Here is a 519,719-nt window from a genome sequence, read left to right as displayed (position 1 = left end):
TTACGTCAGAATATTGCGAAAATTTAGTATTAAGTATCCCCGAAGCGTGCTCGAGCCGTCACGAAAGCCAAAGACTTACCAAATATTGAGTCTGAGAGAGCTTAACAGTTTATTAAAAATTGCAGCTTAAAATCGACCACGAAGAAACCACGTGTCAAGCAAAATAACGATGCAATGTTTAGCATTTCTTTACAGCACTCCAAAGTGTAACGTAATTTTTTCGCTTAGTTCAGAATTCCACGTACATACGTGTTTAGATTTGTGCTTACGTTCGGTTATCCCGAAGCTTTTTATCTAATGGAATACTTTCGGGATACCGTAACTTTTTATCCACGTCCGCCATACTGAAACGGTTCAATCTCTCGCGATACTGCAGGTTTCATTCGATTTACTATTAATCGAATAGTCGTTAAGACCGTCTCGACGTTACAGTCGAACGGAACAGCTACTTAGAGCCGCGGCTAGAATTAGCGAGCATGCTAAGGAGCACTCGCAGCGGATTGGCTACGTGACAGGACTTTTCTGCTGGACCGAGGGCGAAAGAACAGGAAGACAGGGATTAACTCCCGTCGATTTCAATCGATACAGAGACACATTATTACCTCCTCCGGGAGCTGCTTTGCAAGAATAATGGAGAATTAGACGGGGTTGACCCAGATTTAATCTCCTGAGAAAGCACCAAGCGGAATTTTACGCGACGGTCGGGATTTAAATCGCAAAAAAGCTCGATTTATCGACACCCTTCGCGTGGTCCGAATTTTTATTTTCGCGAGTCGAGCGACAAACCACTCGCATTCGAAAACGTATGGAAATTCATTGCTGATATTCGCAGATATACAGGGTGTTCGGCCAACCCTGGGAAAAATTTTAATAGAGGGTTCTAGAGGCCAAAATAAGACGAAAATCAAGAATATCAATTTCTTGACTGAGGCTTCGTTAGTAAGTTATTAAAAAATTAAATTGAAAAATTTCAAATCGTCATGGAAAAATTATTTTCGGCTGCGAGGGTCACTTACAATCATTTTTGGTGAATAGACATACCCACGAAATTCTACCCACTTTCGAGAAAAAAATTCAGATAGGTGCCTAAATTTTTCAACGAAAAAAAAAAATTTCAAATCGTTCTGAAAAAATTATTTTTAGTTAGGGGGGTTAATTCCAACCATTTTTTGTCATTACACATATCCTCGAAATCCTACCCACTTTCTAGAAAAAAATTCGAGAAGGTGTGAAATTTTTCGACGAAATTAAAATATTTCAAATCGTTCTGAAAAAAATATTGTTAGCTGTGGGGGTAAATTACAATCATTTTTGGTGAATAGACACACCCCCGAAATCTTGCGCATTTTCGAGAAAAAAATTCAGTACTGTCGGAACTTCAAACGTTAATAACTTTTTAACGAAGCCTCCATCAACAAATTGGTATTCTTGATTTTCGTGTTATTTTGGCCTCTAGAATCCCCTATTAAAATTTTTCCCAGGGGTGGTCGAACACCCTGTATTCATATAGTCGCATAATTGAATTGCACACGAATATTTTGAGCATACCGAGGAAACGTAATTTGCAAGCACATCGCGAAGAATGATCTCCGCCATCTTTGAGTCGATTCGTCGGTCCCTGTGGAAGGGAACGAGATGGAACGGGATTTGAAACGAAAAGTAATTTCGTTCCGAGTGCACGATAATAATGGTGCATTTCCGGGCGCGATAATTAAATTTGAATTGCGTGCGTCGCTATTGGCGGAGAACGATCATCCCGTTAAATAACGCGTCGCGCAACGTTATTATGTATTATGGACGACCGTTATTAATATTTCAATGAACTGATAATTCCAGAGATTGCACGGCGATCGAAAATAAAACGTTTCGCGCGAACGTTTGCGTTCTAATCAGGCCCCGCGATGAATTGCTTAATTTCGTCGAGTATCGATCCGACCGTTATCGCCGTACAGAATTGCAGAATTTCGAACGTCGTCGTCCACGGATCGCTATTATTATTAAGCTACTTAAACCTCATTGTTATCTCGATATGCCCCTTGCAACGGAACGCGGAGCAACGGATGATGCTTGAGCGAATAACGCCAAGGACTTCCGGAATTATTTTTTTATCGTAATTCGGCGATAAAGGAACCGTCGAGTACGCTCCGACAAAACTGTTATCCTTCGATCTTTCGACTCCGTCGGGCCCTAATGGCTCCTCAGTTTCCAACTAGTTCGCGGAATAGACAAATTATCCGCGCTCTTAACGACGACAGACAGAATGATCGATCGATGATCGGTGTCGCTTGACTACGCCTCGTAACGATATCAATTTGCCATCAATTTGCATGCAATCGAAGCAAGGCGTATTGGTTAAGGCGCCGCGGAGACGTGTCGCGCCAGGAAACTTGGAAACTCGTCGAGCCACGCGGAATAACACGCCACGAACGAATCGTCTTTTAACGGAATTTCCTCTGAAAATGGTTATTTATGGATACGGTTTCGAAAAGGCAATCATCTTGCACGGTCGAAGCAAACCGCAACAATGGTTGGACACGGAGGACCGCGACGACTGTCTTCTTCGGACGGGAATCCAACATGGACGCAAGAAGCGAACAGCTACTGCAGTCGTTGCTTAAATTTTCGAGATCCCAAAGAGACTTTGGAGAAGCATCCTTGACACGCAATCATATTGAAACGAGCTGCATATACCTTGAAGGCCGTCTCGATCGTTTAACACCGATTCCGTTTAACCCTCGGGCAGCTTTGGTGCCCCCGATCGATCAATTGGAGTCTTTTGCTGTCTAAAATGGAACGGAATGATCGAACAATTTAACCCAATGAGTGGACGATACCTACCAGCAAACCGCTTCACCTTTTGCGCCGAATCTATCATTCTTCCGCGAGGGTCAGTCAATTACGTCGATTTCGTTTCGACGCGATAGATCGTTCATCTAATCTGCAAGCTGAATAGCATTTAAATCGAGAAAGGTCTAAATTCGAGTCGATTCGGAGTGCTTGGAATCCCATCACTAGGAATGGCGTATTCGATGCAACTATGGAGGCGGGATAGCAGGTGGTTTCACGAGACACGAGGACCGTTCTGTCAACGTTTCTCGAGAACCACCGTCGAAGGTATCTTCGTCCGACTAGAATAAGTCGGATCGAGTCGAGAGGGTTAATCTTCGAAGGGTTGTTCCGATGCTCGAGGTATCGCGCGATCTCGAGACGGCGACCAACGAGATTCCCCCCGCTCGATGGCCTCTCGTTTCGACCAGGAATCCGTCGACGTCGGGAAACGCGTTGCATTTTGACGGTCGCGTGGGACCTGTCAGTGTAATTTTCGTAAAAAAATGCTGACACGGGACACGAGAGATCGGTTGCACGTCGCTCGCGGTGGTTTATCGATTCTTCCGTCATCGTTCGATGGTTAACCGCCGTTCACCGCTCCGAAAATCAGCGCGAAACGGCCGGGCAAACAACGATGTTGATTCCCCGGTTATTTACTTTCGCGGTTCAGCTTGTAACGTACATTTCTGCAGAAAGAATGCTCGTTGAAAAACAGAGGGAATTCGAATGTTTCATGTTTATCCAGAGGATGCAGCTAATATGTTTTATTTCGTTCAGTGTAACTGATAAAGGGGTAGATTTCTGGGTGACCATGGCGACTGTCGTCTCGTCCATCGACGTAGATGGAGCCTGGGACAACCTTTCGCCCTGTAACTCGTTGTTATCAGATAACTCGGTAGATTGGTCGAAGCGGCACGGTGCAAATCGATTTATCTCGCGAACGCGACACTCGCAACACGGTCCACGTTGACGGGTCGATTATAAATGAGCGTACGAGGCAGCCCCCTGGTTTTATTTACTGCTGCCCCAATGAACAGTTTTCCATGGAGCTTCAACTGTCAGGGCCAGACCAGTTTACGAAGACGACGTTTCCCCATTCGATTTATCCTCGTTCTTGATCTTTCGCCCCCGCGCGGAGGCTCGTCGACGAGCAAGGTCAGCTACCAGCAATTAAGACCAATTTTATTTGGATTCAACCCCCGGCAAAGCGATCGTTGGCGGACAGATCCGGAGGAAAATTATGGCGCGCGAGAAACGCTGGTCCGCACGAATAATTCATACGGAACGAAACGAGAATAAACGTGGCGTCTCGTGTTATAGGCGACCGGGGGGGGAGGGCGCAGGGGTAGGCAACGACGCCACCATTACTATCGGAAATTGAAACGGGTCGAATTTATTCGGCCACCCTCGCCTCGCCACTCGTACGTTCTCGTTTAACTTTTCGACCTTCTCTCCGGCGGTATGAAAATATTATCCTCGTTGTCGGAACACGACCTCGCGGCACGGAACATTTCGGGAACGTTCGGTTGAACCCTCGTACGAGACCACGACGGTCGTTTCCGGGTCCCTAATTATCGAGAAACATTTCGGAGATGTTACGTAAAATCGTCAGAGTTATTCAAAGAATATTAGAAGATCTGAATGTTGCAAACGAAGCACAAATTACGAACGATCTTGGATCACCGAGGAAAGGTTAATAATCGTGGATGTTCGTCTGAGATTTCTGAGACACGATGAGTACAGATTGAATGGAGATAATTCCATGTAAACGGCGAGAGATTTGTCGGTTGGCCTATTTTCAATTACCAAAATCTCGGTGCCTTCGCGGCGAAGTGTTCGATCTTTCGCCGCCGCGCGGCTCCGTCCGGGAGGTCCCTAGATCTCGTGGGGATCTTCCCTCCGGCACTTGGGTAATTTGCATACGATTAATCTTGATCAGCGTGCCACCCTCCGAGGCTCGTCTTCGTCGGCGCACCGACGGGAACCAGGTTAAATGGCGAGTACCTACCAGACCCATGATGGATCGTTACGTCTACGTATTCAGGTTACCGCAGGACGAGTTCACCTGCGAGAATCGATCTGATCAGAGATATATCCTACGGTTCCAGGAAGCAAGACGTAGCCGTCGAACGGAGAATGGCTTCCGCCGAAAGACGATCTATTTAAAATTCTCCTCTATTTTAAATCCGTCAAATGTCCTATCCAGACTGTCCTTAACGTTTCACGGTGAGATTTTACGTTGATTTCTAAATGACTGACGTCTTCCGTCGATCAAAGTTCCCCGCAGTGTTTCCCATCGATCGTCGCGAAACGGTTGACGGATCGAGATTTTCGCGCGTTTCTGGCAAAGAACGTCGACCGAAATTAGACGCGGTTGAAAACATGGACGAGCCGAAAGCGGATCGAGCCGGTTCGCGGATATCCCCCGTGGACGTTCGTCGCGCGGAAACCGCGAGATCGGATTTTCGCGAAGGGGAACCGAGTTCTGCCAAGTCACGCCCGTCGAACGATCCGCGATTAAAATTAATCGTTCATTATATCAGGGACGGTCCGTAAACAGTGGCCGAGATTGAATTAGACGCCGGCGATCTATTCCTGAGTGGTGTGATGGATCGTTGTGCCTACGCGTTGAGCTTACCTCGGGACACATTCGGCGGATTGATCTAATTAGACAGTCCTCCCCATCAGTCGGTGCAAGGACGGAGCATGGAAACTGATTGAATTGCTCTCCGCGGCTTTCTGCGGAAACCGACGATGCTGCACAATATTCGATCAGACGTGCTGCTCCGAAGGCGTGTTCTAATCAAGCAAAGCGGTTTACGCAGATACGCTTTGATCGTTAATATCCCGACGTATGTATGCGCGTTGATCAGAGTAACCCGAGTTCTCCAAGTTCATCGCTTACGCGTCGTCTCGTGTGGATTTTGCCAATATGGCGCGTCTGAAAATTCTACGACTCCTCTAATTCGTAACGCTTCCCTGCATTTTGTTCGCGTATCGTTCCAGGCGATAAATAAAATTACGTCGAGCAGACAGCGTCGATATTATTTCTTATCAACGCGACCGTAATCGATCCGTTAATTCGGTAACGGCACTTCGCGGTTTATACGGTGTATGCGTTTTATTTATCACGCGGAACGACCACGGGCACGGCGAACCTAAGCTCATTTAACTTGATTTTCTGTAAATTGGCTCCGGAATGGAATTAAAGTTAGCAAATCACCCGGGGGGTTTCCCCGACGGGAGCGATACGATCGAATCGCGAGATAATCGCGACTATCGATCCCTAGTTCGAGAGTTGACGCTTCGACTGCCTTCGAATCTTAACAAAATTAATTCTCGAACTTGGACGTTGAGTAGTTCCCGCGCTCGCCAGCAGAGGGCTCCAGACGTACCTCTCTCGCAAGTACTCATTTTAACGCAAAGAAAACTTAATTACTTCGAGAAATGACCGTGATTCGCCCAGTGTTCGGTGGGAATCGGCCTTTAGGCGCGCGCGAGTCTTATTTTCATCGTTCAGGCCCGCGATATCGTTATCTGGGAACAACTCTCGCGGAGCGTCCGCGAATTTGTAGTAGGCGTTGGAACAGGGAATCCGCAGATTCTCGATAACGGAATTCTCCGCGAGCCCGAGCAATTATCCGTTCGAGAGCACGTTATCGCGTGGTCCGATAAACTTCAGCGAAATGTGTGTCGCGTAAGTGGGTTAAGTGGGACGGTCGAGAGTCGCTGAACGAAGGGGGGAAGGCAAAAGTGTCCTGGTAACCGTCGTGGACGTGACTTATTCAAAAGGTTACCGCGTCGTTTCCACGATCCTGGACGAGTGAATAACCGTAACAACGGATAAATTACTGGCGCGTTGCAAAATGCACGAAACGCCGCGCGTATTCTCGTCTCGTCGTGCTTCGCGTCTTTCGGCGCCGTTGAATATTTCATCGCGATAACAGCGCGCGGATTAACGATTCTTTCTTTCGGGTTCCACCATTTTTTTTTCTTTTATTTTGTCCGCGTTATCTGAAATCAGCTCGCGGCGGTGAAACAATTTTGCAGCGACGAGCGTCGCGCGCGGACGCGTTCGTAACGCGGGGCATCGAATTTTAAACGACGATTCGACGATCGACGATCGACGATCCCCGGAGGCGCGTCGTTCGAACGAAGGTCGTCGCGCGCCTAATCGAAATTGGACGACGCTGTTCCGCGGAAACGGCACAAAGCCGCAATTTTCGCCAAGTTCCATCGTCGACGATCGGGAAAACAAAGCGTCGTTGCGTAAGCGGCGGACGAAGTTGCAAGGGACTTTTACGTAAGTATCGTTTCCAAGAGTCTGTCGAGGCTACGTAAACGCCATTGCAAAATGCTTGTTGATTCCGTGCCGCGGCGCGGAAGGTTAATAGCGATTTAATCGTAGCGTTTTCTGCAAACTTAACGCGATCTCGGTTTCCGGAAACTTCAAAATGCTCGACTGTTTCGTGTAATTTAACTCCGATGACTTCTTCGTAAATTATACTATTATTAGACCTCAGAGACATTACGCAAACGGAAATAAGGCGAGCAAGATGAAAATCTAAAAGGGAACTGTCGACTAAATTGTAGGCTAATATAATAATCGGTGGCGCGTTTGAAAGTGAAGGAAATCGTGAATTTCGGGGAGAGTGGGGGGAGAGTTGCAACATTGCGGAGAAAAATAGGAAAACGAAACCTGCGATTCGAAAGTGCGAGGTGTCCGGTAACCGGCGAACAGTCCTCGAGGGAATTCATTTTGAAATGTACTGTAGCACGATTTGATCGACGTATCTGGTTATTTCTATTTGTGTTGTTAAACGTCTATTGTGGCACGTTATTATCTGTTTTTTTGTTGATCGTACAGTCTTCTAAACCGGTTAGAGCCAGATGGAACTTCTAACACGAGAGTAAATAACGACTAATGGACAGTCATTACTTGGACAAGTATTTGATCGAACTCGAACGTCAGTGCAAATATTATTTAAAAAATAAGATTTGCACGAAGAAGCTGTATTTAATGTCGATTCGTTACCGGACACCCTGTATGCGATCGTCTTAATCGCGAAACAATTTTTTTTTTCTCTGCCAGCATGCACGCTGATCGCGTAAATAGAATTATCTAATTGAGCGAGAACGAAGATCGTAAACAGCCGAATTGAATTCGTTTACATATCGCGTCGCGCGGGAATTTTCGACAGAATTCCATTTTTTTCCGGGAACGAGGTAATGGCCGTAACACGCCTCCAGGAATCGATTATTTCCGGAATTGCCTGGCAATAAAGCGTGCGCTCCACATTCCCCCGGAATGGATCATTCAATCGACTCCCTCATTCATTAATTTCCCTCGCGAAGATAGTTTTGCTAGCGAGTATGCGTTCGCTCTCCGGTGTTATCGGCGTCCTTTATTGATGTAAAAAACGAAATTACGTAATCGCGTGGAAATTTTATCGTTGCCTCGACCCCGCTTCCCGCTTATCGCCAATCTTAACAGTTTCATAACGAAACGTTCGCTGCGGCAATTCCGTGCGAATATCGCTCCCGATCGAGCCTCCGTTCGTTATTTATTTCCGCGATGATCGATTCGTCATTCGTGCATCCTCTGACTCACAGTGAAATTCTTTCTCGCGACGAGTCCGATTCATCATTATTCATCCTTAACGGGACCAGCCCTTTAAATACATCGAAATTCAAGCACGGTGCACAGATGGACGACAAATAAAGAAACGGCGCGACACGATTGATCGTAGCTTGCGTTATTCCGTGTGTGCTCCAAATTATTAGAACTTGAGACCACTGAACGGATGATAATGCTTGAGAGTTTTTGTCTATGGCTAAGGCTAGCTGCACTGTTTTTGTTTTCTTCGCGGGCAATACCCAGATAAAACGAAAATAACAATAATAACGTCTTTATTACATCAGAAAGAAGAATGTACATAAACACGTACAGTGTGGTGTAAGGGGGAAGTTCAGCTGTGCTGTTATTGAGCCCAACATCAAATAAAAAGAGAAATTTATCGTTCCATTATATAACCAGCGATAAGCGATTTAAGAGTTTTGCTTGTAAAACTTCAAGCAAGTCAAGCGTATAAAAGTCTCGAGTCCCTCGAAGACTCATAGTTTCGAGAAACCTGACAATGAAGCTTCGTGCATCTGAAATGCATTCAATTTCAACGTGACTTTTAAATGTCTCGTCAGAGCGATTTGCAAATGTTATGCAAATGTGGAAAATAAAAGAATATAAAGACACAAACGCAAATTATCGTACGCTTTTCCACGACTACGTTTGACACGTATTGACAATATTCCATGCAGAATATTTAATATACCGTAAGTTACGGATACTCGTTTACAAATGCGAATAAATAAACGAATTATAAAATAAATACATTGTGAAATAAACGGATGAATCGTAATAAACATTAAAATAAACACACTCTTCGTTAAAATACTCGATGGGATTCAATAATTTTCATTAAAACATATTACAATACATAATATCGTTACCTTGCAATTTGAAACAGTTATTTGCGGAGCCGTTTCAACATACAATATTCTTCGGCAAAAGGTTAAACGTAACAGTGCGAAAGCGTACGATAAATTCCATCCGAACTCTGAACGCTCGTGTGGAAGGGCCCTTACATTCCACGATTTTCTACGCGTGCACGACTTTTGCAAATCGCGAACCAGTTTAGAGTCCCAACGACGTTCGAGCCATCGACTGTCTAGCATTTGATCGAAGCTCTCGAGACAAATCGCCGATCTTTTAGCTTGTTTTCAAAGTCCTCGAGCCTCGATGGAAGATAGTCGGTGATCGATCGCGATCGATTCGCGGCGCATGGCGATCCCCGACGATCGATTCGCGAACAACAAAGAGATTTCGAAGGTCTTTGTCGCGTTGTCGAGCGTGTACGCGACAATTCGCCGGGATCGGAAACCGGCGCTTCCGAGGCGAGCACACCGGCGCGCAGACTATAGACACGCGCGTGCACACAATGCACACACACACTTGCACACGCACAGACACACAGACCCGTGTACGAGGCACGCAACATGGCAACCGTGGCAGGACGTAGACGATGGTTATACGTAGAAGTTCCAGTGGCAGGGGGTCAGTGTAAAACGGCCTTCTGTCCGCAACGTGTCGAACCTTGTTGACTACAGTCGAGTCACATTTTCCGCAGTGTCACTCCGGATCGTTTACAATCACGTTTCGCGGCGACCCGAACCGAGGAGAGGATCGTTTCCGTCGTCGATCCGTCTGCGCGACGGTAGATCACCGCTCGCACCGGGTTCATCGCCGATAAACTCGCCGATTCCCCTGGACACAAAGGTAAATCGATCCGTTCTCGATCGCGATTTTCACCGTTTCGATTTCCTTTCTCCCGATCACCGACGACGCTCGTTCCCGGTCCCGTTACGATCGACCCGGGAGCAGAAATTTTTCGAGCAGCTCGATCCTCGAAAACGTCTCATCGACCTCGCGACTCTTTCGCGTGTGTGTTCGAGCGTGTGTGACGGAATTGGGCGATCTGTGGTAGCTTCTAGAAACACGCCGCGTCGAGTCGTTTGCCTCGACGAGTCGGATACGGCCAGCGAAAGTATTTGCACTGTGTGCGATTCGGAACAGCGAATTATACTTTCTACGGTTCCAATACGATATTTCCAACTTCCCCAGATCAGATCTTTCACGTGTCGTTACTCGATGCACGGTGGAAAAATTAATTTCGTATTTAACTGGGTCCGATCGTGTCCTCTGCGAGATGTTATTTATAGGGAAGGCGGAATTTTTCCACAGTCTCGAGTGTTTACTATTGTTAGAGTTACATCGAATCGCGTGTTCCACTATTTTCGTCCGCCACTCTAGTCTGTAAAAGTGTCACGGTGAGCCCCGTGAATGGAATACGTTTAAAGATGCATGAGGATCTCGGAATCGCGAGTAGTATAATTATAGGTGACGAAGTTTCGATAAAATTCTAGGAGCCACCTAAGTGCAGTCCTCTAACGAATTCCTCTCGATCGTGTTCCGAGTGGGATTCAGCGGATTTATACAATCGATTATGCTTATGCATATGTATTACTTGGAAAGCAGAAATATTTTCGCGTAGGTTACCCTTTCAAACACGTTCAAGAAATAATCTTCGATTCTGAATCACTTTTTGTGATTTCTCAATATAAAACATTCATTAATTATAACTAATACATCCTGATTAGATCGAGTAACCTTTAAAGCGGTTGATCGTTCATTTATAGCGAAAGAAACTGGAAAGTTTGCATCGTGTTTTGAATAACAAGTTTCTAAACTTACATCTTAGCCTTCTCCTTGATCTTTTGCATATATCAGGAACGAAATCCTTGCATATAATCGAGCACTACTGCACATACAAAACCCAACGTAAAAATATCTTAATTTCCTCTCATTAAATATCAGAAAACGGTTAGATATCTGTTAGTTTGAGCGAGGAAACGGTTGTTTCCTCGAATTCTTTGACCCTTGCTACGTCACAACTCGTTTAATCCCGTGTTTACGTTTCCATCTGTATTAAATACTTCGAGAGGGTCGACGTTTAGGCATGTACGAAACCAGTCGAACCAGCCACGAGGAAAGCACGAGCAGGTAATTGTCGGCCATTGGCTGTGTGTACGCTACGTTTCGTCGAATCGGGTTTGACCTGTCGGGCCAGGTAACACCAGGTGTCACGAGAGGATTTTCAGTCGTGCTCGAGCCTTCAAGATACTTTCGTGCACGCGATGTTGGTTGCAAGGAATGGTTCGATTTTCGTGCTTCCGGGTGCTTGGAACGAACACGAGAGCTTCCGTTTTGAATCTTGCGCGCCTCGCTTTACCTGGCCTTCGCCATTTGTTTGCAAGACCGTCGATTGTTTAAACGCATCGTTCGAATTGGGACTTCGAAACAGCGTCGAATACGACGAAGTGAATTATATGTGGTAATATTTAATATTTAGATCAAATTTTTCGATTATACGTAGTAATTACGATTGCTATTTGGTGAATGTATTTATGATTGTTGAGAGAGGCTCCCCTTTGTTGGTACGTGGAGCAATAAATTATTTATACATACAAAGCAGGATGTGGAACTGCGAGCACGATAGCGTGTATGAATTATGTAGTGATACAAAGTCATTATAAGCTGGATTTATTATAAGTTTAACGCGTCAGTTTTGAGGTTTAATGCGAGTTCTTTCTGACTTTTAATGTCGACCATTTTAAAACGTTTTGAGTGACTAATGTTTCCCTATCCGAAGTTTCGACATTTTCCTGGTTCATAATAGGGTTGCCACGATAACTTTATCTTCCTTTCGAAATGTTCCTGTCACGAGTGATGTCACCATACCAATTTCCACATACACGATCAATCATGGTTGCAGTTCCGTTTCCTGCACTGTGGAGAACGTATATAGCATGAGTTTTTATCGTTCTTGACGTTCCCATATCTGTATTCTAAGTTTCTAATAATAACTATACGTTTTACTTTGTCATGAACCTATCAACACCACGTTTTTTTGTTCTACGATCAATTTAAAAAATTGTATACTGCATCGTTACAGTCCTCCACCTCTCAACTATTTAATTACAATCTCCAGATGCATACTGTTTAATTTGAATTTGAATATTCGAACCCTCCATATTTTACCATTATCTTTGAAAAGATCTTCACCAGGATGCTCGATTCAGAGGTTTCTCTAGCGAGCGCGCGAAACCTTGTATCCGATACGATAGCTTCAAAGTCCGTGGACCTTGGTCTTTATACATGCATACGTGAAAAGCGAGTTGCCTATTAGTCGCGATTACACTGGGAAATCGCGTGGAAAAAGAATATAGAAAGTCACGTGAGTTTTAGGCCAAACGCTTATTCATTCGACTATCTTCGGTTCGCAAGTATTTTGCTCTATCGTATAGGTCATCTGCAATCAACGAACACGATAGAATATTTATTTTCTTTAAAAAAATATAAGGTCGTTTTCATCGTACAAGTTCGTATTTAGTTCAGAGACATCGTTAGTCCTGTCACGGTAGGAAACAAGTGTCAGTGATTCGCTATAATTCTATTCGTCTCACGGTTTCAGGAGCCACGCGTATATCGTCGAAAGATATTTTTCTTGGCGAGCACTTAATGTATCTTTATCAAAAGGCATTATATCGCGTCCCCACTCCCGGTCGGATCTTTAGCTACACAGTGGTTATTTCAAGGCCTAGGCAGCATGACGTCAGGTCATCTGCTATCGGCCAACTGCCATGTTCTCGGTACACTCTCGTTCCTAAGAGAACGTCTATTTACACGCGTTTGAACTTGCCGTCGATTCGAGATAACTCAAGTCCCAGATCCGATCAGATAAAATACGTCTGCAAGCAGAAGGTTCGCGTGAAAGCGACGAGCACCTTCGCGTGGAATGAAATATTTCGAGATCCAGATTCGATCTGCGATTAAGTTACCCTGACCCAACGTTTTCGGTTACTACCAGTCTTCTTGTTTGGCCAATTCGATTCCTTTGCGTGTTTTGGAGCACTGGTTCCGTGGTAGAACTCCGAACAGAGCATGTTACAGTGGGTCACGGAAGAATTCGATCCAGGGAAGTCTCTGGGCGTTTAGAGGCCCTGGGCGACGATCAAAAGAGATTTACCATATAGTATTATAAAATAATTAAAATTGAAAGAGTCATAGAAGAGTTTTTAAATGATAGTAATATGAAAAAGAGAAAACGTATAGAGAAGCTTTTTAAAAACTTTCCCTCGGACGGTGATGCATGGTGGCGACTCGATAGTGGCGCGGGAGGGCGAATCTCGGGGTTATTAATGGGATTGTGAGTGAATATAAATATTTATATGTTTCGAACGAAAGTTTAGAACAAAATTCGAAAAAATTAACTCGTTCGCTACGGTGGTGCTCGTACATCAACAAACGGCGATCCGCCGACTGGTATACGAGGGCAGAATGTTTTTTGTTTAAGAATTATTTGAAGGTTGTGACGAAAACAGCGTAATTTAAAATCGAACGAATCGACGAGCTCGAAAGTCGTGTTTCTGTATCTCGTTCGGTGTCCGATGACGCATACTCGTCTGTGCAACGTGTTATTAATAATCTGCATTTCCATTAGCAATAGAACGAATTCAATAACTAAACGTGCACGACGAAATTTTCCACGTTTTAAATGATATGCAATCATTATCAGGAGATAATGAAACGAGAGTGAAATAATGCTCAGATTTATAGAGTAAATTATCAGAAAGTATTAAAAAATAATCAGATATTAAAATGGTTCAGACGCGAGCGATAACGTTGACGATATCTCGAGTTTCGTTGTTTTTGACGAGCATTAGAACATATTTTTGAAATAATTTAAATACAATTAACGATCCCAATGACTGGTAGCGTTGGATAAATAATAATTCCGATGAAATAATTTTTAAAATGGCCCCCGTTGGGGAATCACTGTAGCTCTAAGTGGTTGATGGGAGAAATGGCGCGCAAGTTGTCGCGAAATTACCGTCGGTACAGGGGGGCACGTAAACGAATCCGAATTACCTGTTCTCGTCCGGGTCGTAACGCATGGGCGTCATCTATCTGTTCATTGTCATTCCTGGCGGATGAATGGCCGCGATATTTTCCTCGCGAAACCGTTCCCGCGTATCCCGCGAAGCGTCGTTTTACGGGGAAACGTGTACCGCATGGGAACAGGCTTTCTATGTAGTCGCCAGCGGCGTGGATGGGTTTATTCGACGCTCGAGGAGTCCGTTCGACGCGCACCGGGGACCATTTTGATCGATCGAAAAACAAACGTGTCCGTATTCGCGTTCGTGTTCGCGCGACCTGCAAAAACCAGAAGAGAGAGTGTCTCGCAAGCCTATTTAGTTCATCGGAAAGTTCCGCGGAGGCGTGTTGCTCGAATACGAATCGCTTGTAGCATACCTATTATCCCTCGGGGCTAATTCGCCGCTATTATCGTGTTCGTAGGATCGAAAAATCGGATCATACGTGTCCCCAGATCCTCGCTGTGCATCGAAATGCATTACGATCGAACGGAACTCGACAGGCGAGAAAAAAATGCTTCCTGGTACGACCTGTTCACATTCACCATACGTTCAACCGGTTCTATTCAGATCGCTCGAGTATCAGATCAATTGATTAGCAACCGATTGTACGGATAGCAGTCGAGAGCATGGATAATGCGGTTACGGTTAACCGAATCCTCGCGCGTTACCGTTAACTGACAACGAGCAACGCCATGTAATCGATTAGAATGATTTTTCCACGCTGGAACTTGCGATAGAAAAGCAAGTTTCTATGTAAACAAACGGCTTAGTTTCCTGAAGCGTATAATCGCTTTTATCGCCATTTAAGCTTTCGTTCTTACGTTCCTCGAGTTGACCATTATTTATACCGAGAAATGTTTTAATCGATACGTATGTATTTACGAGAATATTGTTCCGCTGAAACAATTATTATCTTCCAGCAAAATAGGATTAAATATCCCGACGCGTTGGTGCCCGATAATTTTCTCGTGCACATTTTAATGGTCCTTTTTATTCGGAGGGTTGGAGAAGGTTTTTGCAAACCGCTGGGTCGATCGTGCGATATTAAAATGTCCGATCTTGGAGGGTTCGAGTTCAGTCGCGTGAAAAATTTGATTAAAAAAGAAAAAAAAAAAAAAAATGCAAGAACGATAACCGTGGAATAGAGTGGTCCGATGGCGTGCGTTGGTTAATAAAATTATAAACGCGCCGATATTCCATCGAGCGTACCATCGACATCGGAATTATGTATATAGAATCGAACGGCCTCCGCCGCAATATTTTGCGCGATAATGAAATTTGTTCCCCGGGCAGCGTGCATTCCGAGCGATTCATTTTACGCGAAATTTATGTATATCCCGTGTTTCGGTGGCGATGCATCATTTCACCCCCCGTGACAACTAATTAAGCAGCCTTTCCCGCTGAAAATACACGACGATCGTCGCGCTTTAGTCTCGCTTTTACCGAACGCGATCGTCCGTTTAATTTGATTTTAAAAACATGCAACGTTTCGAAAGGAATAAATTAACGGTAGCGCCGGTATCGAGATTAGGTACATTCCTCTTCTCCAAAACCTGTAGGAGATGGAAAATACCGACGACTTTGGTCGTCGCGTTATCAAACGGAATTAATTCGGGACAAATAGCTGATAATTCTTTTATTGTTTCCTAAGGCACCTTGGTGTCGGCGAATATACGTTTTCGAAAATCCGGTAACGTGAAACAGCGAGTTATAAATATGCAATTATTTCTAGACCTATTCTTAGCTTGTATAGTGGTTCTTTGCGGAGTTAGGATGTTAGCTACGCTCGTAAACTAGCTTTAGCCATCGGTCTTACTCTAGTTTATAAAACAAAAGTGTACGAATGGCTTTGAAACTCACGGTAACCATCCAAGTTTTTTTAGAGATGTCACGTACAGTCGACAAGTTCAGATTTATCAGTTTGGTGGTCTATTTGAAAGTCAAATGCTGCATCTATCGCGCAGTAGACTCGTCGTGCATCGTTCTATTTGTGTTTGAAATATATCAGCGAACGACTCTTTTAGAAATGCAGTGTTCGCGCGGTTCAAAGAGAACCGTGAAAGAAAAACGCGATTTTAAATGTAACGAAACACCGTGCATAAAACGGCAGGAGAGGAGGAATTTGTTCATAAAAATGCATATGCTTTTAAAGCGCGAGACAAGTGGAGGCAGTCCTTTGTCTGCACTTGGTACCACTCGGTGGCACAATAAGTAAAGTAGATAGCGATGCAAAGCAGCCTATCCCGAAAGATGAGAGGTCGCGAGGGCGTTCAGGACGTTTCGGGAGTATGCTCTTCAATTTTCGATGGCCACCAAGAGCTTTCGACGTCCAGTGGCGAAACCACTTCGCAGGCGTCTCTCCCTTTGTCTATCCCCCTAGACTCCATTTCCAGACAATTCTTGGATCGTTGTTTCCTTGGCTAGATACTCGGTGATACGTAAAACTCGTCCACATTTCGAATCAAACACTGTTCCTCGGAGAATTATCTAATTTTTCGGAATTGATACAGACGAACAGCTTCGATATAATTGTTTTTTTATAACTCGAGCACCCAAGTTAGCGGCGGACTGTAGATGGAACCGGGTCGCAGCGATGATCTCATTTCAACTCATTTCAAGTTACCTCGGTGCAGGTTGGTTATGCAGTCCGGGTTTATAGACTTGTTAATGGCGGAATTTGTGTCCCCTCTGTTTTAATGCCGATAAATATTAATGCCATCGTCTTGCGAAAGCACGTATACAGAAATAAAAATAAAATGAAATAGCAGTATCCATGAAAATGTAGTCTAATGCCCCGTTTCTAATAATAATAAAATTTCGAGGTGAAAGAACGAAAATCCCGTAGCGGTGGGAGCTAATAGGGGCGGTTTATCGCGTAGATAAGAAGCGGAGCAGTATGGTTGATTTTTTGTCGGCGAAACGAGGACATTTTTTCACCTGTTAACGACGCGTTAACCCGGCTCGGGGTCGATAACGATCCTCCTCGATCATACGCACGGGCGGCGTAACGGCGGAGAATTCGGTACGTTCCGGGGTGAAAAATACAAACGGCGGCGAACGCGTGGTATGCATATCGGTACACATTACTTCGCCCAGAGCCGGGTGCGTTGAACAACGTCGGCTGATTTCTGCCCCCCGAGGAGTCGTATCGATTCGATGACGCATCCGTGACTCTCGAGAACCGTATCGATTTTACGGGGCGGTCGCAACCGCGGACATTTCGATAAGCGCCTTTCCCAAAAGGTGGCATCAATTACCGTTGGACTAAACGGGTGTTAAAACGACGAGGCCAAACGACACGTGTCGCTCGTCGCTCGATCTCTCTATTTTCGTCGAATCCGATCTCTACCGATCTCTGGAGACCTTTTCAAAACTTTCATTTTATCACGCTACTAACCCTTTGTAGAATTATTGAATCGAACGGGAGCTCGATGGAATCAAAGTCTACCATTTCAAAACTGTTATCCAGTTTTTTTAATATAATAATATCATGCAACTTTTCTGTAGATCGATCCGATAGTCCTAAAAGCGTCCTGCCACGAAGCCTACTACACGTGGAAGGTCAATCTCTATAATTTGGGCTTCGTGTATACAGGGTGTTCGGCCAATCCTGGGAAAAATTTTAATGGGGGATTCTAGAGACCAAAATAAGACGAAAATCAAGAATACCAATTTGTTGATGGAGGCTTCGTTAAACAGTTATTAACGTTTAAAGTTCCGACCGTATTGAATTTTTTTCTCAAAAATGCGCAAGATTTTGGGGGTATGTATAATGACAAAAAATGGTTGGAATTAACCCCCCTAGCTAGAAATAATTTTTTTAGAACAATTAAAAATTTTTTTTTTCGTCGAAAAATTTAGGCACCTACTACTCCCTGTCGATTTTTCTTAAAAATTCGTTTTTCATTTTTGATAATTTTATTTGACGTCCTACAGAAAAGTTGTCTAATACTTTTTTGTAGGTCCCCCTGAGCTCTACCTCAGAAAAATGTTTCATTGAAATATATTCACTATCGTAGGAGTTATGGCTGTTTGAAAATTGGACCATTTTTATGGGGTTTTTCTTTTTTTGCGGGGTCAAGGATCAACTTTTCGAATATTTTTATATTTGCTACATATTCTACACTAAAATACGCGTCGTTTGGCTTTTTGAACATTAAAATCGTCCAATCCATTCAGAAGTTATGACGTTTTAAAGATTCGCATGAAAATTCGGGCAGACATTTCTGGCCAGAAATTAGATTTTCGGTAAGGAATTTTTTTCTCGAAACTGAGTAGGATTTCGGGGGTATGTCTGTTGACCAAAAATGCTTGTAATTGACCCCCGCAACCGAAAATAATTTTTCCAGAACGATTTGAAATTTTTGAATTTAATTGCTAATAACTTTTTAATGAAGCCTCCATCGACAAATTGGTATTCTTGATTTTCGTCTTATTTTGGCCTCTAGAATCCTCTATTAAAATTTTTCCCAGGGGTGGCCGAACACCCTGTATATGTTCGTGCTGCGACCAGAAAACAAGCGGAGAATATCCTGGCGGTTTAGTCGACTCGGTGCTTTCGAACGATTCGTTTCTTGCCTTGAATTTGCACGGTTTATCGATCCTGTTCGCCATCGTTAAATGCATTGCGTTTCCAGGTGTGCACGCGCGTCGCGCGTATTCGAAGTTCGCGGAACAGTTTGCTTTATTCGCGCGAATAGTTAACAATAATATTCGCCCCGTAATAATACGGTTTCTGTCGCGACGCAGCGCGTTCGTCTTCGCGTTTCATTTCGAGTTTCAGCAACGTCGGTCCTTTTTAACGCAAACTGCAATGTTTGCGAAACGTCGTTCGCGTACAGATCTTAAAATTCCGGTCGTTTGACATCGCGGGAAGTCTGAAGCTTAAACCCACGCATCGGAGTTGGGCAATTTGATTTCCAAAAAACGTACAAAAGCACATCAACGAAGAGTAAAACGTTCCATATCACAGAGATTAATTGAAACGATTAACGTTTGCATTTCTGCAGCATTTAATCGGTGGAAATAAATAGTTTCGATATCATTTCACTCGAATATAATTATTATAATTACGAAATACCAAGATATACCGGTAATCGGATTCCCCAAAATTCGCACTGCAGCAATAATTGGATGCAGGCTGACCTATTTGTCGGGAACAATAAAATCGAATAAAGGCCAAATAATAATGGTTCATTCTTGCGTTTCTAACAAGTGAATAATCATCTCGTTTAACGCATCGATTTCTCAACAATATTTTTCTCAAATTTCCCTCGTTAGCCAACAACTACGCAACCAATTAGATTTGTCGACAATTCGCGATCTTTGCACAGTAGTTCGCTCGAAAATGCAACTTGCATCGTGTCTGTCTTATAAACTGCGCGCTGCGCATTTACGCTAAAGTTCGTTCGAGCATAGTTTCCCGAGCTAGTGTGCCGTTTCATAATTTCGCGGAAGACTCGCAACAAGTTCGCGGAACGCTCATGTTCAGAGGAACGTCGATTAAGGGCCATCGTTTCAAGGAGTATTATCGCGAACGTGGCTGCAACACCTTAGCGATATTGATAGCTGCAATTAGGAGCGAAATTCAAACGCTAACTATGGCTCGTTCGTTCTGATACTCGGAGTCGAGAAGAGACATTTCACACTTTTCTTCCCCTAATTCGAAAAGATGAGAGATCCTTCCTGAAGAAAAACATATTCGTGATCTTTGGATCGAGAGATTGCAGGCCATTCGTTTACGTACTCTTCCTCGTAACAATTTCAATATGTCTTCTCTATCAGTTGGTAGTTTCTTATGTGAAAAATAAATAAACGAAACGGTGAACGCGTCTCTGTTGGGGCTGCAGTGGTCGCGTGTTTGGATCAATCGCGTTGCAACGAAAGCTTCGATTGGTGTGCATGCACCTTTAAGCACACAGCCCGGAGATACACGATCGATCGCAGCCGAGGTCGACGTACTCGCGTTAACTCGAACTTTCATGGAATTTATTGTCCTGTTCTTAGAGGGAACGATCCGCTCGTGTGTTGGATCAGAACCGCGAGTTTCGTCGTGGTAGCCGTTCCGTGGTCGCGCGCTCGGTCGATCGAACGGCAAGGAAGGTCAAGTAGCGGTACAATTTATTATGAAATGATATGATAACGAGCCAGGAAGCCAGTTACAGTTTGTCGTTGCTCGATAATAATTGTCCGCGACCCGAAATTTCGACGACGACTTCACGAAATCGGTGCTGTGGACATTTCGCTTGCCTCCTCGGAGTCTTCGACGTTGCTGTTCTAACCGGAAGTGTGTTGTTGCTTCATCGTTGCACAATCAATTCAGTTTTTTCATTCTAGTAATGCGTGTAAACATTCGGATAAGATTAACGCTGATTGCAACGAGTCTTTTTCTAGATTGTTGATTAGCTTTCATTGTGCACTCGTGAAGGTACTTGGAAATATTGCGTGATAATCGAGTGCTTCGGTTCTTAGTATTTCAATTGGAAAATTATTGGTTCTCCTTCTGTTTTCGATGCAATTTGTGATTCCGCGAAGACGTTATTTTCGAAAGAAAATAATCCAGACTCCCGAGAACTCCAAAATCTCGCGTAACAAAATTAATTCCGGAAGTTTCGGAGCCTCGAAAGACAGAGAGTCGCGTTTCCTCGGAGCAATCTTCTCGATCGCGACGTATTTTCGAAAGATAAGAGTCCCAAATACTCGACGGTGCGATTAAAAGAAGAGGGGCAAAGTTCTGATTAAAAACGGGTGGTTCCGTCTCGTTAGGAGGCTAAATGGTCCCCGATAGAGGCGAGTGTTTGAAAATTCCAGTTCCACGGGCTCCGGTTTCCCCCAAAAAGAAGGTCTTCGCGGAGCTCTTTGAAAGATTCTCGATGTCTAGACGCACCTCCATCGTGTATTTCAGCGGCCCGAGGCACCGTCGGAGTTCCTCCACGCTCGTAGGAAAAACAGAAATTCGCTCGAGCTGGTGCACCAAAACTCCATTTCCTTTTTTCTTCGTTCCTGTCGCCCGTCGCGCTAGGGAAAGTTTCGAACACAGCCTCGAGGTGGCAAGCAACGGGATTTCGCATGATTGATACCGACAATCGCGTCGCGACGCCGCGAATATGACCCACCTCGAATAAAATTTGCGAACAACGCCTTGGGAAGACGTTCAAAATTTTAAATTTATTTCAAATTTTCAAACCTTAAAGAAAACACTTGATTTTCGATCGAGACCTTTAAAATCAGTTTCAATTAATTTATAGCGACTACCAGCACCGTCCAGAAAGGGTCAATTGGGGTTTCGGGTTCTAAACGTTTCGTAATGGATTCGTTTCCAACGAAAAATATGTACATGGGGAAGCGTTAATCAGTCGGTGATCTTTAAATTGAGCAAAGTCACGTTCCTACGTTTGAGAACGCATTCGCGGCACTTAACGCCTCGCGTCCCGAGCGTCAGAACGCGGGTGTCACGTTTTGGAGATTGGAAGTTTACGTTCGCGATGATAAATATTGCGTAAAAGCAATATTTCGCGTATTACGGTTTATTGATACTGGAATTCTTCTGTTTATGTAGGTTTTCGAGCTCGTTAATGGCTACCAGGGTCAGCAGCTAGAGGCCGTTTAGCGAAGTTTCAAGCTGCTAGCGTGATAACACAGCCCGTACCCGATGAGTGTGAGTACGAATCGACCGTTATGCGCCAGTTTTCGCCTCGGAATTTTCTGATGTACCAGTTTCGCGTTGACAGTTCGCTAGGACCTGGCAGCGTTTTTAATCTGAAAGTTTCGGTTGTTCGCGACGTTTATGCACGCTGCGATCGGTTTGTTCCCGTTTGTCGGAAAAACGCGATCGATTCTTGGATCGTAACGCGCCACGTGCGCGCGTCATCTCGCGAGCCGAGTCTCCGGATCGAATTAAAGCGGTTCGTCGAATTAAGTCCAATAAAACGCCCTGCTAGGTTCTGCGTCCGAGGCGCGCTCATTTAGCCTCGGTTAAATGATCGGATTCAGAGACGCCGCGCGGCTCGCATAAACGGCACATAAATTAATTAGAACGACCGTAACGATTCCCGAGCGATTACGTCAGACGACGGCAGCGTCGAACGTTTCGAAATAAAAAAACGGATTAAACCGATGTTTCAAACAGGTTAGATCGACGAGCGGCCACATGGTGAAGCAGAGGAGGTTCATTGGAAACACCAACAACAAGATGATCAATATACGAGAATACTTATAGACGGTTTAGGGAAAAGGAATATTCCGTTGAAGGGAGTTTCGAGAGTCGAGGAATTCTGCGAAGCTTTGTTGCGCGAAGCGTCTTCGTCGCAGCGATCGTTAAACGAACGATTCACGGGGATCGATTACAGAGGACGACTGGCCGAGCTATGGTCAGTTCGCGAACCGATCTCCTCTTTCACGTAGACCACGAGGGATGTTCGATTTCCACGCGCAGGTGAGTCTCACGCTCGACGATGTTCGTACGGTTCGTTTCACGTCGTCGATCTTTCAGATTCGATGTGTCCAGAGTTCGTTCCAGGCCCGATCTTAGAGAGCTTTTGACGGAAGGGTGTTGAGAACAGGGACGTCTGCTCCGCGCGGGAGATGCGTATTCTTTGCAATACGGCCAGAGATTAATCGATGCAGCTTTGAGCTCGCGCGTCGAGAGCCAGCGAGACCGCACTTCGACGGACAGGTACATCCAGCAAGAGACTTTCTAAACTGCACGACGGAGACGTTGAGAAAGAGGGATTGGATTTTTCTCGATTCCTCGCGGCACGTAATCGCTAATCGCGGTGAAAGCAGTCGCTGCCCGACCGATTATGGTTACGACAATCGTCCTCGCGCGATCGCCGCGGCGCCATCGTCAATTTACAAACGCTCGTTTCCGCGTGTACTTTTACGGGGGTGTCGATTATTCGTCTCCGTTGCGGAAGTGACAAGTCTCTGCTTTTTTTCTAACTGTTTTGGTTAATAATACGTAGGGATCTATATAACGGGCACAGAGTTAGTCTTTGAAGAAGATTTGTTGGGTGTTTTCTAGGTAGGTTGAATCTTGTATACATTACTAATAACGAGAAACGTTAGAAAGACTGATAAGTAGAATAATTTATATGATAGGTGGGATTTTCACGAATTTTCATTATTTATCCTCGGTATCTTCGATTTCGGATCGTGGTGGAAATCGTGGCCTCTTGGACCAGTGGAGATTTCAGCTGAAAAATGGATATTCGAAACGGGGAAAATCGCGAGAAGATAGGCTAAGAATATATTCGTTCGTATTTCACGCGCCGTGATGCTATCGCGTTCTGTTGCAATATGTGTTCGGGGCAAATGGCGAGAGACCTTCCTCTAAATGTTGCTTAACGTCGAGCTTAGTTGAGGGCAGTTTGTCATCGTTTAGCGACAACTCTGTTTCAACTTGCAAGCGTCACTGCCATCGTGGCATCGTCTAGATTCCCATCTGATAAATTGCTGGATATTTTTAGCGAGACATCTGTGTTTCAAAATACTTCGCGACTTCTCTATCAATTATCACCAGAATTGGTCAAACTTTTATTTGGATAGACGTGCAGAGTGTTTCAGAGTTTCACTAATAGAGAATTTCTTTTTGCAGGTTTTTTTTTTAGGTTTTCAGCACTTATAGTATTCGCAAAGCGATAGTGGACAAGCCAAAGTAAACCAGTGATATTTTTTACGCAGTATTTCTCTTCCACGAATGAGAAAAAGAGCGAGAGGGACCGCTTGAAAGGGAAAAAGAAAGAGAGAAATTATCGAACGAATCTGTATATCATAAGAGAAATTTTGTATCGTTGCGTTTCCTACTACTCGACAGCCGACATCGGCAGATTTTCTTCAACATGGTAAGTAGGAGACTAGTTTTCGCGTCAGAGACGGGCGAAGATTTAACTCGAACGATCGATAATCGATAAACACCAACGCGAATCCGTAAATTCAAATTTGCATTCTGTCATTTTATTTAACGAGTGTTTATGTTTTATTCGTCGTTCGAAATTTTTATCTGGACAACAGTTTTCTCAATCTCTGTCGCGCGTAAATATCGCTTTGCAAAACGCAGAGAAAACCCGTTCAGTGTTTTTGAAACGCTTGTCAAGAGCGGGGAACGATGCAAAAATGTTGCGAAAAAGAGCATTAATCACCCGAAAAAATGTCACGTGGCTTCCGTTGCAGCACACAATTGATATCAATGCGGACGCAGTTGGCAATTACGCGAACGTTTCGTGACGAATTGAGGCCGACCCATCCCCGAACTATCGCTATTAATTATAATTAACGAACCCGACTCGTGTCGATTCGATTTCAAACGTTCCTCTGTTCACGATACCGTAGTTTAGATATTTTTGCGAGCCTCCCACGTCAACGAGTATTCAAAAATAAAACTGCGACTCTTGCGTAAGTGGAATGGTCGGATCAAGGAGCGATTCCTTGGTTGTAGTTGCAATTCGAATTCAATATGGCGTGAAAGAGAGACGCAGAGAGACGGAGAGGGAGAGTCGAGGGAGTCGAGCAAGTCAGTTGCGGTTTCTAAATGGATCTTCCGGATGACACGAGCCCCGCTCGTGAAACTTATGTACACGTACATAGCGCGTTCACGATCCGCCAGTGCTTCTGGCTGATTCATTGGTTAATTTGAGCGACCACGGAATTCCGGCGTGAATTCCACACGTTCCCGGAGCACAACGTCTTATCTAGCTCGCCATCGAGAAAGTTATAGTTATTAGAATAGCCTGGAGGCGGCGGATAATTGAGTTTCGTTGTTGTTAGCGATCGACCAGGAAGAAGTTTGATACTCTGCGAGCCTCTGGTTCGAGCGGTTTGTTGTTTCGTCGAAGGGAAACCGGTCGTTCGCCGTGATTCCCCTTTGAAGCTGCGTGAAATGATTGATATCGTTATGAATCGAAGGAGAACCACGAACGAGCGGTTCGACGCGCCGCAAGAACGGCGTCCCTATCGATCCCGATGGATCTGTCGCGTCGAAGTCTCGGGACTTCCGTCGTTATTAGTCGACGCTTCCGCTCTCGCAGGCTCCGTCTACGCGACGCGAAGATTCATCGTACCGAAATAACTCCGAGATCCGTCCAAACTTTTCTATTACTCACCGTTCGGGAATAGCAAACGTCAAAATATCGCGTTATTTTTGCCGAAGATCGATATCCCGGCTTCCGCGTAGGCACTGAAAGGATTAAGAGCGTCGAAAACACGCCAGCGATCGTTCCTTTATTAAAACGGCGCAATTAGCAACTGCGGTATTAGCGCGATAGCACTTCCAACCGACGAATGAAAAGTTTGACGGCCAATGAACCGCAACGCGAGCATAACCGCGGAACATCTGCAGGCGCGGGGTTGTTTTGCACGTGGTCGTAACTGGCTCGTTGCAGGAACGTCGAAATGATATTCCAACGTAAACACGGTTTATATTCCACGGCCCCGGGCAACGGATACGTTGCTCGATTCAAGATAAAATATCTAATTAACGTAGTTAACATCACGTCCAGTTTCCCGGAACCATGTTCCACGGACGATGTTGCGCGCGTTCGCTGTTTATTCTTCCACGAAAGAATCGGACGGTGTTTATTTCTTCGCTGTTTAGGGAACGTCGTGGAAAGACCGCGGGGACAATAAACGCGGAGGGAAAACGAGGTCGGGGCCCCGATTCGAAAGGCAAACGAAGCCGAGAGCGGGGGGAGGACCCGACCACGTGGAAAACTGGCGCGCGTCAGCGGTTTTCCATATCTCTCTGCCAGTCGCCCCCGCGTTTTCCGCCCTGCGCGCGCGATTAACCCGCGCCCGACGAAGAATAATTAGCGGCGATGCGGTCCGCGAGACCGGCATTAATCGGTTCGGAAGTAATAGATGTACCCGCGGCGATTCACCCTCCAACCACCCAGCACGGGGGGGGATGGAAAAAAAGGATCGAGCTCGCGGACGCCGCGAATGGCGCCATTTAATTACGCGCGCGTCCGATTTTACGCGAGCGTGTCCGACGAAACAGTTCCACGGGCGCAGTCTGCTTTCGAACACGGGAATATTCCTGCTTGTTTTTATCCCTTTTCGCGCGTATTCTTACGATCGTGCAAAACGCGAACTAGAAACACGACACGTTTTCCGTTTCACGGTTTATCGCGCGCATTTCACTCGATCTCGCGTTTGTTCGAAACGCGGAACCGTTGCCCGTTTGTTTCCACCGGGGTGTCTGAAGTTACGATTGTTCGGGGCGCTTGGTTGAAAGGGGAATAATAGCAGGCGAACGCGTCCCCGAGGAATGTGCGCACACTTTGTGAAGTCTCGATCGAGCGTGTTAGTTTCGCGACGACGACAATAATTTTCGTCGGATGCGGGTTAAACAAGGCGGTAAAATATCGCCGACCATCAATTCGTCCGTTTTCATTGCCGCTATTTTTCACCGTTGTAATCCGTCAATAAATCCCGAAAGAAGATAAACTGCCACCGCGGTACGTTACAAAAGCGCGAGCATCGTTATAGAATCCAAAATGAAAAACTGGACATTTTTATCAACCACTCCAGACCCTTATCGATCGATTTGTCACGTATTCAACCCTTGCTATTTTTAATCCAAGAACTGCGCCGCCAGCAACCGATCGCCGGGCTGCGCGTTCGCTGCCTTGCATTCCCTATCGGCGGCACTAATTATTACTTGTTAATTGCCGCGGCCCCCCAACTAGACGAACAGGGATACTCGCGCGTGTCGTGGGCAGAGTCTAATCGAACTTTCCAAGTAAGATCAGCCGCGGGGTGGCAATAAAACAACTTTGTCGATCGAAGTGCTCACCGATTTTATAATAAAACGACTCTTGGGATCGGAATGCTCGCCGAGGCTCGAGCAGTGAACGAATGTTCATGGAAATTAGGATCGAATACACTCGTTAAAGAAATAAAATTTATCGGGAGTGATTCGAATATTAATTTTGAAAATATCCAAAGAGAAGAGCTCGTACTCTTACGGGGCGATATACAGGGTGTAAATAGGGGTTGTTTGCACTTTGAAACATTAAAATCCTCCTATCTGTTTGGGAGTTACGATGTTTGAAAGATACGCATGAAATTTCGGGGAACCATTTCTGACCTCATATTATGTTTTCGGAAAGGAATTTTTTTCTCGAAAATGCGTAGGATTCCGGGTATATGTCTAATAACCAAAAATGATTATAATTGACCCTTGTAACTATATATAATTTTTTTAGTATGATTTGACATTTTTTAATTTCATCTAAAAATTTCACACCTTCTCGAATTTTTTTCTCGAAAGTGGATAGGATTTTAGGGGTATATGTAATGACCAAAAATGATCGTAATTGATCCCCGCAACCGAAAATAATTTTTCCAGAATGATTTGAAATTTTTTAATTTCACCGAAAAATTGGCGAAATTAAACAATGGTTCTCACTCAGGTTGAGAAACTCTACTTAGTAACAGAATCGACAGAGGGTAAGAAAACACTCGTAAAGGAGTCGCCATTCTTTAAGCAGCGAGTAATATCGTTCGTAGAACTCTCATTGGTGTCTGTTTTCCTTTATCCCGAATAATTTACGTCATCGTTCTATTCGCGATCTATTTATTCGCGCGTGTTTGTGTTTCCACGTTGTTGCTCGGCATCCGGCTGCGTCAAACAGTAACAAAACACGGACCGCGTTGTTTTTGTTTAATTTATTCTATTATCGTATCAGGTATTCGAGCGTCGGTGTGCGTCCGCGCACGTAGAATGGGAAAATTACAGAGCCCGCGATAGTTTGCTCGATAAATTTTTCGGGGTCAACCACGAGACCGGTGGCGATACAGCCGAGCGAATCTCGTTGTTCGGTCTATTTCTGATTTACTCGAGCACGGTTTACGAAATCCTCGCTGAAAACGTACTCGGCCGTATTTTCGGAAGCATCGAGTTTATTTAATGGAGAGGAAACACAGACGTTGCTCCCTCCTCGCCACCCACCGACTATCCTACGTGTACGAGCCTCGACGATGCAATTACCGTGCGTCATGAATGGTTTCCCTATTTCTTTATGCGACACGCAAACTTTCGGAATACTTCACTGTCGATTATAGCCATTTCCAAGGTTCCCAATCGCGGAGCTCTCTCAGGTTTAGCTTTAAGATTCCACTCGTAGGGTCCACGGTAATTAATAAAACGGTGCAACGTTTGCAATAATCCATGGTTGACCGCGAATTGCGCAACGTCGATTTTCCCATCGGAGGATGGCGGATTTTTTCCACGAATCAGCGCGATCCCCGGTCGAACAGTGTCAATGGGAACTCGACCCGAGACGGATCGCCAGCGTTCAATCGATCTGAACTGGACGCGCGCGACGCGTAGTCAAGTGTCATGATTTCATTTCGTCGCGGAATGCGCTCAGGGTTCGATCGCGGCTCGAAGATGTGTCGGATGTCATCGATAGAAGAACCGTCGTCGAGTTCGAGGTCCCGAGGTCGAGTTTCGACGGCTGATCGTTCAAGAATGGCTACGCGACGGACGTCGGGGCCGCCTCGGATTTCTATTTTTGTCTACGTCGACGTCGACGGTGCCGTGCGTTGACTTCGTTTGAATAATTCACGCTGATTACCCCCTCGGAATCGTTTTAAACGCACCGATGTCCTCGCGAGCGATCGATACGACGGCTTCTTCGACGGATCGATCAAAATGGCGCTGACGTTTCACGGTCGATCGTCTCTTACGAGCCACAGAATTTTCTGCAAAAATAAGAATAAAATATTCACAAACCTACCGGTGGCGAAACGAGAAAAATATATTTGAAACCGTATAAAATTTTGTGTACGTATATTTTATTTTATATTCCTGAAGTTGTAAAATTTGACGCAGCGTAAAATATTCTGACAAACCAAACGCCAAAAGTTTCAAATAAACTAGTACGATTGCCATTTTGAAAGGAACTCTCGTCACCTTTGACAGCAAGGGAGCCTCGAGAGCGCATCGTCGCTGTTAGGGGGTTAAAAAAATTCCCCGGCGATTCTCCGTTTTCCCTCGCGAGGAATTAAACGAGCGTGGAACGCGATGCGCGTCTTTGAAACGACGGAGCGTGAAAAATTGTTCGACCCCCGTTCCTCCGCGTCGCGTTTCCGCCCCTGCGCCTTTCCAGTGTTCTCGACCGAGTCCCGAGGGCTGTTTTGTTTCTCGTTTTCGCCTCCTGGCGAACTCTTTTCGAAGACTCCGGCGCGCTGAATCGCGTTAACCCTCGCCTCGCGATTTATGGGCGACCTGTACAGCCCGCGGGTAAAAACCGTAACAAAAACAAGAAAACAGGGAACCCAAACGAGGGACAGGGGTTGTCTCTTGAAAATAAAATCGAATGTAAAACAGCGGACGGGGAGACTCATAATTTCTCTGCGACGATTCCCAATTCACGCTACAAATTAATGGCGGTGCGGGAGAAAATACTATTTTTTTTAAAATTGTACCTCGGAAGCTGTAGTCGATTTTCTTGGAATATCCTTCCTTAAATTCGCGCGACGCGCACGCAATTTGCGGGGACGCTAATTGGAAAGAGTGGTCGGTCCGCGGATGAAAATTTCTGGCCGGGATTTCGATTTCGTTTGCCAGGGGGGGGGGAGGCGCGTTTCGTGACCCGGTTGCTCGCAGGAACTTTTAGCGTTCTGCTCGTACTTACTATTAAGCCGCATAAGTAGAAACTCCCGGCGAGCCTTTTCGAGTCTGAGATTGAAATTCTGAAACATTGAAACCACCGTAACGAGCTGCAGGGGTCGTGAAAAATAATAACCGCCGTGGATGTTTGGCTTTCGCGTTGCGTTTTCGCGGCGGAGAGAGAATGCATTATTTTTCTGCTGAAAAAAAGGAACGACTCTCGAGTTCTCGTAGTCATACAAATCTTGTTATTAAATTCGAATCGAGTATCGTTACGATTCGCGTAGAAACGTTTTATCGACCGAGTAAAAAGGAATGGAAAATGGCAACATTGATTCAGCGTTAATTAATGTGGCCATAAATAACGAGCGTCCCCGCGGTAAATCGCGATTATTAATGGCCGAATCGGCGTTATATAAATTACGAGCGTCAGTCACAGTTTCGAGCAATCTTCCGAAGCGATTACAAATTATCCTATTGTACTGGCAGCACGCGACCATTCGCGGTGGACGGTCGTTTCAATCGGACCGTGAAACTAGTTTTCCGCGATTGAAAGAAAAGGGACGGAGGCGCTCGAGTGCCCGTAAGTCTCCGCGAATCGTCGTGGAGGCGGTATCTTATCGCTCGTTTTTCAACGGGGTACAAACAGGGAGATATTAAAATCGTAATTTCCGCAAGTCCCGCCGTTTCGCCGCGATATTCCGTCGCTTTTATCTTTTTCCAGCGTCGTAGCCTTTCGGTCCGAGAGAATTTCCACCGGGGGGTTTCCGACCGGTTCTCGTTAAATGGACTGCTCAGGGTGTTGTACAGGGTCTCGTCCGCTCTCGCGTGCACGGCCCCAGCCCGGAGAAAATATTCCCCAGGAAATGGAGGGCCAAAGAACGCCGAGGCTGCGGTGCTCGGAAGCAAAACGTAGATTAAGGCGGCGAGGAAAGGGGAAGGGCTTGCTCGGGACGTTGCATCTTGATGTTATTAAGCGATCCTTGCTACAAACACTCGCCCTATCTTCCCAGATAGTCCTCGCCAGCCTTCTTTTATTCGCCATTCGACGTTCTGCCCCTCTTTCCACCCTCGAAATTATCTGTATAATAATCTGTATAATTTTGTTTAGTATTGAATCGGACCCCATCTTCGTGCGTTAATATTTTACGAATCATCTGTTCGTCGTTCGATGCTCTTTCGTTGTTTCTTAATCTACGTCTCGGTTTCTGTTCGTGGAAGCTCCGTCGGAGTTTCTATTCTCGGACTCGCGCAAAGCGTCGGGAGGGTTCGAATCCAGAATCTGGAATAGGAAAATGCTCCGCGCGGAAACGCAGGAACGCCGTATTTTGGTCCCCGCGTGCTCGCCACCAATTTTCGGGTGATTCGAACTCCATTGCGCGGCCACGATCTTCTCGAATGGATTCCAATTAAAATGGCTGTCCGGGGCACATGTACGGCTTGAGCGTCGGAGACGGTTCAAAGGGGGTTCAGAGGTTGTCGGAGTGCTTTCATAACTGTTAATAGGAAACAATTGCCGTCTCGATTAAATTCCACTGAACTATTACGGGCGTCCGGAGAGACGCGAGGGACGGTTCGGGTCTTCTAGTTTCGAGGTGACTGGCCTTTCTCGCATTTGCGTCTCCGGGATTCCCCCCTCCGGTTGCTCCCTAGTTTTCCATTCTGATTCCTGGCACTACCGTGTATTACGGTAACGATCAACTGGCCTTTCGAGACGATTTCGTACCCTGGGCCATGATTTCTGTCCTCCCACGTACGCGAAACACGTGGCCATTTTTATCGAAAGCAATCACGTTCTTTTAATTGGAATATAAGTTCGTATGGTTGCAAATTAGATTTACGAGCTCTGTAACTTTATTAGAATAGAATATTGGTCTCGTTAGCCTCGAAGAAGACGTTGAAAGTGTAGATTGTGTGCGAAGCGTACACTTTCGTCTAAATATGCGAGGCGCGCAAACGTGTCGGGTGTCCTATCGTTTCGTCCAGCGCTACAGCGCTCGATCGTTAGGATCAAGTCTTCCGCTCCTCCACTTCCGGGATCACTGACAGATTGTTCAGTCTACGGTCTCATAAGCGTCGTTTACTCACCGGTGGTTAATTGCCGTTGGTTGGAGGTCTTGTTCGCTAGCCGATTATCCTCGTCGGCTGGTTTACGCAGCTTTATTAGTCGACGGTTATCCGCATTGGTGCAGGAGTATCATAGCGTCAAGGTAGTTGCCATTATCACCGATTCTCGAGTCATCTGGAAATTGATGCAATTTCGTATGGGTTTGATTTATTTAAAAAAATTTCAAATCGTCCTAAAAAAATTATTTTCAGTCGCAGGGGTCCATTACAATCATTTTTGGTGAATAGATATACCCCCGAATTCCTACGCACTTTCGAGAAAAAAATTCAGTAGGCGCCTAAAGTTTTCGGCGAAAATGGAAGGTTTCAAATCGTCCTAAAAAAATTATTGTCAGTTGCAGGGGTCCATTACAATCATTTTTGGTGAATAGATATACCCCCGAAATCCTACGCACTTTCGAGAAAAAAATTCTTTACCGAAAATATGGCGTCTGGGCCAGAAATGTTTCCAAATGTGGCCAAAAATGACGACGTTTCTCGTCGCGAAGGAGCTTTTAATCCGCGGCGTCTTGTTTGGAGCGTCCTTGTAAAATTCCCTGGCATCGAAAATGGGTCAGTGTGCCTACCGCGACGCTGAGGTCGATCTCGTTGCAGCTGATGTATCTGCATTCTGCAGTGGCCGAAATCGCGACGCGTCCACACAGTCGACGAGACGGCGAACAATCAATGGCGGCGTACTCCGTAAAATTTTACTCGCGAAAAACGAACGAAAGACTCTACATTCGTTTCAGATTCGTTCGTAAATCTCGAAAATTGACACTCTGAGTGGTTGTTGTGTGTTTTTGACCGTGGACTTCCTTTGTCAGCAGAACCCATAACCGATACCGCGATTTTTATCGCGAATTCCTCTAATCAAAGGCAAGCTGATCTCCCGGCCGTTTCGTATCGCGTCTACCGTAGATATCGCCGTGGGAGCCTGATCCAAAGGTCATTCTCGACGTAACCAGACCTGCAGTTTTGTTCATCGATATACCAGCCAGTCGTTATCTGCGACATTAGACTTAGCAATCCAAAATCAGCGTGAAATAAATAAGCTTATCTTGATTTCCCGGAAGATCTATCGCTCGGCAAGTTTGGCCAATCTCTGTCCCGAACCTCGACCAATATCCAAGGCACCGCCGTGATCGGTACGAATATTAGGGGAGGAAGTTTTCCCAGGGATTTGGAAGGAGTTAGGTTCGATAAAGGAGCGATTTAATCTGGCCGGAAACCGGTGTCTGATAAATCGGTCGGATTATATCCATTCATCAGAGAGCCAGCGGCAGTCTGTTTGTACGCGATGCGCTCCAGCAACCCACATTTATCTCGTGCCAAGCCTGCGCTTTCGTATTTACGGTTCGCAGGGGCCGTCTATCCGGCCGCGGACGTCAGTCTTCCCTCAGAATGTTTGCTACTTTTGTTTTGTCCGGTGTCGCGATCGATCGCCGGATATCGGGTCCCCGCGTGCAACCGAAACGGATCGACGGCTGAACTCGGCGCGTCTAAAGATAAAAGATTGTTTGGCAACGAGCACCGTTTTGGCGCTCGTCAAGATGGAAAATAACATGGCGACGGACGGTTCCGCGGGACGCGAGCGTCAGAGGGTCTCGAAGTACGTCATCGGGTCACGAAAAAGCCTCCGCGGTCCGCGTACGTCATCGTTCGATCCTCAGGGGCGTCGCGACGCCTCGGCGTGCCAGGCGGCTCGTTCCCAGAATTTCTACGATATCCGGTTAGCACCGGTTCCCGCTGGCTTGCTTCCGATCTCTGCCTATACCGTGGCGCGTCCGCTCGCTCGACGCCGTTAGCCGACGTCGCCGTCCCTTTCAGTCCGAGGGGATGAAAAAGAGGGGACACGGCGTCGTTGCGTAAGCGTCTGGACGCCGAGGCACCGTTGCGTCAGTCGTTCGAAAGCTACTAAGCATCGCGGTCCACGAAAACCCGACGAGAGAAACCGGTGCTCGCAGCAGCCGTGAGTTTGTCGCAAACGCTCTTCCGGGATCACCCCCGAGAAGGTCCTCGAGACGGGCTTCCGGTTCGCGTCTGGGCTTCCTGTTCCGTCCTGGTGTCGCGCGCGTTCGCGAAATTTCGCCCCTCCGTGACCTTGGTACCCCGGAAATTTCAAGGTCAATGCCACCAAACGACACGCACGCGCAGCCGCGCTCTTACATCGAGCTCTTATGGTGGCGCTTCGCGTCGTTACGGGACGGTACGAGGAACGATCGAGTGACGTTTACCCGCGATCGATCGATCCCCGATCGGACCTCGGCCATTACGCAACGATCGACGCGTTTCCGTCCATGTGCAGACTATACGGGATCTTTCGCGATGTGTACTTGGCCAGTGATTGGAACCGGATGTAAAGCACGACGATGGGAGTTCGAGTGAACACGTGGCCCGTTTGACCTTGCCCTCGAGTTATGGCAGCCTCTGTGCTCCGAATTTCTAACCTTCGCTTCGAGGTCTTGGGAGGTTCGGGGTCAGATTTAGAGAGGGTCTGGGTTATTTTTTCTGTTTGCTCTGTGTTTATGAAAACTGGGACGATCAGGGCACGTGTTTTATTTTATATTGTTCGTTCTATTTGTTACTCATTGCGATGTACACGATAACTTTGCAAAGGTTTGCTCCAGGGAACGGAGGAGATCGTATTCAACCGTTATTTCATCCGTTTTTGTCGCAAAATGTCGCGGATCTCGAAGCAACGATGGCAAAACCTTTCCACTTGGATGCGGAGTGTCGTGCGGTACTTAGAAACATGTGCAACCATGAGATAGTTTGCAGTTTTTTGGAAGCAGCTCCGTTGCCGCAGCGGATGCAGTGGTCGGTCTCCTTTAAGGTGGCGCGTCGCTTTTCAACCTCGAATTTTTACGCGACCCGCTATCCCCGTTAAAAGGATCCGCTACTCTAGAACCCGTAAAAAACGTATTTCTTCTTGAATTTTTTACGCGAACGCTACGAACAATAGGCCCTTGAAACTTTCCATAGTTATTTACACACGTTTCGAGGGACCGTGCACTTTTTCTCGTAAAGAAATATCAATCTATTAAATAAACATGTTCCTCGAACCGCATCGTTGCAATAACTACCGTCGTCCTGTGTATTTTTAAACTTATTTTGTAAAATTGATAAACAATACTAGGATTTCTGCACTCAAAGAGAAATCAATTATTTCTGGATTACAGAGTAGAAGATCCCCTTCAATCACAGCTCCTTCGCGATCGCGTCGATCGTCTTTCCTGTAACGAGATACTCTTTGCAGAAGAGGACACGATTGAGAAACGATCAAAGCGTGTCTGTTCATTTATAAGTTTACGTACAATCTCGTTAACGGAAGAATGGTATTCCCTAGTCGTTTCTTCGATTCGCGAATCTTCGTCGAGCTTTTCACGTCGCGATCGTGACTCGCGTTCGAATTACAGATGTCTAACGACGATTGAGGAAAACGATCGCGATTTCAAGGGTGTTTCGAAACGTCCGTCGCGGTTTTCCCATTAATTTCACGTAAATAAGTTTCCTTATTTCTTAAACGAGCACGAATCAGTTTCACTCTGCAACGCATACGATCCAACTGGGTTTTTCAAACCTATTCGAGCCATTATCTCTTGGACGAGACAATCTCGTTCGTTGCATCAACGAAAATAAACGCGACACGGAAAAAGATCAACAGGGCTCTGGTTTAATGGCTCGGTTCGCGGAATCGTTTGCGCGAAGGTGGATACGGATTTCGAGACGGTGTCGATCGTTGCATCGGGTATCGATCCATCGAGGACTCGATCTCGTTTCGTGGAATAGCTTGCAATTATCGAATGTGACGCGGTACGGGTGCTACGACCGAGAACGAGGAAGCCCAGCCGCATGTAAACTTGGGGAGCCGGCCTTATCGCGCCTTGTCACCTCGAGCGTATAAAAGACAAGCTCTTTCGACAGGTAGCTTCAGTAATTCGTACAAGCGCAAAGACGCCGGCTTCTGGAACCGCTCTCCCCCGCCCGTCGTCGCGTGTGAACCCGTCGACGAGCGACGATCTTTTGGTGATTCGCGAGACGATCGTCGTGATCTTTGTCCTCGACCCTGCGGAACATCGGAATCCTCGTCCAACGGTACATCCGGTTCGTCGTCCATAGCAAATCTCGGTTCGTGCACGACCGTCGGGGAAACGCGTGCACTGTCAGCCCGCATAGTGACGCCTAGTGAAGTCGCGAGGGACACTTATGAAGGGGTCCGTCAACGCACCGAGGCCCATCGTTGATCAGAACAGATATATTTGGGATAACGATTGGAAGCAGTAGACGCGGACAAGGTACGTGGACGCCTGGAAAATTTGGTTCTGCCAAATACCCACGGATTCCAGTCTGTCGATCTTGACACACTTTCCAGGGGATCGATTGGTCCCTTCTTTTCGGGGCTGCAAACGCTGGGCTCGAATGGAACGGTGCATATCAACCCTTTCGGGCACCCTAGCAAGAGTCTGTACGAATTTTTAATTGTAATCGATTGGTACATGCTAAAGAATTTAATTACGAGCTTGAATTCTATCGAAAGAATTTTTCTAAACCTCAGCGAGACAGTATTAATTTGTGCTCAGATATTAATGGATCTAATAACGTTCTGACATACTTCTGACTAAAATATGCATTATGCAAACTATACATTTTAAAACCCACCTAATGGCGAAACAAATTTCGATCTAATCCCTTTATAGAAACATTTGCACGAACATTCGCTGTTTAATAATGGGCATGCTTGGTTTAGCTTCGTTTTAAGTCGATTAATAAACAAACAGTGCTATCGAGTCAATGCCATTGTTATAGATGCCATAACCATTTTCATCTGGTGACATTCGTTCATCCTCCCACGTCAAGATTATTAGAAATACAACGTTCGAGGATGCGTTTTTGAGATATATACGCGTTTTGCAACAATGTGTCATCTGTACACGTGTTTGTTTAATATTGATAGTGAAATATCTTCTGGTTAAGACGAGTAAATCAATATTCCTCTATTTTATCTTTCAATTGGACCCATAGTCAAAGTCTACGTTCCTCCTGTACGCGAAAGTTTCAAATAACGAGTAAAAACTAAACTCTCGTGTTCATTGTTTCGTGCAGAAAGGATCACGATCTGGATTATAAAAAATATATTTCACAGGTGGAACGAATTCACTGAAATAAAAATGGAAAATAACCTGTAGAGTGTTTTCGCTCGTCGATTATTATTCGACCGTATAAAACAGAACTTTTTCACCGATGTCGCAAGCAAATTTCGACGTTGAAAAAGTAGAAATACGCGGATGTTTTATTGCCTGAAGCAGTTTTTACATGGAGTATAGGGATCTACCATGAGTTGCCACGACGAGATAAATTTGTGTACATTCGTTGCGTGTGCTGTTTGTGTGGGTGCTAAGATATCGTCGATTCCCGGTCAGCCTGACGTTTGTCAGCGAAGCCGTGGAAACGAGGTTCACCGGGACTCGTGCGATCGGCAGAAAACGTCAAACGCACGCGATACGTCGGATAGGATGCAACAGGGAAGCCGGGTTCGCGCATCAGTTTGACCTATCGTCTCCGAACGATCTAGCCTCCGGGTTAAATCAGTTGCCTTCGATGTTCCGGACGTTGATACGGCCGGATATTAGTTATGCGCGTCTCGTACGCAGGATCGAACACGCGTTAGTCCCCGTTAACGAGCAATAATCCGAGATTCTAATAAAATATTCCGCGATTATCAGATCCAATAACTCCGTCCTGTCCGCTGTGGAATATTCGACTCTGTGATCGAAATTTTTAATCAATTGGATTTGAAATAAACCTCCTCTCCTGGTATGCGATCACTGGAGTTAGTAGTTGCAAATATTCCCGACTCCATCGACTACTTTTCTGGACAAACAGTCTGATAATCGCTGTTTAACTTTGATATAATATCTTTTTCTCTAGCACCTGTTTCTGTTTGCGTTTCGCGTGTGTTTCTCGCGTTATATTACGCGTTTCATGCTGCTCCACTCTTCCGCACGAAATCGGAGTTTAGCTTCTGGGAGCGTGTAATAACATTCGTAAAGGATACGCGTGGAACGAAATCGTTGGAATCTCGCGTCACCGTCTCGGCGCTTAATTCCATTTTCAAATGTAATCGGTTGCAAAATCTTCCCCGGCTCCTCGTTCGCGTTCTCATTGTTTAAGCCTGTCGCTTTGTCGCCGCAACCGATACATTTCGCTTATCTTGATCGACTCTCGAGCCTCGATCGTTCGATTCTTCCGATCCAACGCGCTGTAGACACCATTGCTCTCCGTCATTCGTTGGACATACGTATTCCTGTGTACGTTTCGTTCTCGAAAAAATTGCGCTGTCCATCAACTTGAAGTTTCACGCGTTTCTTGAGAAATCTTGCATAAATATTACCGACGATTGTGTCTCAGAAATCGCAAATCTAAAGCTTCGAAGGACTATACGTTTATACAGAGTGTTTGATAACTGGTGGTACCAGCGAAAGGGGGATGATTCTACATGAAAAAATAAGTCTAAAATATAGAATAAAAATTGACTTTGAATTTTCGCTGGTTACGCGTGTATTTGATCGTGTCTTGTTACAACATATCTCGCTGTAGATTGTCTCGATGGGTATTATTGCAGTTTAAGTTGATAAACAATTCCATGACACTGGAAGTGTTTATCAACATAAACTTAAATAGAGATATGTTATAACAAGACACGATGAAAAAGCCTCGCATGAAAAATTTTCATTCTATATTTTAGACTTATTTTTTTCATGTAGAATCATCCCCCGTATATTTTTGTTCGTTATTTGAATCGATAAAATCCTGTATGGTTGGGATTTGGGGGGGTTGGTAAAAATAGAGGTGACGTCGAAGCCGGTCAGCGGGTCGATTATTTTCCGTGGGACGTAGGTTCGAGAAGCATTCGAGGCATCGGGACGACTCGGACGTCGGCCAGCGTCGCGGTCGAGGAAACGCTCGGAGGCAGCGTCGGCCCCGCGGTCCGAAAATAATCTTCGGTCCGCGTATATAATGTTTATTAAGCGCGGCTGCAAACTGGCACAAGGTTCTGCCAGGATAGCCGTGTTCGTTGACCTACATGAACCGATTTTCCCGCGAATTGCCGCGTGTTCCGCGTCTGGGCCAGCGTTAATCCGCGCATTCCGTTTCTCGTTGCCGTTTAATATCGGTGAAAATGAAGTCTAACGGGCGGAGGGTGGTTCGTACCCCGCGCGCCGTTAATATCGTACCGAAATAAACTCCGTTGATGTCCGTTGGATCCACCGGCGCAAATTGGTACAGCGCCAAAATTCAGCCGTCGCTAACCGGACGGAAACATTCCGCTGGAATACGGTATCCGCGATGGAAGCTCGAAACGGCTAAGGTTCCGGGGGGGGGCCTGTCGACGCACCCACGAATATTTCCAACGCCGGATTTATGGAACACCGGGCCCCTGGTACGCCCTCGCGGAAGAAAATACGTCCGGACGCGGTTTACAGCTTTTTTTCTTCGCCCCCTCCCTGGATTTTATTGAACTTTTTGTCGCGAACGCGAGTTGTCACGGCGACGAACACGCACGCTGGCCCCCCCGACGCAACGTTATCGTCGTTTCTGCGCCAGCGTGCACCGGGCGTTTCCGTTTCCTCCGTTCTTCCTTTTTGAAACGACACCCTGTACGTATTCGTGTGCACTAATTTATCAACCCTTACGGAGAACCGTGTTTGCACGGGGTATTCCAGCGTCGAGGGTGCGACGAGGGTGACGCTGGATTGGGGAGAGTACATCGAAAGTGGAGAGTAACTTCCTTGGAGAAATCGTTTTAGGGTAAATCGAGTTTCAATGAGTGCAGTGACTTTTACTTTGGGGTAAATAGAAACGGTGATTATGACAGTTTGTCATTCTGATAGTTCCTATGGGACTCCGGTTTTATCACTGTGGCGTGATAATTGAGATCAAGAACGATTTAACGATCTATGGTAGTACGAGGACTCTAGAAGCGAGAGTAATGAATTATTTATTATAACAAATAGCTAAAGTGACTCTATTTTATTCTATATATTGTAGGATGCATCGATGACCTTGACCTTGAAAATTTCTTCCCCCAAATATCTCTCTGACACGTTGCCTTGATTCTAACACAAGCGAAACATTTGAGGTGGTCAAACTTAATTGAATTCCAATTTGGAACACTTTCAGAATTGTAAAGGATTTATTATATAAAATAATAAATTTCTATCCGACAAGGGGAGCGTCGCTAATTTATTTTCCAGTTAAATTTTATCGCGCGATCGTAAAAAATTACGCTATTCTGCTCTATTGTTTTTTGTCATCGTTGAAAAGGCAATTGTATTTCCCCACAATACTGGTTGCCTGGATACATAGGCAAAAAAACAATATACATTCGCGTTTAATGTCGTCATAATTGTCGAATCACCGCTCTGAAAAGGCGATCCACTGGCCGGGGCTCATCCACCGGGCGAACTATAATTTTAATTATGGTTTTATAGCTTTGTTTTCAACGATGTCGCGAAAGCACACAAAACTCGTACTAGAAATAAATGAAACGAACAATGAAAACACAAACAAGCGGACCGATATGGTTTCGTTATCAGCAAAAAACGTAGCTTTCCAACCATGTATTAATACATGCACGCTGGTATCGATAGACGATTTAAAAATAACCGGGGAGCCAAAGTGATTGGAATACAGAATATATATTCTCGGACACCCTAACGTTATCGGTCTCGAAGCAATCAGAAATTTCCCAGTATAATCTATCTGTAAGGTGGATTAAAATCCACTCGATGCGTCCGTATTTATTCGATTTACAAGGATGATGTAATTCCTTTTCGAGAAACATCATTTTTACGCGGAATCTACCGCGATCTTGCGACACGACGCGACACAGTGTACGAGAAATTAATACGTAACGTTATATAACGTCACCGTAGAACATTTCATCGGTCCTTATCTTAATTACAATGGCGATACAATTAATTACCAGATCGTAGATTGCAAAGTGGCGCCATATCACGATTCCTACCATTTTTCGTTATCATATTTCGATAAATAGTCGCTTATTCCGCTCGACGGTGTAATTTAATTGGAATATCTATCTTGTCGATCAAAGTGTAAATACTCGGTTCCTAAAAAAACACCCAAGATCCGTAAACAAACTTTGCAACCGTTCTTGTTTGATCTTTCAACTCGAACTTGACATAGAAATTCAAACGTCTCGTTTTACATCGTCGTAAAACCAATCTCTGCCATTAGTTGGCAACTTTTACGAGTCGTTAATTTAGCTGTGCAGTTCCAAACGTAAATACGTAAACTAATAGCAGATTGTCAGCCTTTTGGTGGGGTTTTTTAATATCAAAGTCGTTGGATAATTCTCGTTGCGGGCTGTCGGAGTCAGCAAACACACATTTCGCGGAATACTTATTATAGATCGTGTTCTTCCGCTTATCGGAACGAAACGATTCGGCGGCTGTCGTGTGTGACGCATCGCCATGGACCCCACCTGAACGGTTTTAATCAGACTACCGAGTTTATCTTTTCACAAACGATATCGTTATCACGGTACGATTCGCGTATTTGGGCTCAGTACACGTCTGCGTATTATAAATGCACGAGATCTGCAGTTCAATAATAATTAGCAAGCACTTCTCTGCGAATTACACGCGTGAAAAATTTGCAATAATCGCTTCCTACGGTATTACAGTAATCTCAGTTTCCACTGAGATTTACCGAGCATATATTTCACAAGGGACTGCCTAATGCGTTAATCTCGTATAATAATCTTATATAGTTCCCCAGCGTTATCAGATCTCGTCCGTACTGTCATGTACGAAATGTAACTCGAACAAATTTAGACCAGATTTCGATGACTCGGCTCGATGATTGTTCCCAGATTTCGTAAGCGTAAATATTATCTTCCACTTATTGACTCTGTTCACTTATAGTCTACATAAATCATCGTTACACCGACTATTTGAATCTGCAAATAGAATATTATTATTTTCTGGATGTTTCTAAACAGCCACTAAATTTTATCGAGATTCGAGGATGACCACGACACGCGAAGTATCGCGATCGAGATTCTGCTCGAGTCTCCGCGTTCAATTATCGTTCCCCGTGATCTGAGATTCTCGTTTCTGTTTCGTTTTTATAATTCACCGGGTCGCTCGGGGCGCAAAAATTGGACGGGATCGCAGGCGGGGGGCGGCGGATTTTCGAAAGCCGTAAACCGCGATTGGAAATCGTGCGTGATTGTTCGCCGCGGGCGAGTAAGCGCTCGCTTTCGGATCAACCGGAAAACTTTCGTAGCTTTCGAGCTTTTCCTCCGGTACATTTTTCGCTGCCTCGATCGCTTCGGTGGATTCCGTCGTTTCGTAATAGAAAATTGTTAACCTTCGTTCGAAAGAATCTTCTCTAACACTAGGTACACGGACACTCGTTTTTCTTTTAATTAGAGTACACGTCCATATCGTTACATCAATTCAATTCAACAGAAATTGCTAACAACGTTAAGTTTAGAATCTATACAACAACAGTATTTAAATTTCGAGGTTCCCAACGATGAATACGTTCATGAGAACGCAAGTGTTTCGTAAATTCTGTCAACTATCGCAGATGTTTCTTCTCGCTGTAAAGAAACTCGCAAAGAAGTACGAGCACGCCCATTGGACGCGAATTTTTAGCCGTCTGTAATTTGTTTTCATTGGACGGCATTCAATTTATCGGCGCCAGAGGTTCGACTGCAAGACTCACTCGTCTGCGTGGCAATCATCGAAAATTCCCAGATGTTATCTTTCCGGATTAAATTAATCGCGCTCTTCCACCTATTACGTCGCGCTATCTGCCAGAGAGCGTCGATACGGGCGATCTATGATCGATTGGGTATCACGTATCCTTTTCCTTCGAAAATAACGTCTACGAATTGTGATACAATGTTCCAGGAGCGTGTTTCGAAGAGCAGAAATCGATATTTCAAAGTTGCCGGGGTCCCATAGCTGTCCGTCTAATTTCCGTAAAGGGGATTAAGCCGGCGTTGGGTCAGACATCGCGAGGAACGCTACGCGACGCGATTCTTTCGTTTGTCACGAGTAGGATTACAAGCTCCCCATCCCGGGGACGAAGTTTCCTCGTCGCTTTCTCGCGTTTCATCTTTTGTTTCCACGGAGCTCGCCGCCCCGACGGCGCAAAAATCCAACGGGGGGACTCGTGTTTCCCCACTTAATCGGGAAACTTCGGGGACCCGACATACGCGTCGAGTCGATATGGAATCGCGGATCGATCTACGGGACGGGATATATCGCGGGGATTATCGATCTCGCCGTATCTCCGGCGCACTCGAATATCGCGACGATTTCGCAGGCGGAATTTCCAATCTCGCGAACTCCTTCATGCCTCTTAATACGCTCTATCGGGGTTTATTTTTGGATGGAAGGAACCGTTCTCCCCCTCGAAGCCTATACGTCGCGCGAAACGACGCTCTCCGTCGCCCACACGAAGCGTCGGAATCGCGAAATCAAAACTGTAAATACTATTGCCGGGCTTCTTCGATACTCTGTTACAAACTCCTGCAACAGATGTTTCGCTGACGACTGGATATAAAAAACAACGGTACGAATGACGTGACCACCGCTCGACAAAAATTATTGCAGCCCTGTTGGAGAATTCTCTCGATAGGAAATCGTGTTTTACACGTGTCTGGACTTTTCGAAAAATAAAACGACGCGACGATCGTGGTACAAACTGACAAATTTTTGCCTGTCCATATTTAGTCGTCACAAACAAATCGAACGCCTCGTGGTCGTTTTTTTTATTACCCCCATCGTGAAGATCGACTTTCTGAGATTATCGGAGTACCATAAAATTTGACAAATCATTCCTAGGTTAGGAAAATTTGGTAATCTCAAAATCGAAGCGTTTTCTGGAAAGATAAACCGGATTAGCACTCGATAACGATAGCGTTTGTCCATATCACGATTCATTTCGCTGTCACGCGTGTTTCTAGTTGCCCCCTCGAGATCGAAAGATGATACATTTCCCACAGAGCGTGTAACTTGTTCTCGATCGCGATCCCCGCCTGTTTTTCTTGGCACCGGAAGCTCCTTTATCTCGTCCTCTAAGGAGAATCGCATTCGCGCTCGTGATTGCTGTTCTTGGCACCCGGAGTGACGCGGCTGTTTCTCCTTCGAAAAATCAATTTTTTCCAGCGAACACGCGATACTTTCGTCCACCGATTCTGGTAAAAAACCGACACGGAAATACCTTCGGTAACGAATAACAAATAACGCCACGGCCACGATTCTCGACAGAGTTCTTCGAGATTCGGTCTCCGTGTTCCCGCCATTGACGCAGTATATTTCTGGCGCACGCGTTGGTCCGTGAAAAAAAAAAGAGAAGCAAAGAGAAAGAGGAGGCAGACAGAATTCGAAGCCCACGCTTTCTGCCAACGTCGGAGCAGCTTCCGCGAGATTGACTTGGCAGTAGAAGTGGGCGTCGCTGGCCAGACTCGCCCAAGGTTGCAGACGATCTCGTCTGTCAGGGTCCTGCTTGTATTTAGCCTTTCGGCTGTCGCACTCGTACGAAAACGTACGCCTAGACGAATTTCCCCTACGAACATCGCGATCCCATTCTCTCCGTAGAAAAACCGTCAGGTTCAATGTCTGCTCGATCGTTACGCGCCGCGTTTAAGATCATGAATTACTCCGGTGCGTTTCCTCTAGAGACGGGTCCAGCCTCCTCCCCGCGTGCCTCGACACCCGGTTCACCGATTGCTTGCCAAACGAGAGCGGAAAGATTTATCCGAAATTAGCCATCTTCTTGGTGCCAACGTCGTCGCTCGTAAGCAGTCGCAGTCGTAGACAGCAGACGTTTCGCGGATTAGGAACGCGCTATTTTCGAGCCAGATACCTGGAGGAAATGTTTACGACCGTCTGAGGAAGGGATCGAGGCTCGTTGCTCCATTGTCGCGAAATTATAAGGTTTGTGGAGAAGGTGTAGACCACTTGGGATAGCTTAATCGATCGTCTCGGGGATATAGCTGGGTGTTGCGGATCTTCTTCACGCGCGTGTTCCTCCAAAGCTGCTTTCGATGTTCTACGTCAGTGGTTTCCAAGCATTCGGGGCTCACCCCCATTAAAAAAAGAATCTCTGCACCTCGAGATAAGTGGTAGGTGAAGAGTGGTGCAAGGAAACTATTTTTTTTAGACGGTGGCAAGTTGATGGCGCAAACTGTTTTAGTCCAGACGTGGATACAGCGTTAGGCGTTAGAAAATAATCTTAGCGATTTGTAGAGAATAGTAAACAGTAGATAATGAGACAGTTTTAGTCGTTGAACCTCGAACTTTCACCCTGCTTGATATATTTCCTATACGCAAATAATAATATATCAGAGTAAGCGTGAAAATGAATAATAATATAGATTTTAGTATCTGTAGGTATAGTTATAAACGCTTGAGGTTGCTTGTGCATTAATATGTCCAGATATAATTGAATTCGAATATTTCTGGGGCACGTCTGACCATTGCGTGCTCCTTCTACTTACAGTGTTTATTACCCCATGTTCAAAGCAGATATTCCGGAGAATATTTGGACATTTTTGCCGAATAAGGTGGGCAATTAACGATTCATTCCGCTAAATCGTTGGCGCGATAAATCAGCTCCGCGAACTGTGAATGAAGCGACGCTTACGGTCGATTTTTCTTATCGCGGTCCGTTGCTTGGAAGTTAAATCGTCCAAGGCTCTTCTGGGGCTGCAGAGCGTCGAATCGGCATTCTTGGCCAGAGACTATACACGAACCGTTTAATAATGAGGAAGCTCGTAAACGGCAACGGTCATTAAACAGTCTCGGGCGTCGTAAATCAGGAGGACCGAGACGATCGTATCTATCTCGGTACTCGATTTCTAGAACGTCTAAAATTAGCAGGACGCGCGACCACTGAATCCGTTGATTCGATCTCTAGACACCGGCTGCGAGGAAGAGAAGGTCATCGGATGTGCAATCGGGCTCGTTAATATGCATCCAACGCGGGCACTTTAAATAAAGAACCGTCCCTATCGTGGACCTCCATCACCTCTTGCAAATCTACAATCGCGACGATACAGTCCTTAGTTGGTAGACAGTTTTTTGGGCGATAAATATCACCCTTAAAGAGGGGTTTCTTCCATGAGATAAAATCAGTTCCGTCTCTTTGAGAGTCGAACATTTTTGTTTCCGTCGGAGTTGGTCGAACGCGAAACGCGATTGCGTCGAGTCCGCGCTTCCGTAACGAGGATTTAAAAAGTTGTGGGTCGAATTTGGTCGACCAAGGCGTGGATCGAGAGCTTTCCGCGCGCGAAACTTCCATCGGTTTTCCTGCGCGACGGTAACTTCTAAACTACGTTCGAAATATTCCTCGATTTCCGGGACATCGCGAGAATCGCTGGGAATCCTGGACCGCGAGAATCGTGTCTGCCGGCCATTTGGGAATATAATGGAAATTAATTTGTCGGGCTGAACGAATCTCTGGGGCACAAAGTGACCGCGCGCCGCACTGTGGAATCTCTTTAATTATAACTCGACGCCATTGGATCAGACGTGGCACCATCACTCGCGCTCGTGTCCCCGACAGTCGTGAAAAATTCCACCCCCATTACGTATCGGTCGGGAACGCGCATTATATCCCCACAATATTTGCGTCCCCGATTAATCTACCACAAAGACGACAAAAATGCTTTGTATTTACTATCGTAAAGCTTTGCTGTTTTTAGTATCGTAAACTTCTGAATTTTTTATTCAGAGCACCGGTATCTAAATCATTTTCAGTATATTTTCGTAGACATTGTAAGTAAAATTAAATGGCGTATATTTTCGAGCGATTAAATCGCCCGTCGAGGGGTTGAACGTCTCGGTGACAAATTATTCGCAGACTCGGTGGGAGTTAGGCGCGCTTCTGTTCAACAACCCTAACGTGCATGGAGTTAATGTAGCGAAAAACGAATCGTGGTGTCCTAAGGTTACAGCGTGGAAAACCGTACCATCGTCTGACGTCAAACGCACAAAGGCGCGAGTAGAATTGGTTCGTTTATTGTCAGACGCACGCCGCGCCCAACGTGACAGGAATTACGTCTGCACTTTGTTACACGCGCGTTATTCGAAAAATTATTTCGACGACGCGTTACGTAAATTCAATTACCACGGTGTACAACAGAAACGCGTCTCTCTTATTCAACGCGCGTAAAAATACAAATTAATATTTTACATACAGAGCCAAAATAAGACGAAAATCAAGAATATCAATTAAAAAGTTATTAACGTTTCAAGTTCCGCCCGTACTGAATTTTTTTCTAGAAAGTGGGTAGGATTTCGGGGGTAGGTCTGTTCACCAAAAATGATTGTATTTGACCCCAGAACCTAGAAATAATTTTTTTAGAACGATTTGAAATTTTTTAATTTTGTCGAGAAATTTCACACCTTCTCGAATTTTTTTCTCGAAACTGAGTAGGATTTCGGGGGTATGTCTGTTAACCAAAAATGATTGTAATCGACCCCCGCAATCGAAAATAATTTTTCCAGAACGATTTGAAATTTTTGAATTTAATTGTTACTAACTTTTTAACGAAGCCTCCATCAACGAATTCTTGATTTTCGTCTTATTTTGGCCTCTAGAATCTCCCATTAAAATTTTCCCCAGGAGTGCTCGAACAGCCTGTATATCAAGAGAGATCACTGTTGCACGATTGCATTAAGATCGAATTGGAATAGATCGCGTCCTTCCCTCGCGAGATAGCGGAAGATCGCGCAAAGTTTCTCGTTCGTCGTTGCTTTGTATCTCGCCAGTAGTTGTAATCTGATCGAGTGATAGAATCGCGTACCGCGGTTCTGGTAGTAAACTTGGAACGAAAGGGTTAACGATAATCGCGACTAAAACTCTGAGGGGGGTTGGATTATCCGGCGATACGTTGATCGATATTTTCGCGGATCCCGGTGGATCGTAGCGCAGGGGAGTTTTGCGGGCGCGTCGTCCAGACGGGATCGAAATTTATGCGGGTCGCCGAGGACCGCAAAAGGATTATGCGACGCTCGCGGCCGGGGAACTCCGTTGGAAATTAGTTTCCGAGCTTAATGGAGTTTTGCGATTGCGAAAGGTTTCGCGCCGGACGACGACGAAAGTCGCGCCCCCCCCCCCCCTGAAACTTTCCGTGTAACTTTGGCAATTTTTCCCATTAGACGCGATTTCTCAGCGCGCGGAACGCGCGTACCTGACGAACTTTACGCGCCGCGGAAAAGAAACGAGCGCCAGGCGTATCGGCGAATACATTATCGCGACGAACCGCGGATTGTTTCCGCGCGTTCAGATTTCCTCGCGAACGTTAACTGAATTTCGGAAAAGATTGCTGCCTCCGTTCCCTGTTCTCGTTATCAGGAAGTTGCACGAACGATTACTTAACCCCTCGACGTTCATGCCCGAGTCTGACTGCTTTGAGAAACGATATTTGTTTAATCTAATCGTTTAAGGGATGATAATATTTGTTCTCTTTCAAATTATACGTTGGATACAGCGTTGTAAGTAACAAAATCTGCATTTTTAGGAACAAATCCAATAATGAAAACTGATCATTTTTGGTTAACCTGAAAAATATGAGCGTTAAGGGGTTAACACTGCCACGGAACTAAAACAATTAATTCTCAAATTAAAATGTTAAAGAAAGTAAATTTTAATAAGCTTCAAGAGGTTACAAAGGTAACTACTACGACAACTTTTAAGTTGTGTTGTTTGCAATTGCCTAAAGCCAAAGTTTCGGTTCTAGACTGGCAGTCAACGTGTTAATCGAGTCGTTTCTTTCGCTAGACCGGTTCAACGCGATGTAAAGTCCGTTGGAACGAATTCAGGTGATCCTCAGAGTCTCGAGAGGAGCTTGTATCTCTATTCGAAGAATAAATTTATCGAAAGAAATTTCTCGAAACGATTTGGTAAACGCGCAGCGCGCGGCTGGAGATGACAAAACGCTGGGAACGCGTCTCCGTATCTAGTTGGTAGCTCCTTCCGGGCGACTTCCGGTCTCGCGATCTCATCGATGATTTACGAGCTGCGGAAAAGAGGGGGAAAAGGGCCGACGGTGTGTCCTCGAGAGGCCGAGCGTGCAACTTCGGAGACAATTTATCGTTGCATCGATCGTAACGAACGGGAAATTTTATAAACTACTCGTCCGGGAAGGCAGCGAAGGAAAAATTGGATCGTCGTGCACCGGTTAGATCGAAGCAGGGCGGCGAGTTATTGGAAACGAGACAAATGAAATCGCAGACTCCGCTCAACGGCTAAGATAATGTTAAACTGACTTAGGCTCCTTCTCGATTTCAACCCCCCTCTGGAGTAAGAAACTCCCCTTAATAAAAGACCAGCTTCTGTTTCGATCTACGGTTTATTACAGCACTTGCATTTTTCCAAATTTATCATGCACCGTTAAGGCTCGATCTTCGTGGTCACTCTGTATTTGTAGATTGTACACTTTGCAGCGACGATGAAAATTTCGTCGTCTCTTTTAAACGTAAAAAAAGAACTATTATCGTCGATGAACGCAACGCGAACCAATGGAATTCAAATTATAAGCATTAATGAATGATCGCGGGGGAAGAAAGACGTTTAATTTTCGGGTGCAGCGCCGCAAAATTGTTCTGTCCCGACTCGTTTAGGGAAACAATCGCATCACGGGTACAATGGAAGTCATTAAACCATACAATATTGTCCTCTTTCTACCGGTTTCGCAAAACGGAGCACGGCCGAATTACTAGAATCGCCGTGTACACTTTTCCCCCGTTTTACCGCTTGATTCGACACGAAAGGATTTTCAATCGTTCGAAGAAAGGGAATTGTTCCGGGATTTTTCTCTCGAGGAAGACCAGAGACTCCGTCGACGTAACGAAATTTCGTAGCATATCCTTTTCCACTCGCAAGCGCTTTTGCACGGTCCAAAGGGGGGACTTTTACCGCGTAGACGTTGATTTCGCGAAGGACTCCCGCACGGAGGGACGATCAGGAACGTATCGAAGGGAAAATAAAACGGAAAAGACGCATGGCGTCGTTATTTCTAGTTACTTAAGGCGCGGTAACGTTTCGCCCCCTGGCTCGTCGATGAAAGTCGAGACGCCATAACAAAGGAACGGCTGATCAAAGCGCAAAAGTAATGAAAGATACCGGGGGTCGGGAATAAAAGGGGTGTGGGAGCTCCTTATTGGCTTTCTCTCGTTTACCCGGCGAACTCTCGTTTAGAGTGCTTTCGGTCTTCATTAGGAATTCCCAGTCTTCTATCGCCAATCTAGAAAGACAGGAATAGCTTTCGCTGCTACGTGCAAGGGACTGTGCACGATTCGTGTAATCATGTTATCCGCTATTATGAAAGTACGGCTGGGAAGTAATCAAACTCGAAGCACGAGTAATGAGAAAATTGAGATCCTGCTTTTAACAATTAAAAAGGCTTCTCATTGGAGAAGATAAAGACCCCCGTCGTCCTCGTTGTTCCCTTCGTTGAACAATCAGGCGACTAACTAACTGCAAAGGGACAGACGGAATCGATGAAACATGGAATTTAATAATCGCGCGCGTTTTTGCGCGAGGGCGATCAGAATTCCAAAAATTGCTTCCGCTCGGCGAACGGCGCATATTTTTCATCCCACGCGATCCGTGTCGCGTTTCGAGAACTCGTGATTTCATCAACGGTCCTCTTTTTGTCTCCGCTCTAACTAGAGGAACAATCAACGCGTGTTGCAAATAAAAAAAAAAAAGAATGCGATTCTAGTTCGAATCGATCGTCGCGTATGAAACGAAAGACGCCCGTGTAGGAACTGTTATACAAATTCTCGAAACGCGACGGGGCCTCGCTGACTGGATCCCGTAGATCTCGCGGGTCAATCCATTAATTAACACGGATTAGCGCAGTTTCTAATCATCGCTTAGATTGGATATCGTGCATTGTAAACGTATGATACAGTGCGTAATGACCGAGGCAAATAGAGTTTGTTGTCTCCGGATTATCGTTACTAATTGCAGTTTGCGCGAGCTAGGCTTCCGCGTCCCGTACAAACGAAACAGACGCCCGTAGCGGGTCGAACGTCGACATCGTGGATCGCGCGAGCAAATATTGACCGCAACAAATATAGGCCAGCCGGCAATCAAAACGTCCGACCGACTTAATTTATCGGCGGTCGTGCAAGGGTGGCAGGATCGGTTTTTCCCCATTTGCGCGACGCCCGCTTTCCTCGATGCTTTCGGGTTTATTGAGACCCCAAGGCGCTGGTCGTCGACGTACAGTTCGCTGCCAGTGACGTTTCTCGGATTACGTGTTACGTTCCAAGACCGATCGCTGGCACCGCGATTACTATAACGCCGATCCCATCGACTCGTTTCAAACTTCACCTTTCACGGACTAGTTTCTATATTTCAACAAAGAAACTTGTCAGGTAGAGAATCTTAAATGGTCAAAAACTGAACCACTCGTTTCTGTATTTTTTTGAAGAAATAAAACGCAGTTTCGAAAGCACTGAACCAGAGAATTTGAGATGGAAAATGGAATAATATGGAGGGAAGATGAATATCGTGTAACGTTGCTATAATTCTTCTGTTTATTCTGATTGCAGAGTTGTTAATTAAGAATGCGCAATGACACGGCGAATTTATCAGTGGACAGCAAACCCGCGCGAGAACGCGCAGGGTATGGAAATGGAACCCCGCAAAACAAACTCTCACCGCCAGGAAAAAATATTCTTGAAGTGTAAGTACTCGACCATTACTCTTCTCCTTTTTCTGGATCGAACCGATGACCCTTCCTCCCACGCTTTTCGATTCGATTCTGGCGCGTTAACGCGTTGACTGCCGCAATCTTTCACGTTCATTTTAATTCTGTTCCTTTATCACAGAGTTATTCCTATATCGCGTACCTTTTATCCGGGTAATCGGTTAAATTGTTGTAAAGGAACGTCGACGCGAAATACCGATCACCGGGGAGGGGTGGCAGTCAATCTGTTAATTCACACTCGTAGCTTTATCAACACCGTGGCCGAACTTTTTAACGGAGTTGGCGTGTAACAGGGGAAAGCGCAAACGGTGGCTTATCCATCGCTGATCGATGGTTACAATGCTTCATGATCGATGAGATGAAAAATTGCAACTTTTTTTTTCTCTCCCTCCCCCCCCCCCCACCTTCCATTTTAACCGGGTTTCTCGCGTTTCGCCGTTCGGGTCGCTCGATCACCGGGTGATCGATAGCGAACCAACGATCATCGAGATTTTGCGAATCGACGCGGAAAGCGTCGCTGGCCCGATAACGTCGCCGCTCGCGTCCCGACGCTGTTGCTGGATTATTAAATCGTTGTTAGTTGCTCGATCGGGATAAAATTAAACCGACGAGGATCCGTCGTTCCTCGAGATCCCGTTCGTGAAGTTCCGCGGAACCGTCTAGGTATATTGTGGAAAGAGGATTGATCGATTACAGTGCAACGGGATCGTAGGAATTATACCGGTGCCGCGTTACAAAGGATCCAATTAAGCTAACGCGATTGAACGAACTTCGTTTGAAGTACGACTCGCGGGAGCAGTGCAAAGCCAGAAAAGGGACCGTGTTAAATTTACAACCGTGGCGCGACGTTGGTTAAACGTGTAATTAGTGACGCAGATGAGGACGAGCTGGGAAATTTTGTTCGGGTTCGGTTTCTGTTTACCCAATGATTCAAGGAGACCGGCCGACCGTGGCCATTTTGGTCCACGATTTCGGGACTCGACCACTCGACGATCGTTCCCAATTAAAATACCTTTAGAATTTTAGCGAGATACAATTGCAAATACTTCGTAGGTAACCTCTTTTAATTTCGAAAATTTTAACCTACGATAATTCATCGAGTCGTTCGCTCTTCTAAGATTTCCAACCCCTGTTGGGAGAAAAATGATCGCTGGCTTCCGTCGAGACGGGTGCTCCATCGATTTTCAGGGCGATCTCCCTGGATCGTTTGTCACGATCTAACAGGCTTCATAATTCCGCGAACTTGATTTCGCAAAAGACATCGCTGTTTGTCGAGGAGCGATACATTCGCGTTAAATAAACGATCGCGGGAGTCGTTAATTCCGAGTGGAAAATTTGTGCCATTTCTATTAAAACCAAAAGTTGCAATGAAAAATATATTGCGCGGTAAACGAACATTTTCGATTGCACTTGTCGTCCGGGGCCATTTTTCGATATAATTATTTCGTTCGGCTCTGCCGCTTTATTTTTTTGATCGTTCATTGCAGTCGTTTAGCAATTACGCTCGCGCGGTTCTAATTTTAATTTCCGCGTCGTAAATTTAGACCTTGTCGCGGGCTGAATATGTTTGTAAATTGCATTGTTTACCTCGTGCAACATGGTCGTCAGAGGCTGCAGTGATTTAATGCGACGTACGCAGCATCGATACGCGCGTTGATCTATCGAAAGCGAGCATAAAATATGGAATAATGTTTTCCAAAGTACTCCGAAATTTAGGTAAAAAAATTCATAGTTCGAACAGGTGCTTCGAATCCAAAGAATCGATTTCGCGCGATTTTAATAATCCAGCGGAGCGGGAACGAGGTACGCGCGAACAAACGCGGGTGTAAAGGGGGATGAAACTAATCTTTAAGGCCTATCTTTCCTGACGCGCATGAAAATATTGTTGCACGATGTTCTGTGTACGGTACCATCTATATTTCATTTCAGACACGCTCCAAGACGCGGAGAAGGATAAAGAGGAAACTGAGTATATGCTAGAAGAGAATGGCAAACCAATGTACGAATAAAAGATTCTTACAGATGAAAAATGTTAAAGTATATAGGAGACGAGCGAGCACCGGAATACCGGAATTCAGGATCGTTGCAAAAAAAAATTAAAAAAATTCTGGAAATTCTTAAAAGAATCTCTCTCGTGGTAGAGACCAAGAAAAGTCGTAAAACTTCTTTTTTTTTTTAGTTGTATCGAGTATAGTTTACGCGAGAGTGCTTCCGGACCGGTGATTAAAATTACGTTTCGCGGCGTTTCCAACGTCGTCGAGCTCCGAAGAACGCTGTGGTCGTTAACGATTCTGGTATTCGATGAAAGTTTCTGATACGACGTCGGTCTTTTGCATCCGGAAGTGCTCTTCGACGAGTATAAACCGTTTCTTCGCGATCGAACCGAGCGGAAGTTCGGTAAAGCCGGCGATACATTCACGGGCGGAGGCGGAGGTTAATTAAAAATCAACAATTTTTTGCCCCCAGTGAGTTCGTGCCACCGCAAACGAAGGAGGACGACAAACCCGCGGCACCGGAACCGTCGTTGCCACCAGTGCCTTACTTCAGACTCGTAAGTTTTTAATAAAAATGTACAGGGTGCTCGGCCACCCCTGGGAAAAATTTTAATGGGAAGAATACCAATTTTTCGACAAAATTAAAATATTTCAAATCGTTCTGAAAAAAATATTGTTAGCTGTAGAGGTCAATTACAATCATTTTTTGTGAATAGACATATCCCCGAAATCCTATCCATTTTTTAGAAAAAAATTCCAGAAGGTGTGAAATTTTTCGACGAAATTAAAATATTTCAAATCGTTCTGAAAAAAATATTGTTAGCTGTAGGGGTCAATTACAATCATTTTTGGTGAATAGACATACCCCAGAAATCCTACCCATTTTTTAGAAAAAAATTCGAGAATGTGTGAAATTTTTCGACGAAATTAAAATATTTCAAATCGTTTTGAAAAAATTATTCTCGGTTGTGGGGGTCAATTACAATCATTTTTGGTAATTACACATACCCCCGAAATCCTACCCACTTTTTAGAAAAAAATTCCAGACGGTGTGAAATTTTTCGACGAAATTAAAATATTTCAAATCGTTCTGAAAAAAATATTGTTAGCTGTAGGGGTCAATTACAATCATTTTTGGTGAATAGACATACCCCTGAAATCCTACCCATTTTTTAGAAAAAAATTCGAGAATGTGTGAAATTTTTCGACGAAATTAAAATATTTCAAATCGTTTTGAAAAAATTATTCTCGGTTGTGGGGGTCAATTACAATCATTTTTGGTCATTACACATACCCCCGAAATCCTACCCACTTTTTAGAAAAAAATTCCAGAAGGTGTGAAATTTTTCGACGAAATTAAAATATTTCAAATCGTTCTGAAAAAAATATTGTTAGCTGTGGGGGTCAATTACAATCATTTTTGGTGAATAGACATACCCTCGAAATCCTACCCACTTTCTAGAAAAAAATTCGAGAAGGTGTGAAATTTTTCGACGAAATTAAAATATTTCAAATCGTTCTGAAAAAAATATTGTTAGCTGTGGGGGTCAATTACAATCATTTTTGGTGAATAGACATACCCTCAAAATTTTGCGCATTTTCGAGAAAAAAATTCAGTACGGTCGGAACTTCATCAACAAATTGGTATTCTTGATTTTCGTCTTATTTTGGCCTCTAGAATCCCCCATTAAAATTTTTTCCAGGGGTGGCCGAACACCCTGTATACAAGCTCGTTGTTACGATATATTGACCAGGAATTTATTGCGTATTTTAACGAACAGACTTATATTTGGAACGAACAAAACTATCGATTAACTATCAATCGACGAACGAAACTCACATTGAACCCTCTTGCACATGAGTTAACATCTAATAAAATTAGAGTGCAAATCTGCAATTGTGTTTGTTATATTAGATAACCGTTCGTAGTAAACACGTTCGATTCGCGTCTCGAGCGCACTTGAATTTCAGATCTCGATTAATCGAGTCGAATCGAAACGCTTCCGAGCGCGCCATAATGGATTTTATTTCTTTATTAACCCATTAATCGGTGGAAGTTTATCGGAAGCGGAAATTAACCTGTCGTTGCATTCGGTAAATACAAAATAACGCTTTACACGATTATCGAACAACAGGGGAAGAAAAACGTTCGCGGTTTAAACGAGAATTAATTATATCGCACAATAGGGCACGGATTTGAAGCTCGAAATGCAATCGAAACAATATTAGATGCGGAGGACAAACGATTCATCGTGCGGAGAAGCGTTTCCAATTATGAGCTCGTGGGTTAATGAATGAATAGAGAAATGGATTTGGCTAATAACGAGGATTTAAACTGTATTGGTAGAACGATTGAATATCTGATAAAGTAATACCCCCCAACGTGAAATATGGAATACCTTGGAAAGCATTACGCTTTTAATAGTCTCGTCTTGATACTTTTACGATAATGAGGAGAATCGACTTATCCGTAAAGGATGATCCCATTTAAAAAGCAACTGCATCGTGTTTGTACTATTAAGAATACGATTAACTATAAAATTGGAGCGTCGAAGTTTGTCCCGGTCCATCGTGGACTCCGCACGTCCGTCGATCGATGGGGCCTTGTTTTCATTTAGAACTAGTTTCGGATCTCCGGCCATTAATCACCGGTTAGGCTGGCATTAATTCTCCGGGGTTAAATCTCCCGGAAAAGCGGAAGTTGGCCGCGCTCGGAGCGAATATGTTTCTGAAAATTTTCGATTAGTTCGCGACAAATTGCCGGTGCCGCGGAATCTCGCGAATTCCCAGCGAGAGCTCATCGCTCGGATAATTAACATAACGTCGATGCTCAGGTGCCATTAATTAAACACCCTCCCGCCTTCCACGACCTCCCCTGTGGGCCCGCGAGAGCGCAGGCGGAAAGTTTAAATTTCAGTTTAATCGCGCGAGTCGAAAGTTCGCTAAACCGTGACGAGAACCGCTCGGTTGTTTGCAGTTTCGATTTGCAACATGCGGGGAGCTGATGCTGATCATCGGTGGCCTGATCATGGGAACTCTGACGGGCCTCTGCATCCCCATTTCGACGATACAGTACGGAGAATTCACCACTCTGCTGGTGGACCGCAACATGGAGAACCAGACGAGCACACCGACCCTCATACTGAAGTGGTTCGGAGGGGGGCTGGTCTTGTAAGTCTATCGTTTTTCACCTTCGAGCAACCCTTTTGCTAGCAATAAATTCGAGACGAATACCCTCGATACCCACAGGCCAAAACTGGAAGCAAGATATTATTTATTTCTTTCCGTTTCAATATTATTTAATATGGGTCTCTGTTATTCTCATTGAGATATGGTAACATTTGTGAAAAAATTAACGGATCGCGGAGGCACGAAAATACATACGTAATATAACATCCGACTGTTTGGTAATAATTGTGAAAGTAAGGGTAAATATGAAAATAATACGTGCAGCGTGCATTTCCTGAAGATTATAAATACGTCGCGATCTTCTAAAGAAATAAATCTTTGAAATAGCGGGCGCAATGCAAGTGTAATAATGACACGAATACCAAGTATAGAATTGTCCCCGGAACGAGTACATTAAATTTTCACATTTAATATCATATTCGTTATCGTTATCGATGCAGCATCGTGCACGTTTCCGCGAAATTATTCGTTTCCCTCTAATTATTATTTAATGGCCCGTTGGCATCTTCGGATTCATTTGCACGCGATATTGTATTTTAAAATTCTGGCTCCGTGCTTTTCCATATTGTCCGAAAATAATTTCCCCGGCACTTCCAGGAAATATTTCTCGCGTTCTATAAATAATTCGACAATTTAAAACGGAAATAATCCTCGCTTTCACGGCGGATATAATAAACACGTCTTCACCGCTGTTTTATTACTCGAAACGAGATGTGATCTTTCGGAGTAGGTATACCCGTTACCATATGAAAACTGTAACTGCGAATTATGCAGCTCGTAAATATAATATTTACCTTTCTGCGAGCCATTTCGCAAGTACAGCGATACGAATAACAGTGTCGACGAAATTGAAAAAAATCTTCCAACCCGAGGAATATCTTTTTCGCGCACAGAATTACTGGTAAAAGAGGTCGAAACGCGTGAGAACAACGCACGGGAGGCAAGAAATTCGTCTTGGATTTCATATTTTTAGAACGGGGCTGGGATGTTTCGACTTAGGCGCGTTGCTACGAGAAAATAGATCACTCGGTCGAAATATAGTTTCGCCCAGTTTTCTTCGCGGTTTTGCAATCCGGCAGCCCCGTCGACGATATCGGTTCGATCGGGGCCGAGGTCGTGCGCGATTCCCACCCGATCGAGGAAATAAATATGCGATTCGATCAACAGGGGCGCCAATGCCACGTACAGCGAAAGAATGGACGCCCTGTACGACGACTCCGTGGCCTTCGGCGTGTCCTCGGCGGCGCTCTCCACCTTCCAATTCGTCTTCGCCGTGTTCACGGTTGATTTCCTCAACATCGCGGCCTCCAGACAGATTGTCAGGGTGCGTCAAATGTTTCTGCGCTCCGTCCTCAGGCAGGACATGACGTGGTACGACATCAACACGTCCACCAACTTCGCCAGCAGGATGACCGAGTGAGTACGCTCCGCAAAACCCAAAGGGGAGCCTTAGAAAATTCCTATTATTTACGAGCAGGATCGAGCAGCGTTTCTCAACCTTTTCTGGCCCGTTGCCCACCCTCCGAGTATTATTCATCTCCCTTCGTGGCTCCTGTCATCGCGGTTAGGCAAATTTTATTCGCGATACCCACTCTCTCGGAAACGTCGAACGTTATAAATATCAATTCTCCGCCCTCGGGACGAGCGGTATATTTAAAAACTTGCGAAATACACGAATTAAAATTTAGCCTTGTCGATTGTCGAATCGATGGGTTTCTCCAGCGAGGTATATCCCCCGAATGGTGCTTAGCGGTCGTATTTTCTCACGGTGAATATCCCCTTTCGCGAGGAACGCGTTCGATCTCGAAGTCCGGGGATGCGAACACGACAGCGGCTCAGGGAAGTTCGAGAAACGAGATCCTGGCTCGTCAACAGGTGGCTGCTCGCGAAACTCGAAATCTCTTGCCCGATACACGGTGTCTCTGCTCGCGGTCGACCCGCGTAATTATCGAAAAGTCAAGAGGGTGGGTTCATAACCGGCTAATTAAGATGCGGCAAGTAGACGACGCCGTGCTTGCGCAACGCGTTTATTCGGGGAGGAATCTTTGTTACAACGTGTCTGTTGCACAAGCTCCAACGATTGCGAAACGAAGTTTTTTAACCGTACGTCGAATCGAATATGAAATTCGATATAACTCGAGAGATATTTGGTAGTCGAGACGCGAATCTTTCTTTTGGGGACTCGTGAAAATTGCTCTATTTTCTAAATCGAGGCCATTTTTATAGGGCATCCTAGTAATCGTTCTGAAAGGGGATTGAAATTTGACGTAATATAATTAATTTGTATCGGTCGTCATTCTCTGGTTACGTCTGCGTTTCCGGATCACGGAGACAATACAGCAGCCGAAAATAGCGTCGCGAAATATGTATATCGAGCTGCACGGAGGATCGTCTGGCATTAGAAACACTTTGGCTCGCCTCTAGCTTTTCGCGTTCATTTATAATGACGATTGCGTAAATCTCACCTGCCCTTCTGCAATCTATGGTAACGTTTTATTGAACCTAAACGTCATGTGGTCATTGGGGGATTTTACAGAGCCAAACTGAGTCAAACTTTCAGGCCAATGGGAAAAGAATATTTCCCTGATGCGAGACGGAGATGCGAGACGGTGCATTCGCGAGTCTGTGTTCTCATAAATCACCTAAGTCGTTGTGCACACTCGTTCGTTGGCGATACTCAGGACAATATTAGCATCGGGATTAAGTCGATTATACGAGACAGTGAACCGTGTGTACTGCGGCGCGATGAACGTTATAATTAACCCGGAAGTTTGACGCGAATTTTCGAGTACTGTCAAAATGTCTCTGCGTGGCAGGAGCTATCTGGAATTAGTTGTGCAAAGATTCTGATATCCCGACCTTCTCGATAAGAAGAATAGTTGGAAAATAGAAATTACGCACGGTTCGACGTTACATTCGATAAACGGCCGAGTGTGTCTGGACAGCGGACGTTTTATTCCAAACGTACGTTCGGTTTCTATTTGAGGAACGGGGCTATTTCAAGGTGACCTCAATGCTGCAGGAGATAACGCAAACTTTAATTAATTCGCTGAATGGCTGCCCACGGACCGTGTTATTTTCGTCGGCGACAACTTTCGATAGAACCAGCGGGAAGTTATACGGACGGAGCTAATTGCGTCGATCGACTTACATAAAGTGGCGGAAGGCCTAAAGCGTCACCGTCTCCGACCATGCATGAAACCTTCGTTATTTAACGAATTGCGCATGCTTCTTCAAACGCTGTCGAAAATAAAACAAAATAGACGCCACAGTAGTTTGGACATTTTGATTAAATTTCACAGCCGTTGATTTTCGTTGGGCAGGGATCTGGACAAAATGAAGGACGGAATCGGCGAGAAGCTCGGCGTCTTCACGTACCTGATGGTGTCCTTCATTTCCTCCATCATCATATCGTTCGTTTACGGTTGGAAGTTAACGCTGGTGGTGCTGAGTTGCGCGCCAATCATAGTAATCGCCACCGCGGTGGTGGCGAAGGTGCAAAGCTCCCTGACGGCTCAGGAATTGTCCGCGTACGGACAGGCGGGAAGCGTCGCCGAGGAGGTGTTGGGCGCCATCAGGACCGTGATCGCGTTCAACGGGGAGCAGAAGGAGGTCGACAGATACGCGGAGAAACTCGTGCCCGCGGAAAAGACAGGAATACGACGAGGAATGTGGTCAGGAGTCGGCGGGGGTGTCATGTGGTTCATCATCTACATCAGCTACGCCGTAGCCTTCTGGTACTTTCATATTTTCCTTTAATATCGATTGAAAAATTCCTCTTCAGGGGTAGGTTTCCCCTGATTTACTTTGTGCAATAATTACGAGATTTCAATCGACTACTCTAGTTTCGATACTCGATTTTCTTAAAATCTGATTAACTGGATGGTGTTTTCGGGGGTCAGGTACGGCGTGCAGCTGATCCTGGAGGACAGGCCGAAGGATGTGAAGGAGTACACGCCCGCCGTGTTGGTAATCGTGTTCTTCGGGGTTTTGGCCGGCGCTCAGAACATGGGTCTGACGTCGCCGCATCTCGAGGCGTTCGCGGTCGCGCGTGGCTCGGCCGCCGCCATTTTCCAAGTGCTGGATCGCACCCCGGTGATCGACAGTCTGAGCAGGGAGGGCCAAAGGCTTCCATCCGTCAACGGCGAGATCGAGTTCACGAACGTGCATTTCCAATATCCCGCCAGAAAGGACGTGAAGGTGCTCCAGGGTTTAAATCTCAAGATCAATCACGGCGAGACGGTCGCCCTCGTCGGTGGATCCGGCTGCGGGAAGTCCACTTGTCTGCAGCTCATTCAACGCCTCTACGATCCCCTCAAAGGACACGTGAGTTAAAGCGAGACTCCCCGGGCTCCCGTTGCTCGTTAACAAAAAAGTACCAAGGGAGGGAAAAAACCGTTAACTCGCAACTTTTTCGCGACGTAGCTCGCGCTACGGTCCGGTGTTGAAATTCAAAACGCCCCCGCGTCTCTTGTTAAGCCGCTACGCGTCCTGTTTCCCTTTGTTTAATTAAAATATCGCGCCGCGATAATAGGATTCGAGGCGTTCTCTCTCGATTAAAAATTCGTAGCTTCCTTGCGGAGAAACTGATTAACCCTCAACTTGGGAAGATTCTGAGTACCATTGATTCGATTAGTCGCAAAACCCAAACGTCGCACGGTGCAATTGCACGAATAATAAATCGCGTTATAGCATCGAAAATGGTTTCCCGTTGCGGAGAAGCTAGTTTCGAGTTCCCAGGACCGCGAGACGTTCCAGTGTCGGTGGATTTACCGTCCTGGTGCTCGGTTCGAGTTTCTTGTCGGTTCGTCCAGGCTGGTATAATTTATCGGGACGCAGGAGCGCGCCGCGTCTTTGCACAGACGTTACGCGACGGTCACCGGGTTAATAACCGACGTTTTTGTCCGCGAAAATTGCCCAGTCGTATCCTGGAGAAGCATCGTTCCTTAAACGCTCGGTCCAGTTTTCCGAGACAGTCGCGAAACTCTGTCCCAGCTGCGAAATTTACGGAGCAACGAGGCGCGGAAGTTTGTCGTTCCTTCTTTCCCGCCGATTAAATCGCAACGAAGCACGGCCCCGTGGAACCGTGGAATTATTTATCGCTCGCGGGGTTAACAATATCCCCGGACGCGAACGTTCCCGTTATTACATCTGTACTCGGGGCCCGGTTACGCGAATTTTACGGAACAAGTTTGAAGCGTTTCTCGCGAGAACGCCGCGCCGCCTTCGGAGTTTTCTCGCCAGTAAAAGTTTTACGGTTCTCGCGTTCTGCATCCGTCGCAGTTCCCCCGAAAATATTACGCCATATATTCGGCATACTGATTTCGAAACGCGTTTACGTTTTCCGCGTCGTTGCTGACCCTCGCGAGCAATCTATCGGATATTTTTTCAATAATATTTGGCAAACGACCGGCCACCATTTTTCTATGGTTCTGCAGTAGAGAAAAGACCTTGGAATATTTAAGGAGCCCCCCTCCCCGCGTGAGAGTCGATGACGATTTTCAGGAAATGCTGTTCGCGTTTCGCAGGTGCTGCTGGATGGCGTGGACATATCGAAGCTGAACGTTCAATGGCTGCGTTCGCACATAGGCGTGGTCGGCCAGGAGCCGGTGCTCTTTGACACAACGATACGAGAGAATATCCGGTACGGAAATGACAGCGTTACCGAGGAGGAGATGATCAAAGCAGCGAAGGAGGCGAACGCTCACGACTTCATCAGCAAGCTGCCCGAGGTGAGTGCCCGAACCTTCTCTTTTATTCCGTTCGCGTTTGTCGGTTTGCGAGCGGAATTTTAGTTTCCATCCTTTCCGCCGCGACGGACGCGTCCCCGATTGATTTGGTCACTTTTCACGGGAACAGGCACACCGCTGACGTACGCGTTTAATACGCTTCGAAGGTTTTTCCCGTCCGTGTTTCTTTTTCCGTGTCGTTGGACGCCAGAGTCCTGGCCAGCCGTCGCGAAGGGCCGTCTAATTAAAACCATGGTACCGTGAATTCGCTTTGGATTTTAATCTCGATCGTTTTCGACGTTGAAATTTTCGAATATATTCGCCGTCTCGTAAAGACGCCAGAGCGGAGCTCGAGCTTCTTCGTACCCGGACTGGAATCGGCAATGAACGCGTTAATAAACCCGTCGATCAAGATACAGATCCCCTTCGGTATAATTTACCGAATCCATCTGAAAATCCGGACTCCAATCTCGGTCCAGTCTCGTTAAAAGTTTCTTCGAACCGAGAGGGAGTCGAAACTTTCGAACCGGACGATCTCCGAGTCCGGGGATTCGAATAATGCTGGAAGCGATTCGAATCTTCGCAATCTGTGAAGTTTCGAGTCCCCCCGGAAGACCGGGGATTCGGATTGGCTATAGCGTTTGGCTGCCAGCTCACGGAGAATGTCACGCTTCCGAGTGTTCCCCAGTCAAAGGGTTAATAGCTTCGCCGACGTAACGCGAGTTGTGTATCGTGTACTTAGACCTGGTCGCTGTCTTGTTCAATTTGCTCCGTAATTATTCAATCTTCCCGGACGTACGGCCGGATGAGCGCCGGCCATCGGAGACCGTTCGATGGCAACGTGTTAACAATAGTCTCAGGTGCGACCGCCGATCCGCGATACACGCTCGCAAACAGGCGATAAAACAGCCCGTTAAACCCGCCGCGAGCAAATAACAGTATCCACGATTATGGCTGCGTCAACGATCAGGCGTTTATTACCGAATTATCGGCTAGACGAGTATCGATACTCGGTGTTCGTCCTCTCTGTTCGCGTTTAGGGGAAACAGGCGAACCAGACAGGCCAAAGTTTATGGGGGGAATGGCGGACGGTTCGGTTCACGCAACGTTGGCGATCGCGCGAGCTCGTGAAATTTTATTCGGACGTTTTGGTTATTCGCGCGTCCCTGGCTACGCTGATCGAACGACGACTGGACGAATCTATTAATTATTATTCAAATTAGATGGACGCCAGAACGACTGGCCACGGTGATAAACGGCTTGGAAAATATCGTCGCTCGATCGAGACACGACTGTTAGCTTTCATCGACGTCCGGTTCCAGATGAACCAATTTTCAAACTCCTTGCATTTACAGTCGCTGGAAGCGGAGGCATTAATATTCTACGATCGAGCGTATTACGCAACCGGGGGAATCGGTGCTTCGAACTTCCGAGCTTCTTTTCTTGCGCGAGAAGTCAAAGTTCCCTTAAACGACGTTACCCGGATCTGGGCGAAGCGTCCTCCTGGTGCTAAATTCATTAAATCCGAACTGTCTGGATTAATTGAATAATCGTTATTTGAAACTACAGCGGCCTCGATGGCCTCTTCCGTGCGTGGCAATCGAACGAGCAAATGGAATGGGCTCCGTTCCGATAATTATCAACAAATGCAACCGCGAGCGGGAGAGGAGCCTCTCCGTACGGTCGTTCCCCGTAAATTCAGACTCGATTTCGCCTTTGGTCCATCGTTTCCGCTCCTCGAGCACGATCGCGATATTGTCCATAAATCAAATACAATCGTCTTTGTTCGATACTTAACCGGTTAACTGTGTTTGACGAGTATACTCGTCATGGAGAAGTGCCAGGATTTTCTGTCATGACGAGTTTCATAAAATAAACCTATCTTTTTGATGCAATATTTTAACAGCGACACAGTTAACTGGTTAAATAGTCTTTTTCCTTAATTAGACAGCAATAACCCTACCAACTTTTGCGTTTGTCAAAATCCCCGGAGATCGATCGTTGTCTCCAAGAATCTCAGTTAAATAAAAATTGCTAGAGTAAGGAAAATCTCTGCTTAATTAAACGTCGCAACGGGTGCAAGGAGTCATCGCGAAGAGCTCTTGTTCCAGGGTTACGACAGTCCCGTGGGAGAGAGAGGATCGCAGCTGTCCGGAGGGCAGAAGCAGAGAATCGCCATCGCGCGTGCCTTGGTCAGACGGCCGGCGATACTTCTCCTCGACGAGGCCACTTCCGCGTTGGATCTCCACAGCGAGGCGACCGTGCAAAGGGCCCTGGACGCGGCCTCCAAGGGCAGAACGACCATCGTCGTCACTCACCGACTCTCCACCATCACCAACGCCGACCGGATAGTGTTTATAAAGGAAGGACAGGTGGTCGAGCAGGGAACTCACGAGGAGCTACTCGCTCTCGGGAACCACTATTATGGACTGGTTTCCGCCGACGCAAGTGCCACTGCTAGAGGTAATTGTGGACCATATTCCACTGTCTTTGAGCCAAAAAACATTTCGAGGTTCATTTGTTGAGTATCTCCCACTGCAAATTCCAAGTTTGGAACGGTGGTTATCAAACCATAGTTTAGTACGATTCCTTAGTGGTGAATTAACAAGATTTTCTTCTCATCGAAACAGCGAAAGCGACAGCGTCGGCTGCCAAGACGGTGACGGCGGCTATACCGAAGCAGAAACCGCCGCCATTGAAGCGACAGTTCTCCACGCTGTCGATGCATTCTCATCGGTTATCCCTGGCGGGCGCGTCGGAGAGCTCGATGAATCAACTGGAGGAGCACGAGAAGGCGTACGACGTGCCGATGATGAGGATATTCGGGCTCAACAAGCCGGAATGGCCTTTCAATTTAATCGGTTAGCACGGCGCATAACAGAGCAATTGAATCGTCCGCCCGTACGCCATTACTCGAGCACACTTGTCCCCGTCGTTTCGTCGACGGTCGATAAACAAAAACCAACTGCTCCCCGTAGTTAGAGATCGACCAGCTATTTCCCGACGATCGAACTCTCGAATTCCAAGCACCATCCACTGTTTCAGCGTAAAATTCCGGCGTTTCAGGTTGCCTGGCCGCGGCGATGGTGGGCGCGTCGTTCCCCGCGTTTGCCGTCCTCTTCGGCGAGGTGTACTACGTGCTGGGTCTCCAGGACGAGGACGAGGTTCGCCGCGAGACGGTCAATTTCTCGATCCTGTTCCTGGTGGTGGGCGTGGTGACGGGCGTGGGGACCTTCCTGCAGATGTACATGTTCGGTTTGGCCGGCGTTCGAATGACCACCAGGCTCAGGAGCATGACGTTCTCCGCGATGTTGAGGCAGGAGATGGGCTGGTACGACGAGGACACCAACAGCGTGGGCGCCCTGTGCGCCAGGCTGTCCTCCGACGCAGGTGCTGTCCAGGGCGCGACGGGAACGCGGATCGGGGCGATTCTTCAAGCATTGTCGACGCTGGTCCTCGGCATCGGGTTGTCCATGTACTACACTTGGAAGATGACGCTGGTCTCCGTGGTCTCGATACCTCTGGTGCTCGGCGCGGTGTTCTTCGAAGCGAGGGTGATGAGCGGACAGGGCTTGCAAGAGAAGAAGAAGATGGAGGCGGCGACGAGGATCGCCATCGAGGCGATATCCAACATAAGAACGGTGGCCAGCTTGGGCAAGGAGGAGGCGTTCTTGAAACGTTACTGCGTGGAGTTGGAACACGTGGCCAAGGCGACCAGGATCAGGAACAGACTCAGGGGATTGGTGTTCTCGTGCGGTCAGACCACGCCGTTCTTCGGCTACGCTCTCAGTTTGTATTACGGCGGGGCCCTGGTGGCCACCGAGGGTCTCAGCTACCAGAACGTCATCAAGGTGTCCGAGGCTCTCATCTTCGGGTCCTGGATGTTGGGCCAGGCGTTAGCCTTCGCGCCAAATTTCAACACGGCCAAGATTTCCGCCGGAAGGATATTCCAGCTGCTGGACAGGGTGCCGGAAATCACCTCGCCGCCGGGATCGGAGGACAAAGATCTGGACTGGGTAAGCAAACCTCACCGATCGGAGATTGCAATTTGAACTTGTGCTCCGATAAATTCCAGACATTGTCCGAAAGATTAGTTTCCAATTTTTTGTAATAAGAATTTGAATTTTTTTTTTACACCTAGACGTTGTTAATCGCAGGACTAACGAGAACGTCAGACGTTAATAGCGAGGTTGTTGAACTTGGCAGAAATCGCACGTTCCTCGAGCGTTACATAACGACTATTTAGCAAACTATCGAATTTACGACGTTCTGACAGCAAAGCCTCAGGCAACACGCGTTAATTACGTTCAAAACCGGGAAGCTGTGTTTGATCAGGAGTACACGACCCCTCCAGAATTCCAAAGCGTTTAATGAAGTGATACGAGCGAACGACGTTTCCAATTCGCTGCGCAAACGCTCGAAACGCTACGTGTATCGCGGTTTACGAACCAAATATATGTCGTTCATTCGATTAACGATTTTCCCCGTTACTGTCATCGGAGAGCCGGTCGATAAAATTTCATTTTTAAAAACGACCACTTTGTCCGGGCCAACTTATCGCCGCAATTGTTACGCGCGTGGCGTAACGAAATTTACGAGCCGCGACATCGACTTTGAAATCGGTCCGATTGGACGTTTTTTTGGAATCCGCGGATTCAGTAGGATCGCAGGATAATTAAATGCAAAATTTACTTTATAAATTGGGTACCTTTTCCGTGGATCGTAACATTTTTATAGCTTTACGAAAGATTTGTGTTCGATGCTCGAAAAGAATGGGAGGATTTAGAGCGGCGAACGACGTTGGTTTCAGAAAGCGGACGGTCTGATTCAATTCTCAAAAGTGGAGTTCCACTATCCGACGCGGCAGGAGATGCCGATTCTGCAGGGTCTGAATCTAATAGTAAAGCCCGGACAGATGGTCGCGTTGGTGGGTCAAAGCGGATGCGGTAAGTCCACTTGCATACAGCTGCTTCAACGGCTGTACGATCCGATCTCCGGCACCGTGACGATGGACCGTCGAGACATCTCCTCGGTCTCCTTGCGTAATCTCCGTTGTCAACTCGGCGTGGTCGGCCAGGAGCCTGTCCTGTTCGACAGGACGATCGCGGAGAATATCATGTACGGCGACAACTTCCGGAAAGTGCCGATGGACGAGGTCATAGAAGCCGCCAAGAAGTCGAACATCCACAGTTTCGTCAGCTCTCTACCACTAGTGAGTACCATTCGACAATTATGATACTCCAAAAATTAATATATCTACTGGTCTCGAATTGCCACCAACAAACACTTACAACCCTGAACCCCTCCCCTTACTTTAACGAGTCTCACTCGTGACGAAGATTTTGGCCCAAACGTAAACATCATGAGCTCGCGGACAGCAAATCACGATCGTCGTTGAGTTTTAGTTCCTATCGGTGCGCCACAAGTCGATCGCGATTCTTATAACCTCTGTTACGAAGCAGTTTAGTATCAGTCTGGTCTGTTTACCGCGCGTTGACGCCTATCGTTTGGGCCTGGATTTCGTCCAGCTAAATGGCACGGTAAGGTGTTGAAAGCTCCTTTTTCTTAAAGTCTGTCGAATTAAAAAATGGGAGGGTTCGGTCATTTTTCATTCATTCTCCTCTATTTAAAGAACATGTTGACTTTGGTCATTTCTGACACTGGAGGACTCAAATCTCAAGGGTGTAAAAAGTGTTTCAAGAATTGAATTCCTGAATTAAAGTGGCGGGGATGATTGTTGTTGCAGGGGTACGATACTAGGTTAGGATCTAAGGGTACGCAGCTGTCCGGAGGGCAGAAGCAGAGAATAGCGATAGCGCGAGCTTTGGTCAGGAATCCCCGTATCCTGCTCCTGGACGAAGCCACATCTGCGCTTGACACTCAGAGCGAGAAGGTAAGCCCTAGGATCCTCCAGGATCGCGTTAAGGAAACAACGAAGCACCTGTTACTCTCCGTCGGTTGTTTCATAATTCACGCGATCCCGTCGTTTCGATGGGGAACGACCTCGATCGAGGCTTCCGCGAGGAAGGAAAACGTCGCGAGAAGGGGCGGGGAGGGAGCTTTCTCGGAACGGACGTGCGACATAATGCACGCGGAACGCGGAAACGTTGGCTTTTTTCGCGACAAAGTAAAGGACGGAGAAAAACAAAAATGGTCAGCCTCGCGAGAAGTGGAAGGAATTCGAGACAAAAGCGGCCGCGTTCTAGCTTGGTACGTGCCATTGTTGTGTCGTACCAGCCACGGTTTGTCACCTACTATGTTCGCAAAAAGCCATACGCGGGTCGGGCCAATGGGTGGCGATTTAAACGCGACAGTTTTGCTAATTCTTCAAAAATTATCGTTCGCCGTTCCGATTTTGTTTTAACTCTAGTTCGATTAGACTAAGCTTGAATGCTGTGTTGCAATATTTGTTTACGTCATGTCTCGTGCCTAGCTTGTACGAAACCGGACCATTTGTCCCTGAGGTTGAGAAACATCCCCAGGCTTGAATAGATCTACCTCCTCGATGCTTTCGTAGAACGTAGACTCGATGTTTTGATATTAATAATTCAATCCTGGAGTCGTCAAGTCGAAGTACTTTGTCCTACAGTACCATGTTAACATCCAGTATCGAGTTTCTTAGTTCCCAAATCAATTTTTATTCCAATATATTATTTGCGATAACGCTATTCACGCTTATCTGTTCTCTCAAAATGAAATTTATCTTTCGGTTTCTTTCGTTCGAACCTACGATCTCGAGGCAGTTATTGGAATTCCCATTTTCTATCCTGGTACGGTGAACGATGGACGCGTCGAAATATTTTGTTGACGCCGACCGATGAATATCAGGAACACTGCGTAGCGAATAACAACGGGGCGCAGTGTAAATTGACGGTACTGTTATGAGTGGGTCGGCTTGATGAATATTAATGGGTCCTGATGGATTTTAATGGAAAACAGGGGCAAAAAAACGCGCGGGACCCGAAGCCGACGAAAAAAGATACGCGACATTGGCCCGTAGTGTATTACGCAATGGAACGTACTTTATATGGTAATTTTTTTAAATTAAAATTCATATGTTTGCGCGGTCGAATCAAGATTCTGCGCGGTCCGCGATAATGCATCGCGTTACGCGTAATTATACTCGTTCCTCCTGTTTGTCTAAAATTACGCTTACGATCGAGGGATCGAGTTATATTAAATTTGAACCTGATTCTTAAACGACAGTACACGCTCGTATCCAATAGCATTAATTTTAATTTCCGGTAACGATACGATACGAAAGAAACCCTCGGTGTTGAAATAATAACAGACGAGATAGAATTCCGTTTCGAGACGTGGATGTCATAGTGTCAGCGTCGAAATGTACGTCACAGATTGAAGATTATCCCAGCTGCAGTGGTCCTTTCGAATCGCTGGCAGACAGAGTGCAGTGCAATAGTATTATCTATGGTAGCAATCGGAAATACTCGGCTTTGCTAGTATTCAATCGTTGTTCCCTGGCGGGAAACGGTTCGTCCACTGAGCGAAATTGACGGCAATTATTGCTCCGTAGTTGCTTACGATCCCCCGCGTTGTTGTCCTCTTTGTTGATCCTGGTCCAGCTTTGTTTCCCAATAGAGAAACGCGTTCGGGTCGTTCCACGCAAAATCAATATCAGGTATTTTGTTGAAACTCAAATATGACTACATATAGAATCAGGGGGTGGTTTCAGTCACGATTTTGCTGGTTCGAAACGTTTTCGAAACACACGGAACGCTAAAATCTATTATCAATTCAATTACCTCCGAAACGAGGCTATATTTCTTCGTCTTCGGGGTTGCTTCAACGTCGTAATATTACGAGTCGCGGAACTCGTTCCACCCCCGCAACGCCACGCAATCTAAGACACATGGTATCCGGGGCAACTCGCCTCGCAACTTCATTTTACAAGCAACATCTGCGAATCGCCCTTTCCCTCGATCGTCGCGAAACTTTGCAGGTTTCTAGGGCGAAACGAAATGAGAATCGTTCTTTTCTGCGGCGGTGGTAACTCAGGGTCGACACATTCGTGGCGCGAGCAATATATTCGACGGTTCGTAAATTATTCGTAGCGGCTGATGCATGCCTGGGTGTCGTAACCAAAGCATTGACACTTTGGCCAGTTACGACCTCTTAAGGGATGGGATACTCCAAAGTTTCGGTCGTCTGATCGTATCCTTAACAGGACAGTTGAAAAATTACTGAAATCCCATCGTCTTTGCAACTGAACGAGATACCTTTATTTTTGGCTGCTCTACAAACCCAGATGTTTCTTGTCAGTAATTTTGCAATATTTTCGACAGCAGCGAAAGTATTTAAGATACTCACGATAAACGGGATCCGGTAATCTCCAACGAGACGAAGCCTCTTCGTGGAAGCGTAAAATAATTTTCCAAGCCTTCGTGCTGGGTTTGTAAATGAATTTGATCGGTATCCCTTCTCGTTTGAACGTAGTCGTGTAACTTCTCCATCGTTTTAGCAAGAAACAAGGTATTTAAGTTGATTTTGCACGTTGTTTGTCGCGCAGGTCGTGCAAGCGGCCCTGGACAAGGCCATGGAGGGCAGAACGTGCATCACCATAGCGCATCGTCTGGCCACTATAAGGAACGCGGACGTGATCTGCGTGCTGGAGAAGGGAACCGTCGCGGAGATGGGCACCCACGACGATCTAATAGCCGCTGACGGGCTCTACGCTCATCTGCACGCTCTTCAGGAGGCCGCGATGGAGTAAAATCGAGAACCTCGATGCGCGTACGGGGGTCACGTGAACGGGACTGTACAAGAAACCAGAAATTTCCAGAAACGAATTTCTTCGAGGACTTTATTAACGAGTCACGAAAGAAGTGGACAGGATTCCAATGTAATCAGCCCCTTGGGCACTTCGTAACCCCCCGGTTTCTACTTCCCACGAGGCTGCAAATTCTGTCGTTTCTCCCTTACGTAACAATCCTACCACTGCAAACGACGAAACACGTCGTTTTCTGTAATGTCCATCGCTCCACTCTACTATTTCCCGCAACGATTTCCACTCGAAATTCACCCTTTCGCGGATCGAGCTTCTCTGTAAGCTCTCTCGAGCCATTGCAAATTGCAGAAATTTAACGGTAGCTCGTTAATCACGGAATGAAATTTACTGCTTCGCTTCGAGCCTCACGCGAGCTGAATTTGATTTGCAAATGAACATTTTTTTTGGTGGATCGACGATACGTAAGAGTGCCTAGCACGTGTCGAGGGTTTTGGAATCGTGAAAAATGGAGGGGATCGATCCGGGATAAGACGCGCGAACGGCGACAGGTGTCCCCCATGACGACGTAGCGTCGTCCAACAATGGCCCCATGAATGATGCACGAGTGTTTCTTCCGACGATAGACGCCCTCAACTCGCCTTACGCCGCTTCTCGCGAAGATCGCGGATCCATGTGCCTTAATAATTGCGCGATCAACGGGGGCACGACGAGGCGACGAAATTGTAAAACGGAAGGAGAGTCTTGCACGCTCCGGGGAGAACGGAAGTGTCCCGGTGGACGGATTTCTTTCCCCGAACTTGTGCCTTCGCTTCGAGGTGGGCAGAATTTTGTCCCGGCCAAAGCTTTCGTACGATGATTTATTCTATTCGGTAGTTCGGATCGTTTATTTTTAATCGGTGGTTCTTGTTCGAAATTTCGCAAGCGGACGAGAATTTTGCCCATCTCCGCCTTCACTTCATATATTTAGCGATAAGATTCCGGAAAATTTCGCGAACAATTCGTTTCTCTTGACCTATTCTCCGTTTCGAGTCGACCGTTTCTTCCCCCCCGCGTCCGGGAAAATTTGGAATTGATAATCGTAAATTCCCCGACGCTTGAAATCGTTCTAAGAACACGTTTCCAAAGGTAAATTAATATTAGAGTTGCAGAATAATTCCTAGCGCGAGTACTTAGCGGAATTGGTCATTAAATTTTTAATTGCGCTTCGGGCGACGGATAAATAATGACCCAGTTTCGCCTACCGAGGATTAATCACGGACGGTCGCGAGCGATTAACGAATAATTCAGCTTTAATTTCGGTAATCGACTGACGTTAACGCGTTCGTTCGCGAGGAAGTAATCTTTGCATCGATTTAATCGTTCGCTGTGCGTTCCACGCCGCCCTTTTATTAGCTTCGCGATCTATTTGCTTTGTCGGAAAACATCTCGCGACGAACGCGTCGATCATGATCAAAATCTAAACCCCGTCCCACAGTCGATTAATTGATCGATCGGCGTGCAACCCTGATCCCGTCGATCTTTTCCTACGAACACTATCGATCGCGTGGTTTCAACAGTGTACTTAATCGCCTCGGGACGCGACCGAAAGCAGGCCTCGATTAATTAAGCTTTACCGCGACCGAAGCGTGAAATAGTGCTTTAATATCGCCGACAATACAACGGTAGCCGTAGAACCTTTTATCCAGGAACAAGCGTTCGCGACTGGTAGCGTTTTAACGCTATTATCTCTAGAATTAAGATCCACGGCGTAGTCCGTTCGACGCTGTCTTTTACGCGCTTATCGCGACCCCAGCGAATCAAACGTAGAACGAAACGAGAACAATCCTTCGAGCAATCGTTCGGCGTCGATCGAGCGCGAAACGGAACGATACGAAACGGAAAAGCGCGGAGAAAAACGGAGAGATCCTAGTTGTAAACATTTTGAAATCGTTACTTAAGACTAAAGGCTGCGGCCAGCGTAACTTAAGGGCAGAGAGATCTTAAAATGCGCGGATCGAGCATGGATCGCTCGTTCCGAACTGTGTGACTTAAACAAACAAAACAACAAAAAAAAAAAAACACAAAAAAATAACGTACAGCGTGTTTCATTAATTCTACTTTTTCTTTTTTCATATATCGAAAGCGTGTCGAGTTGTAATTATACAGCGATACTAGGCAGTATAACGACAAAGAGAAAGTATTAATTTTTTTTTTTTTTTCTTGTTACAAGAGAGACGGAGCAGATCGTACTGCTGTCATATACAAAATAAATGGAAACATAGTGGAGAAAAAAACAAAAAAAAAAAAGAGGAGAGTTTTCGATGCGCCACACCCGTTGCCGAAATATTGCGAAACAGAGGCCCCCGCCCCCTCCCGTCGCCGACCTGTTCCCGTTTCATCCATCTGTTCCGTTCTGTCCCCATATTTTCGCGCTGGCGCGAATTTTATTCGCCCCTAGGAAATTTATTTCTATTCGCGCGGTCTTTTAACGTTCGTTACGAGACCCCGCGTCCTCCGAAACCCCGGGGAGGAAATTGAAAGACGCCCCCGATTAATCGTTTTAATACAAATCCGTACGTTTCGTTGGTCGTCGCGTCGAGTTGCAATTTTTTTACTTTGGACGATCCTCTTTTGGAGAAACGATCGTTTCAGCGAAATGTCCTGGCAGTCGAAACGTCGTCGGAGTATTTTATTTGCTCGTCCAGGGGGGTGGAAAGAGTCTGGGGGATGATTGGCACGCGTCAGAGACAAAGCGAGCGCCAAGTTCGACGAACGTAACTGGCGCGAGTTTGCGAAGTTGGGCGCGTCAGTTTTTGAGGGAACCTTCGTCGCGTAGAGTAAATATGGAGAACGGGGGCGGCGTTGAAAGGGGGTTGACAAAGGCCGGTGGATGTTCCCATCGAGGGGGCGAATAAAGAGAACGCGGGATAAAGAAGTTCCCGAGCGCGGAGGAAAGTTGATTTATTACCGTCGTGAGGAAAATCGGGGTTGGACGGGGGTGGGTTTGGCTCACGCGAAATTATTCCGTCGAGTCGCCCCCGCGGGCTGCAACGCGTCGAAGAAGGTCGAAGGATCTTAATTGTTCGGGACACGCAGCCGTTCGACGCTGAAAGGCGATAATTAAGGGGGACGCGGGACGTCATTAGCGCCTTGTAAATCCGATTAGTTCCCGGGGCCGATAAAACGGCGCCGTCGGCCTTTTATCGCTCATCCGCCGCGTGGAATCTACGCGAACTGCCGAGTGGGAATAATTCATGCCCTTTGACGGCGGAAGTGCACGCTCCCCCCGCCCCTGGACTCAATTTAATTCCGCCCCGCTAGATGTAAACAGCCCTCAACACACTCCTGGGCGAATTTCTCGTCCGCGGGACCACGTTGACTTTGCCATTTCTGCCCCTCGTGAGTATTGAAATTCTACGAAGATTTGTAATAAAATTACTAACCTAGTCCTACGCAGTCAGTGGGACCATGATGACAATTTTTACGGGGGTTTAAATTATTTATATTACCTCAAACGCAATTTTAATTTATTTAATCCGTGCCTAGTACGCGTTTACTTCTTCTATCTACATCAATGCAGTCACGTTTCGACTCGTATATGCTAATCGAACTCTGGACATATCTGTCTCAGACGTGCTATTAATCATTCGACGATTCCCCGGTTAACGGACTGTTTATTAATCCATAAATAATTTGAACAGCTCAAGACCCTCCAACGATCAATACCGCCGCATCTGAGTCGAATTTAGGGTTCGATAGATAGTTTTACGCCGCCTAGAGTACTCGAATGTCTCAATTTGACGCGTAAGTTCGAGAGGGAAATTTCTTTTTACGGAACGGATCGTACGTCTCGATGAGTCTCGCGATTCAAGATTCGCGGCTGGTAAGAAAAAGACGGTACCAGTGGACTTGAATATTTAACAGGTTTCGCGGCGTCGACTACCCCGGGCTGAAAGTTGTACCGCAGTCGAGCAGACGGACGAATTGGATTGCTCCCGACGTTTACTATCGTTCCATTCGAGCACACGCTTACGGCTGATTAGAAAACGTATTCCATTTTACGTGGGGCGTAAAAGAGTAAAAGAGCCTGCCTTCCAGCGTCAGCCACGTCTCATCCTCGTAAGAACCGTGGGCGCGTTTAAGCGCGGCAAGAAAAAGACATCGCGAATCCACGGGAGTCACTTTAATCCGGCGTAGTCGGCGACGATTAGCATTCACAGAGGCAAGCTTGCTCTTTGTTGTACCGACTTGCTGGACCCGGGATCGCAGGATCGTGCCAACCGGGTAACTACCGTCGACCAAACTTCCACGGAGCACCAGAAGGCTGGCAGGGCGCGAATTAGGTTATTCCTCGCGTTCGTTGCAATATTTCACCGTCATTTTTCTGAAAATAACACGTAAAAATCCTGACGTTTCCCCACCTAAAGTATTTCCTATTTGCAAACACTGGTATCAAGTTGACTCGCGCGGAGGCGGAGCAAAAGAATCTTCATTAAATTTCTGGGGCACGTAACGCTGATCGATACAAAGGATAAGCTCTTGGCGAATTTTGGGACGCCTAATGAGTCCTTGTTCGACAAACTTCGGGCGAGTATTCGAGACACGCGGTCGCATATCGATTCGGGAACGTGTGGTAGCATGAAAGAAATGGATTACAACGAGAGGAGGTCCTCCCAATGATGGGAAGAGGGTCAGGGACGAGAGCCTCGGATGATATGGAAAATAAAAATGTATGTGTTTCGAGAGTGACATGATAATGGATTCGGGAAAGTTGAGCGTCGCGTGGAGAAGAATCTGGCCTTTGGGATTTCGTTATTCTTAAATCATATACTCGAACTTGTTCTATACAGACTTCAAGATTAGTTTTTAAAATGAAAGATCGGAAATAGTTAAACGCTAGTGCAGCGCAGCGAAAACAATTCGATAGGGGGTCGAATCATCGTGGAAATTCGTTTCGCAAATATTGCCTTTGTCATCGCGTTTGACCTCGCGCGTATAAACGAAAATAATAACGGGTTTGAAAACGATAATGTATTCAACGTATCGTTGTTTTCGAAGCAATCACCGCTTTCGTTAACACGCGAGTTTAAACACGGTGATTACAAAGGCAACATTTACGAAATGGATTTTCACGAGGGGTTGCCAAATATTTAACATTTAAAAATAAATAGGAACAATTGATGTGTCGGGGTTAAAGGGACGAGTGAAAAAATCGCTAGATATTCGTGTTAATTCCTATGATCTTGTCACCGTCTCGTTTTGACCGGTATTAATGCCCGGAAGCATCTCGACACCATTTTCATCTTTTGCAGAGGAATCCGCGGGGAGGAAAAGTCGAAAAGGAGTGGGAAACGAGTCGGGGATAGAGTAATAGCCAGAGACGGAAAGAGAGGAGTTGGTAGCATGTAGCAGGCGCCGAGCGGGTCGTCAGGTGCATATAAATCAGCATAAATTCTAATGCAGAATTCCGTAGTCGGTATGCGTCATAGTACAGGCGAGGTATACAAATAGATACGTCCAATGTATTTTTTTGGCCCATTTCTATGATCCAGTTTTATCGCGTACCAGTCGTACGATCGATAGGAAGTACTGAAACTACTTTGGGTATGTAGCGTCAAAGTAAATGTTAAAATAAACAAAGAAGACAGCATAATTAAAAACAGTTTTTATAGTCATCGGATAGGGGATGAAATGCCCTTTAAAATGAGCGTTTGTACGAGTCGATAGCGTTATTAGTTCCGGAGATATGAGGATTTTAGTCTCAAGTCGATGCGGTGGCTAGTTTCGGAGATACGACGGACCGAAGCGTTTCTTTACGTTTCATTCAGATCAATGTCGCGCGCGCGAAAATAGTAAACAATGCGTAGTAAATTCTTGGAAATACTACGCCCCGAAACTAGGTCACGCACGACAGTCACGCGTCACGTACGAGAAAGAGAGGTCCGGCGCGACGCGTCAGACGGAGACAGCGATAGTCGAATTAAGAAAAATACCCCTTTACATAAATTGCGATATCTCGAAAACGAAAAGTCGGATCGACAAAAACCAAAAGCCATTTTAAAGAGGAAGGTTTACCGCCGCTAACAATACCTCAATAATTAATAAAACACTAGTAGTTTCGGAACTGCACGCCTCCAAAGTTTTAGAATTTTTAATACGTATTAATACACGTTTCTTGGGCGGCGAGAGCGTGGACAGTGGAATTTAAAAATTACCCCTTCACATAAATTACGATATCTCCGAAACGAAAAGTCGGATCGACAAAAACCAAAAGCCATTTTAAAGAGGAAGGTTTACCGCCGCTAACAATGCCTCAATAATTAATGAAACACTAGTAGTTTCGGAACTGCACGCCTCCAAAGTTTTAGAATTTTTAATACGTATTAATATACGTTTCTTGCGTGGATAGTGGAATTTAAAAATTACCCCTTCACATAAATTACGATATCTCGAAAACGAAAAGTCGGATCGACAAAAACCAAAAGCCATTTTAAAGGGGAGGCCTTACCGCCTCTAATGGTGGCTCAATAATTAATAAAACACTAGTAGTTTCGGAACTGCATGCCTCCAAAGTTTTAGAATTTTTAATACGTATTAATACACGTTTCTTAGGCGGCGAGAGCGTGGACAGTGGAATTTAAAAATTACCCCTTCACATAAATTACGATATCTCGAAAACGAAAAGTCGGATCGACAAAAACCAAAAGCCATTTTAAAGGGGAGGCCTTACCGCCTCTAATGGTGGCTCAATAATTAATAAAACACTAGTAGTTTCGGAACTGCATGCCTCCAAAGTTTTAGAATTTTTAATACGTATTAATACACGTTTCTTAGGCGGCGAGAGCGTGGACAGTGGAATTTAAAAATTACCCCTTCACATAAATTACGATATCTCGAAAACGAAAAGTCGGATCGACAAAAACCAAAAGCCATTTTAAAGAGGAAGGTTTACCGCCGCTAACAATGCCTCAATAATTAATAAAACACTAGTAGTTTGGGAACTGCACGCCTCCAAAGTTTTAGAATTTTTAATACGTATTAATATACGTTTCTTGCGTGGATAGTGGAATTTAAAAATTACCCCTTCACATAAATTGCGATATCTCGAAAACGAAAAGTCCTATCGACAAAAACCAAAAGACAGTTTAAAGGGGAAGCCTTACCGCCTCTAATGGTGGCTCAATAATTAATAAAACACTAGTAGTTTCGGAACTGCATGCCTCCAAAGTTTTAGAATTTTTAATACGTATTAATATACGTTTCTTGCGTGGATAGTGGAATTTAAAAATTACCCCTTCACATAAATTACGATATCTCCAAAACGAAAAGTCGGATCGACAAAAACCAAAAGCCATTTTAAAGGGGAGGCCTTACCGCCGCTAACAATACCTCAATAATTAATAAAACACTAGTAGACTCGAAACTGCACGCGTTCAAATTTGTGGTAGGCTTAATGTTAATACGCGATTTTATTAATGTCGCAAAATGTGAATACGCGTTTGTTACATCGCGTGGGAGGGGCAAAGCGTCGCGCGGAATTCACTCTGTCAGGTTCGTGTTTTATTTATTCTTTTTTGTTCCTCCCACCACCGGCACAAAGGCGGGAAAGGGGTTTCGGGACGAAAACGAGGTTGTTGCTTGCGAACGGGCCGGAAGGGTAGCCGCGACGCAGGCGAAATACAATTCCCTCTCGGTGTTTCGTATATAAAGGGACCAGAAACAGGGAAGAATAATTAACTTTAAGCTGCGTTCGCGTTTTACGCCGGTCCACGGTCCAAGCACGGCACACGCGCGACCTGCTCAATTTATTTAAATCCGATGCAGGAAATTTGCGCGTCATCTGAACCCTGATGAAGCCTCGCGACGAAACATCGAGACGTCCGACCACCCTAAGCCTTTACCGAAAGAAAAATCTTATTTCAGCGATTCCATAAATATTCGAGCCAGGAAAGAGGAATTTTCCTTCGAATCGCAAACAGTCCGTAAGGATTTTATTCCAAATCGACGAGATCCCACACACCCCCGCATGGATTTGCTTTAGATTTTGCATATTCGTGGATATCTGTGCGTAGCTTTCAGCGATTCGCGTTGTCAAGTTCCCTCCAAGTTTATTGGGGGATCGAAATAAATTTGTCAAACCATTTATAGCAACCCGGGAAGATTATTGGACGTATTTCCTCGTAGTATTTAAAAATTAAAAAGCACGACGACCGTGGATCGACGAGGATCTAAAATTCGAGGCGAGTCCAGGCACGGACCGGAGATTTCATCGATTTCGAGTAAGGTCCTCTCGGTTCCGTCCTTTTTTAACGCTCGTAGTTGCTCGGTGAATCGATTCCGAACACGTATCGGCGAACTTAAGCCGTTCGACGAGTCGCTAAAAAATGTTTCTTCCGTAGGAAGCTTGCTTCCCTTGTTTCGTTACGAACGAGCCGGCCAACGAAACGTCCGACGATAAATCCGACGGCTGTTTATCACGCTGGGAATAGAAAAATATCTAAATGTCGATTACACGCGCCACGTTCGGGACGCGAAATTCATTGAACCCGCGTCTGGTACACGCGAAGGAGACGAATTTGATGGAAATTGCGCCAGGAGGGAGAGAGAGAAATAGCCTCGCTGGCAGAGCGGCGGAAATTTACGAGTCTGCGCCTCGATCCAGAAGCGGCCTCGTAATTCTTGGGATCTGTTTCGAGGACGCTGGCACGTCCAGGCCCGAACTCTCCACGACGCGATATATAAAAACGGGGTGTTTTATTCCTCGATCCGCGACGCTGGCGAACATTTTCGAATTTTCCATTTTCAATTAGAAACTTAAGCTACGAACTTTTCAATCGGCTGTGATCCGTGCGCCTATTCCATCGGAAATTACGCTCGCTATTCAGTCGCGTAGGTAGTTTCGCTAACGTAATTGCGACCGTGTTGTAAATATTCATATTTGTTTAATATTCATGAAACACAGCTTTGTGCGGTGACCCTCGATTATGAATTTCTTTTCAGGGGTGTGTATTCGAAATTCTGATGGGAACGCGGGTCTCAAAAGCACAGAGTAAGTTCATCGGAAGGGGACAATCGTAAGAAGTGTCGCGTTCGCGGCTCGATGGGCTCAAAGTAACACGCATGGACCATCGAGGTAGCCTCGCGCGAGATGCTAGTTTCCATTAATCTCGCCGAAGACAGGAGGATAATCGATAATATCGGCGGAATATCGACTTCCAATCACAGGGTCGTGGAGCGTGACCGCGTCTACGAACCGTGTCGACAGGAACAAAGGTGTTCATAATTTATGCGAGGGTGGAATCCATCGCTCGATCCAAAATAGCTCGGTAGCGTTTCTGTCCTGGCTGACATAGACGCTCGACGCATTCTAGTATTCATGACGCTCGTCAACGAAATCAAAATCCTAACGCCATTTTGAGAAAGGCCGGATAGCCAACACTCAGACCCAATTTAAAAAATTTACACTCTTAAAATCCATTGAACATTCGTTCAATGTCGTGTGTGAAACTTCATTCTTAAGGGAGCCATTAGGGAGAATGTTTGATCTTTTCGAAATACGTTCAGTGGGCAGAAACAATACCGAAATATACAGGGTGTTCCGCCACCCCTGGGGAAAATTTTAATGGGGGATTCTGGAGGCCAAAGTTAAGGCTTTGTTAAAAAGTTATTAACGTTTAAAGTTCCGATCGTACTGAATTTTTTTCTCGAAAATACGCAGGATTTCGGGGATATGTCTATTCACCAAAAATGATTGTAATTGACTCCCGCAACTGAAAATAATTTTTCCAAAACGATTTGAAATTTTTTTTTTCCGTCGAAAAATTTCACACCTCGAATTTTTTTCTCGAAAACGGTTAGGATTTCGGGGGTATGTCCATCGACCAGAAATGATTGTAATTGAACCCATTAATCGAAAATAATTTTTCGAAAACGATTTGAAATTTTTTTTTTCCGTCGAAAAATTTCACACCTTCTCGAATTTTTTTCTCGAAAACGGTTAGGATTTCGGGGGTATGTCCATCGACCAGAAATGATTGTAATTGACCCCACTAATCGAAAATAATTTTTCGAAAACGATTTGAAATTTTTTTTTTCCGTCGAAAAATTTCACACCTTCTCGAATTTTTTTCTCGAAAACGGTTAGGATTTCGGGGGTATGTCCATCGACCAGAAATGATTGTAATTGACCCCACTAATCGAAAATAATTTTTCGAAAACGATTTGAAATTTTTTTTTTCCGTCGAAAAATTTCACACATTCTCGAATTTTTTTCTCGAAAACGGTTAGGATTTCGGGGGTATGTCCATCGACCAGAAATGATTGTAATTGACCCCACTAATCGAAAATAATTTTTTTAGAATGATTTGACAAATTTTTTTTTCGCCGAAAAATTTCAGTGCTCGAATTTTTTTCTCGAAACTGCGTAGGATTTCGGGGGTGTGTGTATTCACCAAAAATGATTGTAATTGAGCCCTAGAACCGAAAATAATTTTTCCAGAACGATTTGAAATTTTTGAATTTAATTTTTAACTGTTTAACGAAGCCTCCATCAACAAATTGGTCTTGTTTTGGCTTTTAGAATCCCCTATTAAAATTTTGCCCAGGGGTGGCCGAACACCCTGTATTTAGGAGGAAGATGGATCGTCGCTGGAGACGAAAAGATTTCAGCTGTCTGAATAATGCGCGTAACTATGGAAGATGGAGGATTCGAGTGTCGCGTCCATTAAAATTAAAGCATCATTACGCAAACGCATCGGGTAATCCTTTCGAGGTTCGCGTCGATCCAAGCTGTCAGAGAGGAATATAATGGGGAATGGAACTGGCCTAACGGTAGAATGCAGCTGCATTCACGTTTTCGAGTTAAATCCCCGACGAGTCGAATAACTCCTGCCTCCTTTCGAGCTGAGAAAACCTTGAGCCGCCCATTCTTACTTTAAATACCAAATATCCATAGTTAAAATCTCTTTCATATCGAATTTTCATTAGTAAGGACTAATTTCATTTGTTTTATATTTGAAATTTTATCAGGGCACTTTTCAGATAATATACTAGTAATATTACAATTTTAACAAATCTGGTCATCGTGTTGTCGATGCAAGGGGGTGCCCCGAAGTCGCAATTTTTTTATGAAAATTAAAAAGAACTGCGACGGAAGTCGAGGAGACACTGTTAGCGGACGCAGCGAAAAATGCCTGGGAAGCGTTACTCGGATAAATGTCACGGTTTGTTCAAAAGGGATATTTCCGTCGGGCTCGGACGAGATTTTAATGCGAAATGTCGCTGCTGGATGACGCAAGTTCTCAACGTTTCCGCGCCTCGATTTATTCCCGTCCGTTGACCCAACGATTGTTCTCGCGAATCGCTAGCGATCGCGGAAACTATCGCGATCCGGACCTGGCGTTCCCCCGATGGAACATTTGCACGTCGCCGTTGGCGTTTCGAGATATTAAATTTCGCTGAAATTTCAGGCGATCTTCGTTACGAGCGTTTTTTTTCGCGATCGTCAAAACCGGGAACACGGGAGAAAAAAAATATCGCGGGGCCTCGAGGATACATTTTAATTAAAGATACGTTCGATTATATAAATTTCAACTCGGTAGGAAATTGCTGTGAAACGGATTAACAATCGCTGGAAGTGGGAGCTTTTCCCTTGGACTCGTTTTAAACGCGAGTATACCGTGTTTGCTCGAATCGCATTTCCAGGCGTTACGTGATCGCGAATGCAGCATGACTGATCGTTCGACTGGGAAAAATCCCCTGATTTATGTTCTAATCCGAGGGCTCCGCGTTTTATTAATATTGTTTTTCCCTTTCGGGTTAATGTTGATATATGGGGAAATGAGCGCGGGTCTCGCGAAATGTCGCGAATCGATGGCCAGTTCCGGACGTCGAGAGATTGTAATCGGTAAAATGTAAATGTTTTGTGGCAGCAATAAATTAAATTAGTAATCTGGCCCGTGCGAGTACAGTGTACCTCTACGAGCGGGAAAACCGTAGAAGCGAAATTGAATTTCTACGACAAAGTGAAAACGTTAACGCGAAAGAGTAATTTACATCTGCTTGCAGTTAATTACAATCTATTAATAGGGATAATACCGTAGCCAGAAATTTTAAATAACCAATTTCCAAAATTTATTCCATCCAAAATGAAGCTTCCCCTTCAGTCGTATAATCTGATTGGAGTGCAAACAAGATAATAACGCAATATTTTTTAAATACCCTTTGCGGGGATTTTGTTTACGGTCGCATCGTTTAATTACCCCCATGAATTCGCGGTTATGGCTTCGATTAATTCCGAATTCCGTGTTTGCTAGTTTTGTCGTTAGCTTGTTTCCACGCTGCGTAAACATTCGATCGACAGTTTGTATACTTTCGCGCGATCACTCTGTAACAAGTATTGAATAATCATGTACCAGACCGTGGGTAAACACACATAAATTTGAATATCAATTCCGACCGCGAGAAAAACTGCAAGCCAACAATCCCATATTAACACAACGATGAAACCGAGACTGACTCTACATCTAGAACTCCCGAGAATAATTTCAAAATTAAGCTTGATCGCATTTCTAAAATGTAAATAACTTGGCCCAGCCACTTTCTCCGCGGATATTATATTCTACAGTTCCGTTATTTTAGTTCCGGTTCGTCGTCTGTTCCGACGCGCGTTCTCCGTCCCCGTGGATTTAACGAACAACCCTCTCCATTAAACGGACGAATTCCAGTCTCGTTTGCAGCTGCATAAGTTCCTCTGGCGTGTCATTCGCGATAATCGTTGTCTTCGCCATTAAATTTCAGAAAATAGAACGCGTGCCCCGTACTTACGGAAGCTCGTTCCTACGGGTGGAAATCATCGAGCTGGGAAAGGGATTCCGGGAGGGGGGGACGGCCGTGATAATTGTCGCGAACGTGACAAGAGAACCGCGTGGGCGTGCAACCAAGAAACCCATAAACGCGGCCCACGGTGCGCTGTATTAACTGTCCAAGTTGTCAAAGGCAACCGTTAACTTTCACGGCTTCGCCGCCATTGTTTCCGCGGCGCGGTCCGCGCTTCCTCGGTCCTCCAAGTTCCGTCGCGACGCCGGCTTCCGGTTATCGACTCGTCGAGATTGAAATTCTCCGCTGCTGTCCCCCTCCCCCTACCCACCCGTTCCCTTGCTCGACCGCGACTCAGATCGAAATATCTTCTTCCACCGGAGACGTAAACGACGACGATCCCGAGAGAAACTTTCCGATTCGGCCCGGGATCCCCGGGATCCCGCGAAATTACGAAATTGAATTCGTTTTCGAACATTATCGGATCGAGGACATCCGAAACTTTCAAGGAACCGACTCATTTTTCGTGGCCGTTCGTCAAAGTTCAGTCATTCTACCTTACAAGTCTAAATTTGTTCGATCGAGGATCATTGAAAATCTCGGAATTTTAAATATCGGGTCTTCCAGAGTAGACACAGTGAAACCAAAGTTATGGATTGAGTAGACTCCCTTTTCGGAAGTAGTTTTTTAGAAATATCGATAGAATTGTCAGAGAATTTGAATTTAAATTTGCAGAGGACGGTAGCGAAATAATAAGACGTGGGTGGCCCGAGGGGGGCAATCGGTGTTCTTGCGAGTTAATATACTCGACCGTAATTATCCGTGAAACCGCCAAGGGAAGGTTTCAGACGTACCAGAGAGTAAGTTGAAGCTGTCCCCGATGGGGAGGATCCCTAAAAATTCTGGAGATGCGCCAACGAAACGAGCAAAGGGGGTGCAGTTTTGCGGCGTGCCTCTGTCCGACTGCTAATGGAAACGTTCCCCACCTACCCTCGGAAAATCTTGCAGATTATCCGGCGCTTTTTAATATTCCGGGATGTACGCTAATTTTAATAGAAACGCCGCCGGCCGAAGGCGAACCGCAGCCTCGATTAAAGTGCCGCTGGAAATTTCGATTTTCTCCGTTTTGTTTCTTTCTCGGGGCTCGCGTCTTCCGGTGAAAGTCGCGACAACCTTCCCCGGCGGGGATCGAGGAGATCTGGCATTCATAAATTAAGTCAAAGTCCACGTAGCAGGGCGAAAACAATAACCTCGTTGTGGTCGGGAGAGCATCCCTGACAAGATTTATGAACGCTGATATTTTCATGGTACATAGACCCTAAAATACATTTTGCGCGAGTGAAAAATAGTCACGTTTGACGATTAACTTCGTGGAAACGCGTTGGAAATGTAATTCGAGTTGAATACGAACGCTTCTAAACCTGGAGGAACTAATTGACACTTAAAATTGAATAATTGCATCGACAGTACAATAAAAAAAACCACCGTAAGAACGAAAGAAAACATGCGTTTTTTATTTCACGCAGTAATATTAATCAATCGAAATACTCGTGGAAGCATTACAGTGCAAAAACGCGCAAATGGATTTCTGAAAATTTTTATCGACTAGCAACAAAAGGTTCACCGAGTTTCGAGGCGTGGTGAAATAAAATTTTGAACGTTCGAAGCTTTTAATAGAAATGGTGGAATTTTGTAAAATGAGAAAAGTTATCGCAGATGCAGTCGTAGCAATAAAGATACATTTTCTTTATACGTGCGCTAAATTTCGTGAAGATTGGTTCATTAGTGCCCGGGAGTTTTTTGGGTCGCCATCTGGGGAAAAGTAGTTTCGAGGGAAACGGAGTTAAAGTTAGACATCGCGACGCAAAAATGGTTTCGTCCGGAGACTGGAGGAATTCTCGTCTACGCGACAAATTTCGAATAACCGGTGAAATATAAACCGTTGTTTGTTCGACGAATATCGCAATCTGTATTTTACAATCAAGTGTTTCGCGTCGAACGGGTGAAAGCTTATCCGAGTAACCAGTCGTTCGAACGAACTGTTATTTTAATGAAGTTATGCTCAACTTTGCATCAGCGCGATTGCGTTTATTGCAATACAGATCGACAGTGGAATTCAGTCGGTTTAATTACGCAGATCCAAGCCCTCAAAATTTGATGAAAAATTGCTAAATATGCACAAAGAATATCGCGGAACCATTCAAGGAATATGTTTTGACGACATTGAGCGTGTTTATGGGGCTGTAACAATGATATTTTATGGCAGTAGCTGTACATAAACTGGCGCATGGATCTGACGCAATAAAACATGCCATTCGTCCAATTGCACGTTTATGGGAGTGCGTTGGAGTATCGGCACGAAGAAATAAAATGGCTCGGAGAGCGCAACACGAGAAAATATCCTCGAACAAAGCTATAAGCCGGTGTCATATACGTTTTGCAGCATCTGATCCTCCACATTAATAATTACACGGACAGAAAGGTCACGGAGGACTTTACGATAGATCCCATTCTCTGTTTCTCGAATCCTGTCGATTTCACTCCGAGATTATTTTGATTTGCGTTTCGAGCACGACCAGCGACCAAACTTCACCCATAACGTGACTCTACCATCTATATCGTTCACGAATTTAAAATACAATTAATTGCAAATATCGTAACTACTCCTTCCTTTCGGATAACGAAAATTGACCATCGTGGATGGTTCGATAAAATGGCAGAAACGCGTCTTTCCTCGACAGATTCATTAGAGGTAATTGCCGTTAATTGAGATCCTCCTTTTTTCGCCTCCTCGGAGTGGCGTTATCCACTAGACGCGCTCCAAAGACTGATCGACACTGTACCGGAAACTTTACCTGGTCGTTCGTCGTCGTCGGCTCGTTAAACTGTCATCGATTAATCGAATTATCAGCGAACCGTTAAGTGCAGCCCGATACAGACGTTCCTGCTTCTACGAGTGCCAAAGCCCTCTCCATAGATTCTCGGGGGTTCTTTTTCCCCGTTTCGAGTCCCGTTCGATTCTCCACCGCGTACAAGTCAATCCAGTGCCCAGTAAAAGCGCACGTTTAACTCTCGTTCAGCTTTGTTTCTCTTTTTCACGATGCAGGGCTGAGCTTTCGATTACATTAACGTTGCTCCTTTTGTAAACAGTTTTTCAATCGAGTGTCCCGGAGATTACGAGACAGGGACATACAGGGTGTTCGGTCACCCCTGGGAAAAATTATAATGCGGATTCTAGAGGCCAAAATAAGACGAAAATCAAGAATACTAATTTCTTGATGGAGGCTTCGTTAAAAAGTTATTAACGTTTAAAGTTCCGCCCGTACTGAATTTTTTTCTCGAAAGTGGGTAGGATTTCGGAGGTATGTGTATTCACCAAAAATGGTTGTATTTTACCCCAGAACCTAGAAATAATTTTTTTTAGGACGATTCGAAATTTTTTTTTTCCGCCGAGATATTTAGGCACCTACCTGTCGATTTTTCTTAAAAATTCCTTTTTCATTTTTAGTAATTTTCTTTGACGCCCTACAGAACAATTGTCTAATACTGTTTTGTAGGTACCCATGTGCTCTACTTCAGAAGAAAGTTTCATTGAAATATATTCACTATTGTAAGAGTTATGGTTGTTTGAATATTGGACCACTTTTATGGGGTTTTTCTCATTTTACGGTGTCAAGAATCAACTTTTCGAATATTTTTGCAATTTCTACATATTCTCTACTAAAATACGCGTTGATTGCTTTTTTAAACATTAAAATCGTCCAATCCGTTCAGAAGTTATGACGTTTTAAAGATTCGCATGAAATTTCAGTGAAACATATCGGCGCTATGGTCAGACATGAAGTTTTCGGTAATGAATTTTTTTCTCGAAACTGCGTAGGAATTCGAGGGTATGTGTAATGACCAAAAATGATTGCAATTCACCCCTGCAACTAAAAATAATTTTTCCAGAACTCCATCAACAAATTAGTATTCTTGATTTTCGTCTTATTTCGACCTCTAGAATCCCCAATGAAAATTTTTCCCTGGAGTGGCAGAACACCCTGTATAAGACGTAGCCATGTGTTCAGATCATTGTTGCAACAGTTCAGATAATTATTATTCTCAACCTACGTGTGGCTACAGTCACCCACATCACTCGCGTAAATAATAAACAGTTAATAATTGCGGGGTAGCTTGTTGGGTTGTCAGTTTACCCCCCCAGCCCCCTCAACTTTCTTTGCTCCTCCGGATGAGAAAGTCGCGACACCGACGCGCGGAACTTCCGTTGAAAAAAACTCGGCCCCGCGATCCCCTGGAGAAATTTCGGTCGAGTGGTCGACGACCGTAGCTCATCCGCGAAATTTTCTTCGCGAGAACCAGCCCCCGGTAAACAAATAAATCAGAGTGACTCCCCGGCGCCCGGTCGCGGCGCTGATTTTGCACTTTCCGTTTCGCGCCCCTTCCGCGCGTAACGCCCAAAGATCCCTCCGCGGAACATTCTTAATTGCGAGCAATCTTCTTCGAGTCGCTTGAGAAGCGTTCTCTCTGAAAATTACGCGATTCGAACAATCAGTTTACGACAGGGCAAACATTTACAGTGAACCTTCAGGTCCTATGTACCAGCGTACAGTCCTACCATGAGCCTTCCTAACTGCAAATCGAGAGAAAGTTGACCTGTTCGTTGTCCAAAAGTGTCGAGTGACGTTTTCGCTTCGACAGTCAAGTGTGAAACCCATTTCCAACAATCCCTATAGTACTAATTTGTCTTCCCGGGTCGCAGACGTCGAGGCAACGTTCTCGAAATTGTGAGAATCGTGGATTATCGAAGGCGATGGAAGACGAAAGGATGCGCGAAACGCCGAGCGAGAAAAATGTCTGGCGTGCGGGGTTAATCCGCGAAAACAATGAAACGTACGGGGAATGGCTGGCGTTCGAGATAACCGTGTTGGCGAACGTCAAAAAAGGAACTAAACGGGGCGAAACAAAAGAGAGAAACGATGGGGGTCGAGCCTTAACAGGATTTGAAATCATTGCGGTTTCCCAACGACGTTGCCTCGCGCCAGATACTTTTACTACTGTCCGACCGTGCACGGACCTATACCACTGGTCCCTTTAGAGCCAGGGAAAAGAACGGGAAAGAAAACGAAACCGGGACACGCTCGTCCTGGGATAATCCCGCGGATTTATTCGAGCGCTAGTTTTTCGCCTAAGCCATCCCCGCGCTATGGGGTCGAGGAACGCGGAACAGAGAGAGAACGAGGCCTTAAAGGTAAAACGCACAGTGGACTCGTGGGAGCCACATTTTTGCCACTTCACGGCGGATCCTCTGGTTGCAACCTACCCGGTTGGAATTGGTTTCGAGATTCGCGGAGCCCCCGTACGTTATTCCCGGGTAGTTTCGCGACCGCGCGAGGAAATAGGACGTAAAACGGTCGTATAGGAGAACATTAAGGCGGGGGCGGCCGCGTTTCCTTGGAGAGTGTCGACCGTATACCGTGCAACGGTTTCCGTACCGATCGATCAATCACCCCCGGGGAGAACTTTTTGCCTTCCATCCGACGGAAGTTATCTTCGACGAGGAAGGGAAACGTCGATATGGGTCAGTGGAGCGTTCCGATAAAGTTCGGACTGCCGGCGGTTCGACTTGGTATTTTTATAGCGGCCGGTTCCGCGGCTTGTTCGAAATCCTGGCACGTAGCCAGGGGGAATGGAATCGCGGAACCCGGCTAATCGGGGGAAAAATTTCCTTCGAGGAAGGAAAAAACATTTTTCCCGCACCGCGCGCCGGCTGGCCTGATAAATCTTCCAACGCTGGCCCCGCGGTCTCCCAATTAATTACAGCGATCCACGTTTTATCGTGCCGCGCCGGGGGACCGGCGTTCCCGGCAAAACGGCGCGAAATCCTCGTTCGACTAATTAATTGGCCCTATCGCCACTCCGGGATCGCCCGGATCCGATGTTTACGTTTACGTTCACGGCACCTTAATACTTTTGGAAATATCCGTAGGATAGAGAAGCTTTTCGCGGGTGGTGGCGTAAAAAAGATATGAAAGGTAACCCCTTTTTAAGAATAGAATCGCCATCTTTTATAGCAGATTTTGATAGGGTCGTGAATTCTGAATGTAAAAGCAACGGAGTTTATCTATCCTAAAACCACTATTTTCCGCTCGAAGATATTTAGCTGCTCGAGCAGTTTCATCTGGATAAAACACACACGGAATATAGTATCTATTATTTAATCAAAAACAAAGGGCAATTTCTCGTTCGAGTAAAAGTTCGCGCGAACGTTGGTGTTATTTACTCCTAAAGCTGTTCCCATTTTGCTGGGAACAGTGGTTCCACGCAACCCCTATCTCCGGCTCTGCTTAGCTGGGAATTAGAAACGTACGGATGGCTCGGAACTGGTTTTTTAAACGTCGAGCTCCCCCCTCGGGCGATACGTGAAATATTTAATTCTACGCTCGGCAGTCTGATAAAAAAATCTCCCTGCGAGATGAAATGTTCCTCGGTCCGACAAACCGGGCGACTTTAATTCCAGCGAACGCTAACGAAATCATCGCTCAAACGGCCAACGAACTTCAAAAGACACCGAATCTGTTTGCAAAAGTAATTCCCAGTATATTTTAAGTAATTTAATCTCTATAGTCTCTCTGAAGACAAATCTTACGCTTAAATTTCTCACGATATCGCGTTAGTTACCATTTATGGGATTCATGGGTTGCTTTCAGTGATTATCTCGTGTATTTCGGGGGCCGTGTTCAGCAAATGGGGAACACGTGGGTTGGTGATTTACGAGGACGGTTCGCCATATTGTCCCGACAGTTTTCGCGCGCAATTTGACGTACTGCCAACGCGGAAAGGTCGCGCCACGGAGAACTCTCGCGGACTGGCCTCGTAAAAATTCCCCACGACGCGCGTCTCGCAGCTTCCCTTCGGGGACTATGACGTTTTATTCCATCTGTTTATTCCTGGGAAGACGGCGCGTCGTTGCTTCTCCCAGGAACCATTTTTACGATTTTCAACGACCGCTCCTACCCAGGAAGAATTTATTACGATCATCGAGACGCTTTTCCATACATTGTTTACTTTGTCGGATGCTGCAGCTTGTATCTAGATCTGGACTTTCGTTCGTCGACCGTGGTTTCCGTAAGCAATAAATTCCATCGACTCCGGTAAAACGCAAAATCACAAAGTTTGCTGAAAGATAAGGTTCCAGAAACAGTCGACGATCTCCTCGACCCGGAAGCACGATTTTAAATAAAAACGGTACGACCCTTGTTTGTTAACGAGCAATCAGACGTACTATTTCCGTTACGATGGAGGAGCTTTGAGAGTCGCTGGAGAAGAAATCAGCCGTGTTATTAGTTGCGATTGTTGCTGCATGCCGGGGAGGGGAATGGCCTCTGGAAAAATGGAGTTAACGGAGAGCTCGCGGAAGCTCCCGGAGATAAAAAGCTTTGGAAATCTGCGGGGAACCGCGCACACCCCGGATCGAAACTCGACGGAACTGTTCGCAGCGAGCATTGCGAGGCATCGACTAACTCCTTTGGGTTGGTTCACGTACTCGAAGCATAAATACGCCCGTCGTAAACCGTACGAGCGTGTCCAAGTTGTGCACACAGCGGTACGTGCTTGCGCGGGGCCAGAGACGGTCGTTTCGTGGCTAAATTCGAAGACCGCTTGACCCTATGCTCGGTCTTATCTACGTGGCCAAGATCCTACGCCCGATTTACAGAGGTCCGCGGAAGCTACCCTCCCTCCCGCGATATTCCGGCGCGTTGTGCCTCGTAAAACAGTCGAGGAGGATATTAAAAGAATTTACATGTGAACCAGCGGCCATAATCCCCTCCTATCACAGCAGGGGTCCAGGGGATCGCGATTCAATCAGAATTCTACACTTTAAAATATTAATAGAAAGCACCAAAGTATCGTAATATTATTTTTCGACCATTGTAAAGGGGACAGATCCGTACGTATGGTCTCGAATGCTTAATAAGAGAGAAACTCGGACGTTTCCCATAGTTTTCGGTTCCATCCTGATGCGGGAATATTTGGGGAAACAAAACGGGACGATAAACTGGCCGCGCGATTCGACTGCGAATTATTACGAAAGTTTCGACACCTCTGTTTCAACGAAAGTTGCGGCAATTAAATGTCGTCGTCGCGTCTGAAAAGTTGGCGTTAGCCCTGGACGAAGCTGCAACGAGTCCGCGTGTCCTCTATGGTAAACGTCTCGTTGACGGGGGCGTTTTAAAGTTTCATAAATTGCGAGGGTCCGCGGGGACGGAGGAAGAGGATGGGCGAAGGTGCCAGGCGGAATCGTCACGCGCGGCACTTTTGGTTTACCGGAAGCACGTATTCCCTGTGCTCGTGTCGAGAAACATATTTATGCGTTTCCACGCGACTGCATAAACCATGGGAGTGACGGTTTCTGGCGCGCGGGACGCATAAAGTATCCCCGAACCGTCGCGTTTTTGCATCCATCGACGACGGAACTAGGCCCGATTAATTTGAATTTAAGTTAAATTTAGGTGAAATAGAAGGTGGACCAGTTATCGACGCTGTCGGAATGTTCTTAGCGTATCGATAAATTTGAAATTGCGTTTCGTCACGCGATCCCGGCCACGTTCAATTGAAAGTCAATTACCAATTCCGCGCGCGATTTATGGCCAGGACGAAAAACCGCGGGCATTCTCCTATAATCGAGGCAACAGAACGTCTCTGTCGTTCCGCGACATTTTATTTTTTCGCGGCGATTGCAATTCGACTCGCGACCGCCGGGAAATGGATTTATGATACGAGGTCATAACGAATACCAGCGTCGCGGAACGCGATGGAGGAACGCTCGAATAATGCCCGCGTTTCCGGTTTTTCTCATTGTTTCTTGCCTTTGCGAATACTCGCGGCAGAATCGAAAATATATGAAATTTAAATTGTAAACGAGAGATCTCTAAGTAAATCGAAGTCGACCTTAAAATTATTCGATATGGATCTTGTAAAATTTAGCAATGAAAAGAGATGGGAATGGATTGTGTCGGAGGCGCAGATCGAAATTCATGGAGGCTCGAACGGCTGTGTAAAACCGGGAAATAAAATTATCAGTCGGAGATAACGGGCGTTTAATTTCGATGCAAAATATCTGAATCGTTCCCGGTGCTTGATGGAAACGAATCCGGCGGAGGGCGGGAAACGACAGGTTGTTGATTTATACGGTTCATCGCTAATTATATTAACGAGGAGGTTTTTATGATTTATGTTTCATTGCGTATTTTATCATTCGACAGTTGCCAGGGAAATTACGGCCTTTCGGTTACGCGTACCGAGAAATATATAGCTGTTTACGCGGAGATCCTTTCGCAATACCGGGAGAGTTGCCTAATGCATATTGCAGGGAGAAATAAAGAACAGCCTTGGATTAAGGGGAATGCGCTGCTACGAGTAAGTAGAATGTGGACACCGTCGAGCAAATTTACGTTACCGGGGATGACTACTATTATCTGACTTGGTTCTACTTGCCAGCGATTTTCTTCCCCGTAGAATACCTGGTCGTCTCTGTTATTAACCCTAGATTTACGGTCATTGATCGCACGTACATATATTGATACCTTTCATGTTGACGGTTACCTTAAAATACGATTTTTCTTTTAATTAGAATATGTATTCGTGCCATTGAATCGAACAAATTCAACGTAAGTTGTTAAAAAATAATATTTACGCGTTCTGCAATTTTAAATCTAGTCCCCTTTAAAATTCGGTGAACGACCAACTATTATATTTTATTAGCAAAAATGATCCGTGGCGGCCATAGATCCGATCCCCCCTTTCACTCGGTCAAAGAGTTTATAAAAAAATGCCCCATAATACACGTAAAAATAAAGAACAGGCTGGGAACGCTAATGTGACGTTCACACGAATTTAATTAAGAGCATGACGAATGCGTAGCACTTCTATATTAAACGACTCCGCGCACGCGACACTCCCTATAACTGAAATAAAACGCAAGAAACATTTTGGGACAGTAAGAGAATTATTCCATAGTGGAGAATCCCGTCATCCATACAAGTTTGACGCGGCAGTCGGAGTGTCGACGACTCCCTGCCTTGTCGAAGAATGCTCGTTTAAATAAATTACGAGACAGAACAAAGCTCTTTCGGATAACAGCGTAGAGCCGGCGTTTCGTTCTGCGACTGTTTCGCGAGCAAACAAATAACTTTCGGGAGTCTAAAGAGACCGGGACAAAAATGGCTGTGCTTATTGCCTGTATGCGAGTCGTTTTGCAAACATTACGGAATTGCAACCGACGTATGAATACCGTTCGACGTTTCGGTGGCCATTTTCCGCCCCGCGGGGGCGTAATAAGGCAAACGGAATACCGGATAAGGTCCGGTCGGGACTTAATTCCCGTCGTCCCTTTCATTTTTCCATACGACTGCTACCCCGTCCGGAATTCACCATCCATCGCGCCTCGTTATTAAGTAATATCGGGAGATTTTCGTCTGCCGGTCCGACGCGCCGATAAAATTTTCATTTCGCGGTTCGCTGGCGTCGTCGACCGGTCGAAACCTTTCCCTATCTACGGCGTCGCCACCTGGCTCGCCTCTTACCCCCGTAAACGCGACCGACCAACTTTCTGTGTCACTGAACCCTCCCGTCGGCCCCGCCGATCCACAATGTGCCCGCTTTTATCCGTGAATGCGCCAATTAATTGCCAGATCCTTCGAATCCGACGGAATTTTCCCGTGGATCGAGCACCCGCGACGTCGGGACGCTGCCAGAAATCGGCTCTTTCCCAAAGACGGACCGGACGATCCGGAATCTCCATTCACGATTTTGTTCGATTTAAATAAACGATGGTGTCCTGTGTAAGGTTTCGGGAAGCTCCGATCTCGCGTTTAATCAGGTTAATTAACGTGTAAATTAGCAGTCGAATAACGAAGTATGCAAAAAGCTCGTCGGTTGTCCGTCGAATTTGCTCTCGAAGAGGATCGAGGAGTCCTCGAGCGTGACGGGACGACGGCTGCGAGTGGCGTCTCGACGAGTTTTAGCTCCGAATGCTCGTTTTCAGATCACCCAATGTACTCTGTTTCTCGTGGAGACCCTGGCGTTCGAAGGGTCTCGTTTCGGGCAACAATAAGAGCAGAAATCGAACAATCGTAGCCGTGGAAAGAATAGATAAAATCAACCCGTTCGAGTGTAAAATCGTCCAGCGTAAAAACCGTGCGTACGAGGTACAAAAGGGTTCGAAATCAGAGCCAGGAATAAAACACTCCAGCGCGACGGTGGAGGGAACAGGGGGGAAAAAGGAAAATATTTTACAATACTCGCGCAGGCTAGCCAGCGCTTGTATCGCGCGCTTCGTGTCGCGTTACATGCTATAAGTTTCCAATTAATCCGTTCGATCGGGTGAAACGATAGCGAAGGAGAGAAAGAATGGGAGGGAGAGGGTCGGTACAGGGACAGGAAAAAATGGACTGGAAAAAGCGAGCAACCCGATAGGAACAGTATGAGAGGACTTTAATGGATGGCAGTTTCCGTGGCGTAATTAGTCGGCCGTGAACGGCTCGTGGAATGTTTTCGCGTACGACTGCCCAACGCCCACGCCCGCGCGACTATTTCCGTTTTCGAGCGTTTTCAACGAGAAAAGGGACGTCCGGGAACAAAAGGACCAAGAGCCCCCTCCGGCACGCGCGACGCGGTCCACGTGGCCGTTCGTTGATTTTATTTTGATGAAAAGCTATCGCCCGGTAGCCTGGTAGCCAGTATTTGCTTGGCTCGTAATTTAATACACGTCCACGGCGGCCCGATATCGAGGCGGGAATTTTATTTCCGCGCCGTTTTCGTTGCTCCCATTCTCCTATCCTCGCCCAGAGCAAAGAAAACGCACGACAGAGCTCTCGTCTTTCGAGCAATGGAATTATTTCAGAGCCAATGGAACTTTCGAACTCGGGAACATCGGTGTGAAAGTTTAAATTATCTATGTTCCTCGCGACGAAACATCAAACGGCGCCACTGGAATCTTTTTCCGTTTCTCTTTGGCGCGACCTCGCCTTGGAGGATCGAATTCTACGGGGAAAGTAGAGGAGACGGTAAATTGCGGAGCGTAGCGGTAATGGCGACGACGGGAGCACGAGCAGCGATCGACATTACGATGCGTGAGCGATCGCGCGGCCATTTCAACGAAAGCTCGATCGCTGCCATGGTTTTCATCGGATTTCTGCCGGGCTTACGAGCCCGCCAATCCCCTTTTAATTGGGTTATTAGACTCCCATTAAATCGGACACGCGTGGCCAGCGGCGCCAATCGCCTCTGCGTACGAACGTTCGCTTCACAAAACACCGAACCTAACGCAATTAAGTCGACGATCAGGAAATCGCGATCGGGTTGCTCGAGCTCCCGACCTAAATAGTTAATAATTGCTCGGCAGCCTCCCGTTTCGTTCTCGATTCCCCTCGAACGGAAAATTGCACGATCGTTGGGAATTCGTTTCGGTTTTTCGATGGCTGCGATTACCTTCGAACGACCTGTACGATCGCGGGCATTTTTCATTTAATCCTTCGAAATAATTTGACACGATTGTTCCCTGGTTCACTAGAATTCCTACAAGAAATAATTTAAAGGCAAAATTGATGCTCGTGGCTCTCGAGAACGACGCGATTGCTACTTTGCATGCCTCCTGGGTGCATGTCGCGTCGCAGCAGCATTTTCCGCAGGAAAAGACACCGCCGGTGTAAGACTCCGGTCCTCGAGACGTTTCGACGTCAAGAGTCTGTCAACGATCAATTTGCGAAACAGATTTTTCCGCGCAGACAACCAACGGAAACAGGAGGAATATTTTCCCAGAGAGAATAACGCGCCCGGCGAATGTTTTCGAATATTCGATTCGCTGTGGCGGCATCGATTTCCCATGAAATTACCATAAGACTCGTGTCATCGGCGACGTGCTTGTTTGGTCAGCTGTTTGCCGTCGAAATAACCGGGGCACATCGATTAACCTTCAGTCGAGAATCTTCGACTCGCCACGAAAAACAAGGTCTCGATTTCGCGACCGAAAGTGATCGTACTAAATTAGAATGACCAGCCGGAAACTATAGACAGGGATGGTTCTTGCGAATAAAATTCTTTTCTCTGTTTTTATTGGACAAATTTACAAATATCAAGGTTCACTCGTTATAAGAGAGAACGTTTATATTTTCAGTACTCATCTCCATACCCATAAGGGCAGTAATTCGATTAAAATTAACACGTTAACTGTTAGCGTGTAATGATCAAAAATGATTGTAATCGACCCCCGCAACCGAAAATAATTTTTTCAAAACGATTTGAAACATCCCCTGTCGATTTTTCTTAAAACTTCCATTTCCATTTTTAGTAATTTTGTTTGACGCCTTACAGGAAAGTTGTCTAATACTTTTCTGTAGGTACCTATGGCCTCTACTTCAGAAAAAAGTTTCATCGAAATATATTCACAATTGTAGGAGTTATGGCTGTTTGAAAATTGGACCACTTTTATGGGGTTTTTCTCATTTTGCGGGGTCAAGGACCAACTTTTCGAATATTTTTAGAATTTGTACATATTCTCCATCAAAATACGCGTAGTTTGCTTTTTTAAACGTTAAAATCGTCCAATCCGTTCAGAAGTTATGATGTTTTAAAGATTCGCATGAAATTTCAGTGAAACATATCGACGCTATGGTCAGACATGAAATTTTCGGTGATGAATTTTTTTCTCGAAAGTGGATAGGATTTCGGGGGTATGTGTAATGACCAAAAATGATTGTAATTGACCCCCGCATCTGAAAATAATTTTTTTAGAACAATTTGAAACATTTTTTTTTCGTCGAAAAATTTAGGCACATACTCGAATTTTTTTCTCGAAAGTGGCTAGGATTTCGGGGGTATGTGTAATGGCCAAAAATGATTGCAATTGACCCCCGCAACCAAAAATAATTTTTCCAGAACGATTTGAAATATTCGAATTTAATTATTAATAACACTTTAACGAAGCCTCCATCAACGAATTGGTGTTCTTGATTTTCGTTTTATTTTGGTCTCTACAATCCCACATGAAAATTTTTCCCAATGGCCGAACACCCTGTATATGGGTGACGTGGCAGTCGATGTGTTAAATTAAACGAATGGATGTAGGATTCTGCTTTTAAACTCGTAAGTATCACGCGTTTGTTACGAGCGTTTTAGGGATACCTTTGGCTGACAGTGCGTCGAAAGGAATATGAAAGCCACGGAGAATTTCGCGATCGAGGGGAGGCGCGATCCTGCGTTTCGCGCATCGCTTCCGGCGTATCGAGAGCTTATAAAGCTTTCAGGTTCGCGGAAGTTTGCCCGCTAAGCCAGGACCCGTTCCCGACGGAGCAACACGTTTTTCCAGCGAAATCCCACCAGCCTCAGCCCCGACTCCGTCGCCGTTTGCCGAGCAAATTTGATTGATAAGGATTACCGTCCTCGCGTACAGGAACCCGTTTGAAATTCCGAGCAGGTTACCGCGTCGTAACGAATTCGGGAGGGCTTAAGTTGATTACGCGGTCTCGAACAGGGCTCCGGGTCTTACCTTACCCTCGTTCCTCGTTTCTTTTCAACCACGACCGTTTCCTTTCTTCGCCGCGACACGTGTCCTGCCGCGGAGACGAGACGGAAAGCTCGTCCAAATCTCGCGAGAGAGAACCGTCGACTGTACTACGAGCAATTTATTCGCTCTGAGATCCCGAATCCAGCGGTGAAAATACCGAAGAATTTTTTGGCAAAAACACGCAAATACCCACCGTGACGGCCAAGCTCGTTTCAAAGCTCTCGAATTGGATTTTTCAGAGAAAATGAAATTCTTGGACTCGGTTGTAATTAAATGGTCAGGGACCGTAACGCGCACACAGAGAATTTCATTTAAGGGCTCATTATACGCTTCGATCGTAGCAAGAAATTCATTGCCCCCGGGGTTTATAGTGTCCTTATAAAAAGGGCGTAAAGAGAGCGCCGTTTGATCGCCGCGGGGGTGGCTGCAACCCCTTAACGACCGCGTATTAAGAGGCTCGTCTCGCGACGGGAAACCGCCGAATGCGATCCCGTTTCCAATATCGACGATTAATAATCCATCGAAATTAAATTTCGACGTTATTACAACGACGGATGAACGATCTCGTAGGAGCGTCGAAGCGTGGAATTCGAAAGGGAGAAAAATCGGGAAGAGAATCGACGAACGGGTTCATCGAGTCCGCGGGAATTTCGTATTTTATCGACGCGCTCGTTGCGCCGGGTTCGGTCTGTTGTTTTTCTCCGCAATACGCGCGTCACAATTACCGTATTGCAATTTTAATTAATATCGTATCGCGTCGACGACATAAATTTTCCCGAGGCACGAACCTTTTCGGTAAACAGCGGACCAACGCGCGTTCCGAAGGCGGCCGCGGATGTAATTAATAAAAACACCAAGTTCCGAGCGAATTAATGTTTTCCAGAGTCGAATCGTACGCGGGGGATGGCTCTCGGGAACGATGCCGACTGAAACTCGATCGAGGGAGTCGCCATTGCTTCGTTGCGAGTTTAACGCGGTTGTTAATGCTCCTAATTGAACCCGGCACCGCAAATGATCCACGCATAATGCATAACGGGCGCATAATCGTGGGAAACCGATGCAAACTCCGTCATCCGCGGAACGCTGATCCGAACAAAAATTATTAAACGTAAACCGATCATCGTGGGAACGTTACGACTCGTTAGAAATTATCGCTGATGCAAAATGATTCGTAAAACTGGGTATAGAATAATATTGTCCTGCAAATACGCGTTATTCTCTTGTGTTTAATCACTGATCTATAGCGGTAGTTCTCAGGGCAGAATTCCACCATTGATTCTCTAGAAGTAGATTCTTAATAGGGATAAATAGTACTTGGGGGATGTACTAGTAAATCAAATCAATTTTGTTTTGATATCAATCCGAGAGCTGAAGATATAGATGTATTTGTCGGAATCCATTAACCCTTTAGCGCTCATATTTTTGGGGTTAACCAAGAATCATCAGTTTTCTTTATTAGATTTGTTACTTACAATGTTGCATCCAACGTATAATTTGAAAGGAAACAAATATTATCATCCCTTAAACCATTAGATTAAACAAATATCGTTTTTCAAAGCAGTCAGACTCGGGCGTGAACGTTAAGGGGTTGAAAAGTTCTTGTTCTCAAATTGAATGTTACTTCAGGTTGTGTAAATAAAGTTATGTTGGCTGTAATCGATATTTAAATGTGATCGGTGCAAAGAATGCCACGTTGACGTTTGGATGTGGCCCTTAAAAGGGTTTCCAGACTGAAAGGACGTGCGTGAAAAATTAGAAGAATCCCTGGCTTGGTCGCCCTAGAGAAATGGCCAACGAAACTGTTCCTCCGACATATTTAATAACAGTTCTCGGTCGTTTGAATGTATCAGGTTCGACCGAGAGGGTCGCAGGTGTTTCTTGGTATAAATTTCGAGCGAAGGAAAGACTCCCCGGCGAGCATAATTTGCACTAGCAATGGTAGGGTTCCAACGCACACGTGGAGGGTTCGTCTAGAGGAATGAAACTCCGGTGCTTATTTAAGCGGAGTTTAAGTGGCTGGTCGGTCTTGCACGCGGCTGCACCTGCACCGTAATTGTCCTGATATTTGCCCTGGCTCCCAGCACCCGGGGCTCTTCCTGCCTCCATCCGGGCTTATTTATTAATTGACCCTAAATTCTGGCGCTATGGTGCATCCAGACCGGTGGTTTTCGGGCCGGCGCGATGCTCGTCGGCTCGCGAACGCTGGAGGGAGGAAGAAGTTGAATGGGGTGATAATGAGCGTGATAAAAGAGAGTACTTTCGAGGGCAGAGTGGCGGAACGTTCTGATTTCGGGATAGAACAGAAAATGGGATTACCGGACGCGTTTTGGATGCTTATCGCGGGCTCCTCTCCCGCCGCGACCGGTTGAAAGAGTCTGCTCCGCGAATTATGTTCCAAGAACGTTGCGAAAACATTTTCGAAATTTAGGTTTTAATCGGAACCCGGTCTTCCGGTAAACAGACGAATACCCGGGGTCCAGCAACTGGGGCGGATGAAACTCCGGCCTCGTCGAAGATTTAGATCGGTGCAATTTTTCTCGAAAGTGCAGTGGCTGCAACTGCACTCGTTTAGTGGTTTCAGTTTTATAAAATGAAATTAGTTTTCTGTTTGGAACATTACTTTAACAGTAGGTTTACGGTACGCGTCAATTTGACGCATTCGGATTCTAAACTTATTGAATTTTTGTAACGATATGGATGTATACTGTAATTAAAAGAAAACACTGCATTTCAATGCAACTGTCGACGTAGCGAATTGTAATAAAAATATGCGCAACGAGTGTTAAATATCCCTGTCTTGTACGTTTGAACTTCGAAATCGTAAAACACGTGGAGAATGCGATCGAGGGTTTTCAATTTCACGATCACCGGACCGTCGGAGAATTCTTGACGGACAGCGATTTCGGTCTTTCGATAATCGGGGATCGCGTCGATATGCAAATTCCCCAATTTCGTCGAGGCATCAAGATGGAGCGAGATAAATCACGGTCGGTCTCGATCCGACAGATTTATCCCGATAAATTCCACCCGGTCGCGAACTCTGCCGGAACAATCGAGGAAAAGAGGATCCGTGAACTTATATCCGGTGACCCGTCTAGCCTTAACCAAACGAAAACGATCTATTATTTCTGTATTGTTTAATTCCACGTTGTTGCAACAAGCAGCGTTAATTGTGCCCCGTATCCAAGGGAAACAATTTCTCCGGGATAAATCGTAAAAAGAATATTCGCTATGGCAGCAGTTAGCGCGCCTTCTGCGTCGATATTAAATTCATACGTTATATACGTTATGCGGGTGTCTGACGTTCGCATTACCGAACGAATTTAATTAAGAAGTTCAATTAAAATAAACATGTGCTTTGAAATTAAAAATATCGTAGCTTCGCGAGAATTTCGTTCGCGCCGTGCAGCTTCGTCGGTCGATTACGTCGTTTCGAGCTTCGAAACAAAAGTGTCTCTTTTTTTTTGGGGTTGAAATTTTAACGCTGCCTCGGTTCAGGACGAGAGCAAACGAAAGAACCGCCGGGGCACGCGAAATACACGTCAACCGTGTACTGTGGCACGATTATTCAACTGTTGTCCCGCGTGCTTTATCGATGCACCGGTTGCACTTGCATTTTTGGACGATTCGCGTTCGCCAAGTTGAAATTTCGGGCATATTACGCGTCTTGTTTTTCATTTTCGTCGGAAAATTCACCAAATTAAAACGAGCCTCGACTCCGTACTTTATTTATTCGTTAACCTGCCGCGATTAATTATTATTCAGACAGCGACAGTACGAGTAGAGTTCTTAATATTCTTGGACTAATATCGGGGCTCGTAACTATTAACTCTGACACTGCGATATTCCGTAAATCCGATGCCAGGCGATCGACATTTCCCAATAAGAATCCCGGATCGAGCATGCGGCGCATAACGAGACATGCCTCCATGATTAGGATGTCGTCGACTTGGATATCTGTCGCGGTATCGCTTGTCTGGATCGTCCACGACATTCCTCCAGCATCATGTCGACAATTTTACGTGCAATCTGCTATTTTAATCATTCTCGAAATGGACTTTCCAACAAGCTTTCCATACCAAACGATTGATCATTTATAAATGCCTTACGTATCGATATTTTTTTTAAAACATCAGAATAACAGAGAATAAAAATTCATTTGCAAGTAGATGACTAAGAACCAATAAAGCAGGGTCCTCGAAAAAGGTCGGGAAAGTGGATAGTTGAAGTTGGTAGCGACACTCGTTACCCTTTGACCTCTGCATTACGACGCATAAAAGAACGGTACAAACGCTGAGAGAATTACGAAGTACCGAGGAGTCGCGGAGAGATAAAGACGTGAAAATTTGATTAGAATAAAGAGGGACGATTCCAGTTAAAGGCTTTTCGTTTAAAGGAAGCAGTGGGTTGAGAGAAAATTTCATCAAGTCGAAGATTGAAGTGGTTGGGTGTAGTATGTGTGAAAGAATCATAGCGTTTGGCTTGGAATGAAAGATTGGAACGGATAGATAGGATTTGCTTTGCGTCTTATAGAAATCACGAGACATTCAATATTGATACGTATCGTGTAAATTCGAAGGCGTATAGAAGATGTTATTTATTCCACGTGAATAGTTCGAAAATGATTATGATACGTACAAATTCCAACGAGTTTCTCTTGGAATCTTGGATCTTTTGTATAAGTTTCGTGAATTTGAATGATGTGTTTCGAGGGGAGTTTCGGTGGATTGTACTTACGTGGCAAGAAACGAACTAATGGACGTAACAATGAAGGCGGCGGGTCCATTGTGGATACAGTAATTCCACCTTGCTACGGAAGGTCGTTTGTTCTCCTTGAATTTTTAATTTTTCTCCTTACATCGAATTTTACTTGCAGTTCCAGACCCCCAAGAACTCCTTATTTGCTTTCGATTTAACTATTCATAAATGGAAAACTATCGCTCTTCAGAATCTTCTAGATATCCTAACTTTGATTTTGATCCGTTGAAAATATGTTTTTTACGCAACGGACATTTTAGGAATTTAAGGTGGTCGAGTTAGGCGACTATAATTCCCGATTAACTTCGTCGTTCGAGCGATAGTAGTCAGACTATCTAGCAGACCCGGTAATCGAATATCTTTTGGGATTGTGTTCGTCGATCGATAATTCGCTTTCAGCCCCTCTCGTTACCAGTAACTCTTTTTCCTATCGCCCTTTTAATTCTCTTCTCACGTTGGGAAGAACCGCGATCTCCGGCTTATAAATCACCCCCTCCGATAAACCAGTCGCGCGCTATCATTTCTCCCCGTTTCGCGGAACTTATAATTCCCAGCCGCGACCTTATCCTATTATGGCAATGATTCTTCCCTTCGACCACCCAGAAAACGTTCGAACGCGTTGCAAAGGGACTCGACCGATGTCGCAGAAATTTAAAAACCCATGTAACTAAATTGTAAAATTATGAAAGATTTCGAAACGTCTTTATAAACCAATCACTGGGCTATTTAATGGTAAAATTCTGGTCGAATCCGGCGTGAAAACAAAATCTATGTCCACGTTACACGTTACACACCACGCTATCCGGAAAATGAAAACGACCCCTCGACAATAGGGTTGGGGGTAGCTGCTTTCAAGCGAAGACATGTAACTAAATTGAAAAACAAACACGAAGGGATAAAATAGTATTCAGAAAATAACTGATTAAAAACTTTTACACGGGGATCGATGTACCATCTTCGTCTTCGACCACCCAGAAAATGTTCAAACGCTTTGCAAAAGGACTCGACCAATATCGCAAAGATTTAACACCCCATGTAACTAAATTGAGAAACGAACAAACACGAAGGGATAAAATAGTAACCAGAAAATAACTGATTAAAAACCTTTGCACGTGGATCGAAACCGCGCCGCGACCTTATCCTATTATGGCAATGATTCTTCCCTTCGACCACCCAGAAAATGTTCAAACGCGTTGCAAAGGGTCTCGACCAATATCGCAAAGATTTAACACTAGGTTTACGGACACTCGTTGCGCATATTTTTATTATAATTCGCTACGTTGACAGTTGCATTAAAATGCAGTTTTTCTTTTAATTAGAGGATACATCCATATCATTACATCAATTCAATTCAACATAAATTGCTAACAAATAATATTTATGAGTCCTACAACGTTAAGTTTAGAATTTGAATGCGTCAATTGACGCGTACTCTAAACCTAGTGTTAAAAACCCATGTAACTAAATTGAGAAACGAACAAACACGAAGGGATAAAATAGTAACCAGAAAATAACTGATTAAAAACTTTTGCACTCTTCCCTTCGACCACCCAGAAAATGTTCAAACGCGTTGCAAAGGGTCTCGATCAATATCGCAAAGATTTAAGAACCCATGTAACTAAATCGAAAAACAAACACGAAGGGATAAAATAGTATTCAGAAAATAACTGATTAAAAAGTTTTGCACGGGGATCGTGAAAACAAAATTGTTCGAAATCCGAGGGCTTAAAAAAATGAAAGAAATAAAAATCCATCGTATTATAGGGAGGTCGGAGGAAGCCAAAAATTATTTAATCCTATTACGGTTTCGCGAAACGGGGCTCCGTAAGACGATTAAAACGGCCTTCGGGGATCGATAGCCGGGAATGCCTGGTATAGTCGGCGGAATCACGGTTCAATGGATTCCAATCGAGTTCGTCTTGCGTCGAAATCGCGCAATCCGTGATCGCGTTCCGCGTTATCCCGTCCCGCGAAACAACCGCGCCGGAACCGAGGGGCGCGGAACGAGCGATATACGACGATCCCGATTGTAATCGATCCCTCGAAAGGGGGTGCACCGATTCCGTTGGAAACCCGGCCAGCCGAAAGACGATCGGATGATCGCGATGCGACGAGCCAGCAATTTCGGACGCTAGGCGCGTCGACTGTGAAATTTTCGGGTTCCCAGCGTAAGTGGGCTCGAGCCAGTTTCGAGCGAGGACCGTTTCAATCGCGGTCAAACGTATCGTGAAAAGCACGTTTGCAACCGAACACACGCCGGCGCGAAAAAAAGAGGATCCCAACCCTCCTGCTCTGACAGCGGCGCGTACACGTTCGATCGATTAACGAATTTCGGGACGGCGAACGTCGATTGAAAAATTCGATTTCCCCGACCGACGGGGATTGGCTCGCGAGAGGAAGAAAAATAAGCGGCCCGCTGACGTTTTCCAGCGAGGCAAGGTTAATCGCTGGACACCGTACACTATCGTTTCTTTCCCCCCTTTTCCTCCCCCCGACTCCCTATCTGCAGCGGGATAAAAAATTTCCGCCGAATTCGCGCGGAAGTGGAACCCCCCCCCCCGGTGATTCATTCCCCGCATCAATCGCGCCTGCCTGGCCATACAAACACGCGTTCTGTCTCAGACACCCCCTAAGCCTGGGATCGACGAGTCGACGAACCCTGGAACGCCTTCAAACTTGGTCCCACTCTTTATTTATTCAGTTGTTTAGCGGAGAAATCTCAGTGAAAACACAGGGTTTTGGATTATTTATTTGGAGAATTGTATAACTCAGTGCTGGCCACCCTTACCCGAATAAAACATTAACCGTTGCGCTTAATCAAATTGCTGAAGAGGTTAAATGAAATGAGGCAGCATGGACGACTCTACCTTTGCTATTTGCAATAAAAGATTTACGCCCCCTTTCGTCGACGAGAAAGTGAAAACGAAAGGTCCACGATAAACCACGTCGTCGGGAAATTTTCCAGCACGTTTGAACGAAGATCTCCCCCAAAGCCCGGCGGACAGGTGAAAAACATGGTCCTCCGTGGAGCCCTTGGATGGTTTAACGATAGCTCGAAGAACGAGCGGGAAAATATTTACCACGGACACGTTCCGACAACAAAGGTGCACCGGGCAACAATGAATAATGCATATTCGATGGAGCATGGCATCATAACCGTTCCCGGTGATCGTTCTGTCCCTCGTCGGCGCATTATGTCCTGCTAGCAACCCTTTTTATTAGAGTTTCGCGTACAAGTACATCGTGGTACTCATTGGCTGTATACCAAATGTTCAAACCCGACGGATGAATTCGAGATGCAGCGAATTAAACGATGTTTTGTCGGTTCGTGATTTATTCGACGTGCAACGAAGAGACATTTTCCGCGAACAATTCCGAAAGGAAGCGTCGAAATTATTCTCAATTTAAATAGTGTCAAATCAACTCTGTATTAGCCCTTCTTCTTTCGTACCGAAACGCTCTGTGTATTAATAACTGCACATTCTACGTTTCGTAAACTCTAAACAACGGATGCAAAGAGGGTGAGCGCGTTTTACGAGGTTCCAGTGGCGGGATGGCTCGTAAAAACGCGCCCTTAAATACGACGCGATCGTTCCTTGAAAGGAGTCGATCGAGTCCGATGAAATTGGATCGAACGCTGCGTTATTCCTGTTGAGATTTTATTACCACCTCCCCCGCTAGATTTTGTTTCTCTAAACATCGCCAGTTTTACGAAACAGCGTCGTTGCAGCGCGCTCGACGACGATGGCTCGCTTCCTACGTTTTCGGACAGTTTCGATCGCGTCGAGCGGAATCGAAAGGAAATTACGACGAAACGGAACGCGATAACTGCGCTCGTCGATCGTTTTGCATCCCGATCAAGGAAGCTGGGATCAACAGACGGGACGGATCGACGTCGCGGATAAAACGTTGCAATTTGTTTCGCGAACTTTCAATTCAGGTTCGCCTTCGATTCTACGACTCTTTGTTCGTCTGTAATTGAAAATGAGGTTCAATTATTTTCGGTTGCGGGAGACAATTATAATCATTTTTGGTGGGTAGACATACCCTCGAAATCCTACGCATTTTCGAGAAAAAAATTCCAATAGGTACACAAATTTTTCAGCGAAAAAAAAATTTCAAATCGTTTTAAAAAAATTATTTTTAGTTGCAGGGGTGAATTGCAATCATTTTTGGTCATTACACATACCCTCGAAATCCTACGCAGTTTCGAGAAAAAAATTCATTACCGAAAACTTCATGTCTGACCATAGCGTCGATATGTTTCACTGAAATTTCATGCGAATCTTTAAAACGTCATAACTTCTGAACGGATTGGACGATTTTAATGTTTAAAAAAGCAATCAATGCGTATTTTAGTAGAGAATATGTAGAAATTGCAAAAATATTCGAAAAGTTGATCCTTGACCCCATAAAATGAGAAAAACCCCATAAAAGTGGTCCAATATTCAAACAACCATAACTCTTACAATAGTGAATATATTTCAATGAAACTTTCTTCTAAAGTAGAGCTCATGGGTACCTACAAAACAGTATTAGACAATTTTTCTGTAGGGCGTCAAAGAAAATTACTACAAATAAAGGAATTTTTAAGAAAAATCGACAGGTAGGTGCCTAAATATCTCGGCGGAAAAAAAAAATTTCGAATCGTCCTAAAAAAATTATTTCTAGATTCTGGAGTCAAATACAACCATTTTTGGTGAATACACATACCTCCGAAATCCCACCCACTTTCGAGAAAAAAATTCTTTACCGAAAATATAATGTCTGACCATAAATGAAATTTCATGCGTATCTTTAGATAATCATAACTCTTTGCTCGTCTGTAATTGAAACCATGGAAATTATTGCGGCTAAGAATGAATTTAAGGGCCAACAGATGCGAACGAAAGCAGTCGAATGCAGTGTTTGCGTGTCAATAATCTATACCGAGAGAATTTTATTAAAAATATTCGCCAACGTTTCTGAAGGATCCATAAGTATTAGAATGGTTCCCAATATCGTAATTAATTTCCCCGGAAAGAATTCCCGAGTCAGTCTATTTCTCGATCGACAAGACTGGGTTCTTCCGGGCCACGTGGCCGTCTCTAGCGATTTTCTCACGAGCGAGGGCGATCCAACGTGTTATCGAGGCCCGGTAACTCGTCGATCATAAATTCCAGGATACGAAAACACGTCGGGATGAATGGGAACACCTCCAGAGACCACCCACGGCTTTCGCTTTCCCTTTGGCGCCGCTACAAAGAACGGTAGCGGCGGAAAAAATGTGTCCAAAGACACTCGATGGCGGATATGGATGATTCGACCCTCGATAGAACCTAGACGCTGGGGACTCGACACCATTTGACAGGGTTTTTTTTAAGAAAAAATCTAAAGCAACGATCCTCGATCGCGTCGTCGACGTTGGGCCAAGTCCTAGAAAAAGTAGACGCAATCGTGAAACACGGGGATGTATTTATAAGAACGTTTGCAACTCCGTGGACCAGTTCTCGTGTTTACTCTTTCTCTTGGCAGCCTCTTAGCTCCCACATGCTCGAGCAAAGGTTCAGAAAATGGTCAGCCCGTTCTCAGGGATTCAACGACAGGAATTTTTATTAGTTATTGGTAAAATTAAGATTTCTAAACGTCTTTGTAAACCAATCGCTGGGCTGTTTAATGATAAAATTCTGGTCGAACCCGGCGTGAAAACAAAATCTACGTCCACGTTTCTATGAAGATGTTATCGAATACACACCACGCTATCCGGGAAATGAAAACGATCCCTCGACAATAGGGTCGGGGGTAGCTGCTTCCAAGCGAAGACACTCCGGATGAAATATTTTTATACGACGCTTAATATTTCATTTCCCAAGTCTCCGTCAAGGATCGCAAGAAATTGCAGGGTATTAAGGTATTTTTATCTTCCTCCTCGTGTACATTTTGCCGGGAGTCGCAATATCGCCAGGCTCTTGTCCGGTCGCGCTTTGACGACATCGTGTTCTTTTAACAGCCAGTTCGGGCGCATTCTGTCAAAACGGCTGTTGTCGACTTCTCGCGGAAATTTCAACGAACACAGTAAACAATTTCACGTTGCAATTTCGCGTTGCGTTCCGCGGGGAAACCGGGGGTCCAACTTTTCATGATTCTTTTAATTACGTACGAAATGTCACCCATGTTTCGACTCTAAACGATCGTTGGAAAATCCACAATTTCAATTTCGATTTTTCCGTAATACCAGAAGTTTCCAAGCTCGTTGGCCCCGGATTTATTGTTTCATACGGCACGCCAGCGGCAGGATGGACTCGCGTGCAGGCTCGTGGAACGCAGACGGCCGAAACTGCACTTTTCCCTCGTTCGATCGTTCTTAATGCCTCGACGGAGGAAACTTGGGCCGCTCGCCCCTTTTTCTTGCTCGCAACGCCTGTCGCCGAAGGTACCGATGCCTTCAGCTACTTGGAAATAATAAAAGAGACACAGCGGGGGCGAGGTGGACGAAGGGGGAGGGAGGGGGATGTCCTGAAGTTTCCCGATATCGTTGGAGGATAGAATGCTGGTGGGCGTAACCCGGTGCCTGTAACTTCGCCTTGTCTTTATCGGTAAACAATGTTTTCCACCCTCTACTCGGTTTCTTCTGTTTTCTTCCTCCCTCCCCCTACCGTCGTTTCAACGACGCCGCGCTTTAGTCTCGAGGATTCAATTACTCGTCGCGTTACGAGCCACCGAACTTTTAATTAATACCGGTGAAAATTTATACGTCATCGGCCAAGTCCACGGGAGAAGCTTCCGGAAGTAACGACTGGCGCGTCGACAGCTGGAATTCTTCAAGGTTGCCCCCGGCGACATAAATCCTCGTTCGAGGGTCGCGCGAGTCCTCCGCGGACCGAAACTCCGGCCGTATATTCTCATTTATCCGCTTCCGCCACGGCGTTCGTTAGATCCTTAGTTTCTACTTACCGCGAGAGGAGAGATCGGAATCCCCGGGATACCAATTTCTATCCCTTTTCCACGGGTGGTCGTTCGTCCCTAAATCGCAGCTTCCCCGCGATCTTCACCCGCGAAAAATCGAACGGGGGTGAAACATTGCGTTGATCGGGGAAAAAGGTACGGTGATCTATACAGGATGTTCGGCCACCCCTGGGAAAAATTATAATAAGGGATTCTAGAGGCCAAAATAAGACGAAAATCAGGAATACCAATTTGTTGATCGAGGCTTCGTTAAAAAGTTATTAACAATTAAATTCAAAAATTTCAAATCGTTTTGAAAAAATTATTCTCGGTTGTGGGGGTCAATTACAACCATTTTTGGTCATTACACATACCCCCGAAATCCTACCCATTTTGTAGAAAAAAATTCGAGAAGGTGTGAAATTTTTCGACGAAATTAAAATATTTCAAATCGTTCTGAAAAAAATATTGTTAGCTGTAGGGGTCAATTACAATCATTTTTGGTGAATAGACATATCCCCGAAATCGTACCCACTTTCTAGAAAAAAATTCCAGAAGGTGTGAAATTTTTCGACGAAATTAAAATATTTCAAATCGTTCTGAAAAAAATATTGTTAGCTGTAGGGGGCAATTACAATCATTTTTGGTCATTACACATACCCCCGAAATCCGACCCACTTTCTAAAAAAAAATTCGAGAAGGTGTGAAATTTTTCGACGAAATTAAAATATTTCAAATCGTTCTGAAAAAAATATTGTTAGCTGTAGGGGGCAATTACAATCATTTTTGGTGAATAGACATACCCCTGAAATCCTACCCACTTTTTAGAAAAAAATTCGAGACGGTGTGAAATTTTTCGACGAAATTAAAATATTTCAAATCGTTCTGAAAAAATTATTCTCGGTTGTGGGGGTCAATTACAATCATTTTTGGTGAATAGACATACCCCCGAAATCCTAGCCACTTTCTAGAAAAAAATTCGAGAAGGTGTGAAATTTTTCAACGAAATTAAAATATTTCAAATCGTTCTGAAAAAAATATTGCTAGCTGTAGGGGTCAATTACAATCATTTTTGGTGAATAGACATACCCCCGAAATCCTAACCACTTTTTAGAAAAAAATTCGAGAAGGTGTGAAATTTTTCGACGAAATTAAAATATTTCAAATCGTTCTGAAAAAAATATTGTTAGCTGTAGGGGTCAATTACAATCATTTTTGGTGAATAGACATACCCCCGAAATCCTACCCACTTTTTAGAAAAAAATTCCAGAAGGTGTGAAATTTTTCGACGAAATTAAAATATTTCAAATCGTTCTGAAAAAAATATTGTTAGCTGTAGGGGTCAATTACAATCATTTTTGGTGAATAGACATACCCCCGAAATCCTAACCACTTTTTAGAAAAAAATTCCAGAAGGTGTGAAATTTTTCGACGAAATTAAAATATTTCAAATCGTTCTGAAAAAAATATTGTTAGCTGTAGGGGTCAATTATAATCATGTTTGGTCATTACACATACCCCCGAAATCCTACCCACTTTCTAGAAAAAAATTCGAGAAGGTGTGAAATTTTTCGACGAAATTAAAATATTTCAAATCGTTCTGAAAAAAATATTGTTAGCTGTAGGGGTCAATTACAATCATTTTTTGTGAATAGACATACCCCCGAAATCCTACCCACTTTCTAGAAAAAAATTCGAGAAGGTGTGAAATTTTACGACGAAATAAAAATATTTCAAATCGTTATGAAAAAAATATTGTTAGCTGTAGGGGTCAATTACAATCATTTTTGGTGAATAGACATACCCTCGAAATCCTACCCACTTTCTAGAAAAAAATTCGAGAAGGTGTGAAATTTTTCGACGAAATTTAAATATTTCAAATCGTTCTGAAAAAAATATTGTTAGCTGTAGGGGTCAATTACAATCATTTTTGGTGAATAGACATACCCCCGAAATCCTAACCACTTTTTAGAAAAAAATTCGAGAAGGTGTGAAATTTTTCGACGAAATTAAAATATTTCAAATCGTTCTGAAAAAAATATTGTTAGCTGTAGGGGTCAATTACAATCATTTTTGGTGAATAGACATACCCCCGAAATCCTACCCACTTTTTAGAAAAAAATTCCAGAAGGTGTGAAATTTTTCGACGAAATTAAAATATTTCAAATCGTTCTGAAAAAAATATTGTTAGCTGTAGGGGTCAATTACAATCATTTTTGGTGAATAGACATACCCCCGAAATCCTAACCACTTTTTAGAAAAAAATTCCAGAAGGTGTGAAATTTTTCGACGAAATTAAAATATTTCAAATCGTTCTGAAAAAAATATTGTTAGCTGTAGGGGTCAATTATAATCATGTTTGGTCATTACACATACCCCCGAAATCCTACCCACTTTCTAGAAAAAAATTCGAGAAGGTGTGAAATTTTTCGACGAAATTAAAATATTTCAAATCGTTCTGAAAAAAATATTGTTAGCTATAGGGGTCAATTACAATCATTTTTGGTGAATAGACATAGCCCCGAAATCCTACCCACTTTTTAGAAAAAAATTCCAGAAGGTGTGAAATTTTTCGACGAAATTAAAATATTTCAAATCGTTCTGAAAAAAATATTGTTAGCTGTAAGGGTCAATTACAATCATTTTTGGTCATTACACATACCCCTGAAATCCTACCCACTTTCTAAAAAAAAATTCGAGAAGGTGTGAAATTTTTCGACGAAATTAAAATATTTCAAATTGTTCTGAAAAAAATATTGTTAGCTATAGGGGTCAATTACAATCATTTTTGGTGAATAGACATACCCCCGAAATCCTACCCACTTTTTAGAAAAAAATTCCAGAAGGTGTGAAATTTTTCGACGAAATTAAAATATTTCAAATCGTTCTGAAAAAAATATTGTTAGCTGTAGGGGTCAATTGCAATCATTTTTGGTGAATAGACATACCCCCGAAATCCTAACCACTTTTTAGAAAAAAATTCCAGAAGGTGTGAAATTTTTCGACGAAATTAAAATATTTCAAATCGTTCTGAAAAAAATATTGTTAGCTGTAGGGGTCAATTATAATCATTTTTGGTCATTACACATACCCCCGAAATCCTACCCACTTTCGAGAAAAAAATTCAGTACTGTCGGAACTTCAAACGTTAATAACTTTTTAACGAAGCCTCCATCAACAAATTGGTATTCTTGATTTTCGTCTTATTTTGGCCTCTAAAATCCCCCATTAAAATTTTTCCCAGATGTGACCAGAACACTCTGTATAAATAGGCACGCAAATTGCAAGACCACGGGAACCGAGACAATGGCGCGAAACAGAATTCAGAAGGGATCGCGGCCAGGAAAGTTCCAAGGATTTGCGAGATCCTCTTTGTGTCAACAGAAAAAGAAACTCGGGAATCTCTAATTTTGTGCAAGCAAAATTGTATAATCTTTTATAAGCCTCGGTCTCGACGCTCGAGACTTTCTCGGTATTATAAGAGGGAACGTTTTTCAGAGTTAATTTTTTTTAAATTACAGAGGTCGATAGCGTCATGGGAGAAAGGAATACGCGCATAGTCCAAGAAATTATTTATAAAATTCTTATTTATGCCCTTTGACAAGCTGTCTTAATTTCTTCCCTCGTGTAAGCGGACAATTTGTTTCGATTACACGCGAAGACACCGGACGAGGAAGTAATTGGTGAAGTTCGCGCGGGAAAAGTTGGCCTGCCGATACTAATTATCGGGTTAATCGATTTTATTTCCGAGGCGTCCAGTTCACCCGGCACGTCGTTTCCATGCAATCGCGATATCGCGATCGAATTCTGTCGCGGGTCTAAACGAGATTGGCAGTCGCGAATTTTCGCGGTAATTGGCTCCGCCCTCACCCTCTCTTTCTCCCTCTGTTACTATGATCTGTATTATTTAAACGCAATTTATGGGGACACGCCGCTGCAACCGCTTTCGCGGAACGGTCGCTGATTACGGGAGCTTTTGGTCAGTCTTCAATTAGATAGTCAATTTAATTCTTTCCTCCGTTACCGTTTAACACCTTCAACGTTAGCATCCCTTAACGAAACAGTGCTCGAGCACTGTCCACTGGATTATAAAATACCAAAGGTTCTCCATTCCTCGGTCGAAGTATGTTCCCCGCTAATTGATAAACCCGAGCACAGTCTTCTTCGCGGGGGTAGCGAGAAATTAGCTCTCGGGGTGGCAGTAAACCGAGTAGTTTGAATTTTACACTCTGTGCAGCGATTCGAGGGAGGAATCGAACGACTTCTGTCCGCTCGAGGAACTCGATGGGGCGCCATCGTCGCGTCCATTATACGGTAAGTGGAAGGAAAGTGCGCTTTCCACCATCGGCGAAGGAGTTTCCGGTAGGGGGAGGGATGGAAGAACGAACGCGACGACGGCTGCAGACGGTTCCATAGCGACGAGATTCCTCTCGCTAGCTGGAATTCGCATTTTAATCGAGCCCCCGCGCGCCGAAACGCGAAAGACCGATGGTCCTGTCGCTCGGTTAATCGCGAGAGTTTTAAAGTTTTCCGGGACCCGTTCGAAGATTAATCTTCGGCCGGAGGATGAGAACGCGGGAGGCGCGAACGGGCAGCTTAATTAGTCGGGAAGAGAAACGGATCGTGGAGCGAACATTTTTTAACGCTCGTTCCTCCAACGGAGGCATTTTTCCCCGCGAGGGCCCAAGAAAATTGGCCCGTTCGCCGCTCCATCATCCCCCGCGAAAATATATTCGTCCATAAAATATTTGCGGATCGGTGTTTCATCGCCTTTGAGACTAAGTTCGAAAGATATGTTCGGGGGTATGTCTATTCACCAAAAATGATTGTAATCGACCCCCGCAACCGACAATAATTTTTCCAGAACGTTTTGAAATATTTTTTTTTCGCTGAAAAATGTAGGCACCTATCGATTTTTCTTAAAAATTCCTTTCTCATTTTTAGTAATTTTGTTTGACGCCCTACAGAAAAGTTGTCTAATACTTTTTTGTAGGTACCCATGAGCTCTACTTCAGAAAAAAGTTTCATTGAAATATATTCACTATCGTAGGAGTTACGGCTGTTTGAAAATTGGATCATTTTTATGGGGTTTTTCTCATTTTAGGGGGTCAAGGAACAGTTTTTCGAATATTTTTAGAATTTCTACATATTCTCCATCAAAATACGCGTAGTTTGCTTTTTTAAACATTAAAATCGTCCAATCCGTTCAGAAGTTATGACGTTTTAAAGATTCGCATGAAATTTCAGTGAAACATATCGACGCTATGGTCAGACATGAAATTTTCGGTAATGAATTTTTTTCTCGAAACTGAGCAGGATTTCGAGGGGATATGTAATGACCAAAAATGATTGCAATTGACCCCCGCAACTAAAAATAATTTTTTTAAAACGATTTGAAATTTTTGAATTTAATTGTTAATAACTTTTTGACGAAGCCTCCATCAACAAATTGGTATTCTTGATTTTCGTTTTATTTTGGCCTTTAGAATCCCCCCTTAAGATTTTTCGTGTGGCTGCATGTGACCCACACCCGCGTAAGTAATAAACAGTTAATAATCGTGGGGTAGCTTGTTGGGTGGTCATCTTACCCCCTAATCCCCTCAGATACGAACTAACATGGAGCTAATATTATGTTTCTCGTAACCAGTGGGATCTTCGAAACGAAACGAAATAAAAATATAGTATCGATTTCCACGTCCCCAATGGTGGTAACTTTGTGGTTCTTAAGGGTAAACTCTTTTGTTTGGCGGTAGTCTGGACCGTCGGTTATCGCGGATAAAACAACAGCGAGCGTTCCGCCGATGGCCAAACGGCAATTTAAACAACCGATTTAATTGTTAATCGAAACGCGACCGCGCGTTGCGGCGCGGCTCGTGTTTTAGACCGTTTGATAATAAGCGCGAGTTAATTGTTCAATTTAGCGACCGGCTGGCTGCTACAATCGATAGCCCTTCAGGGCTTTGTTTGTTCTGCGTATAATAGCAGCCGCGGCGGAAAATGCAATTTCGATCGACGGCTACCGCGCATTGACTTGCCGTAATTTACTTGACGCGAACGCTGAACTCGCTCGTCGATTTCCATATTCGTTTGCCCCGTTACACTGCGCGTATTTACCCCCTCTCTCTCCCTCTCTCGCTACAATCTCGATCAAGTACAAAAGCAGCCGTTTCGGTTTCGACCTCCGTTTAATATCGCGGGCAGGTGAATTACGGGTCGACCGGGGGTGTTTTATCGGTGCACGCCGCCGGAAAAATCGCCCCGTTTTGTCTCAATTTTCCAGCCCCCCCCCACCCCCCATCCCGATCTGCAAGATTAGACAACTTCGTGGGAAATTAAGCGAGCCTGCGAACCTGTCTGCAACAGATGCGGCACGCGTCCTCGATCAAAGTCCACGTATCTTACGAGAAACGAACTTCAGAGGCTTCGCCGAAAGCTACCCCCTGCGTTCCCCGTCGTCGAAACCGCGGCTAATTAAAACCTCCGGGGACCGTTCGAGGGCCGTGCGTTTCGAACGCGTACGATTTCGAGTGAAAAGTCACTCGAAAAAGGAACACAGCTGGAAACTGGAGCGCAAAGCACTCGACCGCGAGCCGATACGAGAGGTCGTGCTCTCCTCCACGTTCCGTTTCGCGGTTGACTCGATGCAAATGCCGATCGGGGTTTACACACGTGTAAAGCTGTCAGCGACGTGCGTAGATCTCCGGGCGACACAGACCGGCCGGACGGTAATTTTGATTACAAGTTGCAACGCGAACGAGGTCGCGGGAGCGCGCGACGGGAATTTGTAAGGGGCACTGACGTGTAATAGCCACTCGAAATCCGCGCCGGTGTTAACGTTTGCGCCAGAGAGCCGACGTCACCGGGCCCTGGATGAACGCGGGACACCGGAATGGACAATACGCCACTTGATACCGCAATTGCGCTATTCGCGACACGACCTTGCGACAACCTGCACACGTAGAAATCTCGAGCCCCGTCCTAGCATCGAAATCCTTGTATCAGAGAGCCCCGACAATTCCCCGCGAATTACGAATCGTCGCCTCGCTTTGGCTACTTCGTTGACACGTAGACGAGAAGCCCCTGGACCTTCGTTTCACATGCTCCGTGTCTCTCCTACCCCGATTCGCTGTTTACCCTGTACACGGTAGAACTCGACGAGCAGATTTCGCGAAACGCCAATTTCAAGCCCAGAATTAACGGTGTACTTTTACTGGACGAACGTGAAAGGAATATTTTTGAAATTTTCTTCGGATATTTTTCTGCAAAGAGACTACGGAACAGCAGCATCCGCGCTATTAATATTTGCGATGAGAGAGGAATGCGACAAAGGAACCGTATTACGTACGAGCGACGATCGCGAGGCGTGCGAGAACTTGGAGAACGTCGTGTCGAGAATTTGTCTCTCGGTATCGGGTCGCGATATTGCTCTCATAGTATCTCGCGACGCGTAAGGGAATTCCTGAAATATTCGAAACACACTCCGTGGCAAAAATTATGCCCCGGAGGCGTTGAATTTCCAATTATCCGACGAAAGAGAAACGCGTATGGGCGAAGGGTAATTCTTCGCGGCCGGGGTTCGACGCGGGAAATCGTGCATTGGGGATTCTCGGGAGCATTATTTCTCGGCGAGTCGCGATGTTTGGAGAGGATCCCTGCAGCCTCCGGTTCGGCTGCTGAGCACAGGCAGGAACGAGGGCCGATTCCGATCACGTCGAGACGTTTCTTCGCGTTAAAATCACCGCGATTCGTCCTTGTAGCCCGTTCGTCGTCGTGCACGATGCGCGGAGTCGCGTCCCCGGGTTGACTCGAAGAATTCCCGAGGATTTCCTTCCGGGAATTTCCCTTCGTTTCCCTCGACGAGACCGGCGTGCTGCATCAGCGGAACCAGCGACCCCGTTCACCGACCCAAGGAACCGATAATTCGATAACAATATCGCCTGGCGATTCGTGAAATCGACGAATCATTGTTCGACGCGGGCAGTTCCGAGCCCACCTCGGTCCAGAAGCGGCGATCGAGTCCCTTCGAAGAGTCTGCGAATCGCATTAGCGCGGAAAGCACCGCGATTTTGTCTAATAATTAGGACAAGGGACGAGGGTCTGGCACGTGTAATCGATATCTAATTCATCGGCTGATTCGTCGGCATGTTTGCTGCGATCATTGCACGCCTCGGGAAACGCGAGGCTCTCTACTCGCCCGAGAAAACCGCATAAATCCAGGCAAAGGCCAAGAGTGGAGAGGTAAACTGAAGGGTTGCGATCTGAATACTCCGGTCTATCGATCGATCGATCTTAGCTTCCAATATAGTGAACGTTCGAATCATCCACACATTCCTATCCTCGTAATTTACTTTGTTTCCGAGTCGCTCGTACGATAAATTATGGAGAAATTTTTCGGCGAAAAAAAAAATTTCAAATTGTTCTGGAAAAATTATTAACGGTTGCGGGGGTCAATTTCAATCATTTCTGATCATTACACATACACTCGAAATCCTACGCAGTTTCGAGAAAAAAATTCATTACCGAAAATTCCATGTCTGGCCATAGCGTCGATATGTTTCCCTTAAATTTCAAATCGTTTTAAAAAAATTATTTTTAGTTGCAGGGGTGAATTGCAATCATTTTTGGTCATTACACATACACTCGAAATCCTACGCAGTTTCGAGAAAAAAATTCATTACCGAAAATTTCATGTCTGGCCATAGCGTCGATATGTTTCCCTTAAATTTCAAATCGTTTTAAAAAAATTATTTTTAGGTGCAGAGGTGAATTGCAATCATTTTTGGTCATTACACATACACTCGAAATCCTACGCAGTTTCGAGAAAAAAATTCTTTACCGAAAATTTCATGTCTGACCATAGCGTCGATATGTTTCCCTTAAATTTCAAATCGTTTTAAAAAAATTATTTTTAGTTGCAGGGAAGAATTGCAATCATTTTTGGTCAATAGACATCCCCTCGAAATCCTACTCAGTTTCGAGAAAAAAATTCTTTACCGAAAATACGATATCTGACTAGACGTTGATTCATTCCCCTGAAATTTTGTGCATACGTTTAAAAAGTCGTAACTCCTGCACGGATTGGACGATTTTAATGTTTCGAAAGGCAAACCACGCGTATTTTGGTGGAGAATATGTAGAAATTCTAAGAATGTTGGGAAAGTTGTTCCTTAATTCCGTGATGTGAAAAATATATTGGATGTAAGGTCAGCTCGATGGTTTAACCTCGATCGATTCGATACCGAGGGGCACGGCGGAAGCGCAACAGTAACGATGGAAATAATAGATTTGTAAACACGGATCGTCGAAATTACTGGGGGGGATCGATGATTTATTAACAATTTATCGGTCGAAACGTGGCCAAGACCTGGACGGTGTTGCAAAGCGATGCATTTATTAGAAGCAATTTGGGCGTATTACACCGGCGATTAACCAAACTATCGACCAGCGTACCGTCGAAAGCAGCTGTTATAGTGACCGACACCACTCGGGGCTAGATAGAAGATGCAAATTCCTTAATCGTTTCGAGTAAGTTTCCGGGCATCGACGTCGCCTGACGCGCACGTGCGAGCGTGAAATCGCATTCGCGCCGAGCGAAATCAGACTTTTGCAACTCCGTCGTAATTACCTGGCCAGGTGATTTGCAACTGCGTCGAGCCTGTCGCCGGTTAAGCGGTTAATTCTCGCCCAAGTTGCCGGAGTTTGTTCGAGCTTGACGACGCAATTATCGACCCATCGAAAGTTGCCCTTCTTTCCGCGCAAGTACGGTGAAAATTGCTCGATTCAAATTAACAATTACGATATTTTCCCAACGGAGAATATATTTAATCTCTAATTACGTACGGACAATCGAATTCGATTCTTTTCGCGGGTGTTCGCGCTATCTATTTTCTTCTCCGAAAACTCTATCTGAAATCAATCGGAAGCAGACTCGAGGAGTTCCAAGTTCCCGGGCATCAGGGTCTTTAAATTCATTTCCGACGACCGTCCGAGAATCAATTCCGAAAAGAGGACCCGGAACTTCTCGCAATCTCGTGGTTCGATCTTTAATTCAACGTCTCTTCTTCGGCGAGGCAAACAACGCGTAAATAATCGATGTCGTTGCCAGCCAGTCGACGTTCTTCGGGGCCCGTGCACCGAAGTTGCTCGAGACAACGTCAAGGAGGCACGCGCGACATGCGCGCAATCATTAATGCAAATGAGAGGAAGCATCCGGTTACCGGGGAAGACACGATCGAACGACACGTCCTCGGAATCGATAAGGCGACGCATTACCCCACGGGAGTCGTAACCGTCGTACGTTGCTTCATGCCCGGACATACCTCTTCTACAGCCTTCCAGCCAAGTACCCGTTGCCCAAACAACGTTCAAACTTTCGCGATTAGATCGCGTTTAACGCGCCAACTGGCCTCTGGCTTCCCCTCAAAGCTCTCGTCCCACGGAATTCCTAATACAGCTACGCTTTCTTAGCTACACGATACAGAATTAATAAGACCTCGACTGGGAAACAGGTAAATTCCTGGAGGTCGTTTAAAATTAATTTGATAAAGCAAAGATGACTCTACGCGATCTTTCGAAGCAATTTTGCTCAATGTGTCTGACCATACATCTACTTTTCTACTTACACAGATGTACTAGATGAATTTTCTCGAAATCAAGGCCTCGAAAAATGTCACCCCATAAGATCCATTCCCTCTGCAAAGTGTTCTACATTGGAGAACGCATGTTCCACAAGTTTTAAGTTGCTCCCTCGACGCGATCAAATAAAAATTTGACCGTCCAGGCTCGGTGGTTTCGGCGCGATCGCGACGGCCAACGAAACGGTAATTTTCCGTGGTGTTTGATCTCCCTTCGTCGTCTCTCCTCGCGCGTGTTGATTGCGATCGCTTTCCCCCCGCCCACGCCAAACAGCAAACGTTTCCGATTCCGCGCCGGTATCAAAGATCACACGTCGCTCCGACGCGACCCCGTTCTCACCCCTTTTTTCACCCGACTTCAAAGCACGCCGTCCTCGTGTCCCCCCCCCCCCCCGCGTCGTCGTAATTTTATTTCCTTTCACCGAAATTCTCGCCACTCGCGTCCCCCGGCCGAGTGAAATCCGCGCTCCTCTCTGTACGTGCGCCGTTCCGGATGATGTAAAATGTATGTTCGAGCGTGTTCTCCTTTCGCGGTATTGGAATCGATCGGCGGCGTCGCGACGAATCCATCAATGTCGTCGTCGCGCGAGGAAAAAACCAACGCCTCGGGCTCCCTTTCGAGCGGAACCGATGCGTCGAATTCGCCCCGAATACGATGCAAATATAGCCTCCCACGCGAATTAAAATCTCCAAAAGAAGAACGCGCCACGTTAAGAATCAATCGAACGTCCCAATGACCGAACGTTCCGCTTGGAAATTCAATTCCTTACGATTCACATTCGTGCGTGGAATATTTTTTTACGTACCAGTGTAATTCATGGTGGAATAAACGTCCTAACGTAGAATATGAAATACGTCGCAGCGTATCGCGTTTTCGTTGGTAATACCTTAACGCTTTCGTACGCGAAACGAGGAAAATCGATTCGCGCGAGAATAATGCATAGTTTAATTCGAAGAGAGAGTCGCGAGTAATTCAACGACATTATTTACCGTTTCAAAAAGAAAACTTCGCGAAATGAAAAATAGGCGAAGCGTTAATTCGACGTTGAGAGCGGAGCGGTTCGCCTCGTTACGTCCGCGGGAACCGAACTATCGCCGGGGCGCCCTTTTTCCCTTCTGGCCGCGGAATGAAAAATCATGTAACGGTGTCATCGTGCCACGATTCTAATTAAATAATATTTAACGTCTCTCTGGTGCGCGTCGCCGCGATTTCGCTGAAAAGAATTCGCGTGGCGGCCGGAACGAGCTGCTCGTTAAGTGAAAACAGATGCCTGGGGAATAAGTAGTCAGACACCGCTCCGGGAGAAAGGGACGCGCAACAATGGGCGAAAGGAGGGGCGTAGAAAGATAAAAAGTAGAAAAGACGGAGGCAAATGTAACGAGGGAAGATGGCATAAATTCCGTTTAAGGGGGAAAGGACGATTCTTCGCGGCATTCAGACGTCGTACCTTTCCGCGGAATAAAATTCGTAATCATGGCGCGAGAAACAGCGAAATGCGCTGCAACCGAGAGGCAGACTCTTTCATGCTGAATCGCATAGACCTTACACCTTATGGACTTCCGTGGCCCAATCTGGCTGACATAAATCATCCTCTTCTCATGGATGGCGGTTATATCATACTCAGGGTTACCAAGAATTTAGTTACTTAATCAAATATTTTATTAAACTAGTTACGTTATTGTTGGACTCACGGTAGAACCCTTCTCAGGCTGATGACCAAACAACCAAACACCTGTCTGACTATAAATCTAAATTCAGTGTTCGCGCGTACCGAAAAATTAGCAGTCGTGAATTTTGTGGACAAAACAGGGGCGAAATATCCGCCACGGACGTCCGTTTTAAAGCGCTTCCGTCGAATCCGTAATAAGGGAACAAACGCGGCGCCGGAACTTTGGAAACCAAAGGGGTTTGCTTGCACTTAGTTGCTGATTACGAATCTCTGGCTCGCGAGTTTATTCGATGCTTCTGCCGCTGTTGTTCGCAAACAGCACGTACTTTTTTTCTGCCAGCTTCGTTCCCCTTTTTCCAGAAGCACGTTGCATTAATTAATTAACGTAACAAAGCCCGGGCACAGTTTCTTGCTCGCTGTTTGCGTTAAAATATATTTACGCGTCGTAATTAATGCGAACAAGTCTGCAATCCAAAACCTCGACGAGCTTTCAAGATCGCAACATGATTAACGCAATTTGCGGACGCGAGATAACGAATAATTGTTTCGTTAAACGCCGCGAGATCGAGAACTGTTCGATTTTAAAAATAGTTAAATTCGGTGCGCAAATTTTCGACACTCTATCGGAATTCTGTCGTTTTCGATGGCTTACGAATTTGAATTTCCTACCAGCGCGGAACGTCGGATAATTCAGCTGGTAAATACAATAAATAACATCCTCACGGTTAATTGACAGCTCTTAAGTAGCATGCACAACGCACGTCAACTTTCAGCGAAACGGACTCTGATGCTCTTAGTTCTACTTCGGTTACGCCACGCTGCTATCCACTCCCGTCGAAGATTAGGTTTCCCGGTTGGGTTCTGTTTCAGCTGTCTCGTTTCATTAGCCTTCGAGGACTCGCTCCATTCCACTTTTAGACTTCGAGCTGTGTTTTAATACAAGTCAGTTTACACCGGAACGACGTGCAAGCGTGCTCGGGTTCGCTTCGATCTCAAAATTTCAGCCAATCGAACGCTAATGGAAGCACCGCGGCCGGAGACACGCTTTCACGGACGAAATTTATTTAATCGCGCGCAGCTCCTCGCCTGGATATATTTCAATTCCTTCTCGAAGCAGGTTTAACGACCCCAAGTATTTTTATATTTATCCAATCGAGTGGATTTTCTAAGATATTTGTTACGTGATTCTGCGATACTTGTGCCCAACCATTCGGTTTAGCAATAGACGAGCGAGCTCCGCCATCAAGTTTAAGGGAGGAACAATGTTTCTCGGGCACTTCAGCGGCAAACTATCGTCGAGTGGACTTTGAATTCAACAGGGTCGGAACGAAAAGAGGGCACAGAGTGTCTCGTGATTATTTTCAAAGCACGAACCACCTTCTGGGAACAGTTCTGATTTTATCGGCGGGCGGCCCCAACCTCTGGACGGGCGCTGTTTCCTCGAGGATGTCGAAGGTAACGGCAACAGTCGGGGAACAAGTCTCTTGTTTCATCAGGTTCGGCACCGACACAAGTTGCTGGCCATGTTACGGCCCCATATATCTCTCGTCTTGGAGGAACTTGCTGGGCCGAGCGAGCTGGCTGTCCGGGAGAATCGATTTCTCGTTACCTTTGATTTTCCACTTAGCCAACACTGGTTTGCGGCGCGTCGTGGTCGAGACTGCTGTTTCTTCGCGTCGCGATCTCCACTGGGGAATTAAAATCACACCGAATCGACGCCATTTCCTTCCCAAAATGTCGAGCAACGAACATTACCAGAATTGCTTCATCTCGACTTCCTTCGAAACTACTTTGGATAATAGCGAACCGAAGGAATAAATTAATTTTAAGTAGAACAGCTATCGATGGTCTCAGACATCCGACACGCTCCTAGATACTTCATATTTCGATATAAATCCCTGAGATGTTGTAGTCGATGCATGCAGTGGGTTCCTAAACGAAACAGTTTAATTTCTGGCAGAGCATCCCGTTGAAATTTGTAATATTGCCACGGGGGTTGAAATATTGGTCTCGAAACTAGGGGGGTGCAATCGGATTTCAATGGAAGTAGGGTTTCTCGGAGGTACGAAATATCAGAGGAAGAATCGTTTCGATCCCGTGGTCCCGCGAATGAAAGGCTGGCGTTTCACTCGAACGGTTTCATTGATTTCATCCCCCTGCGTTGAAGGAAAGGGTTAGTCTGTATCGACGCGAGAAAATTCGAGGTGCCTGAACTAGCCAGTATACAGAGTGTTCGGCCACCAAAATTTTAATGGGAGATTCTAGAGGCCAAAATAAGACGAAAATCAAGAATACTAATTTGTTGATCGAGGCTTCGTTAAAAAGTTATTAACGTTTAAAGTTCCGCCAGTACTGAATTTTTTTCTCGAAAGTGGGTAGGATTTCGGGGGTATGTCTATTCACCAAAAATGATTGTAATTAACCCCCGCAACCAAAAATAATTTTTTCAGAACGATTTGAAACTTTTCAATATTGCCGAAAAATTTAGGCACTATCCTTGTCGATTTTTCTTAAACATTCGTTTTTCATTTTTAATAATTTTATTTGACGCCTTACAGAAAAGTTGTTTAATACTTTTTTGTAGGTACATATAGGCTGTACTTCAGAAAAAAGTTTCATTGAAATATATTCACTATTGTAGAAGTTATGGTTCTTTGAATATTGGACCACTTTTATGGGGTTTTTCTCATTTTGCGGTGTGAAGGATCAACTTTTCGAATATTTTTGCAATTTCTACATATTCTCTAGTAAAATACGCGTCGTTTGCTTTTTTAAGCATTAAAATCCGTCAATCCGTTCAGAAGTTATGACGTTTTAAAGATTCGCATGAAATTTCAGTGAAACATATCGACGCTATAGTCAGACATGAAGTTTTCGGTAATGAATTTTTTTCTCGAAACTGCGTAGGATTTCGAAGGTATGTTTATCCACCAAAAATGATTGCAATTGGCCCCTGCAACTAAAAATAATTTTTTTAAAACGATTTGAAATTTAAGGGAAACATATCGACGCTATGGCCAGACATGAAATTTTCGGTAATGAATTTTTTTCTCGAAACTGCGTAGGATTTCGAGGGTATGTGTAATGACCAAAAATTATTGCAATTTACCCCTGCAACTAAAAATAATTTTTCCAGAATGATTTGAAATATTTTAATTTCGCTGAAAAATTTGTCTACGTATTGGAATTTTTTTCTCGAAGGAGGGTAGGATTTCGGGGATATGTCTATTCACCAAAAATGATTATAATTGACCCCCGCAAACGAAAATAATTTTTCCAGAACGATTTGAAATTTTTGAATTTAATTGTTAATAACTCTTTCTTGATTTTCGTCTTATTTTGGCCTCTAGAATCCCCTATTAAAATTTTTCCCAAGGGTGGCCGAACCTACCCTGTGTAAAGTCCTGTTGTCCGTTCGTCCTGCTATTCTTTTTGGTTTGTTACCCTATTGGCGCCTGGACGACGCGAGGAAAAACGAGGAAGATCGCGGCGTGGAAAAAATAGACACGCTTTTAGAGAGACCGTCCACGTCCGGCGCTGTCCCAAACGCAATTAACGCCCTCGCGTTAATTCGTCGTCGCACCTCCGACGAATTGTTTTCTCCGTAAAGCTACCGAGAGGCCAAACGTACTCCTACGAACACGACCGTGATATTTCTTATTTCTTATTTGGAAGCATTCAAGACGTTCCTGCGCGTCTGGTATTATCCAAACACTCCGACAACCGAGGTTTTACAAACTATACTTATGTATAAAAATAATGAAAAGGGAACCAACTGCGGAAGGGAGACGTATGCGCCAACCACATTTGTTATTTTCGTTATACGTTCTTCGGTTTGTTGTCATTTCATTAAAGGAACTTTGTCGTGCATAAAATTCAGTGTTTGTTTCGAGACCCGGCGACTAACTTTTCCATACAGTCGCCCGAACAAGGCAAATAACGTGTTTGCTGGCCGCGAGCGGATTTTTGCGTCGCCTAACAAAACTCGATTGTCGCGCAAAATATCGTAGAACGTTCGGGTTAATCCCGGAAAAAAAGAGGCTAGAAAGGCGATCAGGCATTTATTTAGTGGGTCGTCGTTTGCACGGTTTTCACGAGGTTGAAAAACTTCTATACGCGAGCCAGTAGTCCAAGTCCGTTTTCGGTCAGACGAAGTTTAAGTAGTCGAGATCGCGTTTGGTCAGACGCAGAGTTTTCTCAATTGATCGTAGTTTAGAGTACTAAAATATAGTAAGAACTGTGATTATTAATGGGATATGTGTTCGATGTGGCTAGCTAGTGAATACTGTACGTTCGTAATCTGTCGCTCGAGAGCGGGTTAACCACGGCCCACCGATCCCTTCTGTCAATTAGATAACATTCGTTGCGCGAGAAACAGGAGTTTCCAATAACAAAAAAGGCGAGCAGAGGTGGGGGAAAAACGTAAAAAAGTATTCGTTGGAAACGGGGTACGTTTTCGTTTCGCGCCGCGTGTATTCGACCGCCGTAAATCCCTGTGACATCGAACACCGGTTCAAAGAAAGCCTTGGAATCCAATTGGAGAACAGAAACGCCGGCCCATACCCGCGAACGGATTTCCTTTCCAGGCCACTTCGTCCTGGTAACTTTGTTAATTTCGTACCACCGTCCTTTGCCTTTTTCCCTCTCTCTCTCTCCTCTCAGTGGAAAGCGACCAGACTCCGCTCGACCGACTACCGGCTGGATCTCAAAAAAATCTCCCGTTAAAACGCGAGCTTTTTCGTATTGCTCGTTAACCGTTTTGTTCGCGTTCTTTGTGCAAATCGGCCGGCCTGATTCCGCCCCCGGCATCCACTCCTTGACGACCGAGTTTATTTGTTGTTGCACGGTACATTTCAATTTCCCCGCAAGTTTCTTCCAAGTCTTGCAAAGGGGCGGTTCTGAATGCGTTCCCCCCGATTGCTATCGAGGGTCCAGAGAAATCGACTTGCTCGGACAAACCCAACTTTGGTACGGGTAATTCAATTAGGAGCAGAATAATTATTTACGATGTCAGTTGGCTTTACGAGCCTACAGCCTGATTCAACGAGTTTTTAATTAATAGTCGAGTAAGACTCCCGCGCGGTAACATAGTTTCCCCGCTTTCCATCCATATTTCGGGGTATAAATGCGGCAGTCACGATCAGCAGTCGAGTTCATTCCGACTAAAGTTTCCGACAGTCTGGAACGTTGCAAGATCGGATTTCGAGTCCCAGGCGTGCATTCTCATTACCATACAATGCAGTAAGTTACCGTTAGGTCCTCCGCGTGCCTCTGCGCAACCCCCGAATCTCTCGGTGCGTCGAAACCCCAGAAGGATTAGATTCTTACGTGGAGAATCAAACCGAGCGCTGGAAATCCCTGGAAGCGTTATTCCTGAGATCCTAACTAAATAGATTTTAGTATTTCAAGGCTTAACGAGCCGAATCGCGAGAATACAGTCTGCTCGATCTTTCGAAGAGAACAAAAATTGTGCGTTAATCGGTTTGGAGACCCCGCACAATGGGGTCTCCATAAACAAAGATGCATTGTGCGTCGTAAAGATCCCTTTGGCTCTTTTTCCCCGAGGAAATTGCAACGTCACGGAGTTTACCACTTCTCGGGGGCTCGCGAAACGGCCGATTGCTCCGAGTATCGTCCTCCGGAGGGCGGATATGCACGGGAGAAAGGACCCTTGGCAACCGGGAAAATCCGTCCGCTTATTACCCGAACAATGCGTACGTTGTTTACCAGCCGAACGTATCCGACAATGGGACCTTTATCCCGCCGCGGAGGACGCGGGTCGAGTTTTCTTCGAGAGGATCCGCGTGCCTCGGGCTCGCAACCCTCCTGAAACCGCAATGTCTTTGGGGGTTGCGCATCGCGCGGTGCAATTCCATTCGTTGGAGTCCTCTCATATCGTCCCATATTGCCCCATATTACCCCTCGTATTATACTCGAGGCTAAATTGAAGCGTTCCGCAACAACCGTCCATTTCTTCGCCTCCCTTCCGGTTCGTGTGCACCTTATGCGTCCTATAGTCTACTATAGTCGAGAGCAAAATCGATTATCCACGGTGCAGTACGTTTCAGGGACCATGAATCGCGGCAAACGTGACACCTATTTTCACGCCGTACCCAGAGATGCCAGATTGAGCATCGGATGCAACATTCACCCCCGTGGGTGAGAAAAAATATTTTGTGTCGTTTCTTTACGGAAATACACGTTCTAAAACCCCCTGATCATATTTTAATTATTGACAAAACAGAAATTTTCTTTTATTATTCCTATGTATGTACATATGTATATTATTTCAGGAATCACTTCTGATATATCTGGCGACGTATAACCATTACTACTGGCTACTACCAGCCCCTCCCAGCCTCTGCTGACCTCTGCCAGCATGTGCGGATCTCTGCCTGCCTCTACTGGCTTCTGCTGGCTTCTACTGACCACTGCTGACCACACCTGATATTCCTGACAACGTATAACGATTACTACTGACTTCTGCCTGCCTCCTCTGGTCTCTGCTGACCGCTGCTGACCACTCCTGGTACTTTAAACAACGTACAACGATTGTAACTTGCAACTGCTTGCCCCTGCTGGTCTCTGCTCACCACTGCTGGTCTCTGCTGGACTCCCCTAGCCCCTGCCAACCCCTGCTAACCCCTGCTGGCCACTACTGACCTCTCCTGGTACTTCAGACAACGTACAACGATTGTAACTTGCAACTGCTTGCCCCTGCTGGTCTCTGCTCGCCACTGCTGGTCTCTGCTGGACTCCCCTAGCCCCTGCCAACCCCTGCCAATCCCTGCTGGCCACTACTGACCTCTCCCGATACTTCAGACAACGTACAACGATTGTAACTTGCAACTGCTTGCCCCTGCTGGTCTCTGCTCGCCACTGCTGGTCTCTGCTGGACTCCCCTAGCCCCTGCTGACCCCCGCCAACCCCTGCTAACCCCTGCTGGCCACTACTGACCTCTCCTGATACTTCAGACAACGTACAACGATTGTAACTTGCAAGTGCTTGCCCCTGTTGGTCTCTGCTCGCCACAGCTCGCCACTGCTGGTCTCTGCTGGACTCCCCTAGCCCCTGCTGACCCCCGCCAACCCCTGCTAACCCCTGCTGGCCACTACTGACCTCTCCTGATACTTCGGACAACGTACAACGATTGTAACTTGCAACTGCTTGCCCCTGCTGGTCTCTGCTCGCCACTGCTCGCCACTGCTGGACTCCCCTAGCCCCTGCTGACCCCTGCCAACCCCTGCCGACCCTTCCCGACCACTGCTGGCCACTACTGACCAGTACTGAACTTCGTTGTAAACTTCCGACATGTTTTATATGTATTAAAGCTTTGTACAATGTAAATCTATTGCAATAAACTATATAATTTTAAAGAATTCTATTTGTTCTCATCATTTTTTACCTTTCTTTTCCTTTCCAAATAATTCTGTTAGTTATAAGATACATGTCACCTCTTCGCAAGGCCGCCAACACTTTGGAAAAATTCCGGGCGCTTCGAAAATCCGGATGGCCTTGACCCAATTTCGAAAGTAGGTCAAGGCCACTCGAATCTTAGAAAATTTTCGGCCGCTTCGAAAATCCGGATGGCCTTGACCCAATTTCGAAAGTGGGTCAAGGCCATTCGAATCTCAGAAATTTTTCGGTCGCTTCGAAAATCCGGATGGCCTTGACCCAATTTCGAAAGTGGGTCAAGGCCACTCGAATCTCAGAAATTTTTCGGCTGCTTCGAAAATCCGGATGGCCTTGACCCAATTTCGAAAGTAGGTCAAGGCCATTCGAATCTCAGAAAATTTTCGGCCGCTTCGGAAATCTCGATGGCCTTGACCCAATTTCGAAAGTAGGTCAAGGCCATTCGAATTTTAGAAAATTTTCGGCCGCTTCGAAAATCCGGATGGCCTTGACCCAATTTCGAAAGTAGGTCAAGGCCATTCGAATCTCAGAAAATTTTCGGCCGCTTCGGAAATCTCGATGGCCTTGACCCAATTTCGAAAGTAGGTCAAGGCCATTCGAATTTTAGAAAATTTTCGGCCGCTTCGGAAATCTCGATGACCTTCACCCAATTTCGAAAGTAGGTCAAGGCCATTCGAATTTTAGAAAATTTTCGGCCGCTTCGAGAATCCGGATGGCCTTGACCCAATTTCGAAAGTGGGTCAAGGCCATTCGAATTTTAGAAAACGTTCTGGGCACTTGGGGGATCCCGATTTGGCCTTGACCCAGTTTCTAAAGTGGGTCAAGGTCACCGGCATTTCAGAAAACGTTCTGGGCACTGTGGAAATCCAGTTTTAACCGGAAAAACAGTTGCTTATTACTAAAGGAATGATCGGGAGAGGAAAAAAAAGGTAAAAATGATGAGAACACATAGAACTTTTTGATATTATATCATTTATTGCCATAGATTTACATTATACAAGCTTTAATACATATACATCGTGTCAGGAGTTGTCAACGAAGGTCAGCAGTGGTCAGCAGTGGTCAGCAGTGGTCAGCAGTGGTCAGCAGTGGTCAGCAGGCGCCATCGGAGGCCAGCAGAGGCATGCAGAGGCATGCAGAGGCATGCAGAGATCAGCAGGGTCAAGCAGTAGCATGTAGTAATCCTTCTACGTTGTCAGAAGTATCAGGAGTGGTCAGCAGCGGTCAGTGCAGGCCAGTGGAGGATGGCAGAAATCAGTAGTAATCGCTCTACGTTGTCCGAAATATAAGCGCTGGTCAGCAGAGGTTAAGAGAGGCTGACAGGAGCCAGTCGTAGTCGTTATGCGTTGTCAGAAATGTTAGGAGTTGTCAGCAGCAGTCAGCAGAGGCCAGCGGAGACCTGTAAGAAAATTCAAAAGTACATGTAGTCGTACTTTTTACCTTATACTTCAAGTAAAAAGGGGTATAACGAAGGCTACGTATCGTCGGAGAACGTCTGACATATGTCGGGGTAAGGGCACTGCCACAGAGTGGAGGAAGGCTCCTCCGTGGCCTTGATTAGCCAACTAATAACGTCAACACCGCAACTGGACTTAGAACCCTAGCCATTTTATAACAATTCTTTAATTTACAAACAACGGAAACGCTACGAATTTTCTGCGTGGTTCAGAGACAACGAGTCGTCTCTCGTGGATGTTTATCTCATCGAGGAAACTGTAAAGTTTCGCGGGAGGCGTTGAAACAGGCTTTCGTGCCATAGAAAGGGGGACCAAGGGCCTTTATTGTCCGCCATTCGTTACCGAAACATCTGCAACCGATTGTTCGCGGCGGCAGAAGCGCAACGGCAGCTTGAAAAATAGAATGAATTCCCCGCGTCTCGCGAGACGCTTCTTTTCTTCCCAAGCGCATAATAACGAACGAACAATCGCGCGCGGAGAGCGGGACCGGCGAATGGATGCCGCGGCGCGAGGAAATGCAACGCATCCGGTAAAAACGATGGGGAATTGAAAATCTGTGATTTCTACGCGGCGCGTACTTCTCTCGACTCCACCGCTGCGAGAGCTCCAGAATTCTTTTCGCCGAGGAAACGCGTAAATATTACAGCGTCGCTGCATACGGAGCTTGATGGAAATTTAGAGTACACATCGTGGGCTGTCGGGGAGGAAGTCTTGCAACATTTTTAATTTTTCAGCGCGAAATTTTCTTCCCCGAACGCCACGGAATACGTTCTCAGCGCCTCTGAATCGAATAACTTTGAAACGATTCGAAAATCCGACGTACAAGCATCCGACAATTATTTTACACGCGCAGTTATGTTACATCGGGCGTGTTGTTTGCAAAGATTGTCCGAGGGTAGAAAATTCTTGTTTACCGAGGGGAAAAATACACGCATTGTTAGCGCGTACGAGTGTATCTCTATTAAAACCAGAGCTTCCAACCTCCATATTTCGGTTCTCTTTGGCGGAACGAAAATCCTCTTCCAACGAACGTGCCGCGTTTAGTACGCAACGCGACCCCGCAAAGCTCGTTTGGAATGTTCGTACCCTGATTATAAATTAATTATAAGAACGTACGAATTGTTCATAACCAGCTAGCGCGATGTTTTCTCTCGGGTTCATTAAACTTTGCCCGCACTTATTTGCGCTTTCCCGAGCAACGCGGTTTTTAATTATTCCGTATTTATTTTATCTGTCGCTTAACACGCGTTATTGGAGTTTCCAACCAGCGGGAGGCAGGAAAAATGTTTACGGTTTCTCGACCTCCTTTTAAACTGTTATTTTTCTTGTACGAAACCCATATTTTCCTGTGTACTGATATTTACGTAATGGTATTTTTATTTCATCTTATCCGAGATAGTTTGTGGGACTGTAGATCCAAGTTATCGATCGATTGTAGTAAATCGGAGCATCGTGCAATAGTTTCGATGCAAGATCTGTAACGCGCGTACAGTGGAGAGGTCAACGTTCGAAGCATGCTCGAAAGCCAGCGACGGGATCATCGGTCGGCTGGACCTCGATGATGAGGACAGAACGAGGATATTTCCGTCGTTCCGTTGGGACACGAAGCGTCACTCGTCGCCAGATTTCCCGTGGCGGCCGTACTTCATCCAAAATTACCGGTGAAGCACGTCCGGCTGATTCATCGCGAGCTCTGTCCGTCGTTCTGTCGACGAAGCTAACACGGTAACGTTCGAAATTAGATGGGAACAGGGCAAATATCTCGATGAGAATCAGACAACCGAACGAACCGAGGCGTTCGAGCCCTTCGAGACCTGCGACTGGTCAACTGATCGAATTCAATCCTACAATATTTCCACTCGTGCCCTTTCCTTCGTACCTCTACGACTGTGATTAGAAACTAAGCAGTTGGTATCAGAGACTGTGTTTCGTTCGCTGAAATAACTATGGAAGAAATAAAACGAACTCTTCGTAATACAAATTCCATTTGCATCACTTCAGAATTGTCAAATGATGTATGCTCCTGAAAAATCCAATAACTGTACAATCTTCCACTCGTGCCCTTTCCTTCGTACCTCTACGACTGTGATTAGAAACTAAGCAGTTGGTATCAGAGACTGTGTTTCGTTCGCTGAAATAACTATGGAAGAAATAAAACGAACTCTTCGTAATACAAATTCCATTTGCATCACTTCAGAATTGTCAAATGATGTATGCTCCTGAAAAAGCCAATAACTGTACAATCTTCCACTCGTGCCCCTTCCTTCGTACCTCTACGACTGTGATTAGAAACTAAGCAGTTGGTATCAGAGACTGTGTTTCGTTCGCTGAAATAACTATGGAAGAAACGAACTCTTCGTAATACAAATTTCATTTGCATCACTTCAGAATTGTCAAATGATGTATGCTCCTGAAAAATCCAATAACTGTACAATCTTCCACTCGTGCCCTTTCTTTCGTACCTCTACGACTGTGATTAGAAACTAAGCAGTCGGTATCAGAGACTGTGTTTCGTTCGCTGAAATAACTATGGAAGAAACGAACTCTTCGTAATACAAATTTCATTTGCATCACTTCAGAATTGTCAAATGATGTATGCCCCTGGAAAAGCCAATAACTGTACAATCTTCGTACAATTACATTATCAATTCCAGAACGGCGCAAATCGAGTTTCCTTTATCGGTGTTGAATCGTGAATTAAGCAGATTTGGTCGAAGAGTTCCTGTCTTCCATATTCTATTCTCGTCCTCGATCCTTTAACGCTTCGCTCTTTTTTTAATTATTCCAAAAAGATAGGTTTTTTTTGCAGTCTATTACAGACTACGGTCGAATCGATAAACCGCGAAAAATTGTTAAGTTGAGCCAAAAATTGGTTCCAGAGATACGGGGAGGCGAGACCAAAGTTCGTTAACGTGCCGCGGTTTTTATGTCACTCCGATAATTTCGAACTTCGCGCACGGCGATTTTTCCGGTCGTCGACAACGAATTTGACTTTTCAGATTCAATATGACAGACCGTACATTTAAAAAAAGTATTTTAATTTCTCCGGGGAATTATCTGGGGACCTCCGGATCGCTGATTACAAATCCGGACTCAAATTACCAGGAAAAATCGCCGTCCCGGCATGGTAAACGAGTATTCAAAGGTTTTTCCATTTTCCTGAAAATCGATACTCGTGGCGAGGGTGGAAAATATTGAATATACAATCGCCGATTTCTTTAGAAAATATACTAAGCTAAAACGAAGTTCTTAAAAGTCGGAATTTTATAGGATAATTCTGAATTCTCAGTTTGGGGCGCAACAGATTTCGCGGAGACCGCCATCCACGAATTTTCTCTTCCTACGCGTCGTGTAAATTCCTTCCACGACCACCCCCGCGGCTTCCTTTTATTCTGGCCGCTCTGTTTCCTCGCCAAAGTCGCGGAAGATTGTCCCACCGGTGATTTCTTTTCGTTTAAACGGCCCCGCCGGCCGATAGACTTTCGCGGATTACTATTTGCCCCTCGTGATTCCGCCATTTTTCTTCCCCACGCTTTGTTCGACTCCCTAAAAATTCATCCGTTCTTTTTATCGGTCCGATACTCGGTCCCGTAACCCTTTTCACCGTCCAAACTGAACGGACGAAAGTGAAACGAGATCTCCGGAACAAAAATGGAAAAGTTGCGGAGCACAGGAAGTTCTCCGTTATTTCACGCAATGGAGTCCGGGGAACGGTTAACGAGCGCCAAGTTCGAGCACACTCGATGTTAACTCTACAAAGTCAACGTCAGAAACTTTAAAAATAATTCCAAGACGGTCCACTGCCCCTCGAATCGATTACCTTCGTTCGGGGGAAGCTCGAAATTTGCTCTGTCGCGAATCCATACAGGCGTTCCGTAGAACGTGGGGGGAAAAATCGTTCTTCCGAGAGATGGTGTTCGCGGAAATTGTAAAGGATGGAGAAACGCCGGATAGAAGGTGGCGTGATTGTAAAAAACTCGCGGGAACTTCTGCTGGGATGAAAATTAATGCACAACCGGGTCGAGCGCTCTTCGTCTCTATTCGTCGCAGATCCGGGGCCCTTCTTCGTCCTGTCGCGTTTTCTTCACCGTGCGGAAAAGGCCTCCAAATATTAATCTCCGCGCGATCTCGACAGCGTCGATCTGCCACGCTCTCGCCCTCCTCTAACGATCCCACCCCCGCGACACGTCCAACTTTCCCTCGAAAAGCCTCCAGCGAACGAGTCTGTCGAATTGTTCGAGGAGAAACGTTCTGGAAAATTCGCCGCCTGCCACTCCGGATTGTTTCGCGCGCGAGTTAAGCACGCAAGCACCGCCCCGGAGAGTGTTCGTCCTGGAAATCGACGACAACACCGTAAACTGAGAGTTCGAAAGCTGTTGGGGGACCGTATGCGCCGGGATTAGGTGCAGTTGACCCTCGAAGCACCTAAACTCCCGAACGGGAATTGCTCGCCACGTTTATAATTGTCCAGCGATTTGGGAGACGATCTTGGATGCATAGTTTTACGAACAAGGAACGTTTGCGAACGATCCGGCTTCGATTTCGATGAAACTTCGTATACTTATAGAGCAGCCAAAAATAATTGACACGTATTTTTTTTTAGCTCCGGTAACTCGAGTTTAAGGGGTGAGAACACCCATTGAAGTTTTGGCTCGAGACGGCTATCTCGAAAACGGAAAGACATACGAAAAAATTGTTAATGGGAGAGGTTGCCTCCTACCTTGCCTTATTAGACATACCCCCGAAATCCTACGCATTTTCAAGAAAAAAATTGTTTACCGAAAATCCCTGAAATTTCATGCATATATTTAAAACGTCATAACTTCTGAACGGATTGAAGGATTTTAATGTTTAAAAAAGCAATCAACGCGTATTTTAGTAGAGAATATGTAGAAATCGCAAAAATATTAGACAAGTTGATTCTTGACCACGAGAAATGAGAAAAACCCCATAAAAGTGGTCCAATTTTTAAACGGCCATAACACCTACAATAGTATGGATATCTCATTGAAACTTTTTTCGGAAGTAGAGCTCGTGGGTACCTACAAAAAAGTATTAGACAACTTTTCTGTAGAGTGTCAAACAAAATTACTAAAAACGAAAAAGGAACTTTTAAGAAAAATCGACAGGAGATGCCTAAATTTTTCAGCGAAAAAAAAATATTTTAAAACGTTCTGGAAAAATTATTTTCGGTTGCGGGGGTCAATTACAATCATTTTTGGTGAATAGACATACCTCCGAAATCCTACCCACTTTCGAGAAAAAAATTCGAGGTGTGAAATTTTTCGACGAAAAAAAAAAATTTCGAATCGTCTTGGAAAAATTATTTTTAGTTGCAGGGGTCAATTGCAAGCATTTTTGGTCAACAGACATACCCCCGAAATCCTACTCAGTTTCGAGAAAAAAATTCATCACCGAAAATTTCATGTCTGACTATAGCGTCGATATGTTTCACTAAAATTTCATGCGAATCTTTAAAACGTCGTAACTTCTGAACGGATTGGACGATTTTAATGTTTAAAAAAGCAAACTATGCGTATTTTGATGGAGAATATGTACAAATCGCAAAAATATTCGAAAAGTTGGTCCTTGACACCCCAAAATAAGAAAAACCCCATAAAAGTGGTCCAATATTCAAACAACCATAACTTCTACAATAATGAATATATTTCAATGAAACTTTTTTCTGAAGTAGAGCCCATAGGTACCTACAAAGAAGTATTAAACAACTTTTCTATAGGGCTTCGAATAAAATTACTAAAAATGAAAAACTAATTTTTAAGAAAAATTATTAGTTTTATAAAGGTGTAAAGGTTTTTCTCTGAGTTGGAAAAGGGAATATCGAGGGCTCGATCCTTGATAATTCCCCTTTCGCGAAATCAGTCGTAACTGGGCGTAATCGAATCACGACGCAGGGAAAATGGACGCCCTCGCCAAGTGGTTGTTCGTATCGCGTGCGCGGAGGAAAAGGTCGCGCCAGGATTTCTTCCGGGACGCTTTTGTCCCTCTTCTCCTCGGGGAGCAACAAAGAGATCACAGAGGGGGAAAAGTTCGCGGAAGTGACGAAGTAAGAAAGAAGCTTTCCGCGAGGGTGGAAAATCAAGGGGGAGGGAAAGACGTATTCGAGAAAGATCGCATCGATTCCGCCTCCGTTTTCCCCGCGAGGCTTTTGCATTAGGCGGAAAGAGAAGGAGTTCGCAGGATCCTTCGGTCTCTTTGATGGCGGTGTAGGTAGACTGATAGATAGCTGCACCGAACCGATCGATCGGGATAAAGAATCCGCGATCCGTCGATCCTCGGAGGATGCGTTTCGAGACGAAACCATTTTGTCTCGGACAATATTTACTTCGAATATTCCTTCTTATTTACCGGAACGCGTACTATCCTCGGCCACTGGACACTCGGCAAACGTGGAATATGTCCTAGCGATGGACTGTTTCAACAAGTTCGCAAAGTAGTTGTTTCTCTGCCAAAGGAGTTCGTGTATTGCTCGTGTGCTGAACCGACGAGAACTCGAAAGAATTATGAAACTATTTTACAGACGTTTGTTAGCCCAAAAATTAATTTTTGTATCCCTTGTACGAGACACGAATCGATCTTGTCGAACTACGCCGGAAAACAAGGCGCTAAGATCGTGATAATTTGTGTTTACGCAAGCCTGGACAGGCGATAGATGATTTACGAACGGCCAGGGGAGTTTTTCGAGCGTTAGGGTAGCCCCGCGTCGAAGATAAATAGGCGAAACAAAATGAGGGATGCACGGCAGCTGGCGTTGAGGGGAGGATACCGCAGAAGCAGCTTAATCAACAAGAAACGAAAGTATCCGATCCTTTCCTCGCGAGTAAAATAACGGATGGTTCGGGGCGGAAGAAAGAACGGGTTGAAAGCTGCACGGGAGCCGGGGAGGGGCTGTGAATTAATGTAACGAAGATGAACGGTGTTACCGGAAATCCCAACTGTCCGCCGGTCGATCACGTTGCGTCTTCTTTCGACGAACAATTTTTAAAACCGTGCTTCTCCACGCACGACATTCTCTCGTCAATTATCCGCGGTTCGACCGAAAGGCTCCAGTTCCCTTCGAGGATTCGTTTCTTCCCGCGATGAAATATTCGACGATATTTCAATGGCGACGTTCCCGGGCTGCTGGAAGGTATGTGCAAACTCGAGGCAAACCGTAACGACGTACTTTTTACGATTGGTCAAGAAAAAAATCCGCGAAGCGTCGGGGGTATAGTTTTTCCTCCCTCCCTGTGTTGGTCGACGCTGATCGAGACGCAAGACCGTCCCGGAAAAATCTCGACTGCCCTCTTAAAACCGTCGCCTCGCGTCGCCGCAGCTGTCATAAATACGGAAGAACAAGTTTTCGCAACTGCGCGAGCAAGAATTTCTTCCGAAGAAACTTTCCAACTAGCTCGTAATGTCGAACCCGATGAGCTCGATTGAATGGGAAACGTTCAAGCACTCGCCAACCCCTGAAACTTGGCGCGACAGTCAAACGTCCCCGTTCGGATTAGCGCGGAATCGCTAATAAATAATTCCCTTTTCCTAGTGAAGGAAGTCGACGATCACGTCAAAGAGTAAATTGTTGAAATTCCATCTCGATAGCTGACTTTTGATCCACATGTTTGATTTAACGCTAGATTTACGGGCATTGCTCGCACGTGTATTTATTGATACCTTTCATGTTGGCGATTACCTTAAAATACGATTTTTCTTTTAATATGTATTCATGCCATTGCATCGAACAAATTCATCATAAGTTGTTAACAAATTATATTTACACGCTCTGCAATTTTAAATATGGAATGTGACACCAAATTGACTGCTTCCGTAAATCTAGCGTTAAATGGAGAAAGGGGTAAACGTTTTGTGAAATCGGTTTACCAGTTTAATGGTCATCGTGTGGTCGTCGAGCTCGAGTTGGCCGCCGTTGGAAAGACGCTGGTGAACGTTTCTTCGAGAAAAGTCGCGTACCTGCATATCCAGTGTACTCTCGGACTAATGACACGACTACGGGCATTTGTACGCGTCACGTGCAGCTTCCGCGGCCGAACTATCGGGCCCGCGCATTAATAATGCGACCGTGGCTTCCGGTCGACGGACATAAATGGGCCGACGATCGTCCAAGGCACCCAGCAGCCTGCATATTTCATTTTGCCTCGAACTGGAATCGAGAGGTCCATAAGCCGAGCGTCGGTCGATCCGTCAGGCTCGAGGGTGAACCGCCAAGATCGACTGCTTCCCACCCAACGGGGAATTTTTCCACGGAACGGCCTGTACTCTTCTTCCCGGAGGTGCCCTTTGTCGCGCAAATTTATTGCATTCTATGCCTACCTAAATTAAAACGAATTTTCTTCCAAACCGATGTCGTAGTTAGTTCCGGAAAAAAGAATTATTTAACACTAGGTTTACGGTACGTATTGCTGTCTAGACTGTCAATTTCACGGCCCCCTTTGTGATTTTTTTTTTAACGACAGGTAGGCTGTTTTGTACTGAGACTTTGTAGATATATTTACTCATCTTCCAAGCACGTACAGTATTTTTTTCATGGAAAAATATTAAAAGTCGTGGGAATTAGAACTTCTTATTTAATGGCGCTTTTGGAAAAGGTGCTCCAGTGGCTTCCAGGATTCCAGATAATTTGAAACAGAGGGGGTTGAAGTATCTTCATAAGGAAGGTTGTAGTTATAGCAGGAACTAGGGAGAAGTAAAAATCCTGATGAATAAAGAAATGGCGAGGCTTCAAGTTTCGAATTTCTATTTGTTAATCGTTCTTTCGTCTTTATCAAAAAAAATAGTAAAACTCGATATTTTTTTAAATCTCTAGTTCCAGCTATGAAGGAGTGTCTGCTGAATATTCTCTCCGAATTTGAAGTCAATCGGTCTGCTAGACCTTGAAATATCACGTAAGCCAGTTTAAATGCGTTTTTTTAAACGAGAAGCTATAACTCTCGCAATTTTTAATATTTCTTGATGAAAAAAATCCCGTACATACTTATAAGACGAATAAATGTATCTGCAAAATGTCACTGCAAAACAACCTACCTGTCGTTAAAAAAAAAATCACAAAAAAAGAAGAAATGGCAGCCTAGATAGCAATACTCCCTTAACGTTACAGGACTCATAAATATTATTTGTTAGCAAATTATGTCGAATTGAATTGACGTAACGATATGGATGTACACTCTAATTAAAAGAAAAAACAACGTAGCGAATTATAATAAAAATATGCGCAACGAGTGTCCGTAAACCTAGCGTTAAGAAAAAGTACTTTTTAAGAAGAGTAATTTTCAATTGAATAAACAATTTATGGTCCAGTTTTATCGTTTGACCGGTCGCGGTAGGTTCGGTGTTAAATAACAGAGGATCGAGATTAGATCCTTGAGGGACACGGTGAGCTACGGACTCGGTATTCGAAAGAGAGGGCTTAGTAGGAACTTCCGTACCATTAATTAGCTGCACGAACTTCCATACCATTAATTACCTGCTTTCGTAAGAATTACCGCCTTCTTTAACCCGACTCGAACACCTCCGCGGCGAGATAGCAGATTCGAAAATAAAGTTCCTCCAGCCACGAATCGGAGGACTTTGAATCTCTCTGCGCATCGACCACGGTGGACCGCAGATATTCTTATAAATTTTATATAAAATATGAGACTAGAATGAAAAATGTATACTCAATTGGTGACGATTAAGGTGACGATTGAAGACAATTGACTGGGATAACGGGAACGACCATAACCTGGTCGACAGCCATTACGGAAGACGTATCGCCTCGTCCCATTGTCGCACGCGTCGCTCGAGCTTCGATCTCGTGAATAGATCTAGGAACGAGTTATGCCTCGCGAGTCATCGATGCCGTCAAGCCTGGAATCGAGCGAGCTCGTAAATATTTAACGTTCCTGGTAAACAAGGTAGCCATACTGTACGTACGATTGCCTTTCCCTCGGGAGAGCCGGGGAATCGATGGTTTCGGAGACTCGGAGGACCAGCTTGGCGCGATCCGCAGACAATGCGAAGGGCGCGAATAAAGGGATGAATGGCGGGATCCGGCGGTACCCAAACGGGGCGGCAGATACGTCTCAAGGATCCTGCACGACCATAATCGCGCGCTAAGACCGACGCATTGTCCTGGCACGCTGGTGCGATTCAGCGCGCGCGCCAACGGAACGGCTGCACAGTTTCATTCATCTAGGACGATATTGCTTGGCAACGAGCACTAATTTGTTATAACATAATTATCCTGCATCCTCAGTTTCGTAGCCCTAAATCTCGCTACGGTTCTCGTGGGTTTCGTACGCGGTGCAGCGGGCTTTTTGAATTTGTAATTCGCGTGCTTCGAGAGAGAAGATAATGTTAGGTGACTCAACGATCTCTAAACCGGCGTAAAATGTCGGTGAACAGTATTTCAAACGTAAGAGGAAGCTTTCGAATGGATCTGAAATTTCCATCCGTTGTTCGAGAATAAAATGTCTCCTGGCAAAGCTCCCTCGAGGGATGCTTAAGCCGCTCGAGTTCCGGTCTCCGTGGATTCCTAACACGGTCCAAGTTTAATTTCACGTACGAAGTTGTCAAGATTTCCCTCCGAAGCAGCTACAACGCGTAGCCTCGTTATTCCGTAAACGCGTGGAACTGAAGCGGAACGACCGCTGAGGGCGTGTTTCGCGTTAAAATGGCCGAGGAACCGATCGTTTCGTATTAAATGTAAAATACTCGATTGACTGCAACGTCGAAAGGCATTTCTCTCTCGTTCGCCCTTCCCCTTCGTCGCGAACGAGCATAATTTGAGCGATCACCGTCCACCCTCCTCCCCCGCGAAACATGAATTTTTATCGAGTGGGGGGGAAAAAATCCACCCAGCTCGATCGGTGGTATTTTCACGGGCGTTGTCAGCTCGTAAAATCCCGACAGCTGCGAATTTACGAGCAGCGACAATTTCGCCGGTTTAAATGCCGTCCGGCGACCAGCCATCAAACGACTAGCGACCAAGAGGAACTTCCTACGAGATTGCGTTACCCGTTGGTTCGTGGCCTTCGATTTACAGCGAAACGTTTCGTTTTACACCGTCCTCGATGGCGATTAATCCCTGTGGTCGAGCCTAATACGGCTTCGAGAAACGAGAACTAACTATATAAATTTAAAGTCGTTTCGCAAAGTAGGTCAGTGGATAATTGTGAAGTTGAACAACGTGGTGTTCGAAATAGTATCTGAAATAACGCTGATTCGAAAGTATTCAGGGTTGTTGAATACCTTTTGTGGGAGGATCTGCTAGGCTTATCGATGGATCCGCATGAATGGAGTAGAATCAAAGGGCTACTTAAGATCATTCAGCGCTTAGCCTCGCCATTCGTCATCCCTCCTCGAGTAAATCTGTAGGTCGAGACCTTCGATAAATTAAATAGCAAATCAATATCTTCTCTGCTATACTTCGACTGAGGGAAATGTGAACTAAAATAAACGTGGATTCTTTCAGAGCAATCCCCGATAAAAGCTTCGGGTCTCGCGTGTTTACACTATGGATTCGCGTGGAATTGAAATTATAAAACACACCTAGCAAAAGTCGCTCTAACATTAATTGCAATACGCGAGCATTAACGGGCAAGTTCTCCTTTGAGAGCGAAAAAAAAAATGGCGAAACGCTATCAAACGTTGTAGTCTTTCAAGGATGGAGGGGCTGGATTAATCGCGCATATTTACCCCGGCAAACTTTCTGGAATTAATCTCGTAAAGTACACTGCGCGGAGGATACTTTAATTGCACCGAGCGAAAACTAATTAACTATGCCTGTTTAAAAAGTACCGCGAAGATTTACGAGAGTAATCAGAACTAAAGGACGTCGTAAACAAAAGGTGCAGTGATACGAGGTATTAAAGAAAGTTGTAAACGAAGGAGGCCGTAATTTTACGCCGCTGCTACCGGAGATCAGACAACATTAACGGAACCGTTTCTTCGTCGATTTTTCTCCGTTTCAAAAACAATCGATCAATGGAGTTGTAATACTTTTATTACGAAACGATTGGTTCGAGGGATAAAGTGAAAAAGAGGTTCGATAATTTCTGAAAGGAACGTGGATATTTTGTTCGTTTTATCGAACGGAAAATCGAAACATATGTACTTACCGAGCTGAAAGAGGTTGTAGAATCAAAATGGACGTCGAAGGAGAAGCACGGTGAGAGGAGAGACCGTAGGATCCAGCTTAGCTGGTTATTTATCAGCGTAGGATTGTACAGAGGCTTCCTAAGCCCTACTGGACTTGTCCCGTGTCCTTATGAGGTCCTTGAAACCCGGTGGCCCTCCACAGGCTTTCCGGAGCAGTGGTTCTCGTTATAGCGAGTTTTACGTCTTCTTTCGCCAACCGTTCCTGGGACGGTTCGTTACCCCAGTGCGTTTGATCCTCCTCTTCGTGCTTCGAATTTATTCCTCTTGCTTCGACGACGAGACCTCCACGTTGGAATATTCGTTGCGCGGGTCGAGGAAGTCTCGCTGAAACTCGACGATCTACGGACAGAAACGAAAATTATTAGCGGGATTCTCACTCTAAAAATCGCAATTTTTTTTAAATAGTTTCGTTTACGAGTCGCGTATTCCGGAGCATAAATTAACAGGAATCAATTTCGAAACAATCGTTCGAAAGCGTCGAGGTTTGTAAAATAGCGGCGACGAAGCGTCGTGGATGTTCTCGAGGAACGAGTTAACGCGATACTAAATAATAAAGCGGTACTCGGTGGGCCACTTCATAGTCGACTCTCGTTGCGGGCGGCCTTTTCGAGGGTTCTCGTTTCCACCGTGACGTTTCCTCCCCGCGGTATCAGACCGCGATGCTTATAATAAAATCACATTAATTATGGTAATCGTACGGTTCGTGTAGCGAGCCTTCAGCCCACGCGTACCTCTTATCGCGCCACGTGTCCTACGTTTCAGTCCGCGCGATAACGTCGACTCGACATTTATAGTCGCTCTGCACTCGTAGGATATTCGTGACGCTGGAGGAACAAAGAGCAGCCAAGAGGGTGGGGCTTAAAAAGATGAAAAGATACCGTAGCGACGAACGTTTGGAGAGCTAGGAATAAAAATTCGTTTTCGACCACGGAAGATGCGTGGAACTTACTTTCGAAAACTAACTAGGTTGGAGACAGCTAAAAGCGCAAACAGGGGGATGTAGGGGTATCGAAAATAAAAGAGGCGGGCGATAAAAGGTCGCGAAGCGTACCGAAAAAGGAAGAGAAGCGTGCAGCGAAAGGGTAGGAATCGAGGGTCGTTGGAACGCCGAGGGTGAGATTCGAGGGGTGAGTGCGAGTAACGTGCGTTCCAGAGGGAAGCGTGGGAGGAGAAACGAAGATTCAGAAGAGAGAACAGCCCGGAGAGGGAGCAGGGACACGGTTATAATGAAGTCATTTGCGTGTTCTTCGGGGTGAATCGGCAAAGGGTGGAGCAGGGTGCGTGCTCGAAGGCTCGCGGGAGAGTTCGTGGAACGAACGCGAGCGAGACAGAGAGGGGTCGGCGAGGCTGGGGGAAGATCGAAAGGAGAAAGAAAATGATGGCGGAGGGCGGTGGTTGTTGCTGGCGGAACGACGACTAATTTCGCTGGCTGGTTCTCGACAAACAACCGAGGAGGCCGCGTTGCCCTCGCAGCCGAGAGAACACACTCTCGAGAATGAGCTCGAGAAACGACACCGTGGAATCCTGAATGGATCAGGAAGTTTCGAGGATCCTGGTCGAGACACTTGCAAACACCCCCATAACTTGGCTACGTCGCGAGCGACTACCCCACGCTGGATTCGAGTATCACGATTTTCCGGAATTCGAACCCAACCCCACCCACGCGCTTGGATGCCCCTGGAACACCTTCTCTGGGTAATAAACTCCGTTCGCGAGGATCCCTGGAAAACAGAAACTGCTTTTCCACCCCTGGATTCCCCGAAACGCTGCAGTGATTGAGACCGTCGACGCCTGGGAAGATCGATTTTAAAAATCTGTTCCACCGAACAGAGAGTAAATACGAACGTCTCGAGCGCGATAAGTTCATTCGGAAAATGGAATTTGTTTAGCGTTTTTAATGGAACTACTCTTAACAGGTTTTTATTAGTACGTAATTTATACGGCCGTCAGAGTGTATTTTTCTTAAAATTCTTGGAAACCAGTCCACCAGAAATAATTGTCGGAATAACTCAACGTTTGTGCAAAAACACGTTCAAAGTGCGAGTATTCGCGGCCTTTGCCAACCTGTTTTAAGCCGCACGACAACTATTCCGCGACAGAGACGTTTCTCGTTATTTTCTATTTTTGGACACGTCGCCGCACGCAAAACCCGTTGAATTATGCAACGGTGGATTTCAGCCCTCCCCCTTGAAAAATATACCGACCAGGAGTAAACCGTAAATGTTTTACCTCTGTAACTTAGCTTCGACATTGGTGCAAGAGCCGACGAACCACGGGGCTGGGCTCTCGATCATCCGTCATCGGTTTTTCCATGCAATTTTCCTACGTCCACCCTCGCCTACGAACGGTCGCGTCGAATTTGTTGCGGTCTTATCAACGTCGACAGCCAATCGCCATTGCGAGGGCTCTCTTAGAGGCAACCTTTTCGCTAATTTCAATCGATTACCAAAATGGGGGAAGATAATTGATAATTTCCAAGAAAATAATCAGTCAGAATTATCTGAAATCGCATTATCTGAAATTTGACGCATTCAGATTCTAAACTTAACGTTATAGGACTCATAAATATTATTTGTTAGCAATTTATGTTGAATTGAATTGACGTAATGATATGTATACTCTAATTAAAAGAAAAACTGCATTTAAATGCATCTGTCAACGTAGGGAATTATAATAAAAATATGCGCCACGAGTGTCCGTAAACCTAGTGTTAAATTCCCTGTTGATAGTTGCTCCTCTAGATCGGTGGTCCATATAACGGAAAAATGCTTGGTACTGCGTGAGTTAAAACGGTCAGTCGTCAGTTGTCACGGACGATTGACAAATGAATTAGCGGTCAAACGCTCGCGACGATTGTCGATCGAAGTAATCGTTAGTTGTCACATACGGCTGACGATTGACAAACGAATTATCAGTCGTTCACGATCACGAAGATCGACGGCTAAAGTAATCGTATCCTCTATCGAATCAACGATTAAACTACTCGAGCATTTAAGTCGTTCGAATTACAAACTCTATACGGTTGCAATATAATTATGGTACTCCATTCTCAGGAGGTTCTCGAAATCGATGGACGAAAAGAGCGTCCTTTTCGGTCGACGGGAGCTCAGCGTCGGTCTTGACGCTAATTCGACGACGGGGCTCGACCCGGAAAACGTCGTTGACGATCTAAAAAGAGCTACACGGTGACGGGAAAGTTGGTCGACGGACCGGCATTAAGTTGCCGGCGTCTTTCGGAAGATTCTTGGTCGGGGAACTCCTCCAAGCTCCTAAGCGTGGCCTACTGGACGGGAGTAGTCGAGTCGAGTTGTTTAAGACGCTTAAGTCTTTGTGGAATATTTGGTTTGCCTTTTTGCTTCCGTCTTTTTCGACAAAACACGCCCTCGACCGCAGGACACCGACACTGCGGCGGAACATTAAGCGGGACGAAATCATTTGAAAGTCAAACGTGACCCGATCCTCGGCCGCGTAATGCCTTGAAATAAAAGTTCCCGGCGAAACAGTGGCGGGAGCCACTTCGCGAGAACCAGTACTTCTCAAGGACCGTTAAAGGGTCCATCGTACGCGAAAAAAGGTCCGTTATTACGTTGCGTTAACATCCTATAGAAAAAAAGAATTTTTAAAACTTCCCGTACCCGCGAATCCCCGCAACAAAGGAACGTTTTAACGTATTTCAAACATAACCGAACGTTAAAAAAACCTGTGCATTTTATAAATTTTTGTTAAAAATTTTTTCGTGTAGTTTTCCGTGCTATAAAGCGACGGGAATATTTTTTGCTCCAACGATGAACGCGAAACCTCGTGTAATTTATATTACACGCTGGAACCGTCCTCTGGAATAGGCGATTTACCTATTGCGTTTTCCAGCCGAATTTACCGCCCCAATAACGACTGTTACTCAAATAATCGTTCCAACGCAACACTCGTTACAACATTTACGCGCAACGAAGCCATCCTCCGGCGTTTATGCATAAATAAACGCGCAACAAAATAATCGCTTACGGTTTCTGCGCGTTCGCGTTGCTTGTACGATTAACATTAAACGCGAACGTTTGACGTTGAATATTTCAAAGCACCCCCCTCCCATCCCCCCTCCGAAAAGCACCGATTCTCGTAAAATAATTCTTCCCGACCGGGAACGCTTCCAACGGAGAACGTTTCACGGGCTTTCGCAGAATTGTTTCCGTCTCTGTGGAAGTCATCGAGGACTTCCGCCAGATGAATCGATGCTAATCGAATCACCGAGCGAACGAGGTGTCTGGCGGCGCCTCTGAAAAACTTACGAACCATTCTTAACTGCATTTAGAAGGTTCGTCTTGCCCAGGAAATTGTCGGGGTTACTCCAATCTCCGGCGCTTGTTATTTCCGAGGAAAAATCGACTCGGACGATCGTTGTCGTCGCTCGAGACGATACTCCCCCCCCGATCGACGAGGAGTTTCCACGGTCTCCCTCGATCTCGATTGGATTTTCCACGACGCTCGTCGTAAACGAAATTAACGCGACAGCTTGTCCTGTTCATTTGCCCGGCATTTTTGGCCACCGTTCGATTGCCGGCCAATATTCGATTCCGACCGTCCGCCGCCTCCACGAGAATTATATTTTCCCCCCCTAGTACGCGTTTCGAATAACTCAATTAACGTTTGATTCCGTGTAATTTCCACCTGCAAAGGTTTCAAAACCGATACGAAACTTTGGAACGGTCGACTTTTTTATAGAGTACACGAGTCCGGGTAGAAATAGTGAATAATGGTCGGACATGGCCATTTAGAGGTATGAATGATAAAATGATTGCTCGCGATGTATCTGTGAATAGTGTACGTGCAAAAATAAGTCGAAAAGAAAGAACGATGTTTTTCCGTTCGAGTCCCCGTTTTCGAGATAATTAAATTCGCAAAATTTAACAAAATCAAGTGGAACATCTAAACGCTTGGGCCGACGCGTCCGACCAGCGGACTACTTTTCTACTTGCGCTCGAGTACGAATTTTCAACGTCAATTTTCTCGTAAACAAAGCCCACAATCAAAAAATGTTACTCTTCTTTTTCGACTTATTTTTATACGTATAATATCACCCCGTTCTGAATTCTACCGCTCGTGCTATATAATTTTAATTCTACAGATATTGCGATGAAAACGTTGCACGTACCAGCGCATATAAGCAAAATTAAATAATATCCATTTAAAAAGTCCTAACCTCCCTATGGAGAATTGCACTGACTAAAGTGGTCTGCGTTTAAAAGCGAATTCTCGTGGTCGGCTGGAACGGTTTCAAGCTCTGGTAAATAACGAAAGCGACGTTAATTGCGCCGCGAATATTTAATTTCCCCCATCGTTTATTAATTCTAGCGGTATTAACGACGCCGAGCAATCAGAGGAACCAAAAACGAGCGCGTTAATTGACCGGGCAAGTATTTTGTAGCGAATCTCGAGGCGTCAAGGAGGGTGGCAATTTCATCGGAAAGAATTCGAAAACCTTTCGTCGCCTTTTTGTAAACGTTTTCCGTTCCAGAGGTCCTTGGAACGAGATATTAAATTAGCCTCTGCGCGGCCGCGAGACGAGTCGAATGGCCGATTGAAACGTCAAAGACAGCGAGGGATGTTTTCCATGGCCACTTAAGAAAGTGTCTCGCATTATCTTGCGACGCCAAGTTATTCTTAGAGACACTTCCGGTAGTCTTCAACGCAGAGAGGATTTTCTTGCGCGGAGCACCCTTTATCACGGGCGGAACAAAGGCAGGCGGAAAATGATTCCGCTACAAAGACGAGTGATAAATGAGTGGGAGAGTATTTCGAATTTCGCGGCGAGAAAAAACATCGAAGGTCCTTTTGAAACAATGACAACTAATTTATTATACTTCCAGGTTTTTCTGGACCACCTTTTTTTATCATTCTTTAGAATATCCTCGATTCGGTAATAGCAAAAGCAACAGGACGCCTTTGTTCTACCAAATTTATTCACGCGATACAGGTACAAGATAGCTATTGCAGGGTTAATAATTTTCGAACGACTACTGGGCGTAAAAAGTCACCGCTTTCGGACGATATACGGCCCACCATTATTTTACACGATTTATATCCATTTTGTCCATTTACTCGGCCGCAAAAAAAAATATTCGGGCCAATCGTTACAGCAGAAATATGTCCCAAACGATTTTTATGATGGACTGTCTCAATTATACTTTCCTCGATGTTCTTACAGATAACATAACCGGGGTGTTGGGACAATTTATGGTTTACGAGATATAGCGCTTAACTCGTACAGTGTACGTTAAACGAACCTGAAACGAATACATGCCGTGGCGCGAAAATAATGGTATAATTATTCTTAACACGTTTCGTATAATGTTTGGGTGCATTAAGTAGGGAAACGTAAATATGTTCCTCGCGACTTTAAACATCGGGAAACTGTTTGAGAATTATTCGATCTTGATTGAGAACAATTTTCCCGACCAAAATGAACGATAGCTCCTCCAGGGCAAAACGCGTACAGTTTCTCGTTAATTAAAGGGTTTACGGTGGTATTGTTCGCGAGTCAAGCGGTACAGAATGGCAGAAATTGCTATTCGCGTTCGAATTGTGCGACTGCCCGAACTGCAGAACAATACGCGAATTTTTACAAAGTTCCAAAAAAAGTTGGCCCCCCCCCCCCCCCTAGAATGTCCGTCGTTTCGCGAGTCGAAACACGTAAATATTCGTTACGAGTGAACGATGGAACATCGAGCTGACAAAAACGCCACAAAATCCTCCCTGTAAATGCACGCTGACGACCGGGCAGTGTTTCAAAACTATCGAAAGTTTAACAAACGTAAGAGACTGGAAAAAAGATCTCGTATTACCGTCGAATTCGTCGGTAACTCGAATCCAGCACTTTCCAATTCCGGTGGTCGTACGAGTAATAGAACACGCGCGGAATTTTTAAATCCTCGTTTCCTCCGCGCGAGAAAACGAAGATACCCGATAAAAGTAAAAGCTAAACTGCTAGTTAAAGCGAAAACTCGAAGATAATTCTGTTTTTCGGTGCCTTCTAAATACACTATAAATTTATACAATTTCCTGTTTAACGAACCCCGCAAATACCGTGCAAAACGTGTTAAGAATAATTGCGGCATTATTTTTATGCCGTGGCACGTATTCGCGTCGAGTTCGTTACCAGGAGCATAAGACGCGCCGCGAATTAAACGTTGCACCTCGTAAACCATAAACGAAACGCAAGGCGCTTGTTTCGAGCATTTATTAGAAACCAAAACTGAAGGACTCTGTAACGGTAAGGTCTTCCATGGGGAATTGAACGCGTTAAATCTCCTTTAACAGCCAGTTGCGAGCAGCGTCGTAAAAAAAGGGTCTGCGAAACGAACGATTTCGCGTTATGCTATCAGCGAACGGAAGAAACGAGCGGCTAGATTAAATTCCGGATTAATCGGAATAATCGTGGAGGAGAAAAGTTGCGCAACACCTCGACAGCCACGTAACGTTTCCAGGGTGTGTGGGTGTACGCGCTCGGGGAGATTATATTACCGAGCTGCGCCCAGAACCATGATATATTTTCTTCTCGCGTGACGAATACCTTCGTGCGTTTCCCTACCCCTCGCCGCTGCAAACCCTTCCCAGTGTCATTGTTTTTTTTTTCTCTCTCTTTTTGTTTAACGTCTCCGGGCGATTACGGGCCATATGGATCGGCGAATATCGTGCAATTTACGATCGACGACCGGGGGAGGGAGGCCCAGAAGAAAATATCCAAGCAGCATCGAGCCATCAACGATTTCGATGCTTCGGGGATGAGCGTACGGGGACGATCCGTGCCCGTTCGTCGTATCGTTTCCAGTCACGAAACGCGATAAAGCTATTGTTTCCGGTTTTTCGATTCCAGCGAGACCGGCACGGGACAGGGAAACCTAATATTTCATGGGACATCTGTTCCTGGTGGCGCATTAACGTCATCGACGATACTACCGTTCCTCCGTCGGGTTCATCCTTCGCTGTCTCTTTGCTTGTCACGTTTGCAGCGTTATTTGTTTCGCAGGGTGGCCATGCACGAGAGAGAATCGCGTATCCGTCGCCAGGACACTCGTTCCCTCCCCCCCCGATACCTCGACATAAATTTTTCATCGTTCTCGACTCGTGATATGATTCAAGAGGAACTTGAGTCCGGTAAAAATTTTTGGAACGTATCAACGATAATATTTACGCGTTCTGTAATTTTAAATATGGGATCCGACGCTTGAAAACTTTGTTAGAATGGATGTACAGGTACCGTGTTTCGGGCGTTTGCAATTCCCCGCGAGCGTCTTGGATTTATGTGTCGGGGGGGGCAGTATCGGAAGGCGACGCGACGCTCGGGAAACAGTCCTAAGTCAATTAGGCGGGGGCGATAATTATAACCTGACAGTTACAATCATCGTTACCGCGAAATTGCCAGACTAATGCAGTCGGTCAACGCGGGTCCCCGTCGCGTAGCGCCTTCGGTCGTGCCGTCGCTAATTAGCAGCGAGATGGCTGCCTCTAACGAGTGACCCAAGGCGCGGACAGCTAATGCGCCAACCTGCAAACGAAACCGTTCGTTTCCGGCGGTCCTTGGCCCCTTTGTTCGCACTTTGCGGCGAGAATGATGAAATTTCCACGCTCCGTACGCCCGCGACTCGAACCGACTCTTCCAGCCCCCTAATTCACCCCTATAAGTGACAACTCGCTCGAAACGTAACTGGCTTTGTCCAGGAATTAGATACCAGACTAATTGCAGGTGATTTGCATCTACACGAGCCATCGATCGTCCTCAGACGCTCCAAATTACTATCGCGATTCGTCAACGAAAACTAGGAATTACACTCAATTTTTGCTATTTCAAATACTCGAGATTAGGATCTTATTTTAGCTCTACGACAGTCTATGCGAAAAGTAGAAGTTGGAAAATATATTTGCACCACGCGTGTCTAGAAACTTATGATAACCCAGGCGGTGGGATCGGTTTCAGACAACAAATGGAAAGGGAACGACAGCCCTCAAACGGTAAACAATGTTCCCGACGAACATGGAACGTCGATTAAAGCCGGGAGTGTGGTCTCCCCCGAAATACCTGAATTAAAAAGAAAAACAAACAGACTGGAAGATTAAGAATATCGAAGAATAGATTGAGATTACAACAGAGACGCGAAATCGAGTTTTTAATATGCAATGGAGGGGGAAAAAAGAAGCGAGAAAGCAAGTTTTTTAATTTGTACACAATAAGTCTCGCGATACTGCATCGATATCGCTGATCATCCTTTCGAAACGCTGAATGGATTCTATAACCGAATTCACTTTGAACTGCATCCGTGATTTCGAAATTTCATATTTATTGATCAATGGCTCTTAAACGCTGAAGCTCGCATTTCACAGCCTGCTTGATATAATAAATCATTTCTGTACATTTTCCTGTCTCGTTTCTGCATAGCGGGCACAGTCATTTAATAAATCACTGAATGAAATTTCGAGCATTTTTAGTGAAACATTTCGGTAGTAATACAACATGACAAAAGAGACAGCTAAAAGCATTCATTAAATTATTAAAATCAACATATATAGTTTGTACCCCTTTAGAATTTAATTTTTTTAAGCAATTTCGTACATTATTTTCACCGCAGAATTATCAACTTCAAAGTAAACATAGCGGATTGCTCGGAATAATCGAAGCCCAAATACAGTTCGAGGCGCGCAGGAACTATTTTATCACCCTAAAAAAAGAATTGGAGAGATTGAAAAAACGTGTAAAAACACGCGTACTCGGTTTGGTGGGTTGTTCGAGGCAGAAAAGTTACGCGAGAACGGTCCGGGCGTAACTGAAATACACCCGATCGCTCGATGCGAAATCTCGAAAATACCCCCATACGCGGAACGAACGCGGTGGCGAAATAAAACGAGCCCGCAGACAGGGACAGAGATATAGAAGTCCACGAATGAAACACCTCGAGTCGTCCAGAAGCCATTTCAGCGTTAATCTGCAATTGACGACGCAACCGGCGCGTCCCACGAGGAACGATTGGTCGCCGGTGAAACGTCGATGCGTCGAAGCGTCGAACGGAACGGCAAAGCGTTTCATCGGCTCCCGGATACGTCGACGACGCCGATTGAAAGAAACAAAAAACCTGTCCGTCGGTCGCCCCGGGGGCTACAACGAGTCCACAGCCTCCGCGACCGATTCGAACCGTTTCAAAAGAGGGATGAAAAAAAAAGCGCCACCGTACGCCAGAGCTACCAGGGAACGATCCACCGACAAAAGGAACCGGTGACGATTTATCGGCGTACGAGACTCGCGAAAAACAACGCCTCGAGATCCCCTTCTAGTCACATCGTTTTCGAAAGATCTCTCATTTTTCCATGTGTTTACCTAAAAACGATACAACGCTGGCACCCACGATAAGTGTAACGATTAATATAGAAGATCTGATACCTATTCGATCGGTTTTGAATCGCGGGAATAATTCGAAGCATTCCGAGGGATATTTTCGGGGTTTCGAGCGCCTCGGTGACCCGCGAAAGGGGATGTAACAAACACCCCGTCTAATTACCCGTCGCGACGATCCATCTTTGGCGTCCGTGGACAAAAAGACCGGCTTCCCAAGATCGACGACAACGGGACGACGATTCGTTATCGGATGCAGCGAACGCGCCTCGGATGACAGAGCGATCCGGAGTCTTCTTTTTGCCATCAGGAAGGGTCGGGGGTTGGGACGAAGGGAAAGAAGCGTAACGCGATTATGGAGCAGTTTTCCGCGTAGAAGATAGAGGCGACGATCGGTCGGAGGACGCGGGAAATAGGTCGATCTCGAAAGCGTATACTTTCGACGGATAATATCCAGGAGAGACGACGCTGTGTCCGACGACGGAGGCTTTGCTTTCGCGAGGAAACGCGGTGGAAACCGATAGCGGAGTTCTAGAGCGCGGAAAACGGTCCGAGGGAGAGAAATTACGGAGCACATCGACGTAAACAACCATTCAAGACAATTGGCCGCGAGGCATAAATCATACGACGATCGATCTCGCTCGCGTACCCTGTTTTTTCGATTCCTGGGGGACCCTGGTCGTTCGTTTTCTCCTCTCGTTGCGACTCCGGAGTTAGAATCTGTCGTAAACTTAGTCTGAACTTTGTCAAATTAATAAACAGGCTTCCTAGATCGATATTTTAGAGTAACTCAGTCGACAAGTCACAGGTTAGGCTTCTTATAATTATTCATGGCCCAATACGTATTAAATTTTACCAGGACTCGAGCTTAACACGAGAGTTTAGCTAAGGCAGTGACTTTAAAATTATTGACCATCGCTGAAGTGGAACTAGTCGAAAGGAAGATAGGGTTAATTAGATATTTTTGACGTTTGTTGTTCTTGTCATAAACCCTGTCTTCTCAAAGTCTCGGCTTTAAATGCTTTGAGCTACGCGTCACGGAGTCAACCGAATAAGCGTGTTGATCGACGTCGACTAACAGACCCTTAGCTTTTCATCCCATCGTCCCTTTCAGCGTTTACTCTCCAACCTCCAAGCAGCCATTTTACCACTTGGATTAGCATCGAGAGAGCCTTAAACGCTCGACAGGTGTTTGGAACAAGATCGAATCGATCACCTTTTGCGGCCCAAGTCGGGAACTTTGCTGGAAATTTAAATATCCGTGCGAAATTATATTGATCATTTGATAGAATTTATCGTCGCGAAATTCGAAACCTTATTTTACGCGGATTGTATCCTGCTTTGATACCAACAGTGATCGATTTAGCCTGGAATGACCCAACGTCAGTGTTCCCAGGAGAAATCCCCGGTTAGTCTCCCTTCAGATTAGTCGATCAACGAATGAAAGCATCGAAGGAAGTCGTACTACATAAATCGAACGAAAGAAAGGAAGAAGGGTCAGCCTTCGATTCTACAAAAAGGAAATTTGACCTACGTCTAATGAAAGTTCCGGCCCCAGCGTTTCTCGGATTCCAAGGAATACAAAGAAATACAAAGTAACTGTGATTTCAATCGAGAAGAAACGAAACGAAGATGCTCTGTTATACTCGAGGAAATTTCCCAAAATTCTCCGGATACTAGATTCGATCGCTCGCGATTCTCGCGTACGAGTGGATTTCGAGAAACGAAGAGAGGAGACAGCTGGAAAATCGAATCATCGGTAAGGGACGATATCGAACGATATCGAGAAGGAAAAGGGAGGATCGACGAAGGTCGACGGGAAAACTGTCACCGTGAAACTTCACCGTGGACGAGGTGAAAAGTTTCTCGTTTTCCGTCGCGGACGAGAACTCTCGTTTGCTCGAGGCACCGAGTGGATCCGCGGAGGAAACTCGAGATATTCGTAGAAGGAAACATCGTCGTCAACGATCCGCGTCTGCCTGCGTTACGAAAGACGTTTCCTATCGTCCGGCTGGATGAAATCGCGCGGAACCCTGGAGGAAATCGAAGCAGAAACTAACTAGGTTGCCCGGGATCTGTGTAGGGATCGAGAAAAATCGAGGCACAGAATTTGAACCCTACAATCTCGCCATCGCCTCGCCACTATTATTCTAGCGTTAATGATTCCTCTTCTTCCGTGGGAATCTCCGATACCACACGTGTACTTAACCGTCGAGATTAGTTGTAACATTAACGTAACCGCCAACCTCCGTTTACAGGAATAATGTTTCTAATTTCTGCTTGATGACGGTAATTAATAACCCTGGGGGAGCTTTGTTACGCGAACAGAAAAATGAAGGAAGGGAGAATCGTCCGTAAAAGGCAAAAAGAAAGCAAAGATATTACGTTTCCCTCAAGAGCCTCGCTTTTAATATTTTACCTGGTTTTACTTCACTTATTCTGCAACCTTAAATTTGAATAAAATTGTTTCGTAAGACGATTTCTTTGGTCGCTACTTTGATTCAACGTTGAATCCTACTGTGCGTGGATTCAGAGTCCCTTGGGCGAGATTTGACGGTGTTCCTTCGTCTTTTATGAATACTAAAATTCGTTAGTTTCGCGTCTTCCGTGTTGGCTACATTTTAAATTGGCCTTCCCTCCCCTGGACGGGGAACCGTATCGAGCGACTGTTGCTCTGTTTCCGCCGTCGACGATGTTCCGCCTGATCGGTACGGAAGTAATTAAGTCGTCGCTCGGAAGTTGGAAACGTATCGGGAGAACTTTTGTCAATGGGAAGCATCGCTCGTTTGAAATATCGAGCGGCTCCGGGGTTCGTTAATAGCTCGAGACCGAGGTCCGTGGATGGGCCGAGCTCGCGCTTCCGAAGAATTCCCCGTTCCCCGTCCCGATCGACCCAAAGATACCCTCCTTTCGTTCCGTTTCGTTCGATCGAGCGGCAAATTCTTTCCCGAGCGCATTCGAGGCGAAACCGGACGAACGCCAATTAGAATCGCGCTCGACCGATGCTCGATTCCACTCTCGACGCCCAAATCTCGCGCGTCTATGATTTACGCCAATACTCGAACCTTGGATCGAACAAACTCGAAAGCTGAGAATCGTCTTCAAACTTTCCATCTGACAATTTTATTTTATTTTAAACTACGAGTTCACGGTCCACGCGTGAGACCATCTTGATCCAAGATGCCCAGGCAGATCGTCTGGAAGAATTATAATAATTTCCCATCGTCGATACAGCGATCCTTTCTATCCAGTCGCCTGGCAATTTCCACGTTCAACGTACACCGCCGTAATCTACCGAGCTTTATCGCGTAATTAATTAATTACGGTGATTTACAGGGTGATTGTCGTAACGCTTAAAGGCACGAACATTTATTTGCCTCCATTTACTTCCGTTCCATAAACCCCGAACGGAATCCCCGTTTCGTGCAAAAGCTCCAAAACACGCTGCGCCCGATTTCGAAATGCTCGTCGAGCGTTTTCCGCTCGCGAAAATCGATCGTTTTTTTATCCGATCGAATAACAGCGATCCCGTTCACCGATCTACTACCTCCCTTCGAGTACCTTCGAACCAGAGAAGCTTACAAGAAAACACGAAAAGGAATATAATAGAATTCGATATAACGCAAATAGTTTCTGCGGAAATAGATATTTTAATAGAGACTGGAGCCTACTCGATCCTTCACGATCCGTAAGAAGGCGTCGAAGATCATGGAAAGCTCGTGGTAACGAACGCGGTGCTTTCGCGTTGGATTCGACGAATTTAAAACTCGTAAAACTTCATGGCCGAGTCGAACGAGATCGTCTGACCGAAGAAATAAACCAGCTCGAGGGAAACGATCGGAATAAGCGCACCGTCTTCCTCACCCTTAATTCTCTCCGTCGCGGAGCTCTTTTTTATTTCTCGCAGCGCTGCTGGGAAAACGAAAGTGATCTCGATGAAATTCCTCCGCCAAGTCCCGTTGTTCCAAGTGCTTTCCTCTCCTAGCGCGAGCGAACAGAGTCTGAGGATCGTTCGAACCGATCAATCGATCGTCACGAAGGGATGGAAAATCGTCGAGCAGTTCGATCGAAGCTCGTTCTCGAAAAAATCCGTTCTTTCTCAAGCATCACGGTCAACGAAGAGAATTTGAAAATCCTCGCGTAAACGACCGAACGATTTTAATTGAACGTCAACAGCCCCCAGACGAGGATCTGCGATTTTCAGTTCGTACGAGTTTAAAAATTCGATAGATAGAAAAGGAGGATTTTTATGAAACTTTGTAGGATTGTTTATTAGACGTACCTAGAAAAATTGCTGCCCTTGATTGATGCTACTTTTGTACTTTGAGCGAAAAATCACTCGTTTCTCGAATATACACAGATATGGGAACACTTGGAACATTTTCGTTCGAGATCCCTGGCACAGAATGATAATTTTTGCAAATTCCAGAATCTTGGAAAGAACTAAAATACTCGCGTCTACGCTAAACATGCTTGAAAAGTCAAATTAATATCGATAAGAATCGCGAGCTTCAAATTCAAGCAACCTTTAAATGAATTTGAAGAATTCTCCGCTTCGAAGGGTGATTTTACGTACCCTGATTTTTTAATACGATTAAAGAAAATGTGCAATAATGCAGTTACGCGTGGACCTTTTATCTTTTCCCATCATTCTTCTTGCCTTTCTATATGTATTCCCTTTTACTAGGCTGCGTAGCGAGGGTAATAAAGTCGAGTATTATTCAGCGGATCTCCAACACGGAACGCTCCCGAAGTTTCCAACCCTGTCGCGGGGAAACTTCCACGACGCGAAGGGATTATCGGTTCACCGTCTCTGGCGCGCAAATCTTCTTGGCGACGTCCCGCGTAAGTGGCGCCTCGTGTAACTCGCTGGCCCGATTCTGGACGCGTAAACAGTCTTCCATGCCTCCGACCATCGCTGGTAAACTCGTACGAACGACGGCGAGAGTCTCTGGAGACGCAGACCGCTTCGAGCTGCCTCCGAAACGTCCGTCAACGCTCCGAACCAAACCGAGACACGATCGAGCACGCTTCGTTCTAAGCGGAAGTGTCGAAAATCTCGGTTAAACCGAGTCGAGAATTCGAAAGACATCGAGCAACTTGATGGAAACCAAATACAGTAGATTCGAAGATGCTTTCAACTTTACGGGACACGTGTGTTCTAATCTCGAGTTCTCGGTTCGATTCGAACTTTCTGACACTTCTAATTCCGGGGAAGGGTGTCGCGTGTAGGGTTTGAGAAAATGGCGACGACAGGCGCGTTCCTGGCCGTTGGTTCCTCTTCTCTGTCGACGCAGATAGACGCGTTTCTACCTGCACGAGTCGTATAAATTTTTATTCGACGAAACGAAACGTGAATTCGGGAACGGGATATCGAGTTTCCGTAGCGGGTGTTTTTGTCGGCAAGTATAAAACGCGGCTCGAGATCGTGATAAGACTCTTCCCCAAACGACGACGGTAACCGGGGAAATATTCGTAGGAATAAATTTGATCGAATATTTGCGTCACGGTGCAGCAACGAGCACGCCTGACAGCCCTGCGACCGACGCGATGGATCGATATCGGGGATCTACCCCGAACCGGATTGGATATTCTCCGTTCCGTCGATCAGTCGCAGGATAAATTGCCAAAAAGCGGCAAAATGGGTTTCGCGTCAGTTTCGAACGGTTGTCTCCGTTCGATTCTGTCGTACGATGTAACAAAAATCGCCGAGGACAGCGCGAGACGCTCGCTGGTCGGTCTGTTTTGAAATCGTGCCAGCCCGGCTACCAAACGATCAAACTTTTATGCTATAGATTCGATCAAACTTTCCTGCCGCGAAGAAACCGCAGAGAGAATCGAGAAAACAGGGTGATGGTCCCTTTTTCTGACGGAGCTGTCACACCGAGGTCCCCGAAGCGGGATTCTGACAAGAATCTCAACGTTTTCGTAATTCAAAGAGAACAGCAATTTCCACCGAATCCGCTGGGAAATCCTGATCGTGTGATTTCGATTAAAGTGCAGGCATTACGATTCCTTTAGGTTGTCCTCCCACGAATTGAATAGGCTTATGGAGACATATTCGTTCTCTATATTCTTGACAGTTCGATCGATTGGAAGCGTTATCCTTCGCGAAAGTTACGTTACGCTCCAATAAGGACCGACGCGTCGTCGCACCGAGTATCCGAGATGCCTCAAATTTATCAAAAAACTGTGTGACATCTAATAAAATACAGATATCCACTTCTACGCTAATTAAAAAAAAAGTAGTAATTTTATTTAAGAAACTACCTTCATCTTCTTACTGACAAACGTATCCTACTACTTATTTCCCAGTGGAAATTTTCTTTCCAATTTCACTCCACTTTACTTCTAATATAACGAACTACGATGGCGCGAACGAGAAATGGTATTTAAACTATTTTACACTGGAGGAAATTTCATTCGCGGATAACGAATAAAAATTGTAAATTCATTCATATATTCGTTCACGAATTACAATCTATTAACCGATTATTTAAACAGACACCCAGGCGAGGGGAGACCACGGAAGTTAATTTACGAACGAACCTACAATTTTTATTCATTATTCCTGAATAAAATTTCCTTGACTCGAGACGGTAGCTAAGTGCAAATTGGCCCGCGGACAAAAATGAATTTGACATGCCTATTGTAAGATTCTGTCCCCTAACCACTTCGAGATACTTTCGCCATGAACCTTCCATAGCCCGAACCATGCATTTCCGCGAACGTGGAATTTCACGAGCCATTTTCCTCCTCGATTGTTTGCCTTAAAATCGGAAACTCCGCGCGACTTGGCTTCCCCTCCTCCCGACAGTACTTGCTCGTTATGGCTCCTTACGTTTCCCAGCGAAGAAATAAATTACAAGGTACACGCGATTCTCGCGACCTACGTCATCCTTTCTTACTGTCCCTTTTTATAAATTTCAACCCTTAAATCTTCACCATCTCCCCCTCCCCGGAACCACAGTTTCCACGCTGCTGTTTGCATCACGCTGCGGGGGTTGTGGGTTGGCTTGGTATTAACCAGGATGAGCTTGCTTGTTCGTCGTTAGTCGGGGATTCGTAAGTATCGCGTGGATTTTTTAAAGGGAACGCTAGTTAACACTGTGGCGTGTCAAGTTTCATTTATTTAACCTTTCCACCGAGCAAACTTCGTCCAAAAATTTATGGAATATCCCCTACCACTTCTGACACTAATTCATCGTAGGAAATCCAAAGAAAATTGTATTAATAATTTTCCGGGTGAAAAGTCTCTTGAATACAAAGTAAATTGCAAAATAAACACAGAAGACAAAATAAATTGTAAAAGTAGTTACGTTCGTTGGATAGGGGATGAAATGCCCTTTAAAACGAGCGTTCGAACGAGTCGATAGCTTTACTAGTTCCGGAGATATGAGGATTTTAATTTCAAGTCGATCGGATGAGACCGAAGCGCTTGTTTAGGTCGCGTGATCAATGAACTTTCTTACTACGGCCTTGTCAAGGTCGTTGACCGGCACGTGACTCGTAGTAACTAGGTCAGTCGGCCACTCGGTCACGTGTCGCGTACGAGAAAGAGAGGTCCGGCGCGACGCGTCAGACGGAGACAGAGACAGTCGAATTAAAAAAATTACCTTTTACATAAATTACGATATCTCCGAAACGAAAAGTCGGATCGACAAAAACCAAAAACCACTTTATAGGGGAGGCCTTGCCGCCGCTAACAGTGGCTTAATAATGGATAAAACACTAGTAGTTTCGGAACTGTACGCGTCTAAAGTTTTAGTATTTTTAATACGCGTGAATAGGCTATTATACATGCGACGGACAGTGAGATGGTCGGATTAAGAAAAATTACCTTTTACATAAATTACGATATCTCCGAAACGAAAAGTCGGATCGACAAAAACCAAAAACCACTTTAAAGGAGAGGCCTTGCCGCCGCTAACAGTGGCTTAATAATCGATAAAACACTAGTAGTTTCAGAACTGCACACGTCTAAAGTTTTAGTATTTTTAATACGCGTGAATAGGCTATTGTACATGCGACGGACAGTGAGATGGTCGGATTAAGAAAAATTACTTTTTACATAAATTACGATATCTCGAAAACGAAAAGTCGGATCGACAAAAACCAAAAGCCATTTTAAAGGGGAGGCCTTGCCGCCTCTAATGGTGGCTCAATAATTAATAAAACACTAGTAGATTCGGAACTGCACGCGTCTAAATTTTGACTATTTTTAATACGCGTTAATACACGTTTCTTACGTGGCGAGAGCGTGGATAGTGGAATTTAAAAATGACCCCTTCACATAAATTATGATATCTCCAAAATGAAAAGTCCTATCGACAAAAACCAAAAGCCATTTTAAAGGGGAGGCCTTGCCGCCTCTAACGGTGGCTCAATTACGGATAAAACTCTAGTAGTTTCAGAACTGCACGTGCCTAAAATTTAACTATTTTTAATATCCTAGCATAGTGTTAACTTGCTACAACCACCGAAGCGTTCGAATGCGAGACAATCGATCCTCGTGCACCGATAAGAGCTTTCGTCGTCCAAGATGCAGAAACTGCAGTCAAAGTTAAACAGAACTCTCGTTCGATTCGAGGGATTGCGATCGTTCGAGTACTTTGGGATTCTAATTTGTCTGATTTCGCGACAAAGAACCGTCGGACTTTTCATCGCTACGCGAAAGAAAACATCATCGTGGAACAAACGGCGGGCGGAGAAGTTCTTAACGATGCTCGAGCATGCTTCCGCGAGAAGAGTCGGAAAAAAATAGTTCGCGTCCCAAACGAGCCGGCTAGAACCTAGAAGGGAAAAGTACACGATCCCGGGGATCTTAAGGATTCGAAAGCTGGCTCCAATCTGCTGGATGCTGGAACTAAAAGCGTCCCCCGGCGGATTACACGACTTTGTTTACCCCGTACGCGAAATCTTTCCCCGGGAAACGTTCGTTTCACTCACTTTGCAGGAATGATATATATCAAGCTTCCCGGAAATAAGAACTTGCGCCAGATTCTGGAATAATAAACAAAGTGAAAGGATAAAAGATTGCGCGAGAGGGGCGAAAAACGTGTTTTACCGTTCGGAATTATTAGGACCATTCATAACCGTGATACACGGTGGCAGACACAGGGAAAAGATGTAGTATCTACACTTATTACATGGCACATCGATCAACGCTTGCAACCCTTGGAAATCCTCGACCATACGTTCGTTTTAAACGACTCTGGATTGCGTGGAAAATATTTTTCTAAAAAATTAACTGTTAAATACCTTGTACTCTTAGGTACGAAGATCCCTCGAGGGGGTTGTCAGCTAATTTCACCTATATTCGTCTGATCGAAATCTGTGTTAGTCAAGAGTGCTTCGTAGCACGGTCTCGTAGGAATCACGCGTAGTGGGAGTCGGAACGGGCCATCGAGAACAGACGCGACCCAAGTGTCGAGAAGTTCGGGACGGAACTACGTGAAATCCACCGAACGACCCAGGGCGCCGTAATTTAGCTCCGTTTAGCGGCTGAAAGTGGCGCGAAGATAGCGGAGGACCAGTCGGAAAGGGGGACGGGTGAAAAATTGCGCGATGCTTTTAGGTGGGTGGCAGAACGGAATCACAGGCGTCGCGGGGAGGCTGGCTGACAACAGGAAGTGGCCGTGGATGGCTCGAGAGTCCTACACGCCTGACTGACGGCTGTCTGATCGGTTAAAAGCGGGTCGGAAGGCACTGTGGAGATTCTAAAAGCCCGACCAGGCTGTTAAGAGCCGTATTATTAAGTTGCTTCGTGTTATTCGTATCTGAACGCGCGATCGAGACAGCCGTAGATCTGCGCTTCCTTTTCCAGCCCGCCGCGTTTCCGCTCCGACCGGAAGAATCTACCGATAGCGATCTCGACTCGCGACTACGACCCAATTATGTTCTGCTGATGGAAGATTAGGCAGAGAACAAATGACAGCTCGAAACGCGACCACGCGAAGAACGAATTCCAAGGAAATAAAGAAAATGTCAGTGGGGCATTCTAAATCGTCGCGTACGCTTTATTCTGGGACCTTGCGTTCGCACTTTTTTAATATTTTAAAATAATGTGTTGATTTCAGTGCATCAGACTCAAAATTATTCGTCTATTTCGGAGCTGCGGTATTTCCCAACCAGCAGGAAATACGGTGCGCGTATGAAACCGATTTTCTTTGATTCATAATTCCTGCGAATAAATTAACGACCACGATCGAAGCTATTTCTCCAGGGAAGGAAACTAGAGAACAAAATAGAACATCGCCGGTGTTTCGAAGCAGACCGTAATAAAGGCTGCTTCCTCTGTTTGATTATAAAATTATTTTAAGCCATCGGTCGGTTTTATCTTAAATTTAGCGCGGTCGTCTCCTGGTCGCTAGCGGCGATCGGCCATAACCGTGGTCACGAAATAATTAGCGAGCGGTTTCGATGTTGTTTAATAATTCGCGTCTCACCTCCACATATAATTAACACGTTTATCATGCAGATGGATACACACCGCGCGATTCGATTAAAATGTTTTCGACGGCGAATCTATTTAATAGCACGCCGTATAATTAATGTCGAACGCGTTCTATTATATCGTAATTATCATCGTCATTAACGTATCGACTCGTCTGCGGGTTAATTGCTCGTCAGCCGCGAAGAACGCCGCGTGTAATTAATGGCACGCGTGGAATTTTACAGCCTCGACCGCATGATTGATTACGCGAACGCCCCGATCCGTCTTGGCGATTTCTGCGATAATTTCAAGGCTTCGAATGCTGACGAAAATCAACTATCGTAGAAATAAATTCCCAAATTCAGTATTTTTCTCATACATCGATGTTTGTTCGAAAGGCAGCTCGAATGTCGAGTTCGACGGTGGTTTCGGGGCGTTCTTTTCGCCATCGATCAGAATTCCAGACATTAAAAGCACACGTGCGACGCGAACCAACTTCCCTTGTCCAGAGCGTGTTCGCTGCGGGCTAAGTGAAAACGAAATTGTTGTCGTTGTCGCCGCGACGCGAGAATAAATTCTATCAAAGGTTCGAGGGGAGGGTGGACCCTTTCCTCGTCGCACGGACCAGCAAGAAACCAGCGTGTTTATTGTTTGCCAACTCTGGACCACGTTTACCCCGCGCGTCTGCCAAAGGGTTGACCGCTATAAACACTTGTCGCGACAAATTGTCCGTTCGTCGCCTTCCCTTGGCTCGGATCGTTGACAATGGCGGCGAACGAACTGCCCGCCTTATTGTAAACTTCCGTAATTTCGACGTATTCTTTCCTTTCAACTTTTTCTTGGGCGCATAACACGCGCACAAGCGATAACGAGATTGCCAGCTTCGCCAAACGAATTAAATTCAGGCCATTTCATCTCGTTTAGATTTATTCCTTTCAGAAGATCAGAATCCATTTTCTGGTTATTTCAACGAAAAATCTGGCTACTGGGATTACGGAGATGCCCTGCTGTTTTACATCGTGTTGCGTTTCGGAGGAACATTAGCTTCATTTGTTCAATTTTTTACAGAACCCGGTGGGTTGCTTTCGATCATTAATTTCCAGCTTGCTTTCCAGAGACGTCGGCCTGCAGCTTTAACGAGGGACTCTTACCGTATTCCGCGTCCGGGCCGTAAGCCACGAAATCCTGGCTCGAGGTAGGCAATACACGTACACGGTCGATTAAAAATTCATAGAAAATCTTCGGGGTCCGTGCCGATTCTGCTGAGCCATGAATTTCCCCGGGAATGATAGACGGTTCGACGAGATTACATCGATCGTACTGACCGATGGAGACACACCGACTTCGCGTATATCTGTCAATATATTCGTACCTTTGGGACTGTACATGGCCAGGAGAAATGGGAACAAATTTTACAACTGCCTAGTAAAATATTGGAAATAATATTTAAGAAATCACGGAGGAACGTGACGTTTGGGTGAACGCGTAATTGGTATTTGTTCGTCGAGTGGAGAGATGAAGGGGACGCGTGGGATCGCCGGCATGATCAATGAACCAGTTGCGCGCGATGTATTTCATCTGCGCTGAAATATTTGTCGATAATTGGAACCGTCCCGATACTTTCGCGCTCGAAGGGAGTAACACCGCGAACTCGCAGTGTCTTCGAATCGTTACGGTTCTGTTTAAAGTACGAAAGAAAGCGATTTATTAAATATTCCGAATAATATGTCAGACATCGATCGTCAGGGAACGGACGGACGGACGAATGGGAGGAAGATGGTGGGAAAAGGGCGACGATAACGCGCGATTTTGAAAATTCCTCGAGTTTCACGGAACGAGCGAGACCACTTTCGACGAACCACTCGGGGAAAATACCAGAGATGCGCTCGGTAGACGTCCAGCGGAAGCCGCAGGGTGGTTTCGCGGTCGCGCACGGGCTGCATCGCCGAGTATGCAATTGCAGCTGTAAGGGAGCACTTTCGTCGTCGGCATCGTGGAATTTACATCGTTCGCATATTCGTAGGCGAGCGTAAACGTCGCGAGTCGTCGTTGCCGGAACGACGACAGGAACGACGAACTCGACCGACCCCCTTTCGCATCCGCCGTCGCTGGATAAGCAACATCCGGGGACTCGTACGATCGGTTTTACCGTCGAGGATCTAACGAAACCCTCGACCGTACTGTAAACACCGAAATATTCCACCAACGGAAGCGACGTTATATTTTTTCTGACCGGACGATGCGCTTCCGCCGAGAGGATCCTAAACCTTCTGTCGGACACGTCGAAAAAGTTGCTCGGTAGTTTTGACTTTTGGCAGCGCTGTGTCGGGTTGCACAAAATTGCCCGAAACTTGCAACCCTTTCACGAAAAACGGACGACAGGATTCGCGACATTTATTACCCGGTTTCCAAAGAAGGAAACTTCGCCGCTATGAATCGTTACATGATAGCGGTGTGTTGGGTTCCAGGATAGTTGCACCGACAGACGAACCTTGCAGAGAGGCGGAGAAGGGCAGCCTCGATACTTGAAGTATCGACTGCAATTGATTGGGTAGGTTCAGTGTACCGTTCGAGAGCGTCGGGTTTGCTCCTGACACCCTGGCTATTTATGTTCCCCGTTCCTCCACTGTATCTACACCGCTAAAACTCTGGCCTTGCGATCGGTATCCATCGCGTTTGTCCACGACATCGTACCTGGTGGCCCGCAAAGTCCCCGACAGAACTCTTCCAGGTAGAAACGTGCGATTATAAACGGTCGATTCCGTTTCCAGATGTATACGAACCCCTCACCGAATCGAAGTGTATTTATCCTAATACTGCATGTAAAATCTTCGCCCTTAACATTTCGCGAGAAAATAGTCTGCGACGCTTCGGGCCAGTACACCCTGTACACGAGATACATGTAATATGAGTTCTGTTGTACTTGTTACGAGTTCTGAATGAGTCCTATATGTGTTGTGTACGAGTTTTGAATGAGTTCTCTTGTATACGCTGCTACTTCTGCGTGACTTCTGCCTAACGTCGCCTCTTGCATTCGGGGATGCCGGCGGAAGGGCGGCGGAAAAGTGAAAGATTGAGAAAGTTTCTGCCTCTACTTTCCGCGTATATTTTCTTGGGAGTCCACGAAATCAGCTCGCTGCACCGAAACGTTCGACCGGGCCACCGTCTTTCTTTTTATTGCACTCGATGAGAAAATAAATTCTACGTAATTTCATTTACCCGATCGCTTAAAAATTTTTTACGAGTCGTTATACCCGCCGTGTCGCAATTTCGGAGGCTGGACGAAACAACGGAACACGACTTTCCAAGAATTTCAATTTACATCTCAACTTTTGAGAACGCAATTCCCGTTCTCGAGAGTGGAAAGCCGTTGTTCGCGCCATCTTCTTCCGGCGGCGGTCTTTGGCCCGCGCGAGCTCCTAGGCTGTAGGAAACCATTCCCGTGTCGCTGCCGTAATTTACGTAAACGCATAATTCTTCTTCTTTCCACTTATGCAATAGGAACAACCGTGGCGCGCCTGGCTCGTAAAGATAAAAAATTGTCACTAGCCACCCCGAGATTGCCAGTCGACCAAGCCACTATTTTACTTTTACGGAGTCTCGTCGCCCGGGCTAACCGGCACACTTCCGCCACTTTTCTGACTCTTTCCAGCTCGAATTTCACTGCTTCCGGCCGACTACCGATACACGAAATCCCACGATCCCTTCGTTCCGTTCCGAGGATGAATGATTTTACTATATTTGTAATTTTACCTCCCTAAAAGCGACGACAGCCACGAATGGAATACCGTTGTTCGACGATTCGTTGTTCAACTCCTGAGAAGCGCGTTAGAACGCTTAGAATTTCACGATTTTCGTGTTAAATTTATTATAAACTCAGCGGGCGACAAGCTTTCGGCGAAACTCGTTTCTCTCGACGATCTAAACTCTGAGATTGTCGTTGTAAGCTTCGTCGGAGTTTAATTTGCGACCAGTCCCCGGAGAACTAGTCACTACCGTCACGAACAATCTCCGAAGAAATCTCAATAGATTCGCAATTATCTTGTGGACCGAGTTCGGTCCTGGCCGACACCGAGACGAAGGAGCTTGACGTTCGTGGGTGAATGTAATCAGGTTTGCTAATTGCTTCGAAAATCGGTGCAATTCCACTGGCAGAGAGAAACGTTTCACTTTCCGGTGGTGAAAATATTCCAAAGAGAACCTTATCGAGGACAGCTAATTTTTTCATATTTTATTCGCCTCGGGGTTCGAAGGAAATGTTACGCGAACGGAATGAGTATTCTGCCAAGTTCTTCGAACGTAGTCGCTTCCGTAAACTTTTCCCTCGAAAGTTCCCCACGCGTAAAAATCGAGTGTGTTCGTTCCAACTCCGAGACAAAGCGTTTCTCTTTTTAACCTCCAGATTAAGTTCTCTCGATACACGCGATACGTAGACATTTTTCGACGCTGTGATTAGTGGGGGGCCAAAACCAGGAGAGACAAGGAGTGAAATTCGAGCCACGGACTAATTCCGTACCGAGCTACGGGATAGTGGATCTCATTGGCGCGAATAAGAGAGGGCTCGACATTGTTCCGGTTGACTCGAATTGATTGGTTCGAGCGCAGGCGGCAAGTTTGACTGTTCCGACGCAAAGTTCCATCGACACGGAGTTACCCAGTTAACGGGCGAAGCTTGTTTCCTCTGTACGAAAGTTTCGCTCGAGCGGTAAATAACGCCGATTTGATAAAGCCTTGTAAACCGACGTTGATCTCGTCGCTGCAGGTGAACGTTAATTCACGTTTCGGGGGAACGGCGTACGCGTTGACCCTGTTCCGGAACCGTGCACGTTTTCTTTGACGAGATCGGGACCGACGTATCGCACCCGTTGTACCAGGAAACTATCAGAGTTCGAATGGGGGGGGGACAGGTGACGTTGCAATTGCCAGACGCTCGAACTTCGAGTCTCGCCGAGGCCGGAAATACCTCGATCAAGGGGGGAGGAGATTACTTGACGGGAATCGATCGACGTACAGAAACGGGAATATGACGTGTGCCGTGCAAATCTCCCAGGTATTAAATGATTTCCGAAATACGCGATCGTTTCTGTACGAAGGAGGAGCGCGCAACAGCCAGGACGTAAATCGTCGCGATGTGATACGGTGACTTATAGACCATACAGCCTGATTCTATTAAACCCGCAGCCCCTTTCTTTACGAGAAAATACGAGTACGCGGGAAATTGGAAGAGAGTAACATTATTTAGAATTTATCTACGGCCATATTTTCACTTTCCAACCTGTAAGGGAGAAAAGTATCTCGATTCTCGTAAGAACGATACATCGACCGAGTATTTTTGTAATTTCGACGCGATCTCTCGTTGCTTTTCGAGCATCTAAGGGTCTCGAAACACGTGCTCCCCCGTCCTCCGCGACCCGACGACCGATTCCAATCGCGAACCTCATCCACGGCGAAACTGCAACATCAAAAATAGCGGAACTCTTCGGTTATCGTCGTTATCGGATTCCAGTTTACCAGCACGTAAATCGGGTTACTTTATTTCCGGCTTCTTCTCCCCCCCTGACCTCGCGACGAGCCTTCCGGGCGTTCGATGCAATTAAACTTGATACCGGGAAATGGTATTTTCTAGATGCCTCTTTGCAGCCACCTTACTTTCGCGGTAACACAAATGTTGATCGAATCGGGTCTCGGGAGAAGACTGAGATCGAAGATAATTCTTGGGAATTCTAGATGCTAAACTACAGCTTGAAATCGTTACTTATGCACCTTAGAGTCTAACTTATTTTTAATTCCATTTCACTGACGTCTACAGCACTGTAAATAATTTCCTACAAATTAAACAGTTTCTGTGTTGCAATCGAATACTTTCCTCGTCGATCAGCGATGCAGCCCCAGCGTTGCAACCGAATTTCACGCCGACAAGAATGTTTCTATTTGCTAAACAATCGGGGCCGGTAAACTCTGTGGAAGGCAACGATCAAACTGTAAAGTTTGACGGCCAGAAAGCCTGGAGCGTTAACTGCCTGCGCGCACCAGGCTCTTTATCCCGGCGAACTTTCATTAACGATCCCCGTCGATGCGTTCCCCGAACCGACCAAATAGCGGTGCAATGCAGCGGTTGGCCAATAATCCACCGACACCGTGGCATAAAAATTTCTACGACGCCCTAAAGATCTCGCGATCTATCGGAACTCTCGTCTTTATCGTTTCTCCCCGTCTTCCAATCTCCCGTCGAAACGAACCTGCCTTCCCCGGGCTCGCCACGTGTCCCGCGATAAATGCAATTCCGAGAAATAGGAAAAACTGTAATGTTTACAGATCGAGGTCCTTTATGCCGACGATTGTCCTCCTTTCCCTCCGTCGTGGACTCCTGGTTATTGTATGTACCCCGAAAGCACTCCACAGCTGCCGGATCGCGTTTCGTCGTTTTTTTTATTATTTCGCGTACGTGGCGTGCAACGCGATTACAGTATTACAGGATCCTTGGCATTGCCCTCTGCAAACGACGACCAACGTGGCCCAAACGCAACGAAACATCGACGGGAATCGATCATCGTCCTCAAAGATAATCCCACGGATCTCTGTGCACCGGCGAAATTTCCACATTTCTATCATTTTCGCTCCTCGCACATTTCTGGCTAGAAATTATATTCTCGGTAAAGAATTTTTTTCTCGAAAATGTGTAGGATTTCGGGGGTACGTCTATTCACCAAAAATGATTATAATTGACCACCGCAAGTAAAAATAATTTTTTCAGAATGATTTGAAATATTTTAATATCACCGAAAAATTTCAGCATATACTCGAATTTTTTTCTCGAAAGTGTGTAGGAATTTGGAGGTACGTCTATTCACCAAAAATGATTGTAATTAACCCCGGCAACTAAAAATAATTTTTTTAGAACGATTTGAAAATTTTCAATTTTATCGAAAAAGTACACATTCTCGAATTTTTTTCTCGAAAATACGTAGGAATTTGAAGGTATGTCTATTCACCAAAAATGATTGTAATTAACCCCTGCAACTAAAAATAATTTTTTTAGAACGATTTGAAAATTTTCAATTTTATCGAAAAAGTACACATTCTCGAATTTTTTTCTCGAAAATGCGTAGGAATTTGAAGGTATGTCTATTCACCAAAAATGATTGTAATTGACCCCCGCAGCTAAAAATAATTTTTTTAGAACGATTTGAAAATTTTCAATTTTATCGAAAAAGTACACATTCTCGAATTTTTTTTTCGAAAATGCGTAGGATTTCGGGGGTATGTCTATTCACCAAAAATGATTGTAATTAACCCCTGCAACTAAAGATAATTTTTTTAGAATGATTTGAAAATTTTTTTTTTCGTCGAAAAATTTCGGTACCTCCTATTTGGTATTTTTGATTTTCATCTTATTTTGGCCCGTAGAATCTCATAAAAATTTTTCCCAGGGGTGGCCAAACACCCTATATGTTACAGTATTTAAGTGTGAATTCTGTGCCATGAAATTTAATTACTTTCCTTTCCCAAATAATTTGAGGTCCCAATTTAGTTCTTTTGCTCGTGCGTCGAACAGTCGCATCGTCGCGTTTCTTCGACCGAGCTTATCGATCATTGACGTCGCGGTTATGGGACGTTTTCTGTTCGCGCATTGTTCAAAAGTTCCGATAGGTTAGCCGGGCAAAATCGAGCCCGAACTTTGCCAATTATCACACAAATCCGGGACAGGGTGAGTTCGACTTGTTAGCGATCGAGCGGAAAAGAGTGGTTCCAAAGTAGGAAAGCTGCCCGGTGAAGAAAGAATATGCAATGGCGGCTCGTGTCGCGCGATAAGTTCGCACAATGGATGGCTCCGTGGAATCCGGAGGCGAGCTTTGCCCGGAACAATGAACCGTGGCTTGCATTTTTAGCGCGGGACTCGGACCAGCGTTCGGTCGAGCCAAGATTTTCAGTTTTGCAACGCTCCGATCGAAGCGTTATCGATTACAACCCCCAGAAAAGACGTCCAACTAGCAAGTTATTTGACATTCACGCGAGTATTTCAATTTGGGCACGATATTTGATAAAATTCGTAAAATTTTCATTCCGGTAGAGTCAATATTTGGAAATTGTTCTCTCCAGGAACGAAAATGGAAATTCGTAAAAAAATGTGGAACATTTTCACGAGCTATCTGCATTCTACCCAAAATTACGAGACCCATGAACTTTGAACGAAAAGTCTGCTTTGCAATGAAAATATTTCTGCGTACAGAGAATTTTATAGTCAAAATGTAAAACACGAAACTTTCCTTTCTAGATACAATGCGAAAACTTATTAGAAGGATTGAAGATTATTAATGGTTGATTATATTTTAATATTATCGTGTTCGCGTATTAACCGTGAACGTAAGTGGTCTAACAACCACTCAACGACACGACCACCGACTCGCTTCGAGAAAAAGCTTGCCGGCCATTGAATCGGACAATCGCCGGGCGAGATAATCGCATTTCTATCGACAATCGTCCCTCGACCAGAGGTCTTACGGGCAAAAATAGACCCACCGACGCGAGAATTAATCGCTATCAAAGAGGATTTCGACGAGGTCTAGCTATCTCGGCAACGGGACATTAAAGGTCCCTCGGCAACGAAGTTTGCAGCATTCCATTATCCGATCTCCGGGTAACATCATACGCAGAATCGTCCGCCAAAAACCGAGGGAATCAGCATTTCCATCGGGCGAATCGTACTTCTTGCCGGTCGCCGATAATTGAAAACGGGATCAACGAACGAAACCGACTCCTACGACTGTTCTGTTTTCGTTCGAGGGGTCGACGATTCTACGACGGACCCGATATTACTCGATCCCGACGCCGTACTGCTCGATCTAACTTTAGAAATTCCAACGAAACAGAACGAACTTCTCTCGGAACGGAATACAGGACGATTTTAGCCACTGGGTCAAATCATAACTCCGTTCTAAGCGAAGATAATTAAAATTCGATCTAATGATCGAGATCTAACTGCATAGATTCCTGGCACTTGTCAGAGAAGCTTTCGATTATGTACGAATAAAAATATTTTGACAATGATCGACTTCCCTTGAGAGGACGTACGATTTATTCAAAATAACGTAGACCGTTAAAAAACGTGTTTCGGACCAAAAGTGGTGCACCATATGTGTAAATAGAATTTCAGAGACTTGAACGAATCGTGGAGAAATAATAAAACTATGGACCGACCAAGCACGAATCTGTCGTTGGAGACAACTCGTGGTCTGGGATCTGTTCTTCCCGTGGCGTCGATCGGGCGAGCTTCCAACGTATGGTCCATTTGCCCGGAACGATAGTAATTTAGTAACTGGCCCGGGTACTCCGGTGAGCCACCTTAAGCCGTACGATAACCAGCCCCGGGATCAGGGACGGATTTCTCGAGGCGACCCGTTCGTCACCGCCGTTGTATTTTCACGCGACACTGGACCACCCCCGTCGGCGTCGTAAACTCGTCGTTGTTCACGCTGTGTCGGGAAATTTATTTGCCGCGCTAACACCGCGCCAATGGAAAAAGATAGCGACGCGGCACCAACCTGCACCGTCCATCTTGAGAAAATAGTGACGAAAAAGAAGGCTAATTTTCCGGACGATCTACAGATTCGATTAATTAGAAAACCGAGCAGATTTCAAGATTATTATTGAAACTTATTTGCCCGATATAAATGTAACGATGGGAGATAGCTTCAGAAAATCAAACACGACTAGTTTGGCGTATATTGACACAGAAAGCTTACGCGTATGAGCATAGGCTTGCCTCCACGCCTGGTCCTCGCGGGATCTATCGAATCTCCCTAAGCAAACACGAGAGGAGTGAACGCAGAATGAAGAGACAGGGTAGGTTTACCCCTCGAAGTCCTTGACCGGACAGTTGAGTCGACAAGTAGTTTAACGTCGAGTGGTCGCGCGTGGGAAACGTAGCCAGGGAGAAATTTCATCGCCAGCTCATATTTAAACAACCACCAAACAACCCTCCCTTAGAAAATCACACTGACGAACTAAGAAGGAGGAAGTCGAAGATCTCTTCGAACGTTGAACTCGTTGAATTTTCCCTCCATAAAAATTCCTCGGTGTTCTCTTGCAAAGTTGGATATCCGAAATTGAAGCCGAATCAGATCGAGCGGTGCTCCCAGAAATTTGGAGCCAACACCGAACTTTGGAAACTTTCGACGCCCGAGTCGATCCCGAGAAAATTTCCAGAACACGGTGATATAAAACAGACGCATTAGAGCAAATTATCCTCGCGAATCAGGCATATTTAATATCGGTCTCCGCCTCCCGTGGGCGTTCGTACGAAATAATATCTGCACAGAAATTACGGGACGCTCGCCGCCGGAATATTTTATCCCCGGGAAACCGGAAATTGTCTTCGACGGGGATCCCGTAAATCGCAACTTCGCGGCGACTCGAGGGAATAAGAAAAAAAGAAAGAAAAGGGAAGAAAAGGCGCGATTCCTTTTTACGAACGGCGGTCCCGTGCACTTTGCCCCGCGACCAGCGTGAAATCGAGTTAATCCGAGGAAACTCGGATCCAGTTTTCCGTTACGCGTCGCCTCCCCGCGGCCGGGCACGATCGAAAATTGAATAAACATTCGAACTGGCTGCCGCGACGAATTTCAGCCCTGCTCGCTCGAGAATTTCGAGGCTACGTGACCGGGATACGTCCGGCCCTAGCCGATCTCGAAGCGACGATCGCGGCCCGCGCGCCGCGTTTTCTCGCGAGTAACGAACGCGAAATCGGATTCCGCGCAGCGACCGAACGACGTGTGATCATCGTACGGATTCCACGGGAATACAGACCCCGGTCGTCTCCATAACTCTGACAGAAAGAGATATCTCCGCTTTACAAGCCCGTGTTTCGAATTTAGTACGGATCCTTTATTTCTAGACAATTTATAATTTAAATTTTTCGCACTGGGGGGCTTTTATTCGCGAAAAATAATAGAGAAGAAATTTGCGTGATATCCAAGCAGTATCTACGAATAGAAACAGGACACTGACGTTTCCAGATTCGTGATTTTAATTGGGAGTTGTTCGAGTGAAAATCGCGCGCAGAGAGAAATTTGCTAGTTACAAGTCGTTGCAAGGGGTTGAATCGAAATGAAATTTCGCCGTCTGTCTATAGTGGTTCGACGGAGTGCTAGTAAATCGACGCGGAGTTCAGGTTCGAGAAGAAACCGCGCTAACGCGGCCAGGACGCAGCCTCGTGGATTCGCACAGAAGGCGACAACTCCTGAATGCAACGGTATTTACCCCGTGAAAACAAACCCATTCCTGTTTAATCATTCTCGCGCTGACAATCCCCGAGCACAATACATGACAGTCGAATCGTGAGATTCAACGCGAATTTAGGGACGAGCGGCTGAGGTCGCGACGCTCCTTCGGAGCTTCTTCGAGAAAGCAAATCCACCGCTTTGTCGAGAACAGAATTCAACTAAGAGTTTGCACTGTATTAATAGAATACTATGTCTCGAAAACATATTTAATCTTTATCATCGAATAAGTCCTTAACGAAAGACTTAATGTGGACGTAAATTTTGATATTTATACAAGTTTACTACACGTACGCTCGTACGATTATTACAATAGAATTTACCGTAAATTCCAGCGAGCCACATTGTCTCAAGTTTGCAACAGGAGCATGAACTTTAAATAGATTGAGGATACCTGGGTTTGTAATGCAACCGCGCCGCACTCTGCATACAAACAAGATACCGAACATCATTCTCCGTTTCTCCAGTGTCATTAAATTTAAACGAGACAGCATGCATTCGTAATTATGACGTGCTGCTGGAATGGGGCGACCCGCGCGAAAAAGCAACGGGAAGAAATTTCTGTTGCATCCCCTGAATGAGAGGATCGCTACGATGAGACAAGACTAATGAACAATATTCCCAACCAGGATGCACCGGCGCATCCGACGTTTGCTCGAATTTTAAATGGACGTGCACGAAATATTTAATAAAATACACAACCTATCTAAATAACTAAAATTTAGGTGTGTCTGTGGTGCACGCGAAGGCACGAAAGGTTCGAAACAATGAATTCCATTTAGAAGAATCGGGTTTTACTATTTCCTGCAACGTATTCGCGTATTAAAATGTGTTCGTGCTTTTAACAGAGCAGTGTTAACACCTCGAATCGAGTCCTTTGGATTCCGTTAAGCACCTCGAAGCGACCTATATTCCATTTCCCTTTCTACGAAAACTACTTTCTCCCTGGAGCTCATCGCGTTTCAGCTTACCGCGAACGCGGATTTGCATAATCCAGGTTTTCCACCGGCCTACAGAACTCCACCACTTCCTGATCCTCCTCCTCCTTTTTTCTCCCCTCTTGCAATTCCGTCGATCCACCTTCCATCCTACAACCCCTTCCCGCATTTCCCATCCACTTCTCGCGAGTCTTTACCCCGACGCACCCCGTTCTGCTTTTTCGGCTACGACACTCTACCCGAATGGACGAAAATTTTAAAAATTATTACTAGTAGAGTACGTTTGAAAAAGTTTGGAAACGAGGAGTCCTATTAATTTGATTCGTGACTAAATATTGTTCCTGTAAATACTACAGAACAAACGAACAGTCGATCTCTTCGCAAGAGTCAACCAATTAATGAAACAAACAAACCGATCCCAGAAGCTTCAGGTGAATTGCAAAATCGTATGGTATAAAAAGAACGAGACGAAGCTACAAAATAATTTAATCGACGAAAGCCAGATGTTAGGTGAAATCCGGTTCGAGAATATAATTTGTCACTTCTGACTAACGAAATTGTAAATGACCGAGTGTTGGCATAGATCACTCTCGGAGGATGGTTGAACAAGCGCGTCGATGTTCGACGAAGGGATACGGCGGAGGGATCGAAGCAGAGAATCGCGCGAATCGAAGGTCTATGAAGAGGCAAGGATGTCAGGATAGAATACGTAATCGTTTCCTCTTGAACGTCGCTATCTTCCATCGAACGATTTTCTTCCTTCGTAAATCCGTGACCGGCTTCCGAGCGAGATCAACGACGTGAGGAGGATATCAACAACTGCCCGCCGTTTTCTCTTCAACTACTGCGTAAACAACGTCCCAGGAGGGCTGTCAGTCAATAATTTCGGTCTTTTAAGGGAATCATGCGTGCGTTAAAAAATTCAGACACGATTCCAAGATGAGAAACAATTCTTATGGTTCCGTACTTCGAATAACTTAGAATTTACAATCGATATCGTCGAATCTGATATTGGTGATTCCAGGAGTCCGTAAAACCGTAAATTGTCTTTTTCGAAAGATCCAACAAATTCTAAATCGCATTTCCCCGCGTACTCTGGGTCGCGTGCTTTATTTGTCGAGGATGTTTCGCGAATCCTTCGAGATCTACCACGGTTACAGCACGCGAAACGTCTGATTGCGCCCGGCTAAATTTGGTCGAGCCTCGGAACCCGACGAAACGAGTGTCGCTCTCCAAAATTGAATGCCACGAGTCTGCGACCTCGTTTCCGCTTAACTACGATCTTGCATGATATTGCCGGATCCCGGGCGCGGAAAGACAAATAACGCAAAGATGTACCCAGAGAGACGTTATTTCGCGAAACGTCGAGCGGTTCGCGGACGAAGCCTCCAATCCCGCCCGGGAAACGCGAGACGTTATTAACTCGAAGGGAAAGAAAAACGAGAAAGACGGATTACGACGATCGTAGGCGAGACATTATCGACGCGGTGACGGGTATTTTATATAACGATCCCCGTGCATCAAAGTGTCGGATAAAAGCGGAGCAATTTCGACAATTTCCATCGGATCGTCGGGTATCGGGAAATTTTTTTAAATAAAAAATTCGCGACGCGAATAATACGCGTGCCCCGACTGTAAACGAACGAGTGCATTTTCGTTCGGTCCCGTCTGTGCCGCGAAACGCGTAGTTCGACCGATCAAACGATGCAAACGTTTCGAATACCCGATGCCACGCGAAAGACTCGCCCGTAAATTTTGTCGATTCTTTCTGCACTTATTCCGAAAGAACAATGAAATTTAGTCGCGAATGGGAGTGGATATCGAAGGCGGTAATATCTCCATTGTAAAATATTTTCGATAAAATGTTTGGGAAAACGTTAATCCGTTTATTTCATCCGGAGCACGTATTCCTTTTCAATGTTTGGAACGTTGCAATTTCAATAGAAGAGGTATAATAATTTTTCTAAAGCGATTTTTAAGGTTAAAGTCTCTACTTTTGCGCCGAACACGAACGTATATTTTAGCCAAAATGATCGCAGTTTCAATAAACGAAAGATTCGTCTATAATGAACGGTTCGCGTTGCTTAGTTTACAAAGCACTCTCGAGGGTACAGGGCTAAACTAGTTCCGCTTCTAGTTTTACTCGCGCGACTCTCACCTTGGATTAATCTAAATTAATGCTAGCGACGGTTCGATCCACCAATCAGCGCGAAATATCGGGCGAGCCTCGGTCCAATGGGAACGGGAAGCTTGTCACAAGTTTCGTCAATTTTTTAATCGCCGGAATTGCACGTCTACGGTTCAATCTGAATCGTACTAGTAATAAAATGACGCTATACCTTTCCTACCCAGTAGATTTCATTTAATAATAACGATTTTCTCTTAGACAGATACGATCGGAATAACAACGGTCGACTAGCTCATTCGAAGCCTCTGAGATTTCGTTCGGTGGAATCAAAATTGTCCAAATTGCCTCGTACATTGCTGCTTGCATATTTAATGGTGGCTTCGACCATCTAATGCGGATCATGGACGCAGTGGGTATAATCGTCGGTCCCAATGCAGCTAATATTACTCGAGACATCGATACACTACGTATTCCCATCTCGGAGGTCAGAGTGCAAAGTGCAATGGCAGAACCAGGTATAATCCAAAGCCAAAATAATCTGGACAGCATTAAAGTTTCTATGCTAAAGAGGAAGATTACTATCTTGGTTATTATTTTGAATGGAAGCCCTCGATAATCTTGAAAATGAATGTTCTAGGGAAAAATCAAAGTGTAATATTTTTAATTCCCTTCTTGCGAATAAAACATTCTGCCAAAATTGGTTTCAACCCGTTCGGTGCTATTAATCGCCGCGTTGGAATTCACCAAAGGGATCGATCGATTCTCCAGAGGCACGGGATCCAATTAATTGTTAAGAGATATGGAATTGGATCGATCGGAAGGGAAAGTCCAAGTAACGTCGTTCGATTAAGATTGTTACCCAGTATTATCGCGCGGCTAAACTGCTTGTTGGGTCTAGCTTCCTCGACTAATCTATCCCGGATTAAGCAAATTAATCGCTGTCCACGGTCGGCGATTGGTTCAATATCGGACACGTGTAATCTGCTCCCACGCCTCGGTCCTCGATTCTAATTTTAACCGGGCGAATAGCGTAGGTCGCGAGCTCGGTAATTAGAGTCCCGACCCTGCTTTCACCGCAAACGCTTTGATGGGAATCCATATTTGTATTTGACAAATAAATGTTACGATATTCATGACAGTGTCACGTTCCTAAAGCGTGGCTCACGGTACAACCGATTTGTCCATCCGAATAATTATTACTTACTTAACGAGCCGCAATCGAGCCTCGAGAAGAAACGGATCCCAGTCTCGTGGATCTTCCTCGATCCGTCCGCTACGAAGTCGGGCGAATTTTATTATAGACATCAGCGATGTATCTGCGAAAAGATAAACAAGAATTTATTCGTTATTGGCTAAATAGAAATAAAAGTTTCCATCGTAAAATGAAATATTTATATGAATGGAGTGTATGATCGAAAAAAACGTCACGAATAAATTATTACACGTTCGTGACACTGGTTATCTATGGTATTATCATAACCGGAGATGAAAAATGGATTCTTGATGAGTTTTCAATGTCGATTTTCTCGAAAACAAAGACCCCGACGAACAAAATTTATTCTATACTTTTCGACTTATTTTTTTATGCAGTCGCCATCGATACTGGGGCACCCTGTACATGCTCGTCAATCAGGGAAACTACCAAAATCAATAGGTGTAAAACGTCCGGGGATTATTGAATAGAAACGAAGTGATTTTTCATCGCGAAAAATGTTCAAAGAGAATTACGCGAATTTGGTTGCAAATTTTGTAAATATCAACGCGAGGAGTTAAGTTGTAGTTCAACGTTCAAGTCTCATGGAACTTGTGGGACGATTAAACGCAAAATTCGTAAATTTCTCGCGCAAACGTAGATTCTTCCACCTGTTACGCCCGCGCCTCGAGAGGTTTGTGTCTCCGAGAAAATGATACGGTTGGGTTTAATACCAATTACTAATGTTCGATGCCGGATCCCCTCGAGGACTGTTCGTGCCTCGAATAAAAAGCGTTTCGGCTCCTTTTTCGAATTTAACGAGAAAGAACCGAGGGGCGACATTGTCGGACGGACACAATAGACTTATTTCTCCCTCTCCGGTTCATTAGCAGACGCGCGATTCCAGCGAAGAAAAAGCCGAGCTGGTTCATTAATATTCAATGTTATTAACCTTTCAGTCAGACAGTTTTTTTTCGCGTTACCCTCCCCCGGGGTGTTCTTAAACAAAAACAATCCTTTAATGGCAGCCGCGGCGGCGGCGAACGGGACGACGGAAACAAAGGACGGAATAAAACGCATCCTCGAATCGAACCGGCGTACTGCAGACGATACTTGTCGCTCGAGAGAACGTAATTACCGATTTAATTAATTACTTGCCGGAAACGGGTCACGTTTATCCGAAAGAACAATGCTTTTCCGTCTAATATAAAACTTTATTCGACGGTGATCGTTTTGAGAAAAGACTCCATAAATGTCATCCTGGTATCAAGAGGGTTGGAGGAAAAAATGGTTAAGAACCCACCTAACTCACACGCGAGTAGGTACGACAGAGCTTCCCGAGAAGTGAAATATTTCGTAAGGTGGCGAACGGTGGCAGCTGAAACTTATCACGATTTATGGGCAATAAATCACGGGATCCATCGATGGAAAAATGAACACCAATCAAACTTTTACGTACGCGGATAAACGTGAAACGTTTCGTCGCGCGAGTTTACATTATTGAAAAAGCACGATTCGCGATGATACGTTTCTCTATCGTACTTTAAACCAATGGAAACAATATGCGATGTAGAACGGGGAGAAATTTTACGAGCGAAATACAATTTTCTTCGCGGCGCTGAAATGACAGACACGAGGCCGTAAAGCGTATCTGGAGACGAGCACGTTTGCAGCCATACTTCGGTCGTTAGGCTGCGTAAACTCTGTAGTTTGCATTATATTTCTATATTTCGATTTTATCGTTATCCTATCACTGGATCAGGCAGATTCGTAAGCACCGATTCGACGGTATCAATAAACTGTCTGGGCCAGTGGATACCGTGCACCTGATGCAGTTAAACGCGTGACACGAGCTAATTCGTAGCGCAGAAAATATGTAAAGCAGCCAGGATTAGAGTAACTCGATAGTAACGATTACGCAGGATTTGCTGATTAATTATTCAATGTTAATGTGGCGTTGCGTTTCGCATACATTACGGATGTTCTGTGTACACGGCGGCCATTTTCGAACAGTGACCAGAATTTCAAAGCACGACGCAGCTTAGAACCCGGATCCAGGGATCCCATCGATTTTTAACGCTCTGTCATAACTATTGAAACACCGAAAGTATAATAATTCTATCGCAAAAGCTGTACAACAAAGTTTTTTACGTACCTGCACCACCATGAATTCGAAGAGATCGCAATTTTGAAAAAATTCACGCTAGAAAGACAGCTTTCGACGCAACAGGTAAACACGCAGCGTGATCATAAAGTTCCCAGACTGATAGAACAATGCCAATACTGTTAACGACTAAACGGACGAAATGAATAAATATCCGAGTGGTAGATGCAATTTATAAGAGAAAGAGGACCACGGAAGAAGACCACCAACACTGTACAAATCTGTTATCACAATTGTTCCACGTTAATTCTATTTAAAACTAAATTCCACTGTACAAAGATTAATCGATGTCGAGAGTCTCGAACCCTTCGAGCGTCTATAATTTCATCCGTCCGCAAACTTTTAACGAACTCATTAACGAGGAGGGAGATGTCCATTGATTTCTTAAATATTCTTCAGTCTGGGAACTTTCCGTCCAGGCTGTGTAAGAGTTCGTTCCCGGCTGGGCTCGGCCGCGAAACTGCGACAGCCAGCGGCGGTTTTCGCGTAATATTGACACAAGAGCTAAATGGCCGGAGAGGTGATAGCGACAAATACGATTCGCGCGTTTATTTCACACCGGTGTATTTACATCGGGCCCGTCCGCGTCGCCGGCCTGTCAACGATATGAATTAATATTGATGCCGAGGACGGTGAAAGAATTGTCGCCGGTGAAAATAATACCACCGGGGGTTTTGGGGTAAAATTCGGTCGGTCGTGACTACTCTCTACCCCGGCGTACTTCAAAATATAAAACTCGCGACGCATCAATCAAGGAACGTCGTCGATACCGATCAACGAGATTGCAAATACGAATCCTGTAAAACCATCGTCGACGCGATGTAATATTTATACCGAGCGATGAATTTCGTCCCTTTTCGACCGTACAAATCGCTGACAATAATTATTCCCGTTGTTCGGAGTTTTCATTTCATCCACGGACTAATCCAAAGGCGCAATGATCGACACCCGATCCCTATCGATCCCCAAATATCGAAGCAAAACGGCCCACGATAATCTTGGAACGCTTGGAAATTCGTGTATCTTCGAAATTGCAACATTTTCCAAAACCTTTTCATCGAATAATATTATTAGCGGTGCATCTCTAGCTGTAATATGCAACAATCATCAACGCGAGTGAGGAAGGTATACAGGGTGTTCGGCCACCCCAGGGAAAAATTTTAATACAGGATTCGTTAAGAAGTTATTAACAATTAAATTAAAAAATTTCAAATCGTTCTGGAAAAATTATTCTCAGTTGCGGGGGTTAATTACAATTATTTTTGGTGAATACACATACTTCCGAAATCCTATCCACTTTCCAGAAAAAAATTCGAGGTGTGAAATTTTTCGACGGAAAAAAAAAATTTCAAATCGTTTTGGAAAAATTATTTTTAGTTGCGGGGGTCAATTCCAAGCATTTTTGGTCAACAGACATACCCCCGAATTCCTACTCAGTTTCGAGAAAAAAATTCATTACCGAAAACTTCATGTCTGACCATAGCGTCGATATGTTTCACTGAAATTTCATGCGAATCTTTAAAACGTCGTAACTTCTGAACGGATTGGACGATTTTAACGTTTAAAAAAGCAAACTACGCGTATTTTGATGGAGAATATGTACAAATCGCAAAAATATTCAAAAAGTTGGTCCTTGACACCCCAAAATGAGAAAAACCCCATAAGAATGGTCCAATTTTCAAACAGCCATAACTCCTACAATTGTGAATATATTTCAATGAAACTTTTTTCTGAAGTAGAGCTCATGGGTACCTACAAAACAGTATTAGACAACTTTGTGATAAACGTAGACAACGCGTGCTATTATAATAAGGTTTGGGAAGAGTTCAAATATCACTTTATGGCGACAACGAGGAACTTTGAAAACTCGTGAACTGTTATAAAATTTTCGTATTATCGTAGTTTCAAAGACACCATAAAAAGTTGCGCGATTCCTATTCTAAAACGCAGTGAATCGTGCCGCGTCCAATAATAGGAATAAGGGGAACGGTTCGCTAATAAAGTGGTATATCATTCGCGATAATCGGTTCGGACGGTATTATTCCCGCGGCGGCCATGAGATCGACATCAATTTAATCGGCCCGAGAATGACAGCTATTACCTGGAACACAGTCTATCGAGCCTAATGATACGAAGTGGCGGTCGAGGAAACGCGTGCGCAAGAAACGGACCGTAACGGCGAGAATTAAGACCCGGAGTCGCGGGTTCGAAGTTAAACAGTTCCAGTCGGAGCGTTTAAAAGTTTCGCAGTCGGCATAAAGGAGTTAAAGAATTATTGCGTCGGTGAACAAAGGGAGGCAAAGAAGCGCAAATAGGTCGTTAAAAGTCCATTATCTTCACGGTGTTTCCAACTCGAGACGCTCTTCTCGTCCGCCGCGAAATAATTTTCGACGGATAAACCGGGTGTTTCTCGCCGGGTCGACGAGAAACGAAGCTGTCGCGACGGGTCGGGCGAACATTCGAAAATACATTAGGCGAACTTCTTGCGACGCTATTACGGAAGAAGTTAGCCCCGTGGAACGGTCGCTACCGAGGTATCAAGTATTTTTCTTCCCGTAGCCGCGAGCTACGCTCCCGACACAGTTTTAGAACAATATTGACACTGGGCGGAAGGGTTGGCTGAAGAGTGGCAAGCATATAATTCACGAGAGGGGCTGATGTTTACGACGCGCGCCGGTCGTCGACGCTAACGACGTTCACACCAGCTTCAGCGAGTCGACGAATAATTCAGTGCTTTAATTACGACGTGGATCCTCCGGGTTAGCTCAATAATGCACCCAGTGCGGCGTACCTGTCGGTAATGTTTCTTCCCTGTCAGTTAGACGCACCAGTGTATTTGTTATTATCTGCGAATTCGATTGAAACCTAAGAGGGTCTCCTCCAAAAGTCGGGTTCGTGAATGTTTTTTGGGTCTTGGAGAAATGCACAACGAATGAAACGAGCTGGAAACAGAGTTTTCGAACATATTTCACAGAGTATAAATTTATTCTCGAGTCTGGCTATTTAAATCCGAAGCACTGAAGACCCACGGGTGTCGAGAAGGCCCTGTCGACCCTCGAAACCATAAATCCCTGGATTCGTTATGATTTTTAGAGCGGTAACGCGTCTTATTTATGTGTTAAAGTGTAAAGAAACGTCCGGCTGACTCGGCGATGGAGAAGACGCGCGAAACGAGCCGAGCGAAATTAAAAGAACCGGTTCACCGAAGGCCGGAGTCCGTATATATCCTAACGCCCGTCAGCCAAGAAGCTTCCGAACCTTTAAGGAAGACAAACGACGGGGCACGACCGGCTGAAACGAGAACGATAAATAAGACCGAAGGTCGCGTGTGGACCAAAAATGGATTTAAGAGTCACGGAAGATTGTGTGTTCTTATTACGACGTTCGAACGGGGGGGGGGGGGGGGGGGGGTGGATCCGTGCAGTCGTCGGAACGCCAGGACGCCATAATTCCGCAGGCCGATAAAGCAAAATTTCCACGACGCGCCGTAATTCTCCCGGGTTCCACGGAAACCCCTTCTAAATTCGGCGTTTCGCCGACCCGACGTGTAGCCGTTATTTACAAACCGAACCTTAATAAGCACGAGGGGGCTTGCAAACGGTGCAATCACGGGGAATCGTTACTCAAAGTCTACGGCCGCTTCCGGGCCAGATTCGCCCCCGCCGCGGAGCCCATTTTTCCCCGAAAATATCAACTATAAATATTAAATAATCGCGAAAAAGTATGTCGAATAAATCATCGCGAAAATATTGCTTTTCGTTTCGAGGTCTCCAGGTGGCTGGACAAAGGGAAAATGCGTAGGTGGACGGGAACCTCGATCAACGTTATGAGGTGGTCGAATAATATATAAGGAAAGGCTGCGAGGAAGTCTCGATGCGAATCTACACGGCCTGTAAAGTTCATTAGATTTAAATATTTATGAGATCTGGGTAGAGAGGCAGGTCCCAGGTCAATTTGAAGGCAGAGGAAAACGACTTCGGTTCTTTATACCCGCGGGAACGGTGCGCGGGAACGAGAGGACTACGGGACTCCTAAGCATTCGAGCGGGGGCGGTGGAAAAGTTTCCCGACCGCGGATTACCAAAGGAGACGACTACCGAAGACAAATGGTGAATTTAATTGGCCGAACGGTTCCTCGAATTGCTAGTCCCGTCCAGGACGCGCGAGGCATCGCTGTAGGCTGCTACGTACTTCTGTAAATGTTTAAGCTTTCCGCCGTCGCATTGCGCATTGCAGATCATCCGCGAGTCTGCAACCAAACCGAAACCTCGCTCCTTGCACCGTAAAACCAAATCTACGCCGTCCGATGCAACATTCTTGCGTTAGCTCGCTGCGACACGCTTGTAATTCGAACGTAATTTCTAAGAGATTCAATCTATGAAATGAAACTGGTCCTCTTCTTTATCGAATTATCGATAAAATCATTGATTGACCACGATTCTTCGCTCGTTCCAGGTGGGAACATTACGACTTTTGGTATCCAGCTTGGTTCCAGCTTCGAACCAAGCTCTTACGCGTGTAATTACGGACCGATGGTCGGCGCATAATGGCCATTAACGATTAGGATTCGATCTAGAGCGAGCTTTCGGTAAGAACGTTCACAGAGCGTCGTCCACGCGACACGGGCGATTTTCCAGCGGTTCGCGTGACAGGAATTTGAATTTACTCGAACGCCGGGCCAGGTCTAATGACAAACGCGGCTCCACCCGAATATGGGAACGAATTTATGGTCGTCCCTTTGATACCAACCGTAGAGTAAAGCCGGACGCAGAGACCGGGCATGATTTAGACACGATCCGATTTTGGTAGACCGGCTCGCCGTCCGAAAACGTATCAGTTCTAAACAATTTAACCCGCGACCGTTTCGTTTCCAATTTTAGGGGGGGCAAAAGAACGTCCAACGCCGTTGTAAATACCGCGAAATTTATGCGAACCGGCCAAGAAGCACAACGGTTCGCACCCGAACGATTTATGGATCAATTTGAAAATGAAGTCCGGACCAGGAGACCCGCACAAAGGTCGAGGAAAGACGTCCTGGCGTACCGGTGATCGAGTCTTGGATATAAATTTGGACGACGGTATGACTCGGATTTCTTCTTTCTGTGACCCAGCGAAATCGTGGGAAATCGGAGCTGCCCGTTGCTCGGGGGAATCCAACGACTGCTTTGATGGACGGGCCGATAAAACTTTGACAGCCGCGTAAATCAACCGGTCGGCCGGAGAGAGTTCCGCCGCGGAGGATAACGATAGCCTAACACGGACCTGAGTTAAGACTATTGCTATGGAACTCCGAGTGACCCACGGACCAGCTCGCCGCAGAATCAGACCCATACGTCTCTTAGGCTCTCCTCGCCCTTGGGATTTCGTGTTTTACGGGGTCAGCCATCCTATTCCAACGCCGAGAACCACAATTTTTCTTACCCCGGTCCGCACGGAAACGCTATTTAAACTCTTCTGCGTCGATTTCCCCCTGAAGAATCGGCTGTCGCGATATATGAGCGCCACGAAGTTTACGCGGTAGGACTACGCTCGACTTGATACCTTTCTCGGTTAAAATGAAGAAAAATTTCGTTGGTAATACTGTCGTATTATCGATGGGATTTCTCGAGCAAAGAATGGCCAAGTTAACTTGCAACGTATGTAATTGTTAGAGAACGCGAGGATTGTTGAAACGGCTCGTCGGGCGCGGGCTTTACTGCGAGTCGGTTCCGCGAACGCAATTACAGGGCTCGATTTTCAATTTAACCAAACGAACGTAATTACCTTAACGCAGGCCAGCTTCCGTCGCGAGCAAACGGTCTGTGTTTCTTTTAATCGGCCACGACAGACTCGCCAAAAGCACCCGGGGGGTCGGTCCCCGCGGAGGACAAAGAGATCTTAAACGGGGAAAGCAAACGAACAAGCCGGAGGGAACAAAGAATGTGCAGCACCGAGAGGGAAGAGCATCGGCGAAATTACCAGTAATTCCGGGCTGGTGCTCGCCCAGCTTGGTGAGAACGAACACGGACAAGTGGTACCTCGAAGGGAAGAGGACCGGGGATAACGATCACGTGCCTTTGCGGACGTGTACCGACTGTCGCCCCTCGTCAATAAGTCTGCAGGGATTCGAATCCTGAACCGGGGGAGCCTGCATTCCACGGGAAGACGCCTCGTTCCGCCCGCGACAACAGGGGACGAAGATTCCTTTCTTCGCGAGTGGCTAATGGCTTTAGCAGAAGCACGCTTCGTACAATACCACTAAACGTCGGTTACTGCCTCCTCGTGCACCCTACCGACGACAGATCCACTCTGCTCCGTCAACTCCGGGGAATGGAAATATAATATACCGGACAAGGGATCTTGCTAATCGTTTCTCCAATTCTGAACCGATCTTGAACGGCAAACGTGTCCGCTGAAATATTTTTTGGAGCTTTGGATCCCGTGTTTCGGAATACTTGGCAACTCGCTAAGAACTCGGAGCGCGGCGAGTATCGCGGAATTCGAAACGCTACGAACGCATCGCGCAGGGCGAGGCATTCCACGGGCCGGGATAATTCCCGAAACTCCCAACGAATTTCCAACCGGTGCCCGCTTTACATAACTGAGGCTACGACTCTGTTCGAGCACCGACGAATCGCGATACCGAGTCCTTTGACTCCTCTTTAGGGGCGAACGAATTGTTCACGGTTTAGCCGAGAGTTTACCGCTTCGGAATTGCAAATCCCCCTTCGTCTCCAAGTACGAGCGACAAAGGGCCATCGAGATCTTCGGCCCGTTACTTGACTTCCCCAACTTTCAAATCCCCCGAAACGATTCGACGATCGTCGATCCACTCATTTTTTTTTTTAATTTTTTGCAGAATCTTTCTTATACAGGGTGTTCGGCTACCCTTGGGAAAAATTTTAATGGGGGATTCTAAAGGCCAAAATAAGACGAAAATGAAGAATACCAATTTGTTGATGGAGGCTTCGTTAAAAAGTTACTAACAATTAAATTAAAAAATTTCAAATCCTTTTGGAAAAATTATTTTCGGTTGCGGGGGTCAATTACAATCATTTTTGGTGAATACACATACCTCCGAAATCCTACCCAATTTCGAGAAAAAAATTCGAGTAGGTGCTATCATTTTTCGGCGAAATTAAAAAATTTCAAATCGTTCTAAAAAAATTATTTTTGGTTCTAGGGGTCAATTACAATCATTTTTGGTCATTACACATACCCCCGAAATCCTACTCAGTTTCGAGAAAAAAATTCCTTACCGAAAATATAATTTCAGGCCAAAAATGCTTTCCGTAAATTTCATGCGAATCTTTAAATCACCATAACTTCTGGATGGATTGGACGATTTTAATGTTTAAAAAGCCAAACGCCGCGTATTTTAGTGTATAATATGTAGCAATAATAAAAATATTCGAAAAGTTGGTCCTTGACCCCGCAAAATGAGAAAAACCCCAGAAAAATGGTCCAATATTCAAACAACCATAACTCCTACAATTGTGAATATATTTCAATGAAACTTTTTTCTGAAGTAGAGCTCATGGGTACCTACAAAAAAGTATTAGACAACTTTTCTGTAGAGCGTCAAACAAAATTATTAAAAATAAAAAACGAATTTTTAAGAAAAATCGATTTAGGGGGTAATAGCTGCCTAAATTTTTCGGCGAAAAAAAAAAATTTCAAACCGTTCTAAAAAAATTATTTCTAGGTTCTGGGGTCAAATACAACCATTTTTGGTGAATACATATACCCTCGAAATCCTACGCACTTTCGAGAAAAAAATTCGAGAAGGTGTGAAATTTTTCGACGGAAAAAAAAAATTTCAAATTGGTTTGGAAAAATTATTTTCGGTTACGGGAGTCAATTACAATCATTTTTGATGAATAGACATACCCCCGAAATCTTGCGCATTTTTGAGAAAAACGTTAATAACTGTTTAACGAAGCCTTCATCAACAAATTGAAATTCTTGATTTTCATCTTATTTTGGCCTCTAGAATTTCCCATTAAAATTTTTCCCAGGGGTGGCCGAACACCCTGTATGACGGATATTTCTTTATTTACCCAGAGGGGGTTGATCGACTGGCAAACTGTCATTGAGCTTTAAAAATTAACTACGATAACATTTACGTTACAGGTTGTGGGAGTGCAGCGGAACTCGATCGTTCGAAGGAAATAGAATCGAAATTCAATCGCGGGAAACAGAAAGCTCGAGGAAGCTGGTAAAGGCTCGATCGCGTGTCGCTGTAAAGGGGAAGAAAATTAAATAAAAAGGTACCGTTACGCGTCGAGAGAAATCCCCCCACTCGTATTTCATCGTGAGTAATTAGTATTTCCCCGTAGCAAGGTAAAATCGACCGCGGGAAACATAAAAATCCACTAAACGCGCGGACGTCAGCGTTCGCGAACGACCATAATTATCATCACACCTGCAGTTGCATTTATTACGCCCGGTCTGACTAATGAGCCCCTTTTTTCCCTGGCACGATCGTCGAAGGAACTCCATCCACCTCGGTTCGGATAAATCGCTGGCGAGAAGGATGACGAATTATCGAGAATTAATTCTCCGGGGCCAGCGATGCGTCACCAGGCGCCGGGGTCGACCGGGGCTCTGTGGGTTGAGGGACATCGAGGGAGAAAAAATATGGCGAAACCCCGTTTAATGGCTCGCGTTCTACCGGCGCGATCCAGATAGCCCGTGTATACATACAAAACCACGTTGGAAAAAATGGTAATCCATAAAGACGGCCAAGAATTTTTTACGAAATGTCGGACAATGACGCATCGACTACTTCTAAATCGCTAAACAGAAACCACCGGTGCTATCCGTCGCTTCCACCTGGACAATATCAAATGCCAAGATTTATGTAATCAAGTTTTTCTTCAATTTTGCCCTCTCATTATATCTACTACCCCCAACGCATCATTCGAACTACCTTCAATCCCAACTAATGATATCATTAACTTGTGGTGTCTATACCTTGTTAATATTGACGCTCGATCCGTTTCATCCCTTGGGTGTTCGCTTTTGTTTGCCCCCTCATTTCGATGGACAAAATATACAGTCACCCTCGTCGATAAAGTTTTGCCGTTCAGGACATATTATCCTCGTTCAAAAATCAGGTTTGTAATTTCTAATTAAATTACAAGTCTCAGTATCTTTAACTAAGGTTGCCAAACTCAAAGTGTACCGTGAATACAAATTTCCCAAACTTGTGTGTCGGTGATACTTTGTGAAAACCCAGTCCTCCCAACAAAGACCGTTAAAATCGATCGATCGAGATCGACGGGGAGGTTTTAGTCGATGTCTGGGAATCCCAGGAGGCGTCTGGCGTGTATCGTGAAACTTGCGAGAAACTTCGCGAGGCTTTTAGTAGCGAAGTCCCGCGATTAGTGGTCGTAATATTTGTTTAATGCGCAGCCAGATAGCGTGTTGTATGCAGGGGGATGGGAGAAGGATTGGAGAAAGAGGGGGCGTCGCGACGCGGAGGGCTCTCGCAGTTTGCCCACTCTGTCCAACGACGCCTCCGGCTTCGTTTCGTCTTCGAAGCTTTCGCATTAATGGCGACCGTCGTAATTATTTCCGCGCGATTTTCTTGGTGTAATTCCGCACGGACAATAAGAGAAATCTCGAATCGATCGACGACTGAGTTAAACAAACCGACCGACCGCGGATATTACGTAACGTTGTTCGACGGAAGAACTTGAGCCACAAATATATTGCGGTTGAATTAATTTTCCGAAAGTCGTTCTTTACGACGAACGGAAATTTATGCGCGCTTTAAAGGTTTCGACGAAGAAACGGGTGCTCGGTTTTGCTCGCGTAATTAGAAATAATAAAGAGATTCTCGATGACGCGACCGTTAATGCCATCGATTTAACAATTACCGCCCGCGCTACGAGCATCGCCAAACGATTTCCTTGAAAACAGAAGCATTTTATAGTCCCCGTTTTTCGATATTCTTTGCCCGAAAGCTAATGAAATTGATTAATGGGGGAAAATGTTATACCACCGGTCGTGAAAGTATTTCCAATAAACGTGAACCAATTTTACAAGCGAGGTACACGCCCGAAGAATCCATCGGGTAATGGAATATTCGTAAAAGATCCTCGTTCGAAAATAACGACGAGAGGTACGCTCGCGTTCCTTATTTAATTTCGATGCACCCAGTTAATTATAGTAAAATTGCAGGTACGATCAGGGCCAACGAAATTTACTTCGGGATCGCTACTACGATCTGAATATACAGGGTGTTCGGCCACCCCTGGGAAAAATTTTAATGGGGAATTCTAGAGGCCAAAATAAGACGAAAATCAAGAATACCAATTTGTTGATGTTAAACAGTTATTAACGTTTAAAGTTCCGACCGTAGTGAATTTTTTTCTCGAAACTGAGTAGGATTTCGGGGGTATGTCTGTTGACCAAAAATGCTTACAATTGACCCCTGCAACTAAAAATAATTTTTCCAAGACGATTCGAAAGTCTTTTTTTTCACCCAAAACTTTCAGCACTTACTCGAATTTTTTTCTCGAAACTGAGTAGGGTTTCGGGGGTATGTCTGTTGACCAAAAATAATTGTAATTGACCCCCGCAACTGAAAATAATTTTTCCAGAACGATTTGAAATTTTTGAATTTAATTGTTAACAACTTTTAAAGGAAGCCTCCTTCAGTAAATTGGTATTCTTGATTTTCGTCTTATTTTGGCCTCTAGAATCCTCTATTAAAATGTTTCCCAGGAGTGGCCGAACACCCTGTATATGTCGTCGAGAATGGTACCGGCCGGACAGGCGATTTCCATAATTAAAATTTCGATTTAATTTTATTTTAATTCGCAAACCGAACAAATATGGTCGTCGATGATTGATTCGCGCGTTCGTTAAACGGATGTTGCAACGGAAAGTTCGCGTAAATAATAAAACGGCACCTGGGACAGCCTGTACGCAAATACGCGGGGCCCTCGAGAACGCAAACCGTTCCGAGGAGCGATAAAGGACGACAAAGTCTCGATAGAAGCGTGCGTTATCCCTTTAATCATAAGAGAGGCGACGGGAAGAAAGCATTCGACGCTAGGAATACAGAACGGGGTCGACTCTATTTCCTCTATCCGTTGGTCCTCGCGAAAATGAAAAAGTTCCCGGCACCTTCCAATAAAGTCGCTTTCCGAAGGCGTTCCGGAGACTTTACTTTCGAAACGTTAGTCCCTTTGCGCGCTCGAGGCCTTCTGCGAAATTGAATTACCTCGAACGGAAAGATTTTCTTCCCCCCCCACTCCTCGAATATTGACAAAAGCCTACACTTCGACGCCCGGCGAACACGAACAGTTTACAACTACGCGATTATCGTCTGCAGCGACCCAGAGATTTCGTCCTGGACGACGACTCGATCCAAAAATTTTCTATCAAATTTAAAAAGAGTTCAGACTATAGGACAGTTTTAAAAGCTAATATCGAAACGTTAGATTTTCAAGGAAGAAAATGAGGGATAATTGGTCCCACGAAATCTGATCTAAGATCATCGTGCAGTGTTTGAACCGAGAGACGGAGATGCAGACTTAGTAGCTACGGGCTACGCTTTTATCTTCGTCGGTTGGTTCATCGGGTCGAGTCTCTTCCGCCATTGCGAATGACCGCCCTCCAGCGTTTAATTATATTAAAGCGTGCACCTGTAATTTGCATCCTTTATGGATTTACAAATATTTGCGGAAATTTCGTACCCGCAGAATTAATCGCGTAATTTCACCGATCGGCGAACAAACGAAATCGATCGCCGCCTACAATGGACAAAAAGGAATCAACGGAACGAAACGGCTCGCAAATATTCATCTATATTTATGCAATAATTTGTTTTACAAAATAATGAAATACAAATTAAACCCGGTGCACGGGGCGGTTATTTCATTTCTGGTTGAACGCGCAGCTGCGCGCACGCCAGTAGCGTAATCGCGCGACAAACGCGCGCGAAAGCGAAAACTCGAACGTCCATTATTACGAGCCTCGATCGACTTTGAACAGGGGGAAAAAACGCAGCTAGTTTCCGGTGCCATTTTCATGCGCCATAATGCGTCTGCTCTTTGTTAACGAGAACGAACACGTATGTACCAACGTTAGCTTTTTCTAAACTGGTACGATGTTTTAAATATGACAAAATAGCTGCCCATTAATTATCGAAACAAATAAATAGTTACGGTTGTTATCCAACTAGCAGCGCGATTTCGATTGTCCGTGAAAGGTCAACTATCGATCGCTCGTTTCAATCCATTGATTTCGATCGCAATAGTTGCTTCCTCGATTCTTTTACTGCACCGGAAACGGCGTTTGCGGAACACAGAGCAATTATGGACGAAATTCTGACTGGCATCGGTGCAGTGATCGGGTCCGGTCGCGGTCCGGCGCGTATTATGACGGCGATTAAAACATTAGGCCCCGTCGTAAACGACACTGGTGCTTAGCACGGAAGAAAGTACCGACGGCGAACTGCTCTCTATAAAAGTACGTTGTCACAAGGTATCGACATTCAGTTGTTCATGGGCTACACCCGAAATAACGGTAACATGGCGACGATGGTGAGTCCCCTTCTATTATCGTTATTAGTTCACCTCGTAACCAGATTTACGACGCCTCGTATTTACGCCATTTTGCAATTTCATCCTACCGAAGCTTACGTAATAGCTTCGTCTTCGGAGACACTAGAGCGAGGAAATATCTAAATGTAAACTGATTTCTATCCATTCTATCGATGACAATTTGAGCTCGAACCAACCTGATTTACCATCGGCAACCTATCAGTTACTGATAATAGCCTCTATACTACAATATATTGCCATAATTAGCATCCTCTACAGTCGTAATGCGGGTCACTCTCGAGCAACATTCTACTGACCTACCCTTTATGCATAAACTAATCAGCTGATTACCTTAATATTCTGCACGAAATGAATCGTATCTCTGTTTGAAATTTGAGAAACTGGATCGTCGTAACGATTTACGACGGATTTGCGAGGGATGCTAAGTGAATTGCATAAAGGTGGATATATTCCGGACGGTCTGCTACCATATTATTGCATACACGCGAAATTTCATATTTGTCCGTGAGTTGGCTGTACCGATCGCCATTTTCGTAACGTTTCTTCGGTCAACGACGAAACTCGGAGCCATAAGTCGCGCAAACTCCGATCTGCAAGTTTCCGTTTGTCTTCGGGAAAAGTTGCAAATCGTCCGTGGAAATCGCAGTATCGTTGATTAAATTTCGCGTTAATAAGCGGCCCGGGCATTTCGAGAAGAATATACAACCGAGGTCTCGTAAACTCCGGGTTATATTACAGCGTTTGCAAGCACGGTCGCATTCGCGGATAAGAGATTAACGCGTAGAGTACGGAGACGCCGGTGAAACGTTGATACAGCTTCGAACGAAACTTATTGCCGAAGCGATAAACCAAGTTCAGACGGCGAACCGAGCTTACGGGACTTAATTGACCTTATAAGTCGGAGACAGAGCTTGCAGGGCGCGACGAACAAGGGCACGAACAACGAGACTTTCCAAACGACGATACAGACTGCTTCCAGCTACGACTGTATTCTCGAAACGCGAACGACCGAGCGCGCGGACGAAACGCGTCCGTTACTGTTTCGAATTCGTTTCGAACGGAAATAAAATTTCTGATTGCGGTTTCCATTCCCGTCGCGTCATCCTGTACGCGACGAGCTGAACCTACAATGGAAAGCTCATTTAAAATTCTCCGCCGCATAACGGGCCAGCTCCATTTTTTTCCCGCGTCAGACGTAGCCCCGCGTTGATTTATGCTATCAACGCGGGTACTCGTCCCGGGCAACCATTCGTTTCGCGCTAAAAACCTGCTGCCCCCCGCGATCGCCTGGAGCAACCGACCTCGTTCGTTACGAGGGCTAAAACGTGTTTCTCTAAAAAAAATTATGCCCCTTTGGACCGATCGAACAGCCCCGGAGTTTCGAGTCTGGTTCGGTCGTTTCGCATCGACATCTTTGTCTCTCGGTCGACGTCGCTTTGCAAGAAAGGCAAAACGCGGTAAAACGAACCGGCGACGATTTACCGGATATTATCTCCGGTTCTTCCGCTCGGCTGTGCTCGTTTCGCGCGGGAAACGCGAGAATGCCAGCCAAAATGGCTCACGGTCCTCGACGTTGTTTTATTGTTTCGGTTAACCGAGCTAACGTCCGGCGCGAGAGCGGCGTATCATAATAAATACGCTTGCGGCTAAGCGATTTTCGAAAATTAGTATCACCCGCGCCATCGTGCCCGTTGTTTTCGCGAATTATATTAAGCCCGATGGACACGATTCGGGATAATATAGCCTCGTTTCGCTCGAACCGTCGAATAGACGAGACGACTAAGTTTCAATCGAAACTTTCAACTGCTTAAAGAATGGTGCCTTTCGTAATTTTGTTTAATTTGCGGATTCCCGAACTTCTCTTAGACAATTTCCCAGACTCCCCGATCACGACGACTCAACAGGTATTTTTCTTTTACCCCAGGCGTGGCTCCCGTTCGTCGCCCTGCTGCTGACAGAGGCGGTTGGCCAAGATTTGAAACCATCGGATGGAAATCGACCGCAACTGGAGGCGACCAGACCGGTATTGTCCGATTTCATCAAGCTCCCGCGACAATTTCAGCCACCTCGGCCGTCCCCGACGCCGGACACCGCGAACACGCTCCCAAACGTCGCCAGACACCCTCGAAAACGACAATTAGGCGACCTCGGAGCGCATTTCCAACCGCTGACGCTGCCCCTGGCCGCCCCCGCGCTACATCCAACCGTGTTCGACTCGACCATTAAGACGACCATCGTCCCCCGGTTGAACGAGGCAACGAAACATGTGATCGAGCCTCGCGTCGCCTTCGTCGGGCCGCAGCAACGGCGAATCCACGACAGCCAACAGTCGCCATCCTTCTATCACGGCCACAGACATCATCACGGACATCACGCGCATCACGATCATCACGCGAAGCACAAACACGACCATGGTCACAAGCATCATCACGAGCACGACCACAAACACGGACACGAGCATCACGCCGAGCACAAGCATCACGAGGAACACAAGCAGCACCACGACCACCATCATCATCACGGACACGACCATCACCACGGTCACAAGCATCATTCGGACCACAAACATCACCACGGTCACGAGCACAAGCACGAGCATGGCCATAAGCACGAGCACAAGCACGGCCACGACCACAAACATCACGGGGAACATCATCACCATCATGGTCATCAGCATCACTCGAAACACGAGCACCACGAAGAGCACAAACATCACGCCGAGCATCACCACCACCATAAACATCATCATCACAACGAACATCATCACCATCACGAGCATCACCACGTCAACGAACATCATCATCATCATACGCACAAGGAGACCGAGAATCACCATCACCATCACGGCCACGATCACAAGGAGGACCACAAACACGGCCACAAAGAGGAACACAAGCATCACCATGGTCACGAGCACAAGCACGGCCACCACGAGGATCATCATCACGGCCACCACGAGGACCATCATCACAAACACGGCCACGAACACAAGCACGGTCATCACGAGGACCATCACCACAAACACGGACACGAGCACAAGCATGGACACCACGAGGACCACCATCACGGCCATCACGAGGACCACAAACACGAACACCACGAGGACCACCATCACAAACACGGCCACGAGCACAAGCATGGTCACAAAGAGGAACACCATCACGGACACCACGAGGATCATCACCACGCCCACCATCAGGACCACAAGCATCACCATCATCAGGACCACAAGCACGACCACGAGCACAAGGAGGAACACAAACACGGCCACGAGCACAAGCATCATCACGATCATCACGAGGACCACAAACATCACGAGCATCACAAGCATCACGAAGGCCACGAGCACAAACACGGCCACTCCCACGAGGAGGAACACAAGCATTTCGACGACCATCACCATAAGCATCACCACGAGGGACATCACAAGCATCACGAGAGCCATCATCACGCTGCTTACGAACAACACGGCCACGAACATTTCAAAGGACTGGGACACTACTTCGACGCTTCTCAGCACCACGAGGAGTACGTATTTCCCGAAGAAACGGTGACCGTAGTGGCAACCCCACAGGTAGACGATATTCTTAAGATTAAAAAGGAACCGGAAGTCCAGGTAACCGTCGAACCGACGGCCACTGGCCAAGCTTAATACCTCGAAGTGGTAACGTGAATTTTGATTCTAACGACGAATGGAAATTTCGGGAAAATAGTCTAATATTTTTGTTCGTTGATCGAGAATAAGATACGGTACGCTGTTAAAGAAAGATACAGTGTAATTTTCTGGAGCTTCCTCGAAGCTTAACAATTGTTCGATAGACATAGTTTGTAGGTTTATATTTGTTCCCTTGCTGCGTACATTGACTGATAAGTTCACTGTAAATTGTTTCTCGTTAGTCTTGGTTGTATCTTTGTTGACACCTTTAAAATGTAAAGTTTTCACAAGTTTACGATTGGTTGTTCCTTCTATCAAACCCTCCCCCGCTCGAAGGCCGAACTCCAACAGAAGGTTCGCTTCCCGTTTCGAACTGCGATAGCGTTTAAACTTTGGTCTCAAGATGTTCGAATCCTGGCGCAAAGCAGATATCTTTCGTCCGTCGAGAAATCGCGGGGGAAATAAACCTGGGGATCGACGCAGCAAATATGTATACCCCGTTTAATGAAACGTCCAAACTATCTCTTGCTGGACAATTCGTTCGAGTAATTGTAAGAAAAGGGATTACGTCGAAGGGATGAAGAGGAAGCGAGCGAAGATCTTAAATTCGACTGGGAAAAGTTTCAAATATATTCATCTACCGGGCGTAATCCCATAATACAGTGAAACTCTCCTTGTTCGCTTCGATAAGTCGTCGATCCGAAGAACTCGCGGAGAGTGTTGTAATCCCGGCTTTCGGTTCATAATATCGATTTAAACTCTGCTCTCCGAGCAGCAGACGAACACTGTCGAGAATGAAACAAGATTAACGGGATCGTCCCCAACAGGGATCGCGTCAAAAAGGAGGAAAAATACGACGAAGATCGTCGGGTACAACCTCCGGGCGAATTATCCCCCCGTTCGAGCAGTAGACTCGTGAATTAATGGCGGGAAAGAAGATCCTATAAAGAAACGAGGACGCTTCTCGAAAAACTTTGTCGTTTCGATCGTCTCGAGGTAAAGCCAGTTATTTTTAGGACGAAACGGTAAATAATATTATGCTCTGGTTAATTTCCAGAAAGATTTCCGACGATTTAATTTGCTTGGTTATCCGACAGCCCACGGAAGCAGGTTATTATTTAATATTTGAACAAAGTCAACTCTGGGGATAATTGGATGGACATTCTACGAATACTTTCGCTTTTCGATTCGACGTCGAGAATTATGCTGAAAGCACGGCGTAACAGAGATCGCGTATTAAAATTTAATTTAAAATTTAATAAGTAAGAGAAATCTGATAGAAATTTTACGGGACAATATTTGTGCAGAATAACTTCAAATTATCACGAACGATATTATTATTCGAAATAAACGGTTATCAGGGGCGTGGAGCGGAGGGTTGGCGCGAGGACAAGCGAGAAAATGCGGTAAAGTTTGGCGGAACGAGTCGCCTATCGGGAACGCCGGTTATACGAAACATTAATATTTCCACGGAGTTTGATCTCGTTCCGTGGCCTACGTCGGAACAAAGGAAACTTTCGGAATGGAATCGAAAAGCGCTGGAACTAATTTCGGGCGCGCAGATTATTTTCCCGCGCAGTTCGTCGCAGAATCAGACACGTAAGTGTCCGTGGATGTTCTTTGCGGACCAGAGAAAAAAAAATGGGTGAATTTAATTACGGCTCCGTGGCTCGAGAACGCTCGATAATTCATCGCGAAATTTCCCCGATTCAGCGACTGTTCGATCGTATCGGAGATTCGATTAGAAATTCAAATGTTTGCCCCGGCAGCACGAGCCGATCGAAAAATCTCGCGAATAAGAGGCTTACGTCCCTTGTCGAGAGCTTCCGCGGAAATGATAAGAGTATCGACGCGACGGTCCCTACCGTGGAAAAGAAACGGAGCGAAATCGGCGAATCGATTTTCCAAGTAAATTCGCAAAACTGGAAGACGTCTGCCGGGCGAAATGGGTTAATAAATCATTCGTACCGATAGATTCCGTGAAACGAACCGTGGGAGAAAAGGGGAGAAAAGTAGGAAGGAGGCCGCAAACTTCGCCATCTTGGGATTTAAATTGGTCCGGCAGGTTTATCAGCATGCATTGGCCGGCGCCCGGAAAGCACTCCGAAAGCAACGCTCCTTTTCCAGTTTTAGCTTTCCCTCGAAGCCGCGGGAGATAAGCTGGGAGGAAGGTGGGGGGGTTGAAACCACCACGATGGAAGAAATTCCGTGTCGCGGGAGTCGAGTAAATCGAGAGCAGAATGAAAAGTCGGGGGAGGATCTGCTCGAGTGTCGCGTTACGCTCGACCAATTTACCGCGCCGAATTCTTTCCGGTTCTTCCGCTCGACGGTCCTCGTCGTTTCGATCGTCTCTCTGTCCCGCGAACCGTTTCCGGGACGGCGAACCGCGCGCAGCCCTCGCCGCTCATCAGCGTCGCAATTTCTGTCCCCGCGGGGCGCCTCGTTAAAATCTGATCGACGATTTGCGCGCGATGCGATCTCCATTACGCCTCCGCTGCCGCGCTCGGAACGTTTAATAGCCCGTGTCGACGTAAAACGGCCCGAAAGTATGCCCGTTTCCCGCGCACGATACTGTTTCCACCGTTAAACCCGCGGGAACGTTCGTCGCCAAGTTGTCGACCGAAAACTGCACTTTTTTATTCATTAAGCGTTCGAAATCACAGACGCAATGGCGAGAAAAATGTACAATTAAAGCTGCACTTTAATTCCGTCGGTGTCGTTCAAAGTTATCGCGACTTGAAACGAACCCTGGTTTTTCCACGGAATTTACTTGGCGAAAGTGGCCGGAAAATCGCGGACTGAGAAATGAAAACGAGATCGACGCAAATCACGGATACAAAGTACTCTCGCGCGGAGGCTAACGGTACAAGTATTCGTCAACGGGGAGAGCATCGCATCCATAATTCAGCCCGGCGTCGACAGTCGGGGTCAAAGGAAAAAGACTTTTTCCACGGGAATCGTGTTCCACGGCAGCTCGAGGAGAGACAAGGCGAACGGGCCGTGTTCGTGGACGAAGAAAACAGGAAATAGAACGTCGACGGCGAAGAGGAATGGAAGCTCGAAACGAACGGAACGAAAGGGTTCCGCCCGTCGCATGCAAATGTTCGACAATCGTTAATCGCGAGAAGGTTACTTAATCGTTCTGGAACGGCCCCTTTTGCGAAACAGTTAACATCCTCGGGCGCGTTTCGGACTCTCCCGGAGTCCATTCGGAACAAACGCGACGGAACAAAAACCAGAGAGACTCTTGTTCCGGATGTAATTAACGCTTCTTGCGAAAGATGTACGAATAAAAAGCGAAATTACTACGCGCGTTTCCGTCGCTTCTGGCGCGCGCGGAAAACCATTTTTAGGGATCCAGGGTGTCTCCACCGCTTCCTTAATATCGTCGAGAAGCATATTTTTCATCGCACGGTGTTTTGAGGCTCGAAACTCGGCATAAATAATTGCTCCACAGAACGAAGGTAAGAAAAAGCGTGGAAAGCCGGAGATAGCCGTTGATATCATCGAATGTAATTTCGACGCGGTTACCAGCGAGCAAGAAAAGACACGCGGGTGTTGGAGGAAGAAGGACAGTCAGGAAATCGGACTATGCCGCGAAAAGGAACTTACCGGAAGTTCCTCGCGCAGACTCTTTGTCCCTCTTCTCCTGGTTGCTGTCGGTCCAGGGACCGTTTCCGTGGGAGTGAATTCATTCGTAAGCGGCCGCCACGCTTGGAAAAACCTGTCGCGCGACGATTCGGATTTAGCAGCTCGCACGTGAAATCGTATTACACCGCGTCTGCACCCGCTCTCCGGAAATCGGAAATAAACAGCCGCGAGAAATGAAGAATGGAGGGGAACTGTTGCGTCGTAGATTGAACTTTCGAAATCTGCTTTGCTTATTTCCGGTACCCCCGTTATTAACCCCCAACGAATCCCGTTCTAAATTCTGCACACAGAATACGTGTACGTTTTTTCATAAAATTCAATAAATACGCGTGATAAATACCCACCAAAAAAAACCCCTGAGTTTGCGGTTCGACCAGCAAGAATTTTTTACAACGCAAGAATCTGTACCCCGGCGTCGAGTCGAAGGCGGACGGACCGGTCCAAGTTAGAATTGCAAAATTAATTTGAGCCGAAGTTTGCTAGAAAGTGAAGGAAAGCCGGTGGAAAGTTGAGCCGATAGTTGCACGGGGGGGTGCGCAATCCAGCGACGACGGTCAAGTTTCAAGTGCTCCGTCCCCTTTTTCTCCCCCACCCCCGGCCGAGTTCATAAATAATTCAGCCGGCAAATACTTTAATTGCGCTAACCATGCTGGAACGATGCCACGGGATAATGCTACAATTTTCAACCGCTAAAACCGCTTTCTTCTGTCTTCTGTCCGTTCCTTCATTTTTCGCCCTTCTCCGCGCCGTCGGTTTTCAACTTTAACCCGATGTCAAGGGTGACTTTCCGCGGAAAAACGCGGCCCCGGAATTATACAAGTTCGTGGCAGGATTACGAAGAAATAGCGTTACTTCCAGCAGAACTTTCCTGTTGTTCGTTCGAGCCCGATGCGTTTCTTCGTCGTCCCGGCGAACGCGAGTTTATCGCAGTCGAGAAAGAATCGACGTCCCCATCTTCCGTGCAAAGATGCACAGAATTTCAAAAGTTGCTAGAAGAAAGCGATCCGTCGCCTAATCGTGATTTCGCCTCGATTTTCACTTCAAGAGACCCTCGGGTCAGACGCGATACATTTGCCAGCGAGTTTCTACGCGAGCGTAACTCGCGATACGTCACGGTGCCCGATAAATCACTCGAATCTGCATGCATTTGCAAATATCGTCCTCGAGCCACTTTTTTTTTTATCGCTACCGTTATTGGACTAACGACCGGAGCAACCATTAGAGAGAGGAGAGCTACGAGAACACCGTTCGAGGTTGTCGTTGACCCGGCGTCCGGGTCATTTAAACTAACGAAGTTACGGTAAAAAAACCGCGAAACCGGAGACACCCGGTAGTTTTAATAGCCGCGTGATTTAATGTATTCGACGTGTTTTAAGTTGCCCCTGTTAAACGCTAGTCCCGTTCGCGTGGAAAAGAAAGGCAACCGAAAGCACCGGCGGCGAACGCAAGAAAAACCGAATGGGGGACAATATTTAACAATTAAGGAGTCCTTTATTGTGCCTCGAAGGCTCTTGTTCCGTTCTTTAGCACCGAGAGAACGGATAAAAAGAGAAAAGATATTACCGGAGATACACGTAGACGAGGCGTCGAGGCAATCGAAGGAGAAAACATCGTGAAAAAGACGAACCGTTTCGAAGGAGAGAGAAAGAATCTCGGTTTCCGTCGAACGATCGTTCGATGGACACAATTTTCCGCCGTAGACAAATCATTGGCTCCGACAAAGGAGATGTTTTTTTCTCCTTCGTCGCGGATAAGGCACCCGCCTGCAGCTATCGCAAAAACCACACTCTCGGCGCAATTGTAAACGAATTATTCTCGTTATCTCCTGGGACCCTCCGCGCCACCAACAAGTACAAATAAAACTCGGCGACGATTACGAGTGTTCCTGTTCCCACGTCGCCACACGCTACCTCCATTATAAATCGCACGAGGCTCGTTTCCTTTTTCACGGCGTTAATTCGTCGGCGAGAAATTCGGTCAGCCGGCCTCGAGGAGAACGCGCGCAACAATTGGACCATCAGGAACGATCGGCAGGTATTTATCGATAATCGATCGCGGACGACTCCATTCTCCTCCTGGCCGTCCTCGCGTTGTAACCGGAATTGGGCGTTACCGAACTACACGCGTTACTCTTAACTTTCTCAAATAATCTTCTGCTATTTTGCCGTCCAACGATACTTTCAATCAACGCCGATTGACCACCAAAACCATTCTCCAGGTTTTCGTGTATATCATCGAGTTTTCACTCCCAGACGAGCATTTTCATTATCATACGGTGCACTAAGTTACTGTTAAACCACCGTCGAGCAACCGCGTCAAAACTTGGAAGGATCACGCTCTTACATTAATAATTAAAACCCGAGTAACTACAATCTCTGTTCTCCGAAAATAACTTTTGATCCAGTTCCTGTCGAGAGAGTTTTCGACGAATTTTAACTCTGGATTTTGATGCTTTTGGTACACCATAAATTTTTCCCGCGATGTAAATAAATAAATCCATCGGATGTCGACCATAGAGTCTCTGGCTCGTACAGTAAATATTTTGGAAGCTTCGTATAAAAAATGTTATTCTACCTTTTCGGTTTAATTACAATTAAATCTGGTAATCGTAACAAGGGACGATCCAAACGCGTGAAATACTCGGTCCCTCCATTGATAATTGATAGCGTTTGCACCTTCCGTTTTCGCGTCTGTTGCTCGGCTGGGATTGGTCGACCGCTTTGTTTGCCGCCCTTAAAGGGCAAAGGTCCGTTCCAAAGTACAGGCGGAACGCATCAAGGGGAATTCCAAGGATCCTGTTTCAAGGTTTGTATAGGTTTCGGGGTCCGTGGCGTTCTCGTTGTCGTACATACGGGACCGCATGTAGAGGAGCTTAGACGGGTACTTGAGGAACGCGATGCGTGCCTTAGGGTAATTTCTCACAGGTGCGGCGCGCCGAGCCTGCCAGCGACGCAATCTGGCACCTGCAGCAACGACCGCGCGCGTGTGTACACGTGCCACCGCATGTTTGTACGCGCGCCACGCCTCCTGTCCTCTCGTTTCGCGATCCGCTCCACGGATAAATGGCCCTATCGCGTCCCACCCCCGCCCTTCTGATCCCCGGACCAAGAGGTCTTTGTTCCTAACCAGCCACTGGGGGGATTTACGTTCCGTGGTTTTAATAACGCCAGTCGACGGCTTGTTCGCCGACCGAACGCGAACACGCTTCGAAAGAAAACCACCGCCGCGCGTAGGCTTTGCAAAGACACGTTATGGATAAATGGCTCTGATATGCCCTTTTATGGGACCCGGTACACCCTACCGAGAACCACAGTTGCCATAGGGGAGCAAACGTCGCATCGAGATAGTAACTCTGTGCTTCCTATTCGATACTGGTTTCCATGCAAATTAATTGGAGGCCTTTTTATGGTAATTTTAACGTACGTAGATAGTAGAGTTAGATTTTAGCATGTGTATATTTCTGACGATTCTCAGCTACCTAATCCCCTCTTTAAAGAAAGATATATTTCATTGCTGAGTAACAGAAAAGAGCCAGTACGTGTTAACTGACCCAGGCTCATTATACAGTGTGCTCAAGGACGGATGATACACTCCGTTGATTCTAATGTAGAATAGAATTAGTTCCTGCGATGGTCTACTTCCGACAAAATCGAATTTGAAAATTAAATGGGTACACGTGCGGTAGAACACGGCTCGAACGTCCACGCAAGTAGAAACAGCGAGGTATGGTCAGACGCGCCGGCCGACTCGTACTCCACTCCACGCGTACTCCACTAACTTTTCAATTCAATTATGTTGGAAACGCGATAGGCAACAATTTTATTCTACGTTTCCTGCTAATTTTTGCCTGTAGAATTAATGAATATTGTGTTTTTTCCGTACTCCACCACAACTTTCGCGAATCTGTACTGCACTAAATCAAGTTTTCTATACGTATCGTATAATTATGTGATAAGCTAGACGCGTGATAATGAATATATTAAGCAAAAGTTCATAAATCGTGTCGGTACGTTCCAACAAACCTTGCCGTACGATTTAGAAATCGCGATAACATTCGGAAAAATGTAGATTCAATCTTTATAATGATTATAGTACGTACGTAAAATAAATGTGAAATATTCAACGATGGATCTACCTTCGTAAAAATGTAAACACGTGGAACGGAACTGTTTTGTTGCATTTTTATGAGCTACGTATGCGCGATCAAATATATCAACCTTGGTTGAAATGTTTATGGCAAGTACTGAACAAGATATCATCCTCAAATCGTCCGTTTGACTTTTTCATTATTTAGTTGCAAATTACGAATATTGAGATTCTGTCGCGTCTGAAAAATTCTTAATTTATTCGATCCCGGCAAAGTGGAAATTTCCAACAGATAATCTACATTCCGAGGCCAACTCGAGCATGCGATTCCAGGACGCTTAATCCCAAAACTATTTACTCGAAAACGATGACTTCCCCGCTACGACCATAAGACACGTTTGCTAGTGCCCGCATGCAATTAACTGACCAAGTTTACAATATGTAATGAGCTGCGCTAATCCTTACGGCCGCAAGCAGCGAATCGATTTTAAGTTCTGCAAAATACGTCGTTCCATACTAAGCTGATGAATATAAATACACTATTTAAATTCTTTTTACGTTACAGGAACTGCAAAACGATAATAGTATTTTTAATACCGCGAAATGAAATTGAAAATCGCCAGTCTAATTGATATTTTCCACAATATCAAGTGTACGAGCGTTCTTTCGATTGCGTCTGCATTTTTCAGAGAGCAACGCAGATTCCCAGTTCGATATCGTTGGTCACCGCTTTGGAAGAATTATTGAAAGGGCGCCGTAGCCTCTGCGGGCAGCCTGTAATTTACAGGATCTAAAACGGGCCGAAGGAGGTTTGAAAAATCGTCGAAGGGCAGAATTTTCAATAACAATCGGTCCTCGCCCTCGGCGCTGGCCGAAAGGTATACACCAAATATTCGTCGGCGTCGCGATAGGTCAATAAAATCGATATTCGACCGGCCAAGCTAATGGTAGGTATCGCGTAACGCTACTGATATCGTTATTACGCTGAGATCGCCAGTTTGAGCGTGGGCGTAGTTTCCCCTAGTTCATCGTTCCAAATCCCCTTTCGACGAACCCGTTTTTCGGAAAACATTTTCGCGAATTCGCGCGTGCAACAAATATTCCTAGCCAGATGAAAATATCGTTTCGATCCGTTTGCGGCCGGTTTCTGGAAAAACACGCCCGGGAACAGCTAGCCAGCAATTTTTCTGGCTGGGGGAAAAAAAACTGCCCTCGGAAGCCGGAGGAAATAATTTTCAATTTATTCGCGGCAGATTAGACAGCGCTGTCACGCGAACCGACGTTTCCTCAAAACTGTAAGCCCCGCCGTCTGCCCCGGGTAATTTCCTCCGGAGAAATTGCATGCCTAAAGCGAGCAATCCGGGACGGTTAAGTTTTTTATCGCGTTAACGCGACTGATGTTGTCATTATCACGCTGCCCTCGACACATTTTCCCGCGGACGCAATTTTAAGGGGCTGGAAAACGTTACTTCCGTTCTGGAAACGTCTAAATCTCACCGCGACTCCACCGGACCGCAAAAGGGCGTGCCAGTCACGCGACCGATCGTCGCTTGGAACAGACAAATTACTTTCGCCGTCTAGCCTGTAATTCGGTTATGAAACCTTATACTACGTCGTTTACGACATTCAATTTCTTTTATAGGATAATGTCGTCCATCCCTTACGAGCGCGAGCACGCACGTATCCTTGCGAGAACAAACAGCTTATTCGAAAGGTAACCCCTGCTTCTGGACAGGATAAGATCTTCCAAATCCCACGACGCGATATTATGACGAATATAATAACCCTTCCATAAGAAACACGCGCCTCTATTGACCCTCTCACTTCTGAAATGTTCTAACAAATTTCCGAACAAAGTCAGTTCGCGATTGACTCTTAAATCGCGTCGACTTGTGGGAAAAATCGACTCGACTGCGTGTACAATACCGTTGACACGTTCGACGATTTTGGTTGATAAATTCTAATTAAAATCAAGCACTCCAACAGTTCGCTGCAGCGAACGAACGAACGTTCGCGGCTTTATTCGCGCATGAATACGTCGCGACATTTGTCGTCGCGAAAACTTGAATACTACGTTGGCATTCCAATCACAGACGTCGCGTTATGCCGCGTCGATACGTTTTTTCCATTTTCTATTCATTCCGTTCCTTTCTATGTAAATAATTTCCTTCCCGAACGCCGAGAGCGGCCATGTTGCTTCGCAGAAAGGTCAGAATTACTCGTGCAGGCGCATATTTTTAGAGAAAATTGAGACTTTTGTCGCGCAACTACGACCGACGATAAACACCGATAATGAAATGCAAATTGAAAGGTAAATTTCGATAGACACAAACTGTCGACCGATACCCACCCTGGTGTGATATTACATTGTAAATAGCCGTTACATACTGACCATTCTATACTGCAAGTTCAGTGGAAAATATCACAATGGGCCTGTGTAAATAAAGCCTTGAAAATTGTTTGCCACACGATTCGGAAACTCCGGAGAAATTCGACAGTTGATCGACAGAGAATGCTGCAAAGTATTATACGATTTGCAACGTAAACGACGGAAAGTTTTGCGTGGCCTGAATGGAATTAAAGGGATACGTCGAGAGAGTATTGTGCCGAGTATTCGTGGGTGTTAATTTAGTCGAGAAGTGGTCGAGTGGCACTCGCGCCTTTTAGCGTTTCGAGGAAACTCTCGCGCGAGAAAAGGTCGATAGCACGAGTGTGCCCTTTTATACAGGTCGCGCTCCGTCTCGCGATAATCGAGTGTCGTCGGTCGCGAGCCGTTTCATTGGATCAGGGCCAGTGTCCTGGAGGCCGCGCCGCGCAAATTGCGTCCGCTCGGCCACGCCAAATTGACCAAGAACCGAGCGGGGAAAAAACAGCGATTCGGGTAACGTGAAAAATCGCTCGTTTCCGGAGCAACCGGCGCGCCATCGCCGATCGCCGTCATAGACGAAACCGATCGTCGTCCGAAATTTCGCATACGCGGTTAGCGAGCTCGTTTCCAGCCGTATTTTCACGCCGACACGATGACCGTATCGTTTCTCCTCGTTAACGCGACGCGATGATAATTATTCCACTCCGTGCCGGTAATTACTCGGATCGCGGGTCGGCCGAAAAATCTGCAACACAAATTTTTCACCTACACACGCGCCCCGTCCCGCTCGTCGCCCCGATTCCATTCCCGTTTTAATGATTTCCTATAAATTTATCGGGTGCTCGGCTTAAATAACGATCGGGGGCTGGAATCGTTTCCATAGCACATTTTCGATTCATTTTCCTCGGGGCGAAAGTGTTTCCGTCTCCGTTCGAAATATGCGTTTACGATACCGGGGGGGATTGTCCGCTCGAAAGGGACGACATCGCTCATTCCGTGCTTGCGGCTCGGGGCCAGACACTATCCGTTTCGTGCAGTGTTTGCTGTAATTCAAGCGTCGTTCGACTCGATCGCCTTGTGTATCTTTTGTTTTTTATGATAAAAGACGAGGGAGATTCTTTTCGTGCTATTATAAATTGTTATATTGTAATAAATACGAGGCAAATTGATCGGGTATGCGTGCAAGTAGAAAAGTCAAGTATTGGTCAGACGCGCCTGGGCTAACTCGTGTTCGATCACTCGCGTATCCAACAAATTTTTTAATTCAATTATATCGAAATTGAAGACTCAGAAGAGTTCGAAAATTAAAAATATATATTAGAACGAAGCAGCTGAGAAGGGTGAATCGGAGAGGCTGTGCAAGAAAGCGGTGTGTGCGAAACCGTGTGTCTACCGGGGCGACCGGTAGCTAGGCAAACGTGGAAAATGTTAACCTGATTTATGGTCGTGGCTCTCCCGGAGCCTTTTCGGAATTTGCATTAGACCAGGAAGTAGACGAATGAACGTCCTGCTGTCTAGGGCAGGAAAAGGGGCGAGAAAAGGAGGAGACAGAAAGGGGGCGAAAGGCGGGTGGAAGATGGAAAGGCAGAGGATACGGAGAGATTAATCCGAGCTAACGGAATCAAGGACGACTCGATGGGAAGCTGCGTCCGGACGAAGGACTTCTGGGTGTCCTTCGGCCTCTGTCTCGACTGGATCCGTTTATCGCCGTGGATGCGCGCGGAATTAGATTCGTCCTCTTCAAACAGCTCGTCCGGTTCGTTTCACGGATTTTCCCGCTCGTCATACGTTCCCCCGAATCCTCGACCATCCTGGAAAAATTCTTCGGACGATCGGGAGACGAGTCTACCGCGCTATCTTGGAAGATTTAATCGAGTTCCATCGACTGCGACGGTACTATCGCGTTTTACGATCGAGCCGAGACCCCGACAGCCACCTGGACCAACGATGGAAATGAAACTTTTCCTCGCGGCGAATCAAGATCTCCGCTCGGAGGCGTCTCGTTGCTTCTCTCGGAAGGTTAACCTCGATAACGTATCGGAGTTTCGAACCGCCCCAGAGGCCGAGGGAACCCAGCAACCGACGGAAACAGAAGAAAAGATTATCGAACGGGGCACGGGTCCTTAAACGTCGACACAATAGCCACAACCTTGTTGCGAACATTTGATTAGAAATACCAAGAGCAACGTTTACGTCCAGTTACAGACCATCGTCGATCATTTACGCTAATGGACCATCGACGGAGAATAAAAAAAGGTAGTTTGAAAGCAGGGAGACGAAGGGATTCGAAAGTCTTCGGAGACGTCGCGTGTTCGCCGGATGCGGACGAGGACCGTGGCGAGATCGGAATACGGATCGTCGAAGGGGCCAGTGGTTCCGGAAGAGAAGCCAGAGATAGCCGAGCGTGCAACAGAGGCGAACGGATCCCGCTGGAAGAGAGGAAGATCGTGGAGAGGAACGGAGGCGCCTGCGCCCTCGGCTATACCGAGTTTCTGCGTACGTTTCCACCAGTCGGGTCTTCAACTCCGGACCGCGAACACCCAGTGATCGGGGGCCGCGCGACTCCACCGCCACCGGTGGAAACACCCTCTGCACACCCGACGCGGTTCCGCGACCGGAAGCGACTCGGTTCGCGCGCGCCAAAGAAAACGGCCAAAGTTCGATCGAGCGTTCGAGAGAACCTCCGCCTCTCCTCCTCCGAGTCCCGAAACTTTTCCCGGACGGTTGAAACTTTTTCCGCGCGCGTTTCACCCGCACCGGCGTTTTTACGAATCGCTCTCGACTACCCACGAGGTAACCGAGGGAACATCGGCGTTCGCGTAGACGGGGGAATTCGGGTAAAAACGCGGATCGATTCCCGCTGGTCATTCCGTCGAGGAGGATCAAAAGGCGCGACCCGTTAACGTCGTTAGCGCTAATTAATCATCGGCGGCCGGATAAATATCGTGTATCAGGCTCGTAACCGGGCGCGAACGCGCGCGCCGGCGTCTGCCGATAATTATGAACAGGATAACTCATTAGTCGCAGTCGACGTTAACGGGCTCGTCGCGAACGCTCGCCTCGCCCTCTTCGACCGCGTTCCTCCGAAGCCGTTCGATTGTCGATCGAGTTTTACGCGCCCTGACGAAAGAACGCCGGGCCTCCCGTAATTCCCATCGAAAGTAATTAGATCTCCTGCATTCCTCCCTCCGAAAGTCGCCCCTTTGAGGAACTCTCGATGCGTTTCGCTCCGACCTTCGCCGAGTTCACGCAAACCGACGATCGAGGAACGCGGAAGAGGACCTAATCGAGTGTCGAATCGATCGCGACAGATTTCCGGGCGGCTGGGAGAATATTGTTACGCGACCATGAAGCATCAGCGGCGCGTGCAGAGGAGCGCGCGCCGGCCCGTGCCCGTTGAAACGGACTCTCCGCGGCGTTAATTAATCCACCGCGGCGTCCCGATGTTCGACGACCGCCACGAAATAGAATCGCGAACGGTCCACGGCCAAGATAACGAGCCGGTGGTTTTGCGGTGGAAATAATTTCGACGGAACCGAGACCCTCGACCGTGCCGTGCCTCGCTGTAATTAGCAAACAGTCGTCGAGTGTTTCCGCGCGAGCGGTTCGATTTCCTTCGGCGGTCTCGTCGACGAAACTTCGATCAAAGGGCCACCGGGGCAAATTGTAAACCCCCGTGAAAAGACACTGGTGCCGCCTCCAAGGACCGACGAAAACCGCAAAGCGGTCGCCGCGACGTCGCAAACCCGTGGATCAAAGGAACAAGATAATTCTGACTCGGTGGAGACGGAAACGTGCTGAGCAAAAAATGAACAAACGGTCCAAGTAAACGTTTGGTAAGCGGGATAAATGGCCGTCTGGATGCGAGAAGTCCGTCAGTGGGCGAAGATGCGCGAAAACGAACGTCCCGGAAACGGAACATCGAAGGGGACGTTGGCTGGCGGTCTCTGAGCCTGGCCTCTGACGCTCGGTTAATAGGATACAGCTGACGGGAGGTTCCCGGGAGGTTCTGCAGCGATATTTCGCGATCGTGGAGGCTGACAAGCATGACGGGAGACGAGTGACCGCGCGAAGAGTACGAAACGTTGGCAAGCGCCAAAGCACCGCGGATAGGAAAACGTAGAATCGCTGCCGGGATAAATATCCTGCGGGCGAGCCGGTCAGCCGACGGTGATGGCATGAGGACATTAGTAAGGAAGAGCTGCGGGTCCAGCGAGGAGGAGGATGAGGATGGTGGTGGGCGTGATGGTCCTTGGTCAGCTACTGACGAGGATTCTGCTCGCTGCCCATGCCGGCGATCGACTCGCGGCGGCTCGCAGAATACTCAGAGACGTGCCGCTAATAGATGGGTAAGTGCGACCAAAGACACAACCTGAAATAGAATAGTAATATTGGCTCATCCTCCGAGTCCCCGCAATATTCAATCGTTCGAAAATTTCTGAGTACAAACACCATTGCGTTCAAAGAGATTTCTAAACTCTTTAAAGTAGCCTATTATTCTGTCTTTATTCTCGAAGGAATCCGAGCAACGGAAAATCGAGTCACGAGCGCAACGGTGGAATGTATTTCGGTAGCAGCGTCTCGTAAAACAGGGAATTACAACGTAAAAACGGTAATTGATGACCAGTGTCGAGTAGCAACTTCTGCCCCAGAGGACATTAGACGCTATACGATGCTTCGAGCATAGTTTTACGGGGGACATGCACCGGAATGCGATAAAGCCGACGGCCCAAACTTTGAGCAGTGCTCGATGAAAAAGACGCGTTCCATTTTGATAAAAGCTTTAATGTCGCGCATGCTCGAAACTGGGTAGTGTTCATCGCGATAAATAAACAAATATTAGCAAATGTCGGGCACAATTTTCCAATTTTGCGAACGCGTGATTCACGCGGCAAATTAGTCTCGTGCGAATTGTTGGATTAACAAAGCAAATATTTGCACGCGTGCAGCGCGAAAAGGGTAAATAATTTCATTCGGTGAAACCGATCGAACGAGAAATCTTATGGTTATCAAAGCTAATAATTTGAAATAGATAACGTTTCTGTGAAATCGCTATCGTCGTTCGAGCGAACTCGGGAATTAGGGCGAAACGACGACGGTCGAGCATCCAACGTCTTACCTATAGGAAGTGCAATGATTTGGACATTGAAACCGAGAGTTCGCGCGACAGGAAATGAGTAACGAGACTTGAAGGTTCAGGAGTTGACTCGAGGAACTAGAGTTGCCTGACCTTTCTCTTCTAAACTTCGCCTCGTTGTAGTCTCTGTTCCGGCATGGCCGAGCTTATCTATTTTCATTTCAAACCGGCGACACTTGGGGGACGTTGACCGGTACATCCCCGAGAGAGTATAATAGCGTAACTAAAATCTGCATCGTACACGGATTACCGGATCCGCGTAAACCTACACAGCCAAATCATTTGATCTATGAACCATCGTCTACGAGTGTCCGGGACTGATAACCCCGAAACGCAGGCATTCCTCGCTAACGATTTGCAACCTGTTCCACTTAACGTCGACGGAAACACAGAATCGAGCGAGATACGATCACTCGTGAAAGTATTCGAGAGACTTTAAATCCAAAGTTTCACGTTCGACCTCAAATGACTACATATACTCCAGAGAAAAACGAGTCCTTTGATATTTTTCTGAACTATAAAAATATGAATGACACAAGGAGTTTGGATATTAAATTTCTGAACGTAAAAAGAATTTTTCATCTGCTTAATGTGGCTTAACTCTTTTTCGATCGCTAAACGTTACGAGCTGTAAAAATGTCTGTGCGATAACGAACGTGGCGTGCATCCCGTCCGATGAAAGAACAAAATTGGCAATTGTTACACGCGAAGCTTCCGTCCGGTCGATTAGTATGAATTGTGAAAGAGGAAGCAAAATCGAACGGGGTAGATACAGAGGCAGGGGTTTCCCATTCGCGGACGGTACAGTTCGCATTGGCTGTTTCTCCCGGTCCACGAATTCTTGGCGCGCTCTTCGCAAAATTGTTGAAATTTTAACGAATAACTGAAAACTCCGACGCGATCGTTAACTGGAGTGCCGTTGAAACACGAGAACCGCAAGGCACGAATTTATAGCCAACGAGAACAATGTCGTCGTAACGACGCGCGTGGACGACATTCTATGGCCGAGCGTGCCTCTAATTACACTAGAATTAAACTTGAAAGGAATGTCCTCTCCGTGTCCGATTCGCGATAAAGCGTCGAATGATACCGGGGTACGGTCGCTTTTTCTACCCTCGGAAACGAGCCAGCTTTCAATCCTCGCGCTACCGTATCGATCTTGTAGCGTTTATCAACGCAGCGACATCAAATTTTTCTCGGCCGACGAATAACCCGAAAAACGAATCCTCGAAAATTGTTTTCGACGCGATACGTTCCCCCGCTCTTTTTCTTCCTTCTGCCCCGTCCTCAAACGCAAACTGTCTGTGATCGCGAAACCGTGAAACACTTGGCTTGGTACGGGCGTACCTCGAACGCAAACCGGGGAAAATTAATTGTTTCTCGTGTAAACTCGTTCCTATTGACATTCGGAAACTGGGGGGAAAAAACGTATCTTTCGATTCGACGCGTATCGTACGTTTCGTTGAAATTGTTACGAGTGGGGTCGATGGACTGTGAGAAGTATAAATATTGGAGGTGCACGAGTAAAAACTGTTCTTTTAATTACGGCCCCTTCCACCCTTGAAGTCGTTGGAAAGAATTGTTGTGGGTATAACTCGCATATTTTTCGTGCGTATCTGCATATTTTAGGTGCATAAATGTCAAACGTTCCTTGCATATCTTACTTGCATAAACATCTGCGGTCTGGCTGTGACCAAGGTAAAGTTCCCCACAGTAATGCGAAGTAGCATGCGAAGAGCGTAGGTGAGCGGAAAATATTGCGTAATGGCGTGTGCATGATTGGTTGGAACTCGTAATGGTGTACGCGGTAAATTCGAATTTGTAGTATGCAGTAAGTACATCAAGAGTAAATGGCTTCTTTAGTGCTTCCTATCTAAATGTGCGAGCCACGCGTGCGACTGTGGTCGCCGGTACATGAAACTCAATACCAGAGTCGAGCAAAATGTAATCTGGCTACGTCCGCTACGATAAAATTACACGCGTTCACGTCGTAACTACACGATAATTAACTAGCTGTTGCGCGCTTTAAAGATTTACAATTATAATTCCACCGTGATTGAACGGTAATTACCCTATAACTACGCGTAATGGCAAACATAACTAAACTATATCCTGTCCACCTGTGCCCCATACTAAATCAAATTACGGATACTATTATTTAATTTTCTTTAACCCGACAGACAGTTCTAAAATGTAGAAGCACCGAAAGAACTGCAATACTATACTTGAAGATATCCGTGGACTTTGAAAGTAATTAACGGTTCGCGAGTGATGTCTCGGAGACGATCGAAGCCACCGGCGGGATCGTTTCTTTATCCTCGAAGCGAAAGAAAAAGAAGGGTGTGATCCAATTGGACGAAACTCGAGAGTCGTGCATTCTCTCGCAGATAATGAGAAAGTTTCGCGAACGGCAGAAAGAAAAGACGTTAATGGAGGAGAGAGAATTAAACAGAGTTTTAAAAAAATGCAAAGAAAGTATTGAAACGAAAGAGCCGAGAGGAACGGGCAGAAAGCGTGGAAGAAACAGAAGGAAGATAGAATTTAGCTCGAGGATGGCTCGCGGCTATTTGGTCCTCCAGTTTCTCGGGTTACTAGAGGGTGGATACGAATTTCCGGTTCTCTCGTCTGGAACAAGCCCCTGTGTCTCTTCTGGCTACTTTCGCTCGTCCATGTTTCGCGCGAACCGTGGCGGGAGTGGGTGAATTCTGGTCAAATAACCTGTCGGATCGAAAGGCAACACAATGGTCTCGGTCTTCGGGCGACGTGTGTTTCCAAAAGACCGGCAATAGTTTTCTTTCAATCGGTTTTGCATAGAGAATGTATTTGCGACTGCGAAACGAAAGATTATAACTCGATTTGAAAATTCCATCGGCGAGCTTTGCATTTAAATGGAGCACCGTTAACGGTTCGTTGCGTGGGCTTTTCTTTTCGATGTCGCGGCCCAGTTGCGACCGTCTATTTCCGGCCACGTTTCGAGATTAAGCTACCGACCCCGTCCATACAGACGAGAATGACCCTTTTGTTGTTGCAAATTACTGTCTTCTGCCTGGTTACCCCGACCGCGAACGGAACCTTTCACCTTTGGGTCGCGATAGAAATTCCAGAAGTCCTCCAAGGTATCGGGGATAAAAGGCACCGTTAGGAGATAGGAACACGAGCGATTTTGCCCGATTGTTGACGAGTCGAAGGCGATTCGTTACCGATAACGACTGAAAGCCTCGTCGAGCCTATTGTGCGCCGTATAATAGTTTGCATTTTCCCCTCCAATCAGTGGGACAGAGAGAGAGAGAGAGAGACGATCGAGGTTTGAAGAGCTTACGTAACAATCGCACTATGAGAACCGTAACGGTGTCCGTAAAACCGTAAAAATGGATGCAACCGTCCGACGGAATTTCGAGACCGGCCAATCCGCGCGCATTGTCATCGAACTCAGTTTCGCGGGAAACACACGCGCAAAAACAAAAAGCGGTTCGATGCGTTCCGTTTCTACGCAAAAAAGTGTACGAAACGATAGAAAATATTTTTCCATTCACGCGTTGTTATAACAGCCGTTTCGGTCACCGAATCGAAAAATCAACACCGCCAGGAATAATATTAAAAATTTTTAGACACGTTGAATAAGCTTGAAATTTTTAAGAAATACATTCATTTCGCGAACGAATCGACTGGAAGCTGATAACTGTTCACACGATGGTTTGTAATTACTCCGTTCAACGGCAGAGATATTTAATTATTCGAAACGCGAGAGTAACCCGAGAACGGTAAGCAAGCGGAGAGGAATTAGAGTACAAAGCAGCTTCTTTCCCGTGGGGATTTCGTTCGAACCTTTTTCAGAGAAAAAAGCACGCGATAAAGAAACACGACTCGACTGCGTTTCGCGCCATTCTGCTTGACCGAAAGCCTCGCGAGGTTTCCGGCCAAAGACAGGGTCTCCGGTGACTGTGCGGAAGCTTCTAGTTCTTTGTGCTTGGCGGTTTTCGCGGCGACGAAACCTTTTTTCCGCGGGCTTCAATTTACTCGTTTCGACGACAACCCCTGGATCTCTACATTTGTCAGAATTCTCAACCCTTTGTCAGTGGAAAATATAATTCCCATAAACGCCATTTGGTCAATTTATACCCTATCTATTACTTTTGCTAAGTTTCAAGAGTAAAATGTTTAATAAAAATCGTAAATAACTATTTTATCCAGATCTCCAGAGAAGAGAGCTTCACGGCCGGGCCATATCCATATGTAAAATTGCCAAACTTCATGACCCATATTCCCCTACACCACCGAAGAGATTTCAATCAAATTTGGACGAGTACTCCACTAGTAGTGCTAAATAAATTGAAAAACACGGTCTTTTTTAAAAACCCTTTAGAAAGAAATTTGCACGGTGCTTAATAAATCGTTCGAAAAATCACGAACGATCGTCCATTTTCGTCAAATTTATTTGTTTAGACTCCGAGAAGATGGATAAACATGTCTTCACATGATTAACGAAGAATTAACTTGTTTTAAGGATGGTTAAGGGACAGTTTTTGGACGCACGCTCGAGCCGGTTAATGCGACTTAAACGCGTTAAGGCTTTTCCTTCGACATTACCATTCTTCCCGGGGGCTTATAACACGGACGAGTTCAAAGTTCTTGCATGGTCGTATCCGCTCAACGGCGCGTAAATATATAAGAACGCGACGACGTACACACGCGGAACAGCGCGCAAGTAGCGTCCACGATGATGCTTACGGCTTAAAAGCAGAAAAGAAGATTTAGGCCGTCACCGAGTTGGCCGAGTTGAGCGCGGAGCCGAGGAAAGTGGATAGAGGAAACACCAACCCTCTTCGCGCAGTCATCGACGCCGCATCGAAAATGCCCTCCCTTCGACAATCTGATTTACCCTCCTTGAAAGCCAATAAAACGACGGGGCCATCTTGTTCCCGTTTGCCTCGAATCGCTCTGCGATTGCTTAAACGCCCGGAAAACGAAACTTCACGTTGACTCTAGAGACTGACTCCTGAAATTTTTGGATTCCCGTTCAATATCACATTTTTCAAAGTCACTGACGTCGTTAAACTTCACTTCGAGCGCTGGATCACTGTATATCGAACCTCGAGAACCTGTTATCCGAGCCAAGATGTCTACGATAAGTCGGAACAGATCGAAGCTCGGGGGGAGAGGGTGCTCCTGATAACTAGGATAGCTCAATTAGCGGTCGCGATTCGATCGAGAAAGCGGAAGGACCGGATGCTAATCGCGATTAAACAAACCTGTAAGTCGATTGCTCTCCTCCCGGCGGTACGGGCGGCTCGCAAAAAAGAGGAAAAAGAAAATACGAAACTCGATGCTCCGTTTAGGCGTGGGAGGAAGGCGTACGGGCGCTTTGATATTCTCGACTGCATTCGATAGGGATCGTAACCGTATTCGGAAAGAATGCGGTCTACGAGGCAATGATAACGATCGCAATAGCCGTAGAGAAAGATTATCGAAGCCGCGGCACGTGAAACTGCTCGACGTACGATTATTACCGGCGCGCCATACGAAGAAGTACTTTTACCGATTTCTGGGAGCTAAAAGTGGCATTGTAAAATCGAAGGTTTCTTTCTCCCTTCGCTACCTTCGATGGTAGGGGGGGAAAAAAATGAACGAGAGAAACATACACGCGCGTTATTACTCCTTTTATTTGCCATGCATCCTAACGAGACTATACAAAGCCTCTGTCGCTGCCCCTCTCTCTGAAATGTCCTCGAAGATCAGAGAGATCGCGGATATACTCGTAATTGCGCGCGAGCTTTTTCCCCGGAACGGAAAATTATTCCTCGAAACCGGTCGTCCTACTTTAAGAGCCGATACTCATACGTGACCCGCACGCGTAACCTCTCCTCTTTCTCTCCCACCGTTCGAAACGTTTGAAGCTCGATTTACTTCGGGGGTACTTTCAATCTACTTCGAATCATTCGTGTGTCGATTCGAAACGATTTTCTCCCCGGCTCCCCGGCCGCCTCGCCGTTCCAGTTTCCGTCGTGGAAGATATTAGGAAACAGCCGAGGAGCTCTCCTCCCTTTGATTCTTCGCTCCGTCGACGAAAGGGAAAGAAAAAAAAAAGGAAGAAATTAAAATGGACTTCGCGAATGGGAAAACACCCTTCGAGAACTCCGACGGGAAAGAAACACCCGGGCTGGGAAGCTAGAGACGCTGTTTCCAATTGTTTTTGCAAAGGGAGAAAGCCTGCCAAGTCCATCGTCGAAGCTATTTCGATCTACCCTCCCTTTCGACGGTGTCTTCTTCGATTCGAAACAATGGCTTCGTCGTCGAGACGTTCCCGTTTCTCCCTGCTACACCGCAAGGGGAAACTGCGTAACCGTTAATGCCCTTAATATCCTGATTGATTCATCGTACGAGGGAAAAAACGGATCGTTCATATTACTTAGGAGGAACCGGATAAATTTGTGATCGGGTAATTCGATGACTGATGTCTCGATCCGTGGTACGCGCGAGTTGCAAAGTAAGTACGATGGATCATCGAAGTAGATAAGATCTTTCGATGTCTTCAACCCCCGTTTCGAGCGACTATTCTTCAAAACTACCAATATATAACGAAAAGTGTCGAAAACGGGTGGCAATTTCTGAGAGACAAATTTAGCGAGCACGTTCGCAAAATTATCCTATTTCTCGAGATGACGGTTGTTTCGTATCGACGCGGAAGCTCGATTCGCTTAATTTCGTTCGGTTGGTTCGGCGGGGGCGTCCGTCGGGTAGCTGGGTTCCGGTTAAAGGTCGTAGAAGCGTAAGTCGTTCCCACGATAAAGTGAAATATAAACGTGTACCTCTGGCCCGCCGTTAATTCGACCTGTCTAATAAAGTCCGGACCAAGTTTCAACTTTAATACGCGACCTCGTCTTTCTTTTTAAACCGCCCCGGAGGAATCGTCGCGGCAAGTTTAAGATGTAATTTCTCACGGCAAACTGTCCGTGCGTTGAAAAGCACGTCGTCGACGGTATTATTAAAAACGACGAATTAAAAAATCCCGCGAATCGACCGACGGTGGCGGCATTATCTTCCGCGATGTCGGTCCGAGACGGCCAAGTTCCGCGCCCGGTCGCCTATTCGCGGTGCGGATAACAAAAGTTCGCCCACCGCCGCCACGGCTTTGTCAAGTCTTTTCGCCGTCGTTATAATTAATTTTATTAACGAGCACTGAAACCATCAGGGTCCGCGGAATCCAGCGGACGTTCGTTAACGGACTCGCGAGGCGGACGAATGAAAAAGAAGAGTCGCGATAACGATCCAAGTTCCCTCCAAGTCTGAGCTTTAAGCTCGGCCATTGTACGAACCGCGGCGTAACAGGAGACAGGACGAAGGGGGAGGCGAATTATTAGCACCGTCCAGTGAATGCATTTGTAAGGAAAACGGGGATTCTGAAGAATCGGTCACCGTGAGATCATGTTACGGCTGCTGGGCTTCGTTATCGAGGATCTACGCGCGTCCGCGAAACTTCAGCGATACGATATTATCTTTCCGGCGACAGACTCGCGAAATGAATACCCGTTACCGACGAAATTTCCGCTCCGTCTATTTTTAATGAATAATGCAGGCCCCGCGTTCGCGATCACCGACGATAGTCGACGTTCTCGTTACGTCGCGAACCTCCGGACCTCCAGCAAACATATTTATTTCGAAGGGTAGCTAGTCTAAATTGGTCAATCCTCTAATATCGCAATATACGTTGATTTCAAAATATAAATTGTAGTTCGATCGAGCCATGATATTTTTGTTTTTGTACCAAATGGTTACTCCCGTGAATATATGAATAATAATAAGAAATCAGGAGAAGCCTTCCATCGTGAACGACCACGTATTTCGGGAATCGGTTAGCGAAGTCGCCGATGGTGAACAGGGACTGGAAGTTAACTTTTCGGTGTAACCGAGTCGACAATACGTGTGCGGAGAACCGGCCGAATTGTGTCTGCGACACGTTCGCGCACACGCGTAAATGCAACCCGCAGCAGACACCAACTTCCGGCGGAGTTAATGTAGCTGCAACGCGTAACTCGATTCCTAGGAGTTAGTCGAAGGCGTCGATGCTGTCTTCCCGAGTCCACCTCCTGAGACGCGGAGTCGGAAATCGGATCATGGATCCTGGATCCCGAAACGTGACTTAAAACTCGAGCGAGCATGCCCCCGCTCGACGAGCGCGTGCCACGACACGTCTCTGCAATTGGGAAAACACGACGCCAAAGGAGGAGACGGGCGTCGGGAAATTTCTTCGACGTCGCCTGAAATTCGGAAAAAATTGCCCCGCGCGGGTCGACGATAAAAATTTATGGACCGGAAACACGTACGACGCGACCGAGTAGATGTTCGCGGACCAACGTGTAAAATTCGCACGAAGAACATCCTTAAATACCGTTTCGAAAATTTATCTTTAACGCCACAGTCGGCTGTGGACGAACGAGAAGGAGCGATAGTTTGTCCTGAAGACGTGGCCTAATGGAAGACGATAATTTGTCCTCGATTATTCATAGTGCGCGACGTGGCGGGCATTAACGTCGCGCGTAATTCGTTTAGCGTGCACCGCCCAGGTGAGATAACCCTTATAATGTAACGCAGATGTAACGGTAATGTGTGCGGTACACCGTTGTGCCTGTGCTCGGGCGAACTTTAATAACTTCATTGAGTCACTGCACGCAGATAATTGCGGGGGTGGGGTTCGCAAAATAAATTGTCATGCCGCGACGGCGCGTATTAACCCTTGGAAACGCGGGGGGGCGTCGCGAAATCGCCTCTCCAGTACGGTGAGCTAACTTTAAAGAGGCAGTAACAAAGTTTACCGGATACTCGCCGGATTTTACGCTGGATTAGATTTTACGATTCCGGCCGCGGCGCGCTCCTGAGTCCGCCGAAACAGTCTGGGGGCTGCGGTTAATCGCAGAACAAATTAAAACATAAAAGAAAACTTGCCGCTAATGGCTGAGCCACGACAGTGTACTTCCGCCAAGGGAAACACCGCCTGTTCGCGAATCGAGAAACCTAGGTAACTGGCGAGATTCGTTAAAAATAATTCGGTATAATTATCGGTGGAAATTAATTTCAACGGTATGTTCGGGACGACATAAATGTCGCTGATCGGTCGTAAATTATTTTCAATGGACAATGTACGCCGGGAAGCAGGTGGTTAAATTCTGGAAACGATCGGAGCTGTTAAAGCTCTCGTCCGTTTCGGGTGGGCGATAGGCCTGAAACGCGCCGCTAAAACCGGAAGTCGGTATTTGCATACGGACTGACGTCACCGCTGCCAGCAAACGGAATATTCACCATTCATATGCATATCGGGGCCAGCCACCTTATCGCGCTTTGCCAATTAACCCTCTCCAGTCAAAACGTATCCTCCCTCCCCTCTTCTGCACTGTGGCGTTCTAACCACGTCGGTGGCTTCGCCCTGGCAAACGACGAAAATTCACCATCACTTTCCCGGAAATCAACGTCAAAGATACGCCTCTTAGGCGCACGGTCTATCCGTTGAATATGCAAGAAGGTCTAATGCGAAAGTGGCTCAAAAGTGCGGGAAAATCCCAACGAACCCTGCAATCGGTGGACGAAACTCCAAACAAGCGCAAAAAATATTACAACGAAGATTAGGGTGTTTTGGGCAAAAAAATAATGTAGGAATTTTCCAGTAAGAATCGTTTAAATCGCCGATCGCGGTATCCAATTTTCGAGGACGAAGACCGAGAAGATTCGTCGGTGGTCAAAATTTCACGCTCTTTATACGGCGTGGCGTAATTAGGACAATCGCGCGGAGGCCGCTTCGATGGCGGACGATAAAACGGAGAAACTGCAGCAGGTGGAGCATTTCTCCGTGGATCCATGAAATTCGTCGCGGTAAAAAAGGGAGGATTCGCTCGCGTATGACCAATAAGCGGCAGAATTTTTACGACACCCAGTTATCGATGAGTGCAAACACAAGTCTGGCCGTCGGCCAACCTTCGCGAACACTTCCGTGCATCGTCGGATGTCGGATACCGACGGTTAACAGTCATTTTCAACGATAATTCTTGCAGAAATAACTGGGTCTGCCCTCCTTCCGCGGTTAGGAGCCGACTTTTTAGAATTTCATATTTTAAGTCTTTAACACACTCTGCCTGAGTGTACTAGAGAGATTAAGGAGTTTACGCTTAGTTTACGAGACGAAGCGATTTCTGATACGCGTAACGCCTCGCGACCCCGTATGCTTAATTTCCCTAACGACGATTTAAGTCGTTCCTCGAGAGCGCTGTTAAAATCCCCCTATTTGCCTCGCGCGTCTAATGATCCGATGTTCAAACAGCCGCATCAAGCTGCTTAACTCGAATGACTTTGCCGCTATTTGATCGCGTATCCGAAACTAAACTGTACAGCCAAGAGCCTCGTGCGACAAGCATACTCGAAATTGTCCAATTCAATTCCAAATGCACGTGCACGCGTATCAAACATTCCAGCTTATTGGTCTTCCTAATTATTATTTGTCCGTGTCGCGTCCATTAATTGGACCGTTAATAGTATCCTATATAATAGCATGGCTCCGATGATCGTAATCAAACGACCGAACGAAGCTCGGAGTCGGATCTTCGAGGATTCAAATTGCATTCCATTCCAAGCAACGCGTGGCAAAGAGTCCTCGTTACTCGAAGGGATTCGGCTTGAAAATCCAATCACGTTTCGATACGGTCTGCGTGGGAGGGAGTTGTTAGAAACAAACCGGTAAACAGGTAAACTAGGCATCGAAAATATTCTGCGCGCTCGATGCTTCGAACTGGATCGTTCGGAATGGAATTTAAATATCTTTAAACGTGATCGTTTCTTCGTTGATCGAGAAAAATAATTCCTGAACATTTTATTGTTCGCGTAACATCCGCAGGAATTACAGAGGACTTTGCGCTAATGCTCGACGTCCAGGTCATTAAGATCGTTCGGCTGATTTGTCGAGTACTCTCTTATTATCAGTTAGAAGTAAGGAACCGTTAAGAAAACGTACTCTGGTCCTTTGAAATTTTTAGTTAAATCGGTCGACTCGACGTCACCGTTATTATCGTTATTACCGTCGTCGTCGTTAAGGGTTATCGTAGTCGTCTGTAGTACCGATCGAAGGATTCCATATTCTGTTTTTAGAACAAGTGGAAAAAGCATCGTTGGAGTCGACGGGCCGGAAAGATAATTTACGCGCAAGTTTGGCGACCTTAATCGCCGGGAATATTTAGAGAGCGAGTTTCGATCGCTGTAAAGTTCCCGAATTATCGCTCGACAAGTAGCAACGCAGGAGATGGGAATACGGCTGCTCGTTTGGTTACCTAATTCCGTTCGAAGTTGAATTCGACCCTCGCACCACGTTCAAAGTGCATTCAGCCACCATGCGGTGCGGTTCGTGGCAAACGGTCGGGAGATCCATCTCTGATTCAGGTCAGATTTGTTGGAGTAACAATATGCGAACGCGCACCCTCCCACGCGCGCAGTTCTATTCACTCGTTCCGTCATGCATCAAAATACCTTTGTGTCGTCGCGTTTCTACGGGCCCCGCGAATTTGCCCCGTGGAATCGCCGCGAAATTATCGTTATCGATTATCGTTATCGTTGTTATTAAAACATTTCGTGCGTTTCCTTACTCGCGAGCCTTTAAAAGTCGCCACCGTAGTTAATTCCAGAGAAAACAATTACTTACAAAGAAATGGTATAGTAATTATACGTAAACACTCTGTATACAAATTTAAATTCATTGTGAACTAAATAAACAAATTATAGTCCAGTTTTATCCCACATCAGTTGTATGATCAGTAGGAAGTGCTGAAACTACTTTGGGTATATAACGTCAAAGTAAATGTGAAAATAAACATAGAAGACAAAATAAATTATAGTAGGTGGTATAGTCATTGGATAGAGGATGAAATACCCTTTAAAATGAGCGTTTGTACGAGTCGATAGCGTAATTAGTTCCGGAGATATGAGGATTTTAGTTTCAAGTCGATGCGGTGGCTAGTTTCGGAGATACGACGGACCGAAGCGTTTGTTTACGTTCATTGACGCGAGATGAATGACCGCGCGCGCGTAAGTAGTAGCGCGTAGTAAATTCTTGGAAACACTACGCGGAACTAGGTCACGAGAGTCACGTACGCGAGATAGGTCAGTCGACACACGAGCGACAAGGAGGGCCGACGCGCTAGACGAAGACAGAGAGAGTCGAATTAAGAAAAATTACCTTTTACATAAATTACGATATCTCGAAAACGGAAAGTCGGATCGACGAAAACCAAAAACCACTTTAAAGGGGAGGCCTTGCCGCCGCTAACAATGCCTCGATAATTAATAAAACACTAGTAGTTTCGGAACTGCACGCGTCTAAAGTTTAAGTATTTTTAATACGCGTGAATAGGCTATTGTACATGCGACGGACAGTGAGATGGCCGGATTAAAAAAAATTACCTTTTACATAAATTACGATATCTCGAAAACGGAAAGTCGGATCGACGAAAACCAAAAACCACTTTAAAGAGGAGGCCTTGCCGCCGCTAACAGTGGTTTAATAATGGATAAAACACTAGTAGTTTCGGAACTGCACGCGTCTAAACTTTTAGTATTATTAATACACGTTTCTAAGGCGGCGAGAGCGTGGATAGTAGAATTTAAAAAATACCTCTTTACATAAATTACGATATCTCGAAAACGGAAAGTCGAATCGACAAAAACGAAAAGCCATTTTAAAGGGGAGGCCTTGCCGCCGCTAACAGTGGCTTAATAATGGATAAAACACTAGTACATTCGGAACTGCACGCTTCTAAAGTTTAACTATTTTAATACGCGTATTCTACATATATCCAAGTTAAAATTACTTCTCCCGTAGTCTAAAGTTTTCACGAGAATGAAAACTGAAATTTGTAAGAAAACCAAAATTAATATAAGGTGGAAAGAAGCCCACTGACCTGGATTATATTTCCTCGCGTAAGGAGATATGCACATACGCGCAGGTTAAGCGAACACATAAACGATGTTGCGGCATCGTAAAGCAAGTGTACTGTGTATTGAAAGTAATTGGTTAAAGGAGTGTGAAAATAGTAAAGATGGTAGTAGCGAGATGATAACAAAAAGAAAATAAGGAAAGCAGAGTAAGCAGAAGTTTACTTGTACTTAGAGAGTTTCGACTCGTAAAAATAACAATAAGTTTCGAGGTTTCTAGTGTGCAAGGAGTGAAACTGAAGTTGTACTTATCCACTTTTAGCCTTATGCTTAACATTAATCCTTTAGAAAATATATATTGCACGACTCTTGCGATAGAAATGATAGTGAGTCTTTTCACTTTCCTATTTTCTATTTCGATATCACCTCCTTTCCATGCTTTACTACTTTCACGCTCCTTTAAACAATTCCCTTAAATTTTCACTACATTTGTTTTACTAGCAGAACCTCCCATGTTCGTTCAACCTGTATGCATATCCTCCCACGAGGAAATATAATCCAGCTCGGTGAGCTCCCATCGCATCAAATATTTTCTTCTTGCTAGAAATTTTCTCTTAAAGCCTCGCTGGAACTTGTTTTCCCTCATTGTAATTAACCATCAACCACGAGCTCGTCGTCTCGAAAACAAATCCTCTTAGGCCAGAACGGCGTGGATGCTCTATTCCGCGCGGCCTATCGCGAAGTTTCTCGCGGTGGGGCAATTACGTCTCTACCAAAAACACACGAAGTGCATTAAAGCTTCGATTAGGGGGAAAGTAGTGAGCCGCCACGCGTCTACGAGCCTCGGAAAATCGTTTTCCCGTCGCGAACTATGCGCGCAGTCTTCGCTCGGCACTCCGGGCGAAATTCCGAGTGCACGGGAACGAGGCACACAACGAAACGTTTAAAGTTCCCGCGTTCTTGCGACGAGGAGACGGAACTTTCGCGCGACCGTAGACGCAGTTGCGAGTTCTCCCAAGTAATTGCGTGGAGCGTGTAATCGCGACGCTATCAGGAAATGCAACTTCGCGCCGTCGCGTCCCGCTCAATTAGCGCTTTGCCGACGAAGACCCAGCCAGGACCTTACTCCTGTTATCCTCGCGTCGTCCTTCGAGCGCGCAATTATTCAAATTGTTTCAGCCTGTATTACGCGCCGCTCGCGACCTACCCCGACGAGTTAATTCGCGCGTCAACCCTTAGGTGTTCTGCCAAGACGCGTGCATGAAATCACCCGACGATAAAATCAAGAATAAACGAATATACTTGCTGGAACGAAACAAATTGCTGCTTCGAAAGGATCCACAGGTACCGGATTGTCTGAATTTTAACTTCACGGTGCTGTTCTTAAGACTTCGTTTCGCGAACGGGGGAATGTTTGCTGGACAAAGTAGGAAGTTTCTTTATGAAGATGACTCTCGTGGTCCGAGACGCGCAATTACGATCGTTTCGACGGTTAATCCGCCTGTTAGCGGAGCCTACTTTTCGTTCCTTGGGTTCGAAAGTTTCTCGTTTGCTCGGTAGTTACGGCGCTAGATAGTTTAATTAAAGCTTAGCCCCGGGGGCACGGCTGGGGCTGTCAAGTTCGAACGTATCACCGGGACCTGGTAGCGTTAAATTGCACGAGATAATGCAACGGATTGTTCCTTAAGCGGTGTCTTGGACGAGGACTCGGTAGCATTGATTGTAACTGGAGATCAGATAGCTGCGTTATGCACAGCTACGACCGACTGAATTAACACGGAATAAGGGAACTGAGACCGGAGACGCCAGAGAGCCGGGTAACTAAAGCCGAGCAAGTTAGACGTCGGCTAATGCCGTTCCAAGTCGCAAACTTTCCTACCCCCTTGCCTCCGTCCTTCTCGCGACGGTTCGTCTTTCGTCACGTCGTCTTTCTCGCGCGTTTGATAACGTCTCGAGACCCGCGTTACGCTTCCAAATGAAATTATTTTATACCGTAAGTGTAAAAGCCAGCCTCCCGACCTCCCGCCGGTTGACGAACTCCACGCGTGGCACCAACTTCCCGCTCCTTCGCGCGGGATTATTATAAGCACCGAGAACTGGTTCAAAGTATTTTCGATATTAAATAAATTACCCCCGGTGCCTGCAGACTTTGCTAACTTCGTCAACGTTTTCGAATTTAACGCGCTATGCAATCAAGCCGCGCGATATGCTCCCAAGTTACAGAACCAAACTGCTTCTCGGAGGAAATTCTTAATCCGAAATATACAGGGTGTTCGACCACCCCAGGGAAAAATTTTAACGAGAAATTCTAGAGGCCAAAATAAGACAAAAATCAAGGATACTAATTTGTTGATTGAGGCTTCGTTAAAAAGTTACAAGAGTTAAGTTTGTTAAAAGAACTTGATCAGAAAATACTTTAAGAACGAAGGGGTGAAAAAATTGTTGCTCACGCGGAGGGGCGAAGTTTGGCAGGGATCGAGCGGATAAATCATGGACGTTTTGTTCGTTTGCTTCAGGCACAACGATCTTCCGTGGAACATACGCAAGTTTCTGAAGAATCAGCTGAGGGAATTCAGGTTTGATGACCTAAGGGACACCCACCCTTGGTCGCGTAGCGCCTGGAGCCACACGGATCTCAGAAGATTGAAGGAGGGCATGGTTGCAGCGCAGGTGAGCCCGATAATAACCGCAATAACGCGAACCGCTCGGCGAAAAACATTAATCCGGGGAAAAACGAGGCCGGGGCCATTTCACGAATCATGAAGGTCGAGATATATATTCGCTACGCGGCCCAGACAGCGTCGAGTATACTCGCGGCCCGTAATTCCGACGCTCCTGGCCGCGCCGTTCAGCTGCAAATTTTCTCGCAGAAAACTATTCGCGAAGAAAGGAGTCGATGTTCCATTTGAAACACTTTTCCCCCGGAGTCGTCCATTTCCCCGCGGCGATTTACGGCGCGGCGAGAATTACGAGCCACCCTTTCGTCTCTTTCCGGGAATCGATGGAATCCCGGGGATGGCACAAGATCGAACCCCCGCGCGACGAAACTTCGCTTTCCACTTTCACGAGTACAACTCTGTTTTCGTCCGTTGCGAATAACGACGAGTAAATAAGCGAATATACGAAGGTTCGAACTTTGTTTGTCGCGAGCAATCTTTTTGCGCCCTCAGAAACAGTGATTGCGCGAACTCTGTCTATGGGAACGGTAATCGAGAAAAATCTGGGTATTCACGATATGAAACGCACCGTATTATTTGTCGTAGAAAGTAGTTTAATAATTATTCGGGCCATCAATCGTCCTGCAACGTTCAAAAAGTCCAATTACGTTGCCTCGAGAACAGGAGAGTAATTAAAATTAATAAAGAGGAACCCTCGGTCTCAAAACATTACAATTTGCAATTTGAGGAAATAATGGTACGAAATTTACGCGTTAATTAAATGCACGATAGAAAGTAGAAACAAATTCTGCTTGTCGCGAAAAATTACCAAACGAATCTTCCTAGCGATAATTAGGCGACTCGAGCACGCGATTCTCGTGTCCGGAAGACGAAAACGCAGATGGGAGAGTCGCGTGTCGTCTTTCCTAGCGGTGGAATCGGACGGCAAAAATTGCTTCCAGCGGCGTATTTAAAGTCGACGAAATTAGACGGGAGACGGGACGGAAACTCCTTCGAATTCGAACAGGAGCGAGCCGTAAACGCGAAAATCGCGTGTCACCGTGAATTCTTTGCCCAACGCGATGTTTCAATTACGCCGTCGTGTCCGTACTCGGAGGCCGTAAACGCCACGATTAATTAACAGCACGGCGTGAAACGGTTTTCGACGTTCGTTTCCCGCCGCGTTGATTGATCCGGATCACGCGATCGCGGGAAAGAATCGGCCGCGGGATCGGATCGATCGACGGGATCGTCGCCGAGCGAACCGAAGCGACGAGATCGCCGGGAACTTTGGTAATTAATTTCCCGCGGTTTCCCGAGATTACGCGCTGACGAAAATTTACCGCGGGGTCGTTCACCCCGCCGGTAGTCCACGGATTAATCTCGGACCTCCATTACGAACTATCCTTTCGTGCAACTTCTGCGGACCGGAGAAAAACTAGCGCGGGACTCTCTCTCTCCCTCTCGATGTTTCTGATCGGCCGCAGCCTCTGGTCAGCTTTCAACGGGGCAAGAAAGAACGCTCGACGAGGGAATGAAAAGGTTGCACCGAAAAGTTCACGTACCCGCCGGGACGAATGTACACTCGAGCAGGAGAACGAATGGCCGCCGTTCCGGCTTGCCGATCAAATAAATCTTTTCTTCGGTAGCTTTGCACTCGAGCCACTCGAACGGCCCTGATCGGGACTTTTCGTGTTTCGGGAGAATGTTGGTATAACGGGGATCGAACGAGACGCGGCCCGTCGATGCGAAACCGTTCCCTGAAAATAGAAAATCGGCTTTCCTTTTTCGTCGAGCTCCTCTTTGTGTCTGCTCTTTCGACGACGTTGCGCGCCAAGTGATTCGATCGAGATTGCGATCACCGGTGGGCTTTGGGAAAATATAAAATTTTCACCCATTCCTCGTTATTAATTCGACGAGTTAGCGTATTCCAGCCGAGCAATCTCGAGACCTCAGACTTGGCACAGAGTATTAGTATTGACAACGATTTATGGTACGCAACATTACCAAAGTTCATACGTTCGTATTGCATTCCGAGCGTATGCCGTTGTAGTTAAGCTTAGAATTCGCGAGTAGCGTAGATACGAGGATTCTAACCCAAGAGTTCCAAGATGGAGACCGTGGAAGGAGAAACTTGGGGACTCGGAGGACGAGGTCACGTAGGGGGTGGATACCAAACCGAAAGTTTAGACGCGACAAGAACAGACCTAGCCGAAATTCTAGCTGCGACAAACATTTCTATCTCTGTTTCTTATCGAGTTGTTCGACTTTCGAGCCCCGCTGCGAGAGGCTTCATCCCCCAAAACGTAAAATCGGGTCACATATTTCTCTGAATTATACCTTTTCGTAGAGCCAACAATTCACTCGCCCTTTCGTTTCGATATGACTCGTGACCCTCCATATCGAGGATCCTGGCCAGATTCTCTCGATTTCGAGCATCGCGGGAGATTTAAAACCGAGCACAGGGAACAATGTTCGATAAGCGATCTTTATTTGCGCAGCAATTGTCCGAGGCGTACTTTAATCGGGCAAGACTCCCGACCGAGCTCATTACCGAGATTAACATTTCCCGCGATCACGAATTCGCCCTTATCTTCCGCTTTCCGGATCGAGAGGACGCGCGGTGTACGTCGGGACGGATATCGATTTTCGATTTAAGCGAGAAACAAGAGCGCCTTCCGTCGCTGTACGGGATAAGTTTCGCGAAGTTCGCGGATTACTTGGAAAATGATTTTCGCCTCGTAAGTCCTACAATGGAAACGTCTTTCCGTTTCCAGCGCGCTGACATCCTTTTACCCGACGCCGCGCGAAAGATACGCTTTATCTCGCCCCCGACCCACGGAATTGGGCAAACTCACAAACGAGAAACAAACACTTTTCCATGTCGATTTTAAAATTCCATCGACGCTCGAAATATTCAAAAAAATCCCTCGCTTTCTAATGGCTCGCTTTCGAGCCATCGATCACAGTCGAATTCGATCTAGGACCGACAATATTTCTTTATTTTCGTCAATTTTCGGGAGTGTTTCGTGGGCGGGAACGCGGTTTCCGGACGCGGAGGGTGATCGTGTTTGGTCCACGCGAGCAACGCGTGTCGCGGCCGCGTTCTAATGAAACTTGCTACCTGTGAAATTACTTCCGCGATGAAATTCGCGGGCAGCGGTGTCCGCGGCGACTCCGCAATTCGTATAACGCGCATATAATACACCTAAGCCACGACACGGTCGGGAACAGGCCAGTCTAGACGAAAGTATTTTTGACACGGAGCTCGGAGGGTCGATGGCCGAAGCAACTCCTTGGAACGCGCATGAATGCCGAATTTTACGAAGCGCGGCTCTGTGTAACCCCTATTTCATTCGGACTTGGCTCGCGCTGAATAACCGATGCGACTCGATGAAACGGCATTAGTTGTATCGGTCCATAGACGTCCCACGAACCGGGGACGCAAATCCGCGTTACGATGCAATATTGACTCTTTAGCACCCGGATAACGCACTGATACGTCTTTTCACCTGCAAAAGCTGGAAGCCGTTCGCGTCTTTTCAGCGCCGTGAACAGAAATTTAGCCGCCGGAGCGCGACTTTGGAAATCAACTCGAATACGTCGCTATATTCCTCCCTCGGGGAAACTTTATTGCAGAAAATTGAGAAAAAGGTATTTGCTATATAATTATTTCGATGGGAAATTGAAGTTAACGAAACCAGTGAAGCAAACAGACGAATCAGTTGTTTGCGATATCTCAAGCGAAAGTCTCTAGTGTTAAAATTTGCAGCAAATTTCTTTCGTAACATTCTTCCGGGCAGTGTTCCGACGTCCGATCGTCCCAAGCCGGGCTGGTTTCCGTTTTATCCGAGTGGATTTAGCTTTAAGACGTCAGAAATGGAATTCCATCCGACGGGGTAACATCTGTTTCCTCCCCGAGCGTCTGGAAAGAGAGCGATATACGGAGAAATCCACGAAGAGCCCGGCCCGGGGAAACACAATTTAAAACAACCCCGCAGACCTTTGGAAATATCCGGGGCTACGGAGTTGCTCCTTAACAAAACAGTCGTCCGGCTGATCCCATCCATTAGAAGCTCGTCTAGACGCGATTATGGCACACGCGAACGCGAGGTATGGCGCATGATAAAGAGGAGCGAACGGTTGGTCCGAAAAGTCAGCCTCGCGGGGCGAACGTTGAAGTAAGGTTCACTCCATTACTTACCCTTCCTAAACCCACCCCCGCTTTGCCCGTTTTAATGCCAAGGTGTCGCCGTGGTTAAGGGGGACAAAATTCAAATAAGCTTCTTACGGAGCCGCACATGCGCGCGCACGTACTAACCGGCACAGAGGCCAATTTAATTAATACCGTAATTAAAAGGGAATACTAATTACGCGAACAGCGCCGAGCCACCGTAGTTACGACTTCGCCGACGATAGCCGCAAGTTACGTCCCAACCGGCAAGAGACGCGCGAAATTTTCAAATAAGTGCAAGCATCCTGATCACTGTTTATTAATAAACACATCGAACGTCGTCTCGATGGATCTCAAGAATCAAATCAACGTCTGTTAACTTGCAATATATAACTTGGTGAGATTACAAAATCGTGTTGCGAGGTCGAATCGTTCGGAGAAGAGAGGACATCAATTTTTGGTGTGCTTTGGCACGTTTGTCGAGTCCTGTGTGCCACTCCTGGCTTAGATAGAGACGAAAGGGGTGACTGGTCGGTTACGTCCACCGAGACGACATCGTATACACAAGTGTATGCATAATATAGAGACAGCGAGTGTGTACAGGAACCGGCAAACTGCTCCCAACTCTATCCATCACTGTCCTGGTTAATTCAGACGGGGGAAGGCATCCGTCGCGAAAAGGTTACCGAGCATTGATCGCGATGTCACTCCCCGTGGACTCGAAACAGCCTATCTCCATCCCAATACCGAAGAAAATGACATTTTCGTTGCAACTAGTGTCAGATAGAGTGCCTGTAAGAGATCGAGCCACACCATCGATCAAAACAGCGAGTCCTTTACTCTTTTACAAACGTTGCACGACCATCGAAGACGTTAAAAGACACCTGACATTTCTAATTCAAATTATTTTTCTCGACGAACTTTTCGACCGTGTAAAATTAATTTCGAAGCTTTGGGACCGACAAATTGACAAAAATTCACCAGGGAACGAGCGCATCGGAGCAAAATGCAGGCGCAGTGGCATCGAAAGTTCGGAACACTCAGCGAGCATTTTCGATTGTAACTGGAGGGCGGATCCTACCCCCGAGCAATCGGTCGCGGTTTCTAGCGACTGCGTCCCAAAAGTGAATTCCAAGCGATTCGAAATAACTCGAGTGTGTACGCTATTCAAAACGCTCGGTCCTCGGGGGAATTGGGTATCTTTCGCGATAAAAGCGTGGCGCGGAGAATACGTTTACCGAACGAACGGACAGACATCCGAGCAAGCCGTCGTTTATGGAATTTCTTCTGGAACAGTTTGCGCACGAAATAGGGTGATAAAGTAAATAACCGGCGAACGCGGCGAAAATAAACAAGCATTTTAAAACTCGACGTTCGATGACGGAATCGGAAAAATTGCCCTCGAGGGCCGACCAGCGTCGTTCGAAATAACAAGAAACGTAACTAAATTTAAACAATATTGGTCGTTTAGATCACTACGATTTTAAATCGTCTCGAGGACCTCTGCAAAGTAAGGGTGGCTTCTAATTTCGTAAGATCGCCGCTGGTGTGCGCAACTCGTCTATAAAGTGGGACGACACGACGCGATTGCTCCGTAGGCGGGTCGGTGAATATTTTTACAAACGTCTGACCTAAAACCAGACCGTGACTGCTGCTCGATTTTGCGCAAAGCGACGAGAAGAAGAGAACGCTCCGCAAAAGAGGGAACGACGTCCCCCACACGTTGACGCGTTTTCACAAAACGTCTGACCTAAAACTCCAGGTGAGCTAGATTCTAACGAGACGCGCGAGACGTCTAAAAAAAGCTTCTATAAACAGTCCGCTATTTGCGCATCGTCCCCTAATTCACTGTCGCTGGAAAAGACGGCGCGAACGTCCGCCATGCTTCCCGACGCGCAACGTTTCGGCGAATTTAACTCTTTGCGGCGCGATGGCTACCTCAACTGCCCACCTAACCACCGTGCGTTCGTGCAAATTCCAAAAACTTGAGTCGTAGAAATTTCCAATTGTCTAAAAATGAAATATTTGTTTCAAGTGTTAAGGGAGGAACCCTCAGTATTTTCCCTAGCTCTTACAAGCTACACGAATATGGTAAAAAATTGTTTGTATCGAGTAATAATCGTAGGGGTGGAATTTACGAAGACTCTCCTGAAATCTTGAGATTCCTCGACTTCCGTTCGACCGTTAATAAGGAGTTAATTCCTGTCGTGAGTAAAGTCTGTTGGTAATTTATCAGCGAAATAAGAGAGCGATTGCGTAAACGGGAAATGAGAAAAGTCCCTGAGGAGCTGTCGGTTACAGAGGAGGGCGTTACAAGCGGGATCCAAAGCAGGAAGCTGCGAGACCGTGGATTTAATTATGGTCGTGTCGCAATTAGTCCTCGGCAAAAGGCACGGCATTCAAGTATTTTAAGCCGCGGCGACGTAAAAGCAAATCGTGCCGGGAAAGATTCCGGTCGGGAAGGCAACCGGGAGTCGCGACAGCCACGATCGAGGCGACGCGGAAGGAAGCAAAGTTGTCGCGAATGAAACGACCCGGCTGACACGAAGGGGGGTGAAAAAAAAAAAGGAAATTTTAGCGCCGCCGGCTGATTTACGACAGCTCGATTTATGTCACGCTCCGGACGTACGTTTCGTCCAGCGCCGTTACGCTAAAAACTTTGCCAACTCGTGTATAGGTCGCTTCGAACGAAACGCGGCTGTCTGAAAAATAAAATCCTTCTCGCTGACTCTCGGAAATCCGCCCGACGTTTAACCGTGCATCACTTTGAACATCTTAACGCTCCGTGTAACGCGTAATTCTTACCCGTTTCGGTTCCAAAGAATCGATTATTCGATCTTTAAAGAGACACAATACACAAAATATACAGGGTGTTCGGCCACGGCTGGGAAAAATTTGAATGGGGGATTCTAGAGGTAAAAATAAAACGAAAATCAAGAATACCAATTCATTGATGGAGGCTTCGTTAAAAAGTTATTAAGAATTAAATTCAAAAATTTCAAATCGTTCTGGAAAAATTATTTTCGGTTGTGGGGCTGAATTACAATCATTTTTTATGAATACACATACCCCTGAAATCCTACCCACTTTCGAGAAAAAAATTCGAGTAGGTGCTGAAATTTTTAGACGAAATTAAAAAATTTCAAATCATACTAAAAAAATTATATTTAGTTACAGTGAGCAATTACAATCATTTTTGGTCATTAAACATACCCCCGAAATCCTACTCAGTTTCGAGAAAAAAATTCATTACCGAAAATTTCATGTCTGACCATAGCGTCGATATGTTTCACTGAATTTTCATGCGAATCTTTAACACGTCATAACTTCTGAACGGATTGGACGATTTTAATGTTTAAAAAATCAAACGACGCGTATTTTAGTGTAGAATATGTAGAATTTCTAAAAATATTCGAAAAGTTGTTCCTTGACCCCCTAAAATGAGAAAAACCCCATAAGGATGGTCCAATTTTCAAACAGCCATAACTCCTACAATTGTGAATATATTTCAATGAAACTTTTTTCTGAAGTAGAGTTCATGGGTACCTACAAAAAAAGTATTAAACAACTTTTCTCTAGGGCGTCAAATAAAATTATCAAAAATGAAAAACTAAGTTTTAAGAAAAATCGACAGGGAATAGGTGCCTATATTTTTCGGCGAAAAAAAAAATTTCAAATCGTTCTGGAAAAATTACTTTCGGTTGCGGGGGTCAATTAGAATAACTTTTAGTCATTAGACCTACCCCCGAAATTCTACTCACTTTCTAGAAAAAAATTCAGTACGAGCGGAACTTTAAACGTTAATAACTTTTTAACGAAGCCTCCATCAACAAATTAGTATTCTTGATTTTCGTTTTATTTTGACCTCCAGAATCTCCCAGTAAAATTTTTCCCAGGGGTGGCCGAACACCCTATATGTAGAGATATATAACGATTTGAAAAGAGTTGGGAATTTCTTTGTTATCGTGGAACAGAAAGTCGTGTTAAAACGAGTGGCAACTGCCAATAGCGTGGAACAAACTTTCTAATTATTCTTATTTGCGAAGCTGCGTCGCGGGATAATCGTGTCGAGCGTCCCGCCTGGATTTCGCGTTCAACAGCGATAAAAACGTGGCGCGGTACGGATTTTTATGCGAGCTCACGTTCGCCATAGCGTCCCTTATCAAATCGTACGAAACATCACGAGCGGCCGTTTAATCCCCCGGATCTGATACATCGGTTTAATTCAGACCCCTCCAACCGAATACATTTTCTTAGCTTGTGCTCGCCTCCAGGCGCCGTAAATAAATATACTCCCTTATTTACGAGTCCCGATATTCCCGAGATTTAAAATTCAAAGCACCCAGGTCGCGCGGCCGCGTAATGGCCTTTTAATTATTTCCAATGGTCTATCCGATCGCGAATCGAAATGAAAAACGGCCGTTTATCGTCGTAACGAGTCCGGGGATTTTATATTTACACCCGGGCGTTCCGATCTGCCGATTATCGGACACGGAAACCCGTGTCAACGGCGCGCAACCCGCCGTTATTTAAACCCCCAAGACACGCGACCAACCAACGACTCCGATTCTCCGTGGTTTCGCGTAAATCTCCGCGCGCCCGGTTAACCCCTTGCGTTACGATTTAATTCGAAACCGTGGGCTGCCATGATCGAGCACGGAATTTATCGAGCGCGATGGAAAAACTCGCCCTCCCGCCAACGTCTGCGAAAATGGCGAATATAATGCGGATTGCAGAACGATCGCGTCCGCTATTATTATTTTAAAATATTAAACGAATTCCACGTTTGGATCGTGACAGGAAGACAAAGGGTTTATCAAGTCTTTAATATCGTTACAGTGGTCTGCCATTGGACTCACCAACTCTTCTTGTCTTCTCTGTTGCAGTTCTGGTCAGCTTACGTGCCCTGCTCCTCCCAGTACCTCGACTCGGTCCAGCTGGCCCTGGAGCAGATCGACCTGATTCGCCGGTTGGTCAACAAGCATCCTGAAAGCATGGTCCTCGTTACCACGGCGGAAGGTGGGCCATTTCGCGATTCTACCTCTTTGTGTCTACATCCCAGTTTTTCCTGGCGCGACGAGGCACGAAACGGTCGGGTCGGCCGTGTTTACACGGCAGTTGCCTCGATGCACCGGAGAATATCCCTGCTGACAAGTTAATGCCGAATCTGCGTCGTTGTTCGGTAAAGCTGACGCTCGCGTGTTTGAATAAAAAACAATTTATGAAGGCAAACGAGTTAAACGCAGCTTCGCGTTGGCGAATTACGGATCCGGAAGTCCAATTTCCCGACAACGTAGGAAGAAAAATAGTTAATGCGATCATACGGAATCCGCGGACGAATTTGTCAGAGATTGCAGTTTAAAAAATGCACGCTCGCGGTGGATTTCCCCGCGCCGTTGCTCCGGAACGAAAGGGTTAATAATAAACGAATCCCAGGATTCGTGCACAGAAACTCGCGGTAGAGGTCCGTAGCGAGATCCATCGATCAATCTTTTTTTAGCTAGAGCAAAGCATCGTGCCAGAGTTTACGATATTAAACGTAAGATCGTCGAGGCCGACAGCGTGTTCGAAAGTCGTCGATGTCGAGGATCTCAGAGGACGAGGCTTCACACGCGAGGAATATGAAATCGAGCTTCGAGGTCGACGAACGTCGGGAATTACCATCCTCTATTTGTTCCCGGAATGGGCCGTCCGACGTTACACACCGCCAGAATTCCTGGCGGAATGCCAATGTCAGGGGGAGGCGCGGCGGCTGCTGGCACACGCCCGCGAAAAGAATGCCTCGACTTTTCCGCTTTAAGACGAAAAATCCACCGAGCGAATCTTCCTGCTCGGCCGGGCCGCGCCTTCCTCGAATTTAATTAATTTCTCGCCACGCGGACCGACCGAGCAACCCGCGACGTGCCGACCGGATAATAAATTGACCCCCGCCGAAGAATTAGGTCCGCCTGACGTGCCCGGAGAACGACCTCGATCGCCAGTTTCCCTTTATTTCGCCTCTTTATTGCACCGTTGCAAAAGGCCACACAAAAATCCTAGAATCGTTTCTTTGCAAATCGATACTTCCAAGTCACTACCATTATTTCAACATATTAAAAAATTGCTAAATTCCGCTCCGAGAGTCGAAAGTATCGTGGCTATTACAAAAGCCAGATTGGAAGACGCAATATTCGTGGAGTTAATAAACTGCTTTCCGCAGTTGCGAAAAATAAAACTTTCCCAGAACTTTGGAAAGAAGTTCCGGAAATAGGACGAAGTTTAAGGAAGAATCGTCGGAGGATTTTGGGGTGGACTATGAAGCGCTGATTTTTAGGATCCACGGATGGATTTCTGGGAAATATTAAATATTTATTTTCGTTCGTAGCTTTTGACAAGTGTTTCCTCCGATGCAGTAAATTCACAGTCTTTCTAGCTTCTGAAAAACGAACCGTTTCGTTGGGTATATATTAGATGTAGCGTATTAGCAAAAGGCAGTTTGCTTTAAAAATTGCATTTTGGCCGGTTCTTCGAGATTCGGTCACACGCGCTGGACCGACGCCAGCGTCTGATTAACGCGATTGAAACCGTACGGCTTTCGACGTCGTGAAAAAGTTGGAAGAGCCCGCCCACCACCCCCATCGACGTCGTCGTCACCGAGGAATGGTTCTTCAAAAATTTTAGAAGCATTCTATAACTCGTGAACGAAGACGCCTTCGCTCGGAAACGACGCGTCGCTCTCTCGATGTAACGAGCAGTTTCCGAGCTACGAGGCTCGGCAAACCTATTTCGCGATGATTTGCTCGAACGTTGAGTAAAAGATAAATGGAGGAGAGGCAATGTCGCCGTATATAGAAAGGAAACGAGACCGTCGATCTACGAGCGAGGAAGTCGATTTTCTGGCAAACTTTCTCTACAGAAATTCCCGCCGGGTATCGAACCGACGAGCGAAAGCGTACGGAACGCGAGCTTCAATTTGACGACAAGTTATTGCTAATATGGAATACAGGAAACGGGAAAGAACAATGAAACGCTGAAAATATAGCGAAACGAGAGAAACGGGATAAACGGTTTCTGACACCGATGCACGCGCGGACCACGTTCAATTTCATGAAACCATAGAATCTTACCGATACCGAAGAACTTCTGCCTGAAATATATCGCGATAAGGTAACTCGAAGACAAAAATGGCCGAAACTCTATATAATTAGTCGATCGATACGATCGTAATTGAAAGTGTAACAATTTCGTGGATAACCAGTTAATCGAGGCCGATGATTTACACTCGCTTTGATTACGTGCATTATTTGGCGATTATAATTAGTAATTAGTAAGTAATTACAATAATTAATTACCGGTTCCGTTACACGGTGATCATAATCGTTAATCATAAATCAAATTTGGTTTCGCCCGACACCGATTCAACAAGCAGCTAATAAACTTCAGGATATCGCGTTAACGCGAGCACGAACAGGATTGCCAATCGAAATTCCATTCACTTCATTTTCGATTCGAGCCCCTTCGCTCTAAACCCATCATCCTCCGTCACCCTTTTTGCCGGGGAGATGAGAAACTGCTGTAAATCGATGAGGGGTCGAATAAAAACGAGCTGCTTCGCCTTTGGCATCGCGACAACTCGACGGGACTGACAGAAACGAGAAGAAAAGAACAAGTAGTTCTGAAAAAGGTGCACGCTATGCACTTGCTTGATCGTCGGCCTTTCGCGTAAGTGAAATCGATAATCCTTACAATATTACAAGATATTCCAATCTTCAAGAGGATAATTTTCAGACCGTACAGGCTTAGCAAATGAAATTGTTCGTCCAAACAAATCGGTAGCCCCAAACTCGATACCTGTATCGTCGATAGAATCAGGAAGGTCGAGGAAGAGCGCAAAGAGTCGGAGGAAAACTCGTTACGGGAGAAAAGCGGCGGATAATTTTCAAAGGATGCAACGAAGGGTCGATCGCGATCTAACCTCGCTTTTGCTGAGTCGCGGTTTAACATCTACGCGTATCGACGAACGTTCGATCGCGATTTCGTGCGTTGTACCGCGATAATTTGTCCCGTTTCGCGCGACGCGAACGGCGAATCCGATGAGAAAATGTCGGGAAAGCCGGGAAGATGCAGCCAGTTGTAAATTCCGGTTGAAATGGAAAAATGTCAAGCCATACCCGGCGACCCGGCTCGTTCGATAAGCCGAACCTCGGCGACTGCATGTCGGCATGCACATGCATATGTAAATGGACATGCAATACGCGGTGGTACATACTTCCCTCGTACATAGAAAGGTCCGATTGTTCGAATTTTGCAAGTTACTTCTCGCCGTCCTAACGTAGCCAACTAATTAAGGAAGTAGCCGAGCTTGAGAATCTTTAAGAAATCATTGGACTTTCGTATATTTCACGTCGCCTCTGTGCACGAATTTTAACTGGTCATACTCTCTAATTAACTTATTATTTAATCATACTTGGACCACTTTATTGTAATGGAGATAAAGTACTTACGCTTAAAACGCTATTGGAAGGACACTGCGAAGGATAATGCCCCATGGTGTGTATATTGAATTATTTAAGGCCTTTTCAATGTAAAAAAGTCCACCGTAAACAGCACTGCAACAGGCTGCACACCGGTCACCGATGACCACCGATCGGTCAACGCGTTAAAACGCGAATCGCGAATTTGCGAAAAATTAGTAATATTACAGACACTCGTGAGACGCGACTAGGCAACCGACTACGGAATAACTGGTTCCGGCACGTACCAGGCCTAACCCAAAACAACAGCCAAGTTCGCGACCGTTTATCTACGACTTATTGACAACCTTCGGTAAGGCGACCAATTCTAAGAAACGATAGACAAAGTAGGTGTGTTTACATCGACCGATCGACGCTTCTGTCTGGAAACTTTCGACGTAAAACGTACTTTCGCAGCGTTACTTCGGAAGAGGAATAGTTGGAGTCGTCCGGGGAGTTCGAGACCGAGGATTTATGGAAGACAGAGACGAACTTGGTGCTCCCGTTTACAATGCTCGCGCGACCGAGTCGGCTTTTAATTTAAAACCGACACGGTTGCTCCGATCCTGGGGGGGTTGTAATGTATCTTTTGTCGTTTCTTTCGATTGTAAGAATCCTATTCGAACTAGACGCATTGTCTATTTTTCTTTGTGTAGAGGGTAGAAAATACAGGGGATGAAGCTTCATAGATTTATGATACACGGTTAGACGAAATTCTTTCGCGAAAGGGAACGTTGAAAAATCGACGGCAAAATATTGGAAAGGATTCGCGAAGGATTAGTAATCATAGTTAAATCGCTGTATCATTCGAGTACAAAAGAAAATTCCTGTTACTTACGGGATGACCAGACAATGGAACCTCCGACTCACAGAGGGAGGATATAAAACCGACTTCCGGGGTGGTGGAAGATTCACCCGATGAGGAAGAATGGAGGCATGAATGCGAGAGATCAGAAATTCCGGAGGTAAATGGAAGAACGGTTCCGAATCGGTCCGATAACGTCGAAACTTGGGTCTACGCGAACGTAATCGGCCAGAGGCGTTCGTATATGAAATACTCTCGCACGCGGACGCTTCTGGAGTCCGAAAGTATCCTAGTAGAGGTGCCATAAATCAGCGGGCGCACTAAATCGAAGTTCATCGACGGTGCAAGGCTCGCAGCCGGCATTCCTTTTTCGGTTGTTCTTCCATTAGGGGCTTAATACAGCGTAATCGCCGAGCACGTTCGCTCGTCGGGGAAATTAAACTTGCCGGAACAAATGACGGCGACAGGGGATGCTCGATTCACCGAGCTGGTACGCCCACGACCGTCTTCGGACCGTTATTCAACTTCTTACAAGCAAAATTAATACATATTCAAACTGTAGAAGATTTTAAAACGAACATAAGTGGGGGTAGTTCTCTGGTAATCGCGTTAAGTTGAGCGTCACCGTTAATTGGACTGTATCGATTCCTTTCCGCGGGTATCGACAAGTATGTCGTCGCAGTAGCGAGTTGACAGAGACTCGGAACTTTGCGAAATTCTTCGTAATTGCGGTGGAGGCAGTTCGCGTCGATAAGTTTGCGCAAGAGTCGTTGACTTGGCCGCGTAACGCGAATTACGGCCAAGTCCTGGCGTGTATCGAGATCGAATTATCGACGGAACGACGCCGCGAGGAAGTTTTAATAGATCGCGCGGAAAGGAAGAGACCCGACACGCGGTCGGCGGGCGATGGCGCGAATTCATAGCGGGTAAATTCCCAGGGCCGCACGAGGATCGGGGGTTCCATTAACGCGAACTCGAGGGGATACCGGTTCGCGAGCGCGGTCAAAGGCGGAAAAGTTGAAGCTGCCGCGACAAATGGCGTTTCTGTTTCCCGATGGATGCACACGCGTCCTCGCGCGTGTCCCCTCTATCGATGTTCCCCGGAACCGGCGAGCCTAACGCAATTTGTACGCGGTGTTTTAATCGAATCCAAACGACACCGAGCCCGCGAATCCGATTTCACGGAGCCCCCGATAGCCCGCCCTTACACGCCCGGGCTCGATTAAAACGATTAAACGACGGGGGAAATCGAATTCGCGGCGCGCTGACTAAATACTGACAAAATACCGGCCGCAAGGAGGATTTTCCGGCCGTTCTTCGAAAGCCTCCGCGGTTCCATTATCCCCGCGGCCGGGGGGATTAACCGAGGCCCGTTTATGGTCGGTAATTAATGATCCGCGAGATAACGCCCCCGTCCGCCGATGAGTAATTTAAATCGTTTGATTAAATCGACAATCGCTAACGTTTCTCTATCGACTACATATCACATTTATTCTAAAGTAGTAGTGCCATCATTTCTATTATTGAAAGTGCATTTTTAAGGGGGTTGAAACTAAAACAGTTATCCAAACGATCTGTCCCGAGTGCCTAGCCCTGTACAATTGGGAGCGTAAAACGACGATCGAGAGCGTTCAAGGGAGACGTAACGTGTGATTTCAGGTATCGAGAGGGCGCACAAGGAGGGTAGATTAGCGAGCCTGATAGGGGTCGAAGGGGGCCACGCGGTTGGTGCGAGCCTGGCAGTTCTGAGGATGCTGTACGAGTTGGGTGCCAGATATCTCACCCTCACTCATACGTGTAACACGCCTTGGTGAGTTTACCAACTGAGATGATAGTTAATCGCGACGACGCTTTCGCGAATACGGCGCCAAGCAGCGATCGAGCGGAGAAAATGGCGCGATAATACGTAGTTCGAGTACCCGGTATCTTGGGAATCTTCGTCGACGAGTGGCGCAACGTGTCGTTGCACGGTCGCGCATCGATCATCGTGTTTTCCCTTCGTACGCGATTTAACGGGGGGAAAACGCCGTTGAAACGTAACACGGTTTTCATATAATACAGAAAGATAACGCGGAGACAAGCCGCGAACGTTTCGCATAAACTGGTGAAATAGAAACGCGCTAGATAGTTGTCGCGTACACCGCGCGATGAATGCGGGCGCAGTTTTATCGTTGCGCAGTAAAAGTGTACTGTAAATGACGTAATAAAGGAACTGTGCGAGATACGGCCTCGAAACTTTTCCGACCATTGCGTCCACGTTCTGGAGTGTCCCTGTATCTGTACACGACCGAATGAAACCGAACACTCGGTTCGAAATTATCGTATCCCACCGATCGACGGCCCCTTTTAAAACAACAAACCCTCGAGTTTTAATCTCCGATAACGACTAAACAAATTCTAGCCCCGCTTAATCGTGGAAACGTTCGAGTTTCCTGTGTAGAATCGTTACGTAACCGTGTCATTTATCACGAGTTGCTCTTTCCGGTATCTACTCGCGGCACGTCAGTTTTCTTCTGCCAACGTGCTGTCGAAGCAGCGAAAGATAACAGGAATAAAGTGGCGGAGAACGATGGAAATGATAGGTTTTTTGTCGCGATCGGATGGCTGTTTTAAAAGAGGTTCGGAATTACGTAAGGGTTACGAGCCGGCTCGCGACCCAGCTGGCGCAGCCGGGCGTCGACAGAAACGTTATTCTAGAACAAACAATGGACGAATTCCCTTTTACGAGGCGACACCAACTGCAACTAAGCAAGGGAAAAACTGACGACGCAGAAAAGAGGGCGGAGAACAATAAAACGTCGCGAACGAACCGACAGCTTTTGCGGGAGACAGGTTGCGCGCGTCCCCACGGCACCAAGTCCGAATTTATTTTGCACCTGTGTACACGGGCTACAAAATTAAAACCGTTTCCGACACGCCGGTACGTTTAAAACCCGTCGGAGAATGGAAACTAAAGAAATTCCTTGCTCTTCGCACGGTATCGTAATTTTCCACGCGGCAGATGGGCGCGATTTATCGTCCGGAAAAAGTCACGCTCGAACACTCGACTCGAACCGAATGACGTTTATGCAAACGAGTTTTTAAAACGTGTCCCCGGAAAATTACGACTGATTCAGTTTGGTTGATATAATGGTGTACCGCGTGAATTTTTAAAGCCGATCTCCCCCGACGCTCGGGGATTACGGTCGATAGAGAGCGAAAAGAGTTTAATCGAGGTTTTAATTTTCAATTCTCGAGCGTGGGATTCGCGTTAACCTACTAAATCAGAGGAAAGGTTCCGAAAATAACTGTTTCGACGGTTTAATAAAACCCTTTCGTTTCTGGTATCTAGTCCGGAAACGGAAGGACAGTCCAACGAGTTGACCGCGACGCGTTAAGTAATGTGTCAGTAAAGTCGAAAACGCGACACCGAGGATCGATGATTTTATCGGTGGCCATGAAATTTATACCGCCGGTAAAAGCCGACATCCTTTATATTTATACGCCGAATTACGTAACCAACCGAACGATAAATCATCCATGGATTAATGGAACCGTAACAATATTATCTGCGTTTCGGTGTTTCCGGGATCGACCGCGCGTTTTACGACTTCGATAGATTCACCCGATACGCTGATAAATATCTACGAGGAGGGGTGGTTTCGGCTACACGCCCCGTTGTCCCGGTCGAGCAACGAGCAAGCAATTTCGCCGGATTTCGCGACGAAAACTTCCACCCCCGAGCTGACCGATTTCTCCTCGCGTCGCGCGCTAATGGAATTTCCCCGGGATTCGCTTCTCTCCGTTTGCTTGACCGCCAAACGATCGATTATCGTGGGGTGAAACGGGGAAAAAGATGGTCAAGCATTCGTAAACGCTAAAAAACATTGGATAGCGTTTTGAAAAATGCTTCATATCGTGATTTCTATGGTCGACGATCGCAAATCTTACGTCGAATTAATTTTTACATTGAACCTTCGTCAAAGACAAATAGATTTTTAAGTAATAAACTTTGATTTATAAAGTATTGACTCTCTCGTGTTTTAGATCACAATGCGTCGTATCGTTTTGCTTCCTAGCTTACAGAACATCGCGTTAATGCGAACGATTATCGTCCAGGAATTGCCTGGACTCCTCGAAGCCTGTTCCTGGTCCGAATCTCGCACATCTCTGTAATCCTATCAACGTGATAGACATTTGCGAATCAGCCTTGCAAATCGTTATCGTCGCAGGCAAATTCGTCGGGTTAATCGAAACTATTAGCTCCCTGCTCGTGAAACGATGTTCTTAACAATTAAGAGGATATCGAAGTCTATGGACTGCTAACAGATATTACTCGTTTAAAGGGAAAACATTTCTCCATTGCTTCACGTACTCTGACATTTGTAATTTCATGTAAGAACAGCAATGAATTTGAGTATTACCGTAGAAATACCGCGAAACAATTGTCTGCAATTTACGGACCGCAGTCTTCCCAGTCCGTAACTAGATATTCGAAGGTATTTACGTTTCGAATAAAGACGTTTGTACACTGTATGCGGCGCAATCTCTGCGGTCATTAATCGAGGGAACAATTCCGGCCGCGTTGCTTAGTATTGCGGACATGAAACTCTATGATTAAAGGGCATTGTAGAACACTAATGCTGAGGATTGTTGCCAATGAGTTACTGACCTATTGGTTCGTTAGGGCAGAATGCAGCACAGCGGATGAACCCGGTCAAGTGGCTCGCATCGGTGGTCTCTCCAATTTTGGCAAGGTGAGTACAAGAAAAAAAATATACACTTTTTTCTCCCTCAAGCACGATCGATTCCACGAAATACCGCGAGAAACGGGCGCACCACTCGCCGGATATAAAACGTAAAACGCCGGGGGGAAACGTACTCGCGATTCACGACCGCGTGAAAATTAAGCTTTCTGCTTCCGAACTTATAGCCCCGGCGGTTACCGTGGTAATTGACACGAATTACAGACCGCGAACAAAGAAACGAGCGGCTGGTTAGGCGAATCGGTCCGGTTTTTGTCAGCTCGACGGATGAAGACGCGTCCTTCGTCCTATTCCACGAGGATTTTCCAGAGTGACGAGGAACTACGGTGTTTTACACGGTGGATTAAGGCATCCTCCGGGCTGTCTATCCCGACCAGCCACGTCGCAAAACGGACATTTCCCCGGTCGGGCGTTTTCATCCGACTTCGATCGTAAATCTACCGCGCCTTTTAACCCCGCCCGTCAGATCGATCGACCATAAATATCAGAAGTTCGGCGGGAATTTGTAAGAAAGATCGATTTGACCGAACCGCTTTCAGAACGCTCTCGTTGCAACGGAGCATTACGTATCCATTACGGCGGAAGCTGAGACCCCAGCCTGGTCGAAAAGTGGTGCTCAAAACTCTATTCGAACCCTCGTATACGGATGCTTTTATTGAAATTTTACACATATTTATTGCATAAAGAAGCGGCAAAATGGAGGGAACGTGTTTTCAAGTTTTACGATGCCGTCGTTCCGTTTTAAAGGACGGTGAACCGAAGAGATTAGCGGTCGTTTCGAAACTCAGCTCGCGCGGGACGCGACCGCACGCTTTAAATGTAGGAAAATAGTTAGGAGAGCTGCTCGACACCGCGGGCTCTCGAAACTCCTGCAGGAAAATTCGAACGCGAGTTATTTATGAAAATTGCCCGCCACTATTCGCGGTATTCGCGTCGAAGTATTCATGAATTCCTGCCCCGACGTTGCGTCTATGCGAAAGAAAATTATGGCCTGCATCGATCAGCACGGAGAACAATCGGTCGCATTTTAAACGCGCATAGCTCGAATGATGGAGGTCCCATTTTAAACTGGGCCCGGAACTGCCATTCGAAATCACGAACGACTCCAATATCGCTCGGAATTCTCCAAGATTCCCCATTTACGAACTTCACGTTTTTCGAGATCTCTGTCTTTCTATGTAAATAAATTTATTTGCTCTTGAAAATGGGAGACGAGGTGGTCCCAGAGGCGTGTTCCATATTCGAAAACGCAATGACAAATAATGTCGGAGGTGTCGGTGCGACCTTCTGAAACGTACGAGTGTATGACTGCTTTCGTATTCGAGGGAGACAATTCCACTTCTTTGGAGGGAAAGTCTGAATAATTCTTTCGATTATTAGACTGGATGCAGGGGACGGGATAAGTGGATTTCGCAATTTGCAAATTTAAACGCCGAACGAGCGCGAAATGTCTCGAGAGAAAACGCGATTTTCTAAAATAACAATCGACGCCAGTGCGTTTATGACAGGTCACAGCACACCTGGATCGAGCGTTCCGTGTAATTAACGACGACAGTGACATCATACTCCCGACGATTAAGGCCACCGACGAACTTAGAGTTCACCGTTTCTTTCCCATAAGCGTGAATACCGGTGAACTTAGCGGCGCTCGGCAGCGTGTTCCATTTACTGAACGCCAGAAAAACGCCAGACAGCCCCAGGGGTGTTTTCCAACGGCAAGGGGGATATATGAGAAACGACTTCGAGAACGTGGTCGCGATATAAACTGGAAGCATGCCCTATGGGCAAGAACCGTAGGACCGGGATAAAATATTGCCGGCGCGTCTCTTGCGTTTAGTCAGTTTCATTGTAATCCAATTACTTTCATCAAACGTTTACGTTTTATGCGCCGTGAGCGGTGCGGGTATCTGGCAACCGATCGTTTTCTTCCGCGAACAGAGAACCCGTGGAGGACGACGGATGGTCCGAAATTATGTTCGCAAATTCCCGTTGCGAAAATACACCGCTGCGAGTAACTATAAGCAATTTCTTTGTACGTAACAGCTGGAACAAAAGCTGAAAGTTCCTCGGGGCGGACTCGGTGGAGGAAGAGATATGGACAAATAGACGGAAGAAAGTTAAATGTATGAGAAACAACTCGGAAACTCCCACCTGGACTCTCTGGTCGAAGAAAAATTCCGCGGTCGGGACGAAGGGGAAGATAAGAACGGAAGGTCGCTTAAATATTCGATGAAGACCGCTTACGATTGCTTTAACCTCGTTAATGGCCGACTACGTCCAAGCATTTGTTTCACTTACGTAACAGGAATGGAATACCACTTACCCGACTCGATTGTTACCTCTGCCTCTCATCTACAGGATTTTCCAATAGGAAACGGTGGAACTTTCGATACCCGTAGCGGCCTTATTTGTTGGTCGTTTGCTCGAGTCTCCATCCTGAAAAGATACACACTGAAATTAGTGAAATTTATTGTCAAAATGTGGTGGAGCATCTTTCCCCGGAAACGAGATGAGAAAGATCGACCATTTCGGATGCTTCCCTCGCAATTGTCCCCCGCCGTTTTCATTCCTTCCACGGCCGTCTCCAGACTTTCCGCCCCGCAACTTTGCCGCATTATCCATGAAACTTTCCGTCTGTTTGCGGAAAAAAGGAACGAATCGGTCGACTAACGTCGAGCCTCTATTTTAAAGCCTGAAACGCTACGAGATACCTATGGATCCTTGATTTCTAAACGATCCAAACTATAATAACGCGAAGCTACTTTCCCGGATAAATAACCGACGGCTACCCGGAACGTATTAAACGCGTTTTGCATGAATTCTCCGGAATATAATGCGTCTAACCCCCGAGAAAAATCGGCTCTTTTTCCAAGCGGCCTCATCTGCGGGGCGAGACGTTTTATATACGATCCTCCACTTTTCTTTTATACCTCGTTCGGCGGCTACACCATTTCTCACCCACACCCGTGTAATAAACAGCTCTCTCAAGTACTCGATAAAAATTCCGCGCGGTCTCTCCAAGAAAAGAAGAGACACCGTCTGGCAGATACTTTTACCTGGCTACTTCCACCCCCTTCCGCCATTCTCGCGCCACAATACTCTGTATTTAACATCAGATCCAAGCTCCTTCCATTACCGTCGACGTACAACGATATCGATAACTGTGTTTCGTTCCCAATATTCTTTGAATCGTGTCTTTCACGGTACAAGTACCAAAGTCCGCGGTTGCTCTTTCCGTCGATCGTTCTTCGAACGAAACCGCGAAACGTTTCGAACGCGCGTAAACGACACGCCCGGGACACCTTTAGAGGAAGATGGAACGACGTCGAGGAACAGAGAGACGTTTATATCCGGGTAAAAGGGTGCTCGACGGGAAAAGAGAAACGCGTCTCGCCGTGAAAGCTGCTCCTCGATGATGCTGAAAAATTTGTACTTTTGTTCTCGCCCCTTCGAGGTTATCACGTTCCTGTCTTCAAAGGCCGCGAGAGTAATCCTGTATTCGGTCGTGATGCGGCAACTTTTCTCCGCGAGGAAGAATGGAGGCGGAGAGCTCCGGGGAGAAACAGTTTCCCTTTGTTGGGGAAAGAGAGTTCGCTTCCTGGGTTAAATCGTTATTCCGCGCGAGGTAAACATAAATTCATCCTGCCAAAATTTTTGTCAGCCCGTTCGGCTCGAGGGCGGCCAGAATTCGAGGAACGAGGCGCAATATTCTTTTCAAAAAATGGGTTGAACAGCGAAGCGTCCCACCCTTGAACGCAAGGATAAACACGAGTTCCTCCAAACGGAACAGTTTAGTGGTCCCGTCCAACTCCGTGCGAGGCTGGCTGTAATTCTAACCAGACGTCGGTTTCCAAACAATGTGTGGGTGATCCACGACCTGGAAGTCGCGGCAAATTCAAGAAAACATAACTCGAGAGGAGTAATTACACCGGGAACCGGTTGTTGGCAGTGCCACGTGTTTCGAACGCGTTGCAGAAGGTTCGGTATCGGTTAACGCGAGAACCGCTCCTCGCCTCGTATTTCCAAGGTACATTTTTCAACGGAATACGTGACCTCTCGCGTGGATTCTCGCACCGCTGAAAAACGGTACCAAGAAATATCTGATATCCACGGATCGTTGGTTCTCTATTGACTAAAAGCACCCTCGGCCGCGCATCGGTGCTCACGGTTAATTGCCTCTGTACAAATCGAAACAAGATACACCCTCTCCGGGAGAAGAATAAACCGGCTTGTTCGATTATACCTCGACGCCGCCCCGACGAGTTATTATCTTTTCAACGCGGCTACTAAGTCGCAAATTAAGTATCACGGGGGGGGTGGAACGCGAACGCGATCGATTATTTGTTTCCGTGATTAATTACCCGCTAGAGGCACCGAGCGAATCGGCGATATAATAAACGGAACAAAAGAGAAGAGGAGAACGGAAGAAGCATGATTTATCGTGTCGTAGAACCGAGACCCTGGAGAACAATAGGGTAATATCGTTGCGAGACAGAGGAGCGAAGTTTCCAAAGAAACGGAATACACGCGGTAAAAGGTGGACGGATACTCGTTTTTTAAGTTCCCTCGATATTAATTGCCACGACGGAATGGACATCGAGGGTCTCCATCGTTCCTTCCTATTTTTTTCTATTTTCACGAAACTTCACCCGCCAAGTATTAGCAGTTACTCCACCGCGCGAAGAACCTTTGAAACTGCATTATGGTTTCCTCACGGACCGGATCTTAATTCCGAGAATCTATAGACCGTCTCATCAACGGGGCTAAACTTTCAAACACCGGTCCTTTATTAACTTCTACGCTTATTCCCTCCTTCAACGTCCTCGACAAACATTCCTGCGAATCGATTTTCACTTCGACGCGTGCAATGCACACCAGACGAGTCCTTACCCGATCTCTTTAATAAATAAAGAACGGAGGTTCCGGGATTAGGGACGCGCCTCGGGATTTTAGCGCGACTTAGCCGAGCGATTTAAGAGAACTACGAACGAGATTCACCCGCGATGCTGTACTCTACGAGGTATTTGCATGCTAAGCAGTTAATAAACGGGCTAATGGAAGAAAAACCTGGTTATGAATTGCAACGCGCCGCTCGCGGCGTAATCCCTGCTTACCATCGAATATATACACTTGCTTAGCCAACGATCGAGGACACGCATAACCAGCTCCTCCAACTCGAAGATCAAAAAAAATACAAAGACCCGTACAAAGTCAACCGTACAATTCTTTATTCAACGAAGTTTCAGCAAAGGGTTAAACTCGAGCGATTTCTCGGTTCGAACGTCGTCGAAGGCGATTCGATTAAACCGTTCGCGTGGCTGAACGGCGAAAGAAGTTCTCGGTTTGCGAATCGTCGTCCTGGACAATGTCGGAGGTCCGAAGGGCGATCGTTGGCCGCAGTCTCGGAGTTCCTAGCGTTAAGTTCTGGAAGGCATTTCGCGGGAGGCCAGCCGCCCTTTTGAGGCCAGCTGCCGACTTGTTTCCAAAACTTGCCGGTCTAAACAGGCCACCGTGCATCGACGGTTTCGCGGACAAAGTTGCCGGCCAACCATATCGCCGGCTAACAAACAGAAGTATCGAGATAAGTTTCGTCGTCCGCGAAGAACAGGTCAACCGGACGACTGCTCGATCGAAAGTCGAGGTTCCCCGTTGTTTTCCACGCACGGATAAAAAGGGAAGATGGCTCGAGTTTCGCCTCTGGTTCTGCTTTTATACGATACGTCGTTCGACCATCTGCTCAACTTTTAAAGAAAACTTGACTAGCGCGCGATCTCGTCAAGGAGGACACGGTTTATTATTTCCATTCGCCGTACAGTAGAAGAAATTTTTCAGCAAGAATCGCGTTAACGCGATAAAAGAGCAATAAACGGGGAAACATATACCAGCCTGGGAGCACACGCGAAAAATAAGGCCTATTCGTCATCCTGTCGGACGGTCGGGTGGACACGGAGTATTACGAAACCTTTTCCCCCGGGATTCGCGAGGGTGGATTCGTCGAATGGTCGAAGAGAAACGTAACCGTCGTGTGACTTATGCTGTGGAAGAAACGAATAGCCGGCTAGCGTATCGCGAAAGGTCGACGACGTTCGCCGGAACTTTTCGAAACTTGCGCCGTTTTCCATTTGTTAAATGCCCCTGTACGCGTTCTTACAGTGGAATGTAGATGTCCCTCGTCGATGGTTGAAGGAAACGCTGGGTCTGTTCGAATGAAAGCGGTTCCAAAGCCGGTGAAAAGCTTTCGAACCGCGGAACAATACGGACGAAGACGAATAGCGCGATTGAATTAAAACGTAAAGCCTTGGAATGATATATCGCTGGAATAATCTGGAGGAAATCGACCAAACGGAATCTACACGGTACTCCGGAACTTTCATGAAGTCAAATATCGCCCTATCGCGCGTCATTCGCACGTGTTTCACCCCTTCCTGTTCCATACCGCGAGATCCTTCGAGTTTTCACGTTCCTCTAGCCGGACAAGCGGTTTTTAATGGATCTTTCGCGACCCTCCTTTACGTCTCTTTGGTCTCGTGTTTTTCATCAAAATTCTATGGATCGTTGTTTTCCACGGACGGTTCGCCTGGGTATATGCAGATTAAAGAATCTTTGACTTTAATCAAAACGAACAACTCGCTGAAATCACGGCAAGATCTCGCTAGGAAAACGAAACACTTGTAAACCGAGCTGGGAAGCGGAGGGACGCCGAAGAGTGAAGTTTATCGCGTAGTTACTCAAACGAAGTATTCTCGATTAACGGATGCACCGTTCCGCGCGAAAGACAGTAGCGAGAAATCCTCCGGATTCGCGAGATAACACTCTCTCTGCGTCTAACGAGGACTACTTCGCCGAAAGGCACTGGAAACTTCTCTAATTTCGTGATAATGACTGCTGCAGTTAGCGATAAATTCGTCCTTCGGCTAATTCCCTTCGAAACGACGAATTTCGACGCTACGGGGTTGGGTTGACTAGCGAAAAGAACCCTGAGAGAATACGCGTTATGGTTGGAACGAATATCCGCGCGTCGACGAGCGAGGAACGGATGCGGGGGATGGTTGGAAAGTTCGAAACGAGAAGCCCGAGAAACGTGATAAACTAGAATCTTGAGAGATTCGGTCCATGACGGTGCTGATTTAACAAAGCATCCGCGTTTAATGGATGCAACGTTCCCCGGAAAGACGGACGGGAATGCTCCTGGAATGCGAACGATAACTCTGTTTCCGGTAGACCTACGCCCGGGAACGTCTCGGGAATGAATCGTTCGCCTAATGTTGTTATTAGCGAGCGTTAACGAGTAAATACAGCCTGCCTGGTCCTCGCAAATTTATTCGCCCGGTAATCGTTTCCTTCTACGCCGCAAAATTCGTGCATGGAAGACGCTATACGCATTGATATAAATTCGATTTGAAACGAAGAAATGTAACAGAGTCGGAATTAACGGAGGTATAGGTGCGATACGGTCACGGCGAGAGTAAGAGAATCGTATCTAGTTTTGTTCTAGAGAAATGACAAGTGACAACAGTGAAATCGAATTTTGTAGTAGCAGTCGTATCGCGGAGGCCTGACGGCGGATATCAAGGAGGATATTTCCCGTCACGGGGGCAACTCTCCTGGCAGGACTTATCGAAAATCTCTTATCCGACAGAAATACAGTTTTCTGGATCTGGAATTCCGCGGAAGTTTATTGAAAATCTTGACGCTCCCGTGGAAATCGCTACGTCAGAACATAAAATATTAAATTTAACGCGAAACCGTGGCTCGGAAATTTATAGAAAATGTCTGCCAAAATTCGGGACGCGTCGAACCATGGATCGCGGGCGTTTCCCGTTCCCGGATCGGAATTCTTTGCAAAACAAAGCGTCCGAGGCATCGTCTGTCGTGAATTTCAATCTGATTGAACGGTGCCGGCAATAAGTGTCACGGATCACGCGTGAGTCAGCTGCAAAGCGGAACAGTCCGTAAAGAGAATTTCACCGAGCCGCGGACACCGTCACGGAACTCTGTTTAACTTTTCAAAGAACACTTTTGTATCGACGTTACGATCAACCCGATAGTCGCGTAAAGCTCCGCAAACGTTACCTCCATTCTTATCGCCGTTTTCGTTCGAATAATGTCGCCGAGGTCGCTTTAAGCCGTCGTTAATCCGGGATTTTCGATTCCTGAAAGCGGTCGGTAAATCCGCGAAATGGCCTCGTCGATTTTAACGCGTCTATGAGACCTCTCGAGCTACTTTAGACCGTAATGTCTCGTAAGCTAGAGCCCCGTTATCGGGGTCTTAAGGATATCCGTTGCTCGCGATCCCCGAGACTTATTAGCCTCGTAATTATCCGACGATACGAATTTTTTCCCCCCAGAACATCGTGCTGGAGATGAATCGTCTGGGAATGATGGTGGACCTGTCCCACGTCTCGGTGCCCACGATGCTAGTAGCCATGCAGACCTCGAGGGCACCCGTTATCTTCAGCCATAGCAGCGCTCATGCACTCTGCAATTCCTCGCGAAACGTGCCTGACCATGCGCTACGACGTTTGGTGAGTTATGTGATCGATTCTCCCATCCGCTCTTCGGAATTTAAAGAGACTCGATACGTCCACGACTGCACTCCGGAGTTATCGTCGGCTTCCTCTGTTTCAGGCGCACACCGACGGTATAGTTATGGTATCCTTCTACCCCCACTTCATCAGCTGCGGCGAGAAATCGACGCTCGAGGACGTGGCCGGTAAGAATTTCAAAACTCCTTCCGCGAAACGCAGATCTCGGAGCAAAACTATCGAGTGTTAAATTTATCGAGGCGTACAGACACGCTGGAACGTACCAATATCATATATATTTATAAACTGGACTCTCGATCGCGATAGTTTTACTCTCAAATGTATGCTAACTCCAGCGTTAGATCACGATGTTTTCAGAATTTTTCCACGAACACGTAAGAAACTGTTGTGTGATTCGCCCTTCGCAAATACTAGTCGATGAAAAGAAATGCCTGTCTAATATTTTTCAATGCTCGTGTGCAAAAATTTGCTATTATTGAAACTCCCTGTAAATGGCGCGGCTTACGTTTTCGTTTATTAGAACCGTTTCCATTGGCGGCGATAAAGTCCCTCGGTTAATTCTGTCTTTCCCTGCTCCAATCAACGCTGCCTTTGCCTTTTATTCTCCGTCGTTTTGACCGCGACGCTATCACCGTCCCATATTCTAGGATAAAAGCTAATTGAAGGGGACGCCGGAATCGCGTCTAAATTGTTCCTTTTCCTTTTTCTCGTTAATATGGTTTCGCGCAGCTAAGCCACGGCTTTCAACCACCTAGCATCTGGAGATCGAACGCCCCCGCGTCTTCTCAATGCAGCTGAGAATATCTCGGTACAGCCGGCAATTTTCTTGTACAACCATTCTGACCGGATTTTACGAATGGAGAATAAAAAGCAATCGCTGGCAAAATAATATCCAGAGAGTGCGTCCGTAAGAGTGCAGAAATATCTTCGAAACAGTATATTTTACGATTTAACTGTTAACTGGTATCGTGGAGCATCGCTATACCCTCTAAATTATACTATTAACTAACAAATAAAACAAATTTTAGTCGAAGAACGTGAGAAATACGGAGAGAGATTCGTTGAGACAGAATAAATACAGCTCGTCACGCTTTCTCGGCCGTTCTATCGACGTCTGCAAACACAGGAATAAATAGGAATAGTTCGTAGAAAAATATGCAACCATGTATTTGCTTCCCAATCAAACGCGCTCGCGCTGCATCCGGAAGAATAGATCTTTTTAATGCTCCTACCATCGTCATACTTTTGCGTATTCAGTTTCGACAACAGGAAATTTTTGTGGTTCGCCTTCGAGTCTCTTTTTCGAAAGTTCAAACCCTTTGAATTCTCCCGCGAATATAAAAGAAAAAATACAGTCGTTGACGGTTGAAATTGAAGGCATCGATTCGCGACGAAAACACAAGATAAAAATATATTTATGCGCGAACGACCCACGCTTTGAATAAAATTCGTCTTTCTGCCCCGGAAACGAAATACACGGAGCCAAGATCAAATTTATGCAGCAACCCGTTCTCTCGGTGCGATTCCGCGACAAGAAAAAAGAATTCTCATCGAATTGAACCGCGGAGGAAAGGCGGCAACGAGCAATTGCACTTTCATATCCGCGAACCCTTTGTGATGCATGAGACACGAACACAGGTAACTTTAGAATTTCAACGCGAGCGCCGCGGAACTTAACATTTTCCCGTTCTCTTCTCCGAAATAAACTTTTCCGACGTATTATTCGGGATTCCAATGCGGATGTCGAGGCGTACGCGCGAATCAGACTGAAGAAGAAAGACGAAAGATGTTCCCTCCGTCAAAACAAGGTTGGATTTTCGCGACGGTCCTGCAATCATAGTCGCGCTTTCGTTTTCAAGTTTATCTTTCGTAATTCGAGCCGTAATTATATTTGTGATTCGGTCAATGGCAGCTTTAAAGCTTTCAATCCTAGGTTGGGTGCTCTCGAGACTTGTGCTTACAAAATATATAAAAATCTGCTTGAAATGTATTTCGTGTCATTGAAATTGATTTGACGATGTTTCAACGAGAACGTCAAAAGTAAGAGTTAAATAAAATTCTATTTACAACGTGAAAAGTGAGATTTAAATAAAAATCCCTCTGAGTCTGGATCTCTTTGTGCCGTGAAATGCTTGCCGATATATCCTCTCTCGCAACGTTCGATCAAAACGTTGGCACCTGGACTCTGATTTCCCCCAAAACGAAACATTCCACTGCCAATGTTAGCAAGTGATTTTCGCGAAACGAAATATCGAATCGAGGATTGCCAGTTAGTGCTTTATACCGCGGTGCTAGGAATTCCGAACGTATCCGACAGGAAGCAAATATCGTCGTTGGGCGCGACGAAATAAAAAAAAGGGAAAAGAGTCGAAACCGAAATACCGCGGCAACCTCCCCCAACCCTAACAGTTACAAATTGTATTCGCGAGAGAGCCGATAGAGCCGATGAGATAAGCAATAAGGCAACGAACGGCGACAGAGGACGGTCTGATTAAATCGTAACTTTTGTTTCAAACTTTCAGCCTCTCGTTTACCAACTTCTTATTTGCCCCGTTCTCTGTATTTTATTGGATCGTATGACGAGGCCCCTTTGAATCCTCCAGTATTGCTATTACGGATGTGGAACGTTTTGGTATAATTATAATTGGTTGTCTGTAACAACGAACAGAAGACGATTTTAAATAGTAAGAAAACACGTTCCATAATTCATGATAAAAATTGGGTCGCGTAGATTCTGTGACTCGAAACAAAAACAAAGTAAAGAATAACGAAATTACGGGGTTCTCGAGCAGGGAACGCGTCGTTAAACCGGATCGCAGTAACGATTTGGACAGTTGTCATCGGGATTACGTTGCTGTTGTGATTGATTTCTGGTTACTGGTCAAGTAGCACGTTGCTGGTCGGGGCGCAACAATTACCAGCCGGTTAATAATAACCAAACGCCGGCCGTGACCGCGGCATTTCGAGCCGGCGCACTCTGGCGTTTACGTACGCCGAATAATGCAATTTTCACGGGTCTGGCTGATGCGCTGCGCGTCAAATGCACCACGTCCTCGCGTTTACCTTGGCGTGTTACTGGCGTTTGCACTTACCGCGCGGAAGGCGGCTCGCGATGCCGGTGTTTGCAGACCCCGATCCTCCGCGAAACGTCGGATGCACAGCGTAGATACGCCCGTCGGCGTCGAGTTCAAACGAATCACAGATACGACGGTCGCGAAGAGACGCCCGTTTCGCCTACTTACTCGCCGCTTACCGTGTAGACGTGGATTTTTTAGGGATACTAGTCTCCTTACACCGCCTCGATTCGTTGCAAATATGCTCCCTTTTTGGGGGAATTTATTTCCAAGCGGTGAGACATCTTCATACTTTAGAAATACATCAGACTCGAGGATACTCTACGCCACTCTATCAGAAATCTTTTCTAACCAAAGTGCTAGAGGATCACTGCTTCCACATCGTCTGTGCAAAGATATACAGGGTGTTCGGCCACCGACCTTTTTAACGAAGCCTCAATCAACAAGATTGGCCTCTAGAATCTCCCATTAAAATTTTCCCGAGGGGTGGTCGAACACCCTGTATAGAATAGAAGGATCAATTGGTTGATACTCAATCTCGATATTCATCGTTCAACCGAGAACAATTACCGGACAGTCGTAGTGCAACAAATGCTATACCGATATAAGCTACATGTAATTCAGTTTTTCAATTTCGCTCGCATCGCGATCGGAATCCCTGAATTTACGATCGACGCGACGTTACGCTTACGATACGCTTTTGTGTAAATAAATACATCCGTTTATTTATTCCCGTGTAAATTATCGGTATCTTTTCAATACTACGGGACGCGTGCTTGTGATACGGCGGCGTAATAACTGCTATCGGCGTAACTGAAAAATGGTCTCGAAAATATTTTTAATCGTTGATAAAGTAATTTTGCGTCCGCGTGTTGCGCGATATCGAAGCGCAAATTGAGCCAAGGACCGAAATCAGTTTAACGCGTTAAACGGCGAACGATATCGACGTTTCATGGAGTTTACATTGCTCCCGTCCCCCTGGAGAGACGATACACCGCCGCAAATGAAATGCAATTAAAAGTATTATCAACCAGATACGGCAACCGGTTCGTAACGTTCGGATCGTAACGAAATATTTATGAGAAACGTGCCGAGAAGAATGGTATAACGCTCGCAGTTCCGCGCCTTGGCATCTCGTTAGCCTGGTTTAAATTCGCTCGACTCTTCCTACTGCCGTTTTCTAGAAACTAAAGTGTATTCGCGCCCTTTTGTCCCGATGAATCAAAGAAAGAAATTGAAACGAACTGTTCGAATTTGGACGCTGTGCAACCGATCCGCGCGACGATAAATATAAATAAAAGAATGCTTACGATGAAACCGAGAAAATGTTTTCAGCCTCGCTGTTTGAACGTCTCTTCAAAGAAATACTCAAAATTAAATATGTCTTGCCGATATTTTAACGATATTATAGCAGGACGAGTGGATCATAAGGTTACTGGTTTCATGGCACGATAAATAATCTCGCCTTTTATCTTGGTGTGTTGCAGCCCACATCGATCACGTGCGAGCGGTCGCTGGAATCGATCACGTCGGAATAGGGGCCGGATACGACGGGATCAATCTGTAAGTCCTGACTTCTCGTTTACCCTTTTTCTTCCTGGTCTGTACAATTTGTTCTCGGATCATCACCGGGGGCTTGTAAAAATATGCTTGCACGACGCTTTCCCGTCTAGCGATAAATCACCGAAGGGCACGCTAGGCCACGCCCGCGTAAAACAAATGAGCAAGCTTTAACGAACACGACGAATTAATGCTCGAAAAAGGACCAAACGTTCTGGCTCCTTGCGCTGTTTCTCTGTTTTCTCTATACTGCGCGCGATTTACGAGACACCCGTGCAACGGTCATAAAGAACGCGATATTTCTTTTTTTTACGCTGACCAGCTTCCCATAAAAATTTAATGCGACGCGTGTCCGCCTTCCCTAAACAACCGTTGTACAAATTTGAAACTCGTGTCGCTCGATAAATTATGTAACTTCTTTTGACGTTTGGAAAAGGACCAAATTGGAAACGTTGTAACTATACGGTACGAACATTGGAAAAACATTCCCCTCGGGCAGCAAAATCGTTAGTCGTCGCGTAATCGGCACGCAGTTACAAATAATTCCAATCCACTCATTGTGCTTGAAATTCTATTAAAACAAATTGTACCGGGGACAGCGGCGCGCAGAAATATTACACAAAAAAAAAAAAAAAAAAAAAACCATCGAAAGCGGCTTTTCTCCGGCGAACACAGCGAGCCATTATCGCGTTGTTTCGTTTTATTTGTATCGCGACTCTTCGGTAAAAAGTATTTAATAAAATTTAATCGTCGCGAGAAACAAAAGCAGGGGGGGGGGGGGGGGGGGGGTATGTAAAAAAAAATCGATGGAAACGCACGCGTGTCGTTCGTCGGTATTTGTGAAATGGCCGACACGTTACACCTGCCCGAGGCTGGGAATCGCGGCGCTCGCCATTAAGCCGCGGCCGAAAAAAAGGCGCGAAGCAAAGGGAAAAAGAGCGCGAACAGCAGCTGGTAAAAAGTTGTCAGGTTTTCCGGAATCCCCGCGAAAAACACGCATGGGCGTGGCAATGTGCAGCCGGAGTGGGATCGAAAAAACCAACGTGAACGCGACGCGGGCGCGCATTTGCACACCGCGCTATAAAAAGGTGAAACAGAAAGGAAAGGTATCGTCGTGTCACTGATCGAATACGACCGGTCGCAACGTTTTCGTACTTTTATCGGGAAACCGGAACGGATCCGGGCTCGGACCGAGCAAGAGAGGCGATTATTCCCGGAACTACCCAATGTTTTTCCTCCACGTTGATTATTCCCCTTCGGTACGAGTAAGAAAGGAAATTGCGATTTGTCGATACCCGAGCTTCGGCTTCAAATTCCACAAAAAACGGACGGTCGACCTTTTAATAATTAATTTAGCTGCTTCCAAAGAACCGTCGATCGTAACTTTAACTTCACAGACATTGAATAGGAAAATTGCTCGTCGATAGTAATTTAAAAATAGTTTTTTGTTCCGTAATATTGAAAAGGATTCGAGGTCTGAGTTTCTCGCGGAGTATTCGACCGCCTGGCTGCAAAGCCGGGCATCCAGGAGCGCGTTCTAATTGTCGAGGAAACAGAAAAGAACAAGGGATAACACTTTCAGCGACGCTGCGAGCAACGAAGAGGAATCTGGAGAGGAAGTTCGCCTCGGAATGAAAACAATGCCCGATTCTTTCATTTTCACCCGACGTTTGCGCCACTTACACCACGATGCGGATAGGTCGTAATAGCGGGCTTCAAATTAAAAATTTCACCGAGCTGTACGAAAGGAACCCGAGGAATTTTCTCCCCGGAAACTGTACGCGAGAGACGAAAAGCGTGAAGCCACGAGAAACCCGAAAAACGGCCATTTCCAGCTGCACGGTGTTCCGAGGTGTTTTTAAAGCCGGCCAAAAAATGAACGTATCGCCATAGATAAATGCGCGGTGTCGCAGCGAGCGGGGATGATCGATCAATTAACAAGGCGGAACAATTTATCTTCGACGAGTATTTTTCACTCGTCGCGTTATTTAACGAGAAGAAGCGTATTATTAACTGGCACGGAAAATCAGAACGTTCGCTAACAATGAACTGTTAAAATTTTAACGAAACGATTGTCGCTAAATGGCTCGCTGAAAAATTAAAATCCACGAGGCGGCGAAGAAATCGATCGTCGCGATACAAAGAGGAAATAAACTCGGCGAAAAATCAACGGTTAAGAATTTAACGAACTAGTCTTGAAATTAGCTACGCGAGGAATCGCTTCCACTTCAGCCGACAATTGCTAAATAACAGAGTCGCTTATTTTAATCGGAAGGAGAGAAACTTGACGGTGTGCAGAATTGATATTTCATAAAAATGCGTCGTCTGTTCGAAGTTTACACAACTGATCCCTGAACCGAATAATCGTCCCTAGTACAATTTCAAAAGAAAACGAAGCGCCGTTTAATTATTTCCGTGAAAAAGAGACGGTCTCGAAATAAACGGAGATAAAATTGGAAATCGAGTGGAACGAATTTTCCAGCAATCGATATTACTGGCAACCCTATTAACTGGCGAGTTCTTCCGGAAATGTTAAAATTCATAGTACCGAAATACTCCAACGGAGGAATTCTACATGAATTATCATAACGGAATACTGTAACTATATTTATTACGAGCAAGAGAATATTACAGGAAGGCAACTCTATTTCTTCGTGTATTATTAAACTATGCGACGCTAAATTGCAGATTAAGGAATATTCCACGCAACCCTTGAACCTAATTCCAATAAATATTCGACTCGGGCCGCGTTCGAGGACTTACATGGAAGCGTAAAAAAATAAATGAAAGAAAGAAATAGATTTCCATCCGAGTTTCCCCTAAAGTCCGTCCTTTATTTTCGCTTCTCGTTCTATCCTGGAACATTTTTATGGAAATTTCGTATTACGGTCTTTTTATATCCCCCCTCCGGTTTCCATGTTGCTATAAATCACTGTCAAGTACCTGCAGCGAGTAGCTTCGTGCGAGAAAAGAGCGTATCCAGGACCCCGTGAGTCTCGATTCCATCGATACGGGGAAAAAGTAAGGATGGAAAAACCGAGGTAGGGGAAAAAGTCGCGAACCGAACGTACAAATGCGAATTCCTTGTAGAACCGGGGAAACTTCCTTACAATGTCAGATCGGCGATCTACCAGCAGCGATCTTCCAGCTGCGATTAAAATTCATCCAACGCGAGTTCCAGTAACGAGCGTGTCAGGCTTGCGGTCAACCTCCGAACAATCGTTAGTTCGAATAGCGTAATTAGCTGTACCTGCGCACTGTTCGTGGTTTCCCGCGCCAAAACGAACAAACCGATCGAAAATGAACAGGAGTTCTTCCTTTCCTGCGGCGATCCGAAGCCAGCGAACGGCGGAAGTTTCGCTAAGAAAATTTTAAGGACTTTTCTTTTACTTTTCTTTAGACAGTATCGACTAAAAAGATCTTTAACTATGGGCTGAACTAAGAAGTGATTTCATGCCGTCTAACGATGACAAAAAAAGAGACGAAACCTCCTCATATATCGTACTTGAGCGTTCGAAACTCGTCGAAATGTTCACGAGAGCTTCTGTTTGCAAGCAAACCAGTAGCAATGGGGGATAAATAGTCGGGTAAATGCGATCGCGTATCGTTGCACTTGGTCCGATAATTGCCATCGATTATCCAGTCCAATGATCTCGCAATCGGCGTAATTAGCATCGATGGCAGGAAAGGAAGACAAAAAGAACGAGACTAGAGAAAATGATCGGGGTCTGTTATACAGGGTATCCCGCGTGAAACCACCTTACTACCTTCGTTCGTTCAAATAATAAAAGATATCAGGGACTATTATTTTTGGAATTATTCGTATATAAGAATATATACGTGCCTATATTATTATGACCCTCGTCAACGAGCTATCAAAGACGTACGATGATGTTCTGTTCTTATTCGAACACATTGTATTCTTCTTCCTTCCTCCTTCGCCAGTGTGTTTTCTCCAAGTATCGATCTCCTGAACGTTTCTTCCATTGCAACGGCTTTTTTCTCTCTCCGGCTTTCATCCCTGCCTATAAATCACTGTCAGAACGACTGGACGAAATGTATCTTCCCTTCAGAATAGGATTTTTGGTTTCGAGATCGGTGGCGTCGATGGCGCGCGAAAGAATGGGGAGAAAGATGGCCGATGCCGCGGCCCTTTGTCGCGTTTATTTCGACTTAACCTCGAACGAATTCTGTTCCACCGACGGAATCGGTAATTTTAGGAATTGGAACAACGCGTGCCACGGTTTACCCAACGGTGGATGCAACAATTTTGTCTGCCACGGTTCGAACGACGCCTATAAATCTGCCCCGCCCAATTTTCCACCGGCAATATTTTATCCCGCGTCTTTCTTCCTTTGTCGGCGCGGTCGTTCTCCCAATTGCGCGGTCTACGTAATTGTTATTCGTACCGGAGGAATTTGCAAAATTATGCAGAACGTATTCTGTCTCGTTGGTCGGAAATTAGAGAGAAAATCGAGCAACGTTCGAGATTCGAACGAACTCATCCTGGGTAGATTATTATTAAAACGTTCTTAAAACATGTTGACTCTAACTCGCGTAACCAACTTGAGCGGTCGATCGAGGCCGCAAAAGCAATGTCAAAACCTTCTCGACCCTCTTCCCGAGTTATAGCCATTTTCGTGCTCCGGCAATTCTTAACCTTTTAACTGCTGCGCTCGAGCACGCTCGAGCACGCTTGAGCACGAACGACAATCGGAGCAAATTTTATTTCCGAATGACGAATAAAAATTTTAGATTCATGCGCCAGCTTCCAGTTCACTTTTCATGCGAACGTTAAAATCCGTTAAGGAACTCTTTAAACCGATTTTCTGGCGGGCAAAGCCGCGGGTTGAATCTATTTCGCGAACGAGCCCGACGTTTGTGCTTTGGATCGATATAATTAACTTTGTTCCGGTTGTTTAAAGACCAGATGGATGAATATAATAAATTGCACGAATCGTTGGAAGAAGTTCCATTAGATGTTGCACGTCGCGTGTGATTTATGCATGATGGTGCCCCGTCCCATTTCAGCCAGACAGTTCGTGAACGAACGATTTTCTAACGGATGGATAGATCCGGCAAGACCTATTACCTGCTCGTTCCCTAAACTTAAATTCGCTTCAGCTTACAAACGTCTGCTTGCTCGACTCGTAATGCGAGCGTTGAGAAGACTTTGAAACGAATCCGAGAAAATATTTGGGATATTCGGGACACCATCCTCGAAATGGGGTTTCCTCGTACTAATTAGGGATCTAGCTACCAAAACGTTTCGTATCGCAAGAGAGTATGGCTTTTTCCCTGTTTTCTCTGGACGATATCGATAATACGAAGCGACAGACACCGATAAGCCGGGCGTTTCGAAGCGACACGATTCTACGGAAACGATTGCCGGGTCCACAATCCCTGTTTAACGACGGACACACTCGATCTAGAAATTTCCGAGATTGAAACAACGCTCGTGACCGCAGACGGTCGATCTCTGTACACAGCATACAGCTACATAACTGCCAGTTTCAGCCGCGATATGACGCGCCATGAATAAGTCTCCAACCGCTCTTGTTGGGCCGACATTGTCAGCAGGTAGCTTTCAACGGTTCTGCAACGCTCGTTATTGACGGTCCGTCTCTGCTGCTCGTTATGACGCGCGTAATGAGAACGTCGAAATTCAGACTGATCCCTTTTAACACCCCACTCGCTCGTCATTCCTCTAATTCGCCGTGAATATCTGTGCGAGTCGGTTCGATGCGTCAACTCGTACCTATCGGAACGAGCTACCGAACCATTTTGTCCTGCGCAACCGTCTCCAACGGGAATTAATTAATTCGGCCGTTCATCGACTGTTAAACTTGACTAAAATCGCCTTGATCGCCGCTACGCTTTTAAACAAACCAAATACGAAACCGATATCTTCTGTTTTTACTATATTTTACCGTTCCCCGATCCTTTCTATGAAATAAAACAAATTGCCACGAACAAGAACCGAGTTGAATGTGCAAAGAGTTGAAAAAGCGAATCGATCGATCCCCGTCTGATTCGAGAACGTCTCGGGTCAAGCTTCATTGTGTCGTAATAATCGAGACCGAATATAGGTACGATCGTTAATACTCATTATCTCCTCGCTTATCCATACTCTCGAGCGAAGTGGTTGAACCGACCCAGAGAGCTCGACCTCGTGGCACATTTTCGCGTTCGGATCGCAAGTCGGCCGAGCTCTTGAAAAGCGAAGTCGCATTCCGACGTCTCCCGCTGTCGCAGAATAGAACTCGCGCCACCGTCCCGCTCGCTATACAGTAATTAAAGTAATGAGGGATAAACCGCCCGAGGAGACTCGTAATTTATCCGCGGCTGTTTCTCCCCGACAAGCTCGTTACTGCAGATCGACTTTGTGCCGAGCAAGTTTGTCTCGAACCCGACGAATAGAACCAACAATACCTCGACCCACCCCTCCTTCCTCCGAATTTCACGCCCAACTTCCTTTGCTGGATCTTCCCCCTGAACCTCTTCTCGGGCCTTCGAAATTCTAGGGCTGCCGTTTCTACGTTTTTTCGAACGAGCCCCCGGGTCAGGGTCAAAGGTAGCGAATTGAAACTCTTTCAGTTTCGAAATGGAACTAACTTCCGTTTCTTACGTTTTTAGACCGCGAGTCGAGGCCGATTTCTGCCTGTGCAATCTACTTTAACGAGGCTCGATTTGCGCGTTACGAAATTCATGTCAAGCTAAAGAAAATTGCCTTTGTGGGAGTTGAAGGAACTAGAGGGAAGCGTACCTTACGATCCCCTGAAAATGTAATTTTATACTCGTTAACGTACCGCTCTTAATTTCCTCGTATATTACAAACAAAACTTGTGACGAGAGGAGGCGTGAAAAAGATTATTCGTAATAGATTAAACTTTCTCCTGAGAATTACGCGCGGGAAAATTACTCGTGTAATATAGAATACGTGAAGTATGCGAAAGGGATCTTATAAAAGTTTCGAGCAGCTTTCTAATTTAAGCTCCGCCGCTTCCCGGAGTTCATTAAAACCCGATTACGTCCGAGAAAAATGTTTATGTAAATAACGATCTTGGGCGTTGGAAAGTCCTTTCAGCGAGCGGCTGAACGCCCGTTTGGGTAAACTATCGACGGTAAAAGGCTTTTCCGACGCTGCAGAGGGAATAAAGTCTGCAAACTATACGAATAGTATAAATATAAGTGCCGTGAATTGGTCCATTCCTAATACTGAATAAATAACAGCACCGTTCCCTTTCAACGAAAGGTTCTGATTGAAGATTTTTGAAGCAAGCATCTTTGAAAAACCGTTTTGCGTTGTGATTGTTTCAGGACACCGACGGGCCTGGAGGACGTGAGCAAATACCCGGAGCTTTTCGCGGAGCTGTTAGCGCGAGGCTGGTCGGAGAAAGACATTCAGAAGCTGGCGGGTCTCAATCTCATTCGCGTGTTCAAGGCTGTGGAGAAGGTGAATCATTCTCGACGTAATTTAGACCGTATTTCTTTCGAGTGAAAACCGCGACCGCGACCGGAAACAGCGACGAGCTCCGTAAAAATAGTCCCGACGACGTCGCGTCCGGTCGTTTCTGATGCGAAATAACCGATGACCGGGAGAACCGGGTTAGCCGAGTCGACCAATATCGGATTTAATAAAGCGCACAAATCATGCATCCGCCGGTGCATCGTCGAGCGAGACGGCTGGACCGCGTACACTCGCCGACGATTTTTGTTCCCTTGGATTCCTGCCAATCCCAGAACCAGCTGGCTCGATCCACCACCTACTCAAACCACCGTCCCTCTTCCATGATTTGTACCCATCTACGACCTGTGTGCGTCCACGTGCACGTATAGGCTGCTCCGCGTCTACCACGGAATGGTTCGTTCCTCTCGCGACGCGCGAGTCTGCCACGTGTTAACGTTTATCCTCGTTTCTCGAAGCGAAAGCCAGCCAACAGAAAACTGAGAAGTAACTGCGAAACATCCACGACCGAAACGCACGCTCGAGTTTCGCGTTAAACGTTTATTAGAATCGACGAAATAGCAACGGATCTCGCTATCGTAATCGTAAATCCCTGCGCAGATTAGATTTTGTCTAAGCGACGGACGAGTCGCTGGCAGCCGTCTGGATCGGACAAGCGGACGAATAATAATTCGTATCGCGTCCTGACACTGCACTTACACGCCGCGGTTTCCGCGCGGGAACATTAATTTTAAACTTTCCTGGCGCGCCTCGGTTGTCCGTCGTTTCACCGCCGCGTCTTTTTACCGCCCTGTCGGCGACCCGTCGTAAAATATCCATTTGGCAGCGAAATCAAAAACAGACGTCGCCGCGAGGACATTCGGACCGTGTCCGAGTGTGCTTTAACAAGATATTACTCGAATTACACTGAGCCTGTAGTAACGCGCTGAATTACGCGTACAAATAGCGCGGGGTGTTTGACGACCCTTGACATGCCCATCACTGAAATTACAGCGATAATTTAATCGCGGCTTGGAGATGCAACGAAACATGCCCGCAAAACTGCGTTCGTTCGCACGCTAAAGTAACGGAAACCGTTGTACGACACTCGTTCGTTTAGTCGGTGCTATAATTTTCCTATTCCGATATAAATTGCGAAATTTTCTTGAAATCATCCTGACAGAAGCGCGAAAATGGATGCTAGTTTCCAGGGAAAACACGTTATCCGTACAAAAAGACACAATTTCCGTCGTAAAAGCGAAGATACCGAAAGACAATGCAAATTCGTATCTCTAAAGACCGGTCGAAGCTTCGAGTACGTCTTACCTGGGATACACCTGCGCGTTTCTATCCGCTTTGCAGGTCCATTCGAAGTGTAAGGAACAAGCCTTTGAACGATTTTAATTCTTACCCTCGTTAGAAACCTCGGCTCCCGACTGCTCGTTACCGGAAACGGGGAACGTTGTAATTGTTAAAACAATAGACCAGTCTACCGAGCACCGGGTAAAACGATGATGGAACTCTCTGTCGGCGGAATTGAATTTCGACACTATTTCTCGCGGAGGATGAAATTCCAGGACACCCGGGTTCGTGTACGCTTTTTTTTTTTGCCTTTGAAAGGCCCTTACGATGAAAAATCGACGAAATCGAATATTTGCATAATCACCGCGGACGAAATAAAGACTGACAAGAAATTCAAATACCGGCACGAATTTAATCGCGCTCGAATTAAAATGACGATACGTTTCGTTAAAAATGTTCAGATTTCGTGGACAAGATCTTGGGTAGATCGTCGGTGGCCCGAGAAGTCGCGCGTCCGTTAACATTTTAATTTCCCCAATGACTTCTCGGAGCGTTTCGCGACCGTGAGATTGAGGGGTCAGAAAAAAAATTCAATTTAAAGATAAAACGCGTACGCGGACAAATAGAGAACGCATTACAGCCGCGGCATTCGTAATCTCGACGTTCCACGAGACATGAAACGCGAAAGCGACAATAAAGGCAGATTTGATTAGAGGAGCCAGAATCGTCGAGCGTAAGTCACGGTCTCGTCTTTCTTCCAGCTTAGAACGCTGCACACGACAGCCCTTCAACGTGCTCGTTTTAATTGGATATTTCATCAAGCAAAGTATAGACGTTTCGTTCCGACATAATTCCTTTAACGCGCCGTGTCTTTCTTGCCTTTCTATTTGTACGCCACAAAAGTGATCCAAGATTATTATTAACGTTTGTTCAAATTGTTAAGTAGAAATCGACGACGCAAAATTCTGTAGGGAGAAGACGACTATGAAAGAGGGGACGAACGCGGAACGGCTCGTTCCGCGATTAAAAAGCAAAAACACAAGCAGGTTAGAAAAAAAAAAAGAGGCGTTCAGAAAAAAGTTGTGAACATCGGTTACGCGTTCGCCTAGCGTCGAAAGCTTCGGGCCGGACCGTAATGGCCGTGGAAGGTTAATGGGCTTACCGAAAATTGATGGCGGCTGTGCAGGGTCGCATGAAATACGTGCACCACGAACTTTTTCCCCTGGCGGTCGACGCGCGGCCGCTTTACCGCCACGCAACCTCTCTCATGCATTCCCTTTTTCCCTTCGACCGACGATCGTCGAGCGTGATTTTTCCTGAGAATATTCGTGACGCCATGTGCATCGTACGAGCTCGACCACCCCCTCGTGCAACCCTCTCTGCCTCGATCGTCCGAGCTTTCAGGAACTCGAGCCACCGTGAAAATTGATTGACTTTTTCCCTGCATCTCAAATATCGAGTCCGCGACGGGCAATCGGTTCCGACATATCGGTCTCCGGTTATGAAAATTATCAAACTCGACGGGGCATTCTTTTATTCTGACACGAAGGGCGGTTCTGTATGTAAAAATAAGTCTCGTTCGAAGCCTGGTGTTCGAGAAAATCGACTTGCACTTCGTTGCAAGTAGAAAGTGTGATCAATGGTCGGACACGTCAGCCGAAGCGTAGTGAATTTCACTTGATTCTGGTAAATTTTCGGAAAAAGGGAGAACGACGATTTGAAACATTTCTTTTCTACGTATATTCTTCGATTTCCCTTCGAGCTGAGTCAGAAGCAAATTCGAGAAACCTAAACTTGTCAGAGTTTCAAGAAGTCTACCGTAATAAGAGTCGAATACTTCTGTTCGCAGGTTCGCGATGACATGGCCGAGGAGGGGGTGGAACCCATGGAGGAGGAAATCCCGCACGAGGATATAATCGGGCGGAATTACTGCCGTTACAGCGTGAAACGACTGATGGCTCCGTAACCGGTGCCAATCCACTCCGAGGACGCTCGAAGAATAAAATAGAGGGCCGGGAAGAGGAACGAGGGACGCCGGGAATCGAATCAGCGAGAACGAAACTCTCTTTAGAACCCTTCGATTCGTGAACTCTCGTATTCGAGGGCGAGGGTTCGGCCACCTTCTCCCTTCGGCCCTTTTCGCCGTGACTCTCGCTCGCGTACGTAAGTAGATAGGCAAACTCGATTTTCTCCGACGACTCCCGGACTCGCGAGACACGATCGCTCGTGGAACAAAGTGTCCGACGAAGATCCAGGGATCGTCGCGCGAAATCTAACGCGAGCATCGGACCTTTACAAAACAGAGTGGACGATTCGAAGACCAACAAGTTCGTTTGAACGTTTCGAGGACTTTAGAGCCGGGCGTACTCGATGTTTAATCTGCACTCAACGATTTCTTCGTCGATGCTGGAACCAAAACTGTTCTAGTCAATAATAATTATATTATACATATAAATATATACATAAATATGTACACATAACGATCGATCTCGCGAACGACTGACACCGATCGTTACGGCGGTGGCTACTATGATCTTTCGCGGATGACTGCTAAATGTGCCGTGATGTATGTGCGAATGAGTGCCTGCGTGTGAGAGGAATAACGATGCTTGTACATATGGTACCTGAAGTCGAAGAACATATTGATCCTCCCTGTGGAGCAGACCGATCCGACGATGTTTCTCCGGAAGTCATAAATCGAAACGTTGAACTTTCCGGCAAGTCGATCTCCACCTTCGAACGATTAGGAAACGAGACGGTCGGTTTGTTCGAACGGTATCGGAGGTGATTAGATATGAAATTAGACTCGAAGGAGCTAAAACGTTGACACGGTCAACGCGTACTGCGAGAACTTTCCTACGATTTTGCACGATCGAAGTTGAACGTCGACACCGCGCGTCGACGTATATCACGTTTATGATTCGATGATTTTGGAACGCGTCTCGTTAATCGTAACCACCACCTTTAAGACTCGTATACATATACTACTAAACGCACCAGATAATATCCTTTCTTAACGATGTTTTTACACTAAACTTTTAATATAGTCAAAATTTTAATGACCGCGTTCGCGCGTCGAACCGTGAAAAAAAAAACGAAAAAAAAAAAGAAGAAACATACGAAGCATCAACTTCCCTCGTGCCGATACATCACCCGGTCGTTGGTTTTACGAGAAATCGCGCGACCACTTACGTTCCGATTAAAGAAAAAAAAAAAGAAAAAATGAGAAAAAAATACCAAAAAAGACTTCTTTCGTATCGATCGATTGTAACGACCATTCGTGTGCAAGTAGTCGTGGTCAACGAAGCGCCAGCCTCGTGAGTATATCCTAACATTTCAAACATTACTGATACCCGAAATAAAATCGACGACGAATCGAAATACAGTCGTTGTTAAACTAAACCTGTCTACTAGTGTTTCTTCTTTCAGCGTTCCACTCCTTTTCCTTGCGATATTGGAAATTAAGGGCGTTCCGCTTTAACAGATTATTTTGTCCAATCAACGAAAAAGTAAGCGAGATATTCAAAGTGATAAAATTACTTTGGGACAGTGTACACGCGATCTCGCGATAGGTTCGACCACAAACGATTTAACGTAAGGTTAAGAGAAAACGGTATCGAAACAGGAAGTCGATGCTCGGCCATGCGGGGCAAATAAGCCGGCGAAGTAAACCCAGGGATGTAAATTGAGCGCATCGATCCTCCAATTTACAAGTAACAAAGGGCACCTCGCTCGTTGCTGATTCACACAGCGCGTAGGAACCAATCAAGTGCAAAGCACACGCGTTGAAATCGTAAACGCCGACCGGTTTATTGGCAATTCGGGATCATACGTGCTGTAAATTCCGGCCGAACTTGATTAGATTGTCGTTCCGTGGATTTGATAATGGCCGGATTACCTAATCGAATAAATCAATCCGAGCCTTTTGCAAAATTTCACGCAAAGCCGCAAACACGAAAATCCACCGGACGGAATTTATTTTCGACGGCTGTTTTCTATCAGCCTCGCATCCGTTGCTTGCTTCCGGTGTTCGACATTGATTCGAATAAAATTTTCTATATAAATGTGCATTTCCTCTTAGATAGGATCTTCGATTTCAAAAAATCGAGGCTCCGTCGTACCCCAATGTCACCGTAAAGTAACGAGGCGAAAGCATAATCAGATTCGCGGTCCCCCGGGGGTAACGAGTTTTCGCAATCTAATCATTTAAAAGTGGCCGAATAAAAGTGTCGCTGGAAAGTTTGAAAGGGGAGAAGAAAAAAAGGAGACCGAACCACGAAGGACGAAAGGTGTGCCGGAGGAGCAACGGTCTTTCAACGATAATTAATTTCTCGACGTTCCTGGGTCCCTAACGAGCTCGTTAAAAAGTTTTGACACGTTTAGAGCCGGAAATTCGGCCGTGCAAAAACCATTTAAGCTTCTTCCCTCGACGGACCGAAGCTGAATGAGCAGTCGGTTTCCTCGTTCGACCTTCTGTCGCAAACGAACTGCCTTCCTCTGTCCTACCTTTTTCCCTCTATTTCCGGTCGCTTCACACTATCGCTTTCGCGTGGATTTCCCTCGTTCCAAACCGACTCTAATCTTTGCTCGTCAACGCTGAGTCTTCGTCGATTACTCCGGACGCCGGAAAAAAGTTCGAAAATAAGGCGGAAAAGAAATATATACCTCGCTGTAAAGAGATTGGAGGAGGAAGAAGAATCTCGGAAGAACGTCGGGAAAGTGGGAAGCCGGCTAAGGCACTCTCATTGTTTTCCTCTCAACGATATATCGGCTAGGTTTACGGTTGAAACTCGACCTATAAATTTCATCCTTTAATACGACTTATCATACGAAACCTGCGAGCCGTATCTCCAGTTACTTTTTCGGTTACCTCGAATTCCTAATCCTGGCGAACGCAAGTTTCGAACAACGCGAAAACTGCCGCTAAATCGTAAGTCGGGGAAAAGGTTCACACTGTGAAACGTTATGGGTATCCTCGAGTCGCGACGAAAGAGATACTAACTCTTTGACTGTAAAAGGCCTGTCTCGCATTTGTTTCTCTACGAGACGTAAACTGGTAGCAGTGGGATTGTTTTCGTGGTTTCGTTGTTTTTAAAAGACGCGGTAATACTTTGGTGATTCTAATTTCAGGAGGAAATAATGCTGGATTAGAAAATCCCGCGAGACAGTCGCGTGCATCGAACGGACAGGATCGAATATCGATGGCCTGAATTCCGATCCTCGAACGATACCTCTAGGAAGATGAGGTATCAAGTGGAAGACGAGAGTAATGGCCGCGTATAAGAGGAAAAGGTGCCGGAGGGGATGCGGTGTCTAGCAGAGGGTGAATTAGTGCCGCATTTGCGCGGCACTCGGTGCACAGACCGGGGGTCAGTTTCGGCTTATGCGTACAATCGGAAATCAAATATCGGTCGCAAGGTTGATCGTAACCCCGGTCCCGACGCGGCTGGCTTTACGATTCGGTCAATCGTAAACCCTGATGGCCAGTCGTATCCAGGCTCGGCTGGACGGCCGACCTGCACGAGAAACCACTTCCAGCCCCGAAACCACAAGACCTCGGCAACGTCTGACAGAATCCCCTCTTCGTGAATATTATATCGCGGCTGTGATTGAATCAATGCCGGACTCGGAGCAACTCGATTCGATACGAATCGACGCGGTCCAACGAACAAGGGTCGCGTTACACATATAGGCTTCTCCGACGGAAGTTTCGATTCTCACAGCCACTATCTGGTGGCGGTAATTTTTTAAACGGAATTTACTCGAAACAATTTCGAACGATAACTCTGCCTTTGCACGCGGTGATTCGATTTCCAGCAGTGGGATTTCTTGGCCCGTTAAATCGCCGACGAGCCTTAAATTATCGGGAACGCTCGCGTGCGCTCACGTCCGTCTCGCGTTGCTTCTTCGCCAAACTCGGTACGCTCGAGCGGAATACTGCTCAAGAATTTATATATCGCTGACGAACACGGCCGTTCCGACGGTCAAACGGGAAAATACGAAACTGGATGCTCGCATAAAATATGTACACAACGCGGGCCTTTGAGAATTAAAGTTACTCCCGTCCGTTACGGCTTTCCGTCTCGCCCGGGGGTTTGTTTCGCGCGTAAACTGCGGCCGTCCTCTCTTCTTCCGTGATTTCGAATTAGGGGAGGATTTCCTAACGCGTACCGGACACCTAAATCCTACCTCACGCATTACGTAATAATAAAACGCGAACCACAACGTGAAAGAAAAAATCTGATTGCCTGAATCCGACTGTTTAAATTGTATCTCTTATACCGAGTTGTAAAGTTTAATATGTAATAGCGGCCGTAAGTCTTTAAAACTTGAACGATATTTTCAAACAGTCTCGGGGCGAAACTAAAAGCGGGCAGACACGTCGGAATACGTACAAAGCATTCCGGAATGAAGTCGCAAAGTTTTTAAACGTCGTTCTTCGTTTCCTGCGGCTACGCGACGACGCATACAAAACAGGCTGCCTCGCGGATTTCAGGAACAAAACTGTCCGTCATTGAATAAATTTCGGAGTACATAAACAAAGGCCTAAATTTGTTTGACGCTCTACGGAAACTTTGTTTAATACTTTTTAAGGAACAACTTTTCAAATATTTTTAGAATTTCTACATATTCTTCACTAAAATACGCGTTGTTTGCCTTTTGAAACTTTAAAATCCTTCAATCCGTTCAGAAGTTACGACGTTTTAAATATACGCGTGAAATTTCAGAGAGACATTTCTGGCCTGCAATTACATTTTCGGTAAGGAATTTTTTTCTCGAAAATGGTTCACCAAAAATGATCGTAACTGACCCCTGCAACTGAAAATAATCTTTTCAGAACGATTTGAAATTTATTAATTTCATACCTACACCTATCCAGCCTGTTCGTAGCGGTAACGGCATTAGCACACAAATTAAACCGAACGACTCTGGGCTCGTAACACGTCTTTCGCAAAATCGAGACAGCAACTTGTTTTCCGTGAATTTCAGATCAACGACACTTACCAGACTTTGATCCCCGCTTGGAAAAACTGCAACGGCTGTTCCTGGGCCTTCGCAGCATCGACGGGGCTACGATATTCTTGAAAATCCCTGAAAATAAATTGTTACATTTATGTAATAATGTACATGGAAATCGATCGGATAAACTGAAGCCTGTAAAAGGTAAAACTTTATAAGATATACAATCGAGTTGTTCGAGCGACCTATTTTAAGTGCTCCAGCCTGTACATAAATACATGTAATAAAGTCTAATAATAATAGAGAAAATGAGACGCGTCGAACCTAAAGAAAAAACAATTTACAGAACGCCACGGTTATACTCGTTTAGTAACGTTAAACCGTCTTAATTCGTTCCGAAGCGTATAGAAAATTCTCATCCAGCCGAAACACCTTAAATTCATAACGTGACCAAATTACGTCCGCGCGAATGCGGAAACCGACCGCAGCACGGTGGACGACCATTGTCCGGGATTATCGAATTACCATACACTTTTTCTTCGTGCTTCCATGTCCTCTCGGCGAGAGTGGCTTTCATTTATTTTTTTGTTTCCTCCGCGACGCGTACAGGTACGTGTACGAACTCGGTGGACAGCACGCGTCCGCCGGGAACGCGTTCTTCCACGAAAACGAAATTGAATGGATGCAGTTTATGGCGCGAGGAATCGCGTATCGTTATCCGGCTCACGGGAGACGCGTGCACACGCGGACTTACGCTTTTACGAGCCTCATAACTGCGGCTAATGTTCGCCCAGATGGCTTTGCAACGCGCGATTCGCCGGAGGCGTATTAAGAATAATGCTTCTCCGAAAGTAGACCCACTCGAGACCTCGCGCTTGTTGAAAACGCCCTGGCGATCGCAAGAATGAGAAAATTTGCATTGCTTTGTATGGGAATATAAACGAGACGTACCGAGTCGAATGCCAATTAAAATAATACCGGGAAAAACTATTTTTCATACTCAGGGTGTTGAACGACTCGAGGAATTCCGGGCTAAGTTTCACAATTTTAGCAGACACTGGACACAGCGAAGACGAATGTATGTATCGCGTTGCAAAGCGTATGGGAGAGGAGCACCATGTTACATCGTTGCAATAAACGCCAGAATTTCAACATGCGGCTATACGTATGTACGTACGGCAGTCGATTTCAAAGTTTAGGCAACGAATTATAACGTTTGTACGGTAGTGGATGCTGTCCGGGGCTGAAGGAATTCCCCTGTTACATCTGGGGACCTCGGAGGTCTTCCCAGCGATGTTTGTTGCATTGTAGTTTGAATTCTCGCTTCTAACTTCTGCCTACCGAGCCCTCGTATCGAGCTTTCGACGTATGGAGAGGAGCAGGGACCGTGAAAAGAGGTTTGGTTTCGTCCTACGTTCACCGGAAGTCTCTTTAGTAAGTCTACCCGGAGGACTATACTTTGGAACTCGTGCGTGTACTAACGAGTGCTTTCGAGAAAATCAGAAATCCCCGGGGGTTCGAAAGCTAACACCGTCGACAGGCCTGCCGGAGTAAAACTGTTTCCTTTGAAATTTCGAGGAATCACGCGGAACTAAATAAATTCGGCACACGTCGTTCAAATAACACACGCTACATCGTAGAACGGCTGAAATAATAACTTATTCTTAGCATGCGGGTCAACCGGTTTCTTTAAATTATTTTTGCCGACGCTATTACCGTATGACCTGGCCTGATTCGTTGAAAAAAGACAGGCAACGCGGCTGGCAAAGCACGGGTCAGCAGTTCGATATTTTGCGCTTTGCATATGTCCGCGGATACGACGCGGGGAACAATTAGCGGGCCGCGGATCGCTTTTTTCCTCCCCATTTTTGTCCTTTTATCGAACACCGGTAACATCGTTTCGGCGCGCTGAATAATATCAACGGGAGATCGCGTTGCAATCTGCAATAATGTAAATCGAAACAGAGATTTCGTTGTCGAGCGTATTTCACGGCGTAATATGCAAATTCGTATTCCGCGGGGTCATAACGCGAAATCGCTTTAAAAAATATATGATTTAGAAATGACACGCCCGTCTATACAGGGTGTTCGACCATCCCTGGAAAAATTTTTATGGGAGATTCTAGAGGCAAAAAAAAAGACGAAAATCAAGAATACCAATTTGTTGATCGAGACCGTACGGAATTTTTTTCTCGAAAATGCGCACGATTTTGGGGGTATGTCTATTCACCAAAAATGATTGTAATCGACCCCCGCAACTGAAAATAATTTTTCCAGAACGATTTGAAATTTTTGAATTTAATTCTTAATAACTTTTTCACGATGTCTCCATCAACAAATTGGTATTCTTGATTTTCGTCTTATTTTGTCCTCTCTCCCTGTATATAACGTCCACCAAAGCGTTGCACGAGCGCGAGGGACGGCGGGGGATGAATAAAAAAAGCTGGCCGAGCGAAAGGATAACCGAAGGGTGTGTGGCGTTTGTTTAAAAATAATTACTTTATTCGCACTTTAGACTTTTAGCGGGTGTATATACATTCATGAACAAGTTCACGCGATATCAGTAGTCTGTACAAATTGTAGCTTTTACAGTATAAAAAAATACCGTTTGTTTTACACGTAAGACGGTCGCCGCGAAGGATCGCAGCTGCAGGCGTGTGTCACGAAGAAAATCAAAACGCTCCTGGCGAGTAATTTTCCAAAAACAAGGCCTAAATCGCTCGACGAATAACGCCGATCGTGACGGATGGTCGACGAACGGACGAACAGAGCGCAACATTTATGACACGCGACTACAGTTCTTCTTCGTCGTAGCGTCAACAGGGATATATTTATTAACCGTTTTATGCCGTAATCTCTAACAATCGTATGTGGAAAGGTACGTGTAGTAAAATATAGCGCGTGGAAAAAAATATAGCTATCTGTTAGAGGATCACGTACACGCGGGAGATTATCGTAGCATCGTCATATAACTTTCGAATAAAAAATTTCTCCGCTCAACTATAAAGGAACAAATTCTCTGAATATAAAAATATACTTAATTTCGATCCATTAAGTGACCAACAAACGGATTTTCTCTAAGGGAGAAAACGCATTTGGTAACTCGTAACGGGCAACCCTATGTCGCGAGTAGATCGCTACATTCGTTCCATCCGCTATACCGCACAAAGAAATGTGCATTTAGCGCCAGGCTCGTGCTCGATATCGATCCTGGCGGCTTATCGTCGCGTTTAACGATAATAAAATAACATACTTTTAACTTAACGGACAACAAGCAACAAGGGATACGAACAATTTTCGTGATACCAGCGCACAAAAAAGGAAATATAGAATAAAAACTCAATAATACAACCAGAGGAACTGTAACGTCGAATTAGTTTCTCTGTCGAAGAAGGGGAGGAAATAGGAGGACGCGTACAGCGACTAAATCAAACGGGGGTGTAGGGACCGTGGAACGGGAAAAGACGGATCTTTTCGCGTCCCGATCGATCGTCGACCGTCGGGGTGAAACGCCAGACAGAACACGAACGAGCCGTCGAGAACCGCGGGGGGGTGGTGCGTTCGATCCCCGAATATTCTTACGTTGGTGAAGAATAACAGGGAACGGAAGGAAAGTAAGCTCGTGACTACCGACTACGATCGTGGCGAAAGCGTAAACATTGAAAAGAATCGCGGAGCTCGACGTTCGTGACTCGTGTTTCACTCTCGTCGGTTAGTTGACCTTCTCCTGCTTCAGGGAGCCGAACTCCTCCAGCATCGGCTGCAGCCCTTCGGGAACACGTCCTGCGTCCAATTCCTGAACCCACTGTCGATACTGAAACGAAAATAACGAATGATTACCCGGCTTCCGGCCGACAGCGATTCGACACCGTCGTTCATTATACTCAGAGACCGTCGAAGGAGAACTGGAGAGGTTCTGGATAGGCTGGTTTCGTTCTTCTTGCGATCTTCGAGGAACACGAACGTGCATGGTAAATACAGTGCAGAGGACGTTAATCGATGGAAACTGGAAATAAGGTGCAGGCGATAACGAGTTCAAAGTGACTTTAAGCGCTGCTTCGAATCGACGATGAACTACGCCGACGACCATGGAGACTACACTCGACCAATTCAACCTTTTTTTCTAAAAATTATAATTACTTCTCGACTCGAGCTTGTCGAGATAGTTCGTAAAAATTGAACCAAAAAGATACCTTTAAAGTAGAGCAATTTCAATGTCGACTACGTTCTACCTACCTTTCTGGTGTTCCTAAGACTTTTCGTTGGTCGATGGACGGGGAATGAAAAGCAAACAGCAGCTTCGAGCGTTCGTAAGACGCTGGCGCACGGGATGGAAATTTTTAAACCGCGAGATGTTTAAAATCGTTCGCAACATTTGTATCTCCGACGTAACCGGGTCGGTGGTATCTCGCAACGCGAGCAGGAAAGCGCTTTGGAAAGAACAGTTACGGGGCTTTTCCAATGTTTTCGCGGCGCTGGGCATCTTTCGTTGGCGATCTAGACGCCAGAACTAATTCCGGAAAGTTCGAGGCATGCGCTGGTACTTCGAACAAGAAAACGGGGAGGAAAAAAGGGAAACGTGTTTACGGTCGTTCGTAAAAAGTTTGCATCGGGGTGTTCTTCCGAGTTCCTTTCGAATTTACGATATTAACGCATGGCTCTAGCGAACTGGCGCAATTTCATCAAAAACAAGTACGATTTTGTAGAATAATAGACGACTCGTTTTATATCGGTGCCTGGTTGGCAACGAAGGATAGGATACGATGATACGCATTCGTAAGAAGGATAATGGTGAACCGAATCAGAAAAGGATAAGGCTCTGGTGGAAATGTTAAACGGGACTCACCATTTCCAGTTCTTTTCGGAGGGCGAGCACAGCCTTTTCCCGATCGGCTACCAGTTCTTCCAGATATTGGTACCTCAGTTTCTTTCGAGCACGACACTCCCGCGCACTCTGCCGACTTCGTTCTGTAAAAATAAACACCAATTCGATATCTGTATTTTTAATAGTTTACGAGTTGGATTTTCTCGAGAATCAAGCTCTATGTTGTAAGTTTGAGTATCGAGTATAAATGTTTACGAACCACAGACGGGCATGTCGCGTTAACGACTCAAAATTTATTTGGTTCTCTTGCTTTTGGAAAGCTTGGAGTCTGACAGCCGCGAGATAAGCAAAACGTTTTCTCGCGCGACTTTGCTCGTCCAGGTTCCGCGTGAAAGGCAAACATTACGGTGCTTCTCGGCGTCGATCCGCGCGCCGCAAGAAATATAAGAGTATAATGCTCGACGGCTGTAAAAATTCGCGGCTTAATGGCACCCGGAAACACGTTAAAGCCGTGTTCGCACGCGCTAGTTTACACTGCAGCAAACTATCGCGTAGCAGTGTTTTAAAACAAACGGATTAATTAAATTTGCAACATTATTTCGAACGAGGGAACTAAATTTGAAGATCGAAACGTTGGAATTTGAAGTACACGCTGTTCGAACCCTCCCAATGGTTCACCGAGGCAAGCAATTAAGCATAAACAGCCCTGGTAAGTTGCAGCGGAAACCGCCGGTGCAACGAGACAACGCGAAACCGTACTATGGACGTTATTAACAAATTGAACTGGGAATTTCTATCCCCTGTGCTCGGCGGATCTCGCGCCGAGCGACTTTCATTTATTTCCCCGCATTGGAAAAATCTCCGCGAGGAAAACCGTTTCCAGTCGTTACGCGAGATGAAACGAGCTGGCGCGGCGATGGATCAAAGCAAAACCTACGCTCGGGTCTACGGCGACGGAGTTCGAGACTTAATTTACAGGTAGAAAAACGCGGCATTATCGAAGGAGGGGGAGGGCACAGCAACAATTTTTATAATAAAACTCTCGTTACCGCTACGGAGCCGTTCGATACGAGAGAAACGAGCATCCGGAAAATGTCCCCGCCGGTTTCAGTCATCCGGGAAGTCCCATAAATTCCGGGGCAAAAATTACAAACGTAGGCGAAAGATGCGTCCCCGCGTCGGGCAATAAATTCGCCCGGCTCAAAATGTGACGCGCGATTTTTCACGGCGACGAGCATCGGGCCTGACGAATGGGAACGCGTCGAACAGCGGGATTTTTGGGCCGCGGATCTCGCGAAGGCGACTGATAAAATGGATATTGCGCGATCGCGGACGCGATAAAACTGTGTTACGCGGCGATAAACGTTTATTTTTTGAAAGGTATCCCACGGGAGATACTCGAGACGGAATTCTATCGGGAAGACATTCGGCTGGGCGGACGGGACGGAAACGCGGCGCATCGGGACCGTGCACTGGCAGATAATCGATTCTGGCTCGACGCGGAAATTAAGCGTCCTCTCGGAGCCAATTTGCAGCCCCATTTAGGATCCGCTCGGACAGCCGACATCTGGACGAAATCGAAGAACTCCATCGGGCTTGAATAAAGTCTCGTCGACCGCGCGAAAACAGAATCCCGGGATCCCGTGGGGGACGGATACCCGGGTCCGCGGGTAACGAAATTAGGGAAAATTGAATTTACGATCGTTCCGCGCACGCGCTCACGGACGGGCCAAAGAGGAACCGAACGATCGCTGGGACGGGAGAAATTGCGACCGGCAAGATATAAAGAGAAGACCGCGGATATACGCGAGGGAATATCGCGGAGCGTCGATTCCCAGCCGAAGAAAAGCGTGAAAAGCTCGCGAGCCGGCCAGCCAAATGGAGAATTACGGAATCGCGTAGAACAAGAATGTAAGAGGAATCGCGCGGTTCGGCCGCAGAGCCGGGAATAGCGCCGGATTGCGGACGCGAAAGTTCGTTGGTCGTAAAACGAGCTTAAAGCCCACCGCCGATCTCCCCTACCTCCCGTACCCCACGAGGCTTTCTCCCGACGTTAGAAACCAGTTCGAATGTACAGGAGAGCAGCCAGGGAGATAATGTACACGCTATAGGAACGTCGAATCCGCAGGAGGATAGTTTCGTCTGCGCGATTTCCTTGGGTGTTACTAAAGGTAAACGCAGCATCCGTGGGGAGCCGACGTGCCATCCAAACTGGGAGAGGGGGCCTGCACCGTGGTCGGAATTTCATTTAAAACCTCGATTCGCGAATCGAACAGCGAAATGAGAATTTAATTGCGGGATCGCATGGACGGAGTTCACCGCGGATAGTATTGGACGCGCGCAAAAATTCTAGTCTTTGGTCGATAAATCGTTCCAGACATGGTACTACGGTAGCCTAGCAAGACGAACTTTTTCACAGTGGCTCTATTTTAAGAAAATGGAGTGTTTGCACGAAAAGACGAGAGATGCAGCAACGCGATTGCCCTGGATAGCCTCGGAGGATTTGAACGGGCAGTTGATTCTAACTATACTGCTTCGAGGTAACCCCTTAAGAACCCAAGAGGTTACGCGACAAACCTCGTGTTTGCTCCGTTTCTATGTTTTTCAAACGCTCGAAGGGTCGCCAAACATCCTCCAGAGAAGACATCCATAGTCTACGTGGCAAAAAATTGCATCAAAATGTCAAAGGAGAGAATCGGGACGGTTTACATAGAAGAACCGAGGATTACTAAGTCTAAGAGAATGTTGGGCTGCTAATTCTGGGTCTTTACCCCTTGGTGTGGTCTAAAAGAGGTAGCTTAACTGCTCGTGATCTCTGGATCATACCGGTTTAAGACCAAAGGGGTCTACAGCGTCTTCGACGCGACGATCGGACGCGTTATTGCGAAATACGCGGGAATTTTTTGGAGTTTGGCGAACCTCGGGGCACCAGCATCGAGAGCATCGGTCCTGCCGCCAAGTTGACCCGGCATAAATATTCATTTCACGCCAGAGATAAATATTCCTACGGTGTCACGAGTCCCGGAGCTCTCGGATGGACGCTCGACGCTCTGCAATCAACGGACGTGTATTTCTCACGTGGCTCGTGTAACGCGCCCAGTTACATCTTGTTTTCGCGCTTAATACGCCGCGAGATGCAATGGTACCAACTAACCTACATCTTAACCCTTTCGCTACGCCAGAATTAGCCGACAGTCGCTTTTATGATACATAGATCCGCCTAAGCCTACCGCCTAAATTATTTGAAAACCGTTCGTAATACGGAGAAACGTTTCGAACAAACATCGCAGAGCATAAAGTGGAGCACACGCTGCTATTTGGAAATCAATAACAATGCATGAAATTTCACTATGCTGCTGGGAAAGAGTATGTAAATCGGAATAAACAACCGTAACAAGATTTTGAGCACCTTTTACATCGAACATTTTTTAACGAGTACCTAGATGGGTGAGTTCCAGCGTTTGAACCCACAATATTGTTTTTATAGCTTTTCACTCAGTTTTACATACTCGTGGCATTTTAAACGGGTTTCGAAACTGGCTGTAAAATCGTGTAGACTGATTCGTGTCGCGCCCTATACACGTTTCAGTATTGTAACCGAATCTCCGCCATAGACACTGAATACAATTTAACTCTTTTCAATCGATTTGGCCGCCACGCATGTCGATGACAGCTTCCACTCGTTTTGGCATTCGGGATGTCAGTTTTTCTATTGTTTCTGTTGATATTTATTCCCATTGGTCTTGCAGATGTTTCCCACAGATCGGATTCGGGTTTTCGACAGGTTTGTCGTATTTGTCGGTCTAGCGTTTAGGTCGATGGATTGCGAAATCTAAACGTGTCTAAATGCTTCTATTTAGAAAAAACTAGCTTTTGCTACTCTACAGAGACGAATGGCAACATAAATCACAACGGTAATTTAAAACGCCTCGTTCTGCATATTCGATCGCGTTATCAAGGTAAATACGTAAAGTATGCAAATTATAAGAATATGTTACGAAGATTTTTACCGAGCTTGGCTTTCATGTCCGTCCTCTCGGACGCCTTCCTTCCAGGCTTCCGTCCCCTCTTTCCCCCCTCTTTCCGATCACCGCGAGATCCCTCCTGAAACGAAAATAAATTATTGTAAAATTGCAGCCGCCCTCGTTTATTTATGAAACTTAGCCTACGACGCGCAACATCGCCGCGCGAATTATTACAACAGCTCCCTATTCGCGAAATATCTAATCGAGAACGGGAAAGACCATGTTTCTGAACATTTATCGAGCCCGAGATTATCCGAAGCGAAGCTTCGTACGTCTTTTCTCGCTTCGAATCGTCGAAAAGGGAACCACCTAGAAGATCTGCGAGCGGATGATACGAGTCCCTACGGCGACGTAATACCGCCTGATCCGTTGTTTCTTCCTGCCACTGATTAGTATCGCGAACGAGTTGCACCGAGCTGCTCGCGGAGAACAACGGCCAGCGTTTTCAATGGAAACAAAAGCTTATCGAGTCACGAAGAGCAACTCGGCTAAGTCCGCTAAAAGCTCCGGCGCGAAACCTCGACGTGCCTGAAACGCCGAGACCGTTTACCCGTCGACAGATTTCCACCTACGGTCGTCATCAAACCCAGACGAACAGTCCACTTTCCTAATCGTAACCCACTAGGAATCATAACGCGCTATCGTCTCGCGAGGCTCGTCCTCTGGATCGCGCCGCAATCACCACCGCGATAAAGGACCATAACGATCCTCTTACCGTCCCTAGTAACGTTCCTCGTCGACGAGAATATAGAGATTCAGGATGTTTCATAAATACGGGCAAACATTCGGTTAATTTGAGAATTCGAAGGTTGCTTTTAAACCGTAGTCGAAGCGCGTAAAAATCTAGCGAGGCAGCGATATCTCGAGCAACGAAGAGGGACTTTGTACCACGTAGCGAAACGAATCTTTGGGCAACGAGTTAGGATAAAGTGAATTGACCGCCCAAGGCCATACGAGAGACTATACCCCCCGCCGTGGCGTTGGTTATTCCGCACGGACTTCGGAGGCAATCAAGGAAACCCAATTCGAAGCGACGGAATGCAAGTTTATCTCGGAACTGCCGCGGCGCATCAACTCGCCGGGGCTCTGATATTGCTGAAAACGTTTCGAGCGTGGGCGCGGGGGCACGTTGCTGAACGTTATACGCCTTGGTGTTCGCTGGAAAGTTTTACTCTTTAAAGACGGCGGTGGTCTTCCGTGCGAGCACATGAGAGACCCCTTACGCTGCAAGTTGCCTCGTCGCTTTTAAGGTTCGCGTATCCGTGCGGAGGATCCCTTACTCTCGATTACGAGTGCACTAGAGTCTTACCCTTGATGGCGACTCTTGAGAGGCTGACTCTCGAGTGGTGAGATGTTTCAAAACGATGGGACAAGTTTAAAGTCCTCGCATCAAGGGTGGTCGAAAAATCCTTCACCGGTTAAAGAGAACGTTGCAAATTTAGACGTCTCGACTCGTCCCATCTCTGAAGCATCCTGTACAATCTCGAAGCCACGTTACAAAGAGTATCCACGGAGTCCTTTCCGCGAGGAATAAAAGGGAAAAAGAGATCGTGGATGACTCGGAAGCACGATCACCGAGTCTAGGCGTGTCTGGGCTGACCTGAGCCGTTAAAATTTAGACGGCCGCGGGCTTAGCTATGCATGTGCTCACGGGTGACAAAATACAAATTCTGCCCCCTTTTAGGGGAGCTGTTTACCTTCGGCCCTATCCTTTCCTCTCAATCCTATCTGGTATTAAATCTCCCCGAATCCTCTTTCTTTCCCTCGACCGCTTCCGACGTCTATGCCCCGGCGCCTTTAACCTCTCCTCGTCTATCTCGCTCCGGCCTATCGTTCCCCGTCCTGCTTTCCCGGCCCGTCGCGTGTCTTTGTGGATAGAAAATGGAATTGATGTCTCGCGACGTGCAAGGAGATACAGGGACGGGGCCAGGAGCACGCTCGTCTAAGGATTCCCCGCCCGCGTACGAGAGCCTCGTGGCCCATCTTCGAGCCAAGAACATAATTAACTCGCGAGAAGCGATGTCAGCGAACCAAGACACGAGTTCAATGGAAAAATTTGATTAAGCTCCTTGCTACCGCTTCCGCCTGGGATCTGGGTCGCGTACAACATTCCGGAAAGATGGAAACCCGCCCAACGACCAACCTACTCACGATACCTGCATTCTTAAGAATTAAACTTGGGGTGGTACACGAGCTTTTCGTTCTATTTCGACTCAAAGCTTCAAAAGGGAATCGTTCGATAGTGTAATCGAAAATTGGATTAATTTCGGTCCAGCAACTCGTGTTCTTTCCGTCGCAAGGAGATAACGGGCCGAAGAACCACGAAGGCTGCGGGAGAAATTCCATCGACACGGCGAAGCCGGATGTTCGGTGGGACGGGACCGCGGCAGAGGCCGGAAGCTCGTAAACCACACTGTACACAATCGAGCACAGAGGCTTTGTAGTTTCGCAGTTCGTCGGGCGATTCCCTCTTATGCGTATTTCTCGGTCGCAAAGGCCGGGTTACGCGGCTCGATTCGCGTCAAGGCTCTCCGCTCCGCTCCGCGCCGAGCGTGATTCAATCTAACGGCGTGAACGCACTCCTCGTCGCCTCGGCACACACGCGGGCCTTGGTTTATAGTATAAACCTTATACGAACCGAGCGAGCGACGCGTGATCGACCGATCGTACAGTATCAAAGGTGGTCTCGCAACGACCTGCTCATCCGCAGGAAGGGCAACCTAAATTAACGACTCGATGGAAGCTGTCGCGACGCTAAGCGTACCCAATATATTATTTCGTCTTCGAGGTACGCGACGGACACCTTGTGTTCGCGTGGGAAATTATTTCCATGTTCGAAAGAATATCTTTCCGTTCCGCGGGACACACATACGTGGCGCGAAGCGAACCAACCGAGTCTTTGAAGCAATTGAAATTAGCCACGTTAATGAGACCACCGTGTCGAGGTCGGAACTCGCGAGAAGTAGGGGAGAAACAGAGTCGGGAAAGAGAAGGTAAGAACAGGAGGAGGGGGGGTTAGTCGCGTCAAAATCGACGGGGTCGGTCTCGGGGAGCAAGAGGGCAAGAAAAGGAGAGAAGCAGGAAGATTTTGGTGTAATAGGAGGAACGGAGGAGTAGTGGAAAGGTGGCTAACGCGTTTAAGAGAGTCTCGCTAAGGGGCTCCAGGAGTAATTCCGGTAATAATGAAAATTAATTGAACGAAGAGTTCTTTCCGTGAAATTTGAGAGCGGTCTGGCTCTCGCGGGAAAGAGACGGAACCCGTGGACCAACCGGTGGAAGGAGAATGGTTTCTCCGTACCTTTGTAATTAAAGGCTTTCCACTCGAAAGGTGATCGTCCGGAAGTTGTTCCGCGAACTAGAAGGAACGAAGCACGCGTTAGCGACCGGTAACTTCGTGGGTAAGCTCCAAGTAACTTCCACGGAAGATGTCGTTTAAACTTTGATCAACGGCAACGCGCGACGCGCCAATATCGTTTTCGAGAAATTTGAAATTCAACGGTACCGAAAACGCATCGAAAGAAGAGCGCAGATAGGAACTTTTATTCGTGGCTGTTCGAATGGCGCGCAACTTCGATCGGGGCCGAACGCGCGGGTTATTTTTATATTTCGCGCGAGACGAATTTCGCAAGGTATCGATCGGTGGCTATCGACGATCGGTCCAACAGGAAAGAGTCTTACGTTGGAAATTACGATTACGGTTACTCGGGCCAACCATTCGGGTATCAGTTCGAAATTAGTAGCCAATTAAAGGGAAATCGGTTATCGGAGTTTTCAATTCCCAAAGTGTTAGAAACGCGGGCCAATTCAGGCGCAGACGGCAGCCATTTTCGTCCATTAGCATCGAGCAAATGTACCGCGCGCGGTTACCGGATCCAACGAGCGTACAACCTTATTATTACCTCCGTTCGTCGAAGGTTGCACGATCCTCCACTCTTCCGACTGTGACCTAAAAAGCGAGTCTCGCAAGAGGAAGTCGCGACTTAAACACTTCGAAGGCAACCAACGAATCTAAACGAACCGTAGTAATATGGAAAAACAAATTAGCAACGAATTGATTCGCTATCCACTGTATCACTTCAACGATTAATATAGGAAGCGAGAGATCGTGAATCTTTTACTCCGTTTGAATTTTATTTAAAAATTTAGCCGTTCGATCAAACAAACGTCGTTCCAGAAATATCTGACTGTCACGAACCTTCTGTTCGTTGTACTCCGCTGTGCACGGGGAATAACTGGTTGCATGTAAATCCGGGAATCGAGGTCCGTGCAAAAGCACAGCGTTTCCGGCGAATGCCGTGAATCCGCTCCGAAAACGCAAGGGCGACGCATCGTCGAGGATCACGCGGCCGCGCACGAACAAGCGCGATAGAAAAAACAAAAACGCGAGGAAAAAGCGCGAAACGCGCGCGTTAAAGCCTCCTTGGGCTTTTCCACGTCATTGTTCGCCAGAGACTAACGCGACCGGATGAGGGAAGGAGAAAGAGGAAGAGGCGAAGGGAGCCTCGTAATTTTCCAACCGCGCCACCGACGCCACTACGTAACAATGAACGAAGGGAGGTTCCGCGAATACAATGGCAAAGCGCCACCACGAAATCATCGTGCCATCCCCCACTATCCACCGACGCCGCGAAAATCCCGTAAATTTACCTGGACGCCGGTTTTCCGCGCGAAATTCGCGACCGCGGGCCGAACTTTCCATTTAGAATCTAATATATCCGGCGCGCTCGATGTCGAGGCGCGATTAATACGCGCCAATCGTTGGTCACAAACTGATCCACAGGAAACCTAAGTTATTCGAGAAAGTATCGATATTCCCTTAGGAACGAATCTATACGAATAAAATTGATTCGTCGTCTTTTCAAGTACTGGTCTGTCCATTGCTCGCTGCTTCATCGATGGTTACAAGGTTCTATCTGTTTTCTGTCAATCCGACTATCTTCCAGCTAGTTAGAACGAGTTAATACGGGTAATATTGTATCACGGTTAACATTTACCAGCGCCAATGCGAGTAGGAATAACGAGTAATGGACAAGTCAGCCAAGTTAGAGCCGTGTGGCCACGTCGAGTGTCGTAACTTTCGTCGGAGCTTCTCCGAGGTGAATGACCCCGTGCAACCAGTAACTTTTGGCTTTCCTCGCGTGCACAGGTGCTAGGCGGGTCGCTGCCTTTCGAGCGAATTTTGTTTTTACACTGGTGATAAAACATTCGAACAACAGGGTTTCGTATTTTAGTATATCGCGAAACATGTTACCGTAAACTAAACGAACAAATATTGTCCACGTTTTAATTCGAGCGTCGCCGTTTTGTCCACGAATATTTCGCAGTTCTGCGCCGTCGACTTAACGCAAGACATCCGATTCGTGCACCGTCGCGACGTCGTGCAAACGGGAGTTACGAGCTCGCGAAATTCGCTCGAATTACGATATACAGGTTGGTACACGGTTCAACTATTTAGCTGCGACCTCGCGGCGGCCATTCAGCCGAGAAGCGCGTGGCAACGGGAATATGCCAGTTTACACCGATATCTCAATTCAATTTAACGATAACAACTTTGTACAAATATTTGAGTACGTAGCGCGAGCGCGCGACGACGAGATCGCGGCGTACGTCGCGACGTCCGCCAGAAATGTTCTGGCAGAAATGCCTACGCGACAAATTTTTGAACGGTGTGCCGACTCTGCGATGCAGTCGGTTCGTTCGCGTCTAAAAGTAGAATTTATACGAACGTACGGTTCGTGAAGAAGGTATCGAAAACGAATGCGAACGCGACCTCGTATCGATGAGCAGCCGTCGTATGAGATTTATGAGACGAGGAGCATCTGTCGCGACGAGCAATCGACGTTCCGACACGCCTCGATTGCTTCGCAAAACTTATCAGAATCTTGATAGAACGCAATCGCCGCAAGATGATTACGAAATACCTTGCTACCGTGACCCTTTCCTGTGCTATTCATTCCCCCAACGATCGAATTCACCCTTACGGATCTCACGGCAAACAACACTGTCCAATGAATTAAAATGCACCTAAACTCACGAATAATACAAGTACAGGTAACCCTCCTATAACACGTCGGGGCCTGCTAGTGGACTCATCAGTAAGGCTTTCTATCAGGCCCGGCCTTAAACGACTGGGATATTGCAAAAAAGTCGGTCGAGAAATATACAGGGTATTCGGCCACCCCTAGAAAAAATTTTAATGGGAGATTCTAGATGCCAAAATAAGACGAAAATCAAGAATACTAATTTGTTGATTGAGGCTTCGTTAAAAAGTTATTAACGTTCAAAGTTCCGCCCGTACTGAATTTTTTTCTCGAAGATGCGCAAGATTTCGGGGGTATGTCTATTTACCAAAAATGATTGTAATTGACCCCCGCAACCGACAATAATTTTTTTTAAACGATTTGAAATTTTTTTTTTCCGTCGAAAAATTTCACACCTTCTCGAATTTTTTTCTCGAAACTGAGTAGGATTTCGGGTGTATGTCTATTCACCAAAAATGATTGTAATTGACCCCCGCAACCGAAAATAATTTTTTCAGACCGATTTGAAATTTTTTTTTTTCGTCGAAAAATTTCACACCTCGAATTTTTTTCTCGAAAGTGTGTAGGATTTCGGGGGTATGTATAATGACCAAAAATGATTGTAATTGGCCTCCGCAACCGAAAATAATTTTTCCAGAACGATTTGAAATTTTTGAATTTAATTGTTAATAACTTTTTAACGAAGCCTCCATCAACAAATTGGTATTCTTGATTTTCGTCTTATTTTGGCCTCTTGTGAGAGCGCGACCCCTCTAATGGGGAGCATGAGAGGCGACGACTAATTTAGATAGTCTCTGAACAGTATAAAATACTTTCAGCGACCGCCAAATCGCGATACGCAAAGTCATAACCCCCCCGACGGATTTATACGAATTGCCAAACGTGAATACGCGATTAACATTATGAAAATTGCGTAGCTTCTTTGGTTCCTTCGATTCTGAACCGCGACTACCTTGCCAAGAGTCACCCTTCCGCGCTCTACCCTTCCCTTCCGTCGACGTGGAGGAATATTTTCACGGATTCGTGGACACGTTGATATCGCGTACGCTATTTGATAGTTATCAGCGTCTGGGAGTGAACAAGGAAGCTCTCCGTTACGAGTTTCTCGTTGCCGAGTGAATACGCTTGGGACCAAAATGTGTGTTGCAAACACGAGCCAGTAATGGGGCGTAAATTTCGCGTACACGATGGCTAACAAGGTAGAAACAGCGAAATAAACGGGTCCGCCACTTATCCGACAAGATAATAGGAAGACGCGATCCTATCGAATTCTCCCGATCTTTCTAATATCGTACGCGAGCCAGATCGCACGTAGCGATTACTTTTACGAAAGTGAATCGAAGCTGCAGTGAATTCGACAAAACGGAACACCCGAGCTTGGATTGCAATTGATTATTACGCGAACCCATAAAATCGACCGTTTTCTATTATACAAAATGTTGATAAATAATATATTAATATTTCAACGTAGAGCTTCTCGTTTGCAAGGGCAGTACTATTTTATTATAATAATTATAACAGCGACGTTTCCGTATTAAATTGGGACAAGAGAAATCAGGTAAATTACCCAGATGCTGCCATCTAGCGACTTACTTATGTTTTACTCAGAATATAATATAAAACGTAATTCCTCATCGTTCGTTTCCCATAAAATGATAAAAGATAGATAGATGATAAAAAAAATGATAGATACTAAAGAAAATGCTATTAGTTGAGTTATAAATTTAATATACTTTTGATAAATAAATTGAAAGGCACCACTGTCAGAGTTGATCATTCAGATGACAGTAATTAGATCTGTCACTCTATCCTTGCAATTATTAAAATAAAATAATATTGTTCTCAGAATAAAAAGAAACTACGCTAAAATATTCATTCAATTACCTTATTCGTAATTGGGCATACGATCGTAACAAAAATAACCATTAACCGGATTAATCGTCGCGAAGATTAATTAGTAACCTAACTCACATTTTGGCGGACTGCATCATAGCCGATGATTAGCTTCGCTTTAATTACTTCTATCATTCGTTGGTCGTAATTACCGATTACCCCATAATCAAAATCGTCCGTAAGTAAATTCGTTCGATTACAGTTCTCTCGACGCTAACGGCGCAGTGAACTCTATTCGAAGAATCCCTTCGATATAATATGCTGATCGATTAAAAAAGGATTATAATTAAAACCTACGTCAAGAAACGAAAAGACGCAAATAGTCGCACCTTGCGATTTAACGGTTCGTGTTCGAAAATATGTCGGTAGGCGTTACGAAAATTCGAAAATGCGTATGTGACGCGAGGTTCGATGCCGCGTTTGATTCTCTCGGATGCGTAGTTCGTAAATTACGAGCGAGGGATTAAATTAAAGACCGTGTAGCAAGAAAAAAGAACTTACGTGAAATCCAACCTCGACCGCTAAACGCAAAAGCAATTGTCGTCGTTAAGTGGACAGTGCACAGCGCGACAAAGTCAGTTCCCTCAAGATAATGCGTATAACGTTAGAATTTTCGCGATCGAGAACATCGTTTTCCCCCGCAATAGACGCGTACCGTTGAATTGCGCAGTGGCGTCGCGTGTAGGCGACCGAGTCTAACTTGGCTACGTATCGTGATCGACCGGCGTTTCATGCGTAATCACGTCGAAATCGTTTCTGCGGGACTCGCGAACTTTAAAATCGTTCTCACACGCTACTGACAACGATTTAGTGATCCAACCGGCGAGAAGGTAAGCGCAATGTTCGTCAAATCGAACGACTATCAACAGGGGGATCGTTCGGAAATGGGCCGCATACGAGACACTTGGAAAACGGATACTAATTCGATGGCTGACTCGAAGCGAACAAACGTAGTCGCGTACGTACAGCGAATAGGTTAAAGAAAGTTTCTGAACGATAGAAAAGTAAGTAAAAAGTGTCTATTGAAAACTCACCGGTGATACGCGACGTGCGAACTGTGTCAACTGCGCAGTTGTTGGGCTAGAACGCTGCGTTCAGGGACGTGGTGCTCGGTACCGGTGCCCGAACAGTCCGACCGGTAATTAAACGATCGCCACGACGCCTAGCGGCGATGTACGGAAAAGTTGCCCGCCCAATTTCTCTGACGGCCATTATCGACCGAATCGACTAATCGATGAACTGCATTTAACGCCTCGTGGTCACGCCATTTTGTACACTTTTCTAATTTGTTTCAAGTATTTCAACGTTCGCAATTTGGGCTTGTCGAAAAGGAGACATTGCACAGATCCAAATACTCGATTATTTTGCAGGTTCAGTTCGTGCTGTTCCGTTACAAATTTTCTCTAATTACTTCTTTTACACGATTAATCGACACACTTCCATTTCTAGCCTCGACTCTGTTGTTGTATTAAGTATTCTCAAACAATTAAGATTAGGGAAACAAAGATAACATAGATAACAATTGTCGCGTACGAGTCAGATATGCTATTACTTTCACAATACTATCTGCATTGCACAACTTATTTATTCTTCGTATGTTGCTTGATTTGAAATGGACAAAGAACAATCCTGTTACGAGTTACGTGCGTCTCAGACTTAACCTTACAAGGAATATCACTAGTCCGACAAAGTGTGAACGTTGAATGCCATCTTTTATCGAAGCAGACTCCCGTATATTCCGCGCCTGATGATCACATGATCGTTTAAAGACAGTGGCGTCATCGTTCGATGATCAAAAGAGCGAAAACTATCAAGTGGCGCGACCAGTCGGCAAAAATGCGAAAGAACTAGCAAAACAGCTCATCGAACGCCAACTTAACTATACGAACACCACGAAATGACACACACAACAACAGCCACCCTTCCGTTGTGCCCGACTCCTCCCCCCACTCCGCGCTCTCTCGCCAAATCCACGATCCTACAGGTCCTAATATCAAACGAAAGAAACAATACCCTTCACCGTCAATTCGACAACAACAAACATTCTAAAAAAAGCACACATTGTACGCGCGCCCTCTTTGCACAATATGGTGTAATCAGTTTAACGCGCGTAATCTCGTTGCCTGCTTTTCATGGCAGTTTGCATCACGCGAGCACGTTGTCACTTCGTCGTTCGCACAAATTGTCGACTCACCATTTCGTTTTCTACGATACACATTGGCTCCACCTCCATGTCTTCCTTAGATTTACTTCTTTTCGTCGTTTCCCAAAAGAATCCTTCGTGACACGCTTTATTCGATCGTGATTCCGTCTTATCTTCGACACTTTGCAACAACGTGTGTCTGTTTACAAACACTGCAAGGTCACACAGCAGACCCCCAGACCTCTGACTATCGAGTATTTCCTATTACGTCACGAATCAGCAAACGTCGCGCCACTTACGGCGAAACAGTGAAATATTTTGAACTCGTTAAAATTGATTGCTGATAAACGTTTACGTTTCCTTTTGACAATTTAATCGTTCCAAATTTTTCTTTCTTCTTAAATAGCATGTTTCTTGGAGAAACACGACCACATGGTTGAAATCTTTTTTTAACGTGAAATATTTTCGTATACTAAAATTTGGCATCGAAATTATTAGTACTTATTCGTAAACATCGTTGCTGAGAACCTAATAATTTTACGCAATGAACGAAAAGACGCATTTCGATCCTGAATATTTCTGGATTGTGCGAACTTGCACCAACGCTTTCAACGTTTACTTAACCATGCTTTATTTTACCATGTACGATAACGCCATAAATATGCAACCAAGTACTACCCGTAAGTTATGAACGACCTCGTTACAAAAAGATTCTTTTATAAAGTTTAAGGTCGTTATAAGATTATCAACGTTTAAAGTATCATTTCTCACAATAAACGTAATAAAGTTGCAGAGGCTATATCGCATCCATTATTTACGGCAGTAGTGGATCTTCTGGTGTATGCTATATTACAATAAATATTTAAGATAAGCATGGAAAATAATCATGTACATCAAAATATAATCTTATTGTTTATAATATAAATACCTACGTTTTAAATTTTGTGTTAATCCATCTTTGAATTTAATCGTGTCTCTATCTACATTTTACGATACAAAATTATATTTTGCAATTTTTGATATTCGCTATTAAAGCTATTTTTATATAATTATTTAATTTTTCATTATCCTACTGTAATGTATACAATAGTAAGGATAATATAGTTCTCGTTCACGATCTCTTTACCGAATCGGAAAATATCTGTAAATAAATATATATTATCACTAGTTGTAAATACAACTCAAACGCTACAATTTTAATAATAATATGAAATAATCTACAATGTAGGAATCTTCTTTGTAGTAATCTCTGGGTAAAGTATCTACGTTATAATGCGAAACTCTATTCAGCAGTTCATAACCATTATTACAATGATAATCGTTAATACTGAATAGGACAATAAAACAGTATTTTAATTTTCCTCTCTTTTTACTCTTCTATACACATAATAATTACATAATATAGAGTATGTACCAGCAATAAAATCCATCTCTCGTTTCTTGATATATTTACACGTTATACTTGCTAAAAACATTTATAATACATAAGCTGACCTATAGCAACTTACTTTTTTCTATTGTCATACGTTCCCTGATGTGCTTTGTCTTGTTCAGTGTAGGAAACATCGTACCCATTGTCCCTAAACGAGTCCCCCAATTTTTGTCCATAATAACCGCCAATTATTCCCCAACGACCTATGGTCCCCTTCATCGTCACTATCCTCGCAAAAGCTCGTTTTTTCCCGACTCATCCTTATGACAATTGTTGCTAAAACCGGTCCCGCGATGTCCTTTTTCGTAATATTTTCCGCCGTTCCGTGCAAAACATTTCTTTTTTCAATCGATAGCTTCAGATTCGCCAAAAACTACGTCTTTCTTTGTCGAACTTTTTACGCGCCATTATCTTGATTGGCTTAGGTATCCTTTTTCATCTTGCATGCGTTCGTTAAATCTTACGTGCCCTTCAATACGAGCAGAGGTGCCTTCTTCGTTTATTTTCTCATTGTCGAGAATTATACGGCCCGATTCGATCTTTCTTTCTACGATATTCGACAAAGAAGATCCTGATCGTTTGTCAATCTGCGAAGCAATCGAACCAATGACACAAAAGCTGCATTCGATGAAAACGAGAAGTACGGTGTTCCAAATAAAAGGTGACATTTTCGAAGGTAACTTTTATTAACATTAACGACGAAATTTTTCGACTATCGTTGGACGGTTCGCCTTATCTTAAATAGAAGTAAATAATCTTGTTCAAACGACAAAACTAAACGTATCCTGTGTACACAAATCGTAAGATTCGTCGGAGGGACAATGAATTAGCATGACCTTCTAGACTCGTCGGTTATTCGCATTAAAGAATAAGCCCGCCAATCGATGAAGCAAAACAAAACTAACCTGATCCGAAGTATTTAAAATTCCGTAATACTATTGTTACAAGAATAGATTGCTGTTTTCATCCAGACATTTTATTCTATTTAAAACACTCGTTGCGTTAAAATCTGTTTAATGCGTTAAAACTTACAAATAATACAAAAAAAAATAATTTGAAATAAATTATTCCTACGAATATATTTACAACTTACGAATACTATTAGAGGCACCTCTACAGTTTAGTTGTCAAAGGTAAAGGTAAGAAATATATAGATATTGTAAAAAATATTCAAAACTTATATTTTACGTCGTCTTCCTGGAAATTCTCGGTGCAGAATTGTACAAGACGTTTTAATCATACTCTAAGTATCGTAAAGGGTAAGATGGGAGGGGAGAAGAAAGTATGCGGTATATAATACATCACTAATCGTCATCTGTTTCAAAAATATTGTAGCTCTTTCTAAGTAGTACTTTCACGCACATTCTCTCTTACATTCTGGTTATTAAAATTGATCATTCGACCAAACAGTATACCAAGCTATACAGTTTTGCAACTTCTTTTAAACACAATTCAATAATCATGGTAATTTTTTCCAATCGAAATGCCTAAAAAATGTCAGTAAACGCTTGAATATATTAAATACATGTTTCACTTTATTTTTCGTTTTCCGTTTATAAATAGCGTAAAGATGTACAGTATTTCGTCATTCTACTGCAATTCATCTGTTTTTTTTTTCCTTTTTCTTTTCAAATAATAAAATTACCGTTCTATTATTTGCGTATACTATGTTACGCTTTGCAAGCGAATTAGAAAACGTTCATCCGACTATGAATTAATAATTTGGAAGGCAATGATTTTAATTCCGAATACACGTCGAAAAATATAGATACCGTCCTTTCTTTGCGTCACATCACAAAATCATAATTACTGTCGGTGCACAAAAGTAACACCGTCGGAAACATTTGTTCTCGCACGGTGATTCAGGGTGGCCAGTTATTGTTTGGAACCCATAAAACATAAATGTTTACTAACAGCGATAGCCCGCCCCTCCCATACCGTGGCAGTATGTAGAAATAAAAGAAGCACGTCAGAATTAGGTTCTTCGATAAAACATGTTGGATTGGCACACACACCACCGTATACCAATAACTTTAAATTGCTGATAGACTCGTATGAAAATTATCAAGCAGCGATACGCCGTCAAATAAAAAATGGATCTTCATAGACCACCCCATTCTTGGCGATGAATGGACGCTAACTTATTTACAAGTGTCTATACGATTAACATACCTCCATAATTTATACTTACTCTGTACACGCGCATTTTCAAATTATTACGAATGAATTAATATATTTACATAATTTGGCGGTTTGTTAAAATACTTAAAAATTGATGCGATAAAATACTATCGCGGTACGCTGTCAGCTGCGTATTGATTTGGTCATCAATAATGACACGGCTTGCAATAATGGAAGAAATTCTGATCAGTCCCACACATTTGTTTACATGAAAAATAATATAGATTTACTGAAAACTCCGCCTATAATTCTCTATGAAATTATTATCCGTTCACTGGTTTTTCTCATTCTGCTCAATATAATTTGCATCTATAGTGCATGTATTTTGTCAGTGATAATATTATTACCATTGTGACTCTTCTTTAGACTTTAGTTTATCTTTTTTAAGATATAAGCGTGAATATTCGTCCGGATAAGTAGTACACTGCACACTTGACTTGTTAGGTTTTTGCATATTAGTGTTAACTGGTGAGTTACTCGGGGAGTACTTCATTTCTTGTAACTCTTGGAGTTCTTTTAATGATCTCATCACCATTTGCACATCTTTTTCTTGTTCCGTTGGTTGTACTACATTACTTACAGGTTCTTCTAGAATAATTCCAGCATCTTTTCGTTTATCTGTTATTCCTCTCGGAATTACATCATCGTTAATGATTTGACTCAAATAATTAGTAGCAGCAATTGTCTCTTCGTTTTGTCTTTGCTCCTGTTCTTCCTTTGTAAGCAATGGTTGCTGTTGCTGCTGCATAGGCACTATGTCTGAGTTAATATGCCCAACTTGTTTTTCCAGTACCTTTGGATCCTTCTTCCTTTTTTTAACATCATGTGATTTATGCTTAATTTCCACGCACCGTTCCCGCTTTTTATCTCTTTTTTCAGTCTTATTAACCACATCGATATCTTTGTCTTCTATTTTTTTATCATTTTTGGTTTCATTATTTTCATTCAGTAACCTATGCTTTAAGGATATAGGTTTTGAATGTTGTGTTGTTTGATTTGATACAGGATAGTTAGAATGTTGAGACTGTGTACATGAGTATAAAGCTTCCTGTCTGTGTACGGAATGATGTCCACTTTGAGGCACTTCATTTGTATTTGGAAGAACATTCGAAGTTTCAGAATAAGCCGTAATAGAAACTACATCTTTTTTATTTTCATTCACTTTTGTAGACGATTTGTGGAACTCGTTAACCGGAGTAATAGAAAGAGAACTATTAGCTAAATCCATCAAATTAATTTTTTCTACGTGACATTTAGCTGGCTTTTGAGCCATCAATTGAGCTGTGGGCACAACAGAAATTTTACCTACAGTAGAATTACTAGTAGTAACCGTCGCATTTTCATGATGCTGTGCCGAGTTACAAGCATCCTTATTTTTATCCTTATGTTTTATACTATGTTGTTTCTTTTCGGTATTATCGTTTGACTTTGTTGTTCCTTGTTTCACATAATTTGTAGAATTTTCCGTGGTATTTTGAACTTTAGATACACTTGTTGGAGCTTTTTCTCTTTCCTGAGAGGAGGTGCTATTAATATTTGATGTTTCAATCTTTGCAGTTGAATTGTACACTAGATTTCCCGAAGAACTCGTGGTATTGCCATTGCCGACCTCTTTCGATTTCTTCGGTTTCTTCTTCGTGCTAAAATCAAACCATTTTAAGGTTAAGAATGACGTTACTAGTAAAAATACTGAATATCTTTAAAACCTAAAATAAATGTGAAACAAGGAAATAAGGAAAAAATTAAGAAATCACCATCGAGTAACCAAGGCTTTAATAATAAATAATAAATAGTATAAATTTCAAACAAATAATATAATCAATTTAAACAATTTATGTATCAAGATGGAATGATTGGATTATTAAAAAAATCAACTTGGCATTCGTATTACGATAGTATTTAGAATAAATGCATTAGAATGTTTACAAGCGTTTTTCTACAGCTCTATCATTTTTACCCAAAGAGTAGAAAATATAATACTAATCCAACTGAATCACCTCCCTAAAACATAAAATAACCTCAAAGTAGAGCTTCTAATTGACAACAAAAAATATAATTTCCTTGGGCATTATTTACAAAACAAAGAATTAAATGTCAGTTTAAACCATAGTACCAAATTTTTATGTTAAAGCAAAGAAAGAAATTCTTAAAACAAACACAAATATAAAAGCATATTAAATCGTAATTCATATTAACATAATACCATTACTTACACAGGTTCCGAGTCATCAACAAATTTTAATAAAGTATGCGCCGTCATATATCCTTGCGGCCATAATGGTAGTACTTGTCGAAGCAAATACGACCCGACAAAAGTGTACATATTTAATTTTCTTGGTCTTAAGACATTGTAACATTGTCTCCTGGCATTCGCGATTTCACAAACAAGTTCTCTATAAAACAAAATAAAAACATGAATACATCCATACGAAATTATTTTTACTTAATGTGTAAAATTAGTTTTGAAAAATTTACTTTGCTTCCTCAGTCCAAGGGAATCGTTTTTTAGGAATTTTTGCCTTATCTGAATTTTCACAATTGTCATCATCATCGGAACTCACAGCATCAGCCGGTGATCCCTCCATTTCCCTGAAACGGAGATATTGATCATAAATAAAAAAAATACTGTGCGATTATCAAGGTATTTATAACACGGCGATGACAAAGAATGATGATTAGCATTTATTATAATTAAATTTCATGATTTAAGATTTGTTTGTTTAAATATCTATCAAGAATTCCTTCATAAAAATATACATGTAATCATTAAATTTCAATTCAAGTAAATACGTAATTCTATTACTTGATAAAAGAGATGATGGTTATGAAAAATTAAACACTGATACTGATGATAAAAAGCCCCGTAATTTTTCCGTTATCTCTATAAAAATAGTGGCAAATAAATGAGAAAGAAATGGTATTTCATTGTCTACATATGGGTCGATTCAAATTATTTTCATGTATATGAAACATTGAGATTGCAATAATAAGTAAGCATGAATAGAGTAAAGGGAAAAATAGATAAGATAGACTAAAAAGAAGATAAAGATAAAGAACAACCGGACAGGCGAGAATAGAAAAGGGTTTCCTCTTACGAGGGGCACCTTACCAACAGTACCGGTATACTATATCCCAGTATAAATGAGGACTAAGAAATAGAAAATTATTTAAGTTCCCATTCAAAATTATACAGACAAGTAATTTATATTTTAAATCTACAAAAATGATATTTTTAATCTAGATTCGCCTTTAGACATGGTTTTACTAATACAAAAAAAATGTATGTCCTGTGGAATTCAACGAAATAAATATCGAATAACAGTCATTTGTGAATAACGAAACGAATATTTCGATAAATACTTACTTTCCTTCGGCGACTTTTTGACATTCATCAAGATATTTGCGCACCACAGATGGCATTATTTTATTGATAACATCTGTTAACCTATAATAAATATAATATTAACGATTACTGAATTACAATAGTATATCCCGGAAAAACGTTTTGTAAAATAAATTTATAAGAATGTTACCTTTGCATAAGATCCTTGATTTTATAGTCAAGATCCTGTACATACAATTTCTTTGCCCTATTTTGGAGGGCCATTTTACTACATGGTAAGAATCGCGCTAGATGCCCATATGTTTCTGATCTCAAACTTGTAGAAGAAAGCATTCTCAAATTTTTCTCTAAACTGAAATAAAAATACTAACATTAAATATTTATCTTGCTTTACTGCAAAGTATTGTAAAACAGTTGCTCACCTAAACAATAATGCATTTACTGATGTATTGAAAAATTTAGTCTTTCCTTCTTTACTATTTTCGGCATGAGCTTTTAATTTATTAACTATTTCTATAACATTCTCTGGAAGGGAATCAGGCAAAGGTGCTCCTTCTTTATCAATATCATCACATTCAGATTCCGTACCTATACACCTAGATTTGCCAGAATCTGTAGTGTCTCTACTTGATTCGTCCTCAATTCTCGCAGCGTTAACTACACTCTCTATTGCATCATCAATATTACTATCTTTACCACCTAACTTTTTTAATTCTAACTTCTTTCCATCAAACCCGTTACTGTTAGATGTCTTTTTTTCAAACTTTTTTATATCAAATTTTTTATCCGACGTACTTTTACTCTTTTGTGTATCTATTTTATCAGATTTTTTCTTGTCTTCTTGATCCTCTGAAACTAATATTTAAAAATCTTTGAAAACTGTTTTATGTTATTATTATAAGAACGCTATAATTATTGTAAAAATTTGTCTTATTATATATAAATGAACCACCTTCTGCATCTGTAGTTTCACCTTTCTCCTTTCGTCTGTTCGAAGTATCGCCGTATTGTTGGGAATTTTGCTGATCTTGTAAATTTTGCTGTTTCTTTTTCTTTCTGATAATAGTTTCCTGAGCTTTCTTTTCTCCATTTTCATCTACTTTTTGTTTCTGCAGAAAACAATAACAGTTTTAGGTTTAGCCAACAATGATACACAAAATATTCTAGTATAACTTCAGTTACTTTTGTTGGTTGATCACCAGTAATATCCTCAGTTTCATCTTCATCTGTTGTGCTAAGAGCTCTTTTTTCTGATCTTTTAGGGCTATCCACATCTTCGGTATCTTCCTCGCTGCTTTCGCTACTTTCGTCATCATTGCTATTGTTATTGTTGTTGTTATTATTATTGTGAACCAATACATGTCGATCAGCCGTCCTAAATTCCAGCGCTCCACAATTAATATAAAAACCTCCATGTGCTGTAGTCACCTCTTCTGGTACAAGTTCATCATACTACAAATAATAATATATGCAACATTATATGTAAGAATATAAAACGTATAATGTTACGTCTTACGTACCGCATCGGTATTGTCGATGAAAGAATCATTCTCATCATATCCAGCTCCCAGATCCACATAATCGTCGTATTTATGCCTTTTCCTTCCCGTAGTCGACGTTCCCTATAATAAACAGGTGCATAACGATGAACGAACGTTCTTAAATATTCTTTAACAAGCACAAATGTAATAAATTATGTGTTACGCACATATTTTGCTTCAAATCGTCTTGCCATATCTCGGAGCTTATCATCGTCATCATCGTCGTCAAACGATAGTCCGTTAGTTGCATTTTCTTCGCCTCTCTTCTGCTCTTTCCTACGTTTCTTCTATAAAATAAAATTACCTATTTATTTCGAGCTAGAAAATAACAATATTGCTTCAAATTGTTAACCAGAAATCACCTACCGACCCATAATGAACATCCGCGCGCTTTACCGCCGACGCATACTTTCACTATTTTATCAAAAATTCAGAAATGGTCCACGTGTTGCGCATGCACGCAATTCATCAACTACATACATGTTTAATTCGCCGATTAATTAAACTCAAATAACACGTGCCAATAGCGGCAAAACCTTGATCCCGTTTATTTTGTTTTGTATTGTCAATAATGTAAATATTGATACATTAAATCGTATCATACTAAATATTTCATATTCAAACTAAATACATGTATCGATTGAAAAACAGTTTTACATATTTTTACGATGTACTTATCAACGAATATCTAAAGAGGAAAAGATATATTGATCAATCGTTATAAGACACGCGAAATGCACAGTTTAAAATGTAAAAAAAATAGGCGAGGATAAACTGATTCAAAAGAGGACATAAGCTGCCCATTGATACCAGGAGCACATACTACATACAGAACATCGCACTAGCTCTTTCCTTCGAAACGCGCAACTTCTTGCTATCTGCTGCTCTCCTAATACGAGAGACGCTACAATGACTGATTGATCCGACAAAAATTGTCAATAAATACGAGCAATTGCCTCGCGTATTATATAAAAAAGAAAAAATTTGAAAATAAGTCCTATAAACTATTTATAATCATATACATTATCAGTGAAAGTATTTTATATGAGATATGATAAAATAAAAGAAAGAATACCCATTAACAAATTTGCTTCGTGCTACGTCAGTTTATGTATACGTTATAATTAGTATTTGTAACATGGCACGTTTATTATTTTTATTTTGGATTTATAAAACGTTTACAATTTGAAATATAACTGTACATAAAATGGATTGCACACACGTGAAAATAAATAAGTCTTTTATAGTGAAATCGCAATTTAATGCGTAATTAAAAGCGTATAATATTTATTTATAAATAAAGATACTCGTTGGAAATACAATTTAAACGAAATGTGATTTTTTATTTAGATCGCATCGACGAAAAGTTTTGCTAAAAGAAACCTAAAACATTATATCGATATGTTACATCGATTATACCGAATCATGAATCATTAAAAGATAAAAATCGTTGATTTGTCATTGAAATGCGTATCGCAAACGTTTAGAAAGAACAAAAACAATAGTTATCCCTTTGAGTACCGACTCACGCTTTTCTCTTACTGTGCGAAAAATCAATTCGTTTCGAACAATAATGATGTTGCTATGTAAATTAGAAACAATATAAAAGTATATAAAAAGACATAATCTGGCATTGCTCTAAATATACAACATAAGTTTAGGCTAATGTGCAACGTGTTACACAGACACCAATAAGTGAGCGTTCGTTTTGAGTGTATCGATCACAAAATTAAATCGAGATTTCTTCCATACAAATAAGATCATCGCGATAAGACACGCGTAAAGCTGTGGTACGTATCGCAAAAACATTTTAATGAAAGTAGCGTAGTTTTACGAACGCTTCAAAACCATGCAAGCGTACGCGCACGAATAACACTCGCGTAGTTTTGGAGAATTCACAATGCCGGATTACATTGCCTTATAGCAGTAATTGCATATCTGTTTTATACATACTGGACAATGAATGTCGTGAAATCAATTATTAAACGTTCGTTCGTAACCAGGTTTCAAAGAAAACTTCTAACAGACGGTGCCTTGTGTAAGCATACGTTGACACGGACATACACCGGCAACGCATTGTGACGTTTCTATTCGATGGCTCCGAATTGATCACACCTTTTTCTACGAGTCTATAGGCAAACCAACGATACATACCCTGGCAGAAAACGAGATACGTGAATAAGAAAACCATACGTATGGCGAGATGCCCGAATCTCATACGGCAATCGCGACATGACAATTCACCTAAGCGGCGCGCACAAGTTCCCCTCGTTTCGTGCATTACGAAAATGGTCGATCCCATTGGAATTTTTGCAGTTTCTTGTCAAAGTATGTACGTGAGGCGAAATCGTAGCCGGTGTTTGCCTCGGTTAACGAGATGTTTTGGCAAACGTGACCGTATGGATAGAGCGTCATGGGTTTTGTTTTCCTTTTGGTATATGTATTAACGAGTGAAAGGAAGAAACTGACCTCGGCTGATTTGAGGAGCTGTGCATAGTTGAACTCAGGACATGCCTTCTCGTTCGACTCTGGCAGGGTGAGTGTGAAGCGGAAGGAGGGCGCGAGCTGTTTGCCCTTTTCCCCCTTTTTCTCCTTCTTCGCAACGTAGCCCAAGGACTCCGGAAACTCCAAGGTCTGCAAAGGTACCCGTTTAGCCTCTGACATTCCTACATTTGCACCGAACTCAACGTGGATCACGGAAACACTGCGAACACTGCGGCAACAACATGGTCCTTTCTCTTAAACACCGCACCGACACCGCCACTCACATGTCGCCATCTTCGGCTCGACTGTTTTTAGAGTGCGCTGTTGATGCCGCCGCCACACCGTGAACTTAACGCATGCGTCTAACAATGCAAATAACCTTTGGTGCCGTTTACACTAAACAATTGCAATCTTTCACGTGAAAGGGGACTTAATCGTTATCACAAATTAGTAAATATTGCAAAAATATATAATTACTTTAACGCTTTGTCGCAGTTTACAACAAAGTTGATTGCGATGGTACATCGCTGTTACGATAAATTATTTAATTATGCCATGATAACAAGTACGTTCCGTAAAACGCCTTAAGCTTGTTCCATTCCAATACTCCGACTAGTTCATTTGTTTCTAATTAAAATTAACCAATAACCGATTCAATTCGCACATATATCATTTATTGTGTCGTTTCAATATAATCTTTACAAGCTGTAATTCTGTCTATATAACATATGTACAAAAAAGTTACAGATTCTTATACATGATATAATAACCTTATTTTTATATATAATCAAAATTTCATTTTAAAACTTACATTCCATGCCTGCAATGGTAAGATCGGATAAGTTTCACAAGTCATAAATTACTTATTTAAATAGTGATACTCTTAACTTATGTTAAAAAGGCACTTTAAAACAATGCTCAGTCTAAATTTAAAGTTCTAATGCTAATTTAACCAGGAATATCCTGCTCGTTCGTACAATTTCCTTGTTTGGTTGCAATTTTAATTGCAGAAAATTGCTGACCTAAAATCTTCATCACTTCAGCATGCTTTATATTACGATCTTTCTTTATAACGTTATAATTATCTTTTACGTAACGCGCGAATCCGTTAAGTTCCTTTTTAGGTGTCTGCACTTGTATGGTTCCAGATTTTGTTGTTTTATTTATTAATAATTCAAATTTTCCATAGCAAAGGCCACATCGTTTCTTTTCAGTATCCAATGATTTAGAATGTCTACCAATGCTAAAATGTCATTTTTATTATACACGAGCATTTACATATAGAAAAATAAGTGTATTGCAAAGTATTTTACCTTTGCAAATTTTATGCAAAGTATTTTACCTGTATCCACAGCCTATACATTTATATGTGAATTTTGTTTTAATTTTATAATCATGACACCTTCGGATTGGTGGTAGCTCAGGAAATGTTTTTGTTGCTTTATTGGCCCTAAAATGTTACAAATTAAAATAACATTTTATAAATATGAAAATGGCAAACAGTATTGCTGTAATGTACCATCCTGTCCAAAATGGGCCATGACCATCTGAAACATTATTTATTAACCAAGCTGCTGCATGGCACATTTCATGAATTAAAGTGTCTCGAAGTCTGTCTGGCGTGTCTAAAACCTATATAAGAAATTAAGCGCTTAATTTATACCTTAAATATTATTTATTTATTATTTATTTTAATTAAGTATATACTTTTGTTGCCAGCACTATTCTTGAAGATTTTACGACACCCCCAAGCGTTTTCAAAGATTTCTTATTGTAACAAAAACCGGCACTTCCTCTCATACGGACATTCCACTCAATTAACATATTTTCTGGTAATTTTTTATCAAATACATTTTCATTGTATAATTTATATAAATAATTGCACAAATTTTGTTTATTATTCTTATAATCTGTTCTGTATTTTATGGCATCTGGATGTGCATTAGCAATGGGAATATTTTCAGATAAAGATGCCAAAAAGGTGTTATGTTTTTCATACTTTCGATTGTAGATCGATTTAATTGTAGTATTTTTCTTAAATATTTGTCGTGCAGTTTTATAAGAATCTATAAAGATATTACTTTTTTATAGACAAAATGTTACTTACATAATTTAGTGCTATATATGTTACCTTTCTTAGCTGTAGGTTTTGATGGCACGTCGTCGCCAGGATCAAATTCACTAGTACTTGAATTTTCACTTTCATCATCACTGAATAACAATTTCTTCCTTCTTGAATCACGAATTTTATTACTTTTCTCATTTTCAATATCAGTATCTGAATCACATATTGCAAGAGCTCTACAAAACATATAGTAAGGATAACTCAAAATTGTCCCATACTTGTAAATATTCTAAAAACGTATTCCTACCTTTGTACAATTGGTGTGACTGTTGATTTTGGTTTTGCATTGGTTGTTGATATCTTCGGATTTGTCAGGGCAGTGTAATACGAACTTTCACATCCACTTTCTGATGATGTGTAGTCATTGATAAAACTATCTTTTTGTTTAGTATTTTTTCGTGTATTTTGTTCTGTTAAACGTTTTCCTGCTTGCAAATCCTTTAAAGCTGAATAAAATTATATACATTTATTTTAGTCCATTTAACATATATATAGAATAAAATACAATCATTTTAATATAGCTATAATTTACAACTTACATGTGTTGCTATCATCATCATCTGAGTCTGTTATATAAATTTTCTCTTTGTTGATTATTTTTCTGTAACATATAAATTTTAATTGCAGTATTTTATTATTAATTTGAAACTGAAAACAATATGTGTAATTTACTTCTCAGTTTGGACAGCTCTGTTTCTTGTAGATATTACTTGTTTTCGTGGTTCAGATTTTGAAAGCAATAAAGCTGCCTTTTCTCGCCAAGATTTACCATATACCTTCTCTAATATATCTGCACAGTCCATAATATCTACATTTTGTGGGTTACATAATGTAGGAGTGGAAAACATATCACTAGTGCAAGTATTTTTTGGTGTGCAAACTTTAGGAACATCAGTTTCTGATTGTTGTGTAAACTCATGCAATATAGTTTGTCGTAGTACTGTAGGTTGAATTGTTTTATCACGATCTTGATTTATTAATTTTCTACTTGTAAGTGCATGATGTATTTTTCCTCTATTATTTGGAGTTTCATAATTCATTTCTAATCTTTCTAGACTGCTATTTCCAGAACTTGCATCATCTTTATTAGTGGCAGGCACAATATCAAAGGAATTATCACTTATTGATTCGGGTGAATTTGTCATGAGCCATGTTGAAATTTGTTTTTTTTTCCTTTCTGATAATTCCATGCCTACTATTTCCTCATGCTTATTTACACATGGTGTATCCAAAAACCTACTAATATGATTTTTATAAAAATTTGTTGAATTTATTTGAGATCCTTCAATAATGTCACTCTCAGAATTTTCTATACTTTCATCAATAATTTTATTCCTTATTTCTTTAGATGAAATAGCTGGATGTATCCGATTATCTATGCTTTTGTTAATTACAATATTGTCCTGCTTCCTGGGTGACTCATATACAATTTTTGTTGACTTTATATTTTTCATAATGTCTCTAGCATTTTTTGGAGTAAGCTTTCTATCGAAATTGTCATGTTTTTTATTAGTAGCAGATAAAACTTTACCAGGTCTGTTTAAACCTCCTAAATTTTTAGAACTGCTGCTACCAACAGCAGAACCTGATAATGGATTTTTTTCATTCACTGCAGTACTATAGAATTCAGTACTTGCTTTTTGCATAGTTAGAATCTTGTCTGAGGCAGAACTAATAGAATTACTACTAGCTTTATTGGAGCTGTAAATATATCTTTTACTTTGTTCACTACTGTTGGATGAGGTATCATCAGATATAAGCAATGTATTATTTCTATTCCTATTCTTTTTTTTCCAATCATGAAAAACAAAGTTATGACCTTTATTTTTCCCCCGTGCTTGAAAAAATCTTTCTTCTGAAGCATTTGAAGAATCTGTAGAATTCTGAGTACCTACATTTTTGTTTGTAGCACAATGTCTGTTTAGTTTAAGTTTTAATTTAGGAGAACATTTAGGACTAGAACAAGTAGAACTAGAGTCACTTATTACTATTATATCTTTCTCATCATTTATAATACCATCTTGTGTATCACATACAATTGAGTCTTGTGACAATTTCAAACAAAAATTTTGCGAATCACTTACAGATTCATCCATTTCCTTATCAGATAACAGTATTACATTTTCATGATTCTTATATTTCCTATTCTCTTTTGCTTTGTCTTTTATATTATAAAATAATTCATTCCCTAGCAAAATTAGTGTAATAAATACTGGTTAAGATAAAAATTTAAGAATAAATAAATGTTTTAAATGTACTTACTGTATTTAGACATTCTCAGTTAAAGCTTCCAAGTTATAATTGTTTGTACACCACGTATTAAATAAAAAGATATAAACTTCACATTAATTCCTAAAGTAATAGCGTATTAAATACTTTGTGCCTATTATAATATAAACTATTGTTTGTCTCTAGGCCTTAGAATAGATAAAACGCAGCAGTATAAACAAAAGCAAAGTATAATTCAGACATAATCATGACATAAAATTCACAAAAATGAAAGCTCAAGATATTCGAATATTTTCTTGAGTGCATATACTATAATATAAAAGATGTGACTATGTCAGGATACACTTTTCTTTGTAGATTATCATATAAAATCTTTCAATACAGAAAATTATAAGTCAACTGCCATTCGAACATTCAGTTCGTTAGCATTGCATCAGTATGGCCAACCCTTGAGATGCACATACAAATACGTTGGATCAGTGTGGCCAGATCGGGCATAATTGAGTGCATCGAAATCGACAATAGTGACGACGAACTTCCTTAGCGTCTAACAGAGTGGTGGGTTTTGTTGATGGGCATTTACAGGCAAATTCTTTCTCAGAAAACTCTTTTATTGCTTGTTTCCTTCGTTGGTTGCATTTCCGTTTATTGCTTCTCCGACCTACGTTATCTATATTAACTATTATGTCAGGCAGGGTTCTATTTGAATAGAAACTCTCGTTTTGGTTCAAATACTCTTTTCGTTGGTTGTGCACCTTTGTGGTGGATCTCCATTCGCAGCAACCTCCACGTGGTGAGATCTGGGTAATATTATTTAGCGTTTAATCAATAATCGTATCATTCTTAGCTGGGTAATGCAATTCTTTTCATCTTTTGATCTTTTACGCAATGTATTTTTTCCATTTTTATAGGGTCTCGAAACCCCATTACCATTTTCGTGTCATTCGCAACGTTACCAACAGATTCAGAAATGAATTTTAATCCGTTCCATAGTCAATACCTACAGCTGTTACTTACCAATGCTAATTCAGTGAATAGTTTCTTAACTGACCGCCATCCTTGAGAAGAGGACGCTAAAATCACCCCTGAATTTTCAGGTCGGTATAGCAGTCAGATTGGGCCATGAAAGCCCATAAGGTAAAAGGTCTACTCATATACCTCGTCTGTGATATGGTTATCAAGTGGTTATTAAAGAGTCACCAAGGGGTTAACAAGGGATGAATAAACGCATATGATACATGTTACGCAACGTATCAGATATATTCTTTGTTTCTAAATTTAGAAGACAAATTTACATAGTATGTAGAAACACATTGTTCGATATTTTGCAGAAAATTTTATCTATGAGATGAAATTTTTATCTAGAAAATTTATCACAAGATTTGTTGATCCTGAGATAACAGTAAGGTTACAAAATCGGTTTGAGAACATATTTGATACGTATATATTTCCCATCGACGGTCGCGATAAGAAAATACTAATGAAGCTTTTCGTCTCTTTATTTTTATTATTTCTTTCTTTATTAACTTGTTTGAAAGACTCTGAAAGACTGAAGAAAGACTCTGGTATTACGTAGTCCGGTATTAAAAAACAAACGCAATTACATTCTTCATTCGAATCTTACAATCGCTGAATTTTTCATACTTATGAATTTACTATATTTTCCTACACACACCAATAAAAATTTCTATAGATTCACTTGGTCGTTTTTGCACGTGTCTGGACATCTACTATCCTTGAACAATATTTCCCAGTAAACAATACATATATCTATTGACAATTTCGATATTGAATACCATCTATAGTATTCCAACGTTGTAACGCATTCTACGTCTTTACCTTAACAACTTGTGAACATGTAACTCCTTCGTTCGCTCGAGAATCTCTTTCTGGCTACAAAAGTAAACCGGAATTCGTGACGACGATTTCACTAATAACGGATGAAAAATAATTCTAGCACATAACACGTGAGAATCTTATAAAAGAATTTAATTAATTTTATTTGAATAAATATTTTACGTTTAAACTTAGTTATTTGACTTACCGTACAGTTTGTTTCGAGAAGAAACTCATCTTGTAAATTTGTAAACATGCCCCTCTGTAAATTTCTGAAACTACTTCAAACGTGAAAGTACTCGAGACGTTCAGTATCTTCGATCGATCTTGGCACGCATGTGAAGTTGAGTTTTTCCGTGAGTTCTAAGCCCGGTAAGAACTTCGAGGTACGTAAACCCTTTCCCTTGACAGGATAAGTCAGGGATTAGAAGCTTGTTTTGCTTGAAAGGGTATCCAGTGTCTTAATGATTTACAGCGTGCGATGTTATCGAAATAACGTTATTATAAATTAACTGCAACGTTGCTCCTTTCAATCCGTCAGCTCCAAAAGTATCAAACAGTTTAATTATCAATTATACGCGCGTTCTCACACAAACTTGACATTTAACGATCAGAAACGCGTTTGTCATTTAATTTAATGATCAGATATGTGTCTCGTTCGATGGGGTTTCGACCGTCTGATATCTCACGCGTCCGTTCTTTGCATGCACGAGGAGCGACGATTTCTTTGGTACCCGTGATAAAGATTCAGCATCGATCTCGTCGATATTTTCGTTATTTATCGACGAATCGTCCGTTCCTGCGATACGTCGTTTCTTTTCCTCTTCGTCGTTCGATTGTAATTGGCCCGTCGCGCATAAACCGCTTTCAGCTTGGCACGATGCATTTTCTCTGTATCCAAACAAATATCACAAAACGTGAGTTTGCTCGTGACCTTTTGCACGGATAGAATGGGTTTGTTATTTCCCGGTACGCGAACCTGCGATTAAACGCCCTTTCAGACTAAAATATCAATAACCGTGTCTATCACTCTTTGCGCGTATACATTCGTACGAGATTGTTAAATGGTTTGTTTAACGATGCTTGGGTCGAGTCATAAATCTCACGTTTTACACGCCAGATCTACTTATTTCAATACCTACAAGCTACCAAACAAATGGGAAATGTTATTCTGCAACTCTTTGAAGAGGGAAGTAAAATACGACACTTACTTATGACCCTATCCAATATTTCTCGTCTTGCAATAACTCTCTTGTTAAGACTGCGCTCAACGAATAAGTCGAACATGTAATTTTCTGCCGTTTCTAATTTACAGCAGCAGCTAATGGAACGACAAGCCGAGAACAAACGCAGAAATGGCATGACTGTAACGTTGGATCTTTCAGTAGCTTGGTGGTAGCTAGTAAGTGATTGTGTCTTGAACACCGGCTGCCAACTAGCGAGCATCTCGTCTGAAAGAGCCCTAGCGGTTCGGAACGTACGCGAAAATGAAATTGGAATCGAAAATAAGGGAGAATCTCGGGCAGAGACGCTGCCAACGACAGCATACAAATAGCCGGGAAATTAATAAGCATTTTAGCTTACTTGATGCCGTGCTGGTAATTCGTGTTCTTTCCGTGAAACACCTGGTATCCCGTCCTGGATCCGCTACTGAGGTCGACCTTTGTAATGGAAGGTCTGCTTGGGTAACAGCAAAGTGTCTCTTTAAACGCGTTTCGGTATTTCGCACTCATCACATTATACAGGATCAGATTTATGACTGTACTGATGTAGTAGAGGCAACCACCGAGTGGATAAAGCCATTCGTTTATATCAACGAACGATGGAATTTGATCTTGATACGCGTATAACAGTCGTTGAGCGTGAAACGGCGCCCAGCAGATGAAAAATGTTACCACGACAGCACCTGTGAAGCGAAGTCACCGATTTCCTTTTCACGTACGCCTCCAAACCATCATCTCCAAAGTTATGCATTAAGTTAGAAATACAGAGGCAAATTTTTCTTATTATCACTCGAGGCTATTTTATCATGTTGACTCTAAACAGATCGTCGACGAACGAGGTACGAAACGTCTACCAAACTGATAATGCAGTTCGGATATTCGATACAACGGTTGAAATTAATTTACGTTCAATTGTTTTGAATGCGACGTATGACGCGTCTGACTCTAAAATCAAATAATATAGCTGCAAATAAACATTGACAGATTACGGTAAATTTCAGGTTCGATAAATGTCACGTTGGATTTTACGACCAAGTTTTTGCGATGAAAATAATCCCGCGGTACCATGAAGTCTATTACGCCGATGTGGAGCTTCGCGTCAACTTCCGAACACGATCACTGGCAATATATCGCCCCCATAAAACGGTACGTGACTTGGAATAAATCAGAAAATGCTCAGTGTTTACAACGATTGACAAATTTACGAGAACGATGCCGGAACTTGAAAAACGAAAATGGAAGAAAAGCGTTTAGTTAACGTTAGACATTTACTGAGCACCCGAATGATGGTTGTCCGTGACTGAGCTTGCTTAGTCTCTCCGTGAACCGATCCTTCGACGGTCTGCTCTAGGCTGCTACTTCGTATTCGCAACCCTATTCGCACGTAAAGCACCACTATAAACGCCATCGGTAGAAGGAAGAAGAAGCAACAGCAAAGTTCGTACAGCGGAAATTCGGGTAAAATCTCGATCGTGCAAAAAGCAGAATCCTCCAAGTATTCTTTCGATTCTGAAAGGCAAAAATGAAATAAATCTCTCAGAGGGAAATGTTTATTAAAAAAATCATACGTTCGTGACTGTGTATAAATCTGCTGGTCAGGCGTGATTCGTATAAAGGGATTAATATTTGTATCCGACGTATGCACGTGGTAGGCCGAAAAATGATTCTAACGCGACATTTCCTGATCGACGTTTCGTGGTTTCCAAACTATCGGCGCTTTATTTACCGCGTAAGTGTTCGTGTTCCTGCGGTTAGACTCGTAGACGTATTCCAACGATCACTATTTACATAATTCATATTTACAAGCATCCGCTGCAACATCGTATCGATGCTATTACTGCGAAATAGTATTAATTAATGTAACGTTGTTCAGAATGTGAACGCAAACTTTACTCGTTACGTGTAACATGCAAATTCTAATTAATATCTGTTATAGTTGTTTAAATTTCTAATCTACGAAAGTTGTTATGAAACATGCAACTTGGCGAGCAGTGGTGTCTGGCAAAATGAATGATGTGTTTAGTATTCGCAATTATGAAATTCCATCGTGTAAACAATTTGCCGGGCAAAACCAAAAAGATAGTATTTCCTAATATTATTAATCAGCAACAGGACGCAGTATTAATTACGTATCTCATGACATCGATTAATTGAGAGGGATAACCAGGGTTTATAATTTATAATTGTCGATCCTGCACCTTAGTTATCCGTCTTCGACAGAAACTTACCTGGTGGATACTCGACGTAACTAATGGTGGTATAAAGACCGAATGGCACGGCAAAAACGAAAGCTGCTAGCCATGTAGCCAAGATAATTCGTATAGGAACCTTAACTCCACTCGCATAACGACGAAGCGGATAACAGATCGCCGAATACCTTTCTAATGAAAATGCTACTATTGTTAATACCGACACATAATAGGACCTTCAAAAGAGAAACCGATATTATTTTTATGAAGTACGATTTCTTTTTTTTTTTTTAGCGTTCCTTTGTGCATTAACGTTACATCGACTCACGTTTCAGAAAAGTACGTTCGTAATTTGCATATAATTAATCCCCATTTCCACGGATACTGTTCCCAAAGTATACTCAACTCTGTTGGTATGCCTGTAAAAGAATTGGAAGAAAAACTAATTCAATGAAATTATGTTTGGTACTATACATGCGTGTATTCGAAAGAGATTGAATGTTTTAAACAAAAGAACTCTATATTAGTGTACGCATACAGGGTGTTCGGTTATCCCTGGGGAAAATTTTAATGGGAGATTCCAGAGGTCAAAATAAGATGAAAATCAAGAATATCAATTTCTTGACTGAAGCTTCGTTAAAAAGTTATTAAAAAATTAAGGTGTTCAAACGTAGATAGTAGTTGCCATATTCCACGATAAATGGAGTTAATTTTTCGTAAATTCATGCATCCGCACGCCAGCAGAATATGTGATCTGTCGATCAAACAATATATATATAGTTTTCATTAGTAAACGAAATATTTATTCGAGCATCGAGCGTTCGTCACCGGAACGTAAAATAAATAAACGTATGTGGACAGATTTAAATGGCAATATACATACACATATAACTGTGTAAAGAACGTGTATCGCACATACAAGTAAAATAGACAATGATAACAATCGCATAAAACGATATGAGTATTTGGAAATTTTCAAAAAATTGTTAAATGTCCTTTTGATGATCTGTTCGATACAAGTTCACGAGTCGTGGAAACCATTGATTTTATTCCGTACATTCTGTCGAAATTGACCTGTTGCATTAGGACAAAACACCTACAGAATCGTTACGATCAAACGACCATCATTTCTGTTGAATTTCCTTTTGCAATCAACCTATTTACAAATTACTTAGATCTCCATAACTTGGAAGAGGTACGAGAATCGTTGGGGGATCGTATGAAATTGTCACATCAATTAAAAGTAATATAAAAAATACTAACTTCGAAGTACAAAAGGATTGAATCAGTGCAGGCAATTTATCTGTAAGGCTACTTTCGATGCAAATAAATCTATTCACCGGAATCACACTCCAACAGCTGATACAAGTGAAATCGTAACGAGTAACACGATACCCTTCGTTACACTGAGAAAGATCGAACAAGCCATTAGTCGACAATTAACGTCTAGTTCGTGACGATCGTACAAATATTGGTTCGCAAGCCATTGCCTTGCATAAAGTTTCGAACTAAATAAACTTATTAATCGGTATCCGTTGGAACAAAGACAAAATATCTATAAATTGAAATTCATAATTATCAGCCGGGACAGAAATTGTTCAAACCTTCGCTATTTGAAGAGCAATAGCACTCGTATACTGTTAAAACATTTCAATTGGAAACCCACGCGATATATTACATTTTCTGCTATTTCTCCCCCCTCTATCAGGATTCATTTTTATTGTGTTTTAAGAGATTGTAAAATTCCGACGAACATGAAAATACGATATCTGTATATACGAATGCAGTTCCGCTATCCTCGAAGATTAAGCGACTTCCGTCTACTGATAAAACAAAATGCGTCTCTTTTTATTCTCTTTATCCGTTTCTATCTTACACAACCGATTATTAATTAATCGCGAATCGTTTTCTACACACAAGTCAACTGATAAATGTTATTTGTTTCAATTGTCGCCAATGTTCGATCGTTCAAAACACCATGCATTTATATTCTTTTTCACCCAACGACACTTCATCTTTTCTTACCCTGTCGCCTATAAACTTAGAAAGAAACTGACGACAGTAATTGATGATAGATCTATAAATGTGAAAAAGCTGATGCAAGTCCATAAAAAAAATGTGATTTAAACGATTTTAAATAACTTCTTTTATTATTTGACGAGTTCAATATTGCCTAGACGTTTTCTTTTCCCCCGATACGCGGTTCTTTATCTCGCATGTAACTTTGCATTTACAACATTCATATCTTGGATCCATTGTCATATTTTCCGATTCCGGAAGAACTTCAAATAACAGAATACGTTGTATTTCCTAAAGGAAATACCTTCAGCACGGAAGAAGAAACATAAATCACAAGCACGGTAATACTTATATGTTACGTATATGGATAAAATTCACGTTCTTTTCACTTCGCTTACTTTAACGACATCTGAATCGCTTTTCGATGATCATTTCCGTGAATCTAATAAGTATCGTATATCGGATCTTCGGGAAAAACCTCTGACGAACATTGATGCTCGAGAACTTGTGAAAGAATTTAAAACATAGTACCCTCGTGATGGATTGCTAAAGGTTTCGCTAAAGATCGTGTGAGGAATAGCGGTAGAACACGTGGTTGTCCAACACGTCGATAATAAATTTAAAAAAAAGCATCATTGTGAGAAGCGTGACAAATAACGAGCACGTGCAAACTTACCCATTATTAAAAGCAACAGATCGGATACCGCCAAATTGAACAAATAACAGTTTGTCGTTGTCTGCATATTAGGATGCTTTCGGATGACGATGCAAGTGGTTACATTGCCAACGAAACCGCTTACAAATATAATGACATAGGCCAGGGTGATGGGCAACACCAGGCTCAGGGGCAAGTATTTAGGACCCAGAACTTCATTCAAATATTCAGATTCGTTGAAGCGCGCGTAAACGTTGCTGATGTTCTTTACATTCAAATATTTACCCGAAATATTATCATTCGTCATTTCCGAATCTCGGTCACCTTTCGACAGGAAAATTGATCACTTTTGTTCCGTGTCTGTTAACTCGCACAGCAAGAGTTTGACTTCGCTTCGAAACTAACAGTCATTTTTCTCGTCGATGGCTTTTCTTTTAGAATTACATGAAATAATCATTCGGTACGTTACACCAAACATTCTACCTCGTTAATTCTACTTGTTGAACGATCGAAAAGTCCCTCCGTGTATCGACGACGAACGACAATGTATCCGTTACCGATTTCTATCGGGATCGATCGTATTTTGATCGTATTATCGCGATAGAAAATGTTAATTTCCGACTGCAAATTGCACTACACCACTTTTCGATAGTACTTGTAGTCCGAAAGCGAGAGCCAAACTCGATAGTGCTCCGCTTGGCAAACCATGGACAAATGACGTCTCCCGAGTGTGCTGCATTTCACCTTCTCACCACGCGCTCATCCACTACGCATCCAACCCTCAACTTTAACCCCCGCGTACTCGATGTGAATACTCTACTAGTAAAGTCGTGCTCATCTCGCGATTCAAAGTGTTCAACGCAACTTCAACGACCTGATTACGAGGGAAATCCACTTAAACCTTATCTGGGCTTTGACATTTAGCCGCGTAGATGAATTTCTGGAGCCACCGCAGCCCTGCGTAACAAAGTCCATAAATTTTGTATAAAATATATCGAATCCTCAAATAATTATATCAATATATATTTAATCAACTGGTTTAAAGTTGCGTGGAGCTGCAGCGGCCTCCAACCAGCATTAATAAAAACTTCGTGTTATAAGTGCACTTAAATCACCCACAAGCGCGTAATTATCGATGTCAAGTTTAAATTGTTGCTCACCCAGTTCAACGTCGAAAGCTTCCAAATAATTCTCTCTCACAGCTGTTACAGATAGCCCCGCCAATCTTGATTACTATTCCAATTTTTTTATTAGATTTCAATGTGTAGATTTGAACACGATACAATATAATGCGATACAAACACTTTAACAAATTTATCGTGCGATACAGTAGTTTACAAGACTTTGTTTTTCCCCCTTGCGATCTTAATTTCCTATTATGCCGCGTAATAATTCACGAGTTTTGTCTTGCAACATGGTTATTACGTTAAAATGCTCGAAACCTGCTTATCGTTTGCTGATGCACTGCCAATCAAGAAATGCACCACATGTTTTCTCGGTCGACGGGTCAAGGTTTTTCGCAACTGATATTCGGTCATTTTGCCACGACTATACAAACGATATTCGACGGCTTCCTTCGGCAAATGTACCTGGTAGAAGTGGCAAACTAAAAGATCCTCTTCGAGCTTGAAAGGGAATTCCGTTGGCTTGGTGTAACCATCGAGGATTAAAATCGTCGTGCCAAGAATTAAAATGTAGAGAAAGAGCTGAAAAATATTTCATGATTGTCAAAACGCTATTCTCGGGCAGCGTTACATAATTATTATTCGTTAAATCTCTTGCAATACGATTGCGCGACGAGTGAACGTGGACAAAAACGGAAACTTTCGGGCGCAAACAAGATCTTTTTTCGATGTTTACGTTCACCTTACATTTTACCTTTGACGTCTTCCAACCGAGCACCGACATAATACTATTACGTTTCTTCGTTTTTGTCCTTATTCAGTCTGTAAGGAAGCTTTTAGACGATAAGCATTGGATTAGAAAACGTTGCGTCTGAAAAGGAAAGAGGAAAATCAATAGGACCGCGCAATCTAGAGAACGTAAATGAATCTACTGCTATTATTGTAACCAGAGATACGGATATTACCCATTGTAGTGGTTTTTCTCCTGTCAATTGGGTAAAAATCGGACGTAGAATGCATTCGTATACAGATAAGAAACATTGAATCACTACGAAGATAATTAATTCCACGAAGCAATTTAAAGATTCCAAAAGAACAAACACTATCATTTTCACGATCTTTGAATAACATTATCTCGAAATATTGCGAAAAAATATTGGATAAAAGCACCGATTTAGGTTACACTTGTCATTTTGATGACTCGAACAAAGAAACAGTTGCTGCTGGCATTCATTTGTTCAACTCCAATTTGAAAGTAAAGGAGTTTCTCTGTTATTGAGACTGACAAAACTTGATGGACCACGGAACAAGATAGTCAAAAGTTAAAATCCCATAGTAATACAATGGAATATGGAACCCCCTCTTCAAACTTCTACATTAAATATCACTGTCGCTGCGAATTTAAGAAGTGCAGGCAAACAAACTTTCGATATTGTCGCGAACGCGAATATATCACCTTTTCTTCCATCAGGTTCATTAAAAACTTTGAACTTACTTACCGATTGAAACTCGAAGTCCGGCTGAAAGCAATTGAAATCTGCTAATAAAATCGTACGAGATTGCAACGTGCATCGAATAGAGGAACTCGTAGAAAATGTTTACGGTTCGTCGTCGAAACCTTTTATTAATTACAGAAATTTTACAATCTGGTAAAATCGGATAAAAATTGACTCAAAAACGACACAACACATCGTCAAAAAATAAATAACAATACGCTCTATTAATTTACAGCTATTATTTACAAGTATCGTGTGATAAACAACGCAAAAAATGTACAGTTTGCGTAGTTTACAAATTACTACTGGCCGTGGACATGGACTCTTTCGTTGTCCCCTCGGATGTAGAGCTTACGTTGCTCGTTTGTTTTTGAGCAACGGAGTGCATTCGATCGAGAAGAGGTCTGCTAGAGTCCACTTTCTTCGGCGCATAAGATTTATGAGAAACATTGTCGTTCATATTCCCGTCTTTGCTCACGCTTTCCCGACTTGCAGTGAAACGAAACATCTCTTTCGCTTGACTGATAGTATACCTAAACAAAAATTATGTAAATGTCGTCGATGGTCGGAATGTTAACGTTACCAACCTTACTGAACGCTTAAAGTTTGTGCCGTGAGTCTTTCCGTTGGAATTGGTTTGGCACATCTGCGAATCCCTGGTGGCCCAGCTCCTCCTTCCTGTCTTTCTCGTCTTACAGCATATCGTTTGCCTGAACGCATGCCGGTACTTTATACTCATTAAATTATATAAAATGGGATTCACGGTTGTGCTGAAGTAGTAAAGACATCCGCTCAGAATGTACAGCCATTCGTTCAAGTCTGGATAATAGTCGGACTCCTGAGCATAGACGTAGAGCAGCCGTTGAGCGTGAAACGGAGCCCAACAGATGAAAAATAAAATAACCACGGCGCCTGCAACAACCAGTCGCTAGAATTTCCAAGTTTTATATAAAAGAAAGATAAAAAATTTTTGAAAATATGAATGGCAAACAGCTCGGTCTTACTCAACATTCTGATAACGGACTTCCGGGATTGAATTTGTCTCGAGTCTCCGTGAATCGCGCCTTGCACCACCGAATTCAGCGTGTCCTTCGTGCTGTTCCTGATCCTCAAACCCATCCTCGTATAGACTATCAGAATCACCAGCATCGGTATCAAAAAGAATATGATGCTGCTCAGCTCGTAAAGAGGAAACTTCGGCATGTATGGTAGTAGCATAGCGCAAATCGCCGAATCGGCCGAATAATTACCCGAACCTGAATAATTTCACACTTGTACAACTTGCTTAGCGTATAAGTTATGCGATCAGACGCAATAGAATCGCTTGGTTAACCTGGTGGGTACTCGACCAAATTGACTTTCGTATAAATTGCGAACGGTATCGCGGAAATTAGCGCTATTGACCACGCAGCCAAGATGAAACGTATAGGCCTTTTCAAGCCGCTTATCGTGTAAACGCGAAGCGGGTGACATATGGCCAAATATCTTTCCATGGAAAAGGCCACTATCGTGAGGACCGACACGTACGAAGACCTACCGAACAGATGCAACGTTTCAAATTCTGGAGGTCGGTAGAGCATGATGTAACCGAATAGAAAATGATTGACGGTGGTTTCTTACATTTCCGACACGTACGCTCTTATCTTGCAAAGACCGACTCCTAGAGCCCAAGGGTACTGTTGCCAGAAGACGCTCAACTCGTTAGGTAATCCTAAAAGTGGTTGAACAAACATCGATAACGATCAATCGGCACGATAATGATCAATCAACGAGAATATTTCGTTACGATCGTGGTAACGGTAAAACCCTATTTTTGTTCTTTTTTCGTATCGTTATCTGTGATTTATTTCCGTGACGATCGTGCAATTGACGTCAAACGTCTGCACTAGGATGCGCAATGACTAAGAACCGTAAGCATCAACGCGATACACACACTCGTTTTCCCAAAAGTAGATTTACGACTTAAGCTCAGCAGGTAATTAACACGTAAACGTCACGGTATTTCGCGATGACATTAAAAGACAGAAGAAATTGCGGCTCGCATGCTACAACTACTTGAACATGTTCGGAATACGATTCCTGTTTCGCTGTTCGAAGCTTCTTTCCTCGAAGAATAAAACTTTTACTACTGGTAACGCTTAACTCAACAAACTGTGTCAATTCGTTGAATTTGTTTTACCTGATTCGTATTTTCTAAAAGAATACGCGTATACTTGCATAAATATGACTCGGCCATTCGGGGAATAAGGATACAAATAATTCGCGAAAACGTGAGGCAACACGTGAATGTTTACGGTTGATAATTTGCTTCAAGCTTCAAGTATTTTTATATCACGACGATTTAATCCTATCGTGTTAAATCTCCTTGACTCATTCGTGGCAATTGCGCGACTTTTATCCCTGAAAATCCCATAGCAAAGAAATAAATAAAAACAATGGTATGATCGACAAACTGTCTACCGTGTGCATAACAATCACTAATGTACATACACGTGAAACAAAGATTAATTTAAAGCGCTCATCTTCGAATTGTCGTGAAAGAAAAAGTGGTTAAACGATTATCTCGATCTAAACAAAACAGTTTTAGATATCGTTTACGTTATTAGAAACACAACCTTTGTCATAATTACGTTTATGCACTCGTACTTGAAATCGTTAATTTGAATCATGTTATTTCCACCCACACTTTCCTCGTTATCGTTGACAACCTTTTAAACGATTGCTCGTGTTCCCAATTTAAACCATCGTTAAACGAATGCTGATTCAGAAACAGGAACATAAATCTGATTCGGTTATTGATTCCCCTCGTGTCTGTTAAAAACGAATCAACACAACACAACGATATATTCGTTCTCGATTAGCTCTATTAAATGTCCGCAACGATTTATAAATTATGGGAAAGGAATGACGAATCAATAGAATTCAGTGAATCGACAAATTTGATGTATTTCGTTCCTGTGTTAAGCGCATTGACATTTCGATAGACGTTTAAAATATACAGTCGACTGGACAGGTATAGTGGAATCGTAAATAAAACGAGACACAAAGAAAGGTTATGCGCAAGTAAGTGGAACGCGATTGCAACTCACCCAGCACAAGTAGAGTAAGATCGGATATGGCCAGACTGAACAAGTAGTAATTTGTGGCGGTTTGCATCGAAGGATTTTTCATAACGACGATGCACGTGGCGATGTTTCCGAATATGCCAGTGACAAATATCACCACGTACGCTATCGTGAGCGGTATCACCATCTTCATGGGCAGATACTTGAGTCCGAGTACCTTCGTTAAGTATTCGGCTTCCGTTAGGTTTTTCAGGTCCCAGTCTTTCCAAAAATCGTGCAAATCGCTTGCATCCTCGATCGATGTTTCCATACTGTCTAGTTCCTTCGGAAATAAAAGATTCTCCCGAAGGAATTGAACATTCGCCGGGCAAACGGATGTTTGTAAATATTAATAGTCCAGGAAGAACGGTTCGCGCGAGTCCGTCAACGGTCTATTTTAAGAATCTGTATTCGTATCTGTAGAAATAATTATCGCGGGTAAACAAAGCATTCCGTCTTGAATAGATAGCTTGTAGTCGAGTCAACAGACTGCGGTCGGTCGATCGTTAATGGGTCACCGACTAAGTACAACAAATGCGATTTTTCTTGGATCGGTACTCAATTAACAATTGCTTCGCCTCAAACGAAATGAAGATCATACCCTGTCTTCCGAACGATTTAATCTGCCATTTTGACGCGAACTTAGACGTTGGCTTTAGCATGGATTCGACGCTCCGCCGCAAATTCCCATTCTTCTTCTTCGAGGCACGAGTCATCTTGACATCCTCGCATCGGATCCACTAACCGCAGAATACCTTTTTATTCTGCGTAATCAAAGTTGCCGAACAACGCAGTAGCGTATCACCGATTATCTAATTGATTAACGTCAAAGGAACACACGCGTTAAATATCACGAATTTTCGACGATAACGAGCGTTTATGTGTTGACAGAAACACGTGCTAATACACAGTAAAAGTTGCGCGGTGTCGAGAGTACAGAAAATATAATTCAATTTAAAAGGATTGCGTTTCAAACCGAACCGAGTGCAGTTACTGTTGGAGCACGTTGGTCGATGTTATTAGCACAAAACCAAAATAAATAGATAAAACGAAAAGGAAGACGGTACAGTCGGCGGATCGTCTCTGTTGAGAGCGCGACTACCGTACAACACGACTGAACGTAGTGTTCTTAGCGATACCGTGGGACACCTGCCATCGCAACAACAACCTCATCCTCCTCCTGATTTCGCCGATAAGAGAATCGGTCTAACGTACCGTTCAATCGTATCAAGAGTCCCAGTGCATTCAATTATCGTGTTCGCAACTCTCTCGACGCGCAACGCTTCGAATTCGCTAGACGCGATTGAACGCAAATATAGTTTCCATCGGGAGAAGGAAAACGCGCAATTATTAGAAATACCAGATAAATGAATTTTTCTTTTTTTTTTATAATTCAAGTTACCTTAAAAAATGAAGAATTTACCGTATAGCCGAATAAGAGGAGCAAAAGTGCTCCTAAATCAACCCTGTATCTTCACTTGAAGGGTAGAAACTTGGTGTATCTCGGTTGTTTTATAAATAAATTATCGATTTTGTATTTAGAAGCATCTTTAATTAAAACATTTTGTTTGAATGAATTACACATTTGATACGCATTTATGTAAATTCAAAGATTCAACAAAACTACATGTTTGTCGGTATATAATTGTCTTATCTGTACCTCGAACGTTCCTTAAGCCGAAAAGAATGTTCGACTTTCAGTGCAAAATATTATACAAGGACATTGGAAATTTATGATCATAATTAAGGATACAATGTTGTAAAATTTAATCATCGAAGGTTGCAATACTCGCCATAGGCCATACACGGTAGAAAATGTTAATTGACAATTGATACAATGCGTATAAAATTTCAAACATCATACTAGTCGATAAGATTAATCGAAGACAATGCAACGATAATTTTTGCGATAACGTTCATTTACGTCAAACGTAAGAATATTTTTATACCGATAATATATTAATTATTGCGGAACAAAAAATTTGATTCTTTTACAATATTTGGTATATAAATGAACAAATTTCAAAACTTCAATTTATTAGAAAATGTTTCAAAGGAGGAAGAAATATAATTCGCTCTACACAAAATGAAAAATAATAAAATATTTATTCCATCTTTTGCTGTACAGTTTATTGTACAAATAAATTGATTATTTCTAATAAGGTAACATAAACATTAACTAGAATCAGTTTCGTCAGAACTTGTTTCACTGGTGTTATCTATTCTACCAGAATTAAGTAATAATCTATTTGTATTTACAAAAAGATCCGCTTCTTCGTTATCATTTTCTTCTCCATACTTGTTTGTTATTCCTTCATTTGACTTCGGAATTTTATCGAATTCTTTTGGCCAACAGCCCTGTGCGCGATAGAATTTTTGATGTTCCTAATGGATAAATTGAACAATTAGTTCTTAATTAAAGTATAATTATTTTTAACAAAACGTACTCGTGTCAATATTTTAACGATCTCTGCCTTCACTTTATCCCCTTCTGCTATTGGCTCTACTAGTACGAAATCTCCTCGTTTCACCCAAATGTTTCTTCTAAACTTCGTCGGCATAGATACGAGATATTGGTCTCCAGTGAAATCTATGACTTCGTGAAGATTATTACCGCGCGATTCAATTATTCGTACAATGGATTGCGATTCGGTAGGAATACTCAAATCTTCGACTTCTTTAACAACGTGTTTGCGTTTAGTTGCTTTAGACATTTTGATCTGCAAGTTTAAACGTAATTACAATATTCAACATTTGATCTTTTAAAGTAAAATGAACAACAATTTTACATCATTTACTGATTCCTTTCATTAATCGACAATGTTCTGATATTGATTAAAAAAATACTGTTTATGTCTTTAATTTGTGCAACGTTTCTTGATTGGGTAATTCTTTCCTTTGTTTCTTGCCGTCGTGCCAAGATCCTAAGGACCCTCCTGTTTTCTCTATAGCCGACAATATGTCCAAACTTTCTCCAGGAGGAATTTCATATCCGTTTGTTAATCCATGAACATTCGAAGGTGTCTTACAGTCATCCTTTGATTCTTTACGCAAAACAGTATCGACTTCCACGGAAGTGAAAAACGCTACCGACATTGGAAGATCTTTTATTCCAACTCTTGAAGCACAAAATGATCGCGTTAAAAGATTGGTAACATGCATGGCGAGCGCAGCATTGTATTTATAGCGTGATGGCACTAAATATCGCACCTCGTCGTGAAATGATAAACAGAATCTTATATTATCTTTCATGAGCCATTTCATTGAAACTAACATCAAATGTAAGAAATCAACTGCTCCACTTTGAACCACCCAATTAATTTTTGTAGGTAAATGTTTACTATTGTCTTTTTGACTTTCTAAAGCGCGAGTTAACCTGGAGTTTAAGAAGGGAGTAACAGGATGGGGACTCTGAGCAATTTCTTCAAGTCTGTTAAACATTGCCGATTCCGAACCACCTACCCATTTATTTGTCTCAAACATCTCTGATACTGTTTTACCGAATAAACTCGATACTTTATGAGCTTCGTACGATGAATATTGTTTATTCTCTAGATCGCTATTAGTATACTCAGGTTTCAATCTATATACTTTTTTACCTTTCGTCATAGTAAACATTTTTCGAGATTTAGATGCGGCTTCTGAGTCTGTCATACATGGATTAAATTGTTTTAAAAGTCTTTCTGCAAAATTTTGCCCAGCACCATAAATTCTAGCATAATTGATAACTTTAGCTTGGCTTCTAGAAATCCCAATAGCTTTGGCTGTAATACTATGCATGTCAGTTTCATTGGACTTAGTGCCAATTAGCGTCATCCAACCGAAAGGTGTAGCTCCATGAATTTTTTTATCATAAGCATCTCCTATCATTGATGAAATCCACAGCTCTTGACTGTCGACATCAGCACCAATAATACTATACCCCGGTGGAGCTTGTATCATAGCCCGTAATTCGGAACCAACGCGTTCAGAGTTAGCATTAGAAGCAGTCATCCACGTAGGTTCTACCGCTCGCCTAGTTAGCGTTCCAGAAACAACTACCAAAGGTAAAATTGCACCATAACGCATTGACTTTTTAGTTTTTTTAACAGTGTTTGGTAAGTTGCAGTTGTCAAACCATATTACAAACTGTGACATGATTCTGTTTCTATTATTTCTCCAATATGACATCATTTTAGTAGTCCTCAATACTTCTGCAGCACTACTGTCCAAACCAGCAAGGACATTTTCAGAAAACTTATTCAAAAAATCTTTAGCCAGTGGATTACCAACATTATAATTTTCTCCATCTTTATGTGGCAATTTAAGAAAGTAACAGCAATTATCTATAACTGTATTGCACCAAACTGCACTTATTTTGTAAGTGTGATTGATATGAGAATCGGATTTTTTTTTCTTATAATACCAAAATCTTTCCTTATCATTTTGCACCTCTTTGTTAAGAATTGACATTACATAATCTGTGCCATCAGATTCATCTGTTCCACCCATTTCGTTCATTTGTAATGAAGAACAATGATTCAAAAGTTGTTTTAAAGGTACTTTAGTTTCAATACTTAAATCCTGGTTATAAGGTACTAAAATACCCCAACCTTTTTTTCGTATATAGTGCAAAGGATAACCCTCCCATGTCAAATTCAATAGTTTTGGTACAATTTGCATAGAAGTACTAATATTTTGTGGGCCTGGTTCCCAGTTTTTATCATTGAATTTAAAACAAAGTTTCCTATACCATGCAGGGTATCCTGACATATGTGGTAATTTTACAGGTAAAAGCTTTCTTGTTTCTTTTAAATAGGCAAATTTTGTCTCCAAAGGGTCTTCCTCCTCTTCCCCATCTGAGAGATACTTTTGTGAATCAGTTTCTTTTTTTTCTGTGTTTTGTACTTCATATTTCTTTTTTGAAACTTTTGATGTTGATTTCATCTTAATTTTTTGAGTACTCCAATCTTCATCCCACATCCATAAATCTTCCTTATATTTTTCATTGTGCATAAGTTGACAAACAGCATTAGCTCTTTTAGCAAGAGTACATTTGTTCTCATAATTTAAGTCTTCAAATGTTGACTCTGATTCACTTAAATATCTGAGCCAATTCGAATTTGTGGGTAAATATGAAGTTCCAAGCTCTAACATTCCTGCTAAAGTAACAGGATGAGGAAATCTATCTTCAAAAATAGGAAATAAGTGGCATAACACATTATATGTTGCAAGCACATCATTTGCACAATAGGTCATCAAAGATTCAAAATCCTTTTTCACATCCTGCAATGTTCCTTCTACAAAAACATTTCTGAGTTCCTTATTTAATTTAGTGCCACAATAAAACTGATGTATTTCTGTTAAACTATTTAAAGAGGTTTGTGTATGTAAATCAAGTTTTTCTGCTGTATTTCTTTTTGCATTTAAAATTGCTCTTTGGTAACTACTAATACCACTAACAGAGATGTGAAGTGACAATGTATCCACAAACCGTAATCCTGTTTGATTCAACCAATATTGTTCTTTAATCCTACTTCTATCAAATGACACATTGTGACCTATTAAAATTTTTGGCTTTTTATGGTAATTACTTAATTTTTCTCCATATTCTGTAGGTTTACTTTCCATTGGAATTAATTGGTCCATAGTAAACTGTTGACCTTCAAAATTTCTACTTAAACCATCTACTAAAGATTTTGATACCCAACCATACCATGCTTGACTAGTTACTGCAGTAGCAAGTGTTGGTAAAGATCCTTCTTTCATACAAACTTCTATATCAAAAATAATACCATCTTCTAATGGATAATCTACACTCTCTACTCCATTGCATGTATATCTAGTCCATCCTTCCTTTAGTATCCACTTATCTGGCATTTTAGGAACATTTTTCATAATCTCCTTTATAATTGTTACATAAGGTTCAATTTGTGATTTAGCAATATTATAAAAATGTTGCTCTATATCATTTCCTTCTAAAGGAGGTAGTTTAAGGTCCACATCAGGTACTCTAGTTGCATCTTCAATTTTTATTCCATACAAGCGTAAATTGTCCTTTATAGATTCTATTTCTTGCTCTGATATTTCTCCCTGTTTGTTAGAATCATTAAATATCTGCTTATGTAATGATTTTGAAAGCATTTGCATATTAATTTCATTAACTCTTGTGTTGTTATTATTATAGGTTTTCATGTGCTCTTTTTCATTTTCTAATCTTTTTATACTTTGGTGCTCTGTAATGGCATTATCTTTTTTATTACCATTCTTCAAATTATATATTTTACCACTAAACATTTCTTCAAAATTTACTGGAATATCAGGTGAACTTCTTTGATTTTCATGTACTTCATGTTTATTTGATAAAACAATTGAAGCAGATGTTATAGTTTTAAATGCATTGTTTCCATTTACATTATTTTGTTGATCTTCACTTAACTTATTAGTACTCTCTGTAGAGGTTAGAGCACGTGAAGTGCAATGGAATAAATTACAGTTTACAGTACGGACAACGTTTCTTGAAAATTGCTTTCGTTCAACAAAATTAGAATTATGCGTTGCAACAAAATACTTATGACGACTAGGAATACGAATCACCAAACTTTTCATTTCTTTTCTGTCTCACATTTCGTCTTATGATTTCATAGCAAAGAACAATGTACTTAACACGTGACTTTGGTATTATTAACTAATCTATAGAATTTATTTCCAATGAACTGTGATTAGTAAAATCTTACCTGCTAGTTTAAATTAATTTGTAAATATGGTCCGGAAAATAACGAATATTTTAGATAAATCAATAAGTTTAATAAAGTTAGAGAAGTAATGCGTCAAATATTTTGAACTTGTATGTCGCCATGTTATGGTTTCAAACGCGCAATTTCAAAATCATTCATTAACCATGGTATAGAATGTTTAAAGACATTGTATGTTTCTTATATTACGAACGTAATATTAGATGTATGTTGTATTTTCTTTGATTGTAACTAACGCGTTACAAGTACAGAAAAGATATCAATATTAAACGTAATATTTATATCATATAGAAATATGATCCATAGAAACAGATACAATTAGGACTTACGTATAAAGAAGAGATATTCTAGTTCTATTTAAGAACATTATTATTTCCACACACAAACTATAAACGTGAACTAATATTTTACAAATGTTATATTCTATTTAGGCGCTATAGTGATCACGACGACATCTTCGTAGCGTCTGCCAGTTTATTGTGTTCATCATGGCTTCGACTGGTTAGTGTAAATTTGATATGTATATTTTATGATTTTCTAACAAACTGTCTTCGTAAGAATGCCTCAGACATTTCTAATACATTTTAATATGTCACAACTGATTATTTAATCATTATATACATAAAAACAATATAATTTCATTGCGGTTTCGTACTTGTCATTTTTGACACTTTTTATTCAATTTTACGTATGAATGTATAACAAGTTTTATTTAATAAAACGAAAATAACAATGCGATTTTTTATTTGTCAGAATCCCTGGTTTGTGATACACTCGATTTAAGTGGTCAAGGTCTTAAGAAGCTTTCCCGTTGTCCGTCGGATGCAGATATCAGTACATTGATCATAGACGATAATGAACTTCAGCGTCTCGATAATCTTGATTCTTACCATAGAATTACCAAGGTAGTGTTTCTATTTATAAAAACAATAATGCACAATTTTTTGTTTCATAACTTTATACTATATCATAAATGTTCTACTATACATCACTTTTCATTTATATGCTAGTTGTATTGTTCAGTATAAGAAATAAATGATTATTTTTTAAACTAATTTGATATGAAATTTCAGCTTTCAATAGTAAGAAACCAACTATTACGGATGTATGGCATATCAAAGTTACATAATCTTGTAACACTTAATTTAGCAAATAACGGTATATTGACCATAGAAGGTATAAAGGACATGATAAATTTGCAAACGCTTTGTTTAGCTGGCAACAATATAAAGGTATATTATATATAATTATTTATATACAATGTCATGGTTAAATCATTCTTTATGTAATTTATACATATATATTATTTTTTTCATGTAGTCTATCGAACATTTACATACAAATACTAAATTGGAGCATTTGGACTTATCTGAAAATAGTATCAGTCACATTTCAGATATTTCATACCTACGAAATTTAAAGGTAAGATATTTAATGTATTATTATGAGTATAATTCTTGTTTTGTTTGTTTAACTAAAAATATACTAAAATTCGAATTAAGTAATATTCTCAAATACAATGATATTAACAATATTTTAGGAACTTTTTTTGCATAATAATCGTATAATAACATTACGGCAATGCGAACGCTATTTACCTACTTCTTTAGAAACATTTACATTGGCAAATAATAATATTACTGATTTAAATGAAATGTCGCATTTAGCTAATTTAGAGAATCTAATAAATTTTTCGATTGCCAATAATCCGTGTGTCAGTATGACAGGTAACAGTATGTATCCTTTTTGTTATTCAAATATATTCCCACCTGGATTTTAGAGGTGGATTAGTGAGAACATATTTTCAAGCATATTTTTTACATAACATAGACACAAGTATGTGATGTATGTTACTATATTTAATGTCATTACACATACTTAGAATTATTTTTTGTCAATAAAATAATGTGCTTGTAGAAAATTAGATAAAAAACAGCACCATTTGTATTAACTGTAGATTTACAGCAATAGCTTATTCTTCTTAACAAATAGCTTATAGTGGATTTAACTATCGTCCTTTTGTTATCAATTGGTGTATGAGCTTGAAATCAATTGATGGCTATCCTGTTGATCCTCTTGAAAGGTGGGTCTTTTTGTAGAAATATAATTATTTCATATATAATGTAATTAAAAACTCAGTTCAAAGAATCAAAATTTATTTGAAACAATGGCCACTCAGTTTAAGGGCAGAGTGGCTATATTCTCAGGGACGCGGTAGACAATTTCGTGTTGGTGAACATTCACTGCTTGCTCAGTACCTAGCCTCTGTCTGCCCTCTTTCCGGCGAATCGTTAGAAAATGAAACTGACAGGAAGCTTAGGCTGATTTTGAGTAAAGCACAACATCATCAGCAACAATTAAGTCAACAAAGTGATACTGGAAGCGTGCACAGCTTAAGTAGCGTCGGAATGAGTCCTTCTCCGGCCACTAGGCGTAGACTTAGTCATAACAGGACAAGTTCTCCTAGACGTGCCAGTGAGTCTAATTAATCCTTTTCTTTTATTCTTGCAAGTACAATCAGAAACCATCTAAAGTTTTTCTACTTACAATTGCAAACGTGGACTAGTAGTGATGTACACTTTCCAGTCGTCATGCACATTATATATGTTCTAGTTATAACGTGTTTTCTCTAGTTGCGCCAATGTTGACATACTATGAAGATAAATGCTTACAATCACCAAAATTTTATGAAGCAAAGTACTGTGTGTGCCATTCACCTTGTAAAGGTATCCAAAGTCAGAATGAGGATTTATCATACATGGCTATAATTACATAATGGGCATGTGTAAAAATCTAAGATATATTTCCCTTATATTTCAATGGAACTAAAACTAGAAATTGTTTTGCTAACACTTAAGAAACAATGTTGTGTATTAGAAAGAAATTTGATCTTTGATTAGTGCACATGTTTACACCTTTCATGCCTAGTACGTAGTATGTTTTTAAGTGACTGCTTTTTCAAGCTTATAGCGCAAATGACTTTGGAGAATGAAAGATAAGACAGTGTTATGATGATGACGCTAATTAGAAGACTTGGTTAGCGAATTATCATTTGACGATTTGGAAATATATTTCACATAGTTCACATTTCTTATATTGTTTGTCTAGTTTTTAGTTAAATATCATTTGCATGCTTTTGCTAGCAAAGCTAGCCCTAAAACGTTTTTAAGTGTAAAGGAATATATATTAATATATGAAATAAATCTCAAATATTTGAAGTATATGACATTTAATTAGGTTCGTCGAGAAATTCGTTAAGAATAAGATCACCGGACAGAATGATAGCTAGTTGTCACACAGATGCTATGGTTTCTTCATGTCACACTCTGTTAAATGAAAATCATGAATCATTGATGACTCAAAGTTTAGATCCAAATATGCTTTGTGGTACCCTCAGTAATAAGGCATCAAATATTGCTATTTCACAAAGCATAGAAGGTAAATCAAAATCATTGCTGATTTCCTTCTATCACATATTTAACAAAATTGGTTTGTAGAAACATCTAGTCCTCTACAAGCTGCAACAAAATTGGTACCAGTTCCAGAGTCTTTAATGAGTCCAGATTTTCGTCCACCTTCTGGTCTTTCACGAGTTTTACCAAAAACTCCACCAAGTAAATTAACATCACCATGTCAAATTACGATGCCCGGTAAACCTACATCCGACGGTGACGGCAAGGCTATTCCAATTATAAATACAGTAAATCCAATGGCAAAAACGAATCTCAGTTCTTTAAAAGCGAATGCGCTTGTAAAAAGTAATTCTGCAACAAATTGCAGTATTGGGAAACCAAATATCGCTAAACCAATTGTCACGAACGTTAATAAATGTCCCCATAGTGTGAAAATTAATAATTATGTTCAGAGTAAAACATTGCCTGGAAAACGAAGTACGAAAAATTCACCAAATCTAGGTAGAAACATACAACGACCCAAAAGTGCAAATGACAGAATTAAAACTGGCGTAATTAAAAAAAGTGGGGATGGAGATGCAGGTAATGTTACTCAAAGTAGCGACGAAGATAGCGAAGTATGTCAGGCAAAATTAGATGGTATTCGCCATAGGGCTATTCAAAGAAGGCAGGAGGATAGCAATAAAGGTAAAAGTTTTTTAAAAAATAACATTTTTCAGTATGTGATAATTAAATATTATCTTTCTCCATATTTTATTATATTTTTCCTGATTCTGTTTTATTATACTTCTGAAGTAGATCAAGATGAAACTGAGAAAGCAGCCATTTGCATCCAGAGGATGTGGAGAGGCTACCATACTAGGAACCTCAATAAAAAAGCAACCAATATACTGAAGACTATCGAAATGACCAGAACAAATAAATATATCCAGTATGATTTTCATTATCTCGTTATCTATAAGCAGTACATATTTAACATTGTGTATTTTTTATTAATTTCCTAGAAAACTTTCTACCGACATGGAAGCCACTAGAACAGCTTTAGAAAGTGAACATAAATTGCAATTATTACAAATGCAAGCGATTAACGCGCTATGGAAAAAAGTTGTTAGTCTTCAGCCTAATAGTAGCCGAGATCCTACAAGCAATGATAATGAGAACATTACACAAAATGTAGACGTTGTGACCAATTTAGCACAAACATGTAATTTGTTACACACTCAGGTAAAATCTCAATTATATTTTTGTAGTTATCTAATAATTTTATTTTGATACTTTGATTAGTTTCTAAGCAATTGATGCGTATTTAGGTTCAACAATTACAAGATTCTATGTCAGAGATAAAACGATGCATGTCGAATATGCAATCAAAGCCAATTCTTGTTGATAATGGAGTTGCAACTCAAACTGAAATATCTGCTGTCCATACTCCAGCAGGTGAAGAAAATACATTTCCTTATGCACGGGCACATAGACCACAGACATTGCCGATTCATCAAACTCTTCATGAAGGAAACGAGAGTAAGAGTTTTGCATCTAATCTAATAGATAGTGTGTTAAAGAAAGTCTCTCAATCTACTGATACAACGGATGATGAAGTCAATACTGACATACTAAATTCTAATGAAAATCCTGAACTGATAAATTCAAATGAACATCCCGATATGTTCAAAAGTTGTGAAGAAATTGGTGAATCTGATTTTAAAAACGTAATCGAGCATGATGACAAGAATGAATATGATGTAATTGACAGTGCTGTTATAAATGGTGAAGTTTGTGAGGAAGCACTATGTAAAGAATTACATCATTTAATTGAAACGGAAATTACGACAGAAAATTGCAAAAACCTTGAAAAAGAAGATAGTTCGGAAGAAGTTGAGAAAGAACAACTTTAATCTGAGAAAATGCACAGTAAATAATAAGGAAGAAAATGAAGGTGCAAAGTTATAAGCTCTGAATAGAAATTATGAAAATGAAATGCGAATTCCATCAAATAGTGTCCAATACACGAGTGAAATTAATGCATGTAACTAAAAATGCTCACTGTACATAAGTTCAAAAAGTGATCTTAATTAGACTGAGACGACAAAGTTTTATGGTTTTAGTCGCACAATATTTCCTACAGTTTATAACAAAGGAAGATCAGATACTTTTATCAAAATTTAAAAACTTACCACAATATAAATAAAGATAAAAAAAAGTACCAATTACATAATACTAACAAATCGTGTCGATAAACAGTTTTATCATATATCGTCGTACATTGTGGTCATTGAAGCAATTTTGAAATTTTTCCGTCCACATATCTGGTTTCTGAAATTTTCATCGATGTACAAAGTGTGTATTAATAACGTTGTATATCGTATAAAGCTTTGCCCCTTCTTAAAAACAACAAATATTACTGTACAGGATGAACTACCCACTTGGCACCGTGAATTCCAATGCCGTTTGTCGATTCTCAGATTGAAGTAACTGTAGAATCGTAGAAGAGAGTTTTGATATGTAAAAGCATTCCTTATTAATGGCAGAAGAATTTTTCGTTTTGCCAAGAAGTTGCCCGAATAACATTATATAGGTAATTATTATTTTTATGTATTTATTTTCTTATTTATTTATTTATTAAAAAATATGAGCTCTAGTGAAAATTGATATTACTGGCAAAGGTAGTAGATAACGGAAACATTTTTAATCTAGTCACTGCGATAACTTGTATGCTTATAACTGCTGTAGATATTAACTGAAACTTGTTACATAGGTATACAGTGTTATTAAAACAAAGAAACTTAAATCTTTCAACGAAAACGGATGATTAAAGTGTTGAAAAAATGTGTGAGTTTTTAATTATAACCAAAAATTGCATTTAGTGATTTTTCATATGTGTGTACATTTTTTAAGTTGTTTTTTTATTAAAAGTATTTAAATGTAATAAATAATTGTTGTTCTAAGAATATTAATGTAATGCCAGAAACTACATATGAGCTCCTACTGAAACCATACCATAATATTTATTTTGTGTGACATGTTCTATCATGATGTGTCACATAAAAAGACATTTTAATGCTCAGGCTTGTTAAGAACTTGATATAAGTGTTTAATAAATGAGCATACACTGAATATTTGTTTACAATAATATTTTCTTTTATGTAATTGACTGATTCTTTTTATTACATTTTTGTTGTTTCTCACATTACTCATATATTTTACTTGACACATCAGAGTACTTACATAATTTGGTAAAAAAATGTTACATATAATAAAATATGTAAAAGGAAAATTCACTATACTTCACATATTCTTTTGATACAAATTAACACTTAACAAAATATATACAAAAAAGTATATTTTTAACATTGTCTAATAAATTGGCGTATTTTCGGCGTGCTAATGGCACGGTGTCATTGAGACCCTAAACGTAGAGACGGATAATCGATAGTGGGGATAAAACCTCGCTTACCCCTTTTTCGTTCCGCTCACAAATTTATCAGTTCCCTATACTTAGAATTTGATGTTTTTAATGTTATAAGCAGAGACAGTTTTATCAGTGATAAAATACAAAAATTAAATGATATATGAAGACATATATCATGTATTTACAAAATTTATTAAATATTATTAGTGTTTTATGTAAAAATAATAATGTATGTTTTTTTTTAATTTAAAATATTTATATCAAAACGTTTAACTATATTTACAGACTTATTATGAAATATTTTGTTTTTATTTGAACATTCTTTGACACGATGCTTTTTCAATTGCTAAATATGAATTCATAACTTTTTTAACCTTTTCTATTTCCATTAAAATATCCTTATTATTTGGAGATACTAACAAAGCTTGTTTTAAATCCCTTAAACCTAAATCATATTCATTTAACCCCATATATGCTTGACTTCTACGAAATAATGCTTTATTATTGTTCTTATCAAGCTGCAAAACCTAATTGCAAAATCAGTATTAAGTAACAGTTCAGATTGTTCATGTAGTATATACATACATACAATGAAAACTTACCTCTGTACATAACCTCAATACTTCACGATGTTTCTTTGTTTTTAATTTAACAGCTGCAAGATTAAGCAGCAGAGCCATTCTAGTATTCCTCACTGATTCATTGGATGAATCTGGTATATCCACTGTCTTGATCATCCAATTGTAGTAGCGTATTGCTTTTTTATATTTCTTGCCTGCATCCACATAATTCTTTTGTGAAAAATAATTATTTCCGGAAACTTTTATCTTCCTAATAACCTCCATTATATACTTGTACTACAAATATTCATGAACGTTGTTAGAAAACTATTTGATTCTCAAAGACATGTTTGTAAAATTTGGTACTTGCATCCAATTTTTTGATATCCATACTATAATCCCAATCTTCTGGCCATGGAGCAAAAACATCTTCTGTGCCATTATTTTCTTCTAAATCCCAATTTTGACCTTCTTTTAGTTCTCCACAATTGATTATGTGTATTTTCTACAGTAAAAAATACTGAACTCAGAATTATTTAAAGTACTAAAAAAACCAGAGTGTAAAATTCATCTTTACCTCTAGTGGTACATCCTTTAGTGTATTCACTTGAGATACTTCCAATATTACACCCATTCCTTTCAAAACTTTCCCAAAAACTACATTGGTATTGTCTAAATGTGTACTAGCAGAAATAGTAATGACAAATTGTGAACTGTTGCTATTAGGGTAACCCTCATTTACCATACTCAATAACCCTCCTGATGTATGAGAAAGTTTAAAATTTTCATCTTCAAATTGTGTTCCATATATACTCTCTCCACTAGTTCCATCAAAATTTATTATGTCTCCACCTTGGATCATAAATTGTGGTAACACTAGAGACATATAAATAATGATTCATTAACAACACATCTTATATTGTCTTTACTGATTATTACAAACCCTTTTATTATACCTTTATGAAATATTGATCCTTTGTAATGCAATCTTTTGCCATTGATTCCAATACCTTTTTCTCCAGTGCACAATGCACGAAAATTTTCTGCTGTTTTTGGTACAACATCTTTAAATAGCTCTATTACAACTCTTCCAACTATATTGCAGTAATATAAATTAAATTAAAATTAATAAAATATTCTACTTAAGCCAAAATTGTCTAGTATTTCTTCATTATTATAATTTTATATAATATTTTACCTTTCTCTGATTCTACTGCTATGTCTAAAAAAACAATTGGATTGTCTTTGTTATTAATATGCTGATTTTTTAACGAATCTTCCATATCTTATTTACTAAATATTCGTATATGAAATTGTGTATTAAAATGTTTACTTGTAACTACTGTCACAGATGAAGTATCGTCTCAGATGATTCGTCTGTGTACTTTACCACTACATAGAGCGTATTGTATAGGAATAGGAATAATCTAACCAACTCTAAACTAGGGATGTTCGATTCTGAAATCGATTCTGTTACGAATCGATACTCGTCTAGCTCTTCGTAAAGCATAGATTTCGTTTTTCTTTCGTTCTATTAGGATTTAGCTCGGATTTCTTTCTTCTTTTTGCAATAAAAGTAAGTAATTTAACTAGATATTTCACATTTTTCTCTTGGACACTTCCAAAAAGAAATTGTAAAATACATCAGACTATTTATTTCTTGTTAATGATTGTTGCCAGTTTGTATCTGCCAATTGTGAAGAATGTTCGTTGTAGCAGAAAGCTTATTTATGAAGCAAGTAATATTATGGTTGACAATCGCAATCGAGACCGGATTAAGGCTTTTCAGACCCGGGGCTAAAGAACGATTGAAGGCCTTGATAAATAATTTGCATGGTAGAGGTAACAATTACATTTTTCATATAAAATTTCATTGCCTTTGTAAGATCATCGTTACTTCTAGGATGATAAATAAATTTCAGGACTCTAAGAATCGATTATACATATTTATTAAATCATTGTGCTGCCCTCTGCCATAATGCATACACATAGGCACACATAAATTGCTTGAGTTTAGTTACAAATTTTTTACTTAGCAATTGAAACTAATTTGAACAATAGATTTCATAAATGGTACATCACAAATTAACGTAGAAGTGTTTTTAACATTTAATTAAAAGTAAAAAATATTTTAGTTCCTTCAACATTTTTGAATTAGTAAAAAATTAAGGTCCCACCGAGATTTGAACTCGGATCGCTGGATTCAGAGTCCAGAGTGCTAACCATTACACCATGGGACCTTTTGACAAATTCCTTTATCAATATTGTATATATATAAAAATAGTTAATATAAAAAAAATTATTCTTTTACAGAATTATAAATAACTTTATGTATTCAATATTTGCAATATATTCTGTTTAAAAGATTTAACATTACATTTATATTAATGTGGAAGGAAGTAATATATTAACGCATGTATGAATAGAAAACATAAGACACATTAATTTTTTATATTGTTGTAATAAGTATAACAATGAAGTTTTTGACAGTATAACATATAATGTATATCGCTTTGCAATAATTTTTTTGTTGTTTTTTTATACATTTATATGTGTGTGTACATATAAATACATATATACATACACATTGTACATATATTTTATAAGATTAACTTATATCTTTAAATCGATAAGAATTGTCTCTATAAATTATAGTAATATACAAACAAGCAATTCGGATTATCAGTACACAGATCATGTATAATCAAAATTCTAAAAGCTTATCTAACACTAGAGTGTATTACACAATATCACTATTATAACTCTTACGCTTTGATACCTGTTTGAGAACAGTGATTATATGCTTCCTTTTTCAAAATAAATTTTTGTACTTGTAACACCAATTTTATACGTAATAAACTTACATACATACGTGAGACGTTAAGAAGCTTCGTGTTTAAACGAACAACACGTAAATTAACAATATTTCACATTGTTCATACTATTTGAGCAATAAAAATTTACATTTTACTTTATCTGTGTAGTAACACATAAAAGAATGTGCAAATACTATCTTATGTTTTCTCTTTACTTTGTTTCATTTATCTCACATATAAGCGAATTTGGCTAATAGTCTCAATAATTTTAATAACTTTATTCTCTAGTAATAGAATAATATGTAGCCAATATAAAGTAACGTCTTCAAAGGGTGTGGATTATATATTATACAAATACAACCCCAAATAGAAATGCTGTTTGTTCTAAAGCCAAGTTAAATAAAAGTGTAGATTTAGTGGCTTAATAAAAAAAAAGTAAGCGTTCTTGAGCACTTCCGGGCAATAGTCTCCAACCACGTTTAATGTTCAAATATTGAATAATTGCCCGTGCACAAATCAAAACACCTGAAATCAAATATAGAACATTACTTATGGCATTCTTAATGTTTTGATAAAAACAATTAAATTTTAACTATAGTACACATAAAAAAATACAAACCAAATCCCATTATCAACCACCATAGCCATGAATTTTCACGCGATGCAAGGTCAGTGGAATGTTTAACGATCAATGTCCACTTTGTCAATGATAAGCCAAAACCAGATAATGCTCCATATCGCGATGCAATCGTGTGACAAAAGCACATCAGAAGTAGAAATCCAATCCAATTAAATAAAAATGCAACTGCAATAAATAACAAACATATCTTTAGGACTGTCATTAGAAAAATAAAAAAATGTTATAACTTACCCAAAAATGCTGTAAAGAACATAAAATCAGTACCAAGTAAACCACTTTCTGGGTCTCCTTCTGCAGCTTCAGTATCTACAGCAAGAATTGCTACAGGTTGCTGTAATGCTCCAAGTTGGGAAAACTATGACAACAATAATATTTAACAATATAATATACATCTAATTTCTGCAAGTATACATACTGTTATTAAACTGTATAAATATTGTATAAAATTACTGTGCGTATATCAGGATGATGTTCCCCTTGTAAAGTTTTTTCACGTTGAACTTCTTCATAACTAGGTAATTTTGTAGCTACTTCATAAGGTGGAGGAGCTGAAAAATCTGCGTTTGGAGGTGGTATTTCGTCTCCTTCAGCCTATAATCATCTTGTTAATAAAAAATTTTTTGAGACATACAGAAATAAATTTATATCATACCATTCGATGATCAATTGAAGTTTGGGCTGTAGCAATGTTCCCAGAGCGATTGATCATATCATTTTGTATAATTGGTAATGATACAGTTAATGTAGGTATTTCATTTTGGGGCACTGGTTCTCCATTTGAGTCACTGTTTGTATGTGAAGGCTAAAATTTAATTATAATTGCTTACTTTGAAGGTTTGTTATTAGCAAATGTAACCAATTACTTGAAAAGATCATGTCTTTTTATATCTGTAGCAAAATGAAATCATGTGTTGCTGGTACTACATTGTTAAGGAGATTAAAACAATATGACACTGTTTATATTTTATATAGCTTTTAATATCAAATTGCATTAAAAAAAACAATTGTCAATCGGCGAGAACAACGTTTTTATCGGCTTTTATGTGGCAATGTTCGTGTACCATTTATATTCCAATACATGGCGATATTATTTAGTGCATGTAACATCTATTCACTAAACGAAAGATATTGGGATTTGGCTGTTGTCAATGGATTGTTAACTGACTAGTATTGTCTTTGCAACATCACATATGAACAATATTTATCATGATCCGTAACGTTTACAGAACATACCATATTGTAATGAATATTACTGTCCATTCTTGACGAAATCTATACGAAGCGCGTGTAAATAATTCTAATTTCGTGCAATAAATGAAAAATACTGTTTCTGTACGTAACGCTGCTTTCTAAGGCAACAAAAGTTCTTACAATCGATGGCTGACAGCTGGCTAGGCTGTACCGCCGTGACAATAGATTTTTTTCTAACATCACGTTTATTATTTTCAGTATTTCTCTAAGCAATTTAAATTTGTCGTTATTTGCTGGTAACACAAGTTTCTTAATTCCTTGAAATTTATGTTCCCTTACATTTTAAATAAATATTAAAACTGTTTATTTCAAATTTAATATAAAGGGAAAGTAAAGTCGGAAACTGAACCTGATTGGTCACATGCGAATTACCATTGGAAATCAGGTTATAGGACGGGAGTGTAACAAACCGGAATTTTTCTTCCTACCGGAAGTGTAAAATTAGTAATTAATAAAAAATTGATACTATAATTTAATTAAAAAACATTATAGTCTTTTCAAGTAATAAGCAACTATATATTTATAAGAATCATGTCGCTATGCAAAAGTATAGATAATAAAGATAGATGCTCGTTTGATTCACGACCATTGGAGGGGGTAATTTGGATCACGTCGTCATGCACAAACGACGCTCTACTCGTCAGTCAGTCGCTTGCCGATCGTCAAAGCAGCACGGGGGTTTTATTATGTCGGAGGTTTTCAAACTAGGTGATCTAGTATGGTGTGTACTCGTAACGTGATAATCACTGAATGTTTGTAAGAAAAGTAGTGAAATGAATATAACAGTGATTATTAATCGATATATTTATGGATTTCAGGGCGAAGATGAAGGGATTTTCGCCTTGGCCTGGCCGGGTAAGTTCGAGTTAACTACTAACGGTTCTGTGTTAACTATACTTCGCTTGGCTGTACGCGCCACGAAGTCAAACGCGGCCATCATATTTGGCGGGAACGCGTTCACTGTCGCTTCGGAGTACTCAAAGTTCATACTTTAATATCGCGAACGAATGTTTCCTACAACTGTCGACGCCACTGTTGGCCCGTATTGCATATCTCCCGCCACACCCGACCTTCGAATTCAAATTGGCGCGCAGGCTACGAAAATATAACCTAAATTTCGTTTTCTGATTTCATAACTTAAACCACGATGTTCCGAAAGCGATTAAAACTTTCATGTTTACATTATAGGTTTCTAAATATTTAGGCACAGGTGTTTACGTTTTTAAATCTAGTTTACAGGGATAGCAAAATTTTTTCGTTATCTCAACATTTATAAACGATATATTCGTTGAATATTATTCACGCGGCAACTACGATTTTCTTATCGTGTAAATAAATCTGAACGATTTGAATATAAAACCCAAATATAAGCTTTTTGTTCCAAATGATTCGTTATCTACGTTGTTGTTTTTTACATGGTACTTTATTTATATACAAAAGTGAAAAATACCAAATGGTTCTATTTTGTTTTTCAGTGTAAAATTACTTATACACTTACATATTGTAACAGTTATCTATGTGTATTACATCTGTTCTTTTTAAAAATAAGAAAATAATGGCAAATTTCAAATAAAATAGTTTTAATATCAAATATTGAAATTAAATGTTGCACAAATTAGACATATATATATAGTTTTTTATATAAATATAATAGCAATAATTGTTAATATACTATGAAATATGTAGTATAACAGTATTATATGAGAGTTATTATTAATCATATTTTTTTTAAAGATTGTAAATTATCATTTGCATTATATACTAATTTTCCCCTGGCATCTTAAGGTGTCTAATCCTTCAAAGGAGTTAAAAAAACCAACTAATACTAAGAAGGGGCCAGTTCAATGTATTTTCTTCTTTGGAACAAATAATTAGTAAGTTTTAAGCATGTTTCTTACATCTCATATTTTTTTGTGAATTCACTTTCAAGACTTACAAGAATATTTCTTATAGCGCATGGATAGAGGAGTCCAATATAAAGCCATATCTAGAATATAAAGATACTCTTGTAAAATCTAGTAAATCCGGTGCATTTAAAGATGCTGTAGAAGCAATAGAGGAATTTATTGCTAATGGAGAGGTAAGTTATTCTTTATATGTTTGAATTTAGATAAAATTGTTGAGTTTAGTTAAAAATAAAATAACTCATGATATAATGTTGATGATGGCTGTTGTGGTTTCTAATAGTGACAATATACTGTAAAATATGAAAAATAATTTTTGGCCTGTATAAAAGTATTAATTGTAACAAGTCTTTGGATGCCATGATATTATGTGCTTTAGGTTTTTGAGGATGGCTTAGATCCAGACTCCTTGTTCGATAGACTCAAAGAAGAAAGTTTATCTGAGAAGAAGATTGTGGTGAAAACACCCAAGCCCCGTAAGGTTAGGTTTATACTAAAAATTAATATTTTAAATTCCTAATGTTTCATTATATATAATAAATAATAATAATATTAAAATGTATTTTACATATAATATAAAGTAATTATGGAATTGTTGATTTAGGAAACACCAAAAACTAAAAGATTGGATACTAGTGCAAGTGATGCTCGTCGTCCTGCTAAGAAACAACGTAGGGAATCAAGTACAAGTAACAGTAATAGGGTTGGCAGCATCAGTCCTGCGCTAAATCATTCTACTCCTCCCAGAAAATCAGGGTCAACGCTTCTTAATAGGCCTGCAAATATTGCTAGACCCGTAAGTACATTTTAAATATTACTATTTAATAATAATAGCGAGTATATTAATTTTTTCATTTTTAATGTAAAATAAAAATTACTCAATTTGAAATATTAGATAAAAATATTTTTTGAAGCTGTGAGCTTTTCATGCTTGCAGCAAAGGTTTTGGATTAAGTATTTAGTTTCAGTAGACACCACTATTTATGACTTTAAAAGTGGTATATTCCTATTGGGGCTTACCTAATTGTGTGAATAAATAAACACCAACAACATTATGCCTTCTTTGATTCCTTTCCACAATCGTAAAATTCATATTATTTATTGCAAATTTTTAAATATTGCTTACTGTGAAAAGCATGTATGCCTCTTTTATATCAAAGAGTAAATTCATAGAATATTCATTAACCCACTTATCGTGAATTTTAAATAATATATAATTATATATCATGTGTATTAACAAATTTTACTTTAAATTATTCAAATGCATATCAGTAAAATTTTCCACCCTTCAGTCTATATTCCAAATATTTGACTTTAATTTATTTAATTCGCTTATAAAATATTTATCCATTAGTATCAATTTTTAATACTTTGTTAAAATGCCTATAACAATTAATTTCCACATAGACATTAAACAGTGCTTATGTAATGAAATATTAAGGTAGTTCAAATGGTCCTTTCTTTTATCTTTTATGGACAATACAATAAACTTATCATTTTTTACAGTATTTAATGAAATTAATACTGTATATAAATAGGAATTATCTGTCATACACATCCCACTACATAATTATAATGTATTTTTTAACGAGATTTTTTTGCCTTTTGAAAGATATTTCGCGAGAATATATGGAGCAAAGTGCTCACTAATAATTGGTTTAATTCTGTAATATATACATAGAATCATGGATTCTTTTTCAAGTAATTTTCGAATTTATATTTTTTGTATCACAGTATGTCGATTAAGAACTTAGTAGGATTCTCATAAATTTTGCGCAAAAGTTAGTCGCACAGCCATATTTTTATTTTATTTCAATATTGCTGCGGCACTTTTCCCGTTTGTTTCTTTGTTCGAAATTTCTGAATTAAGACAGAATTATCCGAAATTGTATCGCTAATACCTTACTACCTTGCATGGCAGGTGACACCTCCTTTAGACGTGGAGACTTTGTCGCAAACTCTTAAAGAGAAAAACATCCTTCCGTCAACCTTGAAATTTGGGTTCCTTGGTTTGGGTATCATGGGTAGCGGCATCGTAAAAAACCTTATCAACAGCGGGCATAGCGTAATTGTGTGGAATCGGACAGAAGAAAAGGTATGTACCTTTTATTTGTTTATAGTATAATACGACGATATTGCGGTAAACGAACGCAACATAAGTCACGCATCGCAGAAAGTGTTGATTTTCATTAATATTTATAAAAAAATTTCATACGAAATTCACTATCTTGCAAACGGTTAATTTATTCTTTAAAAAAAATTAAGTTGCATATTTTTCGATTAACTTTTCTTTGAATATTTCAATAAGCACAGAAACGTTATCTAAATGAAATTATTCGTTTTCTTCGTTATGAAAAAGAAACGTAATATCTGTTTATGCAAGATTTTTTTACATGAAGTGACAACTACATTCATTATCATCTTGTTGCACTGCCAGCAAGTACGCTAGTGCTGTGTTTTATTTATTCGATAGCCGGTTTCGATGAACGAAATTTCAATTTGGCGACACTCAGCTACCGTAACAAATTATAAAGAACGACCCTTAAGCGCCGTTCCGGATGCGACAGATATTCATCTATCGATCCGTAAATCGCGTTTTCCGTGTTAAATCGCGGAGTCTCATTTTTTGAAAAACCTTTGGAAAAATTCGCGGGAAGAGAAAGGAGTAACATGGTAGAGAGACATAATTCAAGAAACAATCTCGTTTATTTAATTATCCTGTAAATTGAGCATGTTTTTAAAACAATCTGTTTGAAATTATAATTTAACACAAACGTTAGGATGATAATGAAAAAAAAAAACAATAAATCATTTGTCGGATAAGGGGTGAGAAGTACTACAGGGACAGAGGTGTTTGAATTGTAAAACAATTCTATAACTCGCTGCCCCGAGTTTTAAGATCGACGATTTTACGCGATGGAAAGCTAGATATGTACCCGTTGGAAGTTTCAGGACATTTTATCTTGTACTTCGCAGCCAGAAAATCCGTGATTTAAATAAAATATTTTAATTTTCTCTGAAAGTACTAACAGTATTTCTGCAAAAGTAAACGTAGCTTTATAAATTTTTGTTTGCGTCTGTAACATGTATTCGTCCCTACGAGACTTTAAAAAGAAAGCAATCAAAACACCGCGGAAAGTCGTGTTTTCGTTAGAGGAACTTCAGGGTATCGGCAAATGATTATGCAATTCGAACAATCTAATGTAACGAAACATAGTGCACACGCGCGGATTTGCACTATCTTTCGTTGCGCTAACACAGTATATATCTTCCATCAGGAATGCGTTCATGGTATTTACTCCACAGCCTGCTTTTGACGAGTGATTTTCTGATAAAGTACGTCTGTTGCCATCTAATTTATATACGTAAGAGCAGCAATGACTGTTCAACGGCAACATTTAACCCCATAATTAGTTTTGAAAACCATTTAGAACAACGCATCATCCTCGTACAGCATTATCGATGAACAAATGTTTACAAGAACGGTTTAGCGGATGCCTAATACGATCTTATTTGGTTAATCTTTAAAAGCATGCAATTAAGTCATCCTTTATCGTATCCTGTTGCTTTAGCGAACCTTTCAAACTCGTAAAAGTCTCCATACAAATACTTCTTTCTGTATTTCCTTTTGGATGGTATCTACGATCGATGTTTTGTCGAATATATTGATATATCGTACATTTATACGAATTACGGTTTCATGCTTTTAACGAGATAATTACTCGAAGATAACAAGCGAAATTTCACGACAATATATATGACGAGAAAGTTGACGAAAATTTTACGTTGCTCGCTTAAACCATAAGTACTACGCAAGACTCCTAGGGACACAGTGCATATTTACTTCCGGTATTTCAAGTCAGCAAAGCGCACGCGCTAGAATTTTATATATTTTCTTGTAGGCGGATATTTTTTTTCTTTTAAATATTTTTCCAGTGGATCCTCAGAACCCTCGCGTAGTATAAACGTTAAAAAAATGTTGTGCACAGTAATTACGGATTAATAATAAATTTTCTTTTGTCGATGAACAGGAGTTAATTAAAATCGGTAATATTGAGCGTTAGTGATTTCTTTCGTTTCTGCAACGTCAGTCGAAAATTGTTCGCATAATAGAGTAGTATTTTATTAAAAATAAATTTGTCCGGAAACGTAAATATCAAAAATTGTGGATAACGTCGGGTCGGGTTCCGAACGTTTCTGATCACATAGGATTTCTCGGGTACACATAATGTCTCGATAAACTTTTTCACAGACTATAAATTAGTGTGATTTGTTAGAAATAGTTGTACAATTTCGAGAGGAACACAGTATAGCAGCTTTAATTTTTACTTTGTGGTAGCGTTGAAAAAACTAGAAAGCCAAGTTTGAATGTTTTTTTAGCAAAATTCAACAGAGGAATAAATTTCGGAAATAAAAGTCTCGGGATACATCTATCCTAAAACTGAGTTTTAAAATACGAGGATCGTAATCTTTGAACTACAGTGTTGCGCGTATGTCTCATCGCCACGGACGTAAACAAACACTTAGATAATGTCCCTAACCCTGATTTATTTTCGTAGGATAGATGTGTATTTATTTTCAAAAATCATTACTCTATCGAGTTTTGCCATGCAAAGATGACTTTTGTATTTCCTCTACAACCACCGCTCAGAAAAAATTATTATCATATTATACTACTCTCGAAGTCACACCACTTGATGGCCAGTTATTTTGCGAAGTATTTATTTTTATATTTTTACACTTTCAGTAATATTCCTTACATTGAAATTTAAAATAAGCTCTACAGTTGAGTAGCGTAAGGAGCACGAAATACTTTAACGTTCGAGTTGGTCTTTGTTTCGTATACCCAAGTAATCTCATGTGACGAGAGACTCTTGAGATCATGATAAAAGGACCCGATATTGCCCGGCCCGAAGTTTTCAGATGCCCATACATCTTTTATACCTATAGATTTTGGACTCGAAGAACTAGAAAAGCTTAGTCTCAAGTTTATATGTGCATTGGATGGAATAGAATCTTTAATCGTATTATTCTAGACAACAAATTGCCCAAAGATATCACGATGGTGAATTAAATTTCCAAGTATCGGTTGCCGTAATGTCTCGAGAAAGGGTAAAACTTGTATTCGCTTCAACATCGAGTACCATATCAATTAAAATGGCGCGCGTGCATCGCATAACCGCAAGGTATATACGCGAGAATGGATTACAATCGATAGTTCGGATCGTGCGAAGCGCTACTCCGCTAACCGTTGCTAAGATTTACAATTTGCCGCCAATCATCGTGTATACATCATCTACTTTTCTAACAGTTGTTACGTTACACGAGATTGAATGAGTTTACGATGGTACCATTGAATCCAACGACAGGTCTTTTTTTTTTTTTATCGAGAGGCTGGCTCACGAGTTTTCCCGCGATTCGTCGACTCCGTTTTTCAAGGGATGATAAAATTTTATCTCTTCGAAAGCGTTGAAGCGTTCCAAAAATAACGTCAGCGCAGCTACTCGCAGTAGTTGGCTTTCTTGCCCGTTCGACATCGTGTAACGTGGGAGAGGGGGAAGGAGCTACGAGAAGGGATAGAGCAGAGAATGGAGGGGAACGAAAGGAAAATATGAGGAAAGGATGGAACCCAGGAACTCTCTCGCGCGTTTCAATATATTACATGAAATTCAAAGTTTCGCGGATCGAGAAACGTAAATATACACATTAAAATTGTTCTTTCCTTCTTAGTTCATCGAAGACATTAGAAAGTTGTTTATATAGAAAATGTTTGGTTCTGAAAGGAAAAATCTGATATCGCGATCGAATATATTTCCAATCGCTAATTGCGAAATATCGTTTATATTTTTTATAATGGAACTACATATTATACAAAAATCTATGGTTAGATATATTGTGTAAATTCAACAATGCATTTCCAGTTATGTTTTTCCTTATCAGTTAAATATCTCATATGAATTAGTATCATCGAAGTATATATATTTATATTCCACCATTTTATTATGCGTTCTAAGGAGAATTCAACGTGCTAAATGATCTCTGCTTTCAGCGGAATACAGTGGTTCTTATCTGCCGCTTCAGAGATCGATCTATAGCGCGGTGGATCAGCATGTTACAGAGATGGACATAATTTCTATCTAGATACAAATTTCGAATAACGAACAGAAGATAAGTAACTTGTTATCCGTTATTCGTTTTGCATCGAACATGTAAACAGATCGTTATATATTGGTTTTTCGTTATCTTTTTTTTTTTTTAATACAATTTTGCTCATCTCTGATATGCTGCGATATCACGATTGAGAATCACTGTTCTACGCTGAAAACTGTGGTAAATCTATTCGTAACAATATCTCGCGAGGGGTTCACGTTATTCGGTTCATGGAATTCATCCTGTAACGCACTATAAGATAAATTTAACGAAGATATATGATTCCATCAAGATAGAAAAATAATCAAAGTAACCTTCAAATCTTGGTAACTAATGATAAAATCAAACAACGTTTGCATAAACAACTTCCTTGCATCTTCGGCAGTATGTTAATCGTGTCTATATAATTAAACCGGTTATACTTGAAAATAACTATATACCTTTCGTTAATGTTTATATTATATTTTGTATCTCGTTCAATCATGGTGTTCACATGCAAAGTAGTCACATACGATTACAGTAAAGTATAATCATTTGCAATTAAAAAATAGTTATTTGTAATTGGTAAACGCGTCCGATGGTTTTTACAATTGCATTTTTATCATCTTATTTTTTACTTTAATCGCAGAGATAAAACACCGTAAGATTGGAATAGATAATGTAAAATCCACAGACTGTTCTCTGGCCGGGCGAAAGTTTACAAATTATCTGTACGAGTTCAGCTATTATCAAACGAAATATTATGAAATGTGGCCAAGTCGAGATCCGTAATTTCACATTGACCGTGCATTTAATCTAAGAAACAACTTGTTTAAACGTTGTCTCGACGAGAATTTAGTTCTCTCCGGGTTTTGTCCTCTATAATTGGAATTATTTAAATTTTCTGGAAGTTACACAACTCCGTGATTTTAACGCGTAATCGGCACTGGTGTAAAAGTACATAAGGGAAAAAGGAAATCGTCCAGAGTCCATTTAGGCCGTCTGAACTGTGCAATGGCAAATTGCACTCTTATTATCGTACCTTCGCGATGGCGATTATCGTGATTAGAATATTCTTCTGTTTAACGCCTGTAAATTGACGTCTGTCCGCCAGTCATATTAATCGATTGAGTTTTCAATCCTTTAGATAGTCGTTTTAAATTTCCTTTAACGTCACAAGTAGTAAGAATTTTCGAGCAGGATAATTCTTTATAAAATGTTACGCACAAAATAAAAATAAAATATTAATTACAGCGTTTCGTGCACGATGAAAAATCTAATTAAAAAATCAATTTGAAATTAATGTAGGAAGACGCGGCAGACGGAGCTCGTATCTAAATATAAGGAGAACAGTGAAAATCTATTGCAAAATCTTTTATACCGGTTGAGTAATCATAAGAAAATGCGCATAGTATCGTGCGATAAAAATGTTTAAAATTCCTTTATAAAATGTTGCAAGTGACCGTTGTTTGGAGCGAATATGGGTATGACGGTGTTAAGATGGTTAAGTACGTTCTTCCTTTTCTCGGCAGAATTGTGCCTTTTTTAAAAATAATTGTATACTTGTATTGTTCGAACAAGTTGTATATTTCTGATTAGGAAACAGGCTAAAATAGCGACGAGACATCCAGATGTCGGGGGGGAAAAAAAGTAAGAGGTAACGTCTAACCGGATGTCAGTACTTTGATCTATCGAAGTGTTTAAGATTAAAAGAAAGAGAGAAGAGCGGAATCTAAACGGAACAACAAGTTACCGTATAGGTTTTATCATCGAGTATCGTTTAATCGGATAATCGTCAACGACGCGTTTGCCGATCGCGGTTCAGTCTTTCGTTTAAATAATATGATCACACGCCTACTAACTGTTACAGTTACACTCACAGTTATTTACAGCAAAAAAGAGAAGCGAGTCGATCGATGCCTTCGAAATCGTTCACTTTCCGTGAAATTGACCAACAGGTGAAATTATTACTGAAATCGTTAAATATATCCGCGTCGGCATTCTTTCTCTGCCTTTCGGCTAGTTATTTTTTACCGGAGTTGAATTTACGGCAAATTTGGCAGTAACACCATGACGTTTCACGATTCTTTCTAATGCTTTCGTTTAGAGATCGTCGATCGTTATCGTCGATGCCAACGATACATGATAACGAAGATAACGATACACAAGCACGATGTGCGAGAGCGGACAGTTTGCAAGGTCGATGATCGGATCACGGAAGAGTCCTTGGAAGCTGTCCGCAATTTTTTTTTTTTTTTTTCTAATTTTTCTAAAACAACACCCACGCACCCTCGATCGACTGCTTCATCGATATCGGTTTAAAAGCGTGTCCTGTCCCTTTGGTACTCATAGGCAATTTTGTTTCGTCATGTTCAGAGGTATATATTCTCTTAATAATCGTAAAGAAAAAAAAAAAACAATGTCATTTGAAATAGTCCCACGAGAAAAAGGTACCACCGTTTATCTTCGCGAATACATCCTCACTTACCGGTGTAGAGGCACTTCTATGTATATTTTTCTCACATAATGATCCAGTCAGTGGCAGTACATTCTCGTCTTAATTGTAATCCTGCTCCTATAAAGAGAGGTTAGTACCCTTAAACACTTGTTCCGAGTTGTTTAGAGTTTGGTTTCGTGCGGTAGGTCGGGTAAACTGGTGCTAGGTACAAAGAGACCGAGAACTTCCGCCTCTGTAGGCTCTTTGGCTAAGATATCGGTACTGTAGCCTCTGAAGACCGACTTGGTATGATCTGCATCTTTGTAAACCGACGACGAACTGCCGTCTTCCTCGATACTGTGCAGCATGATCTGGTGGGGAATCGCTCCGTTGGACATTAGGTCTAATCGTGGCGGTGGGCTACTGTCCTCGATGTAGTTTATATGAATTCCCTCCAGGACGTTTACAGCACCGTGCGGACTGGTCGACGAGAGTTCCGTTGGCGTGTAGTATTCGCTGTTCAGATCTTCGAAGCTCATACCGTTAGCCAGATCAGTGATCTTTGTCTTGAAGTACATGTCCACGCGGATAGAGTCATCCTCTTTCGGATGGAATACCATCGAGTCGCTTTTGCCGCAAGAACCGCTTCGACAGTTGTCGAAATAGAAGCTCGGCAAATTCTCCAGTACTTTGTTCAATGTCTGCTGTTGGTACTTGTAGCTCTCGCGTAGACGCAACACCTGATGAGCGCTGAACTTTCTTATCTTGTTACGCTGGAAGACATAGTTTTCTCGTACCCAATTTAGCTGGCCGGTCGAGTAGTCCCGTGCTTTTCTCACCTGTTTCGGAATCAGAAAAATATCATCGTGAAATATTCGTAGTTTACGGATAAGGGTTAGGCCATTGACTGTATAAATACTTTCTTGTTCTTCGTAGAAACGTCTAACAATTTTGTTCGGAACAATTATCTCGTTACGACACTAAATCACATTGTACAGTCAAGCACGTAGAGTACTGGGTTGTTCTACGTTAATTGGAGTTTTTGTACGGTACCATTTCATTACCTGATCGTAATACTGATCTCTGAGTGCTGTCAGATGACTCGTTCCGTAGTCTCTTATATCCCTTATGTGCCTCATTTGACCTTCGTAATTGTCACGAATCCATTCCACTTGCTGAGCGCAATTCTCTTTTATCCTGTGCACTTGCTGGGTGTAATTTTCACGTAACTTCTCCAGTTGTTGACTCTTGTATTGCTCAATGCTATCCAGCATTTGATAAATTTGTTTGGCGCGGGGAGTAGAACCGACGCGTCTGCAGCACGAACACCAGTTCAAACAGCCGCACCTGTGACGGAAAGAAACAAAACGATTCAATCGTTGCATCATTTGGGCAGCGATTTAACGTTACGCGTGCCACCGAGTCGATTCCTCGCCGGAAGTCGATCAGCGCGACAAGGTTTCACGCGAAACGATCGCTTCGTTTTAATGCTGTACAGATCCGATAAACAGAAATACTTTAGAAATACTTACTTCATCAACAGATAACGAAGCAGTTGCAAGAATAACGTTAAGAGAAGAAAGATCGTAGCGCTCGCCGCGCCTACCAGGATGCTGAATATCTGGATTCTGTGTAACGTTATTGGATTCATCTGCAAACTAATATAGGTAGTGGCATTGGAAATCGGGTTCACCGCGAAACACTTGTATTGTCCAACATCCTGCCTGAGCATCGTCGTTATGTACAATGATCCATTCTCGAGGATTCGTACGCGACCATCGTCAACGAACGGTACACTTTGTTCCCATCCGTGTACAGAAGGATGTTCGACAAAAGCGTCGGGAAAAGCTGGATCAGGATTCCAGTGCAGTACCTGGAGAGTCGGCGTGACCCATGTTAAGGATGGCGTGGGATTGCCGTTGAACTCGCACTCAAGGAGCACAGAGTTCAACAAGAGATACTGTTGAACGGGCGTGGCGTATGCCAAGAACGGCGGGGTGCAGTTCAAGTAACGAAGAGTTTGAAGGATATCGGCCGACCCGTCGATCTCGTCGCCGCACCTGAACCCGCTTTGGAAAGCGGTCCGTAGGTGCGCCTTGCTCTCGGCCCATTTGACGAACCAAAACATGCGACAGTCGCATGCCCATGGGTTCCCTTGTAGCTGCAGCTCGTTCAAAAACGACAGCTGCGCGACGTTTGCCGGTAGGAAGGTCAGATTGCTGTCGCGTAAATCGATCTTACGTAGGGCCGGCGTGTGATCGAGAGCGCGTCGAGAGATCTCGCGTAACGGGCTTTGGTTAATTTCCAGTGTTTCCAGTTCCCCTAATCCTTTCAGGTCCTCGTTGCGAAGAATCTCCAGCTTCGCACCGGACAGCAACAGAGCGCGTAGGTTCTTGACCGGGCGCCAGATATCTTGTGGAAGCACCGTGATCGGTAGAAACCTCAAGTTGAGCAACCGTAAATTCGACAAGCTCTGAAACGTGGCGCTGGACAAATGGGTAATTGGGTTCCCGGAAATATCGAGCTGCTGCAGGGACGCGAGATCGCCGAAGAGACCGCGCGGTATTATGTCGATCTCGTTGTTCGCCAACTCCAAGATCTTCAGTTGAGTCAGCCCGGAGAACAAACGAGATGGAAGTTTAGTGAGCCTATTGCCAGACAATCCGAGCTTTTGGAGGTGCCTGTTGGGCCTGAAGCTGTGATCCGGCAGGGACACCAACAGATTACGGGACAGGTCCAAGCGGGCCAGTGCTTTGGACGAGGCAAACGCTTGATAGGGCAGTACCGACAGTCGATTTTGCGATAAACCGATGTCCTCGAGACGATCCAAACCTTGGAACAACACTCGTGGGAGTATGCTCAGCCGGTTGCCGGTGAGATTCAGGTACTGAAGTTGGTGCAACGGATGGAAGACGTCCGACGGCAATTCCGCCAGCCTATTGTCACCTAAGTTTAAATGCTCGAGGAACGTTGTCGCGCGAAACACACCCGACTCGACGCGTTGTATTCCGCTCGACGTCCAGGCGAGACTCTTCAGATGAACGGACTCCTCGAGGGCTGCAACTGGTATAGTAGCGGCTCCGACGTGTCTCAACACAACGTTCGTGACCTGTCTCGGTAAGCCAAGTCCGAGGAAAGTTCGTTCCTCGCAGAATAGACTCTGTCCATCGTCCACGCACTCGCAACCCGTGGCACATTCTAGATCCGACAACTTTGCAGACCCTGACGATGGAACCTCCCGATGATCCTGCGTATCCGCAACTCGCACCGCTACGAGAAGAATGATTAACCACCACCACGAGTTCCACGCCAAAACCCGTTCCCTCATTCCTATGACCTGTAACGTGACGATTTTCACGCATACAACCAAGAACTCCCATGTCCTGATGTCTGATCTTCGCGAGATCCAAATCGATGATCCGTCTCCGTACTCTTCACGTATCGAGCCACTATACCGGACACCGTTTCATCGATCATTCGCACTTTCGTCTCGCAAGAGGAGTATTCTAACGGAAAAGTATATCTCCCGATCGTCTCTTTCTATTCCTTTGGTACCACGTGCTCTCGCGAAAATGCAAGTTTCTATATATATAGTATCTCTCTCATTTTCTGTTTTGTATTTGCTCTGTGTGAGTGTGTATACGCGTTACCTACCTACCACGAAGCGAGAATCATGGACAAAGCCCGCGAAGCACTTGAACGTGTTTGGCCGTGGACAATGGTGGGTTAACCCAATGGTGTTTTAACCGTTCGCAAAATATCCTGCCCAGTATTTTACGGACGTACTGAGATTACTGGATTTGTTGATGGCGGCAGTGGTATTGCTGCTATTGCCGCGTCGAGCCGGTAACATAATTGTGTGCGTTCTAATGGAACGACTGATACAGAGTTCCGAAAATTGGACGGGAAGGGAAAATTTGCCACCGATATGACAACACAACGACGACGACGACGTACACAGGCACTCGCGCGCACAGATACGCATGTGAATGGATATCATATACAAACGAGCTCTACCCATGCATCCATACACACACGCACACTCTGTTTCTATCCCTTTCTTTGTCGTCGTTGTGTGTTACTTCTATCTTTCTTAGGTCCTGTCAATCGTATGTCACAGCGACCAGAGTTACTCTTATTCCGCGTGTCACATGACACACTCGTGCATCGCGACACGACTAGCGTCGTCCGTCGCGTACCAAAGACAAAAACTAACTGTGAGATCTGAGCACGACCGACTCTCGCTTCTCCTCGTGGTAGCCCTCGTCACGGAGAACCGGCAACGTTGCCAGTTCGGGAACCGCGCCGACGCAAAACCGACATCGCTGCACTTTGCAACGCAAACCGCCCCGTCGGAGAGAAAGAGAAAGCCATAAACGATCAAATGCAGCCCTTTATCCTGATTGTTGCCCACCGGCAGAACGCTTCGCCAACCTAAGATATTTCACTGCTCCAAGATGTCCTCTCTTTGTCGTCTAGTACTTCCGTTACTTGTCACTTAGTTTTTTTGCAGGTATATGACTGCGCGTGCGCGCACACACTTAATTCTCGGTATCATGCACGTTGCTACACGGCTGCAGATTCCTCTCGCGTTTATTAGGTTTAAGCACGTGAAATGGTCTCTTTCAATTAAGTATCGAAGTATCTAATTTTTGTCGAGCGATCGATCTCAAGCTTGTCGCGTTGTATTAGACGCTCGGAGGAATACAACAATTAAACTCTGTCATAATCGATAACATACAACTCACGTATGCAGCACACGTATTTTATCTTCATTTTTTGTTCAATGTACATTTTTATATCGCTACAAACAACTATTATAACTATATCTTTGTTCTTTTATATTAGTTGTTTTCCTTAGAAACACTAGTAAATATAGAGAATGCGTGGCTGTAGATAAACCATCTAAATGTACTTTACGAGTTCTTCGTTATTCAGCTGTTGTTTCGATCATTTTGGTAATTCGTTCAAAAATTCATTTCATTCGTTTCTCTGGACTAATGAAGCGACCGTCTTCGGCGCGCGAAATAGAAAATGTTAAGTAACAGCATACTGGGAATTTCTTTTGAGAGCTAATGCACACGCGTGGTAAGAAACTGCTATAGGTTTAGCTTCTCCTCGTATTTATTAATTAGGCGAATTTTATCTACCATCTTTCTGCTCTGGTAAGCAGTGTTACTACCGGTTGCACGGACAAACCTTTCGAATCTTGTTTCGTAAAAAGAGAAAGAACAGTATGCACGTCTCCGACTGTGCACTGTTTGCTATTTACTTTTGGCTTCAGATCGAAACACATTTAATTGACCAAGCTCGATATGGTTCTCTGTTCCGTCACGATCAATTGCGAATGGAATTAATCGCTCGAGAATAAAGTCGATTTCGTGGAAAGGCACAGAGTTCGACTAATTTTGCAGGTACATTAAGAGATTAAACATTCCTTTTTCTTGATTAAAATTTGCTCTGTTCTTATTGTCGGCACAAATTACTTTTTGGTTCTCTTCAAAACATTATTTTCTGTATTTAAGACGATGTATAGTGATAAATTCTGTCACTATAGTAACAGTTGGACTAACGATCCTGAAAGAAGATTAATTATATAGCAAAGTTAAATTTGAAACACCCAATTCGTAATGTTATTTACCGGAAATTTGGAATCAATACCATTCCACGGAGGAAACTGTTACAATTTAGGCGAAGAGTTTGATGCGCATACTCGTATTAATAATGTATCGATCTAAATTCAGTCTGTATAAATCATTCGTACATAGTTAGGGAAGTATACATCGGAATTAATTTTACAAGAAACTTAAAAATATTAAACTTACCGTGTATCAATTCGTACGTTAGTGGTATCATTACGCGTTTGCATATTTCAATAGGGTTTTGTGGGTTGATACTGTACAGTCGATACCATTAATTTCGCCTCAGATCTTACGCATACCATTACATATCGATCTAAAATAGCTCAGCCTCGGTTTTTACTTAGCATCGAAGCACAATTGTATATACTATAATTAGTATTTTCACAAATACAAAAAATGTTTGAAAGCGTGTCTGCGTGCTGACTACCTTCGTCAAGGAGGAGTGATAGTTTCTTGGTAATGGATGTCGTCATTAGCACATAAATAAAAAATGAAAGCAGTGTAATGAGAAAACGTCTCACCTACATATATAGTCATTTGTCATAGCTACGAAGAGATTGCAATATTTATAATACAAATATTTATACCGTAACAGATCGTACGAATAATTTTTCTACGATTATGTAACGTCTTACATACTTCCACGATGTTCATTTGAATTCGATAGTATGCACTAGCCCGATGAAACGTCAATTATGAATGTCTTCAGTCTATTTCTTTTCGAGTTTCAAGCTTGCATTCGGACGAGGTCATTCCTAGCCTGTATGTTGCCATTTGTAGTAAAGCTTGCACTATTATTCTCGTTATTTGAATTATGAATACTGCGTTAACTAAACTGGCGCGAACAAGTTAATTGAGTAAGCTTCGCTAAAAAAAATTTAATTGCAAGGCTTATATTGTATACACTGATCTTGTTTAGAATTGATAAAGAAAATGTGATTTCCGTTATCTTAATGAAAATGGAGTACCGGTTCACCTATAAATCACTTGCTCAAATTGTCCACTTGTACAATTGTTAAATTAACCTTGGCGATAGCTTCGACAGCTGTAGCCAACGTTCAATTTTGAATACCGTGCAATCCATAGAAGTCAATTTTCTGCATCAGGTGAACAAGAAAGAAAGACGAACGGACAGAGATAGTGTTATAATTTAGTTGTTAGAGAACGGTCTTCGCTTTGACTTTCAACGAACGTGCACCGATCTTATGTTTGCGAGACGGTATCAATGGAATGTCTTTTTGTTTACGAATATCAAAGATTCTTGAATTTACAATTTACGCCACGTAAAGTCGACGTTAAATATTTAAAATCTCGTACTCGAATAAATTTGATATACTTACCATATGTTCTGTTTTCAACGATAAGTTTAAAGTAAATAAACTTCGTTGTAAAAGCATTCGACTGTCAATAACATCGTATTTCAGATAGTCTTGTGTACGTGCTTAAATTAAGGATAATAAACGCGTGAAACGACCGGTTTATGATATTCCTCGGTTGCGTTTACAGATATGTTTGATAAGCCACAGTTTGCACATATTTATTCCCCACCATCTTGTTATTTGGCATCCAATTTCACCTCGCTGTGCCTGGCGAATTGAAATAAACGGCGTTGCAAAACACTGAATGCTTATCGCTCTTTTTTATCAACGTGAATAATTAGTTTGGTAAATGACTAGTCGAATGATGCTTTACATTTAAAATAAATGACGATTATGCGACACGAGCGAAGTCCGGAAGAGCTCTTTTTCGATCGTAATTCAGACCTCGATTTGCGTGTACAGTCTTAAGAAAATTCAATTTGTACTTGATTTGCAAACTTCCGTAAGTTGCGTGGCAATGAAAACTCAGTTTTCTCCCTTTCTCTGTCTTCTTGGCGGCCATGGCCAAGGGGAGCAACTGTAAGGGTAACGGAGGACCATCCGGTTTTCTGCTCTAATACATTATATCCTGGAAGCACTTCCTGTTAACATTGTCTACAAAAGTTCAAACATATATTACGATAAAGAATCGATTGCAAAACAAGAAATGCGTTGTTTCGAATATGACACTGAATTCTCAAAGGTGTTCAGTATTATTATTTATACAAAATGTAAACAAGAATAAGAAATGAACATGGACTTACGACTAACAGGTGTTACGTAATAGTATGGATAAGTGGAATAAAGGAAGGAATCCTTGCAAAGAAAATGCTTTAAGTAGATTAAATGCTTTAAGTAGAAATGGTATTTATCATAGCACCATTCGTGGAAAGAATAATTAAAAAATTTGCTGTTCTCGTTTGAAAGATCTTTGCAATGATATTAATGTATTCTCGAATATGTATGATTTGTTTTTTAATCGACAAACAATCCTAAAGATAGTTTAGTTAGCAGCGTTACGTAACACCGTTGGCACACAGGTTTTCGGAGGGTCGAATACGTAAGACGGGTGTAATAACGATGATTGCGGCAAGGGAGGAAGAAGTCAGACATTTTTAAGGACAGTACATTCTGTTGCTATCTGAAATGACGCGAGACTAAAATTGACAAAGATTATCTACTCGAAACGAAAGCAAAATTGTAAATTCTCGAGTTTTATTTAAGAGTAAACACGATGGGTATTTGATTATTTGACGTGTAACACCTTTCTTTATTGCATAATGTCGGTCGCGACTAAATAGTTGCTGGCTGGAAGGAAGCGTTCGTTTCGTATTTGAGTTAAAACGGAACGGACGACGTAAGAAAGGAAAGGCCTCTGCGGTCGAGTCAGGGCGATAAAGTGTTGGTTGCCAGTTACAAGAGAGAGACGACGAGTTGGCGCTGAAGCGAGAAAACGAGAAAAAACGGGAAGGGAGAGAGACACGGTCGTGCGTCGAGCAGTACGAGGAGTAGAGCTCGATCAGCTGGGAACAGAGCGGTGTTGCCACGTTTTACCGCGTGACCCCCGGCCGGCGACCGTGTCTCAGCTTCATGGATCAATATTACAGAGATCCGACAACCTCGCATCGCTATCCGACTCTTTATTTATACGTGTCGGTTAGACGGCGCAGGCCCGTTCCGATCCTTCCTTTGGTCGCTTTTGTCCTTCGTCGCCTTCGTCTCCTTGGCCTTTGCCGGTTTGCCACGATTCTGATATTTTTGAAAGGTTAATTCTCCTAGCCAGGCTGCACAAATCCACCCAAAACGAGAATGCCAAGACAAACAGACTGTAACTATCAATGTTAGGCATTTGAGAGTAAACGAGTCTTTTGACGATTAATCTCGTCGCGTGTATAATATTTTTAAGCCGACGTGCATACATAGTTTCGAATGATCAGGGACGTACGAGCGCGCGCGAAGTGCAATGCACTTCAGGAGGTATGTAGTCCGTCGCACATATGTCGTTCAACCTCCCTTTGCTAACTTGCCTCGCACCATAAATATTATACATAATACGAACCACCAAAATGTTGACACCATTTTAATCTCAAGGTGGAATTTTACGTAAACGACCTCTTTCGAAAAATGTCTCGCGTATTATCTTATCTTTGTATTGTATATCTTGATGTCGAGGAACAATTTTTCGTAAGTCTAAACAGCTTTTCTGTTTGCATGAGATTAATTCGCTGTCCATGATATTCAAATACTCGATCTGTGATAGAAAATAATTCCAGTTTTCCTTGTTAGATAGTACAGGACATTATCGTGATATTCTTCTACAACTTTCAAGTATCCATTAAGTTGAAAATACCTATTCGAGCTATGTTACTGCGCAGCTTTTGGAACATTTTTCGTAATAGGTACGTACCACGGGGAACAAGAGAATCGCTAATTACTCTCCTGTTGAACGTACCCTCTTCCTTCCACTTTATTTTCTTCGTTCTCTCTTATCTCGCCATATTCGTTTTTGCCAGCGTCGCATCAGCAATTCGGTCAAATTAATTCCCAGTCGAGTTTCCGCTCTAGCGTGCTAATAATAATCGATACACGGTATCTAGGAGAACCTGAAAACTACTCAAAACTCGACAACCTTTCGTACGAGCACAAAGTAAGGTCGTATAAATAGACTGAACTATAAGTCTAAAGGCAGATTTTTTTGACTCGTTTTCGAAGAGCTCTTTTGGAATTCCGACGAAGTTCTATTCACGTTCCAATAAATCGTTCCGTTCCTCGAAAATTCTCACGCTTCCACCACGTACTGCTGTTTTATTTTCTAATGGTGCCCCGTATGAGCACGAGTTTAACAATCGTGCGAACTTCGCGATTAGAAATTTTATATTATTAAATAGTTTCCGTGCGTTCACCGTGAGCTGCAAAGGTCGATATACTAGACTTCTCTACCTTTACCCGCACAATTCTACATTCGCCAGATCCGCATCTTGTATTCTGGAACATTAGTTTCATACTTGTCCATTCGACTGTCTCTTGTGACGATCAACACGTATATGCGTGGACCTTTTCGCCACCGAGTGCCCCAGATTTGTTCTCTCTTTTTTTTTTTTTTAGAAAAGGGAACACTTGGATACATGAAGTAGAGACACTACAACGTGTAAATTAGGATTCGCACGTGTTCAACATCAAGATGTAAAACTTCCAAGGATACAATGAATTTTAAAAGTATTTTTAGTTCTACGTATTTCCATTGTCACTTACTAATTGTTACAACATAAGACCGTGCGATTCCTTCCTGAAATCTTTCAAGTTGTAACACGTATCTCAGGACACCCTGTATACTCTATTTTTACACAGTGGTTCTTTACTTGCTACTGGTTTAAAGAAAACGCTAACCTGCCGATTCCAGTGTTCAACGTGTGCAACTATCCACCCACGTGTTACGTGGGCTTGAAATACTCTCACATAGCATGGAATAGTGAATGCTTCCTGCCTATATACGGTTACGCATGGCACACATTGTTATCGCCAAAAAACTACGACTACGTGTTCTCGTGGCGGAAAGGTAAAAATTATCCAGGTGATTAAAATATCGATTGGTATAGTTACTGCCTCATTTAAGTACCCATACACTCATAATTGCAAAGATGAGGGTACGTAACTTTCCAACGAGAAATTCTAGAAAGTAGAAAATTTCATAAGCAAGGTTTGCGTCGAAAACATTGGAAATATTTTAGGAATAACAAGTGTACTTGGAAGAGCGAAGCGCACGCTGAGTACAGTGGAAATGTAATTGTGTCGTGTATACGATGCATTCGTCCCTGGAAACCGTTGAATTTCTTCCCTCGTGGAAGCCATAGTCGGTTAAGTTGGTTCAAGGTCACGTATTAGTATACACATTTATATGAAGTTTATTTCGGTATGAACTCTTGCTATGTTTAAACAGAAAGTGGAAACACGTTCGATAAATTCTTTTCAAAAGCATATTTCACGGCAAATAAAAGGAAACCTAAAGAAAAATTCACCGAAAATTACTGCATACGTGAGACAAGTGTTTAAATAAAAAAGTTGGTTTAAAAATGTTACAAAGATAACTCCAATTTCATGCACGCATATTATTTTCTTTCGGTTTTGTTATTTGTACATATGCATATGGCAACGATGCAAGCAATCGAGAACTCAAGGACATACAACAGTTTTGCGTTGCATCCGCATATGTCGCACAAAAAGAAACAAAAAGGAAAGGTTCCTTGGCCATTACTCTCTTAGTCGCCTTTTCTATTTAACGCTTAGGTCTGCTTCGTTCAATTCCCGTTCAGGTCTGCTTCGTCTGCGAGTGCAGATTGCTCGCGAGCCAGATTGACTAGACTACCAAATTATACAATATAACGCTTTATCTTATTCACCATTAAAAATGAACGCGGAAATACAACGATATTCGTTGTAGAAAATTTTTGTTCAAAGAAATATTAAAAACTAGTTTGTGCCTTTGGCTTAATTTTTAGTTGATCGTTGTGTCTCGTTTCCGTTTCCGCTATCGGTGTTTCTACGATAAAACGCTACATAAATGGATAAATAGAAATCCTGTAATTTTTCCAAATAAATTGCACGTGCAAAATAATACAGGTCAGGAATACGATCGATGTATACTTCGTGCTCGATTACCTTTGCGCACGTGCAATGAAACAATAGAAGAAGCAAATCAATTTTTACATTAAATTCCCTATTGTATTGGCTCTCTATACTATTTGGTAATCGAACGTGTTCTGAATTTGTTCATTCTACGCTCGTGGACACGAAAAACGGAATCGATCGTATGAGTAATACAGAGTTATAAAGGTAAAAGGTTATTTATTCGTCAAAAGAAGACAATGCAACTCCGTTTCTTTGTGACAATATTCAACCGGTTCGATGACACGACACGATAATCGGAGTGTAATACGCAGCTGTGACGTTATACGTATTCTCTTTTAGTGAACTTCCCTTTGAACTTTACATTCATAAATAGCCTTAAACCGTTACGATGCAAAATTCCGGAAATTCATATTAACACTAACAATCTATTAATTAATGATTGTTTATACAACCTGTATTACTCGAGAGCCGTAGAAATTGGTTAACGATAAAATATAACTCGCGTGAGAAACGACGCCAATCCACATTTGGAAAATACCTTATTGATCTTGCTTTAGTGTAGCAAAGGATCGAGCACGTGAATGTACGTGGCATAAGGCCAGGGATATGTACGAGCTTTCGATGAAATTTAACGATATGTTGGCACTAAATGGTACAAATTTCGTTAGACTCTCATTATTTGTATCTTTTCGTTAAATATAACCCTGAAATATTGTACGTATACATACACACAGATCCCAGGAAGTTCTACATTCTTCTAATTTGTCCCGCCATTCTTGCATTTACAGCACTGAATTGTTCGTTGTCGATGTCGACATATTGGAAACTCTAGAAATTTCTGGAAACTCCTGGTAGCTTGTTAAAACCTATATTTTATCACTCGTAATCCGTAATAAAGAAAACTAAATGGTTTATGGATTTCATAAACCGTAAATTAATGCATAGGTACACCTTTCAGTCATGTGCGAGGAATATCTGTAAGTGATGTAATGGCGTCGTTTGCTGATGTGGCAAGCTAGCCTGGAAACGTTTAGCGTTGTAACCGTTGGAATAACGTACGTGACAAGAATGGCGACGCAAATGGCGAGCGGCGAGTCGTGGCGGCATCTATCGGAACGACGATCGTCAGATTTATATTTTGCTACCGTATCGCACCGACTGGTGTCGCCATGATACCGAAAACAATCGGTTAGGGCCGTAGCAATGATTTAACGATCCCCGCGAATAAAAATAAGCAATAGAAAATTTCAAGGAATATTGTCTTTAACATTATTGTCCACTTTACAGTGTGCAGACTTCGTGAAAGCAGGAGCAGAACAAGGTTTAACACCATCCGATGTTGTGCTTGCTGCCGACATTACGTTCTCCTGTGTAGCCAACCCGCAAGTTGCCAAACACGTGAGTAACAATATAATATAAAATTTTCGTTTACAAATTATCGTTCATCGTATATCGTATTCCATAATTACTACACATAAAAGAAAATACGAATTTGTTGCAGATGGTTTTCGGAAATTGCGGAGTCCTCACGGAAATATCTCCAGAGAAAGGATACGTAGAGATGACTGGCATAGATGCGGAAACATCGCAGGACATCGCCGAAGCAATAACCGCAAAGGGAGGTCGTTATTTGGAGGCTCAGGTACAGGGTAGCAAAACACAGGCCCAAGAAGGTACTTTGATAATCCTTGCGGCTGGGGATCGAGGACTGTTCGACGAGTGTCAGTCTTGCTTCGAAGCAATGGGCAAAAATAGTTTTTATCTCGGCGAGGTCGGCAACGCTTCCAAAATGAACCTCGTGCTTCAGTTAATGGCGGGCGTGACTCTAGCCGGTTTGGCCGAAAGTATGGCATTGGCGGATCGTGCCGGTCTTCAGCAGAAAGACGTATTGGAGGTTTTGGAGTTAACGTCGTTGGCTTGTCCTGCGATTCTTGATAAAGGGAAAGGTACGATATAAGTAGTTTTCATTCTTACATGAACGATATCGATAATTTCCTTCAATTTTTCAGCCATTATCGAGGGTGGTTTTCCAACACAGTTACCACTGCAGCATATGCAGAAAGACTTAAGACTTTCTTTGAGTATGAGCGATCAATTAGAGCAACCATTGCCGTTAGCCGCTGCAGCGAACGAAGTCTACAAACACGCTAAACGTCTTGGTTATGGCGCACACGATGCCTCCGCTGTTTACATCAGAGCCAGGTTCTAACGGAGCATGCATCGTCGAGCTTTCGCTATACCATATTTATTGCAATATCTAGCGTTTCCCGTCGCTACCAGAGAAGAGTAGTGCGCTATTTGTCGAGGAGTAGTGGAACCACTATTGAATGCTAAACGAAGCACTATGACAGTTGTTAATACGTCGTGAACTTGTTGGGATATGAAATAAGTTCTGTTATTACTGTAACAAACAAGAACCAAATTCGACGTATTTGAATGAGTATGCAGTGAATTTGATGCACAGGCCTTGTCGCTCGATATAACACGATGTATGTATAAAATATGAATATACTTATACGTTTTTTTTTTTTTTTTACATGTTTTTTTTTTCATGACGACTCTGCGTATATATGAATTTTTCTTTTACTATTAACACACGGCGACTACTTTTCTCGATAACAGTATGGGTTATAATAGCCGATCTCTCGAGTCGCATCCCGACTTCGATCCCGTAAAACGCACTCCCCACTTGAAAACTTGAGAGGCTTAGGACGTGTCGAAAATGTGCCTTACGATACCGCTTGAAACGAGGCTTTTTAATTGTTTTTTTAGGTTACACGATGATAATTATACTTTGAGTTTAATTCGGTATAATGAATTCAAGTTACACGATGAGAATTAACGGGACGATATATAGAAAGATGACCATTGTTAGAAAGAAAATAACGATGTAGTTAGATTGTATGCTTTATTGGTGCAATTATAAGGTATAATAGAGGGACAGTGATCTCGGTTTTGTAAACAAATTGTGGCGGTATTTTAGAAACATCCGTTAAGTAGAGTGATGATTAGACGACGTTTTTTTGTATGGGTTCCTTTTTGTTTATCCTTTTATTCCAATAGCAATGAAAATTGTACATTTATCTTATTTTCCTATTTTGTTCGCTTCTTTCAGAATTTGTGGTGATATACTTGTTAACCCTTTGCGGACAACTATTTAAAAACTCGAAAATAATATGCATCTAAAGTTTTTCTTTCGATATAAAAGATCCGTTTTGGTTCAGTGAATTGTAACATACATATTAAGGTGTAATAATTATTAAGAATTAATTTTCGTTAATTTGTTTCGATTTGTAACAAATTTCCAGATGCAAAACCAAAACGATAAAAGTATGTTGTCTAGTATATCCAGGTACCGATATATTCGCCAAGGGTTAAATGTCTAACAACGAAGTTACAGATATTTACGAAATACCGAAGAACATGTTGGTTTATATGTTCTTTAAAAATTATATTTTTCGCATAGGAATTAAAAACTTTTTGCGCCTAGCGTGATTATTACGATGCTTTATTCTCATTGATGTGGCTCTTACTAAATAAATTGACAGCAACGTAGAATCAATTGATCTCTTGGTAGCGTTACAAAAACGATAAATAGAAAAAATGTAGTTCGATAATTAGTAGATGTGTACGTTACTATATATAGAGACTTATTACTCACGATGAATAGATTCTCATACAGGTGGAGTTACCGACGATTGACTAAAATATTTAATAGACGATTACTTTTCCTTCTCTGCGTTACTTTGCTGGGGCATAATCGAAGTGCTCCTTTTCTACTGAAAATTCCATTCAACGTTCGCGACTATATTTTTCATCGTTCGAATTTTTATAGCAATTTACGAACACACATTTCATTTTCTGCGCGAAAAATTATTATTTGCAGTACGAAAACGATTTTCTCCTAACTTTCATAATTGATGGTATCGCATGTTCAACGAACATGGACGTGTCGGGACAGTTCTTAGAACAATTTCCACGATAAAACGTTCTCTGCTCTCTCGTGTGCACGATGTTGCGATCTTTTTACGAAAAGAAGGGAATCTTCTTGATGAGGAGGGAAGTGAACGGCGCTTCCGTTTCTCAGGACGGTCGTGCGAGTCTCACAAGCGACACGCGACGAAGTCGAGAGCGACCGAAAGTTTTCGAGTTTGTTCGCGGACGAATTTGTTATAGAGTCAATTGTACGAGTTTTACCTATGTCAGAAAAATCGATAAGTTTCTTCTTTTCGTCTATCAAATGTTAGACGATAGTTTTTACAAACTTTCTTCACTGACAATCGGTAAATATTTTTCTAATGATAATTTAATATCGACTGAACGGTTCATCGGGAGGGAATACCGATGGACGATGCTTGGTTTTAACGATAGATCAATATACGTATTTCAAAATGTTTTATCGAATTCTTTCTCGATACAAAGGAAAACTCGTATCGCTCGCTCGTTCATACAGACAGACTCTTGGGTGTGTGGAAAATCACGTGCCACAAGCTATAACAGTGGCTGGGCGCCCATATCATATATTGTATATGTAATTAGATTATGAATAGTTCTAATACTACAATAATAAATTGTACATCTATGAGATGAAACAGGAATGATGGAAATAGAAAATATTAAATATTCTACAGCAAACATAAAGAAAACAATATATATATATATATATATATATATGTGTGTATATATATATGTGTATATATATATATATATATATATACATATAGTTAGTAAAGTGTATAAATCACAGAGAGGGAGAATTATGCGTGAGTGCGATTGGATGAGTGAGAATACGTCATGAGCATTGCGTCAGTAACTGACGTTATATGTTTTGTCACGAAATACACTGGTTTTTGAATAAATATCTATTTGAATTACGAAGATTAATATTCAATGCCTGGAACGTTAGGGACTTCGGTATACTCTTTCATATGTAAATTCTCGTGTCTATTTTTGGCCAGCCGATTTTCCTAAAGCAGCAGTAGGTCTATGCTTCTTCTTATTCGTGATGTATAGTTGACGTTTCGGTTACATTCTATATGACGCATTAAGCAGTCGATAATTAAATTCTGCTTGGACAAATGTACGGTGTATCGTGAATAATTGTACAACATTACACCTTATCGATTATTTTTGGTTGAAAGAGCATTGACGTAATAAAAAAAAAAAAAAACAATAGTTACCGTCGGTATCGTTTTAAAGACGTGCGAAACACGTGCCGCGTTCGCTTGGTTCATAGGCGCCGCGAGTAGACCGAATGATATTGCATGATTATAGAGGAAGCCGGTTCATGTGCGCACGCGTCTCCTTTGGTACGGCTAGACGTGTGCGTGAAAGTACCGAATGAGAGTAGGGATTGAAGGCGGGTGAGGGAACATAGGTGGGGGCAGAGGGGTGGAGCAGCCGCCGTCTGATGACACCTGTAGCTCGACCCCCACGATCAGTTCAGCCGCGACCGTCCACGCGCTGTCTTGTTACGACGTTTTTGCACAGCTACCACTTTACATATACATGTACACTGACACATATATACATACATAGCATCTCACCTAATAGTCCACACTCGCGCGCGTAATTCACGTGTTAAGTATGTGTACGAACGCCATTAAGCGCACACGTGCAAACGTGCAATTTTTACCCTTTACCACGTGACAAGAATGTCGTGCGCATCTGCCATTATTGCGAGCCAACTGTCATTGTGCTCTTTTTCGTCCGAGATAAGAAAGAAGAGGAACGCAAGGAATAATCGTTGATTCTAGTATGTACCATGGATATTGTGTTCTGCCCGACGTTCGACATTTTACGAGTATTCTTTCTCCCCATATCGACCAGCCGTCTGTTCACGTACGCCGTTGACAACTGCTGCCAGCTCCCTCTACCCGTTTCAGGCAACACTTTTACGTTTGATTCTAGCGTTGATAGATGCTCGATACGATTGACGCCTATGTAGATCCTAGGAACAAGGTCGTCGATGTAGAGCGTTACTTTCTAGACGATGAAGTACTTCGTGATCGTTAGATCCGAGTATTATTTACTCCAAGTATTCGAAACTCGTGATTGGTGTCGCGTTTATAAGTATTATCGCCCGCAACCGCTTCCATCTACATTTTCTCGCAATATCCGAGTAACCGTTGACATTGATAACGTCGATGCGTTACGGACTGGGATCAACATAATTTTTCTTAGTCGAGATCGAAGCGAACGTTCACAAATTACGACCGTTTTCTTGGTAGTGTTTCTTGGCACGATCTTGTGAACGACCTTATTCCTAGGGAATGATCGGTGGTATTGCGACTGAGCGCAAGAAAACAGAACGTGGCCTGTATGTCCGGCAATGCGAAACGAAGGTGGCGGAGGGGCATGTTTCTCGCGCGTGTATTCACAACGAATGTCGCACGGCACACGGAAGCAAAAGATTCCAGAAATTGTGCTTGCAGTCTCGACTGTCTCGTCTACGGAACAGTGAGGTATATAGTAACGACGCAATGACGTATCTTTTCGCGTAAACTAACGTCGATGTTCGATTCGGGAAATTGAGGAATTAACACGAAACTTCTGTAAGTAATGAAAGTCAGCAAAAGCTGCGTATTATTTGCGTATATTTCGTTGTTGTTCAGAATTGTCCTTGGTACATATTTTCTTTTATAATCGTAAATCGTTGATTTACTTGTAATTTAATATGCATTCTCTGTTAATTCAGTGTCGATTTCTATCTTGACGTCAACTGTCTTATTTATTTTTTAGCTTCGAATATCAACAATGCTTTATGACGTTTTCTGACACATCCATAATGAAATTTCAAAAGAATACATGGGAGATTAAAGCAACGGTTTCGTGAGGTATCACGAATACATCTTTTTCCGTCAGATGCCCTGAACGTCAACCAAGCCGATCGTCTCTTATACGTGCATCGAGTTTGAAAAATAGCTCGTGTCGTTCGGGGCGCTATCTCTTCATTCCTCTTTCTATCTTGGTCTCTCTCTGCTGCTCGGTAAATAAGACGCGTGCTGTATCTACGCGTATCAAGTGTACATGTGTAGGATAAATAAGCGAAATCGTGTTGCATATACAATAGCTCGGTAAGTGTTAGTATCCACACATCTTAGACGTGGATCCGACAAATATAGATACTCGCGATGGCAGTGTACGAGCACTCACACCAGGTAAAATAGCGTAGAAAAGGAGGTGAAGGGGAAACGGGACAGAGAGATGGTAGAGGAAATAGCGTGTACAAATTCCATTTGTGTTGAACAGAATCATTATGTTTTAAGTTGAAATATAATCGGGGCTTCTTTTTTTTTTTTTTTTGTGTTTTGTTTATCGGTTTTAAGTTTATTGCGCGTCGTACAATAATTACATAATTTTTATCGAACGAACCAGGCGAATTTGTTTTCTTGCTGTTTAAAAAAAACGGGAACAGTAGTGTCTCGTTCTCGACAAATTCAAACGCGTTGTATATGCATGTAAATGAATAATAAGAAGCCGAGGCTGACAAACGACGCATCGTGTATACGGTTACACGATCAAGCGAATGATGGCATGTTCTTCGGTGTGAGTGCAATCGTGTTTGCATCGTTTAGACCGAGTGGGGATGGGTAACTAGAGTTAGGAGGATCAGCAGCAGGTCCGGTGGGGCAAACAGTGTGGACAGGTTGCGTTCGTGCTAAGCCGAGTCTCGTCGCCTCTCGCATTCCAAGACGCGGATTCCGGAGCGATTTTCTTTCAAGAAAGTGGGAGGGAGAGACAGAAGAGAAGTGGAACGCTTACGGTACCGATTTTCCAGTAAGCATTCGAGTCTAGACGTTCCTTTTTTCGTGGTAGGCCGGACAGTCGGCGAGGGCGCTTTTTCTACTTTGAACAGCGCTCTGCACAAATACACAAACTATAAGGGTAAAATGATCGTTGCACCTACAGCTGCTTATCGACTGGATCACGATCCTACTTAGTGTACGTCCTTGAATCACGTAACGCTTTTACTCCTCGACTTTTCGCCTCGTTACCCATCCCTCGAAAGCATCTTTTTGTTTGTAAACGGAAAATGCATGGAGCATTGTTTCTCAAAATAATATATAGTATAGTTTCTGGATAGGATTCATTTTTGAACATTGCTAGATTGAACAATAATTCGTGTTTCTTCGATCAAATGTTATACGCGTTACGTAGACTTTTATTTAACGGTGGAAGAATTTTACAAAATTTGGACAAATTATGCCGATGAATCGTTCGAAAATGTTAGCGACTCGATGAGTAGGTCATTTGCCCTTGTTATGCCGGATACTTTCGACTTGGACTGCCGGCGAGAACGGTACATCGGTTCGTAAAAGGATTGCGGACTGTTCGCGTGTTTCTACCGACCTGAGTACGCTATTATTACGATTTAACGTTCGACGTGTGTTGGATACTTACTTTGCCAGATACCCGGACTTTTCGTGAAATTTCAGAGGTCATAAACGCGTTACGTACGAATTAGAATCGATGTTTCACTTTGGTATATTTGTTTTCTTAAAAAATTAATTTGCCTTCCGTGGTAACGTTAAGTTAAAATTAATGAAAGGATATAAAAGGGAACGATTAACGAATTAAAGAAAATCTGTTGCCGCGGCGATGGTTTTAATGTACATTTGATTCGAATCGCAGAAGATACAGTGAAAGTGCATAACAGAGATAGAACCTGTGGGAGAAAGGAATAATTATAGCTTATGACACACTGTTGCAACGGACGATTTCTTGCATACCCAGTAATACATTTCTTGCACATTCGTATTTTTTATTTCGTATGGAATATTTTCATTAACTTTTTCTTTCTGTCCCGTCGACGATTAAGAATTTTGAAAGCCAACGTTAAGTTGAGATTTCCTTGCATTTTCATTTATTTATTATCAGAGGAGATAGAGAAAATGTTTATTCAACTTTTTTATACAAAATTTAATTTCCTCTAAGATTTATTTAAAGCATTTTTCAGAATTTGCACAAATAGCGAATGTGTATCGTAAAAATCAAAAAAGTATAAGAGGTAGCCACCATTATCCATGGATCGATTTTGCTAAAAATTCAATCAGACCTTGGGATCATAATATAGGACCTAAATATAAAGTTTCATTGGAATCCATTTAGCCGTTCAGATACAATCGTGTTAACAAACATACACCCCAACCTAAATACGTGGATATGCATATTAAACAAAATTTTTTTTAATAGTCAAGACGCGACCAAGAGATCTTGAAACGTGATTTTCCGTAGAAAAAATTTATTTCGAAATATTTTCCTTATAGGTCGATAACAGATTCGAGAATGTTTTCAAGAGTCTATGTTTGTTGTGAGAGATTTCTTCCTCCTCGACACGACGTATAACAATCGACCATTACGCTTATGTTATCGTACCGCGAGAGTCACGGTTGATAGAGAAACAATTTTTCATGTACATTGACCTAAAAGTGACAAATGTTTCGAGCAAACGAGTTCATGGTTGCCAAAAAGACGCATCACGCGTCACGAATTTGCATTGACAGGTCAATAGTCGCGCCATCTTGGAGTCGCACGACCAATCGTAAGATCGGACACGTAACACGTGGTCCTCGAAGTACGCGCAGAGTGTAGTTTACGAACGGTAAACCGAACGCGAGGGACGCGCCGTTGGCCTCCGTCGTTCCTGCGGTCTCTCCCGGGTTCCCTTAGTTTATAAATAAACGACGCGCTCGATGGACTCACCTGGCACGTTCCGCTTTCAACCGTGACACTTATCTCAACGTTTTCTACGCCTGGAAGACACGTGTGCGGATCGTTGTTCCCAACCATCCCCGGTCAGGCTCATCGCTGCAACGATTCCACGTCGTTCGATTCTTTAACCGTGGACGATGCATCGATTTCCGAAATTCGTTGCTTTGAAAGCGTCTCTCGCGAAACGAGGAAATTCACGGGAACGTGCCGCAATGTTTCCTAGACTGCACGCTGCGAAGACTTTCACCCGAGCGGTTAGAACGTACCATGATTTTGGCGCCAACCGTACCTTGATGCTTTTAATCGTCTACGCTTCCGCGAAGAATGCCTGTCGAACACGTTAGGTCTTAAGGTTAGGTTTTATTTGTACGATACTCTAGACAAATATTCTTTCAAGGGTTAGGATCGTGTTAAAAATTATCGCTTCACGTAGGTATACCGACTAATGTGTCACTTGGGAAATAAATATTTGGGACGGTCAGTTTCGTTTACCGGTAAATGCCGCCAGATGGCAATCGACATAGCAGTATTCTGCAGATATTAATTGGTAGTTATTGTTTCCACCTATAGGAGTCATTAGGTTAGATTTTGAGATCGTAGAGTTCGATCAAGCTAATCGATCAATTGAGGTTATACGTAACATTTACAGAGAAAAATGTGACCAACGAAATTCCAATTTACAAGATAGATATCGCGTAAAGCTTCGCGGCTAATTTTTCGAGAGAATCGTGTGGAAGAACTTTGGCAATGCCAAGTAGCGTTTCGAGAAGACAGGGTGGGGGGTGTTGTTTGGTAGTCAACCATGTTCGGGCCGAGTGTTCGCACGTGTCGAGGGAGCTCGCCGGCAGGAGATCGAGGGGAGAAACAACGCGCTTGGAAATGGTGTTCGTTAAACGAAAATTTCTGCCTTTAGGTGGCCACCGAGCGCGAAGAGAGGATCGTCGACTTCGTTTTACGATCAGTTTCGAGTACCGCTCAACCTACTGCGTGTCGAAGAAAATGAGAAACCCGTCTAGATAATTGGCGAGAGTTGCTCGGTAAGACGTATTAGCGACTTGTTGATAGTGTTGTTGTTCGGCCGTTATCTCCGCGGATGGTTTTTCGAGAAGATCGTTGAACACGTAACTGGCGATACAAAGCGGTCGTCGTGTCGGCGATGTAATGCAGTTCCGTGATATGCGTTCACGCGTGTGGCGAGTATTATTTAACGATCGTCGAATAGTTGTTTTCGTGGAAAACGATGCGTCGAGCGCGTAGCAAAACCGAGTAGCCATATATCGCGGGTACGGTGAATGGAAAGTTAACAGATCACGCGACAGTGATGCAGTGCCGTAGTGTCAGTGCCAAGTGCCACGTGCCCATTGCTTGGATTACTTGAAGATGCCGTCGTCCGGTGGATACTATGACGACAGGAATCCTTTGCTTAAGGGCACCTTATCCAGGTGAGTCCTGCACGATTCCCTTTTAATTTTTAACGTGGCATCGGGATTGTCCGTGACGACGCGCGATCGATTCGAGGTTAGGGTCGCGGCGATATCTTTCGATCGCGTTCCGCGATTCGCGGAAAGAGTAACAAGCGCGAAGAATAGTTGATTCGCGCGAAAGTGTGACACGAGAGATTCATTTTACCCGATTACCCGAGCAGAGTGGCTTGATCTCCTTGGTGCCTAACCGGTCTGTTGGTTCGCTTCTGTTTTTAAATGCGCCGACCTCCGGCTCTCGACCGAGCGCGTACGATCGTCACGGAGAGTCCGTTGCTTGCATCGAATTGTCGAACAGTTTCTCAGAAACGTATCGATTTCCCATCGATTCGCAAACGTACGGTATATTAATTCGCAGTTCGGTAAACAACGTCGTAGGAAAAATACCAGCGCGTTTGATCGAGTGTCTCGGTTTGTGCAAATATTTCGCGAAAGATGTAAACATACGAGACGTCTTGACTCACGGCAAACACAAGCTGCGTAGTAAGGGCAGTGTGTCGATCGAAGGTCTCGCTTGCATACGCACTGTCAGCGATTTTTCTTGCACCTGCAACCGACGAGGCGTTCGGAGGGTCACGGTATTTGTTTGCATTCAGTTTCTAAAGTACGATAAGCGTCAACGTAGCCACTCGAGACAGTAGAGAACATTTCGCGTAGTTAACACGGTGAAACCGTTGTACTTTGTACGCAAGAGTGGTCAGCGGCTTAAAATTTTCGCTGGTACGATCTCGAGCTAGGGTGAAAACATTGAACGCACGTTGATCGAGCCGAGTGGTCGCGCGGCGTGGATGAGCAACTACAACGAAGACCACAAAGATCGTGTCGCGAAGCATCGGGTTTACGCACGCACATTTCGCGCGTCGGGTTGGTCGTTTCGCGCGGTTAACGATGCAAGATACGCGGAGCGCGCGCTATCGGCGCTCGCGTGGAACAATGCCCACTATTATTGTACATAATTCCATTTACATCTGCCCTCCGATCGCGCGGGAGAACCGACGCGATGGTTCGCGAATCCTGACTATTAACCCTTGGAAGGCGGATAGTTCTCGATGAACTCGGGGTCACATTGACCCAAAAAAAGGATCTCTGTATAAATTTAGACAGGGAAAATTGCCGCGTCAGCGAACGTGTCGATCCACTTTTATCCGGCGCTTCTTTTTCACCGGTAACGATTTACCAGGAATCTGGTTGACGTAATAGAATTGGTCGTGTACCGTTAGGACGGGTCTTCGAGGAACCAGACGGGTCATTCCACGCGAAGTCGAACGCTTTTTGGCGCAACGTCTCGGATTTTAATGAAATTTGAATATATTATACGCCTCGGCGATATTTAACATCGAGTGCCAAAGGTATTTTCCTACGGAGCCTAAAATACTCGCGATCGTGACCGCGCCTGCGGCACGATATAAACAAGACTATCGTGTCATCTATCGTATACATAATAGAATCGAATAGTTTCCTGGAAAAAGGGCGTACGGTATATTTACGACGAAGATGGATCGCGTTTCGAGTGTTGGACTGCATTGAAAAATTCCCTGAACCGATACAGTAAAGTTATGAATTTTATTTCGAACGAAACTCGCGTAATATACAAGGAAAAGGGTGAGCCGCGATCGTGTTTAACGGCAACACCCATCGTTTTTTCTTCTTTGTTTTGTTTATCGAACCTCTGCCGTAATCAGTTGTAAATGAAGTTATTCTGGATCTGACCCAGACGTAACCCAATTTACTAATATCGCGCCGCGCGTGAGTCCCAAGCGACGCGATGGAAGTAGTCATCATTTATGTATGAAATTTCGCGGGTCGAGTCCAGCAATGTCGTTAATGGACGAAGCACAGTTCACCGAGTCGCGTTACGAGCGACCGACCGAGCGCGCTGCCCAGGCACACAGAATATCGTAATTGGTCGACGCGTAGCCGACCAAACGAACGATGGACGCGTAAACCACGAGGACAATGGACGAGAACGCTGTAAAGGGATATCGCGGAATTTAAAGCGCGCGCGTGCACCACGGTTAGGCGGAAGCGTGACGAGTGCATCGGCTGACAGTGACCTAAAAACTGATAGGTATCGTTAGGAACCACTGTTTCCGCATCGTCAGCCAATAAGGCCGATTAACCGAGGCAAAACCTCAGACGGAATAGAGATGCTGACGCACGATCGTGCACAGGCACTGTAAACTGGCCGAACTTGGCAGACTGTCGTAACATTCAGCCATCCAACGCAAAGATTAATTTTTATTCGCTTTAATCGCTTATTCGTGGCTGCGTTTCCCGACGATCGTATTTCTTTCTCGCCTCGAAACGCTCCAGAAGATCGTACGATCCGTCGAACGAAGCCGTTCGTAGCTTCCAATCGCCTTGCTTTTTGGCTCGATACGCGAGCGTGAATTTTTTACCGCGACGATTTCGAAGCGCAGTTTATACATGTATCGGCAGGGAGATACGGAAAGCAAAATCGAATAAATTAACAACAAAAGCGTCGAGATTAGGTCACCGTCCCTGACCTCGCATGCAGCGGCGAAATTCGGACGGAATACTGGGAATCAACCAAGGGGAATAGAGTTTTGATCGAAATGAGAGTTTCGTAATTGGAAGTGTGTGAATGTGGGACAGGGTCGCCCGTACGAAGAATACCGCGTCTGTGTGTCCTACGTGCAACGCGACAACAATTCCTCTTTTATGCGGAACAATTTTTCAGATACACGAAATTTCGTTGTGCGAGCAGATTGTGCAACGTACTCGTGCATTTCGTCGATAAACTGCGACGAACCGATCGCGCGCCTAGACAGTATAGTTTGCATTTTAAAACATCAGTGTTTTAGAGGTAAAGTTAAGGTAGGGAAATCTCAAAATTATTTGGTGTAAATCGACGTTCCGTTTCTTCCATTTTATGGGAATCCATTGACTTTCTCTCCAGGTCGTCGCGTACTTTCAAAGCCTCCGTCGATAATAGCATTGCATCTCGCTAATCTACTTACGTATCCATGTCCAATTTCACGTATACAAAGCGAACATTTTGTGCGGAGCATAGGTAGCTAGGACTCGGAAACGAACCCGAATAGGGCTTTGTTTACTCTCGCAATTTACGCGAAATAAAGTACGCGGTCGTTACGGTGGTTTTCGTTTCGCAAAAAAACTCGACTCGATGAGCAATTTCACGGCACTGAAATCACCGAGGAGCAAATCGTGACGCGAAGAGAAAGCGTTGGTCTAAGCATCGGCAACAATGCTCAATGACAGTAATCGTTCTGCGACGATCCGCGGAACGTCCTCGGGTTTCTGATATTTTTCCGAGAAATGCTGCTTTCGCGACGGTGAAAAATTCCCAACTCGTTTCTCTATCTACCGGCGATTACTCGGTTTATCATGTGTATTTTTAACGAGCACGATGACGCAACATTTTCCTCGCTAAAAGGTGTCCTCCGTTACCTCGTTACATCGCGTCGATCTCGTTAGAAAAGTTCTTCCGCGTCTTCCTCTCGGCTCAGCCTCGAATCCACTTAAAGAGGTTTAATCGCGTCCCCGGCAAAAATAATCAATCTTTTTCCTTTTTCCCGTCTTCTCCAAGTTTTCGGGTTCAGCGGTGTTTAAGGAACAGCCAAGATTCAAAGTGTAATTGAAATTTTAATTAGTAGACTGTTCGGAATTAAGTACAACGAAATGATATTTTACGTAGCATCGGGATTGTCGATGTTTTGAATGTGCAAACACGTCCAATATCTTCGTAAGTATATTATGTAGCATAAAAATTCTGAAACCAGAGGCCTCGATACTTTTTGCAAAGCCACGGTAAAAAGCAATTTCTGTGCCCGATATAGGCGGTAGATTTAAAACAATACTCGCGCAAGAAACTCTTACGGTTGTTAGGCTTCGATGATTAATTTAAAATTTTAAACGATGCAACCGTTACGTTCTTTCTTGCAAAGGAATTTCGAGTGATACCTCGCTTCGTATCCAGTACCGTGTATGCAGGATGATCCTAGAAACGCATAGCATTTATAACATCTATTCTCTATTCTTCTCTTCTGGATTTAAAATTCCGATGTCCAAAGGTTAACTAAAATCATCCAGGTCCAAATTAACCACGCTCACGGTTATTTAACAAACGATATTGTCGAGTATTTGTATCGGTGTAAACGGCGTCGTAAAAATATGGTTCAGGCAGTAAGAGCACCGCGAACTTAGAAAGTTTGGGAATCTCTGTTGTGCAGCGAATTCCTTGGGTCGCAAGTAGTACAGTGAAACTTGGTGCACTCGTCGCGGTGTTTGAGAACGCTTAGTGGATCGTGCGCGTCCAAATGGCTGTTAATATTTTTGGAAAATTTATAAAACGCGTTTAGTGTGCTCTGGTCGCCGCGACTCCCCCGGTAATGGTCCCCGGTGGAATTAAACCCGGCGTCGAGTAAACGTATTCTCTTTCCAACGCAACTAACGAGCATTCGCGGCTGCGTTTGTTTCGACAATTTGGCGCGCGCGTGGGACGCGTGTCAGGTAGAGTCGCGTGCGTGCGAAAGAGAAGGGCAATCTGGTCTCGAAACGAGAGAGAAAGATGGTGGAACGAGATGGTCGGATGGCACCGCCCTTCTGTTCTCATTATCGCGCAGCCACGAAGCTCGAAAAGGACGCGGCCTTTGCGCCACTCGTTCGCCGACGTTCAATTCTCCCGTCTCGAGTCTCGAGCCGCTACCGAGCGATCTGGTTCGCTCCGGATCGATGAGAATAAATCGATTCACCGTAAGCGAATTAATCGTCGCGACGTGTTCAATCGCGCATCTCCCGGCCGACGAGCTGACACTGTTTCCAGCGATGCGAAAATTCTTGCGATAACCGTCGCCAGTCTCTGCTCTCGTATCGAACCGTAGGACGACCGTGGAATACAAGCGAGATAATGAGAAACCACGGTGGAGAGAGAGACGGGGTGGAAAGGAGGGCGCGCGGAGATAGGGTGAAAAGGTCGAGCCGCGAGAGAGGAGGGAGAAGATAGCGGTTGCCCTTTTATTTTGATTATCGTGCAGCCAGAGGGCGTCGGAAAGGCAAACCCTGCGGCCCTCCTGGGCTTTCGTCTCCTCGAATACCAACGGATCGAAGTAATTGCGTTAATAGGTATAATTAATTAGCGGCTTGATAACTCTATACTTTAATCCGAGGGGAAGAGCGATCGTGCGAGCACACGCGGCCATTGGATTTTGGATGCGAAAACGAGAGAAAGGAATTCATTCTCCTTTGAACCTTCCAACGAGAAACTAATAAAATAATAATTTTCGTAGAAATTAAATCCGGTAATTGGGTCTAAACGTTTTAAGAACTTTCGGTTAAATAATCCCTCTTGAAAATAATTGTTCAAAAGCAGTCTTGTTTTACGGCCCGTCAACCTGACGTAACTTCTTAACGGGGAGTTATGATACTATTGTGTCGCGTGAAAGCGGTTGTCAAACGAATTTAACGGCGTATGGCGCCGTAATAATTCAAGGTCGCACAGTGTTTGACATGTCAAACGCAACGAAGATGTTATTAGTGTAAGCATTGTCCCAGTATATCACCAATCGTTTCAAGGTTTCACCGTTTCTTCCCAAAGCAAATACTTTGTGCAATGGTACGTGGATGTAACTCGGAACAAGAATCTGGGAAAGCATACAGGGTGTTCGGCCATCTCCGGGAAAAATTTTAATGGGTGATTCTAGAGGCCAAAATAAGACGAAAATCAAGAATACCAATTTGTCGATGGTGGCTTCGTTAAGAAGTTATTAACGTTTAAAGTTCCGACCGTATTGAATTTTTTTCTCGAAAATGCGCAGGATTTCGGGGGTACGTCTATTCACCAAAAATGATTGCAATTGACCCCCACAGCTAACAATATTTTTTTCAGAACGATTTGAAATATTTTAATTTCGTCGAAAAATTTCACACGTTCTCGAATTTTTTTCTAGAAAGTGGGTAGGATTTCGGGGGTACGTCTATTCACCGAAAATTATTGTAATTGACCCTTGCAACTAAAAATAATTTTTCCAGAACGATTTGAAATTGTTAATAACTTTTTACCGAAGCCTCCATCAACGAATTGATATTCTTGATTTTCGTCTCATTTTGGCCTCTAGAAATCTCTATTAAAATTTTTCCCAGGGATGGCCGAACACCCTGTATATTACTGCCCATACGTCACCAAGAACGCTCGCTTGTCTGGCTCGAAAAATACCAATTAACACGTTGAATGCCGAGCGAGTTTTTCGTTCCTTTCCATTCATGCCACACGCCACGTGCCACGAAATGTTTTAGGGCTATCCTCGATACGTGCTCGTGTGCTCATTTATTACTTCACTAAAACGTTTCGACAAAGTCCACCAAGAAAGTGCAAATATATTATTTTTTAAATTCAACACTGGCCCAACGATAGCATCTTCGAACGAACACGTGCAACAAAAGTCGTACGTTTTTTAATACAATCGAACGCGAGGGGTAATCATCCCCTCTAGTTCTTGGAACTGACCGTCTGGAGTCCCGTGCGTTATTATCTCAAACACGTGACCGTGGTTGTTTCGAATTATTAATGTGTCACCGACGATCTAACTGCAATGATTAACTAATGTATCTAACTCGTTTTCGCTGTTTCTCGGTCGCTCTTGCCATTCGCAATCTTGTCCCTGATGTATACAAACGCGATCCGGTCTCGCGTCGAAGGGAAATGACGAGCGATTGAATTTCTCCACAGAGCCCTTTCATCGTGTCATTGTCCGGCCCCGAGCCAGTGACGCGTACACAAACGTTAGTTGTTCCGCGTATCGTCGATAATGTGTAAAGACAGCATCAATTTATTAGACCATGCGAAACGCAAGGGATGGTAGATTTCAATTAAATCGCGAATCTTGTTTTCATTATTTTATTCCGTTGCTGACGTATATCGATTTTAGTTCGTAATAGTTTTAAAATTTGAATCTGTTACGTTAGAATGCCCTCGTAAACGATGGTGCAGAGCCCTGCGGAGGGTTCGAAAACTCGTCGGTTCGAGATTGGTCGATGATCAATGCGTTTCGCTTTGTACGCGTGTCTCGTTTAAACGTTGGCGGGCGCGACGTTAGCAAAGTAGCTGCACGAAGGAGCGTGTCGAGAGAGCCATGAAGCGAGAGGCGGAAAGGCGACCAGTGGCGCCGTATTTCTTTTCTCATTATCTTAACCACAGGGTTCCAATGGTATGCAGCGTTCTTGGTACAGTAACCTGTTTTTTCTTCTCGCTTTATCTTTCGATTAATGAATTCTCCTTAACGAACGGAAAAACGTGACGATACGGACCGCTTCTCGAGATTCGAGATCCAAGAGTCGCGAGCGTCGTGTTGCTTCGCGCGTTTCCAATCCCATAGTTTCAAGGATTTTCGACGAGCTCGTACGCTCTCCAAGCCCCGGCAAACAACGCGCCGACTATTTTATTAAAGCTAAAAAGCGCCACCGGTCAAATGACGCGACAGGCATAATCTTATCTTGGAAGTGACTCTGCTGTCAAGGCGAAATGTTAGCCTGTCGAACGCATAACAATTATCTAGCGGCGACCGTCGTTCCGAATCTGGCTCGAAACTGATCCGAAACGCTCGAATCCGCCATGCTTCGAATCGCTTCGAACGTTATTTCAAATAAATGGAGTAGAATAGAAAATTACGACAGAGGGAACAAAAACGACATAAAGTCATTTTGTTACGGTTCGTTTTATAAAATTATTTTCCCTCGCGATTCAATCAGGCAGAACAATCACAACACTAGAACAATGATCCATGGTAAATATCACCCGAGGCTTAAAATTGACTCGCAGGAGTCGCAGGTGTAGCTTCCGGAGACATAACCAGCATATTTGCGGTGCATCCACATTTCTCGCATGAAGCATTGCATCCACTCTTCTCCCCCTTTGTCTTCGCTGTAATTCACATTGCAGCAAAGCGTACCCCCACGCTTCGGAATATTTCGAATTACATTCGTCTTTGGTATCTCGAATTAATAACGTTCGGACCTAACGTTTCATACCACGTTTTGTATTCTTTAAGTCCAACTCTAAGCGTTAGAGTCAAACATGGACGGTTCGCGGGTCCCTGGTGAATTTCATTGCGCGTTTACGCGAATCAACGATGATCGAGAGAAGCCAAGCGTTTGCCCGGCCACTGTTGATAATTTCATCGAAGAGAAAGGCCTTGGAGGCGCTTTCGCCAGCTGTTTAGAGTCGAAGTTGGCTTCGCTGTAATGGGCCGAGGAATGTAGAGAAGAATGTACCGATAGTCTCTTTAAAAATAGAGAGGCTTCTCTGGATCGGACCGGTTTTAATTCCTCGACTTTGGACGCGTCGATAACAGTTGATAATACAAATACGATAATTATATTGACGATAATCAACGGTGAACCTACAACAATGGGACGTTTATTTTTCCCTGCTTTCTACGATTCGCCAAACGGACGTTGTATTTACTTCCCTGGAATATAATTAATAGGTCCTTGCAACGCTAGTGGTTTTGTACGATCGATGGAAACGGTTACGCGCGTAATTCGAACGAGCAGATAATAAGAAAGCTCGCAAACATCTGACCCGTGAATTATGGCTGGTCAAATTATCGGGGCGCTTTGTTTGAGCGAACGATTTCTCGCGCGTGAACCTTGCGCGAATTCGAGGGAAAAAAGTCAGCAGTTTCGCGGTAGAAAGATTCGCTGTACGGTTATTTTGATCTCCGCGGGGGCAGCGAACTTGGTTCCATCGTGGTCCGTTTAATTGTAACGCGGGTTCGAACGGTTACAGAGATTTATCGGATCCAGGGATCGGCCTAACCTGTCGGCTCTTCGACTACCGAACCGGTGACAAAGTCGCTCGAGACCAGAGCTACCGGAATACTCAAAACACTCGGAGCCGCATAGGTCTCGTTTTATCGTCGCGCGGTCGTTTCACCGACGATTCGAGTAACTCGGTAAAAATCGAAGCACGCGGACCGGTTTCGTTCGCACCTAGGCACGGGCGTATCTGTTTCTGCAGAATTTCAGATTGTTTCGACGAGCAGGAATTGCTCGTTGCGCCAACGCCCACGTAACTGTGTCGTTCTGTACGCGAATCGTCCCCACCGGTCCGTTCTTGTCGCTTTCCTTGGCGCGTACGATGCCTTCCTTCGCGCTCGCGAGTCATTCGATTATTCAGCTTGAATCTTCTCCGAGTCTCTCCAAGTAATCGAGAGCGACGCTCGAGTGGTCAAGTTGTTCGTCGATATTTATCGCGTCGCCTTTCGCTGCTTCGACCCTCCGGAAATCACCTCCGTGAACTCTTGCATCGATAACCAAAACGGTCACGATTGTTTAGCAATCGGGAACCAAATGTTTCGACCGGACTAGAATACCGCCTCGATGGGGATCGAAGCAGATCTATGGCTGTTGGACTATTGCGCGCGTATGTTCGAAGCGACGCTCTCTTCGTCGCGTTCTCGATTCTTGGACGGCTCGTGTGTTTATTTGCGTTCCATCTAGCGGGCCGCCGGCAAGACACGGACGTCGCAATGGCGACTCGAAAAATTGTTTGCACCTTCTCGTCCTCCGATCGGTCAGCATTGGGCGCACCGCTCGGCCGATCTACTGCGCAGAGAAAGCGTCGTTCGCGCGCTCGCTGGTTTGTCGGACATTCTAACCGCCGGTTAGGTTTGAAGCACGAGAAGCTGTCGTGGCCGTGCACTCTAACACTTTCACCGGCGGATTTCTAACGCGACGCTCGATCTTTCGCCGCGTACACACCGCGGGTACTCGTCTCTCGCGGAGAAACGAGAAAAATGAACGGGAAAACAAGATCGCGGGAAAACCAGTAAACATCGGCACGCTTCGAGTCGGTGTAAACGAGACCGCGATAGCATTCTCGTTTTAACCGGTTTCAACGAGCACCCGAATATCCGATTAACCGGTTAGTAGCCGATTGTTCGATTAGTATTCGAGTGCACGGATCGTACGGCTGCGCTTAACCGTATATGCGCTCCATAAGCGCTAACTCGATAACACTGATTAACCCGGTGCAATCATTCGTAGCGCTAGATGTACCTTATTATTTACTTATCTGCTTTGATCAGCGACTTCGTTCGACGCGTAGAACCAAGACGAACCGTAGCAGAGCGTATTTGTTTCTAAATTTTCTTGCAGAATCGTGCGATATATGGTACGATACCAGTCGACTTTTTGTTTGGTTTTTGCTCCTCGTCGTGTCGGGTTATTTTGGAAAAAGTCGTGTTGCAGTGTAGCCGTGCATTTACTTTTTCGAGCGGAGCAGTTCTTTCGTATATCGCCAAAAATAACGGAGGTATTTCAGACTCCAGTGTTAGGTGACTCATCCCGTATAAAGCAACGAATTTAGAAACACCGTGGCGCCCGAATATGAAAGCGAACGATCGTGCTCTTTTACAGACGACGAACGGAAGATGATCGAACAATGGGGCGACGGTTTTTGACGGATTATTATTTTTTGCGTGTTTCCATAGCGAAATTTCCTGTGGCGTTTCGGTGAACATCGAGCCAAGAGCCAGTCGGTTCGGTTTCGTTCGCGGTGAAAGTTTGAGTGTCGAGGTGCATGGCCTCGTTCCCGGGTCTGTTATCGACGCGATGTGAACGCCCCCTAATATAAGACAGTAGCATTGCGCTTCGTGTCTGGGTGGTACGGCAAAGAAGACGAAGAAGTCAACGCGGGAAGGGGTAAATGTGGACTAGCCTTGCCGCGATAGGCACGCGTACGCCATTCAGCGGAATTTTTACTCCGCTCCGAGTCCACGATTGTTTTTGTGCTTCCGGCCCGACCCGGTCGGATTCCGGTTTTCCGAGATTCCGTATTTTCTCGCGAGGAAAAATATCGGAGAAGCGACGCGCGAACGTTCGAAATTCGTCCGGACCGCGGCGAGTGGGGGAGGGGAATTACGTCCGCCAACAAACGCGATGCAGCCGACTGTTTGAGCGGAATGAGCGGAATGAGCGAGAGGAACGACGGAAAAGGACGAAACGATACGTCGAGGACAGAGCGGGAAGAGAGAAAGTCGATTCCTCCACTTAGCATTCCCTTTCGCGAGACGAACACCGCCCGGTAGTCCAATAAATTCTTAAGGGAATTTTGAAAAATAGACGACGCTCTCTGAATGAACTGTCAACGAGGGGGGCCAGTTATTCAGGAGGCGAGCACCTCGTCGCGTTAGATCTCATCAGTCTGTTTGTTCTGGCGTGAGAAAATCTTCGCCTGTATCCCGTGGCGTCTCCTCCTCTCAAAGTGGAAATATCAGCGATCCTCGTGCAAGATTGATTCACCTGCGGCCCGTCTGAAAAGACGTTTGAAAAGGTTATCTACGGACTGACGAGCCTTCCACGGATCTATTCAGAATTTTTCTGCTGTATTCGCAATCCGATGTACGGCAACTCCGCTGCTTTTAGAGAATTCCGGCCGGCGCGAACCGAGTCAAGCGAGCGAAACTGCGACGGCATTTTTCGAATAGTTCTCTCTGCAGGAGCGCGACCGTTTCCACTCGTCCTTCTTCCTTCCTGTTTCTCTTTACTCAATTTTCGACTTCTTTCCCCTTACGAAACTTCCTTGTACTTGTACGGGAAAACGGTACAGGGCAAGCAGGAACGTTACATAAATAGTCGATGTTACGTTAATTATTCTCAAATTATTAGTAAGAAGATATTCTATTTTCCTGTAAGTCCAGCACACTTTTCGAACCTTGATATCTTATCAGAGAACCGTCGCTTCTAGCGTAGTGGCGATCGCATGGAAACCGTAAAAAATCAGATTCAAGGCCTCTCGACGGGAACGGAAGACCCGTTATTGCCTCGCATTTTACTCGCGTACGTTTCCTGATATCGATTAGTCGAATCGTCCGGATTTTTGGCGACAGAAGTTGTAACAACTTTTCCCTTTGGCGTTGTTTCTCCCCCGATTCGCGACCAGTTCTCACGCGTCGTTCTTACTTTGCGAAGTTTCTAGTCGCGTTAACGAGTCGGTTCGATAGCATCCCCCTAAAAACGATCGAGCTACCCTCGTTCGGCCGCGTGTCTCGAATTCTCGCGTGTCTCGGCTCGATCGAGAAGGGATTCGATTGAACCGTTGCATCCTTTGTCCGGTAAAAAGGATACGATCGATCGGGCTAGCCGCAATCTTTGTCGGGAACGGACTATGAAACCGAGCATTAGCGACGATTCCAGCAAGAAGAGAACGATTATTACACCGCGTTAATCTGCCTCCCTGTCTTCGCAATATTATTATTTCTCTCTTCTGCGTGTTCTTCGTGCCGAACGGCAGCGGCTGCATTACAGTTTCTTACCCAATGGCTGGCTCTGGTGATTACGCCATTACAATCGTGCCTCTCCGACGACCGCTTTTTCACCGTGCAATTAGCGACCGAAACGCTAAATGCAATCGCAGTAGCTGCATGAAATCCGCGCAATTTCACGATTCACCGATAGACAACGACGACAACGACACCGACGCGTTCAGATTTCTGCCACCCTCCTCCCGGCAATTTGTGTCTCCGGAATAACGACAGAACGCAATTACCGTTGATCGGTACTTTCCATTGAAATTGAAATTTTCCGACGATTATTCGCGAAAAACACCATTCCGTGAATAAGGAACCGAACTTCAAAATTCCCAGCCCACCATCGGATCATCCTTCGAAGACCATAACTCTGTCCGCGTTCGGTGTTTATGTTAAAAATCATTTCATCTTTTCGCAGAAATCCGAAAGGCGTTTTCGGTATCCCGAATCGTTTTTCCTTAAGGGTTACGCGACGCTGAGTGTTTCGATGACGTCAGGATCGCGTATGAGAGTTCCGTTAGATCTCTCCCGGCCACGAAGAGTGTGCTTCGACCTCTCGACGCATTGTTGGTCTCCAGCCTCCACGCGTATTCTGTTCACCTGCTTTTCAACGATCCACCAACGCTCGCGTCTTTCGTTTATTTGCTTTTCGTTCCCGATCTTGTTATTCGCCGTGCACTTGTCTCGTCGAACCTGTGTCGAAGGATAAACGGAAATTTCGACAAATCGATCGAAGCGTATTCCTTAAAAAATCGAATCACTGTCGCCGGCTTAGTTAACTCATCTTCCTAATTATTGCTCTCGAACGAACGACCAAAATTTCTTTTTAACGGATTCACCTCTTTTGTTAACATTCTATACGCAGAACGGGTCGTTGGCGAGTCCTCGAATCGACTGGCGGACGAATCGGGTCAAGTACAATAAACGTCACTTTTGTTACTCCTATCGTTACGTTTCGCGCGTGTTTCTCGTTTCGTAATACCCGTTGCACGGAATCCGTGGCTGGTCGAAACGAATTATCCTCGTGGTTCGTTTCCATCGGGCGAAACGCGGCGTCGACACCGAGCTGATAACGGCCGGCAGGTTTTCGTTCGTTTGCCCGACCTTATCTTCGCCCCGCTGCTCGGACAAGTTTTCTTATCGTCGTACGTTATTTCCATAGACAAGCTCGATAGGTCTGATCGGTAAATTCTGACGTGCCTTCAGAGGAGCGTGCTCGCCGGCACGTTAACGAGCGACACCGGGCCACTTCGCAGGCGCTTAAATATTTCCGTCACGTAACGCGAACGCGAGAGAAATTGTAGATTATCGTGCATTTGGCGGATAATTCGTTGCCAGCCGCAGGTGGGTTGCATCACGTCGACGATCCTGATCGCGCAGGACAACATTCGCGTGGCCAGTATTTCGCGCACGCCTGTTACACCGTCGTCATGGTGACTCGATCTCGTTTCACGTTCGTCGAACAATATGTTTCGAACAGCGGCAAAATTTCATTTGCCGTGCGTTTCGTAATCGATGGGAACTTCAGGTCTCCTCCGGGCGAACGCGCTAATTGCAACTATAGGTACAACGAGTGTCCCGTAAGGAATTTGTCTACGTTCTGGTTACACGCACGTTGGCGCCCGGAGGCCTCCTGTTATCAATCAACCCCCTAAGTGCGTCTATCTCGTCGCTAATACGTCCCCTTGTATCGAGTCGGCGATCACACGGGTGGCTAAACTCTTATTTGTCGCGGTGGAATTGCTCTTATTGCCCGATGAATATTTATGCCCCGTTTATCGAAGCTTTATCATCGTTGTCCAGCGTCGAATTTACGTTTAAACGGATACGTCGCGTAGGCGTGTGTTAGACCAGTGTCGGCCGGATCGAGAAAGTCTGGTCGCCGTCGAGGGAAGGAAAAGGAGAGTAGGCGACGAAACAATTGGTAAAAGAGAAGGAAACGGCGGGGGAGGGAAGGGGACAGAACGCGAAGGATGTGATTTGATAACACAGCATCGATCCAGGCTCTCAGGATGCTTCCACCCTTCTCCGTCTCCGTTCCTCCTCGCTCCCTTTTCATTTCGCCTTGCTCTCGCGTTCCCTGCTACCCCTCGTGTTCCCCGTTTCTGCGATTCCCGTGCCGCAAACGAGCAGAACTGTAAATACCGTTGACGTTGTAGGCGTCGTCGGTCGTCTCGCTCGATCCACAGGATCAGACGGCGGGCAGGATGCTCCCCTCCGCGACTAATCCTCGATAAATTCCTCGTTGGGTTATTTCGGACGCCCGGGCTCCCCGAAAGTATCCGAACTTCGCGATGGGGATACCGTAGGTGGTTTACTGGCCATCTGCGGGACGAGATACGTGAGCTTTTATTTTTTTCTTCTTACGGCTGGGATCCTGGCGAGAGATCCTTCGCGCGGAAACAATGGAAGATCGCTTTATTATCGTGGGAGTCGAAAACTTTTGCCACAGACGACTTACACGAGTAAACCTTTCACCCAATGTATTTTTTCGGCCCATTTTTTGGGGGTCTCGAGACCCCAATACGTTACGATGTTTCAAACATACGCATGAAATTCAAGTGAAACATTCCTGGTCAAACGTGAGATTTCGGGGGTATGTCTATTGACCAATAATTCTTTTAGAACGATTTGAAATTTTTCAATTTCGCCGAAAGAATTAAAAAACATAAGGTGAAAGGTCTATTCGTATACCTCGTCTGTGCTTTTGCCACCACGAAGAGTTACAACTTCGAGGTTTTGTGTAATGAATTTGTTAGTCAATTCAATGTTTTAAGGCGCCACAGGCAGGCAAATCGAGCGTCGATCATCGGTGACCCCCAACGGCACTCGACGCGTTAATAATTTAATATCTGCCAAGTTTCCGACTGTCTTTGCTCGTTAACACCGCTGACCCTGGAAGAGTTGTTTCAGACTCTGGCAGGAAAATTCCATACGGAACTCTTTTTCTAGCACCCCTTTGCCGTGCCATTAGAGTTTAGCGTATCTCTGTACCTGTTATTCAGGGTCCAAAACTCCCTTCGACGGTGTCATGTTCTGCAGGGATAGGGGTTGCTTAAAATACTCGCCCTAATAGAGTTAAATTATCAACGGTTTGGGGCAAGTTGCGTTAGAAACGGAATGCGAATAGAGTACGTGGCGACAAGTGGCTTGGCCAGTGAACCTCGACTTGCTCGAAAACTACCGCCCGGCTCCAAAGCCACGAATTAGAAGTTACGAGGGTACTTTGAGATCATCTGCACTCGAACTACGAAATTAGCAAACCGACCTGCGGTAGAGTTACCGGAAAACGTCGAGCCCCATTAGCTACGATTTTCTTTCACGAACGTATGCACCGTTTTGCATATTAGGTCAGCCCTCAAGTTCTTAACTAAACCGACTTGGATAAAATTCATAGCTTGGTAGAAAAAAGACAAAATTGTGACTGTACAAATATTGTTGGAGATCACCAGTGACCACCACGAGCAGAGTATTAGTTCTGACCGTAGCGAGCGAAATTCGGGTAGCAGAATTTTGTTTGGCAATGGTAGAGGGAAACTGAAATCTCTGTTGCCCCCTACCCCTTCCATCCACTAATATTTGTCTTCTCGTCTAACCGAAATTGCATCCCGAACGCATCGCTTTCGTAAGTACTTCCTTCGACCGTGATGCGCTTGCACGAGGTCAGTTACCAGCTGTCGGTAAACTCCGCCGTAAACAAACGAGAAAGGACCGTCGAACGTTAAAGATACCAGCGCCTATTCGAATCGTTCAGTCGGTCGTTGAAAACATCGTCGATCCCCGTTGAATCTCGATCGCCTTCGGTTAGCGACGAATAATCGTTTTCGTATGGACAGTTTCTTTGCTCGTTCGATAACTGCGACCTCTCGGACCTATCTTGCTCTTCGCTTTCTCTTTTTTTTTTTCTCCGTTAACTTCCCAATCAATTGTCGAGCGTTGCGTAACGAACGGTTGACACATCGTGCGGCTCGTAATCGCGGGGAATATCTTTGAAAAAAGCGTCCGCTGTCGAGACGATTGTTAAGCACGAGACGTATCGTTCTCGTTACAGCGTAGTCGCGATCTATCGCCTCTTGGTCGGCTTCTTTGTCGCTCTTGCATCGCGTGGGCTCGACGAAGCAGCCTTCGTCGCTGTTCTTCTCGCGTGGAAGGGGCGTTTCTCAGAATTTCATTCTTCGAGAAATTTTATTCAAACAATAGAGATCAATCCAGATCAATGCATAGGTTCTCGTTCGAAATTTGTATCCAGATAAGAGCTCCGTCTATTTCTGGTCTCCAGCAGGTTGTCTCGGACCGTGTGAATCCCCGTGGAAATGGCGCGCGCAGCAGTCGAGAGCGAGGGTCTCGAACGAGATTTTCGGAAGGCACGTAAATAACGCGCATACCGGCACCGGGAGCAAAGGTCCCGGCCACGACAGATCGACGAATCGATTTCTCTGCGGCAGAGTCGTTCCACTGGCGCACAGTGGCCCGGAAACCGACGTTTCGTGCCCAAAATCCAATCATTCAACCGTAATAACCAACGAAAATTTTCTTTCTACGAAACGACAACCTTCCCAAGCTTCGAGATCTATATACTTCGTCGAACGAGAAGAGAAATTCGTTAATTTTCACAGTTGGAAACAATCGACGCGGAGATATTTTTAATTTCGGCGAGGAGATATCGGTTTCCAGAGCAGCGCGAAGCGTCGACGGTTCCTGTCCGCTCGTTCCCTCTCACGGACGAAAGCAACCCGGGGAAAGAAAGATCGAGACGAACGGAACACGGTGTTCCTTCTTTCTCTCGCGGTAGAAGGTAAATGAGTGTGCTCTCGAGAGGAGAGAAACGCTCGCTCGCGTTATCCGCCCGTTCGCCTCTCTCGAGCGTTTCGATACGCGCGGTATAAGTATGCACCGATATATATTTAGCGCGCGCGGCATTTCTCGACCCACATACTCATCGGGAGGCAGAATGTCTCGTATGCGTGGGGTCATCCCACCGTTCACCGCGACAAAAACGTCGCTTGCTTTTTATTCTTTTTTTCCCCCCCTCGTGTTCCCTTTTTCCTCGTCTTGTGCGCTGTCGTTTTCGGCGTCAACGGATCTCGAGAAAGGCTCGTCGCGTCCTCGGCCTCCGAAAGGTTCCATTTGCTAGATTTCTTACTCAGAGCGCGTACTTATATTTTTAAACGTTCGGACGTTCGGTGTTTGTCCAGCGAGCAAAGAATCGCGTTCGACGAGAGGAGCTATGACTCATTGTCGATGGACTAGGGGTGCAGTTTGGTCTACGTCGGTGCATTATCGTCGCGCGACTCCCTTGATTCGTTTTGTGCATCTGTGCGTGACCGTGCTCTGACTGGGAAATCGATAAGATCGTTGAAAGTTGAGCGTCGCGAGGGACCGCGGTGGCATTTTTTCCTCGCCCGAGTCGTTGTCGATCCTCCGGCATTGTCCAACAGGAGGGAAAAAGGCCAGAAAAGATCGAGGAAAAAGAACGCAAACCTCGCGAGAATCGTTACAATGCGGATGACGTGAAACGAGCGTGCAAACCGTAAGAGCACGCTTCATAAATTCATGTCGGTGGTTCCGGCCAAGGTACTCGATGTAGCTCCTTTAATTGGTTTCCTACGCATCTGGTCTTGTAGCGGCGGCAACAAACCGGTATCAAAGATTTATCGATGAATCGGTTCGAGTCGAAGCGTTAAAGCTTCAAAGGCGCACCACCGCTGGCTCGCGAAGATTAAATTGATTCTCCGGGATGGGACTTCTCCGGGGTTAGAAGCAACAGCTCTCGAATTATTCGCGCGATCGGTAACGGTCGATTTTGTCGACGGAACGATTTCCCGCGCAAACAGGACTGTTTTGTAGGCTCGCGGTGGCCGTGTAATTCGCGCGATCGTCGATAAATCATATTAAACGGACCAATCGCCGTTGTTCGATGCATTTTATCGGATCGATATGGTCTCGTTGGCACGCGTTCCAGCCACGCAAATAAATGTCCCTTTATTAATTGCAAATTATACGTATAATATTTCCTCGGACGTCGTGGTAATCCCCCGACGCAACGTTTATATTTCCACCTGTGTTCACTTTCCTCGCCATTGTGGTCGAACTCGATCGACGCTGATCCGACGGAATAGGTCCGTTAATGGACTCTTCGTGTACCGCGGCCGACGCCGATAATCTACAGGGCGTTTGGAAAGAAAGTGCTCAAGAATCATCGAGCGTAGAGAATTTGTTTTCCGACGATAGAAAAATATTCGAGTGATAGGAAAGAAACGTAATCCAAGGTTTCAGTCTGTATTGTGCGGTCTTATAATTAAACGATGCCGGTATTGTCTCTTTTACCGTGACTTTATACTCGCTCGACTCGATTCGCGTGTCTGCCACTTCCGCCTTTAGTTTGTAACGCATGGCGGGTAGAGGTCGCGGATTACACTTGTCACGTGATTCAGAGTTACACGGATGATGTAACGGAAAGAAGCAACGCAGAGTGTGGGCTGGAACGCGTTACAATCTTTAAAAAAAGAGTCCGTATCGTCGGAGGTTGAGGGTGATCGATTTGACGCGGAACGATCTACGGCGCTACCTGTTGAAATAATCGCAAGATACGGATAGATCCCATGTCCGGGTAGACGTTTATAGCTCCTTGGGATAGATAGAATTACGTTTCGTCGATGCGGAACATCGATACAGTGGAAGCAAATCGTCCGTACGCGCGACAAACTAATTCGCCTCGTCCAAGAATAACGACCCGGGTTGGTAATAACGGAGGTAACAGCGCGGCGAGCTAATCGCAGTAATCTCTGATAAGTTGTAGTTTGGTATCAACTGGTTCGTAACGCTCGGTCCATTAATATCAACGATATCTAGGTTGGCGGAAGGCGGTAGGTGATAGAACGGAAAGTAGACGTCGGTGAATTATGGTGTACGGTGTACGGTCGCTATAAAATTCACCGCGCGCGATTGTGAGATATTTCCGACTCCGCGACGAGCCCTTTTCTATCGCGATATCATCGATACGGGACGAAATTGCCTAGACCGTTGCAAGACGCGACATGGATCGGTAAATTAATACTCTTGAAGTAATACGTCCGAGCGATCTAATCGACGCTGGAGATCTCGATAATCCCTGTCGAGCCGCCCGGAGCGACCCGTCGTTGTGCAAATATGGAAGATGCTCGAGCCTCTATTTATTTATTTAGACGAAGCACCGAATTAACCCGATGATACAACGATCGAGACAGTAACGATTTACGGACGCCTAATGCATACGTGGTGACGCTAAGCGCCGAGAGGATTTGTTTGCTGCGTTACTAATACGGAAACACTCTCATTTGTAACAAGTACGATAACTTGCAGCTTGAGGGTTGGAAAATATCGCGGTTGGTGTCGCGCGTCTGAAAATTCTTGGATAAATCGCGCTCGCGGGCATCGTGGATATTCGATCGGGCAAATCCGTAAGAAATCACGGTTTAGCGATCGAGTGCCACGCGCCTCCCACTCTCGGGGGCTCTTTGACGAGGTTGCTCCATTAATTTGTCCGTTACGCGTAGTGGAGTAATATCGATAGCATCTGGACGCGCGAGGGTGGGTTAGCGGTTAGGGTGGTTGAGAGCGGTTTGGAAGGAGTGGACGAGGTGCGGATTCATGGGTTACGCTGCTCGGGTTCTGACGTCACGTCGCTTGTACGCAAATTTACTACTACCAGCAGCGGCGTTACTACTTCTACTATTACTACCACTGTTCCAATGACTACCACCACCGGTCGCAACCGCGTCGCGCCGCTACAGTGGGGGTTGTGTTTACGACACCCACACACCGGTATGACGTGCACACGTGTCGCGATCGTGTGTGCTACCACTACGTTGGTCGGTGTTTGCGTCACTCGGCCGTTCCGTTACCACCACCGGTGTGACTGCACACCATCGGACTGCCACCACCACCGCCACAGGGTCCCCATCGGTGCGCGAGGTTCGGCCGTGTACCACGTTGCATTACGGCAGCTCCGTTTACCACCACAAAGTCCTCGACAGACAGTGCACGCGCGTACCGCGTGCTACAGACAGAGAAAAACTTTTCTTTCTTTTCGTCTTCCAACGCGCTCGTTCCACCACCCCCTTGGTACTCCTCCTCGTGCTCTCTCTCTGTCGCGCTCGGGCAGGTGCTCGCCGAATTACCGCAGAACCGTCGCAGGAGAGAATAAGAGGAACAGAGAGAAGGTGAAACGGAGACAGAGCGATAGAGAGAAAGCGGCAACGAGAGAGCCGATACCTAATCCTCCCTTCGTTGGCCCACCCTCGGCAGGAAATCAATAGAGAGGGACTCGCTCTATCCCTCCCTCCTTTCCCTGTCCCTCTTTCTTTCCGTCCCTGTTTCCGTCTCGGTGTTCTTTCTTTTTCGCGTTCGCTGTCCCTCTTCCTACCGGCGCGCCGCTTTGCTCTCGCAGAAGTTTAGAAACAGACGGGGCTCCTGTTTGCAACCCCCCGAGTCCTTCGTCTCGTTCCCGCCCCCGCGCGCCCCAACGACACGAAGCGACGATCGGCTGGTAATCCTGCGAGAAACCGACCGATCCTCGGTGCTTCGCGGCCTCCCCTTTTTTTTTTTTTGTTCTTCGCGACGAGACACGGGTCCGAGAGCTCGCGCTGGTCCATTAATTCGAACATAGCCGGTCGATAACGCGAACTTTGTTGCTCTCTGCACGAGTTATCGATATCGCGGGATTAAACGCGAAGGGAAAAAAGAGGCCGACGGGGGGGTCCTTTAAAGCGATCCAGGTAGCTTTCCTCGATGAGGAGAGGTCGAGTTACACACCTAGGCTTCGCCTCGCGAGCCCTTTAAACCGAAACAACTGCGTGGTGGCCGACCGTGGATCGATGTCCGAGGGAAAACGTGCCGTCCCGCTGGTTTTCGTCGCGTCGTTCGATTCGTCTCCTTGAAAGAAATCGTCGGCCGCTTCGGTAGCCTTGAAAAGCACGAGGATCGCGGCCACGCGAAATAACGGCCGTCGAGGAACCGACACGTCGTCGTGGACCGTCGCTCGAACTCTTGAGAAGCAAAGGTCAGGAATGTCCTACGTGGGAGGTTGAACATATCGGGATTTGGTTTTTATCGAGCCGTGCGTCGATGCGACTACACAGGCACTGAAAGCCCCGAGATGCGCGACAATGGGCGGCGCGTCCGCGTGACGTAGCGGAAGTCGTGCGTCACCGATGACGTAGCAACGTCGAAAGAGGAGGAACGTCCGCAAGAGGCCATCGACAAGGACTTGTTGCACGTCCTTTTCTGCGTGTGTTCCGGTATCTCTTGATCCTGTTGTCGAACGTCAATCGAACCCTGAATAGGGACCGGTCGGCCGCGTTTACGTGCGTTTTGTTCCCAGCGAAATAGACGAGTAATTAGGCGGAAAACATTCTTTGTTTTCAAGTATATCTATCCGAAATATTGTATTACACATTTCAAGGGGGCGTTTTACGTAGGATTTTAAATAATTTTTGTCGTTGAAATTTATGAAATATAGCGTGGAACTACTTCTGGAATGTAGGATTATATTTTGAAATGAAAACAGTAGTCTGGCTTGCAAAGATTCGTTTATTTCGTTCCTTGGATCATTTACATTAGGGGTTGACGAAGTTGAAGGTTGGCTGATGGGAAACACGCGTCCGTAGCATCAGAAATAGGGCACATAGTTGACAGTGTTAAACAGATTAATACTTCGCGTGAATATTAGATCGATCGTAGAGCGTTCCCTAGCGTGATGTATTGCGGTGATTCGGTGCGAGATTCATTTCGAATTCTGTTTTCATAAAATCAATTAACCATTTACGAATCTGCATATCGCTCGTTTAGCAATGCAATCAAACCACAGCGGATCGTTAGGAAATCTTTAAACGCGACGAGTTGAGAAACCAACGACTAATAAGACGACTTACATTTGTTTTTTTACTCGGAGAACTAATTTCCTTGATGCTTAACAAATTCTTTCAGGGGGAAAATGTCTCTCCTTTTCATCATAGAACGAAAGCAAGTTTCTACTTTTCCGAGAGAAATGCTTCGAAAAATGTTTCCCGAGTCAAATTGCGATTTCGGCCAAGACGAAAGCAAAGTAGCATAGACTTGTTGCGCGCCCTTTTGTGCATGCGTTCCCTGGTATCTCTTCTGTTGCCGAGCTAAGTCGTAGGAGGTAATTCTTTTTGCAATTCGAACTGTCGTGTCTTTTTTATTCTTTCAATTCGACGGTGGTCTTCGCGCAAGACGAAGCAAGGTAGCATAGACTTGTTGCGCGTTCTTTCGCGCGTGTCTCGCTGTCTTTTGACCCTATTGCCAAACCAGCAGAACGAACGTAAGCTCATTTTCAATTAGAACCTCGATCGAAATGCCGCCTCGACTCCGTTGTACTTTTTTCCCGCGCCGGAAGAGTTTCTCGACTTGATAGCTTTTTCCAGTTATTGCACTGCATCGATATGTATTGATTAATTACGTAATAAAACAATTCTGAAAGTAGCACGCGTTGTAAGCTATTCTAACGCCTCTAATTATATTTTATTTGGTGGAACGGTGGAAGCAATCGTGTTAACAATCTCTAATCTCGGCTTAAAACGTAACAAAGCAGGGTCGACTCGTGGGACGTCCTTTTTCTCTGTACTTCTCGACGTCTCTCTCTATCTCGTTAAACTAACCCAACTACAACTAGTAATTGCCACTCTAAAAGCAAGGTGTTGCTCTTACGCATTCGCCGTTAGAGAAGCTTTCCCACCTGGACTCGAACTGCGCGCAAGATGGAGCAAAGTAGCATAGACTTGTTGCATATCCATTCGCGCATGTGTGTCTCAAGTCTGTCGCTGTAGGCCGGAGAAACGGGGAAAGTTCGTCTGTGTTTTACTGCACGAGATCGTAAATCCTTGTTGATCGATTCTATGGATGGTAGACGCGCGAGAACTCTCCGCACAACATATTATATAACATGATCTAGAAAATCTGTTTTCGTTGCTCTCTGTGCCTTGTGAAAAATCGTACAAACTTCTTTAAAATATTCAGTTAGAATGGCGATGGGGCGTGAGTTAAAAAAGCTCGGCTGCCGCCTCGATCGAACAGCTGTTTCTTCGCCTAATCGAGGCTTCCCTGTCGCAGCAACGGACTGCTCCCGGATATCTCGAACGAGTCGATTCTGTTGGCCTGTAAATTAGTAATTTGCTGCTCGACTCGGAGGAACCGTGATGTCCGTCGCAATTTCATTTGCATAATCCTCCCTTTTTATTTTCTCGTCGACAAGGGGACAGGGAAAAGTCGCGCTATCGCGGCAGGAAATCTTTCTAAGCAGCTTCGAAAGTAATTTCTGCTCCGGGTCGAACGCGTGGATACTATGAATATTTGTATCGAAACGTGCGCGGCCAAGAATTGATGGAAACGTCCGCGATAGTACCGGTAATCTTGATAAGGATAATTTTGTGGAATATTGATCCACGCAAAATATAAAGTTTAGTTCGATTCACTTTTTAAGTCACGGATCAAACGTAAGACGTGTAGCTAGTCATGATTAGTTACGCTGTAAATCGCCGAGTTAATTAATGGTTGGGTCTCGGTAGAAATTTATATGCTCGTCGTTGTTTTTGCTCGTGTTGCATTTGATTCGTCGTTTATAGAGTAACGTTACCCGCCGTCGAACGCAATAATTTTCGACATGCTACTTACGATCAGATATACACCTACTTTCCGCCGCGAAACAGGACTAGACCGCAATGTTGGTGTTTCCTGTTTTTCTGCTCCTATGCGGTCGCGAAGTATTTCCTGTGTGGTCAGAATCCTGTAATCAGAATTTCGATGCTTCGAACGAGGCGTGCGCGGCGCGCGCGCGCGCGCGCTAGTAGTTAATAATAGACCAACTTTTTGCTTGAAATTAATGAACGCAATCTTATCGCGAAGCATTATTCGAAACGTCGAGAAAGACATTGCCTCGCTTATAGGTTGTGTGTGCACGCATTAGCAGCGGTGCAGCAAGTTTTTCTCGACTGGATTCAGCTTCGGACGCGAACGTGAGCGTGGAAACACGAATACTTAGGCGGTGTTTAATAAATAACGTCATTCCTTCGATAGATTACTTTCTGTGTACATGGAAATTAAATTCTATTTCGACTCTTTTTATAGCGTGTACACCGTTCGTGGTCGAGGAAGATAGACTATATGTATATTAATGCCACGCGAAGTCATACGATTTCATTCGATATTCGAGGAAACGCGAGCCTGCATATTTCAGTTTGTTTCATTTGTGTTGGAATATGTCCAAAACGATCACCACGTTAGTATATTTCTGCGTTAAATAGCATGCGTTAATGTAAACGAATGCACGAGGTTCGACATAAAATTGTGTAATTCGATATCTGTATAGTTAAGTAACGACACGATGCGATAACGATTATTATTTATTATCCGGTGGGGTAATATTTCCCGACGCAGCTTTCGTCGCGCAAAGTTGCACGATTGAAAATTTAAATAGCCTATCGAGTGGCGTTCCTTTTTTCGGTCGATCTTCAAAGGCACGTAATGCCATTAATATTTCATGTATTTAATCGAGTTACCCTTCCGCGTGACTTTGATACGTGTTCTTCGACAAACGCGAATGTCGTTGGTTGTTAGGTTAGCGCGATAGAAAGTTTTGGAAAAGGCATTTCGTCTCGCTTCGGTCGACTAAAATTCGTCGTCGAACGAAGAGCGGTCGACTTGCGTGCATTTCGGTCCGTCGATAAGTACATACGCTGTACCGTGGTTCGGTAACTAAAAGTCCCGAGAGATGGCGCGTACGTAACAGGTGCACTCGACCAATCGGCGTGCGCGCAATCCCCCTTGTCCATCCACCGATTGGCGCTCTAGCGGTGTCACGAACAGCGATCGCAATATGGCTTCCGCCACCGCCAGCAAGTGAGAGTACCTCCGAAGGTGACATCGGAACATGGTGGAATATTTAAGGATGCGCGAGGCGTCGCGCGTGTGAAAACGAGCAGCGTGTCCTTGCGCGAGTCTCGCGTCGCGTTGCCCAGTGTTGAAATAACGGTGCGTACGTTCGACGAAACAAAACATTTCCGAGAGCGAGAGAACTGTGTTCTGTCTCGGCGGAGAGAGACAAATTGCACGCACGGGCCACGAGTCGGAGAAGGATAGAGTGACACAGTGATACACCAGTTCGTCAGGTTGAAGGTTCGTGACACGAATGTGTATCGTCGGGAAAAGTGGAGGAGTCCGTGTCGTTTGGAGTTTCTAACGATCCGTCGATGCTCGTTACGCGACAGTTGCGATCGAAAAAAGGGGAGTACCGAATCTTTCGATAGTTCGGCGCGGTGCGCGCGACTCGTACACGTCGTAAGCGTGGTTCTGTCGGTGTGCGTTATGTCCCGTGCACGCTGTGTCGTCCCGATACGCGTGTGAGTGCGTACGTGTGATCTCTCGGTGTTGGAAATTGAAAGAGGATAGACAGACGGCGAGCGACGAGAGGAAGAATGAGAAAAAGAGTACAGTGGCACGGGGTGTACATCGACGAGCACGACGACGACGTAACGGAGAGAAGAAGAGGCAAAAGAGCGAGCGAGTGAGCGAGGCGACGTTGCCAGAGTTTTCCTTCTCGCGTTCCCTACTGTACAGCACGTCCCTTCGTGGCTGGTACGCGAGAAAGACCGACACGGAGAATCTAATGCGACAAGGAGCGAGAGAAAAGTAGCGTGCCAAAGAGCCAACGCGCAGAGACATTGGACTGAGAGAGACACCGATATAACCGAGAGCGGCGTGAGTCGCGCGAAAACGATCTAGGGAATTTTTGCGTCCGATCGACAGATTGGTCGATTTCGATCCGAGTCGTCTCTTTCCTCGTGCCCATTAGACGCGATTCGTGGATGCCATGAGACGACTGCCGATGACGTATGGACGAGACACGTGACACGCCGAGTTAGGCCGATCGACAAGCCATGAAGAAGCCACGGTGAGTTTTTCAAATTTTTCTTCGTCGTTCGCACGATGCTTTTTATCGAGGTTCGTCGCCAGGACGACCAACCCTCGATCTTACGATTTCTTTCGCCGACGATCGACCGACGCTCGACTCGGTTCGAAACGGCCGTCCATCGTTATTCCGTTTCATTAGGGAGTACAGGGTGCGTGTCGTGAAAGTGGCACGTTTAACGCTGTGCGACGTCGTTCGCCATAAATAGGGGTTGCACCGATCGGTGGGTGTCAGTGAATTTCCTGTTGGACGGGGGATTTGGATTCGCGGCTACGTCACTGAATGCAGAAGCGGGTACACGTCGTGGTGGTAAAATGACGCGATTATGGGGGGATGAGTCAGAAGATTGACGCCTTGTTTATCGATCTCGACGGTGGTTGATGCTCGTGTTACGGTATCAATATCGCCTATAGTTTTCTTTGTAGCTCTTTGCTGCTAAATGTTTTTTCGGTCGAAGTACTCGAACGATCGGATAGCTCGTGCAACTTTTGCGCCATACAATTTTTAACCCAACGCATAGTTTACGAGTTATTCGACGCGATCCTGTTAAGTGGCTGACCCTCTACATTAAACCCACCTATCTTGTCGAAGCTCTGCTCGATTTATACTCTCGGTTACGGTGTAAACCCCATCGTCATCACACTGCACCTACCACCCTTAACGATACTAGCTTCGTACACAGTTTTCGACAGCCATTCCGATGCATGCATTCTTCGAATCTTTACAAGTAGATTCTGTTATCTTTCAATAAATTACTTTTACACTTATTACGCGTAAAACAGATGTACGTTTCGATAGATACGTTTGTACGAGAGTTATCGAGATTCTCGAGACGCGTCGAACAAAATCCTTTGCTTACGTGACGTTATATCGTACGATTTGCGAAATATGGAATGTTCCGTGGAACCGACCACGTAATAATTTCGCGCTTTATCGGAGTCACGATGCATCGTGGGATTGACTCTGATAAATTCACGGACGATTCCATCTTCCGACGGTGATGGCTATTTTTAGCGGAGCATCTAGTCCTACTTAATTTATCTCTACGCTATTGTTAGAAATCGCTCGGTGGACCGAGCGATAAGTACGTACAATAAATAATATCTGGAATCGGATCCACGTCGAGACATTTCGCGAGGGAGGGTAGTGTTTTCCAATGAACTGACCACAAAAAGACACTCCCATCGTCGCCTTTCCTTTCGTAAGAAATATTATATCGTACCAGAGATTTCATTTTCCGAAAAATTATGGTCGTACAAATCGTACGTTTCGTAGATCGTTAAAGTGTCGGAGGTACCAAGTACAAGGTCTATATTTATTAGGTCGCGGGTTAGAAAAATTTGGTCGATCGGTATCGGTCGCGTCGATTCGGGTCAGAGAAATGATCGCGCTGGTTGTTGGTAGTCGATCGAATCGTGTCAGGAATCGCGTTGGCGAGCCAAGAAGCGGTAGGAAGGCGAGACGAAAGAAACGCGTCGTTCCTCCTCCTCGGGATGGCGTCGCGGCGCGAAGCGTCGACGGGAGGAGACGAAGCACGACGCGAGGAATTCGAGACTCGAAGTCGAGAAGCGAGGAGAACGCTCCAAATACTTGATCCTCGTCGTCGACGATCCGACTGTCAGACTGGGTTGCGTAGGTTGCTAAATTACGAAGGGAACGAGGGAGAGAATACGAATTAGACGAAGAAAATCGCGGACAGAACACGTCTACTCCGCGTTAGTTGGTCGGTTTCGAAGTCTGTTCTTCGTTCTTCTTGCTCGAGGAACGTTTCGTTAATTTGCGGATGACTGAGGGGTGGGATGGGGGAGAAATATTTGGGCTTCGTGGATCGTGTGGCTGGCCGCGAACGACGAGTGTTTGGAGGGATCGAGCAAGTGTTTAGATTAGGATATCGCTCGAAAACGGAACGTGCCAGGCAGAGAGAATTCTCAGAATGCATATGGGGGGTTTTTGGGCGTTAGGAAAGGTCGAGTCAGTCGATAAGGAGCTCAGAGTTATAGAGTGGGTGGAAAGCTAGAATAGAAGAACATGTCTCATAGAACAAATCGGTTTTCACTCGATTTGCTAGATACACAGGTCGAATAGGATACCATTTCTCTATCTAAAATAATAGATATATTACTGTTTAAGGAGATTGTTTGCAATCGAATCTCATGGTAACGTAATATCTCCGCGACAAGAGGACAGTTTCTCACGTTCGCACCGTCGAGTTTAACCTTTTCGTTGCTGAATTAATCAGTGGCGGGGAAAGCCTTTTTACGGAATCGCTTTCACAATTTACTTTTTAATAATTATACTTGCGAATATACGTTTTTTAGTATCAAATAAGAAAGTGGAAGTTCTTAGAGAATTTCCTACAATGTATTCGCTGTTCGTAAAGCGATTTTACACCGAATCCGTAACAATCGCGAAACGGTAAAGCAAAGATCAGAGACCGGCGCGTAAACGTCGATAAATATGAATAGTGCAATAATTACAAGCGTAAGAGAAGGTAATCGACGTCCTCCCCCGTATTTGAGACCGTCTTGCCGTCGTTGTTCGTTCTATTATTAATTGACTTCCGCGAGGATTCGCGGAAATAATCGAAACTCCGCGCGAAAGAGAGAACAACGATCCAGCTCGTTTCACGGCGTATTATATCGAAACAAATCGGGAAACAAATTACGAACGCCTCGTCCCGCCGCCTCTATTTGAAATTACACACTCGGCAATTACCGTTCGCGTAATCGAGCAAACGTTGCTCAGCGGGAACGACGTTTTGTTTTATGGATCGCCGCGAGTTTGAGAGCCACTCTAGCCGGGGGAATCGTTGACATTTACAACCGTAAATTCTTCAAGTTACTACGGAGGTAGTTCGCGATCGAAGTTTCAAAGAGTTTTCGGTGACGCCTCGCGAACGCTCGGATCGCTATTATTCTTATAGACTGGTTCGAGTTCAGAACGCCGAGTCGTAGCTCGTGGATTATAGCGCAGCATAGTGTTTAGGATACGAATGCTTATAAAACCGGATCACAGAGATTTTCGATAAACCTCTACTTTAGATATCCTTCGTTCCTTTTCGCAAAGCCTTCGCGTTAAACTCGGTGTCGGTCACGGACGACTGGCGATACCGATGAAACGCAACAGTGGGACTTTTTAACGATAAGTATTCTCTTTTCCGAGCATTAATTTTTATTAGTCATTTCGAAGAAACGATGGGAGTCCGTCGATGAACTTTGTCGCAATAACGGTGCGTGGATACTTTTGTTCGGTACTGTATGCGGTGTTGGTTTCGCTGAAACGCGTCAGCCGAGTCTCTAACGAAGGGACCGCTAATTAGGATCTTTAATGGCAGAACTATTCCCGCGTAGATCTTGTTCGACGCGACGTGCGCGCGTACGCCGGTTCGCAACGGCCGCCGCGAACGATTCGAAATCAATTATCGCTTATTAGTGGCGACTTGGGTGTACGCGCCTGGCCAGACAGCAACGAGTTTTTCCAGCGTCCGACAAATTCTGACGCGTTCCCGTTTTCCCACTCGACGGCGAGTTACTTTGTTGGGAAGCCAGGCTCGCGCGAATTTAAATTGTCGTTCGCGATAGAACCGTTTCTGCTCTTGGAGTTTTGTATTCGTCGGGTCAAAGGGCGTTTGCGAGGGCGCTTTTACTTTCCAGGCTGTTATCGAATATAACAGAGAGGGCCCCCGGTCGAAGCTCCCGATCAGAATTTCACTGGCTTCGAAATTCCGTACGGGTCAGCGAATTTTTTTTATTTCGACGAACTCTCCCGCGCCTGATGGATCGATGATGGAATTACGGTATAAAATTGAGAAACGTTTGTCGTCCGTGCGTACACACGGCGCGGTTCTATCAACCACGTGGCACCTACAGCGAAGCGCATTCAGGAACCGATCTAAAACTCGCGCATACCTTTAGAACACTTGAAGTATGCGGCAAATGCCTAGCGGTCCGGCGCGGAGGACATAAAGTATGCAGAAAACGAGCTCCGTTCCACGCTTGATTTTATTGCTTATTCACCCCGTACGCTAACAGCCAACCCGGAGCTCGTACGTGTTTAGAGTCGATCTCCTTCGGCTATCGAGGGAAGACGCCGCGTCCATAAAATCCTTCCTCCCATTATCGCAAATTCTGGTCTATCGACCTCGCGATCTAATTCAATCTCGATCGTTCCCCAGACGACATTGTAACTCCCGCGAAACGCGTCTCCTTCGTTCATTCGTCTAATTTCGCGCACCACCCCTCCTTTATAATTCGATGCTACTAATCTCTACAAAACGTGTCGGTGTTTTATTAAAGAGACAAGGGACACCGAACCAGTAACATCTAAATACACTTATCATCGTTAACCTGTGGCCATCCTCTGCCATAGAAACGTTGCGTTTGGCCTTACACTTGTAGCCTTAAAATATAAATCGTCCATCGTTAAATGCGTTTAATTAGAACGTCGGAACGCTTTGCGGATGTTCTTCGTTAGCTAAACGAGCCAATGTTTATCCAAAAACGATGCATCGCATGGAAAATTTTAATTGCATATTTATTCGTTCGTTTACTTGGTTTGCGTATTATACTCGAGGCCATTGATTATCCCAATACGATCTGCCCGAGTGCGAATACGCTGTTCGGAATAAAATCAATTAGTCGCCCGAGGCCACGCGTGACCCCTGCGTATTTTCTATCTCTCGAACGGGGCAGCGGTTCGCCACCGTCCGGGCGTAAAAATGATGTTTAAAACTCCCGGGAAATAGGAATTTTCTTGCCCGGTCGGCGAGTCGATTCGATAGAAAATTTGCCCCCGGTTTCGTTGGAATTTTTTCTCGCGTGGTCCAAGTAGTCCGTGAAATATCGTGCCGCGGCGAGGGCAACGAGGAGTCAGGATTCCCCGTTTAACGGTAGACCCTGGCGCGTCGAGCGAAGACAATTACCGAAGCCGCGCCATTGTCGTCGCGTCTGGGGGAATTCCGTGCGACGAAGACGGACACGGAATCGAAAAGAGCCGGAGTCGCGGCGGCGGTGGTCGCGTTTAGAAAAGGCAGGTGACGAGGCGAGCAGAGGAAACGATCGTGGGCGGGAAAGAGAGGGGGCGATCGAGTATGCCCGAGGAGGGCACGCATCGGCAATATCGTCGAGCGCGTTCGTGTGTTGGTGAGCGTTGTGCACCGTGCGTGCGCGGCCGTGTTTCCGCGCGATTTGTAATGCGGTGTAACGTGCTCGGACGCTTAGCACGGCTGCGTTCCATGCTTTTGTATTTGCAAACACCGATGTCGGGGAACATAAACATCGTTCGTGCTAGCGTACAACGCGCGCGAACCAACACCGAGTTCGAGTTCGTTCGATGCCTTAGTTTTTACCGGGCGACGGGGGAAGGGGACGGGGGAACAATCGATAGGCGAAAAGTAGTCGTCGAGTGGCAAACATTGTCGCGAATCGTCGTATAATTGACCGTCCACCTGGTTCTCTCCGACTTCTCGAGGGACGAGCAACACCTACGACTTTTATTGTCCGGCCGTAGGGCCGTAAATGCAGCGCGAACGATCGTGAAATTGCGTATGTACATCGGGAACAGCGTGCTATTACGTTCCCCTCCTGTTCGCGTGCTCGCTGGACTGCGACGACAGGAACGACAGGGACGATAGACGGGAAAGTTATCGATCGCGCGAGGATAACGTTGAAAATCGGCCGCCGGTTACCCGTGGCGAGATCGATGTTTATCGCGACCATCGAGCCAGCTATTTAACGGGGTAATCGCGTTAGGTGATTAATACGTTCGATCGTAACAGACCTATCGGATGTTGGACGATATTGATAATAGACCTGTTAGCGGAAAAATTACGGCCTCCGTATCAATGATTACGTCCACGGGCCGCCTCCTCCTAGGAACGGATTTACGAGACAAAACCTGATCCCGCGTGCCTACTCCCTCCCCGGCGGAATCGCCGCCAGTCGATGATTCCCTCGGCAACCGAGCTACCCTTCGGTTCTTCCGGAGTTTACGAACAACCGGGGAATAAGTTTTCCTCGACGCGTCAAATTATCGCAACTTCGCCGACGTAATAGGTTTTCCAATATTATCGGCTTGTTCGAGAAGTTTCTCGCTATTGTTGAGAGATGGCGTAATAGCTCGTATAAACAAGCGACGCGCGATTAAGGTTACAAGGTGGAGGAAGAGCTAGGAATGTCCGATACCCGTTGCACTTTTTCACCTAGAGACCTACCGGAATAACAGTCTTTACGCGTAGCTTCGTTATTATTATTTGAACGGAAAGATCCCCCACTAGTTGGAAAACAAAGTAATAATACGTAAGAGAACGTGATTTATTAAATATGTAAGTCTCGTAAAAGTTTCCATATCCCGACGCTTAAAAAAAGCGATGGAGGAATGGAAAAAATTGCTGCGAAACCAGCTCCAGTTTAAAGGTTGATTTCCAACAAGAAACGTGGAAAGCGTGGGTGGGTCCGACAGAGTTAGCGCCCCTCTGTTGTTTTTTCCAACGCGACGGTTCCGTGGCTCGGTCTTTCCAGGGTTAATATATCACTTAATGCTACAACGATTCGTTCGCACGCAAGATGATAACACACATTCCCTCGGAGACGGCGTCCACGCCGCTGACATAATAAACAAAAAATCGTCTCGACGAGAGTGTCACGTTCTACGTATACGTCGAGTGTCATGGAAACTAGATCGCACAACAAATATTATTTTAACCGAAACTGGAATTCGGACGTTGCAACGTTAACCCCGCGCGGTCGAAACGCGTGGAAAAGGCGCGAGAAAATAGAGTTTGCAGGTTCTTTTTAAGCTCGCGTCCGGAATCGGTAAGGAATGATTACGGTTCGTAAGGTTTTGGATTCGTGGAGAAACCGGTTCGCTCGAGATAAACTTCCACGCGATCAGCGGCGTTCTATTTGCGGGCGTTGTTATTATTAATAGAGTCCAGCGAGGCATCGTTTGGATCGACGTCGAGTAAGCGATCGTTTGCAGCCACGTTCCCCGTCGAGTCGCGTTCAAGTTCTCTTTGTCGTCGGTTCGATCCGTTGTCTTGGGGACGTTGATTCACCGGGATAAAATCCGTCTTATTTTGGAGTGGTTACTCGTACGCCGGCAATTATCCCTCCGTCTGTTTCGATACACTCGTGCACACACGCGACACAAAGGGGAAACGCGCGTGTGTCCGTCAGAACTTTCCGTCCGAGTGGCGGGTCGGTCTCTTTCCGTCTCGATTTCCTATGTTCCTTGGACGTCTCGACCCCCCCGATAACTCGACGATAAAGGCTGTACCTGACAACCCGTTTTGATAAAGGCCGCCTTGACCGTACAGGCGTTGTCCTCGTCGTTTGCAATTTCAGGAGCTCAAAGCTACCATTACCTTGTCTACTCTGCTCTTTGATACTATATTTTGCTGTACGCTACCCACTGCAGCTGCGACTTCCCGTTGAATTATTTGTTTGTCGAACGTCTCGTCGCTTCTCCTCCGGTCGAATATTCCTCGAGCGCCGTCCGAATGTTCGACCGTTCAAATTTATGCGCTAAATTAATCGTCAACCCTTACACCTCACGGTCAGGGCCGCGCAAATTTTATTCTCGAGCAACTAATACAAGTCTTCGATCGCCTCGTAAATTTGTACCGATCCCGAAGAATTATCGAGAGTTCGTGGGAACGCGATCGGACGATCCGCGATATCGCTAAAACTCCCGGAGCGCCGCGTATTTTGTTCCGTGAATCTGTAATGGGAATCGTAGCGTACGATTTTCCCCCTTTTTATGCAGAAACGGCGATGGGGGGGTGGGAAATAAAGCAAGAGGAAACACGACAGGCAGGGAAGTAGACAGATTGAACGCGCGACGTTGTTCTATCGATTCGACGATGCATTACACCGCGACGACGATTATGATATTTTATTTACTCGAGCCAGTCGTTGAACGACTATAGTTTTTCCACCGCGTCGGGGGCGGGGAATACCGTATCCCTTAGTTTTCTTTCTGTTTCCATCGCGAGGCCAATGTTTAACCATCGTGTACTTAAACGCGAACATTTTCCCTCGCTACGCGCATTCTTGCATAGGATCTCTAATAAATAATACCGCTCTCGGACAAGGAAATCACGCGAGATTCTGCTGGTTGATATTTGGAGCGAGTAGACTTTTATCCCACGCAATTCCGTTTGGATTCCGAGAGGCGGCGGAAGATACGGCTCGAAGGGTGGTTGCGCGAAGGCGGGTGGGCTGATTGCACGTGGGTGGATTTTCAGGAAGCGTCGGCTCTGGTAGTTTCCGGTGCGCGCTCGGGTCGAAGGTCAATACTGCGGAGAACCCGTAACCTTTGAGTCGTCGGGGGTTGGAGTACACTGTGGATACAGTGGGTTGCAGCACGTGGTTTATCGTTTGTCGAGCGTTTTCAACCGGTTAGCTGAAATCGTCCCGCGCTCCGTCGGCCTCTGTGAAATCGATATTACTACGTTTCATCGACGAAACCCCTTGTTACCCGACAGCCGTCTCTCAGCATTTTGCGAGCTCTCCACTCCACGGCCCCGCGATCATAATTATCGTCCCTTGTCATTATCGATCGAGCTACTAATTAATGCGGTTTAAATTCGTCGACATCGTCCACCGCGAGAAATAACGATGCATCGATTGACGGTCCCGACGCATTTGTCGACGGGAATCGAATCGTTCGACACGCGACGCCCCGGGGATTATTTCGTCGGAAATGTTTAACGCGGCCCCGATGCCGTTACGGAATTTCTGGTTCACCGAGGGATGCTCGAAAACTTTTTGAATTCCGAAAAACCTTCGTTTTTCTCGCCTCCTCCCTCTTTTTTTTTTTTTTTACCTTTGGCCGCAGCGTTAACACCTCTTTTTGCTGGCCATTGCGCGGCGCCAGCATCAAATTCCTCGTAACAACGCGGAAAAAATTTGATGCTCGTTAAAACGAACACCGATCGTCTGCGAACTTTCATTCAATATTTTAATTCTAGTCCTTTTAACGATCAACGATACCAAGCGTTTATGTCGTTCGCGATTCGATTTTTACAGGTGGATTCACCCTGCTGTCTTTGGAATATTTATAGATCCTATCTCTAGTTTTACGGACCATTATAGTAACATCTTCCACTGCGAAAGCACTCGGTTCCGCGGAAAGGATTACGGCAGAATTTAATAGCTTCTCTGGTTATTCCGCGTGTTGAGCGTGCAACGGTAATTTGGTCTTCGCACTATGTCAAGCACAAAACGTTTGAAAGAGTTCAACGCTGATTTCTTAGCCGTGTTTCCTACGAAACCGGTCGCCCTGTGTTCGTTATGGACTGTAATCACGAGAGCATACCACGAACAAACTCAGATTTATCGTGCGATCTTCTCGAACGAAACTTTCAGTCCCTAATTGTTTGGTAAAACAATTGCAATTTTTCTTTGTAAGTTTAGTCGATCTAACAGATTGAAATCTACCCTTTGAGAACGCGGTCTATCGATAGTATGGGTGACAGGATTTTTCACCGTGAAACCAAGAAAATAGGCAGATTTCAAGTAGTTTACGAGCTTTGAAACGATCCTCTCGGAACACAGTTTGGGTCGAATTCTTGCGACTCTTCAGGCGTCGCGAAGGGGTGAAACGCGTACCATGACCCCGCATCTGGAGCATAATCGTGAAACCGAGTACCACTGTTCGCTATCTTGCGCCCTCCCGTTCGTTAGGAGTTGATATCGAGGACGGAGAACATCCTTGCCCGGGCGATCGTTAGCCAAGGTTAAGCTGTCGGGGTCTTCCGCGATTTCTAAGGTTTCTCAGCGTTACCTTATCTCAGTTCGTTTACCTCCTAACCAGGTGTGCCGTTGCTCGACCCTGAGAGGGAAAGGGAGGTCTGGTCTATAATCGAGAATAGCGAGAGGCGGCTCCGTAATAAACAACACCTCGTCGCCCCGCGATTCAGAACGACAAAGGGTAAAGAAGAAGTTCAACTTCCGTTCTGGAACGTCGTCGATGAGGGTGAGCGACCGTGTGTGGCCGCTACACGCTCGAAATACCTTCATCCCAATTCTTCTCCGTCGATTAACCTCCGACCGTGGTGTCGCCTACCCACGGAATCGGTTATTTATTAAAGCTAACGCTCCCCGATGCTTTTATTTCTTCCTAAAAGCGGTCAATTTTCCGATATCGCGCCGTCGAGCGAAAGTCGAGCCCCGTTCTCTATCGCCTCGCGGAACGTCCTCTCGCTTCCTTTTTCCCACGATGGAAAAATTATAAAAATAGGCACCGAGGCAAATTTTAAATTACTATTATCTCTTTTAGAGGTACAAACCTCCACCGATGCTGTCAGAGATCGTATCTAATTATAAAGAAAAATCCCAACGACCGTCCGTCGTCGTTAATTACGGCTAGATCGATCTTGGATCGAGCCTCTTCGGGAACCAAGAATCCCCCGTTGATTATTTAGAATCGACGATTCCTTTGAGAGACGCGTTTTTTTTTCTCGCTCGGATTTCCTCCCGTACTTTTCCCACGGAGGGATCCCCGACTGCGCGACACGAGTCTCGTTATCCTTGTACGCCGTGGTCGTCTCGTGCGACGCGATGCATAATGTTTTAATTGGATCGGTCGTTCGAAGCGCAATTGATACTCGCGCAAACGCTCGCCGCGAGAGCGCGCCTTCCATCGACGAGAGAGAACGCGTCCCGTTGGAAACGGGAAAAGGAAGAAAAATCGCGCGCGATTTTTCCGTCGGTCGGGTGCTTCTTTTTCGTTGGTCGCGCGCCCGCCAAAAAGAGACGACGAAAATGTTTATCGAATCGAGCTATTCCCTTTGTCTCGATGACAACGCCGTTGATTCGTAGCGATTCCGCTGTATTCGTTTCGCCGCAGAGAGGAACGAATAAAAGCGCGGAAAACATAGTTGGGGGGAAAGCTTTCCCCGAAAAGTTTTGAATGCCGTGCCGCGATCGAGGACGTTGCGTAATCGATCCCCGCCGATGCTCCCGGAAACCGCGCGTTTCGCTCATGGTTTTAACGCCGCCGCGGGAAAATCTCCGAGCCCCCGAAATCGTTTGACGATCCCGCCGGATGAATCCTTTCTGTCGTCATTAGTCGGATTCACAGGGAATAACGGAATCAAAGTCGTTCACGGCCAACGGGGAAAAATACCGGGAGGGAAGAGCGTTCGAGGCTCGTCGATTTTTCACGTGCTAATGACTTCCGATACGCCGTATTAATCTCGTCCGTCCCTCTCTCGCTGGCAACCCTCGTTTTTTCTACCCTCCTGGTCTCTTTTATTCGGTACGTGTTTGCTCGCGTAGGCTCTCGCGTGCGTGGAAACGAAACCGAGCCTCCCATAATCCCACGGACGCATCAATGAACGAAATTGTATAACGGTCACGGCGGATCCCGTGTGTTTACGATAGAATTATTTTATTTAATTACTGGATCGGACCGTTCGATTAAGTATCATTTACCGGGGCCGGTACGCGCTCGTCGAAAGGATCGCTCGTAGGCAACCGCAGGTGATTAGGTGCGTTCGATGTTTGCGCTGGAATCCCTTTGATCGTCTAACTCTGCCATGGTAAACTCATATTTGCTAGAACGCCAATTTGCACTTTGCTGCCTCGTCGACGATCCGTTCCTGTACATTTATTTCCCGATAGTCCTTCTTTTTTCTGTAAAATTTACAGCAGCTCTAAACGCGACACAGCGACATAATAATCTTCGAATCGTTGTAACTTCGATGATCCTCCTACTTTCACATTCCTCGGTCCAATTACCTCGGAGAGTATTTACGCTAGAAGCGAGAAAGCGGAAATGATTTCACGTAAAATTCGGCCGTTAAAGTCCGAGATATTTTTGTAGTTCTGAAATCGTTTTATCGAATTTATCGATGCTGTATCGTCGTATCTATCGATCCGCTAAAAGCAAAATGTCTCAAGGTAATATCAGAGCGTTTTAATAACTTTTGATAGCAACTGTTGGTAGCAGAATATTAGCGCGGCGTTTCCTCCAGGCGAATGACTTCGCAGTCGAGTCGTAAACGTTCGTTTTCTTTCGTTTGGACTAATACGTTCGTTCAATTTGCAGACCGTCGTGTACAAATTCCGGTCGTCGAGAATTTTGCGGCAATTTGCGGGGAATAATCGATTCGTTTCCCGAGTGAAAATTAATCGAGGGCATTGAATTTTGAAGCGTCTCGAAGTTATAATTTGCTCTGTCACGCGATCTCCTTGACTGTTCCCCTCGCGTTTTCGGCGGTAAAGTTCAAGGTCGTGAGTTCGCGATCGCCGTGTTACCTTTTAGAATACCCGGAGAACAAATAACCGCGTACGCTTTTCACCGATTATATCGTAATTACCGCCCGCGCCGCCGACGATCGAACTTCGTTAATATTTTAACCGATTGATCGTTATTTGCTTTGCAAAGTTGACGCGAAATTGTATGTCGAAATAGTTGAACCCTGGACCTTGATGGAATATAATAAACCATCCGACTTCCTGTAATGGAATTATTTATAAATCTATTCTACGTTTAGGTATTTATATACCACGATCGATGTTCCCTGGAAAAAGATGTCCACTTTGCGGAACTCCGGCTAATAAATTCAACGATTTGTTTCCTTCCTCTTCGTCGAACTTTCATAAAAATAGTTCGCGTTCAATTTGCCCAAAAGTCGTTGGAAATTTACGATCGTCGAGCGCGCGAAACTCGAGGGAGAGAAAATAAAATGGCGGTACACGTGTTTACATGATTTCGCGTCGGTAGCGCGGAGCGGCAAAAGGCAGTTTTATGAACTCGTTCTGCTTGCACTTGGCGATATTACGTTACAAGACGAGGAGCCTGGACGGGAATCGGGAGGCAAAGGAGAGGAAACTAAGAAACGACCCAGAACGAGAGGGGGTTAACGTCCGGCTGGTTCGTCCATTCGAAGCACCGAGATCGTATCGCGGCGAAATTTTGTCGAAAGGACCGCGGGATCCCCGCTGTACTCCCAATGGCGCGCGTGGCTCTTCGCGTTGGCTTTCAACGATGATTCTTACGGGCTCAGAATGCATCCGAATCGGTTAAAAGACCCTCCGTCGTTGAACGATGTCCTTTAACTTTGGTCTTTTAAATTAATAAATTTAAATTTAGTTCCCCGAAATATGTCCCATTCTTAGTTTATTCCAGTGTCGTGAATTTCTTCTTTTTAGAATGAGAAGCTTCAAACAATTGGGTTTCCAATTCCTACAGCAAGAAAACGCACACAATAGTATAAATAGCAATAATTAAATTGCGCGTGGAACCTGTTGAAACGAGTTATAAAAACTTTTCGAAGAGTTAATGGCTCGAGGGGGGAAAGGGTTTCCCAACCAGGACAATTTTGCAACCGGAGGACGCACTAGATTACCTGCGAGGAGAACGTTTGGTCGCGCGTTACCTGGCGGCTTAAGCCCCCCCCCCCCCCTTCCGCCCCTCGATTTGCGTTTCAGGTAACGCGGCCATTGAACGAGGAGACCGTGACACGGGCGACCTTCGCCCGTTGTAAACTCGGCAGACACTTGGAATCGCGTCGCGCGCAACGCCGGATATTTGGTCCCGGAATCGATACGCGTGCACGTACTCCGCAGAAGGATATAATCGGAAAGACGTAACAACGAGAGGAAGAAAATGGGAGTCGAGGTCGGCCGCGATATCACTAACGACTCGCAAGACGAACGTCCCTCCCGGGTTGGCGCATCTTTTCGTACAACTATGGCGAAATTCGACGCCCGTTGATGTTTCGACACAGCGATATCGTCGTGCCTCGGAGTCGGCTTTATCTTTCGAACAAAAGGACAGCGCGTGAGTTGTTTTTCAAATGGCACGGTTCCACCGCCTTGGAGGAGATTTCGATTTAAGAACCATTATTGTAATATCGTCCCTCGTCCACTCGCGAATTCCCTCGGCGTTGTCCCGATTCCCGTTCCATATCCGTAACTATTGGCGGTCGATACGGTCTAATGGGAATAAGGGTCCCGGTGAAATCGGTATCGGAATCGAAAGGGAAACAGGGGGACGGTGAGAGCGCCAGCGCCGGAAACGGGAGGCGCAACAGTTTGGCCGTAGGAAACTTATCGCCGCGCGGAGTTCGGTTTCCCCGATCGACTCTCGGAATAAGAAGTTACGAGTGTATAAAAACGGCCGATAAAACGGTTTAGGGCTGACCACCGCCCCGGAAAAAATACAATACATGCTCATCGTCGCGCGAGGCGATCGCCCGCATCGAAACCTGTTTGCTCGTCGAAATTAACGATACTTTCAACGAGATGGTCAATCCGCGTCGGTTAATAGCGGCTCCCTTAATTGCGTCTGCACGAGCAATTAGATAAGTTCTTATCTGCGTTTAATAGGTGCCCGCGATCGTCTTCCAGGAGATCGTAGAAACTTTTTAAGACTCTCGGGCGCCTGGATTTACATCGTCGTTCTGAAACGTGTACGATGAACCTCGACTCCGAGACCCCCCGGTCTTCCGAACCCTTGGCTTCTCCGCCTATTTTTCTACACCTCAAAGTCAGGGTCGTTTTATGGTCGGAAGAGGGCTGTCGTCGCTAACCCAGACTGTATTTCTTCGTTTCGAACCGTAGCCTGTTCTTATTGTCCCCCGAATCGAGTTCCCGTAGCGTGAATGGTAAACGAAACTGTGTCTATGGCCAAAGTCTCTTCGTTCGTGGTGATTATGTTCGGCAATTGTCTTGGGGTATTTACGATACAGTTTATGGTACTCGTGTACAGGGGCGATCCTTTGATTTCGAGTCGCCTTTAATAACTCGGTCAACGAATTCATCGTCGTCGGGCGATTATCTCGGGGGATCAGTCGATACAGCGAAACGCTTTGGATCGTGGCTAAGCGATCGTCGTGGTCGGTGAAAATTGGCGCGGTGCCCGATCCCAGCTGTAATCGCGTCCACGCGTGGAAAATCGCACCAAGGAACGGTTGTTTCTATCTAGCGTGACGTATAATTAGCAGCAGAGATGTTTTCGATCCTTGGCCTTCTTCGAAAAATTGTATCGTCCGCCGTCTAGATTAAAAAAACATAAATCTCTTCTATTATTAGCCACCCAGGCTTGGATATTAAAGAAAATATATTTCGATAAGACTCGTAACTTTCAGCAACGTTACGCAAGTAAATAAATGTCGGATCGAGCCTAATATTTATAAGATAAATTGTTATCCACGTGGAAACTTCACGATGCTGTTTCGCGCTCGTCCGGTAGCTGTTACGCTTCAGCGTTTATCTACGGGACTGCAGGTGGCTAATATTTATTGTTTACAGAACGATAGCATAAAATGTTTCGCCACGGATGGATGAAAATCGAACCGTCGGTCTTAATGGTTTATCTGTAACGCCTACGAGGTAAAATGTTGCTCGTCTCCGGGCAGGAGTCGTGTAGGTCCGTGTTCCGCGTGACACGTGTGAGCGCAACGAGTGCACTTAACCATAAAACGAGGCTGGTCGTAACAGCTCGTGTTGCGAGGATGATATCCAGTCGATAACGCATAACGCGCACGTCTGCCGATACCGCGATAACGGCCCCTATCGTTTATAAATAGCCGCGCGAAGGAAGCACTCTGGGGGAGGCAGATTTCGAGGGTAACCAGGTATCGCGAATCTTTCGAAAGAACCGTCGTGTCTTCCGCCTTCCGTCTTCCGGCTTCCCCCTACGCGACTCGACGCGTATCACTTTTACTACCGCGTCAATTTTCTATTATAACTCGAAAAATCGTGCACCTTGCTAAACATGCAATTGGAAAAGTAGAATGCTCCCTATTCTATTCCATCCGAAATTGTCATGGTTCGCGAAGGGTCGAGGAAACGAATGTTTTAGAAGGACGATAATACGCTCGATCAGTGTCGAAGCGTGGTCGAATCTCCGATTCGTCGCAGCCGGTAAACTATCGCTTTACCGGTCGGGTTGCACGGGAATGTCGGAGACAAACGCGTGCCTTCTTTTTCCGTCGGTGATACAGGTTCCTCTTTTCGTCCCTCCCGTCCTCCCGTGCAACCTCTTGCAATTTCCCTCGGTTCGCGTTCCGGTTGCACCTCCTTCCTCCGCCGCCTCCCCCTCGCTCCTCGTCTTTCCGCGGCGTTTCGCAAGTTCGATACTACTTTACCGAGAGCAGATACAGAAGTCGACGTCGTCGGGGACGACAAAGCGTGTCAGCGAAATTCCGGCCACTACCGAAGTCCGCTTATCGCTTTCGAACGAAGTTTACGGTGTAATCGGAACGCGCGAAAGGTCGGTAACCGATTAATCGTTGCAGGGATGGAAAATTTTTTCTTATCGTTGAATCACGGCTGAGAATCTGTGACAAAGAGGCTCTTATTAATTGTTTTCCTTCGCTTTGTTATACGCGTTTCAACGAATCTCTCTATTTTGTTTCGTACGTCGTGATACGAATCGAGATTAGGAATATAAGCACCGAGTTTTCGTTACGGCTGAACCGAATGCGACAAAGTTTCCCTCCGAAGCAACCCATATACGAAGAGGATTATCGGAGGCTTACACGCGCGTTTGATCGACCGTCTTTTCTCATTGGGCTTTTTCACGAGGAAAACAGTCGATCAAGCCTGCAGGGGAAAGTTTCAGTAAACGTATATGGATCGTTTGAAATAGACGCGTCAAATTTAGTCAGACTGTTTCCTTCTTTTTTTAGTATGCGAAGTTTTGCCATCTCTCGTACCATCTACGTCTTTGTATAAATAGCTTCTTACTTTCTTTTTTTTTTGAATATTTTTAACCGTTGCGGAATAAATCTCGTTATCGGTCCCGAGTTATTTTAATTACGAAATTTCGACGAGCGTTGACTCATCTTCGGAATAAATACACATCATCCGTATATTTCTCTTTTTTATGCATCGCTATTTGATGGAACAATAATTATCCGTTTAATCCATGCTTTCGTTGTTACTTTGTACATAGTTTTTAGATTCACGTCAGTCCATATCACGAGCTATAAAATATAATAAAGTGTACATATACAGGGTGGGGCGCTCGAGACAGGTCACCTGGATAATTCGTTTATTTTTAACCCTTTACGGTCCTATGTCGAGACAGTCTGGACAAAGAAATTCACAACGATGTGTAAAGGTTAGGGAGACCTAAAATTAATTTTTCGAGTCGTTTTACAGCTCGAGGACTTAGAAATCCGCGTTAGAACGCAAATAATAAAGCGTGCCTCGAACTGTCCCCGAACATTTCCGCCTAAAACCGAAGAAACGTCGAGCGGAAATAAAAACCCCACCGGATTTAAACAGGCAATAGGTCCTGCAGGACCTATCCATCCGTTGGTAAATTGTTCGTTCCAGAACTGTCTGGCTGCTAAATGGGACGATGAATAAATCGCATGCAACGTACATCTAATGGAACATCTTTCGGTAGTTCGTGCGATCGATTGCTCGAGGAATTGACATAAGATTGATTCGTCAATCTCCCATTAAGTAAAACAACGAGTTATCTAACATCGTACGCAAAACGATTTAGCAGAATCTGAATTTAGTTTGGTTCGCGATTGAAAATCGTAGTACGGTTACATCGTCTCGTTTCTTGCGAATAGATCGAGATCGCCGGAGGGTATTTGGGCGAGAATGTCGGTCGTTTCGGAAGCCCCGGTCGCCGGGCAGTCGTTTAAATCTCAATTTCCGTTTCGACTTTGCGCTTCTAATTAGCACAGTTACTCGGCATTGAACTGCTCGTCGAGGTGGTTCGAGGATGAAGTTGGAACAATCGGTCGATTGTTCTAATCGGACGCTTAGCGTTTTCCGCGGTTCCGTCGGTCGGGAAGTGGACACCGGCGGAGAAGAGAAGTTACCAGCGAAGGTGAGTCAGCTCCGGAGCGATGGTCGTTTGATTCCGTGTTCCGTAAGTCGCGTTTTGTTCCGTAGCACGGAATTTCGTGCTCTCCTCTCGCTCGATATCGGCTTCGCACGCGAATCAGATCTCTTCCGTTCGCCTCACCTTCGAGGCCCCTTTCTAGGCTCGAGCCTGAAAGGTAGGAGAAGGACGGACGCCGGCTGCAGAGTAGGTCATCGGGAGATTCCATATCCTCGGTCGAAAGGAAGGATGGCAACAGACAGGAAATGGCCTGACGCGAAAAAAGAACCAAACGCCTGTGGTCCCCTTTGCCGTATGCCACCTTGCCTCTCAGATTCTCACGGGCTATCCTCCTTCGTTATCGTCTGATTTTCCTTCGACCACCGTCTACCTTTTACGAATTTACACCGATATCGTTGCCCCATACACTCTTCCACAACCGTCACGTTCCCCGTTCACGCGTACTTTACGAATCCCCGGAAACTCTTCCGGCTGAGCTTCGAGAACTCGCGAAGAAACACGTATCTCACTCCTCTTCTCTTTATCGTTAATTGGAACCCACATTTCCGAAGCTACTTTTCTCGATTAGAGGTTGTTGGGATTTTTTCGGGTTCCCGGTCCCGTCACGATTCCAAAGACTTCGTCGAAGCGGTATTTTTTTATCGTAATTACGTTCCTAGTCTCTCGTGTCGAAATCGCAATAATACCGAGAGAGGTTTCCTTGCGGGGCGAGAAAGAAGCGTCTCTTTGTACGAGCGTAGAAAGAGCGGGCGAGCTTTAAGAAGCCAAGAGGCCGAGAAGAGGACGCGTCTGGTCTTATCTGGGCCAATGGAACGCAACCTCGCGTGTTGCTCCTCTTTCGTCGGATCGGTGAACCGCGCCCGCGGCATGAAAATGTCCTCGACGCTGAATATCTGGTGCGAACTAATTGGTAAACTTGCCTGTAGTTACGCTCGGCTTGCTATCTTCTTTCTCTGTCGCTAGAATTGTTTCCTCGAGCTCTAGCTACTGTACAATTTCCCGGTATCCGAGGCGACTGCACCCCCTCCTGGTCCCTCCGAGATCTAATTATAAAAAAGCTGCGACGACGTCGGGCGTCGAAGTACACGAGCGGTTTGTCATCGACGGATCGAAATATACGTATTTGCCGCTTGCCCGGCGAGAAAGCGTGCACACGGAAACTTTATTGGATAGATATCAGTCGCGATCTATTGAATTACCTGGTTAAATTCAAGGTCGAGGCGTGCGCGCGATCGTCGAAGAAATTGTAGAGCTTCGGCTCTCGGAAGAAAATCCGAGTCCGTTCCGCCGTCGAGGCGACGTTAAAAATAATCCACTGACTAACATCTAGGTTTCGACGACTATAATTATCCCGAATCTCTCCCACGAGATGGACGGGTGGAAAGAAACGCGCGACGATCGCAAACAGCGAGCTTTAAGGGCCCGGTGAAACACGCGGACGACGTTTGCCAAAACCGTATTCGCGTACTTTATCTTCGTTTTCTTGTTTCGCGGCGATGCCTAGCCGGGTCTATTTAAGACTGAGTATCTACGGCGGACGTAAGCGTTCCTTTCTCCGTTTTTAACTGGAAAATATCGGCCGTGTTGTTTCAGGCGCCACAGCCCCGCGCGAAATGCCACAAAATGACAAATCGTCGGTGTTGCGCGTCTGTGACGACGACTTCCAACGAGAATAAACGTGTAACGTGAATGATAAAGTTAGATGCGTGTCCGCGTAACCGCTGCGATAAGCTGGACGAGTGGTAGCCAACGTGTTGAACACGGGGTCATTAATCTTACCGGTGCGATTTACTAATAGTAATAACTTGCAGAAAAATATCGACTCGATATCTCTCTAATGAGCGTAATATGTGCATAAAATAAATGTAAAACATTCCACGGGCTGAGCTATCTTGATAGAAACGTAAACACGTAGAGGAAAAAACTGTATTCTTACATTTTTATACGGTACAATTACATCGATCGTAGTTGGATTTAAGTTTATACCTCTTAATTAAAAAAAAACGTTGAAGAGACTTCAGGCAACTCTACGCTATGTAATGATTAGGGGGCGATAGTGAGATCGAAAGGAAAAGTGCATCGTGCATTTTCTACTTTTGTTTGCGATCCAAGCTGGATCGAACATCGTCGGCGTTCTCAGCATTTCGCGTATTCCAAGTTCATACGTCTTGTCTGCTGCCGCGAATGCGATGCACGCATTATCTTTCTCGTTCCACGGGCCACTGTCATTCCGTGAGTTTGAGTTCTACGAAACCGACGACGAGCACGACACTTTCGCGCAGTTGCGTTTTCAGAAGGTCCATGATTTTGCTGACATCCGCGTTACTCGCGTTGCATTTACTCGAATTTCGCGTCTACCGACTACGAATCTCCGTCTGTAGAGATCTCTCGTCAAATTCGTCAGCGACTCGACCGAAAGTTCGACCATTAAGACCTCGTTCGAGAATTTCGCTTCTATAATTGCATCGTTAATTACAGTGTTTATACAATATTCAGTAGCTATTCTAAATTCTTGAACATTTATTCTGAGGGTATCGTCCGAGGAATCGATGGAATAAATATGCTTTCATACTAATACCATTAGCTTTCGTTTTAGAAAAAGATCGCTACGAAATAATTGGCTCGCGATCCCGATAAGTCTAAATTCGACCACGGGTATATGTCGGTCCATCTTGTTTCGTTCGTCCAATAAATAATACAAGGAGCTCGCGGTGGTTTCGAAAAGTTAATTCGGGTTCTTCCCCCGACAGACGCAAACAGCGAATTATACAAATGAACGGTTTGTTCCCGTTTCGTGCAAACATACTCCAGTAACTCCTGCCGGTTCTAGCGTAAATAAATCTCGAAACTCGAAGTAGAATCGATCGGAGAAGAACGAGGAGAGCGAAAGAGGAGTCGGAGAAGAGTCGGGGAAAAGACAAACAAGCCGGTTCTTTTTCTTCGCAATTTTTCCTCGGTCAACCCGGGGTCCCGTCTCCTCGGAGAACAACACAGCCGAGGGTGTCGTAGGTCAGGATAGCCAAGCAGTCGATCGGTGCACTCCGGTTGGACGAGGTGAATGGCGGAGTCGGTGGGATTTCCCCGACGTGCCAATTTAGCGCAGAGTGATTGACGGACGGCAGCTTTTGATGGCTCCGGCGGTGGTCGTCGTCGCCGTCGAGAGCGGGAACCGGCAACCAGCAACGGGTTAATTCGTTCGATGTGTTTTCGCGATAACCCAGATACCGGCGGCGGCTTCTTTCTTTAATTACTCCGTGCAGAGGCGGCCCAGCGATTATTCCACGGTTTACACGGTACGAGGAACGGTCATCGCGATAGATTAAATTAAATTCGATATCCCCCGGTTCCGGAATATTATTTTAAACGGTGAGTACCGATGGCGCGTGCCCTCGCGGGAAGACGAGGCGTAGGAGGAGGAGCGTAGAAAGGGATTTCGGAGCACGTCGATAAAAATCCCCATAAAGGGTTCGTTGGGAAGGGGGCTTTCCAGCGTGCGTGGCTTTTATGTCGGGAAACGTATCGGAAATTAATATGCCAATTTCCTCCGAAAACCGGCTTGGCGCGGATTTAGTCCGACCGATGTAACGCCCTTTGTCTGGAAATTAGTTAAACGCGGGAACGGTCGTTCTGAATGTCAAAGCGATTTAAATGCAATATGTGCCTCGTCTGCGGCTTTGTTAACCTCCGTTTCATTTCGGCTAACTTTAAATTAATTATTTATTCGTTTACTCGCGATGACAGGTTCGATTGTATACAAAAAAACAGGGGGCCGTGTTGCGTCAAATGACGCGTCGAACATTATCCTCGCATAGGGAGAGTTTTCGTTGCAAAGAAAATTTTTATTTCTATCGTTTTAAACGTCTCCACGCGATCCTTTGGTACCCGAAAACCCTGTGAAATAACAACGATTGATGGTATTGTTTGATATTAAATGGAAACCGAAACATCGCGCGTGTCGATACATCGAGAATTGTTTGCAAATGGAGTACAATTACGACGATCCAAACGATTGTAAATAACGGAGTGGAAACGAGAACGGCAAAACCGCGTTCAATTGAACACGTTGACTGCTACGGTGGTCACTGGTGACCGACGATTTAAACATTAATCGAGTTTATTGCCAATAAATGACGTTAATGAATACTGTAACTATCGGTATGAAATGGAGACTTGATACCGGTATGATTTTCATACCGAACTCCAAAATCGATCTTCGTTTGTTCATATTCTACGTTCCCTTTATTAGCCTCTGCTGAAAAGACATCTGGTATGGAATCTGAAATCCGCCAATTCGACTGATAGCTCTAGCGTTAGTATGTGCAGTACCTTCATCACCAGCCAGATCGAAAGTTGTCAAATTTCTGTCATAGTGGTTGGTTTACGCACGCTCGGCGTCGGTTTCCCGCCGATGCGCGGGTGACGCGTGTCGCGAACGACGTTCGCAAACAGTAAGGAACTCTTTGCATCAGCGTAACGAGTGTCACGGTAGTCCATTGCTATTATGATCGTGCGGCAATGCGCCTGGCGGTTTCCGCGCGAGGCGGCGTGTCGGTCGACCGAAGAGGAGGAATAGTATCGTAGGAATAGGCGGCGGTGCTGGAGGAGTAGGAGGTGGAGAGTAGGTTGCGCGCGCGGCCATTTTGATAATCTCCCACTCCTCTGTCTCACTCCTCCGCTCCTTGCTTCTCCTCCAGAGTTCCGTCTCTCTCGGCAATCCTTGCCCCGTCTCTGTCGGTCTCGCTCGGTTTCTGTCTCGCGTGCACGCATACCGAGTTTTCTACACACTTAACCGGGTAGTACATGCGCGCGCGTACACACGTACACGAAGAGGCTCGAGAGAGGATGAGAGTGAAACAAACGACGGAGCGAGAGAAGAGTCAGGTAGTGGATGGTAGAGGAGGGGTCGGAGGGGGTGGTGGTCCGTAGACAGAGAATCGGTGCGTACTTTTTTTCTCGTGCTCGTAGCGCATAGCGAGCTTTTGCGGCAAAAGAGCGTGTGCGGAGGAGAGTCGCCCCCGTGGTCGCTAGTGTCGCGATTTCCCTTCTCTCTCTCGTTCCCGCACTCTCGGTACGACGGTGCGCGCACACGTACGCGTCTGTCGCGTACCTACTGCTCTCGGCCTGCATACGCGCGCGCCTGTGTGTATCTCTGCTGTCTATCTCGCTCCTTCGGCTCTCCCTCTCCTCGTCTCGACCGGAAGGTGCCAGTTTCTCGTCGACGATCGTCTCGTGCACACTTGCGCTACGTCGTCGCCGTTTCGTGAATCGCCGTTAGCCTCGGACATCGTCGTCGTCGTCCTCGTCGTCGTCGTCGTGCATAACCAACTTGGAACACGGCTGCTGCGATGTAAACAAATTGGATTACGAGTGTCGCGACCCTCGGCCGAATTCCGAGGAGAACGAGTAGAGCAGTCGCCCGCCGCGTGTGCCCGTCGACCAAGTGCAAGTAAACAAAGAATGTTGTCGCGTCAAGGAGACTCGTCGCGATCGGTGTGCAATTTGTTGCAGTTGTTGCGTCCTCGCGCTGTTTCCCGTTGTTTCTCAAATTTCTTCGCGCGTTGTCCAGCGTGTTTCGCCGTTGTTCTTCCATCGATGATAACTTGATTCGTTCGATCCGGATCGAACGGGATTAAGGTGTTTACGTCGAGAAGTGTGTACGTGCCTTTTATCTTTCGTGGTGAGTTGTTGCACGGTATGGTTCCACGAGCGGGAGCGCGCGCTTCTGGATTAGCCGCTCCTCTCGTGCGTTTCGAACGCTGATCGGTTTCGGAATCGTGTTCCGCTGTTCCCCGACGAAAGAATGAGAATGTTTTCACGCGTCGTGAACTTCGCGTCGCCATCGGCGAGCCCGCGACCCGTTATCGTTATTTCTGGTGATATTAGTGATCGCTGTTCCAGTGACAACTTTTACTCAGGATTATTTTTGGATATTGCGACGATCGGTCGACTCGTACGTTCCTGAACGCACGGTGAGCATTTACACGACTACCGTTTATCCTTCTCGAAAGCTTTCCGTTTTGTTTGCTCGCATAAACGTCCAATTAAATATCTCTCCGACGCGATGACGGACGTTTTCCACGGGGAGGCGGAAAAGAACACCCGAGACACGGCCGTACGTACAGTTCTTTCGCCTCGTCGCGTGGATTCTAGTATTTTTCCGACAGAGCTATCGGAGAAAGTATGACGCGACTTTCATGGCCGAAACACGGTGGGAAATTTAAACTTCTCCCGTCGATGGTGAATTATACTTTGGATAGTATATTCGAGGCGATCGTTTTGCGCTGTTTACTTTACTTCAGGAAGACCGACGACTCCGGACGAAACTAGATTTTGCTCGATATAAATACCGAGCCGCATACGTAAACGTGCCGTGCACGGTCATCTGTGCGACGCGAGCTTACCAGTCGAGCACTCTCGGTAATCCTAGAAAATTATCGACAGATGCTCGCGCGTAAAAACGTCTGTCGGCAGCCATGTTCAAGACCGATGTTCCTAAGATATCACGATTTCGTCATACCACGTGCCGCCATTTTTTTTTCTTCCTTGGTACCCGAGCACTCGATTACCTTAGCCGCGCTTCTCCGTTCGATGGCGCACGACTGTTTACGAGACACGCGATTTCCTTGTGTACTCATCTTTCTTGTCCATTGTACCTTTAGTACCTTATTTGAAGTGCCGACGTAAGATCCTACGATACAACAACAACAACGGAACGTGTCGTTTCGATTCGAGTGTACGATCGTGCCAAGGTATGATTCATGTTCCTACCTATAAGACCTACTTACGAATCTACCGGAATAACGTGTTATCCACGTGGAAAACAACGCAGGCAAATATCGTGGTTGGAAAGATTTGCAAATCTCGTCGTTCGTTGAACGTTCGTCTCGATTGGGAAAACTCGAGACGTTTAGCAGGGAATTAATAGGTAGTTCGGTTCTGCGACGTTTCAACGGTCCGCCCCCGTTCGTGAAATAAATCTTGTTATATGGTATCACGGACGAAAATAATTCTACGAATGCATCGAAGGCGAATTTGACACGGTGCTATTCTCGTCACGGGGAAAAGAAACCGAGTTCGATCGATCGAAACGTTCGAATATTTTACTTGTTCCACGTTCCGGGGATTTCCATTTCTCGTTGCTTATCTCCGTCCAAGCACGATAAATCTCGTTCCTTTTTCGCCCCGATAAAAGCGTTCGCCGATGACGTCACGTGGTTAGCCGCGTCATCGTCGAGGTGACTTAAATGCCCGGGGAGAGAGCAGGGGTGCAAAATGTTACGGTTGATCGTCGAAAAACTTTGTCACGATTCGTCATCCTCTTTGACGCGAAGCCCTCGCTCTGCTGTTCCGCCGTTCCACTCTCGTGCTCTCTCTTCTCTCCTCTCTCTCTCTCCTCTTCTCCTCGCTCTCTCGACGCGGCGTGCGCGCTAACTTTGGATTACATAAGTGACAGAGAGCGCTGCTACCAAAGAGCCTTGGTTTCCTTTTAAAAATGGCCGTCCACTGGCCCGAGAAACATCATCTCGTGTCGAAAACATTGGCCGTTCTACGTCGCAGACGGCAGACGCCACGGTGCTCTGTTGCGTGTCGCGAAAACAACGAGCACGCCGCCACGGGAACTCGAGTTCGCGCGCTCCATTTCCGTCAAACTGTCCACCGATGCACTCGACGTTCGTAAATAACATCAATGACGTATGTGTCACGCAATGAATTCAACGAATAGTAAATATTACGCTATCGCCAGCGGTTTTTAAACTCCTCGATTAGCCACTTTTCTTTCCCAGAGACTAAATTACTAACGCGTTTACTATCACGGTGGTCGCTAATGACCGGTGCCTCGATCCTCATTTTTATAAAATAATAATCGATCAATTTCCATCAAAGAGGCGTTTATAAATAAATTCAGCGACAGAATAAATCATTCTTTATGATCACTCACGAATGTGTACATATCTTTTCTTAAATACAGTATTCTAAAACGAAATGTTGACATACTGATAACATTGGTTCAAGATTTTCAGTTTGACGTTTCGGTGTTGGCAAACGATGACACGTATCTTGATAAAGATAAAATAATGTTATTTCAAACACGGTTATTAAAATATTTTTAACCTTGATAAAGTAATCGTAGATTGCGCGCCTGCTGCATAGTAACAAATTGCGAATTGGGTAAAAGCGTAATTATTTTACGGCGGACACTGATCAATGTTTTCCACAGAATTCTGTCGACGATGCTCGATCGGTTCGGGGATCAAAATATTGTGATGGGAAGTTATTAACTCCACGCTTCCGGTACGAGTCTTCGTTGCCGGAAGTTGTACGAATCGGCGATACTGCTTTTCTTTCCGTTGAAGAGAAATTCGCGGAACATCGTTACCGGAAGTCGTGTCCTTAAAAGCTCGAGGAAAGTCGAAGTCGTTCGCGGGGGCGTTCGATTTTACGGTGAAGTACCAACGAGGGTAATAAAAATTGGCGCAAACGGATGCGTTTTGCGAGAAAAATGTACGCGTGAAGTCGGAACGTAACAGTATCGTCTTTTATAACGAGATTAGGGAGGCGATAGCGGCTGATAATAGGCTCAATCGGCGATAACGAGCGACCGAGAGGAGATAAAATTCGCCTCGGACCATCGACGTTCCGTGATGTTAATTTCCTATTGCACGGGAATGCAAACAACCGGGTATTGGATCGAAATTCAATCGGTTCGTAACATCGAGCAATAAGTATTTTCCCATGCCACCGGATATCATTATCGCGGCGGTGTTTGTTAAATTCGTTAAACACGAGCGCGCGCACGTGCGTTCGCGTTTATTTTTTTTTTTTTCCACCAGCGGAAAAAACTGAAAATTCGCGTCGATCGCGTTTCGGGACCGATACGAACGGGAAATATTGACCGCGAAGCACGGAAATTTACATCGTACGAGTAATGCTTTTCGTTTAATCGTTCGCGGCGTTTTGTTTTTCAATATTATTCCGTCAGGATCGGTCGGTCTCGCTGGAGACTACGCAAACGTTCGCTTTTTTTGCCGGTCTCGCGGTTATTTTAGCGCGTTCGCTGTAAACACGCAACAAATTCGCTTCACGGCGAACGATGGACGGCGAAAAAATTGAATGAAAAAAAGGGAAAAATTTCCTGGAGCGAAAAGACGAACGCGACGGTTCGCCGAAGAGGACGGTCAGAGACGGTCGGACGATCGAACGACATTTAATATTCCCGGGAACGAACGTCAAACAGCGACGATTATTACCTTTCGCCGGAGGTTGGCAAATATTCGACAACGAACGGCTTGGTCAAACACGCGTCGCGACCGTAGTTTCTCGCGTCTTCTTTCCGGGCAGAGTCGTTAAGCGACACCGTTACGTAACGACTATCGACAATGGATAAGGCGTAACTTACTGTCCAGCGGCTTCAATTTTCGAGTCGGGATGACATAGCGAACCGCCTAGACTTGACATTACCGTCAGACCTGCTCAATGCCAGCAACGACGGAAAAATGGAGCCGAAGATGGACCGACCGTTCTTGAACTTTGACCGAGTTACGTACGTGCTATTTGTCGGTCGACCGTCCGCTCGACCGAACTAATTTGAAAACTTTTTTTATTCGCTGCCGTCTGGGCGGCATTTTCGAACCGTTCCTCCAACGTCGAGGTAAATCAGAAACGTTTTCGAATTAATAGGAATCACGGTGGATATCTTTCAAGTCGTTCGACGGGTAATAATCGTCCAAAATCTAGTATTCCCATAACTATCGTAGGTATATTTATTTAGAGTCGCGGTGTTAAATCGGGTCGTTACGGAACGTTCGACGAATTCCGGTAGCGTAGCACGAAAATCTGCTTAGTTAGCTTCGGTCAAGATTCCAGGAAGTAAAACTCTACGAATATCGAATGTCGGCGCGCTGTATTTTCAACTAGTTTAATCGTTCGAGGAAAACGAACGCGCTTATGACGTCGATGATGGATCGGTATCATTTGCCCGACTATTTAATAATGCAAAATAAACGGAACGTAGTATTTCCGAGCGTTTGTTTCGGTAAATGTTTGCCCCGCGCAAAGACGGCGAAACGAGCTCAATTTTTATAATCATATTTCGTGGGAATTATTGGCTGGGCTAGAATTTCATTTCGTCGGAGTTGGCTTTTATTTATTCGGAGTCTTGAAAGAATTTACTTATTCCTTATCGCGACGTTAGGAATTACAGACATAAACGAACGTTTGTTCAGCGAAAAGAAATATATCTCGTTACGAAAATAGTTCCCATTATGACTCGGAACGAAATGGCCATCTCTGGTACCAACGAGATCGAGCATCGGATCCGGAAATAAGAGGAAAGAGAGCAGAGTTTGTGTCTGGCATACATGGCCGTTCCGGCAAATGTTAATTGAAAGCGTTTGATAAAGTATATGTTTTATTTAATCGAGGGGGTATCCGAATAACGAGCAATTCCGTCTCGTTTGCGAGTGGTTGGAGCAGCGTTCGGTCAATCCGTTCAAGGAGATTAGTGCGCTCGCGCGCGAACGTAGAACGAAACGCGGCTTTCGAAGGTTGCCGTCGTCGTACCGCGAAACGATGTCAGTGTGTCAGTGTCAATGGAACCGAGTCATTGGGTTTGTCGATTGTGATTCAACGGGAAGATGGTTTTGCCGCGTGACAGCTCGCGACGAGGAAACCGAGACGTCTTTCCAGAACGTTCTCTCTCGACGGAACTTCTCCGAAGACGATCCGCTCCGATCGTTCCATTATTCCCAAAACGTCCTGCGCCTAACGGAATAACCCTCCCACGACACGATCGTCGCGTTAAGTATTTCAAAAAAAATTCGTCAGAACTGTGTAATTACATTCTTATTGGTCAAGAGGCTCGCAATACCTTGGTACATAATCGTAGAGATCGCGCATCAATTTATGCAAATGAATTTTGCAACTTTCGGAGGAGCACTCGGTGCATAATTGGTATCTATTTTTAGGCGTGCGTGGCGAAGACGTTTATTGATGGGAGTAATAATAATAATAATGGGGCCGTAAGGCGAATCGACGGTTCGGTCGATTAAAAAGTGGAATTTTCCCGGTGCGCGCGAAATCGATCCTCCCGGCGAGTCTATCTCCCGCGTCGGGTTATAAGCTAATGAAATTGGTAATTAACGAGCGTCGGGTGTCGACCGTCGGCAAAGAGAAAATGAAGATAGCGAGAGTGATTACGGGTGTCGAGATAGAGAGAGAAAAGGCCGTCGAATCGCTGGGAATTCGCGACCGCGCAATCCGGCATTTAGCCTTCGTCGGCTCAAAATAAACGCGACAACTCACTCGTTCCCTTCACTCCGCTTGTTCCCTCGTTTGCTCGTACGGTTCGACCGTCTCTCTTCTCGCGAAACGTTCGTCCTTATCTCGCGTTCCCTTACCACCGTGTTCCATCGTCTCTCTCGTTCCATCGCGCGAATACTTTCGCCGTCTCGGTCGTTTATCGTCGAGTAGCTAACTAAGCACGAATCCAATTCGCCACACGTACGGCCACGCGCGTGCAACGGTAGCGATCGTGTGCGTAAGCGCGACGAGGCATGTGTTGCTCTTTCGCGTGCTCGTTACGCGTATACGTATGCATGTAAACGTATAGTCGCGCACCGACTACGGATAGATTCCTAAAGAGCACCGCGCGAGAAGGGACCCTCCGCCTAGAAATTACAAATTCGACTATAGACCCTCGCGAAATTTCAAATATCAAAGTGCTTCGAGCGGGAAGAGGAACGTTTCCAGACGATTAGCGGGTTCCGTTGGCGGCTAATACGCGAATAATTAACGGGCTCGACGAATTTGTACGATTCGAGGAGGAAAGGTCGAGTGGGGCCAGGTCGTGGGTGGTCGAAACGTCACGGGCGAATTTTAAATAACGACGAACGTTCGTAGCGTGTTTAAAACGCTCGGTTTCCGGGATTCTCGAGCGTCTCGCGCGGTGTGAAAGGTTAGCGCGTCATCGCTGACGTCGAACGAACCTAAACCGGGCCGCCTATAATATCCTCACGTTCAGACGTTATAAAACATGGTAAATCGGATCACGTTTCGTTATCGGCGAGACACGGGCCATCGGTGAACAGCAATGGTGGGCAAACTTTGTCGCGATACGGACCATATATCGCCCACCCAAAATACTCGTCGGTCGCATCCGCTATTGCAACGATATTTTACGACACAAACGCAATATGCGTTCCTTTTTTAAACAAAACCGTGCAATTTTCTCCGCTCGAATCGATTTACCGTTCTGCCTTTGAAAATATCGAGACCGTTCACACGTTACGATGTTAATTTTCTATTCCATTCGTTTCCGATAAATCCTTGTGATTTTCTTCCTCCGTCGCGTCCACTCGGCGAAGCAGAAAAACGCCAGCTATGCGTATTGTTTACTCCATTATTATAAAAGTATTCCGACGAGAACCTCGACGGAATTTTCAGTTGATTAACTAGAAGCTTCCGGCTCGCGTCGCTTTTTCGAGCACCACTTTTCATTCGCGCGTCCGTATCTGTCACCGCCCCGTCGCGAGTATAGGATTTTTTAATTTGAAAAAAAAAGGAGTCGTTCGAACCGTTCTCGGCAATTTGCCGGGTTATGGTTGAAAATTGCGCGAATCCGCGGCGCCCTCGGTGATTTCTCGTCCGCGAGAAACCCGCCGACTGGAAATCCGTCGGCGTCTCGCAACGCGAGACCATCGACTCGTGTAAAAAGAACGAACACGCTCGACGGTCGGTCGTAAAACACGGTCGCGATGTTTTATTGACCGACCGAGGGAGATCCGTTCGCTGCTCGGACCGATAACGTAATAATCCTTTATCGCACGATCGAAGAGTACACAGAGGCCGGCCGGAAAGCTGGGAATACCCTTTGATGGTTCTGGCTCGTTCTTCCCAGAACGGTGACGTTTTTGCGAACCGACACAGCGAATCGATTCGCCGCGGCTCAGCGAGCAGCTTCAATATTTTCGCTCGTCTTTGTTCCGCGCGGTTTCTAAACGTAGGAACGATTAATTTCGTGAAACGTGATCCCTGCGGGTGCGTTGAAAACCGCGGTGAACGATCCAGAGGAAACGTTCCTCTTTACCGTTTCGAATGCATCGCGATCAACGCGGCCTAATTATTTCCGGCGGCGATGTTTCGCCAAACGATTCGAAAAACTGGCCGCGAGATCGTTAAATACACGTTAATAGCGCACGTTCTGGGAGGAGAAACGAAATCGAAACACTCTTGTTTATAATTTCGAACGATTAGAGGAGGAAACGATCGTTAATCGTTTCGAGAGTATCGCGGATGCGAGAGGGCTCGTTTATCGTTTATCGTTGCGAAAGAACGTGAATCGGAGCAACGGTAAACAGTCGCGAAGCGCGTGCGTTGAAGAAGAGGTGTCTGGCGACGCTGTCGAATCGGCGAAAACTTTTGCCCGGCGTTCGACGGCATCGATAAACGTGTGGAAATTTTTGAAAATCGCTCGAGAAGAAGGGTGCTTCCATTTGTTCCGTTAGCGGGATGAACTTTGCCGGTTTGCGACACTCGCTGCCGGCATTCGACGCGTTGGAGTTCGCGTTCGGGCGTAATCGTGTTCTTGAAATAGATTAATAACGCGACCGGACGATATTCCGTCTGGTAAACGAACAGAATGCTCGGAGTCTGTAGGAGGTTATCTAAATACGCGTTTTATTAGGTCGGTGTGTCCGGATTTTACGAAGAAAATTCGAAGCTATTTATTTTTAGAAAACGCGTTTGAATCCTACCGATCTTGCCTCCACGATGTTAAAATTTCTTTTAACTCTGTTGAGCGAGTTCGCGAGGATCAACGGGGATCCATAGCGCACGGATCGCGCGAGGTATTCCGCGAAAGTATCGAATCGTTCGGTGGAGCGGAGTTGGATTTTCGCAAGCAGGAAATCAGTGGTATCTAAACTGGTAATGGGAAGAGATACTGGAGGCGCAGCGCGGAGGAACGCGGCGCGATGCTTTGCGGCTGTAATATCCGTCCTGTCGCCGGCTCGTCGGCCAATGGCCCCAGACTCCATCGAACGAACCCGCGGATTCGCCTCTCGGCTCGGCTCGCGTCGAAGCCTCGTGAATTTTGCACGATCTCGCGCTATCGAGCCGCCCCATCTTCCCGCGCGTTGTTCGTCCCCCGTTGATATTTCCGGCGTACGCGAAAAAGTGTCGAAACAATGCCGTCCGGTCCATTTCAGCCCGGAAGGACCGTCTCGTGATCAACGCAGCCGCGAGATCGACCAGCCGACACGGCCAATCGATTTCCGCTCCACGGATATTAGCTACTTTTTGCCGCCTCGCGCCGCGACGTTCCTCCTCCTCGACGAAGTTTGAAAGTTCGCATTTCAATATTACACAACGTACAACTTTGTTCGATGCTCTTTACACACCGAATAGTCTTCTGTTCCTCGCGACCTACGTGACTATCCCAGAGTCTCGCGTGCCAAGCGATAAAAGTCGAACTTTTGAACCTGGCGGACGTGACTTGCTTTACAGAACGCCTTCACTGATTTTCGGCAAGTGGCTAGCGTGATTCTTTTAAACAAAGTTGGTGAAATAATATACGTTCTAGACTAAAAATTTCTTGTAAATTCGTAGCGTCGAGTACGATCCAGAGTTTGAAAAGTTCGAGGAAGTCGATCGCATTGGCTCGAGTATCGGATGAGACGACTAAGGCGTCGAGGGTACGTTATCTAGGCGTGGGCGTGCTCTCCCCGGGCGACGAGAGGGATCGGAATGGTATCGAATTCGAAACCGATCGGTCGATCGAGCGTCGTAGTTCGATCTCGACCGGAGTCTGGCGCGACGCGTGACTCGACTTTGCCGCGGAGGAAAAAATTTTGAACGAGATGCTTGAATGGCACAAAGAACGCGAGGAATCCGAGGCGATTGCGACGGTATCGGTAGCTCCGGTGGCGGCGTGTTCGTTCGCTCGATACGCAATCCCCAACGACGCCGGAAACGCGACTAAACAGGTGTTCGCGCCAGCTGCAGCTGCTCTCTTCTATGGTTCGTCACGAATCTCTCTCCTCTCTCTATTTGCGTCTGTCTGCTGCTCGTTCTGTATCTCGCGGCCCCTCTCTCTCTCTCTCTCTCTCTCTCGCTCTCTCGGCATTTCCTGAAACGTGGGAGTTATTCTCGGCGATGTGTGTCGCATACGTAATGGAATTCCTTCTCCGTGGATTTCCTTTCGGAAGATAAAGGCGTTTGCTTGCCACGCGCGCCTCTACTTTCGTACAAACGTCGATCGACCCCATCCCCGGGGCAGATTCTTCGTTACGATCGCGATACTTGCCAGATTCGCAAGTTGTCCCCGTGTTACGCGCGCTTATGGTCGCCCATGGTACTTTGGTAGGCTGGAAACAAGCTAAACGGTAGATTTGGTGGCTCTGTATCAACAAATGGGATGTAAATATCAATATACTCGATCGAAAGTATGCCCCAAATTTCGCGCAGAGTTCCTTTTTGCAACCGGAATAGAATGGAAATTCTATTGCGGATCGTTTCGAATCGTCCGCCATTGAAGGGTCGATCGACTGGCAGGAAACGCGACGGAGTTTCGCGCAGATATCGAATCGAAAATAGGCTTCGATTACCCAATGTCACGGATATTGAGCATCGACATGCAACTCGCTCCGGTCGTTTTTGCGCGAAAGTTCTTACGTAGATCGCCGACCAAGTCCAACCGCGATCGACAGAAATTGAATCTTCCGAGTGGCATTCTATCAGGAACCCGACCGCGTATTATCCAAGGTTGCGTGCGATTTCCCTTCGAATTCCATCACCGCTTCATGCAAATGTTCAAATTTATCGTTAACACTTTCACGCGAGCCGAAGTGGGCCACTGTACCGTCGTATTACACTTTCTCTTGCGCATCTCGCTTCGAGAGACGAAAACCGTAACGTGGATCGTTCGAAAAAATTCTTCCCCGACCATGAAGCTAGTCGACCAACGCGAATATTAACCCTTGATAGGTACCGTGGGTGAAAATTAATTTATAGTACCATTAGCATAACGGTAAAGTATCGTATCGCTTAAGGGTTGAAAAACATGACCTGAAAAGTTGGTCACTGAAGTCTCCCACGTTAAAATGAGTTTGAAGAAAATTGGGTACATTTGAAAAATGACTCGTAACGGTGTGTTGAGGGGCAGGAGTTAACGTTCGTCGAATGTTTGGTGTTTCAGTGTGGACCGGGACCGGCTTCGGGAGCGGGAACGACAGGCCCGCGCGGCGATGTCGGTCCAGGCCGAACAGGCGGCTGCGGGAGGTGGTCCTGACACCAGACACCATCACCATGGCCATCATAATCACGCTCACCATCATGCTAATCCGCATGCCGTCGCCGCTCCGCTGTTTCGTGCTCCCGTCAGGGTAAGTCTATCCACAGGGACGATTTTATTTTTGTATCGTTTACGATACCCTGGCCCCCGAAGCTCCCCAACGTTCCGGAGGGAGGCAGGATTAAAGGGAATTTTTCAAGTAACGTAGCGTCCGAGTAATTTCTCTCGTAATTTTCTATTCGAGTGCAACGGTTTGCGTACCAACAAACGGGTAAAAGCGGTAATAGGTAAACGCAAATAGGCGTACGAACGTATAGAATAACTTTTTGTTGCTGTAAAACACGGTTCGCGTGACAGACAGCGAATCAGCTCTTCACGCTTTTCAATCTGTCTCCTTTTTGTTTGTAGAGCAATATTATACAATCTGATACATTGTATTTAACGTTTTAAACGTTGCACGAATCGCCAATCTATTCGTATTTAGTTCCCTCGTCACGAAACCTTCTTTTGCGCTAAACCACCATTTGTAATCGTTCGCTACAACTATAGCATCGCAAATGCTATAAAATATCAAGCGCATCTCGTGTTAGTATTTCTGATTAGGACTCTCGTAAAAAATTATTTTGTGGTATCCTCGTTATTGCCCCTTCACGGCTCTCGAAGCATAATTCCTTCGACGTCGCCTTCGTCGATGGATCGTTTAGGTGCCATATGGCGTCGCCTCGGCTCTCCTCCTTTTTTTTTTGGCTCCGTGGAAACATTTGGCCGGTCCTCGGGCGCACCTAGAATCCTTCGGGTGTTCCGATTTCAGCCTCGAGTCTGGAAGACGAATACCGAAGCAGCTGCCCGAAGGGTGTACAGAGAAATCCCATACGAGCGTTATGGCGAACTCGAAGACCCCGAGATTCTCCCATGGCTCGTAAACATGGCCTCTTCTTCGACCCCATCGACTCTGGCTTCTTCCGCCCTCGCTTTCTGCTCGCGTCCCTCCGCTCGGATTTATTTCCGACCTTCGACCGCCGTGTCGAACACGTGTCTTGTTGCATAAATTTGTTTATCGATGATCGAATAATGTCGCCGCGAGTCGAAACGCTGCAGAGTACGCGTCTCGTCTGGTCTACGTCGCTCTGCTCATTTACTCGGCTACACGAACCAAAGAAACGTAACGCGGACGATTTGCTCGCAAGTATCCCTAACGCAGATTGATGCCAGGAGCGAGGCAGTCCTGTATCGGTACGATTTCTTGCACGATGCGCGAACGACCTTTCAAACGACGCCGCTAGCCTCCCTGTCTCGTACTCAACAGGTGTTTCGCGACTTTTAAACTTTCCTAATAACCGTTTTACGAGCTCCCTGAATTTCCGTCTCCGCGTGGCGCACCTGCTGTCTCGCCGAAAAATTTTCACGACGCTTCTTGCCCCGTGACTACGTGCAACCGAGGCGTTCAGTAATCGGTGGACTTCTTCCGCGACTCGCACGATAAAAGGAATCGTTAACACCGGGATCGCGGGTTCCAAACCAGTAATCCTGTGCTCCGATTTTTCCCTCGATTCTTACGCTATTACGCAATTTAATTAATCTCGAACAAAAGAGTGTATCAAGACGTTAAATTTACAGCTGCAGTGGGTGGAAGAAAGAAAGTCCCTAGTCGCGTGCCCGAGCTCTGTCCCTCCGATTCGCTCCGGTATCGGTGTCCCCCGGATCGCGTCGCGACCGATCCTCTCCTCCCTCGACGAGATCAACGAACTCCGCGAGAATTCAGGCCGATCCGTCCTAAGCGAAAACGGACTCGTCCGATGGTCGTGGCGCGGGAACAGCGGAGGGAACTCGCTGGCTCTCGGTCTCGTAAATCGTCGCGGGATCGTAAAGTCGCGCGCGCGGGGTCTTCTTCATCGGTCGATTGGTGGTTCGTTCGTATCGGTAGTCGGGGGGGAACTCTCTCAGCCCAAGGGAGACGAGGGGGAGGGATCGGTTTCGCGATCGGAAATAAAGACGCGACGCCGCGAACGAGGCGGCAGCGGCGACGTCGCGGGGGAGAAAAGTTGTACGCGTGTACGCCCGCGGCGAGACTACGCTCGTGAACTTAAGCAGCAGGCGCGCGCGTATTTATTACCGAGATTAACGACGCGCATTTGCATTTCCATGTAGCGCGGCTTGCACGGCGAAAAGTTGTGATTTAGAGCGAGCAACGGCCTCGCCGGTTGCGCGAGGGGATCGCGCGAGGAGGGACGATGATGGATACAAGAAGGGCTGCGAAGAGGGACGGCGCGCGGGGGAGGACAAAACCTCTGGCTTTTTCTCCGATATGTCCCGCGGTAATGTACTGGGCCGTGCACACGTATCAGAAACGACAACGCTGCTAGATGGAGACCTTGCCCGATTATGTGTACGAGTAACTCGTTCTCCGTGAAATCTCGCTTCTAGATTCTGTCCAGACACGCCGTGGAATCGTGTTTAAGTAGAGATAATTTAGAGATCAAAGGGGGTTGGTACGAGATAATCAATTTTGATTTAAGAGTGTCTTGGGATAAAATGTAGAATCGGTAGACGATGCAAAGATGGAGGTTCGCGACGCAACGTGGCCTCGTTTCGAACAGAAAGCCCAGAGTAGAAAGATCGCCTCTCGTTTCTCCGAGGTCTCGTAGACGGGGTTGATTTCTGAACTCTGGCACATTGTTGGGAGATGGGTCTTGCTCGCGTCGTGCTCCCAGGGGCAGAGGCGCATTCTTTTTGACAACAACGGACGGACGTTTTATTTCTGTGCGGCAGATAAGAGGTTCTTCCTTACTTTTCTCGTTCCTTCTTAGCGCACAGCGAGGTGTTGACAGAAGCGGGCAGGTGGAAAGGTCTCTTTGCCACCTCGAAAGGTGCTGCAGTAACCGAGAGAGCATTACTCCCTTGTACAGGTGTCGAGTTTCTCCCTCTTCCTCTTTTTCTTACCCCGGTTTTGTCTCGTTCGAGCGCGGAAAACGTACTTTTTGGGGCGTAAACGCAATCGCGATGCAACGTTGTTACGATATCCACGGTTAGAGTAATTTCATTTTTGCTTGGAGACAAATTGAATGCAGAAACACGAATTCAAGACGTGATTCCGTTGTAACGGCGGATTTTCTTCCTGTAACGCGGCGTTTTCCAGCCAACTTTTCCTCACGGTAGGCCACAGTTATCGAATCGTTACGGGCGACGGTCGTAAACAAGACTCAACGGCGAACTCGTTCGCATAGAAGTCCCGGTTGGCGTAACTTCCTTTCGCCTAACACGCGGAAGAAAGTCCCACCGCCCTCGGTGCAACGCCACTTGTCACACTAGCCGGAAAATCTCGAAATACCTCTGCCCTTTTCGCTCGACGAGCAAACTCGACCGTTTCTGTCGACGCGTCGCGGAGAAAGCCGTCGACGAGGCGTGAACCTTTCGATTCGACGTTTCCCCGCGCGTTTAAATGCCGTTTACGTAAACGTTGCGTCTAGCGTTTCGACTCGTTAAATATTCCCCCGCAAATAAATTCTCTAAGCAGTCGTCTGAACGCTCGAAAACTGCTCTTCCACCCGCGTTACACCTTCCGGAACGCAAACGCAACTTTTCTAGGGCCTGTTGCACGCTTTAACGCGCGTGGACTTTTTTAGAATTTTGTAACAAACTGTAGCTGTGAAGTAACAAAAATATTATTAAAGATTAGGTATACTTTTACATTTTTATTCGACGAAATAATTCGTTTGGTGGAGGGCCAGAGATATTTATCGAGCAGGTTCCACGAGTCGTTTAATAACGTTAGCGTCGTTCGAGGCTGTCAGGGGGATGCGAACATTGTCCGAGAGGGAAAGCAGCGTGAGTTTGTTTAAATTTGATTGCAATTTGGGCGACGAACGTTTATTTTGCGACCGTCGTAATCTACCGCGTCCGACACACGTTCGCGGGCGGAAATCGAGTTCTCTATCGCGCGGAACGCGACGCATTTTCGGTTAAATAAATAATTTACGGATCGAAACGGTCGGGAAGCAGATTTCGAGAGTCCTGTGATCGTTTGCTCGGAAAGATACGAGACAGCGTCGACGGTACGCCGATGTCTCACGCCCTCAATTAACCTAATTAGCCACCGTCACGTACTCGTTAGGGACTCCGGGCAATGGTTGGCCGCCCCACGAGCGAAATTCGTCGATTTTACCGGAAATCGTTGCGCGGTATTTATCGGGGCACCGCTTTAATTGTCCCCCGCGAAAATAATCGTCGTAACTCGCGCGTCCCGCGATCGAACGACGCCCCCCCTCCATTTTCGTTTGCTAATTCCTGGCAGCGTTGTCGCCGGAAATAGGTCGAGGCATGGTACGATCCATATTTAGATACGGACTTTCGAGATAAGACTTCAGTTTACGCGAAAGACGATCGACGAACACGGATACGCTCGTTTTCGCTCCTAATTATTCTTACTCCGTGTCTCTGTTTCTGAACGATGCGCACCAAAGTTTACTTGGACCTTAATTAACGTAATAAGTCGAGCGGATGCTGTAAACTCGTTAACGATTCGACGATGTTCGAGTTCGTCTCGAAGAGGCGAATAATGTTTCAATCGCTTCGGACGGCTCGGCGGACCGAAATATGACTTAAATGTGCACCGGGCTGTCGAGGGCGATATCCGGTGGAAAGAAGGGATTTTCCACGGCGCGTCGGAAAGCTTTTCGCGAAAACTTGAAGCCCCGCAATGTTTCCAGCGTCGAGCGACGTGTCGTTGTTCGTCAGTTTCCAGCGAACAGCGTCGATAATGGAATATCGGTTTTGCTCGACGTGTTTCGGTCGTCGATGCGTCGCGTATCGGCAATAAGCCCGTTCGATGCGACGCGCGTGGAATGTATCGATCGGTGGATTACATAATTCGCCACGGGGCTTTAATGACTGCACACCGATGACGATGACGATCGGTACGATGCCGGGGGGCCGATAACAGCCTGGCCCTCCAACGACGACAAATAGCGATCGTTCGACCGTGGCTCGTTTCGCGTTTTGGCAGCTGGAATTTCGTTACGAGTTTCCACTCGCGTTCGCGTTCGAGCCAATCGAACCACCGCGAATCGATAGCCCGTCGAAGAAGCGGCAAATTATCGGAATCTCCCGCGAGGGCGTTCCTGCTCGCGACAGCTCCCGCGATCGTGATTTTATCCGATGGAAAAACCGAACGCTCGATGCAAAACTCTATCCGGCTCGTTCTAATACCAATCTCCTGACGCAGCGCGCTCAGGAAAAGTTCTCCGACGCTAGAGAGTACAGTCTTAGGTACTGCTCGACTTATTTATTATTAAAATATTCTCGATAAAGTTGCAAATTTGAGTCGAGTTCCTGTATCGAGGGTTGCATACGACGAAACTGATCGGTTCGAAGCGGCCTAGAGGTCGTACGCGAGTCTTGCTTACATTTCTGGTGCAGTATTGATCACAAATAGGCGCAGTTGACGTCGATCAAAGATACATCGGCAGGTTGGAGCAACGGAGGATGCACCTTTCGCGATCATCCGGTCGTCTACCGATCGTCTATAGGATTAAGTCGTGCTCTCGCGTTAAGCGGAAAGCGAAGCCCGTGATTTGTAGGTCGTTTGATCGCATTATACCTGCCTCGTGGTTTACGTAATCCCTGTGTCCGTCTGTGTGGAGGTGTGCATTTGTGCGTGGACGTCTCTCTCTTGCGCGCACGGCCATCTAGGAACGTTTGTTATTCCGTTGCATCTACTGGGTGTTCCTCGGTATCTTAACGCTAAATCCGTCAAACCGAAACTGTCTTTTCTTGTCGTATACTCGCTTTGAGTTCATCGTATTTTTTACCACGTTTTATCGGAGAATTTAGTTTAGCAAAGCAGATTCCTCGTCTCAATTTTTGTAGAACATTTATAGGATCATTTCGATCTAGATTCAGCAGACCTTGGGAAGTCATTTCGAGGGGGTTGTAAATGTTTGACGACGCGCTCCTTTCTGTTGTTCGGAACAGAAGCGAAGCAAAGCGTTCTGTCTCTGGCGAAACACCCTGTTTGCACGCTATAGCATCGCTTCGCTCGCGCCAAATTATAGGTTAGGCTAGATTCACGACGATTGTGCTCTCCGCGTTTCTCTCCGCCTTCACATCCACCGCCTTTTTCCGCCAGGCTTTCCGTCTTTCCAACTCTCGCTGTTCGACCGAGCGCGTCACTCAAGGTCCGTGCAAGACGGATTCGTAAGAGTTTCTTTTAAGGATCTCGCGTTTTTCTCCTTTATGCACGATCCTCGCGAAATCTCGCCCCAAATATCCGACTCAGATTTCGTCGAGACTTTATAGATACATACCATACAGATTTCCAACGATAAACCGTTTTTGAATGTTCCAAAAATGATATATCCGTAACACGTTATTTTCATTCCATCAGCTTTTCAGAGATCATCGAGAGAACTGTAATAAAAACCGAAACATTATTTTATAACGAAGCTTTGTTAATTGCTTCAACGTTCGATTTGATTCATCGACGTTATTGCCGGGTTATTTTCGTTATTTTAACTTTGCTCTTCGCTTCGATTTACGTGTGGGAGTGTATCGTCGCGCGACACGAGCCCGATATTCGATCGTCCACGGTTTACACATCGTATTCGACGGTCGTAAGAATGGAAATATATTTTTACCGTTCGACGAAGTTCGATGCTTCCGGGATTCACGGTATTTCTGCATCCCGAAACAATTTTGGTTCGCTCTTACGGTCTCTTACGATCGGATGGACATAGTACTCTTTATTCGGGCGAACAGATTCTGTTTCCGTCGCGTTTGCGGTTTTATTTTCGATATCGCGTCCGCCTATGAATATCCAAGCTCTTCCTTGTTCTCTGATCTTTCTTCTGCCCGGCTGCTCGATGGAACTCCCAAACCCGGATCGACAAATTATCGAACTGCGTATCCAGATATCTAGAAAACAGACTGTAACTAAAAATTAACAGAACGTTGAGATATTTTACTTCTAATTCGAGGAAAATCAGTGTTATTCAAGTTTTTATATTGTACCTTTTGGTTTTCGATATGGTCGGAACTATCCGGGTGATTTTGGAGTTTGTTGTGGATTGGGAGCGTTTTACATCCCCGGAGTCGGTAGCTGTTTGCGTTTGGCGTTCGGGACGATAGGTTCGTTAGGAAAAAGGCGCGATTGCGCTTTCCGGCGAGCGGAAAGTCGGCACGGTTGAGTCGCATTTCCTTTGGCGCGTACGTGCGTGCGTGCATGCACGCCACAGTGGCCGTCTTCGCCGTTCGTTCTCGTCTCTGACCTCGTTTTCACCGTAGCTGTCGGCTCGACTAATCGGATCGCAGACGTCGGAACTCAGCAAGTTAAATTCCTCGCGGTTACGTCCGCTCGCGCTGAATCCGCCGCCGCTTGCTCCTTGCCTCGTTACAGCCGCTGTTTCTTCTGCCTGGACGTGGACAAATTCGTGCGATCCCATTATTCGAGCATAGGGGATGCTGACGGGCAACTATTTCGTCGCGAAGACGAACCAACGCGATAGAGAAGGCTCTACCGAACCTTCAGTAATCTCGAAGGAGCATAGAAATTAATAGAGATTGAATCGTACGAGAACGTGTTACTGCATGGTAACGTAAAGTATTATTTTAAATGCTCTCGACGTTTCTCTTATAATACGGGTACGTTGGCTGACCGCCAAACTATTCGTAATGCCTTTTGTCACATGTCGCTAACTGTCAGAGGACGCTTAAATAGAGATCAATCGCGGGCACGCGACGTTTATTATTTTATCAAAGTAATTATTTCATTATCGAAATACGATCTCGAATTTTCCCCGTACAAAAAGAAGTCTCGTACGAGTTAGTAAAGTAATTAATGTACGATAAGCCGCGATAGTTTTAGACTTCCGAAGGATCGTTCGATCGTACCTGTTTTTACGTGTACGGAGTCGGCATGTATAATCGTTATATTTATATAACAACGCGTGCAGCGAAGAAACTAAGTAGCCTCCCCCGAGGACATCGATTTCCAAGGAAAAAGCATCGCGTTGGATTCTTGCGCAGGAATTAATTAGTCCTCCGGAGACTCGTTATCGTGCCAGCGCGTGCATCTTCAAGGTAGAAACGATAACGGGCCACCACGTGGTGGAGAAACCGCTCGTGGACGTATCTTATCGAGCACAGGGACGCGCGTTATCTACCCCCGCGAAAAGAAAAAGAAGCCAAAGCCGCGTCGAAGCTAAATAATCGCGATTTCCCTTCCGCGGATCGGGGAAACATTTTACTCGACCGGATAACGTCAACGAAGCTTCGAATTTTTATTCGCAGGGGTTGCGAGTATATTTTTATATTCTTAGAATTCGAACCCTTCCGTGATAAAGACACCGGATGACACCGAGGGATCTAGAGTGATTAATTATTAGCAAAGTCAGTGCCCATCTTGGAGTTATTCCCACGAGAGCCGCGTCTCGCGATTTTATCGACGATCCTTTGCGCGTTTATTCGTCTCCGTGGTCGGTCGTTTGTCATTTTCCGTGCGACCGGTTGGAATTCCAGTCGGACGCGAGTCACGTTGGACACACGAGCGTATTTGCCGGGTAGGTAATTCCTGTTGCGTGTCGAGGCGTCGCGCGTGCACCGGTTGGCCCGTCGATCCACCGAGAAAAAACCGACCGATTTATTCCCGCGGTTACGAAACGATCGCCCGTTCGACCGGTCGTTATTAACGAACCCACTGCACGCTCTAATATTAGAAGGTCGAGTCGAGATCGAGAGGAGATCGGTGCAAAACGTATTCTTCGTCGCCTTTGGCGGTGAAAGACGACGCCTCGAGATTTTTCGGTAAACGCGCCGCTCCGACGTTCACTTCCGGAGAACGTTACGAATCTCTAAACCTTGGTCGAGAGTCCCTCGAATACGCTCGAATCGAGTGGAAAAATATCCCGGAGAATATAACTGGATGTAAAGTCCCTATCTCAAGGTGGATCTCATCTTCGTAGATAAAATCATTCCCAAGTTCAATGCTCCCAATAAAATGCGCTGAACGAATGGAATCTGTCGCGAACGAGTCCACTTTCTCGGGGCAGGAGAAAATTGGTTGCGTACGAAGATTCGAGACGCGCGATGCCTCTGCAAACATTGTCTCGTCGCGAATACCGTTGTAAATCTCGTCCGCGAGTTAAATCGAGCATCGTCGAGATAACGGGGAGTCGATGGACCGAGAGCAGGCTCGCTGGATCGGTGTCGGGGCCTTCCAGATCGCTCTTAACGACTTTAATACCCCGCGGGAGTCGACGAGGAATCCCGGAAACGCGGCTCCCCCGCCGGGTCCCTTGCTCTTTTCGTCGTTTTCCCTTACGCGGCTTTTAAGTTTTGGATTTCCAAGACTGCAGTCGCGTCGAGAGAGAGGGGAAGAGCTACCAGCGTGCCTCCCACCTCGCTATTCGCCTACTACATTATTCAAATCTGTCGCAAGAATCCCGGGGTGAATTTTAAACGAAAGAAGAAGTCGAAGAGTGGCAAACATTCGCTCTTCCGTTTCCACCGTGCCTCCCCCTTTGCCGATTCGTTCGACTCTGCTGAATAGTTTCAGAACTAGCCTCGATACAATAAAATGTTCAACCATTTTAACCCTTTACGCTCCGCTGTCTGCGTATGTAAATCTAGCAAATAACTCGAACATCCCCTATATAGGGGGACGCAAAGGGATTACCGGCGATTACGGTCACGCTTGTATTTTACAAATTAGAAAACAGAGAATACCGACTCGTCGATATTTTTGGCGCGTAAATACGTTTCGTTCGATTCTCTTTGCAAGATTTCTCGAATTTATATCCGCCGTGCTCCGTAATTAGAGACTAAATTTCTTATGCCATTGTCGCGTTCGTAGCTCGGTGTCCTGTCCTTAATTAAATTGCTAATTAAATGTAAGCGTAAGTAATTAAACCGTGGGTGATCTCTGTTTCCAGACTAGACTGGATTTCACAGTTACATTCGGCGCCAGTTCGCGTTCTCTTCACGCTTTGTTATCCTTTCCTCGGTGCTTCGTCTTCTGCCGATGACGTTAATTGAGTTCACGATCGGATCGAACGCTTCCGCTTGCACGGTGTTCCGTAACACTTTTTTTTTCTCCTCGAGTTTCCTGCCGATACGCGGCTTTGCCTCGACCCCGTGACATTTCATTAAAAAATTTTCTGTTCCATCCACTCGCGACCTCGCCTTTTCCTTCTCCACCGATATCTTAGTCCTCTCGGGGAGGGTTGTTACATCGCGACGCGGCTCTGGCAATTGGGTCGATTCGACGCTGGCTCTTCGTTTTCAAAATCACGCTATTTTCGAGCCAGTCGAGACGAAGGAACACGCGATATTAATTTGTTATAGAGGACTGACGATCTTCCTTTTGGCTGCGTCACCAGGAGAATATTGCAAAGGTTAGGGGCGTTTGGAGGCGCGAATTCCTGGCCATTTGATAGAATACCGTTGAATTACAGCTCGTTATCAGTCTCGCGATCGAGCGGGTCGCGCGTACACGCACGCGACGGCGCGGCGTACGGTTTGAAATTGATACGTATTCGAAGCCGGGCGCGATAACTCCGGGCGATCACGCGAGGCGGTTAAACGGCCTCGGTCGAAGACAAGCCGCGTTTTTACGCGGACGTGCGCGTCGACGTCGTTAATTAGACCCGATCGGTTTTGCGCGACTTGGATGCGGCGAGGCAGCGTCTTTCGTCGGGCGTTGGTATTTAGCGTAATTTATTAAACCACCACCGTGGAGCTCGCTTTGACCGTGTGCCACCGCTCGAGAGGGCCGCGAGGGGAGCGTGGGTGGCTAAAACGCGCACACGTGCACGCGAAACCGTCGGGTTACACACGGCCGCGCACACAAAGAGAGCAACCCTGGCTTTCACGGCGGGGGTGGTATGACGGAATCAATACCGGTGTGTGAGAGGGTGGGATAATGCGGTGGCTTGACGAGAGTTGTAGCCACTAAGGGAGAACTGGAAAGAGACAGAGTCGGAGAGTGTGGGCGGCGTAGTTGGTGTGGGTGGGTGGGAAGAGGCGAAAGAGAAGCCCCGATTGAGAAGAGGAACGACGCGGGGGTGCGCCGACGAAGGAAGAAACGGCTCCGAGCGAAGGAACCAAAGGGTGGGAGGAGAACTCGAGGACTACCCCGGAGGAAATAAACAATGGGCTGGTAAGCCACGTTCGGTGGTGGTAGGTACACGCTGCTGGAAAATTACCTACGATACCGGATAATGGAGAGACGTCGAGAGAGCGAGAGAGTGGTACCACGGTGGTAACCACCTTCTTCCGCGATCGGTGCAGCCATTCTTCTCGGCTTTTACTTTTCGCTCCATTTTTCCCCCATCCCCCCTTTCCCGTTTTCTCTTTATTGGCAAGTAATAATCACGGGCATTATCGCGGTCCATTTTTACGCGTTCCCCATTCCGCCGCGACGGGGACGACGACTACAAACAGGGGAAGGAATTCGTCCGTTAAGCGACAGGCTATTCGAGACGCATTAATTTCGTTCCGTGGAGAGAGAAATTATGCGGAAAAGCGCGAGATTACACCACCCCGAGAGCGGACAGGTTCCGGCATCGGCGTCGACTGATCTTTTCATAATCCTCCCCTTGGTTTTTCTCTTCTTCTGCCCCGCGCGTTTTCTCTGGTATTTTTCTTCCGCGCGGCAGGCTACGATAATAATCGCGTTACCGCCCCGGCCACGCTTCGTTTTGCCCAAACACTCCGTCCGCGGATTTTATTAAAGCACGCTTTAAATACGTTAATTTCGCGGCGAGAATTATTCGCCGGGGCGTATTCCATTTTGTCTCCAAACGGTAGAAAGAATACACGCGCGTCGGCGATACCCATTGTACTAATGCACGCTCGTACACCGCGTACAAATAATTCCCCGACCCTCCGGGGGAAACTCTTTCCGCGCTTTTCCATCTCTCCGTTACACCCCCGCGGCGGTTCATCGGCGTGCAATCTCGTTTCTTTTTCTCCCGTCCCCGTTACCATCCCCTGCTCGTTACAGAGCCTGGTAATCCGACGATATCTTAGCTTGTTCGCCTCTGTTCGCGGCTGCACTCTCCAGCACAGGTTGTTCCCTTCTTTTCCACCCTCCTGTCTCATCGGTTTGTTCTTACCGCTCGGTGGATCGATTCGCGCCGCGTTTCCCTCGTCTTCGATCCGAATAGTTGGCTGTATCCGCGGAGAACGACCGGCCGGAGAGAGTTAGACGTTACGGGGGGTTAATTAATTGCACCCTTGGCACGAGTCCACCGTTCGAATTTGGCCCTAGCACCCGCTTAACCTCGCTAATGTCTGTCGTGAATTTAGGTAATTTCCCTGCTACACGCGCCCCTATCTCGCCCTTCGCGCGCACTACCCTCGTTCCGCTCCTCGAACGTCCATCCCACGGACCGCGATTCTTTTCTATCATTTTTCTCGCCCCTCGACACCGTCTGGTTCGATCGAAGCTGCAATTAGAACACCCAAATTATCGTAAGAATCAACGTCTGGGTTATTAGCGACTGTGTCCTCAAATTAGACTATTTAGTCAACGATCTTCGACCCTGGGTCTTTCGTATAACGAAGTCGAGAGTTTCGATGTAATCTTCGTTGGATCAAAAGCGATCGAGGCTCGCAGGTCCCGGGTGAACGGGAACCCTGAATCGATATCGCTGAGGATCGGTCAATTGCTATTACGCAGCGTCCCTCGTCGAGCGTAACCGGTGGCATTCGTCGAACAGTTGCGCATAATGATGCCCATTGGCGGTCGGTCGACGCGCGCGACGAAAACGCAAAAGTGTGTCAAGTTTGCTCGCGTCCTCGAGCATCGATCGACCTACTGACACGCGATCGTCGAGAAAACAAAACTGTCTCGTTGCTGGGGGAGGCGGGCGGCGGTCGAATTAGTCGAACGGATCGCTCGCCTCGCGAATAATTAAGAACGGGTCACGGAAGCGCATTTTAACCCATTAGTTCCGGCGACCGATTCCTGTTACTCAACGTTCTCGTTAGGGGCAGGGCTTCCTTCGTTAACATCGGCTCTCCGGTTAGGTAACTCGTTCCGCGGGCGTCAGTCATCCTCGCGGACGGTTGCTTATCCGCAACGTCCGACGGATAGGCAGGAAATTGTCCGTGCTGTCGTCGGAACAGCCACGGAGTAGAACGGTCCTATGGTTCTCGTTGGACCGTAAACGAACGATGAGCACATCGACCAAGAAAAATCTTACGTCTATCGCTATACTCCCAGACGTTCAACTCCGATCAATTATAACGTCGATGTAACGGAAAATTAGCTACAACGTGTGATCGATTCTTTATTAGTAATCGGGGCTCGTTAACGGTTACAGAGAATTTAAATTCCGGTGTGCATCGAAAACCTGATTAATCGAAACACAGAAAAAAGTGAAGTTCCAGCGAGGGGTTGCGGCAAAACAAACGGGCACGCGTCTTGACACGCATTGTGCCTGTTCGAGGGCGCTTTTGATCTTTGCTAGTAATCTAGGAATGTAAACACACGGTGCAGCGAGTCCTATCGAGTCGCGCTAGAGCTCTGGGATCGAGCAACTCGAAAGGGGTGGCGCATTACGCTATGTTCGAAGGTGTATTGTCCTTCGAACGCGGAGAACAATAAACCGTGCAAATTACTTGGAATGCTTGCAAAAGAATCGTGCGTTCGAAATGTGGCACAAAGGACCACTTAAAACGAGCGTATGCTTATTTAACGAAATGGAAGACAGGGTCTCGTTTATTCAAATGAACTTCATTCTTGCCTGACATGCACGGTACTCGCTTTTACGTCGTAATGTATTTATTTTACATTCAATCTCTACGCGTACGAGGTTATACGAGGGTACGAGGAATAATTTGTCGGTACGATACGTGTCTCTTGGCAATGTCTCGGGAATTCGGAACTCCGAAAGTACGATTATCGGTGGTCGAATTATAAAATACGCTATGGCCGCGGTGGCAGCGACTGCAAAGGATGTGAATGACTCTATTTCGGGCGAACACGAGACCGAAAGCGGCACGGTAAGGTACTATAAATACAGAGGGGAGCGCGGGGGCGATCGGTTCCGGTGTAATTTCGTTCTTCGCCTCCTGTTCGGCTTTAGTTATAAATGTCTGGCGTCTGGGGGTTACGCAAGGATATCGAGAGGACCAAGGGTGGCGGAAGGTTAAGGAAGAGAGATAAACTCGCCGGGTTAGGGCGGCTGTAGACGCGGAGGAGGAGGTGGAGGAGGTGGAGGAGGTGGGGGACCGCGACGGAAAGTAGGAGAAGAGCGACGAGCTCCGAGAAAAAGGACGAAAAAGATGGAACTACGAGTGGCGGAGGTGTGGGGGGGAAAGGAGGAGAGAAAGAGCGTGCGTGGGAGGGGATCGTGGGGAGGGCGGCGAGGGGGGCTGGTGACGCTCGTAGCGGGGGTGGATGGAACGAGTTAACGGAGACGAGGAGAGGGAACAGGGGGGATAAAAGGACGAAGGACGTCGCGGATAGGAGAACGTCGCCGGTCATGGACCACGACGAGCGGCTGGAGGCTGGTGTCGTTGACGAGACTGGCGTGGAAAGGGGGTGAAAAATAATCGTGGACGCGCCGATGGCGGGAGACGCGGGAAGGGTACTTTTCATCTCGACATTACCGTGATTAGTAACTCCGCTACTTGGCTTTTCAGTCTGTCCTCGGTGATTTCTGCGCGGCAACCGCAGCGCACGGAAACGCTTCGGTTTTCGATGCTCGCGCGATAAGAAGTCACCGACGATCGTTATGGGCTCGAATGGGTTGTAGGAAACCTTTAAAAACACAGACTCTAAACACCTTTTTCTAAATTCGCGCTCAAACGTACCTGGATGATGCACCGTTAGGATCTCGATATTAGCAGACTCCTCGAAAGGTTCGAACATTGTACGCGCGCCTTCGCGTTCGCGTGTTTACTCGCTTCTGGCGCGCAATTTCACGGACTTCTCGAGGTTTTATCAGTAAATTGCGCAATAACGGAGTCTACAGTTAACTTCGATAATCGTCGTCTACTTCGTGCGCAGCGAGCGAAATATTATCAGCTAAAAACAGTCGTAAAAACGTTTGATCCTCGATATTTATAATCCCGGCGAACGCGAACCGTGCTGCTGTAGATTCGATTCGTCAACGAAGACAAACACACTTTTGATCCCTCTGTAAATCGAACGGATTCTGATACGCGCTTGTTATTCCGATCGTGATCGCTAATTAATTCTGAGATCGGCTACGGGTGCTTGGAGTCTCGTTGATTTCGAGCCAGTTGGCCGATCGGGCGCTCCTCCACGGTTCATTGGATTCGCGGTTCGCGTTTATTCGTCCGGTCGTCGATAAACTCGCATGATTTGCGATTACCCCGGCGTTCGATCGTTTTACGCTCGTTAGCGTCGTGCGCGCGGCGAAAAGTCACGGACTCCACCCGTGGCAAGAGTTTACCCCATTTTGGTAGCGAACGTATCTAGTAGCACGATGACGAGCGATCCGTTTGTTTCTCGATCACCATGATTACTAATCTCGAGGAGGTGTGTCTTATACTCCGCGATCGAAATGATTTATCTGACCGACCATAAGCAGTTTCGTACCTGCCACGACCTCGAGCCGATCCATAATCTTTCCCTCGTTTGCATCGACTTTCTTTCTCCCTCGGAATCGTACTTTCGACCAGCCTCGAAAAACCCGATATCCTCGACAATAGCGTCGCGTCGCGTTTCCCGCCTCGTTCGTTTAATTAGTCTGTTCCGAGGCTTCCCTCGGGAGACAGTACCAAAGACGGAGAGAACTCGAAGTTAATCAAAACGGGACCAGCCGACGCCATTGTCGCGATTCTCGCGTCCCACTTGCAGCGACAACGCGATCCGAATACGCGCGGAAAAGTATTATTATCGTTTATATTTTATCGATGTAATCCTAATTTAACTCTCTAAAACGTGCACCTTCGTCAACGTTCGTTCAGCTATCCGCCAATAATTCAACATGGTGGACTTTTTCGATGCCTCGTGGACGCGTGGGAGTTCCACGAGCATAGGTACGCATAGTAACAGGTGGTAGTCCCGCGGAGGATCGTAATGCAGTTTGACGACGGCCATTGAGCTTCGTGGAAGTGTTTGAGTAGCTCCCACGTATCGAGACGTTCTCGAAGCGTGTCTCTTCCGGTGGCGATCTACAAATATCGAGTCGCGATGTACGTACGTATATTTTAAAGTCGAAAGTTGGACGGTGAAGAAAAAAGGGACGCGTTTGGAATTATGTCGCGAGGAACGAGAGGCTCGTTCGAAGCGCGAACGTTTGTTTCCGCGCGGACCGCGCGGGTATTTTCAACGGGACGCGTTGAACATTTCATTTCAGGGAAACAAATGGAAACGTCTGCGCGATGTTGGCCAGACGTTCCGCTATCGGGAACAGCGTGTGGCGGGCGTCAGCAAATAGCCCCAAAGCGTTCGTCGCGCTTTTTCTTCTGTGATCGCGCTTTTCCATCCGGCCGCCCGTCCGCTTTCCGTCGGTCGAATTTCATTGTTTCTCGACGCGTCACAGGCAATACCTACGCGGACATTGCAGGCACTACGGAGATTGCCGCGAAACGCTGTAGGCCGTTTCCCTCCGAGCTTCGATCCAGCCGCGAAAAAATTCTAAATAAATTCTGCGTACGCCTCCGTCGCGCCGCCATTGTTCGACGTTGCGCGACGCGTATCCTTAACCCTCCGGCAGTGCAATTTTTTAACGCACACATCCGCTCGAAACTCGCGGCACATTCCAACCGATTCTGCAGAAAACATTCGAAACGTTAGGAATATCACTTTTTAAAAGAACCATCCTGGGACTTTAAATTATCGATCGAATTTAATTTAGTCTTATCCTCGAAGCTTTTGGAAACTTACATTCAACTGGACGATGCTCTCCGGAAATTAAACAAGTACCAGTTCACAGGAAATCAATCGGAACTTGAAGAATCGAGGGTGCTAGAAACTTTTGCTTCGAACGAATTTTGGGAAAGTTAACGAGTGTTTCCAATCACTCAGTGTCGTAGATGTCTTTTTTTTGCAGGCTTCTAGTTTGAGAAACGCTGGTCCAAAGCACGGCTAACGCTTTGATGATGGCAAAGCTATTGCCTGAGGCGACTCCAAGAGTCTAAAATAGTTTTTGATTCGAAATTTTCCAAATCAGAGTTTTATAAATATTCAAACACCGCCGCTATCGTTCTCTTGTCATTGGGTAAAATTAAATCAATATCAATTTCGTTCGTACGCGTGGTTCGTAAATGTCGAAGAGAAAATCGACACGTATTTACTCGTTATCCGCGCAAATATTCCTGATTCGTAGTGGAGAATTGCGGATTTATACGAACGGAAAGTTTCGGTGAACCCCGATAGAGTTTGCATCAATGAACTGAAAATTTGGATCGAGCTGCTTTAGTCGCTTTCCTGGAACCAAAGCTAAGCTATTAACTTTCGGTTTGTGCAATATCAATAAAATCCTGAATATGTTAAGCGCAGATATATTCCTTCAAATTGGTTCTAAAGAGCAAGCGTTAATCGTAGACCTGGCAAACAACGAACTTCTTTTTATCTTTATTTCTCGCACATAAAGCACATCTTTTCCGACTTTTATGCCTCGGTAACGATGCAGATATTGGCAATGGAGTTTTCAGTATGCAATTTATAGCAGTTTACCGATCGATCGTTTAACCCTCGAACGACGAACATTACGCGTTTCGGTAATTCTATCCTTGGTCACATATTCGCGTAAAATCCTCGAAACTGTTTCTCCGTCCTCTTCGAAAGTTTACTTCGCGCCACTAGCTGCGATTTCCATCAGGAATCCTTAAAAATCGAATCGATGGTGTACAGTTTGGCCCCGACAGAGGGTACGCGGGCAACATTTTTCTACATCGAAAACAGGAAGCACCACGGGCGTCGCGCGAGCCTTCCGTCGGAGGACGCTTCCGGTTTCGTTTCGCGCCGGAATTACGCGGGGCGATTGTGCGCCGCCCCGAATTGAATTCGCGGCGCGGCGGTTCCGGAGGGAGGAGAAAAAAAAATATTTGCGGTAGACGCGCAATTAACTCGACAAGCTCGAATGGGGGGGTGAAAAAAGGGAGGGGGTTGCGGCGGTAACGGAAGGGAGAAAGGGGCGAAAGGAGAGAAAAGATACACGGAACAGAGGTTGCTTACCTTGGTCGGAGTCGTGGCTCGACGAGCATAGGACGCAGTCGTCGGTCGCTTAATGCGAATTTCACATGCATAGAAGAAAAGGGAAGTCGTGGAACGAGCGAACCGCAGGAAGCGATGCCAGGCACGTAGCATTTTAAAATGAAAAGGAGGCGGCGAGCGGGGGCGGCGGCGGCGGAGGACTGTCGCGCGGACGACAGCGTTTCGTCCTTCGCGGCGCGCGCAAAACCTTCGACCTTTTGCCCCTTCCACCCCTTGCTCTTCTCCATTTTTCCCCTCCCCGTATTCTTTTGCTCGTTTTCTCTCGCCCCCCGCGGCCGCTTCTGGTGGTCGTTGGTCGTTTCTGCCCTTTCGATTCCCGGCCGCGTTCCCCGTTCTTTCGGGACTCGCAAAGAGAAGAGCAAACAGAACGCACCCCCGGAACGCGTATACCGTTTTAATATCGCGTACGAACCGGACACGCCATCATAAGCTTCGAGACGATCGCGCCGCGAAATATACCAGCGAATTTTTCTACTGTTCCTCCACGAGAAAAAGACACAGCGTGACGGTGAGGAAGACAAAATGTTCACTCTATTATTGACGGTATCCTGTCTCGTTCAGTCACGAATTTTCCGTCAATAGCGACCAATAGCAACGACGGTAGGAGAGTCGGCGAGCTGCAACAGGGGTTGTAAACACGCCGTGCCTTCTTCTCGTGGAGGAATAATACGTCGTTTGGTCGTCGAAAGGAAAGAGGGTTCGTCGAGGTAGTAAATTTCTACGCCCAAGTATATCGTGCACGGGGACCTTCTCCTCCTTCTCCCCGGCGTATAAATTTCCGCGCCTAATCCCGCAAAAACCGAGCCGCGGCGGCGTCGACCGCGGAACAAAAAGAGCCGACTTTTAAAGGGTTAAAAGGGAGTCGGTGGCTTCGAGCTTGCTTTTTGTCCCGGTTACCGCGCACGCGCGACTTTGATCCAGTAATAAAACGCTAATTAACGCTTCGAACGGTTAATCGAACCTCTTCGGGACCTTGACTCCGGTCTCTGATTAATTACAGCGCGTTCGTTCTATCGCGAATTCCTCTCGACTATCGTCGTCGCTGATTTACGCGCTCATCCCTGCGAAAAATCCAACTGGTTTGTCTGCCACCGTTCAGACGTCGTAGTTACGATTATAAATAACGCTAGGTGCGATCGCGATTACGACGATCGAGACTCGAACCGTACGTTCCTTGTTCGATAGGACTGATTTATTTATTATGCTCCGCGAAAGCACGGAATCTTCCATTTATCATAAACTGCTTGCATTTCGTTCTTTTAAAAAGTCTTATCTTCGAACTTGAGCTCTCGCGGTTTACGTAGAAAAGTAAATAATAGTAGCAGGCAATGGTAACGATCCGTTTGATGATCTCGGTCGATGGTCGACTCGCGAACGCTTACGCGGTAATTGGCTCGTTAACGTCGATCGCCTCGTTTAAGATTTCCCGCTAATTTACCCTCGACGCTTCTTCATAATGGTTCTCCGCGGTGGCAAACGGCTCGACGGCGCGTATCGATACGCAGAAGCGTCGGGCCGGAAACGCGAAAGAAAGGGGGGCTTCCGCGATGGGAAACGGCCCTCGACGGTTACGGTTTCCTCGATCGCGGCGGGGGCGGATTGATCCTCGCCGCGGCCCGATACCAGAGGCGACGACGACGTAATCTTTGCTTTGAATTGCATCCGGTCGAACCCGGAGGATCCGCCGCGTGCAATTTACGACGACGCGTGTCTCGCCGCGACGTTCTATTATTTCGCGACGGAGCGGAGAGAGCTTTCAGGCCGCGGAGAACAGCTGTCAGACGGAGCCAGCCGACTGGAAAGAGAATTTCCGAGAGACGAGCGCCCCGGTAGTCGGTCTGAACGGCTGGCGACTGCATCTACGCGAACCGGACTATCTTTGTTGCTGGTTGAAAGCAACGGCAGGAAGAAAGGACGAGCAACCTACAACGAGACCTCCACCTGCCTCGCCCCGAAATCGTTGCGGTTTTTCCCCGTCGTGTTTCCAGTCCGCCTCTACGTAGCAATTTTTTTACTCGTAACACCATGATTCGATCCAAACATCTGACGATATTCGATACTTTGAATATCATATGTTTTTCTTTTATTTTAACGCGGTTTCAATCTATAGTAACGTCTGCATTATACGCGATACAAAAAAAGGGGGATATCTTAGGCGACGCAAATAGCGTATCTGGCGAGAAGTCCTCCGGGGCCTTCCAGGGTTAATATACTCTTCGGATTCGTTTTGTTTATTTTAGTATAGTCGAAGACGCAGAGTGGAAAAGGGGGCGTAGGTTCGCCCGACTCTGATTCGAACAGGGATCCTTCGTTTGCCAGGCCAGACTGCTCTAATCGAGTTATCCAGGCTACCAACAGGCTCCTCCTCCCCGTGTCTGGTGCTACGGAAACTGAATAATATTTGGAGATGTTTTGTCACGAGCGATTCATTACTATTCCATTAGCTGGCTCCCATCGCGTGTCTCATTTAGACCGTGAATATGTTTCCGGATTTCGGATGCTTGGGTTACAGTGGCAGGCCTGACAAGCGAAATGCCCTTCATCGGAATTCGTTAAACTCGTCGTGCCCCGATTTTCATCGCAAAAAATTTTAAATACGCCCTCGTCACCGAATGATTGTCTTCGTTAAATTTCATCACGAATATTTGAAAGACTCTCACGGGTCTTGATATCGAATCTATTCTTAAAAATAAGTCGAAAATGGGGGGACGATATTCGCTAGTTTTCGAGATAATCGAATCCGAAAATTTGTCGCACGCGCGTGCGGATTTGGCCGACGCGTCTGACCATTAATCTCTTTTTCCACTTGCGCCCGCTTCCAACCCGTGCTCTGTTGCAACCCCATAAATTTCCAACGTTGATTTTCTCGGAAACGAGGCCTGAGATTCTGTCGCGAGCACTTCTCGCGCAAATTGTCGCAAGAAGCGAGCCACTACTGTGACAACTTGTTGCGTATTCTCGAATCGTATGCATCGTTCGGTACGTGAAAAACTACTTGCTACGCGATCAATTTATTAAGTAACTCCGTCTCCGCGCTTTGTCACAGCAAGAAACAAAGACAAATATCACGGTCTGGTGAATCGTATAGAGTCGTCCAGCGGATGTGCACGAGAATCGAAGGCAAGATCGATCGTAGGGACGGAAGCGCGCGTTTCAGGGACGGGATTCAACCGCGTTCGGTCGTTAATATCCTTCAGCGGCGTTTCTGTCGCGGTCTGAAGTTTCGCGGAAGCAAGAACCGCGGAAAATGACATTTTACTCGTTACGGGGGTGGTCTGGGTTTCTCTCTCTGTTGGTCCTTCGGTTCCTGGCGCATGCTGTCCATTACGGTTACATGTATGCGCGTGCACGGCCAGGCATAGGATATAACGATAGCGCGAGCTGGGTCGTTTAAATCCCTCTTCATCCCCCGGCGGCGAATCGCAACTCCAACGATATTTCATCCCTTGCGGTGGTGCGCCCGTTCCGCATAATATCAAAGGAAAGCTCGAAAGCTCGAAAGAACAGAACGACTGCGGCCGAAAATCCTTCCGAGCAAGAAACTCTTCTCGTGCATCGGCCGGCTGGCTTTTCTCCGGAACGTTTCCCCTTGTCTCTGCTTTTCCTTTTCCAGCATTACACGCGGACGATATTCCGCGACTCGGTTCCGTCGCCCCTTTGCGCGAAATAATTGCAACCGTCGAGCACCGTCGTCTTTCCAATCTTTAATGCATCTTCCCTGAAACGTGTAATTCCAACGGAATAAAAATATCGTAGCTTTTTTAGATTTCCGTGTACACGTGCAGTTTCCATAAATGATCGCAACGACGGTGAACTCGATTCTCGAAACCCCAGATTTAAATCGGCCTGTAGAGATGCCGAGCAACGATACCGCTGGCAGTCGCGAACGCAATATAGATGCCTCCTGGGTCATTTCTGTCGCGTTGAACTCCAGCCACGGCGAACCAAGGGGAAGATTGATAACTTCGGACTAGATTCACGAGCGTTGGTCCAAACATTCCGTGACAAGAAACCGTACTTGGACGGCGCGGTGGCGCGGTTTCTTTCCTCGACGTTTTGGCGCGATACGCGAACCTTCTTTCAACCCCCTTTCAATATTGATTAAAATCGCCGGTTTCCGTAAACTTTTTCACGCCTAAAAATAACTCGGAAGAGCTTGGATCTTTTGTACAAGCTCGTCGCTCGCTGTGCAAACTTTTCGACTCCTCTTCGCGTTATTCGAAACGCACCGAATTATTATTATTCGCGGAAAATGACAGAAGAGTAGCGAGAAGAAACTCGATAGGTGAGAAATGGCGGTTCGTTATCGCGGACGCGCAGTCGCCATTATTCTCGTACGCTTTCATCCACGGTCGTTCGATGAAAAGCCAGCGCGACGGCTGACGGGGGTTGCTAATTTCGGAGCGCAGGCACGAAACCAAATTTTCTCGCGACGCGTCACCAGCTGAGCAATCTTTGGCTGTGCTTTACGCGCGTACGTACAAGCCCGACGCTTGCCAACTGCCGAGAATCCGCTCGCGTCGCTCGCTTTGCTCCTATTTGCCCGCCGGAGTAACGGACGATATTCAGGCCCTCTTTGTTATTTTTTAAACAGAGAACCGTGGCTCCTCTTGCTTTGAAATTTTACACATATATTCAGCGACGTTTCGAGCATGTACAGTATTTTTTTCAAGTAAAAATAACGCAAATTGCACGAGCGACAAATTATCAAAGAAAGTCCCGTTGAGGGATGCCTGAGGGAGTCTTTGGATTAGAATTCAAGGAACGATCGTTCGTCGATTCCGCGATACCATCTCGCGATTTCAATTTACATTCAATTTACGCCCCCGCGACTCGACGTCGAGCGACGGATTCGACGATCGAAAGAGTTCGGAGCGACGAACAAAAACGTCCCCCTTTTTTCTTGCTGATTTACAATCGGCCACGGTAGGCGTGCGCGGATCTCGAAAACGGACCGGGGATATCCAGACGATCCTCCGCGAGCGTGGATCAAAGCGGCGTCGGACGCCGAAATCGCTTTCATCCATTCACGGGAGGAATTTGCACGGAGCCGGCGGCGCGTGGGCGTGTTCGTTGTATTTCCACGCGTGTCCCGACACAGGGTATTTAGCTACACACGTTTAGTTAGCCAAACACGGGGGCCTACGCGTTGGAAGGAGAGTGTCGGCCAGACTACGCCAATGAGGATGCACGTGCGCCCGCACGTGAACTCCGAGCCCCTTCAGATTAGAGGTGTATTTGCTTAGAGTTTTTGGGATATCTTGGGGATAACTCGTGGACGTTTAAACGGACGTTACCATAGATACTACAAGCCTTAAAATTAAATTCCGAGATAATATCAGTGGAGGTTCTCGCATAGAGTCCAGCATTTTACGATGATTCGCGTTGTAAGTTCGCGTGGTCGTTGATAGGCGAACCAGCCGGACGGGGACGCGTAGAAAGACAGAGCAAGAGAGGGAAACAATTAAGTGGAGTTCTCTGGGTGGAAGGGAAGTCCCTGACCTGGTCACCTAAGCGTTCTTCTCTCGTCTTTTCTCGCAGCTTCTTGCGGCGTTGCGTTTATGTCATCTTGGGGCTGGGCTCCCTCTCTGACGCGTAATTATCCAAACACACGGACCTCCCGGTGCTCTCGGGACCCCTTTGACACCGCGAGTCGACAGAAACAATGTTCTCCGGCACGCTGAAAGGCTCGTTTATCAGCGCACGCTAAATCGTAATCCCTTTTTCATCCTGAACGGAGGCTTCACGGTCGATACCTAGCAGCAATAGTTACCAGAGTCGATACATCATCGAAGACAATTAAACGCGCACGATAGAGAAACAAGATCGCTTCGAGCATGCGTTTATATTAACTCTTTTTCACCCTCCATTCCGCGAGTTTCGAAGCACCCACTAGAAAAGCAACCCCGCACGACGAAACGTTTGCTTCTAATTATTGCATTTTTCGAGCCGACGTCGATCGTCTGGCGCTATCGATCGTTGCTCGTCCCCGAGATTCGGAGAAAGCGCAGCCTCCTGGCGCGCGTCGGCTCGAATTAATGATTTTCTTGGAAAATTGCGATCGAGCCAGGCGCATCGGGCGCTCGTTAAAGAACAGGCACCCGGGTAGCACTCGACGCGCGATGCTCGGCCTGAAAAAGGGCCCCGGCGCGGAACAAGCGCGCCTGATTCATAGCGTGCTCGTTAATCGCGTTAAGTTTACACCCCCGAACCCCCTTCCCCGCCTCCTTATTAAACCGCGATTTGATCTCATTGTCCTTGAGGACAAAAGCCGACGCCGGATCACAAACCCGTGCACGCGTCTTTGTGCCGACTATCTGTTAAATCGTACCCACCGACAATCCAACCGTCTTACACCGGTCGAACATCAATTTCTGCCTCGCAACAACCCCGTAAACTCATCAACCACCGTTGCCTCGCATTAATTATCGCTGTACACGGGCTCAATTTTCCGCGGATGCACGGGAAATATAAGTGAAACGAGACGAATTGTATTTATCAAAGCATTCGTGCAAATTGAGATTGGTATTAATCGGTTAATGGGTCATGTACTTTTGAGTTTTGGGGGGTAGATAACCCTCTCTCGTGGGAGCAGTTGTCCCCGACCCTAAGGGTTAATCCTTTGAAGCCACCCTTTGAAGAATCCCTGAATGTCTGTTTAGAAAACTTGTTATTTCGAGGGTAAGTCGTTGGCATAACCGGCGTTGGCGTGCTTGCAGGTTAACCCGGACGCTCGGGACAGCACGACGCAGCAGATCCAATCGAAACTGGGCAACTATTCTCTGGTGAAGCATCTCCTGGACGAGCCGAAACGGCTGATCGGCATCGAGGGTGTGCCGCCTAGCCCTGCCCCGTCCCCGTCGCCCTCGTCCCTTCGAACGAGTTCCAGCTCGGTCGGCTCGAATTCCAGAAGCTCGCCGTCCTCCCAAGAATTCAAGAAACCCGGAGGACCGAGGTCCGGCTCGTCGTCATCGTCGTCCTCGTCGTCGTCGTCCTCGTCGAGTCATCAGCGCGGCGGTTTCGTGAAACCGGCCGACGGGAAGCCACCGTACGGGGGCAGGGGCGGCTACCCCGGACAGCCGGTGAAGCACGGGAGCAACAACAACGATCATCGCAGTCACGGTTTATTACCCGCCAAAGGACCGCCCCCGAATTCACCCGGGAACGGTACGCTCGTTGGCAATTCGAATATCGGGAATTCCAGCGGCAGCAGGCTTCACTGTGCCGGCAGCAGACTGTCCAGGTTACCTCTCGATAACGTGAGTATCGATTTCCATTGTTTCGTGGCCACCGCCGCCTCCACCCTCGCCACCCAACCGCCCACCCCCCCGGCTCATCCTTCCAGTCGTTCTTGTTTACACGAGTAAAATGTCGCCGACGGTGCGTGTATTCTCTGCTACCTGACCGGTGTGTGTCCCCCGCTCGGTCGGCCCGTTGCCAACTTTCGCCGTCCACCTTTTCGCGATCGCTTTGTTAACGCTCCCGGATCGGGCTTTATCCACCGATTCCGCGTACACCGTTAAACGGGACAAACCCTGTACCGTACGGGAATACTAAGATTAGATCGGACCCATTGTTCTTGCGGTTCACCGTCAAGTATTACTGTTTACTCGATTAAATTCCTGTCCTCGTCGCCGGACGCCTCCCGCTGAAACTCCTCTCCTCTCGGTTACTCGATTCGTCGCGGAATTATTTGTTTAGCGTGCAAGAGAATTTATAATCGAGTCGTCGTGGGTAATAACTTGCCGATCGATTTAATTATTCGACCGAAACGATCGCGTCGACGAAAGATTTAAGAACCGAGATTCATAGGACGCTGGGACAACAGATTTAGCGCACCGTTTTCAGCCGTTTGTCGTCCGTCAGCGGAGATTCGTGGGTCGTTGCATTGTACGGGCACCGGTCTCGACGGATTAGACCCGGTACGTAAAGGATACAAATGGAATACGCTACCAGAATTTGACCATCTATTTCAGGGACACCCAGTGTAGCGTCAACTCTAGTTAAGGTAGACCGCTCCGCGACCGCAACTCGCTGGCGAGCACGCGCTCTCGATTCTCGCAACGATTAACTCTCGATGGACTTCCAAACCGACTAATCGATTCCTCGTCCTCAAGTTTCTCGCGTACTTGGAACATCTTTAACAATTATGATGACCACTTAAGTCCCCAAGTCGAACGGGAACGTAAACATCGAAGCGTAGGACGCGACTCGTTTTATCGAGGGAGGCACGTTACGTTATAACGAGGACGCGCGGTTGGCACCGTGGCTGGTGATTCGATAACGCGTTCGTCTAACGGAGAAAAGTTGTTGCGTCCCCGCGGGGTTACCAGCGTCGGGCTCAAAGGTTTAATCGGCGAGAAGTGACAATAAAGAGGTTATTACCGACTCTCGCGTTCCATCGAGGCCGCGACGGAGTCCCTTCCGGGGTCGGTATTCGATGAAAGCATCGCGGCGACAGGTTCGTTGACAGGAAACGAATTGCTTTCCAATGGAAATCCCGGTGGAGGACTACACGGCGCGAGGGGGTGGGCTCCGAGGGGGGTTGGAGTTTCGTCGAGCCCTATTACGCGTGACTCCTCGAGGTGCAAATTTCATTGAGATTGACTATCGATCGTGTCTTCCCCGTTTCGGTTCGCCGTCGTGTCTCTGTTCTCTCCTCGAAGCGCGTTCGAGAGAGTGCCTCTCTCTCCCGACGTACTTATACAATTAGGGTTGGCTGGAGAAACGCCGACGTCCTCTCGACTCTCCCATAGTCGAGAAAATTGATTCCCTGCCGGTCCTCTTCCCTTTTTTCCCCATTCTTCCCACGACCGGTCCGTCTCTTTTTCGCCGACTGGTCCCGGCTCGTCCCGCTCCAATCGTCCGTTCACGAGTCGTTTGCCGTTCGTTTTCATCCGCGAAATTAGCTCGAAATTGCGCGCGAGACCGTACCGGTGGTAAAAATAGAGGATAGGGTGCCGGTACCGGTCTTACATTGCTAATGTAAACGATACGTTCGCCGTTATTCATGCGCGGAAGGGAGGACAGCCGCCGAAAAATGTCTAACCCCGTATTTACTCTTCCGTGAGAAAGATTATGGTTCTGATGCGCTCAAAAGCAATGGGAAAACTCGGTTCCCATGGCGAAGGTTGCTCGCGGTTTCTCGTCGCATCTTCCGCTTCAATTTGTCAACCGGCTTTTCCGCTCGTCACAATTTTTCACGCTCCGTTCCCGTTCGCGATTATCCGGCTTCCTCGGTTTCCCCGACGCCGTGTCCTCCGGCTAAAAGTCGTATCTCCCGGCTCGATCCGTTTTATCCGGCCCCGCGACGAGGACCACGCATTTTCTCCATTGTCTCCGCGTTTTCCTCTTAGGAACGACTACCCGACGTAATTCGTAATATCTCCGTTCCCCCGTCGCTCCTTTCGTCGTCTCTTCTCCTCGCGGGAGAACGCGCGTTGATTAATGACGACGCGCAAAAACTCGGTGATAAATCGGAGAAAGAACGCCGCGAGAGTTTCACCGGGAGGCGCGGATTTGTCGCCAAGACGAGATCAACGTTCTTACGATTAAATTATTCGCGCGCGTTGAAATTTAATTGTACGCGCTTCTCGCTGTTTCAGGGGACGAGTTCGAGGCCTGGTCCGACCGAGAATTCAGCCGATTTGGAGAACATTCTGAAGGTAAGATCTTCGTTGTTTTTTACACGAAACCCAGAAGTACGACAGAAAATCATTCGCAAACTCAAGAGTCATTCACCTTCTACTAAAATCTTTGATTCCTTATCCCCTGGATAGCCGTATAAATTGCAAACTACGGTCGCACGGAGCGTTTCTAGACCACCCTAAAGGCTGAAACTAAAAATGTAAAACTCTTGCACGTGGTTTCAATTCGATGATCAGAGTCTCGCTGTCCTTATCGCTTCTCGCAAGAATCTCGGACGACGAAATTTGCCTTGGGCTTAGCCGTGGTTGGAAGTCGAGTTCTCCCGATAAGTCAATTTTCTCGGCGATACGACGCTATCTCTGTCGCGGCCGTATCGCGGCTGTCGTTCAACCGAATCGACCCGCCGTGTTTTCGTCCGCATTGGTTTTCGACGCCGATGACCGTAGCGGATATAACGCAATTCTGCCGCCGCGCGGAGAGGAAACACTTGGTCGGTTAATCGAACCGACTTTTTCCCCCGTTAAACTTATTTGGCTCGGAGCTCGCACTTTTTCCGGCGGGCTCACGGGGCTCGTGTTTACGGAATAAGTATCCGCGGGGAAAGAGACGTCCTGTTCGGTCGATTCAAACGACGTCGAACGACGCGATTATTTATAGAGGCGGCCTTGAAGCACGGAGGTTCGATTCGAGTTATTTCGAGCCACGCGAATCCGCGAACGCGACCGTCAAACTGGTCGAAAGTTTGGCCCCGCGATTCGACCAATTTGTGCTTTCCCTCGTTAACCAACGCGGCATTGAATAGTTTACTGGTCGCTATAATACAGGGAATATCTATAAACCAGTTACGTTATAATATATTCATCCCTTCGCGGAAGGACGCTTCGGAGCACGAACAATAGACGAAACTCACCCCATTCGTCGTCTCGAAGCGAGCCACTACTGCGTCTCTTTCGTTCCGAGTCGATTGCGTTTAGAAAAAAATTAGCGTATGACCCAGGCACGAGATTCGAGTCCCTCGGAATCGTTCGACGTCCAGAGGAAAATTCAATTTTCGCGTAAAACGATTTTTCATCGACGGGGTAGCGCGAGTCTCGAAACAATTTGTCGCGTCTTCGGCGATCCCAGCGTGGACAGCAGAAGCAGATAGGTTGCAATCCGGTTGATAAACTGTTGGCTGACCCAGTTCTGTTGGTGAATAGAGAATAATGATGGCGCGGGAATGGCACGGGCGTCGTGGGAGTCTAGGTACCCGATCTTCCCGACTCTCGCGGACAACGGGAACGAAATGTCCGGGAGCTCTCGAAAACGCCCACCGTTTTAACTCGTTGTCCGACCGTATAACGAGATTCGGAGATATAATGGTTACGGGGATCGGTAAAAGCTGCCAGGGGTTGCCAGGCACGAGCGTTAATTAATGGACACGGCTTAACAGCGATTATCAGTGAATTGATATCATTACGGAGCTCCGATATTGCGACACACGCCCGATCGAGTATCAAGGTATAGTGGCTGCGATTAATGTCTTTATTGTAGCCGGTACCAGTCGATGGGCCAGCGATTAATATTCCGTCAACAGGAACCGTGGGCGGTGTGCATTAGAACGCGTCAAATTTACGGAGAAGGAATCTGTCGGCGACTCGAACGGCGATCGGTTGTTTGGATCGTATCTTGATTCGGGAAACCGATCGGTCCAATTTATTTCCTTCGTTCCGAGTCGTCGAATCCACGCACGTTCGGTTGCTTCGAGCTCGTATTTATTATTTATTATTCGTAGGAAGAGAGTAAACGCGTTAACTCTATGCAAAACAGAACTCTTTGGAACGTTCCATCGAACGTTCGCGAATCGCGGATGCATATTAAAACCAATAGCCGTCGTCCGTGGATAGGAATTTTGCTCGAAATCAGACCTCGGGACGAGAATACAAAAGTTAAAATTGAAATTTCATGGAAATGCATGCAGTTGTTTAGACGCAATCGTGTTAGCAGGCAGACGCAACGCATTGTTGACCTATCAGAAGAATGAATATGCGCTGCTTCGTGTCACAGCGACATTTTGAAACACACGGACCGCTGGCCTCGACCTATGGTAACCGGCTTTGTACGCCTGACTTCGGTACGCGTCTGCGAGACAAAATTCTGCACCCACCAATAGACGAAGCTCCTTCTAAATCTCAAGCTATTTTTAAATTGACAATTCGTTCCATTCAAAATATTTTTTTCTTATAGTCAAACATGAAAAATCTCGTTAACCGTTCGGAGCAACGATGCTTAAAATGAACACCCGTTGTTTCTTGTTCAGCGGAGGCTAACTTCGACCCTAACAGATACTTGTACCACAGCGACATCGTCGATACCTTTATTTAGGATAGAAACGTTCAGCTTACGAATCACGTTCATTTTATGAATCATTACTGTAGTATCCAATCTATGTAACGAAGTAATATATCGAGACCTTGTAGACCTCGCTCGTAATTTGCACGTTAACGATCGCGCGCGTTCATGCGTTTCCTGTTGATCGCCGGCATCGATCCGACCCGTCGATCGATCGAGTGAGTTTCGCCGAAGACGCGGAAAGTTTGACGTCCTTGTTTGCGGAATCACCGCAAAATGGACCATCCGTTCGCGCAGTTTCTGTCGAGAGTAGCCGACGTTATCGTTCTCCGGGCTTTTCCACTTTCAGCGCGAATTTATGACGATACCCCGGCGCGGTGGCCGTAGCCAGTGTACGGTTCTAGCTTCGTCGGACTCACTGCCCCCGGTCCCCGCCGCATCCTCGTTCCAGCGTGCTCCGACCGTTTGGTATAGAAGCACCGTCGAGGCCCATGAATTATTCTCACGGCTCTGCCCGTGGGAAAATACGAGAGTTGCGCCAGTAGGCATCGTAAATGCGGCTGCTAATTGCGCTCGTCGACGACCACCGCTCGCGCTCCGACTCGCCTCCTGGATATCGCGTTCTTTTTCGTCGCGTTCGTCTCTTCTTCCTCCTCCGTTTCGGACCCCCGTGCTTCCCCTCCTCGCCTCTCCCCGCTGCGCGTTTCCCTTCGCCTCTGGCAGCTCGTCGATTAATCGAGAGATTTTCAGCTTCCATTCCGGACGACCGTCCGCTCGGCCCGCCGGGGATATTTAGCCGGTGCAAACTCCTCCCGGACCATCTCGTCGTTGTTGCCGCAGGATTCCCCGCTCGAGCCGTTTTTTTCCACGCTTAAATTCGATTCCCGTGTAGCCCCTATAAATCGTCGCCGGGCAATCCACTCTCTCGTTGCGCGGGGGCGTCGCGTAGTCCTCGGTTGCTCTTCGATCGCCGGGAACCGTCGTCGAACTTTTTTACCCCGGCTCGCGTGATTTCCCGTCCGCGGCTGCTTTTTCTAACCCGCTGCGAAACTCGATCGGTTAACCGTGCACGCCGGGGGAGACAATTAGGCCGAGTTAATAAGGTCAACTCGACGACGTTGATTAAGTTAACTCGCTGCCGAACTACACCTCCCCCCCGGAGCTCCGCGCGTTCCTCGTCGACGCGTTCGAAAATTTTCGCGTAGCTCGACGGGATGGAAACTCTCCTCTCGCAGTCTACGCGCGAACACGCTCCAAGGACGTCGATCTCTCGATCCTCGAGAGATACGTTCCTTGGGATATCGTTGAACGCACGTTCGAAATACCTCCCAACGAGCAAATAATTAAGAAAAACGTGTATTGTACGTGCACGAATGTATGGAAGATTGAAAACCATTAATGGAATTATTTAGCGAAGCTCCTGGGATTGCATTTGAACAGAAAGGAGAAAGCTGGGCGCGAATGGTGAGCTAATTCGCGAATCGTTGCAACGATTTCATCAATTCCGGTTGCCGGAAACGATGGTCTTTCGGTCGAATCCCCATTAGGCGTGCACACGATAAAGCGGCTCGTCGCCGAAGGAAGAGTGGGAAAGTTCGAACCGCAAATGCAACGCCGCGAGTTTCCTCGAAGAGCCACTGCACCGGGTATCGGCTATCCGGTAACGGGTTTTCGCTCCTTCTCGCGTGCCCTGCATAATTACCGGAAGCTACCTTTACGCTACTCGAGGAGCGCGGTTCGCCAGACCGTCGACCGGCAAAACCTTTTCGTCGTTCACCGAATTTCATCCAAGCGCGACGAATGGAGTGCACTCGAACCACCGCTGGCGCAGGAAACGGATCTTGTTCCTTGCTCAAAGATCCTCGCGACGAAGAATATATTTGGGGTCGTTTAACCCTTGCGATCCGCCATATTGTTCGTTCGTACAATTTCTGTCGTGCAATCTACTAGGTTTAGAGCACTTTCCATGTATAGCTTTCTCCAACCATGGTACCACAGACGAGGTATTTTTCGGCGAAATTAAAATATTTCAAATCGTTCTGAAAAAAATATTATTAGCTGTGGGGGTCAATTGCAATCATTTTTGGTGAATAGACATACCCCCGAAATCCTACTCAGTTTCGAGAAAAAAATTCGAGTAGGTAGTGAAATTTTTAGACGAAATTAAAAGATTTCAAATCATACTAAAAAAATTATATTTAGTTACAGTGGGCAATTACAATCATTTTTGGTCATTATACATACCCCCGAAATCCTACTCAGTTTCGAGAAAAAAATTCGAGTAGGTAGTGAAATTTTTAGACGAAATTAAAAGATTTCAAATCATACTAAAAAAATTATATTTAGTTACAGTGGGCAATTACAATCATTTTTGGTGAATAGACATACCCCCGAAATCCTACTCAGTTTCGAGAAAAAAATTCGAGTAGGTAGTGAAATTTTTAGACGAAATTAAAAAATTTAAAATCATACTAAAAAAATTATATTCAGTTACAGTGGGCAATTACAATCATTTTTGGTGAATAGACATACCCCCGAAATCCTACTCAGTTTCGAGAAAAAAATTCGAGTAGGTAGTGAAATTTTTAGACGAAATTAAAAAATTTCAAATCATACTAAAAAAATTATATTTAGTTACAGTAGGCAATTACAATCATTTTTGGTGAATAGACATACCCCCGAAATCCTACTCAGTTTCGAGAAAAAAATTCGAGTAGGTAGTGAAATTTTTAGACGAAATTAAAAGATTTCAAATCATACTAAAAAAATTATATTTAGTTACAGTGGGCAATTACAATCATTTTTGGTGAGTAGACATACCCCCGAAATCCTACTCAGTTTCGAGAAAAAAATTCGAGTAGGTAGTGAAATTTTTAGACGAAATTAAAAGATTTCAAATCATACTAAAAAAATTATATTTAGTTACAGTGGGCAATTACAATCATTTTTGGTGAATAGACATACCCCCGAAATCCTACTCAGTTTCGAGAAAAAAATTCGAGTAGGTAGTGAAATTTTTAGACGAAATTAAAAGATTTCAAATCATACTAAAAAAATTATATTTAGTTACAGTGGGCAATTACAATCATTTTTGGTGAATAGACATACCCCCGAAATCCTACTCAGTTTCGAGAAAAAAATTCGAGTAGGTAGTGAAATTTTTAGACGAAATTAAAAGATTTCAAATCATACTAAAAAAATTATATTTAGTTACAGTGGGCAATTACAATCATTTTTGGTCATTATACATATCCCCGAAATCCTACTCAGTTTCGAGAAAAAAATTCGAGTAGGTAGTGAAATTTTTAGACGAAATTAAAAGATTTCAAATCATACTAAAAAAATTATATTTAGTTACAGTGGGCAATTACAATCATTTTTGGTGAATAGACATACCCCCGAAATCCTACTCAGTTTCGAGAAAAAAATTCGAGTAGGTAGTGAAATTTTTAGACGAAATTAAAAAATTTCAAATCATACTAAAAAAATTATATTTAGTTACAGTGGGCAATTACAATCATTTTTGGTGAATAGACATACCCCCGAAATTCTACTCAGTTTCGAGAAAAAAATTCGAGTAGGTAGTGAAATTTTTAGACGAAATTAAAAGATTTCAAATCATACTAAAAAAATTATATTTAGTTACAGTGGGCAATTACAATCATTTTTGGTGAATAGACATACCCCCGAAATCCTACTCAGTTTCGAGAAAAAAATTCAATACGGTCGGAATTTTAAACGTTAATAACTTCTTAACGAAGCCACCATCAACAAATTGGTATTCTTGATTTTCGTCTTATTTTGGCCTCTAGAATCTCCTATTAAAATTTTCCCCAGGGGTGGCCGAACACCCTGTATATGTGTTCTACGTTAGTTGAGCATGTTTTATGCTTGTTACACAAGCAGAGTTTAGCGTTGTAGACTCTTAGACCGTACCACCTTGATACTAACGATCCTTTGTGGGATGATAGAATGCGTATTTCTAACGGTACGCGTGAAATATTGACCGTAGTTGCTCGACCAGAGAATCTCACGAAGTCCAGTTTCTATAGAAATGTATTTACTGTACACAAAATAACTGATGAGTTAGAGGGAAGTAACGTTTGTCGGTTGATCATTGGTAGAACCCATATATCATAGATCGATCGTGAGCAACAATTTGTGCCTATACCAAAGGGTTTATCTCGTAAATAATTAAATGCATAAAATAACGCTGGTGTAAGCCTGTTCATCTCGCGTCTTCGAGTTCTTTGGTTAGTTTCAAAGTCCACGTCGGGCTGGAAATTATCTGTCGGAAGGTCAACGTTCGTCGATCGCCATCGATCGTTATCTTACGGGTCCATTAGAGGCGGGTCGTGCAATTTCCATAACTCGCGGTCGCGTTTCGTGTTCCGCGGGAATAAAGCGTCCCGGTCGACGCGAGCGTAACTGGTTCGCACGAAATGGTACGTCTCGCGGAGGCCGCGAGGCTGACTCAGACCCTGGAGAATTTTCTCTCCTCTTGGCAAACGCTGCGAGTCCTTTTTCGTTCGGCCCTGTCGCCAACCGCGGGATGCAAATGGACGGTCTCGCATGCGAGGCACGCGTGTCTCGAAGCTGCACACGAGCGAGCGGGAATAATAAGTCGCGATTAACGACAGCACCGGGGCCGTTCGCTTCGTTTTCCGCCCGATCGCGCGCGAATTCGCGAGTCGACTGCAACCGATCTCTCTCTCCACCCGGATAACTGTATCGTTTGATCTTGCACGAGTCCGGGTTCTTCGAACGCGAACCAACGAAGAGATTTTCCACCCAATATTGGTAGATGATAAATATTTTGTTACGCGCTATTTGCTCGCAAGCTACATTTTTTACACGATTTACCGACTCTGTGTATTTTCATATGGTTTTCGATCAAATAGAAATAAATCCAGTTGCAACATATGCACCTGCAACGATGCAATTTCGGGCGTGTAAACAAAGTGTGGGAACCGGACGGGACGAGATACCAGACATTTATGGCAGAATGTTGTTTTTAATCGACGCCGGTATCGGGTTACAGGGTAAAGAAAATTCAGATTTGAAACGGGAATCATATCGTTCTAGGTATTATCCAAATGTTGACCTTCTGCTGGCGGGCATTTCGGAGCGTGAAAATTAGAGCGTTAAGTGGATCGCAAAGAACTTTGGTAAAAAGTTCACGGAGGCGCGAAACGGCGTCGTATTTCGCGCGATATTAATTCGTATAAATTTGCTGACTGGGAATTCGCGACTATGAATGGTAGTACGCGACGCGCTCGCATCTTTCGCCCGTTGGAAAAACGCGAAGCGGAAAAATATCGAAACGTTAACTCGTAACAATGTTCCGCCGTACGTTTCCGTTCCGGGGATAACGCTGCCATTGCCGTTCACCGTTATATTCACGACGCTCCGCGTTACATTATGCATGATCGTAGAACGATCCGGCACGGTTGCATTATTCTTTTTCGCGGACAATATATTATGTTCCTAGCATACGGTGTTTTCTCGCCGAGCGATGCGGATTTATGCACCCTCGGTTTTTGCTAATCGCCGGTAATTCAAGATGGAATCCGCGATAACGAGACAATATTATCGATCCGAACGGTCGTGTGAATTTTCTTTCAATCACGAAGATCGAAAGTGTCTGGCAATTTTTTGTTTATAAATGTTTGTTCGTAACAGTACACGAGACGCGTTCGAGGATACTACCAGACAGTTTTCCCAAGTTTTCAAGCTCACCGCGCGATAGTTTTCCTTTCCCACACTGGACGGATCGAGGCCGAGAAGACATTCCATCCACGTTTCTGGTTCACGTTTCCCGACGCACGTGCGTTATCTCGAGCATCATTCCCCCCCAGTGTGGGTTGATTTTAACCCCTTCTGTCCCGGAATAATTACTCCTAGGGTATTGTCTTCTTATTGGAACAGAAATTATCTACGATCCACTTAGTCTCTAGAAGCTTAGATGTATTTTATTTCACAGTTAGTTAAATATTTCAACGCTGGCAGCGGGCGTTAAATAAACAAATATTTCGAAGTATCCCCGACGATCCGGGGAATTGGCCGAAGTAATAGATTTCGCAGGATCCATCCATTTGTTAGTAAATCGTTTGTCCAGGAACTGTCCGGCTATTCGGCCGAAATGTCGCGGTGCGCTGTCGTGCATAAATCACATGCAACGTGGAACATATAATAGAACTCCTTCCAATAATTCATGCGAGTGATTACCTTACGAATTGGCATAACATTGACCTGATTTCCTTGATCTTTCGTTAAGGAAACGGGACAGTTATTCCACTCGGGGAGTCTGATCGATCCGAATTATTAATTTCATGCGATTTTAAAAATACACGTATCGATCGGTGAACCTTGTTGGTAAGTTTCCATTCGTCGTAGTCTAAAATAAAAAAGAAGAAACGTTTGGGAACGGTGGCCCGATCGGAGAGCTTAGGCTCGGTTCCCAAGGGAGCAACGTAGCGTGGAACGCGTCGAAGAAGGCGATTTAACGCGGGCAGCGGATTATTTGGTGTTCCGTTGCGGCGACGCGGGGAATCGGTGGGCCCGAAAAACCCCATTGGAATTTTCCCGGGCGTATAATTGGTCGCGAGCCCGCTGGTAAACGAGCTAGCTCTCTGTCGGCGATCGCAGGAAGAGTATAAGCACTCGCGACGAGAGAGCCTTTTGTCTCTTGGGTCTTTGTTCGCGTCGACGGATGTCTCGACGGGTCAACGAATCGGTCTCGACGATTCGCTGGTGGAAATGCGTTTCGTTCGATGCGCCCGTGTCGATGCACCAGACTGCATTGTTCGCATGTTTGCGACTTCTAGCGTGTCTCTGGCGGTACGCGCGCGCATGGGCACGTGGGCCAACATTAATAGGCACGCTTCCGAGTACCTGGTCTCGGTGTGGGTGATGATACGCGGAATTTGCGACCCTCTCTCCCTGGCCATTGACGTAATCGTGCCCCAGATGCGCTCGGTCTTACGCAAAAGTACTCACAGAGTCATACGTGCTTGCACAACCCTCGATATGCCTTGGCGAAAAACCCACCGTCCATTTCGCGGCTCTCCCTCGTAAACGGGAAACTATCTTTCGTCCATTCGCTATGTACTTGAAATCATTTAATGCGGTCTTGCAGAGAAATAAAAGTTAGTAAAATTTGTGTCTTCTTATTTGGAAATGGGAGATCACGAAATTTCCATTGGGAAAAGCTGTCTCCCTTGGCTCGTTTCCCGTTCCTCGATAGTCATTTAGTACCATTCGAATGCTACACACTTGCTAAATCCAAAGACACAGCTCCGATTTAAATTAAAACAGTGTTGCAGCCCAATATTTCGAAGCACAGTGTACGCAACGATATTTAGTACTTGCACGTGCCGTGCTAGACGAATCAGGCGATCGTAACTATGTAAATTTTAATCGTGGATCGATCGTCCCTGTTTCAGGAAATGACCATGCCGCCCACGCCTCTGACGGCCATCGCCCAGACGCCGAGGAAGGAGCTGGAGTCAAAGTTCACGTTCAATCCCGTGCTGGCGAAGGTGAGAACTCGTTGTTTATTCACGACCCTCCCGGAAATATGTTCGGAGGTTAACCGTTTGAAATTTCGTGGTCCTCGCCGGTGTATCGTCGAACGGAGGAGAAAACGCGCGAGGATCGATCGTGGAAACGTTTCGAATCGTATCGATCCGACGGAGTGTTTCGTGCCACTTGGCACCGCGTCAAGAAGCTCGACTTCGTCGAGACGGACGCTCCTTGTTCCGGATAAAGCGGCTTTCGTTCGTGCGCGCATCCATTATAGAAAACCCCGAACAGTCCGTAAACGCGTGATTTCGGTTTCACGTCGCGATCGAGCGCTAAACACTCGCCGGGGAACGCTCGTCCCGTTCGATCGACCGAACGAGAAGCTTTCCGTGCCACTTGGCGTCGCGTCAAGAGTTTCCTGCTCTCGAAAGTCGCGCGAAAGAAAAAGCTCGACCGCCGAAAACCGTCCAAGATAAAAGGATAAAATTCCAAGGGACGATTCTGCCGGAAATCTCGTCTTCGATACGTAGAATCGCCTAAAATATTACCCACCTGTAGATATATAGATAACCCGCGCTAGGATTCGAGTTATGGCGCTCCAAGTTGTTACGTCGTAAAGTTTAAATCGTTTTTTATCAATCGTACGTCGACATGCCTTCGAGATCGTAAAACGTACGGAAAAAAAAACTCGTCCGCGAGCGCGGTCAATTATTCATGGATGCGAAGAAGCCTTTTCAGTTTCTTCTACGATGTTTTACAATAGATTTGAAATTCGTAAAATGTTACGTAAAATTATATATGCTTTTTCTTCAGTCGATTCGAAACGGCTTTCCGACACGCGAACTTATGTTGGACTCTCGGCTCGATAATGATTGGTTCGCGTTTCGAACGGAGCTCGTGTGTTTATTTCCGATAGTTTCTTGTTTTTTGGATAACGAAATGGATCGTCCAATAGCGTGGAACTGGTCTGACGGTCGGTTATAAAAAAAATATATGACGTTACCAGTGCGTTCCAGAAATAGGCACTGAAAAGCTCTGTAAGTCTAGAAATCATTTTATTGTGTAGTCGTAAACAGCCTCGCCGATGTCATGAATTGGCGACGAGGGAAATCCCGCCAAGGATTAGGTCTTCTTTTTACGAGCATTGCCCGTTTACCTGACTTTCAGACGCGTCGTACGTTTAGGGAAAAGTACAAACCCTCCTCGTCGCGTAAAAAGAACCCTCCAACGCTTTAAACGCTGGTCATAAGAAGCACTTCACCTGTAATAAATTTTTGGAAGGCACCGTTTTGATCTACTGCAATTTCGAATAGTAAAATTTTCCAAAGTTAATCTGTTCCAAATCTGCCGTCGAGGGTACCGTTTCGAGCAACTCTTTCCCCCAGAACATCCGGTATTTAATTATTTTAAACCTCCCATAGTTTTAGAGATGTTAGTAAGGATATGGAAAAGTGCTTCTTTGAATTTCGTTCGCCTTTGGTACCGATTTACCGAAAGGTGAGAAACCAGCGATAATTTGATAATCGTAATGCGGCGTTGGCAGTCTTCTCGCGGCGTTATTAATATCGATGAATTTCATTTTTCTTTGCAGTTGACCGAGGTGCCGCCGCCGGAAGCCACGAAGCCCCGTAAGTAAACTTTCTACGCTGTATTCTTTCTTCTTCCGAGGTAATCCCCTGTCGAGTGGAAACGCTCGATGGCGCCGATCAAAGTCGGAAATCCTGTTATCCGTTTCAGCTCGAACCTAACACCCCGCCGTGGACCGTCTATAACCAGAGCGTTCATGTCGCGAAACAACCGCCATCGCGTTTAAAATAAAAACGCTCTATAATTCGAACGGTTCGGAGCTCCTTCGTGGAAACGAAAGATCTTCGCGGAGGAACTTTTCCGCGATGAGTCTCGTTTGGAAACAACTAGTTGCCACGTTTAACGGGGCGAGTGTTCACCTGGAGCTAGTTAACATTTATAGTTGATTACGCGATTAAGTTGAGCGGACGAGGAGATTTTATTGCCAGGCCGTAGAGCCGTTATTATTCTCGACACGCTGTTTAGCGGCTACGAACAGCGGAAACTGATATCGCGGGACAATTTAATATTTTTCTTTCGTCCGAACTGGGCGAGTTAATTTAATCGTTACCGTTCGCGAGCCCTCTCTTTCGGGGAAATATTTTCGCGAAACTGTGTCGCGCGAATTATCTGCACGAGGCTAGCTGGAAAACGATGCAAACGGGAAACGCGAATCCGTCGCCGGTACCCAGAAACGCTGAACGTCGATTTGCAGTCGCGTTTTGTCCCTGAGCTTCACCATTAATTTCGCGTCCCGGTGTAATTTATTCAGGGTGATTCTAGAAACTGGGACAAGCCGCGCATAGCTCTTTCCTCCGCGAAGATACGAACAATTGATAGAGGGGGAACCAGCTCCCGACGACGTAATTTTTTGTTCGATGGAATTCGTGTATATTAAAAGTATTAAATTAATCAAGCAAAGTATTACGATTTAATTCCATGCAGCGTATCTCGACGAGAAGAATCATGCGCTCGAGAGACTCACCGTCATAATGTTAATTAGTTTATTAGCCGGATGATGAGTTAATTATTATTTAGGAGATGGTGTAATATTACAAACGCTTCAAAGTAAAGGTACACGAAGAAGCGAAAAGTTTGCAAACCCCTGTGTGCTTCATAAATAAGTAACTAAAAGTCTACGTATCTGGTTAATTTATCGCCAGAAAGTATGACTCGTATACATATTCATACAGTGTGTTAAATACGTTCGTAAATCACCGGGACGGATCTTTAACCGACCTCGAGTCTAAATTATTTAATTTCAACCTCGAGATAGCTTAGACACGTATCGCGCGAAAGCGACATAACTCTGAAAAGTAGAAGTTAAAAAACTGCTCGTATCGGAAAGTCGATTAGGAAACATTTAGTCCTTTTAACGATTCACACGATTTAAAAAAAGCAAAATAGACACGACGAGGCTGAGGATACGCAGAAGAAGAATCGATTTACGTAAGCTGGAAATAAATGGTTACGTTTAAAAGGAACGTTGCATATAGCGCAGGAAGAAAAAGGAAGATATCATCGAAAGATAGTCCCCCATTGCGCTGTCCAACTTTTTCCTATATCAATTTTTTTGCATCTACGCTTGGAAATGAGCTACAGCCTGTCCCAGTTTCTAGAATCGCCGTGCATATAGCTCGCTATCCCGCGACGGCGGCGAGCGCGAAAACTACGCGTCTTGCGAGGCTTGAAAAATGTAGGTTGCTCAGGATGATTCGATAGCTCTATTCGCTTTAAATGTCCGTTGTGTTTCTCATAATACCGGGGCGAGTCTGATTTAATAATGCGGCGGTGCTTCCTACGCAAAGAAGGATAAATTTGCTGTGTCCTCGATGCTGCTGGCCTTTCGACGGGCGCGTTTTTATTTCGTCGAACGTCGTGGAAATATTTAAATCAAACAGTATAATAGGCCGCGTCGGTGTTATTCGTTTACGGGACCGCGGCGAACTTTGTGCGGCTGTTCGATGTTTGCTCGCGAAAATACAAATACTTGTTTTAGCTTCCGGGCGTCGGCTCTTGGCAGTTTTGTTTGGCTCCGCGATCAGTTGCGGTGCTGGATTGTCGAAGGTCCGGGTCCCACGAAAAACCTGTGGATTCATTGATATTCGAGCGTTTCTAAGCGGCGACGGGGGCTTCGAAGCTCGAAAACGGCCGAGGGAGCAGGGATACTGTTTCATGAATTAACCATTCGATGCTCTGCTCTCTCCCTCCCGTTTGCCAACGATGCTCAAATATATACCGGCAACTTTGCGACGGCTATTATAGGCGTTGCTCTGGCGGTTCTACGCCACCCCTAATCGCGTTCGGGCCCGCGGGCCTCGCGACTCGCCACCCCCGCGTGGGACAATTTTGATGATCGCGCCTTTCGACCACCCGTTGGCGATCTATGTGCGCAAAAACGACCTTAATCCCCTTTTTTCCGAAGTCATTTGCAGTAATATATTTAATACAAACGAAGCAAAGTCAGTTTTGTTTGTAGGATTATGTTATGGCAATAGGCTCGAGTCTTCGTTGAATGGCAAGAGACACAAATGATTAGTAATTCAAATCCGAGAGCACGAATGCTCGTTTCCTTGAAGTTTATGTCACTATTACGTTTCTTGCATTTCACAACATCACCGATGACGGAAAAGAGTTACATCAGACGTTTCCAACTGACCTGGCGTGCTGTCCTTTTCGATGATGTAACTCCGTCGATTATTCGAATTTCGAACAGTCCTTTTACTCGCCGTATCCACGCGTACGAATCTGGACGAAAGTACAGGGTACGATCTTCGATCATTTTAATTTCCAACCTGTTAATCTTTTCAGGAACGTCGATGATTAGATTATTAGTTCGGTGGAAGACGCTTGAATGGATGATGGAAAGTGGAATGGATGCACGCGCACGGGAAAAGTCACGGAAACGGAAATAAAGCAAGAGTCGATGAAAAGGAAGGAACGGAACAGTCGGAGAAAGCAGAACGTTTCATGTAGGTCGCACGGCGCCTCCTAATTTACGACTTTGTATGGCCCTAACCGTCGAACCGGTGTCTGGAGTATTTCGATGTTGGCACGTAGCTGACATTAACTGTGGTTCGAGAATGTTTGTCTCTGGTGGAAACGAATAGTAGTTTCTCACCCACTTCAAGGTTGGGACGTGCGGAGCCCGAGAAAATGATTGCTCGTTTGATATTCGGGAATCGTTTCTTGCAATAAAATCATACTACGTTGTCGCATTTGTTATTTCGATCATCACGGTGCATCACAGTGCCTTTTGATTAAAAACCCCCCCCTGCCAAACTATTTGTAATTCTTCTTACACGTGCACTCTAACGGGTTAACCCGTAGAATAAACTATTACTACAAAAGGTTTCTCGATTCTGGGACCGTGATAACCATCCGATAATTAGGGGATCGCGAGGATTTCTGATTAGACTATTTTCACAAGGAGGCGCAGGGGCGAGGTCTCGAATCTAATCTCGGAATCTGGCGCTTCCGGTCGGTTCTTGGCTTCCTAATTTACCAGCCGGGCGCGGTATATTTCTCCGGGGCCGCTTCCTGCCCCGGCGGAAGCACCGAAACGCCCATCGCGGATCCCGGGGCACGTTTAACTCCTTGGCCCGGCGTGGCTTCCTATTTATCAGACGGAACGGACTCGAGGACGTCTCGAGTCGATTAACGAGAGTGGACGCGTTAACCGCGTCGGAATTGCAACGCGCGTGCCTCGCGAGGAATGCATATCCAGCCCAGGCACGCGCGTAGGTGTTAACGAGCGGGAGCACGATCGCGTGACCGGCGTCCTTTAGGGCAGCCACGGTGCGCAAAGCCTCCTAAACCCTACTCGAAACGTGTTTGGAACTTCTCGAAGCAACGTTGGGTCCGCAGAATCTTTACAAGAAAAAAAAAGATAAAAGCTGTTCGTCTCGATAATATTTCGCAACGTCGTTGCATGGAAGTCTCGCGCTAACCGAGCCAATAAAACGAAGGGCGATTTTCTGTTCTCCCGTCGCGAACACCTGTGCACGAACACACACAGGCCGGGGGCACGCGTGCAGGCTAAGGCTAGCATATAAGAGCGTAACAAATAACCTTTCCACCTTCGTCGCGCCAGTTTTCTTCCTTCTGCTCCGTCTTCCGTGGTCTGGTCGCGCCACCGTGGCTGCTATCTCCTCCCCTCCGGTGCTCTGCTTCTCTTTTTTCGCTCTCGTCTCCCCCGTTTCCTGGTCCTCCTCTTTTCGACCGCCGCAAATACGTCGAGAAGGACCAGCGAGAGCGGCGAGACGAGAAACTGGTTTCCATGGAAACCGACCAGTCTGTGTCGGCGCCTCGGTTCACCGTTCTATCGTCACTTGCGATAGAGACCGACCCACCGAGCGATACGGATCGCGAGAACGTCTCGAAGGACCTTTGCTTACCGACGCGTTTTAAACCGACCTCGGTTGGATCGTCTCCGGTGCCACGATCGTTCTCCATCTCGCCTCGAACCTTAGACGTTCCTCGAAATCTCCCAATATAGTACGCGATACGTTTAATAAATCGCTACTCCGCTCGAGTCACAAACATAATTCAAGATCCGATTGCAAAGGATCTCGGTTTGAAGACGTTGGGATTGCGTAGGTACCAGCTAAATCAATTGGTCGCTCGACAACACTCGATTTCTCTGATCCAAAGTTTAACCCGCTCCACCGACGCTCGGCACGACCCTAGTTCTAGTTTCTCGATCCTAGCTCCGCCAGGAGAACCGGAAGTTCACCGCGAGGCCCGCGGAAGAAATTTCCTGGCGGTCGACGGATGCTGGTCGAGCACCGACAGAAGGTTGAACCGTACCGGTGAAGTTTTCATTAGAGCCGGCCCGATAAACTCGCAAAGACTTTGCCGGCTTGTCCGCCGGATAATCGCAGCAATTATCCATGGACCGATCTGCCTCGAATTCCGCGACGGGGAATTTCAAGTTTGCGGTAGTAACTCCGCCAGTACCATCACCGATGCGCAGCAATTCCCGTGACATTAATTATTGAAATCGCCGCCGGCGGCCTCCCCCTCCTCAGACTTCTCTCGTCCTTTCCGAGCTTCGTCGATTCCACGCTATCTCGAACGTTTCTCTCTCTTTCTGCCCGGTTTTCCTTGCCACGTCGCGTATATACGTACCGGTGCCCGTCTCGCTCTCGCTTTCGGACCTCGTAGCTCTCAGCCTCGTTTCCTAGTTCGCAGGAAGTCCCTTGGGCGAAGTTCGCCGAGAAGCAGACAGAGACTCCGCCACTTAATATTCAATCGCTCAGCCGTCTTGTCGCTCCTGGCGTGCGACGAGAACAAACGAGACCGATAAATTAATATCGCTGATCGAGAGAACTTCTCGCTCCACCCTTCTCGGCCTCGTCTCCTCGCTTTTCGCTACTCCGTTGAGAGTTTCTAGCGCGTGTCCTCCTGATTAGGTATCGCTGACTCCGGGACGACTGTCCTGTCGATTCGTACGATCGAAATTTCGCGACAAACATACGCCACGATAAGAACCAAACTCATAAAAAGACATAAAAAAGATGGCATAATAAATAAACACCCTGTATACAAATTTAAATTAATTTTCAATTCAATAAATAATCTATGGTTCAGTTTTATTCCACATCAGTCGTGTGATCAATAGGAAGTACTGAAACTACTTTGGGTATGTAGCGTCAAAGTAAATGTAAAAATAAACATAGAAGAGAGCAAAAATTATAGTAGTTGGTATAGTCATCGGATAGGGGATGAAATGCCCTTTAAAATGAGCGTTTGTACGAGTCGATAGCTTTATTAGTTCCGGAGATATGAGGATTTTAGTCTCAAGTCGATGCGGTGGCTAGTTCCGGAGATACGACGGACCGAAGCGTTTGTTTACGTTCATTGAGACAATGAACTCGCGCGCGCGTAGGTAGTAAACAGTGCGTAGTAAATTCTTGGAAATACTACGCCCCGAAACTAGGTCACTCGGTCACGACTCACGTGCGACGAAGAGGTACGACGCGACGCGTCAGACGGAGACAGAGATAGTTCAAATTAGAAAAATTACCTTTTACATAAATTACGATATCTCCGAAACGGGAAGTCCGATCGTCAAAAACCAAAAGCCATTTTAAAGAGGAAGGTTTGCCGCCGCTAACAGTGCCTTAATAATTAACAAAACACTAGTAGTTTCGGAACTGCACGCGTCTAAACTTTTACTATTTTTAATACGCGTTAATGTGCTCTCGCAAGGCGGAGAGCGCGTGGACTGTGAAATTAAAAAAATTACCTTTTACATAAATTACGATATCTCCGAAACGAAAAGTCGGATCGTCAAAAACCAAAAACCATTTTAAAGAGGAAGGTTTGCCGCCGCTAACAGTGCCTTAATAATTAACAAAACACTAGTAGTTTCGGAACTGCACGCGTCTAAACTTTTAGTATTATTAATACACGTTTCTACAGCGGCGAGAGCGTGGATAGTGGAATTTAAAAAATACCTCTTTACATAAATTACAATATCTCGAACACGAAAAGTCGGATCGTCAAAAACCAAAAGCCATTTTAAAGAGGAAGGTTTGCCGCCGCTAACAGTGGCTTAATAATTAACAAAACACTAGTAGTTTCGGAACTGCACGCGTCTAAACTTTTAGTATTATTAATACACGTTTCTAAGGCGGCGAGAGCGTGGATAGTGGAATTTAAAAAATACCTCTTTACATAAATTACGATATCTCGAAAACGAAAAGTCGGATCGACAAAAACCAAAAGCCATTTTAAAGGGGAGGCCTTACCGCTTCTAACAATGGCTCAATAATTAATAAAACATTAATAGTTTCGGAACTGCACGCGTCTAAAGTTTAACTATTTTTAATACGCGTTCTTAGACTGTTTTAAGACAGTGGAAACTGAAGATTCTCTCCTTTCGTCTTTGCTATACATATATTTCATATTTGCATCGGAAGCTAACCAGAATTTGGTACTAAATTTTGTCCAGTATTTTTACAAAAAAACATAAATCATTCAACCGGTCAGATGACCGGTCGTTTAGTGTTAATAAGAACCACGATATTGATCTGGGACGACAGATAAGCTACTCGTTCCATTTAATTCCTTATTAAAGCATCGTATTTGGAGGAGTGCCTTTAATTATTTTATTCCGCGTCCGGTCGCGTGTTTTTAGACAATCACGGACCACGGATCCCCTCCCTGGACGATCGCAATCTATCCATGCGAAGGTTGTTTGATATTACGCGTGGAAAGTCGCTTTGGCGGCATTAAAAACCGCAGTGTCGAGCGGCGTCTACAAATTGGAACGCCTCACGCCAACCGGAGGAACGTCTTTGGAATCCGATAAACTCTTCGCCGCTCTTTTCCTCCGATTAAACGCTCTTTCTCTTCCCGTGGCTCGTGCTCTAAATAGCACAAATTGAAACGGGCCCTTCCGTGGGAGCCGGAGTAACCAGGAAACGGATAAACCGACAAAATATCAACCTCCGTCGCGACTTTAACTCGACTCGAGTGCCGGATTACCATCTTTCGCAATTAAACCGCGTTCGGTTAAGGGAATGTCTTTTATCTGTCGCGACGGGCAAAAGACGAACCGTCGAGAAACGATGGACTTCCGTTTCCTTTTTGTAGTCGATAAATTAATATTTTTAGCGCTTGTTAACACCGAGGGTCTTGTTAAAAGTCGTTTGTATGCTATCGATCGCGACGTTCGCGTATACCGGAAACAACAAGTCGTAGTTTTTACTGCGATCGGCGAAACCGCGTTCCGCTAGATACTTTACGAGGCTATCTCGACGCGGGAGGAGGTCGTGTTTACAATCGCGAAGGAGACACGGAGCAGCGTCGCGACGTGCTTCGGCGATAAAAACGAGCGAAGACCATTGGTAATGCAGGTGGACGTCTCACGGCTGGCCTTTAGGGACGCCTTACACTCGTACGACAACAGTTTCTGCTCAGACTTTGTTCGCGAAAAATTGTAAATCGTTCGATAAAAATTAGTTAGGCCATCGATAACTCTCGAGTGCAGCGTATCGAAAGTTTGCCAGCCACGAGGAGTCCAGCGGATAAATCGAAAGGACGAGCGAGAAAGTTAATTTCTTGGGTGAAGGCAGGTTCCTCGAGTGCACCTTTGACATTTGCCGGAATCGATACCTGTTGAGGCTGCATTCGGTAGTTGTACACGCGTGCAGCTGGTATTATTACAAGCCTCCTGTGCACGTGTACGCAGACCGACGCGTGTATCGTTATGCCAGTTCATGAATATATATTCGCGGTGTATTCGTCGATCCGAGGATCGATAAGCGCGTTTTTTCTGTCGATCGCGGCTACGCTGACGGCTAATCGGGATCGTAATTACGCGCGGTGTGTACGACGTCGATAAACTTTCCGTGAAATATGCGCGCATTATCGATCGAATTATTAACCGTCGACAGCGTACGCGAACAATGCGTGGCTCGTTTCGATTTCAATTAATTGGCGATTCGGTTTTATTCCATCCCGGGGCGGCTCGCGACGGCTTCGAAGCCCCGTCGAATTCGAGGTTTCAAGTATTTCTACCGTCGAAGCCTTTGCAAGGATTAATAATAATAGCGATTTCGTTTCGAAATTAGTTGCGTTCGGTATTGGAATTTCTTTATTTAGTAAACGAACGTGTTACCCTTCTTCTATATATTGCACGTTATAGCGGGCTCATAGGCAAACGCGTATAAATAATTCAGAATAAAGCTACGTGCTGTAATATCACGTGATTGCGTTTAGTTTCGATCTGGGAAGAAATTATATAATGGGTTCGTATCGCGGTTCGACGCGATAAAATCTGACACGTGGATCGGATCGTCGATAATGCGTCCGATTCGAAGCGTAATCGGAGTTTCGATTTCTCCGTTTTGGCAATGAATAGATGCTTTGGCTTTATCCGATATCGACACCTTTGTTCCGTGCTTATGAGTCGTCACAGATACCACCGGAGAAGTTTCCACGCGCTCGTTAAACTTTCGATCGCGAGGCCATTCTCGAGTCCTGGGCGTCGTTAGAAAACAAGACGAGAGTAAAGTCCGTGTCGTACTTGGAATTACTTTCCAAGTCCTCTTATCGGCCACGACTGGTAACCAGCGTTAACCAGCGTCGGAACGAGCGTTGGTCGTTGGCTGGAGGAAGAGTTTCGTTCCGGAAGGGGCTGTACACGTGCCGAGGCAAATTAAATATTGAATATCGAGCACCTTACCTCGTTGCTGTCAGTTACCTTTTTGTGTACTATCGAGCGGACTGACCTAGTTGGCCGATTATGCTATACACGGTCCGCCCGCGAAGTCGTTAAATCACGACTTTAGACCAAGTCCGGCAAACAAATTGCACCGTGCGCTCGGATTATGATGTCGTAATTCCGGATTCCGATCGTTCGCCGGATACCCAGCACGCGTCGGGGAAATTTTAATCGAACCACCGATTAATCGTTAATCGTTCGCGAGACTATCGAATTAATCGTGAATGATCATTGCAGTTTAGGGGTGGTACGGCCGTACTATGTGGCTGACGCGTCCGCCCATTATTTGTTATTTCTACTTACGTCTCGTACTCGATCTTCGAAGTCGTCTCGAAAGCAGAATAAACTTTGACCGAGCATACGATTAAAATTGCTCTGAAAATTCAGAAAGAACAAATCTGCCCATAAGTAGAAGCCAGCCAAATTTTCACTTATTCTCAGAGTCATAGAAAAGTTAGAAAGGTTGGTTACCGGATTAAATTATCGGTATTGGCGGCGAATATAAGTGGAGGGATAAATTGGAAGGAGCACGGGCGCAGCAGGTGTTCCTGTTTATCGCGAGACCGTTGGAATTGGTCATTTCAGGCGTTTGATCGTATTTATTGGCAACGACAAAGCCAGCGGTAGATCAGGTTGCGATCGTCGCTGCCCCGGGCGTCGTTATGTCATTTGAGCGTGCACCGATCACGCTTCGGTCGTGTTCCTGTCATCTCGACGCCGTTTGCTCGCGGTGTTCTGCTAATTTGTATCGTTTGATCGTGTGTTACGGCGACGCGACGCGCCTCCAGCGATACTTCTGCCGGTCCTTGTGGATGGATGATCGGTAAATGATGTTGCATCTCTTCCGACGGGCGCATTATCTGCACGCGAACCGACAATCTTCCTCCGACATCGGCTCTCCATCGATCGTTTGGTTGATTTATCCCGTGGAATCCTTAACGAGGCTGTCGTTGGTCCATCCACAAAACTCCCCGTTTCGAATCTCCGACGACAGAAAGGTGTTCTTTTATTTTGCGTCTGTACCATCGACGTCGAAATATTAAAAACGCGGAGGGTTAAATGGCCCCCGGCGTGGATATTAGCGGTCGGAATTGGCCGCTAAATGGACCCAGCTTTTAAACTCGGTGGAAACTGTTGTCGAAATACATTCGCGTTCGTCGCGATGTAACTCGGTGGTCGTCGGGCCGAATTCCAACAGTCCTTTCTCGTCAAGAGCCGTACCCTACGTACATTAGTCCGATCGAGCGGTAAAGACGGTTGCTTGTTGGCCCTGTGCTTCTTTCTGAAAGAAAATTGCCGGCGGCAAGTTGGCCCCGACGCTAAAAACTTGAGCGCTTCTGTACGCCGCGCTGCCGGGAGTAAGAGATGCAGTTTATTGTCAGGCGAGTGCAAAAGAGGAGGACGAAGGGGATAGAGAAGAAAGGTCCATTTTCCTAATAACGTCGAGTTCGGCCTCGGCCAGAAGGTTAGGTTCTTCCGGTCTCTCTTCCTCCCTTTCCTACCCATCGCGTCCTCTCCTCGTTCCACTTTCGACGACGGAATAATAAATAGAGAATATGAAGAATACGGTTTCCTTCTCTTGTTAAGCGCGCCCTTTCGCTAGCCCCGTGACACGAACGCCGTCTTTTCAACCGCCCACGCAGCCCCTCGAATTTCTTCGCGTCACCCGAGAGACGACTCCCGCTCTTGGCCGTTTCGCGATAAATAATAAACGCGTAATCCTGTTCGCGGAAAAAAGACGTGATGAAGGGTGGCCCCTGGGACCCTGGATCATCGATGGTGATTGGTTTCGATATGGTAACGATTCGAGGGGTGGTGGAAATAGAGAACGTTCTTATTTAGAAATTAAAATACCGGCAAATATAGGTAGAAACCTGTGAAACAATGGAATATCGGAGCTGGTGGTTCGGAGGTAATTGGGTCCTTTACCCTATATCGATCGTCCCTTGAACGCGACGCCTCTTTAAAGGGAGACTGTTCATTCAGCGGGGAAGAAAGGATCGTTAACGATCGGCGAGAGGAACAGTCGAGACCAGAAAGAGTTTGGAGGATCTCTCTTATTTTTTTTCCTCTGGTTTCTCGCCGCCCGGAGGTGGGCGGGTGGGATTTTATACGCGAAATCCGCGCGGAATTTCATTCCGTCGCTTTCATCGAGCGCGAGCCACGGGGCGGCAAAGGGAGAAAGGGACGATCTCTGTGCGCGCGCGATGAGAAGAAAGGGTGCGAACAGAAGGAGACCAGAGGGCGGGAAACTCGAAGGGACTCGAGGAGGCGATGCGAAAGGGGTCGATAACACATATCCGCTCTGCCATCCCGCTCGCCTCCTATCTATTCTGCCCTCGAACATCCTCGAATCACCCTGCGCAACCAGGTCGGAGTTACTTAACGTGATTAAATCCTCCCTTTCGCCCCCCTGCTTCGCCACCCGTTTCGGATTCGACGTCTCCTCCGGCCTTTTTCCTCCAGCCTTTATCCTCGAACGATCTCTTCTTCCTCCCAGGACCGATCGGCCCGTTAACTCGTTCGCGTTTTATTGCTAAAGCGGCGTTCGCGCGCCTCGAATGCCCCTTTTTCGACGTTGAATACCCGGCACGCTCGGCCGCCCTTAACACCCGCGCGAAACCCATTCACCCACCCCTTCGAGTACTCGCGGGAGAAAAAGACTCGCGGACTCGACGGATCAAAAGGAATTTCACCTCTTGAAATTTCGATCGCGCAACGAAACACGCAAGCTGACCGTCTTGGTAAAGCGTTAATAAAGATTCTGCTCGTCGAATCTTTTCCCTCCGACTTGGGAATCGGCGGTGCTCGAGGCTCCTCGAGACGAAGTCTCCACGGAAGTTGCTCCTCCGAACGGTCCCGCGGCTCGCGTTCGTCAGAATTTTAATTGGAGACATCTCGATAGTTCCTTTCCGAGTGGCGTCTCGGAGGAAGTACTCTTTCCCTGCGTAAAAGAGCGGGTCGCGTCGCGGTCTATGTATAGTTATGGCGTCCCGACGCGATGAGTCACGTTTTTCGCGCGAAACACGGCCTCGGACGCATAGTCATCGGGCGTACTTTCCGACGTACGAACCTTGGAAATAGATTTACGATGATATATCGCGTAGGTGGATATTTATATCGCGCGGAACTTTCGTTTATTTACTAGAAGTTGTTGCGCGCGGTTACGGGGCAGGATTTTGATCCGCTTCTGCAGTGTGTCTACGGTGCCCCGGCGCGTGTTCTCTCGAAGAAACGGTGGAGAACGAGGGCGAGGGCGAGGGGGGAACGGGGCCAGGGAGGGGCCACATCCGGAAGGAAGAGGTTACCAGGCCGATCCGCTTGGCCGAAGCGTCTCGACGCATGGTGCGCGTTGCGTCACGAGTCGAGGAAGTCGATGACCCACCTCCGTCTCCTCCTCTTCCACCTTCTCTTTCCTCCCTCCTTTCCGTGGCGAACGACGCGCCAATGCACCGGAGACTGCACACGCCCGGACACACATGCACCCGTCCGCGGAAACGGACGCCTGCAATGAACTTTCTCGCGCGTAATCGCGACGCACGACAAGTGCGCTAACGCACGCGTCCGCGACGATCAAACCACGCGTTTCTCCTTCTATTAACGATCTTTTCTTTTCCACCGCAGCATCTCTCCCTCGAGTAAACAAAAATGTTTTACGGGCAAACGTGTATCGCGATGGGTTTCGATCCGCATAAAAATTGCAGAAACTGAACGCGTCGATCTGTCCGTGGTTAATTTAGTAGCTCGACGTACGGGCCTGCAAATTACTAAAAAGTGTCCGCGGAACAAAGCGGATACCGAACTGTACGTTCGAATTAATCGAATATTCTTCTGGGGGTTTAAATGCATCGCAAATATTTTACCGGGGAATCGTACGGTCGCTGATTAAATATCAATGGACGGGAAAAATGTTCGCAATTTCCTGTGTCATCCGCGGCGCGATCCATCGGAAGATATAAAAATCATGAGCAATAATGCAACGGAGGCAAAACATTTTCTCTTTGTGCCTTAAATTTTTAATAGATCGCGAACAGTGGCTCTCGATCGTCCTATAATTTCTTAATTTTCGAAGTCGATGAACGCTCGCGAAACAATAGGTGAATCTTTTGGCTCATTGTCGCGAGCCGGACCACCGCTCGACGATGCGTGGTAATCATCGGGCGTAATCGTGATTTATTTAATCGTCCATTACGGGTCGAAGCGTCCATGGAACGGCTGTTAACCTTATCGAATTTATTATTTTCTGCCGGTAGGAGAAAATTCGATCCAGCGTAGCGGACGACAAAACGAAGAGAAACCCGCTGCGGTGGCGGCGAAAGCGTTAATCGTCTTTCTTTTCCCATAAACGTGCAACAATGACGATCACGGCCGGGGAAAAGATTCCCGGATTCTTTCCCTTTCCGCCTCGTTCCGCTTAATTGAAGCGTCTTCAGTTTATCGAATGCGATTCTTTTTTGCTCGGTCGGAATCGTCGTGCGTCGAGGGGTTAATTAAGATGCCCGACGCGACGCAGGGAGGGGCTCCTTTTCTTTGGTCTTAATTGGAGGGCTCTTTTAGCAATCAGAACGCGAAGGGAATTCTTTTCTCTTAATAATTCGCCGTTACGAAGATATAAACGAACCTTTCAAGAACATCCCGGGAACCCTTCCTCTCCGAGCTTCCTGTATTTTCGTCGCGGTTCTTGGTATTCGAGCGAGGTTTGCCAGCAACCGGCCGCTCTAAGCCCGCGAAATTTATTTTATATCCCCCCTCCTACCGAGTTTTAGGTGAATAGGGACGATCCATTGAGATTCAGGTTGCCTTCGAGGCCGGCTCTCCTCGTTCCGCGCGGTACGCCCGTCTACGAAAAGGATTTTCCTTGGGAAATCTTATATGAAAAGATGCGGGGAGAAGGTATGTTCAACCTTTGCCGGCGATCTGTCCCGGCCGGGCTGGTTATTCATAAGGCCGATATCAAGCCATCTCTCGAATGCAAATCGAGCGGAAGTCAACGATGAGCCGGAACGACGGCTATCTTCTCCCCTTTTTCTCCCCCCCGTCGACTGGGAAAAGAAGAACAAACGGAAACCGAGGGCGCGGGAGGAAGTTCGGCTCGATTAAAACTCCCGAGGAACGTTTAACGTTCTCTCCTCTGGTCAACGCGTTGCAACCGATCTGTTTAAATTTCTGGCCGGCGGGACTTTATCGCCAGGGGCAACAAGTTGTTTCTTTTCCCTTCCGTAGCAAACTTTTCACATACGGTATTACGATGGACAAGTTTCCATAGTTTTGTTCGTATTCGTTCTATCGCGAGTCGGTGTCAGTAGACACGCGAGAGGGTCGCGTGCGTCTCGGGGTGCATCGATGGGATAGAGCAAAAGGAAACAAGCGGCGATAAGGAGGCGGAGACGCCACGGAGGCGTACGACCTTCGGTCGCGTATTGATTAATCGTGAGTTAAGCTCAATGCCAAGCCGAAAGCGATACGCTAATCCGGTCTAGGGGCTAGCGTGTCCCATCAATCCGAAAACTCGCGTCGACGTGTTGGAATTGCATAATTCGTTCGTACCGGTCCAAGGACGAACGCGACCCCCCTCTCAGGGAGCAAATCTTCCCCTTCGTCGATGCGTTTTATTTTGCAAATGCCCCGGATGGTACGCAACCAAACTATTTCTTTCGAGCGGAGATACGAGGGTGTTTCCAGCAGGTTCGAGCCCCCCGTTTTCGAACAATCGAACAAACTCGAGGTCGAAGCTGGTCGAGGCGCGAGTCAATTATCACCGGTACAAGGATTCGTCTATGTAGAGTGTGTGTATTATTTTTTACGTGGGCTAGCGGAGAATGCACGGCCTGATGGAACGGCGCATTCGATAATACATCATTCGGTTGACCCAGTTCCGAGGTATCGAGTCTCGAAGTGGCGGAGCGTGGCGGAGTGTTAGCAGTTAGTGGTTCGCGCGGTAAACGGGGGTAAATACTCAGCCAACAGCCGGGATGCGAAGCCATCGATGGACGGAGGAAGCGAGATTATTAACGAACCTGAGGAACTGAATTTTTTACAGACTTTGCACGTCGTTCCTTCGTTTCCACCCTCCGTCGCGACGTCGATGCAAATGGTTGCACGCTCTTTTCCAATTCGACTCAAACACGCTTGGGATTTTTTATTTTAGATCAATGTTAGCTCCATTCAAATTATTATCTCCTCCTGAATGAACCCTGGAACTTGGACGTCGTTCTCTGTTTTTTAATTGCCATGCATCGCGTAGGTGGTACGTGGGATATTTGTTTCGGTGGTAGGTTGCTGAGTCGGAAGCTGTCCGGATCCGCAAGTAGGTCAGCGGACAGTGGACGCGTTAATGCACGGGGGCGAAGAAAAGTTGTTGGAAGTTGGCGAACGGCACGTTCCGGTGAATCCGAAACGATCCTGGAACGACGTCTCGTTAACCAGCGGTCGTTTCTTTCGCGATATCAGCAGCTTCGCGGTCGCGAGCAGTAGTTAAATGTTTGCTCTTTATTCGGGATGCGCAACCGGGTGAACTGGTCGGAGCCCCTCTACCCTTCGTCGAAACTGGAAAGTTACCGGCAAGCAGCGAGCAACCCCCTGCGCCTCGAGAACTTCCACGGAGTTCTCGAGGAACTTCCGGCTTCGACTGCGGAGGAACTTCCGTCCTTCGAGATCCCGCGACGCTCCAGGCAACAACCTCCTTAATAAATACGTCGATGCGTGGGATACGAGGGGCCTTTGCCGGTGACTGACGTCTAAGCGCGCCACGGTACGATGCACCCGAGATTGCGCTTTTCGTTAACTTTAATGGACAATTTGTTTCGTTACGCGGGACGCTAACAGAACTCTAACTGTATGGCTCGACGTACGTTTTTCCTTACGCGTGCTTTCAAGCATCTCTCATTGGCGCAAGCAGCAGCTATGGGAGCTTAAAACAAGGCAATTTTTTAAGCTACAATGAAGGAAACGTAAGCAGTCAATTATCCTGAGACTTTGCGCTGTATTTAGGTATAACAAATATTGAAGAAAACCCTTGGCAATGTTTAAAGAATATTTATAATTAAGCCTGCACAGCGCCATGTTCCGGAGCCACTTCATTTTTTGATGCCTAACTGGTGTGCAGGATTATGGTAAAATGGTTGTCAATTTTTAAAAAAACGGATCGTCGATGCTTAATAAATATAATAGGAAAGATAACTGTAAATTTTCAAAGCAATTGATTAATTAGAACTGGAGTAATTCTGCACGCCGTTTGATATACGCAGATATAAGCAGAAAACATTCCGACACTGGGACCTTCCGCATAATGATTTTAAGGCTTCGAACTATTATTTAAGCCAAAAAATAAAGTATCGAGTGTTTTCAAAATTTTAGAGTTACCTAACCCCTTAAGAAAAACGTGTGATCGATAGACGCTCGGCGTTTCGCACGATTTCGAATCGGGACGTGCCGCAAACCACGGAACCGGATCGGTATTGCCTCTGGCAAATATCGTTCTTCCTTTCCGGGACGATCGTCTAACCCGAATCGGTGATCGGAGCCTCGTTTCGTTTAAAATTCGTGATCGTTCGCTGGAACGACCCGTTCGAGACGCGATTTTCCCCGTTTCCCTTTGTTTCCCGTATCCTTCGACGAGTGGAAATTAACCGTCATAACCGAAGCCAATCCCGCCTGTCATCGATCGGTTGTGCAATCGAACGATTGCTCCGCGTTAACTTCTCGAGGAGCCGGTGTTTCCAGGTATCGCAAGCGAGCCAGAACATTGTTGCGTTTCAACGAATCTGGGTCGCCTTTAACGATCAATCTCATTATTTCCCTATTCGGCGTCTTTTATCGCATCGGACGCGCCACGCTCGGCTACGCTGACGAGAATTTCCATCCACGGCGAGCTCGCCTCTCCGAGACATCGAATATTAGGAATTCCATTCGCTTCGAGCTCCTCTAATAACCTCGTTATTATCGTAATCCCGACTGATTTGTTTAAAGATACAACTCGAGGGTCTCGTTAGTCTCTCGTCTTCGTCGAAAACCCCACGGTTTCCTGACTCTTGGCCTCCCGGATCGATTACCAATCATTTACCAGCACCGTGACCTCCGTGAACCGACGTCGTAAATTTCTGCAGACGTTTAAACAATCCCAGATTGGGACTATACAAAGAAATCTTTCGTTCAGTATCGATGTATCCATTTACTGTGCACTCGGGATACGTGAAATCGATGTTTCGATGCCTAAGCTACAGTATTGCCTCGCTTGTTGCACGAATCTGCGGTCCGGATAGTTGTCACTGTTCGCGTTTCTTTAGATCGAGTATCCCAGTAGCTCGCATGCGTCAGAACCTCGATTGTTGCAGGTAATCGGGGCTGAATTCTGCAACAATCAAGATAAACAACTTGTTGCACAGCAATCCTTTCTAATTAGAAGGTTTAATAGAAATGCGACAGTATGCAACGAACTCTGAGGCAACGGTCGAGGTTCTATCGCAATGAAATTCTCATTAGAGCGGTTCGTTCATGCCCTGAGAAGAAAATCTCGTCTAAACAATATCGAATTAAAAATCAAACGGATCGCTGTGCGTTGAATTTTGTTATTCGAACAAAGTTCTGCCCTGCGTTTGCTCGTCGGGGACCCGACTGGGCGGATCAATCGAACGAAAGTCGAAGGATTAGAGCACTGGCGGCGGAGAATTATATCCGCTTGCGGTGCAGAACAATCGACCATTGTTGCGCAAGCGTTTGTAAATACAATCGAACTCTCATTAGAAGCTCCGAGCGAGTAATCGATGCTATTAACGAGGGCTGCGTTTTTAACGGAAAGCGACGCGCGAAACGTTGCAATCGGTTCGTTTTCGTAGCTCCAAGTTCGTCGTACACCTGCGAAGATCCGCCACGGCATCTGGTTCGAGGAATTGTGCAACGCGGGCTTCGATATTGTGGTCGTTCCGCCAACTTGTCGCTATTTATCGTTCGGGAAAGTTTGGTCGAACGCCTTCTTTTCGGGCGATATTGGCCGGTTCGAGGACACCAGATTGTTTACGACGGCCAGTTTCGCCACAAGGTAGACATTTTACTCCGGCGTAGGGGCAGACGTGGCCAAACAAAGGTGCACGAAAGTGCAACGGACCCGTTGTATATTCATGGCGACAAATGGTACGACTGACCAAAGATGGATGCTTCGAAGAGGCCCCATTAGAATCGCGAGGGGAACGGTGCACGTCGGACGGTGTGGAACATGACCATCTTCGCGCAGAATGGAGACTTTTTGCCAGGCAAAAACGATCGGTGGACGATCCTTTGGGATACATACGTCGACGCAGACCCGGGAACCTAATTTCTCGAGTCGGGCTGCTTCGGGTTAATGCGAGCGTTTCATTGAATTTCGATCGAGAGCCGGCCGGGACGGGGATCCGACGACGAAACAAGGAGGAAGGATGCATCGAGGAGGAGGAAGACTTCCGTAAGAAGGAACGAGAAGGAGAAAATCGAAGGGTAAGGTGGTCCAACCAGATCCTTCTGCCAAAACAGGTGCACCCAGAGTCTGCCATCCGCCGGGGCGTGTGCCGGCTAACTACGCGCCTTAATAACATACGTTCGATCCTTTACGGGCTACGCACACGCACGCATTTCCATAAACACAGACCCGAGCGACACGTACACGATCGATAGCTGCTTTTATGCCAGGTTGATCGAGCGTCCGTCGAACTCCGAAGAATCATTCGGCTGCCGTAATATCGAATTAACTCTTCGCTTTATGGCGTGTCGTAGGCATCCGCCACGCGTTAAACCGTTTCATTTTACCTTTCGATATTCAAGCGTTCGTTCGAAAATCAGGTTTACGATTTGTAATTAAATTAAAAGTCTCGGGACTCGCCTGAAAATAACATGCAATCTGCCCAGGTTCCAAGCACCGTGTGATACGTTCGTTCGATTTCAAAAGGGTCGCAGAGAAGAGGGGGAAGCAGCGTACCACCGAGGGGAAACTGACTCTAGTGACTTTCCCTTGAAGCAGGCAGGAATTATGGACGCCAGGTGTGCGAACAGGGCGACACGTTTTTGTAACAGTCCAATTCCGGACGGGTCACTCTCGACCCTTTCGTTTTTATCGTCGAGCTTCAAAGAATCAGTTCGAACGGCAGGATGAGGATTCGTAGCACGGACGATCCTCGATCCTCCGGCCAGCGGGAGGCACGTTAAACGAGTTCGCGAGAAAGTGGGCGAGGGACTTGAAAGTCCGTTTTAAAATGGGCGAAGTTCGATCGAGAAGGGACTTCCGGGTAGAATCGTCGAACCACGGTTCGCCGTCTCTTCGCTAATTTTCTCTCGATCACGACGAACCGCGATTACGAAATCATTTATCCCAACGTTTGTATCCATGGGATGATTATTAGGAACAACGAGAGTGAAAGGAAAGAAGAGAATAAGAATAAAAATAAGAGAGGGGCAAGGGGCGATAGGGTCGAACGTTGAACGCGTAGAAGAAAACGAACGCAGGAAAGAGACGTGGATAGAAACGACGAAGGATCGCGGAACGGTGGGTCCGGTGGGGCTGTCGAGAGGGGGGATCGTCTAACAAAGCCATCGGTACGCAGGTGGAGCGAAGCAACCGTCTGCTTAGCAAGCTGCGTTGTTGAAGCCCCGGCGCGTGTGCGACTACCAGCAGGCAGAAGCGTAGCAGCAGCAGCGGCAGCAACTCCGGCCAGCAATGGGCCCCGACCGGGCCCCGAAACCCTCAGTCAACCGATGCGCGTCACTGCGAGTGTACGCCGCCAACTGTTCTGCCTCTTTGGAACGCGGCGATCTTTCGATTCATTCGTAGTTTTCTGTGCCGTACGCGCAATTGTTATTAACTTTTGAGACTCGACGAGCGAAATAGGTCCGTTCTAAAACATGTGATTACGAATCGCCACGCGAAGAAATCTTGATCGTGGTTCGCCGTCGATCGTCGTCGATCGCGCGGTCGTTTATCAAACGACGGAGAGATCCTCGTAGGCGTGGGACGTGCAACGACCTTGGAACACTGCACCAGTATCGGAGACTAGGCGATTTGCATGCGCGTCGATCGATGGGACGCGGTCGGGTGCGAATTTACGCGGCGCTGCCGGCGCCTCGACCGATCCAGCGGCCAGTTGGTCGAAAACCGAGGAAAGGGGAGATTGATCGTGGCGTGCAGAAGCGGCCTCGAAGCACGTGCACGCGCGAGTAACATGAACGACCAGCCGAGCCTGAAACGCGGACCGTAAGTCATGTTCAGCAGGTTCGAGCTGCTTCAGGGCGCTGTCAGCTATCTTCTGTTATCAGGTGCGCTTCGCCAATTGTTTGCTTCCTTCGGGCGGTTTACCTTGCGCGTTTTACCCTCGAGAATCACGCCTCGGATCTTAAACGAACGACGATAATAATTCAGAGTCGGTTTCGATCGGTTGTAGAATGGTGTTGTCCAAGCGTGAGAAGGGAGAAAGAAACTTTGGACTCTGTGCACGCGACTCGCTCGCGATTTTTCGATGCTAATCGTTCCTCGATATCGACCGCGATTGCGCGTGTCGTTGATTGATAGTCGCTTGTCCGTTCGAGTGGTTCTCAGGGGGCTCGGACGCACCGAACAGTGATAATTAGCCGCTGGAACATTGCCAGGGAATTTCGCAGCTTTTGTTAAAACGGGAGTTATGACGATCGGTCTGCGCCGTGGGACACTCGGTGAACGATCCTCCGCTATAAATCATCCCTCTAATTGGACATCGCGACGCGTCTCGCTCGGTAATCGTATATTAATCGAGCTACATATGGAATTCATTTACGCCGACCAGCGTTTATCGGGAATGGAAGAATATCGTCGATCGATGGTCGTCGACGCGACGTTCCGATAATAGCTTGTTCTAAAAAAAAATCTATTCTGAAAACCGAGCAATTATTAAAGTTCTTTGATTCGACTGAGCTATATAAAAAGATTTAAGGGCAACGATTACTTCGGTGGTCGAAAGTCCAGCTTGTAAATTGCGAGTCGAGCGACAGCGTGAAACATTTTATTTCGCAGGAACGAAAGCGCAGTTGCGATATCGAACTCTGGTCGAACGCCTGTTGTTAAGTCGCAACCCTCTCGAGGCCGAACTGCCCCCTTTTGCCTTGTTCCAGGTTCTTTCTCTGTCTGGTTTGACCCAGTCTCAGCAGTCTGTCCTCGTCGTTGGCAGCCCCTTTCCCATGGCGTGCGTGCGTGCATGCACGTTGCTTTCCATTGTTTACGCAATGCCTCCTCGACCGGCTTCGTGCCTCCCTCTTCCTCACTCCGCGTCGCCACCTTTCTTCCTATCCTCGTTTCGTCGTTGGGTCATTGCGTTTCTAAGGGGTAGCCTCGTGTGCAACTCGAGGAAAGAAAGGTACCGAAAGACCGCGTTGATCCTCGCTCGGGGATCCTCGCTTTTTCCTCGCCCCGCGTTGCCTTTTCAATTCGACAATGATTTCTGGTACCTCGCGCGCAAGGGGGATGAAAGGGAGCACTCTGGGAGCTTTTCAAGACGCGAGAATCTCGTCTGGGGCAAACTTGTCAGCGGAGACGCGTACGTTGATACGAATTTATTTATCAAAGCGTCAGGATCGCCACGAGGTTCGTCCAAAGATCATTCTGGCTTCGAGAGCCTCCCATTCTCTTTTTCTTATTTCAGCCTTGATCCTCTCTTAGTAAACTCTGCTCAATGAGAAAAAAACGATCGAAAAATATATTAGAAAAAGGTGATATGGCCCTGCTTTAGACAACTATGTTTATGCGTATACAGGGTGTTCGGCCACTCCTGGGAAACATTTTAATAGGGGATTCTAGAGGCCAAAATAAGACGAAAATCAAGAATGCCAATTTATTGATGAAGGCTTTGTTAAATAGTTATTAACGTTTGAAGGTCCGACCGTATTGAATTTTTTTCTCGAAAATGCGCAAGATTTCGGGGGTATGTCTATTCACCAAAAATGATTGTAATTGATCCCCCACAGCTAACAATATTTTTTTCAGAACGATTTGAAATATTTTAATTTCATCGAGAAATTTCACACCTTCTCGAATTTTTTTCTAGAAAGTGGGTAGGATTTCGGGGGTACGTCTATTCACCGAAAATTATTGTAATTGACCCCCACAGCTAACAATATTTTTTTCAGAACGATTTGAAATATTTTAATTTCGTCGAGAAATTCCACACCTTCTCGAATTTTTTTCTAGAAAGTGGGTAGAATTTCGGGGGTATGTCTATTCACCAAAAATGATTGTAATTGACCTCCGCAACCGAAAATAATTTTTCCAGAACGATTTGAAATTTTTTAATTTAATTGTTAATAACTCTTTAACGAAGCCTCCATCAACAAATTGGTATTCTTGATTTTCGTCTTATTTTGGCCTCTAGAATTCTCTATTAAAATTTTCCCCAGGGGTGGCCGAACACCCTGTATATAACTTTGCAAACGGTCAACGAGACACGAAGAAAAATATTGTGGAGCAGAGCCAAATATATCTGCGAGGCATTTTACGAGTCCACGCGTGAACAATATGGCGACCACAGCTGTGTAAATACCGAGGGAGGGCTGGTCGAAGCAATTTATCATTTCAACGACTTAATTAGTTTTCAAGTATATTTCGAGCTCGATTGAACTTTAACGCAACGAAGCCGCGTATCAAAATTCATTCCTTATAATTAAAAGGAAGCGATTAAATAAAATTCTCGGAAATACTTCGCGAGATAAAAGAGCGTACCGTGACTGGCGAAGTTTGGGAAACGCTTGTCATCGAATCTTGCGCTACTTTATCGAATAAAATCTCGTAGAATTTCGTTGTCGATCCGATCGACGGATAGGCGACGACATTTACGCGAAACAAAACCGGCTTATCGCGAGAACGCGACAATAGTAACGATGATCGACGACAATAGTCCGTTCTAACGCGAAGTTATCTCGCGGATCGATCAGATTTTTTAAAATACGTCTATGGCCGTTATCGAAGATCCAAGGAACTTTATCGCGTCCACGACACCCGGCGAGCATACCGCGAGCGAATCTCCGCCGTAACGATGTCGTTACGTTGGCCAAACGATCGGTTCTCGAGGTCGAGCAGCGAGCTCCTCCGCGAGCGTTGTCCTTGGACGCGGATAACCAGACGCTAATTAACTTTGCACATGCTAATTACCATCCCTTTTCTTGTCTGTTTCAGAGCGCGAGAGGCACACCGCCAACAGGCTATCCGCGTAAGTATCCTATAAATTGGACTATCCTCGAATAGAACTAATTTCGCGCGCGAACCATACGCGGCGGTAGCGTACCATCGATTTCGCCGTTTTCCCTCCCTACTCTCGATTTATGGATCGCCGTAAATCAATTGTCCGTGAAAAAGAGCGAAACGGGTTCGATCGTCGAACGATGGAGAAACTCGATGACTTTTTACGAATTCTCGTTTCTTCTAGCTCGACGCCGCGCGCTCGAATATCGATTGCACGCGATATTGGACGCGTGCTCCAGAATCCGGTTTAACGAGAATTAATCCGTCAAAGACGAAGTCAATTATACGCTCGCGTGGACCTTTCAACGGTGAACGCGCGTCAATTAAATTCTTCCTCTCGTTCGAGTTTGCTCTTCCGCTCCGATATCTCTGTTCTACGGGCCAGCGCGAGACGCCCGCCTCGTTTGTTTAGTTCCCGCGAAAGATTTCCCTACAACGGAATCGCAGTCCGCGCGAACCACCCGCCAAACAAAGCTACTCGCACGGAAAAACGATTCGAGCCACGGTTTTCTTCCAGGAATTCTGCCGTGAGAATTGTCAAGGAAACCCTTTTTCGAAGAAACGATTTTGAGAAATATATTTTGTAGTCTTGGGGAAATTAAATTAGAAGGCACGCGCGATCGACGTTATTTTATATTGGAAAATTCGGGAAAATTTGAAGAATTTTTAAACAGAATAACCTGGATCTCAAATGGAAAACGATTCGGAGAAAACTCTACTGCGACGATGCACGATCGTGTCGACGTATGAAGATGTTTGAGAGTTTCCCACGCGCCGACAGGAAGCTGCGTCACTGTCTTTTCAGCCTGTGTATAAACTTCCTCCCTGCCGTCACCGAACGTCTCGCGTGTCTTTTATCATTTAGACGTTGCACTTCAATGTGAAATTCCAGGGCGTGAGCTTTCGACTAACAGTACCTGAGAATCTTTTAAAATTCGATTTCAGGCCCTGGAGAGTGTAATAGAAAAATACCAGATCATTTCCATTACCATCGTCGTTTTTCACTATCTATAATAGAAACTGATTCGACGAGGTAAACAACGAACGTTAGTCATCTATTTACGAGATACTGTGGTAAATAATCACGATAAGTACAAAGTAAAAGATTGTAGGTCAAGTCAACTTTTATCACGGTCTCGAACGAAAGATACATCGAAGATGGCCGATCGGAGTTATCGTCAGGATTATCAAGTAATAAAACTAATAAAAGACGAATGGCGACGACGCGTACCGCGTGCAATTCTTCAGAAAATTAAGAGGGTGGAAGTAAGCGTCGCGAGAGATTCTAAAAGCAGTGATCGAGGGTGTATCTTTGTATAGATCGGGCAGGACAATTTCTTGAAATCGGCGCGCGTCGTCCACCCTTCCCCGATCGAGCGAGCAAGAAAATTAACGAGCCTCGAAACGGTAGGCAGAACACGTTTCCCACTTTCAACCCTCTCCGGGGTGGCGTTGCTCGAGGGTTTTCGGCCCCGACCACCGTAACTGCCCCTAATAACCCTGCCTGGAGTTCCTCGATGGAAAACTGGGTCGTATCGCTTATCGACGTCACTTTTTCGCCGCAATCGAGACTCGCTGTTGCGTAAACAACCGCCACGTCCTGTTCGACGCAATTTCGTTCCCCCATTTTCGGTTCCTTCGCGTCCTCCTGCAATGTGCGCAGAAAATCAACCCCTTCTACGTCATTTCCAGGTCGTCTGAATATTTTTTTTATTTTGCCCTATAAGAAACGATCTCGAAGATCGTTCGATCGATAGATTTAAATCGGGAGGGGCTTCGACGACGAACGGACGATATTTGTTCCCCGCGAGGAACGCGAGAGACCCGTGGCCGGTTATCAGGCGAGCTGCTCGCGACCTTGTCCAATTCCGATAACGTCCGAGTCGAGCTGCGCGCGACGATAAGGGATTTCGCTCCTCGCTCGGGTCGCGATAAAACGAGCATTTTTCCCCTCCTCGACTTTGTCTTTCTTCGGCTCGTCCCTCTTAATTTTCCAGCGCGAACGGTTATCGGGTCGACGTGCTAGCACAGCCGTGTCTTATCGCCGAGCTACTTCCATTCCTTATTTCGATAAACATATTTCGCTCGTTTGCGTCGGACAACCGATAATCCTCGTCTAACGATTACTCGACCGCTTCGGAGAACGCGATGGACGTCGCTAAGCATGGACGATTCGTCGATGCTTTCAACCCTTTTCTCATGACCCAAACCCGTATCTCTTTCGATAGGGGTGCGTTTACGAATTTTTATTTAGAAAACTAATAATAATAATAAGATCTGAAATTAGCGTGCATTTTCTTCCCATTTCTACCAGGAAGGTGTAAATCGACGACGCGAAATCGCATTAACTGAAAAGATAATTACGAGTTCGGTGTTCTCCGGTAAGCCTAATGGGATTCGTCGAAATTCCGATGAAAACTATCGATGAAAACGACGTCGCGTAATTTCTTAAATTCAATCTTGCCGGCGGGGGCGGCGGTAGTCGCGGAAAGGGGCTCGTTACGGCGGGAATAAGCTCCTTCTCGTAAAATTAATCGAAATTATAGAATTAACCCGCGACCTTCGCTGGTCGGGGATCTCGATTAGAGTATTCGTGTCGCGAATACTAACCCAGTCCCGAGATGGTTATCGGGCGAACTAATAAACCCCGTTGGAACTCGTTCGCGGGGGAAAGTTCACAAGTTGGTAATTTCATCTTGTAACCTTCGTGAAACGCGCGTCGCCACCGATATCCGCTTTGTCGCGTCGCGTGCGAACGCGGGAAACTTTTCGAGTGGAAACGTTGCATTTCGAAAGAGATGATCGCGATTTAATGCATCTGCCCTCGATCGAAAAACAAATTGTTTTCGCGAGGCTTCGAACTAAACCGAATAATTAACCAAGTTTCCAGGATAAAGGTAACTCTGTGTATTTAACGTCCGCTCCCGGAACTTTTAAACTGTTGCGCGCCTTAGCCAGCTAGAAAGTCGCTTCTCGATCTTCCGGGGCGAACTTTCCCCAATCTTTTTCGGTCCCGGAACACTTTTAATCCCGCGTGGAATTACGTTCTGTTTTTTTTTTTTTAGGAAAAAGATGTGATATAGAAGCTAACATAAGGGTTGACCGTGATAAAAATTCTCCCTTCTCAAAACGATTTAACAAGGGACAGGTGGATAGGGGCTTTTTCCTCGTGTCTGTCAAGATGTACCGCGGATTTTCCACAGTGTTAACCGAGTCGTGGGTGGATTAAGTCGGATCAGAGATCGCTGGTCGAGGAACCACCCCTGGTCCCTGACTCCGTTTACTCGCTCTTAAGTGGTTTCCAAGCTTCGTTTAACCCTTTCGCCACGGCGAATAAGTTGCTTCTCTACGTGTTAGAATAATCAAATTTAACGAATAGTTGGGGGTTAAAATATATCTTCCGGCTGGAATATACGTGGCCAGAAATTTTTATTGCTCCGTTCGCGCGAGAGGAAGGTTTCGTCGACGGTGTTAGAGACACAATGGCGGCCGGGGGATTCGCGTTGGTCGTTTTATTGGCGCCGGATCGCGCGAACCTTTCCCGCGCGGGTCCGTCCGAGCAATTTCACTCGGACAAGCGTGTCGTTATTCAATTTATCTCGAACGGTCGTTCTCACGGAATCGAGCGGGTTCGTCCAACGATACGCCGTCGATTAGGCGACTCGCGTGAAACGTGAAACACGAGTGGACGGAGGCGGTCGGGTTTCGTGCCCCGGGATTCTCGAGTCCCCTCGTTAACCCTCCTTCGCTGTCGCGGCCACCTAGAACAGTCGGGGTAATTTTTTCGTCGCAGAACGTGGAAACGTTCGAATTAATTCCGTGCGAAATTAGCGTTTCGAGACCGCGACGTAGTTTCGACGATCGAGTTAAATATCCTCGACGCGTCGAAACTTCGGACAGGCGTCGTTCGCGGCGAGTTTGACGTCTTCTTTGGCCATAGTGCCAGCGGTTGTTCCCCTCCACCTTCTCGTAATATATGCATACGACGCTCACATTTGCATACACAACTGGTCTCCGCCGAATCCGACGCTTTCGACGGTTCTCAGATAATATTCGATCACATTCCCCGGTCAGAGGTCGAAAATCGGGACGATTTTATTTTAATCGAAGGGGTCGGTGAATGGGATATCGATAACGAGGGACGTAGAGTCCGACCCTCCATTTACCCGAATGGTCCACTCCAGGCTATTTCCCCAATTATTAAAAACATCCATAATGTAACAGTGTTTTATAATGGAAGGCAATGTTATATTTTGTACAGCTTCGATTCAAATTGGCAGCATCAGCTTTCTAGTCTGCATAACAAATACGTATAATAGCAAAGTAATTGTGCTTGAGGGAAAGGTTGCGTTCCAAGATTGTTACGAATAATTAAAACTCGGAACGGAACTATGCGCAACTTGCTTAATTACTTAATTAGAACTTTTAAGTAACAAAGCGTACGTTGTGCATTATTTCAACGCTAAGAGCAACGCGAGTACAAGTAACGAGACAGATAACAAGACGCGTATCTCAAGAATTTTACTCAATTCCCTCGCAAACAGTGGATCGTCCTGTGATCGAGTTTTATTTTCAACACTTTTCGGATAAATCCATTTTGGTTAATCGTTGGACGAAAAACGAACAAGGTCCGTTCTCACGGTTTAATCCTCTTACGACCCCGTCGCGGAGTATACAGTTGCCGCTCGATGAAAAGCGGGATAAAACGTTTTATGGGCGAGAAATATTGGGAGGGTCATGGAGCGGGGTGGCGAGACGCGAAACGCGTTAATCGTCGCGGGACTCGCGCTTTATCTTCTCGAATCCGCGGAGCATCGACGGTTCTCGCGCGGCAAAATTACGTTCTCGGGTCTCTCGAATAAAGCCGGAATTATTGCCGACGCTGGTCGCCGCGGCGCCTTCCACGGGCGTTGTGTGCGTGGTCGTTCACGGATTCGCGTATTTACGGCGGGCCCTCGGAGGCGAACGTGCGGGGGTGTTTGCACGCGGATACCGCGTAACCGAGAGGGAGTCGAAACGCGCGCGTACGCGACACGAGAAAGGGTTGCCCACGGGGCGGTGGAGGGTGCGGGGGCGGATCTCGTGCAGCTCGAGGTGACTCGGTTGCAGATGGCGTGTATAACCAGGAGCGGCGAGACGAGCGTGCGAGGGGTTAAAGGGGCGGGTGGCGGAGGGTTGTAGGATGCAGTTATTGGAGGGGAGTAGGGTGAGTAAAAGAGACAGTCGAGGGGGAAGTAACGAGGGGTTAAAGGGAGGAGGGGGGCGGTCGCGACGACGAGAAGCACGTATCGGAAGCCTCTGAGCAGGGGTTAAAAACGGAGGGTGGAAGCGGAGGACGAAACTCGTGAGAATGGGGGACGAAGGACGAAACGAGACACGGACCCCGTCGGGAGGAGACGGAAGGAAGGCTCCTGCGGGAGGGGCGGTGGGAGGACGAGAGAGAAACACGGTGGTATACACGCTGGAACTTCCGAAGTTATTCGCAACAGGCAGCTCGCTAGTCTGCCTCGTGGAATTCTAGGTTCCGCTGCCGGCAGCCTCCTCCCTCGCTCCTCCTCGCCACCTCCGTCGATTCCACCGTACTTACGCTTCCCTCTCGTTCCTCCGCGCCACCTCCGGCCATCTTCTTCCATACTTCCTCCGCCTCGTCGTCCTTGTTTTAATGGCCACCAGAACTCGCTATCGCGGCTCGAAAACGCCAACGAGGAACCCCGCCGTCTCGTCTTTCGCGTTGACCACCCGGTACGCAATTTAATTATTACGCAAGATTTCGAGCACTTGAATAAAAGAGCGAATCGTCCACGGAGCGGTATCGAGCGATCGATTAATCCCGGAGAAGAAAACTCTTTCGGAATGCTTCCTAATCGGCCCGCTAATGGGATTAATACCCGTGAGGTAATAGAATTGTCTCTAATCGATACGAAGCCAATCGCCGGGATTCCGCGGGAACAATTCTCGAAATTATCGTTTGGCGTTTCCCTCGGCCGGAGCAACACCGTTTCCAAGTGTTTTTCATCCCCCTCTCGGCCTCCTCCGTTCAGGTTTCCGTAATTAGGTAAACCGCGCTCTAAGAGCTTCGTTTGCTTACGTGCTTCTCAAAATTTACTCGGTTTAATTAATTCTCGCGATGCCGGGTAGCACTCTTCGGCGTGCTCGATCCCCGAGATTCGAGGAGTCGAGTCGTCGCGCGGGGGTAGAAGCTAGAAGGCGATGGATAGTAGTATCGAACGGACTCGACGAAGACCCTGAAAAGGAACCGTTAGCTCTTTTTTTCAGGATTTTTCTCGCCTAGGTCCCGGGAAACATTTATCAGCGCTTCAATTACCGGAGACAATGGACACGTGTGACTCGTTTCGCGAGAGCATCGTTCCCCGACGGTCACGCGTCTCTTCCACGACGGTTCCGAGAGAAGAAGCTCCGTTTAACGATCTACACAAAACACAGGGTGTTAACGAGAAAACGGTATTCGGCGTTCGGTGCTCGGCGAACCGTAGGGGGCGACAGGTTACCGGATAAAAGAGGGCTTAACCCTTTAGGGGATGACGAACCCGTACGCGCGATCGACCAAAGCCATTACGCTTTTGGTAAAATCACAATTTGTCGTATCTACTTATCTCGTTAACATCGTTCCTTTCAGAGATTGAGATTGGAAGTAATTTTAACACCCGTTACGGTTCCAGTAGACGAAACAGTCGCAGGAAATACGTCGCGTTTGCTCCGCGAACGTAGCGGCGTTTCTACAGCCCTTTGAATAAAATATTCCAGCGAATCGGCGCGACCGAAGGACGGTTCGCGTAAAATTGTTCAGTCTGTTCTTTTTCGCGTTGGCAATTACACGGGCGCCTCGTCAAAGCGTTTAATTCGATGAAAGGGCAGCCGGGTCGCGGGCCGGACGGTTTCCTTTTCTACCCCGCGGGTCGCGAGACCTTCTCTCTCTTCCTTTTCCCCGGAAACGATTCGCGTTCGTTCCCAGCGGTGCCGGATGCGCGGTCTTTCTTGTCGCGCGTCGACACACCGTGTATTTCTCGTTCGTGTGGTCTCTCACCATCACCGAAACAACCTCTCGTCGCCTTTGCTCTGCGCCAGGGGGGACGCCCGTTCCTCCTCAGGCTCGGATTAAAGGGCAGACTCCGGGGGCCTCGCCCCTTCGAGAACCATCCTCTTCTCCGATACCACGCAAACTCCTACAAATTCTTTCAAATCCTACTTTATAGTTTATAGCGCAGATGCACGGATCTGCTTTCTAAAATTATTCGAGATTTTCGAGTTTCTTTAAACCACACCCGAGGGGGGTTAAATAGGGTAGGTTTGGGGCGAGACAAAGACCAGTTTTACGAATAGCTAGATCTTACTTTGATAGCGACTCACTAACCCTCTAGGTAACGAAATAAATTAAGAATATTTCAATCGCAAACGTTTGTAAATATTTCTTGGAGAAAGGAAAGTAGCATCGCAAAATTGCATCCAAGCGACCAGCTTCTATCGAAATGAATTCTTGAGAATTGTGTGGAGTCCCGGGGCCTGGGGTAACGTTGCATTCGGTCCTGTTTCCCATACGTGTACGCGTGAGCGCGTCGGACGCGCTCTCGTGCGCCTGTAAACGCGCGGCTAGAATACAGCCGTGTTCCGTTGTAAACCGGAGGGATCACGCGAGGTTAAAGAAACCTCTCGGCGTTCCCCGGCCCCGGTGCAAACAGGTTCTGCTCCTTTTTCCCTACGATCACCGGAACGAGGCGCATTAACGCGGTGACAGATGGAAATAGATTCGAGCCACGATTACCGTGTACCGTTTCCCCTCGAATTAATGTTTCCGACGTGATCGTTTGAACAGTATCGATGGTTCTCGCGCGTTCCTCGCGGATCCGCGAGGCGATGGTGTTGTTAACCCTTTGGGTCCTGCGTCCGTTTCTAGCGGGAAGGTTGGACCGTGCATCGCGTGCGCGGAACGCCTATGGGCGTTCGAGCTACACGCTCCGCAAACGCGACTTCCGGGCTTCCGCCCGCGACCCTGGTTCGGGTCCTGGACGACGACGCAACCATAGACGGAGAAATTGAATCGCTCGGTATCTGGCTCGCGACGCGAAGTTGGTTTCGTTGAATGCATTGGGAACACGAGTGGGAACAGGAAGAGCGACTGAGAAACAGCGAAAACGAGTTAGAGACAGTTATTACATCGTTGGTAACTCATTAGTAACCCGAGACACTCTCGGTCGCGTGTTGGAGATAACGGTGGAACACGCAGTTTCGGATGGGGTTAACTCTGCGACGCAAGGAAAGATGAAAATTGTGACACGATCGAAGGATTTGTAATATTACGGCGATTACGATAGAATGGAAGCGGCGTGACTACTGCGCGATAACGTTTTGCATTTCGATCCGGTTCTTCGGGGCTCGAAACCCGATCTTCGAGGCTTTCATTACGTAATAATCAACCACGACGATTTAACTTGCCTGATATGCACGCGCGACTGTGTTTTTATTTACCTTCTGGTGAGATTGAAAACTGTATTATGAAATTGAACGAACGATATGCGTTTTAAACAACGGCAAGCAGCGAATAAAAAGAACCGTGTACGGAATATTTCTATTGGCTGGTTTCAATCCTTGGTTATCTGGGTTGTAATCCAGAATGCTGCCCGTAGCTATAGTTCCACTTATAAGCTGCTTCCACTTTAACAGAGTTATTATCCGTATTAATAGCAGGGCATGAATTTTTCCTTCTATATTTATAGTATTCGTGAAATTAGAAAACCAACAAATAAGACAGGAACATTTGTCGAGACAAATCGTTTTAAAAAAATTATTTTTAGCTAAGGGAGTCAATTACAATCATTTTTGGCGAATAGACACACCCCCGAAATTCTACGCTCTTACGAGAAAAAAATTCTTTACCGAAAATATGATCTGTGCTTCTATAAACGTCGAACCGACTTTGTCCACTCGACTAGGGATTTATCGTCCTAAACGGTAACTCAGTTTGCGTCGTATCGGCGAGTCTTTCTCCTCGAAAACTGGATTGTTTCTCCCCCCGTGCTTTTGTCCTATCGGTCGCGTAAAAACACGAGTACTACGATGCAATCCGCGAATAACCGTATATATTCAGCGGATTTCATCGATTCCATTCGACGCTCGTAAAGTTCCCCCCAGCTCGCAGCGTCGCAGTACGAAACGTCCTTTGGAAAATGCCTCGAGCTTTACTCTAAATGCCACTTCGTATTTTTCGACGGATAGACGAGGGTTCGTCTTATCGCGGGGGTGGAACGAAAAAGTAATAACGAACACCGTGGCTGCAGAATCGAAAACGTTCCCACGGAGTCGTGCAATTTGTACCGTTCGAGGGTCGATCGTTAAACTCTTTCGCGCGCGCGTGCACTGATTTTACCAATTTCCTCGCCGCTCGTCGAGTTCACGGGTTCACGAGTTATCCTCGCACCGTGGCCTCCGCCGACAGGTTGACTGCAGCGCGCAGTTCCAAAGTCAATCAAAACTTTTAACGCGATCTCGTTTAATAAGTCAATAAAATCGACCGGGGGGGGATTCAATTTGATCCCGCTTAAATTTTACGCCGTGGCTCGTGCTTTCACGGGGTACCACGCGAAATACGCGCGCAACTATCAACCGAAGCCACTCGCTTACACCCTTTCGATTCGAGTAACCTACTCGAAATTGTTTTCGTAAATATAATTACATATTTTTTAATGTATCTGCAGCTATTTAGAAGATTTTCTATCTCTATCTCTCTGGTACTGTCTACCCTCTACATAATTCCTACCTCGTTCCCGCGTGTTAAGCTTAACGCAAATCCGTGTAAACGTTAAAAGATTTCGCGAATGCCGTGGAACGGGATGCAATATAAAATCGTTGGGTGGAAATCGAGCACAGAGAGGCAGTCGGGCATATCCAGCGAGCATCGAGGAGGACGCAGGACAGCGTGTTTAGGGTCGACGACCCTACGGGTACATCCGCGTTCGGCGGTTCGCGTACTTTCCCTCTTTATCTTCCAGGTCGGCTCTATTTCCTTGCTTCCCCGTAGCTACTTCTCGCCGCTTTCCGTTCCCCTCCGACTCCGTGGCTGGGTTCGCGCGCTTTGTCCGTCCCGGGTGCATCGTCTCCGTCGGTCGGCTCGCGTGCCTCGCCGATCGAGGGTGAAAGGACCCTCGTCTTGGTATTTTTTCTCTCTGTTCGTTCCTGCTCGCTCTTACGGCGCTTGAGAGCCCCACGCGCGCGCGACTATACGTCGGTCAGCGACTTGAACGCGAGCAGATAGAGAGATCCGTGGTCGGACAGGATGTCGATATTTCGGTGCACGCCGCGATGATAAATCGCGTAGTATTGTTCCCGTCTACGTGAATGGGTCACTCCGACACGACAATGCGGGGCTGGCAGTTATTTTTGCGGACAGTCTGGTTTATTTAAACGACACCGATTCCGAGTCGATGGATTTAGAACGTAGTCGCGGACGGATATAAAACGTTCCAGATCTCTTAATCGGTTGTTAATATTTATTCGACAGTGTGTAAAGCGAAGAGACCCCTAGAAAAGGTTAATAAAGTCGTCTGTGTCAGCTCAGATGCGAACCAAACGAATCTAGACTCGTGAATTGCAACGCCACTGCAAAATTAATACGCAATCGATGTTTTAGCTCGCGGGGGACCAAAATGGCCGCCCGGAGGGGACCGTGGGTCGAATCCCCCGTGGATCGTCGATCGATTCCCGGTCGGTTCGCAGTCAAAAGTGAAAGTGTCAATCGGGGAATGCGAGAAACACGCGAACCGGGGCTCTCGGTGACAAAGAAACCGGCGGCGGAGGCGAGGCGCGCGTGAAACAGCAGTTTCAGAGATCAATGAACGATTGTTCGTACCTCGCCTCGCCCTCGCATCGTTCCTGTTCTACAGGTTGCCGCGGCACGCGTTCCCCGTGTACACGTTCTTCTTCTTGTTGATTCTAATCGAGAGTGCTTCGTTCTCCTTATCCACCGACGGGGCTCGTTCGTTCGTCCCGCCTCTTTTTTTTACAGCCTCCGTGTCGTATCCCGTTCCCGAACGATCTATCGTAGTCGATCGTTGCCGGATTTAACGGAAACGATGTCTTCTGTTGCAGAGATTTGGAAGGGGACCTGAGATTGTCCGAGGACAGCGACGATGAGACGAACAAGGTAATCCCTGTCGCTAAATTAATTAACTAGAGTTCCAGCGCGCTTACTGCTCTATCGATCTCACCGTACACGTTATCGCGATAGACGCTCTGCTTGCACCATAAAATTTAGTTCATCGAGCGTACGATGGAAGTCGGGTATTTGGCTTTCCCGTGGCTTTTTCCATTTTTTCGAAAATCTGGATTTTTTACGCGAGAAAAACACGTATTTTTATTTGACTTTTATTTCGTTTAGTGCGTTGCTCGCGCGTTTTCACGCTGCAGACGCGTCAAGATACTTTCATCTCTGCGAACGTACGTTTAAAATCACATATCGAGTAATTTTTAGACGGCTGCGTTGCAATATGTCCGTCTGCAAAGAGTTAATCGATGAGCGGAGATCGATGGAACGCAAAGGGCGGCGTTTCGCTTTGTCGTGCGAAATTAATTGGTAATCGTTCTGATCGTTTTTCGCAGGGCACGACGTCGCGGACAACGAGGGGAAGCAGAAGCCCCGACCTCACGGTCGAGTAAGTATCCGTTTTGTCGATACAGTCGTTAATTAGCGCTAGTTTTCATAGTTCGATTCGCCATCGCCGAAACTACCGTCGCGTCCCGGCTATTTCCAACGATTCTTCGAGGCGGTCGTCGCCACGTTATTTGTTCGTTTTCCCCCCGGTGTTCCGTAAAACGGAGCGGGCTGTTTAACGAAGCGGTACTTTGTATTTACTCCAATTAACGTTCAATGGAGCTCGTTTCCCCCGTGCTTGCAACAGTCGGCGACGTTTCAACGTATCGTTTCGCGATCCGCGCGAGATATCATAGCGGATACATTAATGAATAAGTCGAGGGAGTCTGTTTTAATCGCAGCATTCTCAGAGATACGAAGCGTACGAGGCGTACGACGATGGGAGGCCTCTTTAACAAGTTCGCCGCAATATTTCCCTTGACTTTTCGTTCACGCTGAAAAACCGCTCGGAAGCGTCCGGGGGGGGGGGGGGGTTGTTGTTCGTTCGTATCGCGCTGCGAAATATTCAACGACGCGTTCACCGATTCGTGAGATTTCGCGCTCTAGGGTACACCAGTTGCAAGCAGTCCATATTCCTTGTAAAAGAATTCTACAGTCGCTGTTGCTATCGAGAGGGTTAAAGAAGCGTGAACGGAACGTCTCGGTGTCGGTCGTCGGGGCCTAACGAACGAATTCTGTTCGCAGTTTGTCGACGCCACTGATACCGGCGATGACACCGGCGCCGCCCCCTCTGGCGCCCATGTCGCCCATGGGGCTGTCACCCGTGGGACCCTTGTCGCCGACGAGGCCGCTCAGTCCACCCAGGCCGTCGTCGTCACCGGCGAAGCAGATGACGCCCGAACGTGTGTTGTCGCCTCCGGCGGTCAGTCCTCTGCAGTCCAAGGTCTCGACGAGTCCGACGATCCATCAGAGGCCGCCCAGTCCACCGGGCCAGGTGCCCCAGAGTTCCGGAAGCGCGAGCTCCAGCTCCGATTCCGGTTCCGATTCCGGCTCGGACAGCAGCGACGACTCCGAGGACGACACGGGCGCCCAACCCACCAAAGGTCCCTCGACGCCCCCCTCCCTGTCACCAAAGAACGACAATCTGATCGAGGAGCCGCCGCCCGCGATAGAGGAATCGAAACCCAGGTGGAACCTCAGCTCCTTCTTCAACAAGACGGCGGTGCCGCACGGCGAGCAGAACTCGGAAAACAAACAGCCGCAGGTACGTCTCGTCGTCGTTAAACGCTCGTCGACCTTTCCTCCTGACCCGTGGCTTCGTTTCCAGGACTGCAACAGGCGGCAGAATTCTCCCGTGGCGACCACCGTGTCCAGGACGCACAGAGACAAGACGGCGGCGCTCGATTGGAAGCTGGACGAGGCCCTGAAGAGGACTCACAACGCGACGATGATCAGCCTGCTCAGCGACAGCGACCACCACTCGGACCAGGACAAGAGTCAGTCGGTGGCGGAGACGCGGTCGCAGACGGAGAAACCAAAGGTGGCGGACGCGAGGAAACGCGGACGGCCCAGGAAACCGACCAAGAGCCCAAAGGCCGGACATCGGACGTCCGAGGACGCGCTGAAGACCGGGAAACCACGCAGCAGAACGCGGGGAGTCGGTAGCCCGGTGAAGAAGAAGCAGCCGATCTCCAAGGCCACCATCGCGACCAGCGACGACGGCAGCGACGACAGGTCGCAGGGTGCCTCGAGCGCGTCCGACAGCGATCGTCCGACCAGGGTGTCGCCGGTGGTCGCTGCCGTCATCAGCGAGAAGAGGCGGACCAGATTGAGCGGCTCCTCCAGCGAGGACGAGAATCCGACGAACGTTAAGCACAATAGCGCCTCCGAGGACGACACCACGCGATGGAGGAGAGTCCCGATCAAGAGGAGCAAACCCGCGGACTCGCCCAAGAAGCAGGAGAAGAAGAAGAGCCCCGCGAAACCCAAGTCCAGGAAGTCTAGCTCGAGGGTAGCCAACGTCGGTGGGTCCGACTCGGACAGCGAGTCCGAGGTGTCGGTGAGGAACAGCCGTATCCAAGTCGCGAGGTGAGAACATTGTTTGTCATAGAATTTAGAAAGTATTTTTAATTTCGAAAGACGTGGCGCGCTCGATATTTTAAATAGGAATTATATTTAGTACCCAGCCGCGTACAAATAGCACCGTATCGCGCGCCATATGTTCGCTGCCCCTGTTGCGAGGAATGCCATTATTCACCCCTCTAAATATCATTGAAATCTCTGGTGGGGCAGCTGCAGATACCCCTCTTGTTAGAAGCGTTCGCATAGGCGGAGGCTAGAATTGTCTAAAACATTGGATCGTCTGGTGTTAACAGGGTACCTCCGAGGCCAAGGGCGCCTCCAACGCGGACGACTTCTCCGGAGAACTCGGACAGCGACAACAGTCCAGGTCCGAAGCTGCAAGAGGAGGACGCCGGGAACGTGCAGGACAAGAAGAAGAGCGACACGCTTCGTAGGGTGTTCTCTACTTCGGTGGGCGGTGGGAAGGGCGGCGGTAAGGGTGGAAAGGGCGGAAAAGGCGGGGGGAAATGTGGGATTTACGTGGAGGAGTACACAACGTCCGCGAATACGCCTACCGGGGGGGAAAGCCCGTACAAAAGGCCATCGTCGCAGGCGTCCAGCATCATTCAGTCGTTCCCGCCGCTCACTTACGTGAACGGTGTGTCGAGTTTGTACTGCAGGATCGACCTGAGCAGGCTTCCGCATATATCGCAGCTATCCAGGGGTCAAGAGTTGAGACAGCGCACGGAGCTGCCGGACACGAGGCCGTCGTCGCGACAGGCGTCCGCGTTGGCTGCCCAGGCCCCTCGGCCGCCCACGCCGGAGGAGGGCGAGATTGTGGACACGCCGCCGCCTCAGCAGCTGACCACGGACACCAGGAGTCACCACGGGGACGGTTTGTTGGGCGACGGCGATCACAAGAATCGCGCAGTGATCAAAGGCGAGCCGATCTTAGACTCGAAGAACAGTTGCGGCGGTGTCGTCGGTGGAGGTGCTAGTGGGGGTGGTAGTGGTGCTAGTGGTACGGGTAGCGCGCCCAAGAGGAAACGTAATACGAGTTGTAGTTCCGTGTCCAGTTTGAGTATTGTGTGTTCGGTGGAGTCGAAGGGTAAGGGTACGGGCGAGCACAAAGAGAAGAAGAAGAGGAAAAGGAAACACGCCGACGTAGAGGCTGTTCTATCGAGGCCATCTTCCAGCCAGGTAAACCACGCCAAAGTTTCGCCAATAATCTTTACGCGCGAGCGACGCTCGTATCGCGTCTTCGATACGGCGACGCTCGACGTAGCTAAGCGTAATGTAAATATCGTTGAACAGCAAAGCGATATACAGCCAACGAATCACGAACGGGAAGAAAAGCTCGACACGAGTCTATTGCCGCCCCCGCCCCCGCCTCAGCGCGTCTATTATTCCTACTTCAATCCTCAGAACGAAGTGTTGGAGGATCAGGATAGGTGGTAAGTGTAGGTTCCGTCGGCGGCAGGGTGTCGCGGAACGCGGCGGTTATATACCGATTCCGTGATCGTAGGGACCAGAATCAGTACCTGATGGAAGCGAAACGGCTGAAGCACAGCGCCGACAAGGAGTGCGAGCTCACGGCGCAGGGTATGCTTTACCTAGAAGCCGTTCTCTGTTTCCTGCTCACTGGCAATGCCATGGAGTCGGATCCTCTCACCGAGAGGGCGTCGTTCACCATGTACAAGGATACTCTTAGTCTCATCAAGTGAGTACATCTCTAATTAACCGCGAACCATCGCGAAGAGAGTACTTCCTAATTAAAGCGATCTCCGATTTCCCCTCGCCCCTACCCCTCTAGGTACATCTCCTCGAAGTTCAAGAGCCAGCAGAACAACTCACCGGAGAGCAATATACATAACAAGCTGGCCATTCTAAGGTGAGTGCGCCACTTCGAGGCTTTACTCTATCGCGCGATTGCGTTTCAAAAACGCTGTTGTCCTGCTTTTGTTGTTACAGCCTCTTTTGCCAGTCCCTCATATACTTGAAGCTCTTTAAGATGCGCAGACACGAAGTGAAAGAGAATCAAAAAATTCTCACCGACTATCATCAAAAGGTGAGCACACCGTGGTCCTAACGGACACCGTCGCTCGTCCTCCTCCGTGATCCATTTAACGGATCGCGTTTCTTTCGCTGTGTTTTCAGCCTGCTCAGGCGACCCCGGTGCAACCAGAAGGACAAGGAACGCCTTCTCTGTCGCCGACACCCTCGCCGGCCGGTTCCGTGGGTTCCGTCGGTAGCCAGAGCTCCGGGTACAGCAGCGGCGAGCTAGCGAACCGAGGGGCCGCTTCCGGTCAGCCTCAGGTAGCGCCTTACGTTAGCGTTCCGCTCAGCGCTCACAACGCTATGGCGAAACAAAATCATCATTTCGGTTTGCTGCTGAGTTGTCATGATCTCTGGGACCAGGCGTACGCTCTGGTAACGGATAAGCATAGAGGTGAGCATCGAGAATCGAGAGACTGGCGGACCATGGAGGGTTTAACTTGGAACAATAACGAGACGATACGGTCCGTCTTTGTTTCCGTGTTACAGAATTCTTCATCGAGCTGGATGAGAAATTGGGACCCCTCACGTTGAAAAGTTCACTGCGCGATCTGGTGCGTTACGTTCAGGCTGGCATAAAGAAGCTCCGAGATCTCTGACCACAGTGGCATAGCCCCCGGCCACCCACCCCGAACTACATCACTTCTCTCCCGCAAAACATGGCCACGTATCCGACGATGTTCACGTAGAATCGTCGCGACGCGTTGAACGAGCTTCGCGGGATTCGGAACTAGCTACGGAACGCCACGGTCGTGCGCCAGCGGTGTGTGATACGCGTTAGACAAATTTCGAAGGAGCGGAGGAGAGAAGTCGAGTTTGTTCTTAGCATGCAAGGACTATTCTCTCGTCGGGGTGGCAAGAAGAATGGAGAACCGGTGGTTTGGGGGGAATATCCGGCCGCGAGTAAGAGCGTGGATTGCACTCGCTCGCACCTAGGACAGCTAAATCAGTTTCTCCGTTTTGGGGGATCGCGTTCGTTGAAGCGCCCCGGCATTTTTTGTTCGACTCTTAGGCATCAACTTTAGTCAATTCGAAGCGACTCGTCTAACCAGTGAAGGGCCAGAGATGGGGATTCCCGTGGATCCGTTCCCGATTGCGTGGAGAAACTACCCGGTACACTCTGCGCGTAGCGTGCATTACTTATTCTTGGAGACGAGGCTTCATCGCCGATGGAAAATGTGGAGACTGACGGCGATGCGAAATCGGAGAACGAAACGGAAGATAAACACGTACGTTCGAAAAGTTAAACGTTCTTTTGTTTGTAAATTATCGAGATGAATCGAAATCGAGGGAGTTAAGACGAGGGGGGAGGGAGGGAGGGAGGGGGGGGGGATGAATATAACGAAGAAGGAATAAGAAGTGCCACAGAAGCGCCCGTGTGTTCTCGCTTTACGGTGCGCCGCAGCCGACGTTACCTGAAGCATGAGTTTCGTTTTGGCGATTCGAGTGCGACGAATACACAAGGATATATACATATATGCATATAGTTTATTACCTATATAAATATATAAATAATTATAAATATATATATTATATATATACATAGATATGAATATATTTAATGAAAAGAGAACCAACGCGTCACGCACGCCTGAGTTTCGTTTTTAGCAAAAAAAAAGGAAAAAAAAGAGAAGAAAAAGAAAAAGGCGGTCGCGAGATTCGTGAGGTTTGGAGAAAAAGAGAGCGAGAGAGAGAGAGTGAGAGAGAATGTGGGTGAATTGGTGCGATGTATTTTCTCTTCGGTGGAGAGGGATGTGCGCCGCGCGCGAGCAACAAGATCAACGGTCGATCAACGATCGACGGCACTATAAACGAAATACTACTGTCTAACGTCTACGAACGACGGACGCACGACTCTTTTTGTAGATAGGTTACAGAAAAAAAAGAAAGAAAAAGGTAACTTAGATTAGATAATTAATACGCAACAAGGAGGAGAACAGAAAAAAAAAAAAGGGAAGAGTAAACGGTAACAAAAAACAAACCAACCAATACACATATTATTTATATTACTTAGAACTTAAACGGGGAATAAGTAGAGGTTCTAGCGATGAGAAACAAGAAATAAAAAAAAGAATATTCAGATAATTGTACGTATAGCGCATACCACACACATTATACATAGTGCGATTAAAGGGGAAATAATAATAATAATAATAATAAAAAGTGAGAGAGGAAAGCGAGAACAGACACGCCAGACGCGAAGTAATAAGAGATCGCGTGTAACGGAGGGATAGACCGCGCGCACGCTCTCTCGCGTTACACGGGACGCAGAAGAGGAATAATCGAAGGAAACAAAGAAAAAAGAAAAAAAAGAAAACAAGCGTAACGGATAAGCAAGTTGCTCATGTGTATATTTTTGTAAATAGGTATTTGCGAGTGCCGCCGCCTTGAGGGTGGCCTGTCGACGCGTCGCAAGCGCGCCAGGCCGGCCCGCCCCAATTTTTGCTACCACAAATCTTATCGAGAATCAGGAAATTTCTGGTAAAAAATGAAAGAAAAAAAATATTAAAATACACGAATACACAAGATGTTACAGACATGTCCGCCGAATTTGTCCCGAAGGTTCTTTCCGAGTCTAGTTCTTACTCGTAACACTAAGGTAATTATTTTTCTCTTTTTTTTTTTTTTATTCGTTCTTGATCGTACGTACTCACTCTTCATCCGCGCCTTCCTCGAAAGTAAATTGGTTCCTGTCGTCGTTTCGTTAGCGTATCGCTACTTTTGCTTCCTTTCGTTTGGTTTTGTTTTTTCTTTGTTTTTCCGTTACCGACAAAAGCGAGCGAGAAACCGTTGTGTCGCAGATGCGCGCGCTATTCACGCGCGACTTTCCTCTACTTTCATCGATCCACCGACTGTGGCCGAGGGAACGAAAAAGGCTTAAAGCGAACAAAGTATACGAGGCCTGAGCGTTAACGTGCTTCTCTGTCTTTCTCGATAAAAATGGCGAATTCGATTCGATCGCGCATCGCGACCGGAAGTATAAACGGGGACGTTGAAGAACGGGGAGGGAAGCGTTAGCAACGATCCCGTCGGCGTACGGACGCGTGAAAACACCGAAATCTTATCAATCATTGGACCACTTATCGTCGAAGCAACTTATCTCGAGAACCACGGTCGAACATATCCGAACGTAAAACTTAATCCGATCGAAAAGAGCCGTCTTTTTTTTTTTTGTTCGTTAGAAGTTAAAGTTGGACCAATCTATCGTTCCGTGGTGGCCGAGTCGGTCGGTTGCTAACACTTTTCCAAGCTCGACGGCGAAGGAAAGCTTAGAACCGCGATCGAAAAGAACGATGGGGCTACGGTTGACGAGATCACGGGGACCCATAGAGTTACTAAGCGCGGTCCAATGGTTCACGGGATACAATTTTATACCTCGCGTGCGCGTGCACACGGACGCAAAGGACAAGGAGAACTAAAAAAAGACAAAAAAAAAGAAAGAGAAGTCTATTAAAAAGTTTTGATATTTTCGAGACACATATTTATAGCGGATACGTATATAAATATCAGGTCCTGCTTCTCGTCAGCCGGTACAACACGAGAGCGACGAAACGAGCACGCGGGATCGAACGATTTTTTGAGTCGCGATCGAAATCGAACGCGTTCACGCGCTTTTATCGAGAAAAGTGTCGCGTGCATGGGTGGTTTTGTGCAAACGGTGTGGAACGAGCGTAATCGTCCGCGGTTTTCCTTTTTTTTTCTTTTTTTTTTATTATTATTATTGTTAATATTATTGCATCGTTGTTTAAAGTAGTAGACGCAGCGGTCCTCGCGCACAGAGGCATTCTTTCTTTATTTTCGGCGAGTCTACGTTCCTACTTGACCTCCAAAGACGAAAAGCGAAGGGTGCTGTCGTTCCGATTACTATTGCCACGTAGGGGTTTGGAGGACAGACGGTTTTTTTAAATGTTTATCTGGACGCGATCTTTTCTTGTTTCGTTTCTTTTTTTTTTTTTTTTATTTGGTTTGTCATTAATCGACTCCAGGTCGGTTCGCGTGAACCTTTGCTACGGTTTAAAAAAGAAATTTTATTGTCACGCGTATATTATCATTATTATCGCAACCTTTATTATTAATTTTATTATATTATTAACATTATTATTATTAATATTATTATTATTATTGAGTTATTGGTACTACAAACGTTATATTTCGAGGTATTTATACGAATGAATGGGATGGATCGAGAGGTACGAGAGTATTGGGGTTTTCGCGTGTCTGCCTGAGTGTGTGTTTGCGTTTGTACGGGAATAGCGTGAGATCGAGAGGGGAAGAGAGGGGGTCAAGAAAAACAATGCAAGTCGCGACGACGGTTGTACATTGTATCCGATACAGCAGCAAGAAATGGTTTTTTCGACG

At 45.1% G+C, this 519,719-nt stretch overlaps 16 protein-coding genes and 1 non-coding gene across 43 annotated transcripts; 6 read left to right on the top strand and 11 right to left on the bottom strand.

Annotated features, from left to right (window-relative positions):
* The first annotated feature begins 6,904 nt into the window (after positions 1-6,904).
* On the top strand, positions 6,905-73,612 carry Mdr49 (Multi drug resistance 49). Of its 8 annotated transcripts, XM_076763958.1 has the most exons (20): positions 9,868-10,162; positions 21,941-22,039; positions 22,511-22,816; positions 22,874-23,056; positions 23,978-24,224; positions 51,715-51,848; positions 53,802-53,871; positions 54,339-54,423; positions 56,844-57,037; positions 58,223-58,471; positions 60,379-60,792; positions 60,958-61,381; positions 62,584-62,787; positions 64,896-65,247; positions 65,415-65,645; positions 65,851-66,800; positions 67,595-67,996; positions 68,531-68,677; positions 71,312-71,524; positions 71,570-73,612. In XM_076763958.1, exons 6-19 carry the CDS (start codon positions 51,737-51,739, stop codon positions 71,513-71,515), a joined length of 4,038 nt encoding a protein of 1,345 aa, XP_076620073.1. In that variant the 5' UTR covers positions 9,868-10,162; positions 21,941-22,039; positions 22,511-22,816; positions 22,874-23,056; positions 23,978-24,224; positions 51,715-51,736; the 3' UTR covers positions 71,516-71,524; positions 71,570-73,612. The 8 variants fall into 8 exon arrangements, with proteins under 8 accessions (XP_076620071.1, XP_076620073.1, XP_076620069.1 ...); XM_076763956.1 differs by lacking the exon at positions 9,868-10,162 and adding an exon at positions 6,905-7,132 and having other exon boundaries at positions 71,312-73,612; XM_076763954.1 differs by having other exon boundaries at positions 9,869-10,162; positions 71,312-73,612.
* A 121,331-nt stretch (positions 73,613-194,943) lies between these two features.
* On the top strand, positions 194,944-198,628 carry LOC143341371 (uncharacterized). Its single transcript, XM_076764258.1, has 2 exons — positions 194,944-194,955; positions 196,901-198,628. The coding sequence occupies exons 1-2, from the start codon at positions 194,944-194,946 to the stop codon at positions 198,626-198,628; spliced, it is 1,740 nt and encodes a 579-aa protein (XP_076620373.1).
* Positions 198,629-211,269: 12,641 nt separating this feature from the next.
* On the top strand, positions 211,270-273,000 carry LOC143341225 (dipeptidase 1). 4 transcript variants are annotated; one of them, XM_076763965.1, is made up of 11 exons: positions 211,270-211,364; positions 212,048-213,085; positions 229,293-229,446; positions 238,494-238,626; positions 244,564-244,714; positions 247,571-247,640; positions 255,998-256,174; positions 256,278-256,362; positions 260,757-260,832; positions 268,150-268,285; positions 271,428-272,997. In XM_076763965.1, exons 2-11 carry the CDS (start codon positions 212,961-212,963, stop codon positions 271,542-271,544), a joined length of 1,224 nt encoding a protein of 407 aa, XP_076620080.1. In that variant the 5' UTR covers positions 211,270-211,364; positions 212,048-212,960; the 3' UTR covers positions 271,545-272,997. The 4 variants fall into 4 exon arrangements, with proteins under 4 accessions (XP_076620080.1, XP_076620079.1, XP_076620082.1 ...); XM_076763966.1 differs by lacking the exon at positions 211,270-211,364 and adding an exon at positions 211,514-211,529; XM_076763964.1 differs by having other exon boundaries at positions 211,270-213,085.
* Positions 273,001-279,018: 6,018 nt separating this feature from the next.
* On the bottom strand, positions 279,019-295,702 carry Reptor-bp (REPTOR-binding partner). Its single transcript, XM_076763509.1, has 4 exons — positions 295,517-295,702; positions 285,374-285,467; positions 281,385-281,506; positions 279,019-280,352 (listed from the first exon to the last, which is right to left on the bottom strand). The coding sequence occupies exons 1-4, from the start codon at positions 295,553-295,555 to the stop codon at positions 280,251-280,253; spliced, it is 357 nt and encodes a 118-aa protein (XP_076619624.1). The 5' UTR covers positions 295,556-295,702; the 3' UTR covers positions 279,019-280,250.
* A 584-nt stretch (positions 295,703-296,286) lies between these two features.
* On the bottom strand, positions 296,287-306,740 carry Yem (yemanuclein). 4 transcript variants are annotated; one of them, XR_013079538.1, is made up of 14 exons: positions 306,432-306,740; positions 304,130-304,249; positions 303,942-304,043; positions 303,604-303,873; positions 303,374-303,530; positions 302,844-303,276; positions 302,612-302,773; positions 302,443-302,523; positions 302,188-302,226; positions 301,554-301,667; positions 301,292-301,471; positions 296,974-300,718; positions 296,398-296,606; positions 296,287-296,309 (listed from the first exon to the last, which is right to left on the bottom strand). XR_013079538.1 is itself a non-coding variant. In XM_076763464.1 (12 exons), the coding sequence occupies exons 1-12, from the start codon at positions 306,624-306,626 to the stop codon at positions 299,422-299,424; spliced, it is 3,150 nt and encodes a 1,049-aa protein (XP_076619579.1). In that variant the 5' UTR covers positions 306,627-306,740; the 3' UTR covers positions 296,863-299,421. The 4 variants fall into 4 exon arrangements, 2 of the variants coding, with proteins under 2 accessions (XP_076619579.1, XP_076619580.1); XR_013079539.1 differs by lacking the exon at positions 302,188-302,226 and having other exon boundaries at positions 296,288-296,309; XM_076763464.1 differs by lacking the exons at positions 296,287-296,309; positions 296,398-296,606 and having other exon boundaries at positions 296,863-300,718.
* Positions 306,741-307,103: 363 nt separating this feature from the next.
* LOC143340987 (uncharacterized) lies at positions 307,104-310,956 on the bottom strand. The gene is made up of 9 exons (XM_076763466.1): positions 310,834-310,956; positions 309,244-310,759; positions 309,111-309,172; positions 308,819-309,017; positions 308,578-308,747; positions 308,154-308,512; positions 307,966-308,078; positions 307,789-307,896; positions 307,104-307,689 (listed from the first exon to the last, which is right to left on the bottom strand). Exons 1-9 carry the CDS (start codon positions 310,844-310,846, stop codon positions 307,395-307,397), a joined length of 2,835 nt encoding a protein of 944 aa, XP_076619581.1. The 5' UTR covers positions 310,847-310,956; the 3' UTR covers positions 307,104-307,394.
* Positions 310,957-312,361: 1,405 nt separating this feature from the next.
* On the bottom strand, positions 312,362-319,422 carry LOC143341002 (neuropeptides capa receptor-like). 2 transcript variants are annotated; one of them, XR_013079546.1, is made up of 7 exons: positions 318,744-319,422; positions 316,377-316,467; positions 316,088-316,284; positions 315,132-315,368; positions 314,221-314,542; positions 312,845-313,527; positions 312,362-312,693 (listed from the first exon to the last, which is right to left on the bottom strand). XR_013079546.1 is itself a non-coding variant. In XM_076763504.1 (6 exons), exons 1-6 carry the CDS (start codon positions 319,027-319,029, stop codon positions 313,278-313,280), a joined length of 1,383 nt encoding a protein of 460 aa, XP_076619619.1. In that variant the 5' UTR covers positions 319,030-319,422; the 3' UTR covers positions 312,362-313,277. The 2 variants fall into 2 exon arrangements, 1 of the variants encoding a protein (XP_076619619.1); XM_076763504.1 differs by having other exon boundaries at positions 312,362-313,527.
* Cep97 (centrosomal protein 97kDa) lies at positions 313,907-337,818 on the top strand. Of its 5 annotated transcripts, none has more exons than XM_076763497.1 (15): positions 313,907-314,038; positions 314,861-315,005; positions 331,612-331,681; positions 331,934-332,085; positions 332,254-332,412; positions 332,501-332,602; positions 332,721-332,917; positions 333,180-333,263; positions 333,360-333,655; positions 334,418-334,618; positions 334,678-335,280; positions 335,392-335,524; positions 335,598-335,817; positions 335,904-336,930; positions 337,003-337,818. In XM_076763497.1, exons 3-14 carry the CDS (start codon positions 331,669-331,671, stop codon positions 336,486-336,488), a joined length of 2,745 nt encoding a protein of 914 aa, XP_076619612.1. In that variant the 5' UTR covers positions 313,907-314,038; positions 314,861-315,005; positions 331,612-331,668; the 3' UTR covers positions 336,489-336,930; positions 337,003-337,818. The 5 variants fall into 5 exon arrangements, with proteins under 5 accessions (XP_076619612.1, XP_076619609.1, XP_076619611.1 ...); XM_076763494.1 differs by having other exon boundaries at positions 313,908-314,038; positions 335,389-335,524; XM_076763496.1 differs by having other exon boundaries at positions 313,908-314,038; positions 335,389-335,524; positions 335,904-337,818.
* On the bottom strand, positions 320,138-325,222 carry LOC143341001 (neuropeptides capa receptor-like). 3 transcript variants are annotated; one of them, XR_013079545.1, is made up of 8 exons: positions 324,432-325,222; positions 322,963-323,053; positions 322,676-322,875; positions 322,347-322,598; positions 321,930-322,254; positions 321,346-321,875; positions 320,594-320,717; positions 320,138-320,428 (listed from the first exon to the last, which is right to left on the bottom strand). XR_013079545.1 is itself a non-coding variant. In XM_076763501.1 (6 exons), the coding sequence occupies exons 1-6, from the start codon at positions 324,715-324,717 to the stop codon at positions 321,635-321,637; spliced, it is 1,395 nt and encodes a 464-aa protein (XP_076619616.1). In that variant the 5' UTR covers positions 324,718-325,222; the 3' UTR covers positions 321,330-321,634. The 3 variants fall into 3 exon arrangements, 2 of the variants coding, with proteins under 2 accessions (XP_076619616.1, XP_076619617.1); XM_076763501.1 differs by lacking the exons at positions 320,138-320,428; positions 320,594-320,717 and having other exon boundaries at positions 321,330-321,875; XM_076763502.1 differs by lacking the exons at positions 320,138-320,428; positions 320,594-320,717 and having other exon boundaries at positions 321,655-321,875; positions 321,935-322,254.
* On the bottom strand, positions 326,534-331,640 carry LOC143341005 (putative RNA-binding protein EIF1AD). 2 transcript variants are annotated; one of them, XM_076763508.1, is made up of 3 exons: positions 331,510-331,640; positions 326,894-327,166; positions 326,534-326,831 (listed from the first exon to the last, which is right to left on the bottom strand). In XM_076763508.1, the coding sequence occupies exons 2-3, from the start codon at positions 327,158-327,160 to the stop codon at positions 326,622-326,624; spliced, it is 477 nt and encodes a 158-aa protein (XP_076619623.1). In that variant the 5' UTR covers positions 327,161-327,166; positions 331,510-331,640; the 3' UTR covers positions 326,534-326,621. The 2 variants fall into 2 exon arrangements, with proteins under 2 accessions (XP_076619623.1, XP_076619622.1); XM_076763507.1 differs by lacking the exon at positions 331,510-331,640 and adding an exon at positions 331,163-331,340.
* Positions 327,297-331,149, bottom strand: Tam (DNA polymerase gamma, catalytic subunit tam). Its single transcript, XM_076763492.1, has one exon. It carries the CDS (start codon positions 331,032-331,034, stop codon positions 327,297-327,299), a length of 3,738 nt encoding a protein of 1,245 aa, XP_076619607.1. The 5' UTR covers positions 331,035-331,149.
* Positions 337,819-338,061: 243 nt separating the features above from the next.
* Positions 338,062-339,985, bottom strand: Cyp40 (Cyclophilin 40). Its single transcript, XM_076763505.1, has 6 exons — positions 339,761-339,985; positions 339,519-339,656; positions 339,140-339,438; positions 338,933-339,067; positions 338,605-338,859; positions 338,062-338,529 (listed from the first exon to the last, which is right to left on the bottom strand). The coding sequence occupies exons 1-6, from the start codon at positions 339,843-339,845 to the stop codon at positions 338,311-338,313; spliced, it is 1,131 nt and encodes a 376-aa protein (XP_076619620.1). The 5' UTR covers positions 339,846-339,985; the 3' UTR covers positions 338,062-338,310.
* Positions 339,986-340,051: 66 nt separating this feature from the next.
* Ndf (Nucleosome-destabilizing factor) lies at positions 340,052-370,296 on the top strand. Of its 2 annotated transcripts, XM_076763499.1 has the most exons (12): positions 340,052-340,138; positions 340,243-340,404; positions 343,864-343,990; positions 344,088-344,124; positions 345,055-345,143; positions 345,223-345,349; positions 345,553-345,654; positions 345,778-345,969; positions 347,095-347,268; positions 366,653-366,763; positions 366,867-367,311; positions 367,375-370,296. In XM_076763499.1, the coding sequence occupies exons 2-12, from the start codon at positions 340,266-340,268 to the stop codon at positions 367,572-367,574; spliced, it is 1,743 nt and encodes a 580-aa protein (XP_076619614.1). In that variant the 5' UTR covers positions 340,052-340,138; positions 340,243-340,265; the 3' UTR covers positions 367,575-370,296. The 2 variants fall into 2 exon arrangements, with proteins under 2 accessions (XP_076619614.1, XP_076619615.1); XM_076763500.1 differs by lacking the exon at positions 340,052-340,138 and having other exon boundaries at positions 340,148-340,404.
* On the bottom strand, positions 340,731-340,802 carry Trnaq-cug (transfer RNA glutamine (anticodon CUG)). Its single transcript has one exon. It is a non-coding gene; the product is annotated as a tRNA-Gln (tRNA).
* Ndfip (Nedd4 family interacting protein) lies at positions 340,982-343,429 on the bottom strand. Its single transcript, XM_076763506.1, has 6 exons — positions 343,252-343,429; positions 342,671-342,820; positions 342,469-342,609; positions 342,250-342,373; positions 341,998-342,183; positions 340,982-341,903 (listed from the first exon to the last, which is right to left on the bottom strand). Exons 1-6 carry the CDS (start codon positions 343,276-343,278, stop codon positions 341,800-341,802), a joined length of 732 nt encoding a protein of 243 aa, XP_076619621.1. The 5' UTR covers positions 343,279-343,429; the 3' UTR covers positions 340,982-341,799.
* On the bottom strand, positions 347,861-360,675 carry LOC143341458 (uncharacterized). Its single transcript, XM_076764479.1, has 6 exons — positions 360,021-360,675; positions 359,565-359,927; positions 359,381-359,484; positions 355,272-359,316; positions 354,804-355,086; positions 347,861-354,578 (listed from the first exon to the last, which is right to left on the bottom strand). Exons 4-6 carry the CDS (start codon positions 357,065-357,067, stop codon positions 353,922-353,924), a joined length of 2,736 nt encoding a protein of 911 aa, XP_076620594.1. The 5' UTR covers positions 357,068-359,316; positions 359,381-359,484; positions 359,565-359,927; positions 360,021-360,675; the 3' UTR covers positions 347,861-353,921.
* A 502-nt stretch (positions 370,297-370,798) lies between the features above and the next one.
* Positions 370,799-517,680, top strand: Lilli (AF4/FMR2 family member lilliputian). 5 transcript variants are annotated; one of them, XM_076763486.1, is made up of 19 exons: positions 370,799-371,120; positions 375,993-376,521; positions 436,829-437,015; positions 461,834-462,373; positions 464,720-464,779; positions 474,539-474,634; positions 476,209-476,245; positions 499,577-499,610; positions 510,743-510,797; positions 511,253-511,305; positions 511,989-512,508; positions 512,572-513,332; positions 513,620-514,505; positions 514,620-514,759; positions 514,831-515,025; positions 515,119-515,196; positions 515,277-515,373; positions 515,463-515,754; positions 515,850-517,680. In XM_076763486.1, exons 2-19 carry the CDS (start codon positions 376,460-376,462, stop codon positions 515,957-515,959), a joined length of 4,203 nt encoding a protein of 1,400 aa, XP_076619601.1. In that variant the 5' UTR covers positions 370,799-371,120; positions 375,993-376,459; the 3' UTR covers positions 515,960-517,680. The 5 variants fall into 5 exon arrangements, with proteins under 5 accessions (XP_076619601.1, XP_076619604.1, XP_076619605.1 ...); XM_076763489.1 differs by lacking the exons at positions 370,799-371,120; positions 375,993-376,521 and adding an exon at positions 401,480-402,795; XM_076763490.1 differs by lacking the exons at positions 370,799-371,120; positions 375,993-376,521 and adding an exon at positions 425,862-426,605.
* Positions 517,681-519,719: the final 2,039 nt, after the last annotated feature.

This window comes from Colletes latitarsis, chromosome 4, assembly GCF_051014445.1.
Source record: "Colletes latitarsis isolate SP2378_abdomen chromosome 4, iyColLati1, whole genome shotgun sequence".
NCBI lineage: Eukaryota > Metazoa > Arthropoda > Insecta > Hymenoptera > Colletidae > Colletes > Colletes latitarsis.
Note: the sequence above shows the minus strand (reverse complement) of the source record. Positions and strands in the feature narration are given on the sequence as shown.

Bases quoted from the DNA above. Each gene is read 5' to 3' on its own strand.
- LOC143341005 (XM_076763508.1), bottom strand. From the start codon at position 327,160: ATGTCTAAAGCAACTAAACGCAAACACGTTGTTAAAGAAGTCGAAGAT. The intron at 326,832-326,893 runs GTACGTTTTGTT...TTTATCCATTAG, and splicing joins TCGTTAAAATATTGACACGA to GAACATCAAAAATTCTATCG.
- Reptor-bp (XM_076763509.1), bottom strand. From the start codon at position 295,555: ATGGAGGTGGAGCCAATGTGTATCGTAGAAAACGAAATG. The intron at 285,468-295,516 runs GTGAGTCGACAA...TTTTCGTTTCAG, and splicing joins GTATCGTAGAAAACGAAATG to GAGGGATCTCGCGGTGATCG. The intron at 281,507-285,373 runs GTAAAAATCTTC...TTATTTTTACAG, and splicing joins GGACATGAAAGCCAAGCTCG to AACGAAGTCGGCAGAGTGCG.
- LOC143340987 (XM_076763466.1), bottom strand. The intron at 309,173-309,243 runs GTAAATTACACA...TATATGTTACAG, and splicing joins AGAGCTGTCCAAACTGAGAA to AAAAATAATCAACAAAGAGA. The intron at 308,079-308,153 runs GTATATACTTAA...TTTCTTATATAG, and splicing joins GAATAGTGCTGGCAACAAAA to GTTTTAGACACGCCAGACAG.
- LOC143341225 (XM_076763965.1), top strand. From the start codon at position 212,961: ATGAGGATGGTGGTGGGCGTGATGGTCCTTGGTCAGCTACTGACGAGG. The intron at 229,447-238,493 runs GTGAGCCCGATA...TCTCTGTTGCAG, and splicing joins AGGGCATGGTTGCAGCGCAG to TTCTGGTCAGCTTACGTGCC. The intron at 256,363-260,756 runs GTAAGAATTTCA...GGTGTGTTGCAG, and splicing joins GACGCTCGAGGACGTGGCCG to CCCACATCGATCACGTGCGA.
- LOC143341458 (XM_076764479.1), bottom strand. From the start codon at position 357,067: ATGAGGGAACGGGTTTTGGCGTGGAACTCGTGGTGGTGGTTAATCATT. The intron at 355,087-355,271 runs GTAAGTATTTCT...TTTCCGTCACAG, and splicing joins CTTCGTTATCTGTTGATGAA to GTGCGGCTGTTTGAACTGGT. The intron at 354,579-354,803 runs GTAATGAAATGG...ATTCCGAAACAG, and splicing joins GAGATCAGTATTACGATCAG to GTGAGAAAAGCACGGGACTA.
- Lilli (XM_076763486.1), top strand. From the start codon at position 376,460: ATGCCGTCGTCCGGTGGATACTATGACGACAGGAATCCTTTGCTTAAG. The intron at 376,522-436,828 runs GTGAGTCCTGCA...TTGGTGTTTCAG, and splicing joins CTTAAGGGCACCTTATCCAG to TGTGGACCGGGACCGGCTTC. The intron at 514,760-514,830 runs GTAAGTGTAGGT...CCGTGATCGTAG, and splicing joins TTGGAGGATCAGGATAGGTG to GGACCAGAATCAGTACCTGA.
- Ndf (XM_076763499.1), top strand. From the start codon at position 340,266: ATGTTCGTTGTAGCAGAAAGCTTATTTATGAAGCAAGTAATATTATGG. The intron at 340,405-343,863 runs GTAACAATTACA...CGACCATTGGAG, and splicing joins AAATAATTTGCATGGTAGAG to GGGGTAATTTGGATCACGTC. The intron at 345,350-345,552 runs GTAAGTTATTCT...TATGTGCTTTAG, and splicing joins AATTTATTGCTAATGGAGAG to GTTTTTGAGGATGGCTTAGA.
- Cyp40 (XM_076763505.1), bottom strand. From the start codon at position 339,845: ATGGAAGATTCGTTAAAAAATCAGCATATTAATAACAAAGACAATCCA. The intron at 339,657-339,760 runs GTAAAATATTAT...ACTGCAATATAG, and splicing joins AGCAGTAGAATCAGAGAAAG to TTGGAAGAGTTGTAATAGAG. The intron at 338,860-338,932 runs GCAAGTACCAAA...GAATATTTGTAG, and splicing joins TGGATATCAAAAAATTGGAT to TACAAGTATATAATGGAGGT.
- Cep97 (XM_076763494.1), top strand. The intron at 332,086-332,253 runs GTAGTGTTTCTA...ATGAAATTTCAG, and splicing joins CTTACCATAGAATTACCAAG to CTTTCAATAGTAAGAAACCA. The intron at 332,413-332,500 runs GTATATTATATA...TTTTTCATGTAG, and splicing joins TAGCTGGCAACAATATAAAG to TCTATCGAACATTTACATAC.
- Ndfip (XM_076763506.1), bottom strand. From the start codon at position 343,278: ATGGACAGTAATATTCATTACAATATG. The intron at 342,821-343,251 runs GTATGTTCTGTA...ATTAAATTTTAG, and splicing joins GTAATATTCATTACAATATG to CCTTCACATACAAACAGTGA. The intron at 341,904-341,997 runs GTTTGTATTTTT...ATTTGATTTCAG, and splicing joins GTGGTTGATAATGGGATTTG to GTGTTTTGATTTGTGCACGG.
- Mdr49 (XM_076763956.1), top strand. From the start codon at position 51,737: ATGACACGGCGAATTTATCAGTGGACAGCAAACCCGCGCGAGAACGCG. The intron at 51,849-53,801 runs GTAAGTACTCGA...ATTTCATTTCAG, and splicing joins GGAAAAAATATTCTTGAAGT to ACACGCTCCAAGACGCGGAG. The intron at 53,872-54,338 runs GTACGAATAAAA...TTTTGCCCCCAG, and splicing joins GAAGAGAATGGCAAACCAAT to TGAGTTCGTGCCACCGCAAA.
- Yem (XM_076763464.1), bottom strand. From the start codon at position 306,626: ATGTCAGAGGCTAAACGGGTACCTTTGCAGACCTTGGAGTTTCCGGAG. The intron at 303,531-303,603 runs GTAACTGAAGTT...TGTTTTCTGCAG, and splicing joins CTGGTGATCAACCAACAAAA to AAACAAAAAGTAGATGAAAA. The intron at 303,277-303,373 runs GTGGTTCATTTA...TTTAAATATTAG, and splicing joins TGAAACTACAGATGCAGAAG to TTTCAGAGGATCAAGAAGAC.
- LOC143341001 (XM_076763501.1), bottom strand. From the start codon at position 324,717: ATGGAAACATCGATCGAGGATGCAAGCGATTTGCACGATTTTTGGAAA. The intron at 322,599-322,675 runs GTTAACCAAGCG...GAAATTATTCAG, and splicing joins TTTGGTCGAGTACCCACCAG to GTTCGGGTAATTATTCGGCC. The intron at 322,255-322,346 runs GTAAGACCGAGC...TGGTTGTTGCAG, and splicing joins GTCCGTTATCAGAATGTTGA to GCGCCGTGGTTATTTTATTT.
- LOC143341002 (XM_076763504.1), bottom strand. From the start codon at position 319,029: ATGACGAATGATAATATTTCGGGTAAATATTTGAATGTAAAGAACATC. The intron at 316,468-318,743 runs GTAAGTTTGCAC...ATTCTTTTACAG, and splicing joins TCTGTTGCTTTTAATAATGG to GCATACCAACAGAGTTGAGT. The intron at 316,285-316,376 runs GTGAGTCGATGT...TCTCTTTTGAAG, and splicing joins CGAACGTACTTTTCTGAAAC to GTCCTATTATGTGTCGGTAT.
- Tam (XM_076763492.1), bottom strand. From the start codon at position 331,034: ATGAAAAGTTTGGTGATTCGTATTCCTAGTCGTCATAAGTATTTTGTT.